Source organism: Rhinolophus sinicus, chromosome 17 (assembly GCF_057876585.1).
Source record: "Rhinolophus sinicus isolate RSI-liver-muscle chromosome 17, RSI-T2T, whole genome shotgun sequence".
NCBI lineage: Eukaryota > Metazoa > Chordata > Mammalia > Chiroptera > Rhinolophidae > Rhinolophus > Rhinolophus sinicus.
This window is the reverse complement of record NC_142517.1, coordinates 206,774,737-207,303,801: the sequence shown is the minus strand read 5'-3', so window position 1 is coordinate 207,303,801 and position 529,065 is coordinate 206,774,737. Positions and strand designations below refer to the sequence as shown.

The 529,065-nt window shown below is 45.8% G+C and overlaps 8 protein-coding genes across 17 annotated transcripts; 3 read left to right on the top strand and 5 right to left on the bottom strand.

Moving 5' to 3' along the window:
* The first annotated feature begins 16,613 nt into the window (after positions 1-16,613).
* On the top strand, positions 16,614-25,474 carry ECEL1 (endothelin converting enzyme like 1). Of its 2 annotated transcripts, none has more exons than XM_074315013.2 (18): positions 16,614-16,944; positions 18,122-19,012; positions 19,566-19,634; positions 19,729-19,839; positions 19,916-20,008; positions 20,171-20,295; positions 20,955-21,177; positions 21,663-21,761; positions 22,007-22,081; positions 22,303-22,406; positions 22,715-22,773; positions 22,847-22,898; positions 23,394-23,461; positions 23,660-23,784; positions 24,094-24,159; positions 24,555-24,650; positions 24,834-24,910; positions 25,035-25,474. In XM_074315013.2, exons 2-18 carry the CDS (start codon positions 18,224-18,226, stop codon positions 25,132-25,134), a joined length of 2,331 nt encoding a protein of 776 aa, XP_074171114.2. In that variant the 5' UTR covers positions 16,614-16,944; positions 18,122-18,223; the 3' UTR covers positions 25,135-25,474. The 2 variants fall into 2 exon arrangements, with proteins under 2 accessions (XP_074171114.2, XP_074171108.2); XM_074315007.2 differs by lacking the exon at positions 16,614-16,944 and adding an exon at positions 17,033-17,165.
* A 16,466-nt stretch (positions 25,475-41,940) lies between these two features.
* LOC109451468 (intestinal-type alkaline phosphatase) lies at positions 41,941-46,016 on the bottom strand. Its single transcript, XM_074315002.2, has 11 exons — positions 45,500-46,016; positions 45,303-45,419; positions 45,082-45,197; positions 44,732-44,906; positions 44,482-44,654; positions 44,137-44,271; positions 43,969-44,041; positions 43,708-43,842; positions 43,425-43,616; positions 43,094-43,210; positions 41,941-42,976 (listed from the first exon to the last, which is right to left on the bottom strand). The coding sequence occupies exons 1-11, from the start codon at positions 45,609-45,611 to the stop codon at positions 42,645-42,647; spliced, it is 1,677 nt and encodes a 558-aa protein (XP_074171103.2). The 5' UTR covers positions 45,612-46,016; the 3' UTR covers positions 41,941-42,644.
* A 10,181-nt stretch (positions 46,017-56,197) lies between these two features.
* On the bottom strand, positions 56,198-59,842 carry LOC141567536 (intestinal-type alkaline phosphatase-like). Its single transcript, XM_074314999.2, has 11 exons — positions 59,770-59,842; positions 59,573-59,689; positions 59,352-59,467; positions 59,003-59,177; positions 58,753-58,925; positions 58,408-58,542; positions 58,240-58,312; positions 57,979-58,113; positions 57,696-57,887; positions 57,368-57,484; positions 56,198-57,250 (listed from the first exon to the last, which is right to left on the bottom strand). The coding sequence occupies exons 1-11, from the start codon at positions 59,840-59,842 to the stop codon at positions 56,919-56,921; spliced, it is 1,638 nt and encodes a 545-aa protein (XP_074171100.2). The 3' UTR covers positions 56,198-56,918.
* Positions 59,843-65,615: 5,773 nt separating this feature from the next.
* On the bottom strand, positions 65,616-364,894 carry DIS3L2 (DIS3 like 3'-5' exoribonuclease 2). 4 transcript variants are annotated; one of them, XM_074314980.2, is made up of 21 exons: positions 364,538-364,894; positions 320,371-320,510; positions 319,688-319,845; positions 311,525-311,578; positions 305,730-305,831; positions 266,489-266,723; positions 238,215-238,315; positions 236,275-236,522; positions 221,307-221,480; positions 193,765-193,844; positions 166,655-166,767; positions 155,496-155,603; positions 138,257-138,490; positions 104,410-104,489; positions 76,570-76,753; positions 75,769-75,855; positions 72,886-73,033; positions 72,372-72,502; positions 72,099-72,203; positions 70,699-70,800; positions 65,616-70,104 (listed from the first exon to the last, which is right to left on the bottom strand). In XM_074314980.2, exons 2-21 carry the CDS (start codon positions 320,411-320,413, stop codon positions 69,958-69,960), a joined length of 2,634 nt encoding a protein of 877 aa, XP_074171081.2. In that variant the 5' UTR covers positions 320,414-320,510; positions 364,538-364,894; the 3' UTR covers positions 65,616-69,957. The 4 variants fall into 4 exon arrangements, with proteins under 4 accessions (XP_074171081.2, XP_074171087.2, XP_074171090.2 ...); XM_074314986.2 differs by lacking the exon at positions 364,538-364,894 and adding an exon at positions 364,019-364,520; XM_074314989.2 differs by lacking the exon at positions 364,538-364,894 and adding an exon at positions 355,945-356,127.
* A 25,490-nt stretch (positions 364,895-390,384) lies between these two features.
* NPPC (natriuretic peptide C) lies at positions 390,385-398,811 on the top strand. The gene is made up of 3 exons (XM_019739745.3): positions 390,385-390,623; positions 391,094-391,404; positions 398,339-398,811. The coding sequence occupies exons 1-2, from the start codon at positions 390,534-390,536 to the stop codon at positions 391,382-391,384; spliced, it is 381 nt and encodes a 126-aa protein (XP_019595304.1). The 5' UTR covers positions 390,385-390,533; the 3' UTR covers positions 391,385-391,404; positions 398,339-398,811.
* Positions 398,812-449,659: 50,848 nt separating this feature from the next.
* COPS7B (COP9 signalosome subunit 7B) lies at positions 449,660-473,764 on the bottom strand. Of its 4 annotated transcripts, none has more exons than XM_019739812.3 (8): positions 473,479-473,745; positions 469,341-469,616; positions 467,703-467,880; positions 464,540-464,615; positions 461,960-462,048; positions 460,062-460,264; positions 458,059-458,164; positions 449,660-450,872 (listed from the first exon to the last, which is right to left on the bottom strand). In XM_019739812.3, exons 3-8 carry the CDS (start codon positions 467,862-467,864, stop codon positions 450,714-450,716), a joined length of 795 nt encoding a protein of 264 aa, XP_019595371.1. In that variant the 5' UTR covers positions 467,865-467,880; positions 469,341-469,616; positions 473,479-473,745; the 3' UTR covers positions 449,660-450,713. The 4 variants fall into 4 exon arrangements, with proteins under 4 accessions (XP_019595371.1, XP_019595369.1, XP_019595372.1 ...); XM_019739810.3 differs by having other exon boundaries at positions 469,341-469,586; XM_019739813.3 differs by lacking the exon at positions 469,341-469,616 and having other exon boundaries at positions 473,479-473,751.
* Positions 473,765-474,047: 283 nt separating this feature from the next.
* PDE6D (phosphodiesterase 6D) lies at positions 474,048-511,135 on the top strand. Its single transcript, XM_019739815.3, has 5 exons — positions 474,048-474,286; positions 507,061-507,149; positions 507,750-507,875; positions 508,567-508,672; positions 510,533-511,135. Exons 1-5 carry the CDS (start codon positions 474,237-474,239, stop codon positions 510,612-510,614), a joined length of 453 nt encoding a protein of 150 aa, XP_019595374.1. The 5' UTR covers positions 474,048-474,236; the 3' UTR covers positions 510,615-511,135.
* Positions 511,136-521,509: 10,374 nt separating this feature from the next.
* Positions 521,510-528,272, bottom strand: PTMA (prothymosin alpha). 3 transcript variants are annotated; one of them, XM_088793864.1, is made up of 5 exons: positions 528,198-528,272; positions 523,450-523,521; positions 523,115-523,208; positions 522,527-522,594; positions 521,510-522,251 (listed from the first exon to the last, which is right to left on the bottom strand). In XM_088793864.1, the coding sequence occupies exons 1-5, from the start codon at positions 528,255-528,257 to the stop codon at positions 522,204-522,206; spliced, it is 342 nt and encodes a 113-aa protein (XP_088649990.1). In that variant the 5' UTR covers positions 528,258-528,272; the 3' UTR covers positions 521,510-522,203. The 3 variants fall into 3 exon arrangements, with proteins under 3 accessions (XP_088649990.1, XP_088649991.1, XP_019595375.1); XM_088793865.1 differs by having other exon boundaries at positions 522,527-522,589; positions 523,164-523,208; XM_019739816.3 differs by lacking the exon at positions 528,198-528,272 and adding an exon at positions 526,235-526,463.
* Positions 528,273-529,065: the final 793 nt, after the last annotated feature.

Here is a 529,065-nt window from a genome sequence, read left to right as displayed (position 1 = left end):
AAGATGCTGCGGAGCCCACCTGGAGCCTTCCCATTGCTCCTGGACACCAACTCTTTCCACCTGCCACATCAGCCCAGTTCCCATAGTAACCACTGGCTTGCTGTCTCTTAGCAACTGAGTGTTCCTCAGAGGGAAAAGGCAGAGCAGTGGAGAGTGGTTGACATTTGAGGCCAGAGAACTTGGGTTCAAATCCCAGCTATGCTGTGTTGTAGCTGTGAGATCTTTGGTAGGTCACTTAACCTCTCTGAACCTCTGCTTTCCCATCTGTGTAATGGGATGATACTGTTCAAGGATTAAGCATTTTGGATTAAGCTGTCAATCTGTGAAACATGTAGGGCTATGCAAAGGTGTGGGATTAATGAGAAAGGGCCAGTGGGGCACTGCTGGGCCTGGTAGGAGCAGATGGAGGTGAAGTTTGAGTTCCAGGTGGGAGCCCTGGTGTGGGTGGGCCTCTCCATTATGAGAGATCCCAGCCTTGCCCACCTGGCAGCCCCATCCAGACTCCTTGGCCCTTCAAATTACCACAGTCATCAATGTGGTGCTTTCTGTCATCCTCCAGTGCCCAGGGACCCTTCTGGAGAAACCACAGCCCATGACGGCTCTGCCTTCCCCTTAGAAAACTACAATGTATTGGCTACCAGAATCCAATAAGTTCTAAGCCAATAAGTATCATTTAATTTTACCCAATGAGATAAGTTCTTATTATTTCCCAGGGTCAGATGTGGAAACTGGGTCTGGGAGAGGTTAAGTTACATGCCAAGGTCTTTAAGCTCACAAGAGGCAGAGCTGGGCCTGGAGCCCTGGTCTCTCTGACAGTCTGACATCTTTTCTGTGCTGTCTCTTGAGTTAGGAGGGAAAGAGTGGGGAGGGAACGGTGACCCAAGGATAGAGGTGGGAGGAGAGGCATGGAGGGAGGGAGATCTGAGGACAGACCCCGCGGGACGCAGGGCCAGGGGACAGAAGCGCCAGCCAGAGCTCTAGAACAGGAGGAAATTTCCGGGCCACGTAAACGGTCCGACACACTGCCTGGCTGCGGTTTCTCATCCCAAGGCTCCCTGGGAATGCGTCCTGGGGGGAGGAGGTGGAGAGGGGGGTACTGCTGTGGTGGCTGGCTCGGGAATTAGCCATGTTTCTTGTCACCGGCGGGCGGAGGCGAGGGTAGAAGCTGTAAAGCCTGGGGGCAGGTACCAGGAAAGGGGGAGCCAGCGGCCCGAGTGCCCTGGGGCAGGGGTGGGCTGGGGGAGGGAGAGCCCCCCCCACCCCCCCACCCCCCCACCCCCGACCGTGTCAGCAGGGGCCTGGTCCCCAGCCAACCAACCCCTGTTCCATCGGTCTCTGTCCTCGCTGGGTTGGGGGTTGGGGGGAACTGAGCTGGTTGCAGACTAGCATTCCGGAGAGCTCCGTCTTCCGGCCCCATTCTAGGTGAGCCCCGCCCCCCACGCCGCTCTCCAGGCTGAGCCCCCACCTCCCGCCCAGCCCCCATCCCGGGCCAGGGCTGAGGTCGCTGCGGCAGCTCGGGCCGCTTGATTCAATTAACTAATTCCCGACAAGACAGATGTTCAATTCCGCGTTGCCTGCCATTAGTCTGAGATGAGGCGGCCCGCGGGCGGGGGCGGGGGGCGGTGACGTCACGGACCGGCCACTGACGTCATGGGCTCCCGGCCAGGAGTCCCGCAGCTACCAGGCCCGCCCCCGCCCCTGCAGTGAGTTCGTGCTTGCGCCTGGGCTGGAGTGTGCGTGTGCACACCTGGGCCTCTGAGGTCTCAAGGGTTTGGCCCAACTAGGCTTACTCCTAAGAGTGCGACCTCCCTCTCCTCTCCTGCCTGCCCTCCTCTGTCCTCTTTGCCCTCTGAATTTGCTACCCTCCTGTAGCCGTGGCCCTGGCCCCATGTATCTTACCTTGGGAGCTTCCTGGTGGGTGCATGCACATGAGGTCCATGCGTGTCCACCCACACCCAGGCATGCACACACGTGCACACGGTGGCCTGCCTGGACACCCAGATGCGTGCTCACAGGACGCACACTTTCAGACGTACACAGCGGTGCCCAGGTGCACACACAGGGACACAGGAAACCACCGCAGTGCCTCCCAACCACACAGGCATGCCCAAGTGCACACACATGCATCTCCCCACACCCCCAAGTCCCTGGCTTCAGCCCCTCTTAGGCTCCAGGGCCTCCTGAGGCGGTGGAGGAAGGGGCAGCAGAGGGGGGAGGGAGCCTTGTCAAGGACACCAGCAAGGAAAGGAAAAAAAAAAAATGAAGTGGAAGAAATAAAATCAAAAGGCTTTTAAGGCTGCTCTCCCCAAGTAGTTGATGTCTTGGCTGCGATTGCCGGCAATGAAATATTGTGCTCTCTGATCGCTTAATGCACGGAGTTCCGCAGCCCCCTCCCCCAGCCCAGAGGCAGTTCCCGTCCCTTCCCTCGCCCCTCCCCTCTCGGTCCTCTCTGGCTGGTCTTCCTCCTTGCTCTCAGAAGGGCCCAGAGTGGTTGAGGGCACAGCTGATACCCACTTCCAACCTGGCACTGATGCCAGGAGGGGCTCCAGAAGCCACAGCTGGCATGGGGACCTCAGCCTACCGCCTGGGCAGGAAGGGAGAGCCCAGCTCTGGGCTGGGACCCTGCCCAGGCCGGGCAGTTGTGCTGCTCAGGGTTCTAGTACCTGCAGAGGTGCTGGGTCTGGGGGTCTTCAAACTGAGGGACCCTCAGCCAGGAGGGGAAGGACATGGGAGTCCACGTGTGCCTGACAGGGCTGCCCAGTGGCTGGAGAGGCTGAGGCTTTTGGAGATGGTGTGTATTGAGGGGGTGAGGCGGATAGGTGGGGGTGGGTGGGTGGATTGGAGGTGGTGTTGGCCTAATTCTCAGCCTTTAGTTAAAACTGAGCTCAGTAATGGTTAAAAGCCTGGCTTTCAGCCTCAGCTCACATTCCAGCTCCATCACTTCCTGACTCTGTGACCTTGGGCCAGCTCCCAGCCTCCCATGCTTGAGTTCCACACCAGAAAGGATGGAGCAAATAATAGAACTGGCCTCATAGGGTTATTGGAGGATTAAAGGAGAAAATATATGCAAAGTGCTTAGCACAGGGCCCGTGCATGGCGGGGGGTGGGGGAATAATTGGGGCTAATTATCTCTGTAATCTCCCCACTGCTCCACACCCTATGTCCAGGACTTGGAGGGGCAGCTGGGAACACCCTGAGATGCGGTGCTCCCAGCTGGCCCCTTCTCCTCCCCCTCCTCCTCTCCCACCCTTGCTTATGGACCTCTCCCCACCCCCAGGTAACTGTTCACTGTGCCTTTCTGTCAGGGCAGCCAAATTGGCCAAATCTCTGTAATGCTAAAAAATTGGCCCATTAGCTGGCAGGGAACATTGACAGGAGGAAAGAGTGGTGTGCATCACTGCAACAGATGTGTGGGGAGGGGGTGCTGGAGGGAGGGGGCTCCAGGGCTCCCTGGAGGAGCTAGCAATGCCCAGGGAATGGGCAGCAGCCAAGGTGTGTGTGTGCGCGCGTGCGCAGCTGAGGCCCCACTGTTTGCCAGACCTGTTGCTGGGGGCTTTCACAGCATCACCTCATGTAAACCCCGCAACAGCCCTGAGAGGCTGCTCCCGTGATTATTCCCATGACACAGATGAGAAAACTGAGGCTCAGAGACAGGAAGGGTTGAGCAATTTCTCTCAGTGGATGTCAGGGAGATGGCATACCCTCTGGTCTGAGATTCCACTGGCCTCCATGGAGCCCCCTTCTCTGGTGTCCCAATGACCTCCAAATACCCCAGGAGCCTTATTCCTGCAGCCTCTGCCCTCTGTCCCTCCTCCTAGCTCTGCTGCATGGGGGTTTCTCACTGTGCTGGGGCAGCTGGCCAGGGATTTGTCTTGACGGGAACAGCCAAGCCCAGTTGCTTGTCAGTGGAGAGAAATGGGAAGGAGGTCAGTAGGTGCCTGGAGAAGGACGGGGGAAGGAGGTTCAGGGCTCTGGCTGGCCCCAGCCTTCCCTCCTGGGGGTGCTTAGACATGGGCTGCCCCCCGGGATCATTCCCCGGCCTGGGGGCCTGGTCGGGGACCAGGCTCTTCCCTGCCCACCTTGTGCATCATCTCAGATAGACATCATTGTCCCCATCTTTGGATGAGGAAACTGAGGCTTAAAGAGACCTGTTTACAGCTAGGAATTGGTGGCATTGGGATATAATCCAGATTAGTACGACTCCAGAGCCCAAGGTTTTGATCCTTTTGCTCCAATGATAGGGAGCTACCGCACTGCTGGTGTCCTATTAGGGGACAGTTGTTTGTTTGTTTTTCAGTTACAGTTAACATTCAATATTATTTTATATTAGTTTCAGGTATACAGCATAGTGGTTAGACATTTATATAATTTACAGTGATTAGTCTAGTACCCACCTGACACCATACATAGTTATAATAGTATTGACTATATTCCCTACTTGACATTCCTGTCACTATTTTCATAACTACCAATCTGTACTTCTTAATCCTTTCACCTTTTCACCCACCCCCCAACACCCCTCCCATCTGGCAACCATCAGTTTGTTCTCTGTATCTGAGTCTGTTTCTGTTTTGTTTGTTTATTTTGTTCTCTATATTGCACATATAAGTGAGATCATATGGTATGTCTTTCTCCATCTGACTTATTTCAGTCAGCATAATATCCTCTAGGTCCAGACATGTTGTCCCAAATGGTAAGATTTCATTCTTTTTTATGGCTGAATAATACTCCATTGTATAAATACTCCATTGTATATTGTCATGCAGGGTCTCTGGTCCCGCTTCTCACATAAGAACACAGGACATGGTGAGGCCAAAAAGGAACACCCACGGAGCCATAGATAGGGGAGTCATACTGCTATATTCTCGGTGGCGGCTGGGTTGGAGACACAGGAAGCAGGAGCCGCACGATCCTCAACCTGCCGTCCACTTCTCTGCCAACCAACCTCACTTGCTAACTGCAATCGGCCTCTGCAATCCGCAATCCACAATCCGTGCCCGCTAGCTTAGCCACGGCAGTTATATTAGTGGCTAATGGCTAACCGGTAATAGCTGATGGCCAACTAGTCACAGCTGATGGCCATCTACTAGCCGAGCCAGCACCTTTCCACGTGAGGCCGAGAGCCTGGAAACTGTACTCCTGGCTCTGTCCCCACATATATCTTCTTTATTGATGGGCACTTAGGTTGCTTCCATATCTTGGCTATTGTAAATAATGCTGCAATGAGCATAGGGGTGCATATGTTTTTTTAATTAATGTTTTGGATTTCTTCGGATAAATACCCAGAAGTGGCATTGCTGGCTCATATGATAGTTATATTTTTAATTTTTTGAGGACCCTCCATACTGTTTTCCATAGGGGCTGCAATGATTTGCAATCCCACAATAGTGCATGAGGGTTCCCTTATCTCCACATCCTCGCCCACACTTGTTAATTTACTGATGATAGCCATTCTGACAGATGTGAAGTGATAGCTCATTGTGGTTTTAATTTGCATTTCTCTGATGATTAGTGACATTCTGAATCTTTTTGTATGTGTACGTTTTCTTTGGAAAAATGTCTCTTCATGTCCTCTGCCAATTTTTCAGTTGGGTTGTTAGTTTTTTTAGTGCTGAGTTGCATGAGTTCTTTATAAATTTTGGATATTGACTCCTTATCAGATGCATCATTTGCAAATATTTTCTCCCATCCAGTAGGTTGTCTTTTTTTTTTTTATGGTTTCCTTTGCTGTGCAAAAACTTTTTAGTTTGATGTAGTCCCATCTGTTTATTTTTTCTTTTGTTTCCCTCGTCTGAGGAAATATATCAGAAAAAATATTACTAACAGCAATGTCAGAGAGTTTATTGCCTGTGTTTTCTTCTGGGAGTTTTATGGTTTCGAGTCTCACGTTTAAGTCTTTACTCCATTTTGAGTTTATTTTTGTATCTGGTGTAAGGAGGTGATCCAGTTTCTTTTTTTTTTGCATGTGTTTATCCAGTTTTCCTAATACTATTTATTGAAGAGACTGTCTTTACCCCGTTGTCTAGTCTTGCCTCCTTTGTCATAGATTCATTGGCTATATGGGGGGCAGTTTTAATCCTGAAAATGTTTTCATTCATTCTTTTATTCCATAAATATTGAGTCCTGCCAGCACTGTGCACTGGGGACGCACAAGGAAAAGAGCCTTCCCTGCCCCCAACCCCAGCTGCTGCAGGCAGCTGAGACCATCCCTACCCCATTCCTTCAGACCCAGGGAGGCGCTGCCCAGCTCTGCACACTCGCCAATCCTTGCCTCTTTCCTCCCTCCCTCTCCTTCTGGATCTACTTATATATAGATAGATGCCTGCACCCTGAGCTTCACAGACACAGGGGTCACCATACCTGCCCTTGAGAGGCTGAGGCACCTGCTAATGGGCCTCAGCATCCTTCTGGTCGTCCCTCTGCAGTCCCCTAGGCACATCCCCTACTCCCATCAGACCTCAGGCAGGGTGGCGGGTGCCTGGCTGGTCCTGGAAGATATGGCTGCCCTCTTGGCCTCGAAAGAGCAATACAAGTCCAATGCCCTGGACTGAAGAGAGGGAGGCTGGCAGGCTGGGAGGAGTCTTCTCTCTTGGCCACAATCTAGTCCTGTGTCCCAGACATCACCACGGGCCCCACTGGGCTGCTGTATGCCCTGCACTCTTGAGTGGCCCCCTTCCGGCTCCCCCCACGGGCATGACTGTCCATCCCCAGCTTGGCTACTATCCACAAGAGGTGAATGAGCCCCCAGAGCCAGCTATGGCCCAGACAATGAGGGGATGCTGGGGGAGATGGGACAGTCTGGCCTCTGTTGGGCTGGAGACAAAACTAGAATCCAGCTTCTCGAGCCATAATAGCTTTGTTGACCATTCTCCCACCTCCAGCGCTGGCATGGTTCAGCCAGAGGGGGAGCTTGGGGCAGGACTGCTACCAGCAGGGCAATCAGGTGGCCAGCTGTGGCTGGGTCCTCAGGAAGCTGGGCAGGGATGAGGGGATGCCTCTGATGGCTAAATCCTGGGTAGACCAAGGGTCTCCCTTTTCCCCTGGTCCTCTCCAGGCTCCTTGACTGAGAGGTGATGACGTGTAGTGGTTATGACTTTGGGCTCTAGTATCAGGCAGTTTAGGCTCACATCCTGCCTCTGCTACTTCCTGGCTCTACGACTTGGGACAACAACTTCACTGTAAGCCTTGATTTCCCCAACTGTAAAATGGAGGATAATTCTGGCACCTACTTCTTAGGTGTTGTGAGGATTCAGTGAGATAAAATGTCCATTGTCCTGGAACGGGCCTGGTACAGTATGAGCTTTGATGGCCATGGTGGTGGTGGTGGGGGGGGTGATTTGGGTGAAAATGATGATGATGACTGAGAAAGTGATGGTCACAACCGTGAAGATGCTGATGGTGATGGTGATGATGGTGGATGGAGACGACGATGAATTTGGCGAAAATAATGGTGACAGTTGATAAAGTGTTGGTGATGATCATAATTGTGACGGTGATAATGGTGGTGGTGATCATGGCTGATGAAAATTAATATAATGATGGTGATGATGGTGACGGTGGTGGCAAATTTGGAGAAAATGATGGTAGAGAAGGTGATGGTGATGATGGTTGTGGTGACAATGGTGGGCGTTGGTGATGATGGCAGTGGAGCTGAGGATGATGAAAAGAATGGGATGATACAACTCCTGGCCCAAAGGAAGGGACAGAACAAGCGGAGAAAACTCAGGTACTTTCACCTGCCCACCCAGCAAGGCCCAGCTGCTGGTAGCCCAGCTCCCCCAGCCAGCCCAGGAGAAGGCAGGCGCCTTGCTCCTTTCCGCCTGACTCCTGCTGGGCATTCATCCAGGCTCTGGTCTATCCATGGCCTCTTAGTCCCACCTAGGCCTCTAGGGAGTATCCATAGGTCCCAATGGACAGGGCGAGCCCCAGCTCTCCTGCCCCAAGGAACCTGTCAGCAAGTGACCATGCAGGCCAGAGTGGCAGGCATGGCACTTGTGCATAAGCCTTAAACAGGGGTCCCAAGAGGGCTGTGGAATCCTGGTAGGCTCTGCAGGAGGGCACACATGTGGCCTGGAGTGGGCAGGTTGACACAGTGCTTCTGAGTTTGGGGCCAGACCAGTTCAAATCCAGTTCCACCATTGACAAGCTGGGGATCTTGGCTGTTTTGTAGTCTCTCTGATTCTCAGCTTTATCACTGTCCCAACATATGGAGTGATAATGGCATCTACCTGACAGTAGTTATTTTTGCAACAATCCCACAAGTTGGGAGCTCAGGAAAATGCCTGGCGTGTAGGAGGCACTCGGAGATGTCACTGACTTCATTCTTAGGCCCTTTGTGGGCTCCAATGGACTGCTCAGATCGTGGCCAGGGCAAGACGCTGGGTGCTCACGGACTGGGCAAGGGACTGGGCCTCCTGGCAGGTGGGCTGGGCTGGCATGCTGGGCTCAGCTGCCCCACCTCTCTGTCCCCTCCCTGTGCCAGGCAGCCCTGCCCTCCGATGCCCCCTCCTCCCGGCCTCCCCCTGAGCCCTCTCTACAGGCTGGCAAGGGCTCTGACGTGTGAAATAAAAAGGGATTTTAATTACCTCTCAGCAAAACAGCAATTAGAGAGAATCACAGCACAACAGCAGCCCCTCCTCCACTCCCCCTGCCAGGTCTGCCTTCTCCCCTTTTTTTTCAGTCCCTATCAGCTCTGAGGGAGTCCTCCGGTTCAGCTCAGGCTCCCTGTGCCCCAGGTCTGGGATTCAGGAGACAAAGGATACGAGGCGGTCTGTGCTGGGGATGGGGCAAGGGGCACACAGGGCTGTGTAGGGAACACCGCCCAGTGAATGCGGGCTGGTGGCTCAGGTGGAGACTCCCTGTGTGTCCTCACCTCAGAGACAGCCCAGTAGCCACCTCACTGGGTCCGTGTTTGCCCTGGAATGCGCATATCCTGTGTGAGTGTGTGGCTAGCACGTGTGAACAGTCGTGTATGCAAGAAGACTGGGGCAGTGCAACCCTCAGGACGAGCCCGCTGTGCTGGGAAAGCCGCGCTGTTTCCAACAGGCTTTTATAATAATTGCCTGTAACCCTGAGCTGTAGCTCTCTGTCCACTGGCCGCCCCCGCCCCAGGCCCCTGCTGCGAGGGGTCACTTCTTTGTCCATGTGCACAGCCTGGGGCACCTGTGTGTGCTGCATTCAGGGAGGGGGCCAGGAAGGGTGGGGTGGAATGTCCCCACAGGTGGCCTGAGGTTGGGAGAGATGGGTGGTGGGTGGCTGATTGAAGTGATAATTGCAGGCAGCAGGCCCTCGCTAATGTATGTTATGATTAAGCCCCATTACTGAGGGAGGCAGCTCAAGCTTGGGGGTGGGGGAGGGGGAGGGACAGGGACGGGGCGGCCGACTGTGATGGGGGTGCTGGCTGACTGACAGCATTTCTCATGGGGGGGAGCAGGCGGCCACTGCCACCTCTGTGGTCCCCTCTCCCTCCAGAGCTGTAGCTGACAGGAGTCTGCCCAGCTGAGTTTGGAGAGCCAGAGCTTACAGGTGGCAGAGGCACCCCATGAACACACATGCCCCTCCAACCCCCCCTGTCATGCCGGAGACCCTACTCGCTGCACCATTAGTCACGCAGGGCGGCCTGCGGGGTCTCAGCTCCCACTCCCCACACAAGAACACAGGATATGGTGAGGCCAAAAAGGAACACCCACGGAGCCATAGGTAGGGGAGTCATACCACTATGGTCTCACTGGAGGCTGGATTCACACGATGTGCGACCTGCTGTCCGCTTTTCTGCCAACCGACTGACTCCCCACTTGCTAGCTGCAATCCGCCGTGCTAACCGCAATCCGCACTCCACCGCTTGCTAGCTCAGCCACCATCTTCTTGCTAGCCCCCATTCTTTCTCTCTGCTAGTGTAGCCACGGCAGTTATATTAGTGGCCAATGGGTCACTGGTTACAGCTGACGGCCAGCTAGCCACAGCTGATGGCCATCCAATCACAGTTGATGGCCATTTACTACCTGAGCCAGCACCTTTCCACGTGAGGCTGAGAGCCTGGAAACTGTACTCCTGGCTCTGTCCCCCCACACCCCCACCCCGGCAAAGGTCTGAAAGCCCCTATTTGGTTCTCTAAGGGACCCAGGTGAGGCACAGCCTCCTGGCCATTAATCTCGGAGCTCCTGTGGCTGTGTCAGAGGCCCCCTGGTAACCATAAGCCTCCCAGCCTCAGTGCCAGGGAGGCCAGAATGGCTACAATTAGATGGCTGACATCAGGGACTCCAGTCCCACCTCATCTCATTGGGTGCCATAGGTGTCAATCAGGCACCACTCTTGCCTACTGGCTGTGGATGGGCCAGGCCAGAGCCTACTGATCCTCTAACGGGGCCCTGGCCTACCTGTGCATGGGGAATGGGCCTCAGCACAGAGGTCCAGAGAGGTTCCACAACTTTCCCAAGAACATACAGTAATGCTGGGTCAGATCTTGTGATATCCTAGAATCCCAGCTTGGCCAGTTCCCAGCTGTGTGACTTTGTGAAAGTCACTTAACTTCTCAGGGCCTCAGTTGCTGCCTCTGTAAAATGGGGATAGTAGCAGGACCTAGTCCTAGAGTTGTTGTGAGGATTAAATGAGACAGCTTAACACTTAAAACTCTTGACCTGACCCAGAAGTCAGCTACTAGTATTCTCAGCATAGCCTTTGCTCTTCGGCCCATGTCCTCTGTGGCAGTCAGAGTTCTAAGATGCTGGACCCTGGTGTGTATAAACTCTCCCTGTTATCCAATCAAACACAAATCTAGGTACTGTTATGAAGGGATTTTGCAGATGTAATTAAGATTCCAAATCAGGTAACCTGAAGATAGAGAGAGTATCAGACTTAATTACTCGAACTCTTTAAAAGCTGTTTCTCTGGCTGGTTGATGAGAGAAAGACAGACTCCAAGCATGACAAGGATTCAATTTGGGGCAGATTTTCTGTTCATGACTTTGGAGCTGGAGGAGCCACAGGCCAAGGATGTGGACGGCCTCTGGAGCTGAGAGCAGCCCTCGGTTGATGGCCAGCAAAGAATGGCCACGTTCATTCCACAACTGAGGGAGCTGAACTCTGCCACCACCAAGGAGCTTGGGAGAAGAACCTGAGCCCCAGGTTCTAGCCGACCCTGACTTCAACCCAGGGAGGCCCTGAGCAGCCATGCTGCACCTCGACTTCTGACTTACAGGAACTGAGATAATAAATGTGTGTTGTTTTAAGTTGCTACGTTTATGGTGATGTGTTACACAGCCATAGAAAACAAATAGCCTTCTTTGGTAGTTCTGATGGAAGGCCCTGGGACATCCTGCCAGAAGTGGGGAGTTTGGTGCCGGACTAAGAACAGCCCCAGGTGAGGCTGGCACCAGCTGCTGGTTCCTCTGTGAAGGGCAAACTCAGCAGTCAGGCTGCTCAGGGGCCAGCCTGGGGCTGGGGTCCCTGGTATCCTGCTGCCTGTCTCAAATCTGACCTATCACCACCGTCATAGGATATCTGTGGGAGCTCCTTGCCACCCACCACCCCAAGCCCCACCCCTGGGGGCAGGCTGGCGGTAGGCAGAGGTGGGCATGGATGTCCACAGTGACACGCAGTGTTGAATGGGCACTCCAAATCTGGTGCTTTTGTCCTCTATCCCACAGTTCCACTTTAAGGGCTTTCTGACAACACTCCCCTACAAAACAGTCTAGAAGGAGGCCCCACCCAGGCCAGGGCCCTGTTCCTGGCCCCCCACGTCCCTCTGAGCCCTTTTGTCTCCTCCCCTCAGCAGCCCTGCTCGCTTTCCTACAAGGGACAATTAGTGGCTTCAGCTTTAATTATCTAATGACCCCCTTAAGCTCCAATCGCTTGAATTGATGATGGAGTGCTGGGGGAGGGGACCTCCCAGTGACCCTGTGAGGCAAGGAAGACCCCCTTCAGGACCCACTGCCTTCTCTGTGCCCTGCCGATCCCAAGCCCCCTGCAAAAGGCCATGGTGACCCTGATAGAGGGTCCACCCACGTGGTGGGAGGCCCGTCCAGACTGGAGTGGGGGCCTGCTCCACTCAGCACAGGCCGTGCAACAGCCGCAGGATGGGCTCCAGAGGGGCACACATCTCTCCCCACAGGGAGAGGCCCTTAGGCAGGCTCCCTTGCAGGGGGAACTGTGCAGCCAAGGGGACTATCAGGAAATTCTGGGAGCTCGACACGGACCTAAAGGAAGGCAGGAGGGGTGGGGACGCGGTACTCAGGCAGAGGGGACAGCTTGGACAAAAGCACAGAGGTGAGGGAGTACCCTTGACGAGGAGTACACTTGGGCGGGTAAGCCAGGAGGCTGGAAAGGGGCCTGGGGCCAGACCGAGGCAGCCTCTCAGAAGCCGAGAGGAGGGGTCACAGAGGTTACAGGGTGGGAATGGGCAGGATGCAGTAGCACCTGGGTGGGCAAGGGGAAGAGACCCCCTTCCTCCAGCAAGGAAGGGAAGACTAAGGGCCAGAGCTAAGAGAGGACGGAGGGGAGGACGGGGAAGAAGCAAAAAGCCTTTCTAAGGCTCAAAAGCCAGGACCTGATATGTACCGAAGGAGGAAGAGGAGAAAAAGTGAAAGATGAGCTGGGTTTGGAGTGTGGCGAGCTTCTAGTGTGGACAGGTACAGGTGGGACCTGGGGCCAGAGGGCGGACACGGGGGCCATGGCCTGGCACAGCCGCCAGGGGATGGAGAGGTGGGGTGAGGGTGGGTCCAGAGAGAAGTGCGTCAGGACACCAGGTAAGGCCTCAGGATTTGGAGACCAGACAGGTGTGGTCAAGACAATCAAAGTGCCCCTCATTCGGGACAGTGACACTGAGTACTTGTGTGTGGGAAGCACTGGGGTAGACTAGACCTGTGGGTACAAGGCACTAAACTGCACCTCTCGTGGTGTCCCACTTATTTAAAAAAACAACGAGCCTGCATGGGCCTAGGTGCTCACCTAAAGTGGGCACAGAGCTCACCTTATTTTACCTTGAGGAAGTCTGGAGAGGGACACATCTGCCCGGTACATATCGCTATAGTTTAAGTCTTTTCAAACAGGATTGTATTGATGTATTTCTTGTATGAAATAAAAAACTGGTCTACAGGTTGGTAGGTGACTCCAGAGGAGTCCGTGCCCTGTGGGGATGCAAGGCTACCAAGGGTCGGAGAGTAGAAAGGGGAGCAGGGGAGGGGAGGACTGGCCCTCTTTTGTCATCTGATGGGTCCCAGAGCCAAGGAGAGGTGTGTGTAGATCTGAGAGCCCGGGCAGGTGTGTAGGTGGGGGTGCTGCACCTGGGGCAAGGCCTGGCCCTGGGGGATACTTCACATGGTGCTTCCGTGAGCCGACCACAGCTGGGTGAGATGGGTCCACGTCTATCAGATGTGTTGTCTGTGCCACGCTGTGCGCTATGCAGCAGAGCAAGATGCAAGAAGTGTAATGGGGACCCAGGGAAGGCAAGTCTGCCGCCCGGGAGGCATCACCGGACCAGACAGAGAGGCTGACCTGCCAAGAAGGATGAATGGCAATTAGCGAACGGAAGAGGTGATAGAAGAAGGGTGCTCCAGGCAGCCGGAACAACAAGTGCTAAGGCCCTGAGGTGCATGACAGCTAAGTTCTGGGAAATGAAACTAGGTCAGAGTGACCAGAAGGAGAGAGAGGTAGAACAGAGGGAGACAGAGGGAGAAGAGCAGAGAAGGACGTGGAGGAGGCCACAGCCTTCTGGGCCATGTTAGGTGTGTGAGTCCTATCACGAGGAGTGAGGAGGGCATGCTGGGAACCAGAGCCCAGTGGGGAGGCCCTGCAGCTGTCTAGGTTACATTGGGAATCCCATGACATTGGGACCTAGCAGGAGAGCTCAGCTAAGCATCTGCTAGGGAGACTCTTGAGCCCAGCCCAGTGAGGGCCAGGAAGTTTGGGGAGGAGATGGACCAGGTCAGGGAAGCGAAGGGCTGCCCTTGAGGCTAAGAATCTGAAGTAAGTAGAGCACAGGGTCCAGCCCTCCCTAGCCCCCTGCCTGGCCAGGAGCAGACCCCACTGCTCAGGCAGGACTGACACGCACCCCTTCACCAGCTCTGGTCATAGCAACAGGGTGGAATGAAGGCACAGTCTGGATGGGGGCGTATGTGGGCCTTTGGAGTCTCCCAGGTCTGCTGTGGGCATCCAGGTTTCCACTAAGAGCCTGAATCAGCGCCATGGTGGCTGCGCCATGGTGGCTGCGTCATGGCTCTGGCCTTCCCCACCCCCTCCCTGCCACCCTGGCCACTTGGGAGAGTCATTTCATTTCTCAAATTAAAAATCCATTTTGTGCTGTGCATAATAGATGGGATGAGCCTTTGGAGGCCGGGCAGAAGACAGGTTGGAAGGATGTTTTTCAGGGCACAGAAGATACCGCAGAACTGACGATAGTGGGGAGTGGGGGCTGGTTGGGCAGGGTGGAGGCTGGGGCGCATCTCCCCCAGGGCTAGGGGTTCAGCTCTTGAGGGGCTCAAGCAGCAAGGGGACAAGGGTCCAGTCTGTCCCCTGCCAGTATGTGCAGGCCAGAGATGCACAGAAACACATCTTATCACCTCTGGGCTCCAGCCTGGGTCAAGCCTGGCTCCAGATTGGCAGTGCCCCTGTGGAGCAAAGACTTTAGCACCTTATTTGGTGATAGCTCATTCATAGTGTGAGGGCTGCTGCTCCCGGTGAGTGGGGGCTATGCTTGCACCCCCTCCCCAGAACCCAGATCCCAGCAGCGGTGAGCTGGGATCTGGGGCATGGTCAGGGAAGGGGTACAGGTGAGGGGCTCAGGAGCTGACCAAAATCCCTACCCTCTGTTCTTTGCACCCCAGGTCTCCTCTCTCCAAGGCAGCCCTGACAGATGTTCCCTCACTCCTGCTGCCCCATCCCCCAGGCTGGGCACACTTTGGCCTCATTCAGGGCTGGGCTGGGCTTGGCAGGCCGCTGTTGCTGTGTCCTGACATTCTCTTGCTCCTCGGGGGGGTCACCTTGACAATGGAGGGTGGTGGAAGAGCGCTGGAAGCGTCAAAAAGAGAGTGAGGGGGCTCCACTCACCTCTTGAGAAGCAGTGGAGGCAGGGCCTGGGCACTCTTATTGGTGGGCGTATAGGGCCATTAGGACCGAGTGGTCATGGGCCCAATCCCCAGTCAACACGGGGCGGCTACTGAGCTCAGGGCTGGGGTTGGGCTGGGAGCCTCAGGGACTGGGTGTGGGGGATGAGGTGCTGTACAGAGCCGGGGAGCTGGAGCAAGGCCTGGAGGCAGGGTGGCCTGGCTGGGAACCGGGAGGTGGCAATGGCAGCTGAGTCTGGGAGAGGGGTGGCCAGAAGGAGGTTCAGAGGCTGCCCTGGGAGGAAGGAGATGCTGAGGGCCTGGGCCCCCCACCCCCGAGTGGCTGGGACCACAGGGTCCCTGAGGAAGCACGTTTGCCTTTTCGTCTTTCTGTCGAAAGAGTCCGCTCTCTGAGACAATACCCATTTTTATATTTCTTGGAAATTTCACGGCATTCATTTCAGGGAAAATAAAAGCTGTCATTGCGGGAGAAATGATACCAATCAGGGCCTGAAAAAGGCTGGAAAATTATCCTCCTGGAGACGAAACGTTGAGGGAAAAATGCAGATTAAAAGCACAAAGAGCCACTTTGCCACCGCCCTGCCCTCCCCTCCTTCTTTATGGAATCACCACATTTTACATAATTCCACCTCTTCTCGGCAGAATTAATCAGACCCAAGAAGAACGCAAGGGGGTAGAGGAGGTCCCTGAGATGGCCAGAGGTGGAAGCAGAGAGTAGCCGAAGGAGGAGTTACAGATGGACAAGTGGACCAATTCCGGATAGGTAGAATGGGGCCGGAGATGGCCACTCTGGGCCAGGGGCCCAGGGGCTGGATTGATGAGCAGCCCCAGGGAGGGGACAGGGCGATGGGTCCTTCGAGTTCCTGCCTTATCATGGTATTTATCAGATGGGGCTCCACGGCAGTCTTGAGCTGTCAGATATTGTTTAGGCCAGTCCTCCAGGCTGGAAGCGGCAGTCCTGGGAGTGCTGGTGCTTTGTGGGGTCCCCTGCTAGGGACACCAGAAGCAGATGGTGTGGGCAGGGCAGGGCAGAGAAAGTAGAGACTCTAGGAACGGTAGCATTAATCCAAGAAGCCCCAAGTTCCCTGTGTCCCACATGGGCCAGTGGGTACTCTGGTGAGCCAGGCAGATGTGTGCCCTGCCTTAGCGGCTGGGAGCAGTGGGAGGGAGGTCCCACATGAAAAAGCAAGTTGTAGGGGAAGAAGGTAGTGAGTGGACAAATGCAGAGTGCCCCCACACCAAGCCTGTCCTCCCACTGGGGCTTCTGGGCAGGGCAGGCAGGCTCCCTCCCTCTCTGTCTCCAGCAGGAGGGCTCTTTTATTACTGTGGAGTCCTTTGCTTCCGCTCTGAGCAGTGCCAAGGCCAGTTAAGCTTTGGGGAAGGGGTGCAGTCTGAGCCTTGAGGCCCCCTTCCTGCAGCAGCCTCCAGGACCTCTCCCTCCACCAGGGGTTGGGTGAGGGATGCCTGGCCAACCAAAACCCCAGGCGTCCTCCGGGGAGGGCTGGGGTGAGCAGGGGCTGAAGGGGAGGACCAGGAAGTGCCCTTATTGAAGTCCGCTCTGTGCCCGGCGCTATGCCAGGCGGGTACAGGCACATCCTGCAGCTTTTCGGGGAGTCTTCCTTGGGCAGTGCCCCAGGCCTATGGGCTCTGCTGGGACGGCCCACGCGCCTCCTCACTTCCAGCCTGAGCCTCTTTTCAGCGGGCTGGTAGGGAGCCCCGAGTGAGGGCATGGGATTGGAGGGGACCCCTTCCCAGGAATAGCAGGCGCCCTCACTCTTCCCGGGACGCGGCTGGACCTGGAATCCCAGAGCCCGGAGCTGGTGCGACCCTCGGGAGCGTGTCCCCGAAGCCGCCGTCCCCGCCCCGAGCTGCCACTGAGCTGACAGGTAGCCGGGATGGAGGCAGGAAGAAGGAGGGGGCGCGGGGGGCGAGCGGAGGAGGGTGGAGCAGCCGGCGCGCCCCCTCCCTCGGGGCCGGCGGGCGGCGCGGCGCGGCGAGGCGGCAGTGGAGGCGGCGGGCGCACGGACAGCGGCCGCCCGCCCCGCTCCGGCTCCGGCTCGAGCTCGGCCGGATCTGTTCCTGCTCCGCCCTGGTGCGCCGCTGCCGGGTAAGTGGCACCCGAGTCCTGAGTCCCCTGCTGCCGCGGCTACCATCGCAGCCACCTCCGCCGCCGCACCGAGCCTCTAGGCTTTGTCTGCGTCCTCGCAGCTCCGGCTCCGGCTGCGGCTGCGACTCCGGGGCTTGGCTCGCCGGCTCCGCGGACTGTGCGGCGCGGCGCGGGAGGCTCAGCGCCCAGAGCTCTGGGCGCGCAGGGCCGGCTCCCTCCGCACCAGGGGGGAAACTTCGCCCAAGTTTGGGTTCCAGGGAGAACCTGTTGAAGCCGAGTAGCCAAGGGCAGGGGACGGTACTGGGTCCAGTTTTTTAGGGCCGTCGGGGGTCTCCCCCTCATCGTGGGCTGGACGGCGCGTGTCACTGGGAAAGGGACTCATGGGCATTCTAGCTATTGAACAGGAGTCGGGACTGGGGGTGGCCCTGCTGATATCCAAAAGGACAAAGTGTGGTTCTTCAGCCCTTTTTGAGCGTCTAGTTCCAGCGCGAGGGAGTTGAAGGCGGCTTCGGGGTCCGCATAGGCGCGCCCCAACCGCACCTCCTTCCTCCAGCCTCCTCTTTTCTTCTCTCCCACCGGCCTGGGCTGTAGCGGGTCGTGGACAAGAAAGGCAAAGGGAAGAGCGACAGCCTTTCATTAAGGCCTGTTATGTGCCAGGCCCTGTGCCGGGTTCTCTTTGCTTTCTATCAGGGGGCCTCCCAAATCTGCTGCGGACATAGGTGTGCAGGGAAAAAGGGGTCAGGTTAAAAGATGCCGCTGTGCTTGCGGGAGGTAGTGGCCACTCTGAGCCTTCCCCTTTCCTCATTCTCCCAGTGGCGCAGGGAGGCCAGGCCTCAGGCCTGCTCGCTGTTGGGAACTTGGGGTGGCCTCCAGCCTCTGGCCTGCATCCTTCTTCGTGTTTGTGGGCCTCGTCGGGCCCCAGTGCCTCTCTGAGCCTGCATCTACCCTTCCTGCAGCTGCGTTCCGGGGGACAATGCGGAATTCCGTCAGGGGGCCGGCGGCCGGCAGCATCCACTAGCTGAGATCGCCAAGGCCTGCACGGCGGTGCCAGCGGCGCCATGGAGGCCCCGTATTCGATGACAGCGCACTACGACGAGTTCCAGGAGGTCAAGTACGTGAGCCGGTGCGGCACTGTGGGCGCGCGCGGGGCCTCGCTGCCCCCTGGCTTTCCGCTGGGCGCTGGGCGCAGCGCCACCGGGACCCGGGCCGGGCTACCACGCTGGAACCGGCGCGAGGTGTGCCTGCTGTCGGGGCTGGTGTTTGCCGCCGGCCTCTGCGCCATCCTGGCTGCCATGCTGGCGCTCAAGTACCTGGGCCCGGGCGCGGCGGGCGGCGGCGCCTGTTCCGAGGGCTGCCCTGAACGCAAGGCCTTCGCGCGCGCCGCCCGCTTCCTGGCCGCCAACCTGGATGCCAGCATAGACCCTTGCCAAGACTTCTATTCCTTCGCGTGCGGTGGCTGGCTGCGGCGCCACGCCATCCCCGACGACAAGCTCACCTATGGCACCATCGCGGCCATCGGCGAGCAAAACGAGGAGCGCCTGCGGCGCCTGCTTGCGCGGCCCGGGGGTGGGCCCGGCGGCACGGCCCAGCGCAAGGTGCGCGCCTTCTTCCGTTCGTGCCTCGATATGCGTGAGATAGAGAGGCTCGGCCCGAGGCCTATGCTCGAGGTCATCGAGGACTGTGGGGGCTGGGACCTGGGCGGCGGCGCTGCGGAGCGCCCCGGGGCCGCGGCGCGCTGGGACCTCAACCGGCTGCTGTACAAGGCGCAGGGCGTGTACAGTGCTGCCGCGCTCTTCTCACTCACCGTCAGCCTGGACGACAGGAACTCTTCACGCTACGTCATCCGCGTGAGTGTGTGTCTCCCACCCCCACTCCCGGCACCCCGCCGGCAGCCAGGGACCTGGGGGCGCACAGCCCCGGCATCCCGGCGACTGGTGCAGAAGGGGAGGAGAGAGGAGAGGGGGGAGCCTGCGCTGGCAGAGCGCAGGAGGAGGGCACAAGTAATTTCCCTCGAGTAATTGCGGTGTTTAGCGGAGCCGCGGGAGCTGCAATTTCCCAGCCCTCTGGCAGGCGGTGAGAGCACGGAGGGAGGTGTGTGTACCCTTGAGCCCTGTGGAGCTGGGGCAGGCCGGAATGCTGGGGCCCCAACTGCCAGTGAGTGCCCCTCACAAGTGGGGAAAGTGAAGGCTTACAGGAGGAAGGATGGGGGGGGACGGGGAGACCCCCTGTCATCCCCAAGCTAGGCCTGGATAGAGGGAGGGACTAGTGTCTTTGTGCTCTGGGACTGTGACAAAGGATGTCTTGCACGTCCTTTGTTTGGGCATTTGAATGGGATTTCAGTCTGTTTACCTGATCCTGGGTTGTTGACCTCTGAGCTCTGACTCCCACCTCTCTCTCTAGATTGACCAGGATGGGCTCACCCTGCCAGAGAGGACCCTGTACTTAGCTCAGGACGAGGAGAGCGAGAAGGTGTGGGGATGTCGGGTGGGGTTGCAGGGAAGGCCTGGGGCTCCAGGAGGGACGACCAGGGCCTAGCACTGATCCCGACCGTGTCCTGCTGCAGATCCTGGCGGCGTACCGGGTGTTCATGGAGCGCCTGCTTAGCCTCCTGGGTGCCGACGCTGTGGAGCAGAAGGCCCAGGAGATCCTGCAGCTGGAGCAGCAGCTGGCCAACGTGAGCAGGGGACCTACCATGGGATGGGGGGAGGGACCACTGAGCAGGGCTGGGTCAACTCTGATCTCCACCCCAGATCACAGTGTCAGAGTATGATGACCTCCGGCGAGACGTCAGCTCCACGTACAACAAGGTGACACTGGGACAGCTCCAGAAGATCACCCCCCACGTGAGTGCCTGCTGCCTGGCCCTGGTGGTGCTGATCCTGGAACTCCTGGGTCATCCGCTCCCCAGGACGCCCATGTCCTCTTGTTGCCTCTCCCTGACCCCCTCCCTATCTCCTGTGGTCCCTGCTACACCAGCCCCACTGTCCCCGTCCATGGCCCCACAGCTTCGGTGGAAGTGGCTGCTGGACCAGATCTTCCAGGAGGACTTCTCAGAGGATGAGGAGGTGGTGCTGCTGGCCACAGACTACATGCAGCAGGTGTCCCAGCTCATCCGCTCCACACCCCGCAGGTACAGCTGTCAGTCACCCAGCCCCAAGCCCCTCCCCTGTGCCCCAGACCTATCTGCTTGGTGAGCTCTGAATTCCCACCTCCACCTCGTCCAGGAGCCACACTAGGGAGGCAAGTGAGGAGCTCTGGAGGCAGTTTCCTGACCCCTAGGTTCAGACGTGGCTCTCCCAGCTACTCTGTGGGACCCCGAGCAGGGCTGTGAGCTTCCTGACCTGCAGTCTCCTCATCTGGGGATACTGAGGCTTGAGTGGGTCTGAATGTCAGAAAGGGCACGTGTGGCCACAGCTCCGCCACCCCAGGGACACCTTGGGGAAAGCATCCCTTGTCTGCCCACCTTGGGGAGGAGCAGAGGCTCTCAAGGCCAGCTCTGAGGCAGACAGTCACTGGAAGTGCCCACTCTACCACCCACAGCAAATCAGAAAACAATGCTGCCCCGTGACCCATCAGCATCAGGTGTGCTGCTCCGTGGTGTGTCCAGAGGTGTGTCCTGCCTGACCAGGGCTCGGGCCACTCCAGATTCTGCCTCTGTGGGCCTGGAATGACCCTCACTCTTGTGGGGTGCTAGGTCCAACCTCAGGCTTGGGGGTATGGGGTGGTGCCCTTGGGTGGCGCATGCGTGTGAGCCTGTCTGCACAACCAGCTGCTTCACCTGGCCCTCAGGATCCTGCACAACTACCTGGTGTGGCGCGTGGTGGTGGTCCTGAGTGAGCACCTGTCACCACCATTTCGAGAAGCGCTGCATGAGCTGGCACGCGAGATGGAAGGCAGCGACAAGCCCCAGGAGCTGGCCCGTGTCTGCCTGGGCCAGGCCAACCGCCACTTTGGCATGGCGCTTGGTGCCCTCTTTGTACATGAGCACTTCTCGGCTGCCAGCAAGGCCAAGGTCAGGCTGCCGTGGGCTTGGGGGTGGGGTGCAGGTGCTGAGCTGGGCATGGAATCCTCACATGGCCTTGGTCTGAGGATGGGGAGCCCCACACATCCCCCTGCCTCCAGGGGTAGCAGGCTCAGCTTAGGGCTCCACCCTGTCTGACACTCTAGGCTGCTTTCACTAGGCCTCCTCCCCCAGGAAGCCGACCTAGTCTGCCAGCCACCAGGTCCTACCTACCAAGTTGCTGCCCACCCTTCTCTGCCATGCTCAGTGGGCATGGCCTTAAGAACATATGTGATTGCTGCTGGGGCAGTTTGCCCCTTTCCCGACTGTGAGCTTTCTGTCAGGGGTTCAGGGCCTGGATCCCCATTTCTAAGGTCTCCCCTTGGTCCTCAGTACCAAGCCCTGATCTTAGGAAGTGGTGCTGAATGATTAGGACCCCTTGTGCCAGGTTCTGGGGGCCCAGAGCTAAGTCTTGAGCCCTGAGCCCTGACCGGCAGGTGCAGCAGCTGGTGGAAGACATCAAGTATATCTTGGGCCAGCGCCTGGAGGAGCTGGACTGGATGGACGCCGAGACCAAAGCGGCTGCGCGAGCCAAGGTGAAGTGGGACCCTGTTCTCGTTTGTTGGTTCCACATGTACGGAGCACCTCCTGCGTGCCAGGCGCTGGGATAACAAGAAACAGAGATGCCTCTTGTGGAGTTGGCATCACCCAGCCTGCTCTATCTGTTCCTTGAGCGCCGCCCCCCCCCCCCCCACAGGCTGGAGCTAGAGCTTTCTCCCTTGGTGGGTGGGGGGCTGTCTCCCGAGGCCATGGCCCACTCTCACTGCCCTCTTGACTGCAGCTCCAGTACATGATGGTGATGGTGGGCTACCCAGAGTTCCTGCTCAAACCCGAGGCCGTGGACAAGGAGTATGAGGTGGGCCTGCCCCCGCCCCGTTCCTGCCCAGCCTGGGTTTTGCCAGGCCTTTGGCCAAGACTCCCTAGGGAGCCCACCACCACCACAGAGAAGGAACCACAGCCCTGGGCTGATGGACCTTGGGGAGCATGTGGCCTGCACGGCCCTGGTCTGGCCCTGGTCTGGCCCTGGTCTGGCCCTGCCCCTGGCCCGCCACTGAGCGCTGCCCACCCCCTGTGCAGTTTGAGGTCCACGAGAAGACCTACTTCAAAAACATCTTAAACAGCATCCGCTTCAGCATCCAGCTCTCAGTCAAGAAGATCCGGCATGAGGTGGACAAGTCCACGTGGGTGTCTGGAATAGAGCTGGGAGGGGGCAAGGGGGTGTCATGGGAGAGGGTACCTTACCAAAACCTGGAAGCTGGTGGGCAGACGGCCTCATGCCATGCTGGTGCAGGGGGGCACAGGGCCTACGCAGGTCATGGGTGCGGGTTGCCAGGGTTGGGGCTCAGCCTGGGGAAGGCCCAGGCCATGGCTGCAGGCTTGGCCACCAGAGCAGCTTTCAAGAAGGAGGCTAGGAGGTGGGGTTCGTGGGGAAGGGAGTGTGGGCATTCCCCCGCCACCCCCCCCCACTGACCCCAGCCTTTCTCCACAGGTGGCTGCTCCCCCCACAGGCCCTTAATGCCTACTATCTACCCAACAAGAACCAGATGGGTAAGCGATTTGTCTGGACAGGGGAGGGGTCTGGAGGTGAGCAGGTCTCCTGCTGACCGCACCTTCCCTGTAGTGTTCCCGGCTGGTATCCTGCAGCCCACGCTGTATGACCCTGACTTTCCACAGTGAGTATGGAACCTGGCCTTGTCTGCAGGGTGGGTGGGGGCTGCTCAGAATGCTCCCTATGTGGGCTGGGCCCAGGGGCCATGACACCTCCAGGCCCTGAGTCCCTTCATCCTTGGTTGTTTAGGGAACTGTGTAGGGTTTTTTTTCTTCTCGAGTCCCCCCCTTACCTGGTTTGAGGTTTCATGAGGTGCTTTAAAAGTGGAGCAACCCTAGTGATGAAGAAAAAGGCCAAATCCCATGTGTGGTGCCTCAGTTTCCCTCCAACCCCGTTCCTACCCTCACCTCAGCTCTGTCAGACGTTATTTCCTAAAAGGCAGCTGCGCAGATATCATGGCCCCTTTACATATCCCACGAGGAAGCTGAGGCAGGATTCCCCAGGGACATGCAGACAGCCTCAAGGCCTCCCTTGGTCACTTGGCCGGGGCCTGCTGGGGCCTGGGCAGGCTGCCAAGGCTCAGGGCGGGTGGTGCCTGACGCTGCTGCTGTGGGCCCAGGTCTCTGAACTACGGGGGCATTGGCACCATCATCGGGCATGAGCTGACCCATGGCTACGACGACTGGGGTGAGGCCTGGGGGCGGGCAGCCTGATGGGGCGGGGGAGGGGAGGGCAGGCAGTAGGGGGTTAGGGTGGCGATGGGCTGACTGAGGCCCCACAGGAGCCCTCTGTCCTTGTTGTCTGGTGGGGGGTGGAGGGACTTGGTGCCCAGCCCAGGCTCTGGGGATGAGGCTTGGTCTCAGTCCATGCCGCTGCTGCCCACAGGGGGCCAGTATGACCGCGCGGGCAACCTGCTGCACTGGTGGACAGAGGCCTCCTACAGCCGCTTCCTGCAGAAGGCCGAGTGCATTGTCCGCCTTTACGACAACTTTACTGTCTACAACCAGCGGGTGAGATGCCCTGGCCCCCCAGCCCGAGGCCGGGCTGGGCACAGACCAGGTGCAGGCACAGCCACACGCACACGCATGTGCCTGAACCCGGTCCCTGCACACATGCCCAGGGATGCATGCACGCTCACATGGCTATGAATAAGCTCAGAGACTCACGAGGGCCACAGGGACAAAGGGATTGAAGTCTCACCAAAACCCTTTGGGAAAGGACGGGGTGGGGGTGGGGCAGGGGCCCAGGGTGGCAAAGCCTGGGGGAGGGCAGTAGGCCCCATGCAGCGCCCCCACCCCAAACTCTTCCCTTATCGGCAGGTAAATGGGAAGCACACCCTTGGTGAGAACATCGCAGACATGGGCGGCCTCAAGCTGGCCTACTATGTGAGCAGCCCCTGCCTGGCTTTCCATCCCTACTGGGGGAAGGATGGGGGCTGATGGGGACTCCACCAGAGAAGTAGGCACCCCTCTCTCCCCATCCTGCTGCCCTCTGGCCTAGGTGAAGGGACCTGTGCCAGTCACGAGGTCCACTGGAAAAGGAGGGACTCCCAGTTCCTGCATTCTGGAGAGGAGGGAGGGCTGCCTGGAGGGGGTGGCACCTGCCTCGAGTTAGCCTTCCTGGGAGGGAGCACAGCTCTGAGAGGGTGGAAGGCAGGGAGCCGGGGGCTCAGTGGGTGGATGTGTGCAGAGCCGGGCCATGGAGGGGTTGCCTGGGTGGATTAGAGTTAGGTCGCCCCCTGTGGGCACCACAGCTCTAGCTCTGCGCTCTGCACCCCCAGGCCTATCAGAAGTGGGTGCGGGAGCATGGCCCAGAGCACCCACTGCACCGGCTCAAGTACACACACAACCAACTCTTCTTCATTGCCTTCGCCCAGGTGGGCCCGGTGGGGGCCGGGGGGGTAGGGGTGGGGTAATGGTCCCATGGGTTCTGATGGGGGCGTTAAAGCCTAGTGTGCTGGGGGTTGTGTGTGTGTGTGGGGGGGGGGTTGTTGCAGGGCTTGGGCAGGGGACACCTGCCTCATCTACTCTCCTCCCCTGCACCCCCATCCTGGGCCCAGAACTGGTGCATCAAGCGGCGGTCGCAGTCCATCTACCTGCAAGTGCTGACCGACAAGCACGCACCTGAGCACTACAGGTATGCCCACCTGCCGGCCTGGGTCTCACCCCCTCCTTGTGTCTGGGTGGGAGCATGTGTGGGTGGGAAGGCACAGCTGGGGTATGCTGGGACCCACACTTTGTGGTCTCTCTTCCCATCCCAGGGTTCTGGGCAGTGTGTCCCAGTTCGAGGAGTTTGGTCGGGCTTTCCATTGCCCCAAAGACTCGCCCATGAACCCTGCCCACAAGTGTTCTGTGTGGTGAGCCTGGTTGCTTGCCCATCTGCCCGCACGCCCCCACCACCCTGCACGAATCGCCTCCTGCCAGCCACCAGGGCAGGCATGGACCCGGCAGTCGTTCTGGGCACCACGCACCTTCCCAGCTCCTCCAGGACCTGCCCCCCTCCCCATGCCACTGTCCCTCATTTGAGGGGGAGTCCAGAGCAGGGATGAGGTTGGGCTCCAGGAGGGCATGGGGGAGAGATGCTGGGGTCCCCAGACTTGGCTCCAGGGAGCCACAACCCCTGGCAAGGCTGAACTGTCCAGGCCCCACCTTCGCTGTGTTCTTGCTGCTATGTCTGGTCAATAAAACTGCTGTACTGTCACCTCAGCCTTTTCAGGGGCCCCCAGAGCAGGTGGGGCTGGAGGGACCCCTCTGGGGGGAAGCTCAGGTCCTTAGCACCACTGGGACGCTAGACACCTTGTCCCCTCCTGGGGGCTTTGGCTAGGCTGCCTCTGTTTTGCCTCCCCAGGCTCTTCTGTCTTTCCCGCCAGCCACCCATTCCTCCCTCCCCACAAGTCCTGCTAGACTCCTACCCAATTATGGGGGTGCCCCAGACCAGCCTTGGGAGTGCCCAAACATCCAACCCGTTGACCTGCACTCCACTGTGATGCTGGACGCACGTGCCCTGAGAGTCCAGAGTGGTGCCTCACCGTCCTCCCAGGAGGAGTTTCTGCTGGGTCCCTCAGCCACTCAGGGATCCCTGGCCTTGGGGAACCCCGACTCACTCGCACAGAGGCGGCCCCTCCAGCCTGGAATGGGAGGGGGTGGAGGAAGTGTCGCTTGTCATGGGTGGGAGGGCAGGGAGCTGGAGGACAGTCCTGCGGGGCAGCCCTGCTGTGATGGAGGCCAGCCGGCTGCCTGCCCTTCCTCCTCGGGTCTGTGTCTCTTATTCAGTGGTAGCCTAGAGGGGTCAGCCCCTCCCTGATCACTTCCAAGTGTGCCGTCACCATCTCCCATGGCAGTGGGGACTCCCTTGCCAGCCTATTTCCTGTCATTATGCTCAGAGAATGTCCCCTCCCAGCCTTGGAGTAAGGTTTAAAAAGTCCCTGTTATCTGACCCTTGGGCACACCAGCCTCTGGGAGTGAGAGATAGAAATGCATCTGCCAGGCTAATGGAGCCAAAGTGGAGTGGGGAGGGCTCCCCAGAGAAGAGGCAAGACCTGTGGGAGGGACCAAATTCCCAAGGGGCGGAGCTCTTCTTGGGAAAGACAGCAGAGGCTTAATCAGTCTACCGCTGGGAGCCCTACCCAGGGCTGCCTTTCAAGGGTGGAGGTGGGGCCGGCAGGGTCGGGGCCTGTGGAGGTGCTGATATGGACATGGTGGCTTCCCCTCAAAGCCCCTTTCCCCTGGGCGAGGCACATATATGTCACTGCCCTCAGGCAGCTGGGGCAGGACAGTCCTCTGCCCATCTCAACCGGCCACCCACCTGGATGGGGCCTGTTTCTGGGACCCTCCACACCCCAGGCCCCACAGTGACCCTCTGGCCTGGGCTCCCCAGGCCCAGTCCTCTTGCCCCCACCCCGGGCTCCCCAAATTCCCCAGTTCTACCCAAGACCCATCCCTCCTGTCTCCCTGCGGGCTTAGGGTTGGCCTTGGGGCTGGGGGCCTGTGGGGTGAGCTGCCAGAGGCCTGACAGGGTCACTTCTGCTCTACCACGGGAAGTACGATGATGCCTGGATACTCTACCTCTTCCATCTGTGCCCAGCTGAGGGGCCCACTGGGGAATGGTGTATGGGGGAAGGTGGGCCCTGGGGTCCTGGGAGAGGACAAGAGGTTCCCGGCCTGGAGGCTCATCCCGAGCCGGAGCCCAGGAAGCCCCAAGAGCCGCAGCTGCCAGTGGGGGCTTGATGCCCAGTGTGTGCCCTAGCTGGGGAGCACCCCCCATCCTGGTGGGGTTGTGGTCCTACAGGCCGTGAGGCCACCAGAGACCCCTCAGCCTGACAGATCCCCACTGGGCTCAGTGGCAACAATGCTGCTACCCAGGGCTTTGGAGCTCCTCTCGCTCCTTTGGGGAGAATGGAGGGAGACCAGCAGGTCAGAGGGAGCAAAGCCAAGGTGTCATGCTGGGTGTCACGTGAGGTCTCAGCTCCCGCTCCCCACATAGAATGCAGGATATGGTGAGGCCAAAAGGAACACCCACGGAGCCATAGGTAGGGGAGTCATACCACTAGTCTCGCTGGCGGCCGGGCAAGACACAGGAAACAGGAGCCACACGATCTACAACCCGCTGTCCACTTGTTTCCACCAAACAACCTCACTTGCTAACTGCAATCCGCTCTTGCTAGCTCAGCCACCATCTTCTTGCTAGCCCCGCTTTTCTGCTACTATACCCACGGCAGTTATATTAATGGCCAATGGCTCACTGGTTACAGCTGATGGCCGACTAGCCACAGCTGATGGCCATCCAATCACAGCTGATGGCCATTTACTACCCGAGTGAGCACCTTTCCATGGGAGGGCGAGAGCCTAGAAACTGCACTCCTGGCTCTGTCCCCACACAAGGATGTCCCAAGGATGGAGTCCTGATGCTTAGAGCCCATGACACTCAGACACGGCTACAGAACTCAGAGCCATGGTGCCACCCAGAGGACTGAGGTGTGACATTGTGTGTCATCCACTGGTTCCCAGACTGCTTTTCCACATGGACCCTACGGGCATCCTCACTGCACCTCAGTGAGGCGGAGAGAACAACAGGGAAAGCCCCTTTAGCAGATGGGAAACCTTGCGGGGGTTCCCAGCCTTTTCCAAGGTCACACGCATGTGTCAGCTGAGGGGCACGTCTTGGCTGCCAAGTTCTCAAGCATCAGGTGGCCATGCTACACTCAGCGTCAACTCTCAACGTGTCGTGTTAGGAAATGTGCCCATAGCCTAGACTCCGGCCATTTCATTGTCTGCCAGGCCCTGTACTAGCAACGGCACTGAGGATTAGCTGACTGATTCTGAACGAACAGCACAGCTGCCCACTGGGCCTGTTCTCCTTGTGCTGTGAGGAGCATGAGCACAGCAGTGAAGGCCCTTCCCGGGGTGAGTGAGTCGAGAAGCTGCCTGGGGCGGGTTGTTGTAGACTGGCTCCCCCCACCTCCCCGAGGGCAGGCTCACCCACACAGCAGACCGAAGGCAATCTTCGGCTAAGCATTTAATAGCAGGGAAGTAAAGGGGCCCAGGATGGTTTACAACTGCACTTGAGCTTCCAGGCATCCACCTGTGTACCCATGTGCAAGTGGGGAGGGCTTCAAGTGTCCCCACGTCCACCCTGGGCCCTGGTTCAGCCATCTATAGTCTTGAGCCCAGGGGTTACTGCTGGGTGAAATTGGCAAAGGATTCACTGTCTCAGCAGACCTGGGGGTGCATGTGAGAGGTGCAGTCGCCTGTGGTAGGTCAAAGTGAGCCCCCACCCCTGCCCAACTCTGAGACTTCAGGGCCAGGGATCCTGGGGTCGCCCTCACCTGGGGTGCCCTGTGGGTACGAGCTCTGTCTAGATTCAGGAAGGATTTGAAGCAAACCGGAAAGGTGGGCTTCTGCCAAGCTTCCCTGCTCAGGGTCTCAGATGGGACGTGCTTGTTGGTGGCCGGGGATTTCTGGGGCACCCAGGAATGGGCTCAGGGTTCCACTGAGCATACCTGAGCCCCAAGACTTTTTAACCAGTTTGGTGGAGCCCAGACTCAAGTTTCTGCCACTCTTTTGGTTGCTTCTATGCTGACCAGATGTCCAGTCCCCTGGGGTTCCCAAGTACCCCAGCTTGTGAGGTACCATCGATGCAATATTTTTAAATGGCTTGAGCCTCTATTCCAAATATGTTGGGAAGCCCAGGGTCCACTATATGCAAATACCTCTGGGGGTGGAGTCTCAGGGGGCTTGGCTTTCTCCTCATGCCCCTTGGGGGGGCTGACTTTTTCCCACCCCCATTTCCCCATACTGGGCAGCACCTCATTACTTCCTTCCCCAGGGACCACCCAACAAGATTGGGTGGAGTCACAGACTTTGCTGGAGATTTTGGGTGCCGGAGGCGGGATGGCCCATCCAGCTGCTAGCGGGTCCCTTTCACTGCCTCCTTTCTGGGCTCCTCACCCCTCCCCAAAACTGGCTTGAGAAGCCCACTTTCTCTTGGCTTATTAAAAAAAGTAATTTCCCCTTCCCCCTGCTGGCCCCAGTCTTGTCCAGAGCCTAAGCACTGCCTGGCCCCCACCAGGCTGTCCCCTTGGGCCACCCTGCAGCAGGAGAGGGCAGCTGGCAGGACGTGAGAGTCCAGCGTCCCTTCCCTGTCCCCACAGCCTCTGAAGGATCCAGGCTGCAGAGGAGCTGATCATTACAGATGCGAATTTTGCTACCTCCCGCCCCTCACAAAGCGGAAGGGACTACAATCCATTTTTGTTTAAATGACGTTTCCCCTTTCTGCTCCCCTTCCATCAGTGCCCCAGAGCTTTTAGGCTGTGGAACAAGGGAGTCTTCCCAGGCCTTGCTTATTGCAGCTGGCCATGCTTGGCGGTCCTTGGGAGCATTTTATTGAGAAAAATGTAGGCTACTGAGCATGAGTCGCCATTTATAATTCCTTCATGCACTGACTGAAAGTTTGAGAACAATACGAAACTCAGTCCATCCTCCCAAAGGAAGTCCTTGCTCTCTCACTTCATGTTTCGCCCCTGGAGTCCACGAATTTGATGGCACGTCTCCTTGCAGAACCTTGGCAGTCATGTACTGCACCCACGTCTAAGGAGCAGCAGTCCTCTGTAGCTCTGTCACTGGGTCACCGGCCTGGCGTGGTGTCATGCAGGGTGGCAGTTGGGGTCTCTGGTCCTGCTCCTCACACAAGAACGTAGGACATGGTGAGGCCAAAAAGGAACACCTGCGGAGCCATAGACAGGGGAGTCACACCGCTATAGTCTCGCTGGTGGCTGGGTAGGAGACACAGGAAGCAGGAACCACATTATCTGCAACCTGCCGTCCACTTCACTGCCAACCAACCCCACTTGCTAGCTGCAATCCGCCGTCCTAACTGCAATCCACACTTGTTAGCTCAGCCACCATCTTCTTGCTAGCCCCCATTTGCTGCTAGCGTAGCCACAGCAGTTATATTAGTGGCCAATGGCTCACTGGTTACAGCTGACGGCCAACTGGCCACAGCTGGTGGCCATCCAATCACAGTTGATGGCCATTTACTACCTGAGCCAGCACCTTTCCACATGAGGCCGAGAGCCTGGAAACTGCACTCTCAGCTCTGTCCCCACACCTGGAAAACTGCCAGGGTGGGGACGCCACAGCCCCAGGCCCCCTTCCTTTGGGGAAAATGAGTTACACCTTGGCTGGGCCTTTCTTGCAGTCCTTATAATGAGCTGGACCCCTTCTGTGCTGGTGGGGTCCCTGCCCTGTGACCCCTCTTCCTGTGGACGGAGGTGGACCACAGACTCCTGTCCCTGTAGACGTGTCCCCCTCCGGGTCTAGCATCTGCCTTTGTCCCAGCTGCAGTTCACGTGACATGAGTGTGGCTCATGTTGGGCTCCTCAGCTGCCTGGGTTGGGGGTTATGGGCCTTCATTTGTTTACAGCCCCCCTTTGAGGAGCCATCCCTTATGTCCCCTGGCCGTGGTCCCCCAGCTGCTATCGGGGTGTGCCTCATCCTACCCTGCGCCACCAGCTCCCTCACCCTTCTGCAGGTGTGGAGAAACACTTCATCCCCATCGAAGCCCTGGATGCCACCTCTTCACTGCCCTCCCTACCACCCGGCACATGTGGGAGGTGCCCAGAGGGCTGCGTGGCCCATCCTTTATCCCTGGGGGCCGGGTCCCTTCGAGTGACTCCTGTGAGCCAGGCTGGTGTCCAACATGAGCTCATCTGGTCCAAGGGGACGAGGCGGCACCTGACCCCAACCTCAGCTGCCACCCGGGACACAGGAGCCACTGGCAGCAGCTCAGGCTGATTCATTGGGCTGGCAGGCAGCTCACATCCCCAAGCCGCTGTCACATGGTACTAGGAAGCCACATCTCTACGTGTCTATACTTTGCATGAATAACAATAAAACTCTCCCACATTTCTGCGGGATCAAACTGTCACAGGGCGCTGGCAGGGATCTGTGTGGAGGGATCTGAGAGCAGCTATTTCCTTCTCACCAAGGAACCCAGGCCCGGAGCAGAGAGCAGGGGGTGCTGTAGTGGCTGAAAACCAGGAACTTGCAAATCTAGTGAGCAAAGAAAGGGACAGAACAGGGTGTTATGGCCTGGACGCTTCCCGCTGAGGGCAAACCGTGGTCTCACACTTTGGAACGGGGGCAGCTGTTTCCTCCAGGAGGGGCAGCTCAGGAGACACATGACTGGCTCCTGGGCCCTGTGCCCAGGGCGTCGCTGCAGACGTGGCATCCCCCAGGGGCAAGGTGATATCAAGAGGAACTCCGGCTTCTTTTGTCGGGGCTACAGCCTGGAGGAGTGTACACAGGTAGCAAACGCTGAAGCTCCGTTCCGCTGGGCTAAGCAGGCCCTGGGGACGCCTGACATCAGAAGGTGCAACTGAAAATACTGCCCAGCGTCACACAGGGAGGCAGGGATTCGGAGAGGCATTCTTGAAGGGCAACAGCCTGTCACACAGATGCTGACCAGGGCAGGACACCTGTTTCTGGAACCAGGAGAGATAATGGAGTCAGATAGTAATGTCAGCCGCACTATCAGGACGCGGGCACATCTGACATTCCCCTTGTCCCTAGAGGCCTGTGTTTACCTACCAGGATGCATCCGGTGTCAGCCACCAGAGCCATGCTGGGCTGGGTGCAGGGGTGAGGGCTTAAAGGGCTTCCATAAGCAGGGGCTCTGGGCCTAGCTGGGACTGGCTGTGGCGCCCTCCAGAGCCCGGTCTGAGCTTTGCAGGGAGTCGTTTGGCTTGAGAGTCTGGTCAGGGCCCAAGCACCTCTGGTCTCCCATCTGGATCTCAGGGGGTTTGGTGAAAGGGACAGTAGGCCTTCCTCAGCGCCTGGTGTGTCCTGCGCTCTCCCATGCTTCTCCTCATTTGCAGCCTTGACACAGCCCTGGGCAGGGGCCATGCTAAGATGGGAATCAGTGCCATGGGGAGCTACGTGTTTAAAATGTAGCTCCATGCTGGCACGTTCACCTTATCAGCCAGGCACGCACCCCACATGGTTCTCAGGTGCCTTGGAGGAAGAGAATGTGGGTGCCACCAGCAAGGGGTTGGCACCGCACCCCCTTCCCCATTTGCTCACTTTCAGTGGATTGTGATGTTAGCCTTTAGTGTGTATGGCCATGTGGATTTACGGATTCTACAATCTAGTTTTAAACAAATTAATCCTCCAAAACGACCAGGTGGCTTACAAAATATTCCTGTTAAGAAACTGCAAGTAATACCAAGAATCCACACCAGGTGAGCAAGCACAGAAGTGGCAGCTGAGACATATTCTCCCTCCTGCATGCTTGCTATCACCCATGATACAGCTCTGATGAGAAGTTAGCCTCAAATATACCGGGGGTGCCAAATAAAAGGTATATGCATTTTAAGAAACGAAAAAATTGTACTAAAATTGTAACACTCGGGGGCGGCCGGATGGCTCAGTTGGTTAGAGCACGAGCTCTGAACAACAGGGTTGCCGATTCAGCCACTGGACTTGGAGCAGAGGTGCGCCCTCCACAACTAGATTGAAAAAACAATGATTTGACTTGGAGCTGATGGGCCCTGGAAAAACACAGTGTTCCTCAATAAAAAAAAAAAAAAATTGTAATACTTGATATATATAGATAACAGAAGATGAATACAAGACATGTGTATACATTGTTTTGGCACCTCCAGTATATATAAAAATAAGGAAACAAAACTAAACGGTTTGTACCCCACGCCTGTCATCACTGGTGAAGCTTGCCCTGGGTGCCTTGTCCTTTGCGATATCAGTCAATGACAGCATGGAATCCTTATGGTTAGTAAGGCATTTTAAAAGTAAGCTTTCAGAACGTGAAGACAAACCCCTGCAATTTTCCCCAGTGATATTTCAAGGTATGTGTTGTTCAATCAGTACTTTCTGATATTTCCCTAAGCAATGATAAATATTTGGAAGGCTCTTTTAAAGTCTCTTGCATAATAACAGAAGACAAAAAACACCTACCATCAGGCAAACACTTATTCTTTCTGCTGCAGTAAAAATGGCAGAAACAATGAACAGAAAATGATCTGTTGACAAACCAAAAGGCATTTCTTTGTCAGCAAATACTGTTGGAAGATGTAGAGAAAACACTGCTGTAGATTAGGAGAAAATTACCCAGTGTGGGAGGTTTGCTGTACAGTTGCCTGGAAGTACAGAGGTTTCTAACACATCTCAGCTTAAGGTATTTGCTGGATTCTGTTCCAATAATGAAATACACAAAGCCCCCTATTTTTTTCACGAGCCACTAAAGGAGAGATATAGCAGAGAAGATATATTCCCAACAGTAAATGTCTTATTTAATAAAAACAATGCCACACGGGGAAAACAGTGTAAGTGTACCCTCTGATGGAACAGCTACTCAGACAGGATATTTATTTTAGAAGATTCTGGATGAGGAAAAGGTGCAGAGGCAGCAGTACCTGCAAAACTCACCTGTGTGGCCTGTCCACAGTCAAACCATTGCAGGAAAGAACTAGAAGCCTTGAGGGCACAGAAAATGTAAGTGGCATTAACTTTATATAATCAAGATGTAGAGTAGAAGCCTTATGATACTTGGTAAAATGGGGCAGGAGGATCTTCCCTCTACCCTTCTGGGTTCTTCCAGCTGGTCTAATAATCAGATTAACAAGAGAAAGAGGACCACATTTAATTACATACATACATAAGGGAACCCCACATACGAGAGCCAGAGACCTCCACAGACATGAGAGGGTGAGAGACAGAGAGGGAAAAACAGGTCAACATGACCTTCTGAGCTAAGGTGCGGTAGGATGCCTGGGGCTTCAGAGGTGAGGAAGGTCATCACAGGACAGTAAGAAAAGCAGATATTCAGTAATTAGAAATTTGCCCTGCCCTGTAGATAGCTCATAAACATATCTGGTGATAACCGTTATGACAGGCAAGGCCCCTAATTAAAATTCTTTAAGGGAGGTGTAAGTTTCTCATGAGACTGCAGGGTCACACTGCCTTCAGCTCAAAACAATCCACGTGCCAAGTTGGCACAGCTTGGGGAGACCTGTTCTGAACTTCCTGAGAAGTTTCACAGTCCAGAGGTTGGGTTGATAGGTTTTTCCATATCTCATTACACCAGCCCCAGATTTGCGATTAGGTCAGTTCAGTTAAACAGTCGTGCCTCATTTCAGGAGATGGGGAAGCCGGTGGGCCCCCAAAGTTAGGCCTATGGTACAAGCAATCAGGTATTTAATGAGAAGCATCACTATGGAAATGAAAGAAAAACAAAGGTTAATGATCGGAGCAGGCTATAATCCCGGTTTCGGAGTTCTAAAGGCAGGTAGTCGAGAGGGCTTCCAGATGTGTGGCTCAAAGCACCCTCAAGTGGAGTGGAGGCGGTGGTGACGGTCTGCTAGGTCCTCCTGCTCTGCAGTGTGAGTGTCTGGTGACCTGTCTGCGACAGGCATGACGATTGTCCGTATATGAGCTGCTATGGTAATTTCTCTGAAGTTTATATCAAGTTGTCTTACTGTAGCTTGCACAGTTTGGTAAATGGGTGGCAGTTTTAGTTCTCAATGAGTCACAGCCAGACATTGGAGAAAACCAGAAGAATTCAGGATCCAACCTAGTTTACAGGTAGAAACAAAATCTCAAAAGACAATGAAAAGCACTAGAGTCTAATATCCACAAAGGCGTATTACTGAAATATAATTTTTCTTTTTAAAAGTACCCCTATTTTGGGGCCGGTCAGGTGGCTCAGGTGGCTGGAGTGCTGAGCTCCTAATGCTGAGGTCCCTGGTTCCATTCCCACATGGGCCAGTGAGCTGCACCCTCTACAGCTAAGACTGTGAACGACGGCTTGCCCTGGAGCTGAGCTGCTGTGAGCAGCCAGAGGTCAGTGTGGGCTGTCCTGGGCTGCTGTGGGCTGCTGAGGGGAGGGGGAGGGGGAGGCGGAAGAAGAGAGGGAATAAAAAGACCCCATTTTCATTTTACCAAAGATAGCCAAATTAAGACTATTTTGTTTCAAAAAAGTCTAGTTTCAAAAAACTTGGCCTATTATTTGTACAGTGGTACCTCGGTTTTCAAATATCTCCGTTGACAAATATTTAGGTTTATGAACACTGTAAATTTTATGGGTCTATGGTATCATTAGAGAGTAAAATTAATGCTAAATTTGCAGTTTTAAGGGTTGATTTTAAAGGTCGGGAATGGATTCATCCATTTTGCATTACTTTCTATGGGGAAACTGTGCCTCGGTTTTCAAACGTTTCAGAACTCGAACGGTCTTCTGGAATGGATTATGTTCAAAAAACGAGGTACCACTGTATAAATAAAACAAGCACTTGATCACATAGGTTCTTTTAAATATGTTTTGCTAGAATTTTCCGTAAGGAATCTCCAGATTAAACTTTAAAAGGCCTCATGATGCCAGAACGGCCAAAGCAAGGAGTTGCCATCAGACGTCACCTGCAACACATGTAGATTTAGGTCAGTTCCTCTCTTCTTGACGTCCCCAAAATGTCTTGAGATTCCTGCACCTGCCAAGAAGTGACCTTTATTCACCTGGAAAGGCTTTTGGAAGCCCTGTAACCAAGGTGCCAGGCCAATACTTCCAAGGGTTTTAATTGGCTTCCAGAAATCAGTCTTAATTCCTCAAAGCTGTGTGGTCATATCCACGTCTAGGCTTGTCTCTCAAACATGACATTCCAGTCAAAGCTTTGGTCACATAACCAGTTTCCAATTGTGTCCCCATTACGAGGAGAACAGATTCTTACTGAACTGACGTAAATAACAATATTGCCCATGAAAATACAAACACAGAGTTTCTGAATTCTGGAGGGATTAAGTAGGAAGAAAAAGATAAATGTTTCAATTCTACTTACAAAGGTGTAGTTTACCAAATTTCTGTAAGTCATAGTCAAAGAGAAAAGGTTTCCTTACATCTGAAAAAACAAAAAAATTAAAGAACCAGCAGTGTTTCAAACAAAAACTCATAACAATTGTAATCGTCATCGTCAGTTCATTCAGTCCCGTGTAATTAAGACTTCTGTTTGAATCCAGTTTTGCCATTAGTTCTCTCAACCTTGCGTGATGTAGGGCGATAATTCCAAGAAGTTTGCAAGGCTGTCCATCAAGGCTTATATGATTTGCTCAGTGAAGCGAGTGCCTCGAAAGCTAGAGATTACGGAAAGTAGACCTCAAGTGGGAAACACGTTTTCTAACAGTTTCTTTCCCACTGTGAGGGCATCAGCCTTGTGGCAGGGAAGGCTCCAGCCCACCTGGAAAATACATGTACAACAAGAACATACTGATAACCTGTAAGTGGTAGTTAAACGCATTCCAGCTTAAATGCACTATGGTGGATGAAGGAATGCAAAAACCAAAAAATGGGGTTTGCCAGGGAGCGGGGAAGAAGCAAACAGCGATCTTGGGTTTCCCAGAGCCCTGTTTGTTTCATTTACAGTATTGCTTACCCACCTTAGTTTCTCCCAAGGGAAAATAAACAGAGTGAGACAGAGGACATACCCTGTGCCATCCGATTTTTGATTCAGAGAAAGGTGTAGCAGCAGCAGCAGCCCAGGAGGGGACTCGCCATGCAGGCTCTCCGTGACCCTGCCCATGAGGGGTCTAACAGGTAATCAGGAAGCAGAGGCCTTAAAACACGTGCTTTAGCAGCGGACACATGGGCGAACACTGCAGATTGGATACCCCGGTGCGTAGGTAGTGACAAGGGGCCGCACTTCAAAGAACACGATGAACAGACATGTGCCAAGAGAAGGTGAAACTGAATGGAGGTTCCACCCCCCTTATAACCCACAAGTGACTGGGTTGGTGGAACGGAAGAATGGTGTCTTTAAAGAACAGCTAACATTACTAACTAGAAGACCTACCTTGGCCAGAGGGACAGAGGTGCTTTCTCACAACAATGAAATGACCAACGCATGGAGCCGGTTGATGCATTATGCAGCCTGGGAACTCAGACGGAGGCACCCAGGATGGTAAAGGTGTGGAAAACAAAGGACACAGTGACAGTGTCGGTGCTTGCCATGGACCTGTGGGCCATGATAACGAGGGCACGAAGCCCTATGGTCCCTGGCATGGGGACCATTCACTGGAATCTACAATGGGACGGTCCAGCAGGGTGCGTCAGTTACTTCGTGCCCCTGGGTGGGAGGAACCGCCCAGTCTGTGTTTGGATTCTGTTATTCTGAAGCAGCCGAGCTCTGTGGAAACATGCTGTCCATGACTGAGACACACAGCACTGAGAGAGGGGAGAAGGCAGGGTCCTGGCATAGTCCCCTCCCGTTCACCTCCTGACACCAGAAAGCACTACCTCCCCTGGCCAACATGTACGTCTTCCACAGGCTGTGGCCACTTCTGCAGCTGAAGATCAGACTACAAGATTAATTCTCGTAGAAGTCCTTCCCATCCATGTCCCCACTAAGTACCTGCCTTTCCAACCTTCGATTTCTGCTCTTCCTGAGGCATCGAGTTACAGGGAGGCTCCTGTGCCATCATCCAAACCGAATGTGAGGTTTTTATACCAGATAAATTTGCTAATATTTCTTCTTTGTAAGCACATATGAAAACTCAAGTAAATATCCTAAGTAACCCAACCCCAAGCCTAGGTGACTAGTTAAAACGCTGGTTCAGATTCTGGGGAACATGGTGGAGAAACTGTTACTGATACTTGGATTGTTTCTCTTAATCTGTCTCTTTTCTTGTCTGTGTCTGTACTGTTGTTGTGGACTGTGTCTCCATGTGGTCAACTGGCGACTCAGCGAGCTACCCGCATGCTGCTGAATCCTCTCATTGACCACTTGGGGCACTGGGAGAAGAGGGGGTGCATGAGATTACAAGAGGCGGTCATGAGGGGTGGCATGTGGAGGAGAGACTATTCCATGATGTGACTTCTGCTGGACCTGGACCAGAAGGGGGATACGGCTTACTGCAAGCCTGCCTTGGAGACTGTCGGATCATAACTGATGTCCATTCTGACATGTCAGCATCCCTCCCCTGTCTCCAACTACATGCTGGCTCTAGAACATGCCATTGTCCTGACCTGGGCAAGCATATAAAATAATTTCTGTACCTGGAAATATTCACATACTAGTATTCATGACTACTGCCCTCCCCCCTTTATCCTAGGTAATTCTTTGGCACCTACCAAGTGACATGGGGATATATTTTGTCTTGCAGCCACTAAAGACATGCCTTTTATGTAGATTTCCCTTAATAAACTCTATTAATTACCAGACTGGAGTAGCCAGCGTCTTTCTTCGGTCTTTCCCTGCCCTCCATTTATGGAGGTAGATTTTCAATCTCAAGGCTTTTCCCTGAGTCTCCATGTACTAATAATACTGTGTAAGTTCTTTTACCAAAAATAAATTTCCTTGCATTCAAAGTTATTTCCCTTATTGTTCCTAGTATTTTTAATTACATATATTAGAATTTCAACCATTAAAGATTTTAGTTTCTAATGAAAACTAAAAAGTAAGCAATTAGCATTCTTTAGATTGGCAAATTTATGAATACATTTCATAACCTCTATAAACATAGGTTCTTTTACTGGCAAATATATACCATAATTTTTAGAAACATTTGATTTGCTTCCTCAACAAAACACAAACCATATTCATGAACAGATCCAATTTTGTCTTTTAGTTTCTCTGTAATAAGAAGCCAAAAGTAGGTAAACTTAGACTTATTTAGTAATTAATGCTTTAGTATTTTATCTTATTTGGAAATGTTCTAGATATTCAATAATTTCCATCATTCAACTTAGCGAAACTCTAAGGTTTCAAGTTACCAAGAGATTTTGGGAAACTATTATTAAACTTACAACATAATAAGTTGTATATATACTTATTGCTAAAAAGTTTCACCTAAACACCTTTTATTCTATTTACATCTATTTAATTGATTAGGTCTTAATGATCATATTTAGACGACTTGCAAAGATTTTATGTGATGTTAAAGCAGTTAGCCTTCACCTTATATGTTATTATTTCTGATAACATGAACTTAGTTAACCAATAAATTCAGGTAGAATAAAAACATTATATTTAATGCTTATAACTCTAAAGACATGCCTATTTAACCAAACCAGACTCAAACCAATTTTAATATTAAATATTTTCCCAGATCATGTGATCATGAACAGAATTTGGGTTAGTTTCTATTATATTTTGAAAAGTTTTACCATGTTTCCCTGAAAATAAGAGCTAGACAACAATCAGCTCTAATTTGTCTTTTGGAGCAAAAATTAATATAAGACCCGGTCTTACATTATATTAGACTCAGTATTACATATTATATTATATTATATTATATTATATTATATTATATTATATTATATTATATTGTAAAGACCCGTTCTTATATTATAGTAAAATAAGACCAGGTCTTATGTTTTTGCTCCAAAAGACGCATTAGAGCTAATTGTCTGGCTAGGTCTTATTTTTGGGGAAACATGGTATATAAGCACCTGTTGGTTCAAGCCAATTAAATAGTTCTTTTACAAATTAACATTACCATCCAGAGATAGAAAATAGCACACAACACACATGAACATACAGACAGACACAGAGACCTCCTAGCGCTTGTTTTAAAATTTTAGCCATGAGACGGGGTAGTAAAGTTAAGTTATCCACTCAGATGGCTAAGCCTTTTCTTATTAATATTTGTGGAGAAGACGTTTAATCTTATGGAAGCTATGGGCTAGATTTTGGGCAAGGGAGCTTTCATAGTTGCTTTTTTTTTTTTAAACTTCTTCACCCATTTATTTCCCCCTTTCAGTTCTTAGGAATTCAGGATGGTAGAAACAGGTGGACTTTTGTCTTGCAGGGACTCAGCTCCCGCTCCGCACAAGAACGTAGGACATGGTGAGGCCAAAAAGGAACACCCACGGAGCCATAGATGGGGGAGTCATACCACTATATTCTTGCTGGCGAGTGGGTTGGAAACACAGGAAGCAGGAGCCACATGATCCGCAATCTACCGTCAGCTTCTCTGCCAACCAACCAACAAACGTAACCACAGCAGTTATATTAGTGGCTAACGGTTAAATGGTTAGAGCTGACGGCCAACTAGTTACAGCTGACGGCCATCTACTACCCGAGCCAGCACCTTTCCACGTGAGGTCGAGAGCCTGGAAACTGCTCTCTGGAACTCTGTCCCCACAGTTTTGAATTGCTTCTAGGCCATCACAGTTCTGGTTTCTTGTAACCTAACTTAGAAAGGGATTCTCACCACTCTGCCATCACTGGGCTCTGCAGGTAGAGATCTGGGAGTCTGACTTGGCAAGAATTCTCACCTTTTTTGCCAGCTCATGTTAGAGGTCCCAGGATCTTTCCACTGAAGCAGATTCAGGGGAGCAGAGCCTGGACGGTGAGGTATGCTGCTCACAGTACAAGACCCGGTGTGACCATGAAAACTTTCCAGACACACAGGAGTCATCTCTATGGCCAAGTATGGGAAAGGGCTGCCATGGGTTTTCCTTCCTCTCTTCCTCACTTCCCCTCCCCTTACAGACCAATGTGCTCACATTTGTTGAGGTGACAAGAGCTATCGGTTTTAGGCACCCAATAAAAACCTTAAAACACACTTTCCGTGCATGTGCCCCTTCAAGGTAAAGATGCTCAACAAACATGTTAGAGACGTTCCCATGGACATGACTTTGTGGCCAGGGTCTCCTTGGGTTTTAAACCCGTTTATGAAACACATGAGGGCACCTTCCCGTTGGTCAGTCAGACCAACTAGTGACAACGGGGGAGACAGAAGTAGTAGCTGGATTTTAAGAAGAGCCTTTGCATAATTTGCGGACGGCGTTTCAAATGCGTGTGATGATTTGGTGAGGCCAGCGAACGGCGCCATTCTTCCAGTGAGCTCCCGTGTGCCAGCCCCTCAAATCCAGAACTGAAATAAACTGCCCCGAGAGCCAGGCCTGTGAGTTGATGTTACACAGCGTTAAATCAAGGTTTTAGTAAATAAGGAAACATGCTTGATCATATTAATACTTGTAGTGAGAGCAAATTCCCCTGTAAATGTACTAATAAATGTGTAATTCTGTAGAAATGTATTAAAAAATATGGTCGACTTCATCTTTCTGGAATCCTTGTAAACATTCCCTTTGGGGGGGGGTTAGATGGTCAGTAAGTGCAGCATTACTGGAGTGTGTGCTCCAGAATTTTGGATGTGGGCTGAGGTCAGACGTGTTTGGTGTCTACTTGCCCTCGGGCTTCGCAGCTCCTCCCTCTGCCGCTCTCCCTCCGAGAAAACAGAGCAGAATAGACTCTTCTCCCCGAAGTAGCCAGAGTGGTGTTTCCCAAGAGTGGGGTCATGTTATGTCCCTGCTCAAAGCCTTCTGACCATGCCGGCCGTGTGGATAAAGTTCCAGCTCCTCCCCCACGGGCTGCCCAACCTCAGGTTTTACCTCCTTTGATGAAGCTATTGGCCTCCAACAGCACTTGACTGCTGCCTCAGGGTCCTGCAATGCTGTTCCTTCTCCATTGCTCAAGCCCTCCTCACTTCAGTCTTGGCACCACTGTCTGCTCCCCAGGGAGCTCCTCCCTGGCCTCCTGATCTGGGTTTCCTCCCCTCCCCTCACAGACACGCTCTGTGCTCCCACATACTAATAATTATTTTTCTTTCTAGAACATTTAAGTACTGGCATTACATTGTATAACCGTTTATTTGATTATCCCCGTGTCCCTCCCAGAATAGAGGTCACTGGACTGTGGGAATCTGTTGTTCACAAATCTGTGCCCAGCGCCCAGATGGCCTCACGGTGGGGGCAAGGGCTGCTCTGGGACTACCTGCCTTGCACCCAGTTTCCCAAAGCTCCTTGGCTCTCCCAGCCTGGAGCGCATTGAGGAGTGATCATCTCAGTAGCCGACTGATTTGGGACAAGTCTCTGCTTTCTGTGTTGCCATCTGTTCTTCTGTGTAAGGGTAGAGGGTCCGGGGGTGGGGGGCACTTTGTGTTAAAGCCTCCTTGGGCATCCGACCTCAGCAGCCTCCTCGGCCAGGAAGGTGCTCCAGGGACGGTTGCAGGGTGACAGGAAGCCGGCCCTCCCCTGGTGGCCAACTCGCTGATTCTCTGGCCTCAGAGATTGGGGGCGGAGTCCAGAGCTGCGGGCAGGACAGTAGGTGTTGCAGGAAAGCCACCGCCTCAGCCTGCACGGTGCCCCGCGGTCTGGCCCCGCAGGGAGGGCTGGGGGCAGCGCTGAGTCGGCTGATACTCGTCTTTTATGGCCAACAGTTAAAGGTCAGGACGTAGGGGCCCCTGGTGGGGCCTGGGGCTGAAGGCTTTGGGCGGCCGTGTGGCTGAACCACCGGGAGAGGAGACCCAGAGACGGTGTGGGGGCTCAGTAGGCGTGGGATCCCTGAGGCGGCGGGGGCTGGAGGCGGTCAGGGCACGTTAGTCCCAAGCAGCAGCAGCAGGGCTCCGGCCAGCAGAGTCAGGGACGCGCTTGCGGCCGGCCCGGGGTGCGCGGCGTCGGTGGGACGGGCATTGGGGCCAGCAGTGGGGGACGCGGGGGTGCTGCCGGGGGGCGCCAGGCCACAAGCGGTGTAGGGCTCCAGGCAGGCGGCGAAGGCCATGACGTGCGCCACGAAGCTCTGCTCCTGCACCCCGTGCACCAGGTGCGCCTGCGGGCCGCGCGCGAACACCGCCACGTCCTCTCCACCGTGGGTCTCGGACGACAGGGGCACGGCCGTCTGCTGCAGGTACTCGACGTCACCTGGCCAAAGGGTAGGGTTCAGAGTGGGGACTTAGGGCCCTTGGGGGGGCCTCCACCCTGCCATGAGTTCCAAACTGTGGTCCCCCCCAGTCGGTCCACACGACCCAGTGCACTCACTGCTCTGACTGTCGTTGACATTGGGCCGGGAGCCATTGCTGATAGCGAAGCCTGGGCCATTGGCATAAAGGAGGGAGGTGTAGGCCTTGCCATCATCGGCCACGTCAGGAGCCAGGCCTGCAGGGAGAAGACCTGTGATGGCACTGACCACAGCTGTGCAGCGCCCCCTGTGGGCTAAGCCAGGCACTTGCCTGTTCAGTGGCTTCATCTGCACCAGAATCCTACGTGGCCATTGCTGTTATGACCCCGTTTGAAAGATGAGCAACGGGGCTCAGAGCAATTTCTGCCCTGTAATTTGGGGACGAGCACCTGCCCCTCTCCCTGGGCCTACCGAAAATGGAGCTCCCACGCAGTGTGTAGCCACCAAAAGTGAAGACGTGAGAGTGGTCAGCGGTGACAAGGGTCAGCGTGTCCTTCTCGTTTGTGAGCTGGCTGGCCCTGTCAATGGCATCGTCGAAACTGACAGCCTCGGTCAGAGCCAGGTAAGCTCTGTTCCTATGATGACCTTGGTCGATGAGGCCGCCTGCCAGAAAACCACACGAGGGATGGGTGATGGGGAACCGGCCCTGAGCCCTTCCCCTCCTGTGCTCAGTGAGGGGTTGCCACTCACTCACCCTCCACGAAGAGGTAGAAGCCACGGGGGTTCCTGCTCAGCAGGCGCAAGGCCGCCTCTGTCATCTCCGTCAGGGATGGGTCCTGCTTGGGGTCTCGGTATGCCTCATACTTCATGTCTTTGGGCTCAAAGAGGCCTGTGGGGAAGGGGTTGGCCATGACTGATGAGCTGGAGCAGGGTCAGCGCACACACTGTGCACACATGCTTGGCCATCTGAGGACCCAGGAGGATAAGGCAGGAAGGTGGGGGAGGTGGTCGTTACCCAGGAGGTGCGTTACAGAGGGGTCCTCCGACGCCTGAATAAGCTGCTCTCGGTTCCACACGTACCGGCCACTCTGGGAGAGGCAGAACCAGCTTCAGGCCACAGTCCTATGGCCAGCTGCCCCACCCTGGTCCCTGCTCTACCCCTGCGCCCAGGAGCCCCCATCACCTGGTACTTGGCTTGCCAGTCTTGCACCAGGTTCCGATTGTCAATCCTGATTCCGTTCTGTGTGGCATCAGCTGGGTACTCAGGGTCTGGGGTTCCCTTGGGAAACATGTACTTGCGGCCTCCACCAAGGATCACCTGGACGGAGAGGGTCAGGGCAGGTGGGCGTGGGGCCTGGCTAGTGCATTGCCCGCTGCTCACACAGCCCTTAGGTCCCCCCACAAGGTGTGTGGCGATGGCCTTAACGACTGTTCCTTCTACCCCCCACCGCCACAAGGCCCCAAGTCCCCGGGCTCAGGCTGGGGTTGCCCACCCTCTGCCCAGCTCCCCTTGCCCTGCATGACGCACGTCAATGTCCATGTTGGAGACGAGCTGTGTGGCGATGTCCTGGCAGCCCTCCTTCAGGGCCTGGGCAGGCATGTCGGCGTCGGAGTACCAGTTGCGGTTCACCGTGTGTGCGTAGGTGCCGGCTGGCGAGGCATGCTGCACCCTCATTGTCGTCACCACCCCCACTGACATCCCTGAGGGTGGCAGAGGTCAGGGTGAAGCACTGAGGTCTCAGCCTTACCCCTGCCCAGCAAGCTGGCCCCCAGCCCACCTGCTTTCTTGGCCCGGTTCATCACGGAGGTGACCTCATTGGGACGAGTTGTGTTGCACTGGTTAAGACGGGCTGCCGCACTCACACCAATCGTCTGGTAGTTGCCCTTGACCCCGCACAGGTAGGCCGTGGCTGTGCCTGCGCTGTCTGGCACGTTTCTGTCCACGTTGTACGTCTGGGGACAGAGACGCCCTCAGCTCCCCTCTGGGCACACACCCGGATCATGACCAGTCCCTGAGCCCCTGACTCAGGCCCCAAGTCTCCTGGGGCCGTCCCTTCTGCCACACTCCTTAGCCCGACCCCACCCCCACCCTGGGGTGTGGAGCACCCTGAAGCCACCCAGACCTTACTTTGGACAGAGCCAAGTATGGGAATTGGTCCATGGCCAGGGGGGTCTCTGGTCCCAGCTTGCCATTCTTCTGCCCCTTTAGGATCCGAGCGGCTGTCACCGTGGACACCCCCATACCTGCAGGAGCAGAACCGTGTCAGGCCGGAGTCCCGAGGGCTGGCCTGTGGTCACCGGCAGCCTTGGGTGCCAGGGTTGTGGGGGCTGCACAGGCCTTGCACTCACCGTCCCCCAAGAAGAGGATGAGGTTTTTGGCGGCCGTCTGGATGGGTTGCAGCTTCTTGGCGGTGTCCAGGGTCTGGGCTGCCTGGCGGTTCCAGAAGGCTGGGTCCTCTTCCTCAACTGGCCAAAGGGAGAGGGAGGCCAGGTCAGCTTTGGGGAGCGCCCTGTGTATGAGGAGCACCTGGGAGGTGTCTCATTACCTGGGATGATGCTGAGGGAGAGCCGTAGCCTGAGGCCCAGCAGCAGCAGCAGCAGCAGCCAGACTCTCTGCATGCCTGTGGGATGGTGGGAAGATGGCAGGGCTGGGACCATGGAGGGGCCGGGACCCTGGAGACGCTGGCACTTGGGCAAGGCCGATCCAGCAGAGTAGCAGCTGCAGTCAGTGCATGCTGCCTGGGCTCAAATCACTGGAGGACTTTATCCGGGGCTGTAAAAGGCACATGTCCCTCCCAGTGCACCAGGCAGCCTTGCTGACCACACCTCTGCCCTGCTGGAGAAGGGAGGTGGCAGGGTGTGGCCAAAACTTGGGACACATTTCCTGAAAAGGGCGGGCCATCCTGCTCAGTACAGGCCCCGGTGTGCCCTCAAGGTAAGATGGTGTCAGGGTGCAGATGCATTGGGGTGAGGAGTATTCAGTGTCCTGATGGGTCCAGCCCCAAGTCTCTCTCCCACAGTCATAGGGACCCGTTACTTCTTTCTTCATCTCATTTTCCAGTATTTCCTGAGAGCCAGTTGGGGCCATGTTGCTTCTGTGTGCTGAGGGAGGTGGATCAAAAGGGATTCTACAGAAAGTAACCTCAGAAGGTCATCTGATCATAAATTCCTAACTGAACATGTCTTGGTGGGTATTCACACCCCAAGAATATAACTTGTGGGGTAAAAAGTTTATCTTTGCATAAGCAGCCGTGTCCACTGTTTCTGTGCATCTAGGTTAACACACCTTTACAATGCTGCTTTTTCAGACCCCTCAGAAGCATAACCACCCTCAAGGGAACCCATAATCTTATTAAGTATCTTGGAATCAAAAAACAAATATATATATATATATATATATATATATATATATATATATATATATATATATCTCCTGCAATCCAATCCCTGCCTTACCTTCTCCCTCTTTCAGGTAATCTTGTTTATATTTCCTTCTTAATTCCAAATGCAAAAAAGAAGCTTCAAATTGCCATTCTTGGGAGCATTTTTTTCTCAGTCTGTTGCAATCTTGCTTCCAGGTGTATCCTTTGTTTGACTCAAATACATTTTTATAAAAATGCTCTACAAGTTTGAACATTCTTACTTTGACATTTAGTTGGCATAGTCAGCAGAATTCCAAGAAGCCCTCCCAGGACCAGCCTGTGGACCTGGACCCGGTGCTAGGTACCAGCAGGGGCCCATTGTGCCCCTCCAGCTCCCTGCTTCACATCAGGTGAACTTCAGACTTCTCTTGAAATCCCTAACCTACCTGCTTTAAGTAGCAGTTCCTGATTTTATTTGAGCTGTTCTTATGTGGTTGCTTTGAATTTGTTTTTTATTGACTCAAATGAAAAATTAAAATTAGTGTGGGAAATCCTACCTCAAGGCTTAGAAGCCCCACAACAGTCAGCCTCCCTTTCATACTCCGGCCAGCTTTATGTACAATTCACATGGAGCCCCAACTTGCTACTACCTAGAGAAATGGGGAGCTTTAACTAAAAGTGATATCAACTTAAGATGGGCAAAATAGGGCACTTTTGATAACTCTAAATTAATTTTGTGTGTGCTCAGTGGAAAAAGCAGACTCTAAAATTGAACTGAATGTATGGGATTCTTACCTTGATTGAAAAATTGAAGACTCTAAAAGGAACACACGTAAATTTGCTTTTCTGCAGGAAGTTAAGAAAAATTTAAATACCGTCTCTGAACTCTCAGATCTGAGTCTGATACTCAAGTTTGTGAACTCACCCTAGAAAAAAGTGCTGCATACCTCAGTGCTGAATATCACTATGGTCACCTTCGAAGTACTCCCCTTGGGAAGCTATGCACTGACACCAGTGCCTAGTCCACCCTTCAAAGCAATTTTGGAACTCTCTTTCTGGAATGGCCATCAGAGCTGTCATCGTATTACACTTGATGTCCTGAATGTCATCAAAATGTCTTCCTTTCAATATTTCCTTTATCTTTGAGTAAAGAAAGAAGTCATTGGGGGCCAGATCAGGTGAGTAGGGAGGGTGTTCCAATACAGTTATTTGTTTACTGGCTCAAAACTCCCTCACAGACAGTGCCGTGTGAGCTGGTACATTGTCATGATGCAAGAGCCATGGATTGTTGGCGAAAAGTTCAGGTTGTTTTGGTCTAACTTTTTCACGCAGCCTTTCAGCACTTCCAAATAGTAAACTTGGTTACCTGTTTGTCAAGTTGGTGCAAATTCATAATGAATAATTCCTCTGATATCAAAAATGGTTAGCAACATCGTTTTGACGCTTGGTTTGGACTGACAGAACTTTTTTGTTGTGGAGAATCAGCCGACTTCCATTGTGCACTTTGACGCTTTGTTTCAGGGTCGTGTTGGTACACCCATGTTTCCTCACCAGTCATAACATGGCCCCAAACATCAACTTGCCTCTCCAAAAGGTTTTGCCCAACTTCGACTGTTCTTTGTTTTTGCACACAGCTTTCTCATGCCAAAGTTTTCAGTTAAGATTTTCCTGTTTCTCTATTGATGTTTACTTGGTCTGCTATGCTTCTCACATCAGCCAACGATTGTGATGCACAATTCGATGAATTTTTGCAATTTTTTCATCAGTTCTACTAGTTACTGGCCGTCCTGATCTCTCTTCATCAGTGACGCATTCTCTCCCCTCAGAAAAACATTTAATCCATTTGTACACTGCTGTTTTCTTCATGGCATTATCCCCATAAACTTGGACTAACATGTCCCTGATTTCACCTCCACTTTTGCCAAGTTTAACAAGAAATGTACTGTTTGTTCGTTGCTCTAATTCAATCTCAGACATTATTGCAACAGCACACGAAAACACGCAACAACAATAATGAATGCCACTCAGCAAGACACCACCACATGTCGACAAGAACACAGCTGTGAGACACTGAAATACCAAGGTTATGAAACCTATTGAGCTGTCTGTACAGTGCTGCCAGTGTAAGTGCACGGTGGTAAGTTTGCTAACTTAATTGTCAGAACTTGTAAAACTTCTCTTCAGGAACCTGATAAGAAACTTTTAGAGACTGTCTCTGAACTAAAGAAGGTTTCCAAAACTGCTCAATGCCGACACCCTACTTTTCCCCTTTCTACAAGCACCCCACTACTTTCTGAGCTCCCCTTTCTAGATTTGTCCTCCATTTCTCCACCTCCTCTTCTTTCCTCTCCACTTCCTCCACCACCACCCTCTACTGAGTTTGAGGAAAGTTAAGACTAGAAAACCAGACCAGGATAGGCTAGAAAACCCAGAAATTCTGGCAGCTCCCTTTAGAGAAAAACCAGTCTCAGGACAAGGGAAACCAACAATAATTTCTTCCCCTTAGACTAAAGCAGAATTAAGGACACTAAAGATTTTCCTGATCCTCTCTAAGACCCTGTTGAGTTCGCAAAGGAATTTGATTTAATTGTTAGAAGATATGGTCCTAGCTATTCTGACCTGTTTCAACTAATACACCTATTAGTTTCTGAGAGCAAAGCAGCAGAATGGCTAAGTAAGTACTGCTGGAAAACTCCTATAGAGAATTTTCTAAAACTAAAGGGAAACAGGCTGGAAAAAAAATGCAAGGGATTAGCTCACCAGCTTCACCAAGCCACCCCTGAGATGTTTCCCCAGAAAATAGACTGGATGAAAAGCTAGCAATGTAGATGAAAACCTGATGAACTTGTACTTGATTTCTTCAAATGTTTTGAAAAACAACTTCCAAACAAGATTCACAAGTGTCTCCAGACAGTTTTAAGAATCATCAAAATGATCCAGTGTTCAGCTGGACATTTCTGGAAGGATTAGATGAGGAGCTTGTAATTCTGCTTAAACAAAATAAATTAAGCTGGATGACCACATATGCTGATAAACTAGCCCATCAATTATTTAAAACTATCCAAAAGGAAGAAAAGGATAAAACTACGAAAACTATGAGTTTACAGCTCCAGCAACAAAACGATCAGGGCAGACAGGCCTTTTTCACAAGGGGAAAGGAGAGTCTGCTTTTATTGTAAAAAGCCAGATAATCTTAAGAAGGATTGTAGAAATCTGAAATGGGATTTAGAAAGAGAAAAGAGACAGGAGCAAGCATAGGGCTGTTCTGAGGATTGCAAGATGGCATTTCCTCTTCTCCTTAACAGAGCTTTAGGAGAAACAGAACTTTCCACAGAAGGGGAAACTACTAAAGCCCTTATAGATGCCGGGGCTACTTTATCTATTCTTAACCCGACTCAATAAAGTTGCCCTCTCCCTCAGAGTAAAACTTCTGTACAAATGGTAGGGACAGCTAATCCACTGATGTCTGTTTTTAAATCAGAACCTGTTCCCTTCCAGCTAGGGAGATACGGGACAACATATAGTTTTACTAGTTAAATCTGCCCCAATTCACCCGGTAGGGCGAGACTTCTGTGAAACCCGTGATGTCCACGTATCCTTTTCTCCAAAAGGTGAAATGTATGTACAAGTAAATGACTCAGATGCTGAACCAATTGAGAAAGTAGTGATTTTAAAGGAAACTCCACAAGAGGAAACTCATCTTGAGACTGAATGTTTGCTGCAGGACATTTCTATGGAACTCCGGGCTCATTCAGTACAGATATTGGCAAGACCAAGTTAACCACGCCTATCAAAATAACTATTGACAATACTTTGCCTCTACCTAATATTCACCAATATCCTCCAAGACCTGATGTTCTGGCTGGAAATAAGCCCATTATACAAGATTACTTTAAAAGGGGCTTATAATTCCATGTACGAGCCCCTGTAATTCTCCTATCCTTCCAGTAAAGAAATTCAATGGGAAAGGATGGAGATTTGTACAGGATCTTAGAGCTATAAATAAAATACGTATGCCCAGACATCCTGTGGTTCCAAATCCATGTACGCTATTATCAGCCATTCTTGTGGATTGCCAATTTTTCACGACATTTATGTAGTGCTTTTTTACCATTCCTGTAGCAAAAAGCAGTCAGTATCTCTTTGCCATCACCTGGGAAGATCGCAAGTTTACTTGGACTGTAACACCAGGGGGTATATGGAGAGTCCAAGCCATTTCTCTCAGATATTACATGCTGATTTAAATGATGCTGATTTTCCCAGAGACTCCACTCTAATCCAGTATGTGGTTGATTTACTTTTATGCTTTAGGACATTACTAGACTCCCAAAAGGACACAATTTACTTATTACAACAGCTAGCTATAAAAGGACATAAGGTCTCAAAAGGCAAGCTTCAATTCTGTTTGCCCCAAGTGAAAAATACCTTGGCCGTCTTCTGTCTAAAAATGGGCTACTAATGAACTAATCCTGAAAAACTCGGATGAACCCTATCCTTTCCTCTTCTAAGAACTAAGAAACAGCTTCAGGGGGTTGTAGGGATGTCTGGATACTGTCGCAACTGGGTTCCAAATATTTCATTAATCATTCAACCTCTATATGCCTTACTAAAATCAGATCGACCCTGAACCCATTCAATGTAACCCTCTTCCAAAGGAAGAGTTATCTAAAGGTCCCACGCTGGGACACCCTAATTACAAATTTATTTTGTTCCCTTTCATACATGACAATAAAGGAAATGCTTTAGGAGTTCTAACTCCGAAATGTTGAGTCCATCATAGTCCTATAGGATGTTGTAGCCAGCAAGCAGACTCAGTAGCCAAAGCTCCCTCCCTGCATGCCCACCATCCCTGCTACAGCCATGTTATGCAAACAGAAGAAATAGTTATGAACTCTCCTTTAATCATTTATGTTTCTTATTTTGTTGATTCTTTGCTAAACTCTCACCATACTCAGCATTGCTTGGTCAGCTGACTGGCTTCTCATGAAGTACGCCTGCTTTCTGGGCCTAAAATTCTTTAACTCAATATAAGAGTCTTAACTCAGCAACTTTGCTACCTTCTCTATAGGACGAAGACACCCATATTGCATGTTACTTACTGACCATCTTCTTGCTCCGAGGAATGATTTACAAGAAACTCCTATTGATAATGCTGAGTTATTGTGGTTTACAGATGGATCTTATCTCAAAGACGTTCAAACAGGAACATTACCGAGCTGGATATGCAGGAACTCCCCTGGTGGATGTAATTGAAAGTTCTCATTTACCCGAATAAGATCTGCCCAACAAGCAAAATTAATTGCTCTAACTCGAACTTGTCAATTGTCCAAAGATCAAGTAGCCAATATTTACACTGATAGTTGATATGCCTTTGGTATAGCTCATGACTTTGGAATGTTGTGGAAGCAGCGAGGCTTCTTACCTTCCTCAGGGTAGCCCATAAAGAATGGAAAATAGATTGCAGAATTATTAGATGCTATACAGCCACCGAGACAATTGGCAAATATCAAAATTCCAGGACATTCTCCAGCCGCCACCATGGAAGCAAAAGGAAATAATTTAGCTGATGCTGCAGCTACACAGGCAGCAGTAAACAATCAAATTACCTGGACACAAGAATGTTCTTTGCTCCCTGCTAAATCAATAAAAGATTTTCTTTAACAGTTCCAAAAGACAGCTACAGAGGAAGAAAAGAAGCTATGGCAACAAAAAGGGGGAACCTTTGATCCAGAAAAGTAGATATGGCTTGGATCCAATGAGAAATCAATCTGGGGCTCAATTACCTACATATTCTCCAACATGTGCATGAGCTAACACATGGGGTCCTGAAAAGATGATTTCATGGAGTAAACAATATTACTGGAAACCTTCTCTCACTGTGGCTCATAAAATGTAAAGCAGGTGTTCTAGCTGTCCAAAATATAACCCTAGAAAACCACTGTACAGATCCCAGGGACATTTCCTACTTCCTTTAGGTCTGTTTGAGATATGGCAATCGGATTTTATCTCGAGGATACAAATTTGGTAGTCATGATTTGTATGTTCTCTCATTGGGTTGAGGCATCCCTTGCAGGAGAGCAACAGCCTTAATGGTAGGTAAATTATTGGAAAAAATAATTCCCAGATGGGGAATTCCATCTGAGTTACATAGTAACCCAGGGACTCATTTCACTGGGCGAATAATGCCGTCCGTCTGTAACATTTAGCCAATTCTACAGCACCTTTATTGTCTGATGTCTCTTCCAATAGATAAAATCTATCATCTTCAGTCCTCTGATTGGTGGAGCATACCGATGGTACAATTAAAACTCAACTAGCCACGTTTTCAGATGCTTTTAATCTCCCTGGCCAGAAGCTCTCCTTCTCATGCTCCTCAGCCTTAGATCTACTCCTTTGACCTTTCTCCTTATGAAACAATCACGGGTCGCCCTATGCAACTACAGGAAGGGACATATGAATCAACCTTACTAAAAGGAGACATTCTTTATTATTGTCAAGGACTTACTAACCAGCTTAAAGAAAATGATACATTAGTAACTGATTCATTTTACAGTGCACGCCCAGGAGATAAGACTTCAAAGACCATGGTTATGACCATGTCTATTGGAAGAGACATCACATAAAAGACTCTCTCCAACCTCCCTGGAAGAGACCTTACCAGGTGTCACTGACTAATCCATACGCAACTGCATTTCAAGGGGTGAACTCATGGATTCCCATTTCTCATCTGAAAAAGGTGCCTAACCATGAATGGACATCTACCCCTGAGTCTGACACTCGCCTCTGCCTACAACAAGCATCCAAGACCCTCTAGGATGAGACGCTGCTGACACCAGAGGGAGACAGCCATCCCAAGACATCGACCAGGCCTGTACCCTTACAGATTGATGTTGAACTCAGAATCCATTGTTCTGATTGTCTTTACCTGTCTGCTAATGATATTAGTCATAATAATAGTTAAACTTGTTCTTTGGGTTTTTCTATGTAGTCTGTTTATGGCTACTAAAGATAAGATAACTGTTAATATTCTTTCTCTAGCTTATGTCAATGGTATAGTAGATGCAAAATACAGGAAAATGAGATACGGCAAAACTCAGATCATGATCGGCCACAGGATAGAAATGATCCAGAGTGTTTTTCACAACAAAGGCCATAAGACCTGACTGCCTTCCACTTACCTGCCCTTCCCCCTTGTGGGAAAAACCGGCCTCAACTCACATCCCATGGTTATGGTATTGCCCCATCCCCAAAGGTCAACAAGAGGACCTCGATACTCAGACTTGCTAGGAATGAGCTTCCCAGACAAGAAAAAGCTGAAGGAGTCATCACCACCAAGCCAGTGTTACAATGAATCTTAGAGGGACTTCTTTAAGATGGGCGGGGGGTTAAGGATGGGTGAAAGGGGAAGGGATTAAGAAGTACAAGTTGGTTGTCATACAGTAGTCATGGGGATGCAGGGGATAGTATAAGGAATATAGTTAATATTATTATAACTACGTATGTGCCAGAGATACCGTGTTTCCCCGAAAATAAGACCTAGCCGGACCATCAGCTCTAATGCGTCTTTTGGAGCAAAAATTATATAAGACCGGGTCTTATGTTATATAAAACCCGGTCTTATATTTTATAAAACCTGGTCTTATATTAATTTTTGCTCCAAAAGACGCATTAGAGCTGATGGTCTGGCTAGGTTTCGGGGAAACATGGTGGGTACTAGATCTATCAGGGTGACAGATGAGAGTGGGGTGGGGGCACAGTGAAAAAGGTGAAGGTGATAGGCATTAAGAAATACAAATTGATACTTAATACAGTATGGGGAATATAATCAACAATGTTGTAAAGATCACGTAAGGTGCCAGATGGGCACTGGGCTTATCAGGGGAGTCATACCGTTATAATCTCGCTGGCAGCTGGGTTGGAGACACATGAAGCAGGAGCCACACAACCCGCAACCCACTGTCTGCTTCTCTGTCAACCAACCAACCCCACTTGTTAGCTGCAATCCACCATGCTAACTGCAATCCGCGCTTGCAGGCTCAGCCACCATCTTCTTGCTAGCCCCCATTTGCTGCTAGCGTAGCCACAGCAGTTATATTAGTGGCCAATGGCTCACTGGTTACAGCTGACGGCCAACTAGCCACAGCTGATGGCCATCCAATCAAGTTGATGGCCATTTACTACCTGAGCCAGCACCTTTCCATGTGAGGCCGAGAGCCTGGAAACTGCACTTCTGGCTCTGTCCCCACAACCCCTGAAGAGCTGAAGTAGAATAATATTGAATGTCAACTATAACTAAATATATAGGTATATATAGTCATGGGACGTAGAATACAACATAGGGAGATAGTCGATGGTATGGTAACAGCTATGTAAGATGTCAGAGGGCTAGTAGCTTGGGGGGTGGGTTATCACTTTATGAGGGGTTTAAATGTCCATTACATTGCCTGAAATTTTAAAAAAGAAGATTTTAAAAAACAAAATAAAAAAAAGACTTCCTAGGAATGAACCTTCCTAGCGTTGAGACCACACTGTCTGACCAAAAGGTTGGCCATTAATGCATCCTCCAGATTCATTTATGACCACAAGGGGGATTTGCCAGCTCATGTTAGAGGTTCCAGGATCTTTCCACTGAAGCAGATTCAGGGGAGCAGAGCCTGGACGGTGAGGTATGCTGCTCACAGTACAAGACCTGGTGTGAGCATGAAAACTTTCCAGCCACACAGGAGTCATCTTTATGGCAAAGCATGGGAAAGGGCTGCCATGGGTTTTCCTTCCTCTCTTCCTCACTTCCCCTCCCCTTACAAACCAATGTGCTCACATTTGTTGAGGTGACAAGAGCTATCGGTTTAAGGCACCCAATAAAAACCTTAAAACACACTTTCCGTGCATGTGCCCCTTCAAGGTAAAGATGTTCAACAAACATGTTAGAGACGTTCCCATGGACATGACTTTGTGGCCAGGGTCTCCTTGGGTTTTAAACCCGTTTATGAAACACATGGGGGCACCTTCCCGTTGGTCAGTCAGACCAACTAGTAACAACGGGGGAGACAGAAGTAGTAGCTGGATTTTAAGAAGAGCCTTTGCATAATTTGCAGACGGCGTTTCAAATGCGTGTGATGATTTGGTGGGGCCAGCGAACGGCGCCATTCTTCCAGTGAGCTCCCGTGTGCCAGCCCCTCAAATCCAGAACTGAAATAAACTGCCCCGAGAGCCAGGCCTGCGAGTTGATGTTACACAGCGTTAAATCAAGGTTTTAGTAAATAAGGAAACATGCTTGATCATATTAATACTTGTAGTGAGAGCAAATTCCCCTGTAAATGTACAAATAAATGTGTAATTCTGTAAAAATGTATTGAAAAATATGGTCGATTTCACCTTTCTGGAATCCTTGTAAACGTTCCCTTTGGGGGGGGGTTAGATGGTCAGTAAGTGCGGCTTTACTGGAGTGTGTGCTCCAGAATTTTGGATGTGGGCTGAGGTCAGACGTGTTTGGTGTCTACTTGCCCTCGGGCTTCGCAGCTCCTCCGTCTGCCGCTCTCCCTCCGAGAAAACAGAGCAGAATAGACTCTTCTCCCCGAAGTAGCCAGAGTGGTGTTTCCCAAGAGTGGGGTCATGTTATGTCCCGGCTCAAAGCCTTCTGACCACGCCCGCCGTGTGGATAAAGTCCCAGCTCCTCCCCCACGGGCTGCCCATCCCTCCTCAATCCTCCATGGCACCTTCAACCTGATCCACCTCTGGACCTGGAAAAGCACTGGTTGCCTCTGGGCCCAACAAGCCCTCCTCCCTTCAGGCTTTGTTCAACTCTCTGCTCCTTAGGCAGCCCCTTCCTGACTGGATCAGAGTTATGTTTCCCGCCCCTCATTCACTATAGAACACAGTACCGCTAGCATTACACTGTTTAGCAGTATATTTGATTAGAGCCCACTGGACTGTGGGAATCTGTTGTTGACAAATCTGTGCCCAGCGCCCAGATGGCCTCACGGTGGGGGCAAAGGCTGCTCTGGGACTACCTGCCTTGCACCCAGTTTCCCAAGGTCCTTGGCTCTCCCAGCCTGGAGCGCATTGAGGAGTGACCATCTCAGTAGCCGACTCATTTGGGACAAGTCTCTGCTTTCTGTGTTGCCATCTGTTCTTCTGTGTAAGGGTAGAGGGTCCGGGGGTGGGGGGCACTTTGTGTTAAAGCCTCCTTGGGCATCCGACCTCAGCAGCCTCCTCGGCCAGGAAGGTGCTCCAGGGATGCTTGCAGGGTGACAGGAAGCCGGCCCTCCCCTGGTGGCCAACTCGCGGATTCTCTGGCCTCAGAGATTGGGGGCGGAGTCCAGAGCTGCGGGCAGGACAGTAGGTGTTGCAGGAAAGCCACCGCCTCAGCCTGCACGGTGCCCCGCGGTCTGGCCCCGCAGGGAGGGCTGGGGGCAGCGCTGAGTCGGCTGATACTCGTCTTTTATGGCCAACAGTTAAAGGTCAGGACGTAGGGGCCCCTGGTGGGGCCTGGGGCTGAAGGCTTTGGGCGGCAGTGTGGTTGAACCACAGGGAGAGGCGACCCAGCGACGGTGTGGGGGCTCAGTAGGCGTGGGATCCCTGAGGCGGCGGGGGCTGGAGGCGGTCAGGGCACGTTAGCCCCAAGCAGCAGCAGCAGGGCTCCGGCCAGCAGAGTCAGGGACGCGCCTGCGGCCGGCCCGGGGTGCGCGGCGTCGGTGGGGCGGGCATTGGGGCCAGCAGTGGGGGACGCGGGGGTGCTGCCGGGGGGCGCCAGGCCACAAGCGGTGTAGGGCTCCAGGCAGGCGGCGAAGGCCATGACGTGCGCCACGAAGCTCTGCTCCTGCACCCCGTGCACCAGGTGCGCCTGCGGGCCGCGCGCGAACACCGCCACGTCCTCTCCACCGTGGGTCTCGGACGACAGGGGCACGGCCGCCTGCTGCCGGTACTCGGGGTCACCTGGCCACAGGGTAGGGTTCAGAGTGGGGACTTAGGGCCCTTGGGGGGGCCTCCACCCTGCCATGAGTTCCAAACTGTGGTCCCCCCCAGTCGGTCCACACGACCCAGTGCACTCACCGCTCTGACTGTCGTTGACATTGGGCCGGGAGCCATTGCTGATAGCGAAGCCTGGGCCATTGGCATAAAGGAGGGAGGTGTAGGCCTTGCCATCATCGGCCACGTCAGGAGCCAGGCCTGCAGGGAGAAGACCTGTGATGGCGCTGACCACAGCTGTGCAGCGCCCCCTGTGGGCTAAGCCAGGCACTTGCCTGTTCGGTGGCTTCATCTGCACCAGAATCCTACGTGGCCATTGCTATGACCCCGTTTGAAAGATGAGCAACAGGGCTCAGAGCAACTTCTGCCCTGTAATTTGGGGACGAGCACCTGCCCCTCTCCCTGGGCCTACCGAAAATGGAGCTCCCACGCAGTGTGTAGCCACCGAAAGTGAAGACGTGAGAGTGGTCAGCGGTGACAAGGGTCAGCGTGTCCTTCTCGTTTGTGAGCTGGCTGGCCCTGTCAATGGCATCGTCGAAACTGACAGTCTCGGTCAGAGCCAGGTAAGCTCTGTTCCTATGATGACCTTGGTCGATGAGGCCGCCTGCCGGAAAACCACACGAGGGATGGGTGATGGGGAACCGGCCCTGAGCCCTTCCCCTCCTGTGCTCAGTGAGGGGCTGCCGCTCACTCACCCTCCACGAAGAGGTAGAAGCCACGGGGGTTCCTGCTCAGCAGGCGCAAGGCCGCCTCTGTCATCTCCGTCAGGGATGGGTCCTGCGTGGGGTCTCGGTATGCCTCATACTTCATGTCTTTGGGCTCAAAGAGGCCTGTGGGGAAGGGGTTGGCCGTGACTGACGAGCTGGAGCAGGGTCAGCGCACACACTGTGCACACATGCTTGGCCATCTGAGGACCCGGGAGGACAAGGCAGGAAGGTGGGGGAGGTGGTCGTTACCCAGGAGGTGCGTTACAGAGGGGTCCTCCGACGCCCGAATGAGCTGCTCTCGGTTCCACACGTACCGGCCACTCTGGGAGAGGCAGAGCCAGCTTCAGGCCACAGTCCTATGGCCAGCTGCCCCACCCTGGTCCCTGCTCTACCCCTGCGCCCAGGAGCCCCCATCACCTGGTACTTGGCTTGCCAGGCTTGCACCAGGTTCCGATTGTCAATCCTGATTCCGTTCTGTGTGGCATCAGCTGGGTACTCAGGGTCTGGGGTTCCCTTGGGAAACATGTACTTGCGGCCTCCACCAAGGATCACCTGGACGGAGAGGGTCAGGGCAGGTGGGCGTGGGGCCTGGCTAGCGCATTGCCCGCTGCTCACACAGCCCTTAGGTCCCCCCACAAGGTGTGTGGCGATGGCCTTAACGACTGTTCCTTCTACGCCCCACCGCCGCAAGGCCCCAAGTCCCCGGGCTCAGGCTGGGGTTGCCCACCCTCTGCCCAGCTCCCCTTGCCCTGCATGACGCACGTCAATGTCCATGTTGGAGACGAGCTGTGCGGCGATGTCCTGGCAGCCCTCCTTCAGGGCCTGGGCAGGCATGTCGGCGTCGGAGTACCAGTTGCGGTTCACCGTGTGTGCGTAGGTGCCGGCTGGCGAGGCATGCTGCACCCTCATTGTCGTCACCACCCCCACTGACATCCCTGAGGGTGGCAGAGGTCAGGGTGAAGCACTGAGGTCTCAGCCTTACCCCTGCCCAGCAAGCTGGCCCCCAGCCCACCTGCTTTCTTGGCCCGGTTCATCACGGAGGTGACCTCATTGGGACGAGTTGTGTTGCACTGGTTAAGGCGGGCTGCCGCACTCACACCAATTGTCTGGTAGTTGCCCTTGACCCCGCACAGGTAGGCCGTGGCTGTGCCTGCGCTGTCTGGCACATTTCTGTCCACGTTGTATGTCTGGGGACAGAGACGCCCTCAGCTCCCCTCTGGCACACACCCGGATCACGACCAGTCCCTGAGCCCCTGACTCAGGCCCCAAGTCTCCTGGGGCCGTCCCTTCTGCCACACTCCCTAGCCCGACCCCACCCCCACCCTGGGGTGTGGAGCACCCTGAAGCCACCCAGACCTTACTTTGGACAGAGCCAAGTATGGGAATTGGTCCATGGCCAGGGGGGTCTCTGGTCCCAGCTTGCCATTCTTCTGCCCCTTTAGGATCCGAGCGGCTGTCACCGTGGACACCCCCATACCTGCAGGAGCAGAACCGTGTCAGGCCGGAGTCCCGAGGGCTGGCCTGTGGTCACCGGCAGCCTTGGGTGCCAGGGCTGTGGGGGCTGCACAGGCCTTGCACTCACCGTCCCCCAAGAAGAGGATGAGGTTTTTGGCGGCCATCTGGGAGGGCTGCCGCTTCTTGGCGGTGTCCAGGGTCTGGGCTGCCTGGCGGTTCCAGAAGGCTGGGTCCTTTTCCTCAACTGGCCAAAGGGAGAGGGAGGCCAGGTCAGCTTTGGGGAGCGCCCTGTGTGTGAGGAGCACCTGGGAGGTGTCTCATTACCTGGGATGATGCGGAGGGAGAGCCCTAGCCTGAGGCCCAGCAGCAGCAGCAGCAGCAGCCAGACTCTCTGCATGCCTGTGGGCTGGTGGGAAGATGGCAGGGCTGGGACCATGGAGGGGCCGGGACCCTGGAGATGCTGGCACTTGGGCAAGGCCGATCCAGCAGAGTAGCAGCTGCAGTCAGTGCATGCTGCCTGGGCTCAAATCACTGGAGGCCTTTATCCCGGGCTGTAAAAGGCACATGTCCCTCCCAGTGCCCCAGGCAGCCTCCCAGACAGCCTCTGGTGGCTGGAGGGAGGTCACAGGGTGTGTCTCAGCCTCGGGGCAGGTGTCCTGAAAAAGGCAGGACCATCCTGCTCAGGGTAGGCCCCAGCTCTCTCCCCAAGGTAAGGTGGGGATGAGGCACAGATGCCGTGGGGATGAGGAGCTCACTGTGTCCTGATGGGCCCACCCCCAACTCTCTGCTCTTCCAGTTATGGGGGACCTGTCACTCCTTTGTTCACCTCATTTATTCAGTATCTCCTAAGAGCCAGTTGGGGCCAGACTCCATTCTGGGTGCTGAGGGAAGTTGCGTGCAAGGCACTGGCCCTAGTCAGGGGCCGGTTTGGCTTCTTAAGGCTGCCTGGCCATCCACATGGCTTCTTGCCAGCTTGGCCCGGGCAGGTGAAGAGGCGCTGGGCTGGAAGGGTACCCAGGACCCCCCTGGGCCCAGAGTCTTGTGCTGTGGAAAAGGGTGGGGTGGGAGTGACATCACCACCTTTTCTGTGTCTCCAATTATCCTGGGCTGGGCTGGGCCAGCATGTAATGTACGCATGTGTGCCTGCTGGGGGCAGGCCAGGGTCGGGTCTAGTGCCCCAGACACGAGGTTGACCTCTGCTCCATTGGAAAGGTAGATGGAACCCAGGGGTGCGTCTGCAGTCCTCACAGAGGGGTATCGACACCCCCAGGCATAGCCTCTGATAAGGAGCCCAGAACTTTCAGTGCCCGAGGCTGGGTTCAGCAGCATTCCTGCAATCCAGAAATCCCACCTCTGGGTGTGCACCCAAAAGAACTGAAAACAGAGTCTCCAAGACATATTTGCACCCTCACATTCATAACAGTACTATCTACAACAGCCAAAAGGTATCGGGGCCCAGGGAAGGCCGCCCCCTAATATCCCACAATGGCCTCTTGATCATTTCCAACCAAGGTCACCTGAGAGGCAGCAGAAGCGGGAGGAGCCCTGACTCTCCCCTGTGCCCCTAAAAGCAGGAGAAGACTCTCCACGTGATCGGAGCCCTCCCTGCTCCTGAGGCTGAGACACCTTTTCACAAGACTTAAACAATCCAGTGGGAGAAAGCCTGTGCAACAAGCCGTGCCCTGGCTGTAGCAACTTACTGCCCAAGCCCAAACTGTAGCAATTTACTGCCTTGCCCAAGCCCACATCTGCTTAGATTCCTTCTAACGAGCAGCGACTTTGTCAATTCCCCACAAATTTATTGTTTGCCTTAAAAGTATAAAAAGGTACCTACTTTGATCATTTCTTTAAGCCTCATTTTGTGATCTGAGCATCACGTAGTGATTCTCCAGTGCGTACATATTAAATTGCTTGAAGACTTCTAAGAACCTTCATACCATAATTTGTGTCCCAACATTTAGATTTTTGGAGTTTGAACTCTGAGGCTGCTTACAGAGAGCGTAACTGTTCCTAGGCCTTGGAAATGGCCAGCAGAACAGTCTCTCGGTACTGTTTGATTTCTTTTGATAAGTAACCCAAAAATTGTTGTTCTACAAGCCCGAAGTGGAACTAAGACGTTGACAAATGCCAAATCATATGGTACCCATTGTTCTTGAACCACAGCCCCGCTTGCCGACCACTGAATTTTCCAGTTGTCCCCAGCAATCAGAAAACCAATGATGTACGTTTGTGGTACTTAGCAACTCATCTCTCCGATCACCAGTTCCCCAGATTTTTGCCTTTAGAAACCGCACTTTATCCCCTCCATTTTGGAACATGTCTTCTGTTTGTACCGAGGGCTATGTCCCTGATTTGCAAATCATATCTGAATAAAACCACCTTTTAATTTGTTTTGGAATTTTTGTTAACATTTTGTTAATCTGATTTTGTGTCGATTTTATTATATTATTTCTAGTCCAGCATTAAGAACTAAAAGGTAGAAAGGGTGGGGGGATTCTTCCCCCTCTCCGAGAGGTACAAGCAATTCAAGTGTCCATCAACAGATGAATAAACTAAATATATGTCCATATGTGGCGGAGAAAAAGGGGTTCTATGAAAAGTCACCTCACAGGGTGATCTGATCATAAATTCCTAACTGGGCAGGTCTGGGCAGGTAGTCACACCCCAGGCCTCTAACTTCTTTAGTGAAAGTTTTAAGCCAGGCGTGTCCTTTGTCCTTGTGTATCTAGGTTAACACACCCTTGAAATGCCAGAATACACCTAGGAGGGAGGTATTAACCCTCAAGCAAGCACATACCCTTGTTTACTGTCCAGTAATCCAATCCCCGCCTTGCTTTCTCCCACTTTCACATCATCTGCCTTACTTCCCCTCCTTAATCTTCCTCAAAAGAAACTGCAAAACTGTTATTTTCAGGCGCGTTTGAGATCTTTTCCCCCCTCCCCCCACTCCGGTTCAAGCCTTGTTTCTCAGTCTAGTTGTGTGTAGGACACAACTCCCTGGCCCAGGCAGCCCAGCTCCAAGGAGTGCGTTGTTCACAATCTTAGCACAGCTCACTGGCCCATGTGGGAATCGAACCGGCGACCTTGGCGTTAGGAGCATAGAGCTCCAATCGCCTGAGCCACGGGGCTGCCCCCCATTTGAGATCTTGCTACCTGGAATATGTTGTCAGCTTGGGCCAAGTAAACGCCAAAAATTCTCTACAGGTTTGGATGTTGTGACATTGACTACGCAATAGAATTCAACCTTAAAAAGGAAGGAATTCCTGTCACACGCTACAACACAGGTGAACACTGAAGATATTATGCTGAGTGAAATGTCGGTCACAAAAAGACTAATACTGGGGGGGAAAAAGGACTGTCTTTCTACTAGTCAAATGCATAAACCGCAAGTGGAATGGTGATTGCCAGAGGCTACGACGAAGGCGGTGGGGAGATGGTGTATAGTGGGTATAGAATTTCGGTCTTGGCAAGATGAAAAAGTTTTGGAGATCTATTTCGCAACAGTGTGAATATACGTAACACAACTGAACTATACCCTTAAAAATGGTGAAGATGGTGAACTTTATGTTGCGCTTTTCACCAGTTTGTTTGAAAGAAAGGTCTTCCCAGCCCCACCCACCGCAGTGGACCACAGTAGTCCCCTTTTCCACTGGGACCTCCTCCTGACCTGAACCAGAGACTCAGTCGTCAGACCCTGCGGCAGCTGCACTTGCCGCCCAGCATCTCCCTGCCCAACCTGTCCCCACCATGTCCTCCCTTCAGGCAGAGCTTCGTGGGTCCTGCTCCCTCTACTGCCAAGTCCCGTCAGGGTATCTTCCCGGCCTCTGGCAGTTGCCCTCAGTGTTCCCTCTACTCCCTGAGTCATCTTCCTGTTGAAGGGGAGCGGTTTGCCAACCATCTTTGGGGATGGTTACTCCAGGCCGGTTAATTTGAAGAAACAGCAGACATGGGAGGAGCTCTGAACACCAAGTAGAAGCTGCCCTTTGTAAAAGGACATTCACATTTGTAAGGGAAATCTCTACTTGTAAGGGCATTTTCCTCACCATACCTGGAAGAGGAGGACATCTGAATCTCCAGGAACTGTTACAGGGGAGAAGGCAGGGATTCGAACCTGCAAATAACCACCTCACTCGTGTGTTGTGCTCTTCCTGGTAACCTCCATAACTGACTCCCCAATCCCCAACGTCTTCTTTTGTCTTTAGCTGAAGATGGTATTTAAGGTGAGGGCTTCCACCATCTTGGCGAGTTACTGTTATCCTGGGTCTCTCTCATGTCTACAGGAGGTATATGTTATTAAACTTTAATTTTTTTTCTGCTGCTAACCAATCTCATGTCAATTTGATTAGACCAGTCAGAAGAACCTAGAAGGTGTCAAAGAGAAAACCACAGCCCCCAAATGGTGTCACATCTGCTAAAGCTCATGACACTGTGGGGGTTCAGTGCTAGTCACCCCAAGATGTGTTTCTGTGGTGTGCAGATTGTTTTGAGCTAAGGGCAATTTTAGCTTCAGGCTCAAGAGGAACTTCTGCCCCTCCCGTGACTACCTGGAAGAACCTGAATTAGGGGCCTTGCCTATAATGGGAGATTTGTCAGAGATGACCTCCTTTCAGCTGTCTGTAGGGCAGGACAAACTTCTATTTACCAAACATCTGCTCTTATCATCCTGCAATGACCTTTTGAAGTCCCCAAGGGCCCTTCCCTCATCCCTACCCATATTCCCTTTCCGTCTCTGACTCTCTCATGTATGTGGGTTCCCATACATTTAATACAGGCATGTATTAAATTTGGTTATTTTCTCTTGCTAATCTGTCTCATGTCTACTTGATCATTAGACCAGCCAGAAGAACCTTCAGGGTAGAGGAAAGAGTCTCTTCCTCCCTCACACTTTCTACATATTAAAATAAACACAGCCCCTCAGCCATAAAAAAAATAAAAAAAAATAAAACAACAGACAAGGTTGAGATGATTTTATTAAAAGGTTCTAAATTCATAACCTAACTCCGTTATGTGCAAATGCAAATCCATTATTCTAAATGGTGAACGTACCCTCCCCCATCTCCCAAACCTTTATTGTTGTGGAAGGCATCAATCCTTCTCTTCCTCCCCCCATTCACCAGCGCTCAAATCCTTAATCTGCTCTGACACCCTTCCCAACTCCAGTTACCCCTGAAATCTGTAATTTGACCCTCGGAGGTGGCCTGTGGCTGTGCCCAGCAGCCGGAGGCACAGCCCTGGCTGGCCAGCTGCCCAGGGGCTAGCCCCTCACATGGGACTCCCTGGTCTCGACACAGTTCCCCGGGGCTCCACTGAGGCAACCAGGACTTGTCACTGGCCAGACTGCTACCTGAGTCTTTAAGTGGAAGACCTTAGGCATCATTTCAACTGGGGAATATCAGGTTGCTTTGAGACAGGTTAGTTAGTATGATTGCTCGGTAGACAGGGGGTCCCTGATGAAATAAACAAAAAAACCCAGCCATATCCTGAAACTCCAGGTACTGGAATGTCTCCTTCACTCCAGGACAGAGACAGGAGAATACACCTTACGGTTAATAGATAATCTCAAATCCCTTCTGGGTGACAAAGGAGCAGATCTGATAGATAGGAATGGGCTGGTTCATTAATCCCTTCAGGATGAGCAAACAGGACAAACCTAATAGATGAATTCCATTAGAAGGCTCCAGCCCCTTTCCCCCAAGCAGGCAGGGAAAGTATAAAAGAACTTTTGCCTCAGTCATGGGGCACCCCCCCATTCGGGACCCCCTCCCGCTCGGGAGCTGCAACCTCTTCTCCTGCCTCTAATAAACTATCCTCTTTTTAAAACATTTTGCCTCTCCCTGGTCCGCGTTTCCATTCTTCTGCTTCACAAGACACGATCCCGGCCCACACTCAGAAATTGCTGGTAGATCCAACATCACCTACACCATTTGGGGAGTCACAGGAAAATATCCCCACATCAGCTTGTCATCGGAAATTGTATCTTACTTACCAGAATAATGGAGTTTGATGACCCATTACTGTATGTACAAGAAGTCTTTCAAACCAACTATAGACCCATTCCTGCTAAGGAAAAAGATCTTTTTTGAGGTTTTTTTTTAGTGGTGAGAGTAGTTTATTAGAACACAAAGTACACTCCAGAGTTAGGAGTGGGCCTAAGCACAAAGAAAAGCGGCTCGAGGGCCCCGAGTTTTAATTTTTATCCGAGGTATACATGAGTGTAGTTAAAAATATCAGATAGATCCATAAGGTTTGTTGCAAAACAAAAGCAGAAGTTCCCTTCTCCCTCCCTGCATTTTCCCATCTCAGAGGCGGTCACTTTCCCCTCTTGGCTTTTTATTTTGATATTTACCCATTTCTGAATCGTGTACTTGTTCATTTTTCAACTTTTTTTTAAAATATATTTTTATTGGGGAAGGGGTACAGGGCTTTATTGGGGAACAGTGTGTACTTCCAGGACTTTTTTATTTTTCCAACTGAAGTTGTTGTCCTTTCAATCTTAGTTGTGGAGGGTGCCGATCAGCTTCAAGTTGTTATCCTTTCAATCTTAGTTGTGGAGGGTGCAGCTCAGCTCCAGGTCCAGTTGCCATTGCTAGTTGCAGGTGGCACAGCCCACCATCCCTTGCGAGAGTCAAACTGGCAACCTTGTGGTTGAGAGGATGTGCTCCAACCGAGCCATCTGGGAGCTCAGCTGCAGCTCAGCTCAAGGTGCCGTGTTCAATCTTAGTTGCAGGGGGTGCTGCCCACCATCCCTTGCGGGACTCGAGGAGTTGAACCGGCAACCTTGTGGTTGAGAGCCCACTGGCCCATGTGGGAATCGAACCGGCAGCCTTCGGAGTTAGGAGCACGGAGCTCCAACCACCTGAGCCACCGGGCCGGCCCAGCCACATCTCTTTCTGGGACCTGCCCAACCCTCCTAACTGCGCGGGACCCTAGGAGCTACCGTTCTGTACCATGCCATCTGTCTGATGGGGCTAGGGGTGGGCACATGACCCATTTGTTCCTAGGGCCTCTCCTCACTTCAATTGGGAAGTGTGTCTTTCTCCAGGAGGAGAAGTCGCAACATACAGCTCATGTTTCTAGGTCACTGAAGGAAGTGATCTATGGCAGGAGGAATGAAGCTGAAACAGAGAAGGGAGACCCAGGGCCATGCATGTACTGGATCACCATGCCCAGGGGACCTGGTGGCAGGGTAGCACCCCTGACTCCTCTAAGCTGGGCTTTCCCACCTTCCTCTGGGAGTTCATATACAAACAGGAGCCTTCCAACCACTCTCTTCCTCCTAAAGCCACTTTACCTGGGTTTCTTTCTTTGCAATCAGGAGACAGGAATCCTCCTGAAGCCGAGGGATCCCACCCTCTCTGGGCTGCTCCTCATTCCTGATCTCAGAAGTGTACTCCTCTGAGCCCTGCAGGCTTTCAATCCCCCGCCAGAGTACTTTAGCCCCTTGCTGTCATTTCCACATCTACTCCTTCAGCAAATCCTTTCAGCGTTACCTTCACTAGTGCCCCCCAACTCACACCACCCCTACTGCTCCTCCCTTCCACCTCTGTCTGTGTCTTGGCCCCAGCCTGCATACGGGTCTGTTCTTAGCACTCTGCCACTGAAATCCTGCAAGGAAAGTGCTACCATCACCTGAGAGGCTGAGGTGAGCCTGCCTCAGCTCCTTCTAGTTCATTCCACCCCAGCGCTCTGCCCTCCCACCCCCCTCCACTGCCCACACCCACTCCTGCCTCAGGGCCTGTGCAGCTACCAGGCTGCTCCGAGGTCTCCGCCCACGCACGGCCTCCCTCAGCTTGACCGTGGGTGCCATCACTGCCACCTGCCACACTAAAACCGTGACACTCCCCTCCTGCCCATCAGCTCCGAGGACACTGGCACTTTGTAGGCTCTCACTGTTGAATAAGTGAACGAGGTCAAATCGCGTCAAAGCCCAGATGAAACACCTTCATGGCTTTGCACTGCCCACAGGACAGCACGGAAACTCTGGCCGGCAGAGGTTCCAAGGTGGCCCACCTCTCCCTACCTTTCCAGCATCACCTTGTGTGTCCTCTCCGCACTCTGGCCCCAGTGACCTCGGACTTTCACGGCTTGTGTCAAGTCTCTTCACGCCTCAGTTGCTTTGCTTCCGTGGGGCCTGCTGCCTGTGCCATCTTTTTCTGGTACTGTCCCTCTGAACTTTGCCAGAGCCTCATTATATGTGACATTATCTGTGTCTATGTGTCCCTCCCCCATGGTGACCTGGGGTGGCCACTTGAGGAAAAGCCAGCCGTGCCCTGTGGCCTGGGCTTCAGCCTGCACTGGCGCCCAGGTGCTCTGGGACAGCCGAAAGAAAGAACGAGTCTTCCCTTTGACGAGGTTTTGTCGTATCACCCCTTTTATTAAGTCCTCTTAGTGTGGGGCCACAGAAGGGCTGTCTTTCCCACTGGACCCATGGATACGTGTCCCACCAATGACCTACAGACGGACGGCGTCAACAATGGCTGAACGAGCGGGTGAAGATGGAGGACGTGGCTGCAGTGGGTGGGAAGTGCTGGGCCCAGGCAGGCTGTGGTGGAGGGCAGCTGCCTGGGCCCTGGTCCTGGCCGGGCAGTCTTGCTGTTGACACCTTGGCCAGGGACCTGCCTCATTTCTGGATGCAGTTCAATTCTCATCCCTGTCAATGAGGTGGGGCTGCTATGGCCCCCACGGCTCCAGGGGGCCTCTGGGGTAGGCCAGCCTCTGCCTCCCAAGCAAATCCAGGCAGCAAAGCTCCTCCTTGCTGACTGAGCTGGCTAGTCCTCACTGGGGCAGAAAGGAGGGATGTCTGGTCTGGGTCCACGCTGCCCACCAAGGAGCCCAGCACTCTCACCCACGGCCTCCCTGAGGGGCGCTGCTCTGCCCTCAGCTCCCAGGCTCTGTGGGAGGTCCTGGGGACAGCACGAGAAAAGAGGGCTGCTCCTCCTCAGAGGGTGGGGCAGCTGAGGGGACGGGGACAGGGTTGTGATCTCTCACTCTTGGGTTGTCTGGCTACCCAGGCCAGGGAAGCACCCGAAATCTCCTCATCCAAATACCAAACCACCAGATGCTCACTTCCCTTCCCTTCCAGATACTTGGATCTAGGCAAAGGCTCTGGGGACAGGAGCAGGAAAGGGATGGTGGTCCCTGGGACAGATTTAAAGGCTGACTGAGGTGTTAAGAAGAGAGAAAGGAACGGGGGCAGGTACGAGGGGTCCTCTGCTCCACTGTGGCCCACAGCTCAGTGCTGGGTGGACGAGCCACACCTGCCAGTGGCAGACGAAAGTAGCCGTATCATCACTACTCCAGACACCGAAGGCCCTTCACAAGGTGCTGCATTGAACTTTTCTTTGAAGGAAGCTCACTATAACCAGAGCAGTCGAGCTCGTCAGTATCGACACGGTGGGACCAACATAGTGGGAACGCGCCCGTGGCCACCATGGACTTCATTTCCAGCAGCTCTTGGGGAAACAACCTGTGATTTCCTGGTTTGGCAGGGAAGGAGCATAGGTCAGATCCACTGGAGAGAGAACACTGTCCAGTGGCCCACCTCTGTCCCTGCGTCCCTGACGTTGTGGTATCAGTGGATGTCAGAATGCCAGACAGGTGACTGCGCCAGGCTGGGCCATCAGGAGCCCATTTTCCTGTCCCTGGTCAGGAAGACCAGTTGGAGGGCCCTTCCCACCTCCAGCAGGCCCATGTCTCACTGTCCGTGTTCCCTCGGTGCTGCCCAGGGGCAGGATTGGGGCTGAAGGTGCTGAGGCACCGGCATGAACCATGGGGTGGACAGGCCACTCAGAGCTGTGGCCCAGAAACAGGGGGCAGGGTGTCACAGGACCCAGGTCTCCCCCTCCTGAGCCAAGTGCAGCTGGCAGGCGAAGAGGAAATGGTGGGGGAAGGGAGGGACACAGCCACAAGCGGTAGGGTGGTGGGTAAGCTTGCCGTCTTGCATACTAATTACATTTCTAATCAGCCAGAAAAAGGTGCTGGCATCAATCTGCCATGCGGCCAGCTCTGTGAATCATCCTGGAACTGACAGGAAGGTTCCAGAGGGTGGTGACCCCAGCTCAGCTCTAAGGGGTGGAGCCTGAGCCAGGTCCCTCGTCTGGGGCCCATGGGGCGGGCTGCCACCGCGGCCTCCCAAAGGTGCCCCACACACCGGACTGCACTTGATTCTATTCCGTGACACTGATTTGCTGAATGTCCCCCCATCCCCGAGTTTCCTGGGCAGGGGAAGGCAGTGGCTGGCCTGGCAGAAGGGGGGCTGGACTCCTGGGAGGACCCGATACCATTCTGTTCTGGTAAATTCTGGCCAGGCCTCAGCCGTCCATCCAGCCCCACCCTCTGCCCTCCAGTTTGTTTAAAAACTGAGCTGCAAATAATAAAATACAATGAAAAAATAAAACAAAACCCTGAGTTTTTAAAAACCAAATTAAAAATCCCCTTTGGTGCCAAAGGTCCTAGTCCTAAAAGCCAGCAGGCGGGGCAGGTGGGTGGGTGGGTGGGGGCCGGCTGGTGGCCTCAGTCCTGCTTGTTGTCCTCGTCACACGCCTCGTCCTGCGGGCCCAGGAGGCCCTCGGTGCCCGGCTGCTTCAGGACGGCACTGTACTTGAGGGCTGCATCCTCTGCCCGCAGCACCACCTCCACCAGGCTGAAGATCGTGATGACCTGCAGCATAGCAGAACCCAGCAGTGACACGGGTGGGTCACCAGGGGCCACCCGGGGGACAGGAGGGGCAGGGGCCTGCTGGCAAAGCCCAGCTCTGCCACGGTGTATCCAGCTGGGCCCCCAGCACCACTCGCTCTGCCTCGTTAGGCCTCTGACTGCCCGTCTGGAATCCGAGCCCCCTCAGGTACTGCGGCCAGGAGTCCTGGTACCTGGTGCCCAGTGAGCACTGAGTGTCCAGAGCATGCCGCAGAGGGAAAGTGTTAAATAGACTTTCTTGGATAGGAGGCCCATAGCTTTCATCGGATTCTCAAAAGGACACCCAAAGTGAAGAACCCTGCTTTAGAGAGACAGGCAGAGCCCCCTGCTTCTCCCCCACAGCGGGTGTCCCTAAGGGAGGGGAGGTGGCTCCGAAAGCTAGGCCCAAAGGAGGTGGTGTGGGTGAGCTGCTGCCAGCTCACCTGGGAGCTGAGTGATGGGGGAGATAAGGGGAACAGCAATGGGAGGCCAGGGGAGTGCGTCCCAGGAGACAGAACTGGGGTGGGGGGTGGGGACACAGGGTGCTCTGGGAACGCTCCCCCCGCCCCGGGTTCTGACCTGCTGCACTGGCTCCTGCTCCACGTCCTCAGGCTCCCAGACAAGCGTGAGCTCTGGCTTCTTGCCCACCTTCTGGAAGTGGTGGGACCGCAGGGGCAGCGCCTGGGGGGGCACACACCTGGGTCTCAGGCCCTGGGCTCTGGATGCCACCTCTAACCCCTTTGACGCTGCAAAGCTCTGATGCTTGGAAGCAGTCCCCTTCCCTGTTCCACCTCTGACTAGCCTCAAGGGAGCTTCCTGCCTTGTCGCCCAGCCCAGCAGCTAGCTGCCTGACTATCCAGGGGGCCACCCCCATCCTCGCCCCTTGCCTCGCCAGCTTCAGAGGCCCTGCCAGGCCATCTTGGCTGAGGCAGCATGGGGCCACTGGCTCTGTGCTATTCCCAGGAGGTGGTGGCCCCAGGTGAGGCACCTGAGGCTGGCACCTGCCGCCCCCTGCTGGCACCGGGTCTGTTAGCACAGACTGAGGGCTGCAGAGATGATGAACTTTCTTCCTGCTCGGTAAACTTCAGGACTTCAGAACTAGAGCCCTGAATGGTTTCAGCTGGACTCCACTCCGTCTCTTCTTTACTCCATTTTATTGCTATTGTGTTTTTTCCCATACTATGTGCTGGGCTGTGCACTCCCAAAAGGGCTTTGGATGTTGGGAAATTCAAGCCAGGGTTGGGATCCAGACGGTGACCTGCTAACCACAAAGTCAGCTGAAACAGGTCCCTCAGGTGGCCTCAGGGAAGCACCAAGTATCTTTGGGAAACCCTGAAACAAATAGCCACCCAGGGCAGGACCCAAGGCTGGTCTCTTTCTTCTCTTTGAGGGACTTGGCTTCCGGAGGAGCCATGGACCATCTTTCTGATCTTTCCTTCCCTTGTGTTCCTATAAAAAACTCTCACAAAGCCTGCATACCCTGCCATCCTGTACTGGTTATGAAGGGACGTGTTCTCTGGTTGCCTGGTCCTTGGAGAAGGTCCCCCATCCCAGGCAGGCAGAGTTGGGTGTCTTGGCAGGGCCCATTAGGTGGGCTTGGGGCTGGGTGGGGGAGGGGAGCAAGGTCAGGGGCTCCACACCCTCTGCCACTGTGTGCTAGCATGGCCCACACCTGAGCGAGGGGTAGGTGGTACCATCACAGCTTGGATCCTGTCCACAGTGTAGACAGGAACAGCAGGGTCCTCGGCCTGTGCTCCCACTCTCCATGCTTGTGTCCACTAAAGGCTGACCCTGGGACACCAGAGGCTAGAGGAATACGGAGACGCCAGGAGAGGGAACGGGAATAGGCAGGGGAAAAAAGTGTGCTAAGCAGCTGTCTGTCGGGGCCGGGGGAGGGCACAGGAGCCGGGTCTGCACCTGTAGCTGGTCTATGCCTGCCCCCACGCCCCTGACTGTGGCCTGGCCGCCCGCGTACTCACATTGCAGTAGATGCGCTTCTGCACCCCGTAGCGCAGCACCAGCACGTCGAAGGCTTGGCTCAGGATGCCCAGCACCATGGCTTCCGACTCCAGGGGACCACTCTCCTGCAGGGCAGAGCTCTAGTCAAGGAGTGGCCACGGGACGTGGAACCTCCCCAGCGCCCACCCCAACTGCTGAAGACCCCTGGCCTCCTCCAGGGCTCCTTGTGAGCAGGTGCCCAGGAGGGGAGGTGGGGCAGAGGGCGGGACGGAGCGCCAGGATGGTGGCTTCACCTTGACCATGATGGCAAAGAAGAGGCTGGTGCTGAGCTCCTGCACGCGCTTGGACGCCATGCGGCGGTCATTGCAGTGGTCGGCCCGCTTCTGCAGGACACTGGGCGCCACATCTGGCAGCTTCCTGTAGCCTGGAAAGAGGGCGGTCGGGGGAACGCTGGCCGGGTGCTCTGTGCGTGCTGGCCATGGCTGGGCAATGGGCAGCGTGGTGCCCCTGGCCCGGGCAAGGTGGCGTGGGAGGTCCACGTAGAGTCAAGGCCTCCCGCTGCCCAGCTCCAGAGGCTGGGAGGGCGGCGGGCCAGGTTAGGCCCTCAAGCCCCAGCCTCAGCTTTTACTGAGTCCCAACGGCACAGAGGAGGATGTTCGGCCCCAGGCTCCCTGTTGCTCGAGCTGCCCACCCCTTGGGGCCTCCACAGTCACAGCAGTGTGGCCTCTGGACGCTGCGCACCCGCTCTGGGGGTGGCAGCTCCTAGCTGGCACGGGCCTCCACTGCCTCCCGAGCCGCGCCCCTTACCCAGCGCGGCAGCCAGGAGACGGTGCACCATAACGTCGGCGAAGCGGCGGATGGGAGAGGTGAAGTGCGTGTAGAGCGGCACGTTGAGGGCGTAGTGCCGGAACTTTGCCTCGTCCTGCAGCACCCCCGAGCAGAAGTACACCGCCATCTGGGGGTGAGGGTGGGGGGTCTTAGATCCCGGCCAGGCCAGGTTGGGGCTGGGTTTGCTTTGTGAGACTCACGGCCTTGCGCTGGGAAATCTTGCGGTGGACTGACCTGCCAGGCTGCAGGCAGCTGAGCACAGCTAGGCAGGCCAGAGGAGGCTGGGGCCATTCTATGTAGCGGGACCCACAGGGCTGCCATGAGGCTGGCCAAAGCCACAGGGCGCCCACGCCCCTCTGCTGCCAAAGACAAATGCAGGCCTTGCCCTGGGTTGTCCAGACTCGCTCATGGCAGCAGCCCTGCAAGGGGCCCACCCCGCCTCCACTGAGGACAGGGTGGGTGCTGGGAACCGCAAGATGGGGAGGGCCTCCTCCCTCAGTCCTGCTGACCAAGCCCTTGGGGAGAGGAGGGAGGGCCACCAGGGGTCTGAGGGCAGCTGGGGAGGAGCTTATTCTCCCTGCAGTGAGTTGCTGTTGTCACTGCCAGGAGAGGGGGGTTGTTTCTGGTCTGCTCCCTCCCCAGGAAGGGGCTGGGGTAGCCCTGCTGGACCACCTCCACCATATGGCCAGAATGGAAGGCAGGAGGAAAGGTCCGGGACGCCCACCACCCAGAGCAAAATGGGCAGTGGGTGCCTGGCTCTTCCTCTCTGGGCCCGGCCTGGCCTTTGGTCGTGGCTGACGTCATGCCCTCAGGCCCTGATGCCTGCACTGCTGAACGCCACGCTCGCACCCTGGCACCTCTGTGCTCCTAACACTCCACCTGTGCCAACCAAGGGAGGCAAACGGCTTGCCTGCCAGTCAGCCTCAGCCCATTTTGTCCCTGATGACCTGTCCTGGGGCCAAGACCCAGGGGTCTGAGTTCAAAAGGCCCTTCTACAGGGAGGGAGTTAAGACTGGGGTACAGAAAGAGACACCAGGTGGCTGTAGGGGCCCCCCAAATAGCCCCAGGCTCCGAGCAGTCCTGCTGTCGTGGAAGCCCTGGCCACAGGCCCTGAAGCTACTTGCCTGGTGTCCCTGAGCTCTCAGGGCTGGGAAGCAAGGACACGCTGTTGCCTGGGAGCAAGTGACCAGCCTCCTCGCCGAGAGCCAGTCACACCCTGCGCGCGCACTTGCTCACTCCCCGCTGTTGCTCACTCTCACCCCCTCCTGTGTGCCCGGCTACATGGACAGCAGGCTCCAGTTTCTCTGCGTACAGAGGCCCTGGAATTCAGGGCGCAGCTGGTGGTGACCTGCTTGGCTCCCCAACTCTGCTTCCCTTCCAGCTCCTGCTGGGCCCTGGGTTATGTCTGGGGCAAGTCGCTGGGGGAGGTGGGAGCTGCCTCCACTCTGATCCACGTTCGGGCTTTGTTCTTAGCGGTGGCCCAGTTCCCCAGAAGAGCTGGGTGAGGAGGACAGAGGGCTCTGGCTCCCTTGCTGGCTGGTGTCTCTGGGCAGAGTGGGGTGGGTGGGGACTGTGGCTTTCCCACAGAGACCAGCCGTCCCTGGGACAGCCCTGTTTCAGCAGCTCACTTAAGATTTTCATGCTCACTGCTGCTACCTCTGGCTGGTTCCCTGTCCCTGCCCCCATTCTTGGGGCTGGGAGAACAGGGGCACTAGACTCTTTGGGCACTTCCTGCCATCAGATCCTGACGCAAAGGCTGGCCTCTGAGAGTACTGGCAGGCCAGGTCAGAAGTCCAGTCTTTTTTGGGTTCCAGGCGACTCAGGAGGGGTCTCCTTTCTGTGGGGCTGCAGGGCTGGCTTGATCTTGGAGGTGGATGGCTTCTAGGGTCAGGGAATACACAGCACAGCCAGGAGGCAGTTCCTGGGACCCAGGGGCAACTGGAGGGCAGGATGGTGTCCAGCCTGGTGGCCACAGGCACCCCCTGCTCCTGTGTGGGGTATGTTAAGGAGTTTGGCATGGGGCAGACACTTGTGACTGGGGCAGCCAGACCTAAACAGGCCCGATGGCTCCATTCCCGGCACAGCTTAAGGTGTTAGAAAAGAAATCAGCTGTGGCCAGCTGGGGCGATCTGGTTCTTGTGAACAGAATGAACCTGCTGAGTGACTGAGCCCCTGAAAAATGGTTTGTCCCTGTCTCCCAGCCGGGCTGTGGCCCAGAACTAGCCCATTAGCACGTGTATCTCCTGCTGGCCTCACAGTCCACAGGGTTGGCTCCTTCCCAAGGTGCTCGGGCCTGTGGGGGTTGGAGTTCGGCCTCAGACAGCTGAGAGGCTGCCAGGAGCATGCCATCATCTACTTCCCAAGCTGCCAGCCCGTCATCCTGCCTCCAGACAGGCCCATGGCCTGACACCCCTTCTCCTGGCTGGTGAGAGGGAGACTTCTCCGCTGGGGTCCATAAGCTGCGGTGGGGGCTGAGGACTGCTCCCCTGGACAGGCTGCTTCAGGAGACACTCGCTCCCTTCCAGGGTCCTCATCCGGCCACGAGTTGCTGACAGGCTCTCATCCCCTTCCCCAAGCTGGTCTATGGGGATCGGGCCTGTAGGCTTGGTGTATGCCCTGTGCTTTCTGCAGGGCACAGAGCCCCGGAGGCCATGCAGAGGGCAGTGGGGCTCAAACTGGGCCCTCTAACATGCCCAGATAAGCCGTCCTTGAGCAGGTGGCAGCAGATCAGGCTCAGGAGCCCCACCGTCCTAGGCGCTGCCTGGGGGCGCCTCCCCACCCTCCCCTGAGGTCCTCTGCATGTGCAGAGGTCATGAGTGTTCCTGGGAGACGGGGGAGGATGGGGGACTAGGCCCCCCTTACCTGCATGGGCCGAGAGCACATGTTGGTGAGCACCTCCTTCCGGGCCAGTGAATACTTGTCATCTCCAAATAGTTTGGTCAGACTTTTCTAGAAGCAAACTCATGTGATATGCAGTCAGGCTTAGGAAGAGGCTCTGGGGCCCATCACCCCCTGAGCATCTGAAACCCACTTCTGGGGAGGAAGCATCAGTTGAGGGACCCAGCCTGGCTCCGATGGCCATGGATGGCGTGCAGGACAGTCAGCAGCCTCCCGCCTGTGTCCCACACTGGGCCTGACTCAAGGTCAGTCCTTCCACGTCTAGCTGGCTGGCCTGGACAGACTGTTTTCTACCTGTCTGACCTAAGGCACCTTCTCACCCACCCCAGGCCTGGGGCACAAGTAGCAATAGTCTCCCGCCTGGAAGATCAGAGCTGAGGCCATGGATTCCGGAGCCCCATGAGGCTTAGTTCCAGGCAGGGAACACTGGACACCAATTACCATAAAAACATTCTCTGGCTTCCGATGGTCCCAGCCCCCTACTGAAAGCCTCTGGGCTCAGGACTAGCCCATCCCTGGCTATAGGACCCCTGCCTACAGCTGAGCCTCAAGTGGCCTCCTCGCTGGGGCCTGGTGGGGAGCCCCGTCCACGGCCAGGGCCTCAGCGACTCAGAGGCCTTCTCCCCACGGCCTCCCCTCTCTCTTGCAGGGGAGTTCCGGCTGAAGGGGAACAGACGGAGAACACAGAGCCTGCGGCACCTCCAACTCCCAGGCCCCCCTCTTCCCCCAATAGGACCGCTCCCTGCCCAGGCTCCCGGCACTCACATTGATGGTGCTGGCGGAGCTGACGTCCATGGGCAGGCCCATCTGGTCACAGAACTCCTCCAGGTCACTGAGCATCCTGGTTTGGGGTGGGGGGTGCCGACGCAGCAGGGCCCGCTCGGGGAAGGCCCGGTAGACCTTGTGGGCCACGGCCATGTTGGCCAAGAGCATGAACTCCTCCACCAGCCTGCGGGGGGAGCGCCGGGGTCAGGGGCTGCTCCCATTCTCCCCCAGGCTCCGGGCTGGCTCTCTTGCTCCCTCAGTCTCAGCTTAGAGATGCCCCCCACCCCATTCCCACCCCATCCAATCTACTTTATTCCTCACTCACTTCCCGCTCACGCCCCTCACTGTACTAATCAGTCTCTATACTCTTCTGGAGGTGGTGGTGGGGGGGTCTGTCTCATTCCCTGCTGTAGCCCCAGGTCTCGGCACCCTGCCTGACCCAGAAAAGGCACTTAGTAAAGATCTCTGCTGAGTGACTAGCCTCCAGAACCCTCAGGGGCATCGCCAGCTGTAAGAAAACAACGTGCCTCCCTGGGGGTGTGTGGAAGTCGTGAGCAGACCCAGGGCTGCCCGTTCCCAGGAGTGCTGGGCTCCTGCTCCCCCTGGGGAAATGGGGGTTTCAGAGCATGAACAGGGGCGTCACAGACAGCAAGCATGAACTCACGCATCCTGGTAAGGCAGAGGTGCTGTTGGGATTTCAAACCCTACCCAGTCAACCTCTTAGGAGTGAACACTCTACTTTTGCTTCACTTGAGTGTAATTAGAATCAAGAGTAAGTAGGACTAGCTATGGCTCCAAATGAAAAGACAACAGCACACCAAGAACCTCGGGGGAGGAGCGGGGACTGATGGAGGATGGAGGAAGGGGCCAGAATTGAGGGGTCAGGCACCGTGGGATGCTGGATCATAGGCCTGAGGTCAGCACCCCCTCCCCCCAATCTGGGGCAGGAGGCCCACGCGCTGCTCCCCGCCTGGGGCTCCCGTGGGGGGACAAGTGCACTAGAGCTGCGGCCTCTGGGAAGGGGGCTCAGGCAGCCCTGGTGCCCTCGTGGCCAGAGTGCCCTGCGTGGGCAAAGCCTTACCCAGCTCAGGGAAGACTCCCCTGCCTTCCATCTGAACCCCAGGTTGCATGTCAAGCCTGGCCTTCTCCCATGGAGGTAGGAGAGCTCAGGGAGGAAGCCCCAGCAGGCCTGGCAGCAGCCGGAGGCCCAGCATAAACGTCCCCTTCCTGGAGGTGTGGGCTGTACTACAGGCTGAGCCTCATCACCTTGCCAAGCTCTTGCAAAGAAAAGCAGCCAGTGAGCGGGGAGAGACTGAGTGTGAGGGTGCGGAGCCCCTCCGACTGGGCCGACCTCGGCAGGAGCATGGCTCCGGTCTGCCAAGCTGTCCCCAGCGCACACCTGTCTCTCCCAGAAGCCCTCTCCACACTGTGCGCTCCTAGCCCCTCCCGTAGCACCGAGGGCCAGGCATACAGCTGGGGCGCAGGACTGCAGGCTCTGGCCTCTGCTGGCCTGTGTCGGTGAGAGGCCCAGGGGGGCATGCCGCATTCCTTCATTCCCCACTGGGATGCCTAACAGCCTTTCAGGGGGCCATCCTGACAGTACCCCCCACCCTAGTCTGTCCATGAGCACATCACTTCCTGCTGAGAAGCCCAAGTTCAGGCACCTGCACTGACCACCAAATCAGATGAGGTCTGGGTCCTGGCTCCACATGTTCTCGCTGTAGGAGCCTGAACGAGTCACGGACCTTTTCTGACCCTCCTTTTTCTCAAATGTAGAACGGAGACCATGGCACCTGCTTCACAGGGTGGCTGTAGAGACCGAAGGGGTAAGACCTCTTCTAAGGGCAGACCCTGTGCCCGAGTTGTGAGCCTCAAGACATGAGAGGTGCTTTTGTCTCTCCCCACCTTCCATGCCCAATGGGCTGGGGTCTCCCCGGGGTGCCCTGTGATTTTCAGCCCTGCCAGCCATCCCTCTCCTCACCCTTTCCACGCCGTCCCTGAAGGCCCAGGCTGAAGGCTCTCTCCATCCGCCTGGGCACTTACTGCTACCCAGCCACTTGGCAACTTGGCAACAAGGGCCAGGCTGCCCTACGGTCACCTTGTCACCGTCTAGCACTGACTCTTCATATTTGTTTTTGTTACTTAGGTCTTGCCAACCCAAGAGGAGTCTTCAGTTCCTGCTTGATAAATGTCTGATTTGATTCATTGTCTGTTCCTGGTCAGACACTGCAGGTCATCACCACCTAAATAAATTTATATTCATTCATTCGTTTGTTCATTCAACAACTGCCAGGCAGTTTTAGACTTGTCTCCCCATGCAGTCAGAGCATCACTCGGGGCAGGGGCTTGGAGCCCGCCTCCAGCCCAGCGACGGGCTTCGGTGAAGACTCTGGGCTGCATTTTGCAGCGTGGCCAGCAGGGGGCAGCATAGCCCCACAGCAGGGCTGCCACCAGGCTGCTAGCAGGCTAGGGAACGCTGGGCAGGACAGTTAGCAGGGCTAGGCTGGGGTGTCTTCCGCCTGTCCCCCGACCCCTGGCTCAAAGAAACAATGATGCTCCTGCTCCCAGTTCCTGCAGGGGCTCCCACTTCACCTCTCAAGGTCTTAAGTAAGGACAAGAACAGGAAGGAAGGTATGGGGAAGGTGGGGCCAATGTCCAGGGCCCCAGGCAACGACCACGGACCCCAGTCGAGCTGCTTATCCAGTGACCCCACTCTGTGTCCCCCCCCCCCGCCATGGACCTCCGGTTCAGTGCCACGAGTCACCTGCGGCTGGTGAGAGAAAAACAAGTGCGCTCTTACTAACCTCGAAAGTCTGGCGAAGCTTTGGATGCAGAAGCTGACTTTGGACAGGTCCCTTTGGTGCCGGGGGTTTGGGGTGGGGGGGAGGCTTCAAATCTTTGTCCTCATGACAGGGGAGAGGGGAGTTAAGCGGAACCCTCTCCAAGACAGTTCGCTGATACCAAGCATTCATCCCAGAAACACGTCAATGTCACCAGCCTGGGAGGTGGTGCAGCAATAAGCCAGGATTCCCCAAGTGCGTCAGGGCTCACTAATATTCTAGGATAGCTGCAGGGCCCATTCCCCACAACCTGTTCTAAAATCCTTCTTATACCAGCAGGTGGGAGAGGGAGGGGTAGAGAGAATCCCCAAAGTTGTGAGCATGAGAAAGCAGGAGGAGGGTGGCCGGTTAGCTCAGTTAGTTAGAGCGTGTTGCTAACACCAAGGTTGCCGGTTCAATCCCCGCATGGGCCAATTTGAGCTGTGCCCTCTTTAAAAAAAAAACAAAAGAAAGAAAAAGCAGGAGGGGGGCCTGGAGTGTCCTGGCGGTCAAGCCCTGGGGTGGCTGGGAGGGGTGCAGTGCAGATGGAACTGGGTCCCCATGGAGCGGGGGAACAGAAAGGCCAAGGGAAAGCCAAGTGACCAGTAATCAGATTCCAGAGTTCACGATTCACTGTGAAAAACTTGGTCAGGAGCCATGGGAGGGAGAACTGCGCTGGGCAGGGGCGGGGTAGGTGGGTGTCATTGCTCTTCTTGGGCCAACAAAGGCCCCTCTCACCAAGATCTACAAGTTCCCCCCTCCCCACTTCCTCAGTTCCCTGGAAGGACCAGCAGGGGGCACCCAACATCTTCTCTCCACAGGACCTGGGACGTGGCAGGAGCAGCTTAGAACCCAGAAACTTCTGGGCAGGAAAGAGCCTTAGTTTATAAACTGCAGCCCAAGGTCCAGGGGTCTGTGGGCTCCAAATCAGTGCTTTTTCCTTCACCAAAGCCAGTCTGGGGCTGAGAGCTGCAGTCGGGGACAGTGAATGTGCTCTGAGGGGATGCAGGGAGATTAGGAGAGGAGGTCCGACAGCTGCTCCTGTCAGCAAGCCCCCCTTTCACCCTGACCTCCTTCCTCTTTTAGGAGCAGTGCTGCATGCACAGGTCTGCAGCCAGAACTCAGACGATGCCCCAAGCTCCTCTGGGTGAGGATGCACCTCTGAGAGCAAACTGCACACCCTGAGATCTGGAAACCCAATTGGAGATGGCCGAGCACGCTGCCCTGGCCTCAGACCTTGCTCCCTGACCTGGGTACCTGTCCTGATCGTCACCCACCACCCCCACCAACCCCTTCCCTCCCAGCATGGCACAGGCATGAGATCACTCAGCCCTGTTGGGGGGGCACGAGACGGGGGAGTGAGCTGGAACTCAGCAACTGTCTGACAATTGCTCTAAACAGGGGCTCAGGGATGGCTGCCAGCCAGGATCACCTTCCAGAACAGCAAGCCAAGCCCTCGGAGACGGGGCCTTGGTCCCAGGCCTGGCATCTGCTGAGCATATGGAGCCCAGTCCCACTGGGGGGTCCACCACTCTGGAGGTCTGGGGCGGGCTCTGCTGTGACAGACAGCTGCCCGGCCAGCTGGGGGCCAGGCCAGGTCGCAGCGGGGCAGCACTCATGTGCAGCATCCCACCTACCTGTGCTCTGGGCCTCCAGGTGCTGGAGGACCAGGGGAAGGGCAGGTGAGAGGCTTCTCATCCTAGGGAGGAGCTGAGCAAGCCCAGAGGTGTCAGAGTCCCTCAAGTGCTATGGCGGATGGCAGGTAAGGCCACAAGCAACCTGCACACAAGTTCACACACCCCTCCCACAGCAAAGATGGCTCTGGTCTAGAACGGTGTTTCCCAAAGTGTGTTAGTGTTACTTAAAGGAAAAACAGGACAAATGTTTGAAACATTATTTCACTTGATGTTTTCATTACAGGACATCCCTTCGCCTTTCAGGGACTAACGTGCACCATGACTTGACAAGTAGCACTGGACACAGCATTTACTTCTTGCTGGCAACTGAACCTCTTTGCGTGGCATCTTAAAGGCTGATGTGTAGGGAACGGCCACTCTACCTGCCAGGGGTCAGACAGTGGCTGAACGACAGGTGGGCTAAAACCTCTGCTCTTTTGGAGGAAGACTGCCCGTCCCGGACCATGCCCCTCTGCTCGTCTGGAAGATGGCGGCTCTGTTTTGTGAATCAGGGGTCTGAATGTGTCTGTAGCCACGGGAGGTCCTCTGGTTGGGTGGCTGGGGGTGTCCTGTGGTGGGGCTCCTGACCCTACTTCTCTCCTGGCTCTCTGTGCACAGGCCAAGCCACCTGGAGAGGAGAGATGGTTTCCAGCTCCACAGCTTGCCTTGGATCCCAGCTCTGCCACTCACTAGTTGGGTGATTTCAGCCACATTTCTTAACCTCTCTGAACCTCAATTTATTGGCCTTAAAAATGAGGATGCAATATACCAGGGCCTGGCCTAATGATTACATTACCATTGTGCATACGTGGATGTGACTGAGCTGGGTAACCCCAGGGCCTCGGCTGAACACAGTAACATGCCCAGAAGCCTCTGTGCTCCCACGAGGACGCCCTCCTGGCGCCAGGCCTCCAGCTCCTACCGGCTGGCCTTCCTACTTCTAGTCAGGCCCGCTCTGTTTCCTTCTTCACACCCAATGTCCTGCAATCCTTCTTGAAGGCAAATCTGGTTCCGTCCCTCTCTTGCCGGAAGCCTTTCCATGGCTACCAGTGTCCTCGGGACAGTTCCACCTCCTGGTAAAATGAGGTTCGCCAGGCTTTTTGTCATGTGCCTGGGGCCACCTCTCCTTCTCCCCACCCCCATCCCTTACACTGCAGCCATAGTGAATTCTTGGGGCTCTTTCTTGCTGTTCCCTCAGCCTGGAATCCCAGACCACTCTTCTCCCATCTCTTTTTCTCAGCTGTCCCTTCCTCTGGGGGGGCAGCATGAGGTGCCCACCCTATGTGCCTCCTAGAGGTCCCCTTCGTATCCCATCACGGCCTTTAGCCACACTACGGTGAGCGCCTCTGATCATGGCTTTCTCTCCCTCCACGCCCCCGTCCCGGTGCCAGGCCTGGCTCAGGGTACACCCTCAGCACATCTGTGCAGAATGACAGTCACAGGATGCGGCACGTTCAGGAGTTGGGACGGCTCGGTCCCTGCCACCAGGCCTTTCCTGCTGGGGCACACAGCCCTCACACGTAGACTTCTGACTCCAAACACTTGCTGCCAGAGGTTGTCGCGAATTTAAAGCTCTGCCTAAGAAAAGGGCTCCACTGAAATCATTCCCAAACACGGCAGGAGAGAAGCAACGGCCTTTTCCTGCTCTCTCCTCCACACTCAGTCTACAGAGCACTGTTCCACTTAATAAGCCCGAGGCGCTGTTATCTAAGAGATAACAGAGGGCTATGCCTCCCAGCTAGAGCCCTTCACTTGTTTATTGTTCTTACTCATCCTCAAACCTTTCTGAGCTGCTGCTGTGGGTCAGGGCAGTGAGAGAGGGACGAGACACCCAGTAAGCACCTGCCATAGATGACACCACATACTAGCTGCAGCTCCTTAAACCCTCCTGCAGCCCTGGGAGGCATTTTCATCCCTTTCTATGGGTGGGGAAGCTTAAGGTGCACAGAGGAAAGGTGACCGCCCCAAGTCCCACAACTCTCTAAGCGACCAGAAGGGTTGTGTGACCTAGAGGCGCAGCTGCCTGCGTGGGTCCTGGGCCCTGCTGCTGTCAGAGAGCCTCCGCTTGCCCCCCCAGGAAGCCCTGGCCTTGTGAGGAGATATGTCCATAAACGCAAGATCAATTCCAGGCAAGGTGGAGGGAAATACTTTATATAAAAGGGACAGGACTGTAAAGGTGTGAAGGCAAAACAAAGCACCAGGCATGTTTGGAAAACAAGAATCAAGGGGAGAGAAGGGCTGCATGGCGGGGGTATGGCCTGACGGGGCCTGGGACTTCATCTGGGGTGGGGGAGGTTGCAGAATGAGGGATGGACCTGATGCAGAACCCGGTGGTGGTGGGGCCGGGCACAGCTAGGACGAAAGGGCTTATAAGCTGAGGAGTCTGAGGGCTTATAAGAAGCAGTCAGAGGCAGCAAGAAAGGGCAGGTCGGGCCAGAGCACAGAGATACACACAAGGTGAGGCCCTGGGGTAGATAAGACTTTCACCCTGTCACCGGTGTGCAGTGGGGTGAAACAGGAGGAGGGTGAAACAGGAGGGGGCGTAGAGGGGGACGAGCTGGCTGAGAGGCGAAGTGTCCTGAGGGAATAAGGCTGAGCGGGGAGGTTCACAGTGCAAACACCTGGTGAAGTGGGGAGGGGCCTGGAGACACCACTGGATTGGGGGAGGGGAAGCGCCAAGCCTCAGTGGGGCAGTTGATTCAGAAACCAATAATTAAAGAGTGAGGGAGGCCGGCAATGGTAGACAACTCTCAATACACTTATTGGTGAAAGAAGCAAGCGTTAAAGTCTTTTTCTCTGGAATGTTCTCTGATTGCTGTTGTAAGTACCCAAAAGATCTTAGAGGCAAAGGAGCTAACGTGAGAAAGAAGCTGAGGGTGAGTATGTGACCAGCAGGCGCTGTGCCCTCAGAGCTGTGAGCTCCCAGGAAGGGTGGCCAGGCCTTGTGATTTGGGTAGAGAGGAGGCGGCTAGTGTGAGCCGCCCTCTGCTGAAGGAGGCCCCAGGAAGACCCCTGCACAGTGTCTTAGCCACTGACAAGCCACTTCCTTACGGCAGCCTGGGGTTCCAGCGGCCCGGAGAGCAAAGGCCTTGCCAGGGCCACAGCCAGTGAGGGGAAGAGGGGGCTAGACCGTGCACTCCCTGGCCGCTCGTCCAAAGCTGTCCTGAGGGCTCAGGGCAGACACGTGGTGAGCGGCAGCTGCAAAACACAGGAGGCCTCTGTGGAAGGAGCAGCTGGGTAAGCCTGGAGCACGAAGACGCTCTTCCTGAAACTGGCTTTTCAAGTCTACGGGGCACAGGAGAGAAGCAAGGCCCATGCCCATCGGGTCATCCAAGAAAGGTCACGTCAAAAAGGCTTAGGGACGGGGCAGCCTCCCTGGGCAGACCTGACGTGGGGGGCGTTGGTCCCTGCCCTGTGGCATCGGCAGGCACAGCGGAGCAGGCCGCTCTCCCCGAACTCGGCCCATCCAGACAGTGGAAGGAGGCTGGCGCTGGCCGCAGGGGCTCGCCCAGCCCAGGCGTGCTGGCAGGCAGGCAGCCCGAGCTCCTGACCCCGCTCCTGCTGCTCACGCTCTGCTTCTGTGCGCTCAGCCTCTCAACCTTGCCTGGCAAGAGCGGCGGGGCCGCCCAGGATCCTAGGATGTCCTGTTTCCAGATCCATTTACCAGCTAGACCAGATGAGAAACACCCCACCCCTTCCACTCTCAGAACACTCAGAAAGTGGCTTTGGGAAGGACCGGGAGCTAGGCAGCCAGAGCAGTGGCATGGCTGTTGCCCAAACCTGAAAATGCATCAATTTTCAAAGACCAAAACCAAGTAAGAAACTAGCAGCCTCTTCTGCCCTCAGCCACCAAGGCACTTGTCACAACTCTGGGGGGTCTCATGTAACTATAATTAGGCCACTCACAGGGATTGTTCAATTAGCTCTTGGTGAAAAGCGCTCACCTGGAGATAGGATAAGAATTGCTCCCAGCCAGTCTCACAGTCACTTCTCCTGAAAACCAGCTTTTCTCCACTCGGGCATGTCCTCCCAGTGGGCCTGGGAGCTCTTGGGCTCTGCAGCACCATGAAGGCAGCTGGGCCTCTCACAGGAGCTGTGCGCCCGAGCATGGCCCCTTCTCCGCGGCTGAGCAGCCCACAGGGGTGGTGGGGTGGCCACCCTTAAGGGGACCTGCTGCTCTCCCAGCGAGTGTGGTGGGAAAGTGCGAGGGCCCCAGGAGCCGGGCATGATGGGAGGCAGCAGTCCGATGAGCACCGCAGTGAGAGCTGCTGGGGCCCGGAAACTTTCAAGATCTTTGTTGCAGTTCCCTCCTAGGCCAGGCCAGGGTGGAGCTGGTGGCCTGTGAGCTGGAAAGTGGAGGCCTGGAGAAAGGGAGCAGCAGGCAGAGCAGGCTGGGGTGGGTGGGGGGCCCACCGGGCGAAATTCGGCAGATGACTGATGGGCGCCCACCCACAGCCAACGGGGTACCCTGCTTCAAGCACCTGAACGGAGGGTGCTGCGGCCACAGGGCTGACCACATGTCACAGCTTGGGCCTCTTGCTGACCCCTCTCCTCCTGGGCTCCCTGCAACCTGCTGAGCGTTTTGGACATTCCCATGAAACCACAGGGAAATGAATGGGGCCTAGTTCACAGGCATGGAAAACCCCAGAGGAGAAGGTCTCTGGAGCCAGACATAACAGGCCCTGCGGGCGAGGCCGGAGCCAGGTTTCCTCTTCTGTGAGGCTGAATCCACTCCAGGCCTTTCTATAGGTTCGGCAGGCGGGGCCCAGCTGCAGCAGCACGGTTCAGCTGCTTGTTTTTCTAGCTCAAAAGGAAGTCTCCAGAGGCTCGGCCCCTGGAGCAGGGGCCCTCGGGCCCTGCCAAAGGGAGGCCCAGTGGCTGCGGTAGGGAGGGGGCTGGGGGCTTGCTGGGGAGCCGGGTTGACAGGCAGAAAGCCCTTTGTCAGCGTAAAGCTAGCCGAGAAGCCTCGCTCCCTTCCCAAGTTTCAGGGCTCTGCTCACGGAGGCACAGGGCAGCCTGCACGCGGCAGCAGCCGGGCGCTCAGGGCAGAAACCTCGCCCTAAGCAGAACCAGGTGGCAGTTTCTGCTGGGCGGCCTCGCAGAGCTGGGTAATTAGGGCTTGCTGGCTCTGCCATGGTGTTGACACACATGCCTTTCTCTACTTCTAGCTGCTGTCCAACTGGAATTAGAACCGTGGACCAGAGGACGTGTGGCCAAGATGCACGGAGGCCCAGCCACCTCAGGGAGCCACCGCAGTGCCCCCCAACAGCTCTGCTGCCCTGCGCGGGCTCCCGGGCCAGGGTTCCCTTTCATGCCCCAGCCCAACAGTGGGCGCTGGCTCGGTAGCCTTGGACAAACTCAGTGGGGGCAGCTAAGTCACCACTGACATTGGGAGGGGTCAAGTTTGATTTTAAAATTAGGCCTTGGGCACGAAGATCTTTGAAAGAGAAGGGTATGCCAGAACACACAGGTGTTCTTTAGTTCTCTCTGTCTCTCTCTCACACACACACACACACACACACACACACACACACACACGACAGCTAGATAAGGGAGGCTGAGACACGTTTCCTGGGAACTCATGCTGCTTTGTTTTTGCAAGTTTCAGCATGCTCTGCTCACCTTCCCTGCCGCTGGGGAGCAGCTCCCCTGGAGCAGGGCCCCCACCCCAGCCATGTGGTCACTAAAGGCTGCAGGCGAATAAGGAGAACTGTTGGTCAGGCTGGGCTTTCTGTGCACATTCTCTTATCGAGTCCTCACAAAAACCTTGCACGGGGAGGTGTATGCGAGCCCTAATTTGCACACAGGGAAACTGAGTGCCTGAGAGACCAAGCGCAGTGAGCACACAGGTCACCACCAGGGGGGCAGGGCCATGATCTGGAGATGGCGCTTTCTGACCCCAAAGCCTGTTCTCCATCCGCCCCGGGCCTGCAGATGGGGAAGGGCTGCCAGGGCAGCTGAGGCCGAGGCTTCCCTAGTGCAAGCGGACGAAAGGGCCAGGTGTCCAGGAGAAGAAGGTTTACTGGAATGGGCCAAACAGGAATCTGAGTCCTTTAGCTAAATAGTGGCTCCTCAGCCATAAAGAGGAGTCTGTGTTTCTGGGTCTCCCCTGACCCCAGAGATGAGGACCTGCAGAGGCTGGGGGGCTTCCTGAGTGGGCCACCCAGGGCAGCAAGGCCTGCAGAGGGTCTCAGCACTGGGGAGGCCGTGTGGTGGGGTGCTGCTTCCTTACCTGGCTGCTGTAATCAGCCCCCCTCACACTGCCCTCCGTGTGCACCTGGTCCAAGACCACAGGGAGGACATGCCCTGGCATGGGGACCGAGCTGGTGACTGCCTGGGCACACTGTGCAGAGCACCAGTCTCTGAAAGGGCCCCCGGGGGATCCCCCTAACAAACATTCTCTTTATTACTTCATGTGTGAAAAAGGCCCACATGGGCCACAATTCCAGCCCTGCATGTGGGGTGGTATCAGCTTCCTCAAAGACCTTACATCTTGTAAATCCTGTGGGAAACCATCAATTTTCTTTCTCACCCTAGACCCAAGGCAGAACTGATGGTGTCCCGGAGCCAGAGCCACACACATTTCCTGCTGGAGGCTGTTGGGGCAGGGGAGCCACCTGAGGGTCTCCCTGCCCCACAGCCTCTGCCTGGCCCAGGCAGGGGCCACCTGAGGGTCTCCCTGCCCCACAGCCTCTGCCTGGCCCAGACAGGGGCCACCTGAGGGTCTCCCTGCCCCATAGCCTCTGCCCGGCCCAGGCAGGGGCCAAGGACTGACTGCACTGGCAAACCCTTCCTCGATTATACCTGTTAACTCCTAACTGACACAAACCACATCGCAGCCTTGTTCTGCCTTCTCCTCATCCGGGTCTCTACTCACCTGCACCTACCCCTCTAGCCCCACCCCAGCTCCTCAGAGGCCATTCACGCCTGTCCAATACGAAGCCCTCTCTGGCTGGCTCCGGCAGCTCTGTTTACCTTAATTCCCAGTGCCTAGGACACTATCTGGCATACAGTAGGCGCTCACCAAATCCATTATTTTTATCTGCAATTGTTTGCTTTGTCTAAGCAAGACCAATACGTCATATATCTATGGTGCTTTATGTGGTTTTCACAAGCCTCAGACCACTCATTGTTCATAGGACAGCAAAGGGAGGCTCAGAGGGGTTACCCGCATGACGCCCCCAGGCTCAGACGCCCCACCCGCTTTTTCCTCAGGTGATCGCCTGCCATAAGCTCCCCGAGGACGGGGAGCAGGATTTCCTTGGCAGCCTGACCAAGGGCTCTGCTGACAGTGGGGACTCAATAGAGGGCCTGTCCCGAGGCCATGCTGGTCCCCTGGGAGGGGCAGTGGTGCTGGTCTGCCACATTACTCCTGTATTTTCTCACCCCTCACAGGTGGCAGCAGCTGCAGAACTGAGGTCACTCACCTCGACCTGGCTCTCTACCTTGGTGGCAACCCCAGACGGATGGAGCCTTTCCCCAAGGCTGCTTGCTGCCCGTGTCTGAGGCTGGCCATACCCGGCAGGCAAACACGCAACGCCACCTTCGGGCCTGGCTAGGCCGTGACAGTTTTGTAACTGTGGAGGTCTTACTTAGCCCTTGCTTTGCCTGTGTCTCTCCTCTTGGAGGGACAAGGAGGGCAGGAGCAGGACTCAGCCCTCTGCCACTCCCCCTCCCACATAAATGCTTCCTCCCATCTGCATGCAGAGCTCGGGTCTCCCACATAAATACTTCCTCCCATCTGCATGCAGAGCTCGGGTCTCCCACATAAATACTTCCTCCCATCTGTAGGCAGGGCTCAGGTCTCCCACATAAATGCTTCCTCCCATCTGCAGGCAGAGTTCGGGTCTCCCACATAAATGCTTCCTCCCATCTGCAGTCAGGGCTCGGGTCCCTTGGTCCCAGTGTTGCTGCTGGGATGAGCACAGGTGCTAAGCCCATTTGCTTTCACTGCTCTAGTTCTCTCGTCATTAGCTGAAGGCTCAAAGGTTCTGCCTACGTCACCTGTGGACCTGTTTTGCTAATGCTACTCCCGCTCCACCTGTGGAAGTGTCCTGGCCCAGTTGGCGGAGCTGTCCGCTGTGCCATGGTCATCGGACCTTTACACACCTTGCTCTGAAAGCCTGCCCTGGGAGCTGGGGGACCCTGGGCAAGCCTCACAGAGCCTTTCTAGTCTGTCCCCAGAGGGCGTTTTCTCACTGAACTCTGAGCTGGGCAAAGAATTCAGGCACTTTTCGTGTTTCCCCTGCTGCATTGCACACTGTCAGAAGCATCTCAGGCAGTCCTGTAGGTCAGTCCCTTGCCCAGCCCCTGACCGTGGGCAGGGCCCTCGGAGGATGTGGCTTCTGGCATCGAAGGCTGTGGTCTGTGGCCCCTGCACGCTCTCGCTGGCCTGCTCTGGCCCCAGCCCAGCTTCCCTGCCAAGTCACCAGGAAATTGACACCTCCATCCCTGGGGCTCTCTTTGGGCCCCCCTCTTGGGCGACGGGCATCCAGACTCTTGAGGATTCCCCCTCGAATCTCTCTGCCTGCCGCGCCCTGGCCCACCTTCTCCACTCAGTCACATTGAGCTTTCAAGGCTCAGCGCAGGCCCAGAACTCATCTTGGATCTTCGGTTTTCCTATCTGGGAACCAGGCCTCGCTCATCTCTGTATCCCAGGGCCAAAGGCATGTGTAGGTTCTGATGAAAGGTTTGGGAACAAACGAGGTGTTTCAGAGACATGATTTGCTTGATGCTCTACAGAGAACGCTGAGGGGAAAACAAGACCTGTTTTGGGGACTGGAAGCAGAGCCCCCCCAGAAGAAGGGCCCAGGAGTGGTTCCTGCAGCTTTCCTTCTGCTTATCCCTGCTGGAAGGCAGGCATGTGAGCTCGCAGACAGAACACAGATGGCTTCTGCCCTCCTGGTGGGACTCGCTGGCTTTTCTGTCATGGAATTCCTACTTGCCAGTAGATAGTTATCACTTAGATCCCACACAAGGTGACGTGTGGCAGGGACTCATTTGTTGGTCACCTGAGCAATGAAAAGCCTTATCCAAGGGCAGCTGCCTCACTGTAAACGTGAAACACAGCAGATTATGCGAAACCTCTCTTCCTGGGCTGTTTCCACTGGACTAACACTTGTCTTATCACCCACTGGGATGCGGTGTGTTGAGTCTGGCAGAGCTCTTCATTTGTTACGTGACTTTAAAAATATTGACCCACCGTTTTATGAACTAGGTTCAGAGTGGTTGAAATAGAGGTGTTCCCGTCTGGAGCTTTGGGCTTCCCCAACATTGCCATGTCCCCCCCCCACCCCCCAGCCAATGTGCAGGACACACTGAGGCACTGGCTCTCCCTCTGCACACAGGAAGGGGCAGGTGGGTGCAAGCAAGGAGACTGCTGCTTTCACCCCCATCTCTACCCCCTGGTCTCTGGCCAGTGGAAGCTCTCACACACAGGCTGAGTGAATACTTTAGCTCTTTCTGGGTGCCACCCTCAACTCTACCTTGGGCCCAAGGCCAGAATAATCTGGATTAGGCCTTTCATCCCTCCAGGCGAGCTGGGCAGATGGTAAGTCAACACTGCAAGGCCCGTGAATGTCAATGCCTGACGGGACACTCCCCAAACTGCCACTCGGAGTCCATCTTTTAGGGCAGCCCAGGATGCAGACGGGAGGCCTGTTTATCCAGGACACAGAGACACTCTAGGAAAGCTGATCACCTGTGACACTGGCCCTATTTTTGTGGGAGCTTCTTTTCGGGGAGCCCTATTCATGACGGGGAAGACTAGTCGATTCCATGCAGCCTCCCTGAGGGTGGGCATTGCTCCTCGTGGCACAGGCCACAGCACCCAGGGCTCTGCGGCCTCAGCCTGGCTGCCCCCACCTGGGTGCAGGCCCCTTCCAATGCCCTGTGTGGTTCCCTGGCTGCCTGCCCAGGAATGGCTACAGCCACCATAGGAGCAGTGACACTCACAAGCTGTGCTTAATACCCTGGCACGAAGAGTTCTGAGAAAGAAGTGGCCCCGGCCACTGCATGCAAGGAGTGTAAATGGAGAGACCGAGCAATGTGCTGTATCTGGGAGGCTCCTGGACTTTTAGGGAGAGGTGGTCAGGAGTGGGGTGGGGAGAGCCATTCTCCTTCCATCCTTAGAGGGTCACTCTCACTCCAACAAAGACTGATAAGACAGCACACGGAGCCCTGTGAGCCAGCTCTCAACTCTGAGCTCAGCTTGTCAGGAACCGGTCAGCCTCTTCTCTGCTGGCTTCCGTCCCCTGTCCCCTCCCTGCCACCTGCCTCCCCTGGGTGGGCTGGCCTCCCACACTGACTCACCCGCTGAGAGGAGATGGAAACCAGCACACGGGCTTTCCCACACTGGGGGGAGGGGGGGCAGGGGGAGAGACACGTCACAGGGACTCTGTTCCCTGCCTCCTTTGCATACTTGTGCCACAGCGCTGGTCACCGCTCATGAATGCTGGCTCACACCCATCTTCCCCAATGGGCTGTGAGCTTCAGGGAGCAGGATTTTCCTGTCACTCATGCTCAGTGTGGCAGTGGCACCAGCAGGTGTGCGATAAAGCCTGCTGAACAAGCAAAGGAATGGTGTCTAGGTCTCAGCTGAAAACAGCTGGCAGCTGGCCCTCCGACCCACGAGGCACGTGTGCACACCTCCTCCGGCCCTTCCTCACGCACTCAGGCATTTCCCAGGGGTCCCTCTCTAAGCTGGCAGCGGGAAATGACCCACCCGGCATGTAATGACTGCAATTCTGAATAAAAGTGTTTCCTGAAGACTCCTGTGGTTCTCCTGCTCCAGCCCAGCTTTCTCGGGGCTCTGACCAGCGCTGGCCAGGTCTCCAGGAGGCCTGGCCTGGATGGGAAGGACGCGCGGAAGGCAGGTGTGCTCTCTTGGGGACAGGCGGCTTCGCTTTGTATCAGAGCACAGCGGGGCAGCCACCTCCTGGGGTTCTCGCTCACCAAAGTGGAGGGAAATGTGGGGAGTCGTCCACCACATACCACCTGGTAATCTGAGGCGGATCGGCCTCCCCAACCTTCACTACCTACCCCCGAGTTTCCTCTTGCGAGGATTAAGTGAGATACACTGTGTAAAGTTCTTACCCTGCGGGCCGGCACGTTAAATATTCCATAAGTATTTTTCATTACTATTATTATTATTATTAAAACCTTAAGGTGAAAAGGGTCTGGTGACACTAAAAGAAAAGGAGGTTGGGAACAGAACCTGAGCACAGCCAGCATTTGCTGGGCGCCTGCAGCGTTCCGGAGATTGTACTGGGGGCTGGCACGAGCTCTAGGGTGCAGGGAATGAATCAGAAGACGGACACACTCGTGCTCAGTGTGGCACTCAACCCCCACTCCCCCACCTCCACAGAATTTCTTAGAGTCATAATCTGGCCCTTTCCTGGGGCATGTATTTAGTGAGCTCCCGAGAAGTATTCTCAGCACTTTGGGCAACGGAGCCCTCCGGCGAGCTGAGGAAAGCAGTGTCACATTCACCCCCACCCTGTACCCGCAAAACATGTTTCCGCCAAGCCAAAGGCAGCGGCCTCCCTGCAGGGCCCACAGGAAAGCACTGGTTGTCCTGAGGAGACAGAAGTACACGAACAGCGTAGGACTTACGTCTGATGACACCAGCTGGAAACTTCGCTGGGAAAAAGCCTAAAGGTATGAAGAACTTCTGCCGCTTCAAAACTAGAACATGGAAGAATCTGATGGTTTCTCAGAATGTTTGCGACACAGAAGATGGTGAGCAGCTAACTGGCCTTTCATCTACACTGAAGACTAATGAGAGCAAACAGATTTAGGTTAAACTGGAGAGCTGTTAGAACCCAGGAAGAACTTGCTAACGTGACAAATGCACCGAACAATCCAGTTCAAAGTCAATTGAAAAAGTACATCACCACCTCACTCGTCTGAAACTCAACCACACACCACCTTGAATTTGGAAACATGGGGCAGAACCAGGAAAACAAGCAACAGAGCCTGTGGGCGGCCAACGCAGGTGCTGGAGCCGGCGTCACATGTGCCTGACAGCGCAGCCCCCTTCGCTCCTCACTCAGAGCCTTCCCTCTTCTTGAACCACCATTCCAACCCTCCCCGCTGCTTCTAACTGATCTCACACCCCGCGGGGCCTCACGCTCACAGCCGGGATGGCGAGGGGGCTATGGCTTCTGGACGGCCGTGGAGAAGGAGCAACTGGCCTTGACTGTAAATAAAGGTGGATGCAAAGACAGACGGGGCCGGGCATCCGTGACGCTGCGTGAGACTCGCAGCACCATGGGGCCTTCAGTGCAGGGAAAGAGGCACAGACAGCACGCAGACCACAGGAAATACTCTAGTGTCACGACAGAAACGCTGTGAACAATACTAAATCATCAGAAAGGGATACGTTCTGTCCAGTCGACGCGATCAAAGCCAACACTAGGTGTATAAATTAAAAGTTTTGGTGCTGGAAATAATAAATCCCTTTCCAGGTGAAACTGAGGTTCTATACAGAACAATTCCTTTGCTAAGGTTCCAGATGGTTCACCATTACGCTATTTATCTAATGATCATGGCTGGCATACCACTGTGTGAGACACGGAGGAGAAGACACCTGAGGACACGCGAGGAAGCCGCCAAGAGTCAGGGTGCCCGCCTGGCACTCGAGAAGGAGATGCTGACGGGTGAGTGAGGCGCTGATGCCTCCGCAGGCCTCACTTCCTGGTGCTCCCCAAACCCTTCAGCTCCAGGGTGATGAGAGCGGGGTCCGCAATCCCAGGAAAGGAGCCACATCCTCTGACATCCCAGGCCCTTCTCACATTTGGAACCCGACAGACCATCCTGGGCTTGGAGGGCAGACACTGTGTCTCGCTCATTTTCCACCTGGCTCAGCAGAGCCTGGCATGTCCCTGGGGGCAGATATGGGGTCACACGGGGTCAGCCAGGGTAGCTCCAAGTCAGCGGAGTGATACGTGTTCTGTCTCCCAGCTGGGCCTTGCTGTGTTGGGTTTTCAGAAGAGCTGCATTAAGTCAGCCACTGCCTTTTGCTTGACTCAATGGTCATGAGCTGGGCACTTGCTGAGTCACTCGGTGAGATCTTTGCCCACCTGGGTGCCCACTGTTGGCGAAGTGTGCTAAGAGAGAGTAATCATGTTCAACTCCTTTTCAATAAATGAAGCAGCCCCTAGGTGATTTATATCAACGGATGGCCTTTGTCATCAAGTACAGCAATTCCTTCTGGCTCTGGAGGCTTCCTGCCCAAACACCAAGAAAAAGCCACAATGCCCCAGGGAGCTGGGGAGTGGCAGTGAAGACAGATCAGACACACTTCCCCACAGAGAGCACAGCCAAAAGCTGAGAGAGCCAAGCACGTTCTGGTTGCCTGCCAGGCAGCTGCAGGAGGTGACAGCCATGGGCACCTTTCTTCAGGCTTGGAGCCAGCACGCAATTCTGTGGCCGGTTTCCTATATGGGCTGACCTCCTGAAAGTATGTCAGGCTTCTGTGGCCTGGGTCCGTACTCCGGACTTCTGGGTATCCGAGAGAGGGTGTTTACGCAAAAGGACCTGCTACTCTAAGTATCTCAGCATGCCCCGGGGTCTGCACAGCACACTGGCATGCAGGGGGCCTGAGGCACACCCCACCTACGAGGAACTGAGTGGGCCTGTTCACCAAACAAGGGGATGGCCTGAATACCACCAGAGTCTTCTAGAACTCCTTGAAGCCTGGGAAAGGGACAGGCCTCCTTGGGTTTAAACACTGCTCAAAAAGCTAGCCATAGGGGCCAAAGAGCAGTCCCCACCCCGGATACAAATCCGTGGATGGACAAACAACCAGAGAGGCAGAGAAAGAGACATGGGTCACGCCAGGAAATTCTGAAAAAGGTATGGATGCAGCAAAAAAGGTAGAGGTGTAGCCAATTCTGCCCATCCTCTCTCACTGCTCAAAGCATGTCACCACATGTTAAAAGCATATGGAAAAAAACAACCGAAATGCTCCAAGTCACACTGGATTGCAGCAGCCCGGGAGGCTCCCAAGAATGGAGAGAACTGCAGTCCATTACAAAAAGACAAGTAAAGAAAAAGGCAAAGCTGTACAAAGGAAATTTAACTCAAGAAGGAAGAAAAGTTGTTTGCTTACTGTAACCCTGTGTTAAATCAACCAAGGAAACATTTACTCTCTTTAATAAGGTCTTTGAGAATTTAAAAGTGTGCAGTTTTGAGAGTTCCTGGTATCCTAGAATTTTCTGTCTCGCAGGGAAATCTCTCGAGTCATCCCTGGGTGGTTATTTGGGCTGTAAAAGAAGGGCTGTGAGAATAACGGGGGCACGCTCACCTTGCCAGCCGCGGGGCAGGTTTGGGTCTATACCCTCTCTGTACTTTCCTTCCTCTCTCCAAGTCGCGGCACAGAAGGGATCTCATCAGGCTGCTTGGGGCGCGGCATAGAATTGTGTATTTTTAAGCCTGTCATAGTCGCTAAGAGAAAAGATGTTAAACTGCCTCACAGGTATATTTAACATCTTTTCCTTTCCCCTCCTCCAAATCTCTTTAAACTTTCATAATCTGAAAGTAAGTTTGTGGTAAAAGTCCTTCTCACTGAGATCAGGAGCAAGACACGGATGCCTGCCGTCACCACTATCATTAAACACTGCACAGTGCAATAAGGCAAGAAAAAGAAATACATGGTGGGAGAATTGGAAAGGAAGGAGTAAATGTGTTACTATTTGTAGATGACATGATTGGATATATAGAAAGTAAAAAAGATTCTACAAAACAAATTGTTTGAATTTAATAAATAAATGAATTTAGCAAGGTCACTGGATACAGGGTCAATAATAATTAGCTGTATTCCCATATGTCGACAACGAAGAGAAAAGGAAATTAATAAATACCATTTAAAATAGTATCACAAACGTCAAATACCTAGGAGTAATATACAGAAAGATGATAAAGACCTTTATACAGAAGATTATAAAACATTATTGAGAAAAATTAAAGAAGACCTAAGGATGAGAAGACAGTATCATAAAAATGTCATTTTCCCCCAAATGGATATATAGATTCAAATCAATCTCAATATAAATCCCAGTTGTGTGTGACAACTGACAATCTGATTCTAAAATTTATATGGAAATTGAAAGGGCCAAGAATAGCCTAGATGCCCTTTATGGCAGAGGAGCAAGGTGGAAAGTCTGGCTCTACTGGATATCAAGACTTTTAACAAAGGCACAATAACTGGGACAGTGGGGTACTGGCACAAGAAGAGACCTACAGATCAGTGAAACAGAACAGAGGACAGAAACACATCCGTGTACTTCCTTTTAGACAAAGGTGGCACTGTGGAGAGGTGAGAAAGTCTGTTCAACAAATGATCTCGGTCAATTAGATATCCAGAGGGAAAAGTGAAACTTGCTGCAATATTAAAAAATCAATTCTGAAGAGATTATAGCAAAAAATAGAAAAGACAATACAATAGAGCTCCTAGAAGATAATGCAGGAAAAACCTGATAGGTAATTTTGTGTGTCACCTAGACTGGCCATGGAGTACCCGGATAAACGTTATTTCCGTGTCCGTGAGGGTGTTTCCGCTGTGTCTACGAGCAGCATCTGAATCAGCAGACTCAGTAAAGCAGATGGCCCTCCCCAAGGTGGGTGGACACCATCCAATCTGCCGACGGCCGGGACAGAACGAAAGGTAGAGGAGTGAGGACTTCAGCCCTTTTCCCCTGTCTCACTGCTTGTGCTGGGCATCTCACCTCATCTTCTGCCCTCAGACTGGGATTTACACCACCGACTTCCCTGGTTCGCAGGCCTTTGGACTCCACTAGATTACACCAGCTTTCCTGGGTCTCCAGCTTGCAGACCGCGGATCGTGGGGCTTACTGGCTTCCATCATCACGTGAGCCAATTCCTGAAAATAAATCTCCATCTACCTACTTACCGTGTTTCCCCGAAAATAGACCTAGCCAGACCATCAGCTCTAATGCGTCTTTTGGAGCAAAATTAATATAAGACTCAGTATTATATTATATTATATTACATTATATCATGTAAGACCCAGTCTTATATTATATTAAAATAAGACTGGATCTTATATTAATTTTTGCTCCAAAAGACGCATTAGAGCTGATGGTCCAGCTAGGTCTTTTTTTCAGGGAAACACGGTACCTACCTACCTATCTACCTACCTATGTATCTCCTATTGTTTTTACTTCTCTGGAGAACCCTGACTAATAGAAACGTATCTTCAGGATTTTTACACAGATTTCTTAAATGGAATATTAGAAAAATCAACCATAAAGAAAAAAAATCAATACATTGAATTACATTGAAAAGAAAAACTTCTGTTCTTCAAAACACCACCAAAATGAGTAAAAAACCCAAGCTACTAAATAGAAGATATTCGCCACATGTATAACCAACAAAGGACTCATATCCAGGATAGAGAGAACTATAAATCAACAAGAAAAAACAGGAAACCCAGTAGAAAAATAGGCATGAAATTTGAAACGGTCCTCTACTGAACGGCCAATAAACATAAGACGTCTCATACATGGCTGGTGAAGTGGTAAACTGGTACACCCACTTGGGAAGATATTTTCTCTATGATTCGGCAATTTCCCTCCTAGGTGTATACTCAAAATAAATACATGTATATATACACGAAAAGACACATACAAGCAGATTTATAATAGCCCCAAATTGAAACAACCCAAATGTTGACTGAATGAAAGTGGATTGGATAAACTGATGTATTTCATTCATTTATGCAATGACAATGAATGGACCATAGCTAGATGAGCAACAAAGACGAATTCTCACAAACATAATGTCCAAAGAAAAGAGTCAGACACAAAAGAGAATGTACAGAATGATTCCATTTCTATAAAGTTCAAAGCCAAGCAAAACTAATCTCCAGTGTTAGCAGTTAGTTATGATGATGGATTCCTCTGGGAGGAGAGAGGGCATGAGGGAAGCTCCTCGGGGACTGAAATGTTCTGTTTCTTGATCTGGGTGATGGTTATGTGGCGGGTTTATCCTTTGAACTAGATGCATATGATTTGTCCACTTTTCTCGATCCATGTCATAGTTAAAACATAGGCTTTAAAGAAGTGAGTTTATTGTAAAAGCCTATTTTCCAGTGCGCGCACTGTGGCAGGCAATAGTGGCATTGAGGTGAGTGGGCATTAAGCTCTAACACACACCGAGACATGGGTCCGTGTGCGTCTGCGCATGTGCCGATGTATCTGCAGCTGGTCTGCCCAGCACAAGCTCGGCACTGCTGCTGGTTTCCATGTGTTCGCACTGATCAGACCTAGCCTTAGAAAGCCAGCAGGGCCCGAAGAGCTAGCGATTTCTCTGAAGGGCTCAGCACTCTGGCCCAGCAGCTGGGGAAACCTTTGCGGAGGCAATTCAGTGCTTTAAAACATGACTTTAGGCTCCATCCCTCCCCTGCGTCCCAGTAGCTGGGGAAAGAGTGCTGACACAACACAGCTGCTTCAGAGCTTCTCCCTGCCCTGGCCACATTACCCCTGTGGGAGTCTGGGTAACGTAAGTAACACAGGAGGCACCCATGCTGCCCCAGGCTGGCTGCCCTCGGGCAGTGTGGCCTCACTGTGGCGCTGTCCCAGGCCTGCCTCCCCAGTGCTTCACCACCACGCAGCCCAGGGAAAAGCCTGCTGGCTCCACCTGGGGCTCATAGCTTGACCTTGGGCAGGACACCTCTCAGGGAATCCGGTTCCCTCTCCATAAAATGGGAGTGTTCATATGCCCTGCCCTTCCTGTCAGGAAAATCGAGGCCAAATGAACAATGCATTTTGACACTCAAGATATCATTATTGCTGCTGCATGGAGTGAGGTGATGGGAGGGAAGGGAGCCCCGCCCCCTCTCCACATGGTGGGGAAGGTGAAGAAGCATAACCTTCCCTGATTACCATCTTATGCCCAACACCAAAGGCTGGGATGGGAAACGGTGAGCTCACACCTGCACAGTAAAGGGCCAACTCCAACATGCACGGAACAGCTGTCAGCTTGCTCCCATGAGGTCACTTCTGGCATCTCTCTCTGGCTGGGTTGCTTCCAATTTCCCCCGAACCCCTCCTCTCCCTTGATTTCTGGCTCCCTTTTCTCCTAACCAAGGGCTTCACCAGGAACAAGAAAGGCATTCTTCATTCTAACCTGGCAGTGTCAGTGGGAGATCTGGAGGCTCTCAGGTAACGTAACTGCTTAGCCTGCCGGTCCAAGGTGCAAAGTGTCATTTCCAAAGTCCTGGGAAGGGTTGGTGTCAGTCTGATGTTGTCAGAGCTGCTGGGACATACCCTCTCTGCTTATTTATGTGATGGCAGAAGACAAGAACCAAGCAGAGGGGGAAAGAAATTAAACGCGGGGCTTTATCCAGGAGTTCCTGCTCTCCTTCCTCCCCATGAAAAGGTGCCCTTTGGAGCTCCTGCCACAGGACCATAAACTGCTTGCTGGCCCAGCTGCAGCCCTGGGGACCTACCACTGCATTTGTGCCAAGGCCACACTTTCCCCAGGCTGCTCCCAGCCAGTGACTGAGCACTTGGGGGCCCTGCAAAATGTGAGACGCCTCCAGCAAGTGACTTTGGTTTGAGGACCTCCCATGGGCCCGGCGACCCCTTCTTCAAACCGCTACAGCCTGAGATGCTTCCTACCCGCTGTCCCTCCCCCTCCTCCACAGGGGAGGGACTTACACTGAGGTCTGAAGGCTCTATCTCTGCTTTCTTCCCTCCCATTCTGTTTCTCACAGGCCTGCCCTCAATACATCTCCTGCACATCTAATCCTGTCCTGGCACCCGCTTCTCAGAGGACCTGAACTAACACAAGTGGTACCGGAGTGGATCTGAGAAAACAAGCAGAGCGGAGGAGTTTGGGGACTGCTCACTCATTACCTGGCAGGCAAAGGGGACACTCTTCTGAGTGGTATGTGGGGCATGGAGAGTCCTTGGCACAAAGTAGTGGTCTAATTGCTCAAAGATTCAACAGTGGCGACCTAGGAAAAAGCCTCTGATCACTTTGTGACGATGGAAGCATTCATCTGAAAGCCTGGGAGGTGCAGTGGAGTCTTGGCTGGTTACCTGAGGTGTGCCGATGCCCAGCTGGGGGACGGTGGCAGTCTGAAGGCCCTCAACAAGCAGGTAAAGGCTGAGTGGGAGAGCCAGAGGGCCTCTGTGACAGCTTACAAAAAGGTGGCACACGCTTCCCACAGAAGGCACGCAGAGGTCACCCCCTACTGCTCAGGAAATTTCCCTAACCCTTTCTGGGCTGCCTGGCACATAATGAGGGGTACATGCCAGGGTGATCCAGCTTAGGATGTGCTGGGCCTGATCAGAAAGGAGGGATTTTATACCAAGAGGGAGAAGAATTAGCTAGCAGAACTTGGGGGCCTGATCAAGGGGGCCAGGAAGTAAAACCAGGGGAGCAAGAAGATTGCACTAATTTGGGGGTAATTTCTTGGGATGTGGGATTCAGCACCCTGGCAAATACCCCAGGGGATGGGGTCATCCTTAGGGGCCTGGGGAAAGTGACAGCTAAGGGTGAGCCAACTGGAAAAAAGGCATGGATTGCCTGGCAGACAGCAGAGGAAGGAACGTCTCTGAACCAGGGCGACGCATAGCTGCCCAGGAGAGGTGGAAAGGGCAGCGCAGAGCTGGAGCCCGGGTCTGCAGGGCCCAGTGCGCGGGCCACTCAGGTGGTTACAAGGGCAAGCACCACACCAGTGCCTCTGACGTACTCCCCCATTTACATGCCCCACCACACATCACCTCGTTCCACTCTCCCTCAGCCCTGACATGTATCACCACCTTCAGGATCCTGATAGGCAGGCTGCACCGCAGCGTGGACGGTGATCTGCCACGGACAATGACCGGCCACCTCAGATTTACAATGACAAGTTGGGACTTGTTCTACCAGACAGGCCGTCTATCCACCCAGGGGTCCGCAGGGACTGGAAATCCCAGAATCTCCAGACAGAGAGCTTCTAGGGTAGGTCTGCTTGGAAGAGGCTAGAATCAGAACTTCCTTGGGCTTCAGGTGATGGAGAGAAAGGCAGGCGGTGTGAAGGCACAGCTTTGGAATCTGCTAGAGCTGGGGTAAAATCCACAGGGTGACCTTGGGCAGGTTAACCGCTCTCAGTTTGAATTTGTTTTTATTTTGCAATCTGTGAAACTATGACACGATCATCTGCCTGGAGAAATAATCTGGGTGAGCCCCTCGCCCAGTGCTGGTGAGTCGTGGGCAGTCAGGGAGTGGGGACTACGATCCCGCTACATGGGTCAGAAACACGAGAGGTCCTGGACAGCATGCAGCCTCGCAATCAAGTTCAGCGTCTGCCAGCTGGTCTGGCACACTTAATGCTCTTCCTAACTGTGACTGTGCTTCACTAGCAGGCCAAAAATGGCAGGCAGGTGATGTAAGCAACCCTAATTGCTACTATATGCACAGAGTTAAACCAAATTTTCACAGCTTCCTTCTTCTATGTTAGCGCTTTAGAATCCATAAACTGTCCAAGGAGATAGTTTTCCCTGATGTCATGAGTAATTTAACCCTCATCATAATCCTACAACAAATGAAAAGACAAAGGTTGGAAAGAGATTTGACTCCCCCCACCCAGGTTCCTTCTCTAAAAGGGTTAAAATGGGTCCCCCGACCTGCCTTCATCAAGTACCATCTGCCAGGTCCTGGGCTAGGGCTCTAGGGGTACCGATATGAACAAAACAAGAAGTAGTTTCAATAATTAATTGTACCAAACCAATACTGAGATAGGAAAGCTCATTTCTCTCATATGTAGAACCTCAGCTCTTTGCTGCTGTGACCTTCATGTTACTCGGTTCTAGACAACACGGGCTCCTTAGGCCCTGGGCTAGAATGTTCTCATTTCCTAATATCACAATTACAGCAATATGGGGATTCAGGCACTCCTGGGGAAACGATGCTAAAGTGAACAGAGGAACACAGGGCAGAGCCTGGGGGAGAAGACAAAGCCATGGTCAGGTTCATGGGGTTCCCTGTTCACAATTCCTAAGTGGGGAGAGGAGTTTGCCTTTGCACAGAGTGCATCGCACACGGCTGACGGCTGTCACACATGGGCACCAGCGTCCTCCCCAATCAATACTCGAATGGGAGCTGCAGCCAGAGCTCCCGGATGCAGCCCCGCCGGCACAGGGAAAACAGAATGGAAGTCGTGACGATTTTTCTGTTTGGGAAGGAGAGGCAATCAACACGTACTCTGGGCATTTTACATGCTAGGCCAGTGATGACGTCTTTGACATGTCAATCCACTTAAGCCCCGTGACAATCATGACAGGTAGGTATCATTAGTCCCTTGGCTTAACAGATGAAGAAAGCTGAGGCTCAGAGAGGTTAGGAAATTTGTCCACGGATTGAGAACGAACCCCAACATTGCCTCTAAGACAAGCGAGAGAGAACCACAGAGAGGGATCATTGGGGCACTGGCTCACATACTTCTCTGGGTCACGGCTCCTCTCCCGTATCCTACACAAATGTTTTCTCTTACAGGTTTTTGGGGGCTGAAGTTCATCAATTATGCATAACCCCTAAAGTCTCCTCTTACATTGCTCACTCTGAGACGTATACCAGGAGCTAAGCATTAGGCCTAGAAACAGAGCCAGGCTATGTTCTCCTCTCAGCTTCCAAGACAACCTAAGTCATCGTCCTCACTGGACCACTGAACTGCTCAGGCATGAACTTAAAGGAAGGAGGGCTGGTGCCTTTCCCCCACTGAACAGACACTCTGCCAACCTTTGTTTTAAGGAGTGGAAAGTCAGGCCAGAACTGGAGTCTATAAACCCCTGGGCCTAAAGATCTGTTTCTGCTGCCACAATCTCCACGCACGGGGCTGCCATCCACTGCCATCCAGCAAGCACCAGGGAGCACAGGGCGCTGCTGCCACAGAGGGTGCCAGGCTGGCACGGCAGGCAGCTCAAGGCTTATGTCTCTGAGTCGCTAGCCACCCAGGGACTTGCTCAGTTGTCCCCGGGCCCCCGAGAAGTCCAGCCCTACTTCTCTGTAGAATGAAACATTACAAGTAGCTGAGATGGTAGTTTTAACACAATGGCCCATCGCCCTGGAACTGTCTTCTAGAAACAGTGCCGTCTGAGAGGAGACACGATGGGGTTAAAGGATGCTTGGCCAGCCTTTCCTAAATGATCAATTGGGTGGGAACTAAAGGTACACACTAGCTTACTAGGGCTCCCCCAAAGATTAACTACAAAGAGGAATGCGTTGAAAGCAACCAGAGTGGAGACCTGGTCATGAAGGCACCCAGGAACCCACCTCAACCCATACGAAAGCAAGAGTTTTTGAGGAAGACACGAGTTTCTCTTCCGGAAGGTAAGGCACAGTTCCACTGGCATGTGCCTATTTGATTCCTTCCACTGGATAAAATTAAATAGCTGGGATATTTAAACAATTAGATCACAATATGTTGTCTTTGAGCCCAGATTGGGACTGTTCTTGTCACTGCCTGGGGTTTGCAGACAGTGGAACTTGGGACAACAGTTGCCTTTTATCTAGTCTCTTCCCAGAGTAAACATGATCACGCAGCTGCTGCCTCACACAGCTGTGGCCAGTGACCTTGAGCAAGACCCCCCAGACCTCAGCTTCTGCAAATACAACAATAACAAAAGCACACTCTTCAGGTTGTCATGAGGATTAAACTGGATAACAAATGCAATGTCCCAGGACTGTGCCCAACACCCAGTAGGTCCTCAAAGGTAGCTGCCATCACTATTTATCATCATCGCCGTCGCTGTCACCATCAGGGCATATTCCCTTTGCCTCACTCATGACCTTCACTGTCACACAGATAGAAATACAGTCAAGGAGGCATTCTGTGATGAAGAAAGGAAAGGCTATAGACCTATGCCAGCTGCCGCCTTTCTAACATGGCCACCAAGTTAAATCTCTCTCAGTTCTCAGAAATCCTCCAACTAGAAAATCTGCAAGGTAGACTGTCACAACAAGACCTATAAACGTAAGTCTAGTCAGACAACACTGCCAAAAGCCAAAGTCACACAGTGAACCAAACTAGCCGGCACATGACGGAGACCACGTTGGGGGTGGGTCTGGAGAAAAGGTGGAGTCTGGAGAGGAAGGTCTACTTTGGAATAGACCCTAGTCCACCACAGCTGCTCCTATACAAGCACTGCAGGTTCTATGTTTAGGGGCAAGAGGTATTATGGGAGGAATATTCTATACTTTTCTAGCAAAGTCGCAAAAAGTGTGCTTCTCTTCCTGACAATCCCTTTGTAAGAGAAACCCAGTGTAACAGAGCCCAAAGGTGCGACCTCTGCAGGACATGCTGACGTGACACTCTTTCCCACTGAGTGGCTTACTTGTTGCTGTCGCGGTACTCATAGATGTGACATCCTTGAGGCAATCCAGTCTCGTGGTCCAGAGTGAAAGCAAGCTTTAGCTGAATAAAGAGAAGAGAAAAACAGGTAAGTTTCAGGCAGCACGCTCTGCTCATTCTGATACCTGGAATAAAAAATAAATAAAAATCAAGCACGATCACCCTGCCTCCAGCTGACGTGTGGTGGAGAACCTGGGCCTGCCACCTCTGGGAAAAGCCCATGCCTCATGGGAACACTGTTACCAGGACTCTCCTTATTCCTTCAGCATGCAACCAATTATTTACTAAGCACCTGCTTTGTGCTCGACGCTGAGCTAGCTGATGGGGAAAGAACAGTGAACGGCAGAAGAGAGGGGACTCCTTCGTGGACCTTCCAGTCTAGTTCAGGAGCTGGAGCTCACTCACACGATCACAATAATGAATGAATATGTATAAAACTTCAAATTAAAACAGGTTCTCTGAAGCAGGAAACAAATCTCCCATGTTTCTATTGAAGTAAATAACTGGACCTAGAGCGGGGAGGGAGGATAGGGAACGCAGGAGGAGACTTGGTACGGAGGCCCTGGGGCAGGAGTTCCAGGAACCGAGGGAGGGCTGGTAAGCCGGAACTCGCTCTACAGGGGACGCGGTGGGCAGTGACGCGCAGAGGAAGGCCAGGGCAGACCACGCGGTACCTTCTTGGCGACATTAGGACTTTGGCCTTTACCTTAATAGCAAAAGAAAGTCTGACATGTTTTAAGGAAGGGGTGGATAACATGATCAAAGTTATGTTCTAACAAGATCCCTCTGGCTACTGTATAGAGACCAGGCTGTGGGGAGAGAGTGGAAGCAGGAGGCCTCCAGGAGGCTAGTGGGAAGGGCAGGTGAGCGGCGATGGGGGCTGGGAGGGCGGGCGAGATGGAGAGAAATGAACAATTTGAGATCTATCTTCAAAGTAAACTTTTAGAAGTAGAATCGACAGGATATACTGATGGATCTGATGTTGGGGGGTGGTGAGGACAGAAATCAAGAAACCAAGGATTTTTGATTTCATTAACCAGGGAGGTGGTTGTCCCACTGTTGAGTGGGAAGACTGAACTTGGATACTGGCAGGGAGTCAGAAGTTTGACTTTGGACATATTAACTGGGAGGCACTCATTAGCTTTCTCTGATTCGGGGAGATTGGGAACACGATCTCCCCAATCAGAGAGATTTCTTTGCGGCTTCCGGAGAGGACTCCGCAGGTGAATGCAGAGCGCCAGGTGTGTCGCTGGGAAGCTGAGTTCAGAGAGGTTCTGTGTGTCCAGCTACAGCGCAGTCAGCTGTGGCAGCCGTAACATTTCCAGATGCAGAGCCAATTATTAGACTTACAAAGTCACACCGGATTTTTTATATCACCAGGGAAATTTTAACGAAAATTAAGTGCACATTAGGAGGATACACTATTGTAACTTTTTTTTTTTTTTTAAATTGCAAGGCTGTTAACATAGCTAATGATCTGCATCATTAGATGCTGGACATTCTTCTCTTTCTTAGAGGGAAATGAGCTTGTGTAGGGATGGTGTGTCCTTTTACTGACCCCGAGGAAAATACAGAAACAGAAACAAGCCCTCTTTACCATCCTGAAGCCAGGAACTTGAAGTCAAAGGTGTGTTTTCCCTACAGAGCACTGTTTGGCTCTTCCCTACCCACTTTCAGTAAAACAGAAAATAATTATTTTTTTAAAAATCTATTAATTATAACCCTTTTCTCTCTATCTCCCTCTTTGTAGCTGCGGTCAGACCTATGTTCATCTAGTCTGTTTCAGAGACTGTACTGCGTAGAAATTTTTAAATCCTTTGACTTAGTGATTCAAGTTATGAATTTAGGGCTTAGAGAAATTCTTATAAATGTAGGAGGAAAAGATTTTTTTTTTTTTTTTTCAAAATTGTTCACCTCAGTGTTATTTACTGGAAAGACTCTAAAAATGCAGCAATAGCAGAATGGTTAAATAAACTATACCACAGTCTGCAGAACAGTCTGCAGCTGTTACACTGTTCATAAAGAATTATTAACCTGGGGAAATACCTGGGCTAGATGAAAAAAGCAGGATACACACTTGATTATATACAAGAAAACTATGTAAATAAGAACAGAGACTGCATGAAGAAAGACTGGAAGGAACGATATCAAAATGGCAACAGAGATTGCTTGACTTTCTTTACATTTTCCAAATTCTTCATGATACGTGTGGTGAGATACAAGCTGTAGTCCTTGGTCATGAGGGAATTATGGGAAATTTAATTCCAGGGGGATTCTCAAGGTCTATGTATATCCTAATTCAACAATAAGGAAGTGAGGAGAGCTGGTGATGGGGACGGGGAGAGAGGGAATGGAGACAAAAGGCCCTCATGTTTACTGAATACAGAACTCACGTTTATTGAATGCTTACCAAGTAAAGACTTTCCTTTAGCCTGGACCACAACTATTTGAATTAGGTATTACTATTTCCTTGTTACAGGTGAGGAACTTGATGCTGAGAAAGGACAAGTAATTTGTCCAAACCACAGTTAGAATCAGAACTTCAACCAACAGCCATGTTCTTTTCGCCTTTACCAGAATTATAGGACTTGGTGATGGTCTGGATATAAAGTCTACACAAGAAGAAGTCAAAGATAATGTTGAAGGTTCTCTGCCTCGGGCAGTGGGGTAGATGGTGCTGCTAATCAGTCCCGAGGAGGACAGCAGGTTTGAGAGAAGAGCTGGAGCTTAGTGTGCGAGTGCTGGTCTTACGGTACCTGAGAGGCACCTTAGCGGAGACGAGCGGCAGGCAGCTATGCTGTATAAATAATTCTGAAGTTTATATGCAAGACTGTAATCTGGCGGGAACACATTTGGGAAACTTTGCAGGGTAAGTAAGGTGGCAACTGAAGCCATTGGAGTGGATGAGATTGTCCTGAGAGTGTGTGTAGAGTAAAAATGGGGTCTTGGATAGAATCCAGAGAAACGGCTATATTTAAGAGCTAGACAATGCAGACTGAAAAGGAGTGGCCATGGAGTTTTCAGTTATGATGTTTCAGGAGCCCAGGGGAGAATGTGTTTTACGAGGGAACAGTCAGCAGCATTAAATCCTTCCAAGAGTTCAAGTAAGAGAGGGACAAGCATCCCAAAAAAGAATCCACTGGACTTAGCAACAAAGACTGTCGGGAGAGCGGTAGGAGCAGCGATCAGGTATGATGGGTTGAGGATGAGGAGAAGGTGAGGAAAGGGGGATCGTGAGTGCACACAACTCTTTTAGCAAATTAGACAGTGGTGAGGAAGAGCCCAGATGAATGGAAAGGAATGCGGTAGGATAATAGGCCGTGGGGTTGAAGGAGAGTGCACTGTAAGATGACAGAGACTTGTGTAAGTGCGGATCTGAAGGAAGCACCATAGAGAGAGGGGTCGAAACATACAGGAGAGATGGAGATAACTGATGAACCAAGGTATCTGAGGTGACAGGAGGGATTAAAATCCAACACACAAGTGGAGGACCCTTTCTCTGCTGGAGGAGTCGGGAGGGCTGGGCAGGGATGCAGACATATCTGTGGATTTGGCGGAGGGGGATGAGGGGTGATGGTGGTTTGGAATGTTCCAGTCTGATTTTTGTTCTTTTCTGAGAATTAGGAGGTCAAATTATCTGCAAGGAATGGAGGGTTTGGTAAGGGAAGGAATGGAAGCTGGAGAAAAGTGGTGAAGGTTTGAATTTGCTTCTTTGGAGAACAGGAATAAGAGTTGACCAGGGCAGAGCACGAGGGCTGCCAAAGAGCATTAAGGGTCAGCTGAGGCCACAGCATCTGAAGTTAGTGTAGCACCATCTGCCCGGTTGTTTTTTTCTAGCAACCTAGACACGGGCATTAAAAAAAAAAAAAGCATTTGCCAGGAAGGTGTGAGGGACGAATAAGGCTTGAGGGAGCAAGAGAGCGGAGACATGACATTGGCACCAGATGGAGTAGAAACTCTAAGGGGGAACAGGCAGGAAATAAAAACGAAAGGGGCTGCCTGACGAAAACAGAAGGGTCTGGGCAACAGATGTCTTGTATAGAGCAAATATTTATTGAGCATGTCCTCTGTCTAAACATCTCTCCGGTGTGACTTTATTTAATCTTCCCCAAAGCCCTGTGAGGTCAGTTCCTATCCCTATGTTACAGAGGTGTTCAAGTATTTGGCCCAAATGAGCGAATATGGGGTGGCCGGTTAACTCAGTCGGTTAGAATGCGGGCCTCTCAACAACAAGGTTGTCGGTTCGATCCCCACATGGGCCACTGTGAGCTGTGCCCTCCACAACTAGATGGAAACAACTACTTGACTTGGAGCTGATGGGTCCTGGAAAAACACTTAAATAAAGTTTAAAAAAAATCCAAATGAGCGAATAAGTGGCAGAACTGAAGTGTGGTCCATGTCGCTAACCGCTGGGCTACGCTAGCTTCCGAGAGGTCAAGGAAAGGAGTGGGAGTCACTGGGTGAGGGAGTGGAAGGGACTGGAGGCTGTGGTCAGAATAGGCTGTGTTTGACCTTGGAGATGGGACAATCACAAGATCCAAGGAGAAATCGAGGAAGGAAGAGTTGGAGGTGGGATGAGGGGATCCTGAGAGGTTTGAAATTCACCCAGGACGAAGACATGCTCTTTCCCACAAAGTGCGCCCCCACCGGTGTGTAGGTGTGTGTGGGTTTGTGTGTGTAGGTGCCTACTCTGTGCACGTTTCAAAACCTGAAAGGACGCGTCCCGCTGGTCCATGCAGCAGACACCGATGCTCACCCAGCAGTCATCTCCTCCTTCTTAATGACACCTACCTAGTTTCTTTCAGCTATTCACCTTCTCCCCCCAGTCCAGGGGCTCCAGGACCAAGCAGAACCAATCCCCAGGACTGGGCCTGACAGTTCTAAGGAAATCTTTCAATAGTAGATAGGAATTCAAGCCAACAGTGCACGCCATTTCCTGGCCCCAACAACTGGTTCAGGAAACGTCATGTGACCCAGCGGAGGCCAATGAGAAGTAAGGGGATGCTTGCTGGGTGCTTCAGGGCACGAGGGCCAGAACAGCTGCAAATGGCTCGCTCCCAGCCTGAGAACGAAGCTAACTCGCAGAGGAAGCAGACTGCAACCTGCAAAGAGCAGTCAGGGCCTTCACCAAGTTGTGCCTGGCCTCTGCCAGCCTTCTTTTGTAAGGGCACATCATTGCTCCAGGACAGCGGCACACAGTACATCCACCCAGTCCCTGGGCTCTGCTCTCTCTAATCCACTCCCCACAACCAGCTGAGTTACCTTTCTAAAACACAAGCCTGATGACACTTCCTTCTTTAAGTTCCTGGGATGGCTTCCTGCTGTCCGTGAGATATAAAAATGAATTAAACACAGCCTGGGCTCTCCGGGGGTTGGACTGCAGTAGGGGGCTGGGTGAGCTAGGCGTGCCAAGCAGGAAGACCTCAGGGTAGACGGCAGGAGAAACGTGTGTGCCGGGCAGGGAGGGGGTCTGGCCCTCCTGCTGCTGCAAAGCTCAGTGCACTCCCTGCACTCCCGCGCACAGCATGAGCCTCCACCTGCCACACACTTTCACACTCTGCCCTTCCTCATGCTGAGATGGCTTCCAGGAGGTTTGAATTTGCAAACCTGTGGGTCCCAGCAAGATCCCCCACATCCTTTGAGCTTCTGTAAAAGGGGGTCTTCCATTACTCACTCCTTTGGAAAGTGGAGGCAGGGCCTCTGCCCGGTGAGTCCAAGGGCTCAGGGTGGGGAGATTCACCAGGTACCCTGGGTACTTAGTGGCCTCATCACCGTCCCCAGCAGGTGCCCCATGCGTGTTGGCAAGCTGAACTGCACAACAGAAACTTAGAACATTTTGTGAACCTGTTAACAACTAAATGCCCAGTCATTTAGCTTCCAGGCACAGAATCATGACCCCGCAGGCTTCTGTGCCCCTCGGCACATGCTGACCTGGCTGATAGATCTGGAGTCATTCAGTGTCACTGGAGTTTGTTATTCCTGCTCTCACTTCAGTAACATTGCTCCACGTCTGCCCCCACTCGGTCACTGTGCCACCAGACGATAAGCAGTGACTCAGTCCTCTCGGAGCCCGGATGCTCCCATCTCCCCAGTGCTTTGAAGAGGCACAGTCTTTCACTCAACAGTATTACTGAACATGTCCAATGAGCCAGGCACGGCCTATAGGCTGCCATGTGCCAGCGCTGGCTCTGACCAAGGCCTGCAGAGGCTCAGCTTCGAAAGTCAGCCTGCAAGAATGACAGCCACTCTGAGACTTCGTGGGGCCCACCAATCCCTTTCCAGAGGCAGCTGCCACGTCACGCAGAAGAGCCTGCCCCAGTCAACCAGTCAGACTCTGGTACTGGGTGAGAAGGGAGGCAGGGAAGGGCCCCGAGGCAGTAATGAGGTGGCTCTGTCGGCCTCCACCAGCTGAGGAAGGAGGCCTTCCGGTAGCTCTAGTTAGAGGCCAGGCTTTCGTCTGGACAAAGGACCGAAATGGAGGAGACTTCCACTTGCAGAGGCTCATGCTAGATCACAGAGGAGGGCAGGCTCAGGCAGCTAGAGTGTGAGACGCCTGGGACCCCTTCGGACCCAGCTTTCCTGCTACGGGGTGGCCCCAGGGAAGCTGGCAGGTGGGTAAGCTGAAGCAGCTGGGGTGGGAGCCTCAGGAAAGAGCCCTTCCCCATGCGCCATGGGAACGCGGGGGACAGGCCCCGTTGTTGGGACTGTTGGGACTGCAAGGGGTCTGCCTTCAGCCCCTCTGGGCTCTGGGGAAGGGAGACCAGGGACTCAAGAGAGGCAGCAGGCCATCCTCCCAGCAGGTGGCAACAGGTGAGCAACAAGAATGCCGGATTCAGCACTCAGTCAGGCAGGCTTCCTCGGGGTGGTCAGACATTGCTGTGGAGGACCCCTCAGGTGAACCTCAGTGCAAGAATGAGTGTCCCAGGCTCAGCAGGACAGGGGTGCAGGGAGTCATTTAATGTAACTACCAAAGGAAGTGTGACCTTACTTTATATGCCAACTCAGTGAAGCCAATGGGGCAGGGCCTCTGCCCAGTGAGATTCCGTTCGGGAGACAAACCAAAGAAGGGTGATGGTGCCAAACACAACAAAAGAACAAGACAAACGAATGAGAAACAAAAACTCATAGACACAGACAATAGTTTAGTGGTTGCCAGAGGGTAAGGGGGGTGGCGGGTGGGGGGTGGGAGATGAGGGTAAAGGGGATCAAATATATGGTGACGGAAGGAGAACTGACTCTGGGTGGTGAACACACAATGGGATTTATAGATGATGTAATACAGAATTGTACACCTGAAATCTGTGTAACTTTACTAACAATTGTCACCCCAATAAACGTTAAAAAAAAAAAGAAAAAAAGGAGGGTGATGGGATGGGACAGGAAAGAGTGGTGAGGTGATGAGCCAGATGGCACCCTGGGCGAGTGAGCAAATACCAGTTTCTCAATCTGTTCAGGTGCATAGTTGGCTTTCCTGAACAACCATATTCTTGGAGAATATTATCCATGGGCCACTTGGCACTAAATTCCAACAGCTAATGAAGATACCAGCTCACAGCTTCTGGTGCTTTTGAAAACGTCTGGCCTGACCTCGGATGGGCAAGACATGCGTTAAGAAGTTTAGGAGTTGCCTGTCTTGTCCACAACGGCTCCAAGATGACCTCTGATGGGCAACCAGGTGTCTCTCTGACCATGGCCTGGATGGCACTTGCAGGCTGATCCCCGATCAAGCAGGGGTGACCTCGGAGCCCAGCTCTGAGCTCCCCACAGGGGTGTACTGAGAGGTGGCCGGGGAAAACAGAGTGCTGGTTCTGCGGCCAGGCTTGCTCGAGTTCAAACCAACATGGGTTCTCCAGGAGGCCTGTGAGCTTGCTTCAATCTGCTAGCTATTAGGACCAAGGTTCAAATGCAGGTCAAGGACCAGCCCGGGAAGCCTCCAGCCGCTCGCTCCACGGCTGACTCTTCCCCTCCGAGTCCACTGGGCTTGCAGGGTGTCCAAGTCTTTCTTAAGCTGAAAATGGCAAGTCCCATCATAGTTCAATCATCTCAGGTATGCCATTTATGGCACTTAAAAAGAACAGAACAGTTACTTCTACCTGAGCCTGGTTTTGTAATTGAAAAATCTCATTAGAAGGAAATCTTCACATTCTCGGAGGTGATCTTTAGTTTTTCTTCTTTAGTTTTCCTTGTTTGGTTTGGATTTCCTGAGCATTATTTCTTTTTTTCCATCTCCTCTTTGCTTTCTTTTATAAGACAAAGGTGCTGTGGACTTGGCTTTCACTGGTTCACAACGATTCTATGGCAACGTATTAGGTTTCTTTCTCCTAAGTCCACTGAAGTCTTTTTGGACTTGGAGAGAGCTTTTTAAGAAAGAACTTGCTCATTCAGCAGGATTTTCCTCCCCACCCCAAGCTCTGGTTCTGACCTGGAAAAAATAAGAGTGAGAAAGAGCAAGAGAATCCTGCCGTCCTGACGCTCAACTTCACAAACCACAAAAAAGAAGCTTGCTCCAGTAACGTAATCACAGAGATTTCTGGCACCTTGGTCTCTCAAGAAAAATACATCCATCTGCTGGCACAGGGACCCATCAAACTAAATCCTGTTCAGCATGGAGTTCCCGATTCATTAGTGTTGGAAAGTCTATAGTTAGGCTGGCCGCTCCCACTGGATGACGCCTCCCTGCAGCGCCGTCTGTAAACCCCACAGCTGTGTTTTCACTTAAGGCCACTTCTCCTGACTCCACTGCACCTTGTTCCAGAGGCTCGTTCTATTCTCAGTAAAGTTCAAAATGACAGGACAAGGATTCTTCAACGCTGAGGCTTTACTTGCTCAGAAGAAAAACCACCTGTGATAGAGTAATAGTCAACCAACCCCTAGAGAAGGCTGTTTGGTCAGGAGGAGCCCCAGAGGCCAAGCTTGTGGGTTCACTCTGAGTTGGCCCCAGTCAACAAGCCAGTCCCAGGAAAGAAGCCTCGTTTCTCCTGCCCGCCCGGCAAGCTGCTTCCCCTTCTGAGGGATATTTCATGACTCCCCAGAAAGGCCAGGGCAGTCAAGCCCCAGGCCACCTCTGCCTCATTACCGTCTGCGACCAGCCCTGAAGCGCTCACTCCCCACCTGGGGCCTGCTTTAGTGGAACGGGAGTTCTCTTGCCCCCGCTTTCCTGATCAGGCCTTACCTGGTCACTGGGCCATGCTGCCGATCCTCAAATTTCTGGGCGATATGACAACAGTGATGGCAAAGCATGGTGAGCAGGTCTGCATGTGTCACGTGCAGTCAGAGGCAGGGACATGCAGCCATTCTGCTCCTCCTACTCCTCGCTGAAGCTTTTCTGACGATTTCATGACCAAAGAGGGTGACAGTATGGGGACATTACCAGATGAGACCCGTCTCTGTTCAGAGCTCTGGGGCTCAGGCCAACCACATTCAGGAACGGGAGTGACTCAAAGCTGCTCCCACAGGAAAGTGCCAGTGGTGACGGGGGGGGGGGGGGGGGGGGGACACCTGCATGGGTCCACTCCAGGGAGGCACTTGTGCCTCTGGGACAAATGTCCTCTGGGTCCCTTTGCATTCAGAAGATATGAGTTCTGCCACCTGCTTTCTAAAGCTTGAGGTCCTGCCCCACACAGTGGAGAGTATGCCCACTGTGGACCTCACAGAGCCTCGCACTTCCGTCTGCAGCAGAGGGAAGGGAAACGCGTCAGAGGGCCTAAGTGAGAGGCCATCTGCTCCCTCAGGCAGCCAGTCTGAGCTTATCCTTGAGTTAAATCAGTATGTGCACAACATACATTTGTCATAAATGTAAAATCTGTCCACTATAACATTTAATGCCCCCAATATCAAGTCTTATATGAGAAACTGCTTTAAGGGCTAGGAAAATTATCACTCAAATATCAGTGAGGTTTGTTATAAGAAATAATCTTATGAAATCTCTCCCTTCCCCCCACAGCAGGACTTCTAAGCTTTTCTGCTACTGAAATCAGAAGGTATGACTCCCCTTCCCCGTCTCAGGAACTACTCTCACCCTCACGTCTGTCTCCTTTCCTTGATTCTGATTGTCTTTCTATTGTACTCATTTCACGGTTTATTTCCTTTGTTGTAAGTCTTCTCAAATTCTTTTTGCATATAGATGAGGGTATACATAAATAAAATAAGGTTCTTCAAAATGTAAGCCGAGCATATGTAAAACTGAGATCCAAGCAGGGTGAAATACAACTCAACTAAACAACGCTCAGGATGGTAGGCATTCAGTTCACGGAAGAAAGAAAACGGGATGTTCTCGTACAATCCTCAGAGCCAGTGATCAAGCTGGCTGCATTCTTGAAAAAACAGGAGAGAACAGAATGGTCTTCCAGGGAATTGGCCTCAGTTTCCAGGGACTTGAGGAGCTGGGAGTTATGTAACTCAAGCAGGGAGCCAGCAGCTCTGGGCTCGTCTCTGTTCTCTGCGAGACTCTGGGGTGCTGGTGGGGTTCTGATGGCCTTAGCCTTTCCACCTGTAAAATGGAAGCGAGTTCCTCTGTGGTCATCCCTGTGGTTTGTTTTATGGACGAGTGGGAGACACTCTCTAGGTTTACTGGCAGAAAGCACCCGTCCCATATCCCTGCTGTATCTGTGAAAAGAGAAGCTCTGAGGATTTCCGAAGGACCAGTGCTCACATCTTTAGATGTTTCGATGAGAAAGAGTGGCAGTTAAGAATTCTCCTGCGTAAGGCTGTCTTATGCAGCCAAGAGCAACTGTCAAAGTTCATGACGTGATTCCATGCTCATTCGGCTTCCTTCCCTCCAGACAAGGCCAGATGCCTGGACAACATTCTAAGGTCCGGTCTGGTCTGGCGGCCAATGTGCCTTTGTCCCTCAGTCCTGAGACCTGGCTTCAACCTGCAGCCAATGCCGTAGGAGTGTCTCCTGGCAGAAGAATAGCTGTCCTCCACCATCCAGTTACAAAATACCTGTTGATCTGATAGCACTTACTGGATTGCTCAGAACAATCTGGAAGGGACACCCATACCTCATCCAAAATAGCCTTCCTTCTCTCCTTCCAGAGAAAAAGGCAAAACATAAAATTTTATAAATTCAGTATCGACCTATACATGTTTTGTTTTTTTTACAAAGGATTAAAATTTATATTATTTTAATGATTTGTGTCCTCCCAAATTAAGCCTTGTTGAAAATGCAAAGTGTTGACTACTGAAATGGAAAATCGCACGACTGTAGCTTCTGACATTAAGGATTTAGACACGTGCCACACCAAGCTGTTACGGTTCCTCCTCCTCCGCATTTGTTACCCCCCCCCCCATTATGTGTATTTGTTTAGATCCTACGTGACTTTAGGAAACATACTTGCGCTTTATAGACAACACGAGGAGGAGGGGCTAAATAGCCTTTTCCTTTTGTAGAACAACATATCGATCTAATAGGTACCATTCTAATTATGGTAAAAACCAAACAACATATGGGTGTTGTAAATTTTAAATAAAGTACAGCTAAGTTGAAATGCAAACACCAAAAAATATTTAAAGAGGTCAGTAGACAGTATTAGGAAGTGCCAGGATCCAGTCATAAGGAAAATGAACAGACTTTCTGTTTGCCTTGCTAACCAAAAAGTCAGCTTTGGTAAACAGACTGTCGGATGATCTCACATAGTTGAAAATCATTTAAGAAACTGAAATAATGTCAAATGTTAAAAAAATAAGTTTCACAACAATCTTAGGGGAACATTTTCATTAAGCAGAAAATTGTTTTCCCTTCATCCTTTGCAGACTCTCTCTAGGGGTTTTGGGCTGGAATTCAGGGGACAGTCAGAGGCTCTCCTACTTTGCAGGGACCCTGGCGATTCGTCTGGTCTAACTTTTTGCCCACTTTGCACACATTATCTTTCCACCATTCCTAAGAACTCACACTTTTGCTGTGACCTCCTGCTTGGGCCACAGGCCTTATAACCTCAGGAAGGAAGTGCAAACAGATGTCCCTATAAAAAACCAACGCTGGGAGAAGTACAGGTCCAGCTTCTTTGGCTGCTTAGTTGTGAATCCTGACTTTACTTCCTACTAGCTGTGTAACCCTAGGCAAGTTACCTCAGTTTCCTCCTCCGTAAAATGGGGACAATAGTAGTACCTACTTCACATGATTGTGAAAATGAAATGAGGAAAAACATATCAGAACAATACCTGGCTATGGCAAACACTCTATAAATGGTCCTGATGTAATAAGGCCCTGGTTTATGTCTTACTATAATGAGTTGAGATCAAAATTGAAAAGATGACACACTGGAACAAGCTGATTAGGACGCAACAGTTTTAAATGTGATCTTTCTAACACCTGAGATATTTCCATAATCATAGATTTCCATTTAACTGGAGCAGTACTTGGGAAGCCACTTCTCTGTGTGCAGGACTATGGTGGCAGGAGGACACGGGGCTTCGAAGCGTCACCTGTCTGCTCGGCAGCCCCACCAACACTCACACTGCTCTCAGTGTCCGTGCTGAGACGGGGTCTTCTATCGCAGGGCAGCCTTCTCTGGTGACAAGGTCCCGAGGCACAGGCAGGGAGGCCGGTGTGCCCTAGATGAGGCCAGTACTCAGAAGAAGAGCTTCAAAGGCCGTGCCAGGTTGGCAGATGTGCCTCCACATGGAGGCTGCCCAGTCCCTCTGCACTGGCAACAACTTGTCTGTTCATCTCCACTTGGGAAAGGAAGAGGCCGCAACGACCTGCTAGAGCAAGGCAGAGGGCTGGCTTCTGACAGTCTGGATACAAACCAACTGCTTCTATCGTGGTCTGATTCTTCTCATTTATTCTCACGCTGGAACATGTCTCTGGCTGTATATTTGTGTGACTATCATACCATCCCAGCTAGATTATAAACTCCAATAAAAAATCCTAATTGAGTCCTCTTGTGATCCCCACCAAGCTTTTATGAAATAAAGGATCTCTAGGTGATGCAGAACCCTGCACTAAGCAATAGGAACACCAGCTTCCATACTCAACCAGTTTTCATGTGTACAGGTACTACTTCTCCTGTTTTAAGGGAGAGGACACTGAGGCCCAGAGAAGCTTAGCAACTTGCCTACCCAAGGTCAGGCAATAGATAAATCAATACTTGGCAGACCCAGAAATGGAACCCAAACCTGTCTAAGTAAAGTCTGTACATTTCCCACTGGGCCACACCTGCAATTTCTTCTCCCATAAACAGAAGGCTCCAACATTTACTTCTCTCATCTAGATTCTAACAGACGAAAGTCAGCAAATGGCATTGAATGTCAGCCTGCCAAGCCTCGCTGGCAAGGGCATTGCTGCACAAGGTGGGACTCCTTTTGCCCACTGGAGCGGCTGAGCAGACTGGCCTGCTCAGTTTCTGGTGGAGAAGCTGGACACCTGGGTGGGCCTGTGGGATTCAGTGTCCTGCTTGGAGATTGGAGCTGCCAGGTAGGGTTTCCAGGAGGGAATTCCCGCCTGCCCTCAGGAATTTTTTTTGCTTTCCCGTTACCAAATCCCAAGAAAAGTTGGTGGGGAAATCGGGAAAATGGGCTCCCAGGTGGTTGATAGTATCAGCCGTCACTTTGTGGAAATGATTCATCGTGGAAAACAGAAAACAGTTTATATTTCGGGATTCGGGAACGGGAAAGCGAAAAAAATTCCTGAGAACAGGCGGGAATTCCCACCTGGAAACCCTAGTGCCAGGTAAACCCACTCAAGTGACAGCAAGGGAGAAAGATGGGCTGGCTCTGCTTTTCCAGTTCAACGAAAATGCCTTCGGGTTGGCATGGCTTAGTCACACAGCTAGTTAGTAATAAGACCAGAACCAGAGGCCAGGGCTTCTTCCTCTCAGGGCTTGCAAAAGGCTAAAAGAAGAAACACCAGTCAGCTAGTCAAAATACTGGATGGCAAGAATGAAATAAAAAATTTAAAAAGCAGCAACAACAAAAACTAAGATTAATTTATCCTATGGAAAAATGGGTGGGGAGTTCCTATGGCCAATTTCTATTACTTGAGTCACGGATTCCATCCAGGACTTCATCTGTAAAAGGAAAGCCTCAGAAGAGACACTCTCAGCCTTCTTGTGGCTATCCACTTTATAATTCTGTGAGCAAGTGCTTGCTGAGGGGTCTGTCGGGGGAGGAATGATGGGGGGAGAAAAAGGATAGTCCAGACTGGCAGAGAGGGCTACGTCACACTGCCTCCAACGCTGGTGGAGTGGAGCTAAGAGGTCTGGCAGTGACCTGCATGGAGTAGGTAAGGCCTGAGGTGAGTGTGGCAGGACAGTGAGGATTTGAAAGACATTGACGGGAGATTCCAGGTAATGGGAAAAGTGAGACCTGTAGCTCTCCTAGGGCACAGAACACGGGTCACGTCCATCACCTGTATCCTCAGCACCTGCCAGGGTCTCTGGCAAAGTAGGTGCTCAAGAAATAATTGTTGCAGGGGCCGGCCCAGTGGCTCAGGTGGTTGGGGCTCCGTGCTACTAACCCCGAAGGCTGCCGGTTCGATTCCCACATGGGCCAGGGGGCTCCCAATCACAAGGTTGCCAGTTCGACTCCTTGACTCCCGCCAAGGGATGGTGGCCTCTGCCCCCTGCAACTAAGATTGAACACCTTGAGCTGAGCTGCCACTGAGCTCCCAGATAGCTCAGTTGGTTGGAGCACGGGCTCTCAACCACTAGGTTGCCGGTTCAACTACCGCAAGGGATGGTGGGCTGCGCCCCCTGCAACTAACAACGGCAACTGGACCTAGAGCTGAGCTGTGCCCTCCACAACTAAGATTGAAAGGACAACTTGACTTGGAAAAAGTCCTGGAAATACACATTGTTCCCCAATAAAGTCCTGTTCCCCTTCCCCAATTAAAAAAAAAAAAAAAAAGAAAGAAAGGATTGAAAAAAAAAGACATAATTGTTGCAGGAATAAATGACCAAAACCAGAGAAATAAGAGTGAATATGCACTGTCCTGTGAATACATAGGCGTATGAGATTGGTCTGACTACAGAGCACAGGGTACAACTTGGGAACAGAGAAAATAACACTGATGATGGTAACAGAAATGCTCAAGACCTACTGAGCTTAATAAATCTGTCTGTGCTCAGCACAGTAACGCATTTTCTTGCTGGAGTCTCTCAACAACCTCGTAAGATGGGTGCTGGTACCATTCCTACTTTACTGCTGGCGACATCGAGGCTCAAAGAAGTCCTGAAGCGTGTCCCAGGCACAAACCTGCAGCCCTCCAACTGACTCAGGTGAGGTCTTTTACAGAAGACAACAGAAGCTCGGGTTACATGGGACGGAGGTTAAAACCTGGCCGCTCTTCCAGGTGGTACTCCCCTCCCCTAGGCCACCTGAGTGGTGCTACAGGGACAGCTTTCTAAGAGCAGGCGCCCCCTAGCTAAGACAGGGCCTTTTCCCTGATGCAATGCCTGTGTCCCACACAAGTGAAGGAAAAACGCCCACTTATTGTTTTGAGATATTATAGATTTATAGAAATCACAAAGATAGCACAGAGACGCCCATATACAATTTCTGCCAAAGGTCACACCTTATATAATTATGATACAATATGAAAACCAGGAAACTGACATTGGTGCATGTGTCTAGTCCCATGTCATTTGGTCACACGTGTAGATCTGAGCAACTGCCACTGCCATCTGGATACAGAATTGTTCCCTCACTACAGAGATCTCCCCAGGGCCCCCTACTTCTCCCCCACCATCCCCAACTCTCGGGAAGCACCAATTTGTTTTCCAGCTGTATAATTTTGTCATTTAGGAATGTTATACAAATGGAGCCATATAGTATTTTAAAATAGCTCTTCAAAGTTATCCTAGGATTAGGACTTGATCCATTTTCCAGATATGTAGATGATTATCAAACATGAACAACAATCGACAAGAAAAATTTAAAAATTAAGCAGAAGAAGGACTGTCCCTATCTTAGTTCTGCCACTTCTAGCTATGTGACTTCTGACAAGTTACTTAACCCAGTCTCAGTTTCCTCATCTGTAAAAATGGGTACAAGTTTTAAGGCTTCAATGAGGTAATGTGAAAACAATTGGCAAACAGCAGGTACTCAATAAACTCTCACTGTTTGTTACTGTCAATAATGAGCCAAGGAAGCTGCTGTGCCTCTTTATAGAAAAATCAGGCTTTTAACAGTCACAGACGATTGAGGAAATGACCACGCCAGCCCTTAAATGACCCCAGGTTATTCTTCCCTTTGCTCGCTAAGCCTCCACTGAGGAAACAACCAGGGGACTTTTAAAAGAGGCTTTGCCAACAGGCATCTTCTAACAGGCACCTTCCCGCGCACCCTCATGGGAACGAGCAGCCACACCCGGGCTGGATTCCCTAGGGGCCCAGCATTCTAAAAGCAGGAAAAATGGCCCAGAGCTCTCTGTCGAGCACAGATGCCTCCAGGGGGGACAGCCAGGGTTTGTGCGGAGGCCTCAGCAGCACATTGAGCACAGAGAAGGGGACAGTGCCAAAGAGCGGCAAGGGTCAGATGTGTGATTGAATTAGGTGCTGCATGGATACCCCACAAAGCTCAGCATCACTCAAAGGCTGTGTGTGTGAAGAGTGACAATGGCCATACTAACCACGAGGTCACCTTTGCTATGACTAGCTATGGAAATCTGAAGAAATCTCCCCCAAAACCACTTATGCAAAGAGTGCATTATATAGTCGAGAGAGCACTTTGAGTAGCTGGGAACCCAGCACAAACGGCTGGCTATATCTTAAGCAATATGCCCAAGGCCCATTGAAAATGGACAAAAACGGGCATTCAGGATCCCTCGTGATTTACTGAAAGTGGCATTGTCTGTGCCTTTGCACGGCACCAGCAGGGGTGGGATCGAGGGCGCGCCTCCTGATGGCGGGGTCACCCCATGTGTCTCCCGTTCCCTTGGACTTTTCAACTCCCCTGGCCCATATTCACTCACTCATTTTTTTTCCTTTGAAGTTAAAGAATACCACCTCATCTATCACTGACATGGTGGGTTTCAAAAGGACTGGGAGTGAATGCACTTTTTTTTTTTTTTTTTTAAACAAGTGAGAAGGGCTCAGCTGAGAAGAGAGAGAGAGAAGGAAGGAAGGAGGGAGGGAGGGAGGGAAGCCAGCAAAGATCAGAGCTAATGGCGGCTGCTCTCCTGCAGCTCCGTGCTGAGCAGGAAGCACCCATTTGGTGTCTGGGCTCAGGGCAGGAGGACAGGTACACCCTGCGCTGCTCCTAAGGGCCCACGTGTGCTCACCGCAGCCTCTCGCGTGGGGCTTTATCCCACGTTTCCAGTCCTACCTCCGGTACCGTGGGCATGTGTGTGTCCCTGATGCTGCCGGGAACGCTAACTTAGTGTGGATCAGGGAAGAACGTGTGCAGGGTGGTGGGGGCGGCCAGACTTCCGTGGCCAGTGGGTTCTTTAACGGAATGGCCCCAAAGCACCTCAAGCCCAGAGGGTCCCCAGCTGATGCCTGCTCTTCCTCCCAGGGTGGTGTGGGGACTCTGGGTGGCGCCATAAGCACCCAGGTGCCTAGTCACAGAAACCCAGGAGTACACAGATGCACCCCCAGCCCCGGTTCTGATCCCACCTCTGTACCTCTCTCATCTGGGTCTTCCTCTCAGCTCTATGACTTCGGGTTAGGGCCCCAGGGGGTCTCCCCTGGATTACTGCCACAGCCACCTAACTGGCTCCTCGATGTCTACCTTGACCCCTTCCAATTCATTCTCTACAGAGCTACCACAGAGACCTTTCTAAAAATCAAGTCCCATCCCATCACTCCCATATGTAAATGCTTCAATGGTACCAAGTTGAATTCAGGAAAACACTCATATTTTAGTACAAAGCAAACAAAGTCCTTCAAGACTGGCCCTGGTTATACCCCCAATAGCACCCCCCACTGCCACCGTGAACCCTGCCTGTGACACGGCCAGGCCGACCACCTGCCACACTAAACCCCTGCACTGCTCTACCTAGAACATCCTTGGAGAAGCCATGCCCAATCCACTGTCAACTGCTCTCCTTTCCTAGACAGGAATCTTGGCCCAGCTCCGACAACCAGCATCACTCACGCTCTGGACCACGCGTGTCTAGGAGACAGGGTCTGGGCTTATCTGTCGGGCAATGGCTGACACAAAGTGGACAGTCAGTGCTGTTTTCTGAATATTTCTGCTGCAGTGCATTTTCCCATGGCTGAAAGACGGCAGGCCTCTACTTAGCTTGGCCGAGCTTGGTCATTTCACAGACTTCTAGCAGACGTTAGCGGCACATCCTTCCCAGGCAAACAATCCTTGGCCTCTCTCACCCGCATCAGGCTTTCTTCCCACCACGTTCCACTCCAGCTGTCCTGAGGAAAACTCGATTTCAATTGCAGGCATAACTAGCAAACTGCCTTGTTGACTACAATATTTAAAAGCCTCTCAGTTATGAGATTAAAGTGTGATTGGGTGAGTCACTGACATGGGTGTTTGCATGAAATCAGCCAAGTCCTGTGCTTCGCACCCTCGCCACCCTGACTGTGCAGTAGGCAGAAGGATTTAGCTAGAAAGTTGAGAGGTTTTCCTCTTATCATCAGCACCCTCCTTTAGAAATACATAACCTTCACTTTTATGCCAAGTCTTCAACCAGTGAAGCCTTGTATCTGTTTAAAAGCCCTGCTCCCAGGGCCCCTTCTGATGTCCGTACCCCTTTATCACATGGTTCCTGGAGGGCACCATGTCTGGCAAGCCTCCCAGGACCAACTCCACCCCAAATCTGGTCAGGTGTGTCTGTCTCTGTTATAGGCACTGTTTTCCAAAACAAACTTCTGGGACTAGGAAATAAGTGTTTAAAAAGGAAGACAGAATCTAAATGTAAATCCTGAAACTATAAAACTTCCAGCAGAAAACAGAGGAGAAAAATCTTTGTGAACTTAAGCTGGTCAAAGATTTCTTAGCTCCGAAAGCACAATCCATTAAAGAAAAATGTGATAAATTGGACTTCATCAAAATTTAAAAAACTTTGCTCTTCAACAGAGGATGAAAAGACAAGCCAGAGACTTAAGAGAAAACATTTGCAAATCACATATCTGATAGAGGATTTATATCCAAAATATAAAAAGTACTCTCAAATCTCAGTAATAAGAAACCAAACAACCCAATTTAAAAATGGGCAAAAGACACTTCACCAAAGAAGATATGCAGACAGCAAATATGCACATAAAAAGATGCTCACCATTATTAGTTATTAGGGAAATGCAAATGAAAACCACAATGAAATACCACTATATATCTCATAGCATAACTAAAAAGCAAAAGAAGCCAAAAACTGATAACACCAAGTGCTGGTAAACATGTAAAGAAACTTGAACTCTCAAACGCTCCTGGTGAGTGGTACAGCCACTCTGGAAAACAGTTTGGCAGTTTTTCGTAAAGTTATATATACACTTACCACATGAGCCAGCAATTCCCCCTTCTAGGTATTTACCCAAGTCAAATGAAAACTTAATGGTTACCCAAAAGCCTGTAGGCAAATGTTTACAGCGGCATTATTCATAACCACTGAAAACTGGCAACAACCCAAGTATCCTTCAACTGGCAAACGGATAAACAAATCGGTATGTCTCTATCATGGACACTACTCTGCAATAAAAAGGAACAACCATGAACACACAACTACACGGATGAACCTCAGAAGCATGACACTCAGGGAAAGAAGCTAAATTCAAAAGGCTACGGATTGTATGATTCCATTCGTACAACATTCTGGAAAAGGCAAAACGACAGGGAGGGAGATTAGCAGTTGCCAGGGGCTGAGGGTAGAGGAGAGGGGTTGACTACTCAGGAGCACGGAGGAATTTTCTGGAATGATGGAGCTGTTCTCCATCTTGGTTGTGTAGCTTGCAGAACTGTACAACAAAAAGAGTGAATTTTACTGTCTATAAACTATACCTTACTAGGGAAAAAGTAATTCTGGCTAAAAATGCGGCTGGTGGGTCATGTTTAAGGTGTAAGAGATGCTAGAGATTGTACATAAAACCTGCCCTAAGAGTTGATCGAGCTCACAAACAATGAAACAAACGCAAGTCCAAACACTAATAAAACACCATTTCCAACCTATTATATTCACAATGATTAAATAAAACCCCCACACGGTCAGTTCTGGTGAGAGGCAGTCACAATGCACTATTGTTCCCTGCTGTGGAAAGCCTGAATTAGTCTAAACTTTCTGGAAAATTATCTGATTGTTTGTATCAAAACCTCTGAAAATACACACTCTTTAGGATGCACAGAAAAATGTTATTGGCAGATGATGGGTGACTGATGGCTATTTTGGCTTCCTTGTCAATTTCCAAATTCTTATAAAACAAACATGCATTATTTTCATAATAAAAGTGAACACAAAATAGAAAAGTATCATAGAAAAAAAAAGTCAGTTCCCCTTCAATCCAGTAATTCTAAGAATGTATCCAAAACGACTTTCAAACTTTATGCATAAGAATATTAATTGCCACGTTATTTACAAGACCCAAAACTAAAAACCACCTACCCATCACAGCAACATCAGGGAAGGTTATCGAAACCATGGTATATTTACACAAATGGAGGATTTGCAGGTCCTATTTGAGGGACTTGGAGTGTGATGTCCAAAGCTCTCTCTCCCACCCTCCCCTGCTCACCAATCGTACATGGTGTCCCGTTAACTAAGCTCTTGCTGCCCCCCTCCCTCATACCCAAGCAGGCTGGACTGCTCCCCGCTTGCCTGTGGACCAGCCGGAGACAGCCCTTTCTTACCCCCGTACCTGCATTTCAAATCTTCCCCCACCGTCCAGACCATCGGAAGTATCACAAATGAGGTGGATTCTTTTCTTCTGGTGGCCACCACCCCTGTACTATAGCCCTGACTGGCTTCTTCTGTTAAGAGGTGGCTCTTCTGTGAGGAACAGAAATGGGGTTTTTCTCAGCATCTGGCCACTCCGCTAACACTGCATGGGTGCTATGTGTCAGGCACGGTTCTAAGTGCAACTTATTCCCTATGGCATGGGTACTATTACGATCCCCTTTTTACCGAATGTCAGTTCAGGAACATGTTCTCTCATTTGACTCACTATTATCTTAGCAAACTGAGGCACAGAAAAGTTCAAGTCGCACAGGTAAGTGCCAAGGTCAGGGTCTGTGCCCCTGAGCTCCACACTCTGTAACTACTCTCTGGTGGCAATGGGCAAGTGACTCTGGGCCTGGGCAGTCTGGAGCGGAAGTATGTGCCGGAAAGGAGTTGAGAGCTAGGCCTCTGGGCACACGGGACCGGTCTCCATAGGACGAAGAAGTCCTCGGCAACAAGGAGTCAGGAATCCAGGTCAGGAAGCAGGACAGCCAGGCAAGCAGGAAAAGGAACGTCCAAGCAGCCTTCTGCTCCCCCTCTGCCTGAGTTCAGAAGTGCTTTCCCCAGGCCAGTGGGGGAGACAGGCAAGGCTGTGAGCCTGGCTGGCCAGAAGCTTGTAGGAAGAGCTAAGTCCCAGGACTTGGGGGTGGGTGGGGGGGTGGGGGGGGCAGGGGAGTGTGTGGGGGGGTCTCTGTTATTTATAGAAGGAAACTGATTGTAGCAAATCGGTTTCCACCTTCCTGATCGCCAAGTCTGCATTCTCAGCTCAGTAACAGCTCCCTGTTCAAACTACTTCAAACCCCGCAGACTGAATCATTAGCAAATTTTCTGATTTGGGAGCCAGCCAATTTAATGCTGACAAGCACATAAGACACCTGCTGGGATCCCCTCCCTGCGTGTTGTCCTCTGGGCCTGCACTCATTTCTTTCCACTTCTGCAGATCTCCTGACCCTGGGAGGTCGCAATTGAAGGGGTGATTAAATAATTTCTAATTTACTTTCAGCATTTCTAACATTTTCTTGCAGCAAAATTGCTAATTTCTATTTGGTATAGGCAAAAACTTTTTTTTTTTTTTTTTTAACAGAATGACCTTGTTTCTAATCAACTTTTAACATGTCCCCTTCAAACTACAGCTAGTGTTCCGTAAAGCATCAAAGCAGCCACTTCCACTGGACACAGCCCAGGCTCAACATGTCCAGGCGTCACCCACTTTGCCTCCCCTCGTTCTGTTTGTCTATTTCCTCCATGAGACAGTAAGCTGCTCTGAGGGCTGCTACACTGACAACTGGGACAATGTTCTAGTTTTTTCTTTGTCCCCAACACCTAGCATAGTACTTTGTACCTGAAGACATTCAAAAGACATGTGGGAAATTAAAAAGAGAGGTCAAAGTTATACTAAAGGTACAAAATAATTTTACAGCTCTTCAATTCTCCCTATTAAAAAACGTCTGTTGTATGTCATTTAAAATGGGAATGGTGTGTTACAAAAACAAACTTGTTACAATACTACCATTCTTTGAAAATGAGGGCATTTCTTGAGAAACAGCCGGACCGCATCTTCAAGTTCTAGACTAAAGGCGGCAGTGTCCTCAAACACCCACTGACCTCGGGTGACATTTAGAGGGCTGGCAACAGCTTTTAGCATGCCTCCTCTGCCAGCACTGAAGATTTATGGGTGAGAAAGAAGCGACAGCAAGGTATCTGCCTTCTACACAGCTGGTAATCAGGAATGCAGGCGGGGAGGGAAGCAAAGGAATACAGAAACAAAGCTACCAGATGAAATGAATGCAAAGCCATGAAGGACGTCATGACATCCATGACCTGGAGGAGGAGAGCTGGGGAAGGAGGCGGCCTATTTGGAGCAGGATTCTGGGAGAAGTGGGGGTGTGGGGCCTCGGGGAGCACAGGGAGGCCCAGACGACAAGACTCAGGGAAGGACAGGTGAGGAAGGTATGGGGTAGGCAGGAAATGGGGAACACCAAATACAGGCCACATCACAGGGGGCCCTTCAAAGCCGAAGCGTTTGGATCTAAGGGAGCGAGTCAGTAGTTCTCAAAGACTGGCTGGAGGTGAACAAAATGAGAACAAGGTTTTCCACAAAGCTCAGTCAATGTCAAAGACTGTGCTGTACTGTGAAATTACATCTTTTCTTCGTTTTGGCGCTAAGATGTTTTCATTTATAAAATCATGGAGACGGTAGATGGTAACTGGCTTTTGAAGAAAATATCCTTGTTTGGCAAAAGAAAAACCTAGCAATCATGTATCTTGTCCCAGAATATTTATGGACATCTTACTGGCCCATGAGAGTTGCTTCAGGAGACTGTAGGTTCTTGAGTGACAGGTGAAAGCAGCACTTGGGGGAACTTGGTCTGGCAGCGGTTTCTAGGACAGACAGCAAACAGAACAGAAGCAGAGCACGCCCCTCACTGAATCACAAAAATCAAGAGCGACTGGGCCTGCCCCAAGAAGCAGTCAGGGAGGAGATGTAAGGATCAGCGGCCAGGGTGCCCTCTCCCCAGCGTAGGTTTTCCTAACGTCTCTTATGTAGCTGTTTGGCTCCCATTCGAGTGAGGTGGGGTGTGACATGGGGGCAGGACAAGCCCCGTGAATAGAAAGGGGAGAGACCAAGCGCTTCCTAATCAGGAGTGTAATTACCCAAAGGGGGGCCCGGGAGCGGACTCTGCTCTGGCTGTCAAGGCCGTAACCTGAAGGCTGGCATGGCGGAGAGAAACAGGCTCGGCCGCTGCCCGCTCGCCCCCCAGGGCATTCTCATATATCATCTTGTCAGTGTGAGGGCCCTTTGTCTCACTTCACTGCACTCTGGACATGCTAAGGATTTCGGCCTGACTCGTCTGGGCACACTCTCAACCGCAACTACAGTGCGGGTTCACTTCTCAGAGCCCAGCAGCACCCCACAGAACCTCTCCTGTGGAAATCGTGCCCATTGGGAGCAAAACCAGGCTCTGCTCACGACTCCCAGAGGGAGCACTACCGTGGAGGGTCCCACCGTGGTCCACACCCAGGGAGGCACACTGGGGGTCCCTGTGGCCCCCTGAAGAGCCTCTTTGCCAGGCTCCCTGAGGGGCACGGCTTGGTCTGAGGACACAGAGGTGAGCACAGAATGCTCAGGACGCCTCAGAAGCACTGCCAGCCCCTGGGGTGCTGAAGCTTCCTGGCTCCTCTCACCTGTCCAGGCAGCTCCACCTTGAGAAAGTCCTCATTACACCTTGTTCTAAACCCTGGCTGCCCTGGCAAGTAATCAAACACCCAACCCTTTTATTCAAAAGGGGAGGAAACCTCTCTGACTCATAATGTGCGTTTCATTCTCTTACATAAACACACCTCTTCTACAGCTACAGACCCTCTTCCAGATCACAACCATCACAGCTTTTTAAAAAGACCAATATACAGAGATGCTTAGAGACCTTAAAACACCTGCTGAAAAACAAGTGCTGTGCAGAGGCTAGAGACACAAAGATGAACAAGACGCTGGCCTTACCCTTAAGAAAGTCAGTCTTAGAGAAGGAAGAAGGAAGCACGTGAAAAAGAACAAGCAATGTGACAATGTGATCACGGGGGTGACAGTTACACATGAAGAGCTAGGGGAGCCCCAAGTGGGAGGGAGGGAGGGATGGGCAGACCAACGCAAAGCTCCCTGCAGGATTTGGAGTGTCGCTCACTCTTCAGGTTCTGGGAATCTAAGAAAGGTTTCTAGGGATGGGGTAGGGTGGGAGTAAGTAGGGCTTTTCCCATTTGTAAGACATCGCCTGGGTATAGGCAAGCAGAAAGAACCAGGAGGCATGTTGAAAGCTTCTAGCAGCGGGGCAGGAGCCACGTTTCAGAGGGTACATAAAAGCAGTCTTCAGAGCCGTGCTGAAGCCCTGCACCGGCCATCCTGAGCCTGAGCTCTGGTCCTCTGCTTTTGACCGTCCGCTACTAGCCTCACGGCGGCCGCCAAAGTCACACCGGGCCATCCCTGGGCTTCCAAGTCTGGCTGGCAGAGGGCGGGCTTCTGTCCTATACTTCCCGCTCCCTCTGCTCACTCGCATCCGCGTCCTGGCTGCCCCACAGCACTCTGCACAACTCTGAGCCTGCTCAAGTTGCCTCCTTTCACGCACACTTTATCAGTGACAGCCGGAAGATTTTCATCTCAGTCTGATTTGCATTCTCAGTGGGTTCAGAACTCACAGGAGTACTGATGGAACACAGTCAGCCCTCCGAATCCATGCCTTTTGGACCCGAGGATTCAACCAACTGTATTTTCAGTCCTTGGCTGGGAATCAGTGGACGCAGAGGGCCCGCTGTATACATCTTCGTTCTACGCCATTTGATATAAGGGACTTGAGCAGCCGCAGGTTTTGGTATCCACAGGCAGTCTGGGACCAGTCCCCCGTGGATACTGAGGGATGACCTCTGGCATCTCAACAGGGTGGGCATTCCATGCCCTCCAGTCCTTCTTCAGCAGTCATGCCCTCACTTTCATCACCTGTGATCAGCACTCACTTCCCAAGCTAGGCTTCTTTACTAAACATCTACTTAAGAACCATCAGGCGTGGTAGTCCTTCCGCCTTGTGTCAGCTGACTAGGCCCCTGGTTTTACCTTATTGGAGTTTCTTGTAAGGACACCGAGCTCTTCTCAAATTCACGGTGCAACCTTAGGGCAGAATGTCTGTCTTCCACTGCCAGGCTCCGTCACAGAACAATGAGCGGTATTTGTAACACAACAGCAATCAAGAAATATCTGCCCTGTGAGGGTTAGAGATCATGTCTGAGTCTGTATTTTTAACAACTTCCAGAATAATACTACCCGTAGTCCTAACTTTTGAAAATTATGAGTAAATGACTATGTGACATGCCTAAAGGAAGAGAGAGTACACGGAGAGTTTAGGGTTGTAACAAGCTGCTCAGCAAAGTTACTCTGAAACTTAATGATATATGTTAGTTTTTATGCGAATGTTAACAAGCCACAAATAGCGATCAGCTCACATAAGTGGCTGTAATTAGTGTTACTTACATACAACTAGGTCAAGTTTTCAAGCCCGTCTCTCGTTCCTGCCTTGGGAAGCATAAATAGGGATTGACTTCCCTGATTCCGCATGAAATGAAAGGACGATAACTAAATCAATCTCTCTCTCAAAGGAAAGATTTCAATACCCTGTGACTGGGAATTCTGTGCTCCCTTGTTCTCCTGGAAGCCGGAGCGTTAAAGTGTTCCCTGCCCAGCAGCCATCCTAGAAAACCTGGGCATTGAAGGGCTCAAAAGAGCCCCGATTCTTGGCTGTGGATGTATTTAGAAATGAGATGGATAAACCTAAATGAAAATTTTGCTAAGCTGATTATTATGAAACTGGTAACTGGGAAAAATCTGACAGGGTGATACACATTCTTTGAGCCTCACTGATTCTAGAACTCTCGTCATGGCTGAAGTAATGCACTGTCAGCATTTAAAGGGAAACCTGAATTTCTAGTAGCAGTCTTCCTGTACCGTACAGCACTACCTTAAAGAGCAGCATAGCAGCTCTTATGGTGGCAGAAATTACAGAGCGACTCTGTTCTCCTCGGTCTGAATTCAATTAGATTTCCTTACGATTATTAATGTCTGGCCAACCCAAACAATGCCCGAAAGCTATTATACACAGGAGGAAAGGGCAACAAAAAAGGCCAGTGAAGTTACAAATGTTCTCTGAGGATCTAAAAATGCAACAGTTGTGCTCAGCGCCGTTTCAAATACAGTGGGTTTCTTTACTAATTCTAATGAGCAGAAAGGACTTTCGTGGGGCCGAGATCAATCTCCAGTCTCAATGGGGCAGGAATTTAGTAAGATGCGTTCACCTCTCTCAGTCATTTAAAGTTTTAGGGCTCTTAGGAGTATTTTTTATAATGGCTAATGCAAATAGGAAGAGTCTTCAGTGTAACACCTCAAATAACGTGAAAGATGAAGGAGTAATCCAAGACCACAGTCACTGGGACATTTCAGGAGACTTAGACATGACCTGAGAGACAGAGAAAGAGCCGGACAGACACAAACACCCCGCAAGTGGGCAGAGAACTCCTGACAGGTATTTCCATCAGAGGTGTCTTCATTCACAGGCTACTGGAAGAAGTATAAACAGGTATGACCTTTCTGGAAGGGAATGTGGCGATGTTTCCTGATTCTTAAATATGTCTGTATCTCCGACCCTATCATCACTGTTCCAGGAATGTTCCAAGGACATAATCAGAGAGCAGGGTAAAGACTTAAGAACGCAGATGGCCAAGGCACTATGATTTATAATGTCAAAAACTCAGAATCTACATATCCACCACTAGGGCATGGCTGAATGCTGAAGAGCATATTCACAGGATGGAATGTTACACAGACGTTACAATGCTGCAGAAGAATTCTGAATGACATGGGGGAAAAACCTCATATAACAGTAAAAAGCAGAATTAAAAATTAGATGTACATTATGCTAACCACTCCTCCCTCTTGCCATGATGCGGTAAGAGGGAAATTCATAAGGGATTGCAATATACCAAAATATTAACAGCGGTATTTCTGGGTGATGCGACTATAGGTGATTTTGATTTCTTCTTTATACTCTTGTAATTTCTAAATTTTCTAACATTAGAATATACTTATATGCTTTTATCTGAGTGTAAGAGTATACTTCTGCTTTTATAATCTGCTTTAAAGCTCCCTTTCTAAGGAAAAGTGGGGATCGGCGGGGCCTAAGTGAGAACTGGCAGAAGTGTTCCGCGGCGGCTCCTTCGCCAGGCCCCGCACGAGAGCTGGCTCTTGTGCAGCTGGGGGAGCTCTTTGTGCTGCTGGCTCCTGGCTGGTTACTTTTAGGTGAGCCCTCCCAAACGACCCCCAGACCTATGCCCACATGCGTATTCCCCATCGCTTCCTGTCCGTCTCTGGCTGGCCCCTCAAACTCAACAGACCCTTTCTTCTCAGCTCTCCCATCCTCTGGTGTCTCCTGGTCAGTACATGGTACAGCGTCAACCCAGGTGCCTAAACCTGAAACCCAATTCGCTGATTCCTACTTCTCCCTCACTACCCACCCCCTGCCTTCCACCTCTAATCAAGACAGTCCATTTGGCAAGGCTTGCCAAATTTCCTTCCTCTCTTGGAGCTGTAAATTTCTCTCTCTCCCACAGTCGCTATGTCAGGCCCTCGTCATTTCTCTCTTGGGATATAAGTGGGCTTTATTTTGTTCTCTTTCAGGCTACTCTGTACATACTATAGTCTATACAGGCTACTCTGTACATACTATAGTCTATACACGCTACTCTGTACGTACTATAGTCTATACACGCTACTCTGTACGTACTATAGTCTATACACGCTACTCTGTACGTACTATAGTCTATACAGGCTACTCTGTACATACTATAGTCTATACACGCTACTCTGTACATACTATAGTCTATACAGGCTACTCTGTACATACTATAGTCTATACACGCTACTCTGTACGTACTATAGTCTATACACGCTACTCTGTACGTACTATAGTCTATACACGCTACTCTGTACGTACTATAGTCTATACAGGCTACTCTGTACGTACTATAGTCTATACACGCTACTCTGTACGTACTATAGTCTATACACGCTACTCTGTACGTACTATAGTCTATACAGGCTACTCTGTACGTACTATAGTCTATACAGGCTACTCTGTACGTACTATAGTCTATACAGGCTACTCTGTACGTACTATAGTCTATACACGCTACTCTGTACGTACTATAGTCTATACAGGCTACTCTGTACGTACTATAGTCTATACACGCTACTCTGTACGTACTATAGTCTATACACGCTACTCTGTACATTCTATAGTCTATACACGCTACTCTGTACGTACTATAGTCTATACACGCTACTCTGTACATACTATAGTCTATACAGGCTACTCTGTACATACTATAGTCTATACACGCTACTCTGTACATTCTATAGTCTATACACGCTACTCTGTACATACTATAGTCTATACACGCTACTCTGTACATACTATAGTCTATACAGGCTACTCTGTACATACTATAGTCTATACACGCTACTCTGTACATACTATAGTCTATACCCGCTACTCTGTACATACTATTGTCAGGAAGCTCTTCCTAAAACAGTTTTGATCACGTCACTTCCATACTGTGAATCATCCCATCTCCCTAGCTGGTTCCAGCCGACTTCAGGCCTAGCTTCTGCCCCCTTCTCTAGCTCCTCCCTCTCTTCACGCTCTACAACACACAGTCTGCAGCCATCGGCCACCGGCCAAACATGCCATCTGTCACCCCTTCCACACCTGCACCAGCGGTTTGCGTGACATGCCCTCCCTTGCCTGCAGAGCCTGGGGAGCCGCTCAAGTCTTCCAAGAGCCCCCGTGTACACACTGCCCCAGCTGGGAAGTGCTCTGAGGCCCTGAGATGGGGCCGCTCCTCCCAACACAGCCTCACTGCCCCCGTGAGAGCTCCGTCACGACACGTTCCATTTCCCGCGTGGTCTGCTGGCTCCTTCACTGCACCACGAACTTAAGAATGAGGACGCTGTCTTATTCCTTCATCCTTCATTTGCAGCACCTAGCACATGCTAGGCACCCAACAGCTGCTTTCTGAAGACATGCTGAATGAAGGCCTCTGCGACTGAAGACAGACCGACTGGACAAACATGTCCAACTAGGCGATCGACAGCTTCCTCTCGTGCCCAAGGGATGACACTCACAGTAAGTAAGACGGAGGAAGAGCCAGACGGGAAGCTTATGCCAGTCCTTCCCGCCCTGTACCAAATATCAGATTGTGCACAAATGAAACAGCAGAGCGCTGGGATGCTCATTTCCTGGAAACAACTGTACTGGATAGAAGGAATAGAAACATTCTTAACTATAGTCTGTAAATGCACGACTCAAAACACATTGCTACATATAGCAGCAACAGGGGTGGGCTGAGGGGAGAAACGCCATACAGCTTCCTTAGCGCACCCCTACCCTCGGCGTCCCCTACAAGATGGCAGAGCCAGCATTTCTGTAATGGGCTCGGGAGACGGGCTGGGTGGCAGGAGACCTGACTGAGGAGGACGCCGAGCTTGCAGAGGTGGGAAATTAGAACCACTGCTCTTCTTGCTTCAGGCTAATTAAAGCTACCTGACTGTAAATAGGGTAAGGGAACTGGTGCTCAACTGATTTATTCCTCTTCTCCCGGCCTCCTGATTGGACCTGCTAAGCACAGTACTAATCAAAGGAATAATGTACTTAATTGCATGAAACCATCCTGAGAGCTCACTTAGCACAACTGTTCCCATTACCCAGCCCCATGCCCCAGTGCAGTGATGATGGGCGGCTGCCAGCTGACTGGGTAATAGAGCTGAATTTCACTTACGCAGGGGTCAGCAAGCTATGGACCGCAGGCCGACTCTGGCTTTCCACCTGCTTTGGTACAGCCCACGAGCTAAGAATGGCTTTTACGTTCTTAAATGAATGAAAAATAGTGAAAGGAAAAATACTATTTGTGATCTGAAAATAATATGAACTTCAAATTTCAGTGTCCTTAAAGTTTTACAGGAACACAGCCACACTCATTTGTCTGTCTGCTTCTGGCTGCTTTCAGAATACAACAGCAGAGTTGAGCAGCTGAGACAGACCACATGGCCCACAAGCCTACAATATTTACTATCTGGCCCTTCACAGAAAGTCTGCAGACCCCCGACTTCAAGGCTAGGCCAAGGTCTGGTCTGAGGTGCTGACTGCAATCACCCAGTGGTCCAGTTGCTCTGTGTTTCTGCAGTTATTATGACCTCCAGACCAGAGGGTCCTTGACCCAACCGACAGGCCCCATATCAGCGTCCTCCACTTCCCACACGCTGGAGCTCATCACAGCAGACTGCTTCCTTGGAGAAGTGAGTCTCCTGGCTTAGCAGATTTACTCTGCATTCAAGGGCATACTGTGTGACACGGATGCTGTCCCCCGCCTCTCACAGAGCCTTTCTAATTGAGGTGCATGTAAAAGGGCGTATTTTTTTTTTTTTAGGACTGGCACCAAAAATGTGAACATAGTGAACGGAGGCAAACACAGCATCAGAGCGCAACTCAAACAGCAGGCCACGCCAGAAGCATGGAGGAAAACTGGATTTTCCTGAGGGCAAATGCAGGCAGTAGGCGCAGGAGCACAAACACGGTGACTTGTGAATGGGGACACTGAGCGGAGTATAAGGCCCTCGCCAGTGTCCCCTGATACAGGAGACTGATTTGCTGCTCTTTCTGAAGCTCTGGTCCACACACTCGTTTTCTGGGGAACCAAGGAATCAACTCCAAGGATGCAAATCCATTATTTTCAACCTTCGTTAACGGGAACCTAATTAGGACTTTTGAGGGCTTTGTTCCCTCATTTTGAAGGAAACTGTTCTCTCTTACGTCAGCATGGAGTGACTGGAGAAGTGAACAAAGAGTTCGCCATGTGGGTTTCCTGCATATAAGCAACTTATGTAACCTTCGGGTCTTCAGCTTTCCAATGCATAAATTGAGGGTGCCAGTGAGACACGATATCCAGTTATCTGCAGCAACACCCTGATTCTAAGCCACGCCCACATATCGGTAGCACCCTGGGGTCGTTCTTCCACCCTGACCACCTGCCCTGCCTCCTGTGCGCCAGGATCACTAACGGTCTTTTACAGTTTTTTTAGAGTATTTCACATATTTAACTCAATCAAGCTATATAATAATCTGGGGTAAGGTCTCTAAAATGCTGCAACAGAACCCCTCTCATTTGTTGCGCTTGAAGAGGTGGTTGGTTAGTTATTGCAGGAGTTGGCTAAAGAACGGAGTCATACAGAAGAGATACTCATGGGGCCAAACCCTTGTTTTAACTTAATTTATATAAATGTACACTCATTAACTGTTTTTTAATGTAAGTCTTTTAAAGAGTATGCTAATTGGATTTCTACATACTTTTTTTTCTGAATAAACTGCACTCATAATTCATTGTCTGTGATTTATAGTTTCTGTTTTCTGAGAGATTGCGAGCTTAGGTATCTTGGAGACAATCTGCATCCAAAGTGTTCCTGAATTTTATGATGATTTTCCCCCTCCTCTGTTACAGCTGTCACACTCAAGCAGCAGAATTTTTGAAGATTCATCTTCACCAAGTCTTTCCAAGTAGGTTTTCACAGAAACAACAGCTTTCTTTTTCATGCTCTCATTTGACCAGTTTACCTAATACTTTGTTAAACTGAGTAATTGCAACAGCACACACACCTGGCATCACTGCCCCCACCCCCACCCCACGGGAACACCAGCGGCGTGTCAGCATACCACAGGCGCTGAGCACTGAGTCCCACAGGAGGAATGGGAGTGCTGGCTGGAGGACCACGGGGCATGCAGGCAGAGTTCAAGGAGGCAGGTGGAGAGGCTTGTCTGGAGCCTGGGAGAGAGGCCGGGGTGGCAGGGACGGGTGTGGGGTCATCAGCGGCCAGTTAGTAGTGAAAATCACAAGAGTAAAGGAATTCATTCAGAGAGGGAGTGTGGGTAGAGGAAAAAAGGGAGTAGAGTGGACCCCCAGGGAATGACAACCCTAAAGGGGTGAGCAGGGGAAGAGGCTTCTGCAAAGGGCCCCACAGACACTACTAGAGACGTATGAAGTGAAGCAGAGAACCAGAGGTGGTGAGCTTCACAGGGCCACAGGTAGGACAGACGTCCAGGAAGCAAGAACTGAAAAGCCTCCTTAGATGTGACAACCAGTGGCCACTGGGGAGTGAGAGTCACAGTGTGTTCAGAGCCCCAGGAAATGATTTCACGGACGGAAGGAAAGGTTCTGTCACCTCCCTTTGTGGCCAGCAGCCACTGTGCCTACAGCCACCCGCCACTGTGCCTACAGCCACCCATCAGCATTCGTGTGCAGAGTCTGCTCGGGCTGCCCGAGCCCAGGCAGGAGAAGGCGGAGCAGGAGGGCTCCCGAGCACAGGCAGAACAGATCGCCCCCTTATCCTGAGAGCTGCTAACTTACTCCCAGGGACAGGGCAGCGACCATCTGAAATGCCTGCTGAGAAGCATCTCTGTAAGTTTATCACAAAAGGGAGGATGAAATGAGATCTTTAATTAGGAGGTTTTAAAACAAGGCCTTTGAGACCTCTCCAAGCTGAAAGGCTCAGAGAAGGCTGCACTCTGCCAGTGGCCTGATAAACACACAGCTCCATCAGCCAATCCTGCTGCCCAATTCATTTTTCAAACACCTGGAGTTTTCCCACAGCAATACAGTGACCAGGGAAGGCGAGCAAGTTCCCTAGGCTTTGGGTTAAGAAATATAAACGAGAAGGAAAAACTGCACAATACAGAACACAGGCTCTGCTCTCTAACACCCTGACCAGTAACGAGGAAGGAGTGCCTGGATCTTAAGAGTCACCGATTGTCAGACACGAAAATGTCGGCCCAGTTTGAGTGATGGCTGCCTAAGTCCCAGACGGGGGCTGACGTGGTTGTGATGTTTAAGAGCAAGCAGTACCATTCTGGGCCATCATTTTCTTCCACAGCCAATGTCCTACAGTCTCCTCAGTTCTCTGCTTCTTCAGATATTAATCTGGAATTTGTAAACATATAACTCTCTTTGGAAGACAAAGGATAAGAAGAAATACTTTTTTGTTTTTTTTAAGCCTCGTGATCAGATACTGATCAACTCCTTCTAAACTCCCACGTTTCCTATTCTCCGCTCAATTAAGAAGAATCAGAGGTAGAAACCAAGGTGCAGATCAAGTACTGGATACAGCCTTCCCAGGGGAGACCAGCTGGGAGTTTTGGTCACAGAGCCACCCACACTGACGCCAGCCTTTCGTCTTGACTCACATCGTTAGGCCTGGTGCCCGTGGGATGGGTGGGTGGGTACCTGCCTCAGAGAACACTGCTGTAGGGCAGTGACTGGGGAAAGAGAAGGCAGGGAGAGCCCGAGACAGCCACGCTGAATCTCATGCACATGCGGTGTAGGCACAAGTCAAATTTGTTGGTTGCACTGAAACAAGGAAGGAACTGACCTGATCCAAACGCAGTGCGCCATCCAAAAACCGCTGTTTGCGTAACTCCTGTGCAATTCTGTGGAGATTCAAGACAGCCTGGTGCACCTCGTCACTGGTGTGCTCCGGGGCGATGGGGGGCAGCTCAGTCTCGGGGACTGTCCTAGTCGGGCTTTCAATCATGCTCTGTGCATGGTCGTAGCTCAGCTTGGTGCAAGAGTGGATGATGGTCCGGCCAAACCACTCATTGAGGATCTGCAAAGAGGGATACATCGTGAGGAGAAGTGTTTTCAGGTTTTTCTTACATGGGACCATCCGTCCATACATATTCTGCAGACACTTCTCGCTCAGAATGGTGTCAGATTCTGACGGGGCACCAATGTGGAAGCTGCTGCCCTCGGGAAGCTCAGACTTAACAGGCATGGAGGGGAGGTCTCCAGGCATAAGGGGGGCACAGGCCGGCCAAGCAGGGGAGCTCAGGTGAAGGGCCTGCTGGAGACTTTTTCATTCGTTTGGGTGAGTGGTCATCAGCGTCAGATCTGGGAGAGAGAACACATAGATGCCAAAGAGGTGACAGATGGGGAATCTGTGGGCTTGGTAATGGGGCAGATGTGGGGTGAGGGGAAGGTGGGGCCACTGACAGAAACAGAACACAGGTGGAGAAGCAGGATGACGTAGAAAGAGAAAGCCAATGCCAACTTGTCCTATTTGGGGCATTTATGTAGAAAAAAGCTCCAGCACAGGCTTTCTCAACCTCAGCACTATTGGGCTGACTAATTCTTTGTTGTGGGGGCTGTCCTGTGCCCTGTAAAGTGTCTGGCAGTATCCTTGAACTCTACCCGCTAGATGCCAGTAACCCCTCTCCGCAGCCCCGAGTTGACAACCCAAACTGTCTCCAGACATTGCCCAACGTCCCCTGGGGAAACTCAGCCCAGGCAGAGACCCACTGGGCTCAAGGCAGATACACCCAAGTTGAGCGGTGGTGCTCGCTGAGGGGTGGAGTTGCCACCGATTTGTATTTTATCCTTTGAATTTGTCTGTATTTTCTATAATGAGCATTTTTCACTTTTAAAACAATAAAATAATCATTAAAATATTTGGGGGACTCCTGAGTCTGAAGTACCGGGAGGAGATCTGGATGGGGCTATGTAGCAGCACTTGGGGTGTGGCTCTGGGGCCAGGGGTGATGACTGGTCTGGAGGTAGGGAGCTGGCCTCAACCGGAAGGAGGGCGGGAGGAAGGAAGGGGGGGGGAGAGAGAGGGAGAGAGAGAGAGAGAGAGAGAGAGGAAGGTAGAGGGAAGAGAGAGAGAGAGGAAGGGAGGGAGAGGGAAGTGAGAGAGAGGAGGAGGGAGGAAGGAGAGAGTTGAGGCTGCATTCTCTACCACCTCCTAAGCTGGAGGATGAAAACAAAAAAAGCAAGAGAGCTCAAAGAGACAGGAAAAAACCCCGGAGCTCCCAATGTTAGGGAAAGCAGGAGAAAAGGGTTTTAAGAAAGGAGTACTCAAAACCAACAACAGACACATAGCACTCGCGCTGGGGCAGGCAGTGTTTCTATACTTGCCATATAGGAACTGTTTAATCAGATAGCAACCCTGTGAGGCAGGCATTTTCTTATCCCCATTCTGCAAATGAGGAAACTAAGGCACAGACACATTAAGTAACCTGCTAGAGGGCGGTAAAGACAGGAACTGAACCAGGCCGTCCAGCCCGAGTCCCAGCTCTTAACCACGAGTCTGTCAAATGCCACCAGGGTGTCCACGAGGATGAAACAAAGCACAAGTCCTTGAATTTAGCAGCTGCTTGCTGGTGACCTGTAGGAAGGCCATTTAAGGGGGGAAACATGGCGCAGGGTGGGTGGAGTCAAACTTTAAAGACCGCAGGCACGTGCTGCGGACGGACTACAGAGACACTGCCAGGGCTCTGCCCTCTGCCGGCCTCGCGCACACACCTCCTGCGCCCCTCGAACAGCAACAACTTCTGTGTGTGCCATATGTGAAAAGTCTGGGAAATCCTGGGTGAAGGACAGGTGGATGGCCAGCTGTGGGGGTGATGTGTGGCTGATCTGCCAGAATGGCAGGACAGGGGTGTTGTTTGTAGGGTAAGGGAAGAAGTGGTGTAAAACAAAGACTGAAGATGCGAGAGAATGAAGGGATCCTGGGCCAAGGGACCCCGGGAGGCGACTCATCCATGAGAGAGGAGCAGGGACCGGGGGGAAGGCAGGAGAACAGGGGAGCTGAGAACGGCGGTCTTGAGGGCAAGAAGAGGTAACTTGAGAGCACTCATATCCAATAGTCCCAAACTATGGAGTCAACGATAAGGCAAAGAAAGAGGGGGTGCTGAGGTTCAAGGGCATGAGGAACGTGGAAAAGCTCTGAGATCAATGCGATGGGAAATGTGATTCATGAGCAAGGAAACACCAGGTGCTGAATGACAGAAATGGCTCCGGGGAAGGGAGGGAGCACCACTCACTGGGGGCCTTTCAGCCTGGGCTTACAAACAGCACCCCTCACCGCCCTCCCTTCTACCAGCCAAACCATTCTGTTCCCGCCTCGGAGAGAATGCTTCCCCCAAAAGGCACCTGAAGGACACACAGGTGTTCCCAGTGGGGAAGGAGGGAGCCCAGCACAGAGGAGTGTCCACATCATAAGGCCTCTGAGGAAGAGCTACCCTAAATGGCTACAGATGCTTCTGATCCCCCCACCTTCCCTCGGAGGAAGAACCAACACTCTCAAAATGGCAGCCGTGATGCACAGGAAGAGAAGGGTAGCAACTACTCACATTTCTCTTTGATTCAGTGCAACGAGCCTTATTATAAAGAGTCTTGAATCTGTAATATCAGACTTTAATTTTTCTTAAAAATAAAAATCCTCAAATGATACTTTCTGGATTATGCCAAGAACCACTTCTCTCCAAAAATACAAACAACTCAAATATCCTGCTCCTAACTCTTCTGCTGTGGCAAGTGGGTCCTAAATTTGGCTCCCAGGAGGCGTGAGAGTGCATGCGCTGAATGCAAAAGGAACTGTACACTCAGTCCCAGGTACCCTCCAACAGTCCCAGCGGGGAGGCTGCACACACTGGTCTCCAGAAGAGCCCCCTCCAGGCTCCGCCCATTCTTGTCCTTCTATCACACCCACATTTCCTGAAAACTCCTCGCTAATGGAGTTATTCCAACCTCCTCTAGAATGACAGAGCCATGACCTATTCATTCTTGTGGTCACAAAGTTTTCCCCTGGAGTTTCAGCTTGTTTCCTTTTCGCCACTTCCTTCCAAACCCAGTCAATCCTCCTCCTTCTGTGGACCCACATTTTGTGAGACAGTCTCTTTAGCGTGCTCAGGAAAACTTTCGTTTCCACTCCTCTCTTTCACACGCTTTACAAGTAGCCCCACAGATTGCCTCAGGCATCCAGGTCACAGGACGTCTGGCCTCCTGGGGTCTTTTCCCCAGCGGAGCAGGAAACCACCGCACATTTACACTGGAAACCACCACGCCCAGGGCGGGAGACCTGTACGACACTGCTGGGTTAAGAACCACTTTAAAAATCTAAGAAAAGCTCCAAATTGTTTCCCCTGAAATATTCATGCACAAAATTTTGCAGTAAGTTCCACGGGAGTTCCTAGACACCCTGCCAGCCCCCAGTCCATGTACCCTGGCTGCAAACAGCTTTGTCGTTCCCTCTGGACTGGCCTCCCATTGCAGTGCTGAGCCCTGACCAGGGGCCACTTTCCATCCCCAGGAGTTCTTAAAATGCATTCTCTGTACCTCGGCAAAATCAGAAATCTACTACTCCTCATCAAAGCTCGCTGGTAACACTCGCTGGCTGCACTCAGTTTAAGCCACTTTTTGCCTAACGGGCACCTCTGCTCCTTTAGCTTGTTTCCTTATCAGCATCTGAACAACACACACGAACACCACCAGACCTGAGACCGATGAGAAGTTTCCTCTGTTGCCCTCCACTCCAGAAAGCTTGTACCAACCTTCTATTTGAACATACAAAGGGCTCAAGTGCAAGTTCTGAAGAGCCACCTAGAACTTCCTGGCCCAGTGACAGTGGCCTCAGGCAGCAGAACCTGCTTTAACACGATCCAGTGATTCTGGGACCAACCGGACACATGACTAACCATATTCTTAGGCCAGGAAAACGAGTGTGAAAGTGCTTTGCGGGAGGTAGCGGAGGCGCACGGATGCCCACGGCAGCCTCCCACAGGGCAGGGCAGCAGGAAGAGCGGGCCCAGGAGTGGGGTTCCCGGGGGCAGCGTGCCTTCCAGTATGGGAAGAGGACGTCCTCTGGATAGAACACCTCATTAATTTCCAGTTTGGAAACTGTATTCACATCAACGCCCCATCCATAACCAGGGTCGGTGGCAGAAGACAAAAGAACAAAGAGTTTTTCATGGAAAAAGTAAAACAGCCATGAGAAGCTTTATAAACAAAACCCATCAAAGAGATCGTGTCCATCCTCTTTCCTTTGCTTAATCACAGGATTTGGGTCACTCCCTTTCTGCAGGTGGCACGTTTCCTGCAGACACCCTGGGACACCGCTGTTAAGAATGGCAGGTTAATACTGTGCCAACGCCCACTGAGGGCACATGACTAGGAAAAATAACCTGGCTACAAAGGAGCAGACCATCGATGCCTACTTCCTGGAACCAGGTAGGACGGGAAATGCCACTCTTGTGAACAACACTCGAGAGGATCTGGCCCTATTTCCCACACTCACTGCCCTTTGCAGTCTAACACACAGAGAAAACATGCCAGGGATTTGTGAAAAGTCACACAAACTTGTAAGTGGCAGCCAGGATCAGATCCATGTGTGTAGACGAAAGACTCAAAATCTAGTGTTCCTTTTGCTCTATTTTAGCTAAAGGTCACATAACAGACCGAGATGGGTGGTGAAGTAAAGAAAACGAAATATGCCTCAAAATGTATGTCAACTTCCAATGTTTTATGGATACAAAGTTGTGAGGGTAACGTATCGTTTGAAAACTGTTCAATTCCATTCAAATATATTTTCAAACTTACTGTCTACAAAATGTCAGTGCTTCATTAAGAAATCTCTGGTTCAAAAAACTGCTAATGGGGTCATCAGTAATTTTAAATAAGTAGATGCAAAATTACTTGTACAGCCACTCAGGGCTACTGGATGCCAAGGACTTGGTTCACAAGCATATCAGGAAGAAATAAATATTTTCCTGAATGGAATAAAACCAGGCTGTTTGGGGTGGCCAGGGGTGGGGCATATTTCTGCTGTTTCTTACAACTTGCAACACAAGGCAGTCGTCATGGGGGGGGGGGGCAGGACACAGCAGTGACAGAAGCCAAAGGTGCCATGAACAACATGTCTGAAAAGGGACTGAGCCAGAGGAGACAGGGCTTGAAGCTGGCGGGGGGGTGGAGGGGGCACGGGCCTGTGAGAGGAAGGCCCTGGTGACTGGTGACTGCAGGGGGCAGAAGCAGAGGGGTCGCGGCTGGCTGAGGAGTGGGCAGGGATTCCCTCTGCGAGGCCCACTCCTGGCACTGGGCCCCGGTGACTGAGTGGGGCACAGGTCACTTCTGAAAGAAGGCTAGAGAAGACCATGGTAAGACTAAAGAGTAAATAACAAGATGGCAGACCCGTCAGCCACTCACTGCACTTGGATCTAGTTGTGTCCTCTCCTACTGTACAGAGAGGCTCTGAGGCCACACCAGGTACACGAGAGACCTCTGCCAAGTGCACTAAGGAGGCACGGGTCCGAGCCGCACGTCTGCCAGCCTGTTTTAGTTTATGTGCTAGAATTTTGGGGAAGATTTGTATAGAAAAAAAAAAGCCTGAATAAACTGTGCACTCTTCTACCTCTCAGGTCACCTACCATCTTGCTGATCCCAACTAGAATCAGGCCCCTTCCCATCTTGACCTGGAGGCAACTGTCTAAACTTCTGAGCATAAAAGGAAGGAAGTGAGGAAACTTCCTCCAGTGAGGAAACTTCCTCAAGTGTTTGCCTTGCAAACTGTAGGACATGGAAGGATTGGGAGAAGAGCCTGAGGCTCAGATGTGGTTAGGAGATAAGAATTCCTTTCCTATGACGGTAGATGAGGGGGCCAAGCCTGAGCAGTCCTTGAAAAGTGTTCCCTTTACCAGACAGTTGCATGAGGGTGGGGAGGGGTAGGAGGCTTGTTGAAAGGTGGTGGAAAGGCTGGGAGGCCTCAGGGAGAAGGAAGTTGGAGGTAGCAGGAGCCACGGAGAAAGTCTTCTGAGGATGGATTCCGATAGATCCACACAACACAAAATCAGATTTCTCAGGCCAGCGAGCTTACTTCAGCCCGTCTTTCAACCTAAGCCAGCTCTTTAAAACAGACACCCAGCACAGTGACCTGTTACGTTGTTTACAAACCTTAGGGCCCAAGTTCTTAGATTTAAATCAAATCCACTATTAATAACACCGAAATGCAGGAGAAAAGCTGATTAAAAAATTTGTACTCTTTGCATGACAGTCTTATATGATTAAATGTCTTTTTTCACTTTTTTAAAAAAATTTTTTATTTAAATAAACATTCTTTATTTTGGGGTAGAAATTTCTGAGTTCCATATCATTTCCATCACGGAGTGAAGTCGTCCATAACAGTGGTGATGATCCATGGGTCTTGATAAATCGTTCAACGTCCAAACTAACATTAAGTTGGGGTGTTTTTTTTCCAATGCATCACTTCTAGAGAAGCTCACTGCTGGATCTTGGGAGCCATCCATCATGTCTTGTCCACTGTGGTAACGACAGCTATTAATTCTAGTTTCAAGGTGGCGTCTTCTATATGTCCTTTACTATATAGTTGGACTTCCGTTCAACTAGACTTCAGGCGATTCTCAATGATGGTTGTTCTGTAGTTTAGTTGTAATTTTGATGTGTTCTTGAAAATATTTTACTTTGAATTCTTATTTGAGTTCTAAGGATTCACAGCAAAATCTGTGCTCAGGATTTAGTCTGCGGTTACCTTGAAGTGACCTTAGATAAACCTAGAATTGCCTGGTGCTTTCATTAGCAAACTGGGACACGGGAACAAGAACACTGCCAAGTTCTTCCAAAGACTCCTCTGGTCCCAGGTGGTCTTTACAGGCCTGAAATAAAACAATTGTGTCTCGCCTCTGCTAAGGACTCAGATGGATATTCTGGGAACTTTTCTATTATTCTTAGAATCAGCCTTTGAAGCTATTGTCTCTCACTGGGGAGCTGCTTGGGCAAGATTTCCACTTCAGTGTCTGAGAGTGACAGAAAACCCCACAGGGCATTTCTTTACCATTAACTAAGGCCCAAGTTACACAAGACTATGCATGAGCGGCCCTGTGAGTTTACTTCAGTCACCACGATGACCCCGGTGAGCACACTACTTTATTTTTCAAGTTTCACAGGATTTCCATGGCAGCGGGTGTGGCGGTCGCCACGAGGAAGCAGGCAGCCACCTTCTTGGCGTGAGACATGTATGGCCCTTCTCAACTTCCAGGACACCTCAGGAACGCCGAGAATGCTGCTGCAGACAAAAATGCGTACCAAGGGGAACGTCATCTAACTGAGCAGACCAAATAAACAGAAAACTGTGAAAACAGACATGCGATTCATTTCATGAAATCATTTGTGGGCATTGTTCTGGGTACATGACACTGTAGCACTGTGGGGTGTGTGTGCACACGCATGTGTGTAGGGGAGATGAAAAGTTAAGAGTGGGCTCTGCTTACAAGGATGCTCAGATCTAGGAGGACGACAGACCTGTGTACAATGGCTTCCAAGTGCAGATGGCAGGTGCTGCAGGGGTGGAGAGGTGGGCGAATGGATTCTGAGGGCGGGTGGGGTCCTCCCGTCTGAGCACCTCCTCAGGCAGTCCACCCTGCTCCTTCCCTAGACTCCCATTCGTCACTTGCTTGTGGCTGGGAGAGCTGGCTGTCCTCACGCTCCTACTGGGCGCTAATCCCCCACCTGGGGTCACAGCCCTGAGCCTCCTACTTCCTTCATGACCTGGCTCCAAAAACCTGTTCCTTCTTTCCTCATCCTCAACATCTTTTCTATTCACCTTCCCACACAGCCTACAAACACACTCCAATATCTTTCATCTGTTTATTAAAAAAACAGGGGAAAAAATCTCAAAATGCTTATTTTTGTCTTACTACAATGGTAATATGCATGCTTTGCAGAAAACTTAGATACAGGTGGGAAAAGGAGAAGAAAAAAATCTATAAATCCACCATCAGGAAATAACTAGATATTGTTTCTATTTTGGTGCATATTTAATTCCTATAACTTCAACACCTTGTATAGTGTCTGAGCAAAGCAAATATTCAATGACTACTTACTAAATGAATGAACAAAGAATAACAGTTTCATGGAGGAAGTGGCTATTAGCTGGATCTCAAAACAGGATTCATACCGGTAGAGATGAAGGGAAGGGCACCCAGGAAGAGGGAAAAACATATGCAAAGTCTCAGAGGTGTGACAATTCCATATTGGGCCAAACAGACTCTTCAGTGGCAGGAGTAGAGGCTGAGGGGAGACTAGAGGGTGTGTGGCCCTTCTGTGGAGGTCTTTGCATGTCATGCTCTGGAGATTGGACTTTTGTGGCTGATCATAACCCGTACAAGGATGTTGAGAAACAGTGTGATAGGAGCAGATTCGGCTTCTAGAAAGTCATCTAGAAAAATAGAATGGAGAGGCCATGAACAATTTCCCCCAAGTATTCTAGAGAAGTGTGTCTGTGACTGTGGTGACAGAAGAGAGACAATCAACCAGAGACACGTGGCACTGCTGGGATGTGACAAAGTGAGGCAGGCTAGACAGAGACTGAGAGTCTGAGTGGCTGCGGAGGGGGCTGACGCCACTCAATTGGAGAAGACAGGGCTTCAACCCAGGCTGGAAATGGAGATGTTTCACTGCGTGAAGGGAGGCGAAAGGATGAGGCAAGGCGGAGGGGCATTCTGATCTGAGGGGGGACTTCAGCAGATCACGCTGGCTGGTCTCTCTGGTTTCCAAGCAGACCTGAAAGTCTCCTGGGGGGAGTCATGGGTCTTGAAGGAAAGAGGAGTGGAAGGCAAAGTTGAGCCTGGGGCCAAAAATAAAGGTTTGAACGATACATTTACAATAAATAAAACGACTGCTAAGTAGCACTGAAGGTCCGGCTGAAGAGCCTGAACTGGGACATGCCATAGTTCTCCTGCAATGTCCAACGTTCAAAATGGGGTTTGTTAGGCTGGGACTGGAAAGGTTCTCCTAGAGCTACAAGGAAGGATGGCGGTTAGGAAAGTGTGGCCTCCACCGGTTTGGTCATGGAAGGCGGGGTGGGGCGCTGCTAGAGGGGAGAGCTCCATTACACAGCAAAAGTCAGCTTTTCCCAAAGCAAAGCTGTTCCGGGAAATGAGAAGAGACGCTAGTCCCAAGCAGTCTCTGTAGTCCATGCATTTCTAGCGGGGAAGACAGGGAGACAAGAACAGAAAACAAATCCCATCGTGAAGACTTTTCAGATTCTTTTCTGAATGAGACTGGGGAGTTTTAAAAACGGAGCAACAAGACCTAATTGCTGATTTGGAAGGATCGCTGACTGCTGCGTAGAGAGAAGATGACGTGGGGCAGAAGTAGAAGCTAGGACACCAGTGTAGTCCAGGTGGGGATGGCAGCTTGGTCCCAGGTGACGGTGCTGAGGGTGGGAAGGCGGGGGGCAGATTCTGGAGGCAGTGAGAAGGCAAAACTGGGGCGACTTGCTGGTGGACTGGATGTGAGGGGTGGGACCAAGGTCAATAATGACCCCAGGGTTTTTGGCCTGTGTACGTGGCAGAAATGAGGCTGTCATTGATTGACACTGAAATGGGCAACTCCTGAAGTACACGATGGCTTTCTGAGCCAGACAGCATGTGGCAGGGCTACTGCGGGGCAAGCTATGAGTAGCTACTGTAATCGTGAGACGCTTCTTTTATTATTCTGACCTTTGACCCTGAGATACGATGGTTCTGAGGTCTAAGGACTTAGTTATCAAGTCAGATTCATTGCTTTGACCTTCTTCAAAGTGTAAGATTGGTGTTTTTACAAAATGACTTCACCTTATGACGCCTCTGATGGGTGGGGCACACGGACATGGTCTCTGTTTTGCCCGTCCTTAGTGCCACGTGAGGCAGAAGTGCCAGTGGTGGTCAGGAGACAGTGAGCTCACTGGCCTGACTCGGTCACAGTGGATTTCCTGGTACCAGAGCTGGATCTTCCAAGATTTAGTTGGGTCTGTTTTCCCTTGTCACAATATAGAGTCACAAATATCCAGATCAGAGAACAATGCTCTTACCACAAATATGGGAGAAAAATGCCAAAAGGGATCCTTCAGAGTTTACAGATCTAAAAATCTGGGCACTGGCTTAAGGAAAGCATATGTGACCAAGATTTTCTAGTGGATGTTAAAAAAATCTAGTGGGTGTTTAAAAAGTTGCAATAGCCTTCCTATAGCTGATCATACCTGGTCCAGAAAATAAGACAATCATGCAGACTAAGGAAAAACGCAAACCTTTCTCCACTTCAGCTCCAGGAGAGACTGGCAGCCATGTTGCCGTAGACGTGGTGTGAGGCGGCTGGCCCTGCTCTGGCTCCTTCTAAGCCCAAGGCTTACAACCAACCACAAGACGCCCCCACTACATACAGACCCAGGTGCAAGCTTCGGCCACCTCGTCCTCATTCACTCGGGTTCTTGCTGCAGGGCCACCTCCCTCCTCATTGTCCTACGCTGGCTCCCTGACTCTCCCACCTGTCCCCTCCCCCCAACAGCCCATTCCTATTTCATGCACCGTCTGTGGGAGACCTCTTGTCACTATATCCCAGGACTAACCGACCAGGTCCACCCTCATGTGCTCTCTTGGTCCTTACAGTGGTGCTTGGAGGAGCCCAGTGCAAGGAATGTGGTTAGTGGCTCCTCAGCTGGTCTTAGTCCAAATCCTTGCACTTCCGCTTTGGCTGAGTTTGATGGAGGCCCAGCATCCCTCCTGGACCCTGTGCTTGCTTCACACCTGCTCTGCAGCCCCCTCGTGCCAGAAAGCTGGGCTACTTAACACTGCCTCCAACAGAAACGCAAAAGACCAATTGAGTTTTCAGAGTGCCTCTTTCTAGTGCTTCTTTTATGAAATCTCATATTTTAGAAGCTCATTAGATCAGGCAGCTTTTTATTCCTTGGGTTTGACGCTGGCAGGCATAATTCAGATTCAAAGTTCTTTTCTGTTGACTCAAGTCAGTTTTCTTCTCTGGGCTTTTCTACTTAAATTTTCGCAAAAATAAGCATTTATAAAAATATAAAAGTAATACGTTTTCAAAAAACAGAAAATACAAAAAGTAGAAACAATTACTCAGAGTCTTACTACCCAAATACAACCAAATATTGGCATTCTATTTTATTTCCTTCTGGTCTTTTTCCATTCAGTTTTTCCCCATGCATGTTCCCACCCCCACCAAAATATGATTGCTGGCATACTGTCTTCACAATTCCTTCTTTGTACTTCAGATCATGTTTGCTTCTTGACTTTTAGAAAGGAACTTATAATCACATATATAGGAGTCGTAAAAACCAAACGTAATGTGAGTAACTTGTTTTGATTCCAGTTCAGACAAATCAATTAGAGATAATCTGGGAAATGTAATTACAGACTGGATTCTGGATATGACACGAAGGCATCCATATTACTCTTAGGTGTGCTAATGGCATCGTGGTTATGTAAGAAAATGGCTGAATTTTTTAGAGTCACATATCAAAATAATGTATGAGTGACATGACATGACGTCTGTGGTTTATTTTGAAATACGTTAGCAAAGAAAACAAGTGTTGATAGTAGTTGAATCTGGGAGACAGGGATGGTGGGTGTATCGTGCTATGTTCTTTACTTTCATGTATGTGTAAAATATTTCAAAATAAAAATTTTAAAAATTAAAGTATCAATAGCTCAGTCAAATGGTGTTAAAGGCTTGTTATGAAAAACAGCAGCGCTGTGTCCCTCCCACAAGGTCATCACTGTCACCTGTTTTGGCAGATCAGGGTATTTTGGTATTACTTTCATATTTCTATATAACCTGCTTGAGTGCTACTTCTTGATTTTTCAGTTTTAGGCATTAGTCACAAACTTCACTATAGAAGAAGAGAATTTATTTTTCTTTCTACATACACTCCCTTCCCCCAACCAAACCCACATAACTGTTCCAGGCCCTCGTCCTCCCAAGAAAGTTACGTCATAAACTATCAGAATTAGCTATTATGGTTATGTAAATATTAAATGTTACTTTTCTTTCCTACACAACTTCTATTTTCACTGGAATGAACAACTGTCTTGTTTTAATTTGCTTGGTTTTTCTGTATACTATGTACATGAATCCACCCCAAACTTTCCAACTATCTCGACGTACGGTCTGTGGACCCTTGAGACCCTTTCAGGGATCCATGAGGTCAAAACTATTTTCATAATAACACTTAAGCATTATTTGCCCGTTGCCATGTGCTGACATTGACACTGATGATAGAAAAGCACGGGCAGGGATCATTGCTGCTGCCTTGGCATAAACACGGCAATGGCAACAAAGGGTACCAGTGGTCAGGGTACTCCACCACCTCACTAGCGGGAGAAAAAAGCTAGTGCACCTAAGAATGTTTTTGATGAAGCAGTAAACGTTATTAACCTGAGTACTTGTTTTTTTCACTTATGCCGCATGCTGAGGTATGATGGTTATCTTGAGGAAAAGCATTTATATGACTTTGAGTTGTGAGCTGAACTGACTTGCTCTTTTTACAGAACACCATTTTACTTGAAGGAACAATTGACACACAAACTATCGTTATTTGGCACTTCAAGGAAAACAACGGACATTTTTTATTGCCAATGATAAAATACGAGCTTTCACAAAAATCAGAATTTTGGAAACCTTGTATTTGACATATAATACATGTGTCAGTATTTCCTAATACTTAGACTTGATCCGTAGACTAAGATCCGTGGTGATATTAACAAATGTGCTTTCTTGATACCATATAATGAAATGTGCCTACATATAGAAGATCAGCAAGCATAATAAGCCCATATTTTCTAAATGATCTAAATTTCTAAATACATGATAAAAAATCATGCGTTGGTAAAAAAGCCATTCAAAGTGTAAGACAGACAACAGATTTTATTGTAACTCAGTAAGAAAAGTTCAACTAATATTGTATTAGTCTGCTAGGTCTGCCATAACATACCACAGATTGGGTGGCTTAAACAATAGCCATTTATGTCTTACATTTTTGGAGGCTGGGAAGTCCAAGATCAAGGTGCCAGCCAATTCTGCTCCGGGTGAGAGCTCTTTCTGGCTTGTAGATAGTCATCTTCTCACTGTGTCCTCACATGCCAGGAAGAGAGAGAGAGCAAGCTCTCTGGTCTCTTACAAGGATACTGATCCTATCAGATCAGGGCCCCACCCTCATGACCTCATTTAACCTTAATTATCTCCTTAAAGGCCCTACCTCTAAATATAGTCACACTGCGTATTAGAGCTTCAACACATAAATTTGGGGCAAGGGGAGGCACCATTCAGCCCATAGCAGATACGGTTTCAGATACTAGACTGCAATTACCTTGTAAGAAAGTACTGTCAGATTCTGGTGTTGCACAAAGATGAATACCCACAATGATCTGAAAGAGCTATTAAAACACTTCTTTCTTTTCTGATTACGTATGTCTGAAGCCAGATTTTCTTCACATACCTCAACCAAAAGAACTTATCCCAACAGAGTGAATATAGAAGCACATGAGAGCTCAGTTTAATGTTTTCTCTAAGACAGATGTGAGATTTACAAAAAAGTAAAACAAGCTTCTGCTAATTTTGTTTTAGAAAATATAGTTATTTTCCATAAGATGTTATTTATGTTAACATATGAGTTATATTACTATTATTTTAATTAAAATATGTAAATGTCTATAATTTAATCAGTTTAATTTCTAATATTGTAAGCAGTGAATCCACGTGAACAAAAGTTCTTTGAGGTCCTCAATCATTTTTTAGTGTAACAGGTCCCAAGTTTGGTAACTGCCAGTCTAAATCATCTTTCAAGAAGTTCAGACCCACAGATATTTTAACTATTTCATTTTCTCAAAGACATCTCTCCTAGAGCTTTCTGACCTGCTCCAATCTGGACCAGTGGTCTTCTACACAGTGTAGAGCTCGTACCCTAAGACTTTCTTCACCACCACCTAGGTCAGGTGCCAGTAAATTATGGCCTGTGGGTCAAATCCAGCCTGCCACCTGTTTTTAAAGTTTTACTGAAACAGAGCCATGCTCATTAATTTACGTGCTGCCTTCTTTCCTGCTACGATGGCAGAGTTGTGTAGTTGCAACAGAGACCAAATGGCCCGTAAAGCTGAAAATATTTACTATTTGGTCTTCTATGGGAAAAGTCTGCCAATTTGGGATCTAGATGATCCTTTCACTTCTTTCCTGTGTTGGTTTACAGTGGTACCTTGGTTTTCGAACGTAATCCATTCCAGGAGACCGTTCGAGTTCTGAAATGTTCGAAAACCGAGGCACGGTTTCCCCATAGAAAGTAATGCAAAATGGATTAATCCATTCCAGACCTTTAAAATCAACCCCCCAAACTGCAAATTTAGCATGAATTTTACTATCTAATGATACCATAGATCCATAAAATGTACAGCATTTATCAACCAAAATGTTCGTCAACGGAGATGTTCGAAAACCGAGGTACTACTGTATTTGTTTCCTGAATCCAATGTCTTCCTCCTGCCTTATTTACTTATTTGGTGAGGCACATCTTCTGGTGGCTTCTTCAGAAAAGGTATATGAGAAGTACATTTTTTTTGAGACGTTGCATGTCTGAGCCCTTGCATGACCTTCTACTCTTACATTTTATTGATAGCTTAGCTGGGTACAGAATTTTAGCATAGAAATCGTAGCCCCTCAGAAATTAGAAAGCTTTGCTTCATCATCATTTAGCTTCTAGGGTTATGATAGAAAAGTCTAAAGTTATTTTGAGTTTTGACCTACTGCACTTGACTTTGTTTCCCGCCTCATAGAAGCCTGCAGGCTCTTTTCTGTGTCCTCAGTGTTCTGAAATTTTATGATGATGTGGCTTGGAGAGGATGTGTCTCCACCACAGTGCTGGGTAGTGGACTCTTTTAACCCAGCAAGTCACATTCTCCAGTAATGGGGCATTACTTGAATTACTTCTTTCCCCTCCGGTTCTCCATTTCTGGAATATTTATTGAACAGATGTCGGATATCTTGGAGTGGTCCTATAATTTTCTATCTTTTTCTGGGATAATTCCTCAACTTTATCTGCCAACCAGAAGTCTGAATCTTCTTCATTTCGTCTATCATGGTTTTAATTTCTAAGAGCTCTTTTCTCCCCCATGAATATTTCTTTTTTGAAGTATCTAGATCTTGTGATATACGTAGATGCTTTCTCTTAAAAACAATTCTCTGAGGACATAAATGATAGTTTCTTTTCCCTGTATAATAGTGTTTTGTCCTAGTTGCCTTTTTTCTGTTCATTTACTTTGGTTTTCCTGTATTATGTTAGAGGCTTTCCTCTTGATTGTCTCTTCATACATGAAAGTGAAATACTAAAAGGCTGATTTTTAGTGAAATCCTAAAAAGCTCCTCTTGTGTGGGTGGAGCCGATTGTAAGCTTTACTGTACGGAGATACAGCTGGGCTGTTGGTTTGGAAACTCTTGAGGTTATTATCTTCAAATCTTCTTCACTACTCAGATTTCTCAGAGACGGATTTTCCCATTTCCTGACTCAAGGGTATAGGTTTGGCTACCAGAATTCCGGGGTGGTTGGGAAAAGAAAGCTGCGATTCTTAACATTCAGTATGCCGGCATTCACTCAACCTCCTCTAAGGGACCACCACCACCAGGTGTGTTTAGTGTCCCCTCGTTCAGACATCTTTTACTTTACCCTGTCCAGAGAATAAATTTCTGGTCTTCTTTTAAGTTATGGGAGGGGCAATCTTTTAAAATAAACTTTCAAGCAATAGAATTAGTCTCCTCTTCACCCACTTCTCCCTCACTTTACAGTTACCTGGTGCTGTCAGTTTCGGAATTTCTTTGGGGTTCTGCTGTGTAAAGTGGGTTGTTTCTTGGCTTTCTCTGTTGTTGGCTCAGGATTCAGCTTTCTCAGGACTGCTAAGTCAGTTACCACTCATCCATCTGCTTCCCAGCTTCCAAAATTTTGTTGCCGTTGTCTCCTCTCCCATTCTTTGTCCTTGTGGGTTTATGTCTTTAAAAAAAATCTCTTCACTGTTGTTTTAGTGAGGTTTTGGGAGGGAATGAAAGCAAATGTGGGTATTTGATCCTCCATCTTTATTTGGAACCTCTTTATAATTAAATATCTTTTTTTTAACTTTCATTTAATTTTACAGCATAAACATTTCCCATGTTCTTACATGGTCTTCGTAACAGCTTTAGTAAAGCATAACATTCCACTGAGTCACTACCATAGATTACTTAATCATTACCCTATTTTTGAATGTTTAGAGTTGTTTCTGTGTTGGGGAGGGGACTAGTTTTTCCTAGAGTCATCTTTCATTTATTTGTCTCATTTAATTCCCTCTATTTAGGGCATGCCTGTTGACACCCTTCTCTCCTCTGTTCTCCCTCCATGGCTTCAGCACCTTGTGCCTTGACTATGGGACTATTGCGTGCGAATTTAATTCCCCTTTAAAGCACCAGGTCATTCAGCACAATAATGCAGCACTAATATTTCTAAATGTCGCCTTTCTCAGGACATGGCAGAGCACCCGTATCACCTACAATTCACTTGTGGCTGGAATTTGAGGCTCCCCATAGTTTGATCCCCCCTCACCTCCCCCAAGTTGCCCTCTTTCCCCTAAATGTCCTCCTGCAAATGGCCTGCTCTCCTCACTGAGCTCAGGCTGCTTTTCCTGCCACTGCCAATCCACACTTAGACCCAATCGCCTGTACTCACCCACCCCCTCATGACCTTGCTTACACAATCTCTTCCTTCACCTGATAATAGGAAGAGAATGTCTATTATTCACTGATAATAGACAAGAAACAAGTAATTCATTTCTAATTTTTAGGGTCAGTCTTGCCTTTTAAATGAACTGACAGCTTTTCAGAGGTAGGAGCTCTCACGTGTTCTTCTCTGTGGGAGCTGGCCCTATACGGCCCTCATCCTACCACCACGGGACTCCAGCCCAGAGCCAGGAACACAGTGGCGGCTTAACAGGGCCTCAATGAATGGAATGGACATGAGTGTAAGTCGTTACCTTGCCCTCTGGAGTCAGCATCCAGATCACGGAGAAGGTCAGTCTGTCGGTCATGGGATTGAGGCTGCACAGCTCCTCACACAGCAGCCTGGGAAGCATGGGGACCACCTGCAAACAGAGGACAGGCCCATGAGCACCTTTCTCCAATCTGCAGGAGTTTCCCACAGGCCTAGAAGCAGCCCAGAGGGCAGAATTTTGGTGAGCAGCTTGAGCTTCCAGAGCGAGCTGAGGATGGAGGCAGCTCTTGTCCCGGAAGACTCAGAAAGAACAGACGATCTGACACTTTTCCATGGGCCTCCAGAATCAAATGGGAATGTGATCTGGAAAGGTAAGAATTGGTAACACAGGGAAAAATTACATTATAGCAATGAAAAACAACTATGTGTGACTATATACTAAAATTGAAGCTCTCGACTCAAGAATGACTTGTACTTTTGGATATAACTATTCCAGTTAAACTATATACTTAAGAACTCAAGATCTTACACTTAAGTCTTCAATTAATTTTGAGTTAATTTTTATGTGTGGTGTACATTATGGGTTTCATTCTTTTGCATGAGGCTGTCCAGTTTTCCCAGTACCATTTATTAAAGAAACTGTCCTTTCCCTATTGTGTGTTCTTGGCACCCTTGTCAAAGATAAGCTGACCATATACATGTGTGTTTGTATCTGGGCTGTGTAACTGTTCCATTCAACTATGTGTTTGTTTTTATGCCATATCATACTGTTTTGATTATTATAGCTTTGTAATATACCGTGAAATCACAAATGTGGTACCTCCAGCTTTGTTCTTCTTTCTCAGATTATTTTGGCTATTCAGGGTCTTTTGTGGTTTCATGTGAATTTTTGGATAGGTTTTCTTTCCTATTTTTGTTAAAAATTCTATTGGAATTTTAATAGGGATTACATCAAATCTGTAAGATCACTTTGGGTAGTATGGACATTTTAACAATATTAATTCTTCAAATCCAAGAACAGGATATCTTTCCACTTATTTGTGTCTTTGTCAATTTCTTTTATCAACATCTTATAGTTTTCAGTGTACAGTTCTTTCACCTCCTTGGTTAAATTTATTCCTAAGTATTCATTGTTTTTGATGCTATTGTAAGTGGGATTGCTTTCTTAAATCCTGTATCACCTCACATCTGTTATAATGGCTATTATCAAAAAGACAAGACATAACAAATGTTGTCGAGGACACGGAGGAAAAGGAACCCCTGTGCACTGTTAGTGGGAATGTAAATTGGTGCAGCCATTATGGAAAACTGCACGGAGATTCCTCAAAAAATGAAAAATAGAACTACCATGTGATTCAGCAATCCCACTTCTAGGGATACATTTACAGGAAATGGTATAAGTACTTCGAAGAGATATCTGCAGTCCCATGTTCATTACAGTATTATTCACAATAGCCAAGACATGGAAATCCTGCCTTTTGTGACAACATGGATGAACCTGGAGGCAGCATGCTAAGTGAAATAAGCCAGATAGAGAAATACAAACACTGTATGGTATTCTGTATATGTGGAATCTTTAAAAGAGAAAAACAAAAAACCTATTTCATAGAAACAGAGAGTAGAGTGGTGGTTGCCAGAGGCTGGGGGCGGGGTAAATGGGGAAATGCAGGTCAAAGGGTACCTACCGACTTTCAGTTTTAAGATGAGTAAGTTCTAGGATCTTAGGTACAGCATGGTGACTACAGTTAATAATCGGATATTGTATATTTAAAATTTGCTGAGAGTAAATCTTGAGTGTTCTCTCGCTACACACACACAAAAGAGTTAATTACATGAAGTGATGGATGTGTTAATTATCTTGATCTTGGCAATCATTTCATAATGTATGTGTATAGCAAATCATCACATTTACACTTCAAATATATTTGTCAATAATTCTTCAATAAAGCTGGGGAAAATAAAAGAACCCAAGGGCTGAGTATAAACTCATGACAGGATTTCATCAAAGTAAAATTGCTGAATCAATGCTTCAGTAATTGAAAATAACACAATTGACCAAATCACATGCTGGAACATTAACAGAATACTCCAGTGAACTATCACTGACAGGTTCATAAAGCCAGGTTCCCTAGATGAACTACTGTGGTGAATGAGTCATTCATTTTATAGGGTTTTAAGCCTAAATTATTTCTTCCCTTTATTGAGCTTTCTAGCCCATAATTAACTGACTCAGTGGTATACTCTCTCTAATTTAAAAAAAAAAAATCTCTTGAATTTGCTTTCAAATGATGACTTACAGCTACCCCAGAATGTTACTTATTTTCTCTAAAATTCCAAAGATGAAATGAGTATTTCTACCTCGGTCCCCTGAAGATACTTCAAACGCTCTCCTACCTTGAAATCTATTCCTTCTCCCATAGTTTTCTGGATGAATGTCTTAATCATTTGCCCCACCTCCCCAACTGAAAACGGCAGCATCAACAGCCTGTGTGCAACACGCTGTGTACCCGCCTGATGTACGGTGTTAAGCAACTAAGAAGTAACAGGCGAGAGAAGCAACTACGTTCTAGTTGAGGTCAAGTTTGCTGGTTAAGTTTCTATAGCAGCAAAGGCAAAACCAACCCTAGTAGTTTCTTGTTCTGTGTGAAGTGTCTGTATCTGTACCATTTCAGTAAACAATCTTTGACACGGAAAAGCAAACTCTAGAACTCACAGCCCACACCAGTGACAAATAACTAATAACTGCATGCATTAACTGGCACTATTCTGAAGGATGCTTTTTAACACCTATGTAAAATCTAATGACCACGTGAAAATGTCTGGTAACAACTTCTATAAGATAACCACTTTGGAAGATTTTTTTCTCACTGTCGCTTTTGCACCATCTGTTCAGATGATACTGTTTTTCTTTAACTTATTTAATGAGTATTAAAATGTGATCTAAATATTTAACATTTTCTTGCATGGATCAAGTGTTTTACAAAATAATGCATTTTTACTTGCATAAACATATTGAACAAATTGGAGAAAGTTTCAATACCATGCAGTCCCATGACTGAACCATGACATGTCAAGGTTAAACGAGGTCATAAAGGTGGGGGGTGGGGCCTGATCCCATAGACAGAGATAACACCCCTCCCTGCCCAGCACACACACACACACAAAAGGCCACGTGAGGACACAGCTGTCTCCAAGCCAGGAAGAGTCCTCACTAGGAACCAAATTGGCTGGCACCTTCATCTGGGGTTTCTAGCGTCCAGAATTGTGAAAATAATGTGTTGTTTAAGCCTCCCTGTTTATGGTATATTGTACAATGGGCCGAGCTGAGTCAGACTAAATGGAGTTTGTTGGGGGTGCATTCTTGGCTTGTTCTCTGGGCTGCATTATCAGATGATTACACCAATTGTATTTTGGTAGCAGCAGGCTGACCACCGGGCAGGCTTGGAGTCCAGGGCTTCATACCTTTTTTACAGATAGATGATATTTCTTCTAAGTGTACAAGGCAGTATCTGATTGCGAATCACAAATTGAGCATCCGAGAATGTAACGTAATTCCTGACTTCATGTTTTGGTGTTTGTCAAGATAAAGCCATTGCGACTGAATGCAGTGTGGTACCTGGACTGGACTGGAAAACTGGTGAAATCCAAATCAAGTATGGATTTTAGTCAATAGTAATGTTCCAATGTCAGCATCTTAGTTATTACAAATGTACCACGGTGATGTAAGATGGTAACAGTGGGGGCACTGAGTGTGGGACCCGTCTGTATTATCTTTGCAACTTCTCTGCAAACCTAAAGTTATTCGAAAATAAAAGGGCTTATTGACAAGAAAGCCACAGTCTTCATTAGTGGCTCTCTTAAGTGTTATCCATTTAAATATGGAAGAAATTTATGCTAATGAAACACATTCGGATCTGTTTTTATATGTTGGAGTTTGGGGTTAAGATTTTATTTGCAGAAAGACCTTTACCACGGCAAAAATTGTCTACGGACCATGAACCAACAGAGTGAAGTCCAGACTCATCACCAGCACAAATCAGGGGAAAGAGCAAAGGCTCTGAAGCTACACAGACTTGGGGTCCAACCCTAGGGGGCCACCACTTCCTGTACTAGTTGGGCAAGCGAGTCTGATTCTGAGGCTCCGTGTTCTTGTTTGTAAAACACTAAGGGTGCCCAGTAAGTCAGCTTGCTGGCCTTGCCACAGTCTGTGGGTCTTTGGTCACCAGGCTCGGCCCCCCTTTGGCCTCCAGTCTGGTGCTGCCCTCCCGCCCACACCCTCACCAGTGCCCCTTGGGCCTGCTCACTGCACACCCTTCCCCTGCCAGGCCTGCCCACCGCTCCAGCTCTCGTCGTTCCCCCTTTCTGGACGCTGTGCATGTGGCCAACTTTTGCACATCCTTTAAGATTCAGCTCATCACCATCTTACAGGCTTATACAGATTCCCCCAGTGGGAGCACGTACCGTGTTCTGTATACTCCCCCACCCCACCTCCACCTGTTTTTTCAAAAAGGAATTGAGGCAGTCAGACACTGTCAGTCACTCCACCCTCCCTGCTCTTTCCTGATTCTTCCATAGCTCTGAACACACGCATCCTAATTGCTTCTTTCTGTGCCTCTGCCCTCCACTGGACCATAGGATCTCAGGAATGAGGACCAGCGCCTGTTCTTTCTCTCTATCCAGCACCTGACACACAGCCGGCACTTCTAGTCTGCAAATGAATGACTTTTGTCCAGGAAGTGAATCACCTATGCTTTCTGCTTCCTGTTTACTGCATCACATAGAATTATGAAATCACATGGTAGACACTTTACACAAGAATTTGATAAGCAGCTAGTATTTTAAGTATAAGATAAACTGTCTTAGCTACTCCCTTCTAAACACTACTGGCATACACAGTGGCTGCCCAGATTATATATATAAATACTGCTTGGCATCGTTTATCTTGTACGGAAGACAACATTTTAATATTCACACTGCAGTGGCCAGATGCCAAAGAACCTAAGTGCTCAGGAAGAAGCCAAACATTAAAACTTTTCAGGTACCATAATTATCTTTACATTTTAAAGGGTATTCCTTTTAATAAACTTTCACTACCGGTAGATCTTGGGGCAGAATTCAGATGGAATTCAGAGAAAATACTCTTTATGTTCATGTAGTTTTGTAAATAGGTGGTTATTTCTCTGTCTTTCAAAGGGAAATGAATGAACCACCATCACATTTGTGGGGTGGCCTGTCCTGGCCTCTCATAAATCGGCCTGATTTCTGCTGAGATCCCTGGGACCGCGTTCCATGACACAGTGCACATGTGTCAGGTCCAGAGCACAGCAGGGGTCCCCACGGGAGGTGGGGCCAGGGAAACTGGCAGCCACTCCCGATAAGCTGCTTCCTCAACTACCAGTCCTGTTATTCCAGGGGAGACCTGTCTGGACAACAGGGTAGCGGCTGCATGATATCTGCCACGCGACCTGGAGACTGAGGCAGGGGTGACATGTGCAGAACACGATAGGTAACTGGAAAAGAGAAGGTCTCTCCAGGAGCTGAGAAACTGCTGGCTGTCATTCGCGTCGTGTGGACGCTTCTGCATCCTCTGATGGCTGCGGAGTTGTCCCATCGGGTCCAGCCCTGCCTCCATCACCTTCACTACTCAGTAGGGGCCACATGGGTAATTCCTTCAAACTTCTCAAACGCCCTCATTTTCACGGTCCCAACTCTGTAGACCCTATGGTGAATTTTACAATGTGCCTTTCCTGCTTTTGCAAGTCATAGCTGAGCGACGATGGAGAAAATCGCTGGGTGGGTAGAGGCATATTACTGAACTAGTCTCAGCTCTCACCTCGGTGGCAGCTGGCAGTCCTTTCACTTGTCTTTGGTTAGTTCCTTCCTCTGTGCCCTTCAGACTCTATTCCAAAAATGTTCTTCCTCTCCTCAAACCTCCTACCCAACTGCCTTCTCCCTGGACCTCAGCAGAAACCCTCAGCTCTTCTTCACAGAGGAAATGAGAATGTGAAACTCCACGGCTCCCAAGCATCCTTCCAGCCCTTTCCATCTGTCCGTTTCTCCCGACTCCATGCCCCTAACTTTACCTGTGTGCCTCGGTTCCCTGACTTCTCACATATCCCGGACATGCTCAAAAGATCAAAAGCTTTATGAAGACTTTTTGGCTGTTACCGTTCCTCTCCTACCACCAACCAGGCAAACCTGCCTTCTCGCTCCTCTGTAATACTTCCCGCCTTGGGAGTCCCTCTGGAGCTGCAGGTAGCCCAGTGTATTGTAACTGTTTGCTACATGCCCACCTCCTGACTTCCCCTGGGCAAGCTCAGCACCTCTCTCATCTTTATATACCTGGCACACAGTAGGTACTTGATCAGCAGAAAACGAAAGGGGTTTAAAGGTGCTAAGTCTTCTTAAGCATGTGTCAGGGCCAGGATCGGAGAGTCAGGGCAGAGCTTAAAAGCTGGTCGTGGGAAAAAGGGACACTGATGCTAGGACACCGACTTTCTAAGCATTCTGGGCTAGGGCTTAAGAGAGTTGAGAGAAATTGATCATTTAGGTAAATACACCACTGCCCAAGGCAGCTGGGTGGGGGTACCAACAAGACTATAAAATCTTATATTAGCCTCAGAGAGCAGAAACATCTGCTAAAGCCACAGCGGGCGGGCTGGCCAAGTTCAGCAACGGGTTAGCCAGGACAGCCCTGTGACCAGCGGAAAGGGCCACAGAGGGGAAGAATCCATCATCTCGGCAAGGAGCAACAGGAGGGACCAGCAGCGACACGGGGGCCACGACAGCTCAAGGGGGGGCAGCCATCCATAACCACCCGGGGTTCTTTAGCGCCAGGAGGGGCTGCAGGGGCCTCCTGTGCCCTCTTGGCCCAGGTCACTGCTGGCTCCCACACGCGCCTCACACCCTCAGTGCCCTGTGGCTGTCTGAACCTGAGAACTGCGTGAGTTTTTCTCCCTTTCTCTGAGGACTTCGAGGTTTCCTAAGGCGCACTCAGCTAGCTCCCCACTCACATGCTGACACAACTTAGAGGACAGAGATAATTCACTTGGAACCAATGTCTCTGTTTCGAGAGTTTTCTTTTTCCCATCAACACTTCCATGAATCCCGAATTCGATCAACTCTTGGCCACACAGTTCGACATTAGCAAAACACCAGCGCTCTGACAACCTGCTGGGGTCAGAAAGGAACATCTTACAGCTCTTTGGACTCCACGTTAAGACAGCTGCCAATCCCAATCTTTGATCTCTATTATAAAGCAGGACCAATAAAAGATCGCCGAGATTTATGGGCGAACTTTCATCTGAGCTGTTTCACACCTAAAATAACACAAGTACTGAAGCCAATAGGCAGAAATTTTAGGTTTAGGTTTCAACTGTTTAGGTTTTCTTTTGCTTTCAAAATTCAATTCACTTATTGAAAACATTACCTTAAATTTTACAATTACATTGTAGTTCCCTCTCAGAGAAGCCAGTTGGGAGACATTAACTGGGTAGATATCACATCCTTCTGAGAAGGACAGACCTAAGTGTGGGTATAGCTGTTCCCTATCCTAACAGATATCTATCTTTTGCCAAAAAGAGTGTTTTTCTAGGGAGTTCAATGGACAATATTTAATTTTATCTTTCCCCCTGAGTACACCCTATCGTCAACAAGAGTAACCAAATGCATACTACTGGGAATAAAATCCCAACAAAAAGACTTTCAGTTAGAAGACAGTGAGGTGGGATTCCAGATCCGTTTCACTGCACACTGTCCCAATCTCTGGGAGAATTCCTTAGACTCTGACATTGGTTACGTATAAGTCAGCAGCAGTGAATGAAAAGAAATCAGGACCACATTCCCTCCAGATGGGAAATCAACCGGCACCCGCACCCCCACCCCTACCCCCAACACAACACTCCGTCCCCACCTGATGAAGTGGGGAGAAACGACTCCGCCAAATGAGAGAGCAGAGGAGCTGGAGGAGGGACGCAGCTCATCCAGCTTTTAAGGAGGCCTTTATAGGCGAAGTAAAGTGAAAACAGCAGAAAAGTTCCTGGACACAGGCCTTTAAGAAACAAAAATGAGTAGGAAGAAAGGTCAGTGCAGTGGTTCCAAGGAATCCGAAGACACAGCTGCTGCTGTCCAGGGTTGCGGGCCAGCGCCGCCGGCTCCCGCCAAGGTGGGGCAGTGCTGGGCAGCGGGCGCCCCTGCACAACCACTCGGGCCGCAGGCCTGCTGCCACCAGCTCCCACTTGCAGAGCTCAGAGCACAGTCCCAACTCTGCAATCCCAACGAGAAATTCTAGAACTGTGACAATCACGAAACCAAAGTAAAGAGAACATGTTTAAGTTATTTAACCCAATTTTGGTTTTTCATTTTCTGATTATGAAACATAATTCCTGGTTGTAAAAGGAGAATGCAGCAGCTAGACGAGAGAAGCAGGACACCTGCTTAGAAGAAGCTCTCATTGTGACTATAATTCTTAAATATCTGAATCTGAAGAGCAGAGTTAAACTTTTCTGTGTCGGGAGAATGTTTCACATTTATTCATTTCATGTGGTCTTCAAAGAGATTGCTACTTCTCTTTCGCTTTCCACCATAACATTGTAGCTTTTATAGATTTGAGTGATTTTGGAATCTCATCTCCCTTCCCTAAGAGGACCTGGGCCAGGCAAGTGCTGGGTTTAGCCAACTGCATTTTCAGGCAGAAGGCGTGGATGAGATGTCTCCAACCTGAGGTTATATTAAACATAGTCAATGTATTGCTAGCACGTGATTGGGGCACTCGAAGGCCAAATGACGTTATGGTTTCCTGGACCTGGCAGAGGTAGGTCTGGAAGTCTATCTTCCAACTGTCACACATATGTCTACCTGCAGCAAGCAGTGGGATGAACTTTCCCAGGAGTTAGAGGGCAGCAGCCCTAGGCACACTGACCTACCAGGATACACTACTTCTGAGGGCCGTGCTCAGAGCCTGGCTTCTCCTCTGCCAGCTATGTGGGAGCTGCCAATCAGATGAGGCAGTGGAGGGAGACTGGGCAACTGGATCCTTTCCCTAGGTGATGACATTTGGAAGTTCCCAGAATGGAGCCGGTTTGGCACCTGGGCTGGTTTCTTGCCCGTAAGAGATGGGGCCAGGTAAAAGGTTCCCAGCTCCCAGAATGCCATGGTATGTGCTGGTGGGTGGTGGGATATCCCTCTCACCTTAGTGCAGTCAAAGAGCTAATACCAGAAGTCATGCCCCAGGGCAGGCGAGGACAGAAAGTTCAAACCAACATGGGTAGCAATCCAAAACTGGACCACTGGATTCAAGGAAGGTAGGTAGGAAGTGAAAGTCATGACATCGCCAAAGACGTGAGATGACCCCAATAAGCAGGTGAACAGTGTTTCAAAGGAGGAGAAGGAAACCTGGAAGAATTCATGAGCTCCGAGGAGGTGGCAGAAATAACTCGTGTATGGTCTCTTCTTCGCCACTGTCCCCAGGCCTAGGGCAGTGTCTGGCAGACAACTGGTGCTCTTTAAATACTTGTCAAAGGGGGTCTGTAGACTCAGTGACTTACGAGGAGTCACAGAATCAGGACTAGGAGGAAAAGCCCAGACTCCTATTTGGCTCCCTTTGCTTTTCCATCTTGGAAACTCCAGGTTGTCTTATAAAGGGCAGGTCAGGAGCAGATTAGCCCCCACCCTTTAGAATAGGAGTCAAAACCTTTACTTAAAAAGCCAATAGTAAATCTGCATGCCATTCTGCTATTAAAGTGTGATCATGCCACAGACACTACATAAATAAATGGGTGTGACTGTGTTGTCATAAAACTTTATAAAGGGCCAGCCCGGTGGCTCAAGCGGTTGGAGCTCCGTGCTCCTGACTCCGAAGGCTGCGGTTCGATTCCCACATGGGCCAGTGGGCTCTCAACCACAAGACTGTCGGTTTGACTCCTCAAGTCCTGCAAGGGATGGTGGGCTCCGCCCCCTGCAACTAAGATTGAACACAGCACCTTGAGCAGAGCTGCCTCCTGGATGGCTTAGTTGGTTGGAGCGCGTCCTCTCAACCACAAGGTTACCGGTTCGACTCCCGCAAGGGATGGTAGGCTGCGCCCCCTGCAACTAGCAATGGCAACTGGACCTGGAGCTGAGCTGCGCCCTCCACAACTAAGACTGAAAGGACAACAACTTGAAGCTGAACGGCACCCTCCACAACTAAGATTGAAAGGACGACAACTTGACTCGAAAAAAAGGCCTGGACATACACACTGTTCCCCAATAAAGTCCTGTTCCCCTTCCCCAATAAAATCTTTAAAAAAAAAAAAAGAACTTTATAAAAATTGTGGCTGTTGTGGACTGGGCTGCTGAGCGCTGCTTTGAAACAATAATTGGAGGTCAATACCTAGGTCTTCCATGGTATCTCTGCAGTTTGGTTCCTCTTGAACATATGTGATCTAACAATTAAGTTCACGAACTTATCCTAGGAAAAGTGCTACATACCTCATTGCTGAATATCACTATGGTCACCTTCGAAGTACTCCCCTTGGGAAGCTATGCACTGACGCCAGTGCCTAGTCCACCTTTCAAAGCAATTTTGGAACTCTTTCTGGAATGGCCATCAGAGCTGTCATTGTATTACCCTTGATGTCCTGAATGAATGTCATCAAAATGTCTTCCTTTCAATATTTCCTTTATCTTTGAGTAAAGAAAGAAGTCATTGGGGGCCAGATCAGGTGAGTAGGGAGGATGTTCCAATATAGTGATTTGTTTACTGGCTAAAAACTCCCTCACAGACAGTGCCGTGTGAGCTGGTGCAATAGCCATGAATTGTTGGCGAAAAGTTCAGGTTGTCTAACTTTTTCATGCAGCCTTTTCAGCACTTTCAAATAGTAAACGTGGTTAACTGTTTGTCTAGTTGGTACAAATTCATAATGAATAATCCCTCTGATATCAAAAAAGGTTAGCAACATCATTGCAACAAGTTTGTGAACTTGATTGTCAGACCTCGTGTAACAGCCTGACAGGAAAACATGTAATAACAGAGGGCAAACATTCTTCCAGGGAACACCCTTTTTTTTTAAAGACCTTATTAGATGTAGTTAAAGATGTTCAGACAAGATTGCTATTCCTCAGGAATATTTTTTGTTTAAAGAGACGTAAACAAAACAAAACAAAAAGAAGACGACTAAACAGAAGCACGTTTTTCGATCCAAGAAACCGGAGACTGACTTTTACCTTCTGAACCAAGTAGACACTTGTCGCTCTCTCAGCAGCCACTTTATCCAATTTGGATCCCTCCGGGACAAAGTAACTGACGTCGGCAATGTGAACTCCCACTTCGAAGATACCTGGAAAGGCCCAAGAAGGTTGATCAGCCTGGAAGGGTGAGCCATGGCGGTCCCTCCCGGGAATCCTTCCCGAGAAAGCATGCCTCTCCGAGGTCACAGGACCTGAGGACAGGCTGCTGTTTCTAGTGTCGCTGGGCACTCCACCTACCCTGCGATGTCCCTGTTGTTACTTTCCTTACTGTACACCAGCAGGTGATGAGATTTTGCCCTGAATAAGCAACAATGACCATTTCCACAAGATGTTTCCCATTTCTAAAAGCTTCTTCTCTTTGAGGAAACATCAGTAGACGTGCCAAAAAAGACTCATTTTGGATGATGAACAAATCTTGTCAGGTCACCACCAGAAGCAAGTTAATCCCCAAATCCTGCAGCCTGCCTCTGAAAGCTCTGCTCTTCCTGCCCATTCTGGCCACAGCATTGCCTTCCCACCTTACTCAGCCCCCTCGCTGGCCTTCCTCCCTTGATTCTGTCTCTTCTTAGCTAGCAACCTTCTTAACCATGGGTCTGGTGAGGTCACTCCTTAGCCTGCTGCTTATGTCCTTTCATGGTCTCACCCTGATCTACCTGGCCAGCCTGACGACCAAGTAGGCTCCACATGCTCTGTACGCAGCTGTCATGGGAAACCTCTTTCCATTCCCAAAACGGATCTTACCTCATCCCATTCAGATGCCGTTTGGCTTGTGCTTTTTCTTATACTTAAGATAATCTCAATAGGATCTGCCTGTAAAAATTCTTCTTACCTTATAAGGGTCACTTGAAAGAGAATCCCAGAACCCAAAGAGATTTCCTGCACTGTTTCTTCCACCTGAACTGTCAGAGCACCTAACCCACAGCTGAAGATGCTCACTGTGGTCTTTTCTTCAGAGCTCACATCACAACCAAATATCAGCGTATCTTCACTGGCTCATATGTTTACCATCTGCCTCTCTCCCTACAGTGTAAGCTCCAGAAAGCCTGGGCCTTTCGTGTAAATGCTTTTCACACTATAGGTCCAGTGCCTGGAAGAATGCCTGACACATAGTAGGCACTGATACTTGTTGAGTGAATGAACCAGTAATTGGTTTGCCTGCTGCCTTTCCCCCTCTGGTAAAAGACCCTACTTATTTTCCCTCTTAGGACTGCCCTTTCCCTTACTGGTGGCGCTATTTTTCAACAGGCTCTGCCTTCCCTGTAGTCCTGCCAGAGAGGTGGTGAGATGATTGAGGCCAATGGCACTGCACCTAAAGTGAGGCCCGGGAGCCAGATTATCAATTGAAGATTTACTCTTGAACATCCTATAAATCATCTACCAAAAACAGCATGTGTAATTATACACACATACATGCATTTACCTCTACATGAAAATGCACAACATAGACAGAATATGAAAGAGTACACATGTAAAATAAACGTATAGTTTGAAGAGAGCATCATGGGCAGACAGAAGCATGTGGATGTTATAAGCACAAAGGTGAATTTGCACAAATTTAAATATATGGTTGATGTAATTCCATTATACCCAATCCCTGTTCATAGTGACTAGTCAATCATAGGCATGAGACTCAAGTCAATTTACTCTGGGTTTGTTTTCAAGGAGTGATACGGACTTCAGGAAAGAGGGTTGGTCGGTCTCTCTCTCTCTCTCTCTCTCTCTCTCTCTCTCTCTCTCAACCCTGACAGTAAGGACAACTGTAAGTCTGGAACTGCTAAGGAAACATCTTTGCCACGCAATCACGCCAATACAGAAAATAACAGGTATAAGAAGTAAAGGGAGAATCATGATGACCTCATTTGAACTCCAGGATCCAGATGAACTTGAAACTAGTCTACCTGTGGACTTAGCAGTTCACGAGCCAATCAATTCCCTTTTGGTTATGACTCAGTGAAAGAATCCTTATTAATAGCAAGTTGAGTCAGAAGAGTTTCTAACACATCACCACCTGCTCCTCTGTTTACTTGGACAACCAGCCCTAAGGTATCACACATTTTATCTGTAAATCTTATAGCTATTGTCCTCCCACTCCTTCTTCACTGGGGGATGAGTTTTCCTTCAATTTTTAAAACAGAACATGCTTAAACAGGGGTACTTAAAATCAGGGGCTCAGGGGAGGAAAAGCATTTAAGTTTCCCCATTCTCCATCTGTCTCCCACCCCAAGACAACCCTCCTACGGGGCATTTGTTGGGTTTTCCCGCCCAGTCCAGTAACATTAATGCATGAGGGAAAACCTAAGCCCATCGAAGAGATCCTGCTGTTATGGGATAATATAACAGATCTATTTCCCACAGAGGAGAGAGGGCTGTCTGGAAAGCTGAGAGAAACCAGTGTGGCTCCAAGTTCAGCCGCCTCATTCTGAGAGCCATGCAGCTGTGTTGTTGGGTCACTGGGGGCAGCGAAACCTGCCCTGCGATCATCGAGGAACTCAACCCTAAGAAAATGTGGCCAAGAATCTCAGACGGCTCAACTTCCAATTCTGATACTACAAGTATCTAAAAGCAACACTTGGAGAAGGTAAAATAAAGTGTCTTCCTTTGAAGTCAGAATTATAATATATTGGCCTAACAGGTAAATATTGACTGAAGGAAAAGAGAGAGGATTATGACATCATGATATAAACCATAATTTTAAATTCAGTCTCTGTGTTGTTACTACACATGAACTTTCTGTCCTTAGTCAAAATTGACAAACTGACAAAGAGTTCATTACAGGAGATAAAACACGAAGGGGGCCAATCAAAACATACTTGAGAGGCTTAAATTTCACTCAGAATTCCCAGCAGAGCCTCTAAAACCAGCAAAGAGAAGCGCTCTTATTTTCCCCTTTGGACATTTTTAATGGAAACCCTAAATAAATATTTTATTACATATATTTACATAATGTGAACGTGCAGAACTCCTGAGGCAGTAGTACTGTGGTTTTTATTCTATGAAGGAGAAAATATAAACCCAAAAGGTTATATAATATATGCCATCGAAACATTTAGGACAAATTTGATGTTTAAAAAAAAATACCGTCTTCCAGATGAAAGTATTCTTTAAAAATTTCTTTTGCATTGAACCATTTTCATCTACTGGGGCTAAGGTGAGTCCTGTGAGTTTTGAAGAACTGTGGAAGCAGAGGGAGGAAGATTCCCCAAGGCCAGCCGTGTCTGATTAACTTTGCACAAACATATGCTCAAAGGAACACAAATGCTCCTTTGAATGAACTTGAGAGGACATCAGAACTGCTTCATCCAATTAAAACATGCCTAGAACCTAAAGCAGGGGCTTAAGAACCATCTTTCGAAGCCAAGCCCCCCAGCCAGTTCAGCTACTTCCCAAAAGTGTCCCTGCCAGGTGGCCCCTGACATATCCTCAAGGGGGTGGAGCTCACATTTTGAAGTCTCTCACTCTGCTGCTGAAGAGCTCTGCTCATGAGAAAGTGCCTCCTTACACAGATCCGTGATGCACAGAAATGGAGCCACTGGTCCAATCCAGCTCTGAGTATCCGTAAGGGGCAACCCCTCTGGTTAAGGAGCTCACAGTCTAATGGAGTTGGCGACAATATGATGGTACTAGCGCTATGACAGAGGAAGGTCACAAAACCTCACTGCGTGGGAGCGAGTTGAGCTGAAATCTGCTTTTACTTCACCGAGAACACGTGAAGTTTTATAGTTGAAAACAATGACATGAATGCACGGTTGACAACGATCACAAAACGGTACTAAGGACAGCAGCAGTGACCATTTGATGTCCTCTGTGCCAGGGGCTCCATACACATCAATGCAGATTTGACAACAGCATTGATTTGACAACACGTAAACCACATTTCACAGATGAATCATCTGAGAGGTTCCAAGTCACTTGCCAAGGTTACCTGGCTAGTGAGTAATAAACCCTGGATTCAGAACCAGGTGGGACTCAGAGCCTCTGCTACTTTTATTACCACCCTCAACCCCGCCACTGTCACCGTAACTCCAGGACATGATACAACCTGATTTTTCATCTCGGGACCACAGCTAGAAATCCCCCCCCCCAGCTCTTACGGTTCCACAGATGCCACATTCTCGCCTGTAGTTCAGGAGTCCCGTCAGGGACTTTCCCAGCCTTGTTCCCAGCCACCTCCCTGTCTGCAGGCCCTTTGGGTTCCACTTATGACAGGGCCACTTGTGACAGGGCCTGTTTAGAGAGCAATCACCAAGCCATCGACTCTGGTTCTATGTAATCATAAGTCCCTGCAATCCAACAATTCCTTTCTAACCTTCTAGCTCCCAGTCATCTGTAGCTGGGGCAGAGTGACTGCCGGAAGTACTATACCTGAAAGGGCGGTGCCAAGTACAGGTAGAAGTGTGCCAGGCTTCCCCTGCCTTTTGCCTTCCACACTGGGGTCACCTGAGCTCACCTTTACCCACTGCTGAGACTGGACAGTGGTAACAGAAGCTCTTCTTGACCCAGGAGGACACCCCTTTTAATTCAGAATGTAGGGGAACAATGCTGCTAAATGTCCCTCACCAGCAAAAAAGAACTGCTTTTGTCCAGGTCACTAAATGGCCTTGGTGTCACTAGGACCAAACACTTTTAGTCCTGCCTTGGCCTGGCCCCACAGGGCGTCTGAGGCCTGGTAATTTCTCCTTCCTTGAGACACGTCCTCGGCTCCGGCCCCACTCCGGGTGTCGGTGCTGCAGCTGCTGCTTCCCAGGCTCCTCTCCTTCCTTGTCCCTTTCATGTCGGCGTGCCTCTGAGCTTTGCCCCGGGCTGCCTTCTCTTCCAACTCTGCTCTGTCTCCCTAGACTGTCTCATCCACTCCCAGGAGTTCCAGCACCGTCTCTGCTTCCGTGGCCTCACTTGGTGCCACCAGCCTAGAGGGCCCGGGGCTCCAGGCTGCCATGTACCAGGGTCTACTGGGAAGTGCCACTCTGCTGTCACACAGGCAGCTCACACTCCGACCCCCAACGAAACCACGTCTCTTCCTGTGTCTTCCATCCTAGGAAGGGGGATCAGTTCCACTAACCCCAAAGGGGCACCACCACTGCCTAAACCTAAAAGAAACCTGGCTCTGCCTCAGTCTGCATCCATCAAGTGCTCTGAACTCTACCTCCCGACAGCTCAAGTCTGCCCACCCTCCCCACGGCCAGGGTCACCATCGTTTGTTTGAACGAAGACCTAACAACCCCCTCGTTGCTCTCCCGGCCATTTCTCAAACCCATGTGCCACACTGAAGATAGTGTTCTTTTCCAAATACAAGTCTCCCTGGCACCCCACTGTGTAGTGTAAACCCTGCAGGCGCCCCACTGCGCTGAGCACACAGCCCAGACCAGGCGTCAGTGGCCTCGCTGGCCTGGCTCCTCCACCGCTCCAGTCCCTTCGGCTCATTTCTCCCTCTGCCCACTATATCACTGCTCCACAAAGAGGCCACACTGACAAAATGCTCCGTCCTGTGCGTCTGCCTTGAGCATGTGCAAGTCTCCTGGCCCTAAGCCCTGAAACGCCAGCCACTGGCACAGAACTTCTTAAGCTGCTTAAACCCATCGGGCTCCACACTGTTCTCCCCTGCGGGGTGTTCTCCTCCCCTCGCCCCGGGCCTGCAGACCACTGCGTGAACCCCATTCCCTCTGGCTGGGGTCCCTGCTGCCCCAGACCAGGCTCACCACCCTTCCGTGTCTTTCTACAGCATCTTACACCCTCCCGACCCCAGCTCCGCACCACTTATTGCAAGTCGGTCACGAGCTCTCTCCCCCGGCCTCTGTTATGAGCACGAAGGGCAGAGAACGGGCCAAGCGAATAGTTGCTGTCTGACGTTTAGATGTTTACGGAGTAAGAAAACAAGATGTAGGGCAGATCTGTTGCCACTCTGGGTTGAAAGGGGTTGTAAACGCTGCCTGGTCTAACTGCAGAATCCTCCCCACACCAGGTCTTCCCAGAGAGCGTCCAACCTATGCTTGCATACCTCAGGGGACTTAGAAGTCACCACTTCCCAGTGCAGTCCACTCCACCTTCAGAGAGCAATGGCGATAAAACATTTCCCGTTTAAAGTCAAAAGACACCTTCCTCGAGTTTCCCCTGGTTGGTGCAGTTCCTCGTCAGGGGGCTGCCCAGAACAAGCCGTCTCCTCAGAGATAGCCATCTGCCTCAGAAAAAAGAGTGAAAAAGCAGACTTCTTCCCGCAGGGCTGGGCTCGGCTTTTGGAGACACTGGCTTTGAATATTTAGGCACTTAGCACATGGCGCCCTGGATCTTCTCTCCTTCAGGCTAAATACCCACACGGTTGGCTCCGAGTCACCTCAACATCTCCTCCAAACACGTTACCAATGACCACCTCCCTTCACTCAATTAGCCAGTCAACACACGCTTACTAAGCTCCTGCTATGCGGCAGGTACTTTTCTAGGCACCTGGGGACACACAAGTCAACAAGATTGAATGGTTTCTTCTCCTGTGGAGCTGACACTCCAGGGAGGAGAGAGAGAAGTCAGCAAACAAACAAATGGTAAGATTACTTAAGATAGTGAAAAGGACTTTAAAGAAAACATGGTGAGGTGATGAGAATGCCTCAGGTTTTGTTAGGAAAGGTCTCTGAGGAAATAAACTGAGCCGGATGTCTAAAAACGACCATGTCACGTGATGGCATGAGGGAGACCACTCCAGGCAGGAGAAGAACCAGAGCAAAGGGTCGAAGACAGAGCAAGCCTGATGCATCTAGAAATAGAATGAAGACGGGAAAGAAGGGGAGCACTGGAAGCTGGGAGGCTAGTGAGGTAGATGGGCCCCAGTGAGAGACGCCCCGTAGGTGTAGGACGAAGCATTTAGATTTTATTTCAGGTGCAGTGGGAAACCACTGGAGAGTTTGAAGCACCAAAGTGACATTAATTGAATATACCATATTCACTTTCTCATTTTGGCACCTCATTCTGCATACATGGATCTACTAATGTAGTCTCAGGTCGCAGTGAACTGAAAACCACAGTCTCGGGAAAGGCGCTGACAGGCAAACCAATTCAATCAGTCCTCCCATGAAGTTAGACATTTGGTAAACAAAGGCAGACAATGAAAAGAAGCATAACCTAATAGACACACTGACAGATGCAACAGGAGTTGGGATTTCCTGTCCCGCAGGCTGTTTTCCATCCAGCCTACAACACAGAAACATGACGTTCTTGCTGGGGTCACCCTTTTGACTCTGTGGCCAGTCTTCTCAACAACATGAGACTTCAAGAAACAGATAACAGTGTTCTGGAAGCTCAGAAAGGCTCATGTCACAACGGAGAGAGCTGAGAGAAAGGGACTGCCTGCTGTCCTGATGTCCTCAGCACGGAGGGGCTTCACTCCGGGCGGCACTTCCAGCCAGGATGTGGGCCCTGGCCTTCATTTGGTCCCACTGAGTTTCAGAGACTGACTCCATAGCTGAGGAACAACTGGGCTTGGACCACCTTGTGGCCACACAACAACTCCATCTTTTAGTTGGGGTTAGCAAGTTCCCTGATTTGGGTGGAAACGCTGATTGGGTTGCAAGGTAAGAGGGAGAACTCAAACTCTGATGTCCTCCAATTCTGTGTGGTATTTGGTTATGTAATAAAACACAACAGCTGACCACTGGTCCAGCAAGCTTGGCAGCTCTCCATGGCCATGACGTGCTGAGGGTCTGAGCATATTTCATAAACTTAAAAGGAGTCAAAGTAAAATATTTCTGCGGCAAGTAAATCTGAGTGCAGCGCAAGGTGCCTGCGTCTGAGGAGGGCACGGCACAAGACGCCTGCTCAGGATTTGAAGAGTCTGTAGACTGTCTTGTTTCAAGTTTCTTTTTGCCACCACCCAACAAAGGGTTAATGAGGACCTTTAGCTGCAAACTCCTTAAAGGGTGAACTCACCTTCTGGAACCTTCTCCCTTCATTACTACAAAGGCCTCTATCAATCTGCAAGTACTCAACTCAACTGCCCACACAGCAATTTTTGTCATGTTCAATCTAATTCTCAGGAATCTAAGTTTAAATTTATATGAACAGCATGGAAGAGGAACACCCAGGTAGCAAATTCCACTTTTCCCCTTCCAAATGATTTGAGCAATGGCCTCCTTCATTAACAGGAAAGAGAATGAGGAGCTAAACACGTGAAGCTGGCACCACACCCAATGTCTGGGAGTTTCCAGGCGTTTCAGGAGTGGGGAAAGCCCAGGTCAGCAGGTCAGGCCTGGGACGGAGAGCTGAGAGTGGGCTCTCGAGCAGGAGGGCAGGCATTTGGCCCTTCCTCGGTGCCAAGAGCCAGCGAGGTCTGAGGAGCCGAGAAGGTAGTTACAGAGTTAGGAGATCCAGATAATAAGGGCCGGGAGAGGGGTGGGCTGGATGGGGCGGACTGGCCACAGTTTCAGGGTTCCCGGGGCTGGGTGATGGGAACAAGGGGTTTCATTATATGATTCTGTCTACTTTTGTGCATGTTCAACATTCTCTATCCAAAAATTAAAAATAAAAGAGTTTGCAGAGGCTGAAGCCAAGGAAAGAAAAAAGTTTAAAAAGGAAAAATCCAGTTAAGGAAAACTAGCTACAAGTTTTAAAAGAAAGACAAGCCAATTGAGGCAGGAGAGGGTTACTGCTTAAGAAGAGCAGAATTAAAACGTCCCCAGTGATGAGCTCTGGAAGTTGACGATAACGGGGACTATTCCTTTCTACATTATACACATTTTGTAATGTTTCCAGCTTTCAAAGGCTGGAAAAGCCATAATGATAAAAAGTATAAAATAAAAAATGCAGGCCTGGCTTGAAAACGTCTGGAAAGAAATATATCAAGATGGTAACAATGCTGTTTCTCTGAGTGGGAGGATTATGAAATTTTTCTTTCTGCTTATATGTAAATTCTAATTTTTCTATCATAAATGGGTTGTTTTACAGTTTTGGTTTTTTAAACTAAAGACACACCAACAAATGCTGTGTCCCCCCTCAGCCACCCCCAACCCGATTCCCCACCACACAGCAAGAGAAAGCCTCGCTGGCTAGCCTGGGTAGGTGGCAGCGAGACCGGGTGGCTGCTCATCTGACAACTTTCCTGGGGTACAGCAGCTACCAAAACCCTTTGCAGGCAGGTTCTGCTCGGGGGAGCTCAGGAAATGAAGTAGCAGAAACTGGGCTCACCCCTTCTGAATAGGAAACAACTCTTTTCATGCTAGAAATGTGACTCCAGTTTGTGGCAGCCTGTGGCTTTTGTCATCATTTTACAGGTTCGGTGTACCCGGCTAGCACAATGAACCTGTTCTTTCTCATTCCGTGGGGGGTGGGGGTGGGGCGAGGGTGGGGGAATGCTTGTATGATCCTAGCAGATGGGTTTCCCAAAGACGCAGGCTTGAAAACGGAATTCAGCAAATTTTCATACTCGTTTGTAGATGCTTCTATTTTTAAAAAGCCTCTCTATTATCAAAACATAATAGCTAGTTTATAATCACCAAAATGAAAAGATTTACAATTATCAACAAGTTCTGAGGCAATATCAACATCTATGTGTATTTAAACGCTGAGGCACTAAGTGTTAACTCGTTAAGGCTGCTATTCCAATCCCAGCCTTCCTTTCAGCTGAAATTACAGCAATTTTCATAGTCACCTTGAATTGAGAGGCAAAAGTTTTTAAAAGCTTTATATCCTGGAGGCAAAACCCCTTAGTAGCTTTTCTCTCATTCTGGAGAACCCTTTTTGGGTTCTTACTATTTTTTCACCATACCCAATTTGCTCTTTTTGGATCTGATTACTCAGTTTCATTAATGAACCTCTTTGCATGAAGAAACTGTTTTTTGATTCCCTGGGGCTTCACCAAGTTAGCAGAAAATGACATTCATAATTTATGCGTGCCTACGATATGAATCCACCACACTGGTTGTCCTGGAGCAATAGCATGCTGACTGCTCGCTTTTTAGATCACTTTGCTTGTGTTAATTCATTTAAGCCTCCCAATGCTATGAGACAGATCTCTTTCTACAGATGGGGAAACTGAGGCCCAGGGAGGTCACATATTTTTGCATCAAGGTCTGGCTCACGAGACTTAACTCTTAACCCTCACTTCATGGGATGCATCCCCTTAGTATCAGGTATTTGATTAACTTCCTTTTATTTTTTTTTTAAATTGGGGAATATTGACTAACTTCTAATTGCTTCTTTCTCAATTCCTATAGGCTATAAGCGCTGTCAATGGAACATTTAAAAAGGGTTATACATTTACTTGGCAGAACACACATTTTAAGACAACTAAGTAGAACACATTATGATTTTCAATGTGAACAAAAGTGACTCCTTTATGAGGACAATAAATATTCATTATTTAAAAAACCTGGTCACACACTCCCATAACCAATGGTCACTTTCTATTTTTGAACTACCCATTTTTCAATTAGTTGTAACTCAGTTTTCCAGTTTTTTTAAAAACTCAGTTTTCGTATAAAGTATTCTGAATTGCCAAATTTTCTAGGTAACTGAATGCCAACCCTTTAATCATCACTTGTTTCTGGTTTTAATACTTCCGGATGAAAATCCTCTATAAATGTATTACATACTTCCTTTCCTTAATAGCAGAATATAATTCAATGTTAATAACTCAGGGTCATTAATATGAACATTTATTTTTTATTTTGCAAAAGATGCTGATGTGGCACCGTACGGCAAAGCTGCCTTGTCCTCAGGACATACTCTCAAATTTACTTGTCTCCTGTGTCACTAAAATGGAGTAAAGACTCTCAGATGCAAAACCTCCTGGCTATTTATAACAAGTTATCACTGATTAGACTAGGCACACAAAAGATAGTCCAATATTTCTTGATTAAAGGACTCATCTTCATAAAAGTTCTATGGGGCAGATACTATTAATATTTGTATTTTGCAGACAAATACATTTGGCGCAGGGAGCTTAGATGATGTACCTGATGTCACACAGAAAGTAAACGGCAGAGCCAGGATTAGAATACTGATGGACTCCAGTCAGACCACATACCATAGCGCTGCATGGTACAGCCTTTGCCTAAGGTCATTCCATGGTTGTCAGTATCCCTCAGCTTTTTAGTTCATAGCAACTTTATCAAGATTTCATTCACATGCCGTACAATTCACTCATTTAAAGGATACGATTCAGTGGTCTTTAGTATATACACAGATTTGTGCAACCAGCACCACAATCAATTTTAGAACATTTCAACACCCCCCAATGAAGCTCCATTCGTTTTCAATCACTCCCTGTTTCTCCCCAACCTTCCCAGTCCTAGGTAACCACTTATGCAACTTCTGTCTCTGCAGATGTGCCTATTCTGGACATTTCATATAAATGGAACACACAATATGTGTCTTCTTTCACCTAGCATATTTTCCAGGTTCATCCATGTTATAGCATGCATTCTTTCTTTCTGTTTTTTAGCATGCATTATTTCTTTAATGGAGGAATTATATTCCACTATGTGGATATATATTTATTTAACTATCCATCAGCTGGCAGACATTTGGGTTGTTTCTAGTTTTTGTGTGCTCCTGCACTTTTTATAGTAAACTTTTTATCAAGGCATAAAAAGTTTGTATATATAAGGTATATAAATGTTAAGCATACGCGTATAGCTCAGTGAAATTTTACAAAGTGAATACACTTAGGTCATCACCCCCCAGTTCAAGAAATAGAACATAAACAGCATTCCAGAAGCTTCTCTTGTATCTTCCTCTCAGTCTTTATACCTACCAAATATTACTGCTTTTTTGACCTCTGTAATCTATAATCATTGAGCAGTGTTGCCTATCTTTGTACTTTATAGAAATGGATTCATACAGTATGTAGTATGTAGTGTGTGTGTGTGTGTGTCTGTGCCTTCTTTTGCTCAACATATTTTTGAGACTCATCCATGTTGTTTTGAATTTGCTCTGCAGCGTTGCTGTATAGTACTCCATTATAAGAATATCGACAATGCACCCATTTTATTGTTGATAAGTGCTTGGTTTGCTATTAGTTCTTTGCTATGATGAATAACATTGCTGTGAGTATTCTTGTACATATGTACTCATTTCTTGGTTATATACCTAAGAAGGAAACTGCTGGCTCATCTAGTCTGAATCTATTCAGCTCCGTTTTGTACCGTACAATGGTTTTCCAAGGTGGTTGTACCAACTTACGCTCCTATTCAGTGTATGAGAGTTCTCACTGCTCCATATCCCCACTAACATTTGGTAATGTCAGCTTAAAAAAAAAAAAAAAGCGATTTTGGTAGGAACATAGGAGTAACTCACTGTGGTTTTCACTTCTATTTGCCCTGTGGACTAATGATATTAAGCACTTTCCATGTGTTTCTGACCACTGGCTACCTTCTTTTATGAAGTGCCTGTTCAACTATTTACATATTCTTAATAGGAGTCCTTTGCTGGATATATGTATTGCAAATATCTACTCCTACTCTGTGACTTGCCTTTTCATTCTGATTTATCACTCTTCTCCGTAAGGTTAGTGCATTTTGTGTCCCATTTAAGAAATCTTTGCCTATTCCAAGGTCATGAGGTTATTCTTCTATGCTGTCTTCTACAAGTATTAACACTTCAAGAAGCGTTAATGTTTTCACCTTTTCACACTTAGATCTGTGAGCCACATGAAATTGATTTTCATGTGTGGCGTAGAGGAGTCAAAGCTCATTTTTCCCCCGTATGGATCGCGAGGGGATCCAGTACCACTGATTGACAAAACCATCCTTCCCTCGCTACACTGCTGTGATACCTTTGCTGAAAACCAGGTGATCATATATGTGTGGATCTGATTCTGGATTCTCTATTCTGTTCCCACCTTGCTTTCTGCACAGCAACTATTTATTGTTTCAGCATAATTTTACTAAAATTTCATGTCAATTTTAATATTTCCATTTTTATATTAATAATAATTTTTACTGAGCACTTTGTGTCTGGCACAGTCCTAAGTGCTGGGGATTAGCTCACTTAATTCTTCCCAGCACTTTTAAATTAGCTTTATTATTATCATCCCCATTTCATAGATTGGGAAATGTGAGGCATGGAGAGGTTAATTTTTTCCTCTGAAATACAGACGGTGCCACTTTTCATTTTGCTGTCATACTATCTACTTTTATGGAAAAGCATCTGTAGCAACTTGAGGCAGCTCCTGCTAATATCCTTAACGCTAGGTTGTATTTTTGCAACAGCAGGCATAAATGGAGCTTTATTTCTTTAGCTTTTCATATACTCAGTATTTTAGAACTGGAAGACACTTGAGAAACTCTCTAGTTCAAACCCCCATCTAGCTGAGGAAAGAGAATTTCAGAGAAACCACAGACATGCCCCAACTTACATGATGCAGTAGAGGCAGAGGAGACAAGAACCCAGTTCTCCTGCTCTTATTCCAGTGCTCTTTCTGGTACACCACAAGTGCCTCTCATCACGCAATGAGTGTGTTGGATCACTGAGACTTCTTAACTGGCTTCCAGGTTTACCTTGGTGCCAGATACTTGAGGATGCCTGACTGGTGGGTGCCAGATTATCTTGGCTTTAATGAGCAAGGAAACTGGAACCAATCAGCAGAGCTGGAAGCAGATGAACAGGCCACAGGCCAAATTTGGTTTAACAAGGTGCACTGAGACATCCATGAAAAAAGAGAATTTCCGAAGCCCAGACCCCACAGAAATCAGGCTAGCGAGATTCGAATGGAACATAGGAATAAGACACTTAGAGGGGTGGAGCTGTCTCTCCACTTAATCTTTCCACTTAGATTCTGTGTCCTCAAAACAGGAACTCATTGGCAAGCATCCCAGAAGCCCACTTCCATGCCAGAGTACTCGCATGACTATTCAGTTGCTTGGATTTTTCGAGTCAAGGTAAAAAATGATCACACTACAAGGACAGTTACAATTGTTCACTCACCAAATGCCCCAGATGAATGGAGAAGAGAGGCACTTCCTTAGGAGCTGACGGCTCTACAGAATTTTCCATTTCTCTTCCTAGGTTCATTATCAAGGGCCATACTATGAAAATAAGGTTTGTCTGAGATCAAGTACTTGGATTGCCTGGCATGTGCCTGAGGTCAGAATGCCCTCTGACATAAGAGACCGCAAGGGGAAAAATCAGTGTTTCAAAACTGGGATTAGAATTGACTTCACACAGAAGAGGTGAGTAGGAGGAACAACGCTCGAAGCCCTGGGCACCGTGAAGATGTCAGAGACAAACCCAGAAGTGGGGCCAAACAGAAAACTGCCCCGCAGAGGAATTGTTCTTTTCCAAAAATCTAAGCAAGAGTTATCAGGGGTTCTCGTCTACAACAGAAGGAACAGATTTTAAACATAGTTTCTCTACTTAAACATTACACATAGGTCTTATTTTTAAGCTACATGTGGCATGTTTCTAACATCTAATAAATGACAATTTCTAAAATAAGTCTGAGTTGCATCTTACAGTATAGTTAGTGTTCAATATTCAGGAGGGGGCAGCCCTTTGAAACACTGCATTTCAGGGTCCAGCTCGCTGGTGGATGAACCAGGGAGAAGCTCTCTGCACAGTGCTGGAAGTAAGACTGGGGAGCCTATTTCCCACCCAATGACCTAAGTGACAAGAGCTTAGGATTCTGATTCTGTCTTTTTAGTCCCTGTCAACAGGGGGTTTCTGAGGGCATGGGTGTAAGGTGGGGTCCAGCCAGAGCTAAGGACTACAAGGCATGGTAAAATTGGGGTGGGGCAGAGTACAAGGCAATGCAATGCTTTCTTTAGGTCACCTCAGGGTTGCTGCTGTATGTATAGCAGGAGATGCAGCAGGCCAGGTCTCCTACTAGATGTATAACCAAATGACCTTGACCTTCAGCTTCTTTAAGCATGCAGCAATTATACTGCCACTGGAGTGCACTGACAAGACTTGTTGGGTTTTACAGCGCAAGGCATGGGCATCTTCTTTCATAAAGGGAATGAACTTCCCTGCCGTGGTTCTTCCTGGGATGGGGCAGATCCTCAGAGAGGAAATGCAAGAAGTAGGCCCAAGGCCTCTTTCTAGAACCTCTTAGGCCTAGACTTTAAAGGGCAGATGTTGAAGTGGTGCCTGGCCAGGGCGGGGACAGGACCAAACCTAGGTGGGCCTGGTCTACATTTATTTAATCTTTGTGTCTTCATCTTTTAAATGCGTCTGTTAAAAAAGACCCATATAGCTAGACATAGCCAGTCAAACCGTCTTTACTTTTTAAACTGCAGAGTTAAATTTAACGTACTTATTAATTTTTTTTGGCAACTTAATATGTGCTTTTTATTTGTCCTGCTTCTTCATACATATATATATATATATCTTGCCATGCCTTCTTTTACATTGAGGTGTTTTTGTGTGTTTTTCTCATTTCATTTGCCTCTCTCTACAAGTTTGGAGGATATTTACTGTGTTTCCATTTCTTACTTAAAAGACATCTGAAATGTTTATGGAACATGAACACTATAAATACAGTATGCATGATATAAAATATAAAAACAACGCAGAAACTGAATATTAAAAAGCACACGTACATGTTTATATGTTTCAAATTCTGTTCCAAAGTAAAATTCTAACATGCCAATTTTTCCCCTAACATTAATGGTTTTTGGAAAAAGACACTTAGTTTGACAATACTAGAAAAACAAAAATGAGATCTAATAACTACGTTTGATATTTTGTGTCTACTTTTTAAGATTTCCCTTTTGGCAGAGGCAAAAGTGGAAACAGGAATTTTTGTCATTCAAGTAAATGAATTGTTTTCCACTATGACATGTATGAAAAGCACAGTAGAGTTTGGTTATTTGTCTTGTACATTTTTTTGGGCAGTAGAGGGGGCTTCTATTGTTACAGTTATGATAGATAATTGCCATTTTTTGTATCAGTACTTGTACCCACAGTACACGTTCATATAGTAAGTCATCTTATACCTTACCCTTATCTTTAAACATCTGTGAAGCTAATCTTTATAGGCTCAATTTTTAAAACTTTCTCCTTTTCTAATATAAGCACTTAAAGCTATAAATTTTCCTCCAGGTATTGCTTTAGCTGTATCCTTGCATGTTTTATGACTTATGTGCACTTGACATTTACTAGAACTTTATCTTTGGCAAATCTTTAAGGCTTCCGTTGAGGGTTAATTCCTCTAGGAAGGATATATTTATGACTCTTTGTGTCTTCAGGAAATATTGTCCACCTAGTGCCACTTTAAACTAAATACTCGGCTTGGAATTTTATGGACTATACAGGAATTGTTAATTCAGGTCCTAAGCAAGCTGTCTGGGTCACTAGGCTTCAGAAGACACCTTTAGGTTAGTTGCTTTAGCACATACATCCTTCTTTGGTTATCTGCTCTTGTTTTATTCCTGCCTTTTAAGGACTTGCCATACTTTCTTGCCAACTGAGCCATATTTTTTAAAGAAGTATCATTTTCAAGAGTTTTACTGAAGAAGGGTTTTTCAGGCTCCCATTCTATGATATTACTGGAAAGGTAAGTCCTATGCAAAATGTTGTGCATACATACACATTTGTGCACTTTTCTCAGGAGGAAGTCCATAGCTATCATGAGACACTCAAAGGAAATCTATGACCCTGAAGAGATTAAAACCACTACCGTACATTCTGTTTTAGCCTTATACAAACTAAAATAGATTTTACCTTATACAAACTAAAATAGGCAAGAAGAAATTCTGCAGATAGCCATTTAAAGTTGATTTTCATTCTCAAAATGTCACTTGATTTTTATGTTCTAGTATTACCTTGACATCCTCCCCATGTACCAACCAAACTTACAAACATTCCCAACAGAGGAAAATCAAAAACTATTTTTTTTCAATTTCCAGTGTCTCAACACACTATTAATTAAGACCTATCTGCTACCAAAGGGATACACTTGGATTTTTGTGATACCAACTTTCTGTTTCTCCACACTAATGAAGGAGCATTTCAACTGCAGATGTCCTTGGTTGTTAAAAAGCCTTTTCCTAACTAATAAGCCTTTTTGCCAATAAATTAAAGTGGGGGGAAAAAATCTGGTTTTTTATCACAAACTGCTTTTTTTCTATCATGTTAAGATTTATTCAGGAAGTTGATTTTATCAGAAAATTAGTACTCATTGAATTTGGAAATGGCAAGGATACAGACAGGCAGGATATGGGAAAAAATGACAAAATAAAACCAGGAAACAGTTGCTATGAAAGCCTGTAGGTATGAAATGAGAAGAGCAGTGTAGGCATGCAAGAGACTCATGCAAGAAAATAATGGGTAATGACTGAGGCTCAGAGATGCCAATTCACAGAGCTGGATGAACAGACGTCATGACCATAACATATAATTCAGTGTTCTCCTAGTATCGCTGAGACATGATGAGAAGGGCTGAAGACTTGACTGTGATGGCAGAAAAATACACCATTCCAAAGACACAGACTCATTTCAAGCATGCACGTGGAGTAGGCTTCTATGTCAGCACATGGGCCCAAAGGCAACCCACAAACTTAAGGCTAGTAGCACAGTAGGAATGAAAACGGCAAGGCAAGAAACAGAAAAAGGAGTGAAACGCTGAAAGTATACACCAGGTTGCCTGGTTAGATTGACTAGACCGAATGGTATTTAAACACAGGGTACCTTGCATGATACTCAGGGCAGAGAGATGTCCAAGAAACTCCCTGCCCTTAGGAAATAAGCAAAAAGGGGAATTTAATCCAGAGGCAATGATGTTTATTGCTGCATTACAGACATGAAGAAAATGTGCTGACAGGATACGCACAATTCAGTCTGCAGGAGGGAAGCAAACGTCTGCCCAGGTTTTGCTCTGAAATAGGATTTGAGCCGACGCAGAAGTAGGCAGGGAGGCCAGGCATTCCCGGCAGAGAGCAAAGGGCACGGAGAGGCTGGTGTGTGTGTGTGGGTGTGTGTGTTGGGGGAAGTGGCACTGGGAGGTACGCAAGGTAGGCGAGAAGGCTGGGGACTGATCTTAAAAAGCTTTGATAACAAAGCTCTGCTAACAAATGTGGACCATACCCATGGGCACAAGAAAACTTTTGAACAAAAAAGCAACATGATCTGGTCATTGTGTGTACGGAGTAGAAAAGATAACCGGGTAGCAAGGTGGAGGCTGGACAGAAGGAGGGAGGGAAATTATTGAAAAGGCCATGACAACAGTGCTCAGAGGATGAGGAATTGAATGTGATTCCATGATTCCTTCTCTAAAAAAACGCTGGTTGACCAGGTGGCAGGTGACGCCTTTACAAAAGCAAGGGGCAGAGGAGAAAGAGGGTCAGAGGCGAAGCAAGGTCCCAACACCTTCGCTCTGGTGCGGGTCGTGCTCCCTCCCAGGAAAAACCCCAAATTTGGATCACTGCAACCTTTGCTCCTACACAGAGGAGGTTGAGGGTGACCGAAGGAAACCCCCAGACTTGCTCGTATTCCAGCTCAGCACATCCAAACAGTGTATTTTGTAAAGCTTTGTATGCTGGGTTTCTGGTCAGCTCCCTACCGTAGCCCTTTCACACTACTCCCCTCCACCTGCCCTCCTGCCCTCAGCAGGTGGTTCTAAGCGGATGTTACCAGGTGTGAAGACCCAGCAGCAGTGGTCCCTTCCCTACGTATGACTTGTCCCTCATTCTCAAAGACGGGGTATTCACCCTCCATGTCTTGGCCCCACTTTCCACTTACACTCTGAATTCACTCCTACTTCTTCAAGACCTTGCAAAATAATCAACTCCTCTCATTCCTGTATTTTCAACTCCTCTCCTCCATCGGCTCTTATCTCTCAATATAGAAACATGTAGAAAATTACTTCCATCTTAAAAACAAAGAAAAAGCGTCCTCTCAACCTGCCTTCCCCGCCTCTCTTCCTTTTCCCAGCCATGTTTCTTACAGAAGCAATCTCCATTCCTGTTTCCCACCGCTTCCTGCTTCCTCCACCACCTGGAGTCTGGCTTCCCCTCCTCAAACCCATTGACACCAGTACCTAGGTCATCCATGACACCTTGGTCGCCAAACCCAAAGACTTCCAGCTCTCCTCCGCCCGACTTTCTGACATCCTTTACGCCTTTACCACTCAGCCTGCTCTGCCTGTCTCCTCTCCCTTCTCCTCTGCTTTGCCTCCAATCATCCTCTTGATTATTCTGCTGGCATCTCTCCCAGGGGACAGCATACGTCTTCCCCTCAGTCTGTGACTTCTCCTTGGACATCTGTCCCAGGAGAGATGCACTAATGACTCCCAAATCGCCACTCCCGCCCCAACTCCTTTACTCGTGCCCTTGGTATTTCTACCTGGATGTCTCTCAGGAACGGCAAACTCAACAAGTACTTATCTAACTAAACTCACCATCGTGTGCCCCAAACCAGTTCCTCTCAATATTTCCTATTAAATGGCATTACATTCTGCCCAGTACTCAGAAACTTAGATGACGTTTTAGGTTCTACTCTTCCATTCAATATCAAACGTTTATTAACTCATTCATTCATTCAACAAACAGTTCCATGTGTGCCAACTATGTAACACACAGTGCTCTGGGCACTGAGGGGTCAAGAGTGAACAGAACGACATCCCTGCTCTCGTAAAGCGTACCATCCAGGAGGCAGATCCACACAAGCACCTTAAATAAAATCCAGAAGGAGGGTGGGTAAGAAGACTGTGGCGCTGGTGTCCGGAAGGGCCTCCTTGAGATGACATTTGCACAGAACCTAAGAGCAGTGAGGGATCTGGGAGAAGGGGGATCCAGACAGGGGGAACAGTAAGTGCAAAAGTGCCGAGGCAGCAGCAGCCTGGCACGTCTGCGGGACCACACGGGGCTATGTGTCTGGAGGACAGCACGTGCGAGAGGAACAGTGGTGGAGAAGGTTGGGAGGTAGTTAGAGAACGGCTAGGTCACAGCAAGGACGTGGATGTTTATCCTCAGGGGATGAGGAATCTTGCGGGGAGTCGAGCAGGGCAACGACCTGGTCAGGTCTACATCTTATAAGGGCGGCCTGGGCTTCAATATGTGGGAAGAAAAGGGCAGACACGAGACCAGTTCAGAGGCTCCTGCAGCTCCCCAGACACCCAGCCCCGCCCATCTCCTTTCCTGGCTGGTGCCTCCCTCCAGGTCTGGCTCCACCGCTGCTGCCAGGGCTGGGCACTTGCCACCTCTTACCTCGATCATTCTAACACCACCGCTCTAATCCAGCCTCCTCACTGTTGCCAGGGTGATCTCTCCAACCTCCAAGCTGGATCCTGACTCTCTCGTGCTCAAAACCCTTAGCTTACCATTAGGGTAAGACTCCCGCTCCAAAACACAGCCTGCGAGTCCCTGTTGTGACTGACCTCCCAGGCTCCTCCCACCGCACCCTGTTTCAGCCACGCTGACTTTTCGGTTCCTTCCAGTGCCAATGGGTTTGTATCCCAGAGCCTCCACACACTCTGTTCCCTTAGCCTGAAATGCTCTTCCTCCCACTCTTGGTCTGGCTCACTGTTTATTCTTCAAGTCTAGGTGAAAATGTTACCGTCCATTCCCCCTCCCCAACTCCCACAGCTAAACTATAGGCCATTCCCACATTCCCTTGTTTAATGTTACTTGAGAGTTAACTGGGGAGGACAGGAAGCTTCTCGAGTGCTTCCCCTATTGTACATCCAGCACAAAGCGTGGTGCTCGGTCCTCAAATCACACGTCCTGAGTGACTGCATGAAGCTGCTCCCCAACCTAACTGCTGCCTTCTCCTCAATTTCCCCACGGGGCCTGCAAAGGAATTCACGATCTCCTCCCTGCTGTATCTGTAAGTACCATCCCACTTCAACTTCACATCCCAGATATTCCAAGTTCTGTGTAGTTCCTTCTAAAATAGCACGTTTCTGTCATCCTGTGACTTTGTGCACACTCTTCCCTCCGCCTGGGAAACCCCTCTGCTTTTTTAAATCTTTTTCTTTTTTTTTTTCATTATTAGTTTCAGGTGTACAAAACAATGTACTAGACATTTCACCCCTCACAAAGTGATAACCTCCCTCCCCCAATCTGCTGCCCCTTTAACATCGTGTATGTGTTACAATCCCACTGACTCTATCCCCTATGCTGTGCTCCACATCGCGTGCTACATATAATTATAGTTGACATATAATATTATTCAGCTTCAGGTGTACAGCGCAGTGGTCAGGCATCCACACCGTCCATGAAGTGGTCTCCCTTCCGCTTAAGACATGTGCCAACCCCTCCGCTTCTGAGAGCCTGCAAACAACAGCAAAGGCTGACTGAGCGCCTCCTCTGAGCCCTGCACTGCGAGGCAGTGAATGGTGGGAAGACAGATCGGAAACAAGATTAGTAAGTCAACAGTACGTTAGCGGGTGATGAGTGGTGAGGAAACAGAAAGGGAAGATGGAGAGGAGCTGGGAGGGTGACACTGGGGGCAGAATGGCTAGGGAGGACCAGGTCAAGAAAGGGACCCATCAAATCTTGTCACATGGACCTCCGGAGAACAGCACTGCAGGGAATGCAAGCCCAAGGCCAGGGCGCATGGCCGACGGGGACTGCAGTGGAAGGCCTGCGGCTCCCACGAAGCACTGGGCAGTGAAAGGAGAGCTAAAGGAGGCAACTGGAAAAAAGGAGCTCAAAAATTAGAACCAAGAGCAAGCAGGGCCCTCTGAGTCCAAGGAACAGAGTTTCATGGAGGACAACAAGGCAAGTGCTGCAGAGATGTTTGGGGAACTGAGGTCAGGGATGGCCTGTGGCATTGAACTTTCTGAAGCCATGTTGCAAAGGGAATACGTAGGAAGCGAGAAAGGAGCAGCAGCACGTAGAGACAACTCTTTCAAGGTGTCCTGATGGACAAGGGCAGGTGAGGCTGCAGCAGGGTTGAGGGAGGCTTTATAAGGTGGAGACTTAAGAGAGAGGGGGAAGCCGCCAGAGGAAGGGGAATGGCCAACACTGAAAGCCTGGGGAGAATGACAGGGGTGGGGCTGCTCCTCCGAGGTGAGAACAGAGCCCAGGAGGAGGGTGTGGCCTGGCTGCCAGGTCCGCCAGAACCTTCACTCAGAACTCCAGGACTCCTGCGCTCTCTTTTTGCCTTCCCAGCAGCAGATGCAGACTTCATCTCAGCTCTTTGCCCTTTAAAACGACCACTGTGCATTCCATCCCCCAGGTTCTCTAAGTCTGGAACAGCGGGGCAGTCTCTCTAGCTCCTGCTTCCGCACTGCCTCCGAAGGGGATCAGTCATGACAAGAAACTCAGCAGGTGACAAATATAAGCACATGGGGAAGTTAGAGAGCTTAGGAATTCTATGAAATTCTTACAGGCTTTGCTCCTGGTCTCTCATTCCTAGTCCCTCTCTGGGAAGGGCTCCCTGGGATAGAGGTCCCTAGCCCATCCTCTTTAGGGAAGAGAAGGCCGTGCCACCAGGAAGGCAGCGGAGGCAAAACACGCAGGACAACTGGCCACCCCTGGAGCGGAGAAGGTAAGGTACATTCCTGAGGTCCCTCGGGCTGGATGACGTCCTTTTAGCTGAGCATTTTCTTTCACCTGGACAACAGGACAGATCCTTCTTTCTCTGAGAGACGGCTGCGCTCTGGGGATGGTAAATATGAGCAGGTGGCTGAACAGAGAGGGCTGTGCTCCTTGGGTGGGAGTTTCAAAGCTGGGAGATGACAGCAGCAAGAGGGGTTTGACTCTGGGTATCCAGCCAGCCATTCCAGCAGGACTTCTGCTGACGTGTGGTGCAGGCGGAAATTCCAATTTCCTGAAAGCCTCAACGATGAGTGGATTTGTTTGTCTATTTATTCTTTTTCATTCACCCATTCGCTCATTTTCCCCCAGTGGGTTTTAGTATAATCACAAAGTTGTGCAACTATCAACACTCTAATTCCAGAACACTTTCATCACCCCAGAAAGAAACCCCAGACCCATTAGCAGTTATCCCCCATTCTCCCCTCTCCCTGGACCCAATCCTTCATTTCTAAGGCCAGGCTAGGGCAATCCTGCCATGCTCACGGCAGGGCACTCGTTAGAGAAGAAAACAGTAGAGAAACAAGATGCTAGAAATGCAGTGAACATCAATTTCCTATAGTATGTATTGGAAGCCTGAACAGCTAAAAGCTGAATAAAGGTGCTCACTTATCTGGCTCACAATTTCTTCTCTCAGAGACTAGAAGAAAGCAGTGAGGCTTGTTTAACTGATGAGAATGGGTGGCTAGTACTCTGGACTCAATTCTGTCCAGTAAGGAAGAACGAGCCGGGAGGAACCATGCCCTGAGCGCCAGGGAAGAGAAGTCTGGATACAGGCAGCCATGTACTTCGTACCCCATCCTAAAGGCAGAAGTAAGTCCATGACATGGGAAATGGGCTCAAACGTCAAAAGCTACAGGCTATCGAACAATATGTGTATATAGGATACTTAGCTGAGAAGTTGTGACTCGCGGATACATGATACCTGTTATCTTGTATCTGAGAGGTCATCACATCAGAGACAAGACTTGTGCAGGGCCCCAAGGAGCATAAACGCGACCAACAGCTGGTAAATTACAGGAAGACAGCAGTACGGGGAAGGATTTCCTAATAGTCATGCAATCTTTAGGCCAAATGAGCTGCCTGTAAGGTAGAGAGTTAAAATGCAATCTGGATATTCACTAAGTGGATGCTCTAGAGCAGGGCTATCCAAACTGCGGCCCGCGGGCCAACGGCAGCCCACAATCCATTGTTAATTGGCCCGCAGCAAATTCCAAAAATATATTTAGTTTACTTAAATAAACCAGGTGTGGCAATATGTACTTCACCTCGAGTGAGAGGCCCGACTGCTTGTGTATTTTACTGCATATGGCCCTTGGTAAAAAACGTTGAAAAAAGTTTGGACACCCCTGCTGTAGAGGTAATGTGAAAACCAGAAGGTGATGTGACAACTGTGGCATTCCCACACTTGAGTGGTGAGGTCAACTGTGAGGTGTGTTGCAAGTGATCTGTTACAGCAATAAAACTCTGAAGTATGTGATTTACTGTCTTTTGATTCTGGGTTATTCATTTGCATTATTAGGTATTTTCTCGAGCAGAAGTGAAAGCCTCTATGTTCAAGACAGTGGGCTCGCTGATATTCATGGGAATGTTCCACTCAGATGTGTTTATAGGCAACAAGGGGAGGAGGAGCATTCCCGGGCTAGAGGACTGGTGGGAGCCCTGCCAAAGCTGAGATTCCTCAAGGGCAGGGGGCACGCCCGTCAGCCTTCCACCCTCATCTAGACCTGCGGGAGAACAGGTGCCACTGCATTTCTGCAGAATGAATCTGCAAACTGTAACATCTTAGTCTCGTCCCTATAGGAGATACTGGTAACAAGTCCTCGAGTCAGGTCTGAACACTACAGAAAGGGAGAGTGAGGACTAAATCAGTTACATCTGCCTGTGTGTTTCATTTTCACAGAGTAGTCATTCAGATGATTTCAATGGGACCAAAGAAAAGTTTGGCCTTTCTATTTTCTTTAAATAAAAATAGTTATAGATGATGTAAATATGGCCAGAGAACATTATTTGCTCTTTGAAACATTAAACATTTTTTCCTCTAAGCAAAAATTGACATGAACTAGTAACTAACGGAACCTGAACTTAGCCAACCTCACCCCCATCCAAACTGGAACTGACTTTCACTTTTCATCTCCCTGGATAAATGGCCTTGGCAGAAACTGCTGTCACAAAGGCCAACTGTAGAAGTGCCACCATAAAAATGCTTGACTGACCAACTCAGGCCTTTTCAGATTCTTTCCTGACTCCTTTTCCATGTCCTTTACCTGCGGCTCTGCCAAATGACCAGATGTTAATTACTCCTCTGGAATGCAAGAAGAACCGAGCAGATGGAAGGTATCTGATCACCTGGTGCAGTGCGCTACTCGGCAGCCCTGTGATTTCTGGCACCTCATAATATTTTTTTATTACAGAATTTTTTTCATTATAAAACTATTATTACCACATTATAAAAATGTGGAAAGTAGAGAAAAGAGAAAAATCGCTTATGATCCCATCATCCCAATAAAATCACTGTTTACATTTTGGTGTATTGTCTACTTTTCTTCAGGGCTCTGTATGCAGTTATGTGGACCACATGTGTGTAGCGTACTGGTACCCCACCTCCTCCGAAAAGGGTCTGCAGCAGCTTATCTAAACATGTGTCATCAGACAGACAACTCCACGTGGACGACTTTCTCCAAAGCCAGCCTGTCCTGTCTTCCAGTTCCCAACCTGTGGACACCATTTCCTCGTCATCCAGGTTGAACCTTTGGCCCCGTCTTGGACTCCTCTCCCTCATCTCTGACTGGTCCTTTCGTTGTTACCCCTTTCTCACATCTGCCCTACCTGCCCCATCAGCGCTGCCACCATCTCCGGTCCCGTTCCTTATTACCGATACCCCTAAACGACGATCATGTTTCTCTGCCTCTACGTCCTCTCCTTTTCCTTCGTCTTGTACTGCTAATTTGTTTTCCTCATTGTCACTGCCCTCCCTGAACAAGATCGAAAACAACTGGTTTTCAACTGTTGGCCAAAGCGTATTCTTTGGTTGGACATTTACAAACATGTACAATTTGTCCCCAGTCTGCCTTTCTTGTTAGCACTGCCCTACACGAAACTTCTGCTGGTGATCGAGTACACACGAAACAGGTGTGGAGTGTGTGAGGAAGACACGTGCCTGCTCCCTGGGGTCCCTGAGGGGCAAATACCACCCTTGCCAGCCGAGATGGAGCAAGAGTAAGTACTAGACCTACCCTTCTGCCCTTAGCAGCTATAAAAGTGGACAAAAGCAGCAGCTGTTTCCAAGCATTAGACTACAAATAGAGCAGGGCTGTGAAACTGGAGAGAGGGCAATTCAGGAAGTGCGGTCCACTGTCACCTGGCTTTCTGCCCGGGGGCACTTTTTACGCTGGGACTCAGAGGAGTGGAGTGCATGCTGAGAGCGATATATGCCCAGCCTTTGCATGTGGCAGCGACGGCTCAGGATATAAGAAACCAACCCAGTATTTGCTTTTCTAAGTAGGCTGCTCAAATTTGGGATTTTAGAAACATGCAACTCCTCTAAAATTTCCATGGGAACATTTCTCTCTTCATGCTTTATCTTCCGTTCAATTTTCTTTAGTTGAAAATACGGAGCAATCTTGCCCATAGTTTCAAAGAGGACTCCCATGAAATGAAGGCATTTTTAGGCAATGATGCTTTCTGTCTCTCTGGCTTCCCTCTAGAAGCTTTACTGCCTACTATGGTACAGGAGAAGTTAGAGGCCGAACCTGGGGAGCTCTGCATCAATGGGACATGTGAACACCTCGGCAGTGTTTTAATAGACCAGGCCACTGGGCCATCAACACTTGGCAGCAGACAGAAACCGCAGGGTGGCTGCCCATCCCAGGCAAGCCGTCCAAGGCTGTGTTAGTGCCAAAGCAGTACCGAGAATGGCTGAAGCCAAAGGAGTCCCCCAGACAGCCACCTAGAGAGGGGCAAGAAGAAGCTAAGACTATAAGGCGCACATCTGGGGAGATATTAAATGGGGACTGACAGGGTTTGCTCTCCTCACACCCCACATACTGTCCCTTCCCCAATTGCAGTTTTCAAAGACCACGGGCCTTAAATCCCACTTCTTCCTGCTTAGCTCCATCCTCAATGAATGTGTAGCTAGCCCCTAACAGCTGCCTTTCGCAATTTGCTGACCAGATGAAGACCTACTGGGAGCAGCAGGCCTTACATCCTGCTGAGCATGTCTGTGGAGAGTCCCCCCGGAATGACCCCAGTCTGCTGTTAAATTCAGATAAAGAACCCTATGCTTCTCCCAGCAGAGCCCGCAGGGGCTTTCTTCTTTACCACATCACAGCTGAGTTAGAAGTTTCTAAAGGGCCAAAGCCTGGGATCGGTTCTGCCCTGACTGCCACCTCTTCTGAGGCCCGAGAAGGGTCCTGGTGAGGACATTTCTTACCCTCACCCTCACCAAAGTCAGCACACGAAAGCAATCTTTAGGTCACACACTTGAGTAGCCTGAGGGCCTATGGCAAGTTCAGGAGCAGGCAAACCCAGGCTTGCACATGGCAGGGCCTGGGGAGCATGAGGCAGCCCGGCCGACCACAAACGTATGCTCCCTGTCTGCTGCCCAGAACGGTACAGAAATTTCCATCCTACCATTGGCGACTGGCTTGCAGGAGAGCGCGTCATCGAGATCTCGGGCAGTTGACGGGTCAATGGTGAAGACACAGTCTTTTCTAGGGAAGAGTGAAGACATAATTAGCGAAGCCACGAACAATAGGAACTTCACCCCATTGTAATATCGCTTCAAAGAACAGTGACTGGGCAGTGGTAGGTGGCAAAGTGAAGAGTAACCCCCGTAATGTCTGTCTCAGAACGGGATCTTCAGTCAAATGTGAAACTGGGGACAAACGGGGGGTGGTAACAAGGCTCCAAGCTGTCTCTGAGTGTCTTGCTCCTCCTCTCTGTGATCTGGCACCTACTTCTCCTTGACCCTGAACAGGAAGAGGTGTGAGCAGGTGGAAGTGAGGCAGCGTCCCTGAACGAGGCTTCCCTAGAAGGGTTACCGGACAAGAGGGGTAAGTGGCTTTGATAAATTCCCCTCCAATGGTCAGTTCTTACTTCTGCTTCCCACTTCCTCAGTGGCTGATGGGAACCTGTCCTTCAAGGCTCTATGTGAGGATGATTTACTGCTCCTTCTTGTATCTCGCAAAAAGCGGGGCGTGTCAAAAAATAAATCACTTAACTTGTTAGAACACAGGGGAAGGGGACCCAAGAATAAGATTTGCAGAAAACTTGGGGCCACGCAGTTAGTTGTGATCCAATTCGACTTGGAAACGATCCTCATCAGTTTGTTTCCGTGGAGGAAGTGTGCACCTGCTCCGAGCTCACATCACCAGGTACACCCTCCGTCCTCCTATCCTCAAACACTACCCCTGTGCGCACCTCACTCTTACTCCGAAGCCCCAGGACATTCTCATTTGGCTTCACGTAACATGCCTCACATAACATGCCTCACCCAGCTCAGCCATTCCTCCCACGTAGGAATCGCAGGATCTGGGCCGAGTTTGGCCTCAGTTCTCCTAACCTGCCGCCCTTTCCTCCCCAGGCACTGGCCTGGAGAGTGGGGGGTTCAGCAGGAACCCCGCACGCAGGCTTTCTGGTCAGTGCTCCCTGCTTCCACTGGACTCTTCCTGAGTTCTTCCTCCATCTCCTCTGGTAGTAGTGGCGCCTGGCTGCCATTCCCCCGTCGGCCCCTGACTCGTCAACACGGATGACGGTGGACATCCTGGTACTTACCACAGTTAGACTGGCTTGTTCTTAAAGCCTTCTTTCCTTGTGTTGCTCCTCTGCTCAAAACTTCCCCCCAGCCCTCAGAGGCTGCCAAGCTGCTCTGGGTGCTGGCCTGCAAAGCCCTACAGGCCTTCCTTTATCTGTCCTCTTACTGCCCACTTTCTTTACTCCTAACAACCCGCCATGCCCTCTCTGATCCCTCACACTGATCCCCTCAGCACCACAATATCCTTCAGTTCTAAGACAGATCTACTACATAGAAGAGGTTGTAATTATGCAAGAACGCCAGAGGAACATGTCCCATGGAAAGCAAGCTGCCCAAAGGCTGTGTTCCGGTGCTATGAACACAGGCTGCGACTCACAAGTGTTTGCTGTATGAATGAACGCACACTTGCTGACAGGAATAGAGAAGTGAAATTAATCCAGACACCACAGAAATGGGCTCTAAATTGGTGAGGGTCTTGAACTTGATTCACAAGGTCAAGAAGGAACTGTCTGCTTCTTGCGTCTTTTTGTATCCCCCACAGAAGCTAGCAAAATGCTTTATATGTACTGAGTGCTCAATAAATACGTGTTGAACTGCAACTGTCAGACTTGGTGGTGGGAATACTTTTCATCATAATGACATCGTAAGAAGATGAAAGAACATCCGTCTAGTCAAAATCAAAAAGAACACTCCTCGCTTGGTGGGGGCCCCAGGTTACTGGTTTACTTGGAGAGTTGATTAGGAAACTATGTTTTGTTAAAATTACATGTCTCTGGGTGATTCGAAACTTTTACTTCTATGAATGAATGATAATGCCCACTAACACATTTCCAGCCTCACACTGATTCAAACGTATGCAGCAGAGGAAAACTGTGAGGCTTCAGTTATTAGTTTGTCAATGTCTTCTTCGAGGGGATCCACAAATTGCTTATTAAAAAAATCTTCAGACTAACCTGTAAGCACTCAAACCAATCCTTTTCTATTTTTTAAAAAACCTGCTCTTCAACCAGAAACATGCAAGTCTAAATCAAAACAACTCTGAGGAACAGTTCTCAGGAAGCTTGCTGGAAAGACATACCATCCAAACATAATTCTTGATCAGGGGTCGGCAAACTACACTCACAGGCCAAATCGAGCCTGCCACCTGTTTTGAATGGTCTGCAAACTAAGAATGGTTTTTGCATTTTTAAATGGTTGAAAAAAAATTATGTCATGACATGTGAAAATTATATGAAATTCCCATTTCAGTGTCCATAAATGAAGCTTTATTGAAATACAGCCACCCTTCTTCGATACCACGGCAGAGTTGAGTAGTTATGACAGAGATTGTGCTTCAACCGTCTGGCCCTTAGCAGAAAGCTTGCTGACCACTGTTTTAGATCAATGTTTCCCAACGTGCCAAGTAAGTGTTCTAATTTTTGAAAAAGGTCTTGTGATTAAATCCATTTTGGAAATGCTGGGCCAATTCCTTAATTGTAGGACTTCTCAGGGCCTTCAACATGCTGATATCAAACAGTGCTTGCTGGACTCCTGTGATCTTGGCACTTTTGGGGGCAGATACAAGGTTCCTCAGGAGAGCACCCTCTGGGAAGTGATGAACTTCTGAGAAACTCCCTGCATGGGCCTCCAGTGCAGTCCTCGTCCCACATGGGGCCCTGCCACCAAGCCCTCCCCAAGGGACACTGCGAGCAGTCTACCAAGTGGCCATGCTACCGCAGCTGATGAGGGCCCTGCCACTGTGTCCCTCAGTGCCCCTTTTACAGGGGAGCTTTATGCAGTGCAAGGATTCACTCGTCTTCTCTTGAGTTGATAGTTTGTTTGTATCTTACAGACATGTGAATTTTATCCTTTTGGATTTCTCTCCTTGCTTTGGCTGCTAGGAAACTCAGAAAAAACATTTGCGACTTGACTCTAGAGGATCTTATTGGTAGTTTGAACTTTGTGAACTAACCTTTATCCTGACTGTGCCTAATTTTTCTATGCATGTATTCTACGCATGTCTTCCTTTTGCCCCGTATCCTAATTTTTTCAAAAAATCCACTGTATTATATGTATATCTGCAAGCTGCCTTAAATCACTTTTTTAAAAAAGCAGGGTATAAATAAATACATATGTATGTTGAGGAGATGCGAGAAGAAAAAGAGGCATTCTGTTTGGGCTACTAAGAGAACTAACTTCTAGACAGAGCAAAATTCGCAGAGCTCCAAACAAGTATTTGTACTGTAGCAGTGGACCCCAACTTGCTCTCTCACTATGGAAAATTGGGAGAAGCAAGGGAACAGTGAGTGACCCTGACAAAGCCCAGTCCTCAGGGCCGAGAGCCAGTGATTTCATCTGTTGTCATTGCCACGATTACGCATCGGCCACGGTGTGGTGCAGGAGGGCTCCTAATGGTTTGGGGCCACACAGCGCTGGGAGCTGCTGGCCTCAGCCCTTGGGAGCCTGGCCTCATGGGGGCGGTGCACCGTGCAGCTGTTACACTCTGGTAACATGCTTGGGATTTTACTGGCTCCTATTCTGGAAGGCTTTGGTCTCACAACCTGCAGAGAGCAGCCTGGCCTGCCAGCTTTTAGAACCTGTGAGACCAAATATTTAAAGAGTTCTGCAACAATGGTTAGAAAGAAGCTAACCCTGACCCACAGAAAATAAAGTGCCAGGTGGGGGAAGGAAAGAATGAGACTCCAGTTCATGAGGCTGCAGAATTTCAATTCAGAGCAACGTTATGTAACCAAAATTTCTGAAGGCACGTGACTGAAGGAAGGGCGTAGAACTTTTTAAAGTGACAGAAAACTTCTAAGACTGTTTTACTCAAAGCCATTGGTCCAGGAAAAGAACACATGAAAAATAACTACAAGCCTTCTATAATCCCTTCAGACCCGGCCAAGAATCCCAGGAAACAACACAAGCATAGAAGGAATTTCTGTTCCTCTGTCACTCACCCATTCTTCCTTTCACCTTGCATCCTCTACCTCAGGGCACCAACATGTCCACCTCCTTGCAGCTATCTGGTCTCCACAGCAACTTTTGCTCACTGCTTTGTCACTATCCACCTCACTGGATTCTGGCCACGGCCCCTACCACATCACAGAAATTGCTCTCCCCAAGGTCACGGTGTTGCCAGATTAATCATTTTAAAGCATGCAGCTGGTCAGAAATCATCAACTCCTTATTGAGTAAAACAGAAATTCAGCTCAGAACTCAAAGCCTTGCAAGTAGGGTCCAACCTTCATTTTTCCAGTTAAGACTGCACATTCTCACCATGTACCTTTGTGCCTCACTTCTCTCTCTACACCTTCCGGCCTCTGAGACATTGTTCATGCTGTTCCTGACACTGGGACATCTCCCCACCCATCTCAATATCTAAGACCTACCGGGCTTTAAAGGCCTGGTGGCAATGACATCTTTTTTCTAAGGAATCTTTGGGGCTCCCCGGCGTGGAAGCTGTCTGCTCCTGACTGCCTGGACCACACCTGCGACCTGTCTCCGATGGCACTGGCCACTGCCCCAGCATTCTGGTGGTTACTTCTGGACATCTTATCGTACTGACAAGGCTGGGAGTGCTTCAAGGTCTGGCTGTCTCTGGACCTCTCGCAGCACACTGAAGGCACATATGAAATGAATACTTGACGGGTAAGTGAATGAAAAAACGACCCAAGGGCTCTCTTTAGCACTTTTCCATTCAATTCTGCCACTGTGTTTTGCGAAATACGTTTAGGATTAGAACTCATGACCTCTTGGCGTCCAAAACTGTGGTACACCACAGTGTAACTGTTTCCAAGGGTGTCCTTTTCTGTCTTCATCCCATCTTCATTTCTCATAAAACAGTGTTTTACACACTGCGGTTCAGGGACCATTTCTGGATGAACATAATTTATCGAGGCCCCCCTGTGTCCGTGACTCTGGATTTGTCTCCTCGCTAGCAGGCAATTCTAGTGCGAGGATCTGGGTCAATGATGGTGAATGGGTGAAAAGGAATGGAAAAATTTAAGAAATAACCCTAAGAGGATAAAGAGTAAAACTTTTTACTCAAATATTTTATTAGATGGTATCAGAGTTTATAAAGAAACCAGAAAATTTTATGTAAACTGTAACAGGAAAAACAGCTAAGTAGCTGGCGTGCTCCATCCAGGGTAATGTGTCCCTAAGGGGTGCCACGTGCACAGCCCGGCCAGATGGGTGCTGCATGGTCCAGGCAAGTCAGATGTCGGATTCATCTGCACTGCCATTTCACCTTGACCTTCCTCAGGGCTGGGCCAGCCTCTCCTCCTACGGGAAGAGGGATCATGATTCAAACCTAGGTCTGACCCCTTGGTGCAATGGGGCTGGACCTTTATTTCTTCCGATGACAGCTGTGGATATGTTAACACTCTTTCACTCAGTTCTACTGCCACAGCACATGCCAACAAGTCTGACACAAATCACACATTTTTCAGAACAGAAGAGACTTAAGTCTATTTAAAGCAGAAAGAGACCTTGGTCCATCTGTGTTCCCCCCCACCCCCACCCCCAGTGATGAAGTGACACATATGAGGCCCCGGAGTGAGCAGAAAGAAATGATGTAATGCTCTGGGCAGGTTATTTCTACCTGACCAGGGGGTTTTCATCTAGGGTCCACAGAAGGTCTACCTCAAGCTTTAGCAAATTTCTAGACCAGGTGGTTACTTTCTAAAGGTGAGTGATAAGACTGAATCAGAACCAACTGAAATGACCTCCCGTGTTAACACTCATTTACTCAGTCACTCACTGAAACTCTCTTTATACTTCAAAAAATGTCACTCTGGAGCAGAGGCCACAGGACAAGACTGCCTGGTGCTGTACGGCACGAGCCAGGAAAGCCATGGTTTAAACTCAGAGAATATGCTAAAATTAACTTTCTTCCCCTCAATTTTCATTCTGAATAATGTCAAACTTTCAAGAAATCTGAAAGAATAGTAAAATGTATATCCATATGCTTCTCATCAAGATTTATCAAATGTCAACACTTTGCCGTATTTGCTTTATCTTTCTTCTTCCTCTGTCCCTCTTAAAATTCTGTTGGAGTGATCATGATACTTTCCCCTCCGTACTTCAGAATGCGTTTTCTAAGAATAAGGGCATTCTTCTACAGAAGCACAATGTCTCTTATTGAGCAGAATTAGAAAATGCTGGATTAAATCACATGGAATTGCTAATATTTGACTACTTGTGGCCTAAACACTGGCAATTTCATGTGGTTCAGCCCAACACACTGTTTAAAAATCGTGAGTTCACACGGACACCTCCAACTGAAATCTCTAATACTTCCTCGTCTTCTCCCATTCGTATTTCCATTTTCATACTCCCAGTGACAACCTAAACTCCCAATAATCTCAATATTCAAAATAGTTTCAGAATTATAATCCCAATACACTAGCAACAAAGAACCTATTACGTTTCAGATTTCTTTGGAGTTTCATCCTTAGAATATAGTCACCACAGGTACACAGAAGGGTCAAATGTATAGTATCCAAAAATCACTTGAATTATTTTTTCTGTGTATGGTGATGCTAATACATTTGATAAACATTAGGACCATTTGTTTTTGTTTTATGTCAATTTTACAGATTTTGTTTTTACCTCCTTTTTGATTTGATTTTAATTTTATTGTTGAATATTTAAAACATTGAAATGGTTCCAAGTGAAAGTGTACTCAGAGAAGTCGTATTCTCATCTCTATCCTTCTACCTTACTCCTACCCATCTCCTGTAGATGAACTACTTTTATCATTTTCTGGTTTATCCTTTCTCTTATTTTTCTTTTTGAAATATATTGTTTCTTATTTTCTCTTTTTTCTTACACAAACAGTTGAATACTATAAACTCTCTTTCAGAGCTTGCTTTTTCACGTGACAGTCAATCCTGGGGATCACTCCACATCAGATCAGGGACCAGAATCACAGAAGTGTCAGAGTTGGAAGCTCCTTAGAGGTTGCCCTAGTCCATATCTTATCCCCCAAATGCCTCCAAACCAGAATCAATCAGGCAGATCAGGCCACCTCTTGAATACTTGGGACAGGGAGGTGATAGAGTTCACTGCCGCATTAGGCAGGCCATTCAATTTTAGAGAGCTCTAACTTTTAGGAAGTACCTTCATATTCTGAAGTGAAATCCAATTCTGAGCAATTTCATAATTCAGCCCTTTGCAGCCACAAAGAATTAGTTGGCTTCCTCTTTCACCATGCAGCCCTTCAAACATGACTTTTCCCAAGAAATAGGTCCATCCCTTTCTTGTTCTAAATGGTTTATAACTATGTGTAATTTTAGCTCTTTTCATAAATTTTCACTTATTTTGCGTCAACATCAAATTGAAGTTGTAGGAACCACTGGAACATGAACATGAAGAAGGTATCAGAGGTCAGGGAAAGAAGGCCAGAATTCCTTCATTCAGTATTTACTGGGCATCTACTAGGTGTTTGGGACACATTTGAGAACAAAGATTTCTATACACTCACATTCTCGTGGGAGAGGAGACAGAAAATAAACAGCATTGTACTTAAGTATTATGGAAGAAAAAAACGAAAAAAACATTAGAACAGAGCAAGGAGGGTTCGAAGAACTGATTACAATTATAAATACTGTTTCTCCGAAAATAAGACCTAGCTGGACCATCAGCTCTAATGCATCTTTTGGAACAAAAATTAATATAAGACCCAGTCTTATTTTACTATAATATAAGACCAGGTCTTATCTAACATAATATAAGACCGGGTCTTATCTAACATAATATAAGACTGGGTCTTATATTAATTTTTGTTCCAAAAGACACATTAGAGCTGATGGTCCGGCTAGGTCTTATTTTCGGGGAAACACAGGAGGATAGTCGGCAGGCCTCAATGAGATGATGATGATGATATTTGAAGATGACGAAGAATGTGAGAAAGTGCGCCATGGTTATGTGGGGGAAGAAAGGCTTGGGCAAATACATGAGCTAGTGCCAAGGCCTAGGCACCGCCAAGTTCGTTTACCTGAAGGTACTGAGCTACCGGGCACAGCCCAACCAAGAGAGTCTGCATGTGGAGCAGAGACGTCTTGGCCTCCGCACGCTCACTTCCTGTCCAAGAAGGTCTAAACCCAGGCCTGCAGGTGTTCAGAATGCGGCCCCGCAGGGCTAAGGGCACAATGAGAGCCTCCAAGTCCACCCGCGTCAGGAAGTCTTTCTATCCAAAGCTCTCTCGGAACAACTCTCTTTCTTCTTTTACCTCTGGCAGTAGGGTTTTCTTATAATCTAGATTTAAAATATCAGATTGGGGTTACTTTAAAACAGGCTCTGAGAATACTGACATAAATTAACGTGTTTTTTTGAATCGGACAAAATGAAGTAGCGGTCAACTTCCAGGAAATGCTCCCACAGAGGAGCATTTGATCAAATATCAAAGCCCCTAAATATGGAGTGCTAAGAGTTTAAGCATAGAAAGTTCTATACACTGTACGAAACCTTCACAGACTATATTAGAAGTCTTCAATCTATGAGAAACATTGCTCTCATTAAAAACATTTTTTCCCCTCTATCTCCTAGAAATCACCTCTAGAGAAAATAGCATATAAGAATGGCATTATGCTTTACTCTCACTTTGTGGGCGGGGAAACTGAGGTTCAGCGAGATTAAGTAATGTGCTGAGCATCACAGAAAAGCAAAGCTTTGATTAAATGGGACAGGAATTCAGAAGAGAAGGTGTTAAAAGAATTAGACCGAGAAGTTTTATTTCAATGGAACTGACATCTTTTCTAGTTACCATTAGTTCCATATTTTATCTTAAGATTTAAACACTCCAGAAACATTTTGGCTGAAATAATAATTACCCAAAACTTCTTTCAGAAAAAGTTTTTCTGTGGTTGACTAAGTTGACAATGACTTCATTTTTAGGTACCAAGTCCAAATCTGACAACTTTTTACCCTCAACCTGAAAACCTGCCTTCAGGGTTTATTCAGGTTCAAGTTTATTCAAAGTGGGTATTCCTTAGTTTGTCAGAGAAAGTCAAGTCCCAACTACTTTCTTTTGGAAAGGATACACAAAAATAGGAAAAAGTAGCCCAAAAGAGAATATGCATGGACAATACATTTTACTTAGAAAGACTACACTTTTAAATTTGCTTATCAATTTCCAGAAGAAACATAGTTAATATGCAAAAATAAAACAGAAATTGTAAGCAAATTTTAATATAACTTCATCAGAGACTTAAACACAATGGGTAAAGGCCAGTATTTGATGGATTGAAATTCTAGTGGGCAGGATTAAGAATAGTCACAAAGTCAAGGAATTAACTATGTCTAGACATCTCTCCTAGATTTCTATTTGAGGAACAGTATTTTTTTCCTCATCCTTTGAATTCCCAAGTTAGGAATTCAGAACCTGCTGTTGAAAGGATCACCATCCTTAATTCTCAATCCATTTCTCAGGCTAAAATGCAAATGTAAGTGGTGAATGCATTTCCACAGCCCTGGAGCTCCCAAGAGCCTTCTCAGGGAACATGCTGAGCTAACTGGGGAGGGGTTAAGCCACCCCTATTTTTCAGATCTGAGAACAGTTGTTCCGATATGAGAAGAATCATTACAATGGTGCCAGCTCCCTTCTATAAAAGCTATACACATGTTTTGCACAACTGTATGATTGTTATGGCAACCATAAAAACGGAACTATCATTCTTCAAATTACACACTACCCATACTGGGTTACCTACATACATTTGCTCTCCATTACCCAGAATTTCTTTTCAGAAAGTGCTATGTTTGTCCTATAGATGTTTAGGAGCAAGATAAAGTGGTCTCTTTCAAAGGGAGATTCCACAACAATGAATCTTTCAAAAGCCTAGCTCTTCAAGAATTCTAGGGCTTCCCAGTCAAGGCTTTTAATCCTCTGGTCACTCGAGGCCTCAAAATATTCCCCCTGGGAAGCAGGGGAACTGCCTGGAAAATGTATTCCCAAATGATTGTTTTTTATTAAAAGGACGATGAAAGTACTGTGAATGGGCCTTAATAGGCCTTGCACAGTTCTGTAAAATACTGAGAACATTTACTGGAGTCCCAGTTTAGTGAGGTGAGAGACTTGTAAGAGACACATACAAGCATTTTAATTAAATTTACTGTTGAATAACAACTTGACTATATCAACAAAATGCCAAATAAATTTCCATTATATTTCAGGATGATCAGGGACTCTATTATTATTTTGGCCAACATGAGGAGAACTTTGTAACTTTTAACAGAAAAAAAATGTGAATTCTTTCTTCTCATTAATGGGGAAAGTCGAGTCTAGTTTTGTATGTCTTTTAAATATTCACTTTGGACCAAAATTCTGCTTCATTGTTCACAGAGCTGATTCTATAGTTTAAAAAGAAAAAAAAAAAAAGCAGGCTGTTAATGACTTCCTGACTGATTTTGATATTAATAAATTTTGAGATGAAAACGTGTTAATAATTACTGTTTGCTCTAGAGGGTTTCGAAATAAGGCACTGAATTTCTTCTAGGCTTCTTTTCTCAAAAATACAAATGCAAACAAAAAGACACCCCCAAAAGTCTCCCTTTGAGGTGGGCAGAGCATGTCAAGCTGTAACGGCAGCACCCCTAGTTACTGTAAGTGCTCCCTGAGCTGCAGAATGGAGTGAAATGCAGAGACTACTCCATTCCCACCCTATTTTCAGGAGAGGAGGAGCCCCAAGAGACCCCAGATGACCCAGTCCACAGTCTGCATCTCTTCCTGCGCTTCCAGGGTTCAAGTGTCCCAGCCTCTTTCTAGCTCTCTCTCAGCCCAATCCCCATTACCCAGCCCTGACGGAGCCTTGAACTGGTCCTGAATCCATCATCCTTCCCTCGTCTCCTGCTGAAGCAGCTCTCCCCAACTGGACTCCAGTCTCCTTTCCCCTCCTGCCTTTCAGATCCTTTAGCATTTGGCAACCAGGATGAAGTTCCTGAAACACAGCATTACATTATGCTCCTTTCTCCAAAGCTTCACTAGCTTCCAGCTATCTTGACACTACAGTTCTCTGCTTGGCTTTCAGTATCTTCCATGATCTGGCTTCAAACTACTTTTCCATTCTTACTTAAGATTACTTACCTGCATTAACATGGGACTTTAGCAAGCCAGTTCTGCTAAACACCCGGAATTAGTGATTTGTGTACACTCATCAGTGCCTCTTCTACACTTTATTCTCTTTGAAGGAAAGAATTGTTTCAATTGCGTATTTTTCAATTTTAACAATATCTATTTCAGGGTCTTGCAAATAGTAGAGATAATAAATATTTACTGAGTTCAATCTTTAATTGGACTCCTTCAACTCCAACCTCTGGAAAAAGGCTGGGGCTGTGGTGGAGCCATGTTTTCACCTAACAGTCCCTTTACCAGAAGCACCAACGTATGTGTGTGAGCAGAATTCACTTCAGGTGATGTCATGAGACCTGCTGCCATGGCCTGAGAACATGGCCCAAGAGAATATTCTAGGTTTAGAACTGAAGTTCTTTTGGTTATGAATATACTGATACGCAGGGTGGATGAAAACAGGACCAAAATATAAAAGGGGAGGGGGCAGTAAGGGGAAACAGAATTTGAGGGCAGAAGGCAGTCTGAAATTTTTACTCTACACAAGACTTAAACATCTTTCTGGTAAGGCAATGTGCCTTAATGATCATCAGAAAGCAAGACGCAATCTCTTATCAAGCATAACGTACGGCAGACCCTGTGCTAAGCATTCTGCATGTTACTACATTTATCTCTGCCACAACCTCATGAGAAAGATAATATCTGTATATCCCTTTTTAACTCATAAAGGTAGTAAGGCTCAGAGGAGTTACATAACTTGTCCAAGAATATATACCTACTAAGTGGCAGAGGGAGTGATGATTCCAGCCAAATTTGTCTCTAAAACCCACATTCTTACATTTCAGCCCTGTGATATCAGCGTCATTTAAATTTTTCAAAGTCCTGGGATAGAAAAATAATCAGTGAACACAGCTGTGGTTTACTGTTAACCGTCCTGACGCTCCCTCTCCCGAACCAGGACAAACTGACCCTCGCCCTAGAATTTGGAATTGGGATGGAGAAAGGGGGAGGGAGATAAGGAGGGAGGTATGTGAGAAGAGAAGGGGGTAGCAGGTGGCAGCCAGCCCACAGAGGAGAGGGAAGCGTGAGAGATTAGCCTGAGTGAAGGGAGGAAGGAATTAGACGGGTAGAGGGCAGGGGAGGCAGAGAGGAAGAAAGAAGGCTTTCTGGGTTTCCTGCCTCACTCAAGTCCTTGGTTCCCTGCCCTTGGGTTCTGGGAGTCACCACAGGATCCTTAAATTCCCTTCTGCTTAAGCGAGCTCCAGTGGTTTCTGTTATTTGGGACCAAAAAAGTCTTAATTAATGCAACAGCTGTGGAAAATTTCCTAGAATGGCTAACTTGTCGTGGCTTTCTCTGTGCTTTCTCAGTAACAAGCCATGACAGGATGTTACAGTCCCTGCTTCCACACTGCTCACTCCTGGGGGCACAGTGAGTGGCTGAGGGGTGCGGAAGCTGAGGGAGGCCATGGCAAAATATCAACATCAAGTTTCTATTTCGAAAATAAAATTAACTTAAGAAAAGATTAGCTTTGGTAATTCAAATTACTCAAAATACAGCGTGCTACACCATTTTTTGGCCAGTAGGAATTTGAAGAAGGCTAACTTTTTTCCTCAACATGGGGGAGGGGGAAGTGTGAGGTGTTTTTGATTGACTTGGTATTTGGTATTTTTGATTGATCTTTTAAAAATGTTTATCAAGGGCATGGGTTTAAGAAGGTGTGGACACATGAGGATGGTGGGTAAGAGCTTCCTGACTGCAGACCTGAATTCAAGTCCCAGCTCTACCCATCTCCGCCATGAGACCTGGCGCGAGTGACTACACTCGTCTGAGCCACAGTTTCTTCATCTGTAAAATAGGAATAATTATTTCAAGGGGTGTTTTAATGGTTAAATAAGGTATTACATAAGCATACAACAATTAAATGAGATAACCCCTATAAAGAGGTGTAAAAGAAGCATTCGATAAATGACATGATGATTTGGCAGGTGTGTACGTGTCACACTAACAACAAAGCTAATTCCCTTATCCTGGCTACTTAGGCTGAACATTAACGGAGAGGGTCTCCTACTAGGGCACTGATACTCCTTTTGGTGTGTCCTCTGGTGTGTGTCAAGCCCCACCACAGAGAAGACAGGAGAGGGACACTCAGTGAGACTACTATGTGCCCTGCGCTGTCCCAGGTCTGACAAGACAGTCGAGATTATACTAGTGATTTAATATTTTCAAAGTAATTCTATTTCAAAAAGAAACGATTAAATATGACTATAGAAAAGGATAATTGAACACACATTTAAAGTATTATTATGCTTGTGGGAACACTCCTATCCTAGGAATTCTAATTACATCTGTAAGACCACAGGAGAACTGTTTAAACAATCACAATTTGAAACTCTTGATTCTCCCATATACAAACTTTGGTATAATTCCACTAAGTCACCTCTCAGGCAAAAAGATTATAGAGCAACTTTACATTTGTGCATTAAGAGTAAATATAAAACAACAAGACCAATTTCTTCACACACGTGACAGAAGTTCTGTGCACATCAGCGCCCCCCTTTCACCCCCCGAAAGTTATAAAGAAACTCCATACACTTACTCACATAATGCCACAACTGCTCAAAAGGTTTTTGGAATTCTTTAAGAACTACTTTCTAAGCCAATTCATGAGCTTCACAAGAAAATCAGTTTTACTACTTTATAATTATACTTTATTTTTTTTTTTTGAAGTTGTATTATCCAGCTTGATCACCACCTGATTTACCACTCTTGGCTCTAAATTGCCTCGGCTGTTTCCAAAAATCAAAGCCACTCTGAAAAGATGAAGATTTGCCATTGTTGAAAATGTGCCTTAGGCTCTGAAGGCAATTTCCGAAGAGGGGTCCAAAATGGTGGTGGACGTCCCTGCTCGGCTCCTTCCGGGCCTGTGCGCGAGCTCGAGTCGTCTGCATCCTCCAACACATCTCAGACCGGCTGCTGTCAAGTTCCCTCTCACCTCCTCCGCACCAAAACCTCCTTATAGAGACGTCTACACTCAGTGCCCCCACCTTTCACCTCCCTTCCACTCCCCAGTGGACTCCAATCTGCTCTGGCTCCCCTCACTCCACTGAAACAACTGGTGAGACATGCGAGAGACAGAGAAAAGGACTTGATGGCTAAACGCAGTGACTTAACTTCTGTCCCCGCTGACCTCACTCCAGCAGAGCTCGGGGAAGCGCACCTTTTCTTTAACTCTTGTAATAGCTTCCTTTCTGCGCCCCAGCCCCACTTTTCCTAAGAGGCTTCCTCCCTTTAAATGTTGGAGCTCTATTAGAGTCCATCAGGGTCCACTCCCCTTTTCGGACTGCATGTCACCAGGTAGATTTGCTCCGGTTGTGGGTCTGACTACGACGCATGCGCATCTAAACAGATCGCTGCGGCCCAGACTTAAGGCCCGAGTGCCAGGCCTGTTTTTCTTTCTGCCTCTTGGACATCTCCTTTTAGTGTCCTAGGCACTTCATGTCCAAATTTCACTCATCTTTCCCCAACCTAGCATTTTGTTCTTGCCCTCTAATTCACAATCTCAGATTTTCCTGAATTTCACCTTGGCCTAAGGTTACTGACACAGTTCAAGGGCCATACAAGCATGTCCCCCTACTGAAAGGTCTTCTCAGAGGATGTCAGTAACTGTATTAGTTGCTTTTTCGTCTTCTTTTTTTTAAACAATAATAAGGCAAATAGAAATCCTATTCATCCTTCAAGGCCAAGTTCAAACCTGGCTTTAAAGCCTCCTCATGCAAAATTAATTACTACATTCTGATCTGTGCTCACCTGGTAACTTTTAAAAACACTCTTGAACCTTTTGAGATAATTGTCCATTAACATGCAGTGGTAAGAAATAAGAGACATACTATTTACCTCTTACCCAATTTCCAATGGTAAAATTTAACAACTATATATAGTACAATATCAAAACCAGGATATTGCCATTGATACAATGCACTTATTTAGACTTCCTATTCTTACTTGTATTAATGAAGTTTTACACAATTCTATCATGTGTAGATTATTAAATACTACCTTAATTAACATACCAAAAACTACCATTATCTCCAGGATCTCTCTAGTTGTCTTTTAACTATAATCATATCCAACTCCTTCCTGCCCTGCCTCCTTCAATTCATGGCAACTACAAATCTATTGTCTATTTCTCAAATGTCATGTAAACAGAATCACACAGATGTAACCTTTCAGATTGGCCTTTTCCCACTCAGCATATTTTCCTGAAGATTCATGCAGTTGTGCTGCGTGTGTCAATAGTCCATTCCTTTTTCCTGCTGGGTATCGTTCATGATATGGATGGACCACAGTTTGTTTAACCATTCACCCGTGGAAGGACAGCTGGGTTGTTTCCAGTTTGGAGTTGTTATGAATAAAGCTACTATGAAAATTTGTGTGCAAGTTTTTGTGTGAACCACAAGTGTTCATGTCTCTGGGCTAAATGCCCAGGAATGCAATTACCAGGCTGTATGGTGGTTGTGTTCAGTTTGTTAAGAAACTGCCGGTGTCTCCAGAGGCTGTGCCATTCCCACCAGCAGTGTGTTGAGTGACCCATGTTCTCCGCATCCTCACCAGCACTTGGTGTTTCTTGGAACTCCTCACTTTGCTTTTTCCTTTTAGTTTTCAGCCATTCTAATAGGTGTTTCCTGATATTTCATCGTGACTTAATTTGCTTCTGCTTTGCAGGGGATGGAAGATTAGCTCCTTGCTCAGAACTGCTGACACCTCCCAAAGGGGGAATTGGTATGTCATCTACACGTGGCCGACAGGATGGAACATTAAGTCACTGCATGGCTCCACAGACACCACCAGGTGGGGGGAACTGGAGCATGGCTGCTGGATTTCATGGGATAGGATGGGGTGGGGGGCGGGGAGTATAGCGTAGTAACATCTTGCTTGGCCCCACTGAAACCTGTGTGTGTGTGTGTGTGTGTGTGTGTGTGTGTGTGTGTGTGTGTGTGTTTTCCATTGGTATTTGGCTGGAGTATGGTGGGTATTGCCAAAAAAGATTTTCTGTTGTTAGACCACCTTTTTCCTGGTCTTTTGGCTAAAGGAGAAAGGTTTCTCCTGGAGATTCTTTTTCATGGGCCTTTTGGCCATTCCTGTCTGGGACATACGGGAGGCAACAGGAAACCCAGGGGAATAACTGGCACATTCTTCCTCAAGTCTCGAGACCCCCTAGGCAGTCCGTCATCTTTTTTCAAGCTTTCGGAATCTTCCTACACTTGTTTGTTGTGTTCTGTCCATGTTTTTAGTTGTAAGAAGGAAAGCCCAGGAGGAATGGATATACTCTGTCAGAAACAGAAGCTGTACCACATTTTATTATAGCAATTTTAACATTTTATTCTTTAAGATGTTTTCCTACTTAATTTTCACACCACAGAGCAACTGTTTTGAAAGCACTAGATTGTGTTATCAGTATTCATTTTCCTAGGAATATCAAAAAGAAACAGGAATGAATCCTAGAACTTGCTTAAAACATGTTATATTAAATAAATACATATTCTACAAACTCCTAAACATAACCTTCTTTGTCTTTTTTCTTTTTTTCTCCCTTCTTTTATCCTATACACATTTATTTACCTACAGTAGTTCCTTTTTATCCGCAGTTTCACTTTCCATGGTTCCAGTTACCCGTGGTCAATGTGCAGTCCAAAAATATTAAATGGAAAATTCCAGAAATAAACAATTCATAAGTTTTACACTGCACGCTTTTCTGAGTAGCGTGATGAAATCACATGCCGTCCTGCTCTGTCCCACCTGGATGTGAATCATCCCTTTGTCCAATCCACTGTATGCATGCTATGTCCTACCTGCTAGTTACCTGGCAGCCGTCTGGGTTATCAGATTGGTTATCAGAGAGAGGCCACATTCACATAACTTTTATTCCAGTATATAGCTATAATAGTTAGTATTGTTAATCTCTTACTCTGTCTAATTTATAAATTAAAGTTTATCACAGGTATGTATGTATGCATAGAAAAACATAGTATATACAGAGTTCAGTACTATTCATAGTTTCAAGCATCTACTGGGGGTCTTGGATCATCCTCCACAGATAAGGGGGAAGTACTCTGCATAATCTATTACATACCAAGTACTAAGGTAGCTTCTAGAAATAGAAAGACAAGTAAGATCTAGCCCTTGCTCTTGAGGACTTTATTATCCATCAGGAAGACGGAGTCACATTCAGGTAAATTAGAGTACAGTATGGCAAGTGTTGTATTATAGGTTTGAACAAATGGTCCACAGAAAGGAGAGTGGGGCATGACTAATTCTTCCAGAGTGAGATGGCACAGGCTTCACCACAGTTAAGGTGGGCCCTGGAAAGTGGCACTGGCACATTGCTCCTAGTTCAGAGCAAGGCCTGGGCAAGATGCAGAAGCTGACAGAGTAGAATGGTTTGGGGGAAAATGAAGGTTGAATGCAGATCAGGATACTGCATGGGAGCTAACATTTATTTCCCTCTTTTCCTATTACCAATAAAGTTGATTGTTTCATTTTTCTCACTTGCATTGATATGAGAGTCAAGCTACCCAACATTTCCTAATCTTAAGAATAATTTGCCCATACAATTATTTACTTTTCGTAGCTTTTATTTTCAAATTATATCGTCCTTTCCCTCTCTCTGTTACCTTCAATGAGAGGCTTGTTTCTTTCTCAAAGCTTTCTGCTGCAAGTTGTTTTATCTCTAACCTGAGCATTAAAAAGTGAAGAGACTTGAGAGTTACATTAGTGGCACTGGCAGGGCATGGACCTCTGAAAAGCCACCATCCACATAAGCATTGATAATATTGGCAGACTTGTCAAAATCAACCTTTTCATAACTCTGGAAATCAACCGAAGGCTTGTAATAATCTGATGTCCATTTATTCAAGAGAAATGGCTGAATCTCAATAAGAACAGTGAGCTTTGGTAAGGTTTTCATTGCTTTCTTCCTATGTCCCTCTTCGCAGGTCTGCAGTAGCCTTGAAAATCAACAGCCTCCTAACATGGTGAAAACCAGCAGTCCAGCAGCCACTGGAGGGAGCACAGGTGTAGAAGCTCACTAAAACAGAACTGACATAATTTGACCTGTCTGGCGGTTCCCTGAAAATCCCATTCCCATTAATTTGACCTGACTCATACCTTGCTCAGTGTAAACAGCCTTATAGCCTCAGGGGTGTTTGTCAAAAACAATCAGCAGCAATTATTTAACATGGCAGATTTCTGAGGTGGTGATAACAGTTGGGCAAACAAGCTAACCACAAAAGTTAAAGGCTAAAGTTGGAGAATAAGATGTCATAGAGGGCTTTGAAAAGGCCTGACATATTCCTGGGGATGGAGACAGCCACACACATGCATAGGGCTGTGAACATGCCCAAGAAAGACCAGATAAGGCCTTAAGCTCACACCTCTGGATGACCTTGAAGCTCTGCACAGGCAGGAAGTGAAGGCTAAGGCATAGTTGTGCAGTGCGTGCCTGAACATTGAAGGTATGCCCCAACACTTGCACAGAGGTCCTCAGCAAAGGCTGAGACTATTGGTTAGACTTAAGAAAATCTCTGTCCATCCATTAGCTGACCACTAAGCTAGCCACGCAGAAACTTCAGTGGCTTCTCACAACAAAGATACAGACCCTACACAATTAGTTCAGGAATGATACTTAGGAATAAATTTAACAAAAGAAGCATAAGCCTTGTATACTGAATACTACAAAACATCATTAAAATAAATTAAAGATCTAATAAATGGAAAGATATCCCATTTCATGGGTTAGAACATTTAATGACAATACTCCCCAAATTGATCTACAGATTCAACACAATCCCTATCAGAATACTAGCTCTTTCCTTTTTTTCTTTAGCAGAAATTGACAAACTGACCCTCAAATTAATATGGAAATGCAAAGAACCCAGAATAGCCAAAAAATTTGGGGGGAAAAAGCAAAATTGGAAGACTCACTCTTTCCAATTTGAAAACTTACTACAAAGTTACAGTAATCTACACAGTGTGGTATTGGCATAAAGAAAGACATATAGATCAATGGAACAGAACTGAGAACCCAGAAATAAACCCATTCATTTATGGTCAGCTGATTTTTAAAATAGGTACCAAGACAATTTAATGGGGGAAAGAATCATCTTTTCAACAATAGTCTTTGCCTATGGTACTGAGACAACTGTATACCCACATGCAAAATAATGAAGATTCACCCCTACATCACACCATATATAAAAATTAACAATGGGTCATAAACATAAATGTAAGAACTAAAACTATAAAACTCTTAGAAGAAAAAGGTATAAATATTTGTGATCTTGGATTAGCCAATGGTTTCTTAGGTATGACACCAAAAGTACAAGCAACCAAAGAAAAAAATTGATTAGTTAGATTTCGTAAAATTTAGCAATCTTTCTGCTTCAAAGAACAGCATCAAGAAAGTGAAAAGACAACTCACAGATGGATGAAAATAATCTGCAAATTACATATCTGATAAAGAATTGGTACTGAGAATGTAAAAAGTAATCATAACTCAATATAAAGACAATTCAGTTTTAAAATGGACAAAGGATTTGAATAGACATTTCTCCAAAGAAGACATACAAATGGCCAATAAGCACACAAAAACCTGTTCAGCATCATTAGTCATTAAAGAAATACAAATCAAAACCACGAGACACTACTTCACACCCATAAGGATAGCTGTAATTACAAATATCAATAACAAGTGTTGGTGAGGATATGGAGCAATTGGAACCCTCATACATTGCTGGTGGAAATGAAAAGTAGTGCAGCCACTTTGGAAAACAGTTTGATAGTTACTCAAAAGGTTAAACATAGATTGACTACATGACCCAGCAAATCCACTCGTAGGTATATACCCAAGAAAACTGGAAACATATGTTCACGCAAAAACCTGTACACAAATGTTCACAGTGGCATTATTCCTAACACTCAAAAAATGGAAACAACCTAAATGTCCATCAATGAATGGATAAATAACATGTGATGTATCCATATAATGGAATAGTATTCAGCCCTAAAAATGAATGAAATACTGATATATGCTACAATATGGATGAATCTTTAAAACATTATACCAAGTAAAAGAAGCCAGCTAGAAAAGGCCATTTATTATATGAGTCTGTTTACATGAAATGTCCAGAATAGGGAAACTCATAGAGACAGAAAGTAGATCAGTTATTGCTGGGAGCTAGGAGGGAGAGGGAATGGGGAGCGATAGCTAATGGGTATGAGATTTATTTCGGGAGTGATGAAAATGCTCTGGAATTAGCAGTGATGGGTGCACAATTTTGAGAATATACAAGAAACTACTGAGTTGTACACTATAAAGAGGTAATTTTATTGTATTTGGGTATCTCAATATAAAAACCAATGGAGAAACTTTGGTACCTTGAGATTTCACTACTCTATACCCCAACAGTATACTCCAAATCCTAGGCCACTCATACAGAAAAGCCCTTCTCATATCATTACAGTATAATTCCAACCAGATTTTATTTAGACTGTATAGAAATTAGTCATCTTTCTTGTGAATTCATGTTTCCATAATGCTATGAAATTATTTCTGGGTATAAATTCAAATATTGTCTTCTCTGCCAATAGGCATTTTTCCAGCTGTTCAGATAAAATCTACTGATCTTTGAATATTTGTCTTCTCTAAGAGCGGGTGCTATTTATCAACATAAATTTTATGAGTTGAATAACTATTCACAGACTTACAATTGAGAATATCCAGTTGTATCTCTACTTTAGGACCCATTAATCTTCGTTACTACCTATGGATTTCCTGTCATTTCATAAACAGCGAGCTGGGATTTACATGAAGGGAATAATACTGCCAGTAGTTTCCAATGACAATGACAGCTTTCCCATTTAATGCAGAATACTTTTTTAATGCTTCCCTCCAGGTAAGGAAAGAAGCGGTTCTCTTGGCAATGGAAGAGCTGAGATTTAAAGTACAATCCTTGAATCTCTTGTGCTGCCACAATGGGGCACAGTCAGCATTTATGTGTCACATAAATGTGGAAGACAGTCACCCATGATGTCATTTTCTTTCAAACCCAAGAATGAGATGTCTCAGAATAACTCAGAAAGGACATCTCACAGAGTCACACACCATTAGAGCTAGGCTGTTTTGAAATATTTCATTTAGCAAATCTATTGATTTAGAAATCTATTAACCCACTGTTTTCCAAGAATGCTTGGCCATGGAACCCTTTTTCTCCATAACACCTATTAAAATCCCCAAGAACTTGTGGAAAATCCTAACCTGGTCAACTAATCTATTTTACAAAAGATAAAACTGCTCTCTCTCTGACTCCCCAAATTTAACAGATCTGCCCAGGTGGCCCAACTAGTGCTGGGGAGAACTACGGCAAACTTCCCGTGCTCCCTCCATGCTGCCACACGCCCTTACTGGAGGAATCTTTTCTAAATGGCAATTTAATCATATTGGACTTCCTGATAAACAGCAAGATTATTAGTCATTTAATGTTAGTTATGTTTGAAAGCTTTCCCACAAAAGGGTTGACCTGAAAGAGGTTAGTATTATATGTCTCTCCTTTCAAGTTTCTATTTCAAGGTTGGTTTTACCTGGAGTGAGAGGAAATTTCTGTCTATTTGGAACAGTTCCATCTTGAAGATATTTCAATATTTCTTACCACAACACCCTTTCTGTGCTCAGTATTTTTAGCTCATTGTTTTCTATTTTGGCAGCCGAGAAGCTGCAGTTTGTAATTTTATCTCCAGCTTCATATTTCTTCTTAAAAGTGAATACAATGTCCTGTTTATAATAATAAAATCACTAGTTGGCAGAACGACATTAAATGGAAAAAAAAAAAAAAAAAGAAAGCAATTGGAAAATTTAGAGCAAGCAATTTTAAGTGCCAAGTTTCACATTTGTAATGGTCCGGTGGAGGTCACTGGGCTTCCTTTTTATTGAGGGAATAGTTAAGAAACAGATATCCACAAGTTGTCCTGTGAAAAACTATAGAAACCTCGTCCACTTCAATGAAGCTCATGATTTTACTGAAAAGTGACGTGACCCAAACTTCCACAATATTACTAACCATAGGAAAAATATAAAAATCAGTTTAGCATGGTATTTTCCCCCTCCAACATTTAGGTTTTCATTTTCCACTTTAATTGAACTTTTAAGCTTTGGTTTCCTATTCCAGTTTAGCAACAAAGGAAACAAAACAAAATGAATGAAATTAAAAATAATTGGAGCCCGTCTCAGAAATAACCTTGGGGTTGCTTGGGCTTCTGGTGCAACCCCCTTTAAGCAGTTTCCTTGGATATGTTCTCCTCCGGATCCCCAAAGGCTTGCAGTATTGGTGTTGCTATTTTTTTTAATTTTTTTTTTAACCTCAGATGCCCTGCAAAAGAGAGCTGCAGGCCTAGACCATGCGTGCAGGGATTCTCCAGAGACTGGAGCCAAAGGTCCAGAGAAATGGTGCTTCCAATCAGAAGGGCCAGATTGCCTCTAGGAGTTCACACCAGCCTTACTTCTTGAAAATTGCTAACCAACCATTTTTCTTTTCAAAATAAACACTATTTCTCTCAACTTCAGTTTGCAAAATATTACCCCAATTCCATTGGACTAAAAAACTGGAATTTTACTGACATAATTGGATTATGAGGTTTAAAGATTGATGGAACTTTTCTGTTCCAAATATAATTGTTCAAATACCAAACCTAAACGGGTATGTTGAAGTCCTTAGATAGCTAGAGCCAGAGTAATCCTGCAGGCTCCACGGCAGGGTGGCCCACAGAGGGGGTCAAGAAGCCATCAAAACCTAGGTGTTGGGAGTCCTGTTACAGAAGGATCTGGGAGTCTTGGGGAACATGCCACCTCTTGTGCAGCCACAGATTAGCACAAAAATGAAGACTCCTTTAGTCACTCCAGTTCCTTCTATACCAGCTCGTTTTTCAGATCTCAGCTCAAGCACCAATGACCTTGGCAGTTTGTTCATACAGATATTATAGCACTTGCCACGCTCTGCTGTAATTTATCTGAGTATAAACCTGTCTCCCTGAGAAACAGTAAAGTCCTGAAGAACAAAGGCTCGGCTGTACCTGTCTTCGGATTTCCAATGACTAACTTAGAACTTGGTGTATATTATATATACACATATAGATTATATTTCCATATATAAGTAACATATGTAAATAAATGTATATAGGAGAGAATAAGGGAGGAAAAGGACATAGGTTTTATTTAGGAATTTGCAGGATATGTATTAATTTATTCATAGTACATGTTTCTGAGTGTGTGCTCGGACTCACTCCTAGTTCTTTGACATTCCTGGGAAAATTATATTGATAAAACCTCTGTGAAGGCACTGAACCTCTGAGCAGAAGAAATCACAGTCTTACGATGTCTCTCTCCTCCATTACAAGTCCGTATTTGACTACTGCTTAATATAATACATTTGATTCATGTTCTTTTGCCACAAGACTGACAGTTCCACAAGAACAAGGACCACATCTATTTTCGTTCATTGTTGAACCCTCACTGCCCATGGATGATGTTCAGTAAATATTTGTTAGTTGAAAAACAGAATAAATCTATCACAAGACCAAAAAGAAGAGAAATGTAATCAGAGCCAAACACTTCAGCATACTATGGACTTCTCTTTTATGTTTATGTTTCATTAAAAAAATAAGAACTAACTGTGACTACATAACCACATAAATTAACGCTGGTGCCCTCACAAGATGTTTGGCTCAGGTGGTGAGGTGTACAGGTGAGAGAGTTGGCATTCCAGATACAAAGACAATGACACTAGCACCCCCGTTAGTTCCGATGCTTTCGGCCACCCATTTACCGAGGACTTGTACATGGATTGATAGAAATTATCTAGTGTTAGCTAAACTAATCCTTAGGAAATAGTCAAGTGGCTGAAAAAAAGATTATTGCAAAGATCCACAGATTGAAGAGAACACTAAACTAATAATATGAATACTACCAACACCAGGAAAATGACAAAGTTGACATATCTTCTGCTCCTAACATGAACTCATAGTTAGCCATATTATACAAAATGAAAAAAAAATTTTGCCATATTATGATCTCAGAACAATGACTGTCAATCATACGTGACAAAGCAGATAGACAAGAATAAACATACTTAATGTGTCCCTTCAAGATAAAGGTGACGTTTTAACGATAGAAAAAGTTATTGTTTTTTGAAAACAAAATAAAACAAGAAACTCAGGTTTTGAAGATAAAATTTTTAAAATGGATGTTTTCAAATGTTTCCATTGTTATACAATGTGGAGGCCTAAAGAGACCTCAGTGTATAAACCACAAAAGTACCCATACCCTTACACTGAAACAGAATTTTCTAACTAGTGTTTAAAGATGCCAACTGAAGAGTAACTGAGGATTATGAACCCATTTTTTAAAAATCTAAAAATCTTTCAATGAGTCCACAAGAACTGACTGGCATCATAAAAGATAGAAATTTATTAGCTGGACTGCAAAATGAATCTGAATATAATTGGTGAATAGGATTAAAAATGAGTATTATGATTTAGTAAGTTCAGCTCACTTTTTTCCAAGATATAAGGTATCTTTTTCAATTATTATAACCATTAAAAGCAAAACTAAGTACTAAATTTACAGAACCTATATTCAGACTTTTGCATTCCCATATCATAAGTTGTTAAAGTAAAATTTAAAAAAAGAAAATTCAATCACATTTCTTTCACCAAAAGTGAAATTACTAATATGAAGTTTTCTATACCGTTTTTTTTAAAATATGAAAGTATTTAAAAACTGATTTCATTCTCATTTTTCCACTTTTATGTAAATTTACACTGTATATAATAAATCAGTAAAGTAGTTAAGTACGCTTGTAATTTTAAAATAAAGACACACGCATTATTGGGAAGGCATGGTAACCAAGTTTAGAGATTACTACTTTATAGCATCAGGAAGCAGTCGAAAGATTTTAAGCCAAAGGAGTTAAAAATAAAAATCTGAATTGTAGAACCATAATCCTAGAGATAATAGGCAGGGAGAAAGTGTTTGGAGGTCAAAGCGATTAAAAAAAAAAAATTCCTGTTACTATGCTAATAGCAGAGAGCACCCCACATCTTTGGGTCCCTTTGCAGGACACATAGGTGTATTTTAACAGACGCCTCCTGCAGAGCAGGCATCCTGGTCTGTGGTCTAACCCAGAAGGCAATGGGGGCCAAAGAAATGACAAGGTGGAGCCATGAGGGGAACTGAGAACAATACTGGGCTCCGTGACTGCTGACGTGCCTTATTATTTATCTGCAGGCTAGGAGGAAGACAGAAATCACTGAGCACCATTCTTTTCTCATAGTCCCATTTATAATTTGTAAAAGTTATTAAAGTTATTTTTCAAATAATTTGCATAACAGAGCAATTTATAAAATGAAAAGTAAAACATCGCCTCCCCACCTCCTACTACTCCACCAAGTCCACGCATGGTAACCACTGTCAATTACCATAGGTCTGGATTTCCTTGAAGACCTTTTTCTATGCATATATAATTTTATGTGTACACATATGTGTATGTTTGTCTATACATTTATATAGTTTTTATATTATTTGACTATATAAAAAACAGGCTCATATTCATATTGTTCCGAAACTTGCTTCTTTTACTTTGCAATATATAATGGCCATTGTTTTAGGCCAGTCCACATGGATCTAGCTCCTTTTATGCAGCTGTATGGACTGCTATCTTATTAATGTGACATAGGTTATTAAACCATTCCTTGATTGATGCGACATCGGCAGTGTCACTTTTACAATCAAGCAGTAACAAACACTTGTGTACATATATCCCTGTACACTTCTTTGGGTAGGATGGATTCTTGGAAGTAGAGTTTGGGGGTAAAAGGGTGGGTACATTTAAAATGTTGACAGCTACTGCGGAACAGCTATACTAACTTGTCCTTCAAACAATAAAGTTCAGCCATTCATTCTGACCTTTTCTCATTAAATTTGTTCATAGATTCCTAGATTTGGGGAAAGATCTCAGCAATCAAGCCCCTCAATTTGTATATGAGAAAAATGAAGGTTCAGAGAGAGTAAGGTTATGGGCCCAGGATCTCAAATGCCCTGGCGAGGTAACTGACCAGCGCGAGTTCTAAGAACAGTGGTGACCGCCAAAGCCAGGACGGCAACTTGAATCAAGTGACTTCAAATGTATGTGTGTTCCACCAGAGCTACAAACAAGGAGGAAAGGGGACTAACTGGCATCGCCTGTCCCTTGCCTACCCTCAGCAAGCAAAGAAAAAAAGGCAGCAAATTCCTGAAAGATATAACAGCAAGAGGAAACAAAGGATTCTCAAACTAGGTGGAGTAACGGGCACCAAGAGCTGAAGGCATCGTAAGTTCAGCTGCATGAAGTGAGCAAGTGTGGTGGAAAAGACTCTGACATGGGATGACCTTAGCAAAAAACCTTCCACAGCCTCAGTGGGTTGTATGAAAAGTTTCTCGGTTCTAAATATCTCCATGTGGCATCCAAAATGAATGCCAGTACTGAAACCAAATTCTGAAGAGAAATATCAGAAAAGAACTAACATCCCACAATGAAGAAACATCTTCAAAGAAGATGTTGTTATAAAAATACCACAAAAGTACTTTCCAACAAATTCCAGACCTAAAAGTAAAGCTTTAAAATGAAGCTCCAAGCACAGAAGTCTTGAATCCTTTGCTCTGTGCCTAAAGAGGCCCATTTAAAGGAAGACACTTCTAACCAGATAACACTGTCTTTCTTTATTCAACCAGACCTATGGGGCACAGCAATAAGAAAAGGAGGGGACAACTGTACCTTTTGAAATTAGGATGGTCTAGAGCACGGGTCAGCACACTTTTTGTATAAAGGGCCAGAGAGCAAATATCTTAGGTTTTGTAGGCCTTACGGTCTCTGTTGCAACTATTCAACTCTGCTGTTATAGTGTAAAAATACACCCACAGACCATAATATAACTGAATAAGCATGGCAGTGTTCCTGGGCAACTTTATGGATGCTGAAATTTGAATTTCATGTAATTTTCATGAAAGATTATTCTTGCTTTGATTTTTTTCAACCATTTAAAAATATCAAACCATTCTTAGCCTGTAGTTCGATATCAAAATATCAAACCATTCTTAGCCAATAGTCTGTACACAGCCTGGATTTAGCTGGCGGGCCATAATTTGCAGACCTCTGGTACACAGAGCACTTAACTGAACTTGAATGTTGATGGAAAGATGGCAACATTGGAGGTCTGCTCCTAGGAAATGTAAGTTAGGAGGCCGGAAGGTAAAAACACGTTCTTGAAGAATTGTAGGTATTTACCTTAAATCTCTTCTCTTGCTGAATTCCTCTGGTGGTATTGTCCAGGGCACGCCTTGAGGGAGACAGTCTAGAACTTCTGAAGAGAAGTCCGAGAAATCCACACCATACTCTGTTAGTATTCCTTCTGTTTCAGGCTCGATTTCACCAGCCTGCCCAAGACTCTTAGCCAGCTGTCTGTGGACAGGACAGAGAGGACCAACCGTGTTAGGGAATAAATAGAAGACAGGTACCCATTTCCTTTCACAAACTGAGGGCCATAGGAAAGGCTTGAAAACCTCCTGGCCTTCCTCCAGCAGGAACGCCATGACCAGTGAAGGGGGCCAAGCAGAAGAGACACCACTCTTGTCCTGTTCAGTCTAGGACTACGGTACAATTGTACCTTTCTTCAGGAATTCTGACCTGGGGAGTGGGGACCAGAAAGCTGTCCTTAGGACGCCTACAATTGTTTTTTAATGGAAAAGTCAAATTGATAGTTAAAAGCTCTTATCAATTCTTTCTCTTATTCACATCTTTAGAGACAATTCTGATCAACCCAGTTTTCTGTTAAAGCATCAGTTTCACAGAGCCTACATACCTAAAGTCATGCTCACTAGATTAGATCCAATGTTTATATTTACTTCCTAATTCTATACATTTTTACCTTAATATTTTAAAACATTTTATCTGAACACAAAAGTAGTATGTGTTCACTGTTAGAAAGTACAGAAATGCACCGAGAAGAAAAGTATCTGTCATCCAATCACCCAGTATACTACTATTCACATTTTAGGGTTCCGGTCCATTAAAATTAAGATTGCATTTAACAGGATACTCCTGCCATTATGAGTAGGGTTCCACTTTTTAGAAGGCAGATCTCACTCTTTATCTGTGGGTCATCTATGCATATATCAAAAGTGACAGCTCTCCATTCTCATAAGTACGGACATGCCACATACAGACCACAAGTTGGAAGTTATGTGTTGAATATAGTACACCTATAGGAAATGTGATGTGTCAAGCAGCTACCTTTGTAGTAGGTGTTTGGGAGACCAAAGATGGCCACCTCTTCTGTGGTCTAAGTCTACTTGTCCACCATGATGATCCAGGAATCCACCCTCAGTTCTTCCTGCAAGGAGTTTAGATCTAGCATCAGGAACTTCTCTAGGGCCATTCAACTTCTTTGAAGAGGATTTTGTTTCTACGTAAGGGTAGATGGATGGCTGCCAGAGTTCCTAGGTGCACAGTGGTGGAGGGGGTGGGGGTTGTGGCTGCCTCCTATGCAGACTTTTAACAAATTCCTATTTTCAGTCTTGCTACTGGAACACGGCAATGGTGGCAGCAGGGCTGGCCCCATTTCTCACACACCAGCCAAGAGAGCGAGCCCACAGTTGATACATATACCTGCCCACCTGCCCTAGGAGCTATCTAGTAGCCTGTGGGTTAACCTGTGGGCTCCAGGTAGCCCGAGGGCTACTCACATACAACGTGGGCTCAGATCAGTGTCTTCTCCTCAAACTTAGGTGGTAATCTCCCAGAAAGCACATCAAAAAGCCAAACACAACAAAAATACAAGGGAAAAAAATAACAGAAAGTTATCTGGAAGATCCATAAATATTTGGAAATTAAATAACCATGAGTTAAAGAAGAAATAAAAAGAGAATTAGAAAATATTTTGAACTGAATGAAACATATCAATATTTGTGAGAAGCAGCTAAAGCAGTGCTTTGAAGGAAATTTACAGCATTAAATGCTTATATTAGAAAAGAAGAAATGTGTCAAATCAATGATCTTAGCTTCCACCTTAAAAAACTGAAAAAAGAAAAAAGATTAGATCCCAGGTAAGCGGAAGGAAGAAAATAATAATAAAGAAACAAAAATCAATGGATAACAAATGAACAGACAAAAACAACCCAATAAACTCAAAAGCTGATTCTTTGAAAAGAGAATAAAATAGGTAAGTTTCTGGTGGGGCTGATTCAGGAAAATAAGGAGAGAAAACCCAGATCACTAATATTAGGACTGAAAGAGGGAACATCATTTCAGATCCTACAAGCATTAAAAGGATAGCAAGGGAATTATGAATGACTTTAAACCAATAAATTCAACATTATGGATGAAATCAACTCCTTGAAAAGACACAAACTACCTAAGATTATTCAAGCAAAAACCTTTACCTAAATATTCCTATATCTATTAAAGAAATTGAATTCATAGTTTAAAACCTTCTCATAAAAAAACAAACTCTAGGCCCAGATGGCTTCACTGGTGAATGCTACCAAGTATTTAAGAAAGACTTAATACCAATTCCACACAAGCTTTCAGAATATAGAAGAGGATGAAAATAATTTGATGAAGCCAGCATTACCTCGATACCAAAATCAGACAAAGGATTTATTAGATCAACATCCCCTCATGAACAAGTTTTTAAATTTTAAGTCCCACAGACTTTAAAATTCTTATAAAATATTAGCAAATAGAATTCAGCAATATTCAAGTATAAAAAGGATAATACATCATGACCAAGTAATTCAGGATTTGTTCAACATTAAAAAATCGATATAATTCATCATATTATCAAACACTGAACAACATATACCATCCTCTGAATAGACACAGATAAAGCATTTCACAAAATTCAACATCCATTTATGATCAAAACTGTCAGCAAAGGAACAGGAATCTTCAACTTGATTAACAGGTCTGAGAACCTTGGATGCCTAGTTTCAACTCATCTTCCATTGTCACGAGTCATAAGTAGACCGACAGCATTATATCCATGCTAAGGGGTGGTCTCTGAAAGGACAGCAAAGTAAACTTCCTCCCTGTGGGCAGAACTTCAAGAATATATGCAGGGTGTACCTTGGCAGAGGAAAGGTGGCCTGATGGGCAGTGGCTACAAGTTTAGCCAGGTGGATAGGACCTGAAGGAAGAAAGACTGGAGGACTGGTGACAAGGACATCTGAAGAAGAGACATGTGGATGAAATGGGCCTAATGAACTGAGCCCAGAGTATGACTGTGTCCCATGAGAATACTCAGCAAAATACTTCCACTGCGGAGGCAGGACGATCGGTCCTGAGAATATCAACCGACCTCCTTCCCAGGCACTGCAGCGCTTGCTCAATGGGCATAAGAACAAAGTACATGGTAGCAGCAAATGAGCTCCACAGCAGGAGCAGGACCTTCCTCTCACGAATAACAACCTGGTTACCACCCTGGCAGGACTCCAGTTTGCCCGCAGCAGCCTCTGATACAGAACCACAGCAGGAGAACCCAGCAACTACTTGACAGCAGGCTGAGTATGCTGAACTCTTATGTGATGGTGAGGGCAGTAACCTCTCTCCATTAACAGAAACACTAATGCTGGGTTTGCGTTTGCTACCTTCGTTCGTTCTAACCACCCTGCTTGTATAAACACCACGATCCACAGATTTACCAAATACCTTTTAAGCTATTATGTTATCACACTCAACATTTTACCTTGTTTACGAGAAGCAGCAAAGCCCAATGAATTCACTGATTAGAATGGAATAATAGTGTACTGACGGACTAAATCGGGAGGCAACACCTTATGAGGTTGGCGTACTATCCTCCAGGTATGACGATACTCTTACTATCCTAGAGCTGTGCACACGGTCTGGGAATCAAGCGTGCAAGGGAGGAGTTGGGCCTTTCAATATCATACTTACGACCTACTCACAATAATACACACCTCCATTGCTGAGAGGTTTTAGTACCTCTGGGGACAAGTGTTGTGATTCCTCTGAACTGGAAGCTAAGACCAAGAGAATCTTGACTGATAGAATGAGGCAAAAAATATACTATCCACTTCCTTCCTGAAAAAACATTTACAATTCAAGCCAACTGAGTGATTACTCAGAAGTAGATTCAAGAATGGCAAGTATTAATAGAAACAGGTTAACCGTTTACTATGTCGAGACATATGAAACTGCCAATATATCTGACCATTTCTTACCTATAAAACACAATTTTACATGATTCTAACCTATGGTATTCAAAATCACATAAAATAATTAACCATGCACACACTCAGCATAGACAGCTTCTTGGAGACAGATAATATAGAAGCTATTAGAGAATTCAATTAACATGAAAAGAAACACATTCTAACATGTGGTGGGAATCTCACTAACAGTCTTTGTGAGGCTGATTTAAAACGCAGTGGCCATCCTACTCTTACTTGGTGAGGGTTAAGTGGCCAAAAATTATTGTTATGCCTGAAGTGAAAAAGGGCCTAAACACTTGCACAAAAGGCATTTTATAATATCCAACTTTTAAATACTAAAATCCAGGAAGAACTCATTATTTAAAGATGGGGGTAATAAAGGGGAATCACCCCAGGTATTCTATTTTTAAAAATACAGTAAAAAGGAAGAAAAGAACAAGAGAAAGAAATGGCAGGATAAAACATACTCTGTAAGTATGTGGTCACAAAAATGACTATCTTGACCGAAAATATTCACAAGAACTCAAAAAATGATGAAAATACCGCTACTATAAGGGAAGAGCTCAAAGCAAAGATCCAAGTGCATAATAAATATTTTCCACACCGTAACTGCTAAAAAGATTACTTTCTAGAATAGCTTTTAACTCCAAAAAAATCAATGACAAACAATGCAATTAAAAATGAATTCTAAAATGAGTGGGTGAAAGTTTAACCAGAAACAGAGTAAACTGAATAGTCTCAAAAAAATCTTCGCAAAAGGGAACCCTTGTGCACTGTTGGTGGGATTGCAGATTGGTGCAGCCACTATGGAAAACAGTATGGAGGTATCTCAAAAATCTGAAAATGGAACTACCTTATGATCCAGCAATTCCATTCCTAGGTATGTATCCAGAGAAATCCAAAACTCTAATTCAAAAAAATTTATGCATTCCTATGTTTATTGCAGCACTACACACAATAGCCAAGACATGGAAACAACCGAAATGCCCATTGGTAGACGACTGGATTAAGAAACTGTGGTACATTTATACAGTGGAATATTACGCAGCCATAAAGAAGAAAGAAATCTTACCATTTGCAACAACATGGATGGACCTAGAGAACATTATGTTACATGAAATAAGTCAGACAGAGAAAGACACATACCATATGATCTCACTTATATGTGGAATCTAAAGAAGAGAATAAGTGAATGAACTAATTGGAAACAGTTTTGGAGACATAGAGGAAAAACTGAGGGTTGTTAGATGGGGTGGGGGTGGGGATAAGGGTGAAGGTGAGGGGATTAGAAAGCAGACAGTAACCACAAGATTGCCACGGGGTTACGAAAGTTAATTTGGGGAATGTAATCAATGTTGTAAAGATTTTGTAGGGTATCCGATGGACACTTGTCTCATTAGGGAGACCACCTCAGGGATGATGTAGATGATGTAGATGCCTGATCACTGCACTGTACACCTGAAGCTGAACCTGAACAATAATGAATGTCAAGTACAAGTTTATATATATACATATATATATATATACACATACACATACATACATATATATATGTATATACTTACAAGAAGTGGAGTACAGCATTAGGAATAGAGACAGTGGAGATGTAATGGCTGTGTGCGATGTCAGAGGGTTAGTGGATGGGGGAGGGGGGTTGACACAGTGTGAGGGATATAAATGATAAACGTCTAAGTATTACTTTGTTTTGTGCATCTGAAACTAATAAAAAAAATTTAAAAAAGAAGAAAAAAATTAATTAAAAATAAATAAAAAGAAAAAGAAAAGAACACATATCTATTAATAAATATCTAATAAAAAAATCTTCCCAAAAATATAGTATAGTAATTACAAGGGAAAAATAGTAAGATCGAAGTTCTGGAAGATACCAGCTTAGCCAAGTGATGAAGGTTAACATCAATAGTAATATACACTGATACCATGTATCCTCTGATGTAATGCACATCACCTCTGTGGTATCCTTCCCAATAATGCATAATCTCACGATAAAACATTAGACAAATCCAAACTGAGAAACATTCTACAAAATCACTGACTAGTATTTTTCAAAAGTATCAAGGTCATGAAAGACCAGGCTGAGACATTGTGACATGACAACTATTAGGTTGGTGCAAAAGTAACTGCGGTTTAAAAGGTTAAAAATAATTGCAAAACCCACAATTACTTTTGCACCAACCTAATACAAGTAGGATCCTGGACCAGATTCTCAAACAGAAAAATGATGTAAGCGAAAAATCTCATCAGATCTGAATAAGTCTTACTCTTTATTTAACAGTATTGTACCAAAGTTAATTTCTTAGTTTTGATAAATATTCAACGGTAATATAAAATGATAACATAAGGAGAAGCTGGGTAAAGGGTATACAGGAACTCTCTGTACCATTTTTGCAACTTCTGTAAATCTAAATTATCTAAATAAAAAGTTAACTGTGAAAAAAAAAAGAGTAAAGACAGTAAGACATTTTCTAGAAGAGGAAACATAACGACTATAAATATATGAAAAGATGCTTAATCTCATAAATTAAAATCACAATGTGTGCCCTCATCCACCTTATTCACTCGATTGGCAAAGAAGAGTCTAACAATAGCAACTGTTGGTAAGAATGTGAAGCAGTGGAAACTTACACTTTGCTAGTAGGACTAAAAATGTGTACAGCCACTTTGGAAAATAGTTTGGTTATTAAGTTGTAAGTTTAAACATGCACATTCGAGGTGTGATCAAACAACACACTGAATGTTTAAATAAAAAAATGTATTACAGTAAAAATACATTGCTATTAATCCCCCTCAAAATATAATACTCCCCCTCACTTCGAACACACTTATCCCATCGTTCTTGCCACTTTCTGAAGCAGTTCTGGAAGTCCTCTTTCATGAGTGTCTTTAGTTGTGCTGCTATGGCTGCCTCGATGTCCTGAATCATTTTGACTTTGGGGAAGAGCCAGAAGTCGCATAGTGCCAGATCCAGTGAATAATGTGGATGAGGACACACTGTAACATTTTTCTTTGACAGAAATTGCTGTATACCAGAAGCAATGTGTGACACAGTGTGTCCCCATGACGGAGGATGATTTATGGCACACTTGAAAACACATCTTCTCTCAACCATAGCTCTCACCTGACCGACTGCACCAAACAAGTTGAAACTTGTCACACACTGTTACTAAGGTTCGATGTGCTGCTTCCCATATTGAAGATCCCTGCTTTCCATTGGATGGCACTCGGCAGCAGCATTCACTGTGTTTTGTGATCATAACGGAAAGGCTCTGTGTCACACATCGCTTCTGGTACAGCAATTTCTGCCAAATAAAAATATTACAGTGTGTCCTCATCCACCTTATCCCACTGGATCTGGCACCGTGAGACTTCTGGCTCTTCCCCAAAGTCAAAATGACCATGAAAGGTAAACGTTTTGAATCGATCCACAACATCAGGGCAGCCACGACAGCACAACTAAAGATATTCACGAAAGAGGACTTCCAGAACTGCTTCAGAAAGTGGCAAAAATGATGGGATAAGCGTGTTCAAAGTGAAGAGGAGTATTTGAGGGGGATTGATTAATGGCAATGTGTCTTTTACTGTAACAAACATTTTTTAAAATTTAAATATTCACTATATTTTTTTATCACACCTTGTATCTATGATGCAGTAATTCTACTCCTAAATAGAGTCTAGAGAAACTTCAGTTAGTAAGCACTGGAATGTTTGTAAAAGCATTGTTTATAACAGCAAAAACCTCAGTTCAACCCAAATATCCATTGCTAGATAAATAAATTATGGCATATTTCAGGAAATGGAAATATGAATTTAAATAAATCAAATGTACAGATATAGCATCGAAACATAATGATGAATGAAAAAGAAAGTCACAGATGAACATATGTAGCATGGTATTTTTTATAAGGTTCAAAAACAAGCAAAACTAACACTTTTAGGGATACAAATGTGGGTAAATTAAAAAGAAAAGCACATTTCAGTTAGTATGTTTGAGAGAGTGGTTACCACTCAGGAAAAATTTAGGAGTTAGGATAGAAAGGAATACACAAGGAACTTCAGTAGTATCGTGATATGTTTCTTAATCTGGATGGTGAGTTCGTGGGTTGGTTTTTAACATCAGAATTCAAAGATTATATATGAGTATGTGTTACATATATTATTTTGCTGTGAAACATACTATTCAATTAATGTTAATAAATATTTCTAAAACAACATTTTAAATAAATATATACCAAAACTCTTAATAATGATTATTTCAGGGGGGTGAAATTATGGAAATTTTTCACTTTCTATATTACATGTTTTAAATAATATTAATAATAAATACATAATATGTATGTATTTGGAAAAAATAAAAATTAAATTTTTTTCTTTTGGTATTGCAATAAAAAACTACTTGTGAGATAGAAAGCTTTCTTAATTAGGGTAATGTATAATCATCACCACCTCAGATTTTCTCACTCACCAGCATTCCTCCACAACTACTCTTCCAACTCAGCATCAGTGACACTACAACTGGGTCTGACTATAAAGTTAATCGGGACGGTGCTGAAACAACATTCCCAACTTCCTACAATTCATAGGTGGGGATTGTGTGTATGCGTCAACAACATTCTCTAAAATCAGCATTAGGTCCACTGTTCTGCATGATGTACAAGTAAAAAGCTTATTGAGGGAAGGGACCAGTTACAGACGTAAGAAATTAAGAAAGTCCTTCAAATTGGACTATTTGCCTTAAAAACACTTACCAGTCAACGATAGTGTTCTAAGCCATTCATCTGTTCTCTACCACATATTCCTATAAAGTTTTAGCCTTACAACACACAAGAAGACACTCATTCATTCTTGTAGTGATTATCGCTGTCATTATCACACTTAAATAAATGCTCTCATGCATGTTGAAAACTCCATGCAGATAGATACATTGTCAGATCCCTGAGAACGTGCAAGTGAAGAACACTGAAACATCAGCTCCAAGGGCCCAGAACTTCAGTGACAATACACAGTGAAAACAAAGTGTGACAGACACTCAATACCTTTGGCTGCATATTTTACGTACTATTTTCTACAATCAGGACGACAGAACATGTTATTTCCCCTTTTTCTGGCTCAGTGTTATGACACAATAGAAACGCAGCAAATAAGGAAGGGGGGCTTTAGGCAAAGTGTGGGCAGATCAGAGAAAACAGATTACGGAATGTGGAAATGAAGCAAGGCTCAATAATACTGATCAATTTTAGGTGAGGCCCTGAAGCTTGAGGGTGAAGAGCTTAATGTTGACGTGAAGGGAGAAAAAAAAGGAGGCTGAAAGCATTTAAGGATTAAAGAGAAGCTGATGGTAATAAAATTCTCTAACACTTTAATATTTTCAAGAAGATGCACCGGAAATTGTGGAGGAAACTGACAACCACAAAAGACGCGTTAATGGTTGCACACAGTGCAAGGAAAAGCAGTTTGGTAACCAGAGCCTGGATGGAGCCCGTTCTCTGTTCTTTGAATTTTCTCTCAGCTTTGACCAGGATGCTCTCCATGTTGAAGATGTCGCTTTTTCCAAAGCTCATCCCTATGGGCCACCAGGTGAAGCCCAACAGTCACAAAGAAGACCCCCTCCTCAGCAGAGAAGGACTTATAAAATCTAAGTTTGGTAATTCAAGTTCATAGGATTACATAACTCAGCCTCTTCCTCAGAAGAGTCTTCGGATAAGGGGGCCTCCTCTTGAAAATGGTGAAACACTCCTTTTGCATGGTGGGAAACACTGGACAGAGCTATTTTTCAATTTGCTAATCTTGGAGGCTATGCCCCAATGAAACAAACTAATTTCTCCTGTTTTGTTTTTTCTACCAAACCAGTTACTCTCATTTTCCTACTAAATGCAATTTAATGCTTAGTGACCACCTCCCAATTCATAAGAAATTCCGTATCTACCAAACTGAATGGAATAGTAAAAGTAATTGCTTCTGTCAGTCAAGAAATATTTCTGATTATCTAATAACTGACACCTTATGGGTACAGAGCTAGGAGACGAAGATACCAGAACAGACCCCCTGCCTTCCACCAGCCACTTCCTCGTCCCCCTCACACATCATCAATCAGAACTTCCCTTTCTCCCCTTCACGTCGCCTGGTCACTCTCTCCAATGGAACCTGCTGTCCTTCGATCTCATTAAAATGAGAGCAGTACTGCAAGCCACTCTCCATTTCTCATTTTAGCGGCCTTCCATTAAGCCTGGACAATGCTATGTTCAACCCAAAGTTTTGCGCCTTGCCATACGTGCACTTGCTTATTCATTTCCCTCCTCCTCTTCCCTTAAAGCTACGAAAGTTTGCTAGAGAAAATGATATAAATACGTCAATTTGCTCTAGGTCAATTTGCACTGTGTATCTTCAGTTAGTCTTTAGTGTTGCCAAGAAACACTATTACGTTCCTCACAGTAGCTGCTGTAAAAGTTTCCCTTAAGTATTCAAGCAGAAGAAACCATGACAAATGTAGGAGACGGTGACCCTGATATCTCCATGCTCATGACATCCTGGAGGGGAAGGCTGAGGCTGTAGCAGATTTCACAAAGGTCTGAGGAAAAACAGGCATGAATTCCACTGAGTTTCTAAAGGGAAAGATGATTTAAGAGGGTTGGGAAGCTCTTAAAACTGGAAATCTGATTATATAATTATAACTCATTCCAGCGAGGAAGTCAGTGTGGCTTTTTCAATATCCTGGACACGACGAGACCAGTAGTAAATATTAGAAGTACTCAGTATTTTGTGCTGCAGAACAAAAGGCAGTGATCCCTAAAAGCCAGCAAAGGTTCACTAAGAACAGATTACCTTTGGGTTTTTGGTAACATTACAAACTAAGGAGTGATGCATAGAGGTGAGCAAGGACCAACTGAGAGCTCTCAGGACAATTCTAAGAATAAGATGAAAAATAGCTTTCTAACAACCGGAGGTTTCCAGCACTGTACCAATCTCGGGGTTCCCCTGAAGTGGAGGCTGGAGTAGCAATGCTTACACCAAAGGAGGCACCAACTTTGATAGCCGCCTTAAGGCCCCTTACAAAGCCACTGAAATTGGAGATATTTTATTAATGTATACATTCTATTGAATCTTTTTGTTAAAGATTCTAAATTTGGGGTTCTCCCCGAGTTTATATACTGGCTGTATGTTGTTATCAAGTGTTGATTGTGAAAGAGAACCTTGGTTCTCATCACTTTCTGTTCCAAACGCCTTCTCCTGTGTTTTCTACCTTGATATGATGCAACGTCTTCCTGGTTAACCTGGCTGAAGACCCCGGGGTCATCAAATCATCTTCATTTACCCATCTGACCAACCAGCAAACGTTCAGAGTACCCTTTTCCTAAAGCAGCTCGTGCCCAAGGAAGTAACTCATATAAGCAATTGCAATAGAAACAGACAAGAGCTACAATAATGGTTTATTAGAAACTACGCAAGCACCCAGGAAGGAGGACTCCCAGTCAGGGAATGTTTTTCAAGTGGACAACGAAGGTAGGTTTAAAAGTTGGGTGTTTCACTAAACAAACTCTGGGGAGAGGAGAAAGCCACTGCTGGGAAAGGAAGTGTGGTGTGCAAAAGTTTGGAGCTATGAACAAAGCCACTGAGCTTGGGTAACGGCAAGCAATGAGGCATAAGAGAAGGGAACGGAGGGGCTGAGCTTGCTCAGAGAATCATGGGTAAACGCCACCACCACCTACCCCGTCACCCAGTTGGCAGCCTGTAAGGTCACCCAAGATTCTGTCCTTCTCCTGCGTGCCCCATTTCAAATCGGCCAGCATGCCCGGGAGAATTGCCCTTCATCTCCCCTGAATCTTTTCCTTCCCTTTGTTTCCTTCACTGCAGCTCCTTTACTTCAGGTTCTCCCCGTCTCCTCTTATTGCCTATTATGACCGCTTGCTTCCAGTCTTATCCCTTCTTACCCACTCTCGATTCTTAGTCTGAAGGATCTTTTAGCAAAGAGGCTTCCATGTTACAAGAAAGAATCCTGGATTTCCCCCTTCATGCACCTCCTCTAAACTTCCAGAAAATTATTTTGTTCCTATGGAAGAACTTAGAACATTCTGTTTTTTTTTTACTAGAGTTAGAGCTTAAAGACACAGGCCATTTAATCCGTCTGCTTTATCCACACTCCTTCCCAGAGGCTGCAGCCTCCCAGTCCCCGGTAACAGGGCAGTAGATTGTGGGACCTTGGACCTTACGTCTGGTGAAAACTACTGACCAGGGCAAATAACTGTCTCCAGCTAGACCGATCAGATTTCCTACCCTAGAAATTCTGTATTGTGATCTAGACTCAGCATGTGCTGCACAGCAGGGCCACTTTGGAGCACGAAGGTGGCCACTGTGTAGAGAGAAGCAGGATCATGCAGAAGCTCATGTGCAGAAAGGGGTAAAGATACTACGTGCTGGCTGGATAGTCAGCATGGTTAAGGGATAGGCTGTGACGCCTCTGCCGCCTTGTTCGTTCTTAGTTCCTCATGAGACCTGCCTGTACTTCCGGCCCTGGGTTTCAGGAGAACTACCAGTTTCTTATATTAATCACCATTTTTATTTACGTCAGCTCAAGTTGATTCCATTCCTTAGAATCAAATGAATCCCGTCACATTTATGCACACGTCCTTCAGCATTAGGCTCTAATTTCTTTGAATAAAGAAATCATCACTTGTTTGCCTTTCTGTTTCTGACAGTGACTCACACATAGTTGATCAACACGTGTCTCAAGAACTGAATGTAACCACAGAAGAATGACTTTGGACTTGAATTAGTAGCAGTTAGACAGAAGATGTCTAATAGTTTTAAGGGTAGAGCGTAGGAGCAGGAAAACAGCGTCTTCGGCTGAACTCGGTTTTGAGGCATAGTTTCTGCAGAAGCCAACCACACACATTCACACCCATAGCAAGCGCTACCTTCACATGAGCTCCTGGTCACAACCTGGCAGAGACGAGAGAGGAAACCCCAGGCCGTCACAGCACAGCATGTGCTGACTGGCAAACACTGATCTCAGTTACTAAAGATCAGTCACTGAGAGCCAGAACCAAACGGCAAGGCGACCACCACCACACGCAACAGCTGCAGCCCGCACCCCCCGTGAGACGGACATCGTAGGAGAACCTGCCACATTTTATTTCTTAAGACAAATTTTCTCTTTTTCACAAAGATTTTAAAAGGCATATTTCCATAAAAGATAACTTTTAATGACTTTATAGTAAGCAGGTTGAGAAAAGGTTAGCACAGTTTTCCACCTAAGTATTAGAATCCTCAATTTTTTTTTTAGTTTGAAAAGTATGTGATTAATATGTGTTATTATTTTTAAATAGTCTTTCTTTAGATTCAGCAAATGTCCCTGTTGCTTCAAAGGCCTGGCTCCTTTTTCAGTTATGATTGGACTTTATCCACAAGAAAAAAGTTTTTTATTTTTAATTAAACTTAATTTTTTTATATTAGTTTCAGGTGCACAAAACAACGTGATGATTAGACATCTACACCCCTCACAAGGTGATAATCGCCCCCCAAGTCGACTGCCCCTCTATAAAGGCTCAGCTGTAACAAAAAGGAACCTGCGAGGCCATTCAAGCAGTAAGAGAGCCTCACACCCTGCAGGTTTCCTGACTACACCCGTACAAGTTGAAAATTAAGGAAGTAGTCCTATCTCATGTGCACAATGGGACACGACAGAAAAGCAGATAAAAGACAAGGCTGGATTTCCTGCTGTGGTGAGAGAGTCTTTCCAGTGCCAAGCAGACTGTGGTGGGCACAATCAACAGAGGGCAGGTGACACACCCATTATCGGGCCGTGTGAGTTAATGGTGAGAAACTGGCGGGCCTTTGAGAAGGGCTGTTTAGGGCTCAAGGGGTTGACGTCATTTTTGGATAGTCAGTTAGGCTTAAAAATGATGACATTGCAATCACACCACTTGAGAGTAAAGAAAAAAAAGTGCATGTGCTCCTGAGTGGCTCTGAGATCCTGTAAATCACCCTGATCGCCGCGTCACTGAAAGAGCGGCTCAGGACACGGTTTTTTCAGTTGCATCAGGTGTGACATGCAGATCTGATCTGGCTTGCTTCACTAGGCGTAAGAGGCTAAGCACAGAAAACACCGGATAGAAGCGGCACATTATAGCCATTCGTTCAGTGCCAGCAGTCACATCCACAGAACATTCCTGGGGGGTCCGTCCCGTACAAGTTAGATGACTTGCAACACGCAAGTCACCAAACTAGACGAAAAGTGTCAGAACAAACTCTTTTCTAGCTTATGTGCCTTTCTTTTCATTTCCTGTGAAGCATAAACCAGACACCACCAATAATAAAGAGCTATAGATTTAGCTGAAACAATATTGCTTTTCTTTCAACGTGAATACCAATTGTAAGAAGAAAATAGGCACAGCATTTGATCAAACAGTTGGGTCCAGCAGTTTCTTCAGGTCAAAATAAAGTGGCTATCCAGGACGCTCTGTGACTACATAAGCTATATGGGAAGTAAGATTGGTTTCCAACAGCTTCCACAAAAACAGTAGGGTAATTTAGTTTCTAATGCCAGAAGTGAAACCTCTGAAGATCAGCACCAAAAAAGCACATCATTCAAACATATCTTCATTTTCATATTTAAAACATGGGAGACTGGGGTCCCCTGAATATGCCTGGAATTTTGCATATTTTAATACCAGCGTCTGAAAAGAGGGGTCTGATTGTTTGATACGATGAATTGTTTGCAGTTCACAAGTACAAATGGGATTCGTGACATGACAGAAAATAAGTAGAGGCTCCGCATGCTTATATTTTATGTCAAAAAACAAACAAAAAAGGTAAATGCCTGGCAATTCAAGGAACCTACAGATGACCAGTTGAGGTGGCAGGTAAGGGCAATTTCTTAAAAACCAGGACCCATGCTTTAATAAAGAAATAATAATTAAACTACACAAAAGGAAGGTTGACCTCGAGGCCTGTACCCCACGCTCTGCCTGCGTCTGTGCTCCGCGCCCCCCCCCCCCCCCCCGACTACCTACCCCAGGGCAAAGCTGCTGTCCTCCTTCCAGTCCACGATGCGGCAGATGAACAGGGTGCTGGCGTAATCTTTAGGCCGTGTCACAAAGTCCTGGGGACAGTCCTTGAGAGGTACGTATATTCTAGGTACTCGGTGGTCCGAGGGCGAAAACAGGGCGTATTTCCGGAACAGTTCGCTGTTCTTATCAGCCAGGAGTTTGAGGAAGCCCATTGCTGCTCGGGAATGCTTTTTCTCCACGATGTAAACCACCTGTGGACACCAAAGACAGAGTCAGGGCGGCTTAGCCACAGCACAAGGCAATAACTGGGAGAAGCCAGCAAGCAGGACGCTGTTTGCTCACCTCGTGGGTCAAAAGGAAGTGCCTCTCAGTGAAGCTCGGTGACTAAGTAACCTATATTTTTGTTGTTGGGGGTGCGGGACGAGGTCCCCCACTACTACATTGCCCCTCCACGCCTGGAGTCTCTAACTAACTAGCTTGCCTTCCTCTTTTCACCTTTCAGAGTTCTCCTTCAGTTGTCGCTTGTTATTTTCCAGGGTTTAGAGTTGTACTTAGTGGGGAAGAGCAAGGAGAAAGGAGTCTACGCCATCTTGTCTGAACCAGAAGCCCTTGCTTCTTGCTTAAGTATGTGACAGCATGAAAAGTGTAGAAAGCAGCTTGACGTTACTTGTGATTCATACATTGGTCGTCACAGAAATGACTTTATCACAGCTACGTTTCGCATATAAGTGCTGTTTTGCCTTGTAATTTTAGTTTGAATTCATTAAGAAAGTATCAGAAAACCCCAAAACCAGCCAGAGAGAGGGCACCATTGGGGGGGGCAGTAGCCAATGACAGAACACAAGTTCCGTCTACAGAGGGCTGCCTCTGCTCAGCTCTGACTCAAGTCACTTAAGAATGTGGCCCCATGTTGTCGGGCATTTCATTTGATCAAGAGAAGCCAGAAGTCTAATTTTTTTATGTGAACACTCCCATTTTTTTAATGTAAGCTACCAAGTCAAAATTTGAAAATACTGCACAAGTCAAACAAAACACAAGTGTGTGAGCCAGAGCTCGCCCACAGGCTCTCCATTCAGTATAGTCTGCCACACCCAGCGTGCTGCCCGGCTTATGGTTAGTATTCAAAATACTTATTAGAATAAAGCGCTAGATAACAGGGCAACGGGGTAACATACATACAATGTGATTTAGAAATTCCTTTGTCACCACACAGGAGCTGCTCTCCTCACTCCCAGGTTAAGCCTGCAGCTGAGGCCTCTGGGAGAGGAAGCCCTGAGCCACTATGTCACTTCATTCTTTGCCCGGACACCGCTTCTGCCACAACAAGCTGCTAGCTGGGGTTAGCTGTGTTTGATCCCATATCTGAATCTGCCACTAGCCCACATAATTAAAAAAGAAAATGGGATTATGCAAAACAACAAAAACAGGGTACAAAAGCCAATGTTTTTGTTTCTAATATGATAACTAAATTAAATACTTTGGAAAAACTGAAAAAGACTTTTCAAAAGCATACTTTTGAGTTAGATATGGGCATGCCAACAATAAAAAAGCATTGCAGTAAAAAACTATAAAACTCTAGGAGTCTACATTCATACTGCTTCACCAGTACCTAAATTCTCACTCACTTTAATTAACCCACACTGGAAATCGTAACTATCACATTACAAGTGTGGTTTAAGCAGAAAAAGATAATGCGGAACTTCAATAAAAATACCCACATACAAAGAAAAGGCCTTGGCCCTTCATCCAAAGACAGGCGAATGAATATATGCATATGAGTTTAAAGATAAAAAAAGATTCACTTTTTATGAAACCCTGCTTCCACCGACTTTTCTGATTCCCTGACCAACTACAGTCCTCAGTGAATCCATCGCATGAGATCTGTGACAGGGAGCTCAGGTGACGGCCATTTGAACAAATAGAGAAAATCTGAAGGCAGTGACCTTTGCTGATCTTTGTAGCGACTTCTCTGGTAAAGCCCTTATGTCCTGTGCCACGGAGGTGCTCTCGTCTTTTGTAACTGGGGCACCAACATCCTCTTGCCCTAAATTAAAAAGAGGAAAAAGGGGGAATCCGTTAGATGCATGTCTATTAGACACACAGATCATGGGGTTTTTAATTCAGAGCTACAAGGATTCTTGAATATCATTTACCCCAAACTATAATTTAATGCAAACGGGAACCCAGGCCCACAGTGGTTAGGGGACGTGGAAGGCCAATCCCATCACCAAGTTGTATTAACGCGCACACTCAGCCGGCCACATTGTACCTACTTAACGTTACTCATATAATAAGCATCACACAGGTACACAGCATAAACTATGTGGAATTAAACTAAAGGGCCCATGGGACAAAATGCCAAAAAACTGGATGTTAAATACTGCCCCTGCTCATAATGCAGAATAGAGAGAGGTTAATGTATTATGCATATCTGCTGAAATAAAACAAAATCAAAATAAATGTTAACTTTTAAAAGTACTTTGGTACCAGCCATAACAAACAAAATGGTGGGAAATAGGTTATATTTATTAAATAAATAAATAAATAAAAACGCCAACCCTGATTTTCCTGGCTTTTCTTAGTGACATTATATAAAGTACTTAAAGTCTTTTAATGTTTAATTTCCTTTCTTAAAAAACTTATAAAACGCACATTCACCCAAGAAACTGAAACCACATCTCCCCAATAAAGAGTCAGGCTCTGTACCAGAAGTATTAAAACCACTCATGAACAAAAGCAGCAAATTACACACTTTCAAACATGTAATATTTTGTATTTTCATATGTTACATTAGATTTCCCTCACACCACAAAATATTCTTAGCCAACTAACTATACTGGAGTTTCTTGATTCTAAGGGTCACGACCAACTCATGTGGGACCCACTCCAATGAGCTAAGAGAGACGTGCACTTATCATTTAGACATCACCAAGGCCAAAATAAAGAAATAAATCCTTTTCAGGACCGGCTGCCTCTTAGCAAAGGCTCAGCTTAAAGCCAACTTGCACCATGCTGGCCGTTGTCTGGCAATGCTGCCATGATCTGACCTCCTGGGGCTTAGAATGATCAACTGTCTGCTTTTCCATCTATGCTGAAATATACCTACCATAGTGCCCACTAAAAGCAGAATTCCCATTGTTTTCCAAAAAGAAAAAACCAAGGAAAACTTTCCCATTGTTGATCACCCTGTCCATCAGTAAAAGAGGGACATCATCCAAGCTCATCTTTTATTTTAGACCATAGTCCAGGATTCCCAAATCATCGGATGCTTCCGGAACAACATCTCTCATACTCTTAGGGAGAAAACCAATCACACAAGCTGTCGATCTGTTCTGTAGCATTTTTGCCAGAGTGTTCTGCAGAACAAGGCAATCTAGGAAAGATGGGGAGGCTGGAATGACCATGAACAAGTACCCTCTACTGAGATAACTCAGTTTTTGATCTAAAGAGCTGGCTGTCACTACAGGGCAGTGAGGGTTGTTCCAGGGCAGCCCAAATTTTGGGCATACAGCTTTCTGTGATGGTCACCAATGGCTCCATCTTCTGACTGTTGCTGTAAATTGTATCCCAACAACAAGCAAGTCTTCAGTTCCAAAGATTATGCCAGGTTGTATCCAAAGAAAGAGGGCAAGCCATGGCAGTGGGCCCAATCATGCTTTTGAGATATCACACCGGAACATCACGTTTTCAGGTTCTGTGTTATAAGGCTGTCCTGGCAGAAATAAGGCTTTGTTCAGACACTGATGCATTTTGGAGTTGAACTAATATATTAAAGTAAGTTTACAGCCCTGGGGGTGAGCATCACAGATACGCTCAATAAGTGTGAAGAAACACAATGCCAGGTTAGAAAGGTGAATCACCTTAATAGGGTTCCCACAACTACATCTCACCACACTGACTACAAAGTTGCCAATTTAATGAGAGAATCTACTGCACTGTTTAATCACAAGATCACTTATTTATTCACTTATTCCATGCGTATTTACTGAGCATGGGGCATTGAGGATTCAGCAGTGAATAAAAGAAATACGATCCCAGCCCTTCTGGAACATATACCTTAATGTGGGAGTAACAGTCAATAAGAAATCAATAAACACAAAGTTACAAATTGTGATCCATGCTAGGAAGGAAAGAATGGTCCCTCAGGAAGAAGAGGCGAGGACATATGATTTAGATGGAGAGGTCAAGGCCCTGTGTGGAAGCAGCATTTAAGCTGTGACATGAGGATGGTGTACGCAGGAGTGAAGAAGGGGCCCAGAGGGTGGGGAATGGCACCAGGGAAGGGGCGGAGGTGGGAGGTGCTGGGCACAGTCGAGGAACAGAAAGAAGACCATGTGGCTGCTGGAGCGCGGTGGGCAAGAATGGGCATGACAAGAGACAAGGAAGAACAGCAGACAGGAGTCAAGTCATGTGGGACCTGAGCAACGGGAAGCTGGCTCAGAATTTTGTGCAGAACGTGACACTGCGCAAGGTGAGGTCAGCGCAGGCTGATACCAGTTAAGAGCCACTGCACAAGTCCAGACATGGGAGGACAGCGCTCAGATGCAGGCACTGGAGAAAGAATTAAAAGCATCAGTTGAACTAACAGACTTTGGTGTTAATTAGACATGCGAGTTTAGGATTATCAGATATGAGAAGCAAAGGACTATTTCCAGCTTTCCAGCATCATTACCGGCACAGGAAAAGACGAGAGAAGGAGGTGGAAATCAAGAGTTCTATTTCGGAGCTGGTTCTATGGGAGAGGCCACCTGCGAAACCTTCGAGTGATAATGCTGGGAAGCAGTTCAACATGAACTTCTGGAACACAAAACGAGAGATCTGGGCTGTGGTTTTAAAACCAATTTTCATGCTGAGAACTTTCAAATTAATTCTTTCAAGCCGAAGCCGCAGAGAAGAGCTCAAACTCATGTCTGTTCAACTACTAAGTTTAGGAAGCTGCCATGTGCTTGAGTAAGAAGTAATGTGCTGCCGCTGTCACTGTTAAGGAAGAAAAAATTCACTGAGGAAGTGACTTGGGGCTTGAAGGATGTACAGATGATCTGAAGAGGGACAGGGAAATTAAGGGGTGTTCAGGTAAAGGCCAGCGCTCATGCAAAGGCCCAAAGCTGTGAAAGCGCCTGACACTGTCAAGGCCTAGTAAGAGATTTATTGTAGCGACTAACAGGTTGAGGACACAAGGGATTGGTGGGAAGGGGCCGGGACGGGGAGAGGAACAAGGCTGGAAGAGAGGTGGGACAGGTCCTGTGGCAGAGATGGAAGTTACTACTGTTCTCTTCTTTCCTAGTAACAAGAACTCCAATTTTTAGCTGGATATACTAGCTAACAGACTATTTTCCTCAGGCTTCTTGCAACTAAGCATAGCCTATACGTCTCATTTTAGCCAATCAGATGCATGTTACAGTGTTGTAAGTTACTTCCAAGAAGTGTCCTCACAGGACAGAGGACAGACCTTCCCTCTTTCTTCCTTCTTGCCAGCTAGAACGTGGATGTGACGGTTGGGCCTCAAGTACGTACTCATCTCGGTCCTAGAGGCCACAGGACATGGGTGCTTTCCATATGCAGTGCAGCACAACAGAATGGGCTGAAGGCTAGAACTATCCCACAAGCCCTGGCCTGCCTGCCTCTGGCCTTTTTTTATGTGAATAGAAATAAACTTCTTTCTTGTTTAAGCCACTGGTATTTCAGGATGTAGGGTCCTTCTCAGCAGAACATACGTTCTGTCATACACATCCAGACGCTGAAACTGACAAGTTTGGACACTACCCTAGAAAGTATTACAAAGGCAAGGGACACATAGGTTTTAAGGCTATGAATCTGGTAGCGCTTGGGAGTAGAGAGGCAATTGTAGTAGCAGAGGTTTAGGAAGCTGGGGTCACAGTCCAGGTAAGACAATCAGAATCTGCATTAAGACAGCGGCAGTGAGAGAGAACAGAGGCAAGATTTGAGAGAGATTTCTGAGAAGGAGGCTGCCAAGGGTGTGTCCATCACTATGAATGACTTAGTATACGAAAAATGGGCTTAAATTTAAAGAGTTTTGGATTGAACATCAGGAAGAATTGCGCGACAGAACAGTAACTCCATGATGAAATTACAAGACTGGGCAGAGCAGCTGGCAGAGCTCAACAGGGTAAAGGTGATGCATCCTCACAGCCTCAGCTTTGCCATACCAAAGGCATTCCGTGGTCCCTTTTAAAAGTTCAAGAAATTCTAGAAAGAACTGATTACCAAAATTCTTCATCTAAAAGAATTTTCTGAAAACTAGACAAGCTACTAATAAAAGTGCTCATTATTTTCCCCCAAGACACACTCTAGGGAGAAAAGTCCGGTGAGATCCTAATCTTCCTACAGATTAGTTTTTAAATGTTTAAAACTTCTATATTAAACGTTTAAAAAATAAAATGTCATTGCCACTTACATATATCGAGTGCAAACCCAACACCTTGTTTTGGTAAAAACAATGACCTGGATTTGGCCTTGGCCTTCTCATACATAACGAATAGACTGACACGTCTGATGATTCTCAACACTTCACAAACACATCAAAAGGTTTTCAGATGATACGACTGTGATGCTAAGTGGGGACAATGTGAATAGAAAAGGAACTGGGCAAAAAGGTATTTCAACCCATCCAATGAAAAGAGTGACAAACTCTGACGAATCCAAGCATTTTCCATTTCCGCATGAAGGACTAGAAAAATTTCCAATTTCCAATGAGAACTCAAGGAAAACCACAATTTTTTAAATAAATAAAAATATTTCCCTTCCAATCTCTCAAAATCAATCAACCAGGAAAATTTCTTTGATGGGCCCCTCATTCCAGTGAAATGTAGAAATGACAACACAAGTCGTCACGGGGCAGGTTAATGTTCATGCTATAGTCATTTGCTGTGTTGAAAGTCTGCAAGGCAGAGTGAGTGAGGGTGACTGTTCTGGGACCCCACAACCAGCTCTGCCAGGGCCAAGGCTCAGGGGCACCCATGAAATCTATTCTTTACAAAATCCCCATTCTGATGTAAAGCTAATGAAATTGTGTGGTGCCAGAGAGTTGTGACAGGGTGTTCACATATGTGACCTCATCTGATCCACACCACAACTTCCTCCTATAGTTTTCACCAAGGAAATGGGAGCAATGACAAGGCAGGGCCAGTGGATGACAACATGCAGGGACCCTGGTGCTGGCCATGGTGACCTGTTCTACACACACACACAAGAAATCAGAGCAAGAACCATGGGAACAGCCATGAAAACCACACCAAGATACTGTGTAAGTGGTGATGGTCCCCCCTGAAATGCCAGAGTTGACCTAGTGAAGGTTCTGAGTGCCTACGGATTGTCAGGCACTGCAAATGACCCTCTGTCTCAGAGAGCTCGTGTGCTAGAAATGAGACAAAGATGAATACAAACATTAAAAGTACTCGGTGTTGATGACAGCTGGCAAGCAATGTACCCCAAAGGCAGTAAGAAGGGAGCCAGGCAGTCTGCCAGGGAAGCCCCCAGCTGCAAATGGGAAGGCTGAGTGAGAGCTGGCTAGAGGGCTGGGGCGGGGAGCATTCCAGGACGGGGGCGGAGCACATGCAAAGGGACACCATCAAGAGTAAACCGAGGAGGAGGAGGAAGGTTTGTGTCTTTAAACAAGCTGCAGGTACCAGACCACGAGACGCCTCAGATGCTGAAGAGTATGTCTTTTATATTTTAGGGATGGAAAGCCATTGAAAATTTTGAGCATAACAGGATTAGAATTATATTTGATGAGATGTGAATGGTCAGTCTGTTGCTCCTTTGAAAATAAGGAGCAATAGACTGACCATTCTCTTGGCTTGGTTTTCTATAGTTTCATCTTGATGTATCTAAGTTTAGATTTTTTTAAAATTCTATTTGCAATCACTGGTCTTCTTAAATCTGTGGTTTGGTATCTAAACTGTTATGGAAAATCTATTCTCATCTCTTGGCACTCTAATTAAACTTAGACTTTCTCACTCTTCTCTAGGTCTCTTCCCCTCTCCCTCTGTGATATTATTTGTCTCTCCATACTATGGATAATTGTTTTCTTATATGTAGTGCCCTGGCACAAAGGACGTGAACAAAAATTGTTAGATTCCATTAATGCTGTTGCTGTCATTAGCTCTTGCAGTAAGTTTTGCTAGTCTGGGTACAGTGGGTACACAGGACAATGGCTATATTACAAAATGGGTCACATCTGATCATCCGTAAAATGTAACCCATCTTACAGGGTTGATGGGAAGATGAAATGAAATTAATGTGCGTAGAACTATGGTGGCTAGAATACAGCAAGCACTCAATAACTGCTATACACACACACACACACACACACACACACACACACACACACACACGCATGCTCTTCTGTATGTTTGGTGCATCCTGTACAAAGCAAGCAGAGGCAAGAGATGGTGCTATCTAGGCAGGAGCCAGGTCGACATTAAAAAGTCTGGATTTATCCCAAAGGCAATGGACAGCTTTAGAAGACAGACAGCAAGACAATAACATGATTCATGCTCTAAGCAGCTCACACTGGTTGCTGTATGGGGAACAGATTTAGGAGAATTGAGACTAGAGGCAAAAAGGCCAGTTAGCAGGTATCTGCGGTAAATCAGACCAGTGGCAGAGGGGATGGAGGGTTCTGGATAAAGAGGTACCATGTTTCCCCGAAAATAAGACCTAGCAGGACAATCAGCTCTAATGTACCTTTTGGAGCAAAAATTAATATAAGATCTGGTACTATATTATAGTATATTAATTTTCAATAAGACATTAATTTAATATATTAATTTTTGTTCCAAAAGATGCATTAGAGTTGACTGTTCAGCTAGGTCATATTTTCGGGGAAACATGGTATGTAGAAGGCAAAACTGACAAGATTAGTTAGATGCTAGTGGGGAACTGCAGATGGGGGAGGTTATATGGGTAGAGTAAAGAATGGGAAAAACTGCCTCATTTCCTTACATCAGAAGTTCTCAAAGTATGTTCCTTGACCAGGAGCCTCAAGACATCACCTGGAAACTCTTAGGACTGCAAAATCTCAGGCCCCAGCCAGACGTTCTGACTCAGAACCTTGGGGGCTAGGGCCCAGCAGTCTGCTGGACAAGGCCTCCAGGACACTCTGACTCTGATTCACTCTAAAATGGAAGAGCCATTGCTACAGACAAATGAGCCGTGAGCCAGCACAGGAAGAGCGTGGTCAGGCAATCGAAGAGGGTGTACGTTCAGCTGGGACTTAGCAAGTCTGTGGTGTTGGATGTTAGACCTGGCGCTTAAGAGAGAGGTCTAGGCTGGAGACAGATACAAGGGCGTCATGTGTGTACCTAGGGCAAATAAAGAAGTGGACCTGCTCCCTCGGAGATGGCTCAGAATGAGAAGGGAAGCAAGTCCAGGGCAGAACAGTGAGGAACACCAACATTTAAGAAAGCACAAGTATTAATAGAAAAGTTTGCAAGGAGACTGAGGCATGGTCAGAGAGGTAAGAGAAAAATCAGACTAACGTGAGAAAAATCAGGCTAAAATCAGAGAAGCCAAAGAAAGCAAGCGTTTCAATAGGGAAAGCCTGGTTAGCAGTGTGGCCATAGTGACAGGGTCATAGGCGACACTAGAGAGACTAATTTTAAAGAAGGAAATGGGGTGAAGTCAGAATGCAGAGCGTGGGGAATTGAGTAGGAGGTGGGCTGTGGAGATGAGGATGTGGGAAGGTTCCGGAAGTCTGTCTGTGAAGGAATGGAATAATCCAGGGAGGGAGCTCTAGAGGGAGAGAGAAATCACCACACAGTTCTTACTATTTTATTTTTTTAAGATAAGGGAGGCTGGAACATGGTTCACTGCTGATGGGAAAAAACCACAAAAGAAGGTGCGGTCGAAGAGGGCACCATTAAGGAAGGGAGACGTCCCTGGGCAGGAAGGGATGGGACCCAGAACCCAGGGGAAAGGATTAACCTCAGGCAGAAGGACAGAGAGATGCCAATTTCATTGTATTAAAATAGAGGAGGGGAGAAGTGTAGACACAAGCCATTTGTAAGTCTGGTGGCTGAAAGCTGAGGGAGCAGCTTTTGTATTCTCTGAAACATAGCAGCCAAACCCATCTGTCGAAAAGTGCTAGGGAAGGTGGAGCACACACGCTACATCCAGAGCTGGGTTCCACAATTCCAGGCGAGGATCAAATGCAAGTGGCATCTCCAAACAGCAGCCTGCATGTGGCAGGCACTACTGGGTGATTTACACACACTACCACATTTAACATTCTCCAACAATCCAATGACGTAGGCAGGTAGTATCATGCCAGTTTTAGACATAAGGGAAACGAGGCTCACAAAGGTCAAAGAACATGTCTGCCCGTGGGTACCAGCTAGGAAGTGGCAAGGGCAGGATTCACACCTAAGTCTCACGAATGCCAACACCTCATCCTCTTCCTATGGTGCCACTCAACCTTCAGAATCTGAACAGGATTGATGGAAGTAACAATGGAAAAGAATACACAATTTTGGAGAGATTTGCCTGAGGAATAAGATACTGGGTAAAGTCAATCAACTCTGTTTTGAGCACATTTAGAGTTTGGGGTGACAATGAAATATAAGTATGATGACGTCCTGTACCAAAGCTGGAGATATGGTTCTACATCTTGGGACAGAGGGTAGGAAAATCAATGAGATGATGCCATTGTCTGAGAGTAGACAGAGGGGTAGGACTGGGGAAAGAAAGACTTCACATAGTAAGAGTAATAGGATGAAGAAATGAAGGAAAAGGAACCTAATACTCAAGCTTTAAGAGGGGAAAACAAAATCCCTTCACTATCCAATTTCCCTGCATTGTTCTAATTTACAGACGATTAAGAAAGGAAGTCCTGTTTGTGGCAGGAGTTGGTCACACACCTCACACCTCACTCATCAGGCCAACCGTGTAGATGCCTTGAGGTTCCTGAGTCGAAGCCCAGACCTGGAGAGCGTGGCTTTCAGGCCCAAACCTGACTCCCTCACGGGGTCATCCGATTCCCATTCCCAGCTGTTAACTGTATTAATTACATCACCAACACTCGCCTGCTTTTCTCGGAGCTCTCTTTGCTCCAAATCTTTCTCTTGCCCAGGAGAAAGTACTTTTAAATTTCTCTCTACTGAAGCTTTAATTGGCTTTTAGCCTCATGGCTCCCAAAAGACCCAACATGTAGGCACACACACTTACGTGCTTGCCTCTACAGCTGGCTTTAACTTTCTAATTCTGCATCTTTCCCAGCAGATGAATGATTCCTCCAAGTTTAAGTTGACTTCCATGAGTTCTTAAAGGGCCAAGCTTCACATCTAGTGTCACGTGACCATTTCAACAGCAGATACAGTGTTCACGTGTACTTTTTAAAGAAACACACATTTCTTTACCTGCCTTCTAAGGACTAGCTATCCATCAAAACTCCAGAAAATGAAGAAGATGCTAGGCTATCTTAGAGAGTTAATTAGACAATGGCCTCACAGCTTAGGAAGCTACACTAGATGAGTTTTGCTGTGTTTTGAGTCTACAATCCCACATATACCAAACACGTATTACATCTCTCCTATGTTCCAAGCCTCTCAGGCACATGCAATATTTCATCCTTGAGCATCTCCAACAGAGATCGTAAGATCCAGCCCACTGTTTGGGCAAAAGGGAAAGAACAAAAACAGTGCTTCTCCAAGAGCCGGTCCTCCTTATCAGTTCATCTGCTGTGACCTAATAATAACAGGACCACCAAGTGATCATTACCAGGCAAAAGAAAACAGATAGTTTAAAGAAGTTGACTTTTACAGACGGCATCATTTCTGAGATCCATCAGGCCCTCTGGGAAACAGAACAATGCAACACTCAAAACCAGCTAATGTTTGAAGCATCTTTGATGGAAAATGCTTCTCCTTAATAAGGTAACAAGTCTAGCTCTTCTAGCCAGGTTATACAGACATGGATGAGTCATTGTTTTAGATGCCAAATTGGCAAATCTGAAGGTTTTATAATGGATCCTATGTGGCTGGTGTGTAGAAAAAGGACTCAGGTGTGAAACAAAAGAGTGACTCGTTTGGTCCTTCTTCAGTTTCAGAAAAGGGAAGGAAGGGGAGTCTTTTACAGAACACTTGCTGAATACAAGACTCTTCTGGGAGTTGCAAGTGGGTGAAGGATAAGCAAAAACTAGATAAGGGAAATACAAAAATATTCAACCATAATAATATCAGTCACGGCACATAAACTGCAACAACAAAAGTAGCTATGAAGAAGAGCCACAGAAGGAAGGAGCGCACATTTAGTTGAAAGAAATAAGCAAAGGCTTGTGGAGGAAGCACCCCGTGGCGAGCAGACTCTAAGACGCCCCCGACAATCCCCTCCCCTTCTTAGTCTTCTTACCCTTGTATAATCCCCTCCTGTAACAGTGCTAAAAGGACCTGTGTCTTGCTTCTAACCAAGAGAATGTGGCACAGATGATGGGATGTCACTTCCATGATTAGGGTACATAAGACTGTAACTTCCATCTTTACAGCAGATTCTCTCTTGCTGGATCTGCTGAAGCCAGTGCCATACAGAGGCCCATGCAGCATGGAGCTGAGGGCAGCCTCCGGCCAGCAGCCAGCAAAGAATTGAGTCCTCGGTCCAAAAGCCCACTAGGAACTGCATCTGGCCCACACCCACACAAACCTAGAAACAGATCCCTCCCCAGTCGGGCCTTCAGATGAGACACCCTGAGGGCAGCCTCATGAGAAGCAATCATGGAGCCGTGTCCAGATTCCTGACTAAAGGGAAGCCTTCTTTCCTTCCTCTACTCACTCTTCGGACACCAAATGTATGGGTTTTCCACACCAAGCAATTCTCCAATTTTCTGTGGACACCACCTGGGTGTCCTAAAATTTAATTCAATTCTCACACTAACTACCCAGGGTTAGCACAGACCCCACAGGTTAAGGGCTCAGTCCCACAAGACTGCCAGTCTCCCTACTTCACAAACCAAATGCAAGTGGTGGGTCTCTAGGTTACCCACACTTCTCTCTGAGCTGGCTACAAATCAGGGCGGGGGTTCTGATGACCCCCTCCTTAGATTCGATGATTTGTTATAACAGCTCATAGAACTCAGGGCAACACATAACTTACATTTACCAGTTTAGTACAGAGAACATAATAAAAGATACAGATGAACAGCTAGATGAAGAGACACATAGGGTGAGGTGCTGAAGGATCCTGAGGGCAGGAGTTTCTGTCCCGTGGAGTCGGGGTGCACCACTGTGCCGGCACGTGGATGAATTCACCAACCCAGAAGCTCTCCAAAGTCTGTAGTTCAGAAATTTTTATAAAATCATGTAGGCATGATCAATTATGAACTCAATCTGCAGCCCTTTCCTCCTCCTGGAGAATGGAGGGGGGGGCTGGAAATTTCCACCCTCCAGTCATGGCTTGGTCTTTCAGGCGACCAGCACCCATCCTGAAGCTATCGAGGCGTCCACCAAGGTGTGCCTAGCACTCAGGAAATGACAAAGGTCTTAGGAGCTCTGCGTCAGGAACCGGAAGCCGAGGCAAATATGACAGCTGACACTTGAAGACTGGAGGAATTTTCACAGGAGGTGAGGAGGAGTTAGGCAGCATTCATGGCAGAAGGGAGGAGGCACAGATGCAGAAAGGCAGAAGAGGGAAGGGAACGCTTAGGAACAATACAAAGTCCAGTTCGGCTGGACCTAAGGTCTGAATGGGCAGGTGCGAGCACGTGGACTGGAGAGGCAGGCAGGAGAGCCCTGGTGGGAAGGGCAGCCACAGAGAGCAGTTACAGCTCATCCCTGGATTGTGGGGTCTGAGAACCTCTGCAGGAAGATTCATTTGACACTTGTTGCCTCAAGAGGCAATAAGCTTCACGAAATGATTTGGAAAGGGCTCATAATAGAATGCTATGCTTTCTCCTTTTTAAGATCCTTTCCCTTCCATTATCTCACTTGGTTTATGCAAGAACCTACGAAGAAGTCAAGACAAGTATTTATTCTGAAGGTTTGTTTTACAAGTAAGGAATATGAAGCACTAAGAGGCAAGCATAACTGGCAAAAGCTCTTGTTCAGTACTTTGTTTTCCTACTAAGAGTGTTGCCACATTTTGTTGGATCTCCCTTTCCTGGTCGACATGCAAACAGGCTAGCCAGACAGGCAGGTCTGGATCCTGGCCCCTATGCACCAGGGTAGTGGGCCCAAAGAGCATTTGTATCTGGAATAGTAGGTGCAATGAGGCTGAGGTGTGCTGCAGAGTCAAGAGTGGAGCAGTCCAAACTGCAGAAGCTGGTCTCAAAGGGGCTTTGAAATAAGAAGGGTCACAATGAGCGTCAGAGCCAAAGTCAAGCCTACCGAGTTCGTACTTGATTGCTGCTTCTAGCTCAAGTGAGTCAGAGCTGAGGAGACTGGCCAAATGGGGCAGCTGATGGGGAGCAGAGATGAGACTTCATTGTGCAGCTGACCTGTCACTTGGGAGGCTATTGACAGGGTGTGCAGGGGTGGGAGGCTGGTCCCACTTAAAGGGATAACTCGGTCATTTCTTAGCTTTTTTTTTTTAAACTAATGTCAGGGACAATTTTCTACTATAAAAGGTTAGATAAGATCTGTCCTTAATGGTGGACATGCTATTCCCAGAGTAGGACAGCTATCAGTTCCCTCTCCCCAGCTCTGTTTTTGTTTTGTTTTTTTCTAACAGGCTTAGTTGGAATCTTTAACAGCCTTTTGTAAATCTCAGCATTACTCTCTTCGCCAGGCAAAGATTTCCCTGACATGTCTCTGGGCAACTTGAACAACCTAGCTGGTAATTCTTAAGGAAGAACGGCCATAACTTAGAGTGATCCAAAGGGGAATCCAATGGCAGGGAGAGGAATCTGTAGGTAGCTACCTGTGCAGAGTGCCAATGAAAGGGTCTCTAGGAAAGCGGAAAAAAAAAAAAAAAAGTAAATACATGAAACCTTAAGGAGGCAGATTACACACTTAAAATGACAAAACAGGCTTCACCGCTCAACTGAACAAACCTGGAATTTGCTGACCAAACGGATGAATCAGGAAGACCTACTTGACTGGGCCTTTCCTTCTTGGAGTCTGAAGACTAACTTCACAGCCAACAGCGCTCAGAATCCCAGGCAGACAGAAGTGGGAGGAAGACATCAACCGTCCCCATTTGCAGCTGATTCTATTTCCCAGTTCAATAAAAACCAAACTGGACTTTTCTCGCACAATCTATTCTTCCAAAGCAACGGTTAAATGCAAAAAAGAGAGGGGCCGTCCCTGAACAATGGTTGATTTTAAATAATCATAATAATTAGTCTTTTAAAATCAAAATCATCTTCAGTCATTTGAAAGGCATTCCTTCATTTCTTGAAAATACTCATCACTTTCTTCTGAGTTCTACACACTTTTTGTTACCTCTTATACAAGGCTCTCAAAATCATCAGAGCTACTACCCAGACCCCGTCCTTGCCCCTGCGTTTTCCTCTTCTACCAGCTCGCGCCTCGGTGCTATCAGACAATGACTATTTCAGGTCATTGCAGCCCCAAGCCACGGACTTGATGTCATCGATTTCCCAGAGCTTCACTTGACCACGTTCAGACCTATAACTCTCACCGTCCCTCTGTTGGGTCTTCACTTCTACTTCTAACCGCCTATTGGACGTTATGACCTGAATGTGCCCCGTGTTTAACTCAAATTCAACCTCTGACCAGAACCCGAACTCACAGTCCTTCTTACCCCGTGTCTTCTTTTTCTCATTTAAGAATGTCAGCACCTGTGCAGCTGCTAACCTAGATATCAGACTAAGCTCATTCTTGAATGCTCCACTGCTTTAAGGCTCATAGCTGATCTGCCATCTCTGTCAAGTCTAGTTCCGAAATACCTTCCTCATCTATCCATTCCACATGCCAGCTGCCACTGCTCTGTCAGGTCTTCAAGAAGCTCTGGTCCTAACTAGGCCCATGTCATGCCCAATGCCTGCCCTCTTTCTAGCAACCAGTCTCCTCTCCTTAACAACTTTGGGTGACTGCCCACTCCCCAGATGTCTTAGCAGCCACAGAGAACTGAGCAAAACCTCACCTACTTTTCTAGCCTCACCATACGCCCCACCGTGCACCTGCACGATTTCCATTGTAGGTATTACTCTACCTACCACCTACCTCTTGCCCCTGTTCATACCAAAAGTATTTTTCACCCTTCTGTACCTGGCAAACCCTACTCATCCTTCAAGGCCCAGAGAACAACTGTCTTTTTTTCTCTCCCTCTTCTCCCTCCTCCTTTCACCACCTCCCCCTTCCTCTCTGTATGGTTCTTCCCTCCCTTTGCAAACCTGTTCCTCTTCTGTGTATGTGGTTACTAACAGCCTCTGTCCCCTAATGCCTGTCTCCAGTCCTCACTCCACGTGACACTTTAGCTTCACAGTCCTCAGCTGTGCAGAAAAACAATCTAACGGGTCACTGGCCCCCAATGCGCTGATGGTCCTTGGGTCAGGAGTCTGCGCACGGCTAACCAAGGCCCGGGGCAGGGGCAGATCGCATGTATCACTTTAACAAAGGCAATTCCCACTGACGGGGACTAAGGCAGGCAAGACCCAGACACATGCCTATTATTCTGTCTCCGCTCACAGACTAATCTTACCTCGAAGACAACCATCTAGATTTTACTTTTTCTTCCCCCTTTTTCCGCCTCCTCCCCGTCCCCACTCCGTTCAAGCCGTTGTTTCTCAATCTAGTTGTGTAGGACACAGCTCCCTGGTCCATGCTCATATTATGTGCCTTGCGCTCCCCGAGCTGAGGCAGTCGGTTGCCAGTCACCGTGGCAGCACACAGGGGCCCGTGGCAGCTCACGCCAACCTCTGGCTGCTCATGGCAGCCCAGCTCCAGGGAAAGCTGTTGTTCACAATCTTAGCTGAAGAGGGCGCAGCTCACTGGCCCATGTGGGAATCGAACCAGCGACCTTGGTGTTAGGAGAATGGCGCTCCAACCACCAGAGCTACCGGGCCAGCCCTAGATTTTTACTCTTTATTCATCTTTATTTTCCCAGAAAGTAGCATAATGTCTGGCATGTCATGCCCTCTGTATTCATTTGGATACTCTTAATTGAGGTGACAGAACATTCAACACAAACTGGCTTATATATCAAAGGTGACTCATTGGCTCATGCACTCAGAAGTCCAGAGGCAAGGCAGGCTTCAGGGTCACTTGATCCAGGACCCAGTAATGGCTAGAGGGGCCCAGATTTTTTCCTGGTTCTCCACTCTTCTATCCACAAAACTTAGCAAGTCATAGGCTAGCTGCCAGTAGCAATTAGGGATACTGTTTCCTGTTCAGATCTATCAGGAAACTACTTACACCCCAGCAGTCACCCAAATTAGACTGCATTAGGTCATGCGCCTATGGGAAGAGGAAATGGTATGAAGCTACAATGTCCAACAGAGCAGTCACAAGCTATGTGTAGCTATTTAAAATAAAACTAACTGAAATGAAATACAATTAAAACTTCAGTGTCTCAGTCACACTAACCTCATTTCAAGTACTCAACAGCCACATGTGGCTAGTGGCTGAAGTACTGGACAGTACAAATTAGAACATTCCCATTGCGGCAGAAAGTTCTATCGGCATAAGGTAACGAAGTATACCAGGCAACTGACATAAGACAAACAAGACTCAGCTCAGCAATTGGGGTCAACGTTGCCCAAAGTACAAGGAATTGGGGAAGGAACAGATGTCCAGATGAAAATCTGGGTACATATGGGAAAGAGAAAGGGGGAAACAGACAGAAGGTGGGCAATGAACAATGTCCAACATATTCTTATAAAAAGATATTCAACCGATCTGGCATGATTTACTCTTCAAAAAATATGACCCATACGTAGAAATTGTCTGTTGTTATAAGTATAAGGTGTTTTTCTTTTACGAACTCACTAACTTCCTGCGGTACACTGGATAAGCCAAGTAATTTCTCTGAGCCTCAGCTTTCTCATCTGTAAAACAAAAGGGATGAACTAGATCAGTTGTTTCTGAACTTTTAATCACAGATTTTTTAATAGTACATTTTAAAACTTAATTTTTGCCCAATATCTCACACTTTGAAGTATTTTTAGCAACTTAACTGCATTGAAAATTAATTTTCTATCCTGTTTTGTTTTGTTTTTAATTGGAAACATGTAACTGTTCATTAGAGCTTCTGATCAGCACAAAAAGTCAATGTTACCACGGTGGGCTGGCATCATTTGAATCAAAAGTGAAATAAGTTGACTTTGCAGTTGTACTGAAAGCAAATTTACTATTTTCATTTAGTGTTATGCAATATATTTATAACTAACGTAAAGTGCTCCACTGCCAGTCCCTACGGGCAGACCATTACATGTCAAGAAGAATACATGATATTGTAGGGCCTGTGTAGGTTCAGAAAGATAATGGAACTTGTAAACAGTTATGACACTTGTCACTAGCATGGACCAGCCCAACCTGGAAAGTACCAGAAAGGGGAATGAGTGGATGGACTGGGAAGAAAGATTCCAAGCGTGACTGAAATCTAGAAAGCAAAGGAAAGAAAATAAGGAGAAAATGATACCATCACACCAAGATGTTGATCTTCCCTTTTCATTACGAGTAAGCCCAAGAAAAATGGATTATTAAATAACCCCGGGAGCCAAGTATAAAGTTAAAAGTGGACAGCAAGCAAGAGAATCAGGAGTGCCGTTCTGAAAAGGGTGCTGGAAGAGCCCCAGGGAGGGTGATTCCAGACACCTTCCAGTCTTCATTCACCTTCACCAAAGAGAAGGGCAGGCAAACCTAGTGACGAACATGCTAGAGGCCTGGGAGCTCCCGTTTCCAGATAACAGTGTGGATAATGTTCATTAGCATTTCCTTTTATTTACATTTCTGTTCCAATCGTTTTGTGTTAAAAGTGCTAGCAAGAAGGCTGACAGGCATGTCTATTCCTAGGTGCCTTATTTATTCTATAAAATAAACTACTTGTAATGTTAGAAAAATGTTCTGAAACCCAAGCCTCCTAGGTCTGCTGATACGTCAAAGAGAAATTAGGCAAGTAGGAAGAGTGACTCCATGATAAAAAAATCGGAAGAGGAGGAAGTGAAAAGGAGAAGTCAGAAAAAGAACTGGGCAAATTCCAGTTATATTTCAATAAAGATCAGATGTAATTATTATTTCATGATTTCTTATAATTCATCATGATTTTCTATCTCTGTCAACCCTTTTAATAATTATGAGTTTAATAAAAACAAAAACAAAAATCTTTTTAAAAAACCTCACATTCCTCAAACAGCTCAATATAGAATTACCATATGACCCAATAATGTTACTCCCAGGTACATGCCCGGATGAAGTGAAAACGGAGCCAGATATACGCACACCGCTATTCATTTCAGCACTATTCACTGCTCAGTGTCAACGGTGGAAACATCTTGTGTCCATCAACATGGATGGAGCAACCAAATGTGGTACATACAACATAACGGAGTACTATTCAGCTATAAAAAAGAATGATATTCTGGTACATCCTACAACATGAAAGAACCTTGAAAACATTATGCTAAATGAAATAAGCCAACCACAAAAGAAGAAATATTGCATGATTCCACTTACACGAAATAATCGAGAATAGACAAATTTACAGAGAGGAAGTAGATTAGCGATTATCAGGGCTTGGGGTAGGTGAAAAGAAGAGTTACCGCTTAATGGTTAAAGAGGTTTTTTTTAAGGTGATGACAAAAGTTTTGCAATAGACTGTAGTAACAGTTGCACATCATGAATGTAATTAATGTAACTGAACTGTATGCTTAAAAATGATTAAAATGACAAAATTTATGCTATACCAAGGGTGCCAAAAAAGTACACATTTTAAGAGATGTTATCTATGTATTACTTTCCAAAATTGAATTGAATTACAGTAGCAATGTGTAATTTGCTCAAAAGATGGCGTTAATCAAATGAATGGTAGCGTCATTCATTGCATTACAATTTTAATACAGTTTTCTCCTTTCTTAAAATGTGTATACATTTTTTTGGCACTCTCTGTATATATTATACCACACACACAGTTTTCTGAACTCATAAGAGTTAATTACTGTTTGTTACAGAGCCTCAGGGCAGGGGACAGTTTGATAAACAATGTTTATTGCTTTCATGGAGGAGAACCCAGGGGCAGAAGAGGACAGGCTGGTCTCTGTCCTCTGACAGTCCCTTAAAGCAACTCTTAGAATAGACGAGTTCTTCAAGGAACTGACTAGATGCCAATGACTCTTTTTAACCCTTTTGCGACAATGGTCGAATATAGCCGAATGAATATGTCCATCTGCTGACTGCGGCTGGAAACTTCCAGAAAGGAAGTTTAGGAAAGCAGATATACATTTTTCTATATTTTTGTGTTTTTCAAGAATGAATAACAAGAAATTTTTGTACATAAAAATAATGTAATTTATATCCAAAGCAACTCAAATTGTTATTATTAAATGCATAAAACAGTCAAAACATCAACTTTATGTTTTGTGGATTTCTGACACATTTTGAAAAAATACCTTGAAATCAATTAATGCAGCAAAAAAGTTTAAAATATATTTGCACTCAAACTTCTATGAACTTCAACTTGCATTTGCAACTATACATGATCCCTTCACACTTAATATGTCTGAAAGAAAGTCTTTAGTAATGAAAGATAAAAATGGAAATTATTTATCATACAATAAATAAAAAGAGCAAAAACAAATTTCTATTAAAAAATTAAGCAGGTCACTAGCTAGTGTAATAAAAAATGAGGGGAAAATGGAAAGGGGTTTTGATCACAGATGCAGAGGAAATTAAACAACTGAAAAGATTGATACAACTCCATTTGAATATATTAGAATGTGGTTCAAATGTATGATTTTCCTGGAAAATGTAAATTATCAAGATTATTGTAGAGAGAAAAAAGCCCTACAGAAATCAATAATCACTAGAGATGGAGAAAGATGCCAGCTAAGGAAAGCCTTAACCCATGTTTCCAGTACGAGTTTTTTAAATGCTTCAATCATTGAGAACAGTTGATCATTCTCAACGCTACTTTAACTGCTCCAAAGCACTGAGAAAAAGAAAGGCTTCCCAATTCTTCTTCCAAAATTAATAGAACCTGATACCAAAACACAACAAAGACAGCAGAATAAAAATAAACTGCAGACCAATCTCACATTTTGTATTATAAATACAAAAATCCTAAATAAGTTATTAGCAAACAGAACTGAGTTACATATTAAAACATGCTATATACCATGACCAAACGAGGGTCATGGTTGTATAAGGGATGCAAGAATTATTCACTGTTATATGTCATCATGTAAACAAGCCAAAGGGAAATACAGTATCTTGAAAGAAGCTCAAAAGGTGCTTGAAAAAAAAATTCAATATCCAGTCCTAATAGGAACTTTTAGTAAAAAAGAAAGAGGAGACTTGGTTAACTTGGTCTGAAGCCAACAACCAGCATTGTGCTTGCGAGTTTAATACTAGAAGCATTCCCATTAAAGTCCGGAAGAAGGCAATCACCACTATTATGTAATACAGTTCAATGGCCAATGAAATGAGGTAATAAGAAGCACAAAATAAGAAAGGAAGGGGCAGAATTATTATTTGCAGATAAGTTTATACCTAGAAAATCAAAATAACCAACTAAAAATTACTAGAAATAATAAGAGCACTCATTAAGGTATCTAAGTTAAAAAAAATACACAAAACCAACCGCAATAGTTTTCGTATATATATCAACAATTACCTGTGGAAAATGCTAGAAAAAAATTTCCTTTCAAATTAATACCAGAAACACAAAGTACTCAAGTTTTTTCTAATAAGAAATGTGCAAGACAATGCTATATATAAGCTATTAAACATAGTACAAGGTTCTAAGAGTCTGTAAGTCACAAAGTGAGTAGGTTTCATAAATGAAGATACACATAGATCAGGCTATAGCCAGAACAGCAAAATAGGGCACAAACAGTCCTCCAAAAGATCCCACAATTGACCAAAAGAATCGAGGCAATAGATTTTAGCCTGAATGACTACAATTAGCATTCCACAGGCAAAACCCATCGTATAGCCATTTAAAACTACGAAACCTAAGGAGTGTTTAATGTCCTAACAGTAAAGAATAATTAAAACATGCACTAAGATCCTGTTGAGCATCAACTATCAATTCCAGCAGCCATGCCAGTGGTTCTCCGAGTGTGGTTTGGGACCCTGTCAGCATCCACAGGTGAAGACTCTTCGTAGTCATACTAAGACATTATCTCTTCTTTTCACTCTCATTCTCTTGTGGGTGTAGAGATCAGCAAACTAAACTTGCCAGCAGGCCAAATCCAGCCATGTCCGTTCATTTACATGTTCCTACAGCTGCCTTTAGGCTACAACAGAGTTGAGTAGTTGTGACAGAAAAGTCTGTCACCTGCGCGGCTCACAACCAAGGAAATATTTACTATCTGGCCCTTTAAAAGATACCTTTGCTAAGTAAGCCCTGCTCTAACAACTACTGGCATGTGTGCTTATGTACTCTTGTGTTTCTTAGAGTTTTCTGAGATAATAAAGTATAAACAAGTTCAGTTTAGAGATGAATTCCCTTTTTTCCTCAATATTTCAACTGTAGTTACATCTACTACAATCTCATTAACCTCATTAGTGCCCAAGAAATCATTATTTTACAATCTGAAGTTTTTCTTAAATGTACACAGAAATACAACTAGAAGTATACTTATTTTGCAACAATATTTTAAAAGGTTTTGTAGTTTTAATTTTAAATACAGAAATACTGATAGATGTAACCTACATATACAAAAGCACTTTGGGTTCTTCAATAACTTTTTAGAATGTAGAGGTGAATAAGGACATTCTTCTAAATATCTTTCATATCATTATCATAACTAAGAAAATTCACAGTAATTCCAAAAAGTCATCTAATATACAGTCTAAATTTAAATTTCCCCAATTATTGTTACTGTATTTTCTCCCCAATCCACGATCTAATCAAGGCTCACATATTATTTTTGGTTACATTTCTTTTGGTCCCTCTTCCTCTAGATCATTTCCCCTTGTTTTTTGTTCTTCATGACAACGGCCTTTTTTGAACAGTACAGGCTGGTTGTCTCATGGATTATCCCACCTACCAGATCCACCCTATTATTTCTCCCATGGTGTCACTTAACTTGCTCCAGGATGCCCTACATTTCCAGTATACTAGCAGTTAGGGCTAGAGGCTTGATTCAAGTGAAACATTTTTGGCAGGAATACTTCACAGGACGTGTCGTGTAATAAGGCATCCCATCAGAAGGCACAAAATGTCAGGCTGTCCTGTCCCACTGTTAGTGACGCTAAGCTTAACCAGTTGGTTAAAGCAGTGCCCACCAAATGGGTCCACTATCGAAGGGCGTTTCGCCCAGTGTAAGTAAGTAGTGCGTCAACGGTGGCATGACACTTGGAGTCCATGTGAATGTCTTAGTCTCCAACAACCTTTCACCTATTGCTGATCCTTGACTGAATCGATTATTACACTAAAGGTTGGCCTGCCTTGAAATGTTGAACCTGTGCTCTGTACACTGCTACTTACGAGGAGAGATACAGTATAACTGTTAAGAGGGAGAGTCTAGGACTGTTCGATTCTGGCTACACAGTAGAATCCTTGAATTTCTGGAGAGCTTTTAAAAATACCAGATCAACTAGAATCAGAATGCCTGGGGTGGTATCTAGGCATTGATATTTCTTAAAAAGCTACCAGGGATTCTAAAGTGTACTTACCAACTGTGTAGCTTTTCTGTGCTTCGGGAATAAAAACTACAAGTATCTCTGAAATAGGTATCATTAAATTCCTGAAATATATAATATGTTTTAAGGGTTAAATAATTACACATAAGGAGGATCAATTATAAAGTACTTAGAACCTAGCATATAGTAAATGCTCAATAAATATCAGTGATTTTTTTATGTATAAATACATATATGGGTATGCATATACACAAAAATATATCTAGCTATATCCTACTATACACGTATGTACGTAACAATACAACTTCAAAATATATCAAGCCACAGTTGACAAGACTGCAGGATAAATAAATCAAAATTTATAGACATGTATTTTTAAACATATCTCTCAGAAACTGACAGATTAAGTACATAAAATAATAGTTTATGAAGAAAACAATATAATTATGTATTACGTTTTTGGGGATATATATATATATATATATATATATATATATATCTTTCTTAGCATACATGAATATCTAGAAATAAAGGCCATGTAATAGACTACAAAAGAAGTTTCAATAAATTATAAAGAACTAACAACATAACAGACTGTTTTCTAACCACAATACAAAAAAATTAAATAGTGACATCAAAAGAATAGCAAAAAAAACCCTAGAAATTAAATAGCCTTAATAAATAACCAATCCAGTTACAGAAGAAATCATAAAGAAAATTAAATATTTAGACCTAATAATAAAAATACTGCAAGTCAAAATCTGTGGAATACAGCTAAAAAGGAGGGAAATTTAAAGGAAAATTTATAATTTTGAAAACATTTTAAAAGAAACAAAAAGATTAAAAATAATAACCTAAAAAAAAAAATAAGCTAAATACTCAACTCAAGAAGTTGGGAAAAGGGCAAAAAAGTGAACCCCCAAAATAAGGAATAAAGATAAGAGAAAATATCAATGATATACACATCTACCATAAAAAGAAAAATCACAACTAAAAAGCACATTCCTTAAAAAGATTAATAAGATATGTATCTGTCAAGCAAGAGTTTTCAAGAAAATAGAGAAGATTCAAAAAATCAAAATACATAATGAAAGGGAGGCAAAAGTACAAAAGGGAGGCATAAGGAGATTTTTTTTAATAATTAAAGAATATTAAAGAGTATTAGTAATATCTATATGCTAATACATTTGAGTGGATAAATTCCCATTAAGTTATGCCAAAATTGGCACAGAAAGAGAGAACTTGAACAGATCAATTAGTATGAAAGAGATTAAAAGAGCAAAGATCTTGCCCCCTGAAAAACAGCAGGTGCAGGCAATTTTACAATGAATTTTACCAAATTTTAAGGAACAGTTAATTCCTGTCTTATACAAGCTGTTCCGGAAAAATAGGAAACAGTCAAAAATTTACCAGGACATTTCATGAAGCTGATATAATCCTGATTCTAAAAAATCAGATAATGCCAAGAAAATGATAGGTCCATTTAACATCACACAAAAATCCTATCCTAACCATTATCTAAGTAAATCCAATAGTGTATTTTAAAAATAATAAAACATGGGGATTAAGTAGGATTTATCCTAGGAATTCAAGGATGGTTCGACATCAGAAAGAGATTTAGAGGAGAGAAACCAGATGATAATCTCAATCAATAAAGAATCAGCATCATAAAATTCAGCAAAAGGCAAAACTGTGGAATTAATAATAAGATTACATGGCAGAATATCTATGTGACCTAGAAACAGGGAAAAACTTAAAAACCCATAAAGTATATGATTACGTTCATCACATTAAGGATTTTTGGTCAATGAAAGATATCACAAAGTTAATAGACAAATGACTAAATGGCAGAATGGAAGGAGAGATTTGTAATGCTTAAAACGGGAAAGAGATTGTTAATAGAGAACAGATGAGAAATTTCCACAAATCAACAACAGAGCAGTAACCCTGATAGAACAATAGGAAAATGATATGAAAAGGCAATTAACAGAACTTAATCTTGATGACAAAAAGTGACAAAGCTGAATAATCCTAACTGTTGGTAGGAATGAGAAAGAAGATACAAGAAGCCTCAAGCTTTGCTAGTACAAATGCAGACTGGCTAATCATTCTGGCTTGGGTCAAAGCCTCAGTTACTAAAGAAATACACTTCTCTGCCTTGCTAATCCTCTGTGCATATATTTCTTTTGGGAATTTCACAGGGGAAAATGGCTGGTCTAGCACAGGATTTGGGTTTTAAGACATTGTAGACCCTGACCATCCAGCTCTCCCTGAATCACACCTGATATGACTGCACTGTCTGCTCAGTCCAACAGACAGGGAAGCAAAAATTCCCACTGTATCCTTCTAACATAGGTGTAGACAAGGGTTTACATTTTCTATGAGATTTTTACAACATTGGCACAAAAATATTGTCCCAAAATTGTGGTTGACGAGAAATTGCTACATATATAATTTTTAATGTAACTTCTGAAGCAAACATGACTGTATTCTAGTTGTATAACCATCATTATTCACAGTGGAGAGCTAGGAAACAAAAAGGACAGGGAAGATTTGATCTCAGAATCTGGAAACGTTAGCAATAAAAGAATGAAGAAATTTGTCTGCAAGAAAGAAAGACGGGTTTCCTGCCAGTTAGTAGGAAGGGTCCTGGAATTACAGTAACCCCAAAGTATCACGGGAGAATAGTATATGGGTTTGCTTGTTCGGCCAAAGGGAAATACAGTTATTTTTATCCAAGGAAAGAGAACGTAAACCCAGCCAGGCTTGTCACTGGAAGGAGATGAAACTTACGTGAGAAAAGGGGGCTCTTCCTGACTCCTGCAGTCAGTTGTGGATCAATTCAAACCTCAGAAGGGATCAAGGATTCCATGCGGATTCTCCCTTCTGGAAAGAGCTGAAGGTGACCAGAGGCCAGAAAAGTGAAAGGGTCACCGACTCTACATTCAAACCCATGTTGAGCCATCAGCATACTGGTAGAGGCTTGTCTCCAGACCAGAAAACTGAACCAGGTCTCTGGCAGACCCTGCTCGGATAGAGAACAGGAAACATACACCACAACCTGATTAGGTCACGATCACCAAGGTCCAGAGGCCACACTGTTCTTAACATTCCGATGATGAAAGACACAGCTACTGTATCACTTGGCCATCACGATTTCTAGATTTCTATCCTTCGGAGGTTGCTAACCAGGCAACTGTCACTCACACATTTGGTAGCGAAGAAAATGTATTGGGGTTGTCAGATGGCAGATTCCCGTGCTGACAAAAGCACTACTGCCTGGAAAGTGGTAAAAGCTCAGCCTTGAGAGGCTGTGGGGCTGGACCCACAGAAGGGGCCCAGGTCTTTGGCCCTGTCTCTCAGGGGGACTAAGCATGAGGCAGATCCTGCTGTCTTCCTAGGAGGAATGATTGTGTAGGTCTGAGATGCACGGAGAAACTTTTCTCTTAATGCAAAGACAGACACTTGCAGGCTATCTGCTCATTTACCAGAGAAACTGGCAGTTATCTTAGAGATTTGCTTCCTGGGGAAATAGGGATCTAGAATGCATACACATGCAATAGGTAACATTTGCTTTGAGTAAAGAAACATTGTAAAACAAAAGTAAACAAATAAAAAACACTGTTTAGAACACAAGTATGAACCAGGATAAATAAACCATTTGCAATTATAACACAAAGCAAAGAACCTTTCTAGAAGTCTAAGGAAAAGTTTATAATGTTCTTAAGGTTATGGTTTGTTTCAATAACAAATTTCAAAACCTTAAATGGTGCAAAAAGTACTAACATCTTAACTGTAACCAGATTTTATATTATCCAGACAAGAGAAGCTGGTTAAAATATCCTAAGAAACACCATGATTTTTAAAAGAGCAAATTGCAATTTTCCTAAATATCAAGAGGGCAAGAAATGAGAAACAGCCATGTGGTTTCACAAACTCTCTATTTAGAGGCTAGCAGGAAAGAGAAATTTGTACCAGATACTGAGGGAAAGATTACGGCTGTTCCCTCAGTCAGGGCTAGTAAGGAAGCAATATAAGTAACAGTAGGCTAGGAAGACTGTAAAAAGAGGAAAGAAAAAACATACATAAGAAGAGGAAAGAGAAAACAGCGGACCTCTAAAGCACTCGATGATATTTTTTTGTAAGAGAGAAGGAGGAGAATTACAATAGAGGACAAATCAAGAGCACGTCTGGCATCAGAATTTCCCACGAAAGGGCAGAGTGAATTATGAGTGTCCAGCCCGGGCCTCAATTTTGCCATCACTTCCCTGCATCCGCACTTCCTTGCCCTTGAACTGGTACCAACTACTACTGAGAAGTCAAGGCATCTTATCCCCTCACCTCGGAGCCCCGGGGAAAAGGGCTGCTGAGGTCTGCAAGTCCAATCACCAGACCTCCATTTCCACGAAGTAGTTTTGGGCCAAACAGTCCATTTTAAGGGCTCCTTTGCCTGGCTTCATCCTGCGAGTATCTCTCTCCCTTGGTGATCTTAATGATGAAGGATCTGGCTAGTTAAGGTCCTGGTTATTTCCCATCTCATAGAAAAGACATGACTCACGCCTGACGCCATTATGCTAATACCCACGCACTCTCAGAAAAGGATCACGGTATCCAACTATTTGTAAAGGAAGAAAAAAGAAACATCAGAAGAATGACTTTTCAAGGAATAACATCCCAATGCAACTGGCTGGGACAGTGAAACTACTCCTAGTTATCTAAGCAGGCCGTAGAACACAGAAAGAACCTGGTGCCTTCAGGTGACCACCTCTGGTGGGGCACTGAGGAAACCGTAGCCTCTTCGTTCAAAACGAGGTTCAAAGTTGGAAGGTCCGTCTGAATGAGTAGAACTTAACACCAGAAAGCGACTGTGCCTTCAGAAAATGTTCGCTGCCCCCGGGCACTGCTTGGGCAGCTGTGGAGAAACAGGGTGCACCCTAAGCAGTCACTGCCAGCAATCACCTCCTGCTTTATCCAGGGTCAAGGAGGTGTGCTCGCCAGTCGTCCCCCAGGGAATCTGCTGAGTCTCCTCCTTTAGCAACCTTCTGGCATTTCTTCTAGCCTTTCCTGGGGACTGTGCCAGAAACTTCTTCCTGATAAAAAACTCATACGCTAGTCGGCCTAGCCAGGTCAACCTTTTCCATTTCACAATACGCATAAAACTCAATTTGGCTGGAAAATAAACTCCCTGCATTTATAACCTCTTAGCAATCTATCCACTGAAATATGTCAACTTTCACTGCCCTTTCCCCTCAGTTACTCAGAGTGTGGTCAGGCAGAGCCCTCGGTCACAGCTCCTCACCACATGTTTGCACCTGCTGTCTTCTGCACTCAGAGGACGCATTTTCCCTGCTTTTGGTCAGGGGAAAGACGACACTTTCTTAAAGGCTTAAAATCAAAACACTTTATAAATGTGGACCAAAAAGGGGCCACATACTAAACCTGACAAGCTCAGGGGAGGCCTGCATGGCAAACCCAGAAATCAAACTAACCACACAGGGTGGTCTGAATGTAAAACTTCTAACTAAGAGTGGGTCATGGCAGGTGGTCACATCCTAGTAAGCTACTGAGCTTCCTTGACAAAGATCAATCTTTAACTTTGAAATTGTCTGTTGTCTTTCTGCATCTAAAATAACATACCTTTGAAATGTCGGAGTAAACTTCTTTTCCAGACCCCTCAAAGGCACAACTGCGGGCACCACAGCACGAGACCAGAGAACCCCTCATAGTTATCCTGTTCCCTGAATACCATCTCTGTGTGTTGTGTTAATTATTAACGATCCTGTACACGCCCATGAAAAAGAAGTGTGTGTCTCTCTGTTTTACTTTTTATCCAATGCCAGAAATTTCCCCCACCCCCTTCATCTACCACCAACAGATTTCATATAACCCTCCTTTGATTCTAATGTGTTAAATAAGCTGCAAAATTGTCATTTTCCAGACCATTTTCTTAATCCATTGAGATTTTGCTTCCCAGCAATTGTCAGTTTGGCTCAAATAAACTCATATAAGACTTTTTGTTGGGCTACATATTTTTCTGTCGACATAAAGATGAATTACTTATCAAATTTAAGATGATCCATTCCCACCACCAATGACATAAACACTTTTAAAATGTACTGAGTTAAAGAAAAGGCCAAGGTACAATGAAGTGCTTTTTGTGTAAGGATTTTAAAGATTGGTTTAATTCTGCTCATATCACCCACAGGGTGGGACTGGGCTCATCACAGGAAATTTCAGGTTAGCTAACAACACGACTCAAAACCTACCAGGAAATGGCAACGGCAACCACTGGCCACATAAACCACCAGTGGCACTGCAGCCCCCCTCATAACCAGCAGCTGGAAGTCTGTCAAAGACCCCCCTTTCCGAAACATTGCCACAGGTCAGAAATCGGGAAGATGCCAAATGGATTGTGGGATTAATTCTGGAGCACAGAGAGAATTCCAATTCTTAAAACTATCAGCTTACTAAAATCAAGTGTCAGGCAGCAGTCTAGTACTCACCTTTTTCATGAACACAAACTGAGAGTTTCTTAACACCATCAACCAGAACATTTTGTGTGCTGCCATGTCCATTTTCTGCATCGCTGTCATCAAACTGGGCCTCTATAATGACATCAGGACTGTCATTACAGCCTTTCAGGGACGGCTGCAGGACATGGCTTCCACACAGCTCCTCGGGGGGGTCTGATTCATAGGCACCTTCTGTTTCTTTGTCACCACTCTCGGGTTTAATTACCTGAAGAAAACACAAAAGTTCTGCTAAATCACTGGAGGAAAGAAAGAGAAAGAGCAGATTTGTCTTCTTCATTTTTCTTTCCTAAGGAAAAAACTGCACATTCAGAAACTCACAACGTTGGACACTCACCATGCAGCCTGAAAAAGGATCTTTATTTTCCAGATGCTCAGACTCCCTTCTAGAGATGATCAACCCAGCAGTGCCAGGGTGGCACTCAGCTCTTCAAGATGCCCAGGATTAACGCCACGTCTACTCCTCACTTTTCTCATATACACTCTCATGCCCTCTCCCCTGAAGGCCCTGAATACCGGAAGCGCCATGCTACTTCACAAGGGTGCATGACATGGGACCAGTAAGTATGCTGGGTAATGATACAGGAATTCAACATAGTACGTCACTACATTCCCAATGAAACCACAAAAATATAAGATGAAGCGGAAAAACAAAAGTTCAGTGTGAACAAGAGTTTACAAAATGTTCTCATGAAAAATATATATCCTTAATTCTCCGTTTTGAGGCCTGATATCAGTACAGAAAGCACACAATCGATGAACATTTACACTGGCAATAAGAAGGAAGCATTTACACAATAGACAAATATTTTTAATTAAAAAACAAAGAAGGAAGCAAACAGAAGAATCCAGATATGAATCCATTTAATGAGTTTATCACACGACAGTCATGTGACAATACTCTGATCTCTAAAGGCACTATATTAAAATATACCAGTGTTGTTTAATGACTGAAAATAAGTGACCCTCTACATTAGCAAAAAACACAGGTTTTGTGGTTCTAGATGTTACTTATAGCATAACATCCTTTCAAGAATCTATTTCTGGATGAGAAATCTATATGCAATTTAAACATAATTAAAACATGATCGTGTGTGTGTGTGTGTGTGTGTGAGAGAGAGAGAGAGAGAGAGAGAGAGAGAGAGAGAGAGAGAGAGAGAGAGAGATGAATTTGATCACTATTGGTAGTGACCATTTCATTCTTTCAAACAAATGCTGGAAGGCCACGCTCGTGCCAGGCACCCTCATGAGGCCTGCCTACTAGTGGGGACACAGATGGTGAACAATTTATTCATTCAACAAGTCATTACAGAGTACCTATCATGGAGCCATGCACTGCTCTTGGTGGGAAGGATACAGCAGTATACACAATCAAAAAGTCGTAAGTGCTAGTAAGAAAACATCTAGTACGAAAATACTGGTTATGAGCGAGTGAGGTTAGCTTACCAGTAGGGTGGTTAGGGTGTGTCTCCTGGATTAAGCGACATTTGAGCAGAGACCTGAAGGAAGTGCGTGAGCTCCTCTAAAGCAGCTTCTCTATGTGTTTGTAGGATTTAAGAGGCCTAATATTTTTCTGAGTTTAGCCTCGAGGTTTCAAAATAGATGCCTGCCTTCAACGAACCAGATTAACGTTCAAATTAGATCACACAAACATCATGCTTAATGAAAGTTCTTCATCTTACACAAGGCAGAAAAAGTTATTAAATCTTTCCCAGAATATTTTAATGCCATAGATTCCAATTAATATAACCATCCCCAGATAATATTATAATATCCACCCAGAAAATCAAAGTAAAATATTACAAATATATTCACAATCAGAAAATAGACTAAGAATATATTCCCAAAATTTAAAAAAAAAAATCACTTCATGAAAATCTAGTAACAGAAAAACTTGTAAATGATAGTTAATTTTTCTGAGCAAAATTGTGCCTTTTAATAAACTTTTTTTAAAAAGTTGAAAACTTGAGTCCCAATTTGTGAATATATTTAATGAAATTTTCTATCAACTCTTGCCATGTTTTGACTCTTGTCAGATTCATTTGTTTGTTCATTCATTTGTTATTTCTATGAGAACTTTAAAACAAACAAGACTCCTTTTCTGTGACAGTAAAAAAAGAAAAGTTCAACCGGCTAGAACAGAAATCTCTCTAAAAAGATTCCTTTCCTAGATGAGAACCTACCAGCAAAGCAAGCCACAGCCAGATCTTTAATTCATATACAATTATAAAACCAGGTCTCCTCTGTGCACTTCTGCCTTACCACAGAAGTCCTGGTTTCATACCTGACCCAAAGTACATCATTCAAATAACAGAGAATTTACTGCCGAGTTAGAAAAGAAAAAGATTTGACATCACTCAAATCAGCAAACCTATTCAAGTTCCTTAAATGTGCCCGGCCAATTCATGAATGAACATCTAGGAAGGTCTGCCCCGACCAACGGTCCTCGAAGAATTAGCACAATCTCGGGCACTGTCTAAACAGCCCACACAGGCGGGGTTGGGGGGGGGGGGGGAACCACACACACCACACACCCTGTTTCTAAAGCATGGGAGCTACAACACAATCACTGGTCTGTTGTTTGTTCCACATCACCCCCACGCATAGTTTATCTCAGACAGAGGATAGTTGGGGCAGAGGTGAAAGAAAACGACGGAAATGCTGGATGGAGTTAGACTAGCAGGTAAAATGTAGTCTTCTGGAAAGATGGGAAGCAAAGGGGTCCAGTTTTTATTACGTATTTATCTCTGCCACTAATGGTTTCACAAAGGAATTGGTTCCCACAGGCTATACAGAAAATATTACAAGGGGAACCAGAATTCTGACTTTATAAAATTTGAAGTCTTAACTATCCCACAATGAAAGGTAGTCTCTCTCTCTCTCTCTCTCATACAAGAATTCCGTAATCACAATGATTCTGCCTACTTACTTTAGCTCACACATACAAAGTTCAAGAATGTCAGTGGGAAGAGGAGATCAGTGGAAAGCAATAACCAGAGTACAGCAAGCTTTGTTGTACAGCACATTTTAAAACCAACCCAGTTCTGACTTTATGATAAGCTCCAGGGTTTAGATTAGCTATACTCAAGACTTCGTGTTTCGAGCACTAAATTCACTTCTGAGTTACTAAATCAAAAAATGCTGTAAGGTAGCAGGAATTAACGAATCAATCAAGTCATTCGAAACTATGTAATTAAAATACAAGTTAATACGTTGCATTTTAAAAGTATTTTCATTCTGTTATCCCAGTACACACAAGAATAGAACAAATGTTTTGGGGGGGAAAGATCATCATAAGATCACAGGGTGCAAACGGCACCCTAAAACAACTCCATATTGCACATTGGTTAAGAGTGAGGATTGTGGAGCTCCTTAGACAAACGGATAATTCAAGTCTGGGACAGGAAATAGACAAGGCTGTCCTGGGACATCCTGTCATACCAGGAAAACAAGGAAGCTATTAAAGGCTAACACGATCTTGATCTTGTCTAAAGGACTCAGGAAAGGTCATGAAAAGGCTCCCTCTCTGGTTAACCTTAGAAAATTCTAAGCATTATCCTACCTGTCCTATACAAACTGCATCTCAAGTTAACCAAATAGTTGAAGAGATGAAGTGCTTCTTTATAGAAGCGTTTTAGCTCATTAAGAAGGAAGGAAAGATGTTCAATACCACCATTTTGCCATCCCTATAGAAATAATGGATTCAGGATACAATCATCAATGGTTACTAACATCAATGTCATAACCTGATGGAGATGGACTTTTATAACAGGTGGAATGGCAATGCCTGCACCCACTGATCAATATAAATACTCATTATCTTAAAAAAAGAAAGAATCAAAGTGCTTCCTCATGCTCTATAATAGGAAATATGTACAGCCATCTATGAAGTACTTTTGCCCCAAAAGTTGAACTTGAATCTGACACGACAACGGGAACAGCGTAACACATTAAACAACACTGGGGAGAGGATCCTTTTACACTTACTCCCTCGGTGATTTCATCCAGTCTAATGGGTTTAAATCTCTATATGCTATTAATTCCTCAAATTAAATGCCTATTCTTGACCTTTCCCTTGAATTCCACACTCGTATCCAATTCCCTACTAGACATCTTCATTTGGATGTCAGCTGGCACCTCAAACAGGAGAACCCTTGGTCCTCACCAGAACACATTCCTCTCCCAGCATTCCCTCTCTCAGCTGATGGCACCTAACTGTGGCATCTCCCTGGCTCTCCCTCTCACGCCCCACATCCAATCCATCAGAAGAGTCCATTGGCCCTTCTTCTTGCCATTTCCACTGTCACTACACAAATCCAGGAACCTTTATCTCCTTGCTGAACTACCGCCAATAACTGGTCTCCCGGTTTCTACTTTAGACCAAAGCAGCGAGAGCAATCCTTTTAAAACATAAATCTGATCGTGTTACTCTCCCAATGGCTTCCCAACATCCTTCTACTGCCACGCCACAGGGCCTGTCAAACCTGGCCGACATACACCCATTTTTCCATTCTCATTTTCTACAACTCCTTCCTTTGCAAATCATACTCTAATCCTAGAGATCTTGCTACTCCTAGAATACTAAACCCTTCCATTTGAGGTTTTCACATTTGCTATCCCCTCTATCTGGAAAACTATCTGCCCAGCTAGTCGCAGGGCTCAGTCTTCATTTTGCTCTGGTCTCGGCTCAAACAACCTCCTCTCAGAGAGGCCTTCCCTGGTCACATTAATTCAAAGAGCCCCACCTCACTGTCATTACTGTATCCTCTTACCCTGCTTTATTTTTCATCACTGTACTTATCACTACCTGCGAATAAATTACATACTTATTTACCTTCTGTCTCCCAAATAGAATTTAGGTTTCATGAGCACAGAGGCTATTTTATTCACTGCTGAATTCTGAGAGTCGAGAACAGTAGTTAGTAGCCACTCAAATACATATTGAATGAATGAATGAATGAATGAATGTCGTAATTAACTAGAAAATGACTTATTCAGAGTCGATCTCCCCTAATAAACTGTAAACTCCATGAATTGACCACGGTTGGGCCTGGCACAGTGTGTACTCTAGTCTCCTTTGAATAAAGAAATAACCAGAGAGGGCACACTGCATCCAATACTTCCACACATTGGTCTACCCATCTCTCAAGATCTCGTCCAAATGGCTTAGATTTTCTATTATCCAGACTCCACCAGTCTCCCCAGTTCCTCCCCATCCTGCCCCCCGCCCCTCACCATCACCACCACCTGCCTTAGACAAAGTAAATTATCCCTTTTCTAAAATCTCAAAGCAATTTATCTATACCTCTTCAATGGTACTTCTCAATTTCTTCACTATATCAGTATTATCTATGTATATGATTTACTTCATCTGTTAAGACTATATGCTCACTAATTATACCTTATACACCTTCGTATATTCTACAGCAACTTGCAAAATCAATCTAAGTGCTTAATATCTGATGATCTTCATCTGATAAACAGATGGATACAGGGTAGAACAATGAAGAAAGGAATATAAAAGGCCATCAGCACGCAAGAGAGCTTTCAGAACAGTTTCCACATGTAAGGAGAACATGTGCGTTAGAAACTAGTAGCCCAATTTTCTTTGGATATGTAAAGCAAGAGGCCTTGTGTGAGAGTGACCTTGAAAAAGTTGAAAAGTCTAGGTCAGTGGTTGTCTGCTTTGAAGTTTAGCAGATCCTCTGAGAATCAGATGAAAGCTGAAAAATGGATCTCTACAAACAGATAGAAAATACTCTGCCAGAAAGTACAAGTAACGAGAGTAAAGGGCTGGTGCTGAAGGCGTCCAGTTCAGGTTGGTGGATATTCTGGAGAGCTCTGGGCTCAGAGAAGAGGAGGAGGGCCTGAGAAGAAAGGATGGATTACTGACCTGGTTAACTGGGGACTTTAAAAGTCCCTCTGGTGGCCTCCACAGGCCTGAGACAGTGAGGCAGCTGACGGCACTTAGTATTCCGAGTACACGCTGCACCCAGGAGTATTTCTCCTTTGGAGATTTAGTCTAGTCTCTGGTGGATGGGACAGAAATGGTGAGGGAGGGAATCAAACCGCTGGGTCATACAGAACTTTCACACGCTCAATCTTGTTCCGTGAACAGGGTAGGATGGCATCACATAAACCCTGCTAATAAAAATAAACAGTGAAAAGATAGGCAGATAGCAACTGGGGAGAAGTGATAGGAAATAAACGTGTCATTTGCAGCTACTAAAAATGCTCAAGAAAATAGCACACTACAACACTTTATTTTAATGTCCTTGTACCCTCCTTCCCCAAACACAAATGTACACATACATGTCCACACACGTGAGTGCGCGCGCACACACAAACACACACACACACACACACACACACACACACACTTTCTCTGACACACCCTACAGTCAGTTTTCCAAGACCAGATCCCTAATCGACCTACTGTCTGTCTCCTTTTGGAAGGGACAATAGGCAATGGAGTGGTGTGGCAGTGGGATGGGAGGAAAAGGTGACCCCCTGCTCCTTCAGGCTGCAATCCTTGTGCTCTGGGGGATAGAGAGCAATAAGCTGGCCTGTCAGTAGCACCCGGGAGGAACCCTGAAAACAATTAGGGATGAAACTCAGCGGAGGCTAGGAGAAGCTCACCACTGAAAGGAACAGGGAGGAGGCCTAAGTTCAGAATCTTGAGTTCAGAGACCCAAGAGGGGGAGCCAGACAGGGTGGGTATAGCATGACTTCCGTGCTTTAAAAGGAACACAAGCCCTGTGTTAGCAAACGGATGGCAAAATGGCTCGTAGAATCCCCCTCCTTCGACGACAAGAACGTTTGTTGAGTCAGAGACAGTATGCAATCATGTGAGTGGAAAATGACTACGATGGTTATTTACAAGGCTGGCAGGATTTGAGAAAATATATAGGGAGATGCATTTTAAACATACACAAAAAGCACTGCCATAAAAGAAAATAATGATAAATTCAACTCCGTTAAATTAAAAGTTTCCTTTTATCCTAAGATAACGTAAAAGAAATTTAAAAGATAAGCCATAGAAGTGCTCATCTCCAGAATACACAAAGAACTCCTACAGACTAATGGAAGCCAACCCTACAGAGAAATGGAGAAAAGGCTTACAGGCATTTCACCAAGTGGAAGTGACAAATAGCCAATAAAGATGGAACGTTGCTCAGCCTCATTACTCATCAGAGAAACGGAAATTAAAACCACAATGAGCTATCACTACTAACCCACAAATAGGCAAATCTAAAAATCCTGACAGTAGCAAATGTTAGCAAGATCGTACAGCAACACACTGCTGGACTGGATGGAAACTGACCCAGCCCTCTGCAGTAAGGGGCAGTGAAGTAGAAACAGACCATCTCAACACCTGCCCTGGCTACTCCACGATATGCCTGCGTCCCCTAGGATTTGACAGGTGAACACAGGAAAAGAAGACTAAGATGGGAAAAGACATACATGCAAAAGGCATTTCCACTTGGCGAAATGCCTGTAGGAGTTAAGAAAATGCAAATTTTCCTTTACTAAAGGCAAGTAATAGTGAAAATGTACAGTAAGTGAGAAAGTCAGATGAAGAGGTGGACGGACATGAAGAGCCCAGAAGGCCCATGTAGTGAGTCTGGGCTTTACTGTAAAGTGTGAAGAAGTAGAGAAAAGTAGTTGAGAGCAGGAACTCTAGTCAATACAACTGAATCTGTGTCATGGCTCTGATGCTTACTAGCTAATCCACTTTGGGAAAGTTATTTAATCTCTGTGAATCTCAGTTTCATTATCTTTAAAATGGGGCCAAGAGTATCCAATATTATAAGATTATTCTGGGAACTGAGATAATAGACGAAAAGCTCTTAGCACAGGTGCCTGCGACATGGTAGGAACTTAGTAAGTGAATTTGTATTGTGGGAATCAAATTTAGTCTTTAGACACAGGCAGTTCAAGGACCATCCAGGTGGCAGCTGGAAATGTTAGGTCTGAAAATGGGAAGAGCGTACCGGGGAACAGAAATCTAGATTAGAGAATTAACGACAAGGCGTTGGACGTTAAGCAAAGGTATCCCAGGGCCAAGTGTGAACTGAAAAGAGCATCTGAGAATAGAGCCCTGAGAAAGACTCAGATAAAGGGGGTTCAACAAGGAAGAGGATCTAGTGAAGTAGAGGGGCTTTAACCACAACTATGAATATGTTAATCATAATAAACACGAAGGCTTTTATTATCACTCTTCATATTCATACTGTATAACCTTCCCTGTGCTTTTGCACATTCACGGTGTGATCCGCACAGTGACCTTGGGTGGTACAGAGAAGAATAATTATTACCATCTCCCGCAGGAAAACACCAGTTCAGACACGTCCCAGTCCCACAGCAGCTAAATGGCAGAGCTGTGACATACACACTCTATGGTGCTAAGTCTAGTGCTCGTCGTCCTGGACACTCTTGTGGGAGATTTCCTGCAAACAGATTCAGAGCGAGCTTTGCACAAACAGCTTGCTCCACTAATACCCACTGCACGGAATACCTCTGCGTCTTTTGTCTGCCTGGCAAATACTCAAAATTCAGGATCCTGCTCTCCTGTGAATGCTTCTCTAACCCCCTCACTTAAGAAATGTTCTGTTTGCTTCCTTTGTTCCACTGCTAATTCCTTTACTATCCTTTCATTATATGGTTTCTTGATCAGGCTGTATTCCACTGATTTGCTTGCACGTCTCTCTTGGACAGCAAACCATGTCACATTCATTTTTTCTATTCCCCAGAGGCTCGCAAAATGTTGGCATATAAAACATGCTCAGGAAATACTGGTTTCCTTTTTTCTTCTGAAGAGAATGACATGGATTTCAATCAGCTGTAAAAGAAGCATTTTTTAAAAACTACGAGAACTAAAGTAACTACCGAGCAGCAAGAGCCAGCTCAATTCAGAAGCCTGACCACACGACGCCGCTCGCTGCCCGTTAGCATTCTGCGTCTGGCAGCCAGGAAGGAATCACCAGTTATTCTATCACAGTTGAAACTTATCACTGTAAGAAGTAAATGTAAATACAAATGCAAATGAATAAAATTGGAAGCCATTTAAATAAATGCATTTTTCTAAAATAATTCTAGACCTTTCTATACACATTATAACTCGTTTCAATATAAACTCAAAATCACGATCAAGTTCACCGTTCCCCAACCTGAAAACAACAGTTTTGGCAAGAAAAGTCACAAGTGCCTAGATAAAGAAAAGTGCCTAGATCTGAGCACAATTTCCAGGGACATTTCCTGATTCCCCCAGAGTTGAGAAGTACCCATCTGTCCATCCTTAGAAAGGGGGGAGAAAAATGTCTACACTGAGCTGTAACTCAGATCAACTGCAAACAGCACCTCAACCTCACAGGAATAAAAAATCTGGCCACTTCAAAACCTGTTTGATATTGATTAGATCTTCTTCCCCTTCCTTTAAAAATTAATGTAATATATTTCAAAACTGGACAGCAACAGAAAGAGTCCCTGTAACCAAACAATTCCAATGGAATCCTAAATAAAAACGCCAAGTAACATTTCCATCATGCACGGCTTACCCAAACTCCAAGCATGAAACGTTTCATAGTTTCCCCACTTACTGATACAGAAAAGCCCTTCCTTGAACACAAAAGCCATCTTTGAAGAGTGCTGTTTAAAATCTTATAAAAAGAGCAAGTCTATATTAGAACTGGAAAATTCTGTTCTACCAAATAAATTATGTTGCATTCCCCAGGGATGGGGGTTGCTATCAACTTGGCAGCTTTTCCAGAAGATCTGCATACACCTAGGTCCACAGGTACTCTGCGCTGTAAGGGCCGTTTGAACCGTGTCGGCTGAGGCCTGCACAGAGGAGATACGCGGTGCCTGCCCACCCACTATCTGAACCTCTGATTCCGAGCTAACGCAAGTCCACGTCCACCTAGCTGCTGCTTCTCGTTTCTTGGCTCTTCTGACCAGGCTTAAGTGACAGCACTTACTTGCCACACATGTTTTAACAAACTTCCAAATCCCTTAATGGCACACTTGGGACAAAGTATAATACAGTGTTCAGGAAATAACTTGGAGCCAAGAAAAGCAATTGATATTTCCACAGGGAGTTCCTGACAAGGCTTGCCAATAGCTTCTTTCATTATATAAAATATGGCCATGGACATACCATTTTAAAGACACATTACAGACGTCCTTAAAAGCATATCCGTTATTGGGAATTTTGTTTGCTTAAGGTAGTTCATCCAAGAGTACCTTCTATTTAGTTAATAAGAACAGAATTTCCATTCTGGTTACTCAGGCCAAAAAATCCTGTTATCCTTATAGATCAATCAATCTCTCTCTCTCTCTCTCTCTCTCTCTCTCTCTCTCTCTCTCTCTCTCTCACACACACACACACACACACACACACACACACCATCACATTCGTCAGCCCATCCTGTCTCTCCACCTTCATGGCCTCCGGTCACCACCGCGGTTCGGGCTCCATCATCTCTCACCTGGATATACCAAGAGCCTCGTAACGGGTCTTCTACTCTTGCCCCCTTTCAGGCTATTCCCAACACAGCAGCCAGAGTGAGCCTATGAAATATAAGCCACGTCATGTCAATGCCCTCGATCTTCCATGGCTTCCCACCGCCATCAGAGCTCAAACCCCAATATTAACCGATGCACAGGCCCCAGCCCCACCTGATCCGCACCCCAACCCCACGCGCCCTGTGGCCTCATCTCCAGCTGCTCCCCACCTCAGCCTCTGCTACTCCTTGAACACATGGGCCCTATTTGCTCTCCCCTGCCATCTCCACAAGGATAGCTCCCTCACTTCCTTCACTCCTTATTCAAAGTCACCTTCTCAGTGAGGCCTTCTTGGGTTACCCTATTTAAAATCTCAGTCACGTGCCCAAAATTCATCTCTCTCTTCCTTATTTTCTTTATTTTTCCTTCTCAGTATTTATCACTATTGAGCATGCTACACCTGGCATTTTATTTACATTATTATGCTTTTCCCAGTGAAACAAGGCAGGGACATTTTTGCCTGCCTCTTCACTGTTCTATTCCCAGCACTTAATAGAGTTCCTAACACAATGTCTTCTAGACAATTCCATCTTAATGAGCTACTATTACCTTAAACTCAAAGCATCAAAACCCCTCTAGTCCTTCCTCTCAAAGCACCTCCCTTTCCTCGTCTCTTTCTTTTCAACACCAACTCTTTCTTTTCAACTGCTGAACACACGGCTTTACCAAACCCTTCACTTTCCTTTTTACAAGTGCTTTTCAATCTCCATAAATTCCCTGCTATCCTCAATGCCACCATCCTACAAATTTCTAGAAAGAAAAAAACTGATTAAATTACCTTCTTACTCAAAAATTTTCCATGGATTTCAGAAACTAACTCTCTGTTCCTTGCCTTACCATTCAAAGACCTTGACCTTCTCGAAGTCCACTGACCTTTCTGCCCATTTTAAGCTTACCTGCCAATCCCTTCCATTATAACCCATTCAGGCCCACCATGAACTCTTTCCGGGCTTCGATCACACCAACTCAAGAATAGGTTTCTAACAACTTCCAACAGCAGAATCTGTCTCCCTCTTTCTATTTTCCGTGACTGCCATAAGGAAAACTGTATGTATAACTCCCTTTATAAATGGTCCCATTTTGTTTTAACTATTTTAAGAAAAAGAAGGGAAAAGGGCTCTTGCAGAAATGATCTGTATCTGTCGAGGAGCCCAGGCTGGGTTGCAGGAGAACAATAGTGCGGAAATGAGTCATCAGGCCTTCGGATCCCTGGACATCGCTCCGAAGAGAGCACATCGTTCCGAAGAGTGAAACAGAATTATGGGTGTCCTGTCACATGTGCCCTTCTTCCCTCCTCCTCTGCATGGCCTCCACAAGCAACCAACTAGCCATAACCTAATTCTGGTCCCACCAAGTCTCTGTACCCAGTCACCAAGCAGAGGAAGAAGTAAGTATGCATCTCCTGAGAGGAAACCCGGGTCACAAGACATAGCAGAATCCAGCTAGAGCACTGCCAGTAGCAAGGTGGACAGTTGGATGCCAAAAACGAGCAGAGAGGTAGGGAAGAGAATCTGGCAGAATATAACACCAAGTTCTGAAGCTCAGAAATAGTTTGTAAAAAGGCAGACAAGAAGCTGGATAGAAACAAATCTAGGCAAGCAAACCCTAAGGAAGCATCCGTGAGAGAGAAGAACGTCCACCAACAGAGTTCTTGGGAGGAATAGATTTAACTACTCAGATTTAGTTGAGAGTGTGTACGCGTGCACACATAACTTTGCACATGGTGGTTGCTTTTCTTTGAACCTTACGTCGGTGTATTTTAACTTAAGTCTATAAAGCGCTATGTAGTAATGACTGTTTTAGCTGCAAGAGACAGAATAACCAACTTGAATTGGCTTTTTTAAAGTAACTCATTGGCTTACATAATTGAGTCAATCTGATCAGATTGAGAGGCTCATCTGATATTTATAGGAGTGTGAGAGAATGAGACTCTGTGTGTGTGTGTGTGTGTGTGTGTGTGTGTGTGTGTGTGTGTGGAGAGAGAGACAGAGACAGAGAGAGAGACGGAGAGATGGAGAGAGAGAGAGAGAGAGAGAGAGAGAGAGAGAGAGAGAGAGAAGAGAAAGAGAGAGAGGGAGAGAGAGAACTCAGATTTCCTCAGTTTTAGCTCCTTTGCCAGGGCAGCCTTTCTCCTCGGTGTCAAGAAGAATTCCAGTAGCTCCAGAATTACACCTCATCCTCTTAGAGACCCCAGTGGGAAAACAGAGAAACTCTTGCCCAGGCGCCCTGCAAAAAACGTCCCAGGATTACTTTGCTGGGTTGACCTGGGTCGCGTGCCCATTCCTGGGTCAATCACCACAGCAGGGAGGTGGACTAGACTCACACTCCCCGGATCTGCGGGATGTAGCCACTGTTTCAATCCTGGTAAAGAACAAAGTCGAAGCCTCCCCAGAAATTCTCGAACTACCGTTGTTTCCCCGAAAATACGACCTAGCAGGACAATCAGCTCTAATGCATCTTTTGGAGCAAAAATTAATATAAGACCCAGTATTATATTATTTTATATTATATTATATTATACCCGGTCTTATATTATATAAGACCCGGTCTTATTTTACTACAAGTATTATATTAATTTTTGCTCCAAAAGATGCATTAGAGCTGACTGTCCATCTAGGTCTTATTTTCGGGGAAACATGGTAGTGTTCTTTTTAGACAAGTCTCCGTATTTTTATTAATAGTAGAAGCCTACTAATATCATTTCCAACTGTTTCCCTGAACCAAAGATGATTCCTCTTTAAGAATCACACTAATTTTTTTGGTACAAAAATCAAAGCAGGGATGTAACATCATATAGGAAAGAAAATAACCTAAAAAATTTAAATAGCATTCAAACAAAGATGATCTGTATTTAACGTTTCTACACGTGTAGAGACATAGCAGCCGTACCTGACCTCCTATTCCTTTACATCTTATTAACCTCCTGCAAAATGGATTTCACATCCTTGAAGCACAATGCAATATCCTGGACCTCACTGAAAAGTCCGTTCAATTTGCAGACCACTTCAGAAAACCAGGCAGTATACAATGAGAAAGTTTCCGGAGGAGGAAGACTCAGGCCACTCTCGCGAGGGCCACCTCCCTCGCGAGGCATGTTCAGTGTAGCCACGTCACTATTAACAGCTTAACCACAATTATCTGCAAAGTCGGCAACACGTGAACTACCACCCTCATGTGTAGATAAGAAAACCCCAAACCACATTTCTTTGATTAGTGGTTGCTGGCACACTATACACTTTGTACCTACTGCTAGATTTCTGAGATAGACCTAAGGTACGGCCAACTCTAAAAAATCTACTTGTATCTGCAACCATCCTTTCCTTCTTCCCACCTGAAGTCAGACAGAGGGATCTAGCTTCGAACGCTGTCTCGCTGGAGGGCTTTGTTCACTGGGTAATACCTTCTCACCACCTCCCCCATTTCACTGCTCCCTTCCTTTCTACGATAAAAACTTCTCATATCAGCAGACAGATATTCTCTATCCTTTCCCATATTTGAAAACACGCTCGGAAAACTGGAGTAGCTATATTATTATCAGACTACTTCAGGGGAAAAAAGATATAATGGGTCAAACAGGAACATTTTACGTTAATAAAACTCAATGCATGAGTAAGCTATAATGATTGTAAACATACATACACCTAATAAAAAAGCTTCAAGCAAAAACTGACAAAAGGGAAAAACAAAAAAATCTCTAACCATATTTTAACAATATTTAATCATATTTTAACAATAAGTAATTTAATCATACTTTAACAGTAAGTAATAAAACAACTAGACAAAAAACTGATAAGGACACAGAAGATCTGAACAACACAAATGCGTCTCATAGGATTTTCATCCATATCATATAAAGAAGTCTTCCAATTCATTAATACGAAGACAAACCAATTAACACGTTGAGTACAGATCACAAGACTCTTCGTTTTTTCCTGAGCCATGCATTAAGGACGGATAACGAGAATTCTCGTTTTTACTGTTGACTCTTTTTACTTTGCACATTTTATTGAATTATTTGTGTTTCGTTAATAACAAAGGAAGCTGCTTTCTGCAGTATCACACCAGGAGGGATTACTAACATCATAGGTGAGTAAATCCTAAAAAATTCCATAGAAAAATAATAAATGACATAGAAGCATTTACGCTTTAAAGAGAAGAGTGCATTTTAAAGTAGTTTCTTTTAAAAACCTGCCGGAACAGAGGGGTATGAGGGATTTAAACCCCGCCGTACGCAATGTGTTAAAATGGGTAAAAGATTTGCACAGACACTTCAGAAAAGACTATATACTCATATATGAATGACCAATAAGCACACATGCAAAAAAAATGGTCAGAATCATTTTATCATCAGGGAAATGTAAAACGAAAGATAACAAATGACAACAACAAAAAGTAAATATTACTATATACTCATCTGAATGGTTAAAATTATAATACTATGTCCTGGTGAGGATGCGGAGAAACTGAATTTCTTATACATTTTTAATGGGAATGAAAAATGGTGCACTACTTTAGAAAACAGCTTCATGGTTTCTTAGAAAGATAAACATAATGCTTACTATATGACACAGCAGTTCCATTTCTAGATATTTAACCAAGAGAAATAAAAACGTGTCCATAACAAACACATGCACTGCAACGCTCACAGCAATTTTATTCTTAATGGTTAAAAACTGGAAATAACCCAAATATCCTTCAACGGATGGATGGGTCAACAAACTCTGGGACGTGCCTTCCGTGGAGCACTATTCAACAACACTGAGCAACATGGATGAATCTTAAATGATCATGCTAACAGAGAAAGGCCAGACTCAAACTGACTCCATTTATATAACATTCAGGAAAAGGCAAATCCATAGGGACATGGAACAGATCAGTATTTGGCAGAGGTTGTGGGGTAAGGGAAAATGTTAACTAAAAAGGGACACAATAATGATAATGTCAACTACAATTTTATATATATATATATATAAATACACACACACACACACACACACACACACACACACACACACACATATATTTACAAGAAGCGGAGTACAGCATTAGGAATAGAGACAGTGGAAATGTAATGGCTGTGTGCGATGTCAGAGGGGTAGTGGATGGGGGGAGGAGGTTTGACATTGTGTGAGGGATATAAATGATAAATGTCTAACTATTACATTGTTTTGTGCACCTGAAACTAATAAAACTTTAAAATAAATAAATAAATAAAAATAAAAAGGGACATGAGGGAATTTGGGATGTGATAGAACTATTTTCTATCTTGACTGTGATTGTGGTTACACAATAGCCAAAGCAATCCTAAGCAAAAAGAACAATGCTGGAGGTATCACACTCCCTGACCTCAGCTTGTACTACAGGGCAACAATAATCAAAACAGCATGGTATTGGCAGAAACACAGACACATAGACCAATGGAATAGAATCAAGAACCCAGAAATAAACCCACATAAATATGGACAGATAATTTTTGACAAACAAGCTAAAAACACACAATGGAGAAAAGACAGCCTCTACAATAAATGGTGCTGGGAGAATTGGAAAGCCACATGCAAAAGAATGAAACTAGACTGCTATCTGTCACGATGTACCAAAATTAATTCAAAATGGATCAAAGACCTAAGCATAAGACCTGAAACAATAAACTGCATAGAAGAAAACATAGGTACTAAACTTATGGACCTTGGGTTCAAAGAGCATTTTCTGAATTTGACCTCAAAGACAAGGGAAGAAAAGCTAAAATCAATGGGACTATAACAAATTAAAAAGCTTCTGCACAGCAAAAGAAACCACTGACAAAATAAAGAGGCAACCAACCGAATGGGAGAAGATTTTTGCAAACAACGCCTCCAATAAGGGGCTAATATCCAAAATATATAAGGAACTCACACAACTCAACAACAAAAAAAACAAACAATCCAATTAAAAAATGAGCAGAGGACCTGAATAGACATTTCTCCAAAGAGGACATATAAATGGCAAATAGTCATATGAAAAAATGCTCAACATCACTAATCATCAGAGAAATGCAAATAAAAACCACAATGAGATATCACCTCACACCAGTTAGAATGGCTATCATCAACAAGACAAATAGTAACAAGTGTTGGAGAGGCTGTGGAGAAAAAGGAACCCTCATACACTGTTGGTGGGAATGCAGACTGGTGCAGTCGCTATGGAAGGCAGTGTGGAGGTTCCTCAAAAAATTAAGAATAGAATTACCATATGATGTAGCAATCCCTCTCCTGGGTATCTACCCAAAAAATCTGAAAACATTTATCCATAAAGATATATGTGCTCCAATGTTCATTGCAGCTTTATTTATGGTGGCCAAGACATGGAAACAACCAAAGTGTCCTTCAATAGATGAATGGATAAAGAAGTTGTCGTATATATACACAATGGAATACTATTCTGCCATAAGAAAAGATGAAATAGGACCATTTGTGACCACATGGATGGATCTTAAGATTATAATGCTAAGCGAAGTAAGTCAGACAAAAATATTAGAGAACCATATGATTTAACTGATATGTGGTATATAAAACTGAAAACAACAAAAGAACAAGACAAACAAATGAAGAAACAAAAACTCACAGACATAGACAATAGTTTAGTTGTTACCAGAGGGTAAGGGGGGGTCGGGGGTTGTAGAAGAGGGTAAATGGGGTCAAATATATGGTGATGGAAGGAGAATTGACTTTGGGTGGTAAACACACGATGTGATTTATAGATGATGTAATACAGAATTGTACACCTGAAATCTATGTAACTTGACTGTCACCCCAATAAACTTTAATTTAAAACAGAAGAAAAAGAAAGAAAATTCATAGAACTCGATGCTAAAAAGGGTGAATTTTACTATATGTAAATATGTGAACCAAATAAGTCTCTTTTGTACCCAAGCCAAACAAGCTCAGCATCAATATACAGGGGAAAGCAACAGTCAGCTAAAATATCAAAAGTATGGGCCCAAGTCATCAAATGAAGATACCATTTTTCATTCTGACAAAATTTAAAATCCAATAAACATTTATTAAAATCTCATTATGTACAAGTCGTCTATTAGGCATTAAATAACTCCTCTTAACAGTGACGTGACACAATAGTTAACAAAACACTTTCAAAATTACCATCACTAGTATTGCCCTGCTGGCACCTGGAAATAAGTAGGACCACAAAGCACATTCCCAGATATCTTCAAGCAGAAGTAAACATCTAAGTAATGAAAGGAATGATTGCTTCGGCCTGAGATGACCAAAGAAGCACTTGTGAAAGATGTTGGTAACAGCAGAGGTCAAGAGGATGGATATTTATGAAAAAGATGATATGAAAAAAGTCTAGGAAGTAGGCATGTTTGAAGAACAACAAGTAGATAGGTGTGGTTAGAGCTGAAAGCTTCTGAACACACACACGTACACATACACACGCACGTATACGCACACGTATACACACATGCACGCACGCACACGCACACGTATATACACACACACGCACATGCACGCCACAAAGGAAAACTTGAGTTCTTCCAAACCAAAGAGAGCCCTGAATGTCAAACACATATATCTTAAAATGCACACACACAGTTTGTTTCTTGTTTCTCAACTTCATGCTTAACAGAAAGATAGCCATTAAGACAGACGTCAAGATAGAAATAATGTAAACTTTAAAACAAGTAGAGCTGAGGTTCTTGTACATCAAGTGTCACTGATCCACAGGCTACATAGGGTGCCACACAGAAAGCTAGAACTGCCAACTTTCAAAGGACTCACAATCAAAGATAACATGGTACACGGTGAGGAGCCAGGAGAGTGAGGAGGCAGGAGCCCAGAGGGATTGGAACCTGAGCGAGAAGGCTGAGCTCGTGCAGCAGCAGGCCAGCAGTGCCAGCAGTGCCAGCAGTGCCCGCAGTGCCCGCGGTGCCCGCGGACTGGTAACACACAGGAGTGAGCGAGGAAGCAAATCCAGCAGGACAATAGGAGCGGCTTCTCACTATTAGAGAAGGGAGTGAAGTGCAGAGTGGAAAGGGAGAAACTATAATGAACCCAGAGGTGTGGCACTGGGATTGGAGCTATCCGTGTGAACCACAGTATTCAATATAGACAGACAGATGGCGGACAGACAGACAAGACAGACTGGATAGACAGACAGATGGATAGGAGTACATACACACCCATATACTTCTAGCTCTAGTCACTGGCAGGGCTTGGGAACATTTGGATTTCTCCACCAAAAGGAACCAGGGCTTCTTAGAAAACAGCTGAGTCCAGACTAGCACAGGGAAAACACAAGGTGAGGGCGGAACATCTCCAAAAAGTAAAGAAGTGTTCAAAGAATGATGAGCCACAGAAGCCACCATGGCCAAATCTGGGGCAACTGGAACAAAAGAATGATAGTAAGTTACTCCTCGGGGAAGTTACACGGCTCTTTCCTAAGGAGAATCTCTGTACTGAACACACCCACGTCTCAGGCACTGTGAACTCACACTCGTGCTGGATGGCGCGGCCAGTCCCCTCCTCCCTCTCTGTCGTCACTATCACTTCCACACCTGAGATTCCAGGCTTGAGCTTCTAGTGGGGCACGACAGCATGAGTGCCTCTCCCTAGATGGGGCACCTAACACTAGACCAGGCAACACTGGGGAAGTGACCTCCCAGGAGAGATGGTGCCAGGGAGCAAACGCCTCGCTCTCTGAAGCCAACGCGGGCTTTCTTCGCCGCCCAGAGGTGGAGCCCCCGCAGGTGAACAAGACGGCTCTGAAAATCTAAAGCAAATTTCCTAAAATCTTCAAATAAACATTGATTTTAAAACCATATTTGTCTCAGGAAGTTGTTTTCTTTAACAGCAGAAACTAAAGGTTTTTTGTCGTTGTTCTTGTTTTTACCTTGTTTGGCCCTAAGTGTGGTACAGCATCATTACCTTAGAGAATGGGGTGGGGGAGTGGTGGGGGGAAGGCATGGTTTTCACTAATGAGGAAGTTCCTCTCCTACCACGGAGACCGTATTTCTGAACAAGCGTATGAGTGTAACCCAGTATCATTTCCAACTCGTATTTCACATAAAGTCACATCTCATTTCAAACCCACAAGACCTCAGATGTCCCCTGTGAGCTCTCCATGCACTTCCATGGCTCGGAAGCTGACACGAGAGGAAGCTACTGTGAACTCTGAGACGAGGCTGGCTGCCACATATAAAATAAAATCATCCCTGGAGGTAATCTGCTTATGCGATTTCACTTTGAAGAAGACATAGAAAAGAACAAAAAGGAAACCTGTCCACAAGCTGCAAAGTGCAGGACAATTGTATGTGCATGCATGCTCACAACAGTACAAAAGCCAGGAGCCTATCTATACTGTGGTTGTTCTTTTCAAGCTAAGACCTGCCCAAAGCTTTGGGGAGAAAGTTACATTAACAGAAGCTCGCCAGCTTCACTGAGTAAGTTCCCAGTCACCTAAGAAACACGTCTGTCTGTGCTTTCCCGGTAGCACTCTCTTCCTTGTTTGCAGACAGCTAAGACCAGGGACCAAACAGAAAGCTATTTTCAACAAATGGGGCCCAAAGGAATCTCTTTGGGGTAACACAGTCACTGCACAGCCCCAAATACTGCTTTCAAAACCAGCTGGCAAAATCTAGTCTTAGAAGAGTTATTTCAAAGTCATCTAGATTTGGGTCTCATGCTGAGTTTGGTGGTGCTATTATTTTTTACATTTTTGTCAATGGGGAGTCTTCTGACGGTAAACTTTTTTAAAAGAAACAATTTTCTAAAAGCACAAAGCTAGAAATACAATTTTCATATTGTTCTATTTGAATCATTTTTAAAGCTGTCATCTTTACCCTACTTTGATAGAAGCATAAACTGGTTCTGCCATACAACCTCACAGTTTACACCACTGCAAACATATTCTGAAAATTATCTCGGGCAGAGATGGTTGTATACAAAGTATCAGCCAAGAACAATTTTTTACAACTGCCTTCTAAGCCCTACAAAATTGCATTTTATAGTGGAAACACTGACAGAAGCATTACCCTCGAAGCACTGTTTTAATATTTTTCGTTTTTCCAAAATACAATACTATGATTTCAGGATGAGTGATGTAAAAATGGAAAAGTCATAAGTTATAAAGCTATTTTAAAAACTAGGCACGAATAACAATGTGGTTTATGGATCAAACATATTTACGTGCACCTACCTGCCATAACTGTTACGTTTACTTTTGCAAATGTTTTCTTAAACTGTATTTCAATCTGTAGAAGCCTGACCCCAAGGAGTCTTTGTGACCAATGACTGACTTCACCCTGGCTTTAACCCATTCACTCACACAGAAAGAGTCCAGTGTCTGTTTCCACACTCGGGAAAAGTAAAGGCATCATCCAATTTCATATTAATTCACAGAGGAAGCAGGCTATAAACCAACATGAGCCTTAGGGAACAGTAGGAAGCCATTTCTGGGAAGTCGGTACCCCAAAGAAGGAAAAGCTGTGAAAAGGACATCCCCGTGCAGAGCAGAAAGGCAGGCACAGTAGACGTTTGTGGCTGAATGAATTTCTCTCCCGTCACGTCAACTCCCTCTATATTCAATATCAGCTCATTAGCTGTAGTTAGAACCAGAGAAAGTTACCCACTCTCATACCCTCCATCTTGACCCAAACTGCATCTACAGCGTAACAACCAAACAACAGGCACTGCTCTGGATTCCAGATGATTGGTTATATGAGGAAATGACACAGAACTGAGCCTCCAGAACTAAGGAACTGACTTTGCTGTTCAGCACTTCATTTGAAGCATGCCCAGTTTCGTCATCTTTAAAATAAGGAAGGTAGACAGGGAAATCATTACATCTCCACCTTCAAGACTCTATGACACTCAGAGTGAAAACACTGGGGGGAAATGTGCCTTGTCAATAAGAGACCAAGGACAGAAGGTGAGCTAGGATGGAAGGATGGAAAGAGATATTTAAATTAATTTTATGACCAAATCTGCTTGTGTTCAACTTGACGACTAAAATTTCAACGTAATTTCATGATTGTATTTGTGTACTAGTCAAAGGTAATGCAGAGAAATGCTATTCTTTCTTGTTTTAAAGTGAACACTTTTGTTCAGTATAATTCATTTTATTTATATATAGAAAAGCACACAAATCATAAATGTACAATATGATGAATTTTTACAAGGTACACATACCCATGTAACCACCACCGAGATGAAGAAACACAGTACTACTAAAGCTTATTAGTTTTCTAAGCTGCGTAAAAACTTATCACACACTTAGCAGCTTCAAACAAGATACAGTTACTACCCCAGGTTTCTGTGGCTCAGATGTCCTGGCACCGTGTAGCTGGGTCCTGTGCTGAGGATCTCAAGGCTGCCACCAAGGTGCCCACTGGGGCTGTTGTCTCCTCTGTGGTATAAGGACCCGGGTCCTCGTAAGGCTTGTCACTGTTAGCTAAATTCATTTCATTGTGACTACAGGACTCACGGCAGCTTGCTTCTGTGAGGCGTTCTGGAAAGCATCTCCGTCGGACCTCTAGACCGAACGAGATCAGTCCCACAGGCGAACTTCCCTTTGGGGTAAGTCAACTGATCTGGGACTTGAATAACAACTGCAAAGTCCCTTTATCTTTGCAAAATAATGTAACTTACTCCTGAGCGTAATATCCCATCATATTCACAGGTCCCACTCACATTTAAGGGGAGAGGAGTATATGTGGTGTGTATATCAGAGAAGGGGACTCTTGGGGGCCATCTTACAATTTTGCCTACCAGAACCCACACCCTGGAAACCGCTGTCTTGCCTGTTCAGTTACTGGCCCTTCAAGGATAAACATCCTGAAAAAACCCCCGTTTTGCATGCTTTTGAGAAGAATCATACGGTAAATCTTTTTTTGTTTGGCTTTTTTGGCTCAAAGTTTGCGAGATGCACTCTAATTGTTGCCCACAGCTGTAGTTCAACCACTCTGGCTGCTGTATTATAATACTGTATGCACGTACTACAATGTGCTCAACCAACCGATGAAGATTTGGGCGGTTTCCAGTTGGGGCGATTTTATATAATGGTGCTTGAAGAAGATTCCTGAACATGTTTTTTGGTGCACAAATGTACCCATTTCTATTGGGCACATATCTAGAAAAAAATGGAACTTCTGGATCATAGGATACCTGCAACTTTAGCAGATGATGCCACGCAGTTTTCCAAAGTGGCCAGGAGACCTACATTCCACTAGCAGTGAGTGAAAGTCCCTCAGCTCACCAACTGCTGCACCACAGCTCACCAACTCAGGCTGGCTGTCCTTTTCATAGTGCCTCGGGTAGACTGGGAAGTGGTGGTGCTGCATTACGGTTTTGACTTGCATTTCCCTGATAACTGATGAAGTTGAGCATCTTTTCATACATGTATTGGCCATTTGGAGATCCTTTTTTCGTAAAAGTCCTGTTTAAGTCTTCTGCCCATTTTTCTATTTGTATTTTTCTCAATGATTTGTGGGAATTCCTCATAAATGATGAGTCCTTTGTTGGATAGATGTGTTGCACATGTCTTCTCCCACTGTGTAGGTTGATATTAACTTTCCTTATGGTGTTTTTGACGAACAGTGTTCTTTAATGTCCTCCAATTTATTATTTTTTTTCCCTTTATGGTTAGTGTTTTTTGTGTTTAAGAAATCTTTGCTGCCCCTAAGGACAAAAAGATACGCTCCCTGTTTTCTTTTAAAGCTTTATGGTTTCACCTTTCCCACTTGGATCTGTAACCGATCTAGAACTGATTTTTATGTACGGTGCGAGATAAGGGTCAGCATCCTTTTTCTCCATATGGATCCAATTGGCCCAGCACTGCTTGTTCAAAAAGAACATTCTTTCCCCCACTGCACTGCATGGTCACTTTTATCATAAATCAAGTCACCATGCATGAGTGACTCTGTTTCTGGACTTTCTATGCCATTCAGTAGCTTATTTGTCTCTCTTTCTATCAATAATTGTGCTCACTACGTGGTACACCTTGACGGTGGGCAGTGTTAGAACTCCAGCTCTGTTCTTCAGAACTGACTTAGTTCTTTTTGGCCCTTCATGTTGTCACCTATATTAATAAGCTCGTCACTTTCTACACACACACACAAAAACGATTCCTGGAATTTGACTGGTATTGTGTTAAATGTATAGGTCAACTTGGGAAGAATGAACATTTTTACGATACTGCATCTTACGTTCCATGAGCATTTAGTCAGGGCATTTTTGTCCATCCATGACTGCACTGCCTGCGAGCTCTGGCACAACGTGGAACACAAGTGGCGGCAGTGAGCATCTCTGCTTCACTCTCACTATCAGAAGGCAAGTTTTCACTATTTCACCATTAATTATGATTCTCGTAGGCTTTTTTGTTTTTTTTTTTGTAGAAAGCCTTTATCAGATTAAGGGAGTTTATTCTATTACTAGTTTAAGAATTTTTATCATAAATAGGTGTGGAACTTTACCAAGTACTTTTCTGCAAAAATGAGGTAATCGTGATTTTTTTCCTTCCTTCTGTTAATGTGGTTAATTACGTTGAGTTTTGTCCATTCTGTAAACCACTTTATTTTTATATGATTGACATGTAAAAAGCTGTACGTATTTAACGTGCACAACTTGATGAATTTGGGGGTAAGTAAAAAACCATCACGATGAAACCATCACCACCAACAACCACCAAGGTCATAGACATACCTATCACTTCTCTAAGTTCCCCCATCCTCATTATTTTATTTTTGTGGTAAGAACACTTAACATAAGACAAATTTTAAGTTCAAAATAAAACACTGTTAGCTATAGGCACGTATAGCAGATCTCCAGAACTTATCATGCATTAACTGAAATTTTGTACCCTTTGACCATCACCTCCCCTATTGAGTTTTGAATAGCAAAATAGCCTTGCATTCCTGGAATAAATCCTATATGGTCCTAATATATTATCCTTTTTATGTATCTATGGAGTCAGTTTCCTGTTACTTTATTTAGGGTGCTTGCATCTCTGTTCATGAGAGAAATGTTCCTATAATTTTCTTGTATTATATTAGGTTTTGATATCAAAGATATGTGGCCTCATAAAACATTCTTCTATTCTCCAGAAGAGTTTTGTAAGATTGGTGTTATTTTTCTTCCTCAAATATTTGGAAGCATTCACTGGTAAAACCATTTGACCCTGGAGTTTTCCTTGTTTAAAAAAAATGTTGAACTTAAGATTCAATTTCTTTGCTAGATATGGAACTATTCAGATTTTCTATTTCTTCTTCTGACCATTTGTTGTGTGTTTCAAGAAATTTATCTATTACATATACATTTTGCTTTCACTTTTGAAAAATACTTTCACTGGGTATAGATATGTAGGCATCCTCTTTCTGCACTTTACAGATACCATTCCATCATCCTCCGGTTTCCATCAGTTACATTTGAAAAGTTATCTGTCAGTCCAACTGTTGCTCCTCTGAAGGTATCTTATTTTCCTATCTGATGCTTCCAAGATTTTTCTCTTTGGTTTCCGTACGTTTTACTACGATGTGCCTATATATGATTTGTATTATATATATGACTTTGTATTAATCCTGTTTGGTCTTTCTTGAGCTTCTCAAATCTGTGGCTTAACATCTTTTATAAGTTTTTAGAAATTCTTGGCCATTATCCCTTAAAATACTGTTTGAGTCTCATTCTCTCTCTCCTTTTCTCCTTGGCTCAAGTATAAATATAACGTCTTTTCCTTATGTCTCATATGTATTTTATGCTTATTTCTGTATATTTCTATCCTTTTACTTTCTCCATGCCTCATTCTGAATATGTTTTGCTAAGCTATTTCCAGTCCACTAATCCTCTCACCTATAGTATTTAATTTGCAGCTAAACATATATATTGAGTGATCGATTTCTATTATTTTTCAGTTCTAGAATTTCTAGCCATTTTCTTTCTGTGGGTACCAGTTCTCTGGTGAAATTCACTATCTTGTCATCTATTATCTTGAGCATATCAGCTCAGTCAAAAAATAAATTTCTAATAACATCAAAATCTGAATTCCCTGTGTGTGTGTGTCTATTGTTTTTCTCTTGAATTTCAGTCATCTGTCTTGTCTCCTGGTATACAAAGTAATTTTTTAATAAATGCTGGACATTGTGGAGGCAAAACTGTAGGCACTCTGGAAGACATTCTCTTCTCCCAGAGAAGAATGCACCTTTCTTTCAGGAGGCAGTTAGAACGAGGACAGGTGATCCTGACCCAGTCCGAAATTCAGATATTTGAGGATGAATTTTCTGCCTTTTAAAAGTATACACCATCAACCAAACACTTCCACTGTGGTAGAAATTTTAGAGTACAAAATATATACAATATAACAAATGAATTATTCAACAACGGGCCAAGAGTTCATGGAACTTATAAAATGTAAGACTGTGAGTGCTTTGGGCAGTTTCCATATTACGGATGTTCTTCCATACAAATGTTCACATGAATTTTATCTCTCTCTCTCTTTTTTTTTTTCCTCTACAAATCCTGTTCCCTTTACTTGTAGGTACCCTCGAAATCCCTGGGAATATCCTCCCTGCACATGCATATAGGCACATGTGTGCATGCTGTGTCTTAGCTCACGTTAGGGATCTGACACAATGGCCTAAAGAACAGGGAGGTAGGAAGGAGGCAATTCCCTTTCCCTATGCTGCTTCTCAGCAACCACAATCGGTGAGAAGCTTCAAGGCAAAATGGGAAGAAAGAAAAATAAACTGAAAGTGATTCATTATCAATTTTACATCTCAGCCAAGGTGTCAAATAACTCTAAAATGAATGGGATTAGGGAAGTCATTCAACCTATTAATTCTGAGACAAAAATCACTATAAGCATGATTGGTTTTTTTCTGCCACATCAACTTAGCTAAATAGATGACTTATTTTCTGCTGAAAGAACAGAATTTTCCTTTCAAATTAGTAAAAGTTAAAAAGCACTTCTGGCTTTTGCATTTGTTAAAGTAGTTTCCAAATATTAAGATATTGACTAAATCTCTTTATGGCTCCTAAACAAAGAAACAAAGAACAGATTTTGAAAGAAAGCTTCCCTGGATCCACTCAGGCCTAACAAGTAATAGAAATTTTCTGTATGTTCCACGAGGGCAACACCCTGTCTGTTATATTCAATGATATACTGTTCCCTTACCTGGTGCATCACACATGTCCAAAACAATATTTGTTGAATGAATCATCACATCAATGAATTAAGAGAAAAGGCGACACTGACATATAAGTGCCCTCCTTGCTTTAACTTATTTAATTATAAAAAAACACATTTTTAAACTACTTTTAAAATAATTAATGAAACTGACACCAATATATATTTCTAAGTTCTGTATAGCCTTAACAAAAGTACTCTGAAGATGGAAGTATGAAAAAAACCCAAATGCAAGACTTTTCTGACTCTGAGACTGTTTTTATTTATTGCTAGACACTGGCCCCTCGTGAGTTAAATTAATATGCTCTGGCCTGTTTAGAAATGAGTACACGAATAATGAAAAAGAAATACTACGGTTCAGTCCATCTTGCAAAGTAATCTATATCTGCGATCTACAGTGTTTACAGAGGCCTGGAAGAGTGCCTATCACAGAAGTTACTCAATAAAAGGTAGTTGCTATTTTTAACATCATCATATAGTGAGTTATTCATAATAAGCAACACCAATAATACCCAGAAGAAAAGATCAAATACCACTGGAAAGTGAACAGAGACACTATAACGGGCTCTATACCATGGGTGAGAAACATCTGAAGGTTTTTCAAGTCAGCAAAAAAGCAACCTCGAGTAACAATTGTGGAGATATCAAGGAAAGCCTTCCCAGAGGCAAAAAGCTGTGAATCCAGTTTTGAAAGATGAGTGGGGGGAGAGAGGGAGAGATACATGCAGAGAACTGCAAGCAAAGGAAACAGTGCGTGTGAAAACAAAATGGAGGCCTGCAGCTGCACAGGTGCATTCAAAGACCTCCAGCCCGTGGTGCCTAAAGCTAAGGGTACACTGAAGCTAAGAGAGAGGAGAGGGCTGGTCATGCAAGGCCTTTATGTCACGCAAAGGTACACAAATATGATTGATAGCAAAAAGCTAAAAGACTCCAATCTGACCTGATGTACTGAGAAGTAGGTGAGCTACAGCATCTAGGGCCACAGAGAAAACAGACTATCCTGGAACAAGTGGAATCTACAACCATACTTATTTAATTCTCTAAGCCAAAGGAAATTAAAATGGAAATGAATAAAAAACCATCTGCAACATTAATGAAGTAAAATTACAGAAGACATTTACAATCAACTTGGCCCATCTTTGATATTCAGAGGGGGAAGTTACATCCAGCTCCCATGTGCAAACATCCAGTAAACCTACTTAATCCATTGCTGTGTTTTCTCCTCCAACTGAAGTCATTTCTTAAGAAAACAAATTGCTGCTTCGTAAGATCACTGAAGTGAGTGAATTCACCCTGTGCGTTTTAGTCACAAAATTTTACATCAAAAGAAACGGTATCAGTCATTTTTCTCATGTTATTGGAAACACTCAAATTATTCAACAAGTATTTATTCCCCACCTACTAGATGCCAGTTACCAGGCAGCCAGATGCAAGTGAAAGAAGGAAACATTTTAAAATCACCTAGTTGCCAGACACTATTTACGTGATTACAGTTCATTAATCCTTACCAAAAAACTTACTCCCATAAACAGATGAAGCCTCTAAATCTCAGAGCCAGTCAGTACAAGGTCTACAATGTGGGCCCCAAGCTCACATTCTTTCCAGGATGCGATGAACATAAACGTAAATAAGGCACAACTCTTGCCCTCACCAGCTTAGAGCTGGGAGAAATACATATTTCTTCGAACATACAGTCCCTTTGCCTAAAATAGTCTCTTGTCTCCTGAATTTTCATGTGGCAAACTCTCCTGTCACATTAAGATTCAAATGTCATCTAGGCTAAGAAATGTGAACCAATTCCCTTGGGTACAGCTGTCCTCCCCCCTCCTGAGCCCTGGCATCTGTACTCAAATCTCAATTCAGGTCTACATCAAATAGCACTATGGCCGATTTCCGCACTGGGCTGCAAGTTGATCTAAGTGTGTCCATCTTTGCATCCCCAGGACCTAGTCCAGTGTCAGGCACAAAGTGGCCAATCAAAAAATGTTGAGTAAATGAATGGATGATGGAAACTACCCAAACAGAAGTGCCAGTTTAAATTGTGAATGTACATAAAGGCCTTTCTGGAAAAAGAGTGTAAGGAAAGAAAAGATGGCTTGGGGTAGGAGTTTGGGAAGTGTCTGCAACTCGAAGGAGGGGAGAGAGAAATCAACTAAGAACAAACCAAGAAGGAGAGAAACAGAACGAGGCCACCGAGTTAATGGGGCATTATTACAAAGAAGGTGGAAATCAATGGTCTTAAATCAGTGTAGGAAGCTCTAGGAAAATGAACACGAAGAAAACGACCAATGAAAATGGAAAGGACATCAGTGAGGACCATGAAAATAACAACTGCAGTAGAAGGGTGGGTTGGAAGCCAAACTTCAGACTCTACACCACTGTCAAGAAAGAGGCAGTGGTTCGGTCCTAAAATATGGCTACAAAGAGGGAAAAAACCAGAAGCATGAAAGAAAAGTCTGCACAAAACAAGGATTTATACATTTAGAGACATACACCCATGTCTAATTCTGCTAAGACACGGAAATCATTACTTCAAACCTCTGAAGCCCCAACAAGTTACACTGACTCTCTTCTAGGACTAGCTATAATGTCAGACACATGTCCCTCCCTTCTCTATGGTGCCAAAGTAATCTTTAATTTTGAAGAATAGACGTGTTAATTCCTTAATCATCCACATCAGTGCTTCTCAAAATGTAAACAAGGGATCTTGTTAAAATGCAGATTCTCATTCAGTGGGTCTTGGGAGATTCTGTGATGCTGCTGGTACATACATGACACTGTGAGTTGCAAGGATCCAGATCACCCCAAAAGGAACGCCACACCCAACGACACTGAGTACGTATTGGAGAGGATGGGCAGAAAGCACAAAGGCAACATACCCAGGCTGCCAAGGCCCGACCTCCTCACTGTCAAAAGATGACCAGGTCAAAAAACTAAAAAGACAACCAGATCTTACCCCAAAGGACCTGAGACTATGGTGTTTATAGACTGAAGACACTCCATCACAGTGCATTGCAAACGAGACCTCACTCCACCAATGGTTCCAGGAAAAGTGATGACCATACACCAAGGATTGTGACCGTACCGTAGCCAGCTCATCTTAGCATTCATGCAGCTAGATCTGGGTCTACGAGTCTACGATTGGCCTTTGCCGGTACCCAGTGAGAAGGAGACCCTGACCAGCTGACAAGGACCCGCCTCGGGCCACTACTCTTCCCTCAAAGCCTCAGTCCAGCTATGATAAGCAACTTTTAGGATACAGGCTGGACCAAGCTGCTTTCCATCAAGCCTTAGTTCCCTGTTCTTCATATGGTTACAACGCACTTTCCATTCAGACTCCATTTCTTCCAGAAATTTCTTTCCAGAAAGCATTCCTTGACGCTTTGCCAGGCAGCAGGGTACCCCTACATGCACTCCCATATCACCCCACGACTTTATCACTGCACCCACCACTCTGTATTGCTCCTGTACTGTACTGACTTTCTCAACCTGGCTCCTCAAGAAAATTAAGCCCTTATACACTAAGGCAGGGGTGTCCAAACTTGTTTCAACGTTTTTCACCAAGGGTCATCTGCGGTGAAATACACAAACAGCCAGGCCACTCACTCGAGGTGAAGTACGTATTGCCTCACCTGGTTTATTTAAGTAAACTAAATATATTTTTGGAATTTGCTGAGGGCCAATTAAAAATGGATTGCGGGCCGCAGTTGACCCGTGGGCCGCAGTTTGGACACCCCTGCACTAAGGCATCCATTATACATAATGAATTAACTTCTCTACTTTGCATCTAGAATGGCACTATTTAAGAATCATCTTTGGGAGAACTGAGAAAACAGTCACTCAAGTAATTTTCTATGTTCTGTGGTTTAGGTGCAGAACCGGATCCTGCCTATCTTCTCCCAGCCTCTATCCCTAAGGGATGGCATGATGCCTGCTTATAGCAAGCATTCAACAAAAGTCTAATGGAGGAGCTGCACGAGCGGACTGGCCCCGCCCCCTTGCTGACAGCCTATATTCTACACCATTGATGTCAATCATTCAGTCCATGTTCCTGACCATGAATTCACTTGCTGTTTGTAGCCTTAACACTCATCCCTTTAAACTGATCTTCTCTCACTTGCCTTGAGCACTGACATTCGCTGACCTACTGCTGTCCTCCTGTACCCCCTGACAATTTTTCCAGTGACACCAACAGGCCTGGTTTGGTACTTAAAAAGAACTGAGTGGAGAACGGCATCTCTTCTCTCTGACCACTGTAAGCACCTATGCATGCCACCTGCTGCTCAAGTCAGTGGCAAAAGAAAAGGCTTTAAGAACAAGGGAGGGGACCCTAGATAGGAAACTGAATGAAGCTGGAACAAGCAGTAGTAAGGAGAGAGCCTTACATGTCAGCACGTTAAGGTGGATAACACACTCCTGATTCAATTTCCCCTGCTTCCAAAAAATATTACTTCAACGTTAATCTGCAGAATCTATTTCTAATCTGATCGAAAAGGATCTAAGATGTTGATAAATACATCTAGAATTCTTAATAGGCTGTAAGTTCAGTGTTCACACATATTATTAGAGAAAATTCTAAAAAACAAAACACAGAATCCCATCAAGAGAGATAATAATCCACAGATAGAGACTCTAACCTTTTCTGATTCAAAATCCAAAGACTCCAGCACTACAAGCTTGAATTAATTACTGAGGTGGAGTTGAAACGGGAAGCCTTTTGCAGCACAGCTGCCATGCTGTTTAAGGATGAGGACGGGGGTTCGCAGCGGGGCTCACAGGGTTGCCTGGTAGGGCAGGAGGCGCAAGGTCCTTCATGAGGTCTAGCTATGCCTCTAGAACAGGGGTTGGCAAAACTACAGTTCACAGGCCCGATCCAGCTGTTTTTGTAAATAAAGTTTTCTTGGAACATAGCTGATTTCACGCTACAACAGCAGATCTAAGGACTTGTGACAGAACTGTATACCTTCAAAGCCTAAAACATTTACTATCTGGCCTTTTACAGAAAAACTCCCCCTTCAATTCTCGGCCTGAAATGTAGAAGTCACGCTAGTTTCCTCCGTCTCCCTTACCTCCTACCCCCAAACTCCATGTCCCATCTTACTACCCAGGCTTGTATTCCTCCCCTTGCAGTCTACATGACCGCTGTGACTCTTCCCATCTCTCACTCAGACTCTGTTAGGTAACTTTCTTGTCCGTCCCCCATCAGTTTTGCCCCTTTCTTTCATGTCCTCCACCCTCCCACCAGGCACACCTCAGAGGTACTGCAGGTTCGGTTCCAGGCCACCTCAGTACTGCTAAGTGTCACAATAAAGAAGACCATAAGCTTTTTGCTGGTGGAGGGTCTTGCCTTCCATTCATAAAAAACACAACATCTGTGAAGCACAATAAGCGAAGTGCATTAAAACAAGGTGTGCCTGTAGGCACATCTGGCCATGTCACCCCTCCTGAAAAGTCCTCAATGGCCCCCCAGTGCCAACACAACAACAGCTGCACAACTTCCCACAGTGTGGAGACATTTCCTGATGTGACTCCCCCACCTGCTACTTTATCTCCTACCTTACGTTTCAACCTCCACAACACTAACGGAGCATCTGTAGTCTTCCAAGTCTACCATGCTCCTCACCTTAGTTACCTAAATTCATAATACAGTTAGGCACATGCCCTAAATCAGTACTAGTTTTTGTAAAATATAGGATAAGGTATATCTACTGAAATTTTTAAAAACAAAACAAATTTAACAATAGCAGTAACAAGCAACAATATCACAACACTGCTATCAAGGATAAATTCTTTATGGTTTATAAATATTACCAAACAAACGCCAGTACAGTTCCCTCCTTGCCTTCCACTTAGAAAAACTGCACCATTATCTTAATTTGAAGATCAAAAAATTTACTTTGTCACACGCACTGTACTTTAAAGCAAGAGTTACAGAACTAAGGGTGATTCTAACAACCACTTAGAGCATTTTCAGGCACTTCCGAACTCTTTTTTCATTAGTAGGAATGAATTTGTAGGAAGTGATATACAAGCTTTTGCCTGATCTCCCTAAGGACCAACGGCATACAACTTTTCAGATGGCTAGTCAAGAATGCAATGTATAATTAATCCAGCGTGACAGTCATTCGTGTAGTTCACCAGATGTATCCTGTTCTCCCTGCTTGGAGACGCGCAGGACTAAACCTCTGGGCTATTTGTTGTTGAGTACGGCCAGGTGACTCGTTCTGGCCAGTGAGTTGTGAGCAGAACCGATGGAGTCGCTTCTGGAGAAAGCCATTTTAAATGTGGCCCTCAAGGGCTCTGTTTTCTTCTGCCACAGGAAAAGGGAATGACCCTGATGGCAGCTGTTCCATTCAGCCTGGCCTCTGGAGGGAGGATAATACAAAGCAAAGCCCTAGGTGATCCTGAAGGGCAAGGAGCATGAGCAAGAAATACGCCACGTCGTTCCACAGTATGACCTTACCTACCACACAACTGTCCAGCAATTCAAACACTTCAAAGAAATGCGCACTGGGACAGGAACATATTACGTCAACATTTTACATCACCATTTTATGTCTGCTGTGAGTAAATGCTGTCAGTGGTACATTCAAGAGCTGGCAATAGTAAATTTGAGTTATTATGTGATCTTGGCCAAAGGATGACTCTCAGCCCTCATTTCAAAGAAGGCTAATAGTAATTTCTGACATTTCTCGAACACTTATAAGATGCCAACATTGTTGTACGTACTTGATCTACATTAACTCCTTCCTTACAAAGAGCGTGAATTTCACCAAACTACCTCCATGGAGTTAAGGAGGAATGAATTAGTTTTCTAGCAAATAATCCTGAAATATTAATTGGGAGTTTCCCAGCACAAATAAGCTACTCTATCCTTAAATGATACATTCCTTATTTCAGACATTTCAATTTGAATTACAGAGATCTGAAGGCATGTTTAAAACAGGCAAGAACCTGAAGTATTTGATCCCAGAGCTGGCAATAATGAAGAAGAAAAGATGATTGTTAAAAATAGACTTGTGTATATAACAATTTGGGGAAAATCTGATCATGCAGGAGGTATATCCTACCTACCATACTGCTGTGGGTAGAAACTCCAAAGACCTTGCCCTCCATCATTAAGTACCTTCCAAGTCTTTTTTGGGCTTGCCATCCAGGCCAAGAAACCAAACAGTTCTAAGAAATCCTAATTCCACTGGAATTGAGAGCAATCCAAAATGATAGTGGTTATATAAGAGATCGGATTAAATATAATCTAGTATGATGGGTGCATATTTAAAGAAGAACTTGGAAGACAAAACTTTAAAACAATCACTTGAGGGGAAAGTTAGTTGTCAAAGGAAACAATTTACTGTACTAGACCAATTTCATGTGACCATAAGAAGGTTTGGAACAGCCATTGAAAGTGAGGGATTAAATGTGCACTTTGATTTTTTTTGTTGTTTGTTTAATTTAGAACAAGAGTAGTTACTCCTATCAGCACTTCCTTTATTCTTTCAAACTCAAGTTCCTTCTTTCTCTCTGTGCCAAATCTCTTCCAAAATACCCATCCATACTTCTGTTATACCCTTGCTGAAATATTAGTATCTCTGCATAAAAATAAGTTTTCTTAGTAACTGTATAACAGACATGTTAGAAAATACAGAATAACTATTCCTGCTTCTCCACCCTCCTTAATTCATGTGTGTAGACTTTGCTCTGTTGTAAATTAAGTGAAATAATCCTGTCCCCAGAGAAATTCGGACTTTAGCTAACCGAGTGCTTGATTGATTTGTTCCCACTCTATCCTATCAGTACAACACAGGTGCTCAGCAAACACTGGGGGATAAATGAAGCACATCTAGTTTTCCAGTGGGTGTCAATGTATCAAGTCACTTCCAGCCTGTCTGACTATATTTTTAAACATTCAGACAGAAATGTAGAAGCTAAGTTCCAATGAGTAGAAATTTCCCTTGAAATCCACCCCGACTCTTGAGCTAGTCACTTCTGTTTCACCCTGTTTCACCTGATTGAGTCTGATTTTAATGTGCTCCCATCGGCCTTCGCCACTGATTTTCTCTGGGCCGCTCACTATGGTTACATCAACTAAGCTGCGCACTCTAGCTCCCAGTCAAGCATGGTGGGCACTGTTTAAACCACCTCAGCTCCTCCTGTAGGAGTCCTTCACTTTTACCCACCTCCCAGATCCAAGATGCCAGAGCTGAACTCTGGGCTCCCAAGTCTCCTTTGTACAACAAAAGAGGCCCAGAATTCAGGTTTGGTCTTCTGCTTTGGTTTTGCTCCCATTACTGCTCTAGCCAGTTCTAGCTGAGGATCAAATCCTACCCTTGACTCCCAGCCCAGTGGCTGCTGCTACCAGTCTGCTTGTGATAAGACAGTCCCACATTTCTGGAATTAGAAGCCTATCCCACCTCCCACATGATAACTGCCTACCTCCCTCTGAATACCTGTGCTCCACGCCCCGTGGGTTTGGCACCTGCATGTAGGTAAGGCTGAGACGCAGTCCCCACACCTGGCCCCAGAATGCCGTGAGAAGCCTTCATGTTTCTCCAGTCTTAAGATGCAACCACTAGAATTCTAATTATTTTTTTCTAAATTGTTTATTTCTTAAAAATAATACTAGGCCTTTGGTCAATTCAACAGATAGACTCATCTTCTTTACCCATGATGGCAACTCAAAATATTACCTAATGCTAAAGCATGTATTACTATTGTTTGCACTTATGCCGATTTTGATGATACCTGACAATGTTTATCTAAAGATCAAATAACTGTCTTCTTTACGTCTCTGGACTAACAAATAGCAAAGAGATCGTGAAATGAGGAGATGTGACTCTGAATCCCAACTCTGTCACTCCCTCATTACATGTCCCCTAAGTATGTAAGACATGTAAGCGAAGCCTCAGGTTTCTCATTCACAAAACTGGGATAGAGGTGACGGGAAGCTAAACGATGCTGCGAGGCACTAAGTACAGCTCCCGGCACACAGGCAGCACTAAAACGTCAGCAGCCAGCAGCAGTACCCACCAGTTGACATATGCTTGTCCATAGTGTAAAGAACTGGAGTATTGAGAGAAGGAAAACAAGAGGATAAACTTTTCATAGTTAACAAAAGGATGAAGGACAGGTTGTTTAACAGTATGAGAGATGAACTTGACGGGAGAAAGGAAAGCCAAGGAAAAGGGAAGAGAACGAATACGCGAGAGAAAATCAAATAAATACTGCAAAGAGCAGTATTCCGTGAGCATCTCTGCCAAATGGGGCCACGGACGTTGGTCTTCCCGGGGGTGGGACCTGGAGAACAGGAATCCCCTGCTTCTGCCAGCGTCTGGGACAGCTGGTTGAGAGACTGCAGCACTCAGGCAGTGGCATGGCAGGGAGAGTGAGCCATATTCCATAGGTGCCTCCCTGGAAGGGGAGATTCTCACAATCCTCTCTTGCCAAATCATTCTTAGCCCAAATCACTCTCATCCTAAAGCAAAGCAAACCCTCTCTCCTGCTTCATTCTCATCCTTCAAACCTTAGTTCAAATGTAACCTCCTCTAGGAAACCTTCCCCAATTCACTCAGGTCGAGTTTGAGGCTTCCATAACAATATGTATTTCTCTTTCTATCCTGCAAACCATACTACCATTGTTCCCCGTCGCCTTCACATCTGGCCTACGAGCGCCTGAAGAGCAAAGCTCGTAACCTCTTCGAGTCTCTACCTCCAGCACGTAGCACAGCGTAGGGCGTGCGGAGGATGAGCAGACTGGGTGCTCTGCATTGCTCCAGGCAGAAACATCAGATTCGTGGCTCCTAACCTCTTGGGGGACATGTCCCCAGCTTTGAAAACCTGAAGAAAGTCATAGACCCTCCGCCTAGAAAAATACACACACACACACACACACACACACACACACACACACGAAAAGAGCATTAAGCTAAAAGTCAAAAGATCTGGATTCTGCTACCTCCCTGGTTCTGTCAAAAACTCCAAGTGCTCAAACAAGTCACTTAATTTCCCAATTGACAAAGTGCAGAAACTATTATTTGCCCCCCATTATCCTTCATTAGATGTCTATAATAATAAGAAGAAAAATACATATATACTAAAAATCTGGAAGATTCTGAGATTAAAATTGTTATATAGGAGCAAATTATTTTTTATTATTGCCTCACAGCTTGATACTTTTACGGCTATCTGTTTTGCCAAAAAACATGCTGTGAAATAAATTGACTGTTTACTACAACAGCTAAAAGAACTGTTGTCTTCCTAAAACCCCAGAGGCCCTGTTATTTACATACCCAAGAGGGGTGAGCACAACAAGTATAAAGAAGTGAAGATGAACAATCCAATTAATTCACATTTGCTCATAGCACTGACTACAGATTCCTTTGACAACAATATGCTTTTGTGCGAACGAACCTGTAATACAATCGGCCAGTATGCTTTGGGATGTTTATAGTCTACACGCCAGGGATTCTTGATGACAGCCTGAATATTCTCCGCTCTGTAGTCTGATCCTATCACCAACCGCTGTCACAGGTGGGCTGCCATCAACAGAACTCCCCGCTTCACAATGGGAAGCTGTGAAATACTCACTCTAGTGAGTCCTCAGAGACACAGCTAATGGGGCTGACTTGAAGCTCAAAAGCAATTGCCAGGCAGCCGCTGTGAAGACCTCTAGGAGCCCCACAGAAACAGCAATAAGGGACAAACCCTGGGCCACCTCCACACCTCAGAGGGCCCAGCACACACCGCGGCCGTCCTCGGTCATCGCCCACACTCTACCAGCACCTCAGAGGTAGGGTCCTCCTGGCCAGTCTAGACCTTTCTCTGGATCCATGCCAGTACTTTACAGACAGTAACTGTAAACTAGAAAAACAACAAGCGTACGTGTGTAGCCTGAATGTTTGACTGTGGGAATGCTATAAGAATTTCTGCAAATTTTTATCTGCTTAACTAGTTCCAGTGACCTAGGAATCCACAAAATTAGACCTTTTGGGAAAAATTACAACTTTGCTGTTGACTCTTAAAGCAGGTATAGGTTTTTGTCTACAAGCAAAGGCACCAAGGCAGAAGCAAGAATGCCCGAGTACTAAACCTGTCCTTCTAGAACTCAACAACAAACACCTTCACCTTCTGGGTACCCACCCCCATCTTCTTAGTCTTCCTGCCCAATGCAAGAGGGCTTCTGACAAAACCAGGAAGAATGTGCTTGCTGGTCTTAAATTCAAATGGGTGAAAAATGGGGGAAATAACTGATGTATCCATTCATACCCTTGTTTACTGTAGCCACCCCCTACCTCGGTCAAGGGCAGCGAGGATGCCAGGCAGCTTGGCCTTGCTCTTTACGCAAGCTTTGCAGAGTTCCACACGTGCTCTACTGTATGCCCTCCATTCCCACTCTTTCACAGTCAGCCCTTCATACCTGTTCTGGTTAGCGGTAGACTCACCGACTTGCTAACGGCTCTTCCGTTTCTTTCAACCCTACCCATGATCACCCTTAAAGTCAAAGGAAGCCACCATCTTTCTTGTCTTCCTTTGGCCCATTGTCCTATAATGTGCTCTTTGCTCCATCAATGACCTCTAGCAATAGTTCCTTTGGTTTGACATGGCCCTAATGCATCCCTCTCATCCACGTGGCCCTGGTAAACACTGTGCTAGATGATGCTTTAAGAAAAGAGGAAGTAAACTAAATCAGTCTGTGTTCCTAGGACCCGGAGCCAACCCTTAGCTGTGCTTTCAAGGAATCAACGGGAGGAGACTATACCCAGAACTGGCAGGAACATGGGCGTGGGCTGCTCTGGGTTAGGATAATTCACTCTTATAAAACACTCTGCACTTCACTTCACAGCATTTATCAAAATTCTCCTCAACTCTGTATAAATGTGATTGGTATCTGTCTCTCCCTACCTGCAGTTCCCACCAGACTAACAGCTCTGTGAGGGTAAGAACTACGTCATCTTGACCATGACTGGTTTCCCTGTGCCCTACAAATCCCTGGCACAGAGGTCTACCTCAATTCTCTAGCCCTGTCACATAAAAAAGAGTTTAACCGATGCCTCAACAAAGCTCTGGTATAAGGTCACCCTTCCCACATTTCTGGGCAAACTAATAAAAAGAACTAGCACTTCTTGAGCTGTTACCATTGATCAGGCACCATTCTAAGATTTTTACAGGTATTCTCATTTAATGCTCATGACAAACCGATGAGGTAGGTACTGTGATTATTCCCATTTCACGGATGAGGCAATTGAGGCACAGAGAAGTCATATCATTTACAAGGTGTATGACAGGGAAGACAGACAGTTCACAGGGGAGAAAGCAAGGAGAACAGCTCACATAGTTCTGTGTCTGCTCACCAGATGCTTCTACTCCCAAGCATTCTGTGCCCTTTGGGATCCATAACTGCATCCTTTATGATGCTTACTGATGCACCCTGGAATGCAAAAAGGCCCTGAGAAGTCTATAATTAGAAAAGGAAAATTCGACTCACCTTCCATTGCTCCTCTGGAAGCAGCTTCACGACCACCAGATCCCCATTCAAGGCTCTATTACGAGCAACGACCCCGTCAATAAAAATGTCTCGATCACCATCCTATGTTGAAGAAAGAAAACAGTCAGCGCCCCAAGGTTTGGAACCAGAAATTACTTCCTTCGTTTAAAAACGGGAGACTCTACAATGTGCCCACTAACTTCACAGGAACACTCGTACATACCGTAGCCACAGGAAGACCTAGAGAGAGTCAGTCTCTTTGCAACGAATAGAAATGCTGATGGACATGGAACAGCAGATAAAAAGAATGCTAAAAATGAATCACCAAATAAGAGAAGATCTGCTACGGGCAGGCTTAAAACAAACAAAAACACATAAAGCAAAAAAACTGGGATTGCATGCTTTCATAACTGAAATAAGAAAGAAGTACGTTATCCTTAGGTTATCCTTTTTTGTTTTAAATAAAATGAACCATGATCTCTTTTCTACATAAGCTGATTTTTCTTTTTTTAAAATAAGGGTAAGGATGAGAAATAGAAGGTTTGCAAGAAAACAGAGCAACAACATAGAATGCCCCAAGAAAACCAACTGAGAGCCGGAGCAGCAACCAGCCCTGGAATGTAAGTTCTCTAAGAGGAAACCAGCAAAATCATACTCCCCCCAGGAAAGCAGCAGAGAAAGCAAACTGTGGTCGTTTTTATGGAGACCTACGTGGAAGGCAAAGAAGAAAAGGACAGGGACGTAAAGTGAGATGCATGGAGCATTCTCTGAGCCCACGTCTCGCACCACTTAGGAGCGGGTGAATTCCCAACTGTCAACACAACAAGGCACGGACATCTGCATCCTCGATCACAAACAACCTCCTTCATGCAGTGTAGCCCCCGTGAACTCCCCAGGTATCAGCTGCTAAACTTAAATTCATGCTAGAATCTTCCTATTAAGGCAAATTACTCCACAAAAACACTTACTTGGAAAAGACAGCTAAGCAAAAGCATGACTTCAACAGCAAGGTTCCATAACAAAGTGAAGGATTTTCAAACTGTTTCATCAACAAACGTGCAAACATGCACTCTTTATCCTTTCATCCTTCCAAAAATTTATACGATATGCTTCTTTTCAGAAGATGACAGAAGTAAAATGTTACTTTTTCTTAAAGGAGGTAATGGCAAACAGGCTTGGAAACGCAAACTTTTCTAACAGGCATTTGATATAAAATACATTTAACACTCAACAGACTGCAGGTGATTACTATGACATTTTAATGTTAAAATTAGCATTCCAAATTCACCAACCTCTCCTCCCCGCCGCCATGGGATTTTAGACACTCAGCAATTTTTATGGTTTCCAGTTACAAACCATTAGAGATCTTTTAGAAGTCTTTCTGTTCAACTTCCAATCTAGCCATGGGCTGGCAGCTGTGGCCTGCACACGTTGCCAAACCTGACCCACCCGAGTCCCCGAGGAACTGCTACCGTGTTAGCCACAAAGACTGAACCATTACTGTAGTTGACCTCAAGACAAGCTTCTCAGAGAAATAAGGAAAAGGCAACCAGTAAGCGGAGAGTGAACAGCTGAAGTCTGCCATCACATCGCCAGTCACTGCCTTCTGCAAGGTATAAAGCAATGGGATCTCTCCCACTTCCTAAGAATGAAAAGAGAGCTGTCTGTATGTAGGTCATGCTACCCACTATCATGTGTCAAAACAGGCACTGAGATGCCCCATCGTAAGCAGTTGCACCGCCCTTAGACAGCACAGAGATTCAGGATGATAAGATGCTGATTTGTCACGTTTCTATCCCCAGAAACCAAGAAAAGCAGGGCTGAGTGGAACCTCAGACAACACACAAATTCATAGATATTGCATCACTACTCATCTCGTCCTTGATTCATTCAGAAGCCTGTATCTATTGCTGAATCTCTTACTTTAAAGATATTAAACTTGGGAACACCTCAATATTAAAAGTCTGAGTCATCCTCTTAACCACTTTTTAAGGCCAAAGGGTTCAGCCTTTCCTCTGAATGCCAGAAGACTTGCTTTAGCCATCAGACAGAATAGAAAAATAGGATAACGTATAATAAACAACCCTGGAGGAAATCAACAGGCGTCTGGGGATAATCTAACTAAATACACAGGAGGCTGGAAGGGGGAAGACAACCCAAGGATGCCATAATGGTCATAGCATCTCTCATCAATGGAACAGATCCTTTTGGACCAGAAATAAATTCCACAAACGTGCAAAGATTGCCTCCCGTGACAAGATGCACCAAAACATTATAGAAGAGGGAGATAGTAGAGGCAATAAATTACATGTAGATAAATCCCATCACTGGTCTGGATTTCTGAGTAGACACAGCTCACATCCATGTCTAGTTACACTGGTGGAGTAGTAATATTGCTACTGCAATTCTGCACCAAGATAATTCAGAATGGAAACTATGCTTTTTGTAAAAAGCCAGGTTTTACACTGGGTCCATTTCTCCTCTTTATCTTATCCCCGAATAGGATAAAGAGGCATCTCAATAACATCAAAGTATCTTGGTTTGCCTCTAAGTCTATAGCTTACTTTTACTGAGAACCCCAGGAGACTGGCCGGCATACATATCCCACGTATTTTGGGTTTGTCGTAAGAAAATGAAAATCAACTTTCTATCAGTAGAAATTATAATAAATCTGAGTCAAGTTCCCCAAAAACAAAGTACTTTTTTAAACCTGATGGTCAACTCACTATTCCTAGCCTAGACTTAAGTAGACATTTTAACATAACAAATGACATTGTGTAAGTTCTCAATCATCTTTAGAGTCTGTGAGGAATAAACCTATACATTTTCATCTAATCTAGTCTATTTTTGTCTCTCCAAAAACTAGAATTGTAAAGTTGTAAGAAACATCAGACAATATTTAACCCACCCCCTCATTTTACAAATAAGGAAACTTCTCTCTGTCTTAGTGGCAGAGCAGAGGCTACATATTCCTTGATACCAACTCTTGTCCTTCTTCTCCTGCCAAAGCAGGGACGGTGACACATAGGCCCTGGTCCTGGCCTCCTACCTCCTAGTCTACCAGTGAGCATCTCTGCAGCTCACGCAAGTTCACACTAGACATGGATGTGAGCTGTGTCTACTCAGAAATCCAGACCAGTGATGGGATTTATCTACATGTAATGTATTGCCTCTACTATCTCCCTCTTCAATTGCTTTCGAGAATGCTTCTAAAACCTGAAACGGACCCAAAAACCCACAAAACTAGAATGCAGGATTGTTCCAGGGTCCAAAACCAGGGTATCTACAGTCACTTTAAATGGGCTTTGACAGAGCTGTTACAGTCTGTCCTGAATTACTTAGAGGTGAATCGCTTAGCATTTTTTCTCCCTCTGTAACAATATTACTACTCCACCAGTGGCCAGACAGGAGTATAAAAGAGGTATAGAAATAAGCCAATCCTAAAATCACAACAGTCTAAAAAAATTCTACATAGGACATGCCAGGAATACAATTTCAAGTAGAACAATTTGAGCTTTTGAAACATCAGTAACTTCTGCTACTGAACTGCCCTGAACACACCAGATTAAACAGTGGCAACACATCGACTGCAAATGTCAATCACATGGAACCTAGACCTGCCCCACACTGTTAGGACCTCTGCTCCAGCCACACCCCTCCCCATCAGGTATGGCGATCTCAGGGCCAAGTGCATGATTGTCCCCATTTATATTCAGCCCCAAGCCCACTTCCAGGGCATATACAGGAACCTTCCCAAAGGCAAACCACATCACAGGTGGCACCCCCTGGATTTGACAGGTGGCTAAAGGGTCAGTATTTCTACTGATAGAGCCTGGACAGTGGGATAAGATGCCCACACGGGTGTATACAAGGGCCCTCGCTGAATGGGGGTGGGCAGCAAAGAGGGGACAGGAAGCCAGGATTGGAAAGGGAAGAGGGACAGGCCAGGGATAGACCCCGCCCCCTCCGCCCCCCACATGCAGCCACTTTTCAGCATAGAGTTCCAAGGAATCCGAGAAATCTACATTTGAACCCAGGTACATGGAGGTATATTGGCAAGAAATAGATTTTATTTGTCCTGAATGTATTTTACTTAACTTTTTGTTAATGTGATTTATAACTTTTCAATATTTAATGCGCGGTATGTGTGCCTGTTTGTACTTTTGTCCTGGCCCCACACTTGTCAGAAGCCATCCTAACAGGGATCTAACTTAGGGAAATTCAATAACATGTAGTCAGGGAAGAGAAAGCGAGCTGTAACGTTTTCAAAATGCTGTGTTAAGTTTTCCTAATCATTCCATTCAGTGAGAACAAGCCTCAGTGAGCACAGAAGGGAGAAGTGAACTCTGCTCAGTTCCCAGGTGCCTCTCAGGATGAATTCCTTCCTGCACTGGGTGAGATTCTCATGCTGAAAAATCCATGTTTCTCACACACCGGGGCCCCTAATATAACCGAGCTGCTGCAACTGGTATGCCAGCAAAGAGTCATTCTTTTTAACGTGGAGAAAACGCTGATTATGCAGGACTTACTGAGACGGTTTATCTGTCTCTAATATGGCATACTAAGAGACTTTCATGGGTAATTCTTATGATTACTGACTGTGACTTTCACCTTCTGAGCAAACTCTGGAATGTAACACCCATGGAAACTGCTTCCGCTGTATGACGGAACTGCTCCTGCAGCTAAGTTACTATTTCAGAGCTGACCTTCAATTCTACAACCCAAGTACCAAGGGGAGCATATAGACCACTTTCTGTCACAGGAACGGAATAGGACTCAGAGAGAACAATGTGACGTGTCAGTAGCACTTTTTATCTAATCCAGTGGGTAAGACATGAACTTGAGATACAAACGTAAATCCTCGGCTTCCGGGGAACAAGCGGAAAAATGGACTAACCCGACCTTGTTGAGAATAGGTCTTAAGGTTACTGTAGCAATAACAAAATAACACCTATGAAGTACGTGACTGAGCTTGTATACTCACTAAACCTGTCATTTAACATAATGGACTACGTTAACTGCAATATACGCGTATGGATTCCATTTCCTCATCTACAAGCAAAAGTTTGTTCCTACGGTCTCTTCTGCTTTGAAAAATTTATAATTCTATGGTTATCCTATTTATGGCGTCCTGGAAAAGTCAGGTCAGGAATGTAAGAACACAGCTCTCCCAGCTTTGCACAAGTAAGCCTTATTCAGAGACCTGCAGCTAACTGCATGTCAGAGTGAACTTACCTTAACAGGACAGAGCCTGTTAACATGAGTCATGAACAGAAGGAAGGGTATAAAGACCCAATGATAAAGGGCCTCGTACTGAGTCCTATCACCTGCAGAAAAGTGAAGTGAGAAACTCTGGCCACCCCCCTCCCAAGGAAAAGCATTACGTATTATTTTTGGACAAATTTGCAGATTAGCTCATACAGTAGATCGAAAGTAGATAGCATATTTGTTTAGGAAAGATTAACTTAAATCAGTGGAAAACCCATAAATCCTTTTAAGCTATAAACCAAGGGCGTCCAATTACACGAATGGGTGGGTGTCTGCATGGGTTCAGCTGCTCTCCGCCGCCTGGTAACAAATGCCATCCCTTTCATTTGAAGTGTGATTTTAAGACTAGCAGAAAGGCTTGTTAACCAAAGGCAAATTTTGTTTATTTAAATTTGAAACAAATCCTTGCCCATCCTCAATTTTGTTTTACTACTTGGCTTTTTGGTTAGAATATATGATTTCGGTTTCAGGGCACATCTAAAAAATTAAATGTGACATTAAGTTTATTATAAAGTTATTGAACTTACCGGGGAAGGAATGAAGGCTTCATGAAACTTCTTTGGATTAATTCTCAATACACCCTTTAAAATAAAAAATAAAATCTATGAAAATTTAACTCGTCATATACACTTAAGACTTTTCCATACTTCTGTTATTCTCCAATAAAAAGTTTTTAAAGTAATGAAACAGTTCGATTTAGGAGACAATTTAGATGTGTGAGAACTACTCCCGCGATGCGTGAAATGTGATCTGCACTGACACCTACAGCACAGGGTCCCTCAGAACCGGAAAGCTGGCACTGCCACCCTGCTGGGTACAGGCAGAGCTCCGCGTGGATGGGAGAGTGGCAGCCATGGGACCTCATGTGCCCCTATGTGCCAGTCCTCAAATTTAAACCCTTATTTTCAGAACAAGGTGATCGGGGAATGATGCCTCACTACACAGTGGCCTTTCTAACTCTCGAAGACCTTTGCACAATTGCTTGTTTCTGTGACAATTTTCAAAGTGATCCTGGTGGATTTCCAACCTGGATACTTAGCCTCAAGGGACTGGATGCGTATTTTTTTACTCTGGCCCCTCTGCAGAGCTGAATGAGTCAGTAATTCAAAATGGTCCAGAACCACTCTTAACGTAAATGGGAATTCTGGCTCCAACAGCCAGGCCACCCAGTCTGCCTCCAACTTCATGTTATTCCAGCACCAAATCAGGGTCTGCTTCTATTTATGCGCAGGGGTACAGAAGGGGGCTGTCTTCAATAACAGGTCAGGATTCCAGGCTCTTGCAGGAAGCTGTAACCCTCCCCACTTCCAGCTGCATTTGAAGGCCACTGGAACACATGGATGGAGGCAGTTATTTTCCTAAGAGCCAGACTCAAAGAGTGTCTTGAGAAAGTGTTTTCAATGACATGTCCCCCTAAAATGTTGAAAGACTCAAAGATACAAAATGAACCAAGTAAGTAAGGGCATAAAATAAAGCAGAAAATAATTCTTTCTTTCACTGGCACACTGTGTGTAAATTACAAATTTCCATGCAACAATTTATACCACTGTTAACATCCCAAGTAGACCACCACAAATGATCATTCAGTCCTTAATTCCATAATTATTTACTGAATTCTATGTTCAAGACCCTGAGGCGGACAACGTGGGAGACAGAGTGACGACCAAGCTCAGTCTCTGTTATGAAGGAAAACGCGAATGCCGGGAGGGCACAGCTTCCTCTCAGCTGGAGGCACCAGAAAAGCTCCAGAGACAGCGTCTGACCTGGTCCTTGATGGAGGAGCAAACACTGCAGATAAAGCAGAAGGGAAATACAGGCCGAGGACACGGAGAAGCAAGAGTGGTTAAGAGGGCAACTACTCTTCTCCATTCAGGCTGGACCTCTGCTTAGGGGAAGAGATAGAGGGGCCGGAAGAAAAGGCTGGCGCAGCTGCCCGCGGCCAGACTCTCTTCATGAAACTGCCACGGCAGTGTCACTTGTAGGACAGTTATTTCTTGTTGGGGGAGGGAGGCAAAAGGCTCGCTGCATTTACCCTAAATATTCATCCACTCACTCGACCAACACTCCCTGGTGGCCATGGGACAGGCAGTGCCACACGATGGGACACACCGGCGAGCAGTAACAGCCTCTCCCTAACAGAGCACACAGTCTAATCCGGAAGACTCTCCAAATCAAAGTAAATTCACTGAAGTTAAGTATTTTTAAAAATTCATTTTCTGATTCCAGGCGTTTCTTTCTGACCGAAGCTTTTGTGTGTATTTTAAGTTTTATATTTTTCAATTGCTGGTCTTCTATTATTCCTTCTAAGCTCAGCGAATGGTTAGTCCATGAAGAAGCATAGAGACGACAATGCCCTTTATTCCAGGGCACTTAGGCCAAGGACGGGCTCAGGAGAAAGAGGCAGGTTGCTCAGGGCTTTATCTAAGCTCTATTTAAAAGAAGAGATATTAATTAAAAGGACCTTGAAGACTCTATTCTTAATTGTCTATCCCAAACTTCCTGAGGTATAAAAGCAAACAGGGAAGGACAGAAGCTTTGTTCAAGAAAAACATTTGCAATATGACTGGAGCTTACTCTACCTCAGGAACAAGACCCCTTTGGGAGTGTAGTTCACTTCTTAGGAAGAAGATACTCTAACAGAGTTCCTTAGTGGACCAGAGTCATTCCCACAGCCTGATGGAAGAAGCTGTCAGCAAAATATGTCACAAAACAGTCTTTGAACGAAAAGACTTCCAGCAGATGTTCTGTCGTCCTCACCTAAAGCCCAGGACTTCCACTGCCATCGCTTTACGACCATGAACTAACGTGTCCAATCCCTCATCTCTCATCTTCTCCTCAGCCCTTTCCTGGGCCTGGAACTCAATCAGGAAGGCTCCTGCGTTCTCCATCTTGTCTGTCTGCTTCTGCGCCTCCTGTCTTAACCAAAACCTGGCTGTCCCTGCTACGATCGCTTCCCTTGAAATGCTCTCAAAGGGAACCTGTTTTTCTCTCTCCTGGTCCATGTATGTCAGGGACCAGAGGAAGAATGTCCCTCCCCATTGTGGCCTTTCACATTGTTTTGCCTCCATCCTCTGCCAGACCCCCAGGTCCTCTGACGTTCACACCATTAGCTCCTGCTATACCTCCTGGGTGCTGTCACCTTCAGACTGTACCCCTCATAGGCTGATACTTTGACTCCTAGCTCACTGTCTTCTTCTCCAACCCCATTCCTCCAAACACTTAATGGGGCTTCACATCCATGTGGGTGACCAGGCAGCCCTCGCCAGTCATTCTAGCCCCCTTTTCCTCCACCTAACTCTAGTCTCTCTCTCCCATGTTCACAAGCCTGTATCTATCTTGTCCCCATTGCTAATTACACCACCTCCAAACACAAACAATCAAACATCACACTTTCTGATCATAGGCTGCTGGCCTTCCAGCTCACTTAAGGTAGAAACCCCCCTCCGACAATTCTCTGTTTTCACTAAGACGTCCCACCCATGCACCTGACCGCAATCTTACCAGTCATCATCCTCCCACTACGTTTATTCCCTTCCTTGGCTACCTAGCTACCATGGCCTGTCATTACCTCCTGCGCTTGCAAACCCTGAGCCTTGGATCAACTGTTGCTCTAATGTGCAACTAGCGAAACCTCACTCTCAGGTGACCCCAACTGTATGCCTTCTCCATGCCTACACCCAAGGAGCTGAGTGTTACTGTAGAAATATACCACACCGCTGGCTAACTGGCCTAACTTGGCAATCACAAACATGTTTGACTTGGCTTACAGGATGTTTGGGAATGCTGAAAACTGCAGAATTTCACACATAAATATGTATTTCCAGATTTTCTTGCAACATCAGTTAACCCCACATGGCAGCAACCAGCTGAGGTGAATGAGCAGCTCTTACAGCAAATAACACTTGTACCAGTTTACTACGTGTCACACACTGTTTTAAGAGCTTTCTATCTATTCCACTAATTTAACCCTGCAAACAACTCTATGAAGCCAGTACTGTTATTCTTTCTCACAAATGAGAAAACTGCGGCCGGCGTGGTGCCCACTTTCACAGCACATTCACGTCCAAGCAGCTGGCTCCAGAGGCCTTGACCGGATCTGCTGTGGACTGTCCGTCCGCCTGCCACAGACACCCGGGGCCCTCTTCCCTCGCTGACGCCGCCTGCTCCCTTCCCCTCAGCCTTCCCGATGGGCGTGAACGGAACACTGTCCACCCAGCCGCTCCACTCACACGCTCAGGCGTCCTCCTCCCTTCCTCCCCTGCCTCACCTTCCACACGTCACCCAGCAGCGTGCCACGCCAGTCCTGCTTCCACCCCCTTGTTCGCACCTCCATATTTTCTTGCCTGTGTATTCTGACGGCCTCCTACACGCTCTCCCAGCTTCCACTGTAGTCTATTTGTCATACAACCACCAGAGAGATGTTTTTAAAGCATAAAATAGATCATGTCCTCCCCCTGTTCAATCCCCTTCAGCGACTCCCCACCATTCTTTAAATAAAATCCAACTCTCCAAATCCGCCTTGAGACCCGACATGACTTGGCAGCCGCCTAACTCGCCGACTTACTCCTGTATCGTAATTCCCTTCGCTCACCATGTCCAGCAGGCTTCCCTCTTGGTCCTCAAAAACACCCAGCCTTTTTCTGCTTGCCATTCTTCCACTAGCTCATCTCTCTGCCATAATGTTCTTTTCCTAATTCTTCAAAGGGCTGGTTCATTCTCACCCTCCAGGTCTCAACTCAGAGATCACCTCCTCACAGGGGATTCCAGAACTCCTCGGAAGCTGGGATTTCCTCTTTTTCTTTTTAGTTGTTTTGGCTTACCTCCCTGAACGAAGCGCCTCTCTGTTAGATGCTTGGCATTTAATAGGTAGGCAAGAAACAGTGTTGAGCTAATTAACTGATAATGTCTACAGAGCTGAGTTTCTCTCACCAGCCCCGGTATGAATCTTATGAACGTCACCTGTTCCTTCTAAATCACTGCACAGCCCACTGTGCTGGCTCCTTTATTCTTCTCTGAAATTCACACCCAAATGTTCCCCAGCTGATTTCACTCTTAACAAATGGTGAAGGTCCTAGAAACAGGTCACCTGTCCTGTCTTCCTGAACTAGGATTTCTTTTGAGGTGCAATAATAACTACACCAATATTCTATTCTAGGGGGCACTCTGACATCATGCCTCAGGCAGCTCTGGGGGCTCAGCCTGAACCACCTTTAGACAAAGCATCATCTGGGATTGTGATACCAACCTATTCTATCATCTTCTAACCATGTCACTTTGGTCATCACCCCAAATCTGAGCCCTTTCCAAGACTGCCTATCCCATTGTCTCGTTTCTCCCAACATCTCCTGTAACAACCTCCCAACACTGTATCTAGAGAGAGAGAAAGGACGGATGTTCTTTGATGCGAGAACTTGTTTATTAAAAAAAAAAAAAGTCAAACTACATGCACATGATCAAGGGTAACTGGGGAGCAGTCCAAATACCAGGAAGAGATTTCTTTGGTTACGATGGACTCCTCTTCCCCACAGAGAGCAAAACAAGACTGAAATGTCAAATTACTGGTCAAAGTATTGAAAACAAATACAAATATTATTCTATTCCTATTTTAAAATATCTTCTTAACACCTCTCAAGGAAAGTTTCTTCTCTGGATGGCGAGAAGAAAAAGGATATCACAATATACTTAAGTTTGACTACAAAAGTTAACAAATGCTTATATATAATAAGTTTAATTTTCTCCAACAGCTTTCAAATATCTTTTATTGCCTAGCTTTTTACCTTAGCCATCAAGGCCTGCACACATAAAGTTTCTATCAGAAAGCAGATGGACTCTGTTTCTCTGTCTAAGAAAATCTTATTTACAGTGTTGTATATTTCACACAGTGACCTCATATCTGGAACCCGTTCCTTTCCCCATCTGCAAAGAACAACTGTTCTCATCTGTGGCGGGGGGAGGCTCTGGCTGCAGAGTCTCATGATGTCACAGGCCAGGAGGAATCACTTAAAAACTGGGAATAAGAGTTGTCCTATTGATCAGCTTTTTGTCTTGTTTTATTTTAATATCAGCAGAGAGCTGCTTCAAAAGCAAAAATTAATAGGCGGGAACCAAAACAATACCACTGCAGAATATTTCCCTCACCCTATGTCTGTAAATTCTATAACCAAAACTGTAAGTAATTTTTCTTTCAATTTAGAACAACTGAGGTTCCCCTCACTCTTCTTGATACTTTAATTCGGTCAGTAAATAAATATTTATTCAATATAAACTTATTAAGCATCAGTCAAATGCCAGTCACTGAGCTAATCTGGCTGTAAGACACGACCCTGCCCACAAGGAAGTGAACAGTCTATCTGAGGAAGCATAAATGTCAGGAATTGGTAATAGGTTTAGAACATCCAGCATGATTACATCAGACCATGGGAGGAAGCGTTCCGAGCACCAGGAACAGCATGCATACAGCATGCACAGAGTTACAGAGGCATCAAAGGGCAGAGTTTTCACAGGAAACTCTGAAGATGAGGGTGAATGGAGCACAGCATACCTGGAGGAGAGCACGGGAGAAAAGAATGGAAAGGCACAACGGGTCACATACGTGAGCCAAGATGAGAGCCAAGAAACTGGAGATGAAACGGAGTTGTGTCTGAGCTGAATGATAAACTGCAAATGAACGGATTTATCAATGGACAAATGTCCAACTCTCCTGAGAGGCCTTGTCAAAGAAATCCAAGGGAAGCTTTACGAAAAAGCCAATAGTACCTCCAAAGTCAGAAAGATCAACACATTTGTTAAAAACAGTTTTCCATCTCAAAAATCTGAAAATGGAACTACCTTATGATCCAGCAATCCCACTCCTAGGTATCTATCCGGAGAAATCCAAAACTCCAATTCAAAAATCTTTATGCACTCCTATGTTTATTGCAGCACTATACACAATAGCCAAGACCTGGAAACAACTGAAATGCCCATCGGTAGACGACTGGATTAAGAAACTGTGGCACATTTATACAATGGAGTATTACGCAGCCATAAAGAAGAAAGAAATTTTACCATTTGCAACAACATGGATGGACCTAGAGAACATTATGTTAAGTGAAATAAGTCAGACAGAGAGAGACAAATACCATATGATCTCATTTATATGCGGAATCTAAAGAAAAGAATAAGTGAATGAACTAATCAGAGACAGTTTTGGAAACATGGAGGAAAAACTGAGGGTTGCTAGAGGGGTGGGGGGGTGGGGATAAGGGGAAGGTGAGAGGATTAGAAAATAGTCGGTAACCACAAGATGGTCATGGGGTTTTGAAAATTAATTTGGGGAACGTACAGAGGGATAGTGGATGGGGGGAGGGGGGTTCACACAGTGTGAGGGATATAAATGATAAACTTCTAAGTTTTGCTTTGTCTTGTGCACCTGAAACTAATAAAAAATAAATAAATAGATAGATAGATAGATATTACCAGAAAACTTAAAAAAAACCAAAAAACAGTTTTCCATTCAAGAGTCTACACTAATCACATGTACACTTGAGCACAGGTAAATACAAAAAGCTGATAAAAAGGAAGAGAATATGACAGTATCTATTAATTGGCTGGATCTTCAGCCAAAAACACAAACACAGAAGCTGGGGTCTCAGAATGAGAGAAAACGGAACACAGTCAACATTTTTTAGTGAGCCAGGTACACATGGAATACTTCTACACTAAGCCAAGAATTATGAATGGACTTAATTCACAGAATATGTGGCCCTGCCTCCCTCTCCATCTCATCACCACTATCTGCTCACATTTTATGCCTAAGGAGACCTGAGCTGCCTTACTCCATACTGTTTCCCAAGTTCATGTTTTCATTAGTGCCACTGCCTCTCCAAACCTTCTTCCCACACACAGACCACTCATTGAATAGGTCCAATCTAGTCATCCTTCAATGTCCACTGCAGGTGTCAGCTCCCTGAGTTTGCCCCAACCATTCTCCCATACACCCTGGCCACACTTTTATCTGAGCACTTACCATCTGCCCCCATCACTGCCTGCCCCCACTGGGCTGCAAGCTCAAAGCGCAGAAAGGCAGTCTCATCCCCCTCAGCCCGAGAGCACCCATGCACGAGCTGCTAACTACAAACTGTTCCGGGCTCACAGTGGATGCTCGATAAACATTTGCTGAGCCATTTGCTGCACTCGCTTGCAAAAGTATTTTGTAAACTATAAAGCACTCAACAAATACTGTCAGCTGCAGTTTACTGTTTCCTTTTCAACCTTATTCTCCGTCACTCAGCTTCCACGTGCTCAGGGCAGACTGAACCATCAGTGCTTCTTATAGCGAAAGCCTGTTCCCCACTTCTGGGTTAGTAGTTCACACTGGTCCCTCCGTTTATAAAGCTCTTTCCCTTCTCTTATTCAAATTGCACCAATCCTGGTTCCAATATATCCCAACCAATAAAACATTCCTAGACAACCCTAACCGGAAATAACGGCCCCTCCTCTCACATCTCAGAGCACTGCATCTGCCTCTGTCTTGGGGTGCTTATTACCGCTAATTAACTGTGCTGCAGGTCTAAGAAGTGGGGAGCCCTATGCCTGTTACGTCACCATTTCTCTCAAAGCACACAGCACAGAAAAAGAGTTTAATGAGTAAACAGGTTACGTCTGATTCCACATATTCCAGGAACAGCCTTCTAGTGTACGGTAAGCACCTGGATAAGGGTTCCTCTCTTCAAGCCTTCAGAGACATCCTCCTTGGACATGTAGGTTTCAAATATGCTCTTTTTCTTCCCTCGTATGGACTTGTTCTTTGACTTTTTGTCACCTGGCGAAGCACCAACACCATGTGGGCCAACCACAGAGGACACACCTAGAAACATGAGGCAGCAATCAACTCTTTCCTCCATCAAACATCTGTATTTTTAAAACTGGAGATATTTTACCCTTTTTTTTTTTTAATTTAGAAAGACCAACAAGAGCATTAAACTCGCTGATACTGACTTCACATCGCCACAGAAAAGGAAAGGATGGGTAAGGAGCATGAATAAATGTCCTCCGATGAGACCCGAGTTTTAAATCAGCATCACAACATGCACAGAACATAATCTGAATAGCGGGCTCAGTACGCTCTGCTGTCTATAGACACAAACTTTTTAAAACTAGGAATTACTAAAAGATTGCCACTTTTCTAGAGGAAATTCAATAGCTGTGATCAATATAACAATCAATTAACAAGAAACCATGCTTAATTCTAGAATGAGTAACACGGGAGAATATTTCACAGGTCACCAAAGGAATTACAATCCCCCTGAGTCCTAAGACCCGCCCTGTGCCCCCATTCCATTTGGATTTCTGGTCTCGTGATGCTCGACAGGCTCCATTTTCCTTTTACTACCTCTGGGGGTCCCCAGGTTCAGCCTGTAGTCAGGATGGCTCATTACTGCGTCCAAGGTCGCCTCTTCTCTCCAGATCCAGGGCGGCCTCCACGGCTCAGCTCCGAGTTCTTCCTGCCTTGAGGAGCTCAGTTGTCACGAGCTGAAACCAAAGAGAGACGGGTGACTGAAGAGCAATTACACTAGAGCTTCCCCTGCGCTCTCGGAAATTGAGTACTTGGATGGCAGAGGCAAGGTGGTCCCCTTCCCCGGGCCTGCCGTCACTGTTTCCTGGGCAGTCAAGCACACCATCTGCCCTGAGCTTCTTTTCAAGGCCTTCACCATCACCACGCTCGTTTTCTAGAGTGGATGAGACTGCCAAGAAAGGGTAAGCTGATACAGAAGAGGGCCTAGAACAAAATCTGGGTTTGGGCAACTTTTAGGAAATGCAACGAAGGAGGAAATATAACAAAGAAGCTAATAAAGATACCTGTCACAGGTATCACTAGCCTGCTTATGTGGGCCCCTTCCACTACAAACTTCCACGAATGGGGCAATGAGGTGGGAATTAAGGAGTTCTGCAGTTCTTTTCAGCTTTTGAAATACACAAGAGCAGGAGAGAATACGGTTGTGAGAAAACGGTACAAAGACCTAGAATCTGAAGGCTATCAGAAAATAAGTACCGAACTAGGGCTCAAGAATGTGGTATTTACTAAGTTTAACCTTGGACAACATGACGTTCCTCTACAAGAACAAGAAATCAACTCCTTAGAATTCATCAACAAAACCTAATTCACTGCCACAACCCGCTGTCCAAAACTACGCACGGAACCCCAGATGGGTCACTGGCTTTCAAAAAATGGAAACACTGTAGCTACACATCTATTTGCCTCCTCTTACCTGCTAGTCATCTGACCAGCAGCGCAGGCAGCTGCTTCTAAGGAACACCAGGCAGCTGCCTGGGTCAGCGGGCTGGAATAGGGGCCGGCAGCTGGCCCTGGCCTTCCACCTGGATGCTGAGCTTTCATCACAACGTGTACTTTCTACTCTCTGCTGGCCACCAGCCCAGGAGACAAGCCGATACGTGCAAATTTCCAAAATCCTAGTGGGCAGCCTTTATGCTTTCCCATAAAATGGATCAAGATGTCACTCTGAACATTGCTTCCATTTCCTCTAAATTTCCCACACACATCCTCTACCAAAATGATGTCATTTTTCTTTAAATTGAAATTAATACTAACTCAGGACAAAAGAAGCAACAGAGACAAAGGGTAATAAGCCACTTAGTGATATATGAAGAGCTTCAGAGATAAAGTCAAAAAGTTACGAGACCGGAGGGAAACAGATGTTCTTAGGGAAACAACAAGGTATTAATTAGGAAAGGCCCAAAGAGGAGTCCAGACTGTCTGATGGTCTAATGCAGAAATGCATTCATCCACTCGTCAATTCAACAAATGCTTCTGCAAGGCACTGTACTAGGTGAAATGAGACATGTGAAAGTTAATCAGATTTATAAAAATCGTATTGAACTAACAATACAAGTTGGGAAGGGATACCACCAATTTTTTTTTTTTTTTTTTTTAAGTGTGGGTAAATGTACATATGATGGGAGAGAAAGGGTATCTATCTCCAGGTCAGGAAATCTAAGACAGCTTCAGGAAAGATTTTAAGGAAGAACTGAGAATGTGAGAAAAGAATACTGCTGGCAAAAGGAAACCCCCCCCAAAAAAAAGAGAGAGACACAAACAGAAAAACACAGGCAGGTTCTTGCAACATTAATTCCATTTGGATAGAGTCCAGCCTATACGAAGGGAGGCAGTGGCAAGGAGATTAAAACAAGTTGGAAGATCCAGAAAAGCGGCCAGTTTTCAAAGGCAATAGGGAATTTCTGAAGCATGACTGAGCAGAGGAGAAGAGCAGATCAGAGTTGTGTTTCAGGAAAAATGAACCTGGCGCAGAACTCTGTCATCTGCAGGTGAGAAGGACGAGCAGCAGCTGCACCTTAGAGAGGACCTAGAAGAGCCTGGGGGAAAGGCAGGCCTGAATTAGAGTGAAACAGAGACCCTTAGCGTGATGCTACACAGGAAAACGCAGCACTTGGCAACCAGGCACATCTGGAGGGCAGCGGTGGCGATGGTGAGATTTCCAGCAAGGAGACGGGGTGATGATGAGAACATCACTAAATTAGAGAAAATGATGATTTCTACTCGGGGAATAACCTCTACACAAGGACATACGTATCTCTACCTACAACTCTACACCAAATACTTGGAAACTGGAGCATAACTTAGAAAGATAAATTAACCAGCCATTTACATAAAGATGGTAACCCAAAGTTTTCTAGAATGGATGAGCTTGCCAAGAAAGGGTAAGCTGACAGAAAAGGGCTTGGGACAAAACCTGGGTTAGGGCAACTTTTAGGAAATGCAAAGAAGTAGAAAATATAACAAAGAAGCTAGTAAAGATGTAGGGAAAGAACCAACAGTCAGATGTTAAAAAACCAGGGAGAAAAGAACTTCCGAAGGCGGACAGGTTTACGATCAGGGTTTGCACCCGCTGCTGAGTAAGAATACAGGTAACGGCAGCCCTGGGTAGGGCGCAGGTTTGGGGGCAAGCTGCAGGCAGGAGAAAGGCAATCCACAACAAGAGCCAGAATTGGGAAAGGGATACTGCATATCAAATCCTGATGTAGGCAAGAGTTCAACATTCAGAGGCGTTACTGCAGCTAAGTGAGATGGAGGTACAGAGATCTCGACTCAAATGCCCCGAGTTCAGCTGCCTCCGTAACTTTCCTTCACGGCAAATATCAGAGTTGTGTTTCAGTTGGTGTGATTTATACCTAATTTGTCTCTCTAGCTCAGGAAAATAAGGAATGTTTGGTTGGGTTCATCGGTAGAACCCCACTGGCTCCCATAGTACCTAGGATAGAATGGGTACTCACTAATCACTCCTTAAATGACTGAATGAGTTCTCATGAACAAGCAGTGAGAATACCAAGCAAAGCAAGGTCATTCAGGGAAACCACACTAAAAACAAGTCAACAAAGAATGGGGAAAAAACACAGGACCCAAGAAACAAATTTGGCAAGAAAAAGCCAGACAGCTGGGCAGGAAGTCAAAGCTTGCCTTTGGGTATCAAAGTACTGGAAGAAGATGGAAAGATTCCAAGTATATAAGATGCTAAGCAGAGGATGAACAAACAAGCAACCTTCCCCTCTTAGTGACATAGTTGTGAAGGCCCATTAACCCGGGAGAAATCCTGGGCACTCCTACCCTGCCACATTGAAAGCGCAAGTCAAGTTCTAATCATCACCAGCTTCCAGAATGAGGGCCACTGGTATACTGCCCAACTGCCCACTGGCTACCGGAGAGAGTGTTTACCATGGAAATAGCTGTACATGCTAAAGAGTTGGGCTGGGGTCAGGATGAACAGGCAGTAAGTGTCACATGGTACGGAAAAGCAGGAATGAGAAGGAAAGGGGGAAAGGCACTAGACTTGAGAAAGAGTAAATCTGAAGAAAGAAAGGATCTGGGTGAAAGAAGTGGTGTCTTGAGATGCTTTATACTCATATTCCCTAAACCTAGCACGATGCAAAATGCAGAGCAGGTGATCACAAAATTTAAATAAATGAAGCCTAATTGGGACAGAAACCAGGTTACAACAAATGTGTCCTATTGAGAAATATGAGCAGCAGGGCCAGAGTGAGGGTGAGGTAAGCAAGGCACCTGGGATGCCAAATGTATACAAGCAAAGCCCTCCGAGTACCAAGCCCTCTGTGCAGGCCTCTGACAGTGAGCGCCTCCTGACGTGCAGGGACTCTCAGCGTCTCACCCGCCTTACCCTCATCTTGGCCCTGATGAGTAGCAAGAGCAGGTGAAATTTCTGCACCTGGGTCATGCAGGAAACTCAAGGAGATTAATTCAAAAGAGAGGTTTAAAGAGTGAAAAGGTTGAGCCTATTCAGAAGCTAAGATGCAGCCAGTGGAAAGTAAGAGATGGTAAAAACAAGTGAAAGAGGTCGTAATCAATAGAAGGAGGCAGAAAAACAAAGAGGATAGGATTAAAATAAATCTCACCAAAATTAAAGAAATAAACAACTCACATTGTCAATCAATGGGAAACACACAAAATAGTCAACAAGTAATGTTAAGACATTACTTAACACCATTTTTAAAAATAGCCAATAGATCCCTACTTCGTAACATATTCTGAAATAAAATTCAGTTTGAATTAAATTTAAATGTTTAAAAATGAGACAAAGAGACTGAGAGAGAAAGGCCAGGGAGAAGGACGCCCAGAATGCCTGAATGAGGAGTTTGACAAATAGTATCCCCAATCACAAAAGTTGACAGAATTATCAAAACCAACCATTTAAGGATCTGAATATTGTCCAAAGACATACAACACATTGAGAAGTGTTTACTCAAGAAAACCTACTAAATCTCAGTCAGATTAGTGGGAACGTGTGGCGGTTTAGGCTGGGGCTCCCACCACCCCACACCCACTCCCACTCCTGGGTGTGGGGGTCCTTATAATGGGGCAGGGCAAACTGAAGACTGGCAGCTCCCCTGCCAGAGGCAGTTAGATTTCTCTGCAGTGGAGCAAGGAGAATTCCGTGCCCAGGGGCATTTTCAAAAACAATAGTGATTCAGGGGGGAAAATCTGGGAAGGCCAGTGTCACAGCTAGCCTGAGTTTGTCATGCTAGTTAGGGCAAGCACAAGAGATCAGCAGACCTTTGTAATGGCTTAGGGACCGGAGAGAGGGTCCTGTGTGCAGACTGGGGAGTTTCAAAATTTGGATTCCCTCTAGGGCCCAAAGTGGGGACACTGGACTTTTCTTCTTACCAATCCGTCCAGATCGGTCAAGGGGGAAGGAGAAGATGAAGCTTAAAATAAGTCAGTGGTCAAACATCTAAAATTGGAGCCAGACTCTTTATTATAAGTTCTGAATTTGGATTTATTTATTTTTTCTCAATTTTATTTTTTCTCTTCAGATAGTCTTGATTTATTGCCCCCCGCCCCCCCCGCTCCAGTTTTACTGATTCTTTCTTCTGCCAGGTCAAATCTGCTATTGAGCCTCTTGTGTGAATGTTTCATTTCAGTTATTCTACTTTTTAACTTTTTAACTTTAAAATGATTTCTACTTGGGGAATAACCTCTACACAAGGACATACATACCTCTACCTACAACTCTACACCGAATACTTGGAAACTGGAGCATAACTTAGAAAGATAAATTAACCAGCCATTTACATAAAGATGGTAACCCAAAGTTTTCTAGAATGGATGAGCTTGCCAAGAAAGGGTAAGCTGATACAGAAAAGGGCTTGGGACAAAACCTGGGTTAGGGCAACTTTCTCAGTGTCTCTATGTCTCCCTCAGTCTCTTCAGTAATTCTTCCACTTCACTAATTCTCTTTATATAATCTTCTGTTTAATCCATCCATTAAGTTTCTAATTGCAGTTATTATGTTTTCAAGTCTATATTTTCCATTTCGTTCTTTGGAAAGTTTCCAGTTCTCTACTGAAAATGGTGAATCTTCTCTTTTATCTCTTTGAACAAGGTAAGCATAGCTATATTAAAATTGGCTCCTACAAACTCCAATATCAGAGGCCCCTATGGATGTAACATTATCTTCTGTTGCTTCTACTTTTGTTTACATTGTGCCTAATTTTCTCAATTACTGGCTGAATATTACATTTGTAAACTGCTTTATGGTAATAATTTGAAGCCTAGTATAATATTATCATCTTCCAAACAGGATTCACCTTGGCTTCTGCCAAGCACCTGACACAAATACAATAAATTACCTCCATCTCTTTTCAGGGTTTAAATGTATTCGAAGTGGCGCTCCAGTTCCTACGAGGTCCTATCCACATCCAGTTGACACTTACTTGTATGTGACAGCCCTTCAGGACCCCAATCCCAAATAAGAGTGGTTTCCAGGGCCACACACTCCCCACATTAGCGGGGCCCAAATTCCAATTTCTGTCTCTCTGGCCCTAAGAGAATACCGATTCATCGCTCAGTTTTTCAGCTTCTTAGTCTTTCATTTGATCCCTCCAAAAATTCGTAAACTTCTATTGGAGACACACAATCCCAAATATTACCCTTAAGCCTTTATTCCTTCCTAGATAATCAATCACTATTGCCTTTCAAATACCTTCAACAGGATTTTTGGAGGCAGAGGTAAGCCAGCTTTTCTAGTTGTTCTTGGAAGGAAGACTGGTTTCCAACTATTTTCTGTGCCATCACTGGAAGGGGTAGTGTCACCTCACCCTTAACCCTCTCATTCTCAGTCAGAGCCTTCGGCTCCCAACTCCCTCCTACATGAGCTCACTCTTCTCTCAGATGAAACTCCAGAATTTCTACCTATCTTCTCCTCCCTTCCTGTATGAGAGGAAGAAATGTCTCTACATATTTACAACAGAGTTGCCTCCCCAGAAGCAAACAACCAAACTAAGGGTGCTCTCCTGCTCTCCTTCTGCACACACAAGCTCCCGGCTACCATTCCATGTCTATTCCATTGCTCTCATTTCCATCCCCGCCAAAGTTTGAAAACATGGTCTAGACTCATTACCTCTATTTCCCCCATGACATACTCTTTAACCTCCCTTGGATATGACTTTGGCCCTCATCCCTACAATGAAATACAGCTTGCAGTATTCCTAGGGCTGAAAATCCTCATTACTAAAACCATGGCATACACTCAGTTACCGTGTTTCCCCAAAAAGAAGACCTAGCCAGACAATCAGCTCTAATGCATCTTTTGGAGCAAAAATTAATATAAGACCTGGGTTTATTTTACTAAATATAATACTGGGTATAATATAATATAATATAATATAATATAATATAATATAATATAATATAATATAATATGATACAATTCCTTGCTGACTCTTCTTTTACTTACCTCTTAAGCTTCTACCATTTGCAAGGTTCTATTCTTAAGCCTCATCACACTTATCTGTTAAAGATTTAAATCTACATCTCCAGCCTTGCTTTCTAAATCTCTTCAACTTTCCAACTTCCTGCCGGATGATATTGGCAAGCACCTCGGATGCAACATGTTTCTAATTGAAGTTATTATTCTCCTCAAACTAGATTTTCCGCCTACATACTGCGTCCAGATTAATGACATCATTACCATCCCGAGGCAGAACACAGTAGTCTTCTCACCTCTTCCTCCCCATTAATAATTCTCTGTTACCAAATTCTGTCTCTTCTACCCTCAAACTGTGTCCTAAATAGATAGATTCCTTCCTTTCCAACTTGATTTTCACCGTCTAAATTCAGGTTGTTACAATAGTGCAGCCTAAAGATGACAAGTTTCTTATCCGGCCTCCCAACTCTTCTCTTCAATCCAGGTTTCTCCTAAAACACAGAAGATACGTATTTTATGGTGCCTTCTCAGTCTTTCAGGGCTCCTCACTGCAGCTCTGTAGTCTAACCTACTGTGATGATTCATTTTACGTGTCAACTTGACTGGATCCTGCTCTCAGCACTCCTGGTTCTTCAGACACTAGAATCTACATCATTGGCTCCCCTGGTCCTTAGGCCTCCAGACTGAGAATGAATTACACCAGCAGCTTTCCTAAGGCTCCAGTGTGCAGACGGCGGATCATGGGACATCTCAGCCTCCATGACTGCCTAAGCCCGTTCTTATAATAAATATCTTCCTATATCTAGATCCTATTGATTCTCTTTCTCTAGAGAACCCTGACAAATAAATCTATCTTTCTTACTAAAGGTTTATTCAATATTACACCAGCTGAATTCCTAATGAATGTGATAAGTTAGGAGAGCCCAGGCTTGGCATCAAAACAAACTGGGTTAACAATTATAAACTCTGGAGAAAAAAACTTCAAAAATAACTACCTGAAGATTCTCATGAGTAAACAAAACAGGTAGCAATTTTGAGACGTGACTAGCACTGGGGCGAGTTTCATGTGTTTGTTTGTTTGTTTGTTTGTTGGCAGGGTGAGGGGAGCAGCTTTGCCCCAAGAGCAGGCCATAGCCACAGGAGTGGAGCAGTACAGGTAGCTAAAACTTCAAGAGCAATCCCACAGGTTGCCTAGCCAGAAGAAAGGAAAAAGAGCCTGGGCAACCACAGCTGGCTTCCAGTGGCCATCTAGAAGAGGAGAGAGCTGAAGAAGAGACGTCTCTAATTCTTAATAAACACTGTACTAGTCTCAGGCTGACCCCTTAACAGTACAGATGTATAGGACAAACTCAATGCAACATCATAAAGACTTAAAAAATTGAACTGAGATTTGAACCTACCGGAGACAAGAGTTACAGTCTGAGCCTAAGGTGGTCTCAGGCTAATTGCCAATGAAATAAAAAACATCAACTTTCTTCGGCTGAATTCAACAGAATTCACAGTCTGTGCAAGATACTATTAACTACATCCAAGACACAATTCAAAATTATTTGACATACAAAGAACCCAGAAAATTTGACCAATTCTAAAGTGAAAAAGATTAACACAAGCCAACCTTAAAATGACTCAGCGGTTAGAATTATCAGACAAAAACTTTAAACCAACTACTATAATTATGCTCTCGGAGGTAAAGGAAAAGACACTTGAATGACTAAAAAGATAGGCAATCTCAATAGACAAATAAAAATTTACTTTAAAAACGGAAATTTTAAAACTGAAAAATATAACATCTGAAATGAAAAATTCAGTGGATGAGCATAATAGCAAAACAGAGATAAAACAATAGTCAGTGGCTTTATCAATACAAATTATACAATCTGAAGAACAGAGAAAAAATATTGAACAAAAAGATGAACAGAGCCTTATGGATTTAAGGGACAATATCAAAAGATAATACATGAGTATCCGGAATCCCAGAAGATACAGAATGAGTTAAAAAAAAAAAAAAAGTAGAATAAATATTGACCAAAAAAATCCAAGTTTTGGTGAAAGATATAAATATACAAATTCAAGGAGTTCAGTGAACCCCAAAGAGGAAAAATTTTTAAAAACTACATCTAGACTCATTATAATTAAACTGTTGAAAACCAAAGATACAAACAGTCTAAAGCAGCCAAAGGAAAATGATAAACTGCATAGAGGGGAACATGTTGAACGACAGCCGATTTCTTATCATCTTCTTTCAAGGCACCCAGAAGGCTGTGGAACAACATTTTTTTATCATCTTCTTTCATAGCAGCCAGAAGAGAGTGGAACAACATCTTTAAAGGCAACCCCGAATTCTATATCCAGCAAAAATATCCTTCAAGAATAAAAGCATTATCCAGATACAGGAGAACCAAGAAAATCCACCACCAGCAGAACTGCACTACAAGAAAATGCCAAAGGAAGGTCTTCAGGCTGAAAGGAAATACTAAATACTAACATCAGAGCAAAACCTGGATCTTTAACAACAAATGTTACACATTGGAAATATTTCATGATGTAAATTATACCTCAATAAAGTAGTGAAAAAATTTTAAGGAAATTTATTTCTAACCTGGAATCTATATGCATTCATTCAACATAACAATCAACTATGGGGGTAGAATAAAGACATTCATAGAAGTGCAGATCTAAAAATATTTCATGTATTCATTCTTACGAAGCTACTAAAGGATGTGCTCCACCAAAATGACAGAGTAAATTAAGAAAGAGGATGACATGGGATACAAAAGTACAAAAGAAGTACAAAGGTAGTTTTCAAGACAAAAGAGGAAAGAGACCCCCGGATGGCAACTGAGCATCAGGAATAGAGACCAACGAGTAGATTGGAGGACAACGGTCTAGATTAGAGCTGTATGGAGAGACAGATTGACATCACCAGGATGTCTGCCACTAAAGTATTATTGTCTTTTTAACCCGAGGCAGAATGCCTAGGCAAGACTGGCCTGCTTCTTGTTCTTGTCTCAACTTGACTATAATCAGATGCAGTTCCTACTCACTCCTCCAGTAACTTGATTCAGCTGAGGCCACTCATTTCGCCACGCAGAAGTATCCTACTTTGATCAACTCCTGAGCTTGTGAATTAATTACAGGACAGACTATCTATAGTGTGTTTGCTTTCTTTCATGTATAAAAGAAGGAAAAACAAGAACTACACACACACATGCTCACTTGTGCCAAAAGACACACAAAACAGTAAATGAGAACTAGTGAGAATGGTTGCCTCCAAGGAGTAAGTGGGAACAGGATGAAAAGGAAGCAGGTGATCCTTACTATTAACATATTTAAAATAAAAAACACAATACACTAAAGGGATGGGGGCAGAACTAACCCAAGTAACTTTTGAGCACGGTATTTAAACCCTAAGGTTAAAGACAAATAAGAAGTATAAATGAACAATTAAACTCAACTCAATAGATTAGTTTTTCAGAGTTATGGGTCAGCAATTCTAAAACTACTTTCTGCATAGTCTAGGATGCAACAAATAAATATACTGTGGATAATAGGAGTCAGGTTTGTCAATGTTGGAGAGAGAAATTACAGATATAAAAAGTGGAAAAACTGGAATACACCCTGTGGTACTAGAGATATACTCTCTCTCAATGGTTTATAATATATGGAGATATAGAAATATAGATGTGTCTATATACATACACACACGTATACACGTATACAAGTATGTATGAATAGATTCTTATATTATCTAGCTCTGTCTTCCAAGAGGGCCTAGAATAAACAATATCCCAGTACAAATAAACATATCTAGTACCCAGATCTCAGTTCCTAAACACCATTCAGTGCTAAAAGGACCAGGGCTCCTTAGAAAAATGGCCAATTCTGAGACTGGCTTAAGGAAAATACAATATGAGCCTACTGAACTCATACAAACTACAGCCCACAGGCCAAATGCAGTCAGCTACCAGTCTTTGTAAATAAAGTTTTATTGGAATACATCCATGCTCATTCATTTACAAATTATCTATGGCTGCTTTCCTGCTGCAAGGGTGGAGTTAAGTAGTTGCAACAGACTGTATGGCCCACAAAGCCAAAAATATTTACTATCTGGCCACTTAAAGAAAACGTTTGCCAAGCCCTGGCCTAGAATATCTTGTTGTTCCAGAAAGTAAGGAAACACTCAAAAAATGATGGGGATATGTCAAAAGTTCACAGGACCCCGTTGAAAAGGCTCCTACTGGCCAAATATATGACAATTTAAGTATTAAATTTTTTAAATCACAGCTTATATGTAACCCATTAAATACAGTAAGAATCCATGAATGCCTAATGATAAAAACAAATAAATGAAAGGAGGAAGCTCTTCCTTACAGCAGAATCTCAACTAAAAAATGTACAAAAAAATTATGGAATTAGAAAATTACCATTGACAATCGTCATCGTCATCATAATTCAGATTCATCAATGAATGCTAAAACTAGAGGAGAGAAGTGTGGAGGAGAGATAGAATATTAAATAGTCTCAAAATGTCCTCAACAATACTTATTCAACACAAAGAGGAAAAGCATATCTTGACAGTGGAGCAATCTGGCAGACCACCTTAACCAGTGATCAAAGAAAACACCTGTAATGGGGTAAGTCAACATCACACACCTCCTGACACCTTAGGAAAAATATGTCACTTGCGAAACATGAATTAAACCCAAACTGAGGGACTTGCTACAAAATAACTGGCCTATAATCTTCAAAAATGTTAAATTTATGAAAAGTACAACTGTTACTGATTAAAGGAGATTAAAGACACAAGACGACTCTGTGCAAGTTGTGATCTGGGATTTTCTTTACCCGGAAAAGAAAATGGGAAACTTGAAGCCATTTGAGTAAGATTTATAGATGACATCAATGGCATTACATCAGGTTAATTTCCTGATTTCAATCCTTGCACAGTGGTTATAAAAAAAGAATGGCTTTGTTTTGAATGCCTGCAACTTACTCTCAATTTGGGAAAAAAAAAAAAAAAAAAAAAGACAAGTGGGGAGGGACATTAAAGTAAAGTGGTAAAAGGTTAATAATGCTGGGAGTCTGGTGAAGAGTATAGATTAATTCTTGATACCATTCTTGCATCTTTTCTGTAGGTCTGAAATCATACGTTTCCAAAAAGAATCCAAGTCTTTCATTATAAAATGATCTGTGTTTATTGAGTTGTATCTCTTTCTCATGCTAAAGAACAATTAGAAACATCCCCTAACATGGAATACAAATGATGTACTAAATAAAAGAAGTTCAAATAACCGGTTCAAGAATATGTGGGCTACAAAATCATTTCATCCTGTTTCATATGGGCCAAAACAGATTTATTAGCTGCAAAGTCAAATAAAGTGATCTCAAATGAGAGTTATGTCAGTAAAAACACTGCCTCTCAACAGGTCAGAAGTGACTTTACTCACATTTTACAAAATATTTTGAGGATTTAAAAGATTAAATGTCCTGAAAGGGACAACAACCCAGTGCTTTTTGCAAACACAGCTGTTGGTTAAAGCTCTTGAGAAAAGAAAAGTTCTGGAATAGGAATCAGTCGTAGAAAGAGATAATGGTTATAAAATACTAAGAAAATTGTGGACTCTTTTCTTATTAATCCCTCTAATAACTGACTTGTTTCTAAACATGAGCTTCATTACTATATGCTAGGTCCTGGGCACAGAGCAATGAACACGATAAGACCTACAAGGTCTTCCCTGACTCTCATGGTGCTTACCATCCAGGGGGCGGAGAGGACAAGCAAACAGACAACACGGCAGGGAAGACAGACGGATGAGATAGTGACCAACTGGATGTGGAAAGAAGACATTACTTTAGTGTTGGTGATTAGAAGAAAACCTCTATTGAGGAAACCATGCTGGAGCCAACGCCCAAATGACGAGAAGTCCACCATGTATAGCGCCTCCTTGGCAGAGGCATGACGAGTGCACAAAACAAAGGAGAAACAGACTAGCACGTTCAAAGAAGTTTAAAAAAATGGGGCGGGGCCTCATTAATCCTCTCAGTATAGGAGGTGATTACAAAGAACTATCAATCTTGTAGCGAGTATGATAATGGATTATGACTGTATGTAAAAATTTTCATATTGAATAGCATGTATATGTGCCTGTATGTGAAAGTACAATACAGGATGTCAGGGATTTCTTTAAAATACTTCAGCAAAGAGAAATAAAAAAAGGATGAATGAGGCAAATGTACAAAAATCCTTCAATTTGGGAAATGGGTAAATGGGAGGTTATGAATTACTCTCTCTAGTTTTTGTATGTGTGATTTTTCATAATAATTTTTAGAAGTTCCATATAACAGAAACTTCATGTTAGAACAGACAATACCGCATATCTTCTTTCTCTTAAATACTCCAGCTCAGTTCTTGGTACTCCAGTCTGTCTTCTCATTTGAGGATATATAAATGAGAATAGGTACATGCTGGGTCAGTCCTGCACACTATGACTGAGTCCAGTTTCTATGACAGACAGAGCTAATCTACCAAAGGCAGGGTTGTAACCCAGAGAGAATTAAAATAAGAGAATACAAACAGCCATCTATTGATAAACAAGTCACGCTTTCTGAGAAAAAGGGAATTGCCTGGACTACAGAGCATCTTCCCAGAGGTTAAAAAACCCAACAGCCTTCTTCTTCCCCTTCCACTCCATGGAGGCTTCTTGGGCAAAGTTCTCCTGGTTGTCAAATCCCACTGTCAACCTTCAGTCTTGGTCTTACTTGACCTCGCTATAGCCCTTGACACAGGTGAACATTCCCCCTCTTCTTGAACCTCTCTACTTCCTTGGCTGACATGACACCAGTGCCAAAGATGCCCATACTCCTTCCTTTTAAGGCCAAGTGTCACATCCACAGCCCCTCCTGAGAGACTTTTGTCCCAGGTGGCCAGTTCTGAAGGAACCAGGAGCGGGTCCCTAACCCAACAATTGGTGACCTATAGAATGGTGTGTCAGAAACTTCTACTTTTGATAATATAATGGCGTCAATATTCTGAAAATTTTTCTGATACCAAATTACTACAACTGCTGAACAAAATACTACCAACTTCTTGAGAACACAACTGAGCTCTCAAGAGAGGAAGAAAAAAAATCCCCGGGAGCTAAAACTCAAGTGAGAACTAGAAACGAGACTACAGAAGCTGAGGCTAGAGACCCTAGAGCATATCTTGGTGTCAGAGCCAACTGGCTTGTCATCTAAAGCTGCAGGAGGGACAGGAAATAAGGCTCTGACAGTGAGAAACATAGGGAGGTAGAAGTTACCCCCTACAAAAAATCAAGACAGGTAAAGGGCCAACTCAGTGAGAAGGTAGGCTAGGAAAAAATGCCCAACTGGTGAAGAAAACAACCAAGCATTGGGTCTGTTTTGACCCGGGCTTCAGCTAGAGGTGCAGGAAAGCATCCCCTGAGGATTCGTAAACATGGGGTCACGCTCAAGTAGTACAGTCACTCTAACCCCAAGCACATACACTAACTTAACGTGAGCCTCGGTCGGCAGTGTCCCAGCGTGCTGGCTGAAGCACAAACTCCTCTCACAGCAATTCAGAATATTCCCACAGTCAAAGGCCTCGAAAATGCTTACAAAACACGTGAGGAAGAGTGCCAGCATGATTGAGAGTCACACAAAAACACAAAATGTGGTGCAAAATAGTTTCAGGTCATAAAAATGATAAATACACAATATTTTAAAACTATAATGTGTATAAAGAAAAAGAAAAGTAAGTAAAGGAAGCTTACTAAAAGACAAATTATTAAAGAATAAAACAGAACTTTTAGAATTACAAAGTAACAAATGTCAGTGGGTAACTTTATAGGTAAATATACTAGGCTACCTTTCTCCTTGAGTTTTTAAAATTATGTTAGATGGCTAAAAGCAAAAGTATAATATTGTCTGATACGATTCTCAATGTATGTAAAGGAGATATTTAAGACAACTAATGATAAAGTAGGGAGTATAGATGGTGGTAAGGTTCCTACACGTCACCTAACGTGGTAAGATATCGATACTAGTAGACTACGGCATAGTAAAGATGTCAATTCTCTCCAAACCGATCTTTAAATTCAGTACAATTCCTATCAGAACCGCCGATTTTTTGTAGATATAGACAAGCTTTTCTTAAAATTTATATGGAAATGCTAAGGAACTAGAATAACTAAAATAATGAATAAAACAATAAAGTTGGAGGAAGCATACTATCCGATTTTAAGCTGGTTATCAATAGAAATCAAGACAGTATGGTATTTTCAACATGACAGACACATGGAACAACACAGAGAACCCAGAAACAGACCTTACAAACATGCGCAACTAATTTTTGACAGAGGTGTAAAAGCAATTCAAGGAAGGAAAAAAAGCCTTTTCAACAAATGGCGCTGGAACAATTGGACATCAAAAGACAAAAAAATAAAACTTGACCTTAACCTCACATCTTATACAAAAATTAACTACAAAAATGATACTAGGTCAGGGCCGGCCCGGTGGCTCAGGCAGTTAGAGCTCCATGCTCCTAATTCCGAAGGCTGCCGGTTCAATTCCCACATGGGCCAGTGGGCTCTCAACCACAAGGTTGCCAGTTCAATTCCTCGAGTCCCTCAAGGGATGGTGGGCTTCGCCCCCTGCAACTAAGATTGAACACGGCACCTTGACCTGAGCTGCCTCCCGGATGGCTCAGTTGGTTGGAGCACATCCTCTCAATCCCAAGGTTGCCAGTTCGATTCCTCAACTCCCGCAAGGGATCGTGGGCTGCACCCCCTGCAACTAGCAATGGCAACTGGACCTGGAGCTGAGCTGCGCCCTCCACAACTAAGACAGAAAGGACAACAACTTGACTTGGAAAAAAGTCCTGGAAGTACACACTGTTCCCCAGTAAAGTCCTGTTCCCCTTCCCCAATAAAATCTTAAAAAAAAAAAAAAAATTAGGTAAAGAATTCCTACACATGACACCAAAAGCATCACCCATAAAGAAAAAAAATTGATCAATTGTTTTTCTTTTCATTTCTAGGATCTGGTCATTGACATAGCTGAATGACAATTTAAAACATTTTTATTCAAGTTGTTCAACATTACAACTCTTCTCAGAAGACCAGAAAGAGTAGTTAGAATCTAAGTTCTCTGTTTCATCCTTAAGTAGTAAAGGGGACAGGTGAGAAGGACTTATAATTACTTCATCTTAATGGCATTGGCTTGACAGTATTTACCTATATCATAATTTGTGGCCCAACATCTGGACATTTTGTAGTTTAAACTCGAAAGCTGCTTACAAGGCATGGCTTTGCTCCTTTGAGCTCTGAGACTGCCTGCAGGGTAAACAGCCCCTCTGTTCTGACTGTGCTGTTTGATAAATCACACCTCTGTACTAGAACTGCTCTACCAAAAGCCTTTGTTCTGTGCGTCTGAACGGAAACTAGGACGTTGACGAATGCTTAATCATATGTTTCCCATTGTTACCATTGAAAGTTCACTTGCCCCATCAATCAGAAAATGAATGATGTAAGTTTACAACCCTAATGTCAACACAAGAAATGTCCAAATCTGTAGCTAATTTTTATAAGTTTATTTGAGTCAAACTGATGACATTGCCGGGAAGCAAGATCCCAAATGCTTCGGAGAATGACAGTTTTGTGGCTTCTCTTATACATTTGGAATCAAGGTGGGACTAAAAGGAAGGTTACATGAATCAGGTGGGAGGAAGCAAGGCGGGGATTCGATTACAGGATAGTTAACAAGGTTATGTGCTCTCTTGAGGGTGATTACACTTCCGAGGGCTCTGAAAAAGAGGCGTTTCAAAGGTGTTTTAACCTAGATGAACAGAGACAATGGACAGGGCTTGTTTAAAGCAAAAATAAAACTTTTACTAAAAAAGTTATAGGCCTAAGGCATGACTACCCACCATAACCTGCCCGGGTAGGAATTTGTGATCAGACCACCCTTTGGGGTGACTTTCTGTCACTGGACTTGACAGTTTTATTACAGTGTCCCATTTCATCCACATTAGCAACTCTTCTCTTTAATAATCAGCTCCTTGCAACTTAAGCATTTTAAAAATCCTATTCTCCCCACATATACACATCTCGGAGCCTGTCTTCGGTTCATGCCAAGGGCTACATTGTCTGATTTGCAAATGATAAATGAATAAAACTCTTTTAATTTCTTGTGCAATTTTTGTTAACGTTACCAACAACAAAGGATGGGGTGTGAAGCAACCCCTTGATCTCCTCCTCCCTTTGCAGGAGAGAATTCAATGCATTCAGGCACCTGCAGAGCCCCTTAAGCTCTAACTGCCTTCCTCCACCATCAGGAGGCGTCCATGAGTTAGTCCTCTCAAATCCTCAATCTCCCCCACTTTTAGCTGAGATCTGAGAAGTTTATTCTTAAGAGAGAGACCCCTCTATAAGGCTTTTCAGGAAGGAACATCTCCATAAGGGATCACAGGAGTTAGACTGAACCCATCAGGTTCCAGATTATAGTCTTCCTCTCGGTTGTTCTCAGACAGCTTCACGAGGAATGGGTAACGGTACTCTAATGTGGCCTCTGCCCATCTTCCACCAGCCGGCACCCCTGCAGGGGACATGCAAAAACATTACAGGACTGAGACCTGCAACTGGCTGGATCTCTGGACTAAAATCACCCGAGATGGACTTTAAATGAAAGTGACCCTTTGGGGGTCTTTTGATATTCCTAAATTGGTTTAAGGATCCAATTAAAACAAAGAGGTTTCTGGACCTCCCAAAAGCATTGGGGAGCTTTCTTCAATTGGTATTTTGAGGCTTCCAAAAGAAACCAGGAGGAAACTACAGCCTCTCAGCATGAAGGTAACTCTCAACTGAATAAGGGAATCCCAAAACTAGCGGAAGCCTCACCCCACTCCGTCCTCCACCCACTCACGCTCTGCCCCTCCTCCCGACCCTTCTTGAACTGAATTCCCTTTCTCCCCCCAGAAATTTCCCCTCCTGAGTCCCCCATTCTCAAGGCACCTTTTAAATGTCTGGGAAACTGTGATGAGATTGATACAGTCTTTTGTACCCCCTGGTCTAAATCAGACTTATTAGCCATAGTACAGTACTTCCCAGACCCAAACACTAATCCCCTTGAATGTGAATGACATGTTAACCTTATGTGCTTAGCAAGCTGGTCTTTAACTGCTCACCCCTATGTTAGCCAGAAATGTTCTACCTGTTTCCCCGACAAGAAGACCTACCCGGACCATCAGCTCTAATGCGTCTTTTGGAGCAAAAATTAATATGAGACCCAGTCTTATTTCAATGTAAGACCGGGTCTTATATTAATTTTTGCTCCAAAAGACGCATTAGAGCTGATGGTCTGGGTAGGTCTTCTTGTCGGGGAAACACAGTAGCTAAAGATTAGTAGAAATCAGCAGACTAGAGCCACCCCTTACAAGATTTTAAACTGACGGGAGCCATGGGCCCTAGAAGCCGCACAAAAGCAGGCGAATGACTGCTTAAGGCTATTCCCCCAAATATTTCCAACACAGATTAACGGCAAGGCCGTCCACAGATATACTCAAAAGAAGGACAAGCCCAGTACTTGACTGACCCATTTGAAAAGATCTTTCAACAAAACTCAGGAATTAAGGAATTAACTTATTTAATTCAATATCTGTAGCAGGTCTTTCTGAAAATATCAGCATCTTAAACATGACCTTAACTTGGTAGATAAACACGCCAATGAGATGTCCTCATTGGCGAATCAACTTTCTAAAACCACTGAAAAAGACAAGGATAGAAGAGGGGAAAGTTCTGGATTACCAAGAAAAAACTGCCAAACTAATTGCTCTGCAACTCCAACAATTTAATAAACCAACCCCTCCAAATAATAAAAAATACCCAGGGTCCAGATCCAAAGGCTTGCTTCTTTTGTAAAAGGCCAGGGCATTTTAACAAGGATTGCCACAAATACAAACAATGGCAAAGGGAAAAAAAAATGGCTGCAGCTCCACCCAGACAGGGCCCTGGAGTTGTAGGCTGGAGCACAAAAGCATAGGGATACTCTGGAGAAATAAAGAGGACATTCTCCCTATTAAAGACTAGCCAATTAGGGGAAATAGATATTAAAGTTGGGGACAATTACTTAGAGCTTTGATACAGGAACAACCCTTTCAGTCCTCAAACCCAACATCCTTTCAATGTCCCCTTCCTGGAGACAAGAACATGTCCCATAGGTAGACGACTGGATCAAGAAACTGTGGTACATTTATACAATGGAGTATTACGCAGCCATAAAGAAGAATGAAATCTTACCATTTGCAACAACATGGATGGACCTAGAGAACGTTACGCTAAGTGAAATAAATCAGACGGAAAAAGACAAATACCATGTGATCTCACTTATATGTGGAATCTAAAGAATAGAATAAATGAATAAACTGGTCATATAACAGTCCCCAAATCTTTACCTGTCCGTTTTCAGATAGGACCCTTCTCTGGTACGCATCAATTTTTACTTGTCTTTCTGCACCACACTAATTCATGCGTTAGGAGATTTTCTAGAAATCTACCAAGATCGTATTTCGTTTTCCCCAAAAGAGGAGATAGGATTAGATTTAACCTCCTCAAATGATAAGGCAAAATCCGAAAAGAACCATTTCTAACCCCCATCTATATCTTAATTTTATCCAACAATCCTCACCCAGCCCTCCAAGACTATCTCTGAACAACACAATCGTCCACTGATACAGGGAAAATCCACTTGGCACCCCCATCAAGATTCAAATAGATCTTAATACACCTTTGCCTAACATAAAGTAATACCCTCTAGATCCTAAGGCGCTGGCAGGAATTCAGCCCCTACCAGAGGAATGTTTAGCTCTGGGACTCACTGTCCCTTGCACCCGTCCCTGTTACACCCCTATCCTCCTGGTCCAGGAGCCTAATGGAAGGGGATGGTGACGTGACCAAGAGATTCAAGCCATCAATCACACAGCTATTCCCCGGCATCCTGCAGTTCCTGACCCCCGTATTCTCCTAGCATCCCTCCTCAGACTTGTTTCTCTGCCATAGACCTCTGCAGTGCCTTTTTCAGTGTTCCAGTTTATTCAAAAGTCAGTATTTATTTGCTTCACTTGGAAAAAAACAATACACCTGGACTATCTTACCCCAGGAGTTATTGAAAGTCCCACTCATTTTTCTCCAATTCTTCAGGCCGATCTCAAGGAGACTGTTTTTCCCTCACTTCAATATATAAATGATCTACTTCTATGATCCTGCCATAAACAGGCCTGCCTACCAGACAGGCTCCATTTATTACATAATCCAGCTCTAAAAGGACATAAGGTCACTAAAGAAAAGTACAATTCTGCCAGCTTTCCGTAAAATTTTTAGGGCATCTCCTTACCACAGAGGGCCTAAACCGTGATGCTTTCCAGATACAGGGTCTATTAGTTTTCTCCAAACCCCAAACTAAGACAACTTGGAAGGTTCTCAGGACTTGCAGGCTGCTACCTAACTGGCTGCCTAACTTTTCCTGACTCTCCCAAACGTATACAAGTTCTTGATAGCTTCTTCTCCAGACCCCCTATAATGGAACAACGAGGCTGAAGAACATTTGACGAATTTAAAGGAATGACGCATTCAGGCACCAATGCTAGGGCATCCAAATTATAATCTTCCCTTCTCGAGCATGAGAGGGAAGAACATGCATTAGGTGTGCTTATTCAGCCCGCCCACAGACACCCCCGCCCTAAGGTACTAGGGTACTAGGACCAAAAGTTAGACACACCCCCCAGCCCAGGGCCTGCCACCCTGCCTTAAGGCAACAGCCGCCACATTAACCCATAATCCTGAAGCAGTATATATTCCCTTATGTTTTAACTATCAATTTTGCTTAGTATCCTATGTCCTGCCACTTTTAACTTCCTGCATCCTAGTAATCCAACCTTTATAAACTTTTGCCACCGGGGCTAAATAAAACCCCTGTCAAACTTTGGTCTCATTTCCCTCCACCACAGAACAAGAGGGACCCAGAGCAGGAGTCATACCACTCTGGCAACAACAATGGACTCAAAAAAAAACAAAACAATATCGTTGCATTTTACAAAATTCGACGAAAAGGGGGAAATGAGCACTTATAAGAACTGGAATATAATTTGCAGCCCAACATTTGGACATTTTGCAGTTTAAACTCTAAAGCTGCGTATGAGGCATGATTTGGCTCTTTTGCGCTCTGAAACTGCCTGCAGGGTAAACAGCCCCCGGCCCTGCTTGTGCAGTTTGAGAAATCGTACCTCCCATGCAGCTGATAAGCAGCACCCCCTACACTGGAACTGCTCAATCAAAAGCCTTTGTTCTGTGAGCCTGATCCAAAACTAGGGCGATGATCAATGCTAATCATATATGACCTGTCTTCTTACCATTGAAAGTTCAGTTGCCCCCACCAATCAGACAATGAATGATGTAAATTTATAATGTCGTTTCCCTAACAACCCTTCTCTTCAATAATCAGCTCCTTACAACTTACGCCTTTTAAAAACCCCGTTTCCACGCTTCCATCTCAGAGTATGTCTTCAGTTCATACCAAGGGCTACCTTCTCTAATTTGCAAATCATATACGAATAAAATTATTTTAATTTTTTCTGGAATTTTTGTTGCTACCCTGAATCCCATAGTCAGTTAACCCTTCCTAATGTGTAGCTCTGATTATGTCACCACCCTAATGAAATCTCATGCCACTGCCTCAGAAGGTCCCTCAGCGTCTGCTAACATTACTTGCTACTTTTATGTCTCTTCAAACATCCTTTCATGCCTAATTACTTTGACTGAAACATTCACTTGTTCACCCATTCACTCATTTAGCAAAAGTGTATCGAGCGCCTATGCGGGATCAGGTATTATCCTTGACCCTAAGGAATACAACGGAAGAAAAGAAAAAGAAACTCTGGCCTGGTTCTCTTGAAGCTTACAGTCTAGGATGGAAGAAAGATGTTACTCAAACAATGATACAAATTGATGTGTAATATCAAACTGAAGTGGGAAAGTACATAACACACTCAAGGAATATGGCTACAGCTCAGAGAACAAAGGAGAAAATACGGTAAGATTATGCTGGAGGGAAAGCAGGGGCCACACCATGCTGGAACTTGCCAGGGAGATTAAGAATTGTGGTTTTTTTATCTTACAAGCAATGGGGAAGTACTGAAGTATTTCAGTCAGGCGGATGACATGATCAGATTTAAATTCTGATAGGATCCTGCTGGCTTCAGGGAAGAAAACGGGTTAGCGATAGGGAGATAAGAATGAATGGGCCCCCATTCACTCTTACCCCCCATCTTAGGGTATTTGAGCAGACCATGTCAGAAATGATGGTACTGAGATCAAGAAATTTTAATAGAGAAATAGTTAAGAGGCCAAATCAACAAAACACGGTGAGGGGCGGACATTAAGGGTAAGGGGATAACTTCATGTTTTCTGGCTTATACAACTGGATGGATGATGGTGACATTTGCTGGGACAGGATTAGTGGCCTGGGGGAGAGGGGAGGAGAGCGTCAGCCAGTTTGGGACACACTGAGTATGAGGTAACCTCGCAACACCAACAGATGATATCAAACAGGCAGCTGGATATACAAGTCAGGAGCTCAGAACATCTGGGCTGAGGTCAAATTTGGGAGTCGCCAGAGAACGAATCGTAACTGAAGGCACGAACACCGATGAGATCAGTCTAGGGAGAGAGTGTGCAGCAAAAAGAGAAGGAGCCCCGGACTGAGGCTGGAGGAGCCTCCCAGTGCAGGCATCAGGGAGAAGAAAATCCGAATTGTAGAGGAAGAAAGAATGGCCTCCTCAGAAGGAGAGACAAGAGAAAACTTGGGAGAGCGTGCTGTCAAGAAAAGCCAGGTTTTGAGAAGGTAGTGGGCCATGAAGTCACACACTGCTAAGAGAAGAGAAATGAAAAATTAAGTGTTCACCAGACTCAACAACATGGATGTCACAGGGAGCTTGGCGAGAGCCATCTGAGTAAAGCAATGGGAGGAACCACCGAAGAGAAATAAGCTGAGGCATTAACGGGCAGAGAGAGTGTGGAACTAAGGAGACCCGTCTACTCTTTTGTGAAGTTTGGCTACGAAGAGAGAGAGGTGAAATCGAAAGACAAGGGTTCCCACTTGTTCTTGTTGTTGCTGTTTTTCAATAAAGGGGAATCTTGAGTGTGTTCAAATACTGACAGGAAGGAACAGATGAGAAGGCGGGGCCAAAGATAAATGACAGCTCCTATGGGGGGGGTGCATTTGGAGTACCACTCCCCCAACACCCTCCTCAAGCTCACACAATTCACCCATCCTCCACTCCACCCTTACTCCTAAAATTGTACCCACTACAGAACAGCTCAAATTCCACATCCTCGCCCCTCTGTGAACCTCAGCTAATTTCTCTAGCTCTTAGGGATGCCTTCTCTGCAACTCCCCGGTGTACTGTTGTCCACATTTATCTGACCACCATCCTTTAGCAGGTTCCGCAGAATATACACTGGGAAATAAACATCCTACTTCCTGCCCAGCTCATGTCCTACCCCCCTTAACACAACCTTCCTGACCAGCCCCGAGCAAAGTAGCACCTCCCTTGTAAAGTCCTGAACAATGACATCATTCAGCATGTTAAGTATTTAAGATCCTCGAAGGTAAGCTCCACGAGTGTGGGGTCTTGTCTGTCTGGTTCACCACTGTATCCCCAGTGCCTAGTAGGGCGGGCACCCAGGAAATGTTTACTGAATGAAGTAATTAAAAGAGATGTAAGTTATTGAAGAGTAGGGACTACGTCTTATGCCTATTTGTACACAGTGCCCTACGAAGAAGACAATGAATAAATGTTCTTGATAATATGATGATAATTTACTATGGCCTAATGTCACAATGGAAATTAAAAAGACAAAATTTTACAATATGCCTGACACTGATGAACAAGTATGAAAAGCCTCTGCAATGTTTCTTAACTCTAAAAGATAATAATAATTGTCCTCAAAATATTTCCCCAAATTCCAGACCTTAAGAAAACCCTTACAGACAATCGAACTATCTTTGCCCTGCTTGTGAAATTCTTTCATAAATTCATATAACACTCTAAAATCTCAGTGCCTATTTAAGATTTATCTGAATTCCGGAGTTTAGTATGTTCACATCGTGATAATACACAGGAGCACATCGGTAACGGCAGGAAGCATATGAAGGATATTGTTCGGGTGGAGCTAAGTGTCATCTCCCTGCCTCATAAAGACAGAATTGTCATTCAAGTACCAGAGTTCTGATCATAAATAACAACAAATATAAGATTTGCGAAGAGGCAGCATACAAAACCAAACTCGAAAGAGATCACCCAAGGGTCTTCTCTCAAAGATCAGCTTTGCTACCAAATCAGGCCCCAACATGTTATGAGGTGGAAATTGCTTCACTTTCCAACAACTAGCTTCATTTCTCATGTGTATTTGTACAGGATTTATTTTAAATTCAATCTCCTGTTTCTCTCCCATATTTTATTACCACAATTAAAGTCATATACAAAATTACTAAATTGGAATGAATAAGATTACTTCTTATGCATTACAGACTTGCACACCAATTGGTACTTTCACCCCCCTGAAATTCACTCTATCTTCTCTTCTGGGGATAAATGTGCAGACTTTGGAGACAAATTCTAGACAAAGTAGCAAAGGCTCAGGTTAAACACAAGTACCTTCAGAAACAAGAAGAAATCTCTCTTTATCCATTGGGGGACTGAACAGAGAAACTTGTGAAATATGAACTAAATGAAAACTTCATTTTTTAATGGAAATCAGAATCTAAAGAATAGGAAGGCACTCATTGATGTCAGAATTCATGTTCAGCTCTAAATAGTAAAAGCAAGTGTAAAAAAACAAAGAATTTCATTTTCATAACATGTGAGAAATCACACTGGAACAACTCTGCCGTGATCAGTAAACCTGGGCAATAACAGGATAAAATAATATTCTCTCCTGAAGTAATTCAGCGGTGGTACTTGAGCGGCACTGAAAAAGCCACTCCTGTAACATCTGTTTCATTAACTCCTGGCCCTCGCTACCAAACAGTCTGTCTGGGATCTTATCACTTTTCATTACTTTTGGGGAGACTTTATCTTTTTATTTTGAAAATTTTAAAATATACACAAGGTAGGAAAAAAGATTCAATGACTGCATGCTCATCACTGAAATTCAACAATTACCAATTAGCCAATGTTATTTCACCACACACTCATACACACACACACACACACACACACACACACCTCTCCCAGGTACACATATACATACTAAATTATACGGGGGCATGTGGGAAGACTTCTAAATTCCCTGCTAAAAATTCTAAATTACAGTTCATAAATGGCAAAATATTCATTCAACAAACAATTCAGCAACAACTACTACTATCATCACTTAGCACTGTTATTTACATAAAGCATAAATTTTACAGAGCAAGGTTATCATACAGGGTCATCCAAATTTCATACTGTGTGTGATACAGAAGCAGCTCTTTAGCAGAACTGAGAAATAACTCATCTGCCAGCTACATGCGTAATTGAAATGGTAATCAAAGCCATCACCTACCCACATACACTAATCTCAAAATTAATGAGACAAAGGAAAAAGTTGCACACGGCCAATTTTACCACGGCAATTTGGAAAAATGTGTGACTTTCAAAATCTACAATCAACTGAACAAAATGACTAAAAATACAAGAATTGAAAGTAGTTTTCCCTAGATTCATATTCTTCCAAATAGAATGTCAGTTTTCGTGAAAACAATTTTTTTAGTTTTACACAACAGATTAATATCAACCTGGCTTCTGTGTCCGTTCTTTCTTTAAAAAAAAAAAAAAAATCTATCAGTGACATCGTTACTTTCCCCTTGGGAAAGTCTTGCTACACCAATGCCTACTCTCGGGGCTGTAGCTAAAACCATCTGGAATGTACTACCTTCACACTCGTGCAGCCCAAGCGAGGCCGAGGACCACAACACAAGGTCCCTGAAGTGTGCTGCAGACACCCCCAGAGGAACCCAGCAGGCACAAGCAGTTATACCGACCCATGCAAGTCACAGAGAATTCTAGCGTTATTCAAGGCATCTGGAGGAATGACGGCACAAAACTCCAAAGAGCTAAATGACCAAGACTAAATCCCATGCACAGATAGAAACATGGGGAAAGTCTAATGAGCCCTAAGCCAACCTGCCGATTTTGAAGCCAGTCTGTCAGCTGAGTGCCCTGTACTGGGGGACCTGAGTGGCCCTACAAGACCAAGGGACGGTAGCCCTCCATCTGTGGAGAAATCGTGTTCCACATTCACGTCTTTCAACCGGACTGAGTGTGACAGATGGTGATCTAGGGCTTGTAGCTTTTCGAAATTCCATATTTCCCAGATAAAAACCTCTACCACCCACAAGGGCATCACCATGGAGTTAAGAGTTAGTAACAAAACAAGTAACCAAAATAATTCCAAAAATACTGAAATGCAACTAAGACAGACCTGTGGCATTTCTTGATCTTGCTGCTTCAAAAAGAGAGCTCAACACAGCAGCACTGGAATCCCTGCTTGCAGAGGAGAAAGAACAAACTGAGGCCTATGGGACCCGGGGAAACACACGGGGTACACTTCCCTTGCAGAGCCCAGTTTCCCAGTGTTGACGCAGTCCTGCTGAGCAGAGGTGCAGAGTGGGGGACGCTGGCTCCACAGCAAAATTCGGAATCCCAGGAATATTTTCAAAGTTCGTGCTCCAAGTGTTCAACTTGTCATGTCACTAAGCTCTTGCTGCCTCTAGACACACATCAAATATAAAACCTACATTCATACAGAGCACAGTCCATTAATCCAGATGAGAGGATCTCCAAGTTCAGATTCTCACAGAAACTAATCTTGCCAAACCCATACACACGTATTTTGTGTTACTTCATACGGTAGTGACCTTAAAAGAAATTCAGAAAGAATAAAGCATATTTTAATCTCCATCTAATTACAAAGAACAACTCCCAAACAGATCAGAGATTAGAAAACAACCTTCCTTCAGGGATACTGGAGCTCTTTCTCAGAGACAATTAACAAAGACTGGACCAAGCATTGAAGAATGTGCTGGAAGAAACAATCCTTACCTGGCCTGAAGGACAGACAACTTAACAGAGTTTCCGCTAACCTCTCATTTCTAATTTGCTAAGACAACCATCTATTTGATGTTTAAAACTTAATTTCAAATAGTTAATACTGAAAAGTATCTGCATCGTCATTCCATTTTATAAAATTCAAAAACACGCAAAATTAAACAACTTAAGGATATAAACTATGCAGTTCAAGTACGAAGAAAATACAGAATTCAGGTTACCTCTGAAAGGGGAAGAGGTAGGATTAGGAACAGGATCATAAAGAATTCAATGGCAATGACAATTTCTTCTTAAACTAGGTGTTTGGGTACATGCGTATCCACTGTCCTATTATTCTGTATACCTTACATATATTTTGCATACATTATTTTGTAACTCCGCAGCATTTAATAAAACATCAAATTTTAAAACAAACAAGACTACAGAATGCATGTAAAGACATACCGATATGTAGTCTTTTGACTCTAGATTCAACCTCAGCCACTGGAAATCTGTTTGGTTCTATTCATGTCCTTCTAAGTAGTCACCTGTTAGGAGTTAGCAAAATCCTTGATTTTCATCTTTTCTTCTGCAGTTGCATTAACGAGGAGATTCATGGGGGCAGGGAGAGCAAACAGCAGAGGGCAATGCACTCTTTGATCCAATTCACTGAGAACAACTAGCATTCACTTCAGGGAGCTCCAGCAAAGAGGTCACTTGCCAGAGCTCAAGAGTAAAAAGGTTTGCTTAAGATAATTAAGAGTGCTGCAGGAAGAATGACGTGACTGGAACAGTAAGATATTTTTCCATTAATTATTTTTTAACTGATTGAAATTCAGTGAAACCCTCATTAAAATCTCAGCTCTCAATTCTTTTGAGATACAAAGATTAGAGTGAGTCCAGTTGAGCACTCGTCATGTCAGAGCCAATTCTGCACGTGGTGGGCAGCTGTGAGTTCCAGGACAGTACCACACATACTCCTCCCTACCAGCCAGAAGTTACAAAGTCCAGAGAACCAGCCCTAGGCTCTGCCCACAACACTACCATCTGAGCATTCCTTTCATTAAAAAAGTGCAAGATTACACAACGACCCTTAAGTTGAAGTAAGATTCTGGATGCTTGAGGAAGTGGGATACTCTTGGAGTATGGTCAAATGACAGCGGAGACAATCAATAAAGGAATTCACATAAAGCACGCTGACTTCCTTGAAAGGAATTTTATGAACACAGGATTTAAAACTTCTTACACAACAAACAATGCAATCACAAGTACCAATAAAGGAGAACTAAGGATGCTATAGTAAGAAAATGTTATTAATCAATCAACAACCTGTAAATTAATCGTGTGCAAGACAGTACTAAGTAATGAAAGGAAATTTTAAAAGATATCATCCCTGTGTCAGAAGCACACAGCAGTTGAAGAGACAAGATGTATATTAATAAAAAGTTGTGTTAAAGCCAGACATCAAAAATGCTCCCCAGTTCAGTCCAACCTCCCTAGTCATCTGCTTTCCATAATCACACCCAGTTCAGCTAAACCCATGCCCCACCCTCCAACCTCACGCACTGTAGTATCCTCTTGTCCCCTCCTCTAATGCTTTACCCTCCTTAGAGCAACCTGCAAAATCTGACCTGCCCTTCAAGGTGCATCCCAAAAGCTTCCTGCCTCCTTGGAAGTCTTTCATAACCTACACACTCCCTTCTCATCTTTCATAATTCTTCTCTTTCTATTATGGTGCCTTACCTACTCTTACTCCTGTTTCAGTTCTTTATTTGCCTTATCCCTTCTACTGAAGCAGGAGTAATGGAAAGAGCAGAATTTGTGGGGGGAAAAACTAGATTAAACCTGAGTATTAACTGTCTGAACATGACCAAATCAAACCATTAAACTTTCTCAAGCCTGTTTCCAAATATATGGAATAGGGATATTATTATGTATCTAGCATTATTTCTTTAATAAATATGATGTGTTTATGTGAGAGAGACAGAAAGACAGACAAGAGACACAGAAAGAGAAAGGCAGAGAGGAAGAGATAATGTAGAAATATATGGGAATACTTTTTTAAAAGGATAGGAAAGTAGTAGTTATTAGAAATGTATCCCATATGTTCAAAAAGTTAGAGGAAAGATTGAACAGTTTAAGAGACATCAAAGATATAAAAAAAAAAAAATCCAAATCAAACTTCCAGAGATAAGAATTATGATGCTTGAGATGAAAAGCAAACTGGATGCAATTAACAGCAGATTAGACACTGCTGAAGAAAAAATTAGTAAACTTGACAATATAGCAATAGGAACTATGCAAAATGAAAAACAAAGAAAAAAAGAACAGAGCATCAGTAAGCTGTGGAACAACTTCAAACAACCTAATATATGTGCAACTGGAATCTGCAAAGGTGAGGAGAGAGGTGGAGAAATAAAAAACATTTGAATAAATAGCTAAAATTGTTCCAAATCTGATAAAAACTATAAAATCATAAATCCAAGTTCAATGACACAAATCACAAGAAATGTAAAGAAAACAATACCAAGAGAAGCATGATCAATTTTCTTTTTTCAATTAGTTTCAGATGTACAAAACAATGTAATAGACATTTATCATTTATATCCCTCATAAAGTGATAACCCTCTCCCCCAATCTACTACCCCTCTGACATCACATACAGCCATTACATTTCCACTGTCTCTAATTTTCTTAAAACCAATTTAAAGGGAAACTCTTAAAAGCAGCAGAGAAAAAGGACATACTAGGTACAGAGAAACAAGATAACGATGTCAGATTTCTTGTCAGAAACAAGCAAGATAGAAGACAGTGAATCAAAATCCTTATAGTGCTGCTAGAAAAAAACTATCAATCTAGAATTCGTTATGCAGCAAACATATCTTTCAAAAACAAAGTCAAAATACAAACTTTTTCAGACATGTGAAAGCTGAAATAATCATCACCAGCAAATCCAGAAACATTAAAGGGGGCACTTAAACAGAAAGTGATTATAGATGCAAACTATTCCAGAAAATAAAAGGAAAGGTAACAGTACTTCCCAACTCATTCAAGGTTGCCAGCATTACCCTGATACTAAGACAAAAACAGAGACATTACAAGAAAAAATATCTCACACCAGTATGTACAACCATATAACCATAGATGAAAAAACCTTTTTTTTCTTAATTTTAGGAAATCAGTTCCAGTAATATATAAAAAGAACAGTACATCAGGATCAAGTAGAGTTTATCTCGGGAATGCAAGCTTAGCTCTAACATTTGAATGTCAATGTAATTCACCATATTAACAAATGAAAAATGAAAAACACATGATTTCAGTAGACTCAGAAAAAGCATGACAAAACCCTACATTCATTTCTGATAAAAACTCTCAGCAAACTAGGAATAGAAGGAATGACTGAAAAAGAGTATATACAAAAAGCCTACAGCTATCATTATACTTAACAGTGAAAGTCTGAATGCTTTCTTCCTAAGATCAGGAACAAGACAAATATGTCTGCTCCCACCACTTCTATTTAACATTGTACTGGGAATTACAGCCACTGCACTAGGAAAAAGAAATAAAAGATCACAAGGAAGAAGTAAAATTGTCTATATTCACAAATGACATAATCTTTATGTAGAAAACCCAATGGAATCTATAAAAAAAGCTACTAGGATAAGTGAGCATAACCAGGTTGACAGAGATCGATGTACAAAAATATATCATATTTCTATATACGAGCAACAAATATTCAAAACTAAAAAAAAAAACACCATTTCAATAGTATCAAAAAACATATAATACATAGGGATAACTGTGACACAAAAAATGTGCAAGATTTGCCCAGTGAAAACTACAAAATATTGCTAACAGAATTTTTTTTAAAAAGAAAGAAATTAAAAAAAAAAAAAAAAAAACTAAACTGAACAAATGGAGATCACAGCATGTTCAGGGATTGGATGCCTCAACATTGTTAAGATAACAATTTTCCCCAAATTGATCTACAGATTCAATACAATCCTAATCAAATTCTCAAGCAGACTTTTTGGAAAAGCTAACAAAGCTAAAATTAACATAGAAATGAAAGGACCTCAAAATCTGGGGGGGAAAAAACAGCTGAAGGACTTCCACCATCTGACTTCGCCTTCTTAAAAACCTACAGTAATCAAGTCAGTGTAGTATTGGCGTCAAGATAGACACATAGATCAACAATGAAATAGCGAGTCCAGCAATAAAACCACACACACATAAAGATTTTCAACCTAGGTACAACCTATACACAAAGCTATTTGTATATAGGTGAACAGCCTTGTCAACAAATGGTTCTAGAATAGTTGGGTTCCATATGTAAAAAAAGAAATTTACTCCATACTTTGCCCCATACATAAAAACTAACTCAAAGTGGATCATAGATCTAAATGTAAAACCTAAAACTAAAACTTCTAGAACTTAGGAGAATAACTTTGTGATATTAACTTAGGCAAAGATTTCTTAGATAAATCAACAAAAAGCATAATCCATAAAAGAAAAAAATTATAAATTGGACTTGATCAAAATTAAGAACTTCTCTCTTCAAAAGACACCATTAAGAGAATGAAAAGAGTAGGAGAAAATATTTGCAAAACTTATGTCTGAGAAAGGACTTGCATCCAGAATATATAAAGAACTTCTAAAACCAGTAATACGAAAACATAAAACCCAATTAAAAATGAACAAAAGATTTGAACAGACACTTCACCAAAGAAGCTATATGGATAGCAAATAAGTTCATGAAAAGATGCTCGGCATCACTAGTCATTAGGAAAATGCAAATTAAAATCACAATGAGATACCATTAAAAATCAGAATGTTTAAAATTTGAAAGACTGACCATACCAAGTAGCCAGGATGTGGAAGAATCAGACCTCTTATACACGGCTGGTGGGAATACAAAATAGTACAGCCGCTTTGAAAAAACCTGACCGTTTCTTTAAAAGTTAACCATATGCCTATGGTATGATGCAGCCATTCTACTCCTGGGTATTTATGTAGCCAAGAGAAATAAAAGTGTATGTCCACACACAGACTTGTGCACAGTTTCACAGCAGCCTTGTTACCAAAACTGGAAACAATATGTCCATCGATAGTGAATGTACATCCACTCAAACTGTGGTACATCCAGCCAAAGGACTATTACACAGAATTAAAGAGGAATCAACTACTGATACTTTAAAAACATGGATAAATCTCAGAATAATTATAGTGAATGAAAGAAGCATAACTCCATACTATATGATTCCACCTACATAAAATTCTAGGAAATGAAAATTAATACACATGAGAAAGATCAGTGCTAGTCTGAGCTGTAGGTCAGGGAGCCAGGGATATGAGGAAAGCTTTGGGGGTGATGGCTATGCTCACTCTCTTGTTTGTGAGGGTAGTCTCATGACTCCACACATGTCAAAACTTAACAAACTGTACACCTTAAATATGTACAGTTTATAGTATGTCAACTATACCTCAATAAATCAGCTTTTAACAAGTATGGTCTTAACCAATAATTACTAATCCTTCATAATACAATTTGGGCCCTAATTCATTAAAAATTATTCCATTAATAACGTGTATTTTTGTCATAAAATTCACAAGGCATCCTTACTTCCAAACTATTAAGAAAGAGTGAACAAGATTTGAACTGACAAAATTCAGTAAATAATAAAGAAAATTTGTGTCTTTTTGGAACAAAAGATCTCAACAATTCAAATATTTTTTCATTAAAAAAAAAACTTAAAATAGCTAAAAAGAATGACAAACCATGTAAACCACATAGCATTAAACAAAAATAATGTGTTATTATCTCCTTCCTGGTATGGTTGCTGCTACAGCTTCATGTTCAATGCAATCCTTTAAAACTGATGAAGGCTGACCTTGGCAAAGAGAGAAAGGAGGAACTATTGCCCATGTAGGGAAATGCTCTCTAAATGAGGTGAAGTTAAACAGAAATGTTTGGGGCTTTTCTCTGAATCCCTCAGCACCCAGACAATCATTACAAACCCCTCTTCCTCAGCAAAGCCTAATGGGAGATAGACACAATCCAATTTCATTAAAGGAAGCCTGTAGAGGAACCTAGGAACGGGGTTCTTCAATTAGTATCATGCAACTTCCTGTGTCCTCCTGCTTGGGGTACCCAAGCTCTCATGGGGTTCCCAAGCTCTCAAGTCTACCAGATACTCCAACAATGGCTTTCCTTCATTTCAAGGATTTTTTAAGCCACAGGGAACAGGTAACTTCCTAGTATATCAGTCTACTATATCACTTGCCCTCTTCTTTATCAATCCTATAGTACAGTGTTTTCCCGAAAAGAAGACCTAGCTGGACTATCAGCTCTAATGCGTCTTTTGGAGCAAAAATTAATATAAGACACAGTCTTATATTACATTATATTATGTAAGACCGGGTCTTATATTATAGTAAAATAAAACCCGGTCTTATATTAATTTTTGCTCCAAAAGACGCATTAGAGCTGATGGTCCGGCTAGGTCTTCTTTTCGGGGCAACACGGTATGTATGTTGACGCTCTCATGAGCAGCGTAAATACCTACTGAAATCGGACCCTGATGTAGGGCAGTAGCATGATGCACTGTGATGATGGAAGGAATATGGGCTTTGGAATCACAGACACGTGGGTCCATACTCTGGTTCTAACACTTATTGCCTAATGCTCAATTTTCTCAGCAAGAGTTAAATCATCTTTCTCATTGGACAACAATTGGTATTAAATGACATAATGCATGTGAATTACTTGACACATAGGAAGGAATCCATAAATTATAATCCCCACAATAAACCACAATTTTAAACACTGGGGAGAAAAGGTAAGTTTTTTTGCAAGGGGGGACTATCAATTGACTAAACTTGACCAATTCTAGCCTCAACACAAGAATTAATCACATAACTCAACTCTGAGGCATCACTGCTATGGTTCCAAATCAAATGCTATCTGAAAAGTCTCCTCGTTGTCAAATCTTTCTCTCCTGTTACATGACACAAAGGAGCATCCTTGGCAGTTCCACCCAACACCCACCTTCAGTCTAATAAACGCAACAAGTATCCTGGCCAGGTCTCCCTGACATCACCTGTAACGGTATAGATGGCTGCATCTCAGAGGGATCTCCGGACCCATTCCAGGCCCACAGTTTGATTTGTACATGTGCTCAGTAGTATTTGACTGAAAATGAACTTTATTTCCCACAGCAACTTCCCATAAAAAACAAAAAAACTTTTTGAAGGTTAAAATAAGAGAACATTCTAAAAGTTGAATGGTTAAAATAAGAGGACATTCTAAAAGTTGAATTCTATGAGGCTGAACTTACATTACAGGAAAGCAAAGCCTGGGAACTGGGAAAATGCAAAGAAAAGTTTACAAATCTTCCTCACACAAGAAAATGCTTACACTTTTCTTGCCCTTAAAATATTGAGCCATCTCAAAATCACTTCTGTTCCAATACCAAAATCAACTGGCTTATAGGCATTCTGAGATGAACACTACAAAATGTGGTACAAATATGATTCTTTCAAAAATTTGCCTCAAATTAGCTAACCCAAAAAGTTAAATGCATTAGGTTTTTCATTTCTGATGTTTTGGTTTTTTTCATTAGATTTCATCAAAATTTACAGAGGAACCCAAGTATTCATACCATGGGCAAATACATGCAATAAAGAAAGCATGGGCCAGCCCGGTGGCTCAGGTGGTTGGAACGCCGCCATGCTCCTAACGCCGAGGTCACCGGTTGGATTCCCACATGGGCCAGTGAGCCGCGCCCTGTACAGCTAAGATCTTGAACAACGACTCTCCCTGGAGCTGGGCTGCTGTTAACAGCCAGAGGTCAGCGAAGGCTGCTGTGTGCTGCCATCAGCTGCTGGGTGCTGACACAGGCCAGCCTGAGCGGCCGGCAGCCGGGGAGAGCTGCCGTGAGCGGCTGTGAGCAGCCAACCGGTGACCGACTGCCTCAGCCACGGGGAGTGCAAGGCTCATTAAATGCCACCAGCATGGGCCAGGGAGCTGTGTCCTACACAAGTAGACTGAGAAACAATGGCTTGGGGGTGGGGGGAATAAAATGGTTAAAAAAATGAATGCGTTAGTGCCTGGCACAAAGTAAATAGTCAACAAATAAAAACTTAGGGAAAAAAAGAGAAAAAAGCGTTAGGAAAAGGTGAGGAAGTCTGAACTCTGATTGCAAAAGTGAAAGAACTATTCAAGTGCAGAAGGACCAATGTAAATCTGATTAATATAATCAAGGATCTGAAATCACTGAAGTTCAACATTTTATGTAGGGCCATCTTTTAGGCAATGACAGTCCTGAAGACAATCAATTCATCAACAAGTATTTCCTAGGCATCTAATGTGCTTCAGCATGTGTTATGGAGCTATGGAAATGTTTCTGTACCTCAAAAGACTAGAACACTAAGTCACAACATGTAAACAGGCTGAAACGCAAAGGGCACGAAGCACAAAAGGCACCCACCCAAGAGCTCAAAGACTGGAGCTCTAGTCCCAACTCTGCCCAACTCACTAGATGTCTGTCCTTGGGCAAATCACTAAAACTTCTACAGGATTCATTTTTCTCACCTCAAATAAGAGCGGGCTGGACAGGATTATTTCTAAGGCCACTTCCATTCTGGGTCTATTAATCCAAGTTGAAGGACAAAGGAGAGGAACTGGGCCTTTAAAGAACTAAGACGATTTTAATTGACTGATAGAAGAAGGTATTCCAGGAAAGGAGCATGAAGGTAAAAATGAACACATCTTGTATGATCTCACTTATTTGAGATATCTAGAGTAGTCAAAATCCAGGAAACAGAAAGTAGAAGGGTGGGTGCTGGGAGCTGGGGGGAGAGGAAAAATAGAAAGTTTTAGTTTTGCAAGATGACAAAGTCCTAGAGACCTGTTACACAACAATGTAAATATAGTTAACACCATTGAACTGTACACTTGAAAATGGTTAAAAGGGTAAATTCTATGTTTTTAGTACAATAAAAAGTCATGGAAATTAGTGCCCTAGAGATCACACTGATGCAAAAATATTTCAAATCAACTAACTTCTAGTGTCCAATCTTTTTTCTTTTTTTTTTTTTTAAATTTATTGGGATGACAATTGTTAGTAAAATTACATAGATTTCAGGTGTACAATTCTGTATTACATCATCTATAAATCCCATTGTGTGTTCACCACCCAGAGTCAGTTCTCCTTCCATCACCATATATTTGATCCCCCTTACCCTCACTCCCACCCCCACCCCTAGTGTCCAATCTTAATCTCTAAAATTCCTTTTCTCCCAATTAAAAAAAAAAAAGTGGACATCTCTTGCTAGTGAAACATGGAGGCTTCCCCAACGACAATAAAGCTGAGGGAGCATGCTGAGAAAATGAGGAAAGTATACAACACAAAGCAATGGTAGTAACACAAAGCAGGCTGTTCAATCACAATCTGTCATCCCCACCCACCATCCAGCCTACGTCTCTGAGTAAAACCATACAGGGGCTTCTCTATACTCCAAGGATAAAGAAAAACTCAACTTGCTCACTAGGCCTCCCTCCCTCTGCCCACCTCTCCAGGCCCCCTTCCCACCAGATTCTTCCTTCTTCCTGCTCCATACAAGCTGTCCTGGAAGTCCCCAGTTCTCTTCACCAACCCTGCCATCAGAGGGTCCCTGCCCTTGCAGTTTGCTCTGCCTGGAACAGCCTTCCTTACCAGCATATTCAATTCAAATTTCAATTTAGATTTCAATTCAAATGTCACTTCTGCGACTTCCCTGACTCAAACACTTGTCACAGTTGCAGTTTTACATTCATGTGATTATCTGGTACCTGCTGAGGACAAGGACCATGTATACATTCACTCTCCCCCACTACCAACGCCAAGCACAGTGTCTCGCACCAAGTAGGCACTTATTTGTTGACAACCATATTTCCCCCAAAATTAGACCTAACCGGAAAATAAGCCCTAGCCTGATTTTTCAGGATGCTCGTAATATAAGCCCTACTCCAAAAATACGCTCTAGTTAAGATCATCAGCCAGATGGACGCATTTAGTACGTCTGTTGCAACATATGATGGATGTATTGAATTATAAAATATTAATATATAATTAAATAGAAATATTGTTGACATTAATACTTTAAATAAATGATTATAAGTTATAATTAAGTATTTGTAAATACCCAAGCGGGCGCCTTTGGACGAGAGGTAAATGCCTATAAAAACAGATGAACTCAAGACTTATTGCCGAACGACCAACTGGAGTACAGACACAACGCATGAATAACGTGCGCACTTGATAACGAACAGACGTGGTTGTGTCTAATATGAATCTTCATAATTCAATACATTGTGTATTGTAATGGACGTACTTAATGCACAAGTGTGAAATAAAGAAACGTTTTCTGAATTTTGGTGCCTGCAATTTTTCGTCACTTTGGTGTGGACCATCATTCCTAACTGTCATCATTTTTGTTGCCACTCCTGTCTTGTAAGTATGTCTTCAATTAACACTTGACTTAATGGTAGATTTAAAGGGACTACAGCTCAGTTTTCGAACGTCTCCGTTGACGAACATTTTGGTTTACGAATGCCGTAAATTTTACGGATCTCTGGTATCCTTAGATAGTAAAATTCATGCTAAATTTGCAGTTTTAGGGATTGATTTCAAAGGTCTGGAATGGATTGATCCATTTTTCATTACTTTCTATGGGGAAACCATGCCTCAGTTTTCAAACATTTCAGAACTCAAACGGTCTTTCGGAACGATTATGTTCAAAAACAGAGGTACCACTGTATTTTGACCCCCAGACAAGATGAGTGCTAAAAGAAAGAGCTATTCCATCGAGTACAAGAAAGGAGGACTCCCAGGGCAAGAATCTTACGGCTTTCTGCAAAGAGAAGTTGGATCTCTGAATGGTCCGAAAATGGCGAGCAGAGTACGATAACCTCAGTCAACAGGTGGATAAGGAAAATGCTAAGAAGCGCTAGTGTGGACCAGGTCAGCAACCATTATTTCCTGAGCTGGAAGACATCACCTGTGAATGGATTGCTGACAGGAGAGCAAAGCCTTTGGTTGTGTGCAAGGCTGGTATTCAAGCATTGGCCCTTGCAATGGCACCCCAGTTAGAAATATCCCCAGAAGAATTCAAAGCTTCACAACACTGGCTGGATGGCTTTCTTCAGCGATATGAACTGTCTTTAAGATCGAGAACACTGTTCAAGCTGGAAGATACTGGAGTTGTTAAACATGCACTTGCCTTCAAGTCCTTTATTGATGGCATCGACTTTTCTAAATACAGTAGTACCTTGGTTTTCGAACATCTCCGTTGACGAACATTTTGGTTTACAAAGAACGCCGTAAACCCGGAAGTAAATGCTTCAGTTTTCGAACATGCCTCAGAAGTTGAACATGTCACGTGGCTTCCACTGCCAGCTGTTGAATCCTGAGCACCCGCGCAAAACGGAGGTGATATTTGGGCTTATTTGGTGACTGTGTGCAATCAATCTGTGCTCATTTCATCTCAGGAGCACTCTGCCAATCACCCCTTGCTGTGAGAAGTGGATAAAAGTTGCAAAGCCAAGAGAATCATTAACAGAACAACAATAGAGGTAAAGAAGGAAACTATTTCCAAACATGAAAGTGGTGTCCGTGTATGTGATCTGGCAATGCAGTTTGGTATTGCCAAATCTACAATCTGCACCATCTTAAAAAATAAAGAAGCCATTAAAGGAGCCAATGTTGCAAGAGGTATTAAAACACAAGACAAAGAACAGACAATTGAAGAAGTGGAAAATTTGCTTTTCATATGAATAAATGAAAAACAGTTGGCCAGTGACAGCACTTCTGAGAGCATAATTTGTGAAACAGCTTCACATTTGCATGCTGACTTCATCAAAAACACCCCTGGAACAAGTGCTGAGAGTGACGCTTTCAAGGCAAGTAGACGGTGGTTTGAAAAGTTGAAGACAAGTGCCATACACAATGTGGTGAGACAGGGTGAAGTGCCAGTGCCAACAAAGAAGACACCAACCAATTTGTTTTGAAACTTAAAGATTATGTAGAGGCAGAGGGCTTCCATCCCCAGCAAGTTTTCAACCATGATGAGACAGGCCGCTTTTGGAAGACAATGACAAAGAGGACCTATATAACAAAGAAGCAGAAATCATTGCCAGGACACAAGCCCATGAAAGACAGGCTAACCCTTTTATTTTGTGGAAATGCAAGTGGGGATTTTAAGTTGAAGCCTTTGCTAGTCTTCCATTCTGAGAATCCCAGGGTATTTAAGAAAAGCAATGTTATAAAAAGCAAATTGCATGTGACGTGGAGGATGAACAGTAAAGCTTGGGTAACCAAGCAGTCTTTTATTGAGTAAGTTCATAAAGTGTTCAGGCCAAGTGTAAAAAAATACCTCCAAGACAAAAATCTTCCAATGAAGTGCCTGCTTGTTATGGATAATGGTCCAGCTCACCCCCCAGGCTTGGAGGATGCTTGATGGAAGAGTTCAGTTTTATCAGTGTAAAGTTTTTGGCCCCCAACACGGCTCCTCTCATCCAGCCCATGGACCAGTAGGTCATATCTACGTAATTTTAAGAAGCTTTATATCAAAGCACTGTTCCAAAAGTGCTTTGAGGTGACCCTCAGAGAGTTCTGGAAGAATCATTTCAATATCCTACGTTGCTTACATCTCATAGACAAAGCATGGAGAGATGTGTCTCAGAGAACAATGACATCAGCACGGGAGAACTTGTGGCCAGACACTGTCCCTGAACATGTATTTGAGGATGTTGAAGAGGATGCTCCTGGTGTTGAGGATGTTGTGTCTCTGGGAAAGTCCATGGGCTTGGAAGTGAGCAGTGATGATGTGGAGGAGTCAGTGAGGACCACAAGTCTGAACTCACCACAGAAGAGCTTCAACACCTTCTGACGGAGCAGCAACAGGTAGGAACTGAGGAATTGTCTTCGGACGAGGAGGGAAGACAAAGTGTTTCTATTGCACTAATCAAAGAAATGTGTGCAAAATGGGTTGAAGTATAAATTTTTGTTGAAAAATACCACCCTGATAAAGCTGCTGTAAGTCATGCCACTAACATTTTCAACGATAATGTTATGTATCACTTTAAAGAAATTTTAAAACATTAGAAAAAGCAAATGTCAATGGAAAACTTTTTAGGGAGGAAAAGATCCAGTGAGTCTAAACCAGGTGTCAGTGGTATAAACAAATCAAGGGAAGGAAGGGCAGGAGAGGAGTCACCTACAGTGATTCTGGAAGAGGGCTACAGAACACCTGAACAACATTCATCTATTGTGATTCCAGAAGAGGACCACAGAACACCTGAACAACACTCACCTATTGTGATTCCGGAAGAGGACCACAAAACACCTGAACAACATTCACCTATTGTGATTCCGGAAGAGGACCACAGAACACCTGAACAACACTCACCTATTGTGATTCCGGAAGAGGACCACAGAACACCTGAACAACACTCACCTATTGTGATTCTGGAAGAGGGCTACAGAACACCTGAACAACACTCACCTATTGTGATTCTGGAAGAGGGCTACAGAACACCTGAACAACATTCATCTATTGTGATTCCAGAAGAGGACCACAGAACACCTGAACAACACTCACCTATTGTGATTCCGGAAGAGGACCACAAAACACCTGAACAACACTCACCTATTGTGATTCTGGAAGAGGGCTACAGAACACCTGAACAACATTCACCTATTGTGATTCCAGAAGAGGACCACAGAACACCTGAACAACACTCACCTATTGTGATTATTGAAGGGGACCCCTCCATTCAAACCATGACTATCATCATTGCAGGTAAGAAAAAATTACATTTTCATTTTTATCATCTACAGTACTGTTTTTACATTGTTCATTTATTATTGCTTTTACAGTACAGCGTATTGTGTTTATTGCTTTCATTGTGTATCATTTTATGTATCTATGGTATCATTAGATAGTAAATTTCATGCTAAATTTCTGTTTTAGGGGTTGATTTTAAAGGTATGGGACAGATTAATCCATTTTGCATTACTTTCTATGGGAAACCGTGCCTCGGTTTTTGAATGTTTCAGAACTTGAACAGTCTTCCGGAACGGATTACGTTAAAAAACCGAGGTACCACCGTACCAACTCTCCAACATGATTGCTATGGGTGAAACTGCAGTGTTTATGGGCCAAGGAACTCAAGCGACAATTGATCAGAGGGGTGCCTCGTCAATCTACATTCCCTCTACAGCTTAAGAAAGTGCATGTGTCACCTGTATTTTAGCTATTCATCCAGATGCAAAGAAAGCTCCACCTCTAATCATCACTAAGGGCAAGAAAGATAAGGTTGAACATGTTTCAGGCATTTATGTTCTTGAAACCGAAAAAGCCTGGTGCACACAAGCAATTATAAGGAAGTGGGTCGATTTAATGCTGCCACGTGTTTTGCGAGGTGCCAAAGAGGTCTGCTAGTCTGGGATTCAGCCAGCAGTTACCGCGCTAAAGACATGAAGAACTTCCTTGCAGAGAAGAACAGAACAAATCATGATTCCCGCAGGAATGACTGCCTATCTCCAGACTCTTGATATTGCAATAAATAAGCCATTCAAGGACCATTTGCACATGGAAATCAATGACTACACTGAAAATAGAATGGAGACAAATCAGTGTGGAAACTTTGTGAAGCCTAGCTTGCAAGAGGTCATGACTTGGGAGAAGAATTCATGGGATAAAATCACTGACAGCTGTGTTGCCAATGCATTACGAGCAGGCTACATGGACAAGAGGTGCTCATTTAAGGAGAGCTCTATTGCTGGACATGAGAGATTGGGGCCAATGGTTCTACAGGAAATGGAGTCGCAAGAAATTCAAGCCGGAATTTGGGGTTTGGAGAGTTATGACGATGATCCAGAAGAAGATGACATGACTCTATTTGAATAAATGTAGATTTTTATACATGAAAAAATAAGACGTCCCCCTGAAAATAAACCCTAATGCGTCTTTTGGAGCAAAAAATAATATAAGACCCGGTCATATAGTCGGGGAAATACGGTAAGTGAATAAATGGGCATTAAAACTATAAGAAAGCAATAAAACATCACAAGAGGACTCCTTAAGAGTGTGCGTATCTTCACGAAATGAATCTTTGGACAATGCCCAAAGCAACTGAGCCTAAAATCCCTATTCAACTCTAAAAAGAAAAATAATTTCAGATGCCTGTACAAGCATACCTCGAAAATACTGCAGTTTCAGTTCCAGACAACCGTAATAAAATAACGTGATAAAGTGAGTAGTAACCTTTTTGCTGGTGGAGGGTCTTGCTTTCCATTTGTTAAAAAAAAAAAAAAAAAAAGGCTACACCTGTGAAGCACAATAAACAGGTATGCCTACGTAAATTTCTTTGGCCCTTCCACGTCTCTAAACAAATAGTTAGCATCAAAGGCAGATAGGTTAACACACACACACACACCCATAAATAAAGCAGAGCTACTAGTTGCTGAGTAACTGTTGTTTGGGTATTTCCTGATGCAGTGCCTGCTACATAAGAGGCATTCTGGAAGTATCTGTCAAATGAAGAAACAGAAACATTTCACAACACTCTTAAGTATGTATGAAACAGTAACTAACTCTATTTAAACTGTAGTGTCTCCTTTAAAAGTAAGATCAACTGCAGAAGCAAATGAAAGAATCTTTAAGTGGCAAAGCCCCCCACTAGCTGCCTCATTATTTTAGATCTCAAACACAAAAAACTGCCAGACAGATTTGTACTAAGAGTGAAATAAATAGGAACTGCAAGCAAGTGACCTTTAAATCTATAAAATGTCACATGAGATTTTTTTTCCCAAACCCTTAAGAATTTAAGGAAAGAAATTATTTAGAATTCCCTGTCCCCTCCAATACAAATACAAGTTGTAGCTACACTTTGGAGACAAATAAACAAATAGTGTCTACACTTTAGAGATATAATCCATAAACATATTCCTGAACATTCAAACCCATACTGATCTCTCCTCCCACTGACTTTACATTTAAACAAATGCTATTTTAGTTTTCCTAAAATTTAATGTGTGCAGTCTCATTTCATATATTTTTTTCATATATATACTTTATATATGAAAAGGATATATATATATATATCCTTTCCGGTGCACATAACACTATAGGTGCTTAATACTTATTGAAATGAAATGAAATTATACTGTTTTGAATAATGGATTTTGATATATAAACTCCTGAATTTTATTCCCAAATGTCATTCCCCAAAATTGTTCATGGGCCTTAGTTTTAGTTCCATCATCATTGGGTCAAATATAAAGTCATTATCCAACAATGTTCAAACAAGGCTTAGAGGTTTTTTTAGTGCCTCTCCTTCAAACTCAATTAAGGGAGGTTTTCAGTCCTTTGTGGTTTCACATAAATTTCAGTTTGTCAATTTCTGGAAGAAAAAAAAAAGCCAGCTGGGATTTTGATAAGTGTGTGGTGAATCTGTTAACAACATCTGCCCCTCCTTTCTTCAAATCGCAAATTTCACTTGAAATTTTTCCTAAGCCTACTCAGTCTCAGGGAGAGGTTCCTTCTGTAGAAAAACTGAAAGATACAAAATCTAAGCGACAGAAGACTAACTGCACAGCTCTGAAGACTGGAAAGCTCATTACCCGGAAAAGGATCCGTTCGAAATATTCAATTAAATGAGTCTCCACGATCAACAAAGCAGACAAGGTGTATCACTTTGGAAAGCAGCAGGCAAACATCCAGTATTACGGTTCGGTGGCTGCCATCCAAGGCTTCCGAAGCGCCCCATCCATCCCAGCCATCCCCGAATGTCCGTATCAGGACCCGTGAGAACGCGCCCACAGGTGACCCGAGCCTGGGGAAACATCCTCTACAGCCACCGAGGGTTTGATGCTGGTTTTCCTCACCGCGCGCTACACTGAGCTGCACGGGAAGGCCAGCGGGTCGGGGGCGAGGAGCCGGACCTCGGAGGCCGGATCTGTCCCGAGCGGGGGGCGTGGGGCGAACGGGGGGCCCGGGAGAGATGACAGAGGCGGAGGGCGCTCGTCCGGGGTCACCGCACGTGCCCCCCGAAGGGCCGGGGAGCCCACGCAGGCCAGACTCGGCTCTGTGCTAAGAGGGGGTTGAGGTGGGGCGCGCGGGGCAAGGGCGGGAGGTCTCACCGTAGCTCCCGGGAGACCGGCGCCGTCACGGTCCCGCAGTTGCTAAGGAGAATGCTCTTCCGGGTCAGGGCGCAGCGTGATACAGAGCAACGGTGGCCGGAAGGGGCCACGCGCGCCGCGCGGGGCGAGTGCGCGCAGAGGCGGTGGGCTGCTGCAGTTCCGCTGCGGCGCGGGCGAGGGGCCGGGCGGCGAGCCGCAGCGCTTGCCCCTGCCTCGCCTCGCGGGGGCGACTGGCTGTGGCCGGCGGCTCTAGATGGGTGGCCTCTGAGACGCCTTCCTGCCGGACCCCCACCAGCTCCGGGCTCCTGCTCGGGGGCCAGCAACCGGTCGCCCTCCTGCCCCTGCCCCTGCTCCTGAACCTTCCAGTTGGGGCCCTCCAGGCTGTACCTCGCGGGGTCGGCTCTCACCCCGCAGACGCCGCCATCCCTGAGGCGTCTCACCCCGCTTCTAGTAGGTTGGTGCAAACGTAATTGCGGATTTTGCAATTATTTTCAACCTTTGAAACCGCAACTACTTTTGCACCAACCTAACAGTGGTAGCTACGCCAGCCCTCTCCTGTGACAGGGTTTAACTCAACGACACGTGCTCGTGCCCGGAGCTAGGTGCAGGGCTGGCACTGCTGATACAGAGAGGGACAACCCACGCGTGGTCCCTGCCCTCGGAATGCACAGGATGGTGGGAGGGCAGGCAAGCAGTATCCTGCATAATGGGACGCTACTAGGGGAGCCTACCCGCCTGCCCGAGGGGGCTATGCAGACCCAAGTGGGGAAAAGCTGATGGTGGAGTCATTCATTAACCAAATAAAAATGGTAAGGGTGAAAGTGTTTCAGGTCAGAAAGTAGGCTCAGTTCAGAAACTCACTGAAAGGTCGGTGTAGCCTACCCAGGGAAGTGTGTAGAGAAGAGAATGGCTATGGATGGCCTAGAAAACATCAAGATTGTAGGTATAAACAAAGGGAAAAAAAACCCGGAAGAGCTGCCAGAATGTTGGATTGAAAGACTTCTGAGGATACAGCAGGAGAGGAAAGAATATCAGAAAGGGGTGGTCACCAGGGTCAAATGCTGTGGAACTCGAGTGCAAGTGGTGACCATGGAAAAAAATCAGAACTACAAAGTCGACAGTGGCTTGAGTCTGTGTACTGAAGAAGTCCACCACGAGATGTTCCATACTGATACAAGTAAAAGAGATAGATTAAATGGTTCCTGAGTACCTTAAGGTTTTAAAAATCACTGTCATAGTATTTGCAAATTTCAGGGTTCCTCTACTAATAACTGAGCTCCTTGAAAGTGGAAAATTGTTATTTAGCTTTGCGTCTACGACGCCTGCCACACACAAAGGCCTCAATGTTTATTTCAAGAATAAATGAACCCATAAAAGCCTTTGGTTTTTAATGTTCATACTGGCCTCTTCAGAACCCTCAGCAAAACTGACGTAGGCAAAATTTGTCTATTCAGTTGATGGAAGAAGCCCAGCAAGGGCAGGAGGAAGAGGCTGGTGGAGATCCAGGGGTTCAATGGGTGGGAGAGGGCCCAACAGAGCCAGGGATGGGAAGATCAGAAGAGGAAAAGAACAAAGGATTGAAAACAGAAGGTGGGGTATAAAGGGCAGAACTGGGAGATGAAGCCCAGGAAACCAAAACCGGTTAGAAGCAGGAATAGAATAGGACAAAGACAACCAAGGAAGCACAATTATTATACGTAAGTTCAACAGGCAGATCCCGTTCTGATTAGACATCTAGCAAAAAGTATGATATCGGCCAGTATGAAGCTGAAGGGCTGGGTGGACGTGTCCCCATGTCCTGTACGTCCAGTGAGCCCCGGGCTTCCTCATATGGGCCAAAGGAAAACCACAATACACGTTGGAGTGACTTGGGGTGAGAGGCTTACCCCACAAGAATACCCCCAGTCCATAGCTCTAGTGCATTCCCATTATATAAAATATTACAATAAGCTCCCCCAACCCCAAAAGAGAAGTATTGCTGTTCCCTGAGAGACTCTAAATCTATGCACAATGGATGTGACAGGCCATCTGTGGGAGTAAACCACAAAATTCAAAATGTGTGGCTGAAGAGTTTAGGAACACCCAAAATTTCAGCCAAAGGGGCCTAGGTATAACACCAGTAAGGCAGGATCAGCAAATGGTTATACTTTTACAAAAGGAAGCTAAATCAATTGTTTTTGTGAACAAGACAAAGTCAACTTTTAAGGTAGAAAAAGGAAGCCCCAAATACATGAAGTATAATAAATAAAGTCTATCCCACATTCCCCTGGCAGCCTTGAATACAGCATCTATTCTAAAGAACTGTGTTCTGTTGAAGGATCAAGGTGATTCATTAGGCTGGGGTTCTGGGAGAACTCATTGGTGCCTCAAGAGAGAGAAACTTGTCATTGCTGTGAAGGGTATATTTATAGAGAACTGCAGGAAGTTGTGGGTGAACTCTGTACTTCCAGGGTGGTGATGGCATGGAAGGTTCCAGGTGATATGCTTTGTGTGACATTGGTCTTTGGATGATGGATGGCCCATGAATGATGCAAAATGCTGTGAGGAATGCCCCCCAAGACCCATGATATGAGTGGAGGACAAGGGTTATCATGCTCCGTTTGTATATGAAGTGAGCCATCTGCTGCCTCCAGGGAACCCCATTTTGGCATTGGGAGGGACTATGTCTGGTATGAAGTCCAAACCTCCCAGGAGTTTAGGGTTATAGACAGCTAGAGCTGTCCCAGAGCTTTCCACTCCCAGCCCAACCCTGGTTCCTAACCACCAACACCACCATTTGGTCTTCTCCTGCACTGACGTCCACCTAGTCACAAAGGCAGATACCCAGCCGCCCGGGAGTCATCTCTGACTCCTCCACTTTCCCTCATCACCTCTCCTTCACCCTAACAGCCCAGTCTAAGAACAAGTCCTGTAGATTGTCTCATTCTTCCCACCCAATTCCACTGTCACCAATTACAGTGAAATGACGAATAATCAAGTAACTCAGGATCAGTAAGAATATTGTAACCTCAAAGATGAAGCAAAGTGATAAAGGCAGTCTGTGGGGGGTGGAAGGGGACAGTTTCGATGAAGTGTGACTCTGTTTCTCCCTTTCCAGTGCCCAATGCTGATTGAGTCTCTGTTTTCTAGAATTCTACAGAGAAAACATCTGATTCACTCAGGCCAACCTACTAATTGAGTTAGGGGTCTGCTGAATCCCATCAGCTGAACCAGGGAGACAGACTCACCCAGTAGAAGTATGGCTGCTCAGCTTTACCCCTTCCTTAAGGTGTGTGTGTGAACACGTGCGTGCGCACACACACACACTTATGAGAGGAGAAGGGGGCCAAAGTTCAATGAAGGGTATGTAGGCAGGGAGAAATGATAATCTTATGCAGTATATAGCCTATCTCCATAGATATGCAAACCCTAGTCTGAAAAGTATGAACATGAGGTACAGTTGTGATAAACGGTAATGATCATGTTTTAAAATATTTAACTGGAGGGCTGGCCTGGTGGCTCAGGCGGTTAGAGCTCCACGCTCCTAACTCCGAAGACTGCCAGTTCGATTCCCACATGGGCCAGTGGGCTCTCAACCACAAGGTTGCCAGTTCAACTCCTCGAGTCCCACAAGGGATGGTGGGCAGCGCCCCCTGCAACTAAGATTGAACACGGCACCTTGACCTGAGCTGCCTCCCGGATGGCTCAGTTGGTTGGAGCGCGTCCTCTCAACCACGAGGTTGCCAGTTCGACTCCCGCAAGGGATGGTGGGCTGCGCCCTCTGCAACTAGCAATGGCAACTGGACCTAGAGCTGAGCTGCACCCTTCACAACTAAGATTAAAAGGACAACTTGACTTGGAAAAAAAAATTTAACTGGAGAGAAATCTTTTCAGAAAATAAAACCAAGAGGACGAGAGTAAGGAGGACTTGGAGATGGTGAGCAAATGACAGAAATATTCTGAATCTACAAGGAAAGAAAAACTTTTTTTAATTAGGACAGATATAAAGAAATGAGCAGTCTGCTTTTTTTTTGGGTAAGTGAAAACATAGTAAAACACAGGAAATTGCGTTCTTCAGAAAATGTTACATTTGATCTCACTTAAATGAATCCAAAAATACAGCATCTAATAGAAATCCTATATTAAGTTAAAGAGAAAACAAAGACTTTCATTAACTGAGAAAAATACAAAATAACACAATTACAACCATTATAAGATTACATGTAAATGGACTAAATTCTATTTAAAAAAACAGAATCATAGATTGGATTAAAAAGACAAAATCCACACCTATGAATCTTATAAAAAGACACACACACACACACATTTAAAGACAAGGAGAGAAGAATTTAAAAGCCTGGCTCAGATAAATCCTGCTTGCACAAAAGCAAGTGTAGCGGGCCCCAGCTTGACTGATGAAGTTATGTTCATCCCCGGATTCCAGCATACCTGGGCATGCCCAGAACACCAGGGGCAGGACCCACTGAAAGTCTGTTTTCATGAGAAGCCAGCATCCTAGCAAAGAATCCCTTCTTCAAGCAAGGCCAAAGAGAAGCCCAAGGACCGCAGGGAGAGGGAGCACCCACAAAACAAGCTGTTTGACCTAAGGTGGCCCTACTCTGTAGCTTTTCAACAGAACGGGGCACCAGCAGGGTATGGGTGCTGTTGGAGCATGTTGGCATAAACTCTCCACAATACTCCATTCATTGGCCCTAAACACAGGCTCTGCCCCAGCCCCACTCAAAAATTGTTGGCAAGTCCCTGCATCTCTATTTCTACTTCTACAAAAGGAGACAATTGGTGGAACTGATCCAAAGAGGAAAAATTGGGAAATAGAGAGCTTTCTCAAGTGTACATTAAGCTTTCATAAAAATTAATTGCAATTTTCAAGATAAAGATATTCACAATAGACAAAAATTGTACACCTACTTCCTCAGAATTCCATACAATAATTAAATTGGAGAGAAAGCCAATACACCGCCTATATGCAAATGACAAGGCAAGAATGGAAGAAAGACTCTGGGATGGAACAATGAGTTGAAAAGGCAACACGAACTATGGGGACGTTATTTTAAAGACAAACAAAGAAAAAATACTGGGTACACAGTTAAAGCTGTATTAGAGGAACTTTTGTATCTTTCACACCTCTGGTAACAAGAAAGAAAAAGAACCAACTAACTCTACACCTAAATTTCAAATAGATACAAGTAACAAATTTAAAAGGGAAAGTAATAAATATGAAATAAATAAATAAATTAGAAAAAAATATATCTGTTCAATATGCGAAAGTGAGATAAAAATTAACTAATATTTACAAACCATTAGTATAGCCAAGAAAAAACAGAAAAACAAAATTCAAAAGACTAAACACAAAAGAGTTTCAATTATTAGGAAATACCATTCAAAGTTAAACACTAATAAGTTTAAAACACTGAAGGAAATGAACAATTTTGAATAAAATGAACACAAAGAGGAAAAGAAAACTCAGGTAGAACAACAAGAAAAAATGAGCAGTAGGAAAAGTCAAGGAAGAAACAGAGAAAACATTGAGTGAAGATTTGTAGAATCAATGAGTGAATTTTAGGAAAAAGCACCTAGACTTGATAATGTTGTCATTAACCCCTTCAATATCAAATAAGTAATCAAAAAATTCATTTTGTGAGGCAAACGTGGTCATTTCCCACCTACTTGTAGAGATAAATATGACAATACATAAAAGTTTCCAAAAAATTTGCTTATGCGTAATTTTACCACTTTCGCACAATTATTTTCATTTTGTTCTATTTTCCAGGACTAGTATTATACGTCTATGTTGCATAGTTGCAGAATGCCAAACTATTTTCAACTCTTCTTCTTTAATTAATTGTATTTTAATATTTTCCACGTTTATTTTAGTTTTCTTTCATCTTGTTTCTTTATTATACAAATGATAAATGTTCATTGGCAATAACTTAGATAATACATTTGATTATTAGGAAGCAACCAGAAATTTATGTGTAATTTTACCACCCAGAGATAGATAGAGATAGATGATAGATAGATAGATAGATAGATAGATAGATAGATAGATAGATAGATAGGCATTCATTTGTATTTGATTGGATATACTTTTCTGACATTTTTAAATTGAGATGCAATTCACAGAAACTAAAAATTCACCATTTTGTAATGTACAATTCAGTAGTCTATAGTATAATCACAATGTTCTGTAACCATCACCACAACTTTAGAACATTTTATCACACCAAAAGAAACCCCGTGCCCATTAGTAGTCACCCCCATTTCCCTCCCAGCTTCCCAGCCCTAGGCAACTACCGATCTATTTTCTGTCTCTAGGGATTTCCCTATTCTGAACATTTTATATAAACGGAATAAGACAATATGTGGTCCCTTGGGGCTGGCTTTTTTCACTTAGCATAATGTTTTCAATGTTCATCCATATTGTAGCGTGTGTCAGTACTTCATTCCTTTTTATAGCCAAATAATATTCCCTTGTATATACACAACATTTTGTTTATACATTCATCAGTTGATGGACGTTTGGGTTGTCTCTCACTTCTTGGCTATTGTGAATAATATTGCTATGTATTACTATACTACTACGTATAACTTGTAGCATGAACATACGTTTTCAATTCTTTTGGGAATACATATACATAGGAATGGAATTGCTGGGTCAGATAGGTTGGGCCATATGGTAACTACACCATTGTACATTCTCACTTCTATTCCAATTTCTCTACAACTTTGATGACATTATTTCCTTATTATAGCCATTGTAATGGAGTACTATCTCATCAAGTAAAGTGGTGTCTCATTGTAGTTGCACTTCCCTGATGGCTAGTAATGGTAAGTATCTTTTCATGTGCTTATTGACCATTTGTATATCATCTTTGGAGAAATGTCTGTCCAAGTCCTTTGCTCATTTTTTAATTGGGTTATTTGTCTTTTTACTATTGAGTTGTAAGAATTCTCTATGCATTCTGGATATTAGGGCCTTAGCAAATATATGATTTGCAAATATTTTCTTCCATCTTGTGGGTTGTCTTTTCACTATCTTAAAAATGTCCTTTGATGCAAAAAAAAGTTTTTATTCTGATGAAGTCCAAATTACTTTTTCTTTGTTTGCTTGTGCTTTAGGTTCGTATCTAAGAAACTGTTGCCTAATTCAAGGTCATGAAGATTTATACGTATGTTTCCTTTTAGATTTTTTTTTTTTTTTGGTTTATTTGTCTTTATTTTTTTCTTATTTGCATTTAACTTTTTTTTTAATTAAAGTTTATTGGGGTGACAATCGTTAGTAAAGTTACATAGGTTTTAGGTGTACAATTCTGTAATATATCATCTATATATCACATTGTGTGTTCACTTCTACAAGTTTTATAGTTTTAGCTCTTATGTTTAGAATCTAAATATAATTTAGATTAAATTACATTTTAGTTTAATTTTTGTATATGGTATGAGATAGGGGTCTAACTTTGGGGGGGGGTCTTTTGCATGTGGTTATCTAGTTGTGCCAGCACTATTTGTTGATAGACTGTTCTTTTCACATTGAATGATCTTGGCACCCTTGTTGAAATCATTTGACCATATAAATATATGGGTTTATTTTGGGGCTCTTACTTCTGTTCAATTGATCTAACTGTCTGCCTTCAGGCCAGTGCCACACTGTACTGGTTACTGTAGCTTTGTAGTAAGTTCTGAAATTGAAAAATGTGAGTTCTACAATGGAATAAACTTTAACACTGTTTTGTAACTTTTTCACTTCAACAACTTGATAATATTCATATTATCATGTCAATAGACATAATTCTATAGCGTTAACTTAAATAAATATGTAGTATCTCACATTATGAATTTTCCATTAGTTATTTGACGAAAATTACACCAAATTGTTATTAACATAGGCTATTTCCAATCTTTTGTTACCATAACAATGTTCAATAAACATCCATGCAACTAAATCTTTGCACATGACTTAAATTATTTCCTTTGGGAAAATTGTTTGCATTTATTAATTTCAAAGACTGTATAATATTCCATTGTTTATGTACAGTAATTTCATTCAGTATTTAAGCATTATAAATAATAGCATGTTAACATTTTTGTATATTTGGTTAAGCTTTTTTTGGATAATTTCCCTAGATAAAATATACTAGCTTGAGATTCCATAAGCAAAGGGTATAAATGACAAAGGGTATTTTTATGACAATTGATATATATCCAATCCAGATTTCAAATGTACATTGTACCAATTTAATGCTGCCCCCAAACAATGTATACCAATTTCACTATAACTTTGTCAGAATTGAGTATTATACTTTTAAAAAAATACTTTAGTGATTGAAAAATAGCACTTCACTTGTGTTTTAATTATATTCGTATGATTACTGGAGATGTTTTGACTTCTCTTGGATGCAATAAATGTATTTTCTTCTGAGTATATTGTTTTTTCATGACTTTAAAGAATCCTCTATTAAGGCCTTCAATTCAACTAATTTGTAAAGTCTCTTGTGAAAGTGTAATATTAACCATTTTCTGTCATTCTTGCTGTAAACAATTTCTCATTCTTTTTGCCTCATCTTTTTAATGTGCAAGAATAGAACAGCAGCCAGGACATTATTCTGGGATTAGCATATTTATTTTGCAAAAGAAAAGAAAACTGAAGCTAAGCTGATTTTCAATCCTTCAAAATTGACCTTTTATTGTGCTTGGGAGATATTAGTCCATGTTATTTTATGTATTTGTTTTTAAAAGTAATACACTCACTTAGTGCGAAATTCAAAAGGTACGAAAGTGTAACTAGTGAAAAGATTTCTCCCATCCCTGTCCAGTAGAACCCAGTTCCTCTCTCTGTTAGCATTACTCTCCATCATCCATTTATCCATCCCATCAACATTTTCATGGCGCCTGCTCTGTGTGAAGGCAGGCAGGTCCAGGGGTTCAGAGAGTCTGGAATCCCACCTCTAGCACTGACAGCTCATGGCCTTGGGTAAACCACTTGATCAAGACTCAGTTTTCTCATCTGTGAAATGGGGAGAAGCTACCTGGCAGAGGCCTGGGTCCTAAAGATACCACTGTGAACAAGCTAGATGTTGCCTATGCTCAAGAGCTGTGCTCTAGTGTCCCTCTGATGTCTGCATCAGGGTACCCTCTCATTTTTGGTTTGGACTTGCTGCTGACCTAGAATCCTCCATGACCTCTCCTCCCACTGCACTGAGGCCCATCCGCAGGGCCAAGCCCTGCAGACAGCTATGAGGCAGAAGCTGGGGCTTTCTGCTGCCTCATACTGACCATGAGAATTTTTAACCAAATTCTCAAACTTCATATTCACCAGAATCATCTTGTCAGATGCAGTAAAAACATTTACAGTTTTTTTCTCAACAATATTGATGGAAGTGTTCAACCATGGGGGAAAAAGTTAAGATAAACAATGAACTCATTCACCTAATTCAGGTATCATCCTTTTTGTTAATCCTGAAGAAAAATAGTCCCTGTACTCTGAAAATACTGGCCAACATCTTCCCTACCAGCTGTGCCTTCAGTCTGCAGAGAAGAGCAAGTTTTCAGTCTGAAAATACCTATCTCCAAATATATGTCTAGTGTTTAACAAGATGTTCTTATTGTGCTACTGAACACACTAAGAAAATCCAAGGGAGGGGCATCTTCTGAGGGGTGGGCGATTCTTGGTTCCCAGCGCAAGGATGCTGGTGCATTTGGGAGTAGCAGCCTAAAAGCTGGTCTCTCCCTCCATCTTTCCCCTTGGTTCCTCCTGCCACCAGGGAGCTGCCACCTGTAAGATGACAGCACTGTCCCCAAACCACCCAGCCTCAGGAAGAAGCTGAGAGACTCTCCCAGCCCCAACCCCCACACTGCCAGCTCGCTCCCTCCACAAGCCCAGTATCTGAAGGTGCAGGTAAGCCAGCCCCAGGAGGGACCATCTCACCTCCCTTCTCTCCAGGAACAGTAGAAATATGCTTTATCCAGGTCACAGAAACTGGACTAGCTGGACCTTGCGGAACAGCGCCACCAAGAACTGAGGTCTTAGAGGATCCAAGCTGCAAAGCTTGTGACCTTGTATGCCCAGGACATCCCCAGAATGTATACCCATGGCCTCTCAGGGCCTGAGGTTTTTCTCTTGGAACTGGCTGTGAGGAACCCCAAAGGGTCCATCTTTACAGCCTGACACTGTGACCACACTGGCAGGGTGGGCAAGGAGTGCCCAGTGCAGCAGCAGGAGGCATCCCCTGGTTAACAGATGCCTTCTTAATATGTTGTATCGCATTCATAGATGCACATTTTAGCAACGCAGTATTATTTTTTGAACTCTATTTGTCTGATCCAGATAGTTGAGACCTGCCTCAATAAACGTGGTCTATCTCTTAACCTCTTCTTATGCTTTTGACCTATCTAGTCCTTTACCTGTAACACATGCTTAACTAGTATTTATAACACACTTGTCTATCTAGGAGGACATACATGCCTTAAAACTTTTCTTTTTAAAATATCTTTTGACCATTTTCATGAATTGACTGTTTCTGAGAAAATTTAAAATTAGTTTTGCAGCAGTTACAAAGGCATTGAGATTTTGTTTGGGATCACCTTAACTTTATATGGCATTTTTGGGGAGAATTAACATCTTTATAATAGCACTTCTTCCTATGGAGACACATGATACAATTCTTCATTTAGTCAAGTGTTCCTTGATATCTTAGAACATTAAAGTATGTCTAATTTTTGATATAATTGCTGTTCATGGGCTTTTCAGGTATATTTGCTGATGGGTTATTATTGTCATATAGGAAAGTATCTGATTTTTCACTTTTTAAAATGTTTTTGTGTAGGGGCATTTTATATTTCCTTTAAATATTCATTTCATTAAACTCAATAATAAGAATAAGACTTGGAAAACAGGAAACTATATTATTATTATTTGCCATGATTTGACTGTATGCCCCCCAAAAAACCCAGCAACCAAAAAACCAAGAGAGTAGAATTAACAATTATTAATAAATAAGAATATTTAGTTATTAGTCCAAATTTAAAATTAATATTTAAACATTAACAATTTTATTTATATGTCAGCAATAACCAGTAATAAAACATAATTTTGAAAAATCCTCAGTAAGAAGATAGCATTCTTTAAATAACATTTATTATAACCATGAAGCCTATAAAAAGCCAGGAATAACAATAAAAACATGTAAGACCTATATGAGGAAAATTTAAAGCTATGGAAAATGTAAAGGCACATCTTGTACTTGGACAGGAAAACTCAATATTGAAGAAGCGTCAAGTTGTCTTATGTTTATGTGTAAATTCAACAAAATCCCATAAAATCATAGCAGAATATTTGGGGAACTGGGATAAATTATTCTAAAGTTCTTCTGGAATATAAATATGGAAAAAGAGTAAAGAAAATCCTGAAAAAGAAGAGTATCTTGGGAATAATATGCCCTAGTAGATGTTAAAACATATTTTTAAACCACAGTGAATAAAACAGTATGGTCAAAATTAAGCAGGCAAAACAATAGAACAGAGTCCAAAACTTTACATAAGTACAATGAGGATTCAGTGTGAGGAAAGTGAAAGTTTAAATCATTGGAAGAAAAAAACTCAATAAATGTGCTACAAAACTCCATAAATGGTGTTACGGTAACTGGCTACCCATTGGGGGAAAACAATAGTTGTATTCTTCACTTTAAGCCCAAATAAATTCCAGAAAGATCAATCTATAAATTTTAAAAAGTAGATTGTGCTGAAAAAGAAGTACAAAGTATTTTTATAACCTTGTGTTAGAGTCACTGAAGAATGAGAAGATTTCTTGCCTATGGGACACTTGTCCAAATGCAAATAGACTAATCTTAATCAATGATTCTTTGCAAAATATTTTTAGCATAAACTGATGGTGATGAAGGTGGTGTATAGGACAAATCTGGGGGTGCTTTGATGGAATGCTGATTTGCCTCCTATTTCTATCCTGGGATGAGCATCCTCGACTTTCTGATGATTAAGTTCTCCTGCTTCCCACCATCCTTGACTTTCTCCTCCGGTCCCTGCTGCCCACCTCCTCCCCCAAAACACTCATCTCCGTTTCCATCCCAGGCAAAGCAGCTCCTGTTACAAGCTGACTTTGGAGCAGAACTGGTGAGATTACTGCTTTGTGAAGACTGAGGAGGAGGCTGAGCTACTTTTAAATTCTATTAGGAACTGTTTGGCTATGAGGCTTTCTTAAAACTCTTCCAAGCATACCTCAAGGGAGATATATCTTCTCTCATCTTTTATTAACAGATGGTCAATAAACTAAACACACTTTCACCTGAATGTATGAGAGTCTCCATTAAAGGATATCAGGCAGCCCAAACCAGTAGGCAATCTGATCCTGGAGAGATGCAAAAGTTAGTACGGGAAGAAACCAGAGGTCATCTCGCTCTGGCTCTGAAATCATGATTGCTTCCTCTACTTTGAAAGAGAACCTCACTGGGGCCATTGGGCATCCATGGTGTGAATTTGGGTAATTCTGGGTAATCCTTGGAGGTTTGCTTGTCCCAGTTTTATGAAAGGATTTGGTTTTCTAAGTGTTTTCAATAAACAGAGCAAGCACATTTGATGCACTTTTGTCAACCTCCCAAATGTATATGACAGAAATTTTATGAATGAGTACAAACTGTGGAACTGAACTTCCCAGTTCTGCCATTCCTAACTATGTGACCTTGGACAAGTTACTCAACCTTGCTGTGCCTCAACATCCCTACCTGTGAAATGGGGTGAAAATAGCTCCTAGGATTAAATAAGCTAATAATTAGTGTCTTAGTAAGCACTTGGAATAGCACCTATTCTATACTAGCATTATTTTTAAATATCCGATATGATAAATTGTTCCTTCTGATTTTCCTCACACTTTACTCTTCACCAGTATCTACATGGATATTTCTAACAATGGAGAATGGTGTAGGATCTATAGGGATATTTTCACTGTGTGAAAAGTGATGATCAAAGAGCATCACAAAAGTATGCATAGTAAAATCTCTCTTCTAGATTTTACTGTATGTAATTTATAATTTTATTAGATTGGGATAACTTTATGTTTGCACATCTTAAAAGTTTGCTGATACTACACACACAGAAAATAGAATGTATAAACATGTTTAACCTACCAAAGGAATTAACTGCTAACATTAGCACATTATATATACATAGCTACTCTAATTGCAAATAGATACATTGTTAACGAAAATAATTCAATATCGTACCTGAGATTGTTTAGCTCTTGCTATTATTTTTATTTTTTGAAGACTTCTTACTTTCTTCACACCTTTTTGGCTATAATCAAAAAGAAAGAAAATAACAAATGTTGGCAATGACATGGAGAAATCAGAGCACTAGTGAACAGTTGGTGGGAATGTATGGTGCAGCCATTTTGAAAAGTTTGACACAGTTCCTCAAAAAGTTAAACATGGAGTTACCATGTGCCCCAGTAATTCAAGTATATAGTGAGGGAAATGAAAACATATGTTGACATAAAAATTTGTATGTATATGTTCATAGCAGCATTATTCATAATAACCAAAAGTAGATACAACCTAAATGTCTATCAATAATGAGTGGATAAACAAAATGTGGTATATGAATACTATGCAATATTATTTAGCCAGAAAAAATGAAGTACTGATGATAGATTCTATAACATGGCTGAATCTTAAAAACATTGTGTTAAGAAGTCAGACACATAAGGCCACGTATTGTCTGATTCCATTTATATGAAATGTCCAGAACAGACAAATCACAGAAAACAGATTGGTGTTTGCCTACACATGAGGGGCATGGAGGGATTGGGATTTGATGGTTAAGGGGCATGGGGTCTCTTTTTGGGGTGATGAAAATGCTCTAAAATGAATTATGGTGATGGTAGTACAATTCTGGATAAACTAAAAGCCATTGAATTCCACTTTTTTCCATGGGTGAATCGTGTGGTTGCGAATTATACCTCAAGCTGTTTTAAAAACTCTTTGTTTCAAACAGGTGAAAAGTACCTTATATATTTCAGTTTTCTTACTACAACCCTCAGTCCATTCTATTTACTGGTCCTTAAAATAATTACACTAAATTTGTTTATATGGGATTTTCAAGAAATTATTACACCAATTTCAAAAAATTTAAAGAAGCTTGTTCTTTGTTGAATAACTACTTCCGCTTTTCAAGTGAATTTACCCTTTCCAGGTAAACTGTCCAAGGCATCAACTTATAATAAAAATGTGGTGGGAAGTTCTTTTTCCCATTGGAACAATTTCATAAGAAAGAGGTTTCTCGTGATGAGCTAAACTCACAGCTCTCGGCCAGATAAGGTGAATTTTCAAAAAGCAATCACGTCTCCAGGTATTTATTCAATTTCAGTGTTATGGAGGTAGGTTTATGAACTTCTTGAATCCATTCCTAATTCTTTCCCTGAGAAACATGAACTGTTTTTCACAATATCAAAATCAATGTAATGGGAAAGTCATAAACTTCACCTGCTTCGCATATCAGATCACATTTACACTCATGTCCAAATTACCCTGACTCTGGGGTCTCCTGGCCTTGCCAGCAGCAACACCAGTCAGTTTGGGGATATAGCCTTTCCTAATATGTGAGGTCCCCCTGTGGTGCTTAGGTATGTCCCAATTCCATCCTCCTAGTGCTTCTCCAGCTGTCAGCTGGGAAGTGGAAATTCAGACAAGTCCTCACAGACAAAAGCCTCCAGCAATGCAGGCATCCAGCCTGCCTCCACTCCCACCCTCCTCGCTGCCTGGCTTTGGCCCCTCTGGCCCTGTAGCCCTGATGTCCAAGGAAACCCAGCTCACTGGCTCTGCTGGCCGTGGTATGACTGCAGCTCCACCCACAGTGAAGCTCCTGCTGTGCCTCAGAAACAGTTCCTGTGGCACTAGTGTCTGTCCATCACCTCTGCTGCCATCGTAAGAACAGCCCTGCCTCTAGGGTCCCTTCAGTGAGAGGAGAAGGGAAAAACTGCCCCTTGATACCAGGGTGTCCAGGAAAAGCACCAGCACCCCAAGGCAGTGCAGCTTTTCTAATTCACAGACAACCAGGCCCCTGGGCCCACATGGTGCCAGCGAGCTTGGGTGATCACAAGATGGGAGTGAGCTCCTACCTGGGAGGACTCCATCCCCTAAACTGGGGTAAAGAAACACCTGTGTGACCCCAGGCTGGGGGTTTTCTTTCAGGACTGCCGTAAGTCCCTATGCTGGTTATTCTATACTCACACCACCTCTTAGCCCCAAATCCATTCTCTTCATTCTCTGCCCTGCTTGGTCATGCTTCTGGCTGTGGCTGCTTTCGGTGGTAAAAGGACTATTGACAGCTCTCTGTCACTATCCCTTATTATTTCCCTAACCATGTAAGTAGTCCCTTCACTAAATTCTCTCAGTTAAACCCTCTGAGCTGCCATGAACCTGGCTCCAACTGCGCCCCCATCCCAGGACTTTCCGGGACTCCTACGGCAGAGACGTGGTTCCTCAAGATGATGAAATTGATCGTCCTATCAATAAAACAGCGGAAGAAGGAGCCACATTTCATCTAATTTGGATAAACAGAAAAATGTAACATTTTTTGCCCATGAGTGTTGCAGAGCAAATCCACACTGTGACCCAAATGTGGCCCTCGGGGAGCAACTGGGCTCTGTCACGTGGCACTCAGAGCCCTCTCATGTTCTTCATCACTCTGGGAAGAAATTTTAGGCGCATGAGGCCATTTATCAGCTTGATTAAAGCTCTGTCTTAGTCTTTGGGCTCCAGGGGCAGAATCAGAGCACACCTGAGCCCCCCATGTGCTCAGGGAGGAGCTCAGTTCCTGACGCAGATCTGGAGTTGGTGCCTTACCCCTGAAGTCCTTGATCCACGCTCTTTTGGTTACAATGGGAGACACTGATCACATATACTCTCAAGTGGGGTAAATCACAATATACTACAAGATCTAAGCTCATCTGCAGTCATGCAGTTACATTTGTAATAGAAAAAATGTAGAAACGACCTACAAATCCCTCAATAAGGAAGTGACTAAATAAATTATGACACCTCCATATGCCATGAAAAATGATGACATAAACCTATATATAGTATGAGGAACTACAAAGAATAGCCTTGTTTTTAGGTGCCCCTGGAATACTTATAAAAAATAACATGTATTCAGATGTTTCAGTCAAGTTCAAATCCCAGAAATATTATAAGTTCTATTCTCTGACCACAATGCAATAAAATTAAAAATCCGTAAGAAAATAACATTAATCTTATAAAAGTTTACAAAGTAATAAAAATATTTATATGGAAAAACAACTGTTTAGAAAATTTTTTTATCTCAGGCAAAACCAGGAAAATACCTACCTACCAGTCTATGGAACATATGTGGCAGTTGTCAAGACTCTATGGTAGAGCAGATGTGAACACCCTTGTTTGAGTTTAATATATAACAAATCAAGTGAAAACAAAATGATGAAAGAAAAAATCATTACAACACTCATATGGGAAACAGATAACAATGACATGTGAATAGCAAATCCTTATTCATACCATTTACCACAGAACATTCCAGACAATTTAAAGTTAAATACACACAGGTATATACACACACACAAATAACCATTAAAAAAAAAACACAAAAAACCCACAACAGAAGAATATAAAAGTGTATGCTCACCCAATCTACTGAGACACTAGTGTCGGGACGAAGTGTGGGTTTCAGAGCAGACAGACCTCTGAGTTTCGGTCCCACCTGAGGTGCTTACTCAAATACCTACATCTCTGAGTTCAGTGTACTATTTACGATGTAGGTAAAAATATGCAATTCATAAGACTCAAACCCACTTCGTGGTCTACATGTTTATCCTCTGTAGTGGACATCCCCAGGCTGGGTGCTGGGGACGCAGTGGGACGTGTCCGGGAACAGATGGCCCTGGGCAGAAAGATGTGAATCAAGTAACTGTCCAAGCAAGGAATTAAAGAAAAGTACGTGAGGCTAGGAGAGTATAATATGCTTTTAAAATGTGTGAACATCTGTATATTAACATAAAGAAAAACAATGGTGTGAAAGAACACTTCACGGTAATCATGAAATATAATAATACCAAATTTTTAATGAAATGATAAAGATATGTAAGAAAGTTCTTACAAATTAGAGGAAGACAACTTAAGGTAACCCTGAGGGTCTCCAGCAAATACAAACACAGAGGCGGCATTAGCAGAGGAGCTGGCAAAGAAGTCCACTGAATACACACCAGGTCACGCCAATTGGCCTGGAGCTGAGAGCTACCCAACGCACAGTGCCCTCCTCAACAAACCTTCCAACCAGTAGTTTCTCTGATTGAAGAAAGAAAGAGAGGAAGAGAGAGATAAAAGGAAGAGGGCTAGAGTGGGAGGGGGGAAAAAAAGAGAAAAACTGTTTGTATAGAGATGTTTTTACCTGTGTAATTAGCAAGCACACACTAAAAAAAGCCCAAATCCTAATGTGAACTATTATCTGGCAGACTATATAGATCCATGGAAAAGGTTATACAAAATAACGTTACATGAAAAAGTTGATCACAAGATATTACGTGCACTTAACTTCCAACTAGGTACAAATTGTGCTGGGAGGATCTGAAAAACCTAGGAGAGTAATAGGCACGTTGTTTTATTGATGGAGGTATTTGCATATTTTGCTGTTAGTTTGACATTGCTGGGGCTTTTTGCACTGTAACATTGGGTATTCTATACAAAAGGGCAAAAAAGGGTCGATTTAAAAAAACCTTCATCACTCCACCCAAAAAAGTTCAACATTGCCCAGGTTATGTCAAAGCTGGATTCCTAAGGCTCAGCCTCCAGTTTCCAGTGAGAACAGGTGCCTACGTAGAGGGCAGAGGCCTGGCAGGACCAGCAGCAGGAGACCCTCCTGTGGGACTCAGCTGTCCCGGCTCCTGGCCTGGCCAGGCCTGGGAGCATCTTGTCACATGAGCTCACGTGAAAGCCCCAGCCCTCCAGGTCTCTAGCAAACATTTGCGATTCCTGTCTTGTCACCACTCAGCTCTGCACTGGTGCCCATGAGCTCATCGCTACTGGGCAAGTCCTCTTAGGTCAGATAACTGCCAGAGGCAGCTCCTTTCCCGCCTCCTGCCTCCAGGAGACACAAAGCTGCCCTGACTTCCACTCTCTGTGGTTCCACATTGAACAGAGGATTGTGTGAGCTCAGCTGACATCCTGGGAGGTTGTACGGGCCCTCGTTTCCAACCCTGCCTCCCCCACCAGGCATGGCCTCGCCTTGATCTGGAAACTGTTCAGCCACCGTGAGTCCAGGCCCTGCCCACGTCTGAGCCACTGTCTCGTTTCTGTCTCAGTCCCAGACTGAGCAGCCCTAACCCAGTAGCCACCTCCCAGGTAGGTGTCAGCAAGAGGAGACACTAGGGAAGGGGAGTCAGAAAGCTATGAAGATCCCCAGCCCAAGGCAGAAATGGAGGCTCTGCCCAGACCAGGTTATGGCTTCTTTTCCCTAGCAACCTCAGGACCACCCCCGTGCCTGCATGGCTAGTGTGAGAGAGGGTTTCTCTGGTAGGTCAGAGCTGGTTCATTGCTTTGATCTCACACAGGGACTCACTGTGTGCCAGGCCCCCACTGCTGGGAATCCAAGGTGAGTCCCAGTGGTCTTTCTCTCCAGGACAACCGAAGGGAGAAAAACACCCACCTCCTCCCCCTTCCCTCCATCCACCACCAGCCTTGCTCTTTTCCTGTGTATGTCACCCTTGCCCTTTCAGAACCTATGCCAGCCTGATCTGGCCCCAGACCACCTCATTCATGCTGGCCTCCTGAAAGGGCTGGTTTCCTGACACAAGAGCTCTCTTGTCTCCCCAAATCCTGTGACTACAGTGTTCCCAACTGATCTGGTCCTGTCCTTTCTAGACCTCCCAGAAATTAAAGTAGGAAAGAATGGGAAGAGGGGACAGTACAGTTCCAGAGAAATGACCACTGACAGATATGACAAAGGCCTCAGAACTCTGAGCACCCCCACCCCAAAAATGGCTACGGGTGGTGGAGGAGTTGTGTCCGTTCCTCTGCCAAGCCACAGACCACGTTCCCACGGGAGCCCGCTCAGTGCAGGGTGGAGACAGCTGTTCCCCTCAGCAGATGTTCTCGCACGAAGCCGGCGCGCTGCTCCCCAGCCCCAGCCCCAGCCCCATGACTCACTGGAGTTCAGCCAACTCACCCATTAGGCCCAAGCAGCCTGCCGAGGCCGGTGTATGGCTGAGGGCAGATTGGGTAGCCAGTTGGGACCTCTACAGCCCTATCTGCAAAATGGGGTAGCTGGTCACTTAGCCAGTGCCTTCCTTCTGTGAGGGCAGAGGCAGTCTCTGTCCCTGCTGCCCCCTGAGGCCTAGTGTGATGCTGGCCTTCGGTCCCTGTGCATTTATTAAGCACCTACTATATGGCAGGCAGTGTGCAAAGAGCTGTGGTTTCCGAGATAGACACAGGAGTTCCCCCAGAAGCTGACAGAGAGAATGAGGTCTCCGTGGCTTTAGGATTGTGACAGTGACTTGCTCAGAGGCCTGTGGGACTCCAAAGCTGGGGACCCTCTGCTGTCCCCGCTGAACTAGAGGAGAAACCGTGGGAACCCACAGGCCCGGGAAGCGCCTCAGAGCTCAGCAGAGTCACCACACAGAAAGATTCCCAGGCCATCCCACTTCAGGTCCTAGCCAGGCCCTTCTGCCAGCAACCAGCCTGTCCTGGAAGGGCTCCTGCATTGGCAGGGCTCAGAAACTGTCCTGAGGGTCACATATCCATTTCCATGAGCCTCACCTCCCAGGAGGTTCTCAGTGAACAGTCCTGGCCACACCTCGCTAGACTGACCACTGCGTTGCGTCTCTGTAGTCATCTGCAGTCTTTGCGCAATGGATATTCAAGGGGACAAAGAGAAGGTGGCAAGCCCACGGTCCGGGTGGGACGCCTGGAGGTGTGGGGCCAGGATGTCCAGAGTATGACGTTTAATCCTTCCGAGTCCAAGATCCCTCAGGGTAAAAGGAAGGGAAGGACCCCACTGTCTGGTCTCCTTGATCTGGGCGCTATTCTCTGAAGCCAGGCATCCCCCTCCCAGCCCAGCCTGCAGACTCCCAGCCCGCCCATCCCCCATTTCCACTCAGCCACCACCCAGCTTTCTGGATTATCTCAACACATCACTCACCACACTGTGTTTCTTTTAGCTCCGTGAAGACTATTCTGCTTGAGAAACACATTTGGATCTAATGGGGTAAGAAGGTGCTGAAGTTAGAAATATTTGCTCAGTTTAGTAATATGTATGAGCATATGTTACATTTATTTTACCCAAGTTAACTCTCCCCCACCAGGCTGTGAGCTATAGTCGGGAACTGTCTAATTCTATAGCGTCAGTGTGATATTTTAAACCATCCCATAAAATAATTTAAAGACAACACAGCCAGCACGGTCAGCCTGAACCCAGTGAGAACCCAAACGTTCTCCTGATGATTTGCCTTGCTGTTCCCATAGGGGAGCCACCTGTCCCCTCCTGATTGTGCTCCTTTACATGTTGTCCCCATTGCCCTTCTAGCCACCACCGAAGATGCAGGAAAAAGGCGAGACGTCCTCACCATGACAGCAGGGGCTTCTGGGGGCAGTGGGGCTCTGGCAGACTGGCTATTCTGGAATGAAATGTTGGAGAGGTCAGGCAGTGACTTGGCACTGAGGCTATGGGTCGTATTGGGAATCATTCAAGGGACTTTCTTGTAAGCAATAACACTGCCCTTGCCGCCAACACTGTGTCGGTGACACTCCTGACACAGGATAGTGGATGCTGTCGCCACTGCCACTGCGCCCTAGGAACTGCTTTTGCAGTGTAACTGACAGCATTCTGCATGGCCCTGGCTTCTCTGAGACAACGGTCCCCAATATAAAACCACCTCCATGTCTGCCTGGGGGTGTCCAGGGCACACACCCACGCACAGTCGGCAGGGGTGGCCAGGCAAGCAAACATTTGCCATTTCAGCTTCTCCAGCGGGCTGAGAATTGGCAGCAAAAAACCACTAGCATGGCCCACTACTCAGAGAGACTGTCATCTCTTCTCACCACCTCCATAGAGCCCAAGATCCCCAATCAGCTGCTTGACCAGAATTTCTGAACCCTACACTGAAGCCTACTCTCTTCAGTTATTTCACCCACAAGGCAAAACAGGCCATCATTTGGGGGGTAGGACCCTTCTTCTCCTTAACCAGCATGCACTGGGACGCAGGGACGTTCCCAGACAATCCAGGAGAAAAGATTTGTTGTGTGATGTTGTACATTGGGCTCAGAAAAAATTCACACAGGCACGAGGGTGGTTTTCAAACAATTTATGGGCTCTTTTTTTTTTTTCTTTTTGGCTTTGGGCTTAAAAGTATTTTCCAATCTGTGTGGAGCCCAGATTGCAAAAAATATGTTCCCTCTAATCCTCATTAGCATCTGGCTTAGTTGTCTCTCTCTCTCTTGCTAGTGTTTTCTGGTCATTCTCATTTTAGAAACTGACTACTCACCAGAAAGTTGGTGATCACACACTCCTGGGGCAGAAATCTAGAGAAGGGTCCAGATTGGTAAACCCAGAGACATGGCTCCTCGAGCTGACCAATGGCCCTGGACCCTGGCAGGCCATCCCTGATCCCTTCTCTGGAGGTGCTAAGTTAAGAAGCTCCTTTAAAACACTTGGGGCCCCTTCTATCCACAGGGAGAAGACCCCTTCCATCAAGATTGGGATCTCCAACAAATTTGAAACACAGTCTCCAAGACCAGACAATAGACACCTCCTCCAGGTACACACCAAGAAGGTGGGCTCACTGCAGGGACCCCCAGAGCAGCAAAGAGTGGCTCCCTGCTTGCAAAACTCCAGAGCCCAGCCAAGGCAAGCCAGGTCCCCAGGCACAGGGCCTGGCAGCAGATCCATTCCTTCTGCAAACATCTGGTGCGTGCTCTACACTGAGGTCGAGATGCTGAGCCGTCGCCTGCTGGAGGGCCCCTCTCCCTCACCACGCTGCTCACTTTCTCAGGGTTGAGGCCTCAGCCTCTACTGCCTCACTTGCCTGGTGACAGCCACGTGGGGAGCAGTTGTTCTCCCCAGGAAATGAGCCTGTCTGTTGAGGCTATCTGTCTAGCCTATCTGTCTTTTATTTGAAAAGAAAGAAAAAAACAAAGAAAAAAAAAGGAGGGATAAACTCTGACGTCATGGGCCTGCGTAGGACAGCAGGGTTGGAGGCCATCTGGAGCAGGTGCTGGCAGGGCCCCTGGGAAAGGAAAAGGAGAGCAGCTGGCTCATCAGGTGGGGGTGTCCTGGGGTCAAAGACCTCATGGCATGATGAGGTTAAGCTTTCCTGGAATTTCTGGCCCAGGAAGGCTGGATGACACTTCCTTGGCCTCCAATTCCTCTCCTAAGTCCAGGTTCCATAGGGGCCGGACTCCTGGAGCAGGTACCAAGCTCAAGAAGACCTGGCCAGGCCATGGCCTCTGCGTCCTCCATGGGTCCCACCACCAAACAGTCTCAGGGGTGCAGGATCCGCCCCCGTCTGAGTGTGTGTATTTGTACAGTAACATTCAGATATCTCTTCTGCCACAGCTGCTTCATCCAGGGGTCAGAAACCTCTCATCCGGCCTCCTGATTCCTTCTGCCCCAGTCCAGGAGGCAAGGACAGCTTTCCCAATTATAGGTGGTGAAACTGAAGGCCCCGTGCAGTGATGGGACTTGGCCAGGGTCCCGCTGCAATTTCCCTGCCCGGCCTCCATGAGATCTGCTCACCGCCTGTTCAGTGTCCTCTCTGGGAAGTTATGCAGCTGGAAGGGGGCCCCTGGGATGAAATAATTGCAGAGAAAACAGATGGGTTGCTGAACAATCCTCCCCTTATCTCTGTGCCTAGGAATCCTTTTGTTTTGGCCCCAGGGCCAGGAGGGGGCGCTGTTCCACAGGGAGGGCAATCTCTCGTTCGATTGTTTTTCTTTTACTGCCGCCTCTAAGCTTGAGTGCATTCCCTGTTAGCCCAAAGGGAGACACTCTGTTTTCCATCTAGCTTTCCCTTCTCTCCTCCTGCCAGGTCTCCTTTCCTGGCTCAGCACAGGCTTTCCCTCCTCTAGGAAGCCCTCCCTGCTTGTCCAGGCTGGGGGAGATGCCCTCCCTCCCTGCCATGGTCCTTTTCAAACTAAAGTGCTAGTGTCTGTTTCCTGCGGGTTCTTCCCAGCCCAAGTGGAACTTTGCAGGCTACAGGGATGCTCATTGAATACTTGAGGAATAAGTGGGTGGAAAAGTGACAAATGACTGGATTCCCTACAGAATTGCCAGGCTCCTGAGGCCCAGTGGCCTTTTCTCTCTCCTTTGCCATCAGCTTTCACACTGAGCATTCAATAAAGTGCCGCGAACAGCTCCTGTTCGGCTGCTCAGTGGGTCCAACTTTCCCAGGCCTGGCTCCTGGGGCCAGAGCAGACGTGGACCTCATGAGGGGAAAAGTGGGCAAAAGGGACCTCAGTGCCCAACCATAGGCCCAGGAGGGACAGCAAGCCTCCTCTACAGCTTCCTGTGCAAGGAAACCAAGGGGGAGGTGAAAGCTTCTGTTGAAGACAGTCCCGAGCCACTACCTCCCTCCTTGAATGTCCCTCCACCCACCCCACCTCCCAGGCCCCAGCTGGGCTGGAGCTGCCGCACTGCCTGCCTAAGGGAAGCCTTGCTCCGCAGTTCACTCTAATTTAGTCTCAAGGCTCAAAGAGAGGGAGCCTAGCTGTCACACCCAAGAGACACAGAAGACAGGAAGAACCAGCCTACAGACATTCAGACAGAAGGTGACCATGGAGCACCGGAAGCTTCCAACCTGTCCTTAATAAGGGGTTTCAGAGGATGTAGATGTTGATCTCGGAAACCAGCGCCTGGCTCTAAACTCAGTCTGCCCAGCTCCGTAAGCTGGTGTTGAGCGAAGTCTCAGAGAAGTCCAGATTGCTTGCTTCCCTTTGTGTCCAGTAGACAAAGAGGAGGGCAGACTTTCATCGCCCACCTGGAGATCCTTCCCTCTTCCTTTCTCCTCAAATGAAAGAGTGGTGCCACTCTATGGACGAAAACCTCAAAGAGGCAATCTGGTGGGCTGAGTGGAGGTGGTGAGTCAACTCACCAGAACTCACACAGGATGCCCTGTTCACGCCTGAATCCTCCTCAAACACAGGAGATTCCTCTACCCAAACTCAGGCAGTACATATAGGTTATTTTTCAAACAAAGGGCTTTAGGGCTCGGTTGGTTGGTCGGCAGTTACAGAGTCGGTGCCAGGGTGGGAAATAGGGAGCCGAGGCAGAACGGTGCTGCCGGCGCCTCCCTGCTCTGGGCCCAGCTCTGCTGTGGAGCCACCGCGCAGCACCTGATTCTTTCTTATTTCCAGCCGCCCTCCCGCCTCGGGTGCAGCTTCCTCTCCCTGAAAAAGCTCATTCTGGCGCCTGCATCCCGCAGGGTCGTTTTAGCGCCTGGAACATGCCACTGCGCCCTGGCTGTTGCCCCCTGGAAACCGGCCCAGTGCTTGGCTCTAGAGTCAGCCTGCCCGGCTCCTTAAGCCCATGTAAATAAAGAAGTCTAAGAGAAGTTTCAGATCGGCTACATTCTTTGTTCAGTAGGCAAAGAGAGACTTCCATCGCCCACCTGGAGATCCCTCCCTCTTCCCTAGTTCTCCGCTCTCCGGCCCAATCCTGTTGGGCGGCCGCGGAGTCAGAGATTCCTGCACCTCGCTCAATTCTTGGGATGCTGGGTTCTCCGCCTCCTTGGCCCATCCGGAAGGGACTCCTCAGAGCCCGTGCGATAGAGACGCCCTGCCCAAGGAGGAGTCGTGAGCAGCAGGAATGCGTGGCGGTGTCCAACAACTACCACCGGGACCTCGCTTTGGCGAAAAACGCGAAAGCGACTACTGTCCCGGCTCACCGAAGCCAGACTGGTCTCGGGGCTGGATAAAGCTCCCTCTCCAGCCTGGGCAGGTGCACAGGACACTGGAGCAGACACCCCCACCCTGAGGATCCTCGAGTGGGTGCAGACGGGGTCAGGCGCGCACCGTCGGTGCAGACGGAAGCCGCCGCCTGGTCAGACACGCGGACGTTCTGTACCACGGACCCCGGCTGAGCGCACACTTCGAGCCACAGTGGCGGGCACATGATGCTATGGCACACTTGCATGTGGGCTGCCCTCGTAGCCCACCTTGTTCACTTTTCGCTCTCAAACACACAGGCGAGTGAAAAGCTTACACTCTCCGGTGCAGGACTTGCGCTCCCCCCTGCGGCCCCGGGCAAACCCCCGCTCTCTCTGCACCCAGACATCCGACCCTATCTTCGGCCTACCCAACCAAAAGGCGTCGGTGCGATCTGAACTCCCCGCGAGCAGGTGAAAGGTGGAACCGCAGCGCCAGGCCTGCGTCTGTCAGGTGCCTGAGGAAGAGTTTGGCAACAAGGCAGATCTGCGAGGATTTCGGGTTGCGCTAACTTTCTGGCTGTGTGACTTTGGGCAAGTGACTTAAAATTCCTATAAGCCTGTCTTTGCACCTGCAAAGAGGGAAACACTCCTTCCGGGGAGAGGGTGTGTGTTAAGGTCCAAGTGTGTGCGCAGGGCATACGGAGCATTGACACTTGGCACGCCAGGACGCGCGCTTGATGCAAACAGAGTTACCCTGTGCGCGCCACTTTGCAGCTCCCAGTGCAGCCAAGAGAGAGCCCGCCGAGCCGTGGGATCCCTCGGGGGTGAGATGAGGGTGGGGGCAGAGGGGGAGCCCCCGCAGCCCCCTCCCGGCCCTCGGAGCGCGTGCCATTGGCCCGGGCAGCCTGGTGGGCGGGAGGATGACATCAGCGGCAGGTTGGATTATAAAGGCGTGAGAGGAGCCGCGGGCTCAGAGCGCACCCAGCCGGCGCCTCGCAGCTCTGGGACCCGCGTCCGCACCGCAGCCCCGCCAGCCTGCTCCGCGCCCGCCTACGCGCCTGCCCTAGCTGCCGCTGGTGTGCGCCCCTCCACCCCGCGGGCACCATGCACCTCTCCCAGCTGCTGGCCTGCGCTCTGCTGCTCACGCTACTCTCGCTCCGGCCCTCCGAAGCCAAGCCCGGGGCGCCACCGAAGGTGGGTGCTACTGCAGGGGTGGCGGGACTGTGAGGGGCTGTGTGGGTGTGCTGGGGGTCTAGGAGGATGTGGCTCGCAAGAGGGAGCAGAGAGGGCGGGAAGGCGGCCCTTTCCTCTGAGATGTGTGCGGGTGACAGCCGGGGAGCCCTCGAAGCCTGGATTCGGGGTCTACGTCCCCAGCCTCGGGAGAACGTCGACAGATGGGCAGCCCTTACTCCACTGTGGCCAGCCAAGCAAGAGGGAAAGGCGAGAAGGGCAAGGGGCTCCCCGAAGGAGCGGACACGGCGGCCGCGTGGCAGGTGGATGCAGGGCCGAGCTGTCCCGCATCTATCGGAATGAGCTCAGGGCTCGGAAGGGACAAACGGCGCTGTTGGGCGCATGGGGCTGGAGCATCAGGGCCCCCCCCCCCCCCCCCCCCCCCGCGCTGCCGCTGTGCGTCCCTTCACCTGCTTGCTCTTTTCCCCGGACAGGGCCCGCGAACTCCGCAAGGGGAGGAGCTGGCCGTGTCCCACGCTGAGGGCGGTGGTCAGAAAAAGCGCGACAAGACTCCCGGAGGCAGTGGCGCCAACCTCAAGGGCGACCAGTCGCGATTGCTCCGGGACCTACGCGTGGACACCAAGTCTCGGGTGGCGTGGGCCCGCCTTCTGCAGGAAAACCCCAACGCGCGCAAAAACAAAGGAGGCAACAAGAAGGGCACGTCCAAGGGCTGCTTCGGCCTCAAACTGGACCGAATCGGCTCCACGAGCGGCCTGGGATGTTAGTGTGGCGACCCCTGGCGGCGGTGAGTACCACCAACCCTGGCCGCCCGGCACTCGCGCACACCTAGCTCCCCTACAGCGCCCAGCAGAACCTAGCCTGAACACCCACACCCACCCCCGCCCAGAGGCAGGTTCCTCTGATCCCCTACCCCTGGGACCTTTCCGCCTCCCAGCGGCCTTTGAAGGTGAGCCAGGTCATTCCGGGCACGAGATCAAGTGTGTGTGATGGCCTTTCCCCCAACCCTATTTACTGTCCCATTTTACAGATGGAGGAAGAGAGGGATGAAGTAGTCAGGGAACTGTGACAAGGTCAGAAACAGTTCTGGATGGATGAACACACCCTCACCCCACCCCCACCCCACTCCATTCCCCCGCCCCCACTTCCTCTGGAGAAGCGGAGACAGTTTGATGGTGTCCCTCCACCACTGGACCATAAGCAAACCAGCAACACTTGCCCCAATTCGCCAAATGGAGGCATTGAGGGGAGATCGTGGGTTTATGGGAACAGAGGTGGAAGGGCATACACACAAGCCCAGGGTAAGTTGATCTGCCAGCCACTGTATCAGGGTGCCAGGCAGTACGCAGCCCAGAGGTCAGGACGCTTCCTGGGTCTATTGCCCCTGAAGTGGGACCAACTTGGAGCAATACCTACCCCCTCACAGTAGAGAGAATAGCTTTCTGTTAGCATCACCAGAGAGCTCTTCTGCCCCCAGAGCATTTTGATTCTTGTCTTCTCTGAGCAGTGGCTGTGGGCAAACTGGTCTGTCCAGGGTCCTGATGCTGCTGCAGCCCGTGTGACTTCAGCATTGAAGTGTTTGCCACAATTTTTCGGGGCAAGGAAAAAGAGACTGAAATAAATCTTATTTTTGCCCCAACTTCAAACTCATTACGGCCCAAACTGAGCTCCTCACCAACCTGCCCACCCCCATCATGTCTGGGCTCCCTGTCTGTAGTCTGGTCTCCTCGCCCTCCACCAGAGCTAGAAACCCCATGCAACCTACAGCCCCTGCCAGGTGCCGCAACCTCGAAATGTACTGCTGCAAAGGTCCTCACCTTCTCTCCTTCCCTCCTGTCCATTCTTGCTGTCCATCAGTGCCCAAGGGAAAACCACTTCCCAGCCTTTGAAATTGATATTCAAGTGTTTTAGAATCTGACCCTATTGGTTTCCAGCCTTTTTTTACAGCCTGGCTACTGCCATTCCCTGTCCCTCAGCCTGTCTGTCCCACCCCAGGCCAAGCTGCTCTGTCACCCAAGAAGCCTTATCAGTGTTCCCGCTGTGTTCCCCCCACCCCCCAGGGTAATAAGAGCACCCCTCTTTGAAACTTTCAAGCACATTGCCTAAGGCTTTTTCATAGCTACTGCCATAAGAAACATCCAAACTGGTAGGGAATTTAATAAGAGTTTATTTGAGCCAAACTGACAGAAGTACTGGGAAGCAAGTTCTCTCAAATCTTGCTGCAGAGAATGACAGTTTTGCAGTTTCTGCTATACTTTGGAAATTAAGGAGAGAACGTAAGGAAGATTACATGAAAGTGGGAGAAAGCAAGGCAGGGATTGGATTGTAGGTTAGTTAACAAGGTTATGTGTTCTTCTGCGGGTGATTATGCTTCTAAGGGGTCTGAAACAGAGGCATTGCAAAGGTATGTTAACCTACATGCACAGAAACAATGGACAAGGATTGTTTAAGGCAAAGGTAGCTTTTTATGATGGAAATTATAGGCCTGACCTCCCAGGTAGGAATTTGTAATTAGATCACCCTGGGAGGTTACTTTCCATGGAGCCCCTTTTCATCCACAATTCCCCGTTTTGGTCATAAATCAGTCTGAAGGATGCATTGATGGCCAACCCTTTGGTCAGACAGTGTGGTCTCATAGCGCTAGAAGGTTCATTCCTAGCAAGTCTTAGTATCGAGGTCCTCTTGTTGACCTTTGGGGATGGGGCAATACCATAACCATGGGATGTGAGTTGAGGCCGATTTTTCCCAAAAAGGGAAGGGCAGGTAAATGGAAGGCAGTCAGGTCTTATGGCCTTTGTTGTGAAAAACACTCTGGATCATTTCTATCCTGTGGCCAATCATGATCTGAGTTTTGCCGTCTCTCATTTTCCTGTATTTTGCATCTACTATACCATTGACATAAGCTAGAGAAAGAATATTAACAGTTATCTTATCTTCAGTAGCCATAAACAGTTAGACTACATAGAAAAACCCAAAGGACAAGTTTAACTATTATTATGACTAATATCATTAGCAGACAGGTAAAGACAATCAAAACAATGGATTCTGAGTTCAACATCAGTCTGTAGGGGTACAGGCCTTGTCGATGTCTTGGGATGGCTGTCTCCCTCTGGTGTCAGCAGCGTCTCATCCTAGATGGTCTTGGATGCTTGTTGTAGGCAGAGGCGAGTGTCAGACTCAGGGGTAGCTGTCCATTTGTGGTTAGGCACCTGATAAGGTCCCTTCCAACGAGGTTGGAGAGTATCTTTTATTTTATGTTCTTTCCATAAAACAAAATCTCCAGGTGACAGTCAATGACCTTTTACAAAGTCTTTGTCTCCTGGGAGCTCTCTCTGAAAGGAAGTGGTTACTAATTTGGCATTTGCATGAAGTGACTTTGTAAAACTTTGGCAATAGTGTAAAACGTTTCTTTTCAATAATGTCAGCTCTTTCATTTAATTTAAGTCCAACTTAAATGCACTACGATGCATGAAGGAATGCAAAAAACAAAAAAGGGGGTTTGCCAGAAAGCCTAGGAGAACCAAGCAGCCGTCTTGGATTTCCGATAGCCCCAACTATTTGTTTAATTTACAACCATTGTTTACCCATTCAATATACTGTAAAAGTGTTTTTACCACTTATTTTACAATGCTTCCCCTGCAACATAACTTAAAAACAAATCTTTTGAGGTGTACCACGGAGCCTTCTAGAATACTGCAAAGTTACTCCTAGTAGTTTTAATTACACATATTGAGATTTTAACACTTAAAACCTCAATTTGTAATGGAACCTAAGAGGTCAAATTTATGAAGATATTTTATAACCTCTAGAAACATATTTCATAAATTTCAGTCAATTATTAATGTAGATTAAAGCAACAAACTTTTATTGCTTTAACTTTTATTTACTAAAGTTTTAACTTTGATTTATTAAAGGTTAACCTTAGCTCACATGAATTTGAAAAGCTTTCAGGTTAGTTTCTATATTTCTGAGAATTTTAGAATACCCAATCCTTATAAGCACTTGCCTTCAAATCAATTAATTTTAATTTATCAAATGTATTTCAACAATACCACCCAGAGGTAGAAAACTATTTAACATTTATAACATACTTACAGATATACATAAACAGATGCAAACAGAGACCTTTTAGCCATGAGAAAAAACTCACAAATTTATAAAAGTACAGTAGATCCAAATTTTGTTTTGGCAGCTGGAATAAGAAGACACAATTTATATCTGTCCTTGACAAGTCAAGTTCCAAATGACCTCCCCCCCCTCCCGCCCTTTAAAATAAGGACCGCTGTTTTTTCAATACCTCAAATAATTGGATTGCCATCTAAACGGCATCATAGTTTGGTCCACTTATCTAGATCCTCTTCTGGAAACTTGGAGAGACCAATTAAAATATGCTTTCCATTCATTCTGCCTAATCTTATAGTCAGCTTTTTCTAATCGTGCATACAAAAGATTAATTTAGAAATATCAAAAGGAACCTCATTTCAGTCATCGTCCTGCAGGAGCATCAGTGGAAGGCTGACTGTCCTGGGGCTTGTCGGCCTCGGAGGCATGATTTCCCATATTAACTTTGAGATTTGTAGAGTCTGAACAAACTTCTAGGGAAACCCAGCCTTTACATGCCCATGTCTGGACGAGCCAAATGTGGTGACTATCCTCATAGGACTGCTTCACGCCCTAGAGGAAATTTTTCTTCAGGCAACCCTACGAAGATTCTTAGTCACCTACGAATACCCGAGCAAGGGCCAACCAGAGCTTACAGCATGCCACCGGAACCATGATGCTTTCCAAATCATGGGCCCCTCTCTAGGGGTGAACCCATTCCAGGGTGCCCTGACTTTCACACAGCACTCTCCCCAGGGCTCCTGCCGGCTTCTTGTTACCGTACTGCATGCCTCACAGAGCCAATCTCCACCACTCCGGATTCAGGGCTCTGCAACAACTAGCATCACCCCATTGGCTATTTGGGTTGGGGAAGGAAGTATCCTTTCTCTTTCAGAGCTAAAGAGAGTTCTGTCTCTCTTTTAATTAGCAAAGATTTTGCTCAGACTCTCAGTAAGCATCCAATTAAAAAAACGAAATTAAAATCAGCCACCCATTTTCCTTCTCCTTTCCTTGGGTTATCTCAACCCATTCACTTCAAGGATTTTCTAAGAACAGCTCAAGTAAAGACAGGACCTACTACCTAAAGTAGGGAGGCCCAGGATTCTGAGAGAAAACTCACCCAAATTCACCCAATGCAAAGCAGGGAGCCGGTGGGGTACCATGGGCCCTGCTGGTACCTAGCACGGTGGTCTTCTCCAGAATCCTGCTGACTACGCCAAGTAAATGTCTATGTAAGAAATGTCCAAACCTGTAGAGAATTTTTATGAGTTCATTGAGCCAAACTGATGACAGTGCCAGGAAACAAGATCTAAAATGCTTTGGAGAATGAGTTTTGCAGTTTCTGTTACACATTTGGAATTAAAGAGGGAACATAAAGAAGATTATGTGAAGGTGGGAGAAAGCAAGGCAGGGATTTGATTACAGGACAGTTAACAAGGTCATGTGCTCTCTTGAGGGTGATTATACTTCCGAGGGCTCTGAAAAAGAGGCATTGCAAAGGTGTGTTAACCTAGATGCACAGAAACAATGGACAGGGCTTGTTTAAGGCAAAGATAGCCTTTTACTATGGAAGTTACAGGCCTCAGGTGTGACTACCCACCATGACCTGCCCAGTTAGGAATTTATGATCAGATCACACTGTGAGGTTTCTTTTGGTTAGATTTATTACAGCACCTCTTTTTTGTCCACACAGCGCAGAACATTTTTTTCACCTGAGCTATAATTGCCTCCTCAGATTAATTCATGAGCAACCCGAGGGCCAGACGCTAACTGAAAGTGATCTGGGACCTGAAGCACCCCCAGAGTGGCTCTTAAACATGTGCGTCAACGCCCAGAGAACCCCGCCCCAGTCAGCATAGCTGCACTACTCCCAACTGGAGCTGGGGCCCTTCCTCTCTCTGCAGCCAGACTTGACCAGGCTGTGTGCTCCTCATTTCTGTAGGGACTTTTGTTTGTCTGAGATCTTGACTCACCTCTGCACAGGGAGAGATGACTCTGGCACTTGGGGCCCAGACTTTCTTAGCTACCATTATAATGCCTTTGCTCTTTTCTCTCCAGTCTAAACAATAAAGAGATGGAGACATGGGCCTCAGATTTTCCATTTGTGATTTAAGCACCAAGCTCAAACTTGAGAATCTAAACATGTCATGGGGAGATGAAACGAGGGCCTGGAAAGCACCTGGCGTGCATGTCCCCATAGGCTTCTTGCTCTTGGGTGTGGCTGTCTGTGGGTACCAGGTGATGGTCCAACAGGCAGTGAGATGCTGTGCAGGAGGAATCCAGATTACTTTGAAAATGGGAAGTCTGTCAACCTCCTGAAAGTTCTCTCTTAGCTAAACACCCACCTCCAACACCCTTAACCTTCTCAGCCCCACCCTCACCACCACCCCCATCCCTGTGAGAGGCACAGCGTCCTCCCCCTGGCCTGCAACCTCCTAGTGGAGACGCCTGGGATGTCTCCCTGTCGGGGCCTAAATGAGAAAGACAGCTTAGATTTTTCACATTAATGACAGCTCTCCTGAGGTTGTGGCCATTCCTCCACTCAGGAGTTGACTGCTGACTCTAAGTAGCCACCATAATGACTGTTACTGATGGTTATAGTCTTGATTATAGAATGCTAATGACAGAGACAGGGTGTGGCCAATGCCTGAAAGACACTTTGCCCACAGGCCCCAGGGACATCACAGACATCTGTCATCTGTTTAAACACATTGGACGGCCAGAGAAGGGAGTTGGGGGAGAGTTCATCAAGCCAATGAGGGCTGGGGTCCCTCTGCACGTGCTGTTCTATGGGAGGGGGCCCCACGCGGTCTCAGGAGGTCGCCTTCCTCTGGCCCTAAAGCACCCACACACCCACTAACAAAGACTGGGTAGAGCCCTCACCAAATGACTGACAACTCTAAACCCCGCGTGACCATTCATTCCTGGTGAGACACCATCTCCTCTGCTTCTGAAGGAGACCCTTTCTGAGCTGGGTAGGAAGTGCTGCTTTCTGCGTGGCAGCTGTGACCCAGACACTGTGCTGATGTCCATTGTGTGGCCCCTTGTTGAATCGTACAGCCAGCCCTGGGAGGTGGCTATTATCCCATTCTATGGGTGAGGAAAGCGATACTCAAGCTCGCCAGGGCCATCCCGGAAACAAATGTCAGAGCTGGGATTTGAGCCCAGAATTCCTGACTCCTCAGATGTTTCTTTTCCCTCCATCGTCACCCAGACACAGAGCGTAGGCAAGCACTTGCCTGAGGGTTTGGGTTGTAGGGAGAAAGGGAGAGAGGGGCATTTCCCACTCTCTTTCCCTCACTGTATCTCACCGAGTGCCAAGGGTAAGGCCTGCAGGTAGCCTGAGGGGGAGGAGGGCCAGCAGACATTCTGGTTCCACCTGTGCTGGGACAGGAAGTGCCAAGGTCACAGCAGGAGGTGAGATGAGGGCTTGGAAAAGGCCAGTGGAAGGACCCCTTTGCCTCTACAGGAAGGCCTTCATCAGGGCCTGCAGGGCACAGGTGGAGGGACACTGCTTCCTGCTGCTCCAGGAAGGAGGAAGCTTCTAGAACAACCTGGCACGTGGGCTTTCTCAGCTAAGGTTCCAGAACTGAGTGTCCTGTGTCCCCTCTGTGTTTCAGGATTGGGAACCTGCTCCGTTTTGCTGAGGTCACCTTTGGTCACCTGGAAGCACCTGCAAGGCAATGTGGCTTTTACATTTCTTTCTTTTTCCCCACCTGGTATTGGGAATACACAACACCAGCTGTTTTATTATTATTTAGGGAGGGGGGTATGATTTTATTGTTTGTTTTTTTGAAAATGAAAAATAAAAAGTTATATATTATATATATATTATATACATGAAACACACACACCTACACCGGCGTGATGACAAGCGACAGTTTTTAAGAGACTGACAAAACCAGCTGTAAACATTGCTGTTTGTAAATTCGTGTCATGCATAAATGTATTTATGTTGTAAAGCTATTTATATTGTTTATAAAGAGATATTTATAAAAATTTTATTTATGTAACTAAATGAAAGAAGTCAATCATTGTAATGTTTTTGTCTTAACTAGTTGAAAAATGTAAAAAAAAAAAGTCATTCCATGAACATCTTGAAAACTGTCTTTATTTACTCATTGCATTTATCTTTTAGGAATTAGTCTGAGGAAGAGGGAGAAGGCTGAAGACGAGGCCTTTTGCTTCTAAACAGATCTGTCAGCGGGGTTCCCGATCCTGGATTTCTTTGTATCAGAATCTCTGGGGATCTTAAAAGTACAGATTCCCCCCCCCCCCCCCCCACTGAATGTGAGTCTCCTGGGACAGGGTTGGCCATGTGGATTTTGTCACAAATGATTCTGACCAACTTGGCCAGATCACGAAGCTCTGCACAGAGCTCCTGACAGCTGGAAAGTCAGAAGTTGTGAATTCAATTAAATTGAATTTAGCTGACTGAGGAGCCTCCAATTCTGCACCTTCTCCCTGTTATGAAAGGAGAGAAAGAACTGAAAGCTGCCCTTCGTTTGGGGAGACTTAGACGGTTTCTGTATATCTTGCAGAACTGTACTTGCTCAGGGAAGTAAGTACAGCGTGGGTAGTTTTTCCCTCGTGAATGCCATGGTGGGGGTGGGGGTGCCGAGGCTGAGGACGTCCGAGAGAAAGAGAAGGTATCGTCTGGTCTCATGGTTATACCGTGTGGTGTGCGTGTCGAGGGGTTTTGGTTTTTCTCTTCACTTGAAGCCCCTAACAATGATGGTTCCTATGCCCCCATGGGGCCTTGAATGTGAAATTATGAATTTTTAGAATCTCTTCCTGAAACGAGAAGGAAACTTAAATAATTCCAAGATCATCTCGCTACATCCTTGGTACGGTGACACTGTGTGTGGTGCAGCCTTCCCCGTATGTCTTCTGTCCCCCATTTGGTGAAAGCAGGGACATAAAGAGCCTTTCAGGCTGGTTACATGGGGGGGACAACCCCACTCAGAGGAACTGGGAGCAGTGTGGCCCCGAGTCATGGGGTCAGCAGGCCAAGCCGAGCAGTTCCTGAGGGAAAATCGGCACTGGGGGAGGTGGCGAGAGACATGGCCTTTCTGCTGGCATCCGAGCGGTTTGACCTTTGCTCCTGAGTCATCCTCCAGCAGTAGGTTCTCAGGTAAGTGGGGGGTCAACACAGTGACCTCACCCAGGAGAGGAAACCAATGTTAAGATATGTTCCAGCTGAGGAAGGTTCCAGCCCTTCCCACCTCCCACCTTCTGCTGCTGCCCCAGTGGACAGCTCGGTGCCCTTCCATGGGCCTAGCTCACTAGTCCGGAGTGTGGCTATCTTCCCATGTCTCACTCCAGTTCTGTGGCTCAGAACTCGGGGACCCATGTCAATCAGGGCAAGGGGCTCCTGTACACAGGCCTCCCCAGTGAGCAGGCTCCCTGTGCTGTACAGACCTTCTGCCAGGAGATGCTGAGGGGCAGGGAGGGAGCGGGACGAGGCAGGTGGGTACATTGCGGGCTTTGCTGGTGGCAAGGAAGGCACATCGTTGCGAAGCCCAGAGACATGAGGGCTGGCAGATCTGGGATTCAGGAGCCACCACTGGAAGCTAAAGTTTCCTGGGGGAGAGTTTCTGGGTTGCCAGTACCCCAGGGCTACGGGGACCCTTGGGCCTAAGCTACACATGTTATCCTCCCAAGAAACTCTCATCCCACGAGTTAGGCCTCGAAGAACAGAACAACGTGCTCTACCCTCTCTTGCCAACTTCAGCCCCCGCCAGGTGGAAGCCAGCCCCTCAACCTGCTGGCTTAGGACGTTGCTAGACAGCCAATCTTCTGACTTCCAAACCCGAAGGCCTGCGGCTGCTTCCTCAGCAGCAACAGGGACATGTCACCCCAGCCAGGTTATTTCTGCTGGAAAGCCAGGAAAGATCGACAAATATTCCTTAAGTAACAGGAAAAGTTTTGACATCTCCAGTGAGTGCCCAGATGGTTTTCCCCAAGAGCTTCCCTCCCGTCCTGCAGCCTCCTCCCTCACCACCAGCATCTCGCCTCCAAAGCCGCCTGGAGACCTGCAGCTTCTGTCCAACACAGGGTGGTCACAACAGGCGGGACCAGCTCAGAGGAATGGCTCCATGGATGGGGCTCTCTGGAGCCCCCCGGGACAGGGCGGCACCTCTGCAGGGTTAGAGGTTTCCCTGCGAAGGGCCAGCTGGGCTGGGCAGAGACAAAGAGTTTTGGGTGCTGGACGGCCACAAGCCTCAGGGAGGCCCAGAGAAAGCCATTCCCTTCCCGGAGGTGCTCGGGTTATAGGGGAGTCAGGGTGGGGAATGGGAAGGAGTTGCCAGCCTGCCTGATTGAGGCAGGCTCCCTGGTGCCACAGCTGGTGACATGGTGGAGCTCTGGCCCGGCAGGCCTGTGGCCAGGAGCCCCACCTTGGGCTCCCAAACATGCCTGGAGGAGAAGCTGTGTCTCAGGACCATGCCAGGGCTATTCAGAGGTACCTTGCAGGCCCCACCATGAGGTGATGGGGATGTGGGAGCGGGAGGGCCCCCAGGTCCTCGGCCAGGCACGTGGTTCCAGGAGCCTGTCCTTCCCCTTTGCCCAAGACATGGGAAGTCCTCCCCTGACAGCCCCGACCCACAGGAGAGGTCTGAAATGGGGCTGCACACAAGTGGGGAGCTCTGGGGGTGATCAGAGAGGCCACCATATCTGGACACAGTCAGAGCCCTGATCTTCTGTAGGAAGAGATCTTAGCCCAGGCAGATGATGGGGCGCAGACCGAGGAGCCCCCACTCTCAGTTAGGGACCAATGGCCACAGTCCCCTCAGAAACGGAATTTGACTCGTGGTTCACATGAAGAGGCTTTACTGAAGGGACTCCTTATAGAGGAGCTGGCTGAAGGAAGGAAACTGGCCCGAGTTGGACCTGGGTGGACGGGTCATGCTGCGGGAGCTGTGCCGCAGTGCAGGATATGTCGCCAAAGCAGGACGGAATGAGGGAGAAATACTCCAACATCTATCCCTGCACCATCTCTTACCGGTGCCTCCAATTGGCTAAACCCACTAGAAGGCAGCCAGCAGGGGAGCCTGGGTGTTCAGCCTGCAGCAGGCAGCCTGCCAGGGCAGGTAGGCGGGAGGCAAACAGATCGGACAGCTCATCAGCAGGGGTGCGGCACCCTCGTCTGGCAGGCAGGAGGCCTGCAGCAGGGTGGGGGCTCACAGCACCTCATTAGAGCGTCCCTTGTCTTCATTGCAGGAGACGGAGAACTGACTGGGTCAGAAGTGTGGCACCAAGTGACCGGCGGCTCTGGTTCCAGGAGTGAGCCCACATCATAGCTTCACCGAACTTGTCTGTGGGTCCCTAGACCTCCCTCCAAGCCCCACTAGGAGTGCCAATCAACAGTGTGCCCAAGTCGGTGGCAGATTGCCTGATGCTCTCTGCCCTATCCTGCTCCAGGCCCCAGACAGATAGTTTCTATAAGGGACAGAAACAGAAAGGGGACCCCGCGAGCCCTGACCAGTCCCCCAGGGCAGACACAGACATGAAGTAGCTTTCCTGACCCCAACACAGTAGACGCCCTGTCCCCACCCCTGGTTACTCTTCGTCCTGTTCTAGAATTTGAGTTTGTTTTCATATCCCTGATTTGATCTTCCCCTGCACCAATTCTATTCTTAACTGCCTCCAGTGTGGGCTTTGATTCATCATTACATTTTCTGCATTTTTCCATGTCTTTGCAAGTTTTTCTGATCTCATTCTTTTCCTCTTTTGTCTCATCTTGCTTCCTTTTTATCTCACTCTGTTGCCTTTTCATTTTAGCTCCTTGTTCTTAGAAACCACGTCCTCTTGCATACAATTTCCTGAAACTTTCTTCTAAATCTTTCTGCAGATATATTTCAGAGGCCTGTCCTCTATATATCCTGAAGGTGTATGAATGTCACATCTCACTCAGTTATTTTAGTGACTTTTCAATTTGCACTAAGTTAGAGAAAGATGTTGGGAAAGTGGCAGAATATCAGAAATGGCAGGAAAATAGCCTGCCTGTCTCACAGAGGATCGCCTGGGAGGTCACAGAGTAGCTTCTGGTTGGCACGGATCCCGGGGCTCTGAATGCAGACACGATCATAGGAAGGTGGGTATTTGCCCAATCCTGATGGAGGCATCCGGCCCATGGGCCATAAGCTGAGGCTGGGTTAGGTGTTTCTCTCTCGAATGACCTTATTCGTGTCATTTCTGCCTGATTCTTCCTGATTCTGGCATCACATTGTCTGTCACTCTCGCTTCAGGGTGGTATGAGTTTGGGTCCACATGGCCCTCTCCAGAAACAGCTTTGGGGTGAGGAACTGTTTTGCTAACAAATTGCATTTGTGAGGAGCAAAAGTTCACCTATTTCATTAATGTTTTCCCTTTTCAAAATACCAGGATATGAGCTCTTAAATTAATTCCATTATTTTGCTATTTTCTAATCTGTTTATCGTTGCTTCCATATTTTTTACTTAATAATGTTGTTGATATTGCTTTTCTTAACACTTTTCTGTGCCTTTCTAAATTCTTAATTGAACACTTATTTCTGAGTATGGCCATATTCATATCCAAAGTTTCAATATGTGGCATTTTCACTTTTTTTATCTTCTAAGTAGTCTGTTGAATTGATTTTTTTAATCAACCAGCTCCAAGTGGGGTGTAATTTTTGCTTAATTTATATTATTAATTTTAGTTTTATTGAGGTTAGATTAAGTGCTTGCCCACTTTCTGCTTATTAAGTTATTCATTCCTATGTTTTCATCAATTTTGTAAATGTTTCATGGATACCTTGAAAATAAGAGGACAACAGTTCGAAATTCTATAAACGTTTAATCCACTTCACCTGTTAGATTACTATGTCCAAATCTTCTGACCCTCTCTCCATTTGATTCACTGAAGACTAATAATTAATGTTGGGGAAATGCACTGTGATTTGTTTTTTCCTATTTATCCTTATATTTTAATAGTTATATAATGGTCATTTATGCAGTACATAAAGGTTCAGTACTAACATATGTACTAGATATGATATGTGAGAGGTTTGGCTACGGTAACAACTCCCAAATCTCAGTGGCACAAAATGAAGATTTATTTCTGGCTCATGCAAAGCCTGCTTCAGCTCTTGGCAGCTCCCCAGGGAGCTCCTTACTATAGGATGGCTCAGTGTTGCACCTTCAAATCAGGAATGTTTTCTCCATTGATGGGGCATGAAAGAGAGCATGCTGGGAGGTCAAGCATCCAAGCGTTTCCAATCAGACCTGGCACCTGAGATTATACTCACACTTAATTGGCCAAAACAAGTCATATGACCATGTCTTACTTGGAGGACCCTCCTTTGTGCCCAGAAACGGAGACCTACATGGCAGGTTACAAAAGTGTACCTGTACTGATGTGTAGCTACCACTTAAAGAGTTCTTTCACTATGTGCCTTCACTTCCCAGTAAATTCTGTTTTATCTGATGTGAACCTTATTCGACCTACTTTATTTTTACTTCTGCTTGATAACTTTGTCCTTTGGTTTTATTCCCTTTCTGTGTTTTTATTTAGGTGTGTTTAGACGGCATTGAGTTAAAGTACATGGAATTTGAGACATTTTGCCTTTTAATAAGAAAACCTAAATTCTTCACACTTATTGTCATTATTGCTTATGCTTGAGCAGACTTCATCTGAATTTTGATTTTGTGCTTTTTAAGGTACTTTAAATTCTTTTTCTTCTTTTTTATTTAATTTGTTCTGTAGACTGTTGAGCTTGCTTTATCTTCTGTAGTGATTTGGAAAGTAGAGATCCTGTTTTTAGTTCTTTTAGTGGCTCCATTTAGTTTTTCATGAAAATTATTAAACCCACATGTATATTATTATCAAAATCACAATCACGAACAATAACTTCGGGCTCCTTCACAAAGAAGATGGAGAATTTAGCCCCTTTGCTTCTTCCCCTGCCTCCTCTGCCCTTTCTGGGTCTCCATTAACAATCTGAGGACACTCTCCTTAAATGAACCATTAAAACCACCCAAACATCCTCTCTCCAAAATTTGTTCAGCTGTCTTTTTGTTGCCTCATTTCCATCAGATATTTGGACTTTCCATCCTAATCCTCTTCCCCAGACGGGGCCGCATTGCACACTTATCTCTTGGTCTAGGCTGGCTTCTCCAGCCACTGCCTGTCCTCCGTGGAAGCCCGCTCTCACACCCCCAGCGAATCTTTCACTTCACCAGCGGGAATACAGGCACCGGCTCTACGCTGCGTCGCGAGAGGAACACGCAGCTGCTGCGTATCCTCCCCAGGCCGAGGGACCGCAGACCCGGAGCTGGAGAATGGACCGACCTGTCATCTCCGGGGCTGGCCGGCTCTCCGAGGCATCTCTCCGAGGTCTTCACCCTCTTCGTTTCACCTGCTGCGGAGCCCCTGGATGGCCTTGAGGCTTGGGATGTGAGCAGGCTAAAAACAAAGTTCCAGGTGTCCTGTTTATACAGTCAAGGTGGATCAGGAGAGGCGCTCTGCACCTGGATGGACACCAGGGGGCGCGACAGCTCTGAAAGGATCAAGGGCTCCCCTGGGACAAAGGCAGACAAGATTGAGAGAGCTGTGGGAACATTAGGGTGCCGCGCGGAGCGCGTGTGGATTGGGGCGTGGACCCCAGGCTTGGGTGCTCAGAGTGAAGTGGAGGACCCCTGTGGAGGTGGGGTGCTTTGAGCCCCAGAATTGCTGCAGTGGGGAGCCCCTCTCCTGGCTTGGTGTTCTAGTCAGATTCCCTTGATGCGGTTCTGGCGCTAAAGGCGCAGTGCGGGTGTGAATTCTGGGTGTGAGCAAGGCAGGCAAGCTGCAGCAGCGGACCCTGGGCTGGGACCTCCGGGGACAGATTGGGAGCCTCTGGACACGCCCCCTGAAGGAGAGCTGCGCGGGCTGCTCCGGACCGACCTCCCTTTCAGGACCAAAAGCAGAAGCGGGCAAACTTGTGCGCTCAAGCACCCCATCAGTAAAAACTTAGGTATAATTATTTATTTGTTCATTAAATACAAGCACTTCTGTGTTAACAAAATTATCTATAAGAATATATATTCAACACCCACTAATAGACGACCACAAGCTCCCAGTCCATAAGAGCAATCCCACCTGGGCAAAGACAAGATGCTCTGCTGTACTCCAAGGTAGTTGTGAGTTCCTCAAGGTCAAGAATGGGTCTTCTTTCAATGTTCCCAGTATCTTGCTAAGTTACTGGCACATCCTAGATGCTCAATGAAAGTTTGTGGAATAGACTGTACGCTGGTTGCTGATGAGAAGTTGGGTGCCTCTTATGGGTGAGACCTCTGGATGACACCCCGGGAGGAGCAGTCACAGAAGGGGCAGGGGACCGTGAGCAGACCACATTCTGTTATCAGCGAGTGAAACCAAAGTGGCTGGCCTAGGGGTGTCAGCTTCTGTCTCTTGAGGTGGTCTCAGAAACAAGGATTGCTCAGGGCAGCTCTCATCTAAGGGCCATAATAAAGGAGAGACGCCCCTAGGAAACGCTCCTTTGCAGCCCAGGGCTTCCTCCCTGCACATTCTCAATGCTCAAACATGACAGAAATGGCTCCTCAATCTGTCACTGCCACTATCAAAGTTTTAAGACTTCCTTTATGATCCTGCAAAGCCCGTTCCTCTGGCTCACCGCTTCCATCTATCTTCTGGCAATGTTCCCACCCTGTCGTCTGACCCTTTGCACTTAAACAAACATCTTAGGATTTGTGTGGCTATCACCGCCCTGACCCCTCTGAGCCTCAGTTTCTTATCTGTAAAATGGGGATGATACTTAATTCAGAAGGATGCAGTGAGGACTGGATGCCCCCATGAAGTTATTAGCTGTTCGCAGAGTCAATACTTAATAAATGGCAAAAAGAACAATAAACTATGCATGGGCTACGCTGGCAAAGTGCACTGAATACAGGCGTGAATATGAAGCGATCGTCTTTCCTAGGTTATAATTATTTCAAGTGAAAACGTATTTCACAGAAATGGAATATTAAGGAAGATACCTGAAACCATCTCTCTAAGTAGAAAGGTTTCCACTTATCTACCATGTTTCCCCGAAAATAAGACCTAGCCGGACCATCAGTTCTAATGTGTCTTTTGGAGCAAAAATTAATATGACCCGGTATTATATATTATATTATGTTATATATTATATTATACCTGGTCTTTTAGTAAAATAAGACCGGGCCTTATATTAATTTTTGCTCCAAAAGATGCATTAGAGCTGATGGTCCGGCTAGGTCTTATTTTTGGGTAAACACGGTAATGCAGAAGCAAATGCTGTCTACCTTACCTTCCAAGTACATCTTGGGTGTGACCACATCTTGCCCCTGCTCTGCTCCCATCCTGCTCAAGCCACCTGTCTCATGCCTGGATAATCACAAGAGACTCCCAGTGGGTCTCCATGCTTCCAGTCTTACTCCCCTCTCACCTCCACACGGAAGCCCAAGTGACCATTCCCACCCCGAGCCTTTGCACTTGCTGTTCTCTTTGCCTGGACAGCCATTTCTCCAGATATTTTCATGGTGCATTCACTCATTCAGATCTCTGCTCAATGCTAACTTTTCAGACAGGCCTTCCCTTACCATCTTATCTGGAATACTTTCCCACCTTACTGCCCCACGCACTGGTTACCCCCTTACCCTGATTTATTTTTTTTCTGACATGATATTATGTGCATGTTTGCTTATTGCCTGCCTTTCTCACTAGAATGTAAATTTCACAGGGGCAGCATTTTGCCTTATTTATACAGAAAGGCCAGCATCTAGACTCTAGAACACGATAAGTGCTCAATAAATACTTGTTATACAAATAAATCATTCATGTTTACAGCCACATCCTGGACAACCACTTGTTACAAGCACGTTTTTAAAAAAGCAAGTTAATGGAAGTGACTTTCAGCCAGTCCCAAAAATCTAATCTGCCTTTTTAAATGTAGTTCCTGTAAGAAATCCTGCAAAACCCTGTGAACAGGAAGGGCAGCCTGGGTATATCAAGGAGCCATCTAGTGGCTTTGCAAACTACTCAGAGAAACCACTGAAGTCTGAATTATTCTCAGAAAAGGGCGCTCAGAGCCATGAAGGAGAAAGCTGAATGCTCCTGGGAGGCAGCAGGAAGCTGGATCCACCATCATTCCTGGACCCCGTCCTTCTATGAGACTCTTTCAAGAGGGCCCACAAGGCACCTCCAAGAGAACCTTCTGGAACCCACTCTTCCCCAAGAGGGCCCTCAGGTGTTAAAACAGCAGCCAAACTCTGCATTTAAAGGTGGGACAAAAGGAGAGGCAAATAACTGAGTCTATTATAAGTTTCAGTTTTTAACTACTCAACAGGGTGGTGGCTACATTTGTCAAAATTCAATGAACTTAAAACACATTGAACACTTCCAGCATGTACACTTCATGTGTGTAAATAATATCTTAGTACAGATGGTCGGAAAATAACAAACAAAGAGGTAACCAGAGAGAGGGGAGGGAAGTGAGTCACTGATGACAGCCCAGGGGACCCTGCCCATGGAGGTAAATCAGGGACTGCAGGAAAAGGAAAGGGGGAACAGGTCACAGTGGAGCTGTATCCCGCTTTTTATAGAATATAAGCTTTTACTAGGTATTAGATAATCTTTGTTGCTGACCCCGATACTTTTACATTTCTTTATGTTTCAAACAAAACCAGTTCTGTCAACTGCCACCAAACACACCGGGTCCTCAGTTAACCAAAGACTAGAACGACAGTACAACTTGGCCCAAACATGGTGGCATTTAGGGTTAGCCAACAATTCCCAACATATCATCAGTCATTCTTTATTCAAAACAAAACACAAGGTCTAAGGAAGTCTATGTCTGTTTCAAGTCCTTAGAATCTCTAAAAGCTGGCAATGGCAGGAGAAACCGCAGCCTGCTGGTGCCCTCTGCTGGTGAAGTGGTAGCACTGCATGGGATCAGGAAGGTTTAAATCGTGGTTCCTAAATTAGCTCATCAGATCTCTTAAAACACAACAGACTGCGCCCCATCTCGGGTTTCTCCTTTGGAAGTTCTGAGAAAGAGCATTTTTAACACGTTCCCAGGTGACATTGCCACTGCTGCTGTTCCTGGGGACACTCAGAGAATCAATGGTTTAGGTTATCTACCCCCATACTTCGCCACTCTCATACTAGACGGCATGCTAGGAAATTAATTAAAACAAGCATTTTTTTACATCTCAGCAGTAGTTTGTGGGTAACTTTTTTGTTGGTTTTTGATTTTCAAAATTTTTGCCATGGGGTTATAACTTCTTTTTCTAAAGCAAACCAAAAAGATGCAAAGCACATTATTCTTGTTGTAGAATTGTTACCCCAATGTCCTTCCAAGAGTCAGGCACACATTTAAAGCGATGATTGAGACAACCAAGATGGCGCAGTAGGTAAATTCGGTGTTTACTTTCTCTCAAAACCACATCAAAATTACAACGAATCTACAAAACAACCATTATTAAGAATCACCTACAATCAAGCTGAACTGAAGCCTTTCAACTATGGACGTGCAGAAGAAGCCACCTCCAGACTGGTAGGAAGGTCAGAGACGCACAACGGGCTGGTCCCACACCCGTGCGTGACCATTAAAGATCAGTAGGGCTTTTTCGGCTGTGGGGATCCCACCATCCCCTAAAGGAGCAAGAGATCCCAGCCCCAGTACAGCCAGCCCAGGTTTCCAGTGCTGGGGAGAGAAGTCCCCATAATTTTTGGTTATGAAAACCAGCAGAGATTGTGACTGAGACTGAGTGCGGCTGCACTTACAGGCGATCCTCTTAGAGGGACGGCGCGTGGACTTACCCACCAACAGAATCACTTGCGCTGAGCTCCAGTGCTGGCAGCAGCTGGAGAGGCGGCAGGAACAAATGGGGTGGTGCTGAGTTGTCTGGCTTGGGATGGGGGCTGGAGAGGCGATGTCATGTGGGCATCTCTGGTCCTGCTCCCCACACAAGAACGCAGGATACGGTGAGGCCAAAAAGGAACACCCATGGAGCCATAGGTAGGGGAGTCACACCACTATATTCTCACTGGTGGCTGGGTTGGAGACACAGGAAGCAGGAGCACACGACCTGCTGTCCGCTTCTCTGCCAACCAACCGACAAACCAACCCCCAAGCGTAGCCACGGAAGTTATATTACTGGCTAATGGCTAACTGGTCACAGCTGATGGCTAACTAGTCACAGCTGATGGCCATCTACTACCCAAGCCAGCACCTTTCCACATGAGGTCGAGAGCCTGGAAACTGCTCTCCTGGCTCTGTCCCCACAGGTGGCTTTCTCCTGGGCGGGGGAGCTGGCAGATGCTGTTGTTTCTTTGTTGAGCCCTCCACCTTCCGGTATGCAAACACAGGCGGCCGCCATTTCTGAGTCTCCATGGTTCATTCACCCCACCCTAGCGATTTGACACCTGGCCCCGCCCAACTTTCAGGAACACCCAGGTCGTTTTCAGTGACTTTCTCATGCAGACCACCTGCCTTGGCTCAAGCCGTAGTTTCTTAGGGTCTCTCAAAGGTTTGCAGAACCAAACAAGCAGCATCTGGCTTGAGCATGTCCTGTACCTCTGGCCAAGCAGCCCTAAGCTGACACTAGTGATAGCCGGCCTTGGTTCGTGGCTTGGCCTCTCAAGGTGCTTCCAAGCACAGCACAGGAGACAGACATCTGTGGATTTCTTTCTGGCTCCGGCTAGGTGGCCCTGGGTGGGGCACAAGCTGTGGCTGAAATAGACCTACAGCGGATCCCCTCCAAGGTGGTCCTGGGGCTGGCACCCCCAGTGGCCAGCTTCACAACAAGCTGGAGCATCACCTAGCTGTCTCCAAGTATGACACACCCAAGGGGCGGATTGGGCAGGCACCAGAGTCCTACTGAGGCAGATCCTGCTCTGTAGGGTCAGCCCCTGCACAACAACCCTTCCACTGTAGTCAAGGCCAGTCCTCACAACCAGTGAGCCGAAGGGTCAGTCCCTCACATTGATGTGCAATTATAAACCAAGACTCAACTACAGGAGGAAGGCACACACAACCCACACAAGGGATGCACCTGGAGCGCATGGCTCAGGTGACTAGAAAGACTGTGCCATCGAACCCCACAGCACACCAACTACATAAGTCCGCTCTACTAAAACTGGAAGACATAGCAGCCCTACCTAATACATAGAAACAAAAAGGGAGGCAGGCAAAATGGGGAGACAAAGAAATATGTTCCAAATGAAAGAACAAAACAAAGCTCCAGAAAAAGAACTAAGCGAAGCAGAGATAAGCAATCTATCAGATACAGAGTTCCATTGGTTATAAGAATGCTCAATGATCTCATAAAAATGAGATGGAAACCATGAAAAAGAACCAGTCAGAAATAAAGAATACAATAATGGAAACAAAGAATATATTACAGGGAATCAACAGTAGATTAGATGAAGCAGAGGATCCAACCAATGATGTAGAAGATAAGGTAGCAGAAAATACCCAACCAGAACAGCAAAAAGAAAAAAAAATCCAAAAAATTGAGGAGAGTATAAGTGGCCTCCAGAACAATATCAAGCATACCAACATTCACATTATAGAGGTACCAGAAGGAGAAGAGAGAGAGCAGGAATTGAAAACCTATTTGAAGATATAATGACAGAAAACTTCCCTGACCTAGTGAAGGAAATGGACATACAAGCCCAGGAAGCACAGAGAGTCCCAAACAAGATAAACCCAAAGAGGCCAACACCAAGACACATCATAATGAAAATGCCAAAGGTTAAATACAAAGAGAGAATCTTAAAAGCAGCAAGAGAAAAAGCAGTTACCTACCTACAAGGGAGCCCCCATAAGACTGTCAGCTGATATCTCAACAGGAACTTTGCAGGCAAGAAGGGAGTGGCAGGAAATATTCCAAGTGATGAAAAGCAACGACATACAACCAAGATTGCTCTACCCAGCAAGTCTGTCATTTAAAATTGAAGGACAGATAAGGAGCTTCCCAGACAAGAAAAAGCTGAAGGAGTTCATAACCACCAAACCAGTATTACAAGGACTCTTAGAGGGACTTCTTTAAGATGGGAGGGGAGTTAAGGATGGGTGAAAGGGGAAGGGATTAAGAACAAATTTGGTGTTATATAGTAGTCATGGGGATATAGGATATAGCATAAGGAATATAGTCAACAACATTGTAATAACTAGGTATGGTGCCAGGTAGGTACTAAATTCATCAGGGTCATAGATGGGAATGGGGTAGGGGTCTGGGTGAAAAAGGTGAAAGCATTAAGAAATATAAATTGATAGTTAACACAGTATGGGGAATAGAATCAACAATGTTGTGAAGATCATGTAAGGTGTCAGATGGGCACTGGACTTATCAGGGGATCACGTCATAGACTGTGTGGATGCCTGACCACTGTGTTATACCTGAAGCTGAAGTAGAATATTCAATATTATTATTAGGTATAATATGGAATGTCAACTGTAACTAAATATATGGGTATATATAGTCACGGGATGTGGAGTACAGCATAGGGAGATAGTCGATGGTATTGTAACAGCTGTATAAGATGTTAGAGGGGAAGTAGCTGGGGGATGGGTTATCACTTTATGAGGAATTTAAATGTCTGACTATTATGATGCTTTGTACACCTGAAACTAATTTTTAAAAATTCATTTAAAAAAAAAAAAGAGGCAGGCACAGACCAAAGATGGACTGAGACTTCAGAGGATTGGGCCCTTCCCCGCCTTTTCAATAGCCTCCTGTCAGAAGCCCTGTTCTTGCAAAGTCCCCACCCGGAGGATGAGGGTTGGGCCCCAACTCTGTGGAGCTGGCTCCTCAAACACAGGAGGAGCCACCTCTTCCTCCAGGCTGCTGCTCTCGCCCTCAGTCCGGGGACTCCAGAGCCCTCTCCTCTCGCCACCCACAGGCCCTTGCTCTCAGGTGCTCCCCACTGCTCCTCCAAAGAGCTTTTGAGACCTGGGCCCAACCCCTAATCTGCTTATCTGCTGATGGGTTAGGTTTGGGGCTGCAGATAAGAAGACACTCAACTTCCCCAAGCTTTGAAGAAAGGAGAATTCCCGAATACCTCAGGGGCCAGGAGAAGATGGGCTTGGGGCGGGGGGGGGGGGGGGGGGGGGGAGCTTAGAATCAGCATTGCCAAGGCCTCAGGGACTTTCTCTGCGTCAACTCTCTGGTTCTCTCAGACCTGCTAAAACCATGAGCTTGGCCGTGCTCTCACCTCTCCGCTCCCAGCTCTACCATCACGGAGGGACTGGGGACTTGTGGGTAATGGGGACACTCAGAAGGAAAAATCCCAGGGATGGACCCAAATTGACCTAGCTGGGGTCAAGGACTCACCTTGGGCCAATTGACTGCGATCATAGTTTAGGAGTCTTGCGAAGGGCATACCCCCTCCCATGACTTGGTTGACTTGGGGCAAGATTCACCCTCCCAAAGGGGACTGAGCAGACAAAGTGAGTGTCCTAGCAGCTGAGTGGAGGCTGGGACACAATTCCCCTTGCTCCCAGGGGTTGGAGCTTGAATCCAGACCCAGACTGTGGCCTGGGCTCCCTCTGTGGCTGGATCGTTCTACTGTGGCCAACACTGGCCACACTGTCCCTGCCTGCAGCAGGTGACGGGGGCTAGAGAAGGAACCGCGCCTACTGGTCAATGCTCCATACCACCTGACCAGAACAGAGTGGCCCCTTGAGATAGGAAAATGATTCTAGATTATCTGGTGGGCCCATTATAATCACAGGGGTCCTTAAGGGGGGTGGAGGGAGGCAGGTGAGTGAGCAGAGAGAGGTGTGGCTTTGGAAGAAAGGCACAGAGATGCAAAGCTGCTGGCTTTAAAGATGGAGGAAGGGGCCACGAGTTAAGGAAAATGTGGGCGGTCTCTAGAAACGGGAAAAGTCAAATAAACAGACTTTCCCTAGAGCCCCCAGAAAGGACCCAGCCCAGCCAACACCGATTTGAGACCAACTTGGACTTCTCACTTACAGAACTGTAAGATAAACTTGTGTGGTTTTAAGCCATTAAGTTACAGCAGCAATAGGAAACTACTATGCCGTGACAGCCAGCTGGTCAAGAGAGAACATTGCAGAGCTGCCATAGAATTTTTTAATTTTTTGTAACAGTTTTAGTGAGCTAGAATTCACATATCATTCAATTCACCATTTAAAGTGTACAAGGATTTTAAGGGCTGTTTTACAACCTCTGAAAATGGTCTCCGCCTTTTAACCTCTGAAATATCCATTATTAACAAACTCCAAGTACATCTCCAGAGGCTTATCTAAAATATTTTTGCATCTTATCAGTGGTTATTAAATAAACAGCTGATATCAAATAACTCATCCATATCCAGTCGTGCTTCCTGATTCAGAGGTTCAATGTCAGGTGAAAGGAAGTGAACTTGTTATTAGCTTAACATCTGGCAGCAGAAGCCCTCTTGGGAGAGGAGATATCTTCCTATAGAAAATCACCTTGATAGTCTAGGGGAAAGGTGAGATTCGAGAACAGGGAAGGTGACAAGCATCCCATCATCAGAGCTGGCTATGTTCTGTCTGAGACAAGGAGGGGACACACTTTGCCCTATGGGAGAGGGGGAGAGTGAAGAAAGGACAGGGAAGCTGGGGGATGGGGTCTGGCAGGATGGGAGAGGAGGGACACTGACAAAGGGGCATCTAAGGGTCAGTTGGAAGTTGGTTTTGCTGAGATGTAAATCCTCCTCCCTCGTGGGTGGGGGAATAAGGAAAGACCTGAGTCCCTTTGGCTCCACCCTCAGCGGTAACCCAGGAAAAGCAGGCTCCACTGGGCGCTGCAGAAATCGTGAGCAGGACTCCTCAGAAACTCCTCTGGAAGTGGAATGGGCCCCAGACTGAGCTTTTATCAAGTCCAGGGGACAAGAGACAGCCCCCACCCGACACACACACACACACACACACACACACGCAGACACACGCCTAGCTCACCTGTGCTACAGGTGGGGAAAAGTCTGCAACTTCTAAGTGGTCACACAACTTTTTGCTGGACTTGAGCCAATAATTTGTGTCCATTTAAAAAACAAACAAACAATGTTTTAAATCATCAAGTAACCCGTGTCCTCCCAGCTCCTTTCCATGGCCTGGTCCAGTGGACAGATGTTGGGGTCCCCACTAGTCTTTATTCCCCTCCACATGATCCCAGATCTCAAGTGCCAGGGCGTGACTGGGGTTGACCATGCTGCCTGGATGGCACCATGTCCTGCAGCAACTGGCCATGGGCTCCAAAGCACAGCCTGCTGGCCAGATGGGGCACAGAAGGCAGGAGCAGAGTCTGGGTCCTCCTCCACCCATTGTGCCCACTGTGTGGGGCACAAACCTGACCACACCCCAGGCCACGCTGGCCCAAGACTCCCTGTCAGCGTTGTTCTGAGGCCAGTTTCCCAGAAGCCCTACAGCTAAGGTCCTCTGTTTCTCTCTGGGATTCTCCAAGGGGTTGGTCAGATTTTTTGCCTCTAACTTTTGAAACAAGACAGTCTGATTACCTCCTCGTTGCCCAGGACATGTCACCTTCCTTTCTCCAAGATAAGAGTCCTCTTGCCTTGTCCATCTCCTTCTCAGTGCAAACTGCCAAGGGGCACAGGGGGCTTTTCCCACGCTCCGAAGGTAGCAGGGCGGGCCCCAATGAGTCCAGAGAGATTTTCGGGCACCTTCGTAAGAAAAAGAGGACCAAGATACCCACTTAACTTCTAAGGCCACCCTGACATCCCTAGAATTCTACGTTTAATTTTCAGGCAAAGATAGTGAATGTCTTTGTGTACTTTAAACTGCAAGTGTATTTATTACATTATCTGCTTTTTATACTATTTGGATTATTTAAAACATTGGCACCACAGTTACATATGGGATACTTAAACTAGCACAAAAAATATTGTTTGATCACATGTCAAAAGTAAATTTAGAATTCAGCTCCATGCAGATTTGTGCCTGTCTTGCACTCCACTAGCAAGAAAAGTGTCTGCCGCGTAGTAGGTACTCAGTACACATTTGTTGAAAGAGTGGGTTAACCAATTAATTAATCGAGTTCACAAATTTTAAAACTACATGAAAATATCTTTGGCACCATAAATCAGCTTCCTTGCAATACTAAAGAAATAATATAATGCAGTCATTTTCATACTCTTTGTTAAGATATTTAATCTATCAATTGCATCTTCCTTTAAATGAATTTAATGTTTAATTAAGAAACAAGATTGAAAAAAAAAAAGAAACAAGATTGGAGATTCCTATGGCATTAAATTTATGTTCCCTGAAATGAGAGCATAGTTATATTAGCTTTAATAATTCTAAAACTTTTGAACTGATGGAAATTCACTGGAGAAAAAGCTAGCCCTATTGGCTCTAAGAAAGCTATGGAGGAATAAACATTCAGAAAACAACAAGTTAACCCCTGATTTGACCCCTTACTATCTCTGTGACATGAGGAAAGTAACTTCAGTGAACCTAGGACCCCTCGCTTGTAAAATCAATATAAATAACGCTTCATCCTCTTACTTCCTCTTTTGCTATGAAGATCACACAGGAGAGCATTTTGTAAAACACCACTCAAAACTCAGCCATCCTAAAGAATACGAACGGATGTCTGGTTCTGCGTACCAAAAATGGGTATCTGCAATTTTTTAAAAATCAAAAGACAGTTAACAATAGTCAATCAGATAGTTAACACAATTGTACCATTTGTATTTCTTTGAACCCTATGGCTTATGTTTATTGGCCATTTGGAGTTCTCCTTCAATGAATGGCCTGTTCTTATTCTTTACCTATTTTCCTCTTGGGTATTTGCCTACTAATCGATTTTTGGTAGCTTTTTATCTGTTTAGCATATTTACCCCTTGTCTGTCATGTATGTTACCATTATTTTCCCCAGATGATTTCATTTGCCACATGGACATTTTAGATTTTTATTTAGGTCAAAAGATTGATTTTTATTTATCAATCTTTTATTTTATATGTATATTGGCTTTTGTTTGATGCTTAAAGAGAGCTCTCCAACTTCAAGGTTATAAAATATGTTTACCTATATTTTTCTTCTTTGATAGACTTATTTCTATATGTAACCCATCTGTCATTTATTTCATCATGAGATAAATAGTAGAGAACCTAACCTCATTTCCCCCCAATGATGACCAGTTGTCCCAAAGCCATTTATTGGCTAATCTGTACTTTCCAGAGTGACCTTCATGGCCACCTTTTTCATCTATGAAATTCCCACTTGAACTTGGAATCCTATCTGGACTCTGCTCTATTCCGTGATCAGTCTGTTTATTCTTATGCTGGAATGGACTCTACTGTGATTACTATAAGTGCAATAAATTGTTTTCATATCTGATAGGGGGTGAATCTCACAGACATCAAGCTGAGTGAAAGAAGCTGGACATGAAAGAGAACATTCTGTAAGACTGCAATTAGATGAAATTCTAGAACAGGTGAAACTAATCTGTATGACAAAAAACAGATCAATAGTTGCCTGGGTCAGGCCCAGTGTTGGGAGGAGGGGTTTGGGGGAATGTTGACTGGAAAGCAGCTTCAGAGACCATTCCGGGGAGATGGAAATGTTCTATGTTTTGACCGGGTGAGCGGTTAAAACAGTGCATACATTTATCAAAACTCTTCAAATTGTACGTTTAAAATGTATTAAGTATATCGTGTGTAAATTATACCTCAATTAAAAATATCTCATAAGTCAAGTCTCCTTAATTTATTGCTGTTTCCAAAAATTGTTTTTCTATGCTTATAAAATTATTCTTCCAGATGAATATTAAAATATTTTATAAAAATTTTAAAAATTACATCAGGCTCTTGATAGAAATTAGGTTTGATTTTTTATTAATTTGGGACAGAACTAACACTTTTATGATTAAGACTTTCCATTTGCAAAAGGATGTGTCTATTGATTCAAGTCTTCTTTGGTTAATAGTTTTGTCATTTTGGTAAAGTTTGTCATGCATGACACACATGTGTCATACACATTTCTTATGAAATTATTTTAGGATACATTTTATACATGGTTACTAGTGCTAAAGGAGTCTTTAAAGAATTTCCTAACTCAGTTCTGATATATGAAAAGGCTCTTGATTTTTGTTTACCTTCTATCTGGCCACATTGCCTAAGTTTCTTATTGTTTTAATACTCTAGTAAACTGATTTTATTTTTCAGATGGATAATTATATTATCTGGACATCACCATGGTTTGTCTTTTATTTTCCAATTTATACCCTGATTTCCTTTTTCTTACCTAAATTCATCATCTGAAACATCTTTTGAACAGTTGCAATAATAGTGCGCATTTCTATTTTGTTCATGGTTTAATGAGGTTACCTCTGTTTTCACTTGATGAAACTCAGTGTTTGCTGTTGGTTTCTGATACTAAATATTTTAAGGGATCACCTTCTTATTTGGGACATTCTGAGCATTTTGGTCAGAAATGGATGCTGAAATATATCCAGTGTCTTTTCAGCAGTAACCTAGGTCAGGACTCTCAATACTGGCTTCACATTAGCATCACATAGAATCTTTTTTTAAATATTAGGTTGATGCAAAAGTAATTGCGGTTTAAAGGGTTAAAAACAATAGCAAAAACCGCAATTACTTTTGCACCAACCTAATACTATTACCCCGGTGCCCTCTCATCTAGATTCTGATTTAATTGGGCCGGGGTGGAGCTGAGGCATTAGCACTTTTTAAAACCCTCCTGGTAATTATAACATCTACCTACCCAGTGTTAGGAACTACAGAGCTAGGACTTTGCTTCTGAACCTTTACTGTGCCAATCACCTGGGGATCTTGCTAAAAGGAAGAGTGTGATTCAGTTGGTCTGGAGTGGGTGGGGCTTAGAGTCTGCATTTCCTTACTAAAAGTGGGGTCCTTAAGCCAGCAGCATCCGTCATCCAGGAGCTTGCTAGAAATGCACACCATCCCAGACATAGTGAGTCAGCGTCTGCGTTTTCACAGGAGCCCCAGGTGATCCGTCCATGCATTAAATTTGAAAGGCACTGAAAATTTCCGAAATGTTTAACTACTCTTGCACTCCTGTAATGAAACTGTGGCTTAATACATTGATGAATCAGACTTGCTAATATTTTATTTAGGATTTTTATATCAATATACAGAAGTGAGAAAGACTGATCCACATAATTTTTTTTTTGATCCACGTAATTTTTATGCTGATCTGTCAGGTTTTGGTATCAGGGGCTGCCTCAGGGGGTATTTCTTCATATTTATTCCTAATTACGTGGACATTCCTTTGTAAACCTGGCCAGAAGGCTGCATAGTTTGTTGATCTTTTTCAAGGAATGAGCTTTTTTCCCTTTTATTATATGTTGAGTTCCTATGTATCCTAAAGTATATTTTTGAAAGAAAAGTGATACATTGGAACTGTCTCTTTTGTAACCATCTCCCATTATTTTAATTATTATAGCTCTATGAAGCATTTTAGTATCTCTTATCAAGCGATTTTAATAAATCCATCGAGCATTGTAAAACTTCCCTTTTCTCTAACTTCCTCACCCCCTCCAGGCACCTGGTAGAACATCAGGAGATAATGACATCACTTTGGAAAAGTTTCACTACGTGCCACTCAATGGCTGGCAGCTGCTTGCTGTGTAGGTATGAGGGCCTCCAATCTGTCAGGCCTGAAACACATTTACCTTAATAAATGTCTTTACCACATGCTGAGAAATCCTGAAAAGGAGCCTGGGATCCTGGGACCAACTCAGCCAAGAACACTCTGTTCCATCTTCCATCTTAATAATGAAACATTGACTGCCTGCTAAAAGATGCACAATTTATTTTAAATATATGAATAAGATGATTGTTTAAAAAGAGATCCAGCTGGTTAAATTTAGATTCCTGCAATAAAACTCTCCTCCAACACATTCTCTGGCTTTGGGCCCCAGAGGACTGCAGGTTCTCTCAACTCAATCAGAGACTGTGGTCTTGTGTGTTTGGGTTTTCCGGGTGGTTTTGATATTCTGAGTCAGGGCATCAGGAACTTCATTGATCTCAAGAGGACTTCCTATATTATTTGAACGATCTGCTTCTAGACCACTCGTGCTAAGTTAGGAAAAGTTTTATTCAGTAAAATATTTTCAGGGAACCATTGGACAAAAAAGCAGGTGCTCACTTTCCTGTGTCAGGCAGGTCCTCTCTGCCCCTCTCCTTTGAATGTGTTGACTTCTTGATGTCCACCTGCCAGGGAGAGAGGGGCCCTTAAGAACTCTAAGCTGCCACCAGGTGTCAAGTCAGGACGTTACCAGACTTCCTTCAGCAAGCTCTCAGTTTCAGTTATCAAACTAGACCTGGCATCCAAGTTGGTCTTGTCCAAGTCCCAAGGCTGCGTGGCCTCTTCCCTTTGTCTTGGTTGCTCCATTGAGGGCGTTCCCCCTCAGCTTTCAGCATTCTCTCCTCTGTATCAGGAGTCACTGGGGTTATATTCACGTGAGGCTGGACCAGGGAGGGTACCCAGAGGAGCCATGGGGGTGACATGGGACAGCCAGATTGCATGTCAGCAGGATCTGGTTAGGAGCATTTAGCAATGCACCAGACACTCCTTTTAACACAGAGGGATAGATGGGCCCCAGGGTGAGGGAGAGAGTGGCAGAGGGAAGAGCATCAATGGGCTCTCTGTTTGCTCTGACAACCTGTGTTCATAGAAAGGAGGGATGGAGGGGGCTGGGCTTGTCATGTTCATGAAGTTTGGGACTTAATTAGGTGGAGTAGAGGAGTTAGGGGTAGGAACGTGCATGTGGTTTAAATGTGGCTGGAACGGAAGGTCAGTAAAGGGAAGAAGAGGGAGATGAGGTTAAGAACTGGGTAGAGTTCAAGTGAGAAGGGCCTTCACTGCAGAGACAAGGAGAGTGGACTTAATTACACAGGCACTGAGAAATAAGAGCGATTGCACAGGTCTATTCGGGCAGCAGCTTGTGGGGTGTCTGGAGCCACACGGTCTGCTCTTCACAGTGTACTCCTTTGAGCTTTGAGAACACTGGGTTAGGCAGGCTCGTCCCACATCGTGCTGGGTAACAAACTCAGAAATCTCCGATCCGCAGGGTGGTTGGAGCAGCTCCACATCAGGCTCTAGGCTGCATTTAGTTCTCCTCCATGTGTCTCATTCTGGGGTCGGTGGCCACCTGGGGGATGTTCTTCCCATGGTGAGGAGCAGAAAGTGCAAGAGGAGTGGGTGGCAACACAGGTGCTCTTTGGCATGTTTGTGACTTCTGCTCAGATTCCATTCATCAGAGCAAGTCACATGGCCAAGCCCAACATCCACGGGGCAGAGAATTACACTCTGCCTACTCGAGTGGGAGGCAACTCAGCACCTGACAGCACAGATGCATGTAAGATTGGAAACCACGACTCGATTACTGCCAACACTAACCTACCATCTTCAACAACTATAGCTCCTGCTTCATGGGTGACCAGGTGGTATAATAAATGGAAGAAGGTCTGGAGTCCTGGGTTCTAACTCCACCTCTGAAAGCCATTTAGTCTGGAAGACGCTCAATTCCCGTTGTCCTCTACATAAAATTGTTGTTTGAGCTGGTTCCCAAGGTCTCCTCCAGCTCTAACCATCCCGAGTCTTCAATGTTCAGATGGCTCTGTCTGCCACAAGCCTGATGGCTTTGAAAGGGGCAGGGACCAGAGGCAGGAGAACAATAAGATGAGCCATACAGGAATGCAGGCATGAAAAGGAAAGAGCAAAATGAGTTTGCAAAAGTGTCAGAAGAGCAGAATAAAGCTGGTGTTGAGGAGATTCTGGTGATGGTAAGCAAAGGTTATATACATGTATTTGATTCCTGTTTCATGGGCCAGTTTCCCACACTCCACTTGACAAGTCCAGTGATTCCTAACTGGGATTGTGTATCATGTGGAAGGTGTTTAGAGAGAGGGAAGGCCTGAGTGATCACTTTTAAGCATTCTAAGCAGAGGAACAAGAACTGAAATATAAACACAAGTTCCGTGATCTTTTCATTATTCTACAACCTTCCATCTGGGTTCCAATTCACGGGTCGAGAGCTATTTGGACCTCAATAGTGGTCTTCATACTCTTTAACCTGTCAGAACTGTAAAACTGAACAGTTCTCAATGGAATTCAACAAATGAGTGTCAGTTCGAGTTCTTTGATTGCAAGCAAAAAAGAGTTTGTGCCTCTGACCAGCTGGAAGCATGTAGAGGTTATGGGGAAACGCAGAAGGCTGATGGGAAGACAGAAGAAACAGCAGCAACTCGGTTCACGCTGTGCCTGCAGTGAGCCAGAACCCTTTTCTTTTCTGTCCTATGTCTCTCCACTTGTCCTTGTATCTCAGAGTCCCAGCAGAGTCTGATGGATGGAGCATAGGTTCTCTGCCCCAAGGAATCATGGGCAGTTCCAAATGCCGTGATGGGCTCTGAAGCCCCCTTTGGTTTCTTCAGCAATGAGGTTAGGAACTTCCTAACCTACTGCTCCTCAAACATTATACCCAGTGCGATAGGGGCAAGTCCCCCCCCACCAAAGAGATCAAGGGCTGTTTTTTAAAAAGGACAATGGATGTCTAATGACCATAAAACAAGTGCCAATGACAAACGAGTGGAAGATCACTGAACTGTGTAGCTGCAGTTGTGGAAGACAACAGTTTAGAGAATCACTCTGAGCCATGATGTTTGGAGGGGACTAAGACCCATAGGGAGGTGCCAGTAGGGATGTCTGCAAGTCCCAGACCAGGCACCCCTGGCATTCCTTTCTGTGCCTTTTCCTGGAATGGCCAGAATGGCTAGGATTTCTTACCCAACGAAATGTCATGCCACTCCTTTCCTAGCTCTACTTCACAATAAGAAAAGGTAATAGTACGTAGTTACTACATGCCAGGCACTACTATTCTAATAATTAACGTAAACCCTCCCATTGAATCCTCACAATGACCTGTTTGGTGATTACTATACTGATCCCCGTTCTACAGACGAGAACACCAAGACACAGAACCTAGCTCACTAAGCTGGTGAGAATTAGGATGTGGACTCAAAACCAGGTAGCTTTGGGCCGGCCCGGTGGTTCAGGCAGTTAGAGCTCTGTGCTCCTAACTCCAAAGGCTGTCAGTTCAATTCCCACATGGGCCAGTGGGCTCTCAACCACAAGGTTGCCAGTTCAACTCCTCAGAGTCCCGCAAGGGATGGTGGGCTCTGCCCCCTGCAACTAAGATTGAACACAGCACCTTGAGCTGAGCTGCCTCCCGGATGGCTCAGTTGATTGGAGCGCAACCTCTCAACCACAAGGTTGCCAGTTCAATTCCTCGAGTCCCGCAAGGGATGGTGGGCAGCGCCCCCAGCAACTAGCAACGTCAGCTGGACCTGGAGCTGAGCTGCGCCCTCTACAACTAAGACTGAAAGAACAACTTGACTTGGAAAAAAGGCCTGGAAGTACACACTGTTCCCCAATAAAGTCCTATTCCCCTTCCCCAATAAAATCTTAAAAAAAACACAGGTAGCTTTGGTTGGGATCACTGAATCCTTTCATGAACAGTCAGTCCTCCTTGAAGGAGGAGGCCCCAGGTACAAATTCACTGTAGGAACTTAGGACAAACACTCACGGACGGGTGTTACTCAGGGGAAACTGGGACTATGTTGCAGGTGCCTGGAAGGCGGAAGAACCATGAGACCCAAAGAGGAGGAAGACGTTGGGAGAAGGCAGTTTTTAAAAGTCACAAAATAAAACAAAAGGGTGGAAAGCTGTTACGACCCTTGAAGATTTCTCTGAAGTGTGGAACTGTGGAGAGCTGAAGAGCTGGGACTGTCACTGCACTCCCACTTCAGAGCTGGGAACGTCACTGCACTCCCACTTCAGAGCTGGGAACATCACTGCATCCCACTTCAACTCCTGCCACTTCAGTTCCTACTGGCAAGGGACTTGTTTCCTGTGCTTCCCGGGATGGTTTGTATTCCATTCCTGACACGTCTTTCATGCGGACTGGCCCGTGTGTGGAGCCAGGTGTGGAGGCTGAGCACAGCTGGCTCTAATTTGAGGCATGTCCTGCCATTTTAAGATGACCTCACCCCATTCCCTTGACTTTTGAATATGCAACTCACGCCACTTTTCAAAAATTGGGGTAATGACCTTACTGGCTTTTTTTCTTGCATTATCCTGCAGTGAGAGGGTTTTTTTGTTTGTATACGGACTTGATAACCATTCTTTATAGGGGGTTATAAAGTGTATCTACTAAAGGAGCGATTGAAAAACAGCACTTTCTTCTTTCCACCATTCTGGCTATATTCCAGTCTTGGCCAATGAATCCCTTCCCACCCTCCTGTATCTGCCACATCTACCTTTGAAAAGCCAGCGCAGAATAAGAGGCTGATGGCTACGTGGCTTTGGCAGGAACAGACCTGCATGGGCAGCTTGCCTCTGACACTGAAACTGTATGACTTTGGGCAAAATAGGTGACTGTACTCCACAGTGAATCCGAGGAAGAGCAGGGAACTCTGTTCTAGGGGGAGTGCCCCCTGCCTCCGGCCCGTCTGAAAGAAGCAGGTCCCAGCAAGTCTGGCCTGTTCTAGACCACCTGGCCAGGCCATAGCTGATGGCCCCTCAGCTGTGGACTTCTGACATAGGTGGGGCCAGGCCCTGGTGAGCAGCGGTGACTGGCGCCTGGTGGGAAAGCCAGGGCAAAGGACAGAGTACCTGGTCCTAGAGGGTGGCCTTGAATCCACAGCAGCTCATCTCCAAGGTCCCCATGCTAGGGGAGCTGCCAGACACCTGACACCTCTCTGCCCTGTTGTAAAAGAAAACAGGTGACTGAAGCCACTTCTGCCTGCTGCATATTCCATTGAGTTGAGGGTACTAGATGACGAGCACCTGGGAGGAGATTAACGCAGTGGGGGAGAGGAACGAAGGAAACTCACCTGCACGTCTGCGGGAAAGGAATCTTGACTCAGCGCTCCTCCCCTCGTGGGGGCTTATGGAGGAGGGAGAAAGAAAAGCAGAAAGGGCAATGCCTCCGGCAGTCTTCGGTGTAGGATAAGGGAGCCCTGTTTAGTAGAGAATATTACTGGGTTTGGTGGTGCCCAGGGAGGCCCAGAACCAGTGCAGGGGACAGTTAAATTGTTTGGCATAACGAAGAGACTGACTTTGAAGGGAGGACCCCCAAAATGGAATCAGGGCGTGTTGGGGGCACCTCTTTAGCTGTTCAGGAGGCTGCAGGCTTTGGAGAGAGGTAGACAGAGAAGTTCCTGCTGAGGGAGACCTAGAGGATTTTTAAGACTATAAAAATATTCACAGTGAAACAGTTTACGTCACTATGAGGTAAACCCTTTCACCATCCAAAGACTTCAGTAAAAAGAGTACAAAGTTGCCATTTAAAAACACCCCAGAAGATGAGCACCTGGGCTTTTTGGATCGCTCACTGAACATTCCACCTGAGGCAGCTGGAATGAGCCTCTTGTTCCTGGAAGCAGAAGTGTGTGCCGCACAGGGGGTTACAAGGACTGGGGAACTAGCGCCCATTGAGTGCCCAGCACAGCACCTGGCAGAGTAGGTGCCCAGCACATGGCATCGTGCAGAGGTTAACCAGCACCAGCTCCGGAGTAGCCACGGGGCGGAACATGTGGCAACTGGAAAAACAAACAACTTCTGACCGGGATGAGCAAGAGTCTTGTTGACCCAACAGCTACGAGGGCACCTGCACTTGTCACGTCTCCATGACAATGCCTACGAGCTCCCACTAGCAGGAAGTTCAGTACTTCCATCTTGAGGCCTCCCGAACACCAGGCAAAACAAGTTGGCTGCCATCTTTACTTCTGATGATGCCACCCAGTGTCACTGCTGAAAACGGGTCTGCAGGATGCTGTGGACCATCACCGTGAAGCCCTTGCTGGTCCGGACCCACGGGCATCAGTTTCCCCTCCTGCGGGCTCCAAGGCCTCAGTTTCGTTAAGTCATGTTCACAAGCTTGGGATTCTCCCCGAACCTCCACACCCGCAGGGTGGCTGAGCCCCCGGGTCCCAGCCTCAGCCCGGAGCAGCCACAGCCCTGTCAGCTGGGCAACCTTGGTCAAGGCCTCCGGATGACCCCACAGGCCTCCCTGACCTTAGATCTCAGGGAGAAGGGGCTTTGGTCTCAGTTCTTCGCTCCCTGAAGGCTCCTGGTTTGCTTGGGCCAGAACTCTGCAGACCGGGGTGGCTAAGCCTGTTCCACAGTATCCGCCACCTGGAAAATGGAAGCCCACTCTCCTTCCACTGCAAAACAAAGGGGCTCTCAGCAGACCCAGATCTACTCCAAGATGACCCTCTGTCTCTGCTTGTTCGAAAAAAAGCAGCTGGGAGCTTTTTCCTCTCTGTTTAAAAAAAAAAAAAAAATGCTGCATATTCCATTGAGTTGGGGGTAATAGATGAGGAGCCCCTGGGAAGAGATTAATTTCCATTTTGTTACAAAACATACAAGCAGACTGCTGAGAATCTGATCCCTCATTTTGCTTGTAAAACATGTTTTGTATTAATTCATTCCTTTTTCCAGAGTATATTAATTTGCATTTGCTCCTTTTTAGAATTTGGCTACTAACTTTTTTGAGACTGACTGTTAGAGAACTTTTCCTTGAAATAAACATAATGTTAAATCCTCTAAAGAACCAGCCTGAGAAGAACATGTGAGACCAGCATAGCCGGTCTCCCCTCTCTGTGCTCACACAGATCACCTGTGCCCCAACTCCAGCCAACCCCGGGGATCTCACCCCAAATGCTCTGGCCTGAGGGCAGGCAAAACCAAGGGCTTGACCTTTTCTCCATCACGGTGAAAGTTTTAAAAATCTATTTTTACTAAAAACAAGCAAGACAGAGGGAAAGGAAGATGCTATAAGCAGTGTAAGACTGGATGGATTTACAAAGTAGGGGTGTGAGTCACTGCTCACCCCGAGCTTTGTGCCTCCCTCTCCTTGGATGCAGGACCTGCTGACTGCTTTCCTGATGTTGCGCATTCCCTGCCCCACCCCAAGTACTTCCCGGCGACTGGTTGGAGCTAAAACTTGTCAGGAGTCCACGGCCAGTGGATGGTCATGGGGTCAACAGAACCTCCTGCCCCGAGCCCACCTGTTTTTAGGGATCTGATGGGAAGGAACAGGTGGGCTGCCTGGCTGGACCCGGGCCCCTTCTCCATCCGGTCCCACGTTGCCCCTCTGCAGACAGGCCATTTCCTCCCACGTGCTATTGATTAAGTTTATCAATTCTCTCTCTTCTTCCTCCATTTTGTTTAAATTTATTACTTCCTTTTTCTCCTTTCTCTTGGTTTGTAACTCAAAGGGCACAAAGTTCATCGAGTACTGACTTGATTTATCATTTCTCTTCTTTTCCCTCCCCAATGTAAGCACTGGGAGCAATAAATCTCCTCTCAGCACTGCACTGGCAGCATCCCAAAAGTTGAGATATGTCACTTTCTTGGTTTTATCCTTTAAATATTCTGTGGAGTCCTCAACGTCTTCCCTAATGAAAGGTTTATTTAAGAAAGGATCTGCTCTGCCAAATGCAGTAAGAAACAGCTAAAAAAGAGGTTCAACTAGAGGAAGGAAGAGGAAAGAGATAAAAAGGATCATTTATCGATAATGTGATTTTATTACTAAAATAAGCAAATGAAAAACTCTTAGGATTAAATAAAAGTTTCATTAAAGTGAATGGATACAATATAAACATTCACAACTAAATTCCTTTCCTCTATACCAACAATTAGAAAATAAAAGGGTGGAGGAAGCCATACAAGACAGTAACTGCAAAAGTACCCTAAAAAGTAGTTTAACAATAAATATGCAGAAACTATATGAAAACAGTAATGAAAGAAGACAAGAAAATAAAGAGACATCATGCTCATGGTAAGATTCAATGTTGTAATGATGTAGTTTCTTTTGAAATTGATGTATATATTTAAAGTAATGTCAACCAAAATCTCAACGAAAATTTTTGGAAAACGTGTCCAAATGATTCTGAAGCACATCTGAAGAAAAAAATAAATAAATAAAATAACTTTCCCCACCTTTTCTCCCAGGGAGGTGAAGTGTAGGCTTGGTGAGGAGCATGGATGGCAGGGTGCGAGGCAGGCAAGGTCAGAGGACTGGCCATGAGCCACAGCCTTACAGTTCCTGAGCTTTCAAAGTGGTCCCAGGGCAGCTCCCAGACATGACTTTAGTGTTTCCTACTGGGGATGATGTGAGCTTCTTTCAGTCATTCATCAGGTATTCACTGAGCATCAGGCATGGTTGTAGGAAGCAGGGATGGAGCGTGGACCAGACAAAGTCCCTGCCCTGGAGAACTGATGTTAGTTGGGGAGGCAGACAATAGACAAGGAAACTCCTGTTATCACAACAGGTGCTGTGAGGTCCAAAGCAGAGAGCTTTAGACAGAACCAGTAAGCAGGGGAGCTGCTCAGAGGGAAGGTGTAGGATGAGGTCACCCCCAGAACTGGATCCATGGGAAGAAGAGGGAGATGCCAGGCCGAGGAGGGCCTGGGCTGGACCTTAGATGACATTACCTCCTCCGACTGCATTGCCTTTTTACAGAAACCTCCCTGTCCCCGAAGGCATGGCTCCACATGGCCACAGCCAAGCCTGGTTAGTGAGACAGCTGGCTCAAGGCCGCCAGGCTGTTTCTCTCTCCAGGAATTTGAAATCCAACACAGGAGTGAATGGAGTCCTTGAGTAAAGGGGCACTGAGCAGTGAGGGGGTGGAGAGTGAGGCTGAGGGGCATTGGGCAGGCTGGACCCAGCTGCCAGCTGAAGAATGGGGAGCTGAAGGCAGGTGCTGGGGTTCAGAGTGGAGCTGGGGCACTGGGGGAGAGAGGAGTAGGGACCTGACTATCCCCTGGAGAGACAGAGAGACAGAAAAGAACAGAGACAGAAAGAGAGAGACAGAGACAAAGACAGAGAGAGACAAAGAGACATAGAGACAGAGACAGACAGAGAAACAGAAAGAGACCAGACAGAGACAGAGAAACCACCCATGACTTTCCAGGGCCCCTGACACTCAGCCGAGGGTCTCACAATAGACTCCATGAGAATCTGTCTCTTATCAATTGGTCCCCAAATGGCCAACTCACCAAACTTAGCTAGAACACTGATTTTCCATGCACCATTTTAGGTAGTATACTTTTTCAGTATTTAATATTCTCCTTTAATATCATACCAGCATTTTAAGAAATGTTCAAATTGTTGAAAACTAGAATTTTAGTCTAGTTTAGCCTTTTCAACTATGCTGTTTATATGATGATATTCCTAATTTATAACATTTCATATAAGACTTTTCAGTGTATACTGATTTCTCTTGAATTCTTTTGAAAGTCACATTCTGTTTTGCCAACATTTAGCATTTTTAGGAGTCTTTTCCCAATTTCTCTGAATGGCCAATTTGATGAATTTAACGAATGTACTGAATGCACCAGACTCAGTGCTGTTCACTATTCAGTAAGCTGACAGAGCAATCTGTATTTTATGGAATCGTTTTCAAAGACCTCAAAGGCAGTTTTGGTTTTGTCTTCAGAAGGCGTTTTAAGCGGCGTCCAGTTTGCTTCTGTCTCAGAGCTGCGAAGAAGGGAAGAAAACAGGACCAACAGCTGCGCCCAGCAGAACCAGCTCCCAGGAAGGGATGCTGCTGGACCAAAGGGAGGGGAAGAGAGCTGTGCAAGGAGGAAAGGGGCCACAGATGCTAGGCGTCCTGCGAAGGCTGTCAGGAGCCAGCGAGGGGAGGTTAGAGCACATACAAGAAGGCCGAGCGTGAGACCTGCAGGAGTCCCCGGGAGGAAGGGCCAGAGGCTGGTCCCCGGCTTCAGCCTCTTGCCCCAAGCCCCGCTTGAGTCTTTCTTCCCTGCATCTGGAAAAACCAAAGTAGATTACAAGTAAATGAAATATTTACCTAATCCCATGCACATACATAATTAGTCGTTGCTGCTTTTTCTTCTATCATAATAACGTTATATTAAATATAATTGGGCATTAAGCTTTTACCACGTTTAGAATTATTTTCTTAGGATAGAATGCCTAGAAATTAGCAGATCAGAAAGTTCAAACAGCCACGTTCATGCCAAACGACTTCCCCATTTGGGGGAAAGGGATTTTACCAGCTTAGATGAGCGATGCCTGAGAGCCAGCTGGCCTATGTCCCCACGGCCCAACGAGCATTTGCTCTTTAGAAATTCTACAGTTTCGAGATTTACAGTGCAAATCATGGGAGGGTAGTTTCAGTTTTGCACTTGAAACATCTGTGAAGCGCGATCGCCAACTCACAGACTTTCCTGTCGGACGTGTCACTGGTCCGCAGTGAGTGAAGGGGCTATGTCTTCTGGATGCACCGCTGCCGTGTGTGCTGGACCTGGAGATCTACATCCCCAAAACAGGCAATGACCATCGTCATATGCCACCAGGATTACCCAGAAACAGACTGACTGGAAGAGGTGATCCTGTCGTGGAAGGAAAGGTAGTAGCAGGAGAACCCCCTCAGTGTATTTCCAAAAGTGGGAAGTCTGGGCAGAGAGCAACCACGAAATCCTTACGCACATTTACTTTGAAAGTGAAGCGTGGACAGGGGACCTTTTAAGCTACCTCTCCTTGGTCGAGTCTGCTGTTCTCTTATCTGCACAGAATAGGAGCGGGTGTGTGCAGGTAAAGGGGCTGGTGGGGGCCTGAGTGTGGTCAAGAGGGTGGGCTGGGCAGGGCCGGGGCCTCGGTGTGGACCCTGACATCTTAGGACACATGACTGTCCTCAGTAAACAATGGACAAGGTCAGAAACCATGTTAAGTCTCGATTTAAAAATCCCCATTGTTTTCGGCTTTGAAAAGCTCTTAATTTGGTGATGTGATATGAAGACGTAAATTCTCTCAGAAACAGTTTTTGTCTGAGGTAAGTATTAAAATTGTAGGTTTTTAGGTGGTTGCTAGGAGCATGGCTACCTCCAAATCCTGGCTGTCACACTCACTGCCCCCATTCAGTAGATGAAGAAAATACTGGAGGAAAAGCTTTTGACTTCGTGCAGGTCCAAAGTGAGAAACCACTGTCAGCATATGGGTGGAGAACCCCAGTATCCTCCACGTCCAAGCGGGTCCCTGTTGGAACCTCGGGTGGGGAAACACGGGCTTTGTTTCTGGCGCGGGCCAGGCTGCTCACACACTGACAATCGACTGTTTGGAAATCCTGAGGCCTCCGGAGACTCTGTGTGACCAGCAGGGCTCTCAGAGGATGCGATCCCCAAAGAGGGGACAAGGTCTCTGCTGGGCCGAGACCTGAGTCCCCAGGATTCCACCAGGGCCCTCAAACCACTGGAGAGGCCTTGTCAGCCCATTCCAGGCTCCATCGCCACCCCATGGCTCCTTCTCACCTCCCAGAGGTCCTACACCTCCCGGCCTCACCTGCCCTCTGAGACAGCAGCATCCTGGAGGAAAAGCCGGGAACAGCAGGTGGCAGCATCGGGAGCTGAGACTGTTCCTTGAACTTGGATACTCAGGGGAAGTCTTGCCCTCTGGAAGGGATTCATCATACATTCATTCATTTGTTAAGCACCTACTATGTGCCAGATACTCTGCTAGGTGCTTGTGTATGGGCAACTACAAATCTAATTTTAAAAATTAATTTTAGTTCCATTGGTGCCGAAAGGGAAAGAGAACTTCCCCCCCCCCCTTTATCATTCCCTTTAGAAAATGTGAACTTGGAAGGCTTTCTCTGTTTCTTTGAGATGTATGTAAATCTTTTTAAAAGTCAGTGAGCCTCTTGGCCAGCTCTGCAGTCCCAGGAATGCCTTTCTTTTGGCATTGATGCCATCTCTTTGAAAAGTAAACCTCAAGAAGGGAGGTCCCCTTCTCTCTGTCTGTGTGGGAGGGAGCTTAAGCCTAGGTGCTTGGCTCCAGACACAGCTTCCTGCTTGTTGAAAAGCCTTGAGATGTTTCATCTTTCATTTGGTCTAAAGGATAAAGACAGTTAACACGTATGTAATGAGTTATATCTGCCGGGTGACACAAAATCGTGACATTTCCTTCTATCTTTGTCATCTCTTTGGTGGATTGCCTGTAACGGGCATGGCAGCCCAGGTCAATGTTTATTCAGCAGTAAAACTAGTTTCTTTCTCTTCTTCCTTTGTGGAGAGGTTTTCTGGGTTGGCAGGTGTCTTACTCCACTCCTGCTGCTATAACAAAATACCACAGAATGGGTGGCTTATAAACAACAGGAATTGATTCCTCACCGTTCTAGAAGCTGGACGTCCAAGATCAGGGTACAGCACGGTTGGGTTCTGGCAAGATCCTCTTCTAGCTGCAGAAAGCTGACTTCCTGCCATGTCCTCACAGGGTGGAAGGGATGAGCCCGCTCTGGGGTCCCTTTCATCAGGGCACTAATTCCATTCATGAGGGTTCCACCTGCATGACACAGTCACCTCCCAAAGGTCCCACCTCGTAATACCATCACCTGGGGGGCTATGTGTCAATATATGAATTTGGGGGACACCAGCTTTCAGACCATGGCAGCAGGAGAGTTTATTTTTAATTACTTTCCCAACAATTGGGATGTAGCAGTGAACAAGGCAAAAACAGTCATGCTTTCAGGAGGTTACAATATATCGGTTCCAGGCAAGAGGCAGACAATGTTTAAACACTGACAGAGAGAAATGTACAGTTAGGGGTGGGGATAACCCTAAACAATATGTGGGTCCCCTCTTCCCAGGGCCATCCAGGTCCTTCACTTGGGGGAGGACAGGGAGCCCTGTTACCCCTGGGGCTTCTCCTGGGTTATTACTAGCAGGTCAGCACTGCAAGTGTTGCCCAGAAAATAGGTAGATTGGAGACAGAAAGACCAAAAGATAACTTAATTGACTGTAAACGCTGGTGACAGAAGGAACATACTAAGTAGCCACAGAAGAACTTACAAAGGAAAACACAAACAGATGGGATAACACAGGAATTTATAACTTCTGTAGCTTTTTCTTTTGCCCAGCCATCATTATAAAGCTAATCCAAGTATGGAAATATTTACATTATTATTTTATAAAGGGTTTGTAAATGTTGATAAGGCCTTAAAAACACTAAGGCCTTAAAAATAAATGGGCAAGGGGTTAAAGCAGACCCGTCTCAAAAGAGAAAACACAAGTATAGGGAATAGATTCCACCTAGAAATAAAACTTCTGCAACTTAAACCAACAATGAGGGACCATTTCTTACCTCTTCTCAAATGGAGGACCTACTAAGGGCAGGGGCTGAGGTGACACTGAGGTGAATGGGACCTAGTGAGCCTCCGGGCCTCTAATCCAGAAGCAGAGGAGAAGGGCTCAGAGAAATGCTTCAAGCATTTTAGGTAAGCGCCTCCAGAGAAGCCCCAGGGGTCTGGGCAGGAGTGGGGCACAGGAGGAGAGATGTACTGGGTGGGGGGTAAGTTTTGAGGTGCTTTCAGTGGGAATATGGCCTTGAAGGAAGTGAGATGTGGACAGGGAAGGCTGGTAGCAGGAGCGAGAACCAGATGACAGGAGAATATATACTTGGGCCAAGGCGTTGTGAGAGAGAAAGCTGCAGAGAGAGGGGTTGGCTGTACTGTAGGGTATACATGCACACTGGGGGCGAGGGGAGGATAAGAGGGGTCCCAGTTCCCAAAGAAACAACCCTGCCCTGTTATGCATAGGTGCCTCAGACCTCAGACTCCCCAAAAGTGAGTCCAGCCCTACCTCAGCCTCTACTGAGGAGACCCGAACACCAGGCGTCGGGGACAATTGAAAAGAAACAGTTTTGGAAGCATAGTGTTTATAAAGAAAATTAGCTGAGAAGGGAGCGCATGGCTGGTGAGTTAGGCTGCTTTGTTCTGTGGTGCTTTCCACTCTCCTGTTTGTGTGGGAGCCCCACATATATTCCAAGAACAATAGAAAGAAACTTCAGTGACAGATAATAAACTTCCAGTGTGTCATTTAGTGACAAAGATAAGGAAGGTTTTCCATGACAGTGGTAAAGTATAAGTGGGTGATTATATGCCCACAAAAATTATGGCTGAGGCCAGGTTAATTTTTTTCTAGGGCTACATAGGGATGAGAAAAAGGGTGTTAGCATTTTTATGAGGTCACAGAATGTCAGGGCTGACTAATGTCTCTAAATAAGTATCTCATGCTTAGAATTTAATCCTCTCCCAGTTGTCTCTTAAAGAAAAGCCCAAGTGGGTGACAGCCACCCACGGGCTGCCATTCTTGTGCTAGAACACTTGTTGAAAAACTGACTTTCCAACGTGGATGCCTGTAGACTCCCTGCTCGTCGCACGGAATAACTGAGCATCATCTTCCTGCCCCTTTGGGATGTTTGACCAAACAGTGAGAAGTACGCATGCCTGTGGCCATACTCACTGAATGCGTAGAATTAAAGTCACATTGCAGGTCCCTACCCAGAGGCCCTGCTTTGGTGCTAGATTAGTTACCGACTAGTATTTGACAGCTCTCAATAAGGCTTTTCCCAACTCCCCAAGATTGTAAAATTCAGGGGGAAATGATTGCCCTCCAAGAGTCATCAAAAAGAGCCTGGAAAGAATATGGCAGAGTCATACAAGCTCATGTGAAAAATCTAGAATGGCTCTCAGGCCTCTAAGACTCCACTGGGAACTTCCCAGGTAGATAAACATATCTCAAAAAAGATTGTGTCCTCCAAAAGGACATTGACCACACAAAAGTTGCCACAGCGGGGCCTGTCCAAGCAAAGTCTTGGTGGGCGGTAGCCTAGGACCCATGGACAAGACTGCAACTTTGAGAGATGGATGTGTCTGACTGTGCCATTAGTTGTTGACCTCATTAAGTTTCCTTGTCCTGATTCCATCTTCCCAAAACAATCTTCTGTTTATGATTTGCTTTCCCAAATGTGGGTCAGCCACAGAGAACACAATTCATGGATTATACATCCAGGTGTTTTCCAATTCCCTTGGCAGCAACATTTCTCATGAGAAAATGACCTAAATTAGAGTTCTTGAGTGGATACATCATTCTCATAAGTTTGGTTAATGTGATTGCATCCTAGAGAGCAGATGGCCTGAAGTATGGACCCAATCAGGACTTAGCCTGACCCATCCCTGACCACCACCATCCCCAACAGCAAGAATGGCTAACACTTGTGTATGGGTTTCTGTGTGGACATAAGTTTTCCAATCTCTTGGGTATTTACCTAGAAGTGCAATTGCTAGGTCAAGTGGTAATTCTATGTTTAACTTTTTGAGGAGCTACCAGACTGTCACAGTAGCTGCACCAAATTACATTCCCACCAGCAGTGTATGAGGGTTCCAATTCCTCCATAATCTCATCAACAACACTTATCTTTTTGTTCCTGGCTGTTTTTGTTGTTGTTATTGAGGTATAATTGACATACACTGTGTATTATCTGTCTTTTTGATTATAGCCATTCTAGTGAGTGTGGAGTAGTATCTCATCATGGTTTTGATTTACATTTCCTTAATAAGTAGTGATGTTGAGCACTTTTCATGTGCTCATTGGCCATATGTGTATCTTCTTTGAAGAAATGTCCATTCAGATCCTTTGCCCACTTTTTAATTGGTGAGAGGTCTTTTCCCTCCTGACGCCAAATATGAGGTATCTTTTCCAACCTCACTTTTCCAACACAGCTGGGTGTCCTACAATTCAATCCTATTCTAACACTAACTCCACTGTCACACTCCACAGGTTTAAGTGTTCAGTCCCACAAGACTTCCTTCATTTCAAATGTCAGCCGCAAGTATCAGGTCCCCAGGTTACCAACACTTCTGTCCAACTTGGCTACAAAGTTGGGGGATCACCCCCCAGGCTCAATAATTATCTAGAATGACTCATAAAGTTCAGAAAAAAATCTAAAGGGTCATAAGCGGGAGATCCAAGATGGCAGAGTAGATAAACACTGTGCCTGCATCCTTCTATGAACACATTAAAATTATAATTCAGTTATAGAACAATCAACCTGGAGAATCATCTGAAGTCTAGCTAAACAGAACTTTTATAACTAAGACTATAAAGAAGAAGCCATCTCGAGACAGGTAAGAGGGGCTGAGATGTGAAACCAGCTAGCCCCAAAACTCCATGTGGCGGTTGAGAATCAGGAGAGATATCTCAGCCACAGAGGTTACCCCTGGAGGAGCCAGGGACCACAGCCACAAACCAATGTCCCAGCCCGGAGTACTGGTGCTGGGAAGAGGAGTTCCCACAACATCTGGCTGTGAAAAACAGTGGGGATTCCGACCCTCCAGATGGGACAGAAGGCTGCAGGAAACCCAGATGTCCTCTTAAACGGCCTACACACAGACTCTCTCACTCGCAGACACTCACCTTAGGTTCCAGCGAAGGGACAGTAACTCGGAGGATGTTGGAGACATCCGCAGGACGGACTGAGATGTGTGGCTTCATGGTGAGGCCTGGAGGATAGTCACCATTCTCCCTATGTGGGGCCCTCCCATGCAGCCAGCAGTCAAGTGCCATCTTTTCTGTGTTGAGCCAGCCCCCACAGGCCAAATCTGAATTTGATTGGCCTGGTGAGCTCTACTGCTCCACCCTGACTCATTGGGACCCTGCCCCACCTAACTGCCCAACACCTGAGGCACTTTCTCTGAGAGCAGCCAGGTCCCCCACCCCTGAATTGCACTCTTTTTTGGAAAACTATTGGAGTCCATGGGCCCCAGGTGGGTGGCAACTGGCCTAAGTGTGCTCTGAGACTTTTGCTGAGTCGCTCCAGGCTCAGCACTGGCACCAAACCAGAATCTACGTTAACCTATTGACCACAATTCTTCCAACTCTAGTGATTCTCTGAGACCCCACCTCACCCAATTAGTGTACCACTTAATCAGTGGCTGAACCTTATTTATGAGGTTTTATCAGTGGCTGAACTTTAAGGAAGCCGGTAGGTGGCAGCAGACCTCAGGGTGTGCTGGCATTTTGGGGAGCTATCCCAGGAGCAGTACTGGTGGCAGATGAACCAAACCCTCAGTTCGCAGCATGTGCCTCCAGGGTTAGCACAGGCAGCGAATGTATGGTGTCATATTGGTACTAGATTTGTTGGGGTGATAGATGGGAGGGAGTTGGGGGCAGGGTGAAAAAGAAGTACAAACTTGTAGTTACAAAATAGTCATGGGGATGTAAAGCACAGGGAATGTAGTCAATAATATGGTAATAATTACGTATAGAGCCAGGTAAGTACTAGACTAGTCAGGGGGATCATTTCTTAAATTATACAAAGTCTAACCACTATGCTGAATACCTGAAATTAATATAAAATAACATTGAATGTCAACTGTAATTGAAAAATTTGAAAAGGGGGAAAAGTGAAGGGGAATAAGAGGTCCAAATTTCCAGGTATAAAACAAGTAAGTCATGGGGATGTAATGTACAGCATGGGGAATATAGTCAATAATATTGTGATAGGGGCAGCAGCGTGGCTCAGTTGGTTAGAGCACGACCTCTGAACAACGGGGTTGCCAGTTCGATTCCCACATGGGCCAGTGAGCCGCACCCTCCACAAGTAGATTGAAGGCAACGAGCTGCCACGGAGCTGCCGAGGGGCAGCTGGAGGCAGCTGGATGGCTCAGTTGGTTAGAGAGCGAGCTCTCAACACTAAGGTTGCTGGTTCAATTCCCACATGGGATAGTGGGCTGTGCCCCTTGCAACTGAAGATTGAAAACGGTGACTGAACTTGGAGCTGAGCTCTGCCCTCCACAACTAGATTGAAGGACAACAACTTGGAGCTGATGGGCCCTGGAGAAACACACTGTTCCCCCATATTCCCCAATAAAATTTATTAAAATAATCATAATAATATTGTGATAGCGTGATATGGTGTCAGATGCTGGACTTACCATGATGATCACTTTTTAGGTATATAAATGTTGAATAACTATGGTGTACACCTGAAACTAATATTGTATGTTCGATATACTTAATAAAAATCTTTTAAAAATAAAATAAAAGCAATTAAAACAAAGGAGTCATAAGCACAGGAGCCTCTGTCCTCGTGGGGTTGGGGTGCACCACCCTCCCAGCTTATGGATATGTTTCCCACCTCAGAAGCTCTCCAAACCCTGTCATTTAAAGGTTTTTTTATGGAGATTTTATTATGTAGGCATGATTGTGCCATTGGTGGTTAACTCAATCTCCAGCCCATCTCTCCTCCCTGGAGGTTGGGGGATGGGGTTGAAAGTCCCAACCTTCTAAGCAAACCTTGGTTTTTCTGGAAACCAGACCTCATCCTAAAGCTACCAAGGATCACCTCAATAGAACAAAAGACGCTCCTATCACCCTTTTCACTCAGGAGTTCTATGCCAGAAACTGGGGGACAAGGACCAACTATCTTTCTTATTTTACCACAATTGGGTATTTGTCTTTTTATTGAGTTGTAAGTGTTCTTTATATATTCGAGATACCAGTCCCCAGTCAAATACATAATTTGTAAATCTTTTCTCCCAGCCAGTGGTTTGTCTTTTAACTTTCTTTTTGGTATCTTTTGAAGCACAAGAGCTTTTTATTTTTGTGAAGTCCAAGTTACCTATTTTTTTTCTTGGTTTCTCATGCTTTTGGTGCCACAGCTAAGAAGTCATTACCAAATCCAACGTGACAAAGATTTATCCCTAAGTTTTTTTCCTAAGAATTTTATAGTTTTAGCTCTTATATTTAGGTCTATGATTCATGTGGGACTAATTTTGGATCTGGTGTGAGGGAGGTATACAACTTCAATTTTTTTTGCCTGTGGCTACCCAGTTGCCCCAGTACCATTTGTTGAAAACACTATTCCTTCCCCTCTTGATTGTCTTGGTACCCTTGTCAAAAATCAATTGACTGAAAATGTGAAGTTTATTTATGGACCGTAAATTCCATTCATCTATATATCTAACTTAATGCCACCATCACGCTCCTAATTATTGTTGCTTTTTAGTAAGTTTTAAAATTGGGAAGTCCTCCAACTTTCTTCTTTTTCAAGAAGAAAAGAGCATTAAATACAGTTACTTGTAGAACCAAACCATATGAAGTTTAAAAGAGAATATGGTGTGTGAAGGCGATAAGCTCTATCAATATAGATATAGAACAGCTATAAAAATTGGGGTGAGACCTTTTGTTTTGGCTGTTCTGGGCCTCTTCAGTTTTCATATGAATTTCAGCTTGTCAATTTCTGCAAAGAAGCCATCCAGGATTCTGACAGGGACTGCACTGAGTCTGCAGAGCAATTTGAAGAGTATTGTCATTTCAATAATATTAAGTCTTTTGATCCATGAACATAAGCTGTCTTTCCATTTATTTGGGATTTTTACATTTCTTTCAACAATATTTTGTAGTTTTAAGAGTATATATGTCTTACACTTCTGCTGTCAAATTTATTCCTAAGCATTATTAATTCCTTTTGGTATTATTGTAAGTGAAAATGTTTTCTTAATTCCATTTTCAGATTATTCATTCCCAGTGTATAAAAATACAATTGATTTTTATATATTGACCTTGTGTCCTGCAATCTTACTGAACTTGTATATTAGTTCTAATAGTTTGCCATACCTTTTTTTTTTTAACACACTATGAAAATAGATGTTAGGAATACTTCCTCAACCACCCTCATTCCAAAAGTTCAGGAGAACTAATTTCACATTAAAAATGAGGAACACAAAGTATCAATGTCCAATCCCACCCAACGTGTCTAGTAGGAAAAAGAGAATAAGGAGCAGAATAATATCCACACGGACAATGAGCAAAACTATACTAACTGCACCAAATCAAGGAAAAAAGACATTAGAAAAGCCAGAATTAGAAAAACTCAGAAATGAAATGACATCATTTAGGACAGATTGAAAAATAAAAGAAAAAACAATTTCAGCTATGAAGATTAAATGAGAAGAAACATAAGAGAAAGAGAATGTGAAAATAGGAAAACAAATTTAAATCAAAAGAAAGAATGCATAAAAGGGATTCAAGAGAAAATGACAAATGTTGGAAATAGGCAAAGGAGTCCCTGAAAATGAAATTCATAGCAAGGGAACAGAACAAATACTAAAAACTAAAATTCAGACACTTTCCTGAAATTAAAAAAAAGAGGGGTGGGGGAGATTTGATAGTACATTGCATCAGTCAGGATCCATTTAGGAGAAACAAAATAATTTGAATAGGGAAAATTCCATATAAAGAATTACTAACTATAACAGGGGATTGGAGTAATGGGGGAATGGCTAGTAAGGAGTAAAAGAAATTCTAAAGAATACAGGAGTAGCAGATAAAGGGAGAAACCTCTACACCTAGAGCTGAGACAGATGAACCTAAAAAAGGTCCCCCTCTCCCAGGGCTGAGATCAAAACCTTGGAAGAGGACACAGCTGTGACACACTGAAAGTTTGCTGAGGCTGTGAAGCCACCGAAGGGGGTACCAAGGGAAGCTGTCCATGGGGAGGTGCCCTGTGCCACTAACCACCAGGAGCTGCAGGAACTGAGCACTGCAGGAGCTGAGCACTGCAGGAGCTGAGCACTGCAGGAGCAACATGCACTGCAGGAGCTAAAATCACTGCAGGAGCTACATGCGCTGCAGGAGCTACATGCACAGCAGGAGCTAAAATCACTGCAGGAGTTACATGCACTGCAGGAGTTACATGCACTGCAGGAGCCTGGTGCATAAGAAACACTATAGAGTCGAGAAAAGAAACCCCTTCCTCCACCAGCACCCCTACACCTCCATCCACTGACAAAGTTTAACATGAGGTCAGCTCTCAAAGGAGAAATACAGGGTCCCGCTCCATTATTGCAGAGCCAATAATGAAGAATGGATTTGGGAGCTGAAACACAATAGATTAATAACGTGAATATATTTTAAAAGACACACAATAGACCTGAAAAAAATTGACTCAGAATTTGCAACACCAAGACATATTTTGGTAAATTTACTGGATACTGAAAGGAGGGAAATCCTTTAATCATCAAGGAGAAAAGGAGCAAGTAACTATCAGGGAAAGAAAATTAGATTATCATCGGACATTTCAACAGCACTGCTTTGTACCAGAAGCAAAGAGTGTGACCTATTGAAGGGATCAAAAGTGTGAGCCAAGGATTTTTGTATCCAGGAAAACTTACTTTCAAGTACAAAAGGTACAAAACGTCGTCAACGTACAAGAACTCAGGGAATATTCCCATGAGCCCTTCCTGAAAAACTTACTAGAGAACAAGCCTCAGCCTGCCAAAATCGCTAGCGATATCAGCATAAGAACTAGTGGAGAGTATTGAATACACAGTTACTTGTCAACCCAAACTCTATGAGGTTAAAAGGAAGAGAACATGGTATATGAGGCTGATAAGCTCTATCAGTGCGGATATAGAGCAGCTAGAAAAACTGGCTGAGAACTTTCAAACTACTCCCAGTTATCATTCTGGTGGAGCAGCATTAGTATTTCTGTTCCCTGCTGTGTGGGTAATGTTGCCAGAAACAAATGAGCAATTATGGGATATTTTAACAATTATCCCCTGTGCCCTAAAAATCAGGATTCTCAGTGTGGAAGAAAAAAGATAGAGCTGTAATTTTTTTTTTAAAGATTAAATAAAGAACTCTGTAGCCCTGAAGTTTAATTGGAAATAGCAGTATGAACTTATGAGGTATCTTGTCCATCGTTCTATCTGTAGCTATTAGTGTGCCCACTGACAAGGCCTAGAAACAATGGCCAACCCAACAGCAGTGGGCATAGAGGCCACAGTGTACTCAAGAAATGCCACTTCCCACTGAAAGTCAGGGCGAGGCGGAGAAATGACTGACTACAGGTCTGAGGAGAAATGTACAAAAGGAGTTTGGAACATCTTGACATGAACAATAGCATGGAAACCATCATAGACAGTGAACATAGGAGCCAAAACAACATAGGAGCCAACCCACAGAGATTCCCACTGGCTAAAGAGGGGATAGTTTGAGCTTCGATCATAGTAATAATTCCAACAAATTGAAACTCATCAAATTTATTTAAATCTATGAGTTCATAATGATACTGAAAATGAATTGGTCGCCTCCGGAAGATAAGGAACCAGTTTATTATTTTGCAAACTGGTAAATGTAGGGAGAAAAGGAAGCATTTATCCTGCCTCTGCGATATGAGCTATACCACTGGGTAACCTCATGGTAGATGAAAGGAAGCATCTGTTTATTAGGAATTCCAGCAACTAAATGAGAAAGAAATGATGGAATTAAAATATCATCATTTTTTAACAGTGGCAGCTGTGGTTCTTCTCATTATCTTATATAAAACACTAACACAGTCTCATCAATGTTTGCCATCATCTGTTTAACACTCTTGGTATATCTTCTCAAAGCCTATTTGCTTATAAACTGTATGGAATGACAAAATTAATAAGCAATAAAATGTGAATCACAGCACAAGGAAAACAATATATGTCACCATTTTGGACCCCCAGTGAATTACTGGATCTAAGGGCTGAGCCCCCACTGCTACAAACACCACAAGAGAGGCCGCCTGACATTAGGGGGCCACCTAGAGTCTTGCCAGAGAAATAGAAGCTGAGTCTGATCAAGCTTCTGATCCAGGTGAGAATGAGGAGTAAATACCGAGCGCAACAGAGTGTATTAAACTGTCCCATGAGTGAGCAGCAAGCAAAATCCAGACCGTGAGAAATGCTACAGTCAAGAGGCCTGGATTCTTCAACAGATGAAATGAAAGGAAAAGAAAGGGAGAACGGGAGAAACTGTAGATTAAAAGAGATGTAAAAGATTGAGTTTTTAAAGTGGGCAAGACAACCACAGTTTCCAGGGATGCATGCATGGATGATAAAACTATACAGACACAAGGAAGTGATTACTGTAAAAGCCAGGTAGTGTTCATTATTGGGGTCAGGGGGTGGCTGTGATTGGGACAGGACATGGAGGACCCGCTGGCGGGGGAGGGGATGCTGCAACATCCTGGCTCTCGGTTACAAGAGCGTTTGGGGTGTTTGCCTTATAATAGTCCATTAAACTCTACCTTTTTCGTGTGACTTTTTCTGTATCTCATTTTACAGTAAAAAGATTTTTTGAAAGAAAGAATGTGCTATATGATCCTGTTCTCCTGGTCATAGCTGATTTGACCTGGGAAGGAAAGAAAACCCCTGTTGGAGGTAGTGGACACCTATGGTTTACTCCCCAGCATCTATTTCCCTCCCCCTGGTAGCAACACCTCAAATTTCTTTCCAGACACCTCCCCTGTCCATGAACCTTTGGGGCCAGTTCAGTCATGCCTCTGGATTTTATTACGTGAACCAATATTCCTCCCCTCACTATTTTTTTTTAACCAGTTTGCATTATGTTTTCTGCACCTTGCAATTATATGTAAGTTAGAAAATGTTATGCTGAAAGTAACAGAACTCTTCTAACAATTTAAACAAATATGGGTATAAGCATACTTTTCCCACAAAACAAGAAGTCCAAAAGATTACAGTCCAGGACTGCACACATAGCTCAGTAATGGCATGCAGAAACACACACTCACACCCGCAAGCACACGCACGCGCAGACTCACACACACACATGCACACACACTCACACCCGCAAGCACATGCGCGTGCACAGACTCGCACACAAACATGCACACACACGCAAGCACACGCGCGCACGCACACCTAGTGCAGGTAAAACTCGCGGCGTCCGAGTAAGGCCTGAGCTGTACCAATGTCACTTTCCTGGTTTAGCTATTGTACTAAAGTTATGGGAGATGTTACCGTTGGGGGAACTGGGCGAAACGTACACCGGCCTCTTCACTATTTTTGCTGCTATTTATGAATCTACATTCATTTCAAAATTAAACCTTTTTAAAATTAATGTAAGAGCGGAGATGATTCTGCATATGATTTCAGGGGCTTCACATCTTCCTGAGGCTCATCTAGCTTCCTAGGGTGAAAGGAGGCCAGGGCAGCATTCACAGGTCCTCCCCGCTCCATGACCCCAGTCCCAGCATCACCATCCAGGCCCTCCTTATGAAGCTATGCGTTTAAGAGCTCACCCAGCGAGTTTGAGAACAAGCCAGCTCAAAGAGAGCTATTCAGCTACCTTTCTGGAGGGTGGGTGGGTATCTGTGCATGCACACGCGTGCACGCACGCGCACACACACACACACACACACACACACACTACTCGGGCAACCACCTGGAACTCAAGCAGTGGTACACCACCACTAAAAGTGCCCTCCATCTTATGGCTCCTGGATGTATCTATCAAGCAGATTCAGGTACCACTCTGGGACCTAGCCTTGACCTTTCATCTTCTTGTTCCCAGCCCACCCATCGACTTTCAGACAAACAACTCAATTTGAAGAGGAAATTAACCACCTTGTCTGTGTTTGTTCTGAGTTCCCCTGAGTCCACTGATGTCAACGTCTCAGGGCTCGGGTTCTTCTTTGCCCAAAATATACCGTTATTTTGGACAGTGTATTTCAGCACCATCCCTCAGCACCCTGATGCACTGCTGCCCTCTGCTGGTAGTTTCTAGGTAATACTTAGAAATCCGCATTAAAAAAGCAACAGCCTGGTGTCAAAATGAGTAAAAGAACAAGAATTTCTTTACAAACGAAGAAATGTAATGGAATACTCAGCATATGAAAAATACTGGTAAGTAATTAAAGCAATGAACAATATAATATCAAGGAGGTACTTAGTCCCTCAATCAGATCGGTGATAATGTAAAAAAGAATGACAATGTCTAGGGCTGTCCAGGGCTGGGACACACAGCTTGTCACAAGGCACACACAGAAAGTGATCATCTCAGCAGGACACCGTCTGTCACCCACTCAGGCTCTGGCACCCTGGCACCCCGCTGTGAAGCTCTGGCTTCCACAGCTGGGGGAATGTAAGTCTGGCAAGGCCTTCTGGGGGTGCACTCTGAATCTCAAACATTCCACTCCTAGTTTTTCCTAAAGAGGTTGTCAGACAACTGAGTGAAGAAATCACAACCAGAAGAATGAATCTTTACACGGCCACATTCTCAAGCAAGTTGTCCCCACTCGTCTTCCAGAAACCAACCAGGTGGGCATTTCAAAATTGACAATCAAGCCCGTGGTTCCTTTGAGGCTGACCCCCAAGAGGCCGTCGTTGCTGCTTGAAACCCTGCCCGTACCCCCCCTCCACACTCACAGCATTTGGGGATAGGCCTTTCAAGAGGTAACTGAGGTCAAATACAGTCGTAAGTGCGGGGCCTTAATCCAATGTGACTGGTGTCCTTACAAGAAGGAAAGAACCAGGGGCGCACATGCGCAGAGGAAAGGCCGTGTGAGACATAGTGAGTGTCCATCTTGCAAGCCAAGGAGAGATGTCTTAAAAGACAACAAGTCTGCCAACACTTTGATCTTGGACTCCGGCCTCCAGAACTGTGAGGAAATAAATTTCTGTTGTTTAAGGCCCCAATTCTGTGGTATTTTGTTATGGCAGCCCTACAAAATAATACTCTTGGTGAATGGTGGGCACCATTTACTGACTATGAGTAGACCTGGGAGATGGCAAGTAGAGACGCCCAGCTGGCTGTTGGCTATACCTACTGGCAGAATGAACCAAAGACAGAGGTTTGGGTGTTACTAATGGAAGTGGGACCATAGGAGTGAATCATATAACCTATGGAGAATGTATAGAAGGAAAATAAGGTCACAGTGGAACCCTAGCAAACACCTTGAACTAGACTGTAAAGGAAGAGATGCCACTGAAGAAATTTTGGAATCGGCAGAGAAAAACACAAGGAAAATCTAGAGATTAGGGCCATGAAAACTAAGAGAAAAACACTTAAAGAAGTAGGCTCACCAGTGCCAACTGTAACGTAAGATCAAGCCAGGTAAGGGGTGAAAAGGTTAGCTCAGCGGTCTCCTTGACAAGAAAATCGTTGAGTGTGTGGTTGGCAGCAGAAGCCACGAGGCAAAGAATTTAGGTGTGAATGAGGAAATAGTCAGAAAGGGTGGGCAGTTCTTGAGAAGCTTGTTTGTTGAAGAAAAAGGTGGTGGCTCGTAAGGGACCTCATCAGGTTCAGGCAGGGTCTCCTTAACGCGTAGAACTTTGCACCACATACAGCCATTGGAGGAGAAGCGAAAGATGCACAAGTGAAAACTTGGGATAAAAGGTGAGGCGGCTCGGTAGTGCACAGGTGGATGAATCACACTCTACCTGGAAGGAGGGATAAGAACAAAGGAGGTAAGGATGGATGTGGAGGATTCTGTAGACGGAAGATAAGAAACTCGGGGGTTTTCCACCTAGTGTTCTCTATTTTCACCACAAAGTAGGAAATATAGTCATGTGCTGCGAGTGAGAGGGGTGTGATGGGGGAAACTTTTTAAGAAACTGGTGAAACTTTCTAACAGTTGTAGGGAATGACGCCTGATTAGGGACATACGACATGATGGCCCAACAGCTCTGAGGACCCAGTGAAGGTTAGAGACAACACATGTGTAGTGGGATCACCCTAAGAAGTTTCTCGACTTCTCCAGCAACTGGATGAGGTGTTGTATGAGGCCCCAACCTCTCTGGGTTTTCCATTTCTCCTCTTATTCTAAAATTTCTTCTAGGGCATCTCTTCCCTCAGAGTCCCGTCGGAGGTGTTTTGCTAGGGTCCTATTGTGACCTTATTTTACTTCTATACATTCTCCATGGTTCCACCACATTTCCTAGGACTCAAAAGCCTGGAAAAGTAAACAATTAGATGAATCCATAGTGGGGTTCTTCTAAGAAAAAGCAACATAAGGACGGGCATAAATGACCCCAAGAGGAGTTGAGCTGTCTCCTATCTTTGCTTTCCCCATCGCTGCCTTCCTTGTGGGTTTCATCTGAAAGAAAGGACGACAGTTCCGATCCCCAACAGACCCAACATTCCCTTTGTAGAATGAATAGTTAACACCACCTTTACTGACCTAATATAGTAGATAACCGACCTAACAGATACAAGTTTAAGAGATCAATTTAATGTCTTCAAGGTAAAGGAGATGTAAAATAAAATTCACATATAATAAAAAATCGATTTCAATCTGTAAATCTCAAGCATAACTACAAGAAAGGTTTAATGAAGCAGTCAGGTGCTCATGGCTGTACACAAATTCCCCAGGAAGACACAGGTACAATCACAGACTGAGAGTATGCTATACTTGAAACTCAAATATTAAGTAGTGTGACAGTTCTTCAGGTCCAGTAAAAATCAACTAATTACTGGATTTTTAAAAGTGTTTGCAGTCTCAGGCTGTTAGAATAATGACTCTAAGTACAAGAATTGGAATGTGGTTTGGTTTCAGGCAACCCTGCACATCAGAGATGAGCAGCAAATATGTAAAATCATCACAAGCTGCTTCTTATCTTAGTGTCTTTGGTCCCCATTTCCTGTGACTCAAGTTTCAAGGGAGAAGCCTATCACTGGTGGCCATCTTGGATTTGGAACAACAATGGCCTATACTGGGGGCTTTGACCACCTCTCTACTGTGACCCAAGTGGAAACGATGCCTCAGTCATGGGGACAGACTAAAGAAGAGCAGAGGACATCAGGAAGCAGTTTAGAACTAAAGGTGGCAGAGCCCACCCACAGGCACTACTCCCGAGCTGTTTTAATATTGCACTGTCTCCTTGCTAACCTAAGATGTCCCCATTAATGAAGACACCTTTCCTGAATGTTGTATTTACATGGAAAACACCTATGTAAAAACGTTTCAGACCTGAGGCCTGCTGTCACAGCACGCCAGATGGGACACTGCAGAGCCCGGAGGACAGGCCCCCTACCCGAGTCCCACCCAGCAGAGCAAAGAACATTCGGCTCCACTCCCAGTTCCTAGAGCCCCACCCTCATACTCTCGGCCTCCTTATAAAGTGGCTGGGTGGGTTTGGGAAGCAGCGACTGTGGTGTGTTAGGTATCAGCTAAAAGCAAGATAAGCTCTGAAGACCAAACAGGCAAGAGGGGTGCCAAGTTTGGGGAACAGACTCTAAATTAGAATGTAACACAGAGAAGGTGGCAGGACGTACGAGTCAGGAGATCCAGGAATCATTTTGCCACTTACCGTGGTGGTACTGTGAACCTCTGAGTCCCATTTTCTCAGATGTAAAGTGAGGATTACTCTTACCAACCTCAGGAGATGGTCTGGGTGAAGGGATTCAATGACTTATTGTTCATGAAGACACATTGTAGAGCACTTTACAAATGTGTTATTGTCATTACCCTTTTTAAGGAAGCAGCACAAGTGTGGAGATGAACCTACAGCTCCTTAGGGCCGTGGGGCAACAAAAAACAATCACACGTTTCATACCAGTCAAGCCACAGGCCCTACTCTACTAACCAGTGGGCAAGGTAAGGATGGAAGACTACTCACTCCGAGCAAGTGTGCCTGCTTGGGGTCGAGAAGAAGACAGTCCTGCGCCCCATAACCACATCTCGGTCAGCAACTGACAGCTTACAGGGCGGTGGTTTCATAAGGTTATAATGGAGCTGAAAAACTCCTGTCACTAGTGACCACATCTTAGTGCTCTCTGGAAAGGGTGACACGTCCTCAAGAAGAGCCTCAGGCAGGCCTTTCAGGAGGTGTTCCAGAAGAAGGCAGTGTTGCTACAGGAGGTGACACGCATGTCATTGCCCCAAGACCTTCCAGTGGGAGGAGCTGTGGAGGCAGAGGACAGTGATATTGATGGGCCTGACTCGTGTGGGCCTGGGCTATGTGTGTGTTTGTATCTTAGTTCTTACCAAAAACTGTAAAAAGCAAAATCAAACACTTTAAAAATAGAGAAAAGCTTATACTGTAGAATAAGGATATAAAGAAAGAAAATATTTTAGTACAGTTGTACTATATTTGTGTTTTGAGTTAAGTGTTATTACAAGAGTCAAAAAGTTAAAAAAAATTAAAAGTTTAAAGAAAAAAGTTAAAGCTAAGGTTAATTTATTATTGAAGAGAAATATTCTCCGTCAGTTTAGTGTAGCCTGAGTGGACAGTGTGGACAGTGGACAGTCACGTACAGTATGTCCCATGCTGTCATAGCCACACCCCCACACACTCATTTTCTCACCCGGAGCAACGCCTAGTCCTACGAGCTCCATTCACGCCGAGTGCCCTGTACAGGTGTGTCCGTTTATCTTTTATACCTTATTTTTACTGTACCTTTTCTGTGTTTATGTTTAGGTACACAAATACTGACCACTGTGTTACAAATGCCTACAGTGTTCAGTCGTTACACGCTGCATAGGTCTGTAGCCCAGGAGCAGTAGGCTGTACCACACAGCCTGGGTGTGTCGCGGGCGGGACCATCTAGGTTTGTGGAACGTTCTACGATGTTTGCACGATGCCCAACAAAACCGCCTAATGACACATTTCTCAGAACATATCCCATCATTAAGCCATGAATGACTGTAGTTGGAAAACCTATAAGGCTCGGAGGTATTTTTGAGAAGTATTTCCAAAAATTTCCCCAAAACGTGTTCCACTAGATATCAGCAGAAAGGATCTGGTGGTGACATCAGTGTGAAGACAGGATGCCTCACCCAGACCTGCTCAGAGACCATGATAATGAATTTCCAATGAGGATATGGGATGCAGGATGAGCCCGATTTATTTAACAACAGAACCCCTTTTCCACAGAGCATCTGCCAAGGGGTTTCATGAAATACACTTTGGAAATTAAAACTCTCTAGTTGGGCATGTTCTATGGGTACATGTACCAGCTTAAAGGGAAAACGAGAAACCTGCCGACATTTGACCAATGGTAGGTAGTTGCCGGACACGATGGGAAGAGAGAAATCCACTGTCACAAGGGCACCGAAACAGCATCCCACTCCCTGAACCGCCCTCACCCCAGCCCCCCCAGCTCCACCAGCCAGGTGACCCTGCACTCCACAGTTACATAAATTAAATCTACACTTTTATTTTTTCTTCTAAAATGTGCTTTTTCCCTCAATGAACTTTAATCTGTCCAGACCTCCACCTCCCCTTAAAAAAACAAAACTAAACACGCACACATACACACACGCCACCTTCCAACCAGGTGAAAAATCCCTGGCGATTAGTCTATAACAAATATTGACACAAGGGGGAAAAAAAGCATGTTGAAATGTATTAGAATCAGAACCTGTACAAAAAAAAAATTAAAATATAACCTGAAACTGTTCAAGTTCAGAAAGGCTAGTCAAGTCCTTTTCTCTTGCCAGGAGAATGCCATCATCAGAGGGCTCTGGGTCATCAGTGCGGGGAGGGAGGGAGAGAAACAGACCGAGGCAGCAACAGGTCCTTCCCCAGAGAGAGGGGCCGCAGCACCACCATCCCCACCACAGATGCAGCCGGGAGGAATTAAAGATCGTGGGAGAGCAAGTGTTGGCAGACGGCCCCAGGGGGCAGCTGGAGCCTTCACACCGAAAACCAGTCTGAGCAGCCGGAGGCAGCGGAGAACACCAAGCTGGAAGAAGGTTCTGCCACGGGCAGGCCCACAGCACCTCCATTGGTGCTGATCCCAGACGTTAGCCAGCCCAGGGCTCCTAACTACTGAGAGATTGGAGCTGGGCTTAAGAGGCTGAAAACCCGCAGGTTTAGTAAACATAGCCCAGCATCACATCCCTCTGTGGCCTGATCAGAGCTGCCGACAAGGGACAAGGCAGAAGAGGGAAAACACAGCATTCTGCTGCTTGGCTAGAGACTGCCTGCACCATTGTGGGTACTGTGGTACACGGGCTGGACGAGGAGCGCCCCGAATCACTCAGGGGAGCCTCCTTGGCAGTCATCCCTGTGGGCCAGTTAAAGCTGACTCCGGCAATAAGCAGCCTGACAAAATGACATGGAGCAAAAGAACTAGGAGGGCGACAAGCCCTTCAACAGAGACAAGAACCTCCCGGAGGGAAGCTGGGCAGTGTCTGACCCTGTTGGGATGGCATCAGTGGAGCCCCTGAGTCTGAAGGGAACTGGGGACAGGAGGGAGTGGGCAAGGGCAGGGAGTTAACGGTTCTTCTGGAACAGTACCAAGAGGGTGGGGCGGTGCTGGTGAGGGGATGGGCAGGTCTGGAACTCACTGAAGGTAGAGAGGGGAGTGAACGGGCCCTTGGTGTCCCCTCCCCACCTGACCCAGGCCTGGTGAGTGCCAGCTGCCCCCGCCGGCCCTAGTGGCGGCTGGAGACCAGACCTTTCACTTTGGACATCTTCTTGGTGGGCTGCCTCTGCTCGGCGTGAGGGGGGCACTCCCGTTCAGCCAACTGCTGCTCCATCTCCTGAGCCGAGGAAGATGCGGTGGCTTTGAGTGTCTTCTTGATGTTGGTAACCTGAAGGGAGACATAGAATTGGTGTGCCCAGCCTGTACGCACTCGAAACCCACGGCACTCATTCTCATCAGAATGGGGGCCACCCAGGGAAGAAGCCAGAACCCTCTGTGAGAAAATCAGAAATTATTTTCAGAAACCCAGATGAGAAGAAAGAAGCAGGGGCTATTCACGGAGTAGCTACGTGGAAATGAGTCAAGCAAAAAAAAAGTGGAACTAACGCTTGCTTGGTTGAAAAGAGGGGAAAAGCCAAGCAGCTTCATTTGGCAGAGAAGTGAAAGAAAGCAGTGCTTAAAATGGCCTTAGGAAAAGAAAGGTAACCAAGGACTCCATGCTCAGCTAACTACTGTTGTTCACATATGAAACCAAATATTTTCACAAGCACTCTGGGAATACAGCTCCAGAAGCCCTTCTTGAATAAACAAGTAGACAATGAACTTCAGCCAACTAAGTGACAAACGATAAAAATGCAGTAAAACCTGGTAAAATGCGACCACACTCCTGTTTTCAGAATACCTTTCTGCACTTAACAGAGTAGCTCAAATATACTGGGGGTGCCCAAAACATGTATACATTCTAAAAGATGTTATCTATGTATTACTTTTCGAAGTTGAATTGAATTACGGTAGCAACGTGTAGTTTGATGTTCACTCAAAAGATGGCGTTAATCAAATGAATGCTAGCGTCATTCATTGTATTTTGATTTTAATACAGTTTTTTCCTTTCTTAAAATGTGTATACATTTTTTTGGCACCCTCTGTATTTAAGCAACTCCTGAAAATTTTCCCAGTCAGAACACATACGCTCTGTAACACCTGTGTATTATTCAGGTACGAATGTTCTACAATCTTTAAATTAGCTCCCAGTTTGTTTTCCTCATTACAGAGCTCCCACAACCACCTTGGCGTACTTTTGTGAACATCTGTGAAGAACATATTCCTGGAAGTGAGCTTTCCAGATCAAAGGGGTTGCACATTTTACAGTTTAATAACTGTTGCTATGTTGCGTTCAGAAAAGGGACTGTACCAACTTCGTGCCTGTTTATATACACCGTCCACAACCAGCTCTAATGGCTCTCTGATGCCTTTGCCCTTTTAGCTGGCTGAGAGAAGAGAAAAGCAAAAGAGGAAGCATTAGCTCTTTTTTTTTTAAGTCATTTCTCCTTCCATCACCATATATTTGATCCCGTTTACCCTTATCTACGACCTCCCTCACCGCTTACCCTCTGGTAACCACTAAACTATTGTCTGTGTCTATGAGCTTTTGTTTCTTTCTTTGTTTGGCTTGTTCCTTTGTTGCTTGCAATTATATGGTTCCCGACTTTTTCTGTCTGACTTATTTTGCTCAGCATAATAATCTCAAGATCCATCCACGTTGTCGTAAATGGCACTATTTCATCTTTTCTTATGGCAGAATAGTATTCCATATATACCACAGCTTCTTTATCCAATCATCTATCAAGGACACTTTGGTTGTTTCCGTGTCTTGGCCACCATAAATAAAGCTGCAATGAACATCGGAGTACATATATCTTTACAGATATATACTTTCAGATTTTTTTGGTAGGTACCCAGGAGAGGGATTGTTGGATCATATGGTAATTATATTCTTAATTTTCTGAGGAACCTCCACACTGCCTTCCATGGCAGCTGCAGTTTTATTTTAATCATTAGAATGAAGAGGAGGCTGGTCCAGGCAAGGTAGTGTATGTGTGTTGGTGAGAAAGTAAAGGAGCGTCCATGTTCTCTGGGAAGAAGGCTTGGTTTTCTACAGAGTGAGAAGGGAGTTGTCAGGGTCCGAAGTTCTCAACAGCCAGTCTCAGGAGCGTGAGTAAGAGACAGCACTGTGAGAGTGAGACAGAAATTAAGTTCCTGGAGGAGACATCATCTGCAGGACGAGCCTTGACTCGATTGTAGGTCATTTTTCACTCTGGTTTTTTGTTGTTTTGAGAGTCGGAACATCCATGTTCCAAACTGCTGTCGCCTCAACCAACACTGTAACTTTTCTGAAAGGAGCACAGGGGATTGTGGACTGAATACAAGGGGGCAGCCTACATCAAGTCAGGGTTTATCCAGTGTCCTGCCAGACCAAGAAGTGCCACCTCGGTGCCCTAGGCATCCCCGTAGGGGCTCACTGCTGCCTTGGTAGCTCTTGTTCAGTAGTTACTTGGTGACAAAGTAAGTGAAAAATTTGGAGCAAGTGGATGGCTTGCCACTCTTTCTCTTATAAAACAGACATTTGTTTTTATTTCAAGGTGTATTTTGATGGCCTGGGAGGAGAGATTAAGAAATGTGATTTCTCAGTTATCACTGCTTTATAAAACACATGTTTATAAAAACATTCCAAGAGTTCTCCAATTTGACATGCTTTCTAAGTATTCTGAGGAAAATTAATTAAAATCTTAATAAGAGGTCACAGCTTGACAAGTTTATTTCTTTGCATGTCAGTTACCTTTGATTTCCAATGTATTAAAAGATACTACAACTTAAAAATATACATTAAGACAATGAAAAAAAACAAGATTCATGCCCTATTTTCAGTACCTGTGATGCACTGTCTGAGATAATTCAATTTAAGGTTTCCCCAAAAGCTGACAAAATTTTATCTAAATAAAACATTAGAAAACTAACATGTTTTCAATACAAGGCCTGTATTTCCAAAAATGGTATCTTCCCAAGCAAATGATTACCTTTTCCATTTAGCAAAAAACAGCTTATTAAAAATAAACACAAAAGTATAATTTCTTGAATATCATTCATCTTGGTTGATAAACACCATTTGACCTTATTTCCTCTAGTCCTTTATAATTTTTGCTAAACAATCAGCTTATACTATAAAGTTTTCTATATCAATTATTTCATTTAATATACTGAGGAACAGAGTGAAGACATAAAATGGGATCACTACAGTCAACCTGCTAAATTTTAGGAAGTTGAGGCCTGAGGAAATGATTCTATTCTTATTTTAATTAGCCTGGGAACTTGACCTTTTGAACTTTCCAGTCCTGCTCCAATGTCTGGATAGACATCAGACCTCCAGATAACCCTCTGACTACCCCCTGAAAGACTGAGGAAGAATGGTCACGTATCCAGACCATCTGATATCCATTGTCCAGACGACTGGTCATCGACAGGATTACCATCTTGGACCAATACGGAAGCTAAGAATGCAGGACCCATTCTTCTCAAGAATGTACTTTTTCCCCAATAAATAAATTTAAAAAAAAGAACATACTTTTTACTGTAAGAACCCTCAGCTTTTCTTCCTGGAAACACTCTGGGTATTGCCGAGTTGCGTTTCTGGTTTGCAAACCCTAAGGTCCTTGAATAAATCTTTATCATTTATTTCTAGCCAAAGCCTCCAGACTCTTTTTGAGTTCATTCGACAGTATCTAAGATTTACTGACAAATAGTCTCATAATCCCTACGTGAATAAGAAAAAAGTATTTAATCAATCCCCAAATAATGATTCTATTTTTGATCCTTTGCACCTGTGTTTCTATAGACTATGTCATTACAAGCCTAGCAGAAATTACCTGACATTTCTCTTTTGATAGTGACCTCAGGTGACTTGGGCTAGCTTTGGAGTCAGAGTTTTGGTGGCTAAGCTGAGAGGCCAGTTCCTGACCTGCCAGCCTGAGACGCAGACTCGTGGCACATACACCCCACTGTGGCACATACACCCCACTTGCCAAGGCAGCTCTTCCTTCCTAGCCTCGCAACAGCCGACTTGCAAGAGCTGGGTAGGTGTAAACATGCGTCGGCCTCGTACAACAACCTCTTGAAGTCTAATTCCTCTTTCAGAGAGCCATCCGTCAAATGATGACAATTACACCCCCCCACACACACACAGACTTGTCCTCTTTGGCCTAAATGTCCCAGTCCCTTCCAAATTTCTTCCTGAGTGGCCTGGCTGGCTGGCCACCCCATTCCATTACCCTAGATGACCTGGAGTTTGTCAACACATGGGCCTCAGGAGTTTTCAGGTGCACCTGCTGACAAACCTGCAGCCTCGCTCTCAGAGACCTTTTTCAGGCAGAAGGAGTGAGAAGAGCTCCCCAGATAGGAAAACTCTGAGTTGCAGGGTAAAACAAAGGTGGACAACAGCAAGTAGAGGCCGCAGTTGGAAAAGTGGTAGAAAGAAAAGGAGAGCTGGCAGACAGAGAGAGAGAGAATGCCTCTCCAGGAGGCACACTTTGGGTGCACTCTGACTTAACTCCTGGGGGGTTTCTACCTCACAGGAAACAGAGCTGACTTTGTCCAATTAGCTTTCTTACCTGCATGCCTGGAACAAAGCCTACTTTGTGAATGTAGTGATAGCTATATATTAACACCCATAGAACATCAGACACAGGCACACTCAAATATAAAGAAAAATATGCTCCAAAATCAAATATAAACGAGGTGCTTTGTGCTTGCACTCCTCCAGAGTGCTTGCTCAGAGATAATGAAACAGGTAGTAAACGTTATTGTTCTGTCTCCCCCAGATTTGCTGGAATTACTTTCTTTTACTTTATTTTATCTTATTGGGGAATATTGGGGAACAATAGTTTCTCCAGGGCCCATCAGCTCCAAGTATTTGTCCTTCAATCTAGTTGTGGAGGGCGCAGCTCAGCTCCAAGTCCAGTCACTGTTTCCAATCTTTAGTTGCAGGGGGCACAGCCCACCATCCCATGTGGGAATTGAACCGGCAACCTTGTTGTTGAGAGCTCGTGCTCTAACTAACTGAACCATCCAGCCGCCCCTACAGAAGCTCAGCGGCAGCTCATTGACTTCAATCTAGTTGTGGAGGGCGCAGCTCACTGGCCCATGTGGGAATCGAACCAGCAAACCTGTTGTTCAGAGCTCATGCTCTGACCAACTGAGCCATCCATCCACCCGGTTTGCTGGAATTATAACTAATTCATATATTATTTCTGTGAAAGGCTAAGAGGAGAGAATATTCTTAGGTAATATGTGATGGAGCTGACTTCATTAAGACAGAAGGCTCCTGAAGCTACGACTCACCAAAAGAAACCTGCTGTTATAAGATTTGGAGGGGGAGGCATCAAGTTTTTCTCTTTGAGAACAAGCAGTCTAATTTAAGGACAAATAAAGAAAAGATCAACTCAGTTGAGAAAACGGCTAAAAATGTTTATGTCAAGGGTAACAGAAGCATAAATACAAGCAGAATATGATAGAATTATACTTTTGTTCTTTGGAGATTTCTTTTCAAGTCAACAAATATTCAGTGAGCCTTTGCTGGGGGTGACCCTACACCTGGCAGCCTGCTCATACATTTACTGAACAGAAAAAGTGCCAAGGCTCCACGCTTTCACCACGCTCCCTCTCTTCACACTGGTCTGTTCCACATATTCTAGAAGATTATTAAGTCGCTAGATTGTTTTCATCCGTGGTGGTGGCGACCTTAAGCCTTTTCCTTGCATTTCTTTCTCAAACTTAATCAAACCCTTACTGCCCCCTGGTGGCAGCCTCAGGCTCTGCCAGCTGGGGTATCCACAGCCGTGTTTTCCCACAGAGGGCCACTGACGACAAATCCACAGGTGCTGACTGTCTTTTTAAAAAATAATTACAAAGTGCACACTGTTGTCTAAGTATTGGTCGTGCCTCAACATTAGGCAAGTGTCTAAAATACCTCTGCTCACACCCACCTTCTTTCGTCAGATGCCATTCATCACGGAAATAAACTCGAACCATTCGAAACTATACTAGTGTCATTCGTCTTTGCTAACCTCCACAATCCCAGCCCACCCCACCCCTACCACACACCTGGCACCAGTCCGGGCGCGATGGGGCAGCCAGCAGTGATCAGGCTCCTCCCAGACGACCGACCCGGGTAAAGACAGTTTGTGTCACACAGGCTACTCCACATCAGATGCGCGCGTTTCACCTCCAAGCCTCATTTGCTCCCAGGGTTTGATTTACAGGGAAGAATCAATGGAGAGGATGGAGTAATCAGCCCTCCTTACTTTATTCAGACACCAATCCCAGGTCAGAGAAGAGGCCACAATATTCCAGAACGGGGTTAAACAGCTTAGTAGAGAAGCAGCAGGCTTATTTTCCTACTTGTATTTGTCTTTGGCTGATAAATTAAATGTGGTTCATACTTCTTTAGCTAGAAGTTGGGTTAAAAATTAATGATGGACTGGGCATCCACAGAGTAAGCATATATGCACAGAGGGGAGTGTGTGTGTATCCCAAATAAATTCGCTCTGGTGCATGAAAAGCAGAGTTCAGCAGTCCACTGACCCACTTTAAATTGTGCCAGAAATATTCAGCTCAACATCTGAGCAACTCCTATGGGTAAACATGGGACAAGGAGCTGGTCTTACAAAGACAAAAAAACACAGCTTTTATTTGCAAGGAGTACAAGGAGTAGCGGGAATCTTCCAATTTCACAAATCCCCCCTTGAAAGGCACATCTACTTATTTCTAACACCTCATTCTGCCACACTCCTGGACACCTGATTTACAAAACATTAAATACCATCAACACTTCAAGCCCTGTCACACTAGAAAAGGACTTCCGATGATAACATTTTGATCTTGAGGGCTCCAGACAGATTCTGAGGTCACGCCACAGGTGTCCGGGCTACAGGCACCCAAACAAATGCCTATTAACTCAAAGGCTGGAGCCTGTCCCTCCAAGAGGCTGCAAGTGTCCTGAACAACCAGATGTCACTAAAACCACAATCACTTTTATCTTCACTTGCATTTCATCCACCAAAGTGTTTCCCTTTCTTCTTTTTAAAGGTTATAAATATATGTACAGTTTAGAGAAGAACAGAATGAGCGCTGTACCTACCACACAGTGTAGGAAGCACAGCGGTACCCGGGCCTTGAAGCCCCATCTCAACTGCGCCCTCCCTCCACCGTGCCTGGTAACCCCCATCCACCTGTCCATCTTTAAGGGACACCCCCAAACTCGTTCCTTTTGCTCTTCAGCTGCAACGTGCATGTCGAATGAGGAATCACAACATTCTCTGCTTTCGAAGTCTCTCGCCCTCTGGCCCCCAGGAATCAGAGAGGAGACAGGGGCACCAAGAGCAGGGACCTATGACATACACCTCGACCCCGGCACCTGGCCCAGTGCCTCTGTGTTAGTGACGGCTTGTTTCATCTACACCAAGACTCACGAGACAAAGGAAGAAATGGCCAGCAGGAGCAGGGAGCAAAGCCCCCTTCCTTACCTCTGCCTCCACCTGCTGCTGCGTCCGGCTGTGGTCCTCCTTGTACTGGTTGGCTCTCAGAACTTGCTGCTCAATGCCGAGCAGGACTGCCTCACAGCCATCACACCTACGAAGGACACAACCAACCCTGAGCTGCAGAAAGGCCTGGGGGCTCTCCTCCAGCCCCCGAGTCTCCCTCCCCACCCCCTACGGGGTCTTCATATACCGCCCCCTCTGCCAGGGCTTTCGCCCCTTCACTGCCTCCAAAAGACGGCCATTTCTGAACAGGTAACACAGGGCATGTGGAGACAAACAGGGAGGAAGAGGGGTGGTTTCTCAGAATACAGCTTTCATCTCCAATTGTTGTATCCCACGGGAAAGTTTCACACAATTTGAAACTAAAGGAACTAGGAGACTTTATAGGTGGCACTGATTAACCACTGTTCTCAAGAGAGAAAATTCCTTTCTTTTTTTTTTTTTTTTTTTTAAATTCCTTTCTAAAAGCGTCCTAGTTTGGAGATTGCCCCCTTTCTCGGGAGTTTAAGTTACTTCCTAATTATCACTCCCTCCCCTCATTTTATTTTCCTCACTTTTTATTTTGAAAATGTTTAAACCTAAAGAAGGTGGAAAGAATAGTACAATGAATACACACATACCCTCCTCTTAAGATTCAATAGCGTGAACATTTCCCGGTGTTTGTATACCACGCTATATCCCAATTTTGTTCCAAATCTAAGGCCTAAACACAAGGTTTAAGAATCTGTTCTAGTAAACATCCTAGATGGGGGATAAGATGGCACCCCTGGGTGGAAACATGTCGGGGCTAAAAACAGGAAGCCAGACTTGGACGTGAAAACTGTCGGGCCATCTCAAAAATGGCCTAAGAGCCAACTTTGGTAGGATCAGAAAGACATCCTAATGGTATGCCAGACCATTTTCATATTAGGGGTGTTTTCTACATTTGTTTCCCATTTATTCTGATTTAACAGTTCTACAATCTTTTGAAAGCTCCCAACCTCTGCTTGTATCAGAGGTTGTAAAGGGAAGGTGTTTGGGGCCACACCTGGGCTAGAATTTGGGGTGAGGGCTGGGGTACAATAGCAGCTGAAGTGAGAGAAACTGTGGGTGTGGGGGGGGGCGGGGAGGGAGGGATATTAGAGGGATATTAGACCCCAGGGGGTCAGAGCAGGATCTCTGGACATACTCCTCTGGGGGGTAAGGAAATAACTGCCCTCCCCTTCTACACAAAGCTGCCTGCTCTGCTTCCTGACCTGCAACACACCATGAGTCTGCCCGGGAACACTCTCACCTCCAATCACACTCTAATCCTGGCCCCCTTCAAAACTCAGCTAACACCTCTTCTCTCACTAAGCCCATCTGGCTTTACAAGCCCCAAATCATTTATATAACTTTGTAACAAACCTTTGCTGAACCTTCAACAGCTCTGGCAAACATCAAATTCTAGTAAAATAAGAGCACAGGCAAATGTCCCACTTTTTATACACCAGAGTATAGTTACCAAATATTCTGTGTGTGAGTCTGCGTTCCAACTTAGCATAACCCACTCCTTATCTTCACTATCCCTCACCCTGTTTTGCGAACACCGGCCCAGTATGTTACTGACGCTGACTGGCCAGGGTTCTCTTACCCAAAGAATCTTACCAACACCACCTTCCTGAGCTTGGTCAAACTCTGAAGCTGAGTTTGCAAGGCACGCGATCAGTGTCACACAGCTAGGCTTCAGAAGCTCCACCTGCCAACTCTGGGCATTCTACAGCTCGCTATTAAAAGCCCCCCAGCTGCTCTAGGACAGGAACTAGTTTATATCCATGGCACTAGGAAGCCTGAAATGGTTTCCGTTGCCACACGGCTATGTCACAAATGCAGCCCGCCACTCTGTGGCTTACTGTCCCAGGGCCCCAGCTCCCAGGCAGCCCCAGCTAATACCTGAGACCACACTTCCCCATCCAGAGGCTAGCTCTCCCCCTCCCTAAAGGGAAGAGACCCGCCTCTCTCAGCCTCACCATTCGTGCAAGGTCTTGACAATATTGTTGATGTCCTTCTTCCGGATGTCCCGGCCAATGCAGAAATCCACTTCCAGCAGCTGGTTTCGCTGGTCCAGCTTGCCCTGGATGATGTCAGTGTAGACAGCTTCGATGATGAGGTCTTCCAGTTCCCGGAGATTCCGCATCTCCAGGTCTCTCAGCAGCACGGAGTAGGGGATACACTGCAGATAGGCCACGTGATGTTTACAAAAACCATTGGCAAATATTAAAGAAATGCAGGTATTACCCACGTAGACAACAGCTGCCTCATGACTCTGGGGAACGCAGTCTAGTGATAATTATTAGTATCTATGGCAACAAGAGCTGTGAGACCTGTGGGATTCAAACAAGACCCACAGCATCTAGGAATGCTTTCTCTGAGATTCTCTACCTCCTGGACTTTGCCCAGTCTTCAGCTTTCCTGCTCTAAAGCAAACTCTTAGAGACCCTAAGAAGACTCTATATGCTACTCTGCTGCCTTCTGGAAGCTTGCAGACTTTGCATAAAATGCAAAGTCATCACAAAATTCCAAACAATCTCAGACACTGGCGAGTAGAACTGGCTGCTTGCCCAGCAGAGCACAAGCAAAAAAACTTGTGGGCTGACACATACACCTACATGTGTCCAGTTAGTACGGCCAGCTCAGAGGTCATCTTGAAGTTTACAGTTGTTGCCTCGGACTCTTGCAACCTATGTCAGTTCGCAACAACAAACCCTTATTGGGCTATACCAACATCGTGCATGACTCCCAGACAATTGGCTGCCTAAACAACCCATTTTCTGCAAATCCTCTGACACATCACTATTTGTTTGGAAATTAACACAGCAATCAAATGCAGCAACAGACAGGAAGAAATGCATACAGAGAAGAGAGTAACAGCAAACACACCTAGAGGGGTATTCTACGACTAAAGGTCTGAAAACCAGGGGTGGTAGGTGGGCTTAAAATGACAGGTTGCAGAAATAAGGAAAAAAGTTACTCCTACTCTGCTACACTTGAGAAGTCCCTGATCAGAACCAAAAAAAAAGGTCAGTCCTCATTTCCTAATGAAACAGGCCTCCCACCTGAAATGCCACGCTGAAATGTGTGATTAGACTTCAGCAACTGAAATGATGCAGGAAGAAATACACATCTCTCAAGCTCAATCACAGAAGGGAAATGCAAATAGCGAACTCTCAAAGACACAGCCCCATAAAAACTTAGACACATGGGCTGGGATTAGGCAGAGAGCTAAAATCAACTGTAAATGAACCAAATCTGGACTTCTTTGTTAATGACTAGGAGCTGCTGGTTGCAAGGCTCCCTCTTAGTTGAGTGGGGCAGAGAAGTCAGAGATACAGTCGAGTGGCATCTTACAGCAGGTCAGGGTCTAAAGCTAGCATATAAGGCAAAAATTCTGATGAGTATAAAAACCTTGATAATCCCCAGAGGAAAGCAGCGTATTAAAAGTCTACTTCTCAGTAAGTCCAACATAGCAAGTTTTTCCTCCAGCATTAGCACAGTTCACTGCACACTGAACAACAGGTGAAGTGGTTAGCTTTGCCTTGAGATGTCCCACTGTTTGAAAAATGTGTATTTGAATGGAGCAGTCTCCTTTTAGAATGGCAAAATGCTCCTGCCATGTGAGGCACCATGGCATGCCAGAACTGAGACCCACTGATTCACAATCACTCCTGGGCATACTTTTCCTAAATGGGATGGTGTGTAATTGTCAACACTATGTTAATTACCTTTTTCCTCTTTTGTCCTTTGCCAAGCAAATTTTGTGCGTTTATGATGTGACTCTACGGGTGTGTAGCTGGGAATTCCCGCCATGATGCCAACGAGAGACCTGCCTTGAGGTGAGGAGGAGACAGGAAAGGGTTCGGGACTGTACCTTCATTCTCGACGCCAAGCTCACGATGGTGAGGTGTTTCAGCTTGTTCTGCTGAGCTGTGCTCAGTTCTGGCAGGCTCTCCTTGTTGGCTGCTCAGTCCCACCCACCACAAAAATCAAGACACAAGATCAAATTAGGATTTCTTTATGGAATGAGTACACCAATTCCCCACACTAAATCTACTGCTGAAATACTCTCATGATTGCCTTTATTCATTAGGCAAACATTCCACGAGCACCTCCTGTCTTCTTTGGAAGACATGTGCTTCCCAAGAAGACTCAGTCTCTACACAGAAGGAACTTAATCTCCTGCAAAGCCAGGCATGAATGCACAGACTGATATGACAATTATCTTAATGGAATGCTATTTGTGCCCTTTGCAACATTCAATCAAGTTCAACACGCCATCACTGAGCATCTGTTATGTGCAAGGCACTGTCCTAAATGATTCAGGTGCAGAAATAAGACGGGCCTCGTCAGGGCTACTGCATTACACAGCTCCAGGGCCACCAACCGCCAGGAGTTATACGCAACTCAGTGGCCCTGGACTTGTCCTCAGTCTTACAATCAGATGTCTCAACAGCTACAAGTGAGAGACAGAATTACCAGCAGAAAGTACAAACTACCAGAAGAGAGCAAAAGGATGAGGGGGAGGGAGAGAGAAAGGGAGAGGGGAAGAGAGAGAGGGAGAGAGAGTGAGGAAGGGAGGCAAGGGGAAACGGGGAGAAAGAGAGCCTGTGAGCCAATCACATTGGGAAGGTACAGGAACAAAAGAGTTATGTTGTTTGAGACGAGCCTTGAAGGATGGGCAGAATTTTAGACCTAGCAATGATGGTAGCAGCAGCAATGGCAGCAGCCAGCCGCAGGTAGCACACATGGCCAGCTTTGCTTAACGTAGACACACACAGGTCCACACGCACATATACACATCCAGTCAGTCCTCACAACAGTCCCACGAGATAGATTCTGAATGCTTTCAATTCCTTATCTGTCATCCTGATTTTTATCCCTTGAGCCTGGTGCTAAAGCTCCTCTGGTGGCAATCCTGACCTGAATTGAGGCGGGCTTTTGATCCTACTTGTTGCAAACATTCATTTGTTTTGATGCAAAATTATGAATGTGTTTGACTGCAGGTGCTGCCCACATCCCTCCCGGGTGTTAATAAAAAGATATGTGCATCGTATTACCCTTTTAAAGTCCCCCAAACTCTAAATTCTGGAACATCTAGCCAATGGACCTGGCTCATTACAGATAAGGAAACAGAAGATTACTTAATTTGCCAAAGGACACAACGGGTAGAAGTGGAGCTAGACTAGAATGTAGGCAGTTTGGTTCCAGAGTCTGTGCAATGCTGTCTCTTTAGTGAGCAGGGAAACAGAGGACGCACTCATTGGAACAAAGCGAAGGTCAGAAAAAACTGGCAAATTGTCCAGTCTGACAGCAGCAAAGAGTAAGTAGACGTGACCAGGAAGACAGTGATTCAGAGGGGAAGGTCGGGGATACAGTAATAGGGACAGCCCTGAGTCACACCACTAGAATAAACTACGTACCAGCCCTTGTTGTGCCGCTAAAGTACACCAGGGAAGCAGACAAAAATGGCTTGGGTGGAAGGCAAGTTAGCATTAGGACATGCATTCCCCTCCTTCCTGATACTCATGATTCTAGTTTAAAATGACTCACATGACCTACAACAGAGAATGGGCTAAGGAGGTTATGGAGCATTAGGTTATGGAATATTAAAAATGATCACACAAAAAATGAGTAGCTAAGGTCAGGTGCCCCGTGTCTATGTGACTGATCTCCAGTCTGGACACGAAGGCTCAGGTGAGCTTCCCTGGTTGGCAATGCTTTGTACATGTTGTCACATTGCTTCTGGGGAAATGAGCACCGCTACGTGCTTCCACTGGGAGAAGATAGCTGGAAGCTTGCACTTGGTTTCTCCGGGACTCTGTCCTATGCACCTTTTATCTTTACTGACTTTAATCTGTATTCTTTTGCTGTAATAAACTGTAATTAGGTATGTGGGGGGGGGGGGGGAATGATCACACAGACTTAAAACATGGGTAAGTGCCTATGAAATAAGTGAAAAAAGATTTTAAATTATACCCATCATGTAACTGCACCTACATAACAGAACACCCACGCCGAGGAGGAAAAGTCCAGCACCATAACGCTAACAGCCGTTTAACACGAGTGACTTTTTCCCCCTAGTTTCCAAATTTTCTTCCATACAGTAGTGGTATTATTTTGCTAATATTGAAAATGCTTAAACACTTTACAAGGGGGGTTCCGACATGTCACAACGTCAAGTGTTCCACAAACACCAGACTTCAAGAGTAACAAGGGCTGTACTTACAGATGAGCATAAACATAGCCCCGTTTTACCCACCGGGACATAAAAGGTGGGAGGGCAAGTCCTCATGTGAAGCACCTACAGAGCACAGTAAAACGGGACACAGCCAGATGGAGAAGGTCCCACCCCAGGCCTTATCTCCCAACCCCAGGGACCCTCGTGGAGGCAGCACATCCACACAGAGGGACATAACGAGGAAAAGTCCTTGCAAGATCTTAACCAACTCACCTATGTAATCCGGGTATGTTCCATAGGCAAACAGGTTCAGCAACTGCAAATAAGCCGCGTTAGCTCCTTCTGCAAGCTGAGGAGGAAAAGAAACAGTTCACAGGCCAAGCTGTCTGCCAGGCACTGCAGGGTCCAACCATGGGGCAGATGATCAAGCGCCACACATAGTTCTGGACTGTTTATTAGTTGGTCTCTTCCAACACTTTCATTGTTTGGAGGGAAAATTAAAGCCCCCAACTTACTTTTTCTGTCTCCGGAACACATGTTTTACACTCCACACAGCCTGCCCAAGTAACTGCTTCTGCCTCATACACACAAAGCAGAAGTACTAGAAGCAGTTCACGTTTTCTGAGGATTCCCTTGCCATTAAAACGAACACTGGAACAGCCGGTCTACACACCAGCTTGGCAGGTACAGCACGAGCCACTCACTATCAACCCTAACTGAACAAAGCGTAGCTTGGTTCCGAGTTTCAGGACTGTATATGGACTGAGCGCTGGGAGAGACCATCAGAGTGGAAGATGTGACAGAAGAGCCAGGTTGGGACAGGAAACCAAGGTATCAGGCTACCCCAAATAAAAACTTCCTTAAAATTTTTCTTATTCGTCACTGATGCTGGCAGCAAAGAGCCATCTGCAGAAGAAAAATGAGATACTGTTCTGCCTGGAACTGCTCTGCTCTGTTGTCAGTTACCTTAACTGAGTGTTTCTTTTACCCACAAATATGTACCTGTTACTCTTCCAATTTACCAAACTCAGTCAAGTCTAAACAGGAATACCCAAGTTATTCTGTGGACACCAGCGGTAATACTACTCAATTTTAACCATCTTTTTAAAAAACATTCCAGGAACTACATCCATAATTTCAGACCACTGAAAAGCAACTAGCGTATTCCCAACTTACACATGGAAAAAACAAAACTGTGGAGAGAGAAAGTGATTTGCTAAGCACCCCAATGAGAACTCTGGCACCCTAACATCCAAGCCTACCTTCTCAGGTTTATCAAGAACCTCCTGAGGTCCTGAATCAGAGGTGAAAGACACCATACAATGTAGCCTCCACTTTTCATTACAAAACTAGCTGTAACAGACTATTTTCTCTAGAGCAGATACTCCAAAACTTTTGCCACTGGCCCAAATCAATAAGGTCTTTCTGCCTTTAATTTTCATCTATCTCCTTTTAGCATCTTTCATAATTACAAAACTAGTTGGCATATTCATTCAGGCTTTTCCTAAACCTGAAGGAACATATTACCCCTTGGTCATCTCTTCTATTGAAAAATGACTAGCTATCACGCCATGAAAAGACATAAGAAATTTAAATGCATATTACTAAGTAAAAAAGTCAATCTAAAAAAAGCTACATATTGTATGATTCCAACTATATAACATAATGGAAAAGTCAAAACTATGAAGATAGTAAAAAGATCAATGGTGCCAGGGGTTGGGGCAGGTGATGAACAGGCAGAACACCGAGGATTTTTAGGGCAGTGAAACTACTCTGCATGATACTGTGACGGTGGGTATATGTCATTACACATTTGTCCAAACTCACAGAAAGTACTACACCAAGACTGAATCCTAATGTAAACCATGGACTTTGGGTGATAATGAAGTGTCAATGTAGATTCCACTCTGGTGGGGGATATTAGTAATGGGTGAGAGCAGGGCGTATATGGGAAATCTCTGTACCTTTCCCTCACTTTTGCTGTGAATCTAAAACTGCTCTAAAAAATAGAGTCTGTAAACAAAAAGAAAAAAGAACCCAGTTCTCTTAAATTTTCCTCACAGGATTCCTTTTCCATTTCTGGTAAATTAAATTTTGACTGAAAGCCTACTGTGTGTCAGGCTACATGTATTAAGCTCTAAGGAAACAATAGTGAGCACAAAAGAGTATACAATCTAGCAAGCAACACTGACATTAAATAAAAATCCACAATTAAAACTACAAGTGGCTCTTTCCACCTCTGGCTGCTGCAGGGAGCGGAGAGGACGCCATGTCCACACGTCTGCAACGGATGATTATGGGGAACCATTCATCTCCTGATCAAGAGGAATATGCAGATGGACAGCAGCAAGCCCAGTAATCTGAAGGCCTGTGACCCCTCCTACAATGGGTTGATTCACCACAAAGCTGGAGCCAGCAGCCAACAGCAAAGGTGTCCTAATGAAGTGAAGAACTGGCCAACAAAAGCCCACCCCCTCCTCTGTGTGGACCACCAGCAACAAGAACGCCCAAGCCCCCCACAGCAGCATCGTGCACATGATTCACGAGAACAAGTACCGCCCAGACCTGAGATGGCAGCCACCTGCAGAGTCAGCACCTCCTGGGCAACTAGAAAGAAGCTGTGATGCTGAACAGGAAGACAACCCACCTCACCAAGACCTCCTGAACACAACCCCAGGGTAATAAAGAGGTCGCCAGACTTTTCTATTTATCTCTCTCAATCAATAAATATAAAAGAACCAATCAATCAATAGTTGGCCCTCCATATCTGCAGGTTTCGCATCTGCGGATTCAACCAATGATAGATCAAAAATATATGGAGGGAAAAAAAATCCCAGAAAGTTCCAATAAGCAAAATTTGAATTAGCCACACACCAAGCACGATGCTGAATCCACGTGAATGAAGTGAGAGAGGCACATCCTGCCATAGCCATACACAAATATCGATCACATGCAAATACTGAGCATCAGACGGGGGTCAATCCCCCATGGATAACAAGGGAAGACTGTATTAAAGTATCCCAAGCAAGAAGCAGAGGTTGAAAACTAGAGGTTCCTTTATATCTCATTATTCCACCTGGTCATTCTTCACTGGATCATCTCATTTTGAAGGCACAACAAAGGTTCTGTTAAACATCCTGTGTAAGTGTAAGTCCATGTTTATACTCTACTTCCCTGACTTATTAGGTTCAATTGGGGTTTTTGCCCCATCTTTCAAATTATTAGCCACTAATCTAATTTTACCCCAAGTTCAGATAAAAATATTGACTAGAAGGAGTCCTTGCTTTCTTCCCCAGTCCTGCCAATTCCCACCCCTCCCTCAACAGGGCACCTCACAAGTCCACAACGGTTCAGCACTGAAATTCTTGGGAAACCTTCCTTCAAAGGAAGGCTGAGAACAAAGAAGACAGAGAAATTGTTTAGAAACTGCTCTTACCTCCTGCACATTGGCCAGCTCCAGCAATTCTCCAAAGACATACACTCCAGGAGCCTCCAAGACTTGGCTTATGAGAGCAGTGAGGGCTGAGCCACTAGTACCTTTGGCTAGTAAAATAAACTGTTCCAGGAGGTTACTTGAGGGTTTCTGTTCACCTGCCATTCTCTGGCCTTGAGATCTGTGCAAAAGAAAAGTGTTTCCATCATTCTCCTTTGCAAAATCTACGCTTATTTAACGCTGGATCTGACCTCAGAATAATTTTATAGTATTAAAAAAAAAAAAAGTTTGATTCCAGATGCTACAACCACTTTGTGAAATGAATACGATTCACCTGAACTAAAGATTTTGTCCTTATTCTGAGGTTTGAAAAACACTTAGTAAAAGCCACTTCATCCCCATCTGGCCCTCTCCCAAAACAGCACATTCTAAGCCCTTAAATCTAACCAGGACCTAGAGAAACACACAGGAGTTTCTCATTAGCTGTTTTCTAGGCTCTAGTTAAGAAACAGAGAATCCTGCCCATACACAGAGGCGGCAAATACAAGCAAAAGCAATCAGTTACAGCTTCAAGTGTGTCATTAGATTCCCAACTGCAGCCAGGTATAGATAAGAAAATCCCTCTATTTGACCTCCTATTGGTACGTGACATTTTACCAAACATGAATTCAGAATTTGTATGAGACCTCAAGAAAACAATAAAAAGACATGAGAAAACAACAAAGATATTGTTTTGCTGCCCTGAAGACATTAGGGACGAGAGTCCCTGAACTGTATAAACTAATCGCATGCTGAGTGGATTCGAGCATACACACTGCATACCTACTGTCCAGGAGTCCTGTACAAGAAAAGGTTACTCCTCCAAGAGTGATAGGTATTGTGGCAGTATGACAAAATGAAAGAGAAGAGGTATGGTAAGCTGAAGCAGATAATTCAAAGTATAGTTTGGTGCAAAATACACAGAGTTTTCCTGTGGAGGCAGGTATACCGCAGCTTTCACAGTATTAGAGAAACAAGAATGTTGCCTCACTTAGGGTTACCTAAGAAGGTCTTGTTGGAAACAGAAAAAGTACTAGGGAGTAAAGGTTGCTAAGTAGGGAAGTGGGGGAGTGGTGATGGTTCCGGGAGAAGGAATGAAAACCTCCCTTCCAAGCAGACAAGTGTGAAGCTATTGAATGGAAGCTATTGAATGGAGAGGGATTAGAGAAATGGACAGAAACTTTGATCCCTCAAACAAATCTTGGTCTACGGAGCAAAGCCCGTGGGGGCAAAGAGGTAAGGAGGCGCTGATAACAGCTTTCTTCTGGAGTGGGAGGGCCCGAGGAGGAGGGTAGAGACACAGGGGAGATGGATTCCCATCGCGGAGGGGCGCTATTTTGATGGAAAGCAGAGGGGCAAAGAGGCAGCCTTTGGTGGTGGGGAAGCCAGAGCAGCCGCGGTGCAGGAGCTGAGATTCTCAGGCTGGGGTGGATTTCAGGGCGGTGTGCTCCAGGCAGGGCCGCCGGTGCTGAGTGAGTGACTGCGGGGCGCACTCCCCGGGGCGGGGGCGGCGTGGCCGCGGGCTTTCCCGGAGGCGGAGGCGAAGCCCGACAAACCCGACGAGCCCGGCGCGCCAGGTACCGCCTTGTCGCTGATCCCTACCTCTTCTCGCCGCCCCTCTATGTTCTTGGTCGCTGTCTCGGCCTCCCGGCGCCTGCCCGCAGGTTGTCAAGCGTCCATGATCGGTCCGGCGTCCGACGCTTTTCTACCTCCGCGGACCCGTCGCCTTTGCCTCTCCCCTGGAAGCCTCCGGCCGCTGCACGAGAGTTCCGCCCACACTAGGTTCCCCCCATTGCGTTCGCAGTCTCCAGTCGGGGGCCGGGCCAGGGGGAAAGGATCTGCGACGGACTGTAGCACAAGAATAGGGTGGGCAGAGGCCTAAGAAAAGGAATGCAGCTAAGGTGGTGCTGGGCCCATCACCATCCTGGACGTGAACTCCACCCCTGTGGTGCTTTACCCCCGGGAGCTTCCTGTGGCACTGTGGCTATCCTGGGGTATGAAGACAATGTGATGCCTAATAACTACTATTTATTGAGCGTTTTTCCATGTGCCAGGTGCTGTGCGCTGTGTCGTTCAATTCTCATAATAACTCTATGGCCTGTAATATTATTCCCATTTTTTCGGGTGAATTAACCAAGCCTAAAAATCCAAAAGTGGCAAAGTCCAATTTGGAATCCAGGCTAACTGAAGCCAAAGACCATGTTCTTGACCTCTATTCAGAAAAAAAAATGTTTTAAAATAGAAAGCGATTGGTTAAGTCAACAATGCCTCTGTGACCAAAATGACATTCGTGACTGCTTTTGGGACTTACCAACTCCCCTGGAAGATGGCTAAGGAATGCTACTTAACTGAACACTTAAGCTGGTTCCTTTAAAGTACAGTATACACCACAAAAGGTCTTAAAGCCTTTTGTGCTTTAGAGTGCAGAAATCAGACAGGACAGATGCAAAGGAGCCAAACACCAACCCATTCATTTATTCAAAAATTTCATTAGCATCTATTATGTTCTAGAAGGTTATATGAAGATAAGACAAGGTTCTTGCCCTGAAAAAACTTCAATGTATTACGTGCTATGAGAGACAACATTTTGGAAGCAGAGTATGCTGCGGAAGAAAAAACAGGCATCTTTCAGGCAAAGGGGGAAAGACTGGGGGTAGTGACCATAGTCAGAGGCTTGCACTATGCAGCATATACTGATGCAGAAAAGAAAACCAGAAAGGCGGGAACCAGTGTTCAGGGGTGAGAAATGAGGGATATAGACCTGGAGTCAGGTCATTCGGGTTCTTAGAAACCTCAGGGCTGGCACTATACCCAGTAAATACCTAAATACTGCAAAGTTCCTACCTAAGAGTGCTCACAAGCCCCTGGGAGAGACGGGCCTGTGTGGCTATGACAGACAGTTGCCACAGGCACCTAGTACTCTGGACTGTGCCCTAGGCAGAGGTGATTTAAGACAGGCTTCTGGGGATGGGGCTTGAGTTGAGCCTGGAAGAATGAGCAAGCAAATCCCAATGGATCTAAGCCATGTAAAGGAGTTTTTATTTTATCTTAAGGACTCTGGGGAGCCATTTAGGGTTTTAAGCTATATGAAGAGGCATGAATAATTGCCATTTTAGAATGATCATACTAGCTGCTATAGGAATGGATTGGATGTGGAGAAAACTGGAGCAGGGAAACTTCAAGGGATTTGAAACTTCAAGTCAAGGGAAACATGACTTGATATATTCCAGATAAAAGATTGTGAGATCTTGAACAAAGGTAGTGTAAAAGAAGGGAAGTTGTTGGAGACATTTATACCATAGAAGCTATCAAACATGGTGACCAGTTGAAAGCAGAGAAAGGGAAGGAGAATATAACCCAGGATTCTGGCTGGGGAGGGCAGAGCTGTCTGGAGGTGGTAAGTGAACAGAGCTGCGGAAGAGGAGGGGCAAATTTGGTGGTGGAAGGAAGACAACTAAGTTCTGTTTGAGTTCATAAATATTCCAGCAGTGCCTCCACTTCCTCCAGAACAATGTCCAGCCTCCAAGGCTGCAGCTGAAGCCCTTCGCATATGCCTCCCGCCTACCCTCCCAGCTTTGTCTTGTCTCATTCTTTTTTACAGCCCAAACTCCAGGCCTTCCCATGCCCAACACAACTTACACCGTCCCCAACTCATAGCAGGGCCTCAAGCTTGCTCTGTCTTTTTTGCAAATCTCTTCCCTCGTATTTCCCTGTCAAAATCCTACGAACCCTATATTTATTGAACTCTATGCAAAAAGTACTAATCATAAAAGAAAACACTGAACTGTTGCACTAGAATTAGGAATTTCTGTGTATCAAAAGACACCAACCAGTAAGGAGAGTGAAAAGGCAAGCCACAGACTTGGAAAAGATATTTGCAGGCATATATCGAACAAAGAACTCCATATCTAGACTATGCATAAAGAACCACAAATTATTAAGAAAACAGCCCAATATAAAGTAAACAAAAGACTTGAACAAGTACTTCACAAAAGAGGACATCCAAATAGGCAATACACATACGGAAAGGAGCCCAACACCAGGGACAATGTAAATAAAAACTATTCATAATGAGAGGCCACATTTCGCCAAAATGGCTAAAATTAAAAGACTGACAAACACCACCTGGTATTGACAAAGATAAAAGTCCATTAGAACTCTGTTACACTGCTGGTGAGGGTGAAAATTGGTCAACACACTTGGAAAACTGGAAATATCTACTATTGCTGATCGTATGACCACCATACAAGCCAGCAACTTCTCTCCTAGAAATTAGTGCACAAATCCTAGAAATGAGTGCACAAATCCACAGAAAGAAACATAAGCATGCTCATTGCAGCCTTGTTAATTATAGCCAAAAACTGATAACTGATAACCTAAATGCCCATCAACAGAACAGATAAATAGTATTACACACATACAATGGAATACTAAGCAATTAAAAGAAAGGAAAAAAAACAAGCTACTGTTATATACAACACGGATAAATCTCACAAAAATATTGATGAATGAAAAAAGCCAGATTCATACCGTACATACTGTATGATTACATTATATGAAATTCAAGAACAGACAAAACTGTTCTGTGGTAAAAGAAGTCAGAAGAGTGGTTATCGAGATAGGAGGATGCAGAGCTAATCAGGAAGGGGCACAAAGCGTGCTGGAAATGTTCATATCTTGATTTGGGGGTGGTGACACAGGTGTACATATATGCAAAAATCGTGCCCTTACTGTATGTTATACCTTATTAACAAACAAAAAAATCTAAAGATAAAAATTTTTAACAGAGAAAAAAAATCCTACCCATCCTTCAAGATCAAATGACACCTCTTCTATCAAGTTATGCCAGGTGGAATAAATCTCCCCATCAGAGTCTCTAACATTCTGATGTCTTTTCCTTTTTGCCATTTATCACAGTCCATCTTGAATTTCAGTAGAGTCTCCTCATTTCCCTAACTAGATGGTTATCTTCCTGGTGGCAGTGACCATGTCTTTCACCTTTTACTGACAGAGAGCCTGGCAAATAAGGAAAGCTGAAAAGCTGTTTGTTGAATTACATGGAAGGAAAAATTGGGTGGATGCCCATATGGGTGAAAGGGGGACAGGAAGAGGAAGGAAAGCCTAAGAAAAGAAATAGGAGATCTCTAATAGAGGAAACGTTAGCTTACACTACAATCTTACCTAGTTCCTGAAATCTCATTTAATGTCACCTTGAGCAACAAAGAACGAATCAAAACATCAAGTCCTACCCACGCTGAAGATAAACAAACATCACACTTGCAGGAAACCACCAAATAAATGCTTACCTAACCTCTGGGTGTTTCAACCTGATGGGGAAATTTCACCAAGGAGAATAATAATCACATAGCCATGCTGCTAAAAATATCGCCAGTTTAGTGTGCAAAGAGCCCAGATTGCGGGTCAGGAGACTTAGGGCTGAATTCTAACTCTGCCCCAACTTACTGTGACCCGTGGACAATCTCTTCGCCTCTTTGGGCCTCAGTTTCCTCAGATGTAAAACAACAAGGGTTGGATTAGCAAATTCTCTCAAGTCCCTTTCTGTATTGATATTCTGGGTATACAATCGCTTTCTCTCCCTGCCCAACGCAGCACAACAGGAAACCCCCGCAAAATACGTAAAAGGCGCCCCAGACCAACAAACAAGCATGATTTGAAGGAGTCATTTTGTTATATTATCTTTCATGGTTTAATCAGTTTTGTTTGTGTTTTGGAGCCTTACCATGATTTGCAGGAGATTTCTGAGTTCCATGTAAACAGAAGTTTCCTCTCTGTAGGCTGTCATCTTCTTTGAGAGTGAAGAGGGTCTTCACGCCTGGTTTCAACTCTCGAGATTCAGAAACCACCAAACCTGAGCGAGGGTTTATGAATTTGCGCACACTGCGCGGCACACTGGAGTCGAAGTTAGAGGACTATGATGCCAGGAATGCTGGGATTTGTAGTCCTCGAGACTCTGTTGCGCTCTGGGATCTGTGGTTCCCGCGATCGCCCATGGAATGCTGGGAAATGTAGTCTCTGCCACATCGCTCATTGCAACCGGCCGTCATCTCAGATCCCTAGTGTGCCCAGCGGCCCCTCGAGCCTCTGAAGAGCTGAAACCAACCCTCCGCTGGGGCAAAGTCTAGGCAACAACACCGAATGAAAAATTTGTCCTACGGGACTTCCCGGGGAGGGCCCTTCCCATTGACGCTCTTCGTCCCCCCTGCGAAGCCGCTGAGTGCTTTTATTGGCTTAACAGGATATCAATCCCCGAGGCGGGCTTTCTATTGGTTTCGGGGCGGGCGCTCCGAGGCTCGGGGGAAGGAGAAGGGATCTGGAGCGGGAGCTGAGGGGAGGGAGAGGCCGGTCCGGGTCTGGCCGCTGCCGCTGCTCTCCCGAGGTCTTCAGGCCGGGCTGCGGCTCAGTCCTCGGCTCCGGGGCACCGTCTGCGAGGCTCCGCCGGGCCAGCGTGGGAGAGCCGCGGGCGGCGGCCGCCGCATCATGTCAGCCAAGGACGAGCGTGCCAGGGAGATCCTGAGGGGCTTCAAACTGTATCCGCCCGGGAGCGGGGCGGGGCCGGGAGGACTTGGGAGGCGGCCGCTTGCAGTGGAGACGGGCTGGGGATGGGGGCCGCGCCAGGTGGGCACTCGAAGGGAGGCTGCGGGAGGGAGGAAAGAACGGCGTCCGGGGCCGCCGACGGGACCCGGCGCTGGAGGCGGGGCAAGGGGCGTCCTGATGGAGGAAGGGGACGTTGCCTGGAGCCTTGGGGGGTGTAGGCGGAGGAGCCCCGGAATTGGGCTGAGAGAAGTGCCGGACGTCGGCAACGGGTGTCGGGGAGGCCAGCTTGGGTCCCAGCTCCGGTCCGCACCTTGAGGCAGGAAAGGGGCTGCGGCCCGCAGGAAAGGGCAGAGGGGGCGCGGTGGGCTGGGCTCGAAGCCCAGCAAACCCCCTTGGCGGGAAGCCCCCTGAGAGAGCAGGGAAAAGTGACTTGGGGCGAGTGACCTTGTGTGGGACAAATGCAAACGTTTGTGTTCAACTCTCTCGGGTTCCCCCATCCCACCCCGTCTTGTTTCCACAACTTCTCTTCCTCACTTGTGGCTCCTTCCAGGGCTGGAGCAGAGGAGGAGTGGTGAGGAGAGAAGTCTCAGATCGCCCTAATCTTAACTCCGTCTAGGCCTTTTGAGGCATCGGACGGACGGTTGCTGCTTCTCCCTCAACTTCCCAGTTTTCTTTCCAGCGAAATGAGGACCCTAAAACTTGTGCGTGAGGTGCCTTGAGGTGTTTTGATTTTCCACTGAGATTCTTGGCAAAGGAGTCTTTGCTCGCTCGCATTTGTGCGGTTAACGTGTAGACATGGTGGAGCTGTCCAGCAATTTTTTATTAGGTTGGGGACACGGTAAGATACATGGGATATAGACAGAAATCATTGCCTCAGGCCTATTGTGGTGCCGCTTGTGCAACCTTTTCTCCTTAATTGTAGTGAGAAAGCTTCGTGTTTTAACGGGCTGTTCATTTGTAACCAGTTAATGTGGATGAAAAAAATGCAATCTTGTACTTTCCAATTTGGTATTTTCCTGCTGACCTCTTCTTACATCCTATGTATACAATATGGAACATTCTTAAATTCCTCTCTCAATCAAAACTCAGTCACCACTTTAGGGGCCCTCCGCTGGAGGTTTAGGAAAGCACTGTTTTTTGAGCTGCCTGTGTGTTTTCCCAATGCCCATTTCACCCCTGCAAATTTTAATTGTTTTGTCACAATCAGAAACCAAATTGGTAGTAAATTTTGGCACACAAATGCAAAAAAGTTACAGGACATTTTGGATATACAAATGAAATTTTTCAAATGGAACCTGCCCTGCTGTGCTTGTTTTAAAAATCGAAAGGCATTATCACCGTTGCATGCTGCCATTCATGATAAACTTGCAGTACTTTTATGAAGTGAAGTTCAGTAACTGCCTCTTTTACACTCCACATGCCTTTCCAAGTTTCTCTTCATAATGGTGCCTAAAAGTAGAATGGGATGGCTGAAGTGTTAGAAAAGCTGTGGCATGGATTTTATTTCTCCCCTAAGTAATTTATATTGTTACTTAGCATGTATGCTGTAGACTGTAAACCAGAGACTGGAGAATTGAGAGATTACTTTTTGGATTGGACATAACGTATTGCTGAAAACGAGGGGTCTTTTTAATGCCTTTTGAACAAAAAAGAAAGGGCAAGTTTGAGCTTCTCACCTTCAGTCTTGATTCTTGAACCTGTTGAGAAAGAGGCTAAGGAACAAATGTGGAAAACAATAGAAAGCAGAACCTCTGTCAGCCCACTAGAAGAGAAGATAAATTAACTAATTCAGTGATGACGTTGGTGGGTCAAGAAACAGACTTTCAGGCAAAGTTTGGCCTGGGCCAATTAAATCACCAGGAAAGCAGCCGTATAAAAATATGTTAGCATGGAAGCAGTGGAATGCTCATCCTCTGGTAGCCGTCGTTGGCATTTGAGAATTAAGAGAAAAGAGGAAGGGAATTCTAGGTTTTGCTACTACCTTCAGGAAAAATAAAATTAATAGTTTATTAAGAAACTACCGGACTGTTGTCCACCTTTGTTGGATAAATTGTTTTCTGGACTTTCTTTTAGAGTATCTGTTCCAGGGAAAAGAGTTTTTACTACAAAAAGAAATCGCTGTTATATTCTCCTAGCAACTGGGTTGACAGTACTCATTTTGCACATTGACTGTGTTGGTCTTTTTAATATTGGCCGATTTGGACATCAAATGATATCTTGTTTTAATTCGTGTTTCCCTGCATCCGTAGATCTCTAGAGAATGGCTGAGAGCTATACTGGCCTGTAGAGGTGTGCTGCCTGCATTGGAATCCCGGTTCCACACTCCTAGTTCTGTGTCCCTGAGCAACCTCTTTAGCCACTGCCTCAATTTCCTCATCTGTAAATGGGGATAAAAATAGAACCTATCTCATAGGGTTTTGTGACCCTCGGCAGAGCACTCAAACTCAGTATCCACAGCATTTCCGCAGAGGGCTGTTACTAGGATTCAATGAGACTGCATGTAAAATGCTTGGTACAGTGCCTGGCACATAGTAAGTAAGTAATAATGTTACTTATTTGTTTTATAAACAATTATTAATATTATTCACACTAGCAATAGCATTAATACTACTGTAATACCACTTATTTTTCTGAGATTATAACCAATGCCTTTATGCTATTATTCTGTTTTCTTACTGAGAAACTACGATACTTCTGTTTTGCCTCTTTGAAGAAATGATTCAGTTAATAAGCATTGATATATACCTGGTGTTTATCCTTTTTTTTTAGGAATTAATCACATTCCAATTTGCAGCAGGTTAACAAAATAAAGAACTAGTTTGGCTCAGAGGTTTCTGAAAGCACCTTTCACTTGTGTTCTTGCATTTCTTCTTCATAGTTTGGTACTGGATCCCCTATATCCTTTCTCGTAGCACCTTGATCTTTGACTTTACTTCCAGTCAAAAATAGTGGGCTTACATCTATTCACTTGGGTTTCCTTATTAAGAATAGTAGACTGTTGAACTTTTCTTGAATGTCAATATTGCCTAATAGATACCTTGGCCAAATGTTAAAAATGAGTTTGCGGCTTATTATTTCCTAAAATATAGTCTTTGCCTATCAACTCAAGTCCTGGGAAAGCAACCAAAATATACCACCCATATAGCCAGTGTACACTGTTGATCACAGATTGTCTAGTCATGGATTTCATGTGATTGGTAGTTTGTTTTCCGGCATCCTCATGCATAGACTCTTGAGAAGTTGTTACTATTGTCCTGAATGGATTAAATGAATATAATGTCCTATTGATCGTGGTATTTAGGATTTTTAAACAGGCATTCCTGCTTTTGCATTTTGGGAAGAAATTTGGCATATAATTAGATACTTACAGTCTTCTTCAGACCTTCTCAATTTCTTTCCATGATTGTGTATATGGTTTACAGTGGAACATTATAGTAAATTCTGGAAAAATGGAACAGAACGTGGTAAGACTCTCATGGAAAATCCCAGTTACGTCACCACTGTGTTTGATAAAGGTTTAGCCAGCAGTGGTGCTGAGGTTTGGCAGCTCTAGGTCCTTACTAGGCTTGACCTCACTTTTGCCTCACAAACCTCCTTTGTCAGCACTCTGCATCCACAAATTGCTATGAGAGGGAAGGACTTAACTTCTGAATGTATAGACCTGTCCCAATTCCTGAGCTTTAGCATCATAGGAAGGTGTTTTAACGGCCATCTTGTCTAGTAATCTGACTCTTCCATCCATTGCTCAAATGCTTAAACTCAAATTGTCAAGATTTTAAGAGCAGCATTTTTTTTTTTGGTTTTGATCTGCTGATAATTTTGAAGCTGAGAGGAAAAGCATATATATTTTCTCACAGTCCAATACCCATAAAGATTTCAGTGGATTGGACTAAGGAAACACACTGTTTACAGCAAACAAAGTGATAGTCCCACTGTAAGAACACACATGAGGAACTTCTTTAGTGTACAATTGAGGGGGGCACACGACAAATGGAGCTGGTCCAGAGGAGAGGGACTTGAAATGTGCCATACATGCAATAATTGGAGAACTAAGGAGTTTTCACCTGAAGATGAAGAGTTGGGCAAGGGACCTGAGTGTTCTCTTCTAAAGTTTAAAAACTATTTTAAAGAAAAAGAATTAAATGTGTTCTGTGTGGCTCTCAGAAGAAATACAAGACTCAAGGGTAGCAATTATAGGAGACAGAGTTTATTTAGCCCAATTGCTAACAATTAGGAGGTAGCAAAAAACAACAACACACATTATCCAGAAAGTATTGTAAGCAGCAGATGGGTGCCTGTCCATCAGGAGTATTGCAGGGGGAAATTATGTATGCATCAGATGAGGAATTAGAGTAGTGATCTCCAGAAGGACTCAAACCCTTTTCCAACACTGGGTCTTTGACTTAGTGACAATCTTTCTTAGTTAACAAGGATTCTTTTCAGCAAGTATTTCTACTGAGATATGTATTACACCTAAAATAGGCAAAACATTTTTTGTGATTTAATGTAATTAAAGCAAGATATTGTTTCCTTTTTGTTTTTCAGACTACTCTTCTTAGATACTCACTGTTGCTTTTGATGAAGTGTTTTGTGTAGTACATTGTAGGTCCACTTATTCAGAATCATGGAGAGCAATTATTGCCTCTGAATTTAGATAAAGTCTAGAGAACTAAATATAAATAGCTCTAATATAAGTAATACTATAAATATAGCCACAGAAGAAAGGGGATGGCTTAATAATATCTGACATTCCTATCGTCTTTTTCAGTTTTTCAAACTACTTGGATACATTATCACAACAACTCTATGCATTATTACCCTCACTATATAGGTAGGAAATTAAGGATTGATGAGGTTATCACTCAGCTAAAGGCAGAACCTCAATTTAAACCTTTTTTTGGCTTTCTATAAACTGCTGTTTTCTACAATATACTATGATGCCTCTCTGGAGAATTAAAAAAATTTTTGCAGTATTGATTTTAAGTTTAAAATTTTTCTGTAGTATTTAAGTCACAGGTTTATTTTTCACTTGAAAATTATTCTTTTCCATTGTGGTCATATCCCCTATATTCTTTGTTTGCTTTCAGATACAGAGGGCAGGGTTTACAATCAAATAAGGAAGAACTTTTTAACAATTAGAGTTACCTGAAAAAAAAAGAAGCTTTTCCAGAAAGTATTTAAGCAACATGCATTAGTCTGCTAGAGCTGCTAAAACAAAATATCATACACTGGGTGGCTTAAACAGATTTGATTCTCAGCAGTTCTGGAGGCTGGAAAGTCCAAGCTCAAGGTGCTAGCTGATTTGGTTCCTGGTGGGGGCTCAGTTCCTAGCTTGCAGATGGCCACCTTCTCTCCGTGTCCTCACATGGTGGAGAAAGAGTGGATGGGCAAATCGCAGGAGAGTCATAACCATCCCATGGGTGACAGTTCTGTTTGGAAATGATGGTTCATGGACAGTCACTGCTCAATGAAAGATTTTTTAAAAGGGACTAAATCTGAGACTCTAGCTTGATAACTTTCATGGACTAAGAGGTGAGAAATTGAACTGTAAGCCTTTGTTTTTGAGCCATCTTCTCTGTGAAGAGCAAAGGCAGTAAGTTCTAGCCATAGTGCTACCACTTACTGGCGGTTCATTCAGACGTTTGTTAGCAGGGTCTGTAAATGCCAGGTAATCTGCTAAACCCAAGAGATACGAAATGATCAGCCAGTTTTCATATATAAGGGAGAGACAAAGAGATAATAACGATCAGAACACAGCGTGATGAGTGCCTAGTAGTGGCAAGTGCTGTGGAACCGTAGAGAAAGAATGACTTCTGCTGGAGGCGTGGAAGACTTCAGAATTGTCATTTGAATAGGATCTTGAAAGATGAGTAGGTGTGGAGCAGTTTAATTTTTCAGATACTGGAGAGTAACAGAGAGGAAGGAAAGTGAAGGCATGGAAAACAAGGGAAGAGAGTGTTTCACAGGGATTAAGAATGAGGATCAAAAACAAGTCCTTGGAATTGCTGGAAATTTCATTCATTCAGGGAATATTTGAGTCATTGGTGAGCTTTTTGAGAATAGTAGATGTTTGAGGAAACAAATTAAACTATAATTTGCCAAGATTTCAAAATGGATAATAGATGAGGAAATAAAGTCATCAAGAATAGCTTACTGTTTCAAGAAATCTGGTGACCTAGGAAAGCAAATGTTAGGGAAGTAGCTTGAGTAGGTAGAGAGATTTTATTAATGGAAGCACTTATTACAAGCTATCCGACTTTGTGCAAGGTGCTTCACATCTATTAAAGGATAATGCCTGCTCCATATGCCTTCCATAAATGTTATGAAATAAATGAAATAATATATGCCAACTCACTTTAAAAATCATAGCTCTGCAAATGCATTATGCTTGCTATTACATTGTTAACTATTTATCTTTGCTTTAAAGTTCAGGGTTGCTTTCTATTTCGCAAATTTTGAGGTGTCGTTTTTTCAGGGCGTTGATAAAGCCAGAGTCTTACTGATTGTTTTTTACTCCAGCTTAAACATTTGAAGCTTTTTTTCACCATTCTGGAAAGTAACTGTGGCTGTTGGCATGATAGCAAAGGAATCCCTTACATGACACATATGTCCCATTGGAAAGCCAAAATCATCTTTGGCTTTGCTTTTATTAAGAGGGTTATAACTTGAGGAAGTTGATTTTCCTCTCAATACTGTAGCGTTTTAAAAACTAGGTAAAATTCAGGGATTTCTGACTGGGTTTTAATAAAATTCAAGGCAATATCCCTCCAAAAAACATATCTGAAACAGTGGCTGATCCTTTTAGGAACCTGCCCTTGGGAAAGTGCCTTGTATTATGTCTTCTTCAATTAATAGGTTCTGGGAAGCAAATAAAAATGCAAAGGGAGTCTCTCAGAATCTCTCGGATATGTCTATTCTAGCTTGTTTCTAGCCAGTTTCAGGCACATAATGGCACATATCAGTAGAATAATAGACCTACTAGAAAAAGAAAGGTTTGTTTCATCGTTTGACTTTGCTAGTGAGAAGACTGTGTTGTTTCAAATAGTGATCTTTTTCTCATTACTAAATTACTTACCTCCAGTGTTTCCCAGGCCAGTTTGAATTTTGATTCTATGTTCTCCAAGCTCTGTACCTTTGCCAGGGCTAGAGTATTATTTCACAGGGATCTCACCACTGATTACAGTGTGGCATATTAGGTTTCAAGGATACTGAAACCTGGTTTCTCAGGGAAACCATTTATATTTTCTCACCTTGCCCCTCATAAATAAGATAAATATCACAGGGAAAATCACTGACAAATTTTGGGCAGAAAACGATGTTTAAATGTCCAGGAGTTAGAATTGGTTCTTAAGAATGTACTAAAAGACAGGATGCTCTATATAACCAATGCTCGTGCCTAGAAAGAGGGCTTTTGGCAGAAGGGCTATTTAAAAATTAATGAAGGTAGAAGTAAGAGAAGGAAATGACTTCAGAAAGTGAGCAAGGAGGAAAGAGTTTGAGTGGAGAGAGATTATAAAGGCAGAGTGTTAAAAGACAGAGAAGAAGAAGAAAAAGAAAAGCCACAACAAAAAACTAGGAAAGCACAGCAAAGAAAGGCATTCCTATCATGAAAATGCTCAGGCTACCACTAAATAGAAACCCCCTTTGTTTACTGCTAGTCATTGCAGCTGCTTCCTGCCCAGAGGAATAAGAAGGGAGATGTTTTCCTTCATGCCTGTGACCTTGGTATTGAAGCTTTGCCTCATATTGCTCAGGTCTACCATGGTAGACATTAGCATATATCATTATGTGCTTAGTCAGCCACTTTGCCTGAAAATTCTACTTACCTTGAAATTTCTCAGACTAGGTAATGAACCACATGCCCATATATAATTTACAAGTACCCTGCCAAGTCATGAATTCAACTTACTGCAGAATGAGCTTTTAAATTCTAATGTGTTTTTACCTGCAATTCAGCTGACTGACTCAGCTGTTCTCCTTAGGGAGAATGGGTTTTTTGAGGGGTTGGTTGGTTTGCTTTTTGTTTTTTGCTGAGCTCCGGCTCCAGGTTGGTCTTTCCACAGCCTGCTGAACCCTGAATGAGGAGCTCTCCTGGTTTGGCTTCCAGACACTCTTCAGTGAGCCTTGCTTTCTGGTTGCTCAGCCTGAAAGAGAGACTTCTAATCAACCCCTCTGACGTGCTCTCTGATACTCGGTGTGGTTCAACACATGTTTGAGTGCCAGTTACGTGCTGAGCACTGAGAAGGAAGGAGAAGTAATGTGGTGCCATGGAATTTGACTTGCAAACTTGAATGTGCAGTACATTCTGATAAGTACGTGCACTGAGGAGGGATCAGACAGCTTTGCGTGGAGTGCATTGGGGACCACAGTCAGAGAGGAGGTTGACATAGCCCTGGGTCTGTAAGGAGAGCAGGGTGCTTGTTCTCGGCAGAGGGGAGCAGCGTGTGCTAAGCACTGAAGCACAGGAATATAATGTCTTTAGAAAGTGCAGCCGTTCGGCATGGCTGGAGGACAGGGTGCATCTAGGGGCCGGGCTAGGCTAAGAGGTGACTGAAGTGGCTGGCTGGCACAGGTTAGACTCATCGTCTTCCTCCCTCCAGTAAGCCTTGACTTACCCTCTTGACTTCTTTACGCCAGGCTTGCAGCAATTTCTTATACCTGCCGCCCTCCTGTTCTGTAGCAAATTGTCCTTTCCACTTAACACTATCTTCCCACCTCACCCTTCTCTATTAACTTACAACCTTTTTTTGTAAATCAACATTCCCCAACGTGTTTACAAAACCTAAACTTCACATAATTGCTCAGAAATGTGTATGTCTGAGGATGGAAGGACTTTTTCTTGTTGTACATTCACTAGGATTAAACTAAGACCGGTCAAAAGCAGAGGTCTTGTCTTTCTGTCCTCTGGAAAGTGCTTCTTATACTGTCACTGCTAAAGAACCAGGGTTTTACTTCCAGTCCTTCACAGACCGATATTTTTATAAAATAAATGAAACTGAATTCTTAGAAAATGACATACAAAATATAAGTCAAAAAATTGTATTACCATGTTTCTCCAAAAATAAGACCTAGCCTGACAATCAGCTCTAACATGCCTTTTGGAGCAAAAATTCATTAAGACCCGGTCTTATTTTACTATAATATAAGACCTGGTTTTATATGAATTTTTGCTCCAAAAGGCACATTAGAGCTGATTCTTCTTTTTGGGGAAACAGGGTGTTACAATCAACAAATTTCTCTGCTAAATCGCTGTTAAAATTTTTAAACACTTATCTTGTCACAGACTGGTAACAAATGAATTCATAAACAAGCACCAATCTGTGGACCACATTTTGAGAAGCATGGCTGTGGAATCCCCAATATAACTCGTGCCTGATACACAGTAGAACTTCAGTGCATGTTTGGGGAATAAAGGTGAATGAGATGGTTAGTGTGATTATAGTAATAGGAAGGAAAAAATGACAGCAACAGCTCTCTTTGGAGAGTTGGAGGGAGATGATTAAGTGAGAAAGTAAAGAGTACTACAGTCATGTTACCCTTCTTGTAAAACAAACTTTTTCTTACCACTCTCTCTGAAGGTCGTTCCTTTGGCTCTCTAGCAAGGTAAATATACACTAGTAAATCTCCTGCATGAATTTCTGAGAAAGATTCATTTTGATCTTACCAAATATGTGAAACTTACTCAAAATATCTACAGAAAAATGCCAACCCACTTATCCGAACTAGCTCTCATGAGCAAATCTATAGTTGGCTAGGATTGATTTCAAATACTAACCCCTGCTCTTTGAATCAGGGCATCTCTCCATGTTGTAATGTGGACCATACTGCCAAAGGCTTTTCCTACCTGAGATTTTCTCATTTCCTTCTGTATCTTCTCAAAAGATTAGCTGAATAGGGTAAGAAGTCTTTTTATCAAAAACTTTGTAACAAACAAACAAGTCTTCTATGCCAAGATAATTTTTGAAAAGCAAATTATAAGGTCTTGAATCCCCCTCAGATAAGAGGGATTCAAAGGATAGAAAAGCAGGAGGTATACTTTTTAATATTCAAACACATTGCTGCATTTGAAGGAGATCATTATTTTGAAATATGTAAACTTAAATAATATTTGAATGCAACTTATAATAGAGAAGTTTTATAAAAAGAATTTTGTGTCTATTGCAGATCAGTACAGCATCAATAACTCAATACATCGCCCTCATTTTCGACTAACCATATCCCAAGAGGACATTGTTAGGAAAGGCAAAAGAAACATTTTTGTGGTACATTTGGGGTCTGCCTGCCTTTCTCACCTTCTCGTCAGTTCCCTCAGCAATTCTGGCCCTGGCGGCCTGTCCTCACAAAAATACTCAGCCCCCTGCAGCTGCCTGACAGCACTTTTCTTTCCAAGAGTATGTAGTATGCACAGACCTCTCTCTCTGAACACTAGCTAGCTACGAGATGGATTAAACAATATGGTGAATGTTCAAAATTTTTAAAAATTATTACAGTAAAAGACACATTGCTATTAATCCCCCTCAAAATACCCCCCCTCGCTTCAAACACATTTATCCCATCATTCTTGCCACTTTCTGAAGCAGTTCTAGAAGTCCTTTTTCATGAGTGCCCTTAGTTGCACTGTCATGGCTGCCTCAGTGTCCTGAATCATTTTGACTCTGGGGAAGAGCCAGAAGTCACGGTGCCAGATCTAATGAATAAGGTGGATGAGGACACACTGTAATGTTTTTATTTGGCAGAAATTGCCGTACCAGAAGTGATGTGTGACACAGAGCATTGTTAGGATGGAGGATGATTTATGGCACGCTTTAAAACACACCTTTTCTCAACCGTAGCTCACACCCAACTGACTGCACCAAATAAGTTGACACTTGTCACACGCTATCTACGCACCACTGCCCTTATTGAAGATCCCTGCCTTTCCGTTGGATGGCACTCAGCAGCAGCATTCACCGTATTTTGTGATCATAACGGAAAGGCTCCATGTCACACACATCACTTCTGGTACAGCGATATCTGTCAAATAAAGACATTACGGTGTGTCCTCATCCACCTTATTCACCGGATCTGGCACCATGCGACTTCTGGCTCTTCCCCAAAGTTAACATGACCATGAAAGGTAAACGTTTTGAATCAATTCAGGACATCGGGACAGCCACGACAACAAAACTAAAGACACAAAAGAGGGCTTCCAGAACTGCTTCAGAAAGTAGCAAGAATGATGGGATAAGTATGTTTGAAGCGAGGGGGAGTATTTTGAGGGAGATTAATGGCAATGTGTCTTTTATTGTAATAAATTTTTTTTTAAATTTAAACATTCACCATATTTTATGATCACACCTCATATGTTACTTACGAGCTTTGAGTTCCTGAGGAAGGTCTTCAACTGAGAGCACCACTGTTTCATGTGGGTGTCAGTATTAAGTGAGAAGATTAAAAAATAGAAAAGAGGGGCTCTTAGTACAGCACTTGGCATATGTATTGAATTTAGGTACTCAAATTTAGTTCTTTTACTCTGCCTCCTCTTTCTTTGAGGGCTAGCTTTAAGCGATGAATATAGCCAGATGCTAGAAAAGGCTGGAAATATTGTTCACCTTCTCCTTGGCCTTATACTGTCTCCAATTATCAAGTTAAACAAGACTGTTAGGAAGCCAGCTCCGAGAAATGCAGGAATTAGGACTTTGTCTGCATTATTGATGAACCATAGATTAAGAATTATTGACCTCAACAGCGATTGATAGGCTAATAAAATCAATGAGGTTTCCTTTAGCCTTCAGAGATTTTATAGACGCTCAGAAGAGAGACCAGACCTGAGTCTGTTCTCCCAGTCCTGAGTGGACTCCTTACCACTTGAATGTGGAACAGACCAACTCCTCAGTTTGTACTAGATCTGTTACCTGGACGTGGTTGTGGCTTTATTGATTTTTATATAGTTTGATATGGTTCAACAATTTCTGTAAAACTTGCCTAACCTAGAAAATAGTGTCTCTAGTCATACAACACATCTTCTTTGTAAGTATGTCTTTTACCCATATTTAATAAAAGACCAAGAATCAGGGACCCCAAAAGTAAATGAGTTCTGACCTGCGGAATATATTAGCAGCCTAATCTTCACTGGCCTTCCACACCAAACGGCCTCCTGTCTCCTGCAGTATTTGGAGGTGCCTTTCTAGCTTCCTGTCAGAGGACTGCTTGTCCTATACCAGGATCTTAAGGATCGTGACTTAGTCATCTTCTGTCCCCCAGTCTCTCCCTGGTACAGACTGGCATATACAGGATAGCTGATCGTGTCATACGTTAAAAGAATGGATACTGAAATCAGGCAATCAATAACCAACTTTATGATTTATTGGCTTTGTGACCTTTGAGCAAGTTACTTGCCATCCCTAAACCACAAATTCCTCGTCCACATAAGCGCTATAATAATAATGCCTATTTCATAGGGTTGTGAAGATTTAGATCCGGATAAAGCGCTTAGCCAATAGCTGGCGTTCAGTACGTGTTAGCCGTCACCGTTATACAGCACAGAAGTGCTGAATATAAAGGTCAGTGGTATTACTATGACTTGTATGTTCTGCCAAAGGTTCTTAACACTCAAGAGATGTGTAGCATGAAGCATCTGACAAAAGAATTCTTCCCATTTCTTGGTAAAGTCTTCCCCTTTAGTTTCTTCTGTTCATTTAAATAGAATTTTACTTAGATATGGTCTATTAGATAAGGAATTGCCAATAAAGTATACCAGCTCATTCATCTAGTCGCCCTAGATAATTGCATATGAAAGTTTTTCTATTTTGTTATTGTTAGAAATTATTTTGGAAGATGAAGGGTCTAATGGTGACTTATAAATATTTTTATATTAAATATTTACTTTGTCATTTTAAAAAATATGCTAAACATTTCAAATTTCCGTGGGAAAGCCCTCAGGGGAAAAAAACATCTTACGTCTTTTCCTTTTTCTTTGTGGTTATCTGTCTAGTGAAGTTTAGAAATTTGAAGAAGGGTATTGCCAAGATGCTGCAAAGAGACCCCATGTTTGAGCTTCTTGTGCTCTCTGAACACAAAGAGAAAGCGCCTGGGTAAATAGTCCACTGTTTGTTGTTGGTTCCTAAAGCACTGCCTGGGGAGATTTACACTCCTGGGGTCTCTTATGTCCCCAGGAGGGAGCTGATGGAAGGTGGTTATTAATCTGCACCAACTTCAGTTTATTATCTGTACTGGTTCCCAAACATGTTTTTGGCACAGAATTCTGCAGGTTCCCTTACAGTGCTTCTCCATGGCTTTCCAGCACTGTAGCCAAGGGTTTTATTTTTTCCATAACAATGTTTCAGACATTTGATCTTTTTCTCTCACTGCCCACCTGTCTTCTCCCCCATGCTTTCTTGCCCTCCTTTGTGCACACAAAATATTTAAGCTCCAATGACTGTTTTCCCCTGAAAAATGTGTTGTTATTTCAAACTTTCTTTCAGTTCCCTAAAATCTTATTTCCTAGAAATGTCTTTTAACTCCCAGTATCAATTCTTTGTTCGTCCGCTGTAGACTACCCCTTCCTGTCTGGTGGTATAGAATATGGGCTTCGATGTCTATAATTTTTTCTTTCCATTCTTTAAAAGGGTCTTCTTTCCCAGACACCTAACACAACTCAAAGTCTGGTCCCTGGGCCAATAGCGTGGGCATCGCCTGGGGAGCTGGTTAGCAATGCAGAATCTCGGGCGCCACCCCGTACCTACTGAACCAGAATCTATATGTTGGCAAGATCCCCCACAGGATTTGTGTGCACATGGAAGTTTAAGAAAGCACTACTGTAAATCATGTTTTGCTCAAAGTTGGTGCTGAGGGCGGGGGGTGGGCAGTGGGAACTCTGCCAAGTAGTGGTTCTCAGCCCTGGCTGTTCAGTGTAATCACCAAAGGAGCTTTGAGAAATACTGATGTCTGGGTTCCAGCTCCAGAGATTCTGATTTAATTGGTCTGGGGGATGGTCCAGGCATTGGGGTTTTAAAAGTTCCCAGGTGATTCTAATATGCAGCCAAGGCTGAGAACCACTCTTATGCATGAGTCTTATAATTTGCCCCAGTTTATTAGAATATCATTATATATAAATCAGTGTAAGACTAATGACTAAAAAAAAAAAAAGAACTATATTTTTTACAATTACATTTATTAAGAGGATGTATATATGCATAGAAAAAATGGAAAGATAGACACCAAAATATGAAATGGTAAATTCTGGGTGATAGGATTACAGCTATTTCTTTTTTGTCTTCTGTTTTCCAAACTTTCTAGAATAGCCATGAATTCTTTTGGTAAAGAATCCTCATATGTGTATATATACTTTTTTAAAAATGTAATCACATTCAATGTTTTCCATAAGCTGCTTTCTAATTTTTAAATTATTTTTCCTTTTTCACATATCAGTATATTATAAATATTTTCTCATACCATGCAATAGCATTTACGCAGGCTTTTATATTGTTTAAAGTGAATCCTGACCCAGGATGACTGGATTTTTACCTTCAAAAGTATGTTTACATATTGACTAGGGCCTGGGAGAGACTGGCTGATGAACTCGGAAACCTTTAGTGTTTGGACGCTTTCGTTGTCAACAGAGGGAAGATGTTTAGATGGCGATGTCGACACTGCCATGAGGTCAGATCACATCCTGCCAGAGGCTTTTTCAACTCTCGGTAACTGTGTACCAGCATTTGTCTGAGTTCTTCAACGTAGCACGAAGAACTTGACTTTACCTTCCCAGAAGATGCTGCATGTGCCACAGGGGATTCTTAATGATGTTTGGATTGCAACCCATGTGTTGGAAGGAATTGTAGTTCTAAACTTCCTCTTCAAATCCTTTTTGGTTTAGTTGGAGTTGTGCTTTAAGACAACTTACAGTTGTCTCTTACAGTTTGAGTTTCCTCTGCATTAATCAAGTGAATCGAGTCATATACATCATGACATGGAAAGCTGGAAAACCCTTAGAGAATCTCAGTGGTGTGTAGTTAGCCAAGCTATATTGTAATCCAAGAAAGTCAAGTACATCCCCTTTCCCAAACCTTGGGAATAAATACCAGTCCTACAACTTAAAAAAATAATAATGATCTGCCTATAAAACTGTTATGTCCTTAACTCAGTCAAGTTGAATTATATGGGAGGAAATCAATTTTGCTAATGGTCTCTTTCCAATCGGAAGACAGGAGATACTTTCTGCAGTTGGGGAACCTTTGTAAATGTGCATTGTGGCTTACTCTGCAGGAGAAAAGTTCGGCGTATTTGTCATCCTTTTACCTCGTTTAACCTTTTCTCTACCAGAATCTGTCTATAAAAGGTTCAGAAATGTGTAGTTTTTCGTTTTAAAGAAATAGGCTTAATGTTTTATTCGCAGAATTATAGTGAATAACAGAGCTCTGACTGACAGAGCTTTTAAACTTAGCATTTCTTCTGAGGAGAAAGATTCCGAGGCACTTTACAACCTAAAGGCTTCAGGAGCTGGACGTGGTGACAAGGGATATTCCCTTTTAGTGTCTGATCTGAGTTTGTGCCTTAACCTGAGACGGTAGTACTATCAACCTGGGCTATCTTGTCTGGATATGCAAATCAGGAAGAGATGAGACACCTGGGTATGGCACAGTACTGAAAGGCGATACAGGTTCGTGAGTGTATCGTCAGCTTTGGAGGCATGTTTTAGACACTGATACTTATCTTATCTCACAAGACCAGATCACAAGCAAGACCAAGATGGTACTTTGTACAAGCCTTCGTTATAGATAGTCCTTCTCACATTGCATTGTGATTATTCTTTTACCTGGTGGTTTTCCCTACCTGGAGGAGAACTCCAGGGAACATACACAGGGATCATGTCTTGTTAATCATAGTATATCCTAGCCCTGAGTCTAACACTCATAAACATTCAATAAATGGTGGACAAATGAAATGTCCAATTCAGCTTTGTTATACGTGTGAGGATCCAAAACCCTTTGGTCATATTCAAATCTGGGTTAATTTGGTTTTTTTGTTTTGTTTTGTTTTGTTTTTACCAATGATATGTTGATCATTACTTTACACCAGTTAAGTTTTTAACAACTATAAAGTAGATGACTATTGTGGCCATTCTGGAGGGAACATAATTTTGAAAACTTCTATCTAAAATTATATCAAAATTTGGGGGTTAGACCACATTTATTTATGTTCAGAATGACACTGTGTTTTGGAGGATGTGCAGCTACTATCCTCTGTCATCATAGCGCCTTAACTCTTAAATAAGGTTGGAAAACACAAATTAAGGAAAGAATATTTATGTGGCCACTGATGTTAATATATTTGGTAAATTAAATGGATAAGACATGTTTGATTTTTGGGTTCCTAGCAAAGTTATTGCCCTAAAGCATTATTTTGACTTCTTAACCATTAGTCAAAAACTATTTGTAGTAGTCAGTTTGGAATTTGTTCATCCTGAGTAACAGTTATTTTATTTTTAAAAATGAAGTATATGATTGAGATTAGTGTAGAATATATATTATACTATATACTAAACTGTGTCTCACTATGTACTAAATTATTATTTAAAATCAGATTCAAATAACATATGTAAGAGAAAATTCACCAAGAAAAAACTGTAGTAAAATAGAGGAATATTTTATACAAAAAGAGTGATTTTGTTATAAACTTAGAAGGTGGCTTAGGAGAGCAAGACCTAGGTTCTAATTGGTCTCTACCTCTCACTAGCTGTAAGGCTAGTTAATGTCTCTGAGGCCGTTTCTTCATCTTTAAAATGGGGGTGACACCTGCTTCAAGAGGGTCAGCCGAGATAATATGTGTAAAAATGATTTACAAATTTTAAGGTGCTGTGCAAATGAATGATGGATCTCATTGATGGCCTTAATAGCCTAATTCCCTATTTTTAAATTATTGTTGAAGCAATGATTTAGAAAACGTTATGGTGAAAGGTTATTTGGGCATGAGAAAAATTACTATTAAGCTTTTCATATATCTATGGAGTGCATGTGCAGACTAGACATACTTTTGTCATTTATTAAAAAAAAAAAACTGCAAAGAAAGGTGAAACAGGTTGTTGGACTCTCCCTAGTGTTTTTTTCCATTTTTACTGAGCTATAATTGACATGTCGTGTGGTTTTTTATTTGTTTTTCAGCTTGGTCCAGACCAGGAATACATTTCATCTTTATGCTAGATTCTTCATATTCCTGCAGACCCCTTTTTCACAGTGTCTCTCTGATTCTTTATTGGATTTTTGCTTTTTGAAATAGTTTACAACACTAATTTTAAAGCCTTGATATGGCTATAATTCTTTTAAAATACATATGTAACAGCTTTATTGAGTTATCATCCACCGTACCATACAAGTCACCAAATTAAAATGTACAATTCAACAGTTTCCAGTGTATTCACAATGGTGTGCAGCCATCCACACAATCTTTTAGAACATCGCATCACCTCAGAAAGAAACCCATTATCAGTGACTCCCCATTATCAGTCACTCCCCATTTCCCCTGCCCTGCTACCCTAGCCCTGGGAAAACATTAATCTACTTTTTGTCTCTATAGATTTGCCTATTCTGGATATTTCATATAAATGGACTCATAGACTGGGTCTTTTGTGACTGGCTTCTTTCACTTAAGATAGTGTTTTCAAGGTTTATTCATTTTGTAGCATATATCAATACTTAATTCCTTTTTAATTCCATATAATAATCCATTATGTGGATATACCACGTGTGATGGTTCCACTGGGAATCAATTTGTAAACATAATTGCAATATCAGTTAATATAATGGTTCATTTTTGTTTTTCTTCAATTTTGCAAAAAAAAATTTGGCTGTTTGTAGTGGTACTCTCATGTAATAGATCACAGTAGAGAATAAATAGTAGTGGGGTCTGTCCTTCCGTGCCCTTCAGAGTTTTGTCTTTCTGACTCTTAAGACACACTCTTGTAAATGTTACCTTTGGGAAAAGTTGCCCTCTCTTGTACTCAGAAGGCTTGGCTCTTTCTATTAAGAGCCTCTTTTTTTTTTTTTTTCCTCTTAAAAAACTAAAGGAAGATAAAGGATGCTTTTTGCTGATGGAAACCTGGTGTTTGTTCTTCATGCCTGATGGTGTGATTTCTCTTCAAATGATCTTCCTCTCTTATAACAGAACATGGAGATTCTAGTGTGCTTTCTTTCTGAAAGTGAAGGGGTCATGGCAGTCCCTGGAGCAAAGCACAGGCTCTGGCTGTTTGGGGAGTGATGTGGAAGCCAGATCTAGTGACACGATCAGTTCTCCCTGGGGAAAATCTCCAGGTAAGGGACGAACAACAGAACTGGCTCATTAGGACTGCCCAATGATTATTTGTAGAAATTGTGAGCAATTTCAATCTTAAAAATCAATGCAAAAATCACCTGCATCTTCAGCCCATTATTGAATAACTGTTTAATATTAGGTAAGGTTTTTAATACCTCCAAAACTTAGTTTTTCTACCCAGAAAGTGAAGTAATAGAGATAACGATACCTAATTCATGGGGTTTTGTGTTTGTAAAGCACATTATACAGGGCTTGTCACACCCTGTGTCAGTGAGATGAAGTATATAAAGTATGAGGAAACAATACCAAAGCATAAAAAGATTAAATGGAAAAGATAAAATACAGTGCACACAAGCTAGTACCGCCTAGTAAGAAAGACTATATACTCAGAAAAGAGTGGTTTGAACAATAATGTTACTTAGCGAGTACTTACCATGTTCCAGGCACTGTATAGTTTTGTATACATTAATTCTCATTGAATCGTCACAAAAATCATATAAATATTTATTACGTTTTGGAATTGAGGCAAACTAAGCCTGAAACCAAGCCCAAGGTTGCACAACTGTGAAACGCAGAGCCCTGACTACGGTCAGGGCTCTGCGCCCCTGGGCCTGTGCTTTAGCCACATTGTATACTAGTGGGAGGAGGACTGAAGAAAGGGGTTTGGGGTGGGACATCAGCCTCAGGAAAAGCACTGAAAAAGGTTTCCAGGGACAGTGCCATGTGCAGGGACAAGTCAGTGATTGGTCTGCTTTGACCAGAGCAGGTGGTTTTTGAAGTGAACTGGAGACCCGCATAGTTAAGAGTGTCAGACAAGGGCGTGTGTCTACTCTTGATCCAGTGACAATAGAAAGCCCTGAAAGATTTTGAGTTGAGAGGTGACAGGATCCAAGTGATATTTTAGAAACAATAGTCTGGCATAGTGCGTAAATTGGATTAAAAAAGAAAACATGAAAATGCATTTCAATGGAAGAAATAGCAGGGCTTGGTGACTCACTAGAACGGAAGGTCAGAGGAGGTCATGAAGGTCAATGCCCAAAGAGACAAAGCCCTTGGGCAATTTTGGCACCAAAATAATTTTGTCAAAGTTGGAAACCTTGAGAATAGGCTACAGATGACTCCATACCCCTCATTTCTGTAAACTTCCTGTACCTCCCAAAATGCAGGCTCCTCCTAGCACCAGTGTTTTCTGGTTTTCTGCTCCCCTTGCTTTATACTCCTCCCAGTTCTCCCCAGCACCACCCCTCCGAAAGCCCTTTTCCGTTCTAAACAAAATCCCCTTCCTCCTGGAGCCCCTCACTGAGCCTCCCTCCCATAGGCCTCCCTCACTGAAACCTGACCTGTCCCCAAGGAGGAGACGCCCCTGGGAACCCTGGGGAGGGCAGCTCTGTCTCCCTCAACCACTCTGAGGGCCAGGCTCAGGGGGCCAGTTTGACAGGTGAAAATTTGCATTTCCCCCATGTTTTGCCTAGTGTTCTTTTAAGGTGTTTTTTTCTTATATATGAGTAAGTGCTCCTTATATAGTAAAGACCTTGTCTCTTTGCTTGTTGTGTTATAAATATTTTTCTAGTTTTTCATTTGGCTTAACTTTTTTATGGTGACTTTTGAGATAAAGAAGGTGTTCTCTGTTTTTACTTTCTGAAATACTTTTTAAATGAAATTTAATTAATTCAAATAACACACAAATACATTCTCCTCGAAAAAACTTAAAACAATTTGAATAAACTAATCTCTTGATCTCTGTCCCCAACTCGAGTGCTTTCCCTCTCCTGCTGAAACCACTCAGGTCCTAAGCTTTTTCTATGGAATTATATATACTCTATTTATGATTTCTTCTTTTGCTTTTATACCTAGAGAGGCCTTCCTCATTCTCAGGTCATAAAATATTCACCTATATTTTCTTTATATTCTAACTCTTGAGGCCAGTTGGAGTTTATTAGAGCAAGCAATGTGAGATAATTAACCATTTTTCTTCACTGATTTGGAATTTAGCATCTTTTAAAGTTTTCATATATGCTGGTGTCGCAGCTAGGTTTTTAGTATATCAATCTGCCAATTTTTGTGCTAGTACCACACTACTTATTACAGCCTGAGGTAGACTTCAGTGCACTTCCCACCTGCCACCTTCGCTCTACAGTAGCTCTTTTTTTTTTTTTTTCCATTTCATCCTTGAGGTCCCTGAGGGCTTCCCAGTGAGCGTCCTCTACCAGACTGTTACCCACTCCGTTCGTCTCCTCTCTGAAATGAAATCGGTTTTCTCTCTTGAATGTTTATACAGTACCATTACTTTTCTAGTTACCCAGGTTCAAAAGCACCAGCAGCTATGTATAATTCAGCACCTCTCTCCACAACTACTGACTCTTCTGCATCTTTTCCCCATCCCGAAACCTGTAATTCTCAGGGTGAGAAATAAACCCCAGTCAAAGGAGCTCAGGAAACCTCCTCCTGGCCCTTTAATTTCACTTGGATGTACTCCTGGCCTTATTGCCCTGTTGAAATGTTTGTTACCCTACTAGAATATAATTTACTCTGATTTACTGAGGAGAAAACCTCATTGATAAGGTTTAAACATAAGTAAAACAACAATGGGATATATTGAAGGCCATAAAATAAAGCTTAGCCTTGGAGTCTTAAATGTTGTCTTAGAAACTAGTAGTGTGGATGTACCACCTATGGGCGCCTTTGTCTATTTTTTTGATTTTTAAACGTGGTACAGTGAGTTCCCATGTACCCTTCATCCAGCGCCCTTCAATGAGACCAGCTTACATAGCCATAGTATATTATCAAAACCAGGAAATGGACATTGGTGGGTACAATACCATTAACTGCTGTCTCACCTGGATCACATATGTTCTAGAATTACCCTGAGAGTTCATTTGGTGACTAACCATGCAAAACAGTTGTGGAAACAGCTGCTTTTCAACTGTCTTATTTACGTTCAGACTCAGCGATGTATGTTAAAAGAAGTGAGAAGTTGAGCCAAGAGCAAACGGTAACAGGAAACCTAGTGGACTTTTGTCAAAGCCAGCTCTACAGAATTTCCTTTTGATCCTTCCTCGGAGGGACATTTTTATGTTCCCCAAGTAGCCAACCAAAAGTTTCATGGAAGAGCAGATTACTCCTCCTGTTTGGTGTGTTGTGTCTCCACTTTTCCCGTTTCCAGGGGAGGAGCCAGGAGTCGTGTTAGGCAGGGGAGGGAGTCCATAGCCTCTGCTGTTGTTACAAGTCAAAAGCAAACCCTGTAGGCCTCCCCTGTGGTTTTTCACTCAGACAAAGGAAAATAATGTGACAAGCAAATTGACAGCAACCATCTCTGCCAGCAGTTACCAACATAACACAGAATTTCAGGTTCCCTTGGTGAAACAGTTAGTGCTGCCCTAGAAGCTGTTTCCCATACAGATAGTTTGATCTTGGCCCTTGCGTGAGGCAGTATTAAAAGTGTATTATAAGATGCCATTGATGTGACAGTGATGCACTTCAGAGTCTTTGGCTTTAAAAAAAGGAACAAAGGTAACTTTATGAAGACATCAAAGGAATTTGTTTAAGAAAGGTCTTGTGCGGTAGAGAAAGATTTATTACAGTGGTGTGACAAATTAAGTTCTGACTTTTTAGGGGTTTCAGTATCTAAAATGTGATTGTATCTAAGTGGGATATAATCTTTAGAAGTTGTTATCATCCCACATGACTGGAATTCTTCCCTGTCACAATGAAGACTTATTGTGGATATACTGTGTCTTAAGAAATCACAATCACAGAAATTCACTTACAGCTCTCAGATTGGGGCTTTAAATGTTAATATTAAAGTTATTTCCTTTATAAGGTAACTCATTTAGTACCTTTAAAACAGTAAATTCCTACAGATATTTTTAAATTGTTTAATTTACAAAAAAAGTCTTTGTTTTCACATGGCTATTTTAAATTGCTAGAATTAAATTCACCTGCATGAAAAAGTGTTCTCTCTGGCCTCTCATATTGAGGCATATCACAGGATCCTGGAGTGGTACCTTTTTCTAGTTAAATGTGTATGTTCAAATGACCAGCAAGCGGCTATACTCATTTATTTTAAAAGCTGGAAAATCTTTAAAAATAGTATGAAAATATAAAGGAGACTGACTGCAATTTATTAATAATAATAATATTCCATTTAAAAATGATTCCTTTGCACTTGGTCAAGTTGCATAATAGAGCTAATGATCTTTGCTTCTCTGGCAAAGCTTTAGGACTGTTCCCCCTGTTTTGACTTTGTAGCATCTTTTAGAAACTCCATTTCCCAGTTTATAATTCTAAGTTGTTCTTAGCATGTCAGAAAAGGATTATTTCTAGAATCTGATTTTTTTTTAAATTTTTTGGGGGGAATGTTGAGGAACTGTGTGTTTTTCCAGGACCCATCAGCTCCAAGTCAAGTTGTTGTTTTCACTCTAGTTGTGGAGGGCGCAGCTCACTGGCCTATGTGGGAATCCAGCCAGCTATGTTGGTGCCATGAGCTCTGCACTCTGACCAACTGAGCCAACTGGCTGCCCCTGATTATTTTTTAAATAGACTAAAAATATAGTAAAGTCATAGACAAATAAGAACTATATGATAACTCTAAGCTATCTGTTAATAAGTGCCATGAAAAAGAGAAATTAATTTGGACTTCACAAGGTAGAATAAAAATAAAATACTGATTTTAAAATTAGTCCCTTTTTTTGCCTTAATTCAAACAATTCTAAAGATCCCTCCTAAGAAAATATACCTTATAAAAAATTAATACTGACTACCCTTATGTAGGGTACCCCAAACCTAATAATTTCTAAGCAATTTCTCCATTGTTCATCTTTCCAAGCCATATTACCCAAGAGAAAAATAAAATTTTTCCTAAGTATTTTTGGTACAATGGAAACATTACTGATTGATGTGACCAAATGCCAAGGAACTCACAGCCAAAGATTTCCCTGCTTTTGCTATCAACTTAATGAGAGGAAACACCTCTGCCCTCAAGAAACCCATAATCAAATTAGGGAGACAGTAACTAGTACACAAAATGCCTGTTAAAAGCACTATGAGAGTTCCGGATAAAAGGAAGAGTTATGGGGAGCCGTACTAGAAAATTACACAGAGAAAGAAGAGAAGAAATAGGCATTGGGAAGGGGCTGTTTGGCAAGTGGAAGCTGATTTTTAAATGTTGATGAGTTCAGAGATGTAGGATTATAGTGTCTGTCTTAGCCAGGAGGTACAAATGTGTGGCCTGGTCATTCTGCCCCTTTGTTTAAAGAAGCTACACACCGCTGCCTTTAGTGAAGTGAAACCTGTGACACCAGAGTTGACTTGGCAGAAGCTGCTGCAAAAATTAATCAGATCCAGTTCAACAGACTCTGCTGGAATTTACCGTATATTAGAGTAATGAGGAACCCAAGCCTGCATCACTAAAGAGAAAAGCTTCCAGTGAAAGAAAGAAATTCAAGTGAGCAGGGCTATGAAAAATTAGGCCTGTCCTTTGCTTAACAATTAAGAAGTAATTTTTATAAAAGTTATTTATGCTTTTATTTTTAAGTCATGTACAGATTTAAACATTTTCAAATAGTATAAAAGGTTATACATTGAAAACTAAGTCTCCCCTGACCAAAAAAAAATTTTCAGTTTATAAGGTGGACTATGCTTTTTTTTTAAAATCAGATGGAGGAATAAATTATATATTAAAAGCAAGAGGGAGCCTTTACAGGCCTTAAATGGGAGGAATAGGACAACGACATGGTAGCACTGGAGTAAGATCGGCAGTTTGCAGGGTTGGGCAGAGAAGGAAGAGACTTCCTGTTAAAGGCTTCTGGATGTTTTTGTCATATTAGACCTTTCCCACTTCTAGGTTATAAAAAAGAGTCCCACATTTTCTCTTAGTAGTTTTCTCTTCTCTTTCTCTCTCTCTCTCTCTCTCTCTCTCTCTCTCTCTCTCTCTCTCTCTCTTAAATCTTTGATCTATTTGAAATACATTTTAATGGAAGGAGTGAAGTAGAAATTTAATTTCTCTAGATGGCCACCCTTTGGCTCCAACACTATTCAGTAGTTCATCTTTTTTGCCACCGATTTAAAAGGTCCCTATTAACATATAAAATTCCATATAATTTTGTTTTCTAGGTGAACTTTCTATTCTCTTCCAATGATCTGTCTCATATCCAGCATTGCACACTATTTTAATTACTATACCTTTGTAAGTTTTGACATCTGGGAGGATGTATTTGTTACTTATTTTTTGTTACTCTTCATTAATTTTCCTGGTTATTCTCATACTTTCCATATGAACTTTAGAATCCCTTTTTCTGGTTTTTCAGAAAATCCTATAGTTATTTGGATTGCATTAAATTTACATTTTTTTATAACTGTACATTGCATTAATATATGGAGTGTTACATTTTTATGACATTAATATTTTCTATTCAAAATTAGGGTGTATCTTTCCATTTATTTAAGATTTATTTTGTGTCCCTCAGTAGCATTTAAAGTTTTTCTTATAGGTCCTACACTTTATATGATGTGTTTATTCCTAAGTACTTAATTTTTTTGTTGCTTTTGCAAATGAGATTTTTCCTTCCACTGCATTTTCTGATTTTCGTTAATATACAAAACATTTATTACTTTTTGTATATTAATTTTAAGCCAAGCAGCCTTACTTATCCATTTATTATTTACAGTAGCTTTTCATTTTATTCTTTTGGGTTTTCCAAATATCTAATCATATCACTTGCAAATAACAATAATTTACTCTTTTCCAATTTTTATATTTCTTGTTTCTTTCTCTTATATTGCCTAGTTTCTTTAGAATAATGTGTTAAATAATAGTGGTGCTGGAAGGTATCTCTGTGCCACTTCTGACTTTAAAGGAAATGCTTCTAGTGTTTGTCTTTCTACCAAGCATGAATCATGGCTTACTTTTTCTTTTTTTAATAATTATTTTTTTAAGAATTTTTTTATTGGGGAAGGGGAACAGGACTTTATTGAGGAACAGTGTGTACTTCCAGGACTTTTTCCAGGTCAAGTTGTTGTCCTTTCAATCTTAGTTGTGGATGGTGCAGCTCAGCTCCAGGTCCAGTTGCTGTTGTTAGTTGCAGGGGGCGGAGCCCACCATCCCTTGCGGGAGTTGAGGAGTTAAACCAGCAACCTTGTGGTTGAGAGCCCACTGGCCCATGTGGGAATCGAACCCGGCAGCCTTTGGCATTAGGAGCATCAAGCTCCAACCACCTGAGCCACTGGGCCGGCCAATCATGGCTTACTTTACACATAGCATCTTTATTTCTCCTAACTCAACATTTCTTGACTCATTCTCTTCCCTGAATACAAAATGCGTCTTTTAATCCATTGTTAAAAACATATTTCTGTTCCATCACCTAATATTCACCTTCAACTCTACATCATCCAAAGACCATAAAACTCAGGATATACCAGAATGAGCAAACTAAGGGAGACCTGAACTGCTAATGCTTGAAAGGATCAAAATCATTTTCCTGAGCCTATGACTGAAATCAGAATTGCATTGGTTTGAGCATTTTGGTAATTAAGACTTAGTTTTTCTGTGTCTTTTTACAAATAAGTTATTTTTCATTTCATTAAGAAAAAATATGGTAATTTAGAAAGTTGTAATAGAAACAAGGGTGAACTTTAACCTTTGGAGGAAAGGATAAGAAAGATGATGGCAGAGCACAAAGAATAAGATGGTTGTTTTATTGTTGCTTTATTCCTCACCCATAGGGAGGGAGGCAGCGGGAGATAGAGGGAGAAGCCTGAGCTTCAGAGTCTGACCATCATTCCAAATCCTGGGCTGCTACTTCTCAGCTGTGTAACTTTTTAGGGTTCTTAACAGCTCTGCATTATTGCTTTTCTCTTAGTCTCATCACACAATGAGAAACTGCCATTTTTTGGAACAAGTTTTTCTTCGCAGCCTTTACAGCATTATATAAAAAAGACAGAGGGCGTTTCCTTCTCTCAGTGATGGAAATGGACTAGTCACATTTGATGCTTTTTAGAAAGATTTTCTTGGGGTGATATGGATGGCTTTGCTCTACAGTTGGTACATCTGTGGCAATTGTAGCCAGCCTCTGCCAATGACAATTACCGTGTCTTACCATTTTCCTCTGTCATGGTTGCCTCCATAGAGGTCCTCTACGCCAAAGCAGGGTTTCTTCCCATCTCCTTTTATCAGCTTGTCTGGTGTGGCCTTGTGGTGATCATAACACTTAATTGGTCCCCAAAAGGCAACTCAACTCTTGATTTTGCTGGCTCCTCTAGTGAGAGACTTCAAAACAAGCGTCCGAACTGACCAGAGCACGCAGAGATGCATGAGGGCATGGTGTATTATTCACTGTGCCCAGGTGAGAATGGGGGATAGGAAGGGGTCTGAAGCAGGAAAGGAGACCAGAGATGTCTGTGCCACAGTGTAAAGAACTTTAAGTGATGAGCTAAGAATTCAAGGAATTTTCTCCGAACAGTGAACATCTTTTGAGGGTTTCTGAAGTGATGATATGCTCCAGCCTGTATTTTAGGAATGCAACGCTAGTCACAGTGTATTAGGTTATAAAGACTAGACAAGTGGTACCTCAAGTTTATTGCACATAAGAATTGCTTTCTAAAATGAGCATTCCCAGACCCTGGAGAGATTCTGATTAAATAGGTCTGAGATGCCTTGGAAACAGCATTTTAAACAAGATCTCAAAGCATCCTTTGGGAAACAATGGACTAGACATTGAAGGAGAGAGATTAGTTGGGAGGCTATCGTATCAACAATATAAAAGAAAAAATACCTTAAGAGAACCAGCTTAACAGCAAGTATCAACAGTATGAAAAAAATCATTGTTTTCTAGTGATTTTCTTAGGAGTCATGCAGATCTAGGTTCTGGGACCGCTGTAAACTGAGTGGTCCCAAGAGTCTCTCTAAGGAGGTGCCACTGAAGCCAGGACCTGAGCGTGTGAAGAGTCAAGGGCAAGAGCGCTCAGGTGGGCATCGCAGGCAGAAGAGACGCCAGTGTTGGAGAAAGAAAGGACTCCGTTGTGGCTAGAGCGCGCTGGCTGGGCTGCCTTGTGAACTGTGGGAAGATCTCGATTGTTTTTTAAGTGCAAAGGAAAACGGGGATTGACATCTAATTTACAATTTTAAGAAACCACTTCCTTCTGTGAGGAGAATGGATTAGAGGCGAGAATAGAAGCAAGGAAAACCATCAGGAGGCTAGATAGATGATTATGAATTAACAATAATAATAATACTAATAGCTAACATACTGCTTAATACCCAGGCACTGTTCTAAACACTTTACAGGAACCAACTCGTTTAAGCGTGCTCTCCAGTGAGACCAGGGGTGTCCAAACTGCAGCGCATGATCCGTTGTTAATTGGCCCGCAGCAAATTCCAAAAATATATTTAGTTTACTTAAATAAACCAGGTGAGGCAATACGTACTTCACCTCGAGTGAGTGGACCGGCTGTTTGTGTATTTTACCGCATATGGCCCTTGGTGAAAACCGTTGAAAAAAGTTTGGACAGCCCTGAGTTAGACCCTCTTTAATTCTCAAAAGTACCACAGTTTGGATGATAAATTACAGGAAACTATGAATCAGCCAATTAACATTTTCAAAGAGACTTAACAGTTAAGAGCACATGGTCTTCCTCCATCAATTCAAAACCATTCTGTGAAAGCCACTAACCAAGACAAGTCTTACAACTCAATATTACAGTAGGAAAAACGACTCTCATCTCCAAACTTCCTGAGCTCTTTCTTTTTCTTACCTTCTGTCCTGGCACTGTCTCTTGGTTCTGTCTCTTTCACTCCCTCTCTCATGTCTGTCTTTCTCTCTCTCCCTGTTGATGTGTGTTCTGTGTTTCTTTCCTCTTTCCCCTCTGCCTTCCTTGTTCACTCTCTCTGCTCTCTTCCTCTCCCCTAATCTCCCTCAGCTGGCCAGTGAAGTACTTGCATGTACAGTGGATCTGTTCTGTTTAATATATAAAAATTGATGTGGACCATTTCTATTTAAAACTAATTAAGTCTCCAAGAGCCAGTGTACTCATTCCAAAATGCTTCTAGATGGTTGTTACAAAATATTTTAAATCGTTTATCCCAGTTCCTGCATTCACATCCCTGGAGGAAATTTACCTAGAACCCCATTCATCTGGCAGAGTTTCTTCCCATCCCCAGGCCTTCCCTTCCCACTCCGCCGCCACCACCTCAGTGACCGCCGTCTCTGCCTTGGGTCTGTCCCCAGCTCCTGCCCTGGACTGAACCTAAATTGTACCCCTTCACATTTATTCTTTAAAACATCGGAGGACTTATGTAACTGTCCGAGGTGAGCCAAGTGTCCCTCATGCCTCCATAATGTTTACCTTCATTTACTTCCTTTTTCACCTTTCCTAAGGTTTGGCACTTGACGCACTGTTGATTTTTCTCTGAAGCTTATTTTTAAGATGCTCTCACTTTTCTGTGTGAGAGTATTTCTTTTGCCTGCCTGGTTGTACATAAGAGGCTACCTACCAGGGACAGCTCTCCTCAGGGCGGAGGCTTCCTTGGTGATTGTCCGGCACATAAATCACCAGGGAGCTTTTAAATGAGAAAAGACCTGGCTGACCCGGCAGGTGGTGTTTATAAATAGTCCTCCCGCTCCCCTCTTTAAAGCCTGTCCGCCTAATCCTCTCCTCTCTCAAGATTGGAAGTGACTTGACCTTTGAGTCTTAAAACTCAGGCTCTTTTTCTCTGAAAAATCTGGTTGGCAAAAAGCTGTTAAGACAAAAATTGTTTTCAGCCAGGTGACAACCAGCCATCAAAACTTGCCTTTCATTTCCAACATTTTTAGCCAAGTATGCGTCCTCTTTTGAGGACCAGCTTTTCTCATTATTTTAAGATCTACACCTACATCAATAATTTTTATTTTGTTTTACTAATAGACTAGCATGGATTTGTATTTTTATGATTTATAAAGTTATTCCCAAATGGCTACATGTCTACCATGAACTAGGAGCCTTCTTTTCCACCCCTAAAATTACAGAATTTGGAGGGGCTCTAAGTAGCTTCTATCCCACTGTTGTTGGATGAGCTCTGTTTTCAGTTCTCTAATTTCGTATTGTTTATTGAGGATAAAAATCCTACAGGTCTTGTTAGGATAATAAACTGAAGCAAGTGATATAGACATAGGCAGTTTTTCAGATTAGGGTACAGGCAGGAAATGCCTAATTGTTGAACTGACCAAAGGTATTTTTTTAATAATTTTCCCAAAAAGATAAGTAAGTCCTTCACCTGATTATTTATAAAGAGAAGAGGTGCTAATGTTAGGGAGATAAACCAGGTATTTTTAGTAGCTTCTCTCCCTTGCTATAAAATGGAAGAATCTGAAATTCACTGTCCACTCACAGAGAACACTATAATTTAAGACGTTTTTCTTTTTATCTCCTAATAGATTGAAGAGTAAGTCCCGGTCCCAGACTTTTCTTTGCTGACCTGGGCCAGTGGCAGCAATGCTTTTTCTGGTGGGTGCTAGGTCTGAGCCAGCTGTTGCGTTGTGAGGGGAACCCCTTCTAGAAGGCTTTTATTGCGGTAGTTTGGCTAGAATGCCCCCACCTGAATGCGAGCCTGGAACTTGAGAAGTAATTTTAGTTTTGTTGTTTAACTTAAGAAAGTCTGGTGTTCAGAGTAGTTTGTATTGGTACAAAATAGAGTGTAAAGAGAGAATGAAAATCATGAACTGAGGAAGTCAAATGAGTACTGTACCTTCTGAAAACTTTGGGCTAAAATGTCTAAGGTCGTACTATTTAGATAGGAGCTCAGAGTGGACTTGCTAGAGCAAGTTAGGGAAGCTTTCTCTTAACATGTGGAGACCCCAGATGGGTAAGCATATTTGTAGTAATTAGAATTCTAAGACGTGACCTAAGCAAGTATGTACACTTTTGACTTGCTTTTGAATTTAGGTGTTACCAAAAAAAAAGTAGTTTAGAAATATGAAGCAACTCTTCTAGTTGCTATAGTGCAAAACAGTCACTGCCTTCCACTGGGGAAGGGAGGCTGCAAGGTGCTGCTGGAATGAGGTTTGGTTTCTAGACAGCAAAAGAAAAAAGAAAAAAAGAAAAAAAAAAACGACACCTAAACTGTATCAACTGTATTTATCTGAAGCTCAGTCTCTTTACAAATCCTAACCCTCTTTCTCATAGTTAGCCTCCACGTGAGGATAATATTGATTCTCTCTTCTTTTAATGATTTGTCCATTGTTTTTAAAAAACAAACAAAGAAACTCAGGACTATCTTTTTCTAAATTTAATCTTTATTTTTATCAAAGTTGGATGGTACATCGTTAGAGTCATAGTTCTACCCAGTTTCTCACGAAGAGCAGCATTCCATGTCCTCCCACTCCTATTTTCTACTCCCCAGAGAAAACCATTTTCGAGTCTTTCCAGCTGATTTATTTGGTATGTATCTTGGTATTTCTAAATAGCACATTGTGGCTGTCTTAAGGTTTTTTAGGTATTTTTTATTGACTTCACACTATGGAAAATGACACTTGACACCTGACCACACATACACACTCTTCTTCCTCTATCCTCCCAGGTTAATTGTGTTGGCTCCATAGTCTGTGTTTTTATTATTTTGACTATGTCAGCACCATTTGCAATGAAGCCATGTAATATACTGTGACTACAACTTTCTTTCAGTACCACCTTTTTTTCCCTGATGTTAATAATTGTCTTGGATTTTTATTCATTTGCTTAGATTTTCTGTACCTTCACTAATTTAAACCCCCTCCCCATCTCCCCTAACTGTATCAATCTTCTTTCCATTGTAAACACATTGGATATTCTATGAATTTCATCTAAAAGAAAATCTCTCCCTGAGCATTCTGACCTGCTCCTGTCTGGACCCCTAGTCACCTTCCAGGCCTCTATAAAGAGTTATTATCCTCAGGTCTCTTTCACTGTGACTCCAAGGACACCTTCACCTGTCTCTTGTTTTAGATCCCTTGCTTTCTGGATCCAGTGTTGTCCTCTTCCTTGCTGTTCTCTGTCGTTTTGAAGGAGCATATTATTATTAGTTTCTTGAGAAAGTAAAGTGTTCTTTTTAGTTTTGGGAATCATGTCCCTGAGGATTTTAAAGGCACTGCTCCATTTTTTTTTTTTAATCCTACAGAGTCCTATTGAAAAGTCTGTTTCATTCTGACTGTTTTTCCCCATTCTGATTTTGACCCATTATGTGACAATTTGTTTTCCCTCTGGATGCTTCTCTTTAATCTTGACGTTCTGCAAGTTCACAATAATGTGACTTGGGCACTTGCTGGACCGTTTTCATCTGGGACATTTTCTTGAATTACTTCTTTGATGATTTCCTCTCTTCGGTTTTTTTTATTCCTTCTCGAACTCCTATTAGTTAGATGTTGGATTTTTTTGACTGATTTCCAGCTTTTGTGTCTTTACTCTCCTGTTTTCTATCCTTACTGCCTTTTTTTTTTTTCTTTCCTGAAAGAGTTCTTCAACTTTATCTTCCAATCCTTGCATTGAGTTGTTTGGTTCTGCTATCATAATATATAATTTTCTAGAGTTCTTTTTTGTTCTCTGAGTGTTCTCTTTTTATATTGGTATTATTACTCATTTATTGTATGATGAACAATACAGTTGCTAGAAAATATTTATACTTAAGTTAGAAGATATTTTCTGACTGAGATTATCTATCAATTGACTGACCTCAAAAATTGTAATCTTGAGCCAGAGAAAATCACCTAAAATATGCAAAATTCAACTGTGTATCATTTTTAGTGACTGTAAGGCTTATGTTGTCTCTGATTGTTTTTGTTTGTTTTTAATGCTCCTTTTTAAAATTTTGTATCTGCTTCTGTAGTCTCTTTTTTCCTCTAAGTTGCTTTTTTCCTCTTTGTTTTGGTCTGTCTTTCATAAAAATGCTTTCTTGAGTTTCTGGTGATGCTTTGCTATATGGTCACATTTAAGAGCAGGCCACTGAAAAGTTACTTGAGAGCTCTGGACTTGAGAGTAAAACGTAGGGACTGTGATCTTTACAGTGATTTGCCCGAGTTGTTTCCTAGGATGCTACTTATATCTGTTGCTTTAGATCTTGTCTTGGCTGGTCAGATTCTGTTGGAAAATTTGAAATTTTACATTGTTCATTTTCTACCTCTTTCTTGCAATTTCTAACTATGTACAGTCTTTGGGTTCTTATGTTGTAGATAAAATATCTCCTCTGAGAGTAGTAGATTGGGGGAGGGAGGTTAGCACTTTGTGAGAGGTATAGCTGTCTAACTATTACATTGTTTTGTACATCTGAAACTAATAATAAAAAAAGAAGAAGAAGAATACAACACAAAATTTAAAACAATACACAAAATATATATCTCCTCTGAGTTTTATGCTTCTTCCTTTAGATGGGTTTTGGACACTCCACACATTCTTTCTTGCTTTCATGGCACTTAGCTGTTAGGCCGAGTACAAAGTAGGAGTCATTTTCAGTGCCTTATTTTTCCTTAATGTATTTGATCAGAAATTGGATGAACCTTCGGGATGCTGAGACAGGGAAGATACTCTGGCAAGGAACAGAAGACCTGTCAGTCCCCGGCGTGGAGCATGAAGGTACTGGCCCACCCTTTGTCTTCCCTGGGCTGAGACTGGAGGACAGGGCTAAGCACGCAGCAGCTCAGTCAGTGCAGATCCAATAGGAGGGCAGGCCCTGGAGGCACAGCACGCCAGTCCAGGTGTTGTTGAGATTTCTACTTCCTTTCTTATGCTTCTGTCTCCCACTTCCCAAAACCCACTTAGTGTAGAAATTTTAGCATTAGAATATACCCAAAAATATAAACTAAGGTCTCAACTTATTTTTTTCCAAAGTAAAATTTGCCTTTTTATCTCCCTGAAATAAAAGAAAAACTAAGGGGTTTAAACCAACAGAACGGAGTAGAAAGACGGTGCCCATTCAGCCCCTTTCCTGATGAGAGTAGCTCGTAAGGCCCTTAGATGCACTAAATCTGGTGTTCCTTGAAGATCTTTCAGTCAAATGCATTTGACCAATTAGGGACCTCTGCCTTTAATTAAAAAGTATAATTCTATTACCAAAGCATTCTCTGCAATTTAGCATAGATAATGGGTTCTCTAAATCAGCTCCCAGAAACTTGAAGCACCATAGTCATTCGGTTTTCATTTAGAATGACTTCAATATTTCTTTTTCTTTACCAGCCCGTGTTCCCAAGAAAATTCTCAAGTGCAAGGCAGTGTCTCGCGAATTGAACTTCTCTTCAGCAGAGCAAATGGAAAAATTCCGCCTGGAACAAAAAGTTTACTTCAAAGGGCAATGCCTAGAAGGTATTCTGCTGCCTCCAGGCCTGAAATCCAGGCTCAGGGTGACAGGGACACAAGACCCAGTGAACTAAAGCACTGCTTTGATAACATTCATTTTGCATCTCAATCTGTGATAGGATTCCTACACCCTGCAAACAAAAAGAAAGCTGGCACAAAAAGGGGCTTTGCACCCAACCAGAGGCTTTCTGACACTGGGCTGAGGATTGGTGCCTGCTTTGTCACTGACGTGGTATTGTGGCACGGTCACAGGGAAGCTGCCCCGGAGGGCCTGGTACCGTGCTCTCCAGACAGGCACACAGATTTGACAAGGGCCCCTCTGCACTGAGTTTTCACCAGGAAGCGTAAGAGTGCACATGTGTCCCAGAGCTCAGATGCCAAGTGGGCGGCCTAGTCCATATGTCTGTTTATAATTACATCCAACCTACTTCTAAGAAAGTGTGGCTTATACTGGACTCGCCCACTGGCCCTAGTCCTTAGACCCCGGAGCATAGGGAGCAGGCGTCTGGTGTGGTTCAGAGGGCAGTCTGAAGGGGGCTTCCACGTCCTTTCTATGCCTCTGGCCTGACGGGTTTCCGATGGCTTCATTGGTAGTTCTCAGGGTAAGAAGAGGCTCACTCTAAAAGAGGGGAAAAAGAGCCCTGATACTATATAATATCTGGGGCACCCGCTCACCCGCTTTTCCTTCTCCCTTCAGAATGGTTCTTCGAGTTTGGCTTTGTGATCCCTAACTCCACAAACACCTGGCAGTCCCTGATAGAGGCAGCGCCCGAGTCCCAGATGATGCCAGCCAGCGTGCTAACGTGAGTGAGCAGGCCGCAGGATCGTGGAGTGTGTCTAGAAGCAGGCATTCCTGGCAGGTGGGACTCGTGGTCCCATTCAGCGGGCAGACAAGCTAGGTGGAAAGTGAGGGTAAAAGAATAACCCGGGGGATCCAAGGTTACAGGTTACTGACTTTTGTCATATGAAAAAGACAGTGTGATACAAAGGGGAGAATAAAAACCTTTAGATTAGACTCTTAGACTAAATTCCTGATTGATCCTGACAAGTTGTTTAATCTCGGACAATGTACTTACCTCTCTGGGCCTTGCTCTCCTCCTCTCTAAACATGGAATTAATAATGCTCTGTCACAGAGGTATAGTGAGGATCAAGTGAGATGACATGGAAGGAAACTGGCACGTAATTAAAATATATTAAATCCATGCTAATTTCCTCCCTTTGCTGACCATCAAACTTCTGGTGCTCTATTTAGATAGCCTTTAACAGAATCTGGCAAAGTCCTAATTCTGTTTTAGAGGATAATGTTTTGTTACAGTTTTTCAGAGACTAGCTTTCCATTTTAATAGCTATACTTTCTGCTCACAGAATAATTCGTTTGTCCTTTATCCAAAAACACTGTCAATAACGGCCCACCCACCATTTTCTCTTGGGAAAAGACAGTCTTTCAAAGGTTTAAGTAATAGTGCCTAGTAACAATTTATTCACATACATAATTGTATCATGTTGGATAATCTCATTAAACAGGTCCTTTATGAAAGCCACATTGAAATTGTAAATAGAGATTATTTACTTTGTCTTTAATAGGTTTTTAATTAGAATAATAGGTATTTTTATATTCTATGAACCAATCAGATCTTGAGTTCCTTATTTACCTTTTTTATATGTAATTGCCAACAAAAATGTATCTGCTGGCTAATAATGATCCTGGGAAAGTATAATGTAGTCTGTAGAAGGGCATTTTTTAGATTTCATTAACCTTAATTTGACTTCTTGGCCAGCCTGATTTCTTTCAGGTGCTAAAACCAATAAGTCTGTGTTAATATATTTAGGTTATTGAAGTCATGTCTTATTTTTCAGAACCCCAAAACAGTACCTCTTCTGCCCTTAACTCAGTTCAAAAGTGGTTTGGTTTGCAAACACTGAGATATCCACCAAGGAAAATGAAATTCTACTCTACCTAACACAGGTGTATCATTTGAGGTTCTTTGGTTTCAAGCGGTAGAAACTGACCCTGGGCCAACATGACAGAGTTGAAAGGGTAGGGATGAGCACGGGGCAGCTCCAGAGATGCAGATGGCAGGAATCTGTGGATGGTTTCCTCAAGGAGCAACCAACCATAGGAAGTATCCTGCTCAGGAAAGAGTGTCTGATTGGCCCTGATTACATCCAGTGCCCACCCCTTTGTCAGGTGAGGGAAGGGCCATTTGATTGACCAGTGGACTAGAGATACATGGTTCCCCAAAAGAAGAGCAGAGTGCTATTACCCAAAGTGAGGAAAATAGATGCAGGACAGACCAACTCACAGCCGAATCATAAGGAAAAGTACCACTCCTGCAGGCTGCAGGTTTCATGTGCATCAGAAAGGCAGTCATATTTACAAGCACCCCTGTATGCAGAGCACTCTGCTAAGGGCCTTAAGTGTACCAAGGATTAAGACATGTTCTCTCTCCTGATTTCCGAACTTGAGGAAGACAAACCTAGTCATAAGTTAAACGTCATGTTAGACTTCTAACCCCATATGGACACAAATTTTATGTCCCCAAGCCAAGGTTCTAGGTGGGTGCATGTCCATGGGTCCAGCAGACCCAGATTGAAACTACTTTGTGAAAATGAAATCTGTTGCCTAATACATCACTCTCTTGCCCTCTCTTCTTACTTATAGTGGGAATGTTATCATAGAGACAAAGTTTTTTGACGACGATCTTCTTGTAAGCACATCCAGAGTGAGACTTTTCTACGTTTGAGAGAAGAATGTATGTGCATTTCAAGAATTTGGGGGGGTTTTTTGGGGGGGCGGAGGAGGAAACTGTTTACTTATTTCCTCCACACATTTGATTTTTGACACTTCCACCCCTAATTCCTTCTATGACAAAACCCACCTGAGGCCACCAGGGGACCAGCTCTCTGTGTAGGTAACCAGATGGCTTTTTTCCCTCAAGCTGCCATCTTCCACTGACCAGACTTAACTCCCCACCTCAGACCAGGGCAGAGGGCGTGCCTCGACTCCTTCCCAGGGTAAACACAGGGACAAACACATACCACGGGCTGATGCTGTTCCTGTCACCCTCCCTGCCTCTTCCTGCAGGGGACACATCTTCCTTTGGCCCCTGGTTTTGGAAAAATTCATGTTCTTGACCCATGTTTAGTCTTTTCCTACTGTTTCTATTTCATACATTCTCATACGTTTAACTTGTAAAATAGACTGTGATATTATTATTACGTAATGAATTGAAACATATGAATTAAAATATTCCTACAGTCTTTAGCATGGCACTGCTTTCATCTCTCCTTTTTCCGGAACATGAACCTGGCTCCGTGATGGGAAAAAAGATGTTTATCGGACCGTAGAATCACAACAGTATTTTACTCCAGAGAGTGACATAGATCTCGCTGTGCCTGAGTGCTTCAGTTCCTGCTTCCCAAGAACCTAAAACATACCTGAACAGAATCTATTACCTTAACTTTGTGTTTTAGATCTGATATTTAGTGATCCCTTCTACAACATACATGCTCCCTTTGTTAGTTTGTTTGTTGTTTTAGCTTTTCCCATTCCTTTATAATGGGCATTTCTTCAAGAGGTTTCCAGAAAGTAGAAGTTCTAAGTTGGTAGAGTAGGGACTCATATGCCTAAGTGAGAGAACAGAAGTGAGAAAATGAAGAAAAGATCTCCCTGAAGTTAACTGCAGATCCCTGGGTAAGCGTCCGGGATGGGCTGGGACGCTGGGGGGCTTTAAAAAACTGCCATCAGAGGATGCCAGTGTGGGAGAGAAGTGATTATTATATCTGCAGTGCTTTCAAGAGTAACATAAGAGAGAAAATTTAAAAAGATTCTCTTTTAGGAACTTACCTCTGAGCTACGAGTAGCCTTCACTGTCCTTTATAAAATACCAACAATTAAAAGTTTTTCAGTTCCCAAAATAGTATGGTCTGAGGCTAGAGGAGAGGAGAATACACCAAGAGATGGGCCATCCCTGGTGTAGACCTGCTCCCGCTTCCTGCTCCCCGTCACTTACTGAAGGCACTGTTTGCTTCTGTGGGTGGGGAGGAGAAGCAGTGCATTTTTAGTATACTGTCCCCATATTTCAGTGACAGTTCTGTTCCTCACATTAGATCTGTTGTCTTGAAAAGCTCATTTTTAATTACCAAAGATTGGATTAAAAAAACAAAAAAGCAAGGTAAAAATGAGTGAAGGTTTCCTTTTGCTTTCTGAAAATGCCATCTCTTAAATTCTTTAAGCATTATACATTCACCACATGCATAGTTACTGAGCACTTTTTATGTACCAGACACCATTCTAAATAGTGGAGATACTTCCTGGACAAGATAAGTGAAGTCCCTGCCATTGGATTCCAATGAGAGGAGAACAGAGAGCAGATCATTTCAGGTAGTATGTAACCAGTGCTCTGAAAAAAACAGGACAGGGCAACGGCAGCAGCATTCTGGAGTGAGCAGGTGAAGAAACAGAAGGAAGTCAGCAGCAAACAGCTTCAAATCCCCAAAACAGGATTGACAAGTCCCTTGCAGGCCAACAGCCTGGAAAGCCAGGTTCTACTCAAAAGAAGAGATTTTTTTTAATCCCTTAGACTGGCATCAACAGAACAAGAACCAGGTGTGCGCATTTGATTGTCTAGTTTCCTACAGCGAACTCGGGATCTGCTAGGAAAGGCCCTACCTGTGGGAGGAAGGAAAGCCTGCCCCTTCCAGCCTGGTGTAGTATGAAGAGGAGAAAGGAGTGGGGAGCAGGAAAAAGAGGTCCTTGCTCTCCTTCACCCTCCAGGCTTGGGTGGGAGGGGCAGGGAGCAGCCTCTGCCCAGGTGTGGGGGAAAGATGAGAACTTCTGGAGGTCAGAGGGGAGGGATGGGCTGCCCCACAATCCAGTAGGTCGAGGCCTGTTGCCGTGGCTTCGGAAACCTCTCCTTCATTGTCCTCCATGCCCACTGCCGCACCTCGCTTCCTTTAAGCGTCTGGGGCCTGTCCAACCGATGGCACTGGCTCCCCTTCTCAATTGTCCTTCACATCACAACCAGAGAGCCCCAGGATGTGCGTCTGACCACCAATCCCTCTGTATTGCCAAGTTTATTTTTAGAACTCCTTGCTATTGACCTGGTGATTGCTGTAGAGCTTTCGAAACATCCTGTTAAAATGGTCCTCAAAGTGAAGACGTCATCTGGCTTAACAGTTTTTTTGGTGATTTTATTTGGTCTGAAACTGAGCAGCTTTGACTGTAACTTTGAATAGGCTGAGGGGTGGAATGGAGTGGAGTCATGAGAATAGAGATCTGGTGAAGACATTCGGTTCCCAAACTGTACACCAAGGTGCCCCAGGGGCCTGCAGCAAACTCACAGGAGCGCTGCAGGACCTTTTAATTTTCAAAGGAAGTACAGTGATACGGGACGTCTGTCACGTACTGCTCAAACTATTAGCTCAAGATAGTTCAGTTTGAACATTAGAACACACTACATGCTTTTTGATGAGGTATCTTTAGGAGACCAGGTTTTTGGAGGTTTGGGTTGTAAAAAGCAAGTACACCTCAAAAATCAGTGTGAACAGGAAATGAGGGTGGTAGCGTCTAATCTGATTCCAAGGTTTGAGAAGCTGTGCAGTGCCACAGGCACACACCCCATTAGTGAGTCATTGTGATTATAAATGAAATAAAAACATTTTCTCTCAATTTATGTGGCTTTTTCCCCCCAAATAATGCAATAGCCACTAAGTTAGGACATAAGTACTTAATAAGTTATTTGGACCTAACTACTTAATAAAGGGCATAATTAGTTACTTACTTGGCCTAGTTGCACCATGAAAAAAATTAGACACACTAAGGAAGCAGTGAATAGAGAAAGTCTGGTGACCTCTGGTAAGCCCGTGGTTTTAAAACATGCCTTTCAGAGGGTTGGAAACACACATCTCCATCTCCGGCAGCAATAAGTGGGGTGCTGAACACCCACTTCTGAACTCGAGGCAGCTCCTGGTCCCATGGAGTGCTTTTGAATTGTACTTATTAAAGAAAATATATTCAAAGAAAAAGAAGGCATTTACTTAGATTTCTTAGAATGGCTTTTTAAGTGATTTGATTTATTGAAACCATCCCCCAAATAGCTCTTCTCAATTATAAGACGATAAGCAAAATTATTGTCACTTGAATTTTTAATTTATATTCTAATTATCACTTTCATTTTGGGCTAACGTATGTGCATTTGAGCTAAACAATTTGCTCTCTGAATATTTTATGGTGCACAGGGTGCCCATATAATGGCACAGCATATGATCAGTCTAACTAGTTAGAGAACTTGGGGTTTTATTTTGCTGTTTTATGTTATTACAGCAGTTGATGATGGTCATTTCTTCCATGCTACCTTGTTGGTTATAGAGATCGTTTACTCGGGGCCCAGCCCATGGTCAGGATTGGAATCCAAATCATCTCTTCCAGCAGATATCTGCTAACTTTGAATTGGCTTACCTTCAGCAACAGTCTACAATTCATTGCTATAATTAGGCTAAGGTTACAATCAGTTTTTCTTGGAGGGTTTACCGTCACATAAAGGTAGACATTTTATGACATGGAAATGGTTTTATGATCATAATGAGCCTCAAACCTTTCCAGGCCCAAATGATGTCATTATGGCACAGAATTCTGGGATGTCAGGTGTGGGCTTGGGAGGAGACACACCAGCATTTGCTGAGGAAAACCTTGCCTCTGCCCACAGGCACTTCCTTGGCCTCCCTGGGGAGGCAAGTGGCCACTGGCAGTACCACATCTAAAACAATGTCACTGCATAACAAGAGGCTAACCATTTCAAGTTTAGTCCTTGTTTGTGATTTTGGCAGACCCCCTAGGCAGAGTAGGAAATTCATAAAATGCCCACCCACCTAATAATAGGACCCATTTGATGTCAAGGTCAGGAAATGTTCTCTCTTCAGAATGGATTGAGACAACATTGTCCCCACGGAAAGGAAAGAGCAGCTGCCTGGTAGAGATGCTTACTGAGAGGTTGACTGGTGGAGGAGCCTCAAAGCTCTCAGGGACAGTGTTGACAAAGGGATCAGAATTGTAGAATCTACTGTCACCTCCCCCAAGGGACTGGAACCCATCCTTCCCCGCATTTTCAAGACTAGGTGACTTCCCAGCAGGCCACGGCCCTGGGCTCCATTGGAAACCACAGGAGTCTGACGTGGGACATTTTGAGGGACTAGAGAGAAGGACCCAGAGAATAACTATGTGGAAAGGGGTACAAGTTTTCCTAGGACACAGAATAGAGTTGCAGATGAATTTCAAGGTCCAAAAAGTATGTGCACATTTTTTGGATCTTGAAATATAGGGTCTTTCCAGAAAGATTTGTACCAGTTTCCACTCTTTGCTGTCCCCCACCTACTGACACCAGTCACCTCCTGGGCTGGGTTGACAGCACCAGCTGAGCATGGGGCCCGAACCAGCTGCAGCCGGGGAGCCAGAAGGAGGCCCGTGCAGGGTTCTAAGAGCCAGATTGTAGAACTGGTTCCCAAAAGAATCTTTTCCCATCATCTGTTTAGTTCAGCAAATATTTCCTGAGCCCTGGTGAGGGTCTTTGTTGTGCAAGTTCAGCTTTTTCTGGGCACTAATGTCCTTCAATATGTTATAAGGCTTTCTGAGAAAAAAAATCAAGGTCAACTAAATCTGGTGCGAGCTGCATGTTAAACCTTCCTCTTGGAGAGCCTTGATATATTAAAGACGCAGTGAGTTCTGCAGAAAGAAAGCCCTTTTAACATTGCTTACCCCAGCACGTCACCAAACAGGATGGATCTCACCTCTTAGGCACAGCTTTGGACAGAGACTTAGGAAGCGCCAGGCTACATGCCTTTGGGGGTCTCACCCCTTATCCAGCAGCCTCAGAGCAATGAAGTTAGTTCAGTGAGACTGTTTGACTGTGAGGCACAGGTGGGAACACTGGAAATTCAGTGTGTCCCTGAGAGGTCAGAGCACCAGTGATCACCGAGTGCTGGAGAAGAGGGACGGGGCTGTAGGCCGGGGATACAACGTGGGCAGCTCAGATCGCCCTGGGCCAACCCCCGCAACCCAGCTGGGAAGAATTCAAGCAGTACTGGGATCCTATCGCGAGATGGACCGTGAGCATCACAACCTCTTCTGAAGTCACGTCACCTCTCTGTGCCCTCAACCTGGAAACCACACCGGAGAGGGGATTTCCCACATCTCTGCACTCCTCCCTTTTCAAGCTGTCTTTGTTCATGGCGGCCTGGTTGGCCTTGGAGCCTGGAGCCCTTTATTCTCGTGTTTGCTAACAGGACTAATAGGACTCAGTTACGGACGACAGAAAACCTACTTGAACGAGCCTAAGTTGGGAGGAAATTTACTGACTGTATAACTGAAAAGTCCGAGATTCGTCAGGTGTCAGGCACAGTTGGAGCCAGGGGCTGAAAGCCATGTTATCAGAGCTTGTGGTTCCTCTACCTTGTAACTCAGTTCTGCTCCTATCTGTGTGGGCTGCAGCCTTAACCTCTCAGCTGCCTAAATTCAAGTCCCCAAAAGGACAAAAACAAATGTTTCCTTCCTTCCCAGAAACTCAGCAAAAATCCCAGGGCTCACTATGATTGCATCAGCTTGGATCATGTGTCAACTCCAAGCTAATCAATATTGTGAGGGTGGGGGGACTCAGGGCACTGATAGGCCAGAAGCAAGTCACAGGTTTTACCTGAGCTTGATTGAGAGTGGGGGAGGGGAAGTTCTCCAGGAAGAAAACTGGACATTGTTTCAGGGGATTATTGCCAAGAGCAGGGTGAAGAGATGGCGGCTGGTGTCAGAAACAACAGCTGTCCCCTGGTACCTTCTGGAATCCTCACCAGCAGCTCCTTGCTGCAAGGAATCTATCTGCTCCCTGCTGCAAGGGATCTATCTGCTCCCTGCAAAGAGCCTCACAGCTGATCCACCCCCCACCCCCACCCCCGCCCCTGGCATGGGTACAGTGAGTTTGTCTCAAGTGACCACCTGGTACTTGTTGCTACAGGCAGCAGACTTGACAGAGAGCCCATGCAGGCACGTACATTCCAAGCTGGTTCCCTTGACTCAGGACTTGACAGAATTCACCCCACACTGACTGCTAGGCCTTCTCCAGAAATAATGTGTGTCATTGTCATGCGGGGTGTCATGCGGGAGATCCTGCTCCCTGTGCCATGTGTCATGCAGGGCGGCCTGCGGGGTCTCTGCTCCTCCTCCCCACATAAGAACGCAGGATATGGTGAGGCCAAAAAGGAGCCATAGGTAGGGGAGTCATACCACTATATTCTCGCTGGCGGCTGGGTTGGAGACACAGGAAGCAGGAGCCACACTATCCGCAACCCGCCATCCTAACTGCAATCCGCGCTTGCCAGCCACCGTCTTCTTGCTAGCCCCCATTTGCTGCTAGCGTAGCCACAGCAGTTATATTAGTGGCCAATGGCTCAATGGTTACAGCTGACGGCCAACTAGCCACAGCTGATGGCCATGCAATCACAGTTGATGGCCATTTACTACCTGAGCCAGCACCTTTCCACGTGAGGCCGAGAACCTGGAAACTGCACTCCTGGCTCTGTCCCCACAGTCATTCACCCAGTATATTAGGTCAATGTCCCAGGTGGTCTTAGAATGTTTCAGCCCATGTTTCCTAATTTGAATGTCCATCACGTCAGAGCTCAGATCAGACCCTGCGAGCACAGGCTGAGGTCTCTGGAGGGGAAGGCCTGGGGACAGCCCTGCCCCCTTCCCTGTCCGACCTGAACTTAGGGTTGGGGAGGACAAGCAACCACACTGCAAAATTGGACTATCCTAAGTAAAGCTGGGACCAGGGTTTCTATCCCCAGGAAGTAGCTTCCACCAGGAGGGGACCATGGGGAGCTAGAGGCCCAAGGCGGGTAGGGCTGGCCTGCATATAGGACACAGGAGGTCACAGGAGGCCTGGCAGAAGCAGACTGGGCATCAGGGATTTAGGAGGCCTTTGGATCCCTGTGCCGGCACTGACAACGGAGTAGAAGTGACACCAGATCCTGGCTCTCCGGCCTGGAGTAGCCTGGCAGGCAGCTCAGACAGTGCCAGGGAGTGCAGCTGGGTGGCCCCAGCCCCGCCCCCAGTTCCAAGCAGCCTAAGGGCCTAGGACTGTACTCAGAGCAGCAGCCACTGTGAGGAGTCCAGGGCTCAGAGAGTGGGGCCTCCCTAGGAGGGCGCTGTGCACACTGAGCATTTGAATGGGATTCAGCCAGAGTGAGTCAGGGGGCCTGTGACCTCAGAGGAGCCAAGCCTGGGAAATGACTGTCATGTCTGACTGAGGTTCCAGCAACAGAGATGGAAGGTCTTGTTTTGGGGGTGGGGTGGCTGAGGCTGCCCCTGGGACCAGGGCCCACTGAAGGGCTCTTTCCTAGACGGAGCAGAACCCAGGGGAGCCCGCTGCAGTTCCTCTGTGGCCACCAGAGGGCGCCCATCCCTTGCGAAACCCAGCAAGGGCTGTCCCAGGCCAAACTTTCAGTGGGGTGATGGGGATGTGGCTGGGACAGAGGATACAAGAGCTCAGTGCAGATGTGGAACCCCAAGAGAGGCAGGCCTGGGCCCAGGCTCATGCTTCCTGCTATTGTTTTCACTGTGCAGAGAAGACTGAGGCCCAGCAAGCTTCAGTTACTTGCCCTGTATTAACTGCCATGTCTGTCTGGATGGTGCTGCTTCTCTCCTGTGTGGTTTTGCGAGTAGTTCTGAGCAGAACCGCAGCCTGAGGGAGCTGCATTAGACCTGACCCAGCTCCACGTGCTGCCTGCTCTATGGAGCCCCCTTCTGCTGCCTTACAGAATCCCCTGGACTCCAGGCTTGGGAATATCCACAAAACTGCTGCCCTGGGCAGCAGGACAGAGCATCTGGCCAGTGGCCCGGCCTGTGCAGGGGTGCGGGGTGGGCGCACATGGTCAGAGGGTCCCTGCTACCAAAGTCTTGGTCTGACCCTGACCCTGGCAAGTTTGGGGGCAGCTCAATGGGAGACGTGTGTCCTGGGGCCTGAGCGGCCCACTGAGGACAGCTAAGCTCTAGCCCCTGTGAAGGGCAGGGACTTCCCCAGCACACGATGCCCGACAGAAACCACAAATGTGGTGGAGAGGGTGAGCATGGTGTCCTGCCACCAGAAGGTGTCCTGCTGTGTCGGGATGAGGAGCCTGGTCTCTCTTGGTCTTTTCTGTATCTCTGGAGCCTATAAAGGCACCTGACACAGGAAGAGCATTCGGTACAGTGTGAATGAATGAATAAATGAACGAACGAATGAGTGAACAGAATACCACCACATGCAGGAAGTGTGGTAAGTGGCCCCTGACCTCAGTGGGGGCAGCCAAAAACACACAAACAGGTAAATATATAAGCTCACACTGTGAGAATGACTATGCCACCAAGGGAGAACTGAAGAGGGCCTTCTTTAGATTGGGGACCAGGGAAGACCAATGCTGGCACTGAGCCAGTCATGAGAAGTCTGGGAGCCAGACATTCCTGTGGCAAGAACCGCAAGTGCAAAGGCCCTGAGGACCAAGCTTGTCATGGACACAGGAGGCGGCGTGGCTGGTAAGCGAGGGGGGCGAGGCACTGGGCAGGCAGAGGAAGAGGTGACCCTGGTCTCCGAGTTCTCACTTACTGAGTGGGACAGTGCCAGCTGGGTATGTTCCCCAGTGTCACTTGAGCCTTGTCTCCTTGCTACACCCTCGCTCTGGCTCGCCTTTTCCACACCTTGGCCGGGGTTACTCTGGCCCAGCCCAGGCCTGTCTCCTGCCCGCCACACCTGTGCACCTGTGGGCTCCAGACCTCATCTCCGGCCCCTTCCCTGTGGTAAATGGCTCCTTCCTGTGCTCAGGGGCTCAGGCCAGAACCTGGGGGATCCTCCCTGGGAACCACCTCCAACATCTAATCCATCCCTGAGTCCTGATGCTTTACCCTATGTGGTCTCTTACATGCACCCCTCCCTCCCTCCCAGCATCCCCCGTAACCCCCACCCCACCTCTGCTGGTCACTTCAGTGCTTTCCGTTTTCCTGCTTAAAACTCCTCCATGGCTTCCCCCAATCCTACCTCGTAACTGGCCCACAGACTGCCTGTCACTTTCCACCCCCTTTGTCCATGCACCCTCACCCTCTCCACCCCCACCCCCATCTCCTTTTTCATCCTCCTGGTCATTCGTCTCAGCCTCAACGCTGCCTCCCCAGGGAAGCCCTCCCTGCGTCCCATTCCCTGGTCTGTGGCCCGGTATAGTACTAGCTGTAGATAGATGGAGGCCTGAATGCCTGTTAACATTCGCCCACCCCCACCCCCACCGGAGGCGTCTCTATAACAACTCAAGGCAAATGGTGAGGATCAGAGAGGGAGGAAGGCAATGAGAGGGATGGGGTATGGATGAAATACCCATCTCCCTCTATCAGGAGGTGCTGGGGTACCAGGGCTTTCTTCTGATCAGTGTGCCCCCCACCCCATCAGCTCCAAAGCAAGTAACCCCCATATGGCCAGTGTTGGGGTGGCAGGGTGCACGGCTTCTCGGTCCCCTCACCTTTCTTTGCCCACAGCCACCCCTGCATGCAGGACAAACTCAACTCCAGGCGCGGTTCCTCCCGGTGGGAGGTCTGTGGCCCACCCCTTCTGAACCACTTTCCTCACACCCATCAGTATCTCACTTGGACACCATGACACAAGATGTACTCAGGAGGGATTAAGGAGGCCCAGGGTCACCAAGCTGGTGGCAGAGTTGGGCTCAGGACTCACAACTTTGTCCTCAATGGCTGATCTCTTCCAGCGGGTCCTGCAGCCTCCAGCTGAAATATGCCCATTGCCTGAACCGCCACAGCTGGGGTGTCAACCCTTCCCGACCCCTGGAGAATGGGCACAACCACCTCTACTGAAGGACATACTATGAGTGCTTACAGGCGGCTTCTGCGCATGGAACTCATCTGTGGACCCCAGGCCAGGACACAAGGCTTAGTGGCTGTCACCTCCCTGAGGGTTCCAGCTTGAGGTCACACTTCCTCTAGTTAGCCTTCCCCACACTGTTCACCTGTCTGAAAGTCAAAATGGCCCACAGATCACCTCCCACTGTGCTCAAGGAGAAGGGGGGCCTGCCAGGCTAACCAAGGTTTCTCTAGGAGGCGAGAGCTTGGATAATGAGGGCACTGCCGCTGCATCAGTGCCCTGGAAAGTGAGTCCTAAGGGACAAGGTGCCACATACCTCCACCAGGGGGAGCCACTCCATAGCCAGGCTAACAGTGAGGCCCACGCAGCTAAGGCCAAGTTGTCCCACTGGGAGGCTGCATCCACACTAGGGCAGCCACACATGCAGCCTGTTCTAGTGACTGGAGCTATCTATGGACACCTTCCAGGGCACCGAGGTCCACGTGGCATCCAATGATGTGGTCCCAGAAAGGTTCTTGGTACAATCAGTAGGAGGCCAACCTGGTAAGCAGCTCCCTTCAGCCTGTAACTCCAGAGGCTGTGGCTCAAAGGGCATACCCATCCCCTCCCAAACAGGTGTCTTCGACCCACTGTTCCTACCCAGGAAAAACAGATGGCCTGAGTTCAAAATCATACCCTATCTGTTTGCCCCATCCCCAGGTTTCAAGAAACCAAAACAGAAAGACCAGGCTTCGAGACAGCTTTGTTAGAACAACTCAGCAAAATAAAATTCCGGTTTATTGTTGGACAACATTGTTTCACACATACATCAAACAGGCCAAAAAAAATAAACAGCAACTTCATAGACAAAAAAAGGAAAAAAAGAAACCTTTTATCTTTGGCCTTTTTAACCATCTCATACAAACCAACTACTTATAGTACAGCTAAGTACATACACAAAAAAAGTTACTGGAATGCTCGGAATAAGATTGTTTTTTTGTTGTTGTTTTTGCTTTTTTTACAAGGTTTTTTTTCTCCTTTGAGATTATAATGAACATGGTCACACCACAAGTAAAGTCAGAAGTAGGACAGAGAACGCTCCAAAGGCTGGTTTGGTCATCACGAGATCATTAAAAATGGCTGACCCCTAACAATATGTACAAAAATATAAAATGTAAATAAAAAATACAAACAAATTTTCCTTTTTAAAGTACTTTTAAGAAAAAAAGCAGGGCCTTGGAAGTTTTGGTTCTTTTTTCCTCCCCTGTTGCAAATTCACGTTGTGGTTTTGGTTGGGTGGTGGAGAGCGTGTCATCATCTGCGGGTGGCACTGCCCGTGGTGGGCGGGCAGGCGGGCGGGACTCTCTACTCGAAGGTGACCACGTTTAGATTCTGAGACGGGAAGTGGAAGGTGAATAGGTCACGGCGGCCTTTTTTATTTTTAAGTTTAACTTTTCCTTTTTTTGCTGTCTAGTCATCTTCATCAGTCTTCTGCTTCTTGGTGTCAACATCGTCATCCTGGACAGGGAAAGACTGTCAAGTCAAGGCCCCTTCCAATGCACTGGGCCCAACTACCAACTGTCTCAGCTCCTGCGGGCAGTGAAGGACCAGGCACTGGCAGCTCCAGAAGCCTCTAGAGCTCTGGGAAGCCGGGCCCATGTTCCCTCCTGTTCCTGCTCAACATTGAGATGGAGCCACTCAGGAACACGCAGCACCCCAAACACAGCTGAGTCCCATCAGCCCTTCCAGCTACAGTGCCTCAGCCCCCAACTCTCCCTCAGGCCAGAACCCACCTCATCATCTTCAGCTGCCCGCTTGCCCGTAGTTGCCTCAGCCTCCTCATCTTCATCCTCTTCCTCACCTGGAGAATTAACCCAGGTAAACCACACTGCCTTCTCAGCCAATGAGGGAGGGCCTTGGTCGCCGCACCCAGTGGCAGCCAGACTGGGGGCGGGGCGGGGGGGGGGCACACGCACAGGGGGGAGCTGGACTGCAGTTCCTCAGGGCATCTCTCAGTAACAGATATGCCAGGGTAGAGTGTCCCTGATCTGTCTGCTGCCTGATAAACCAGGCAGTCAGGGTACCCACACGCCCATGCAGGCACTTTTCTTCAGGAGGGAGAAGAGGGTCCAGTGACCCAAGCAACTGTACCAAGGCTACACTACACCCACAGCTCAGTGAGGATGGAGCTCTCCAGCGGGAGTTAAGTGTGGGGTACAGCTTCACATCGCTAGCCTAAGACAAGGATGGTCCTACCCCACAGAAACAGGACCGAGCTGCAGGTCGTCCACTGGCCCCCACCCTGGGAGTCCAATTCCTACCCGTGCCAGAGGCCAGGGACAGGTACCGCCCCAAAAGGGGAGACAGACAAGGCTACTCACCATCACCTTCCTCCTCCTCCTCCTCCTCCTCTCCTCCTTCTTCCTCTTCTTCATCTACCTCATTGTCAGCCTCCTGCTCCCCATTTTCCTCATTCTCAACAGAAAACACACGACATTAATGAACACACAGCATCACTGCAGTCCCCGTCCCTTCCTCCAAACCCTGCCCAGTGCGTCTACAGCCTCAGAGCCCCTGAAGCTCCACACCAGGAGACCTTGATACAAGAAGGGCCCAAGGGCTCAGCCTCATCCCCCAGCCTGGACTATGTCCAAAATCATTGGAGGAGAGCTTGGCCAGAAGCTGCTAGGGGGTCATGAGCAAGGTGGACACTCACAGCGTTCCCGTTAGCAGGTGCGTCTCTTCCATTTTCTGCCTCCTCCACAACTTCCTTCTTCTCCTTTAAGTCCTTCAAAAAGGGAAGAAGGAACCAGTAAGCCTTTTAAGAAACCTAAGGCTAGCAACGGCCCCCAGGGGTTACAGGTATGTATGTGGTGCTGATTGATGGCCAAAGTGAGAAGAGCCGCATAGTACACATGGAACCCACGGAAAGAAAGGCCACAGAATACGGAGTGTGTCTGTGATCAGGATGTCAGTCTGATTTCGCAGCCTTTAGAGGAACACGCTAAAAAGGCCATGTGGCACCACAGCCCCAAACTCGTCTGGCCGGGCAGACAAGCCCAGAAACACTTCACTCACACACACCCATCAGACTTGTTTCCAACCAGAGGGAGCACCGCCTCTCACAAATCCTTCTGGGAAGGCAGCAGGTATGTGCCATAAATAAGGCAAAGGAGGGAGGGCCCTGACACTGCGGGAGAATTCCCGTGGGTGGACTAGCCAGGGAAGGGAAAGGGAGAGAGCCAACAGGCAGAATTGGGGAGGCTGCCTCACCAAAGTCCTCGAAGCCAGAGCTCAAGGGCCAAAACCACCGTAGTCCAGGACCTGGCCACCTCAGGCCTTTGTAAAAACCCCCAAACCCCAATCCCCCCCCATATTGGACAGCTGTCCAGGGGTGGGGAGGGGGCGGTGTCTCAAACCGTTGCCTGAAAATGGACTCGGGTGACGCGTGCCTAAGCCTGAGGCCTCTCTCTCTCTCTCTCTCTCTCTCTCTCTCTCGCTCGCTCGCTCGCTCGGAATAGCGCGGCCTGGAGCGCCCCATCTCCCTCCCGCGGCCTCTAGCCCTTCCGTCCATGCGCACCTAGCAGGACTGACACGGCCAGCAGGCAGCGCCATGGCGGTCGTCTCCCTGATGCCCCGTAACTTTTTCCACCCCGTATGGCTGGGCCGGCCGCCAACACAGGCGTCGAACGGCCCGGGGCGCCGTCCAGAGAGCCGCCCCGGGCACCTGTCTGCCGGGTTGGCCCCTGCCGGACCGCCGTGGACACCGGTGCCGCCCGCTCCCGCCCCCTGGCGGCCAAAGCCCCAGGGAGGGGGTGGGGGGCGGGGAGGTCGCAGCGCGCAGGCGCGCAGTCCCCGCCCGGCGGGCTTTGCGCGCGGGCTTCAGCACGCACCGCGCGCGCGGAGCACGTGGCCCCGGGGCCGCCGAGAGTGTCCCTGACCCTAGAGACCCAGAGCCCGCGGGGCCGCCGCGGCCCCGGCGTCCGCGCGAGGTGCGCACGAGTCTTTCCTTGGCTCCCGACGCCCACGCAGCCCCCCCACCCCCGGCCTAGATACGCGGGCTTGCGTCTCCGCATTTGGCGGGCAAAGTCCCGCGGGAGGACGCCCCTACGTCCGCCGGGCTTTTTCAGCCCCACAACCTAGGTCGTCGAGGACGCGTTCCACACGGTTATTTAGTGCCACCAGCGGGAAATCACCTCGGAGAAAAGCACACGCGGACGTCCGCGCTGGGGAAGGCCGATCCTCCAACGCAAACTAGTCCCCGGCTGGGCTGAGGGGATCGGCGCGAGCCCTTGGAGAGCCGGGTCGCCAGCTCCGCTCCGCCGGGGGAATCGCCCCTGGGAGAGCCAGGTGACGCCAGGGGCACTGGGGTTAAGGAGACGCCAAGGTGACTCGCGCCTGTCACCAGGGGCACGAGAGGGGCGCTGAGAAGAGCCGAAAGGTTAAAAAGCCGGTTCGCCTCAAAAGTGTCGCGCTCCCGCCGAGGGCGGAGACTCTCCCTGGGGCGGGCAGCGGGACAAACCCGGCGCGCAGAAGCGGAGCTGCGCCAAACGCACAGGACCTCAAAACTGAGGGCGGCAACGGACCCGTACCTCCAGACTTGGCAGCCCCGGCGCCCAGCACGACCCCAGAACGGGTCAGGAGCGGCCGCAGCTTTTGTTCGCCCGCGTCGCCCCTGGAGTGACCGCGTACACGGTGCTCCAGGGCAGCCGCGGGGGGCGCCCATCGTCGTCCCGGCGCGCCGCTCCTTCACTTTCCGTTTCCTCCCCTCCGGCGCGTGGGCTCGCTCCTCAGCCAAACCCGGCACCGCTGGTGAATTACTGAAACTAGGCGGCTGCTCCTCAACACTCTCCCGGAAGACGCCCACCCCCGCCTCCCCAGGCACCCAAGTCTGAGGAGACCTTCACACCTCCGCAGAGACGGTCGACCTCGCTACCGGCCCGCCGCCCACTCCACCTTATCAGACCTCAGGGCAGATAAACCTTCTCTGACCCACAAGGCGCGAAAAGGGGCGGCCCGGCGCGGAACAAAGAGCAGCGCCGCCGGCGGGCAGCCGCCGCCACTTCCCGCAGCCGGCCCGCACACGCGCCCCCCCCAACACTTCCGATTCCAAACGCGCTCGAGTTTCAAAGTTATTTCCGTGCGCCCTGCGGGCCGACGACCCCCCAGCCCGGCCCCTCTCCTCCCGCCGCCACTCAGACGAATCACAAACAAGTTTTCGGAACCGTGGAGCAACCTTCCCCCAGAGCCGCTTAGCCTCCGCGCTCCCCTCCCGCACGACCCTGAGGACGCCCGTCCCACTCCACCACAGACATCAGGTCTGCCCGCGGCGCCTCCCGCCCCCTCCCCCGCACACAACGAGTGGACTGCCAGGGGGCCTAGACCGGGCTCCCCGCAGGAGGGAACCACAGTGGGCTCGCGGTAACCCAGCCGCGGCGCGCCAAACACCGCTCCGGCGACAACGCGCGGAGCCCGAAGGGGCGGGCGGCGTCTACCCTCACCTTGGTGGTGATCTCGGAGCTGGTGTCCACGGCCGCGTCTGACATGGTGGGGCACGCCGGTGATCCTAAGCAGCGGATTAGAAAGAAAGCGAGAGTTCGAGGACTCTAGCGAAAAAGCTGCCGGAGTCCGCGGCGGCGGAAGAGGCGCGCGGCGGAGGTGGTTGCGGCGAGTGGGAGCCAGACACGGGAACAATGCAAAGATGGCTTTTCAGAGCAGCCAGTGGGGAACTCACGCGGCGCCAGAACCTTTAATATAGATTATGGGCGGCACTAGGCTTCCTTTGCCCGAATACTATTGGCTGAACGCAGGGAGCGGGCGCTTGCTCATTGGCTCCATTCCGAACAATGGGCAAGCGTGCTTAAAGCGGCAGTGCCTTGGTGCGTCCCGCGCTGCGCAGTCGCCGATCTCACTGTCATTCAGGGCCTGAGTTTGCCTGGTCTCCGCTGCACCTACGCCGCGGGGGAAGGGCGCGCGGGAGCGCTCGGGGCGCGCGCTCCCGCTGCTGTTTTGCTGGGGCTGCTGACGCAAAAAGCCAAAGCGCGGCAAAGCTGCCCGCCCAGCCCCCCGTCCTCCCCTCCCCTTGGCTCCTCGGAAGGAGGGGGAGGGAAGAGGAGGTGGCGGCCGGCGCACGACGGCTGCCAGCGAGGGGGAGGGGAAGGCCGGGTGCTGGGCTGAGCTCGCCCCGGGCGGTTCCCTTAGCCGTACCCAAGGAGATGCTTGCCCCGGTGCCTGGCCACTCTCGAGCAAGGATTGTCCTTGCGCAGGTGGGCGTAAGCCCCACGACGAGCGATGAGGGCGCGAGGCCGAGAGCTGCGTACCTGGACTGCCCGTCTCTCTACCATGTCCATCCCATCTGCCCAGCCCCAGGGGCCCCGAGTCTTTGGGGAGGTCACCCCGTCGCCCACCATCATCCCCTGCGTTCACCCCCTAAGCCAGTCGAGGAGCGGGCTCCGAGCCAAGCACACACACTCAGTGATTCATACATCGAGGGGACTGAAAGGCCGGTACAGGCTCCTGCCCTCGAGCATGACAGCCCGCGGGCGCCACACTCCAGGATTCTGGACAGCGCCTGCCCGGAACGGTCACTGCCGTCGCGGCAGACTCAGGGAGCCTCCTTCCAGCGCCTGGCCTTCGAGCATACATACCCCTCTCTCATCCCACTTAAGGGGCTGCGAGGGGCACATGAACTTAAACACTGAGGAGTTATTGGGGGGCAATAATCGTCCCTTAGACCGGCTGGGCTACTCCTTGGGGAATCCTTGAAGTTTGGGGCGCCATTTAGGGAACCACGAGGAGCCCCGAGAAGGGAACCATTCAGACGCCACACTCAAGATGGCGTTGGGCTCGGCGAATGTGGCGTGACGTGGCGAGCCAACCCACGCAGACGATCCGAAAACTGTAGGCTATACTCTCCTTATTGCCACCGCACTTGGCTGTCGAATTAAGAAACCCGCTGTGTGGGAAGAAACATTAGAATAGATGGAAATAAGTTCCAGAAAAATACCTGTGCCACACACAAGATGGCGACAGATAGAGTTCATCCCTGTGCTGCCACAAGGGGGCGCCCGACACGGAAGGCGGGACTCGAGAGAAACGAGCGCACACTGGCTGAGAGTGGCGGGCGAACACAAAGTTGACGCTTTGCGTCCTTCCATTGGCAGGTGCCGCTGTCTGTCTCTTGGGGCCGCCGATCAGGGAATGGAGAAAACCCGGAGTCTGGGATCATAGAGGAAAGACAGTTGCCAAGTCCTGTAGAGCTTGAAATCCGGGGCGAGGGGAGAGACTGAGTCGCTCTTCTTGGTTTTCTTAGGTCAGGGGCCAGCTGGCCCCATTCCCACTACGAGACCCACTTTACTGAGCTTACCATACACTCGTCTGGCTTCCTCCCCCGGCCTCGGACTCCGCTGCCCCATCGGGAAGAGGCACCGAGAACCAGAGCGCCAGCTGTGTTTGGGCCCTTACCCGCTCACCCTGTCCTGCACGCGTCAGTCCCGCACGCGTCAGCCCCGCATCCCCGAGCATATCCGCCAGTCTGGCCTCTGGCCTGTGGGGCTTTCTCGAGCGAGTTGTCTTTGGGGGAAAAAGAAACCCGAACTCCGTCTTTTGGCCGGGACAAACGTGGGACAGGTGCTGGACAGGGCGGGGGCACCGCGCCACTTCCCGCTGCCCAGCGGTCGCCATCCCGTCCCAGGTACGCGGCGGCGGAGGGGGCGCCCGCCGTGTCTCCGCCTTGCCCCAAAGCGCCCCAATAGCTGGAGGTGGGATTCTTCCCAGGCTGAGCGCGCGCCAATCCAAGGGACTCACAAAGGTGTCCCCGAGGACCATGCGTCTCAACTCTTTGTTCGGTCCCCTCCCTACCACCACCAGCTTTATTGAGGCGCGGACCTGACGCCGCCCTTGGCCTCAGATGAGGAACAGGCTCTTCGGCCACTGCCGCCACCACCCCCTCCTTTGTGCCACATTCTCCGAGAGGTTTGTGCGGCATTATAAATGGGACAGGAGAGCGCCGTCTACCTGCGGTGCATCTATTAAGCTCTGGTTACACTCTAGGGGATTGTTGAGTCCACAAAACCCGATGCAGCGAGAGAGCTTGGTCTGTGCCACATCTAAGCGATTGGGTCGTCTTCCCTGTCTGGATGGTAGCCTTGGACAGTCGTCTGTGTCCACAGCTAAACATGACTTCTGGATTGTGGCCATTATGTGAGGAGTGCAGCAGGGTGGGTATTGCATCTAGGAAAAGCTGGGTGAATGTGAATTGCCCTCGAATCACTGCTTTGCCTGACCCTGTCCCCATTCAGCTGCCTTTGGCTTGAAGTAGGTAAGAAAGGTT

Excerpts from the sequence above, each read along its gene's own strand:
- PDE6D (XM_019739815.3), top strand. The coding sequence starts at position 474,237 with ATGTCAGCCAAGGACGAGCGTGCCAGGGAGATCCTGAGGGGCTTCAAA. Across the intron at positions 507,150-507,749 it reads CCCCGGCGTGGAGCATGAAG|CCCGTGTTCCCAAGAAAATT; the intron begins GTACTGGCCCAC and ends TTTCTTTACCAG. Across the intron at positions 507,876-508,566 it reads CAAAGGGCAATGCCTAGAAG|AATGGTTCTTCGAGTTTGGC; the intron begins GTATTCTGCTGC and ends TTCTCCCTTCAG.
- LOC141567536 (XM_074314999.2), bottom strand. The coding sequence starts at position 59,842 with ATGCAGAGAGTCTGGCTGCTGCTGCTGCTGCTGCTGGGCCTCAGGCTA. Across the intron at positions 58,926-59,002 it reads GAACCGGGCCAAGAAAGCAG|GGATGTCAGTGGGGGTGGTG; the intron begins GTGGGCTGGGGG and ends TGCCACCCTCAG. Across the intron at positions 57,485-57,695 it reads GCGTGGGAGCTCCATTTTCG|GCCTGGCTCCTGACGTGGCC; the intron begins GTAGGCCCAGGG and ends TTCTCCCTGCAG.
- PTMA (XM_088793864.1), bottom strand. The coding sequence starts at position 528,257 with ATGCTCGGGGATGCGGGGCTGACGCGTGCGGGACTGACGCGTGCAGGA. Across the intron at positions 522,595-523,114 it reads GGAGGAGGAGGAAGGTGATG|GTGAGGAAGAGGATGAAGAT; the intron begins GTGAGTAGCCTT and ends TTAATTCTCCAG. Across the intron at positions 522,252-522,526 it reads GGGCAGCTGAAGATGATGAG|GATGACGATGTTGACACCAA; the intron begins GTGGGTTCTGGC and ends TTCCCTGTCCAG.
- NPPC (XM_019739745.3), top strand. The coding sequence starts at position 390,534 with ATGCACCTCTCCCAGCTGCTGGCCTGCGCTCTGCTGCTCACGCTACTC. Across the intron at positions 390,624-391,093 it reads AGCCCGGGGCGCCACCGAAG|GGCCCGCGAACTCCGCAAGG; the intron begins GTGGGTGCTACT and ends TTCCCCGGACAG.
- LOC109451468 (XM_074315002.2), bottom strand. The coding sequence starts at position 45,611 with ATGGTCCCAGCCCTGCCATCTTCCCACCATCCCACAGGCATGCAGAGA. Across the intron at positions 45,198-45,302 it reads CATCCTCTTCTTGGGGGACG|GTATGGGGGTGTCCACGGTG; the intron begins GTGAGTGCAAGG and ends CTGCTCCTGCAG. Across the intron at positions 44,272-44,481 it reads TCTCCAACATGGACATTGAC|GTGATCCTTGGTGGAGGCCG; the intron begins GTGCGTCATGCA and ends CTCTCCGTCCAG.
- COPS7B (XM_019739813.3), bottom strand. The coding sequence starts at position 467,864 with ATGGCAGGTGAACAGAAACCCTCAAGTAACCTCCTGGAACAGTTTATT. Across the intron at positions 462,049-464,539 it reads AACATACCCGGATTACATAG|CCAACAAGGAGAGCCTGCCA; the intron begins GTGAGTTGGTTA and ends GGGACTGAGCAG. Across the intron at positions 450,873-458,058 it reads AGCAGCAGGTGGAGGCAGAG|GTTACCAACATCAAGAAGAC; the intron begins GTAAGGAAGGGG and ends GTCTCCCTTCAG.
- ECEL1 (XM_074315013.2), top strand. The coding sequence starts at position 18,224 with ATGGAGGCCCCGTATTCGATGACAGCGCACTACGACGAGTTCCAGGAG. Across the intron at positions 23,462-23,659 it reads CCATGGCTACGACGACTGGG|GGGGCCAGTATGACCGCGCG; the intron begins GTGAGGCCTGGG and ends TGCTGCCCACAG. Across the intron at positions 24,651-24,833 it reads TCTTCATTGCCTTCGCCCAG|AACTGGTGCATCAAGCGGCG; the intron begins GTGGGCCCGGTG and ends TCCTGGGCCCAG.
- DIS3L2 (XM_074314980.2), bottom strand. The coding sequence starts at position 320,413 with ATGAGCCATCCTGACTACAGGCTGAACCTGGGGACCCCCAGAG. Across the intron at positions 305,832-311,524 it reads AAGCCTTCATTCCTTCCCCG|GATGGTGATCGAGACATTTT; the intron begins GTAAGTTCAATA and ends TCTTCAACATAG. Across the intron at positions 104,490-138,256 it reads GCGCACTGCGTTTGGATCAG|CTAAAGCTTGCTTTCACTCT; the intron begins GTCAGTTCCTTC and ends CTCTTTATTCAG.